Source organism: Maniola jurtina, chromosome 11 (genome assembly GCF_905333055.1).
Source record: "Maniola jurtina chromosome 11, ilManJurt1.1, whole genome shotgun sequence".
NCBI classification, from domain to species: Eukaryota; Metazoa; Arthropoda; class Insecta; order Lepidoptera; family Nymphalidae; genus Maniola; species Maniola jurtina.
In genome coordinates, this window is record NC_060039.1 from 5,713,078 (window position 1) to 6,200,664 (window position 487,587).

Below are 487,587 nucleotides of genomic sequence, written 5' to 3' on the forward strand. Positions count from 1 at the left end.
ACAAGTGAAGGTTTTTTTTTTTTTTAAATGTATGTTTTGCTGGCAACCCTCCGATATTTGACAAGTGAAGGTTACAGTAACTAGAAAAGAGCTGATAACTTTCAAACGGCTGAACCGATTTTCTCGGATTATAGCTAAGAACACTTTCGATCAAGCCACCATTCAAACAAAAAAAAAAAAAAACTATATTAAAATCACTTCATTAGTTTAGGAGCTACGATGCCACAGATAGATACACAAATACACACGTCAAACTTATAACACTTTTTGGGTCTGGGGTTAAAAAGGTAGTTTCTCGCTGAAATGCGTAACACGCGCACTATACGCGGCTCATACGATCTTTTTGCTGCGAACTGACAATGAAATCATGATATGAGTGAAAACTTCACAACGCTGGAGTTAGGTTTCACTGGTATCATGATCTTCAGAAGGTCTAAAACGCCGAGCAAACCGCGTCGCTTACTCGTTTCTCCCAGGTTTCTTTATATTTAATTATCTTCTAAGCAAACTAAAGAAAACTAAAGTATAATAAAAAAAAATAGCAGCTGTTGAGCGAAAGTTTGAGGGTCAAAAAGCACCTAGAGCCGTAAGCTCGTAAAAAAAATTCAAAAAAATTACTCATAATACAATTGGATCGATTTGGTTTGGTATCCCTGTATAATTGATGCTTTATTTTCATGACATTATAAAAAGAACGCGTCAATTATACAGGGATTCGCAAGTTTTTTGTCTAAGTAGAAAAGGATTAATACTCGTAATACATACCGTCTTTCACAGTAGGGTTCAAGGAAGTGGTACCAGAGCCATCGTGCCCATGTACGATGATGGTAGTATTTCTATCGATGGATAGAGCTTCAATGGAAGCAGTTACGTTGGCAGCGTCGAGTTCAATAGGTTCACGACTAAATTCTCTGAAAAGCATAATTCTTATCAACACTTATAAAGGGTAAACTTCGAATGTTTTCTCGTCCAAAACTCCTCAGTACTTGAAGACCAAAGTCTTCGAACAGTGACGAGTGAGTCAAGAGAGTCTACAAGAGGCTGTCCAGCTGTGGACATTTATTAGTTAATAATAGGTATATGGTGAAGGAAAACATCGTGAGGTAACCTGCATGCCTGAGAGTTCTCTATGCCTACCTGTTCAAAGGTGTTCTAAGTCTGCCAATTCGCATTGGGCCAGCGTGGCAGACTATGGCCTAAACCCTTCTCACTCTGAGAAGAGACCTGTTCTCAGTAGTGGGCCGGCAATGGGTTGATCATATTAATATAATATGATGATAAGTTGTATAGGTAACTAAGTAAAGGCTAGTAATAATACTAGTAGAGCAGATTCCTTTTCTTTTTTGTCGGAGAGGATTACGTTTTTGCCCGAGTTTCAGGATTGGACATTAATAAAATTGTAGTAACTGACTTTAGAGCAAAATAGAATTTAAGAGTGCCTCTACAATAATACCTTTTTGTAATTGCATTTGTAGCTCTGAGATCTATAGATGAAAAGATCTTTTGTATTCTAACGGAACACTTGTATTGCTTAGTTTCTATTTTTACCTACTAGCTTTTTTCCTTGATTTCGCCTGCTTGCATTCATGTCTTTTAAAGTCTCGTTGGATATTCTTAAAATCATTTTTTAGTGTGGAAATGAGGATCTATACGTTTAATCGTTGTATTAAAAAATAATTACAATAAATTATTATTATATTAATACGAACCTTGAGTAGATGAAGTACTTATTAAAGCTCCCTTGTAGGGGTGCTATCGGATCTGCATTACAAGCTGTGAACAATAAAATTATTTTTAAATTTTTCTGACGATACTTTTTCTCGAATAAAATCATGCCATGCGGATAAAATCGGGCAAAGTCTTGTAATCTATAATTTTTAACAGTTAGGTATAGAAGTACTTAAAAAAATCATGATCAAAAAGAAATATACAAGATATAATTATAATGGGACGAATAAGTTGCTGTCTGCATTTTAGTGTCCCTTACCTACTCAAAAGTCTAAACGGAACCCAGTTAATGTCATTCTGCTCTCTGTCTATTTCACGGATCTTCAGTTTAGTATGAATTACAGACCTGGCCTGGGATATTTATTTACCTAAAACCGAGGATTGAATTTTTTTTAGTCCAAGCTACAGAGTCCTCGATGCGCGAGTCGGACTCGCGCAGGCCGGTATTCCAGATTTGCTTGCAGTACCGAAGTCAGAAATATACGCATAGCTATGTATATTATACGGGGTGTACATATACTTAACATTTAGCCCAGAAGTTTCACATTTTTTAAAATATATTTTACTTAGAATAAGGTTCAAGCTTAACTCTTATTAAGATAAAAGCGTCTATCTTACCTAATGCACAAGCGACAGTAAAAAAAATAAAACTCAACATTTTTCCGTTTACTTCGGAAGACACTTCAATCGTAAATCTGTTACTGATGGAAAAAAATACCTATTTATGTAGTTGCGATATAACTATGTGAAAGATTATCATATAACTTAATCATAGATTAATATGACATCAAACGTTCTGCCGCTTTACAAGATTTTTTTAATTAATGTGATTAGATAAAGTTTTTGATGTAATTTCGTTCACATAGAAAACAATAAAATTAGAAAAAACCAATTGGTCTTCAATGTTTTTGAATTTAATACACTAGGTGATACCCGCGACTTCGCCCGCGTGGATTAAAGTTTTTAAATATTTAATTCCGGTATAAAAATGACCTTTGCCCGTCAGCAGCATGCAAGCTACGTCTTTACCAAATACATAGATGATGCCCACAACTTCGTCCATATGTATTTAGTTTTTTTTTTTAATTCGAGGGAACTATTTGATTTTCCTAGATCGAAAGTATCCTAAGTTGTTTTCCGAGATGCAACCTATATCTGTGGTCTGTACTCAATTTCGTCCTAAATAGGGAAACAGATGGAGCGTGAAAAGCTAACAGACAGAAAGACAGATACATCTTCGCATTAATAAACTACTAGTGACCCGCCACGGCTTCGCACGGGTTGCTTATTGTAATTTTCATAGGGATCCCTATTTTTTTTAAATAAAATAAGTATAGCTTATGTGTATGTGTAATGAAGTAATAGTTTATTTGGAAACAAACTGTAGACTCAACATTCCATCCAGTAGGTACCTACCTACCTACTCAGTTACCTACTTTTACAGGTTTTTCATGTTTCTTTTACGACGAAGTAATCAATTTACTATATAAAAACTTAATCGCTAGCCTTTAGCTATAGAAATTGTTCAAAACATTTCGGTCTAAATAGTTTGTAACTTATTTTGTAAGAACTTGGAGAGGAATTTGTAACAAAGTTACCAAGTGTTGTTCGATATCATTAATAAATTAGGCCCTTACACTAATTCAAGATCTTGTTGCCATTATAACGAAAAAATGCGTAAAGTAGATATGCTTATAACATATTATTTATATATTTATTCTTATATTTATTATAATATAATATTATACGGGATAAATAAAACGGGAAAAACGATTAAATAACAAGCTTTTCTCAACTCTCTTATTAGTACTTTTATAAAATGTTTGATTTCATTTTGAAATTATTACATGCCGCTATATCGCACTATGTTGCTCCGGTGGGAATGAAATTATATACTCATTCTTACCTTCAAAGTTCGCTGTTTTTTTAACCCCCGACCCAAGAAGAGGGGTGTTATAAGTTTCACGTGTGTATCTGTGTATCTGTCTGTGGCATCGTAGCTCCTAAACTAATGAACCGATTTTAATTTAGTTATTTTTTGTTTGAAAGGTGGCTTGATCGAGAGTGTTCTTAGCTATAATCCAAGAAAATCGGTGCGGCCGTATGAAAGTTATCAGCTCTTTTTTAGTTACTGTGACCTTCACTTGTTGGGGGTGTTATAAATTTTTAATTTACACTTGTACTGGAACGACTATTATTATTAGACGTCTACATAACGACATCGATAGAACGAGTGTCGAGGTTTACTTTCAAGTTTCCAGTTATAAAATATATAATATATATATATATATTATAATATATATTATATAGTTATATAATAGTTAGTTTTAAGTTTCCAGTTAGTAATCCAGCACTCCAAGGAAACTATGTTTATTTTACAGTAGTCCCTATTTGTATGCATGGTATAATACTGTTAGTGCTAGTTGTTAGTGCTAGGTGCGAGATGTAAACGAATATCAAACAAAGGGTAGGTCAAATCGAAGAGATTACAGTAACATTTAGAGCGGCTATTCGAATTAAATTATATTAAGCCATCTAAATTAACTGTTCTTTAATAATAAGAATATAAAATAGTTTATTTAGGCGGTGAAGTATTCGAAGACATTCGTTCCATTTGGAGGATTGTGTCGTCGGGTTCGTTTTTGTGGTAATAATCTAATAAAGATCTATTAAGATACAAGAATTCAGTAGAGTACCATCGGTACTTTCAGTAAACCTTTCAACCGTGTGTATAAATGAATGTCGGTTAAGTTCTTCGGCTTCTGTTTAATAGCATCTTACTACAATAGTACTAATTTGGTAGAACATTATCTCCAAACTAAATTGGCATGTATAAATGTAGTTCTATCCTTTACACAATATTTCCTGCGGAAAAAGATAATATTACTGATAGTAATATACCAGCTATTGTAGTTTAGTGATTGTGTACAATCAAATTGGTATCATTATCATAGAAGTTATGGGAGGGATTTAAATAAGAACGATATTCTAGTGAGTTTAGATATAGCTTGTACTAAAAATTAGTACTTCCTAATTCCATGAAATTTGCAGTCATTTTAACGATTGGTTATCCACTAAATGACTTTTGTTCACTAGAGGAAAAAATTGTGACAAAATGGTTTCTCTTTGTTGTTGATTTTTTAAGTTTTTGCTAATTTTAGTCACTTGTCACTTTGTCTTATCTATCGTACATTTAAAGGTCTTTGGTACATGCTAATAGGCATCTTATTATTGAGAACCTGCAATTAATTTAATAAACTCAGTACCATTATAAATTATTGATTAAAAAATCTTATAATCAAATTAATGCTGAAAGGTGCGTGCTGACAACGATTTGTCTAATGGATGTTTTCCAAAGCAAAATGCCGCTGGCAGTGAAACAGCAAATGGGGGAAACGTGTACGAAAATTGATTGCCGGCAATGACACCGGTGGGAATCATTGCCGTACCATTGTCACCGTTGTCAGCATGGAAAAACGTTTCCAGCGTGGTCAATTTTCACTTTTTCAGCGAAAGTGTGTTTGTTTTTTGATTTGTTGGTTTATTGGTTTGTCCTTCAATCACATCACAACGGAGTAACGGATTGACGTGATTTTTTGCACGAGTATAGTTATAATCCTGAAGAGTGACAATGAGTGACTTATTATCCCGAAAAATCAAAGAGTTCCCACGGGATTTACAAAAATCTAAATCCACACGGACGAAGTCGCACTCATCAACTAGTAAACAAATAAAGGTGGATCAAACCGAATACTTAAGCAGAATGTATAAATGTTCAAGATGATAATAATATTTTATCATTTATAGTCATAATAATTATTACTTTTAATTTTTAATAATGATAACCTTACGTTATACCTAATAGTTTACTCAGCAGCAAGTTTTTTTATTTTGTGGTTGCTGAAACACAAAATACATCGTTTTTATTAAAAAAAACAAAATTATCATAAAGGCTGCAGCAATAGAAAAATAGGTGAAATACAATTTTAAACAAAACATTAATGATATTATAGAGAATTGGGTCACCGGTTATGGTGTGACGCATAGACCAAGAAATTTGGCAGGACGCAGCCATAACTCGTCCAAGTCGTGTAACTTATGAGGGGCACTCACTTACTGACCCAAAATTACTTGGCACAGGATATCCGAAGACGCACAGCGTCTGCCATATTACCTATCTATGAACAACTGAACTAATAATAAGTTTTAAACTCAATTAAAAGTAATCTAAGTATCATATTCGGCACGTCTTCATCTTTCGTTCGCCTTTTATCTACTCTTATACTATATTATAGGTATGCAGTTATAATATTTAAAAGAGGAAAGATTTGATTGTTAGTATGTAATCAATAAATTCTAAAACTACTGAAACGATTTTAATAATCCTTTCACCATTAGAAAGCAACTTTATCTTAAAGTAGCATAGGCTATAAATTATGTACCTATATCAAATTCCACAATCAGAGTAATCACACTCACGTAACAAAATGGACTCTCTTGTCTATACATAAAATTTTCTCGCTTTCTTATAAATTATTTCAATATGGCTTGGTTACTAGTAGTAGTGCCTAATAATACTTTAATAAGCATCTTGTAGGAAAGTGCGCTCCACCTTAGGCTGTATCATCATTTGCCAGCATATCTGATTGCCGCCAAACACAAAAAATATAATTATCACAAATCAAAAAAAAAAATATAATTATCACAAATCAAATCGATTATCGATAGATATAAATTTTTTGTTGTTTCGTCACAGTGTTTTGTAATGATACAACTTTAAGGCCACTGACCGCATTTTGATGAGTCTTTATCAATACCTAAATTGCAATATTCCAGAAGGTATTTTACAATACCCATGATGTGATTGTATGCTACTATGAAATGAAAAACATTTTCCACATCTAATGTGGAAAGTAAAAGGAAATTGTAGAGCTAGTTACTTAAGTTATTAGTAAAGTATATAATAGTATTATTCATCAAAGAGTATATACATAATATAATGATTATTACTATTTGCCTTTTTACATGCAGGTGAAACCTTATAGGACGAATAAACCTGTAAGATACATTACAATCTAGAGTCTAGACAATAGAATAGCGCTTTCTTATATTATACATTGCAGAGTACAGGCTAATACATAAGCTATAGGTACATACATAAAGTCTAATAAAAACAAATTGATGCATTAATTTTTAATTTTAGTTTAATTTTTTGCATATAAGCGCAAATGAAAGCATTTTATGTCTCAATCTAATTTCAAACTCGAGTTGTTTTATAAACACTTTTTATAACAAGTGTAAATTAAAAATTTATAACACCCCCGACAAGTGAAGGTTACAGTAACTACAAAAGAGCTGATAACTTTCATACGGCTGAACCATTTTTTTTGGATTATAGCTAAGAACACTCTCGATAAAGCCACCTTTCAAACAAAAACAAAAAAACTATATTAAAATCGGTTCGTTAGTTTAGGAGCTATGATGTCACAGACAGATAAACAGATACACACGTCAAACTTATAACACCCCTCATTTTGGGTCGGGGGTTAACAAAACAGTAGGCGCGGCGTAATAAAAAAAAACTGCCCCATTATGCCGCTTGTCAGATTTATTGTCGAGCACGCTATTTATAATAAAGTTGGAGTTTAATTTGCTCTTAGGGGAGGTCAAGAGTGCGCATGCGTGTCAAAGGTTGAGTCCACACCGCTGTTTGAAAAACGGTAGTTATACAGCCGCATTCACAGTCGGGTGCCGTATGAGTAACGGGATCGGTTTAGGAAAAGTTTCAGGCGCGTGCGGTCTTTGCGATATTTAAAAAAAAACGCGGTTGTGTTTTTTGATGGTCGTCTGTGAACGTGTACAAAAATGAAGTGGACAGCGGCGTTGTTCTTCCTCAGTTTGTTTTCCTTAGGTGAGTTCTTTATCAAATCTATAGTTTAGGACGATAAATTGTTTATTATCCAAAGTTATACAAGTAAGTTAGATGATGTTAAAATATCTATAAAATTGAAAAAGTGAGAATTTTCTGAATAAAATATGAAAAATCCATACTTCCATATTAATATTATAAATGCGAAAGTGTGTCTGTCTGTCTGTCTGTCTGCTACCTTTTCACGGCCCAACAGTTTAACCGATTCTGACGTTTGGTACCAAGGTAGCTTGCAGTTGCGTCCCTGTAATTGACATAGGCAACTTTTTATTCCAGAAAATCAAATAGTTCCATGGGATCTTTAAAAACCTAAATCCACGCGGACGAAGTCGCGGGCATCCTCTAGTGGATTATAAAATAGTTTTTATACTTGATTTTGTTCGTAGTCCGTAGATTTAGAGTTATTTTTAATCCTAGTTGTTAGAAATTCTTAGTGGTTAAGACCACGGCCTGCTAATCGGGGGTCCAGGGTTCGATCGAGGTACGCACCTCAACCTTTTCGAAGTTAAGTACGTTTTAAGCAATTATTTAAATAGCACTTGTTTTAACGGTGAAGGAATACATCGTGAGGAAACATGGATGCCTGAGCGTTCTCCATAATGTTCTCAAAAGTGCGTGAAGTCTGCCATGCCGCACTAGGCCAGCGTCGTCATCCTCTCAGATGGTCAACCTCTCACAATGAGAGGAGACCCATGCTTAGTACTTAGCCGATGAAAGGTTGCTCATGATGATGATTATGATAGTGAATTTAGGAATCGGGAACCCTAAAAATCTTTTTAAGTGCTCGTACACGAAGGGTGCCAACGATCATAGGGACCCTATTACTAAGCCTCCGCAATCCGTCCATCCGCCCGTCCGTCCGTCTGTCTGTCAACGGGCTGTATCTCGAGAACTGTAGTAGCTAGATAATTGAAAATTTCACTATTTTCAATATTTCTATTCCTGCTATAACAACAAGTAATAAGAATTACAAAATGATCATGATGAAAATTTAAAAAAAAAGTTATACAATGGTTTTTGAAACTGTAGTATATAATTATTTATACTAGTACCTACTGTTTAGAAAAATATTTGCAGTTCTTGTTCAACAATACATCGAATACAAAATACTTAAAATGACTGGAGTTTTTACATTAAGCACCTAATTGGCAGGTCAGTCGGTATGTCAATTATAGTTCATTCAACTAATGAGGTTACGCACCAATAAAATATCTCGTGTGTGACGCAGCTGCTGTGTTAATGTACAAATTACTATAGGGTCACAGGAAATCAACTGCGGCTAAAATAATCGCGCATGTCATGAAGTCATTGCTAAACTTAAACAATGGATTTGTGTGCAACGAGATGGTGCTAGGTAGTTCATCGTTATCATCATCAGCCTGTGGACGTCCACTGTTGGACATAGGCCTTCCCTTAAGAGCGCCACCACACCCGGTGCTCAGCTTTCCTCATCCAGCCACTTCCCGCCAGCCGCTTTATATCGTCAGTCCATCGTGCTGGAGGACGTCCCACACTACCCTTGCTTATACGCGGTCTCCACTCAAGGACTTTCCGGCTCCAGCGGACATCGCCTCTACGACAGGCATGGCCTGCCCATTGCCACTTCAGCTTGCTAGGTAATTCGCTTGTACACAATTCTACAGCAACCAATTTTCCCTAAAAAGCCTTGTGTTCATTGAAACTTGGGCAAAAATTCCAGGTTCATGTTTCAATATCAAAAGACAGTTTGGAAACTGGCTCACGGTAACACTGAAACTAGACACGAGCCATGAACGGCAAGCTAGCTTGACGCGTTTTGACGTAATAGTACCTACCTGCCTTACAGCTAGTTTCTTTCAACGAATTTCTACTCGAAAAATATTTTTTCGTTGTAGTAAGAAGGCTTGATCTATAAAATATTGCATAATAATCTCTACAGGGTATTCTTGTATGTACGAGTATGTGTGTATGTATGTATATACTTTATTGCACCACAAAACACAAATGACAGGTAACAAAAAAAAAACCGGCCAAGTGCGAGTCAGATTCGCGCACTGAGGGTTCCGTACTCGGGTATATGGGTATTTTGCACGATAAATCAAAAACTATTATACATGAAAATAAATAAAAATCTGTTTTAGAATGTACAGGTAAAGCCTTTTCATATGATACCCCGTTTGGTATATAATAGTTATCTTACTTTGAAAATTTAAACACATTTTTTTTAATGATGTAACCAGGTCTGCCACTCACAGGCTCTTTCTTAATATATATGTATGTAGGTATGTATGTATGTATGACATGTATATACTTGCATCACAAAACACAAATGACAGGTTACAAAAAAAGAAAACCTAAAACAATACTTAACACACAGTGTGTTTACATAGCAGTGTGTTGATATTTATTAGTAAGAATTGAGTAGAGTTACGAGTATAATCACAGTGCCGGAAATCTAAATCGATAGTGGCAACTATCAACGATGTAACGACCCTAGCCAATTCAGGAAAAATTGCTTCCGAAATTGCAAATCACACTGTTGGGTCTTCAAAGATGAAATTAGAACGAGGTCGTAGCTACGTAGCACGTTTTATTGCAATAACTGGTTTTATCTGTGGCTTCGTCCCCGTAGACTTTTATTTTTCCCGTATTTCGAAACCGAGTCACTAACAGCTGATCTACAACCTATCCACGGAATAAAGTTAGTAGGTATAGCGTTCTCTCTGTTACGCAATCCCATACAAATGATAGAGCCAAAAATATCTGTGGGTGCTAACCATTTTGAGTCACCAGCCAATCCCAAACGAAATTATGTTTTTGAATTTTTCGAATGTTTTTAAGAATATGTTTGTGATTGGTTTGACTTAACGAGGTTTTTGTCTCTGTCATTTGTATGGGATAACGTAACAGAGAGAGCGCTATACCTATCTACTTCTTTCCGTAGATAAAGTATAATATAGTAAAGTATAAAGTATATATGTAATGGTTTCCTATGTGTTTAGTGATACTTTAGTGACTTAGGACATCAAGAAATATACTTACCTATTATCTGATATGAAACTATTTGATGAGTAGAGTGGTATAATTCATCAATGTATAAATCTATAAATGGTTTTTTTTACAGCGACGCACGTGTCATCAATAAACCATTAACATTTTTGTGTCAAACTCAAAAGTCGATAAAATATCGACCGATGACTGTACTGCGTTATGGTATTAATTTTCATCCGGTCTGACTTAGCGGTAGGCTTCTGATGTGGCTAGTTACCATGCTCTGTGACGTCATGATGAAACTGCTCATACAATTTACATGTATGAACAGTTTCATACTGCATTCAGATATCAGATAGGATTCAGGCTGCATCATAAGTCATAACTTATGATGCAGCCTGAATATGGCTGACGTCATAGCCACAGGTGACGTCATATCACGGTCAAATCATAGTTTACGACAGTAGGGAACTTCTAATAAAACCTACGTAGTAAAATATTTGACGCTAGCCAGTGACGTCGACAGGTAGCCCTATTTTTCTTTGATTTTACGTCACCATAGCCTAATATTTGACATATCGTCAATTCAGGAGCAAATAGAGAGTTCCTTGACTCTAGCTCGCTCTGGTCAATCAGTAGGTAACTATCTTGGATGAATTAATTCATCCAAGGTTTGGTGATTGTATTTCAATTTTACAATAACAGTAGATCACTAATGATATATGATGAATGATGATTGGTATCGTTTTTCGCATTATGTTAGTTAGCTATTAGATATCTTTTTCTTGTCTACTGTAAGTTGCACATATTGTTAGTACCTACACAGTTTCCAAAAATATTATAACACCCAAGTAACACCGCTTTGCGTGTTAGTATTTTTAAATGAAAAGAAATTAAAAGCGCTCTTATAAAAATAAAAATAGACATCATACGCGTATCTACTAGTTATAATAACATGTAAGCGTTATCAAGCCCTTTAAACCCGCTATCATTAACTCGTTAATTTGAGCAAAATTGTATCTACTGAATACGCCTACCGCAACAAAATAATTAACACTTGTGTGTTAGCGGTTGGGATATTTCATGTATTTAGCAAAACCTAGCCATTCGGTAATACTTTGTTATAAATAGGTCGTTGCCCCTGGGCTTGGCCACCACTCCCTGGCTTTACGACTGACGGTAAGCTATTACTTATGGCACAGGTAGCTAGCTACCTACTCATATACTCCATCACACGTGTACTCACTGAATTGTAGTACGGTGCATAGGTATCATTCATTGATTAGTGATTACACTTGACCAAACAATGTATACCACAATAAAGGCAATTTACACTTTGTGCTAAAAATTACAAGACGTTTCACTGCGATTAATAGCCTCATCGGGTCACAGAAGAGCTGGCTCATTTTTGTGCAACGGATCAGCTTGGCTGTCCAGCGTGGAAATGCAGCCAGTATTCTTGGCCCCATTCCACGCGGGCATGATTTGTATAGTAATTAGGTAAGGTTTATTGTAATATTAAAAAAAAAAACAATATTACACTCACACAACCACCCTTTTTAGTGATTAGCACAAGAAATAATCTCATTCAGTGGTTAAAATGATAATGGTGATGAAGTTCATGAATAACATTAACATAAAATTTGGGAATAGGTGCCTAATTACGTTTACGGTTAATCTTTGACCACTAATAAACGTGGGTTGCACAAATCAGGCTTTCATGGGCCCAAAACTAAATAATCATGACTTGTGCAATCCATTTTGCTTTTATTAACGGTCATAGTTTAACCGTAACCGTAACGTAGCTTTAACCATCTGTCATGCAATTTAGTTTGCAGGTAGACATTAATTATTTAGTCTGTCTAGAACCACATCCAGGATCACGTCTTGTGAGGTGATTATTCGTAGCTGTAGAGCTCAACAGATGCCTGGCAAAGGTAGAGTAGGTTCATATTCTTGGGAATTGTTGCATTAGAAACAGAAACGTTTTTATTCAAATCATTTTTAACCCCCGACCCAAAAAGAAGGGTGTTATAAGTTTGACGTGTGTATCTGTGTACTTATCTGTGTGTCTGTCTGTGGCATCGTAGCTCCTAAACTAATGAACCGATTTTAATTTTGTTTTTTTTTTGTTTGAAAGGTGGCTTCATCGAAAGTGTTCTTAGCTATAATCCAAGAAAATCGGTTCAGCCGTCTGAAAGTTATCAGCTCTTTTCTAGTTACTGTAACTTTCACTTGTCGGGGGTGTTATAAATTTTTAATTTATACTTGTTACAAGTGTTTTTGAATCGCCATTGAATCTACCACTGGTTTGGAATGCTCTTCCTACCGAGAAAAATATAATAAATCGCTTTTTATGTAAGTAGCGAAAATTATACTATAATATGTTTAATAATAGTAATAGTAATTTTTAATTTACACTTGTGTCAACTATTTATATTGTGACAGCTCTAAGAGTCGACCTTATAATATTATTATGAAGGTTGTAGTCGTGTAGTAGAAAACCGGTCGTGGTCAAAATTTCATTTTCATCCGACTAGGTATTTTTATTGTCCATCGAAATCAATGAAAGTTATAAAAACAGTAGTACATGACATTGAAGTACGTTATATTCATATATTATTAATTTTATGGACACGTCGAAATGACCTCGCTTTAAAAATAGGTAATTAGTTGGTCTACAGTCTACACCCGCAATACAATAAAATTATATGTATAACCACATGTTATCAAATTATTCAGTTAAACAAAAAAAATCAGAATTATCAAAATCAATTACTCAAATATTTTTTTAAAACAACCAACGTACTGTAAAGGCAAGGTTTTCTAGGAAATCTAATCTTAGAATTGTACAAAGTTAACATTGAGATTAGTTTATTATTGTACGATTTTTATGACATTTGCAAAAGTAAGTAGGTACCTACCTACTTACTACCTAGGTACGTCACAAATCTAGCTATTTTTATCATGTTTTGCGCAAGGTCATGCTTGTAGTTATGATAATTGATATATATCCTCAAGATCGTATAGATTACTAGATAGGTATGACAGTAGTAAAAGCCCCAGTATGTAGTACTTTGTACTTTTAGTATTCTATCGGGGCCTTGCCCCGATAGAATACTGAGTTTTTCTAGATTTACTGATTTATGATTATACAAGATTAAACTGTGCCTACCTATTGCAAATCTTCTTGAGGAATTGAGAACCTCTTGATTGATTTATTTGGAGTTTCGACGTAAGGATTTTTGTGTTTTGCTGCCTCTTCTATCGAAGATTTAGAAGAATTTTGGAATTTGGCCTAAACCCTTCTCATTCTTAACGAAGATCCGTGCTCAGTAGTGGGCCAGCAATGGGTTGAAATGCCCAAAAAGGGCATTCTGGCTGAGGGACCCTTTTCGTCCCATGCCCTTCTGCCTTGTATCTTATCCTGCATAATCATTTGGGTCACACATAGAACCACAAAGTGGGTATATGGTCCAGATATTCTAATGTTCTCTTTTTACACGACTGCCTGAAAAAAGGATGCTTTCAGGTATCATATATTATGTTCATTTGTATGTTGGTTAAAGTTTTTTTGGCGGCTAAAAATTTGCCGTATAACAATCGAAAACTGAATGAAATAGTTCAAAATCGAACTATCACATAATTTCAGATAGTCCAATAAAAGCTCCCCAAAATATTGGCCAGTAAAAAGCCAGCCTTCGAATTCATATGCACACGATATATCGAGGATATTGGTCATAATTCCTGGGGCGTGGGATGCTCACGCGGCGATCTCCTCTCAAATTGAATTCATTTCAATAGCAGCGGCTCTAATTGGTGACGTAGTGACGTGGATTGAACGTTGTGGGTCAGTTTAGAGACTACGACACGATTATAGGTCATTAGTGGTAAGACATTATAGGCGCAGAGTGCAAACTATTAGGCGGTAACTAAAATCTAAATAGTGCAATCGAAGACTAAGTATTTCTATTTAATCAACTTTTCATCAATGGACAAACCTTTCTTATGTAAGGTACTTACGTAAACTTATGTGTACCTATCACCCTTATGAAGGCACGTCGAATATTTTTTTATGGTTTCATAGCCAAAGGGCTTCCATGGAAAACATGTCAAATATAATCAACCAAATAGATGCATTTACGTAACGAGTTTGACCCGCACTTGGCCAGTTTTCTTTTTCTTATTCCTTTATGACCGAACGAAGTAAAGTGGCGAGTCCGTTCGGATGAATTAATACTTTAGCCATCAATCTATCCAGGTATGTGTGTCATAGGTATATCTATATGTATCAATATATACCTATATGACACAGTTTTCAATTTAGAAATAAAGAAAGTTGGTATAGAACGCTCAAAATCAAAGTTACGCAAGGCCTATTGTTCGTAATGAACCCCTATAATATAATGATGTACTACAAATGTTGGTACTTATTTGGTGCATTTAAATACTATTGTCTTGTCGTGTCGTATGAGTCATTATTCGTAGCATGTCGTGGTTGTCTGGAGCACAAATGCAGACCCAAGCTATTGTCTCTACGAAATGAAATTTTAAATGCATACCTATTCCAGAAATGAAATCGGTTTTGTAGTTTGTGCAGAAAACAAACAGATTTTTAAATTGATTTCACTTTCAGGTATGAAATATTGTTATTAAACAATGGAAATTTTCTTATCAACCGACAGACAAATAGATTTTTATTCATATTCATCATCATCATCATTATCAACCGATAGACGTCCACTACTGAACACAGGTCTCTTGTAGGGACTTCCACACACCAAGATTTTGCACCGCCTGAATACAGCGGCTCCCTGCGACTCGTTTGACTGTCCACTAGCCAGTTAATAGTATATACGGATCACACTACAGATTGTACACGGATGGGTCTAAGGATAAAACATGTCTAGGAGCTGCTTTTTAACCGACTTCCAAAAAAGGAGGAGGTTCTCAATTCGTCGGAATCTTTTTTTTTTTTTTTTATGTATGTTCCCCGATTACTCAAAGACCCCTAGACCGATTTGGAAATTTTTTTTTTTGTTTGAAAGGGTATACTGTGCAGATGGTCCCATATAAATTTGGTGAAGATTTGATGAATATCTTCGGAGATGGAGAACAGAACTCCTCAATAGATAGGAGCAAATTGCTCGCGATCAGTGTAATAGCTTAGTAAACAGTAGGGTTTTAACTGGGCATAGCATATTATAGTACAGTGGGCCACTAAAAATTGTGAAATAAAAAATTTTCAAAAGAAAAATAAAACCGACTTCAAAAACCACAAACACTAAAAAGTAAAAAATAACTTTTATTTAGCTACACGTGTAATGTACCTAGGTATGAAGTCGGGCGAGCTTCACTCTTGGATTTCTAATTTTGTTTTAATATGCTCGCTCGACTTCATACCTAGGTACATTACACGTGTAGCTAAATAAAAGTTATTTTTTACTTTTTAGTGTTTGTGGTTTTTGAAGTCGGTTTTATTTTTCTTTTGAAAATTTTTATGATCCACAAATGATTGTTGCTACTAAATTTAAAATTAATGTTAACGTTTCCATCATGAATTGTGAACTTATAGCTATTGCAGAAGCACTTTCACACATAATGAAAATAGACAGAGAGAATTTCGTTATATTTACAGATTCGAAAAGCAGTATCCAACATTTGGCTCAGATACCCTCGAGTTGTCGAGGCATTCCGATAGCCATGATTATCATAGATGCTATTTGTAAATTACGTGAATCAAAGAAAAGTGTTATTCTACAATGGATTCCTTCACATATAGGGATAGCGGGAAACGAAGAGGCTGACGCTGCTGCCCGACAAGCGACGCGTGACGGTACACCGTACTCTTGTTTACCTTTGCCTTCTGACCTCCTTGGAAGCGTGAAGATGATGTGTACGCAAGCATGGCGTGAATATTTTGATGAACGTTCACTAACAAAAGGTATTTGGTATAAGACTCTGCAGAGTGAGCCTCTTCGGTACCCATGGTTTGACAAAGTTAAGAGGAAATACGTAGTTGCATTACTCAGACTGCGCTCTGGTCACATTCCGTCGAGCAAGTTCACACATTTAATGGGTAAAACTGACTCCCCAAACTGCACAGTTTGTGGAGTCATAGACGATGCTCAACACGTGCTGATGGAGTGTGAGCGGAACGCGGCTCTGCGTCGACGAGTGCTTCCTCGACTCATGGATGTGGGGGTATGCAACAGCTTCTTAGCTTGCCCCTTATCGGAGCAGGCTAAGAAGTTGTGTGCATTATTATTTGCAGCCCAGTAACTTTAGTACGTATAATACTTTCAAATATTGTTTTTTTTTTAGTGATTAAGGTTTTATATAAAGGTTGATTTGCTCATGGGGGCGACATAATCACAAAGTGATTAAGCCCCATCACAAAATAAAGAATAAAAAAAAAAAAAAACATCTTGGTCATTCTCAACACCCGTTTGAGCACCAAACTTTACATAAAAAAAAAATTGCGGTCTTTTTTTGGGAGAGCAGTTTAATATGTGGGGATTTTCTATCCACATTCCGAATGCAAATCTAGCATATACGATTTCTGCAGTAGGCATTCGTACGCTGAGGAGGGTTAGGACTTTAGGAGGATTATCTAAGCTAGGAGTTACATGTTGCAAAGGATCTGGATCCAATTTATGGAATGTACAATCACAGGATGGCTTCTTGAATATTCCGAACTGTTCCCGCTTTGTGCGCCTCAGGATTTTTATTCTAGCTGGCTCGGTATGTTTCAACTGGAATCTGGTCTTTATTTATGAACTGACGACCGCTCGTGGCTTCGCTTCGCAAAAATATTACTCCTATTTATTCTCTATCCCGTGGGAATTCCAGAAAATCTGGCTTTATTCCTTGTCTGTATTATAAAGGGAAACTCTGTCCAAAATTTTAGCAGAAAGGCTAACAAGTAGGTACAGTTATTTCAAAATCATAAACAGTCACTTCATTTTTAATTATTTTTTACATTGATATAGAACACGAGTAGGTACCCTATCTATTTCCTAATGAGATATTTCCTTTTGATAACACTGATGTAATTACTATGTAAAAGATAAGCTAGTCCTAGATCATTCTGCATATTTTTCAAGGACCTTTTAGGTTTTTATCTGCTACAGGCGATTACTATCTGACCTCGTACGTACGCAAAAGATCGAAGCAATTTCATAGGATAACAATATTTTTGTGTATAAATGAAATAGGGTATACTGCGTAGAGCGTACAGCTGATAAGTATTATAATTTTAACATATTTTTTAATTAATTATCAACGTTAACTCATTGTTGTTCGACGTTTTATAGGCATTTCATTAAAATAACGATTAAGTTATTATATAGTAGTTTTATTTTTAAGTTTACCTACAGATTAATAATAATAAAAAATTCCATGATCAAATAGATGTAAAAGCCTTGAAGTGATATTTACATAAGTGGAATTAAATTAAATGTGGATTCTATGACTTTAATCCTTAAACCGGAAAGAGATGATGTAATCTCTAATTTGCTGAAAAGATTTTCTTGAAATAAAACTAAGGACGATCTTGAAGAAACCCCGTAGTAAAATCAGTTCATCCATTCGAAACCTACGATACCACGGACAGACAAATGGGTCAATTTTAAAACACCCTTCTTTTTAGCTTAATAAATCAGAAAACTAAGTACCTACTGCAAGTCAGTGCATGTGTACAAGATAGCAACCTTGTTTTCTAGCTTTGAGTAGGAACTAGTCGACCTGAAACGCGAGTTAGGTTAACAAGCTTGTTTAACAACACAGAAAAGGGAATAAAAGTTAGTGTAAACTGTTACGAATTTTATGAATATTTATTTTGTGGTAGAGTATTTTTGTTATTTGATTTTAGCGAACAGAGTATTTCTTTGATTGAGCGTGGAAAATTTCGCACTTTATTAGCAATACTTTCGCACTTTAAAAGACCGGTTCCTCTGGTGCTGCAAATGTTCATGGGCGGCGGTAATCACTTAACATCAGGTGATCCGCTTGCTCGTTTTCTCGCTATTTTTATTTAAAAAAAAGATTTACCTACTCTATTAGCTTCGGTTCCTTTGCTGGCTGCAACTTCTTTTTACTCATAACTTGATATCCAGGGTTTTGACAGCTTCATATAATACGAGTTCTGTTTGAGATAGCTCTTCTATACCTACTAAAAGCTATAAATAAAAATAAAAAGAAGAATAGCTTTTCTATAGGTTCTGATAGGTACTAATTTACTTCAATAGATGCCCTTTGACTAAAAATTGACCTTACTTTGCCTGCTAATCCCCGTAAGTACAACAAAGTGAGGACCTATTGATAGGGTATCAATTGGTGCGTATTTACTCCAATTATATCGTAGGAAGCTAAACAAGTGGACGGCTTAGACCGAGCGCTCAAATTACCTCCGCGTCACAGACTGAGTCCGCGTCAATAGCAGTGCTGCCAACACAAGGACAGCAAATTGCATGATCAGAAGCCAATTACGGGCGGCTATATAACATCCCTTGTTTACTACTACTGACGTATTTGCTTTCCACGCTAAAGATATTATAAAGTTTGTAATTTGGATCCGATCCCAAGAAATCTTGCCCTGATAGATAGCTACATCATCCCTGAGTGCTATATGCTATTATTGATCATATCACGTGGAAGAAGACGCAGGCAAAACCTAGTATATTATATTGTAATGGTGACAAGTTAGCCCTAGACTAAAATCCGATGGGGGTTTAGCAGTAAAAGAAGTAGCGGAAGATGAAGTACAAGAAGCGGGTTAACCTGGGAGGGGATGACAGTTTTATAATATTAAACTCATCAGTATTAGTGCTAGCATATATCGGTCTTTGGTTGTAAAGAATCGTTGACTCAAGTCGTTAACTGGATGGGTGACCGAATTTGGAAGTCAGAATTTGGGCTATTCGTATCCTTCGTGCCTTGGAGTGCACGTTAAACTATTGGTCCCAATTATAATAATTGAGATCAACACTAACATCTGATAGGTAAACTAAGAGTTGAAATAGGTAGCTGTCCTGGAGATGGGCATAGGCTACGTTTTATCCCGGAAAATCAGAAATGCCACGGGATTCTTTAAAACCCCTAAATACACGTGGACAAAGTAGCGGGCATCATCTATTTGGAACAGAGATAGCTTGCATCCTGGAGGCGGGCATAGGATATTATTATTTATCCCGGGGAATCAAAGTGTTCTCACAGAATTTTCAAAAACTAAAACCGGCCAAAGTCGCGGGCTTCATATAGTTTAGAATATAATTTGATAGTTATATTATTATAACGAAATTGAATATAATGACATTGACGAAGAGATACGGTTTTTTAACATGCAGTAGATTTTCACTGTTTCGGTAAAATCATCAAATCTAAGAACATAACTATTATAAAAATTAAACATTAAAATTAATTTTATTTTGTATCTATCGATAAATCTTCGCCAAGCATCTCAGTATCTATCAACTTAATTTATTTTCACCTCGTACAAGCGTTCACCGCGGAATACAAAATATACGTTTTTACTCCCAGGATATCTTTTTTACTTAAGCAATACCTATTGCTCGGTCTGTCTGAAATAACGGTGAAAAGGCACTTTTGTACAATTTACACCCGGACCCGGCAATCGGAGAACAAATTAAATGTGAAATAAGTCAAAAGCAACATGCGTTCGGTGATTTATTAGAAAATAAGAAAAGTGAAAACGATATTAAACATAAATTATTGTTATATTATGTACGGTCTACTTACTCGTAGAAACTCTGAGTGCCAAGTTATGAAGTGAATGAACATTTCACGTGAAATATTTTAAATGACGTTGAAACCCACATTGAAAATCACCTAGACGTTTAGGAGTTACAAGAGAATACACAAATAAATAATTTCATGTCAGGAGTTAGCTACTTAATAATTTTATTGTAATGCAAATCTCGGAAAGGATTTGATGGTGTTGTTATTTAATTAATATACGTACCTATAAAAGGGTAAACCCTAAGGCTATAGGGATTTTGTTTTGTTATTTCTGCTACACCTTTTATGCTTACGAACGAGGAACAAAATACGTTTCGCGGATTAAAATCGAACCCCCGACCTACAAACCTATGTCAGATAAAATTCTACGAACATGGTCAAGCCGTACTTTTTGAACCAAGATGTAGAGTTTGTAGAATCACAGCTTGTAAGTAGAGTTATTTGTTCTTTATTGTTATAAATGTGATACAGTCAAGAGCACTTAAGAGCTATATACTTTGGACTTGGGAAAGGTCCCATTGTCAGCACAAATCTAAGCTCAGCTAGGGGCTTGGCTCTACTAGAGATCTCATACCTTTTTAACATTATGAACTTGTGAGTCTTGGCAACCTTTACATGAAATGTTTTTGGTGGGATTCGTTTTTCCCTTTCTAACATGCATCTGTTCTCGCATCAATAGTAAACCTTAGTGTTTTTTTTTGTTGTGTTAAAAGCAAATTGTAAAACATTCAATATTTGATCATTTTAAAAAAAATCTCTGCATGTTTGAAAGGGTAAATGTTAATAAAGCGATGTTAATAAAGCGGCGTGACTATTCGCACTTCACTTTAAGTACCTAAGAAGGCAAGTGTACAAAAGCTTTTCATGCTTCTTGCGAAATGGTCTATCTCTACTTTCGAGTCAATAGGGGCCCCTACAGTATCTAATTGTACTGATAACAATAAAACACCTTATTTATTAGGTCAATTGCGTATACACTAAGCTATTTCGAAAATACTTTTCTAGGTTATAAAAAACTTATGATACTAAACTATTTTTCCTGACTTTGACTAGTTTTTGATTTTCTGGTTTTGATTGGGGCTTGAACGAGACATTTAGATATACATCCTCTGTCCTCTGCAGGTGTAGTTGTCTCGGCTTTATTTTAACATCTTAATTTAATCTCGTTATTTATTACAGTGTCATTAATCCGGACAGTGCAGCGTTGTGCCGTTTGTGTAATTAACGCAAACTGTCTGCTTCAGACGGTTTGCTGCAGGCTTTGAGGAATTTTCGTTACTTAAAACTAAAGCTGTGAGGGTTTCAAACGCGCCCTGATCTGAGAAGCGCCTACCAAAAACTCTGCCATGTACTTATTCTAAGGTGGAAAGCTAGCCTTTGGCTAAAGGCTTTGAAGATTTTGGTCTACCTTGTGGTCCACCATTTTTCTTTTTTACCAAATAGCGACCACGCATAAAACCTGTGTTATAGATTAACTGGCAACAAACAAGTATTGTATCAGACAAAATCTTCCAGTGTCACGTTTCTGAGATAAGTATAAAGCGCGTACGTCACTGCCGCGCGTCGCGGCTGAAGAGAATATCGTGCGGGGCGCTACCGCGACGCACAGTTCAGTTGCAGTTCAGTTCAAGTGCGTGGGCACCTTAAGCTATCAAAGTTGTACGGGAGGAGTCACCAGTAGGTGACCTACGAGTACAACAGTCACTTGTGACACTTTGTCAATACAATACCTATTTTGTATTAATGCCATGCAGGTTTGATGCGCGGCCGCTATTTTGAAAAATAAAAAAATGGTGGACATAATGTAGGTAGGCCAGATTCCATACAAAAATATTCAAACCCTTTTAAGCGATTGAGACGTTAAAAGGTAACAAACAGGCAGACAGGTTTTCGCATTTATAGTGTTACCTATGGCTTATTTTATTACCGCTCAGAAACAGATAAGGATACAACTTAAGTATCAAAAGGTAACTAAACTTTACACGTGTAAAGTAAAAATTAAATATTAGTTATTCATCCTATAAAAATGGAATTAATTAAAAGTTGTATAAAACACCTTGCCTTAGGTACCTGATGTAATAATAATAACTAACTGATAATATCTTATCGATTTAATTATTTATTATCGTTGATTTCCCATAATCAGAACGTCTAATCAAAATAAATCTGATTACTGATCCGAAATGATTCATTATTTTTATTACCCCACTTAGGGTCTGTTTCACAACAGATAAAATTTATCTAACGAATAAATTTGACATGATTATGACAGTTTATGTACTGAGAATCTATCAAAATGTCTTTATCAGTTAGATAAAGTTTATGTAGCGGTTGTGAAATGGGCCCTTAGTTATTATAAATCTCACTTTGCCTGTAATAAAATATAATTTAAAGATCTTATGGGGTTTACCACTTTGGGGGCTGAAATTCCTAAAATCCTTTTTTGCGGGTGTGTCTACGTCATAACAGTAACCCCCCGTCCACACACTGCTCTACTCGCGCAATTAATCGCGTTGCCGCCGCACTAGGTCGCTTGCCTTTGCAACGCAATGGACGTCGAAACTGTGGTAGCGTGCGCGCTATTGCATACTTACCGACAAAATAAGGAGCGATGGGCGTGAACGAGGAACACGCGAGTAACGCGCCCACGCTACGTCTCTGCCTTGGTTCCTCGCTCCTTCCCATGTCACACGGACAGTGTGTGGACAGGGGCATTATGTGCATGCCAAACAGCCGGACCAATAGTATGAGCTGTGCGTTGATAGATAGATCTGTCAGTCACTTTTTCCTATTTAGATTATCTAGTCATGAGAGATCAACTTGATTTTTTTATAACAAGCTCTATATAACAAGCTTGGGATTTAACTATTGATTGAAGTAGGTACACAAAATGTGTTAGCAGCATAGTGTGTAGTGAACATAACCAACGACGCTCGTACATGTTGTAAAAGCTTGTAATACAAGGAACTGCGTGAAAGTGTTCACGCTGCGAATTGTATTTTTACATTACGAAATTAGTTTCATGAGATTAATTTCATTATCAATTGCACGTGTAAACGTCTAATTTCATAATGCATGCATTACGAAATTCATGCATGACTTACGAAATTAGACGTTTATCAATTGATCTGAGCAAAGTCAAAGTACGCACTATAGATCTAGGCTCTATTTCACTAAAAGCAGTGGTTTTTTTAAAAATTCCGTGGGAAAACTTTTATTTCCCGGACAAAAGTGGCCTATGTTCATCCCCAAAATACAAGCTAACTCTGTACCTTTCGACAAAATTTGTTTTGAGGATGGGCCGTGAAAATGTAATAAATATAGAGAGACACACTTTCGCCTTTATAATATTAAGTATAGTGCGTTTCATCGAATAGTACCTATGGCGTTATGTTGGCCCCCCTGTCTGTCCAAGTCATTGGCACCATATTTGCATAAGAAGACGCAGATTTTGTTTATTTTCATTTGATTTTCCTGAATGAATGAAATGAAAATCAAATGAAAATAAACAAAATCTGCGTCTTCTCATGCCAATATGGTGCCAATGATCACCCAACAGACAGGGGAGCCAACATTACGCCATAGGTACTATTCGATGAAACGCAAAAGGTATCGATATGAATTTATCACACTCGTAGGTAGGTAATTGTATTCAGTTTCAGTCTGAGTATGATTCTCAAAAGACTTGACCTCGTTACGTGTAACGAACTTTCCGATAGGTAGATAAGTACTCCTGTAGAAATCTCACTTCAAGACTGATAGAAATGCTTCATGCTCTATGAGTAAAGATCTCTTTGCTTTGTTTTCTGTACAAGTACCTACGATAGGTAGGATTCCGCTAAGGAAATTAAATCTTTCTTGGTTTGTTTTATGTAGAGTGGATTACTCTTAGTCGTATATAACCTTTTGCAAGCTATCTAGTATCTATCACTACCCATATTATAAATGCGAAAGTGTGTCTGTTTGGAGCTACGGATCTACGGGATTTTTGCATTGGTATATAAAATCACGTAGACTAAAAGACATGTAGAGTGACATAATAAGCTACAGCTTTTAATCGGCCGGTTACTCTGGTTCTCCCATGGATCTCATAATTTCTGATTTCCCTCTCACTCCCACTCCCACTCACTCCCAGTCACACAGCCACACAGTGGAGAGTCACTCCCAGCACAGCTCTCTCCCTCGCTCGCTGAGTGACTCTGAGCTTTCGTATGAGACCCATAATAAATTAGCGACTATGTTTCGGATCTTATGTCATTACTGGCAACACGCACTGTTTGAAGACCTACTAAACTATATCCTAATTTACTGTTGATATTGCATATCTACACGTTGCAGCTAAATGCAATCGATAATTATTGTTGGTGAGATGACCGTAAGCCCAGCGCCCGTCAGAGCGCTTAGAATTAATGTACCGATTGTTAATTCAGTCAAATTGAATTAATGTGTTACGTAACACATTTTGGTGATGAAATTAACAATGATATTTTATTGACAGCCAATTAATCAAGCTTTGTATGTTTATATGTATTGTATTGGAAAACTAAATGAATTAAATCACACTAATATTATAAAGGCGAAAGTTTGTGTGTATGTGTGTATGTGTGTGTATGTTTATTACTCCTTCACGCAAAAACTACTGGACGGATTTGGCTGAAATCTGGAATGAAGATAGATAATATCCTGGATTAGCAGATTGGCTACTTTTTATCCCGTAAAATCAAAGAGTTCCCACGGGATTTCTAAAACCCTAAATCCACGCGGGCGAAGCCGCGGGCATTAGCGGGTACAATATAAAGTTCAAAACTAAAACTCTTCTAACCCCATAACGAACAAATGTTTCATATTATTATATATCTATAATTACAAATCTACAAGCAACCTCAAATCCCTGACTGAGCACTATTAAATTCATGCGTCTATACCTACTATCCATATCCATACCAATGTTATAAATGCGAGAGTGTGTCTGTCTGTCCGTTTGCTAGCTTTTCACGGCCTATCCGTTCAACTCATTTTGATGAAAGGAATATTAAACATAGTTATTATTAAATATAGTCGATGAAAAGCTGCAAGAAATAACTGTCACACTGATTGTGCTTGGACTGCCGTTTCAAAGCTGTTCATTATCTATATGTGTACAAGCGTTACAGTAAAGAAGTGACAAAAGAAAACTTCGACTCTAAATGAGGTACAAGAGAAATATAACACAAGGACAAGGATACCTAGTTCTGAAATTCAGCGTGCGAAAACTTTATGAAAAGCTCGGCTGGGATTACTGGGATTAATTTTGGCGAAGATGCTTTAAAACATAAGTGCCTAAATGCAGTAACGTTAACTCCTAAGAGAGGAATTTAGGATATTCTTTAAAGAAGTAGGTAAATATTTAGTGACGTATCTGAAATTTAAGAATGATGATTAGCGTTGTATACTGGGCAAGGCATAAATTCATCAATCAGCCTGTGGACTTACTGTTGCATATAGGCCTTCCCTAAAGAGCGCCCGGTCCGTTATAGCCTTCCTAATCCTTCCATTTTCTGCCAGCCTCTTTATATCGGCATGTACATTAGAATTGAATAAAGTTAAAAAACAAAAACCCTTCTCTTTAAAAATGATAACGATGGAATGTAATTTTCATTTAAAAGTTTATTTTGGAAACTAGGTACCTACTACAAAACAACCTTTCATTTAGGACCAAATGCAAAACAATTGTCTCACTTTGTGCAATGTTTTGTTACGCTTATTTTTCTCTGTCGTATTAGAACGATTCAATAACATTATTTTGTCATGATATCTGAAGACAATTCAGTAAAATGATTTTTAGCTTGATATACCCAGTGAAATATTGAACAATTTTGCCTTTTGAAAAGAGTACCAAACTGATGAGATTCTTGCCGGTTGCCAGCTCTTATTTTTAAATCTGCCTACCGATGCGGCAGAGTGTTGGATACAAGTTGGAATACGTGAATAAAATATCTTGAATTTGAATGCACTTATATGAAATGAACTTGAACTTAGACGCACGCAAGTAAATAATATAATATAATAAAAACACTTTCTAAAATAGTTAACTCTATTAGGCAAGTTTCAGTGCCTACTGAAATACTTGTATACTGCGCTATCATTAATTTCCTGATGTGGGGGAGTACTGGGAATTGGGCGAAAACTAATATCGAAGTTAACATATGTCGCCATATTATTATTTGTCATAGCGCGTATGAATTCGTACAAGTTGGTAACGAAACCATAAAGTTCAATGCATTTCCATCACAAAGTAGGTACTCTGTTTTTCTGGAATTAATACAGTAATTATTAATACTTATAGGTATTAAAATTATACTCTTATACAAATACTAGATGATGCGTTCCTGGGATACAAGCTATCTCAGAACCAGATTTCGTCAAATACCGTTAAAGAGGTGGGCTGTGAAAACCTAGCAGACAAATCTATCGCTGCGTTTGCAAAGTTATTTTGTGTTTCATTATTAAAAATACCGTAGACCGCGTTCCATTAGAAAAAATCTTTGTTCTACTGTATGAAAAATATAGACGAATATATTATAAAAATAACCTTTCAGACCTTATAAAAAATTCCGATCACTTTTACTTGCTAATTGAAAAGACGAACTGGCCTCGATGAGTCGGGAAAGAAATCTAAGAGTCATTCAATAAAAAAAACTTCTCGCAAAAGTAATTAATCCCAGAGCAACTTTGTACTTTAGATACTAGAGCTTAGGACTTTTTTAGTCAGAAACTGTCCGTACCTTGCACTTGTTCTTCGATCTTAAGGCCAGAGACATGTACTTAGATTTTAAAAATAATGTGGTAACAATTAATATTGCAAAGAGATATTTGGAGATATTTCAAGAATGTATGGGACTTCGGCTAGATCTTATACAGTAGGTATACTAAAAATAGCCAAGATAAGTACCTTCTTCTTCTTCTTCTTCTCTCTGGGCTGGTTTCCGCACTTAAACGTTTCCGTCTGTTGTGCGTGCGTTGCCCCTCCCCGCCGAAGTCTTCACTCCAGCCATCCAAGCTCGCTCCAGAAGCCGAGTAGACCGCCCAAGTTGCCGAGGGCTTCATGAAGTGAGGTTGGGGATCCCAGATGGCGTTCTCGATGTTCTGCCACGCTTGCACACTCCAGGAGCACGTGCGTCGGTGTTTCATCGACCTCCATGCAGGCCCTGCACAGAGGACTGTCGGTAACACCTATAACGAAAAGGTGTTTGTTTAGTGGGCTATGCCCTGTTATGAGTCCCACCACCTTCCTAAGTTTACCTTTGTCCAGGCGGAGTAGTTTGTTAGTTTGTCTTATATCTATGTTAGGGAAAGCCTCTTTGGCTTGCCTGCAGTCAGTTGCGTTTGCCCATAGATGAGAATGCTCTTTAAGTGTTAGTTCGTGTAACCAAGTTTTATACTCACTGAAGGGTATGGGTACCATAGGCTCTGGCCCTGTCACCTTCAGCGTCGTAGCCCTGCGTGCTAATGCGTCCGCTGCCTCGTTTCCCTGGTCCCCATCATGTCCTTTGACCCACCGTAGGGTGATGTCATTCGACATGGCGAGTGTTTCCAGAGCCTCGTGGCAGTCTTGTATGAGTTCAGAGGTTGTCGAAAATCTAGCCAAGGCTTTAAGAACAGCTTGGCTATCCGAGTTAATGTTTATCTTAAAATTTGTTACCTGTCGGTTTGCCATTGCTATGGCTGCAGTTGTAATGCCTACACACTCTGCTTGGAAGACAGAGTTGTCCTTACCGAGTGCGTGACTTATTCTCATGTTTAGTTCTTGGCAGTAGGCCCCTGCTCCTGTGCCAGTTTTTGTTTTGGATCCGTCGGTGTACACTTCTATTGCATCTTGTGTTGATAAGTACCTTAAAACAGTATTTAATAAGTAGATATAGGTATGTAACATTTTCTTGGAAATAGCTTTGTTTACTGGTACAAAACAAGAATTCACGCTTATTTTGCATTGCAACACAGAACAAAAATTTACCATGGCTGTAAGACCCGTAGACCAACGTAAATTATTGTCATTCATTTACCATTATTCATTTTTTCGATTAAAGTTTGACTTTGATTTTTAAAGAGAAGTAATCTCCGGAATGAAATTTCTGATTCGGAAAATTCTTTCACTGATAAATTAGTTTATATTATCTCAAAACTCATCTCTGAATAAATAAATAAATATGAAGCCCAGTCCACACTAATGAAATAATTGCAACGTGTTATTTGAATGAATGCGGCCTTCAGTATAAATATTTCGCTGCAAAGAACCTCAGCCACGTAGATATGTCCACAATAAAGAAAATTTTATCACGAACACAATAATTTTTAGTGGACCCCTCGCACAAAGCGAATTTCTATTGGTGTGAACGTAGTCTTAGCCATTATCAAAAAAAAAAATATGAGTACCTAAACAACAAGTTGACATTGAATATAATTGTAGGATTAGCCAAAGTACATGTTAAACTTTCCTCAAAAGTCGAAACTCTCGCCGAATGAGTGACAGGCAGGCTTTTATTTCGCAACACTACTGACCAGTTATTTCTTGAAAATCTAACGCTAAATATTTGTTTTGAGCTTGTAATAGGTGAGTACCAAGTTTAAATTTTCCCTACCAGTCCTAAAAGTTTCAAAGTATGTTATACTGAGAACCGTATAAAGTTATTAGAGGGACCAAACTAAACTCACATGACGTATTTAATTAATTAGGATCACTTCGCTTTCATTTACTTATAAGAAATTAAATTACATTCATTTATTAAGTAGCTAATAGATATTTCATTCTTATTATATTTCATACAGCACTATTCATTTATGAAAATAAATTATTATGAAAATTGGACTACATTTACGAGGTGAAAAACGTTATCACTTTTTGTTTGAAAATTTACAACTAGACGATCCTCTTAATACCCTTCGTTTCAATTCAATTCGAAATGAACAAAAATAACTGTTCCGCCAGTTTTTTAAACAAATACCTATCCGTGTTCGTGGTGAAAATTGGTTATCCGAGGTCGATTGAATTTCATTTAATTACGCTAGCATATTATAACGTTCGGATTAAAATTCTTTAAACGGCTAGAACCTATTGTTATTAATTTTAATATTTGCTACTAATTACTGCAATAGATTATACGATTTTATTTATGTATTGTTATACGAACCAAAGGATTATTTAGATATGGTCATTACATATTATAAAACCACATCATATATAAACCACAACATATTTTGGATCTTATAAATATTATGTGCCCTGCCCATTGCCACTTGGTTTGAAACTCATTGATCTAGGTACTTACGAGTATATCGGTTCCCATAGATCTCCTCTTTTCTGATTTTATCACGAAGGGAAACTCTGAACATACTTAGTTCTCCCTTTCACCCGACAAGAAACTCTGATCTTTTTTGTGAGGTCCATAATAGTTAACCATCATGTCTTGCAAGATACATTGTTCCAAGAGTGGAGTCTTCAATTCAGGACCTAAGGGGTTTGAATGTCACATAATGCTATAATTTACATTTTATCGTATCCGTAACTCTTCGCATTCTGTGTTGTAGCAGCCTAAAGTTAACAGCGCTCAAGTGGAAGACAAGGCGATAATGATTGGGGTAACATTTGGTGCGTCCATCTGTTGTTAACGACATGGCTATACTTGCCAAAGCTATGTTATATGTTAATTTATGTACATGTACATCTAATCTAACGGCATTTTAATAAATAAAGGATATTTAGGTACGTCTTATCGATTATCACTTACCACCAGATGAGACTGCAGTCAAGGGCTAACTTGTATCTGAAGAAAAAAAAGATATAATTTTTTTTGTCCAAAAATAAATTTCAAAAATATTATAATCATGTATTTCTGCCTATCCATACTGTTATTTTGTATTATGATACTACACTATTCATATCATTATCAATATTATTATTATAAATGCGAAAATGTGTTTGTTTGTGGGTTTGTCCTGCAATCATGCTGCAACGGAGTGTCGAATCGACGAGATTTTTTGCAGGGATATAGTCAAGACCTTGAGACATACTTAAGCTGCTTTTCATCCAATCATTGCAAATTGAAGAGGTCCCGCGAGATTTTAAAAACCTAATTTCGCGCAGACGAAGTATCAACTAGTAAACGCATATAAAACAGTCATGGTTTGCGTTTGTATTCCTAAAATTGATTTGTTGTATCTATTCGCTTACAACTTTTTAATTGGTTTTAATGCAGTTTTTAAAATCACGTAAAGCCTACTAATTGGAAGGTTTATAAGGGGATGAGGGACGATGTTGCTAAAAATAGCTTGTAATTTATAATAATGAGATGGTATCTTTATTAAAAGATTCTTTAAAAATTCTTAACTACTTAAAGGTAGAGCTTCATTTGTAGGTAGGTACATCATCCATACTAATATTATAAATGCGAAAGTGTGTCTATCTGTCTGCTACGTTTTCACGGCTCAAACGCTGAACTGATTTTGATGAAATTTGGTACAGAGTTAGCTTACATCCCGGGGACAGACATAGGCTACTTTTATCCCGGAAAATCAAAGAGTTCCTACGGGACTCTTAAGAATCTATCCGTTAAACCGATTTATATGGGTACAGAGGCAGCTTACGTCCCGGAAATTAACTTCGGCAACTTTTTATCCCGGAAAAGCAAAGAGTTCCCACAGGATTTTTAAATAAACCTAAATCCACGCGGACGGAGTCGGGGGCATCATCTTGTTTTGTATATTGAGCAAATTACAATGAACTTCAGTACATAAAACTCATTTTTCATCATCATTATCAACCCATGAGCGGCTCACTACTGAGTATGGGTCTCCTTTCAATATGAGAAAGATATTCAGCCATTCCACCACGCTGGCCAGGTGCAGATTGGCAGACTTCATATAGCTATGAGAACATTATGGAGAACTCTTAGGCATGCAGGTTTCCTCACGATGTTTTAATTTAATTGTTCAAAACGCACATAACTAAGAAAAGTTAGAGGTGCGTGCCTACGATCGAACGCCTGACCTCCCAAATAGGAGAGGGCTCTCTCCGTCACTCGTTTCATACAATCGTAGTTCCAATTTCATTTGAATATTAAGCAACCAAAGACCATGAAATTTTGCAGACATATTCTAGAAACTAATATCTGTGTCTGTGGTGTTTTAGATTTTTCTAAAAATATGTAGTTTTAAATTACAGGGGCTCAAAGATTTGTATGAAAATTGTTAAGACCGCGTAACTTTGAAACTGAATATTTTAACAGAAATCTGGAAAACCACAGACATGATATTAGTTTCTAGAATATGTCTGTAAAATTTCATGGACTTTGGTTGCTTAATATTCAAATGAAATTGGAACTACGATTGTATGAAACGAGTGGAAACGACTGACGGAGAGAGCCCTGTTAACCACTAGGCTATCACCGCTTTAATAACATATTACGTATAAGTTTGATATTGCCGTAATATGTTGGCAAGACAACGGTTATTTAGAGCTACAGTAATAGCGCTTGTTTGGCCAACCGTTATTAATTATATTGACAACATCATACAGGATGTACAGTAAGCTATGACGATGATATAGCTTCAAGAGTTTGGAACTAGTCCTTTACCTTATAGAAACTAGAAAGGCACATTCGCCGAGCGAATAATGCCTTTGAGAATGTTAATGTGACTAACTCTGTTGTATGGAATATTAAGTATCCACTGATACTTATGTCTAATAGCTATTTATTCGAGAGTCTTGGGTCTTTATTGGATTGTGAAGATAAGATGCTAAAAATAAAAAGGTTATATTATGTATGTATGCCCTTTCAGCGCTGGGGGCAGAGTGGACAGGTTTTGAAAAATGTAAAAAAAAAACAGTCACAAAGAAATACTCAAGCGCTTCAGATATTAATAATGTATGCGCCTCCCGTATTTCTGATAACGGAAAAATATTAATCTATCGGTTTACATGGTAGGGGTGGCTGTACGAAGGGACTGCGAAGACGATTTTTAAAAAAAAAATCTCTCCCATTTTCTTGTGTCAAGCTCAAATTATCAGATTATTAAAATGCACGCTCGAGTTTTTCTAACGATCGATTTTTTTACTGATGGCTACCCTAAAACGTTCGACCTTATACAAAGGGTATGTGGTAGGAGTACTTTTATTCTGCCGCGCTAGAGTAAATCCCAAAATCCCCGCTTGGGATACTATAAATAAAATTAAATTGACAATTCTAAATGTAGTAATATGTAGCTATCTTTTTCCGCGAGAGGCATAATGAAAGACATACCAACATAGAGCTATCATTGCAGCTCAGTTTAGAGATTGTTTAGAATAGAATTAGCCGCTGAGATGTAATGTACGAATATTTTTTTTATGAGTAAGTATAATGAGACTTTTACTATCAAAATTTTGAGTTTTACCTGGTTACAGTTTTAATCTAGCTCCCGGTATCTTTTGTAGAACCTAAGTTAAAGGGGGAAAATTCCCAGTTAATGAGAATATTAGTCACGGTTGTCATGGGCCATGGCGAACGTTCTTTAAAATGTAAAGGGCAATATTTATGATTGCTCTGCTAATCATGACTAATACTCCCCTTTCCCCTCCAATTAAGCGTAAAGCTTGTACCAGGAGTGGGTACGACAATAGTGCAACGGGTGTGGTTTGAACCGCCGACCTTTCGGAATTCATTCCGCTTCATTCATCAATTCATCGAGGCTCTAACATTATGCGGGCACTTGTTTACTTGCCATAATATGGCATCAGTTATTGACATGGGACCACGATGTAGGGAACACACCATGGCAAAAGCATATTTTTTATAGAGAAGAGACCAATACCCTACGACTTGAGCTTTTGAAGCAGCTTCAACGAAACTTTTATTGTCACAGATCTTGAAAACAAAAGATTGGAAGTGCCACTTATCAGATCTCGTCACGCTGGAGCATATTATAGAGTTGCGAAAAAAGGCTTTTGAGGGAGCGACAAGATACGTAAAAAGACCTGAAAATAAAACGTTTCTTAAAACTTAAAAGAGCGTCTTAGTTATTGAGTTTTTCATGACATTTTGCTATATAGACTAAAAATTTTAAAAAATTAGGAGAAAGAATTCAAAACCTTTAATAATTTAAATCTATACTAATAAATAAAATTGGAGTGTCTGTCTGTAATTTCGAAATAACTACCTCATATTAAGCTCATAGGGTTATTTGAACGATACTTTAACTGAATCACACGTTTTTAAAATTTTTGTCTGTCTGTCTGTCTGTCTGTCTGTCTGTCTGTCTGTTTGAAAAGGCTAATCTTTGGAACGGCTGAATCGATTTTGACGGGATTTTCACAGACAAGTAGAGGATTGACCAGGGTGTAACATAGGCTACTTTATTAACCGACTTTCAAAAAAGGAAGTTGTGTTTTTCTACCTATGTACACCGAAATCTCTGAGATTTCTGAACCGATTTGCGTAATTTTTTTTTTAATCGATAGAGGAACTTTGCGACATTGTTTCATAAAAAATTTGGATTCCAACTCCTCAATCCTGATGCTGCAGGGGATCTAACCAATCCACGCGGGCGAAGCTGCGGGCATCAGCTAGTGTAGGATAAAGTATCGTTTTTAAAAGAAGTCAGATCTACCACGAATCGATAAGCAGATTCTAATAAGAAGAGCTACCAAGAAACTGAGCAGTTATTCTTATTAAACGCAAAATAATGTTACTATTAGGGCTATATCAACTTGTAAGTTCCTACTAGTATAATGGCGTAGTGCTATAGTATTATATTACAAGAGGATGCGCGCGACTTCGACCGTGTGGATTTAGGTTTTTCGAAAATCCCGTGGGCACTCTTTGCTTTTCCGGGACAAAAAATTGCCGGTCAAAATGTCAATTTCCGGGACGCAGGATACCTCTGAAACAAATTTTATATAATATATCAGTTAAACCGATTGACCTTTAATAATCCCGTAGGAATTCTTTTATTTTCCGGACTAAAAAGCCTATGTCAGTGAATGGGATGTAAGCTAACTCTGTACCAAATTTCATCAAAACCGGTTAAACTGTTAGGCCGTGAAAAGTTAGCATACAGACAGACTGAGAGACAGACACACTTTCGTATTTATAATATTAGTAAGGATGTATGTGTATTGTTGAATGCACATCGATATTTAGATTACCTACGTGTTATACTACTATACCTACATAATATACAATTAAATAGGTTACCTACATATTCTATCTTGCGGGCAAAGTCACTGGCAAACGCTAGTGTTTTAAGTATACATTTAGACTTACCTTGTGAAATGATTTATATGATGGTGAAAAAAAGATTAACTACACTTAAAACTTGTTTTCAAAATACACTACACTGTCTAGATTACAATATGGGGTAATTCAAGGGGTGGACCAACAAATTCCTGAAAGGCCGGCAACGCATCGGCGGTTTCTCTGGTGCTGCAAATGTTCATGGGCGGCGATGACCACTTAACATCAGGTGACCCGCCTGCTCGTTTGGTCGCAATTTTTTATTCAAAAAACCCAATCACTCCTAGAAACAGGTTATAAGGATGTTCAAATTATTCTACATAGCCAAAGTTACAGGTATAAACCAGTCTGAAATATGAAAATATACTAAACATCAGCTATGCCCGAATTTTTTCCTCAGCTAGCTGCCAACTCTTTTCATAGGATGCGCCGTAGATCGCCTAATGGCCACTTTAATGGCCAAGGGTTCCATGAGTTCAGGTTATCAAATCATAATTTAATGTTATTACGGTCGTAAAATAGGCCCCTTCGCATATTATCACGTATAATAATCGCTGTATGCTTGCCTTTCTTATTAGCAAATTGAACAAACATGTTAATACCGTCATAAAATACGCTATTAAGGGCTTATCGATAGCGTTTGTATCGATGGTATTAATTAAGCAAACGTTTTACGCGTATGTGATAAGAAATATAAAAAATCTTCCTTAAAAGGGCTCTCTCCGTCACTCGTTTCATACAATCGTAGTTCCAATTTCATTTGAATATTAAGCAACCAAAGTCCATGAAATTTTGCAGACATATTCTAGAAACTAATATCTATGTCTGTGGTTTTCCAGATTTCTGTTAAAATATTCGGTTTCAAAGTTACGCGGTCTTAAAAATTCAATTCCCTACAAATATTTGAGCCCCTGTAATTTTAAAAATACATATTTTTAGAAAAATCTAAAACACTACAGGCACAGACATTAGTTTCTAGAATATGTGTGCAAAATTTCATGGACTTTGGTTGCCTAATATTCAAATGAAATTGAAACTACGATTGTATGGAGTAAGTGACGGAGAGAGCCCTGTTAAGTAATCGCAGTTCCGCAAGTTGTGAGTCAAATCCATGCTCTATATTATATTAATATAAATAGTGCTTTAATGTGCATATGATGAGTTTTAGTTAGTTAGTTAAATCTTAATTTGAAAAAACAGCAACATGCAGTTAGGGAAAACACATTAGGAAGATAACCAAAACTACTTCGTATTTTGCATTCACTGCAATGACTTTATTTGCACACAAAATACAAAGTAAGGCGTGACTTAGTCTTCTTTCTGTCATATATAACTGTCCTGTGTTAGTTTTAAACTAAAATTGCATGTCCGCTACAAAATTTCATGAAAATTCATTTTATTTGTGGAACGCGGGCTTGGAATGAAAACCTGCGATTGTTAAAACTTTGTAGAATATGTACGACAAGGAGAAAACATGTGAGTTTTCTGGCACTACCATATTGGAATGATAAAAAATAATGGCTTTTAATTTCTTCTAGGTTAGCGTATCTGCCATCTTAGGCCTCTGCCTTCCTTTACCCCCAAATAAGATCGCTTACTGTTTATTTAACAAAAGAAGTATTGTTTTATGACCCATCTTTATCTACAGCCCAGATACTATCAATATGTTGATACTACGATGTTGTAGCATCGAACAAACGTTGCGAAACTCGAAAAGGCGTTGTCATGCAGACTGTGCTTGCGCTGTTCTTTAATTTTGTAGTTTTTGTGCATGCCGTATGGGACGCGTGGCCTAATTATGACAACGTTAACTAACGTTGACCCAAGTCAGTAGCTGGATGAGTCTTTGGAGGTCCAAACTGATATTTTTCTTTCCTTGGTGCCACAAAGAGCACGTTAAGCCGTTGGTCCCAGTTACTAACACTTATATCGGATAATAATAATACTGTAAGTTAACCTAACCTGAGTCGAAATCTCGTTCTTTTAGTCGAGTTGTAGGTATGTGGTAGAATCAGAAAACCTAACGCATTACTATCCCAAGAGAACTTCTACTATTATGTGATTAATGAAATGGGTGCATACCATATCGTGAGATAGGATTTCTAATAGAAGTAGCATTCAAAGTACCAGCGTGCATCAAATCAAACCAATGTTTATTAGGGCGGATGACATCAATTCGACGTCTGTGTAGATCCACGGTATCGACTGGTTTGCAACAACGCTCTTTGAGTGAATTAATGCACCATGATGGAAATCAGAACTTGGAGGTAGGACTGTCTGTCTTTACTTGTATTGAGAAAATAAATGCATTGGACCTTATCGTTCCGTGTTTTATCTTACATATTTTGATTAGCAATTATTGATGTTTTACTGTGACCGCTTTGTTCTTGGCGGAGTATTCGATTCACGATTGAGGTACTTAATTATTTTTGAATTATTGCATCTCGTCTGTACAAAATCACTACTATTATTACAAATGCGAAAATGTGTGAAATGAAAATGTGTGTGGTTGCCCATCAGTTTAACCAATTTTTTCTAAATTTAGTACAGTGATAGCTTGCATCCCTTGGGCTATATTTTATCCCGGGATGTCAAAGAGTTCCTACGGAATTTTCTAAACTAAATTGGACAATGTCGCAGGCATCTTTTATTTGGTAGGTCGAGAGTTACATTCGATAAGGTTTTTAACTTTTTTTTATATTTACATACATTCTTAACACCAGAGATGGCTTGAATTCTGATGTGCATAGGTTACTTTTTATGCCGAAAAATACAAGAGTTTCCATGCGATTTGTGAAAATCTAAATCCACGTGGATGAAGTCGCAGGCACCATCTTATAATGTTATAACTAAGCTTACTTTACAAGTGTAAATTAAAAATTTATAACACCCCCGACAAGTGAAGGTTACAGTAATTAGAAAAGAGCTGATACCTTTCAAACGGCTGAACCGATTTTCTTGGATTATAGCTAAGAACACTCTCGATCAAGCTACCTTTCAAACGAAAAAAAATTAAAATCGGTTCATTAGTTTAGGAGCTACGACGCCACAGACAGATACACAGATACACACGTCAAACTTATAACACCCCTCTTTTTGGGTCGGGGGTTAAAAATGAACAGTTTTCCAAAAGATAAAGACGGTGGTAACTTTTTGACGCATTTTCGGTACGTTAGGTACGTACTAAAAACCTACCTATCATTCTACTGCTGCATTGTTCAATAATTTTATAAATGTAATTTATCAAAACGTATTCGCAGACGAAGTTCGTCACGAACTTCTCAGTAGCTTCGGGCTTTTACAGCTAAAAGTTTATATTACAATTTAACATACTTCTATGAACGTTCAAAGTTATCCAATAAGATTAGTTTAACCTCCTCCTTGTTGGTTTTATGTTAATAGTTTTAGTGCATGAAAATTTGGTTACTGGTGGAAACTGGATGCAATATTAATTATTTCGTTTGAAGTAATTTCCTAGGTAATACTACTAAGTTAACCGGACCGGATATTAAATTGTTTGTTTCGTTATTTATGTTCGAGTCTATGAAGTAAGCTAGTGTTTATATACGAGACTATAGGATTTGATAGATTTTAGGATCCAAACCATAGATTTTAAGGTCCGCGCGAATTTACGATTTCTAACTAACTGACTAACACATCAACGCCCAGCACAAACCTAGAAAGCTGAAATTTTACACTTAGGTTCCCTTTGTAATGTAGACAAGACCTCATTTTTCAAAATTCCCACGGGACAGGGATATAAAGAGGATTTATATTTCACTGAGTAGGTATATACCTAAAATAGATGTAATAAAACGTTGAGTAGGTCTGGTATATATTTTATTTAACCGAGTAGGTATGTAATGTAGATGTAGTTCGTAGATAGAGTTAAAGATTTAAAAAAAAACTTGAAGTAGGTCATTTGAGTATAAGTCAAGTCAGAGTATAATTTGACCTATATTTTGATAGTTAAAACTACCCAGAGCGTTGCCAATAATACGGCTTTCAGATTTCAGTACCGCTTTCCAGATGGCATCGATCCCCGTGACGTAACGGCGCCGTTACGACGCGCCGCGCCGTCGCCAACGCACCCTGAGGGATGAGCGACCCCAATCCAGATTCTTTTATTGCGCATAATATTTGGCGCAGTCTACGATCGAGTTGTTTGTGCTAGAATGGACGATATAATTTGTTGATGTACTTATCCGCCTGTTATTTGGCAGGGTTACTTTTTTATTGAAGCCTAGGATCGATTATGCTTCTGTTTTTGTATTTTTATTTTTATTTAGTTTATTAGACACTCATAACAGATTACGACAATTAATACAAGCCATGAAAAAACCAATCTATCTCCAAATAAAAATAGTGTGTGTAACAAGTGAATAGGTGGGATGCACTATTGAACCAAAAACTAAAATGTTAGAAAACAGAACTTAAAATTCGCTAAAAACCGAAAATGAAATAATTACATGTTATTAAAACAGTAGGGTGCCAGTGGGACTCTATTACCAAGCCTCTGACAGACAGACGGACGGACAGCGGGCTGTATATCTTATGATGTGTAATAGGTCACAGAGTGGTAATAGGTAGAGAGTTGAAATTTTGACAGTTAGTATTTCTTGTAAGATCATACGGAACCCTTACCCTTAACGTGTACCAGGTCGTTGACCAGCAGTTAAAAGTGGTGGATGCTCGTAAGGCGTATAACAGCTGCCCTCAAAGACCCTGATGCCCTTCGTGATGACCACGACCCCTTTGTGCTTCGTGTAGTGTAGTCTTAATAAGGAATCAGCATACACAGCTCATTATCAGCTGTACGTAGACACAAGCTGTCAGCTAACAAGACACCAAAATTTTCCGCAGGTCAAAAAATTTATTATTGAAATGAAAAAAAATTATAACTTGGGCGCGAATTCTTAACCTGAAACATTATGGAATAAAAAAATATTTGCTCTGTAAATTTATTTAAAGCTAGTCTCTAAACGACCGTCAAATATTTTCATTGTAAATTCTTTCGGTACTTCGTTGCGTCCTCCTAGATGTGGAATTTCCAAATCTCCCCTCTCATTAGCATTTAGCCTCTATGGAAAGTTATTTCCGCATTGCGCGTTTCGAGTTTAGGCACACACTAATTAAAATTTTCACAAACTAATTAATTTTTATTCTATAATCCATACTAATATTATAAATGCGAAAGTGTGTCTGTCTGTCTGTCTGTCTATCTGTCTGTCTGTCAGTCTGTGTGCTACTTTTTCACGGCCCAACAGTTTAACCGATTCTGACGTTTGGTACAGGGTTGGTTTATATCCCGGGGACGGATAGGTATAGGCTACTTTTTATCAAATCAATCAAAGAGTTCCCGTGGGATTCCTAAAGACCCATCCACTTAACCAATTTGTATGAAATTTGTTACCGAGGAAGGTTGCGTCCCTGTAGTCGAAATAGGCAACTTTTTATCCCGGAAAATCAAAGAGTTCCCGTGGGTTTCCTAAAGACCCATCCACTTAACCAATTTGTATGAAATTTGGTACCGAGGTAGGTTGCGTCCCTGTAGTCGAAATAGGCAACTTTTTATCCCGGAAAATCAAACAGTTCCCATGGGATATATAAAAATCTAAATCCACGCGGACGAAGTCGCGGGCACCCTCTAGTTAATAATAAATCCATTACTACCTATATTGGCTCACTACTGAGCACAGATCTCCTCACAATCGCTTAATTTAGTCTTCTTATTTTATTCTTACTTTTATATTGACTATTACTTTTATACAATCTGAGATTTGTTGCTGATTCGTTGCAGATTGGTTAACATATTATTGTACCTATACCTAGTAAGTGCCCAAAATGTTACTAATTAAGTAGATTATCAAATGGTAGATATCGCATGATTATCAAACGGTTAACTGATGAGTTTTCGTAATGGTGTTGCACTATGTGTAATATAAAAGATATCTAGCAATTGACACTTTTTATCGTAATTTGTAACAAATTTTATCGATATCGCAATTATATAGCTAATAACGTTCTTTAATTGAATAACCTCTTTCTTTTAAATAAATGAGCTAAAGCTTACAGACAGCTTTGCTTATTAGGGTTCCGTACCTCAAAAAGAAAAACGGAACCCTTATAGGATCACTTTGCTGTCTGTCTGTCTGTCCCTCCGTCCGTCGTGTCTGTCAAGAAAACCTATAATGTAGGTACTTCCCGTTGATCTAGAATCATGAAATTTGGCAGGTAGGTAGGTCTTATAGCACAACTAAAGGAACTGTTTTTTTTTGTTCCGTGTAAAGGAATAAATCTGAAAACCGTGAATTTGTGGTTACATCATTAAAAAAAATTAAAATGTGTTTCAATTTTCAAAGTAAGATAACTATGCCAAGTGGGGTATCATATTATGAAAGGGCTTTACTTATACATTCTACAATAGATTTTTATTTATCTTTATGAACAATATTTTTTGATTTATCGTGCAAAATGTCGGAAAAAAATACCCGAGTAAAGAACCCTCGATGAGCGAGTCTGACTCGCACTTGGCTGGTTTTTTAAACAATAAACTCTTTGTTAAAAGAAGCAAAACTTTGCTATTGATATCTATGAATACCTGTCCATTAGCGGGAAGGTGGATCCTTGAAGTTATTTGCGCCACACAACCTTGAATTCAGGTACTATTTCCCGTTCTAGTGACCTACAGATTTCACTGTGACGTCACAAGGCGCCTGGAAGTCGCGTCGCGCGGTCGCCAACTTTTCCTACCCTGTTTTATCTCTTAAAACTTGTGCCGCATGAAGTTGAAATACAGTCATATATGAAAAGACAGACACAGAGATGGGCATTACGCATTGCTACTTTGAAATAATTTTCATTTGGTACAATTATCACACTATCACACTAATATTATAAAGGCAAAAGTTTGTGTGTATGTGTGTGTGTGCGTATGTTTGTTACTCCTTCACGCAAAAACCACTGGACGGATTCGACTGAAATTCAGAATGGAGATAGAGAGAGGCTACTTTTTATCCCGGAAAATCAAAGAGTTCCTACGGGATTTCGAACCTAAATCCACGCGGACGAAGTTAGTCAGCTAGTTACTCTTATTTCTTCACAGTATTACATGTTTTTTTTTTTTTTTACCAAAAGTGATTTTTAAATTAGTTTCACTAATGATCAAGGTCAATAGCACCATTATTCACTTATGGCTTTAAGTGCAAAAATTTGCTTACCTTAAACGTAGTAAACGATCGTTTGATAGATGCTTTTCGAAACACAGCGATGCGAGTGTTCTGGCTCGCGCGCTCTTAGCCCGGGTTGTTGATTAGTTAAATGTTGTAACTTTTCAATCTGTGATTTACAAAGACTATTTCACATGCTACCCAGTGAAATCTTTCATCCCTATGCAGTGCCAGTGGTATGAATTTTGCCACGTAAACGCCATTGTCTGCAGTCGCTGCGGTGCTGCGGCGGTATTATTTTCCATGCATCTGTAGTCTATAGGACTTTATATGACGCACACTTATTACAAGAAAAACATTTTTCCATTTTGAGCGTGTATTGGTGGCATCATGATGACAACGTGGATTTGGTTGATGTTTACTAATACTTTTTTTTTAATCAATATTTTTTCAAAGAGATCAATTTTTTTCGTAGTAGAGTCCAATGGGTGAGTAGAATAATGTCTTTCTCTGGGTCGTAAGCCCCATTGCCGTGGAGACCCTGAAGTCTTTGTGCTAAAAAAATTACGAGATATTTCACAGCGATTAATAGTCTCATCTGGTAACCGAAGGTCTGGCTCGTGTTATGCGCAAAGGATCAGCCTGGCTGTCCAGCGCAAAAATGCAGCCCGTATTCATGGCACCCTTCTACACGGGCATGATTTGTACAGTAAAGGCTAGCTTTACTGTAATATTTTCTTTAAAAAATTGTTAGGTATAATCTTGGTATAATATATTTAGATGACGTAGGTACAGGTAGGTAAAATCTAAAGGAGATTATCTCGGCAAGCTTTTACGCGCAAATTAACAATCCGCTTACTGTTTACGCCCCCTTAATTTACCAGGCTTCATTTAAACGTTCCTTCACATAATTATTTCCGTTATTCTACTTCCCTTTCTGCTAAGACCACTTTTCCTGATAAACGTAAAATAGTCATATACAAATAACGTCTATTATATAGAACTCAAGGCACATTGCGGTTGAAGCTACGCGACGCATCGATTCCTAATGTTTCAAAGTTTTATAGCTCGTTCACACAGGCTGCGTAAGCGTTGCGTAAGCGTAGACGTAGCGCGTACCATTGCGTTGTAATGTATGCAACTGTATGAAACATGGCGCATCGCTTGCGTAAAGCGTGGACGTATGCGTAACCCGGTGTGTTATGAGTTTACGCGCGTCACTACGCACGTGTCACGTGTACGCAATTGGTGTGAATTGGCCTTCAACTTTGCGACCTGGGTCTTTACGGGCGCAACCTCCTGAAAAAACCATAATATTATATCTAGAGGGTTGCTGCGGCATCGAGGCTCTTGGCGAATGCGACGCTTTTGACTCTACCGCAATATTATGTTTATAACTAAATCTTTCATCGAAAAATATTTATTGAATTAGACAGCTGTTGCCCGGAACTTCGTCTGTAAAGAATTCATGTACTTACTTTTAAATGTTAGCGTCGTAAAAAGTACGACAGTATTTATATTTAGAGCATCTCCAAAGCTATCTTTCTGCACTTTCATCTAGACTGTTTCTTTGGTTAATCAATGAAATTACGAATAGGGAACAAATCGACAATCACACTGTGGTTGACTTAAGTTGATTTAAGTTACTATAAATTCTAAAAATAATTCCATTCCATTTTGTTTTCACCATAATCGGTTAGGAAACACGACACGTTTCATAAAATATTACAGGAAGGTATTTTCTGATAAAATGCTTCATTTATGCAAAATTGTGGTAATAACCTTAATGCATCGAGCCGTTTTTCCTTTGATGATATCGTTTTGCATCTATCACAAAATGAATTGAAACGAGTAATATTGTCAAACAGATATTGTTTTCTTTTTAATTTACTTTTAAATAACAGCTTCCAAGCGTTTAAAAGTTTAAGTCTGGGACTGAATCTCTCATGTTCATTAACTGCATGTTGTACCCGTTGTACCTATATTTATTACGCGATTCGCTCTTAGTGGAATTTTTCTATGTATTTTTCTAATTTTTCTGCTTTTCAGTGAGACAAAGATATCTTCCCGCTGTAAAAAACCCTTGTTCATCTCCAGAATGCAAGGTATCTCTATGCTTGATTTCTTCGAAATCGGTGCAGCCGATTAGCGAAAAAGGTAACATAATATGTAGGTACTATCAGGTAGAAGCCACTGTCACTTTCATAAAAATATTATGTTGGCTTGTTTTTTCTTTTGTTAGGTAGTGTGGTTGCAGTTTTATTTAATTTGTCTAATTATTTTATTCAGGCACCAAATGTTAACAAGTGTTATAACCGTAGAAATTAACATTAAACCCAAATTTTTAACCATCGGAATGTTTCTTTAAGAAAAAGGAAGATACAAGGTCTTCGGGTCTTACCGTAAAGTTTGCAGGATAAGAGAGCTGCTACATCTGCAAAAATGCGTTTAAGTACTAAAAATCAGTGACGTCAGCAGCACCGCGGGCTGCTGAGCCTTGAGTTATCAATCTTTCTTCGATTCGCTTGATACGGCTGACTCTTGTAGACGACGCATCCATTAATTTAAGTAGTGAAAATCCGTTCTTTTGCACTTTAAGTTGGTCACTATGTAGCGCACTAGAGTGCTAATTCCGAAAAAAAAAAATATTTGCGGATAATTTTTTGCTTACAACTTGATATCCTTGTATCATATTAATTTAAACAGTTTCATAGAATACGATTTTTGTTGGAAATAGCCCTTCTATAGGTTTAGTTACTAATTTAGTTCAACCGTTTTAAGGCTAGGGAATCTCCTAGATTTGCACTCCCACATTCAAAGGCTAGGTTCTTAGTTAGCTAGTGTACTCAGCCCGTATATGGAACATACAACGTATACATAAGCCCAATCAAGCTAATTGTTGTTAGTACGAGTACAAGCCTTTGTAATTACGCGCTAGTAATGGAAGAATTCTCAAAGGTGCCATCAACAAAACTTGTGGAAAGGTTAAAGAACTTTTACTGAAATATTTCACTGGGAACTTTGCAGGGACGTATTTAAGATTTTGCGCCTTGGACAAATTTCATCAGCCACCTCGAAAAATCGGTAACTAGAAATGTTGAACTGTGTAAACAAATCATATTGTTATATTAAAACTTAGAGCAGACGACGCGCACTACTTTGTTATAAGGTTTCATATGGTCCGCATGAGGTCCAAAAGCAAGCATCGTTTCAAATAGTACAAAAGTTAATCAGCAAGGTCGAAATCATTAACAACACGAATGTAGCGAGCCCTACGACATCAAACAAGCTAAATATAACATATTAAACATTAAAGTATTTTCGTTTTAGCTCACAAATTAATATTATAATTGTGAAAATCCTGAATGAAAATTCGTAATTTTAAAAAATAGGTATGTATTATCGGTTTCTCAGTAGAAACACTTGCGCTCTCCTCTGGTTGCCCCCTACGCTGTTAGGTAAATCCGTCCCTGGAACTTTGTATAAATGGGGCGCCATTTATATTTTATTTTTCATTCTATTCCTTAACGTCTCTTGCGGACAGTTCACGCTTCTGACAAATTAAATTTTACATTAATCTTTTAATATTTCTCCAGTTCTTGTTGGTAATTGTTGTTACCAATGTAATAATTAATTTAGAAGGAAATGTTAGATGTTTATCTCAACAGTGATAGGTATTTATAGTTGTTTTTAAGAGTAGCGTATTTCAGTTGATCGCTCATCAAGAGCGATAGGTTAACTGCTCGTAGGTTGATAAATTAACTCATTCAACAATACAATACAAGACGTATGATACGTTTTCACTGATAGTAATCTAAACTAAATAAGACTAACGATTAATATTTGTAGAACTCATTTCACTGGGGGCCATATCTAATTAATTTAACGGAAATAACTTACTTAATTTGTTTCAGTCACGCTACAAGAAAAAAATATTATGAACTCTATGATTGATGAAATAATAATTGACTTTTTCGCATTTCGAATCGACGTTTTGTGTGTATTTCGTATAGTGGATGAGTGCTTTTTTGTCGTTTTTTTTAATAACAAGCAAATCCGGCTTTGCTTGGACAGAATTTTTGAAAATCTTTTCTTAGTGGGGATCTACGTGAGCTGTACGTTGATAATATTATCACTAAGTACCAATATTATAAATGCGAAAGTGAGTTTGCTTGTTAGTTTGTTCTTCAAGCACGCCACAATGGAGTAACGAATGGACGTGATTTATAGACAATTTTTTCTCCTATAGGTATACCTACTTATACTAATTATACCTACATATTATTAATACAATTAATATACCTACGTATATTAATTGTATTTTAATATAATATGATGAATCCTGTAAGGGAAATAAAGCCAATAATTTCATAACGCAATCAGAATTAATTGAGCACAACATTTTGTCTTTATTATTATTGAAATTTCGTGACAATGCAAAAAGTTCTGTATTTAAAATAAACTATTGGATTTAATATTTTAGATAATTCTGATATCATCTTTTAATGGCGGAATACTTAATCATCTCTTTTACTCATTTGAGAACATTTATAGTAGAATAAAGAAAGTATCTTTATTCTACTAACTAATAACTTCTGATCAGATTTGGATGTATCGTTGGAATCTTGTAGAATCCTAAAATCATTCCGAATGACACTGGCTATAATTTTTAAAAAAATGGCGGTCTTATGGCACCATGTTCAAATGTGAAAATTACTTTTTAGTTCGTTTTTGGCAGGGCAGTCGAGTTTCTTAGTTTTTTAATTACAACTTGTTAATAATACATACCTTTTGAGAGGGGCTTATACTTATTCAAAATACTTAGCGAACTTTGAAAAGTTTCACAACCTATTTTGAATAACTGGAGCACCATTTACGTGTACTTTATTTTCCTTGCATTCTGTGAACGTCGCCTGCAGACAGCTCGCTTTTCAGAAAAATTAAATTAAAATGTAAATTAATGAATGTCACTTGATTGCTTTATAAGGAACTAAATTATATCATGGACACGGCATACCTCTTTGAACATTAATAAATACTTACCTTACTTCATATAACTACTTCATCATAGCCCCCATAATAACAATAATTAGTTCAATTGCAGTTTTTGTTTAAATATGCCCACTTTTCTTTATATTGCATTATAACTTTTTAAAGAACATACGAGCAGATACATAACTCTTGAAACCGAACAGTTCTATAACAAAATTTCTATATTTTATTGCCTTAAACGAAGCTTGAAAGTTTATAAGGCGAAACACATATCAAATAATGTATTTCGCTCTATAAACTTCAGAAAACAGTGAGGGAAGTAATAAAATGGCGCGATAGCCAGGGGCGTGTTGGTTCGACTCCCGTCGTGACCCTGTAGTTTGTTATATTTACTTGTAAAGCTACGGCCCAGCTGAGAGCGGCTGCGGGCAGCGGCGCGGGGAGCGGCGGGTCCTCTTGCTTAATGGTACAAGTTTGTCACCGTTTAAATAAGCAATTTCTCGGAATGATTGTTTTACACGCTCCCTGATCCCACCTACTACCCAGTAGTGTACAAGTATAATTTGTAGTACAAGGGATCGTACAAAGCATGTCGCATTGGCAAGCGCGGGACGACAGCAACAGTATGCTTGGTGTTAGATTTTACATCTCACTTATTTTGAATTCAGGTGTAGAAACACTTCAGACTATTACTAATTGCCTTGTTTTAAAGCCCAAGTTCATCCAAAGGTACACCTACAGCCAGCAGCGCTCCAAGCGGAATCGTTGTGAAAATAAAAATTGTTGTACTGATTTTTTTACTTAAAATCAAGGTTTAGGTCTAATTTACTCGAACATTATGTTTCGATGCTCGAATTCTATCAACGTCACTGAGACGAGAATTTGCATACTAAGCACACTGAGATACCAATTAATACAACTTCTAGGAGCCACATGACACACATTTTCATTGCGTATCGTCTTGACGCATTGTGTATGTCCAAACCTTTACTAAGAAGTTAACCGTAGATAGAATTATTTTTAGGGCAACCTCGTGTTAAGAAAAGGTTTTATTGTTCCACTTTATATTTACTAGTAACTTGCTTATATGCTTGGGTTGGACCAAGGGTACAAATAAATCATAGTTCCAGCAGCTTGACTATCAACTTACAGCTCAAATCACTGCATCTAGAAATAGTAAGAGAATATGTATGTAACGTAAGCAGCATGCAATTATTTATTAACATAGACCTTCCACTGAATTTTCAAAAATTCCTTCCTCAAGCCGGTTTGGGTCGGATACTAAATGAATACTACATAGATAAAAGCGAAACACTTCTTTGTTTTATACTAAATATGAGAGATATATATATTGAGCTAAAACTGGTAGTTCCCAGCCTAATTTGGCGGATGTACCTATTCCTGGTATTTCTAATTACGTACTAACAATACTTACATTTAGCATTCGCGGAGGTGATGTTTGCAAAAAGGTTACACAAAATACGGAAATAATTCAGTGTACGAGTAGTTTATTATCGCGGGTGCTGTAGGAATAGGTACTAAGTATGCTAAAAACTTCAAAATTCAAATTTTCGTTTATTATGTTTGAGTAATTATAGTAGTACATTCAATGTTTATTATAGACCTTACGAATCATAATCAACGAATCATCAGTAAGTACACTAGTAACTGTCCACGGGTCTCCTCAATGAAAAGGGTTTATGCCATAGTCTTCCACTCTGGACCAGTGTTGATTGGTAGACTTAACACACCCTTCAGAACATTATGAACTCGCAGGCATGCAGGTTTCCTTACAATTTTTCATCATCGTTAAAGCAAGTGTTATTTAATTGCTTTAAATCCAAATAGCTCCGAAAAGTTAGAGGTTCGAGCCTAGGATCGAACCACCGACCTCCTAAACAGAAGGCCGACGTCTTAACCACCAGGCTATTACCACTTTTGCATATCTACAAAAACGAAATTTCCATGATAACACAGACCTATACGAATAATATGTACACGTACAGGCAGGATTCAAATTTCAATAGCTCAACCGGTAAAGGAGTGGACTGAAAACCGAAAGGTCGATGGTTCAAACCCCGCCCGTTGCACTATTGTCGTACCTACTCCTAGCACAAGCCTGACGCTTAGTTGGAGAGGAAAGGGGAATATTAGTCATTTAACATGGCTAATATTCTTTTTTTAAAAGAGAAAGAGAAGAGAAAGAGAAATTTCGAACCGCATCTCTCTGGCTATCGCAGCCTGGACCATTCGGCACCGTAGTTTCCATTCTAGGGTATATTTCCACGGAAGAGGAGCGTAGTGAAGCGGAGTTGTAATCGCAGACTGATCAGAGTATCAGAGTATGATTTTAATCCTCTCTTAATAACTATGTAAGTCAAATAGACGTCTCATGCGCTTTGATTCCCTTTTCTCCTCTTCACTCGAAACGGTATTTTCACCGAATTCATTCTGGTGATTAACTATTATTTCTTAGTAAGGATCTACATCATAGATAGAACCTACATACAAAATCTCAAGGTTCTAGTGAGACCCAGTGATTAAAGTTGTACGCTGATGATGCATTCAGTCGATTTTTTCATTTGTACATAAATGTTGTTATTCTTTTTCAGGTAAGCATCTCTTTATTGGTTAACAAGACTCAAAGTGCTTCCAATTGCTCGGTAAGTATTTGAAAATTGCTCTTGGAAAACAACAAACGTGTCGCAATGGTTGTAAAACGTTGCTGTAAAATTTAAAAAAAAAATCACTTTCCGTGAAAAATCGCCTGTGAAATCACTGTGACGAAAAATATTAATTTCACTATGAAAATGCCCACCTCTACTTTATACTATTACTAGTATTGTTTGAAATTGATCTGAAACGGAATATTATCGATATTGAAGTGAAAACTTCTGGGCGCGTTGGGCAATTTTGGGATGGGTGAAAACTTTAAGGTCGCGTCACAACATGCTAATGTTAATAGTGCTCGAAGTGCCAATTGATGTAAAAACTAAAGTAATGTAAAAACATAGTTTTAAGTTTTCCCTTCTGAAAACTTAAAACTATGAAGTGACTGCAATATTTTCAGCTGATGCTACGACACGATTAGCGAGGAATCTGTCCTGAATAGTCAGCCTTTAAGCTTAACTATCTCTTGTAGTAACGACTTTCTAATGGAAGTCTGACTACCTATTGCTATTTGCTACATTAAGCATTGCTGGCATACCAACTCTATATGCTATCGTATAGCGTAGGTCAACATTGTTGTCTAGCTGGAGTATACAGGCATAGTTTTTGAAATATTCCATGCTTAATTCCTTTTGAAACACTCCTGAGTATAGACAATCTAAAGCAGTTTTAACTGACAGAGATTTTCAAAATTGGACGCGTACTTTTTTGGTATCCGGTTACTATCTTTACCTATTAGATATTCTGTAGTACTACTACGAATACTTAGATACTTTTTGATTCCAAAAACTCCAATCCAATCACATGCATCAAACTGTATGCGTCTACTGCTGGGCACAGGCCTTTACAAGAGCGCCACCAAACACGGTGCTCTGACTTTCTCATCCACTCGCTTACCGCCACTGTCTTCAGGTCATCGGTCCATCGTACTGGAGGTCGTCCTACACTGCGTTTACTGTTACCGACGCGGTCTCCACTCTGGAACACATCGGCCTCATCAGCCGTGGTCCTCCGACAAACATGACCTGCCCACTGCCGCTTTAGCTTGCTAATCATTTCAGCTAAATCAGTCGCTTTTTTATTATGAGAAATTTCTCATTCTGGATTTTATACCTCCCAGAGTTGAGAGTAAAAATTACTCTACATGTATCCAAGATACAGGTTGACCAGACTTTCGTACGGGTACAATCAAAAGCAAAAGATTTTTCTCTAAAATTCCTAAAACTATATTTCTTTCTAGTTCTCATTTCCTAAATATCTCATTTTCCATTAATTTAAAACTTTGGCTCACTGAACTACTGACTTATCCCAAAATTATAAATATAAATAAATATCACTAAAGTTTCGCTTCTAAAACTGAAATACTCGACAAATAAACATGTTAATGAATTATAATAAATTGTTTAAGTTCGAATCTCGGTATTTAATTTAGGTTTGTACTTTGTATCAACCACTGGGTTAATATCAAAAGTTCGTTTTACATCCTGATCCTTAATTTCTAATTCAAAACGCTCGTGGTTAGTAAACTATCTCTGCTCGCGTGTAATTAAACTTTAAATTCATAACGTGTCCAAACTTTGCACTGTATTTAAATATCTAATAAAATAATAATAATTCATATTAATTATAAAATTAATACAAACATTTAACATACCTACTATACTTACAAAAGTTTCTTATATTTTATCCAATATTGCTATTGTCTGACTACCTATTACCTATGAGCATTATTAAGGCTTTAGACTCTATAGGCTTGATCAAAAAGCTCAGTTACTAAGCAGGTCATGGAGAAAACTATGCTTAAATTGATTTGCTATCTCTATCAAAACAAATCGGATATAAGGAGAAACATTAACTTAACGTTAACTAGTAAGTCTTTTTTTTATCGCTGGGAAATGCATTTACGCATCCCTCCCCGGAAGATAGCCAGCCAGTCAGCTGAGGGAGTGCATGTGGGACTCACCGGCCGAGAGGCGACCGGAATACCCACTAAACCCCAGCGGCGCCCTTGCGCGTCGCCTGGTGACTGGGTCACGGGAATACCGAAGCAATCAACCGCGACCCAGCCAGCGACATCGGCCGAGGCCGATTCTCCTCCGGGGACCCACTCGCGAGGTCCCCCAACTCCACGTCTGAGGCGCACCAATGAAGTGCGCCTCCCGACCCGGGGACTCAACGGGCGACAACAGACTCGGAGTCCCCCTGCCAAGGCGGCAGGCGGCGATCCCACCCACACCGCCTGCGTCCCGGCCTTCGCCTTCATCCACTGTGCCCTCTGCTAGTCAGAGGGACACGCGGAAAAACCTCCCCCCCTGCCAGGTCATTAGCCATAGCCAACAATATCCCCGAAAAGAAATTGTTAGCCATGTTACCGGGGTGCACCGGCCCGAATACTGCTCTTCCCCTCGGATGACTCCAAAGGGGACCAGCAGCACCCAGGCACACTGGGAGGTCACCTGGCTGGCACCCCTATCTAGTAAATCTAACTCAACGAGTCGCAACTCACATAGCCGAAGTTGCAATGCCCACAATCAGTTCACAACTTTTATGAAACTTGTAACAAAATTCCGCGGCAGGTATAAAATGTAGTGACATGGGTCCTTGTCAAAGATTTTGAATACAGTAGCCACACAGTAAGAATAGTCTGGCAAATATACCCAGTACCCACATTAGGTACTTACATTCTTAGCATTACCAAAGTGAACTGGCATTACTGAAAACGCAAATCACAAAATTCAAACAATAATTAAGCCGCATTGTATCGACGAAATAGCCCAGTCTGGCTGGAATGACGGGAGTCAAAGCGCGTATGAATCCATTCCCCGCTTGATACAAACGCGACCAGCACAAACAGTCGGGAAATTATGCAATCCGTTCGTTATACACGACCGCATTACGAGGGGGTAGGAACAATGGGGTTTAATGAGATCTAGAACACTTCTTTGCATGATGCCTTTTTACTATTGTTAGATAAGTCCATGTTAGCAACGTTGCTTTTGCTACTGAGAAAAAGCAACGTTGCTAACATGGACTTATCTAAACCGATATTATTCTTCCGAAACGAATGTCATGTTTTTTCAAATTGAACACTGGAAAAAATATGACATTAAACTAGCGGCACGCTATGATGGCCGGTTTGACGTTTGTCCGCTCATGAAGTTCCGTATTAATTGATAACGACTTTGAAGGAAATAATTGTATTACTTTATTGACGATAGTGATGTGCAGAGATTCATAAATTTTATCGAATGTAGTTTTAGGTTTAGGACTCAAAATTTATTTATTAAATTGATTTCTTAAATGTATACAAGTGTAGAAAAATCAGTTTGCACCATTTAAGGGGTGAATGTACTTGTGAATATGAACAATTTTCACTATGTGGACAAACCTCTGAAATCGCAAAAAAATATCAATAAATTTTTAAAAATGGAATCTAATACGATCGTCACATAGGATCGCTGGCTAGCACAACTACTACCTCCGGCAAACTCGCGTCAATGCTCAATGCAAAACAAAGCAGTTTCGAATTGACGTTGCTTCGAAAAGTATAAACTGTCAGTGCAATGCGATTGTGATATAGTTTTGACCTGGCTTTGGATTTCAAATATTGATACTGCATTACTGTTGACCCTTGCTCGTTAATTTGGACTCTGTTCAAGCCCTTTGTTGTGGATTTCGTCGATATGACCGAACGTACGCAGAGAACTGTTCTAAATAGTCAGACATTTTTTGGTATCTTTTGTATTCATATGTTTCTTGTGTGCATATAAAGTATGTATATTCATTTTCGTTCAAATATTCAGTTCGTTCAAATAAATTAAATAAACATATACATTTTTGTTTTATTAAACCTATTTAATCAGGTACAAAAACAAAACTTAATTGTTTTTTGTTCGAGAATAAATTGACATTCCACATCACTATTGTAATGTGTCAAACCGGCCATCATAGCGTGCCGCTAGTGTAGTTTCGGAATAGTCCAATAATGTATAACAAAAGAACTAAAAAAGAAGAGTTTGGCAAACAAAATCTTGATTTCATTAAATACCAACTACACAAATAAGACAGTTATTTAAAATACATAATATATAAGCACTTATATATAATAATCGGCTGACATAAACATCGATTTAGAATTGTAAATTAAACAGTTGAAACGAGCAACCGCCGAGTTTCTTGCTGGTTCTTCTCGGTAGGAACGGAACGGTTAATTATTTTGACGATTCAAAAGCACTTGTAAAAGTTTATTTGAATAAAAATATATATTCTAATCTATTCTATTCTATTCTACACACAAGCAAACATCCGGTATTAACTCCGTACACACAGACTTAATATTATCACATAAACTCCCTTCAAATTAATTTCGCACAGTTAACAAACCAAAATGCATATGAGTTTAATATACCTACTTAGTATGAATATTAATAACTAAGTTGTAAACTAAGTACTAAGTTGAACTAAGCTAATAACTACATTGCCATCTATATCTATGTATATTACTAATTATGAATTGTACAGATTTTATCTAATTATGTGCTGAATTTATATGAAAGCCGAACCTAATTATAGTAGCTCCATCAATTTGTATGAAACAATCCATAGAATATTACAAATACGAGTTTCTGCAGTACATTAATTCTGAATGATTATATTTCAAACATTGATTCCGAACTATAGAATTTAGTAAAAACAGTTGGTACGTAGGTACGTATTATTTATATTTTGCACAAAATCTTGTGAAAGGCCTTTTGAGCAAGACGTCCACCGATCGGCCTTATTTTATATCTGTATCGGGTTTATTATATAGCTTGGCCGATTAGTTTGTTAAATTCTTTTACTTGGACAGGCAAAAGTAAATCAGTCAATTTAGGAATTTATAACTTGCAAATTCCTTCAAGTCTAACCTGATACCCCTTCAACTTTTCAAGCTAGCTCACTGGATTAACATCATGTGAACCCATCGTCGGCCCACAGCTGAGCTCTCAAGTCTCAGAATGAAAAGTCTGCCAATTATAGATAGGCAGACTTCACATAGCTTTGAAAACATTATGGAGAATTCTCCGCCATGTAGGGTCATGTAGGTTTCCTCACCATGTTTTCGGGAAGTTCGGGTACGGGATTGAACCCCGAACCTACCGAATACCATAACCACTTCATTCAATCTGTTAACAATATTCGCTGTATGATAAGTTAGCACTTCTCTGTAAGTCAGGAGACTTGCAGACAAGTGCTAACTTATCATTGGATAAAATGAAACCTGAAAGAGGAAAGATAGGGTAAGCCTTATGTGCCATACAAAAGATAAAAGAGTATACAAAAGATCCAAAGTATCGACCTCCGCCTTTGTCGGTCCCCTGTGTAGATAAGAGAAAAAAACCTATAATTTCTTCCTTCTTGTGAGCTAATTAGTCGTACATTTTACGTTAGGGCAAACTTATAACTTCTCTTCAATGTGATTATTATTATTGGTGTCACTCGCTTTGGTATTAGCATATTTTTAAAGTTCATCTTCACATTTTCAACGTCCAGAAGGCTTCGTTTCTTTAATAAAAAAGTGAATGTAATAATCCATACTTAATATTATAAATGCGAAAGTGTGTCTGTCTGTCTGTCTGTCTATCTGTCTGTTTGTCTGTCTGTATGTCTGCTACCTTTTCACGGCCCAAATGTTTAACGATTTTGACAAAACATAAGAGATAGCTTGCATCCCGGAGATAGGACATGGGCTACTTTTTATCCCGGAAAATGAAAGAGTTCCCGCGGGATTCCTAAAGACCCATCCACTTAACCGTTTTGTATGAAATTTTGTACCGAAGTAGCTTGCGTCCCTGTAATCGAAATAGGCATCAAACAGTTCCCACGGGATCTATAAGAAATTAAATTCACGCGGACGAAGTCGCGGGCATCCTCTAGTTTGTCAATAAATTTTTAAATTTATAGCAACTCTAGAATCTAGAATGATGCATTGTTAACCTTATATAAATAAATTTAAAACAAATTCAGATCTACATTTATTGTACTCAAAGCTTTTACAACGATATCCTAAGAATTTCATCTCATGAAGAGTACCTAAGTATTCCGTATTTATTTGCATTTCATGCAGATACAAAGTAAGTGCTCTGAGGATTTTATTTCAAGATCCAACAGTAAGTAGTATAACCTTCACGTATGTGAACAAAAAATAGCTTTTCTTAGGAATACTTGTAACTATTCATTAAAGTATAGGTACGTTTTTCCTAGTTACTATCAAAGTTTGGCCTCAAGTGTTTGGATTTTTTTGGATTGGATTGCAAACTATTTTTCTTTTATAAAAAAATTGTATTTAATAAGGAGTAGGGAAGTTTGGATTACAAAAATGGATGGACAGAATTTAAAAATGATATGTCAAAGTATCGCTTTTTTCCACGCACATGCAAACTGTGGAACCAACACTTTTCGGCAGTGTTCCCACTAGATTTCAAACATGGGGATGTTCAAAGGGTTGGTCAACAAATTCCTGAAAAGCCGGCAACACATTGGCAGTCCTCTGGCACTGTAAATATTCATGGCCGGCGGTAATCACTTCATCAACCATCAGGTGACTCACCTGCTCGTTTGCTCGCTACTTTAATAACAAAAAAAAAATACACAATGCAACTTTTTTTGCACGGTGCCTAATTCTCATATAGATACCATGACATCAATCAGCCTGTATGCGTTCACAGCTTGACACAGGTCTTTCCAAGAGCGCGCCCCCAAACACGATCCTCCGTCGTTCTCATGCATCCGCTCCCCGCCACCTTCTTCAGGTAATCGGCCCAGCAGGCTGGAGGTCGTCTTGCGTTTACCTGTTCGCGGTCTCCACTCCAGAACACGTCTGCCCCATCGGCCATCGGTTCTGCGACAGACAAGACCTGACCATTGCCACTCCAGTTTGCTAATCCTTATAGTTACCTACTAATATAGATACTTACCAATAATAATTGCGTTTTAATTAATTGAATAAAATAAGTATAAATTGGTGAAGATATGGTGCAGTGGGTAAGACTATGACTTGTTGACCTTGGGTGTTTCTGAAAAGTGTACTCGGACGTGGTGTACGTCGATATTTTAGTCAGTACCTACATCTATTTATCTACAAGTGTAAATTAAAAATTTATAACACCCCCGACAAGTGAAGATTACAGTAACTAGAAAAAAGCTGTAACTTTCAAACGGCTGAACCGATTTTCTTGGATTATAACTAAGAACACTCTCGATCAAGCCACCTTTCAGACAAAAACAACTAAATTAAAATCGGTTCAGTAGTTTAGGAGCTACGATTCCACAGACAGATACACAGATACAATTTTCTAGTTTGAATTGGACACTGAAATGTCGCTTACAATTTCAATTAGATAGGTAGGTATATTGAATAGTGAATTGTAGTACCTTCAGTTTGGCACTGTATCCATTGTATGCACCAGCACGTTTTAGTAATATTGAATAACGGAGTATCACTATTCACAGCTTTGAAATAGGTATTCTATATTCGCATTGCACATAGTAAGATTACAACCTAATGTACTCCAACCAATAAGGGCTAATACAGAGTACAGACTTGACGAAAATGCCGGAAAACAAACCATACGATTTGAACTTACTTGTACTTTATCTACACTAATGTCATAGAGAGGTAACGTTTGTTGGTTTGGATGTAAGGTTAATCTCCGGAACTAATAATGATCTAATTCAGAAAATTCTTTCACTGATGCATAGCTACATTATCCCGAGTGCTATACATATAGACTATAAATTTTGTCGAATGAACTACAAAAGCTAGTAAGATATTACTGACTGATTGACATACGTACATCGATGATAAACGCACAACCCTTTGGGTCTAAAAGATGAAATGTAATTTCATAGTAGGTAAGTTTTTTTTAATGCGATAATTCCTATATTGTTAGGGTTTCTCTATGACGCCATTAACAAAAGATTTTCAAAAATTCCGCCTGAACGAAGTTGGGGCGGGTCAGCTAGTCACTAATAAATCTCACAAGATTTATTACATCTGATAATATTCGTTGAATGGAAGAATCGAAATCCTATAAATCGACGATGTTCATGCGGGAGAAACTGGTAGTCCACCGCATTATTATCGCAATAAAACTTTAACCATCATTGGAAGTGGTTGTGAACCTCACCTGTAAAGAATACGACGTAGAGAGATTTTGCAAGATCACGGAATCAAACATTATAATAAACAAATGCAGGCTTTAAAAGTTCTTCTTAGGCCATATCCAAATAGGCAAACAGCGAACAGAGCAATTTGCCGGCCTATAATATAATTTTTAAATGGAGTGTCCATACAGCACATATTGTCAGCCAGGTGACAGTGAGCCGCTCACTGTTCGCCTAATGGAGACCTGGCATTAAGAACTAACACTTTTATGAACCTATTAGAAGCTATAAGAAGAAGGATTAGGCTCAAGTACTGTTCCCCACACGATATTGTAACAGTGAAATAAATAAATAAGAAACCTATTATACTCGCAACTGTAGGTAGATAAACGTAGAAAAAATAAATAAATTCTTTCATTCATTCAATTTACTCAGTCCCAAGAGACAGTAGCCCGATAGCCCCGTTTAGAATTCAGGGAAAATATCTATGTTTCTCAGTTGGAGCGATTGAATGCATCAGCACGTTTAGACGGTTATTCTGAATATCGCAGGCCCACAGCCGTGGCTTGCCAATGGTTTATACTGTATGGCTGTTGAGAGTAATTTGAGTTTTTGAGTCAAATAATTTCAATTGCAAACGCACATTGTATGTAATGCTAATTGTAGCCCCTGAATCCTTCCGCGTGTTTATTACTTTTAATTTTTTCTCTTTTCGTGGATTAGGTACCGACTTACTTTTAACCAGTTCACCGCAAGAACTAATTAATTGCAAAAAAACATCACGTACAAACTCGAACTCGAGGAGTTCAGAGTTGTAGTCCTATTCTCGAGACTCGTCTCGAATTATCTAGTAAAGTACGGTTAACATCAAAACATATGCATACTGGTACATACCCAATTAAAATAAAAGACTTTCTCTTGACTTTGAACTCACTTCGTAGCTATTAGTTGTAGTAAACTGTACTTGATGAATTTAGCAATCATTAATGAGTTCTTGCAGCAAACTGACGTTTTCTAAAATGAAACATGCCTATGTCTGTTGACATAATATGGACTCTTCAAGATCAGTTCAGTAGGTAAGCTGTGAAAAAGTTGGTAATAGATAGACAAACAGACACGATAGGAGGTAAGATAATTTAACAGAGTTCTTTGAAAAAGAGTGATAGAGTGCTAAATATATATAGGGTGCTCTCTACTTTTGCTCATTTAACCTTGCATGATTGACATCTGCAAATTCGCGCCGTTCGCTTATCCCCATTTCTATTTGTATATTCGTATATTTAAGCCAGAGTGCCCTTCCACCCTGTTACTTATAATTTGAGTACATATCCTCAAAGAAACAGAGTTTTTTATCCAAGTACGATTGAAATTAGACTTCGTTTTCCATCAGGCGTGATATATATACTTAGTCAGACCCAAATCTAAATGAATAAATAATGAACATATTCTATGAACCGAATTTAGGTTCAAAATGCAAAATATGTTGATTTCTTTGACGTTTGACCCAAAATTCTAACATGGTTTCGATGTACCTGTCATTGCAAGAGCGCGTCGAATTAAGTAGGGTCGCGCTATCACGCAAGTGAGATGTTTCCTTTTTAACCCTCAACCCAAAAAGAGGGGTGTTATAAGTTTGACGTGTGTATCTGTGTATCTGTGTGTCTGTGTATCTGTGTGTCTGTGTATCTGTGTATCTGTCTGTGGCATCGTAGCTCCTAAACTAATGAACCGATTTTAATTTAGTTTTTTTTGTTTGAAAGGTGACTTGATCGAGAGTGTTCTTAGCTATAATCCAAGAAAATCGGTTCAGCCATTTGAAAGTTATCAGCTCTTTTATAGTTATTAGTGTAAACGTCACTTGTCGGGGGTGTTATAAATTTTTAATTTACACTTGTTATTAGCAGGGTTCACACTAAGCGCGGCAGCACGGCAGCCTTTGTTTTGTACAGCTGGCAGCGTGACCGGATTAATCGCGCCTCGGCTGAGGCAACCGTGCATCCACTGGTTGAGCATCCGAAGTCACTTTATAGTGATCAGCACCCCTAGCCCAACGGCTAGACTATAACCACATGAGTAGCTATAATTTTCCGCCCCAGAATACCAATTCTCCGTGCGCTGTCATAGCACCATAGCCTTAGTATAAGATTTTACGTATTCATTTTACATATTTTTACTATCTGACTCAGTAATCTTCAGGATTTTCGGGTATTTTAATATCCGTCATTTGGAGAAAACGTCAGATTGAGTTAGGTCACGACATGACTCATGCTCGTGAGACATGACTCATGACGCATTCTAATAGCTGATGAACTTGATAGGTCAAAAGGTTAGAAATATTTCGCTTAGTAAGAAATTCGCTTAGTATTAAGGTATAAGATCGCGTTGCGTTAGCACTCTTCTGGTACGGAACACAATAAGGAAAGCAACCAAATACTAGTATTTCGTCTAGAAGTGGAAACATATGATTTTGCATGTAGTCTCCCCATAACAACCCCAGGAAAAGATTTTCCGAAATTCTAAGAAGTGAAGAGACTATTTTAGTAAAACGTGGCCAGAGCTCAGTCTCGATTTAAGCAAATATCGATTTGAATTTTTGTCGTCGAACAATTTTCCTGAGTAGGTGCTGATGAGATCAATGGTGTTAATTTATCTGTCAATTCCAGAACATTTCCGATATTCCGACAACGTACCAAAAAAGTTTAAGTAAGTATAGCTACGGATTTAGGATTGATACGAACGAAATCCCCAAAGTTTATGAATATACTATAGACGTACGTAATAATATACATGTATAAAGGTTGCCTATAATAATTATATTTATGAATATACCTAACCGTTTATGGACAGTGGTTTGCAAAGGATAGTGGATATAGGTGAGTTTTAAGCAATTTTATATCAGTTGATTTAACTATGAAAGAAAATATCCTGAGGAAACTGGCACGCCTAGTATTCTTCTTCTTAAAAATATGTAAAGTGGCATGATCTTCACTTGGCCAGTAGCGTGGCTATGGCTTATACATTTCTCAATCTGAGAAAAACGTCCTGTGCAGTGAGCATATTGTGTGACGTCTTATGCAATGGGCCAACGATGGGTCGATAATTTAATCAATAATGTTGATGGGAGTAATTAATTGAACACGAAACTTCATACCAATAAGACCACCGCATACTGGTCAAAGGCTTCCTAACTAGGTACTTGGCCTACGCCAGAGAAGTGATAAAATCATTATTATTCATGTTTGAATCATGTAAGTGGAGATTCACACAAGCAATTTTATACTGTGACACCTGTTACCACTCACAGGAACATTCGTGACAACAGAAATGTAATTAAAACTTGTTTTTGGAAACCATATGCATGCACGACAGCCCTCTTAATCAATCATGAAGTTTAATTAACTTTTACTTTGTATTTACTTTTATCTTAAGTTATTAAGCCGATTAATGATAAAAATCTTTATTAAAAGATATAATAGACATATTAAAATAGGTCGTGTAGGGACAAAAGTTGTGGAGACCCATTATCGTAATTTGCTTTTGCACTGCATCGTTTTGTTGAAGAAGTTTCGTCATGAACTTAGCTTTCAAAGGACGGCTTTGCTACTAGTTGATAAATAATAGTTAGTGCCGAAGAAAACCTGCCACCCGAAGAACACAGAGTTAATTATTCAGGAAGATGCCTTGGACGGTGGACCAATAGCTCATCGATTTATAGAAGGACTTAAATAGTTAGGTACGAATTAACTAACAATTTTATTGATTTAGATGTTCGACCGAGCCCATAAAGTCGTAACTCCTAACTAAAATTGAGTTGAAAGTCCTTACTATAATATTAGAAACGCGAAAATGTCTGTCTCCTAGCTATTCCCGGTCCATCCATTTAACAGGGCTCTCTCCGTTACTCGCTTCATACAATCGTAGTTCCAATTTCATTTGAATATTAAGCAACCAAAGTCCATGTTTTGCAGACGTATTCTAGAAACTAATATCTGTGTCTGTGGTGTTTTAGATTTTTCTAAAAATGTGTAGTTTTAAAATTACAGGAGCTCAAAGATTTGTATGTAAATTTTTAAGACCGCGTAACTTTGAAACCAAATATTTTAACAGAAATCTGGAAAACCACAGACATAGATATTAGTTTCTAGAATATGTCTGCAAAATTTCATGGACTTTGGTTGCTTAGTATTCAAATGAAATTGGAACTACGTTTGTATGAAGCGAGTGACGGAGAGACCCCTCTTAACGATTTTGACGGACGCAAAGATAGCCTTGCATTCCGAGAATAGGCATACTTAATATTATATGGACTACTTTATGTTTCGTAAAACTAAAGAATTCTCTCGAGATTTTTAAAAAACCTAATTCTACCTGGATGAAGTCGTGGGCATCAGCTACATTCGTACAAAGATAACTTACAAGTTGCATACCATATACGGATATAGGCTACTTTTTAACCAGGAAAATCAAAGATTTTCTTTGGGATTTAAAAAACCTAAATCCACGCGGACGAAGTTGCGAGCATCATTTAGTAATAAACAATTACTTAGCTTCCACCAAACTTAAACAATAGATATTGTTCAAAGTACATTTCTAGGAAATTAGGTATACTACCTATCTACTAGGTTCCAAAATTAACCACAATGCAGTTTGTTTCAGTCCGTTCGCGTTGTTGAAATTCCGAAAACGTGTACAAAGCAATTTTTTTTTTTTTCATTTTTATTAGCTCTGTTGACGCGAACTTTACGCGTCGGTCTCCAACAAAAGTTCCCTGTGACTGCGCTATACACTGTTTGGAATAAAAGCTTTTGTGAAATCTATTTTCATGAACGATTTTCGACAGGTTTTTTGGCTGGTTGAGATTTTTGTTTTTAAAACAAATTTTTCAAAGTTTGCTGTCACTTATATTGGCGATCATCATCCGAAAACCTTCTTTTATAATGATCTCCAAACTTCGTTTCGAAGAAGGCACGCGATGATGATGATGATGTCACTTAGATTAAAAAGGAAATTCTAGGAATCCTACATGAACCTACATAAATGGTAGTTAGATTGCAGACAGTATCTAAATATCTTCAAAAGACAATGTACCTACTATTCCTAAACACCTCAACAAATTAATTATCCATACTAATCCATACTAATATTATAAATGCGAAAGTGTCTGACTGTCTGTCTATCTGTCTGTTTGCTTTTGACAGTCCATTCGTTTAACCGATTTTAACGGAAGGTAAAAAGATAGCTTGCATCGTGGGAAAAGACATAGGCTACTATTGATCCCGGTAAAGCGAAAAGTTCTGTTGAGATTTAAAAAATCAAATAGTTCATAATAATATTTCAGTTTAATTATATTATTAGAGAATATACGGTGTGTTAAAATGAAGGAATCAAGAAAATGAAAATGGGGCTTGAAAAGATCTCACTTCCTGCTTACTTATAAGTTGAGTGCCTTTCAGTAGAATTTCTTCGCATACTTAATTTATATAACAGCTTTAAATCATTCCAAGTGCTTCATCCGATTATAGGAACGCAACGACGCACCTGCAGTGCACTTTCGCGTAAAATGTGTTACGTGGTTATCGTCTCATTAACTCGTAACATGGAAAACCTTGGCTAGAGGGGTGAATCGCTTACTCAGTGATCATCACCAGAATGAACTAAATGAAAGCCATCAGACTCATTTGACATTGACTGGTTCTACATTGCTGCTTCACTGAGCGATATAAAAATATAACATTTTGTAGCAAATCTTCAATGGATTAAAAATAAATGTCAAGTGTGCTTGGTGGCTTTCATTCGGTGGCGATCACTGAGTTAGCGAATAGCCCACCATCGGAAAATTACGTAGAAACAATTTCGACGAAACAGCAAATAGAAGAAGCCAAGAAAATACGGCTAGGCTATATAATAGGTAGCTTTACTATTTAAAATAGGTGGCATTTGGAAAATTAAATCAAGTCTTTTCATCGTCAATACCTCAGTGCTTGAAGACGAAAGTCTCGAATCTTCCTGTCCTTACTTAGTGAGCTGAAACGTGGACACTGGCAAAAGGTTTGATACACCAATTTAAAGTCGCTCAGCGAGCTACGGAGAGGGATGTGTTGAGAGTCTCTCTGAAGAACAAGAATAGAAATGAAGAGATGTATGGGAGAACCAAGTTCACTGACATAGCCTAAGCCATTAGGAAGTTGAAGTTGGTATACAATGAGTATATGGGTGAAGTGAGTATATGGTAAGCCATGCTTGCGGTAAGAGCGATGCCAGTGGAGCCAAAAAGTGGAGACCGCAAATAAGTAAGCGTAATATGGGGCCGAGAAGGGCACCTTGCAGCAAGATGGACCAACGATCGATTATATAGAGAAGTAGGCTTTTTTTCATAGATTTTTATTGAAATACAAGTTAGCCCTTGACTGCAATCTCTCCTGGTGGTAAGTGATGATGCAATCTCACTTGGTGGAGTGATGATGCAGTCTAAGATGAAAGCGGGCTAACCTGGAAGGTGTATCACAGTTTTATTAAACCTAAATCTACCCCACATCGTACCAGAAGGCTAAATCTCTTGGTGGTATGAATTTGCCGGTAACGGTGGCTGGATGAGGAAGGCTGAGGACCGAGTGTGGTGGCGCTCTTTGTAAAACCTATGTACCGCAGTGGATGTCCGCAAGCCGAAATTATGATAATGTACGTTGATACGTCAGTTGTTTTTAAGAAGGTTTTGCATAATATGTACCCTTAATCCAGCTTCATGGAAATTCAGGCAGGGATTAAGGCTGCCGAGTTGTTAGCGGCTAAAAAATTTGCCGGATTTCGAAATGTGTGCGTCGATATTACGTGGAAACCGTAATATTTCATACTTTAGAATGAAAAAGCAAATTTTTTAAACTGAAATATTTGCGAAAATTTATTTGGTTTTCAATATATTGGTTTTATTAACGAACTAGGTTTTGACCGCGACTGCGTACACGTAGACTAAACAAACTGTCGATGTCGCAAGAAGTGTTGGTTTTTTGAGATGAAAAGTCGTATAATGTATGAATCCTCTTTTCCTGGAAAGCGTAGATAACTTCGATATATTCTTTTTTATCAACGTAGCCTATTAAAAAATAGAAATGAAGTGTAAGCAACAGGCGAGCTAACAATATTACAAAATCCACAAAGGCGTCGTGTGTGAGGCACTTGTATTCCAAGCACGTTCCATACTTCTAGTTGCTTTAAAATTAAGTGTAAAACACATTTTGTGAGAACCTCTCAGATAAGGTGCCTCGTTTTACAGCAACGTTGTTTGGTATCCAATATGTGGAATGGGGAACCAACGTTTTTACAGAATCTGCACTGATTTTAGGGTTCCGCACCTCAAAAGGAAAAACGGAACCCTTATAGGATCTTTGTTGCTTGTCTGTCTGTCTGTCCGTCCGTCCGTCCGTCGTGTCTGTCAAGAAACCTATAGGGTACTTCCCGTTGACCTAGAATCATGAAAGGCAGGTAGGTAGGTCTTAAAGCACAAGTACAGGAATAAATCTGAAAACCGCGAATTTGTGGTTAAGTACATCATTTAAAAATAAATTAAAACGTGTTTCAATTTTCAAAATAAGATAACTATGCCAAGTGGGGTATCATATGAAAGGGCTTTACCTGTACATTCTAAAACAGATTTTTATTTATTTTTACGAATAATAGTTTTTGATTTATCGTCCAAAGTGTCGAAAAAAATACCCGAGTACGGAACACTCGGTGCGCGAGTCCGACTCGCACTTGGCCGGTTTTTTATCGATGTTTGCACTTCAAAGCTTTATAACCTAGGCACTCAGTCTTTCAACCACCTTACTTATTAAAAGTAGCTTATAGTTCGTACCAACGATCGTTGACTTAAACTTTAAATCCATTACATATTTTGTATGTTACTACAGTAATAAAAAAGACATAATAATTTAATCTTTATCGGATTCTCAACTGGCGAGGAACAATAACCACCTAACGACTGCGGCAGATGGCGACCGTACCGACTGGTGCATAATGTGCCTTTTTCCAATTCTTACTATTATATCCCTCGGGCTGCTGCAGAAACTTTACTTTAACAGTGATTTTAACTATATCCGCAGCGGCTCTAAATACATTATTATACTGTAGAATAGCGTCGGTATACTGCGAGTTTTCTGTTCACACATCGCATCCAGTAATGACGGATCCGTTGAACGTTATACGGTGCCTATGTGTGAACACAGCATAAATTTATGACGCATCCGTTAAAAACGTACCAGTAAAACGGACTCCCATGTGTGAACGGGCCGTGACACTGTTGTTACTGTTGGTGTTTATTACACTGTAGTCTGTAGTATATAAAAAAATAAAACAAACTATTAAGTTTTGTAAATGTTTTAATAAAGTGACCTTAAACTAATCGAAATGGTAACTGTATTTCAAGCTCACATAACTCATTAACTTCTTCAGACTGAAAACTGTTTGTTTACAAAAAACGGAAAAATACACTAGCAAACCATGATAAGTATAAATAAGGTATACTTTGAATAAACACAATTTTGGGAATTCCAAAATTCAACATTTTAGGACTCAACATTTTGTAAATATTTATTTTTAAAGAATATTAGCCATTTTAATCATGACTAACACTCCCCTTGCAGCAACGGCTGGGGTTTGAACCGGCGACCTTTCGGAATTCAGTCCACTCCTATAACCGTTGAGCTATTGAGGCTTCAACATTATGAGAGTTCAACATTTTAGGAATCCAACATTTTGAACCTGAAGGGATTTGACGATGCGAAATTTTAAAGAGACATCAAATCTCACACAGTTTAATGTTTGATCTACATAAATTGGAAAATTAGTAATATACTTCGACATTATCTAAATGGCTTCGTTTTAACAGCTGAACATAGGTTTCCTTTCGAAACGCTCTTGAATGTGGCTCTTTTTGCGCATTCCAATAGTTGTTGTCCTGGGTGAGCTTTTTCTTTTCATTGCTAATACTATTAAAGAACCTCGTTCAGAAAATACTCACGATCTCTTAATTAAACTAATATGACAGGTTTATATGTAATACAACCCCTTTCACCAAGCTCCTTGTGGAAAACGATAGCAGTAGATTCAAGCCTGCCAATTTAGTTTAGAGATAATGTACAACAGAATTAGTACCAATGTGTGCCTAGCCTTAATAATGCTACAATCTCGTTTGCTAAATAAACCCAGCAACTGTTTCCGGCATGCAGTTATGCTAGCAAGCGTTAAATTGAGCACACCTCACTGTGCGATCATTACACTAATCGAGTTACAAGCGCCTGCCACGTTGCTAGTTTACCTGCAAGAAAGGATACAAAGGCTTCCTAAATACCTACCAACCTACTAAGTTTTCTTGGAAGAATATAAAAGAAACAGCACTCAAAAGTTACCCCAGCTGACTTCACTAACGTCACGTAGATAAATCAATCGCTACATGGTTTACACCCAATATTAACTTTAGAGATTTCAGATTTAAGATACGTAAATCGAAACCTGCATAGAAGAACACAGTACCACAGTATTCATATATCAGAACTTCTGTTTCTCTTTCGTTTGGCTTTACACTGATTAGCCAATGTCAAGTTTGTAGTTAATTACAAGTTAGGGAAACTATATGTATAAGTATGTACTCCGTCTGTGCCGCCGCCCGCCGACATTCACGCGGCGCCCCTTTAGAGCGCTTTCCAGTCAGTTTCACCACCAACCAACACCAGCAGAACACAAAAACCGGCCACTTCTAACAAAAAAACACTCCAAAAAGGCACAACACGCGCGCCAGCAAACGCCACCACAGACGAATATCAGAACTTATACTATTATTATTACTATCTTCTAAAAGCTGTGAAAGCGGAAGAAACCTGCTGGCCTAAGAGTTCTCCGTAATGTTGTCAGAGGTGTGTCTGCCAGTGCCAATCTGCCAATTCGCATTTAGTCAGCATAGCGAGCGTAGTCGTAGCGTAGGCTTAAACCCTACTTATTTTAAGAGAACACTCGAGCTTAGCTACGGTGGTAACTAGCCACGCCTGAGTTCACTCTCGAGACCAGATTAGAACCAATTTAGAAACTATAAAAATTCCAAACTGCTCCTGTCAGAAATAGAACCTGGGATCTCTTATTTACAAGTCCATAGCTTACACCACTGCGCCAGGTAGATCGTCATAGCCTAGCCAAGAGTCTAGCCTAGCAAAAATAATTAAGTAATTATATTTAATTATTATTGCTAAAAATAGGTAAAGGTACTTATCAAGGGATTCAGGACCAAAATACAAAGTGATTTTGAGTGACATAATAATTAGCAATAGCAATTTCAAAAGGTCTTTTGAAGTTACTTTGTCAAAGTGAATGTTGAATTTACTGAAGGATTATTACTAAACGTTTTTATAAAACAGTAAGTCGTGACATGTTTCGAATACGGCAAAGTACGGTACGGGTAAAAATATTGAATTTATGATACCATAGGAAAAATTGAGCACGAAGGCCCGTTATTAAATCAGGACCGAACAGGTGTGGCGTCGATATTATACTCTTTGAGAATATTTAAAATATAATACTTTAACTTATCAGAATCGAGTCTTATACAAAGCTGAACACATATTTTCTTCAACTTTAAATTGAAAAGTACCTATGTACAATTTAATGTTTTAAAGACTTCTGATGTTCTGTGTTAAGTACCCACAGATAAATCAAAAATCAAATTTTTATTTTTACCAAATTCTTAAATTATCAGATATTTATCTTCTCGGACTTCATCTGTGGTGGTGTTTGCTGGCGCGCGTGTTGTGTCTTTTTGGAGTGTTTTTGTTAGAAGTGGCCGGTTTTTGTGTTCTGCTGGTGTTTATTGGTGGTGGAACTGACTGGGAAGCAAAGGGGCGCCGCGCGTATGTCGGCGGGCGCCGACACAGACGGAGTACATACTTATACATATAGTTTCCCTAACTTGTAAATAACTACAAACTTGACATTGGCTAATCAGTGTAAAGCCAGACGAGAGAGAAAAAATATCTTCTCTTCTCTAAATAGGAAGTTAGTATAAAATAGTATCATAGCCATCGATGTACATAGTCATAACTTTTCCACCCTTTTGCCATTTGACTTTTTACCGATTTTGGGGTCACTTTGGAAACTTTGATGAATCGATAGAGGATATCATATGACATTCAAAAGTTATATTTTTCAAAGTACGACTTGCTTCATGTATTTATAAAAGAATTCACAGATTTTTATGGATGTAAATACAAAAATCTAGTAGCAAAGTTTGTCTCGTCTTTATTGTAAACAATATTCTGCAAATAAAGAATCTAGAATCGTGAATCAAATCTTTGTTTAGGTGTAATTTTCTTCGACTGTTATAATAAGTAAAACAAGTGTAAATTAAAAATTTATAACACCCCCGACAAGTGAAGGTTACACAGTACAGTAACTAGAAAAAAGCTGATAACTTTCAAACGGCTGAACCGATTTTCTTGGATTATAGCTAAGAACACTCTCGATCAAACCACCTTTCAAACAAAAAAGAAACTAAATTCAAATCGGTTCATTAGTTTAGAGCTACGATGCCACAGACAGATACACAGATACACACGTCAAACTTATAACACCACTATTTTTGGGTCGGGGGTTAAAAAATATGTTATTATCTGTATTCAGTCAGTAAATATTGTTTGAGACAAACAAATTATTTACGGTAAGTATACTTTGTTCAACAAAATATATTATTCAGCACATTAACTTTACTAAACAGAAAATCCTCTTTCTTACTATATTTGCTGATGATGTACATTTCTATGTTTTATTCAATGTAACGTTTGTTGTGTTTTGTATAATATCATGTTAACAGATTATGATTATAGCATAAGAGACTCCTTTGGTAACTTAAAAAAATTATCACACTTCACACTATATAATATTATAAAAGCGAAAGTTTGTGTGTGTGTGTGTGTGTGTGTGTGTGTGTGTGTGTGTGTGTGTATGTTTGTTACTCCTTCACGCCAAAACTACTGGACGGATTTGGCTGAAATTAAGACTGGAGATAGATAATATCCAGGATTAGCACATAGGCTACTTTTTATCCCGGAAAATCAAAGAGTTCCCACGGGATTTCAAAAAACCTAAATCCACGCGGACGAAGTCGCGGGCATCATCTAGTACTTATTAAAATCTAGGATGACCCTACTAAGACAAATCTATTATAAAGATATTATATAGAAACCTGATCTTCATAATATTTTTTATCTATGTATTTGTAAAATGTTGAATAAAATCAAGTTACGATTAGTTCCCTTCAAACGCACCCATACAAACGAATTTCGATGCTTATTTGAATATCAAGCAATCAAACTGAATAAAATTTTCTAGACATGCTCTAGAATCTAATATCATCATTTCTGTAAATTATCAGATTTCCAGTGACAAGGACATAAAGATTTTCATACAAATATTTAGAGATATAGGCAAGATGGACTTTGAGAAAATTTCCGATAAAAGAATATTCATAGATCATAATTTTTAATTAACTCCTGCAATAGAGAGCAGAGGCTTCTACGCTTGAATGGGTGCGCTGTGTTCGCGGTCTATTTAAAAGCTCGTTGATTGGTTAGTTTGACTAGTTATTGATCTTTGCTATGGAAAAATGTTGACAAAATCCCAGTCATTTTAATATCGATTCATTTATAAAATCTAAATGAAAATTATCCATATGTATAAGCTAAAATTACCTGAAAACTTTGGGGGAAAAATATCGCATCGTAACGAAATTTAAAAAAAATGTTGTCAGTAAGCTACCAAAGTTTCTATAGATCGGATCTTTTATCACTAAATACCTATCTACATTTTAGTGTAGTACTCTTACAGGTGCGTAGGTCTGATATCAAGCGCTACGTAACCCACGTAGATACTTGTAAAACAGGGAGGTGAAATCTGAAAGACCCTTCAAGAGAAATTGTCTTACTAAACAAAATTCCGCAGTCTATTGTTTTTACAGAAGAGCATCTCCACTCTACTCTTTGATGGTAATAATATAACAATACACCGGAACTCTTGGAGTTCAATGACTCTCTTTTTAACCCCCGACCCAAAAAGAGGGGTGTTATAAGTTTGACGTGTGTATCTGTGTATCTGTCTGTGGCATCGTAGCTCCTAAACTAATGAACCGATTTTATTTTAGTTTTTTTCTTTGTTTGAAAGGTGGCTTGATCGAGAGTGTTCTTAGCTATAATCCAAGAAAATCGGTTCAGCCGTTTGAAAGTTATCAGCTCTTTTCTAGTTACTGTAACCTTCACTTGTCGGGGGTGTTATAAATTTTAAATTTACACTTGTTTAGCATGAGGTACGCATCTAAATATTATCTACTTACTTATTTTTTGTAATAGATGATGATGAATATCATGATGGTGAAGATGACCCATCAGTTCGAGCCGTAGGTACTTAAAATGTCAGTCAGTATTAAGTTATACAGTCGTACCGCTAAAACAAATGTAAACTATTCCACATTTTACTGAAAATATCATATAATAATTCAGCTCTTACAGACTAAGTATTCTAGTGCAGGCGTCAATGCATTGTTTGGCTTAAAATGCACTCTAGTTTTTGGTATCATATTTAAAAGGAGGGCGGAAGGCAGATCTGGGTTCGCTCATAAATCTGCTCGGCAAAAACCCGAGCAAAATTATGAAAGTAAACCGCAGTACACTACGTTCCAGATGAACCGGAAAATAATACGAAACAGCATCAGCCAGCTGATTTTATTATTTTACGCCCAACGTCTGTTTAAAATTCTAACCCGCATTTCATACGCTACATTAGTTACACTTGGAAAGGTCATAAATAATAATTTAAACATGGTACATAGTTTAATATCATGTGATTTCATATTAGATACGTATCATGTAGTTGGTGGTAGAAAAATGTTTTTTTTTTTTTTTAATCGTCATCTATATGTTTTACCTGACTGGGCGACATCAAAGACAGGGTCATGTTTTCTATCTGCAGGGTTTGTAAGTGGGGTCCTTAATAACCTTAAAGCATCCCGACTGGATGGATTTTAATCAATGAGGTTAGAGATTTTGATCGATTTGTCTACCCCGTACAATGGTTAGGCATAGGCTAGGTTTTGTTTTTACAAAAGCAAAATGTGTGCCCGTGAACTTAGCAGAGCATATGCCAGCAGATCAAAAATAAAAAGGAGTTCCCTTCGCATGCAGAAGAGTTCTATAGTTCCTGATACTTTTTAAAGATAGTTCTGGCGTTTTTGCTAAAAAAATCGCAGTTGAAATAATGCTCTGCTAACTTCCGGTAGCAGATCAGTTTCGAGCAAAGCGAAAAAAAAAGAGTTCTCTGTACGCACGTATCTCAGTTCTATAGTTCCTCATACTTTGTAATGATAGTTCTGGCATATAAACCTAAAAAAAGTCAAATGAAAAAATCAATAAATTTTCAAATTTAGTCATCATAATTAATTTAAAAAAATTCTAGCAGCTAGAACTCTAATCTCAGAACCTAGAACTCTACGATTTCTTATAGCTTATTAACTAAGCTATAAAATAAAGCTATTAATTAGCCCAGAACTCACAAAGAAGTCCCAGCAGAGCATAGAAGAATAGTTATAAACAATAAATTTTCAAAGTTCACACCAAAAGTCGTTAAAAAATTTCCAGCTGCTAGAACTCTCATCTCAGGGGCTAGAACTCCTCGATTTCTTAAAGATTATTAACATAGCTATAAAATAAAGCTATAAACTAGCCCAGAACTCTCAAAAAAGTGCCAGCAGAGCATACAAGAAGAGTCATGATACACTAATTTTCAAACTTATTATCATAAGCCATGAAAAAAATTCCAGCTGATAGAACTCTGATCTCAGAGGCTAGAACTCCTCGATTTCATAAATATTATTGATAAAGCTATAAAAGAAAGCCATTAACTTGCCCAGAACTCTCAAAAAAGTGCCAGCAGAGCATACAAGAAGAGTCATAAACGATAAATTTTCAAACTTAAAAATCACAAGTTACTAAAAAATTTCCAGCTGCTAGAACTCTCATCCCAGGGGCTAGAACTCCTCGATTTCTTAAAGATTATTAACATAGCTATGAAACAAAGCCATAAACTAGCCCAGAACTCTCAAAAAAGTGCCAGCAGAGCATACAAGAAGAATCATGATACACTAATTTTCAAACTTATTATCATACGCCATAAAAAAAATTCTAGCTACTAGAACTCTGATCTCAGAGGCTAGAACTCCTCGATTTCTTAAATATTATTGACAAAGCTATAAAACAAAGCCATTAACTAGCCCAGAACTCTCAAAAAAGTGCCAGCAGAGCATACAAGAAGAGTCATAAACGATAAATTTTCAAACTTAAAAATTAAATGGTACTAAAAAATTTCCAGCTGCTAGAACTCTCATCTCAGGGGCTAGAACTCCTCGATTTCTTAAAGATTATTAACATAGCTATGAAACAAAGCCATTAACTAGCCCAGAACTCTCAAAAAAGTGCCAGCAGAGCATACAAGAAGAATCATGTTACACTAATTTTCAAACTTATTATCATACGCCATAAAAAAAATCTAGCTACTAGAACTCTGATCTCAGAGGCTAGAACTCCTCGATTTCTTAAATATTATTGACAAAGCTATAAAACAAAGACATTAACTAGCCCAGAACCCTCAAAAAAGTGCCAGCAGAGCATACAAGAAGAGTCATAAACGATAAATTTTCAAACTTAAAAATCACAAGTTACTAAAAAAATTCCAGCTGCTAGAACTCTCATCTCAGGTGCTAGAACTCCTCAATTTCTTAGATATTATTAACAAAGCTATAAAACAAAGCCATTAACTAGCCCAGAACTCTCAAAAAAGTGTCAGCAGAGCATACAAGAAGAGTCATAAACGGTAAATTTTCAAACTTAAAAATCACAAGTTACTAAAATATTTCCAGCTGCTAGAACTCTCTTCTCAGGGGTTAGAACTCCTCGATTTCTTTAAGATTATTAACATAGCTATTAAACAAAGCCATAAACTAGACCAGAACTTTCAAAAAAGTGCCAGCAGAGCATACAAGAAGAGTCACGATACACTAATTTTCAAACTTATTATCATACGCCATGAAAAAAATTCTAGCTGCTAGAACTCTGATCTCAGAGGCTAGAACTCCTCGATTTCTTAAATATTATTGAAAAAGCTACAAAACAAAGCCATTAACTAGCCCAGAACTCTCAAAAAAGTGCCAGCAGAGCATACAAGACGAGTCATAAACGATAAATTTTCAAACTTAAAAATCAAAAGTTACTAAAAAAATTCCAGCTGCTAGAACTCTCATCTCAGGGGCTAGAACTCCTCGATTTCTTAAAGATTATTAACATAGCTATGAAACAAAGCCATTAACTAGCCCAGCACTCTTAAAAAAGTGCCAGCAGAGTATACAAGAAGAGTCATGATACACTTATTTTCAAACGTATTATCATACGCCATAAAAAAAAATCTAGCTACTAGAACTCTGATCTCAGAGGCTAGAACTCCTCGATTTCTTAAATATTATTAACAAAGCTATAAAACAAAGCCATTAACTAGCCCAGAACTCTCAAAAAAGTGCCAGCAGAGCATACAAGAAGAGTCATAAACGATAAATTTTCAAACTTAAAAATCACAAGTTACTAAAAAAAATTCCAGCTGCTAGAACTCTCATCTCAGGTGCTAGAACTCCTCGATTTCTTAGATATTATTAACAAAGCTATAAAACAAAGCCATTAACTAGCCCAGAACTCTCAAAAAAGTGCCAGCAGAGCATACAAGAAGAATCATGATACACTAATTTTCAAACTTATTATCATACGCCATAAAAAAAAATCTAGCTACTAGAACTCTGATCTCAGAGGCTAGAACTCCTCGATTTCTTAAATATTATTGACAAAGCTATAAAACAAAGCCATTAACTAGCCCAGAACTCTCAAAAAAGTGCCAGCAGAGCATACAAGAAGAGTCATAAACGATAAATTTTCAAACTTAAAAATCACAAGTTACTAAAATATTTCCAGCTGCTAGAACTCTCTTCTCAGGGGCTAGAACTCCTCGATTTCTTTAAGATTATTAACATAGCTATTAAACAAAGCCATAAACTAGACCAGAACTTTCAAAAAAGTGCCAGCAGAGCATACAAGAAGAGTCACGATACACTAATTTTCAAACTTATTATTATACGCCATGAAAAAAATTCTAGCTGCTAGAACTCTGATCTCAGAGGCTAGAACTCCTCGATTTCTTAAATATTATTGACAAAGCTATAAAACAAAGCCATTAACTAGCCCAGAACTCTCAAAAAAGTGCCAGCAGAGCATACAAGAAGAGTCATAAACGATAAATTTTCAAACTTAAAAATCAAAAGGTACTAAAAAATTTCCAGCTGCTAGAACTCTGATCTCAGAGGCTAGAACTCCTCGATTTCTTAAATATTATTGAAAAAGCTACAAAACAAAGCCATTAACTAGCCCAGAACTCTCAAAAAAGTGCCAGCAGAGCATACAAGACGAGTCATAAACGATAAATTTTCAAACTTAAAAATCAAAAGTTACTAAAAAAATTCCAGCTGCTAGAACTCTCATCTCAGGGGCTAGAACTCCTCGATTTCTTAAAGATTATTAACATAGCTATGAAACAAAGCCATTAACTAGCCCAGCACTCTTAAAAAAGTGCCAGCAGAGTATACAAGAAGAGTCATGATACACTTATTTTCAAACGTATTATCATACGCCATAAAAAAAAATCTAGCTACTAGAACTCTGATCTCAGAGGCTAGAACTCCTCGATTTCTTAAATATTATTAACAAAGCTATAAAACAAAGCCATTAACTAGCCCAGAACTCTCAAAAAAGTGCCAGCAGAGCATACAAGAAGAGTCATAAACGATAAATTTTCAAACTTAAAAATCACAAGTTACTAAAAAAAATTCCAGCTGCTAGAACTCTCATCTCAGGTGCTAGAACTCCTCGATTTCTTAGATATTATTAACAAAGCTATAAAACAAAGCCATTAACTAGCCCAGAACTCTCAAAAAAGTGCCAGCAGAGCATACAAGAAGAGTCATAAACGATAAATTTTCAAACTTAAAAATCACAAGTTACTAAAAAATTTCCAGCTGCTAGAACTCTCATCCCAGGGGCTAGAACTCCTCGATTTCTTAAAGATTATTAACATAGCTATGAAACAAAGCCATAAACTAGCCCAGAACTCTCAAAAAAGTGCCAGCAGAGCATACAAGAAGAGTCATAAACGATAAATTTTCAAACTTAAAAATCACAAGTTACTAAAAAAAATTCCAGCTGCTAGAACTCTCATCTCAGGTGCTAGAACTCCTCGATTTCTTAGATATTATTAACAAAGCTATAAAACAAAGCCATTAACTAGCCCAGAACTCTCAAAAAAGTGCCAGCAGAGCATACAAGAAGAATCATGATACACTAATTTTCAAACTTATTATCATACGCCATAAAAAAAATTCTAGCTACTAGAACTCTGATCTCAGAGGCTAGAACTCCTCGATTTCTTAAATATTATTGACAAAGCTATAAAACAAAGACATTAACTAGCCCAGAACTCTCAAAAAAGTGCCAGCAGAGCATACAAGAAGAGTCATAAACGATAAATTTTCAAACTTAAAAATCACAAGTTACTAAAAAAAATTCCAGCTGCTAGAACTCTCATCTCAGGTGCTAGAACTCCTCGATTTCTTAGATATTATTAACAAAGCTATAAAACAAAGCCATTAACTAGCCCAGAACTCTCAAAAAAGTGCCAGCAGAGCATACAAGAAGAATCATGATACACTAATTTTCAAACTTATTATCATACGCCATAAAAAAAATTCTAGCTACTAGAACTCTGATCTCAGAGGCTAGAACTCCTCGATTTCTTAAATATTATTGACAAAGCTATAAAACAAAGACATTAACTAGCCCAGAACTCTCAAAAAAGTGCCAGCAGAGCATACAAGAAGAGTCATAAACGATAAATTTTCAAACTTAAAAATCGAAAGATACTAAAAAATTTCCAGCTGCTAGAACTCTCATCTCAGGGGCTAGAACTCCTCGATTTCTTAAAGATTATTAACATAGCTATGAATCAAAGCCATTAACTAGCCCAGAACTCTCAAAAAAGTGCCAGCAGAGCATACAAGAAGAATCATGATACACTAATTTTCAAACTTATTATCATACGCCATAAAAAAAATTCTAGCTACTAGAACTCTGATCTCAGAGGCTAGAACTCCTCGATTTCTTAAATATTATTGACAAAGCTATAAAACAAAGCCATTAACTAGCCCAGAACTCTCAAAAAAGTGCCAGCAGAGCATACAAGAAGAGTCATAAACGATAAATTTTCAAACTTAAAAATCAAAAGGTACTAAAAAATTTCCAGCTGCTAGAACTCTCATCTCAGGGGCTAGAACTCCTCGATTTCTTAAAGATTATTAACATAGCTATGAAACAAAGCCATTAACTAGCCCAGAACTCTCAAAAAAGTGCCAGCAGAGCATACAAGAAGAATCATGTTACACTAATTTTCAAACTTATTATCATACGCCATAAAAAAAATTCTAGCTACTAGAACTCTGAGCTCAGAGGCTAGAACTCCTCGATTTCTTAAATATTATTGACAAAGCTATAAAACAAAGACATTAACTAGCCCAGAACTCTCAAAAAAGTGCCAGCAGAGCATACAAGAAGAGTCATAAACGATAAATTTTCAAACTTAAAAATCGAAAGGTACTAAAAAATTTCCAGCTGCTAGAACTCTCATCTCAGGGGCTCAAACTCCTCGATTTCTTAAAGATTATTAACATAGCTATGAAACAAAGCCATTAACTAGCCCAGAACTCTCAAAAAAGTGCCAGCAGAGCATACAAGAAGAATCATGTTACACTAATTTTCAAACTTATTATCATACGCCATAAAAAAAATTCTAGCTACTAGAACTCTGATCTCAGAGGCTAGAACTCCTCGATTTCTTAAATATTATTAACAAAGCTATAAAACAAAGCCATAAACTAGCCCAGAACTCTCAAAAAAGTGCCAGCAGAGCATACAAGAAGAGTCATAAACGATAAATTTTCAAACTTAAAAATCACAAGTTACTAAAAAAAATCCAGCTGCTAGAACTCTCATTTCAGGTGCTAGAACTCCTCAATTTCTTAGATATTATTAACAAAGCTATAAAACAAAGCCATTAACTAGCCCAGAACTCTCAAAAAAGTGCCAGCAGAGCATACAAGAAGAGTCATAAACGGTAAATTTTCAAACTTAAAAATCACAGGTTACTAAAATATTTCCAGCTGCTAGAATTCTCTTCTCAGGGGCTAGAACTCCTCGATTTCTTTAAGATTATTAACATAGCTATTAAACAAAGCCATAAACTAGACCAGAACTCTCAAAAAAGTGCCAGCAGAGCATACAAGAAGAGTCACGATACACTAATTTTCAAACTTATTATCATACGCCATGAAAAAAATTCTAGCTGCTAGAACTCTGATCTCAGAGGCTAGAACTCCTCGATTTCTTAAATATTATTGACAAAGCTATAAAACAAAGCCATAAACTAGCCCAGAACTCTCAAAAAAGTGCCAGCAGAGCATACAAGAAGAGTCATAAACGATAAATTTTCAAACTTAAAAATCACAAGTTATTAAAAAAAATTCCAGCTGCTAGAACTCTTATCTCAGGTGCTAGAACTCCTCGATTTCTTAGATATTATTAACAAAGCTATAAAACAAAGCCATTAACTAGCCCAGAACTCTCAAAAAAGTGACAGCAGAGCATACAAGAAGAGTCATAAACGGTAAATTTTCAAACTTAAAAATCACAAGTTACTAAAATATTTCCAGCTGCTAGAACTCTCTTTTCAGGGGCTAGAACTCCTCGATTTCTTAAAGATTATTAACATAGCTATTAAACAAAGCCATAAACTAGACCAGAACTCTCAAAAAAGTGCCAGCAGAGCATACAAGAAGAGTCATAAACGATAAATTTTCAAACTTAAAAATCACAAGTTACTAAAAAAATTCCAGCTGCTAGAACTCTCATCTCAGGTGCTAGAACTCCTCGATTTTTTAGATATTATTAACAAAGCTATAAAACAAAGCCATTAACTAGCCCAGAACTCTCAAAAAAGTGCCAGCAGAGCATACAAGAAGAGTCACGTTACACTAATTTTCAAACTTATTATCATACGCCATAAAAAAAATCCAGCTACTAGAACTCTGATCGCAGAGGCTAGAACTCTTCGATTTCTTAAATATTATTGACAAAGCTATAAAACAAAACAATTAACTAGCCCAGAACTCTCAAAAAACTGCCAGCCAGGGCTAGTTTATGGCTTTGTTTTAAAGCTTTGTCAATAATATTTAAGAAAACGAGAAGTTCTGGCCTCTGAGATCAGAGTTCTAGTAGCTAGAATTTTTTTTATGGCGTATGATAATAAGTTTGAAAATTTGTGTATCATGACTCTTCTAGTATGCTCTGCTGGCACTTTTTTGAGAGTTCTGGGCTAGTTAATGGCTTTGTTTTATAGCTTTGTCAATAATATTTTAGAAATCGAGGAGTTCTAGCCTCTGAGATCAGAGTTCTAGCAGCTAGAATTTTTTTCATGGCGTATGATAATAAGTTTGAAAATTAGTGTATCGTGACTCTTCTTGTATGCTCTGCTGGCACTTTTTTGAGAGTTCTGGTCTAGTTTATGGCTTTGTTTAATAGCTATGTTAATAATCTTAAAGAAATCGAGGAGTTCTAGCCCCTGAGAAGAGAGTTCTAGCAGCTGGAAATATTTTAGTAACTTGTGATTTTTAAGTTTGAAAATTTACCGTTTATGACTCTTCTTGTATGCTCTGCTGTCACTTTTTTGAGAGTTCTGGGCTAGTTAATGGCTTTGTTTTATAGCTTTGTTAATAATATCTAAGAAATTGAGGAGTTCTAGCACCTGAGATGAGAGTTCTAGCAGCTGGAATTTTTTTAGTAACTTGTGATTTTTAAGTTTGAAAATTTATCGTTTATGACTCTTCTTGTATGCTCTGCTGGCACTTTTTTGAGAGTTCTGGGCTAGTTAATGTCTTTGTTTTATAGCTTTGTCAATAATATTTAAGAAATCGAGGAGTTCTAGCCCCTGAGATGAGAGTTCTAGCAGCTGGAAATTTTTTAGTAACTTGTGATTTTTAAGTTTGAAAATTTATCGTTTATGACTCTTCTTGTATGCTCTGCTGGCACTTTTTTGAGAGTTCTGGGCTAGTTAATGGCTTTGTTTTATAGCTTTGTTAATAATATCTAAGAAATTGAGGAGTTCTAGCACCTGAGATGAGAGTTCTAGCAGCTGGAATTTTTTTAGTAACTTGTGATTTTTAAGTTTGAAAATTTATCGTTTATGACTCTTCTTGTATGCTCTGCTGGCACTTTATTGAGAGTTCTGGGCTAGTTAATGTCTTTGTTTTATAGCTTTGTCAATAATATTTAAGAAATCGAGGAGTTCTAGCCCCTGAGATGAGAGTTCTAGCAGCTGGAATTTTTTTAGTAACTTGTGATTTTTAAGTTTGAAAATTTATCGTTTATGACTCTTCTTGTATGCTCTGCTGGCACTTTTTTGAGAGTTCTGGGCAAGTTAATGGCTTTCTTTTATAGCTTTATCAATAATATCTATGAAATCGAGGAGTTCTAGCCTCTGAGATCAGAGTTCTATCAGCTGGAATTTTTTTCATGGCTTATGATAATAAGTTTGAAAATTAGTGTATCATGACTCTTCTTGTATGCTCTGCTGGCACTTTTTTGAGAGTTCTGGGCTAGTTTATAGCTTTATTTTATAGCTATGTTAATAATCTTTAAGAAATCGAGGAGTTCTAGCCCCTGAGATGAGAGTTCTAGCAGCTGGAAATTTTTTAACGACTTTTGGTGTGAACTTTGAAAATTTATTGTTTATAACTATTCTTCTATGCTCTGCTGGGACTTCTTTGTGAGTTCTGGGCTAATTAATAGCTTTATTTTATAGCTTAGTTAATAAGCTATAAGAAATCGTAGAGTTCTAGGTTCTGAGATGAGAGTTCTAGCTGCTAGAATTTTTTTAAATTACTTATGATGACTAAATTTGAAAATTTATTGATTTTTTCATTTGACTTTTTTTAGGTTTATATGCCAGAACTATCATTATAAAGTATGAGGAACTATAGAACTGAGATACGTGCGTACAGAGAACTCTTTTTTTTTCGCTTTGCTCGAAAATGATCTGCTACCGGAAGTTAGCAGAGCATTATTTCAACTGCGATTTTTTTAGCAAAAACGCCAGAACTATCTTTAAAAAGTATCAGGAACTATAGAACTCTTCTGCATGCGAAGGGAACTCCTTTTTATTTTTGATCTGCTGGCATATGCTCTGCTAAGTTCACGGGCACGCAAAATGTCGGCCTAAAATACAAAATAGTGGTAAAAACGGAAAAGATAATTGTGTATAATATTGCATATTACCTATCCTTCATTCATATTATCACTGAATAGGTCTTTCAAAATCGAAATGATGTTTTCTAAACTATTTTACAACGTTTAAAAATTACACAACCTGAAAGTTGTGTAGTTAGAATCTGTACACATTCCTTGTTCATTTCAAATTCAAATCGCAGTTGAGGTTTTTTTTTAATTAAGATACAAGTTAGCCCTTGACTGCAATCTCACCTGGTGATACCTAAGTTATGAGTGTTATGACGCAGTCTTGGCAGCTGCGGGCTAGCCTGGAATGGGTATGGCAGTTTTCATTAAGCCCCTTTGGTTTCTACACGGCATCGTGCCTGAAAGCTAGATCGCCTGGCGGCGCAGCATTGCCGGCAGGGTGGTAACTAGCCACGGCCGAAGCCTCCCACCAGACCAGACCAGAGATTTAGAAATTATAAAATTCCAAACCCCTGTCGGGAATCGAACCCGGGACCTCCCACTAATAAGATCACAGCGCTTGCCACTGAGCCAGATATGTTTATTCAACACTATTATTAGTTTAAAATGTCTATAAAATGTATTCACTTGTAATAATGGTTCTCAGTTCTCGCCTAATGGCAGGGAAATTAAAATAACTTTATGAGTGGTTAAATACATCCAAATATTAAGCCACAAAAACCTGTGCCCGCATGATGATACCGACTCATAATGGCGTAATAAACAAACTTCCATGAAAGCGTGATTGAGTTTCTAATTAGCTTACACCCACCCCTTAATATTTGGTACAGCTACACCTTAATTAGTCAGTACGTTCTTGAGAATTTCTACCTAAAATTTTGAACCAAGCTCTTATTTATTTAACGCGAGGTACTTATATTTCTGATTACACAATGACAAAAATGTTATTAATTTTCTTGGAATGTTTCTGTACCTGCTATACCTAATAGTACAAAGTTTCAATCTTTATTTGTCAGTGTATTTGCTTAATAATGACCACTTGGATGGCGTATATTTTTTTTTAATGTAATTTTTAATGATGAGTTTTAATGTAAATATAATTTTTTTCTTTACAAAAAATTTGCTTACTATAACTTTTTTATTTGTTCCTGCAATGCGGTTTTGATCATCGTATTTAAGGACTTAATTTTTTTAAGGAAGGCTTAATGTAGGTTACCTAGGTAATTATCACGTCTAGGTATATTAAACGCGGATACACCCAGTTGCTCTACTTTTAAAATAATCTCATTTATTTTTAATAACTTCTTCAAAATAAGTACTAGAAATCGTCTCTGTAACTATGATATTTTTTTTTTTCAAAATTCTCTTTTGGCATAAAATGCACTGTATGCAACAACAGGATAGCTGTCCTGCTACAATACTTTCCAAGGTTGAATAGCCACGCGAAATCGACTTTAGCTTCGTTTAGATGTGAACACATTTATGTTCTAAAGAGGCTATATTTCTAAGTTAGGTACTGAAAATAGCGGGGTACATATGCGACAAAATAAGTAAAACTTATTGCTATTTATCTGTACCTACTTATTTGTAGAGATATTTGTAGTTGTTGTATTTATTTGTAGAGTTACGAGGGTAACGAATTTATTAGATACAGTTTTATAGAGAGTGTAACTTTGATATTTCAATTTTTTTTTTCTTTAAATCTGACTTTACTCTGATTAGCCAATGTCAAGTTTGGGATATTTTCAAGTTATTGAATTTATACAAGTATGGACTCCGTCTGCGCCGGCGCCCGCCAACATACGCGCGGCGCCCCTTTGGAGCGCTTCCCAGTCAGTCCCACCACCAAAAAACACCAACTAACACAAAAACCAGCCACTCTTAACAACAAAAAACACTCCAAACAAGCACAGCACGCGCGCCAGCAAACGCCATCACAGACGAAGTCCTGATATTTCAATATACTTCATACTATTCGTGCGAAACAGGAACGATATTATTTTTAAGCGTTACAATATTCTCCACAGACCGTTCACTATAACTTGACCCCCTGACGAATAAAAACACAAAATAAAATATTATAATGACACTTCCTAAGAACTAAGTAACTAAGAGATTGTGAATAGGTATAAAATAATGGTTGTGTATATCACAGTATTTATTGCCAACACAAATACAGAAGATCGTCAAATAAAACTGCAGTTTATGAGCAGCGGGCGCGCTTTCACCAAGCTCAATTTTATTTTAAGCACCGAAACACCATAAATATTCTTTTGTCTGCGTCCAAAAGTGGTAAGAAAGCTATTTCTGAAATTGACGGCGCATGGATTGTGAATGGTCACTACCCACTTGTAATGTGCAATATTTTGTGCAAAAGCTTGAGTTTATACGGAAACTGAACATTTTAGTGCTGTTCATATCATGAAAAAAATATTCTTTGTGAATATGTGATATTCAAATATTCAGTGTGTGTATTTTGAATTATCTATGACTTCTTCTTCTTTCCTGCAACAACAACGTCCACGTGAATTTAAGTTTTTTTAAATCTCGTTGGAATTTAAAAATAGCCTTTCGTAGCGAGAGTCTACATTATCTAAATGCAAAATTTCAAGATCCTAGGCCGAGGGATTTGATTTATAGGTGTGTTAATATGTCAGTCAATTAGTTTTTCCTTTTATACACTGATAAAAATTTACAGAGGACGAAAACTCTAACTGAAATTTCAGGTTTTATTTTTTGGAATACTTCGATGGACTTTTTTGAGAAGTATTAAGTATAGTAAGTAAAAATAAAAATATTATTTCATTGTAAGTAATAGGTAGGTACTATACAAGTAATATCGTTGTTTAAATTATTACCTATTCCAGTCTTGGGAGCCTTTGTAGAGATATCATTTTGATGGATAGAGCTACTTGAGTGACACTCGACAAGAACTCTCCGAAAAGATATTATTAAGTAGGTAAGTATATTGGAGAAATTCGTAAACAGAGATACATTATTATAAATGCGAAAGCGTGTTTATTTTTGGTTTGTTGGTTTGTCCTTCAATCAAGTCGCAACGGAGCAACGGATCGACGTGATTTTTTGCATGGGTTGAAAGTCCTGACATAGGTTACTTTTTATCCCGAAAAAACTTTACCATACTAAAAGGTGAAACTGATTTGACAAACATAATTTCTTTAATTTTATAGTACTTATATTACTTACACTTAGATTTCCAAATAAAAATACGCAATAGATTTAATCCGTTTTAAAAAACACACAATATTGATGTAGCGAGCTTATGAGGGATCATGTGGATGCATTAATGTAACCACGATTATAATCCTGAAGGACGTTAATATGAAACGTGAGATCGCACAGCGGGATTGAGATAAAGTAGTCCGTTTTACTTAAAGAATTATGCTTACAGTCCATCATTCTTTTAAGCCGTTTTGATAAAACTCGAATAAAGCTTTTTTTTTATTTCCGCTGGGAAAACAAAAATATTAGTATAAGTATTTCTAGAGATGCAAGGCGATCCTTATTTTGCCCGCGTAGACTGAAGGGGTTGCTTTTCAGCCCAATCCTTCCAGTAGTTCAAACTAGTGGACGGACTGCTATGTGACAGATCAGTCAGTCAGCTTTTCCTTTTAGATATTATATAGAAGAACTATATTATATTAAATACTTAAAATCTTCAGAAGAATCTCTTATGCTACGATTTGTGACCCTACCGCGCTGGTTCGGAGTGAAGATTCTACTGAGAAAAGCCGACAAGAAACTCAAGTGTGTCTTACACTATGTTTGTATAGTGGCTCAAAATTCTTTCGGACCCATAGTAAGCCCCTACTACATATTATATTATATATTAAAATCAGTGAAAACTGAAAACATAAGTACGAACTAGTATATTTTCATAACTTGTTCTCAAAATTCAACAAAAAAGCTACAGAATATCTTTTTCAATTTACATTAACGTAATCAACGGAAAATCCTGGAAGGAAATAATACTGGTTTCATTTAAAGAAATTCAATTAGCTCAGTGGGATTATCAGTTATCGCAAAGATGGCGCCTAATCACCTCCGATCGGCTATTTTAGTAATCTATAAATGAATAAAAAGTGAGTTTTACATTTTATAGCTACTAAGTATAAAGGTTCTAAGTTTCATAGTTTTTGGTAAATTAGTTCCCTGAGGATAAAAGTTAGCATTCTGAGGGATAAGACTCCTCCAAGCTGGTAGGTGCATAGCTTTCTTTCTAGTACCTACCTTCTTCATATATTCCAAAATTAGTCTCAACTTTACATAATAATAATTATAACAATTCCCTCAACCCTTTCCTTGTTCATATTTAAGGTGATCGCATACCAAGAGACTCGTGAGAGGAGTCGCAAGAGAGCCGCCAGAGCTACTAGAGGTGCAAAACGGTGCGCACAAATTCCTATACTGAAAATGCATCATCTGTCTATAAAACTTATGTACGTATTTTTGCAGTACAAACAATGTTTGAGTGTTTCATACGCTACTACTTATTCGGTAAGATTTATCCTGCAAAAAACGTGCAGTGCAAATGCTGTGTAAAAGGGGTCTAAACATTTAACCCTTCTGTTTTCGGAAAATAAATTGATTTAACTCACGATTGCAATGCGGTCCAAATAATCCTACCTAACCTAGTTCGCTGTAAACGTACACACAACTGTTAAATTGATTGATTGCACACCGGCCTCTGTGGGATGTACCATGTGTACCACCTACCTGTTACAAAGGCAGGTCCGAATTATTCGCAACTGGAATTTTGACAGGAATGCAATTGTAAAGAGTTACGGCTTCTATTGGAGTGATTCACAATTTAACATCGGCTTTGGAGCGGGTCGGGTATCTGAAACACAAAGCTATGCCTAATATACCTATTTAGGTACGTTAAATCCGTTGGATGTAGATCGGATATTGGTTATAACAAACAAAATCCAGTGTTACTAAAATTAAAAAAAAAAAGTTTGTTGGTTTGTCTTACAATCACGCCGCAGCAGTGAGCAGTGCAATAGAGCAATGGATCAACCTGATTTTCACATTAAATCATACTTGAGAAAAGACGTAGAAAGTCTAATTAGGTACTACTCGCTCAAGCTAAGTTTGCACCTGGTGTCGATTACGTCACACTAACGTTTAGATACGGTATGCAAACCGTACTGAGGCGACACGACGACCGCGGGGAGATGAGAGGGGAAGTGGGAGAGGCACCGCATTCCAGCGAGGTGCAAACTTAGCTTGACCGAGAGTTACATATCCACATGGATGAATCTAGTAATATGCTTAATATATTAGTTATTTCTTTCATAAAATAAAATAAGTAAATAGTTACGCAATAGAACTTTAGGAACTTTATTGAAATATAATTGCTATTATTAAATTCTTGTTAGATATGTAATTAAACTGAGTAGGTACAGGCTGAAGAGACTTAATTGGGACAGAGGATATCGATTGCTTTAATTAACTAACGTTGGAAACGGATAGTGAAGACCTTAAACTTGAGATGCTTCGTAGAATCCTTACCCTGGTAAAGTTTGAATTCTTGATTCTACTTCGCTATAACCGGACGGTTAACATACATACATACATAGGTATAGTAATCAAAATATAGGTATATATATACATAGGTATAAAACAAGTATAAATTAAAAATTTATAACACCCCCGACGATCCAAAGTATCTGAGTTTTCCAAAACATCATTTTCAAATTAATAATTATGTATTTAGGCAACGTCCATCTTGACAGCTTGACATTAATTGTCTATTGACATAATATTATGAACCTAACGGTTATCTAACCTTCTTTTCTACAAGAAAACTAGAAAAGAGCTGATAACTCTTAAACGGCTGAACCAATTTTTTTAGATTATAGCTAAGAACACTCTCGATCAAGCCACCTTTCAAACAAAAAAAACTAAATTAAAATCGGTTCATTCGTTTAGGCGCTACGATGCCACAGACAGATACACAGATACACAGATACATAGATACACAGATACACAGATACACAGACACACAGATACACAGATACACACGTCAAACTTATAACACCCCTCTTTTTGGGTCGGGGGTTAATAATAATAATAGAGAATGTTAATTGTCATTTAACAAACCGATAACAATTAATAACATTGAATACGTAGTCATTCATTTAAAATTTTATATGCAAATTGAAAATAAATGCCAATTATTATTATATTATTTGCTTTTCACAAATTGAAATGTAGATAGGTAGGTACCTACTTGTTTTTCAATATGTCAAATAAATAATTGCTACTAATTAATTCTACTAACCAAATATATGGTCACTTAGGAACATAATAGGTGGGTATAATAAGTGTCCTAGGTTTATTTTGACCTTAGATTATGAATTTGTATGATTTTGTTTAAATTTATTAATTTGGACACCTCACCGAAGCCTCTCTTAGTGGAGTTTAATTGAATAAATTACAATTTCCTAGTAAATAAATTATTTAATCGAGCTAGATAAATAGTAACTTATTTTGACGTGCGGCGGCGTTCATTTTTCTTGTTCAAAGAGTACTGTTATTCTTATGTTGAACTCAGGATGTTACACAAAGTTTTATGGCTAAGTTGGATAATATTTTAACACAAGTAAAAGAAACCTTTTCCCAGTAGTCCTATTCTTAAATTTTCCAATGGCACCAGTGGGGATGTCTTCAAAAGTTAGTTTAACATGGGTACGAGTAAAATAAATTCCTTTATTACAGTTTGAGAGGCAAAAAGGTTATAGCTCTGAAGCTGAAAAATGAATTATCTATTTGTTCAAAATCTTGAGTTTGTTGCATTGTAGGTATGTACTTAATGTTGTTAAAACGATAACCGTGCCAGCACCGGCAAATAGGCTGAGATCCGTATTCTTAGTCCTAATTCGCACGAGCGTTAAAAAAGCGTTAAAACCCGGCGTTGCGCTGAAAATACAAAGTGAGCGTTAAAAAAGCGTTAACGTGTGAACAGATACTTGGGAATGCATTTGTTCTATTTGAACGCTTTTTTTAAAGTCGTTAAAAAGCTCTCGTGCAAATGAGGCCTTAGAGCGTACTTTGACGTTTGCTCAGAGTTAAATCAAGACTTTATGACAAAGACATAAATCATCGATGCATAAATCCTTGAAAGACAAAATATACTGTCTTCTGAATATACAATCTTATACCCTTACCAAATTAACTTTTTATTAATTGGTGTCATTTACGTAAAGCTTAGTTATTGAATACTTGCTTGAATATATAAAACCTGAAACAAAAATAATGCACGAACGCAGCGGATCGGAATACATACGGAAACGTATCCAACGTGATTCCTAGAAGTTGTCGTAAATACAATAACTGAAGGAAAAGTTTCACATTGCGAAGCGCACAAAGAAGCCGCCCTCCTGAAAACGAACACTGTCATCGGCTAGACATTATTATCATAGTGCAAATGATAATTTTTGTCTAAGGAAACTGTTGTCAAAATTTTTAGAAATCGACGCTATTTCAGATTTTTCACAGCACTTTCCGTAAAACCGCGATGCCATGTTGGCGCGCGCTGTGTTTGTTTCAGGCATAAGATGAAGTTAGCTGTAATTGAAACTGGGCATACTCAAGATGCAAGGAGAATCATATATGCTATTGTAGCCCTTATCACGATGGTGTTAAACTACATATTCAAGTGACGGTAGACACCAAATTATACGAGCTGTGTTGTTACAATGTAAAGTTCTGCAGTTGTAATATATTTGCGTTTCGAAACTTCTAATATCTCCTCTTAATGCTTAACTCCAAGACGTTAACACGAAATGTTCGCCACGAAAAATGGAACCAGTTGTTCTGCTTGGAGTAATAGAATGAATCTAGAAAAACTTTTTGTTAACTTGTTATGTTTAAACATAAAACAAAAACTTTTACTTTTGAGGTTAATTAATTATTGTTTTACCCGAAATGCTACCGGCATTTTAGTTTGTTTGATTTAGTTTACACCATCCTTCAGTGTGGACGGGACACGGTTGAAAGAGTAAATAAATTAACGTTGAGTGTACTTGCAAGCTCTCAATTCAAACGAAGTTTGATTCTTATTTTGTGAATATACCAAGCAAATTCAATGAAATTTTGTAGACCTAATATACATACATATCTGCAAATTAATATTCGGGACTGTGGTTTGTTAGATTTCCGTAGATATATTTATATAGTTCCAAAGTTACACCGACTCAAACTTTGAGCCTGTGTACTTTGAAACTCTGCTTCGAATACTTGTCGGTCGTCAATATGGGTCTACTGATAAATGTTCATCCACAATTTTGTACGTAAGTATTATTTAATATATATTATTTAATATATTATAAGGGTTACCTGGGAGAGATCACTTTAGTGATAAGGTCGCCCTTTGTATTTTTATCTGTATCATTTATTATTTTCTTTGTAATTTTGTGCAATAAAGATGTTTAAATTAAATAAATAAATAAAATAAAAATTGTCTTGGATACGTAGTTTGCTAGAGAGAAAGTCAGTGTTTGAAGGAAAATTCATAACTGCAATAACCTAAATCACTCCGGACGAAGCTGTGAACATTAAGCCGCTAGATCTAGAGGATGCTTTATAAAACCCTCTATTCATAAAAGAAGTAAACAAGACTTTAAGTAAATGGAGCCAGAATAACCAAATAAAAGAGGCGAGTTTTAAACAAAAACATAGAACCAGAAAAAATATCGTAAAATGAAATGAAATGTTTAAAAACGCGGCCACGGCTTGTTAGCGAGTGTGAGGTGTCTTTTCTATAGTTGTTTCATCTCCTAGCAGAAATAACAAGCTGCTTGTTGCTAGCGCAAGTTTTGACCTGGAAAATGCCTTTCCAGAAATGTAATAAAGTTGCACTCAACGTTTAATGATGTTTCCAGGCTTGCATGAAGGGCGTATCATCAAACAAACTCGAATTTTTGGCTGTTTCTGAATACGACGGCACATTAGGAACTACCTAGCGCAGACGAGCGATTTTTGTATGAAACCGACTTTTATCTGTCGGCGTCACACTTATTAAATGCAGATATGAAATAAAATTAATTTATTTATTTCATCTATGATAGATAACCTGTGCCACTCTTATGATATGTCAAGACTCCTAACACTACGCCAGTTCGAAAAGAAAATTCTACTGCGAAAAGCCGGCAAGAATATTGTCGCCTGCATTAGCGTGTCGAATCAGATAAATCGGAATCAGCTAGCGAGAACAGATCATTCTTGGTGTGCCTACTTCGACTGTTGTAGAACCTACTTTTGTGGGGATGTCTGCGTTAAAGTACTAAAATATGTCATACTAGAGGATGCCCGCGACTTTGTCCGCGTGAATTTCTGTTTTTAAAGATCCCATGGGAATTTGATTTTCCGGGATTAAAAGTATGTCAATTGTTGCAGGGACGCAAGCTACCTCAGTTCCAAATTTCATGCAAATCGGTTAAGCGGATGGGTATTTAGGAATCCCGTGGGAACTCTTTGATTTTCCGTGATAAAAAGTAACCTATGTCCATCACCGGGATATAAGCTAACAGTCTTATTCATAAAAATCCCTAAATATAGGTTTAAAACGTTCATTAGCTAAAATGCTCATTAGGCCTATTAAACGTTTCATAACTTTCTTTATTCATAAAGGTTCAATAAACCTCTCACAACTAAATTCTCGCTATAGGCTAGTTTCGCTTTGTTATGTTGTCGTTCTGATGAATTCATAGACAAAATTGCAAAAAAACTGGGCTCTACACAGAAAAGTGACGCAGGTGTGACATTTGTTTTCGAATTTCGGTCATTTGTCTGAGTTCTGGAGGATAGTTAGGTATTGTCGTTCGGAGTTTTGTTCCGATTTAATTAGTTATAAAAATGGAAACAGGAAGGAATTTAGAAATTAGCGTTAGATTTTATTATACTATTTAAAAAAAAGATGTATTAGGTAAAAGTATGTATTAGAATTTAGATACAGTACCTGGACATTCATGGAATAAAATCCTTTTTTTTTTAATTGAAAATATTACAATAAAACTTAAAGCTAGCCTTATTTAATTACTATACAAATCATGCCCGTGTGGAATGGTGCCAAGAATACTGGCTGCATTTCCACGCTTGACAGCCAGGCTGATCCGTTGCGCAAAAACTGAGCCAGCCCTTTTTTTACTCAAATCCTTCTCGGTTTATGTAGTTAGGTACTGAGCTGCATCACCGCCATATTTCTTACGTTAGAAGAAATCACATAGCTATGTAAAAGAATGATTACATGAAAAGAAACTTCGAAATTAGGTAGAAACTTTTAGGTACCTACTTCACGACGTCCGTCCCTAGCATCTTATGGCAGTTAAAACTTGCAACTCTAGTTAATTACCACAGCCTCTCGAATCCAGAATAAATAACGTACAAATAATAATTACAATGCAATGACACTAGAATCAACCAAAACAAAATAACCTCACTTCCAAACAAATTATCAGCTGTTAAGACAAGACGGCGACCATCTTGTTCTTTAATAAGGGTTTATAGTAGGGTTCAGCCTGTTATAAGTTATGGAGCCGTTATTGAACACTTTTAGCACTATTGAACGTTTATGAATCATGTTTTTGAGAACTTTGCTTATAACAAGCTAATAAAGCTTCTACAATTTTTTATGAATAAGACTGTACTCTGTACCCGTCAAAATTGATTAAACTGTTGGGCAACAGACAGAAGACACACTTTGGCATTTATAATATTAAGTATGGATTTGATAATGCTTGCGATTTACGACCGCGTGGAGTTAGGGTTTTAGAAATCCCGTGAGAACTCTATTTTGCGGAACCTATGTCCATCCCCAGGAAGCAAGCTATCCCTGTACGTACCTACCGATCCAAGTCAGTCAAACGAATGGGCTGTGAAAGCTAACAGACAATCAAACAGACACACTCACATCTAAAGCATTAATATGGATTCTACTTTAGCCGAATTCTATAACAGATGTCGTAAAACTATTATATCAGTTGTCTGCGCTAGGCGATGCTTTTTATTTTGGTACTGTAATAATGAACTCGCAAGAAAAATTGTAGCAGTATGATACGAGAATATACACATATTATGACATACCTAATAACGTGTTCTCATATTTCTCGTTTAGATAAAATCTGTCTTCGTATGCTTTGGTAGCAAAATGAATGAAAATATTTTCCTGATATTTTTCACAGAGTGGATAAGAGGGTGAGAAGATACACTTCTTTTGAAGTAGGTACCACTATCGTTACGGAGTGAAAATATTGGAATTTCCTAATTGCTACTGACATTTGAAGTGTTTGGAATAATAAAAAAATCAGGCATGAGGAAATGTAGGACAGGAAAATTCAGTTCAGCAGTCCGACACTTTCAGTGAGTTTGATACTTTGTTGTGGTTATCGTAAGGTTTTGCTGAAGAAAAAGCTAAGTAGAAGCGTTGTGGCACAGTGTCACTGATTTTTCTCAGGGCTGCATCAAATAATCAAAGTCTAGATCGTTTTAAATTCTTATATTGTAACGTGTATATATTGTAATGTATTAATTGTAACGTGTATATATATTGTAATGTATTACATTTCGGATAATCTATTTGTGTTACAATGTGTACTATTTCTGCAAGTTTAACTAAAGTACGAAACTTTATATAAAGTATAATAAATAAGGTTAGACTTTACACATTTTCAGGCATTTTTTTTTTCACGAGTGCATTCATCTTTCACAATTTCCATATGTCATAGAGTTCTGCAAGAAAAATCACGTGGTGAGAATTTTACTTTGCTGGCTTATCTTAGGAAGTCTAACAATACTAAATAAATCTTAGAAAAAAGGTATATATGTGCTATGGTAGGTAGTAGATACATACAGGAAACATAGCTGTAACTAGATATATTACAAAATTATGTACTTTCCGTGACCTCCCAGCTGCGCAGCCTCCATGACTCAGTTTTAGTTTTACGACCGAGTCTATTAACATGGCTACACATACCTCAAGGTTTTGAAAGGGTATACCTAACTGTATCTACGTATAGCTATAGTAAAAGCACTAAAAGTTTGACAGCCATAAAATAACGAGAGAATCGCCAAGGCTGAACCGCCATGCTGACGCAGTGCAAAAGGGTTGAAATGATGTAGCTACCAACGTTTATAGCTCACTAGTTGACTCTGTAGTAACTAGTTACAGGATATTATCTCAAAACAATTACGAGTAAGTAATGTATTAACTCTACATACATATTATTATGTGTACCTACCACTTCTCCTAAACTACTCGTATATATTTTAATTAGTATATAGTTATTTACAGGTCCTTGATAGAATTACAGAAATACGAATCTTATGAGCTATATTTTAAAGCTAATTATGGCGTAAGACCAGTGGACTGCAGAAGTTACAATTAAATCGGTCTGAATCTAAAGCATTCCGTCGGGCGTTTGACTAATGAACGGAATAATGTAACTAATTTGCCTGATTAAGTTTACTACGCTCGTTGTACATTATACATACTGTTTCTACCTACCTTCGCTAAGATTCTACTACGAATCAGTGCGAATCAGTGATATCACTGATAACCTGGTGCTGTTTAACCATAAAGTATTCCTGAGATGTTGCACCTATGTAATGCAAAAAAAAAAGCCGGCCAAGTGCGAGTCAGACTCGCGCACTGAGGGTTCCGTGCTCGGGTATTTTTTCCAATATTTTGCACGATAAATCAAAAACTATTATACATACAAATAAATAAAAATCTATTTAGAATGTACAGGTAAAGCCCTTTCATATGATACCCCACTTGGTATAGTAATCTTACTTTGAAAATTGAAACACATTTTAATTTTTTTTTAAATAATGTTAACCACAAATTCACGGTTTTCAGATTTATTCCTGTTATTGTGCTATAATACGGGAACATACGGGAAGTACCCTGGTAGCTCCAAAATAAAAATTAAAGGGGGCCTTATGCCACCATACTTGAAAACGTGCGGTCAAAATTATTTTTGATTTTAATGGACTGTATTAGCGGTTAATTGCCCCATAAAAACGTAGCATTCGACGAAGGAGAAAAAATGGATGTGTCCAGGGAGTGGTTAGGTAAATTTGGACTTACGTGGCTGGAATGGTTCAAAAGTCTGTTCCGAACTGCAGCTTTATCGTCACCACACTTTCACCATCCCTCATCCCTGGCCAGGGTTTTATGAAACACTGTTGCACTATTGCTTGCATCAATTACATTAGAAGGTTACCACATGGCGCGTCGGCGGTGATTTTGCGGTGGTTTATTATGAACGAAAGTTAATGTCTCACGCCAGCAATAGATTATGTTGCACTGACTCTCAGCTTAGCGCATTACACTTGCATATGCTTGGAGTCCATGAGTGGGAAAAGGAAAGATATATAGGACAGAATGGGTGAGGAATACCCACATCCCTGTTATGCGTTTAAAATGCCATTTGAAGTAGGTGGCGCCATCTATTGAGATTTACCACGCCCCTCAGCATGAAGGCTCTGCTTCATCAAATTATTAAGTAAAAAGGATATAAAGTAGCGTTAAACTTATAAATTAAACCCATATTGCAAGGGTGCGTAATATTGCAGATAACTTAAGACTAAGTAAAACTACAACTTAAATATAAATTAAAACTACTGAGTTGGCAACGGACAAAGCTTAACTATAGGCCTGTCGTAAGTTCCAGACTTAGTTCTAACTTGTGCGACACGAACCACTCCGTCTCGGCCAGGCATCACCTTGGTAATAATTCCAATTGGCCATTGGAGGGGTGGTGCGGTTTCAACAATAAAGAAAACTACAACTCTTTCCTTAACTGGATGCGAAGTGATTTTGAACTTTATGTGAACACGCAATGAGTACAAATGCTTAAATTTTAAATGTTTCCAGAAGGACTGAATTATAGCGTACAATAATAGAAACCTATTTAATAATAGCGAATATAATCTCGCATTTAGGTAGCCCTTTAGTAGAACTAGCAAAAATGTAGCGGTTTTTAGATAAATAAGTCGAACTAAAAATCGTTTATTCAAATCAATAACTAAATTATGTTCAAAATCTTGAAAGGTGTTATATAAACCTTTAATCAAAGCGGTTGAAAACTTTTGAAAAGGAAATTCATCGTCAGGTAAATATGAATTATCATGATGTGAGCGCTTGGTTAGAAGCCATTCTTCCGAAGCTACGGAAATCAATGAAGGACCCTCCAACCTAAGTGCGTATCCTGAGGACTGTGTGGGCATAAGACCACCAGATACACAGTCAGCAGGATTTTGAACCTCTGAGATATGATAAAAATTCACCTTAAGTGGCGACAAATGCGTATGAATTTCAGAAATGCGGTTAGCTACATAAATAGTTTTGTGCGGTGACGAGAGTGCCCAGCAGAGGGCGACTTCTGAATCTGGGAATGCGAGAACTTTCTTTATTTTTACGCGAGAGGATATTGTAGCGTAGACCGAACTTACTAGACGAGTAAGCAAAACAATTTCATTTTGGTCAACAATGTGTTGCGGTGGAGAATCATCCCATCCCATATTCAGAAGCCATAACTCTTTTATGATTAATTTAGCGAATAAAATGACTGGACCTACAAGGCCTAAATCATCATACAGACGTGCGGTAGCTGAGCGGATAGCTCTTTTCATACAAGATGTAGGCGGTTGCGAAACTTTAAAAACAAAATTATCAAATGCGGAAAACCAATGTATACCGAGAAGCTTGGAAGCATGCTCATCTGCAAAAGATATACTCTCAGACTGCGGTATATGTCGTATGAGTTCAAGGGAGTTGCTAGTCCACTTGACTAGATCAAACCCTCCAGACTTGAACATCTGGATTGGCTCGTTTACTGTCGCAACTGCTTCCTCAGTGGAAGAAGCAGTGGAAGCAAGGTCACCAATGCAGATGCCCCTTTCGAAAATTGCAGCGGCAAGAGGCCATCTCTCTCTCTCCTTAGCAACTTCGCGCAGAGTGCAAAGAGCCAAAAAGGGAGAGAAGCTCAATTCGAAAGTGACGCGGTTAAATTTATGTTTATAAGGCGGGTCATCACTATCAAATCTATATAAGATTATTTGATGTTTGCGGTGCGGGAAAATTTCGAAATATAGGTACATTTGCCTCACGTTTTCAAAGAAAGCGATTTTACAAAACCTAACATTGAACAAAGTATTAAGGATCTCAGCGTGCAGGTTACAATATGAACGAAGAGTTCTGAAGAGAGTGGTCGACATAACATCATTAGATATGACAGAGTTATGTGACAATTTAAACCCAGACGCGGTACCTTTCTCAGGGGGAACCTCTGAAATAGAATCCTTTTCCGAACCCTTCTGAGTAGCTTCACTGTCTCTTACGCGTAAGTCAGATTTGGAAATTTTAATATCAAGCATCAAATCATTCTCTTCACCTGCGATACACGTATTGATTGTCTTTGCAGAGGTGTCCTTAGAAAGAATGTTAACAGCGAAACTATCGTCAGAGTTAAGATTAATTGTTGCGGTGTTAATATTTTTACAATCTGGCTGAGCAATGTTCAAGAATCTTATTTCAGGTTCTGTCAAGATCGGAAGGTTTTCTAAATTATTATTTTTATGAAGCGGTTCGCGAGCAAATGCACAAAAAGCAGCGGTATGCGGGAGCTGAGGGACGACTGGTGCGTCACCCATAATTATATAACCTAGCGTGGTTTCAACGGCGGAAGGCGAATTATCACCACCTGTCAGTTTATTGAAAAGTAAGATTTCACAATAGCGATTTACTCCCAATAACACATCAATAGTTCCTGGCTCCGAGAATTCATCGTCTGCGAGAGGTATATTTCGTATTAAAGACTTCATAGCTGCTACGTCTACACGCGCATCGGGCAGCTGTGACGTAATCTGCTCGACCACAAGCGGGCGTATGTAATATTCTTTAGTATCATCAAAACGAGATTTGAATTTAAAGTCGGAAATCCCAAGTATCTTTTGAGAAGTCCCACCGATTCCCTGAACTTCAGAGAAGCGGCTTTGCGTGTGAACAGGTAATGATAATCTCTTGCAGCAAGTCATAGAAATATAATCACTTTGTGAGCCGGGGTCAATGAGACAACGCACAAAGTGAGAGCGATTGTACTTATCTAGTACTTTAATTTTAGCGGTGCCCAATAAGGCGGTTGTAGCGGTGCGGTCGTGATGTTCACGAGATATATTACATAAAGAAGCGGCAATGTTAGCGGATGAATAATTGGACGATTCTGATACATTAATTTTTGCGGGCGAATTAGCGGACGTATAAGCGGACGTACTAGCGGACGTATGAGCGGGTGAATTACAAGACGTATGAGCGGGTTGATTAGAAGACGTATGAGCGGGTTGATTAGCGGACGTATAAGCAGACGTCCGAGCGGATGTCAAAGCGGACGTCGGAGCGGACGTCGTAGCTGACGCATGAGCGGGTTGAATTACATTATTTTCAGAGTGATTGCTCGGCACAGTGCGAGACATATCATCCGAATTAGCGGATTGCGACAGTGTGCAATTATAAAGGTGCGGACAGATATGTGACGTTGGCGCATTGACAACGACACTACAGTTTGATTTACTAGATTTAGCGAAACACAAACTTGAATGGTGACGTTTAAGCGGAAAGCAATTTGAGCAGTTTTTAGTGCTGCTACAAGCGGAATATTTATGCGAGGTACTTAAGCAGTTTGTACAGTATGAATTATTTTTAACAATTTCGTACCTTTGCCTAGGAGTTAATTTCATAAACTCAGCGCACTTGTATAAGTGGTCATGCTTTTCATTTTTACAGACGACACACTTATGATTTTCATGTGAGCTACGAGCGCTTTCCGTATTGACAAAAGACTTAGTAGACTTAGTAGACCTCGTGACAGGTGTAGGTATGTGTTTAGAGCGAGCTTTATGCTGCAACTGTGCATTAACATTGCTCCCTCTAGACAGCACCTTGCTCTGTTCCTTCACAAAATCTATAAGACTTTTATATGTTGGAATTTGTTTTTTACGATTAATAAGCTCAAACATTTTAACGGTATCTTCATCTAATTTAAGCGTAGCCAAATGAAGAAATATAAAATCAGTCAAATCAATTTTTAACTGTTTAAGTGCTTCTACCGATGAATCAAAAGTGTTTATGAAATTATCTAGTGCGGTATCATTATTATTAGCAAGTGGCTTAAATTGCAACACTTGATTTAAATAAGCGGAAGCAAGCGAGCGGGGGTCGTCGTACTTCTGTATTAAGGCATCCCAGATGATATTATAATTATCAGCTGTTGCTGGCAACCCTGAACAAACTGCGGCAGCCCTATCAGTTAGTTTTCCGACTAGGTAAAATACCCTTTCACTATTATTTAAATTCGGGTTATCATGAATCATACTTTTAAACTGCTGATAAAACAACGGCCATTTTGTTAAATCACCACTAAACGAAATAAGATCAATAGGCGGAAGATGCGATTTTAATTTAGGGAACTTTGACAAAGACGCCATGTTAGATTCAGATTCTTTATTGCTGTTAGTCGCTAAAACTTGTTTGACATAACAAAATAATTCCTCGAATGACATCCATGATTGATAATTAATATGATTTTTAGGATTCAATTTTAACTGTATAGCGTTATATGAATCTAATGTTTGCTCGAATTCCTTTCGTAAAGTGTCTAGGTTACCTGACTGGCATAAAAGATTAGGTAGTTTACTAGAATCAATTTCTACTTGCAAGGCGGCATCGTAGATTCGTTGCATCCGAGCAAACATCGCATCGCGTTTCGATTCTAATATTAACATTTGACATTCGTCATGTGTACGCGGTAAATCTGAATCACCCTTTGTAGTCATTTTTAAAACTCAAAGTACCTAAATAAATCGAACACAACTTAATATGGTATTTAACTATGTTGGTTAAATATGTCAATTAAAAAATATCGATATTATGCAACCAATATAGTTTAGCGGTAAGTATATACTATAAAATGCGTTGGTTATACTGTGAAAACACACAACTCCTATATTTAGGCGAGCGGTTAAATTATTGCGTTGCAAACGTAAAAATATTATTTACGGAACGCGTATTTGAGTGCATACAATAATCACAATGCTGGTTACCTACTCCGCGCGCAATGGCTCGTACCTACATTAGTCTATTCATAAAATCGACAGCGGAACTTATGTAGGTACCTTATTCGCGTCTTATAAGTAACGACAACTTAAAATGTTAACTACTACGTACCTATAAGTAGATCTATACGTTTTATTTCCCAGGTTTGCGGAATTATATTATGGTTAAATCTTATACCGAAATAATAAAGCATGCGGGTAAATATGAAATTTTATAAAAAATACTTTATTACTTCTAACCTAGAATATCAAACGCTAGAATTACGTAGGTATATCGTAGGCCGTACTTATATTCTAATAATTCTGCAATATTACGACACGATGCAACATTAGGTATCCATAAATCGTGAATGCTACTTGAAATAATTCAAACTTATTGACTCGACGTAGGTAGATGGTACCTACTATAATTTAATTTAACTAAAGAATCGAGTCAATTTTATTATGAAATCGGATGGTTAAGCCCATAAATCCGATTAAAAGATTATGAAATCCGGTTCGAGAATGGACCATAAAATATGGTAGCTCCAAAATAAAAATTAAAGGGGGCCTTATGCCACCATACTTGAAAACGTGCGGTCAAAATTATTTTTGATTTTAATGGACTGTATTAGCGGTTAATTGCCCCATAAAAACGTAGCATTCGACGAAGGAGAAAAAATGGATGTGTCCAGGGAGTGGTTAGGTAAATTTGGACTTACGTGGCTGGAATGGTTCAAAAGTCTGTTCCGAACTGCAGCTTTATCGTCACCACACTTTCACCATCCCTCATCCCTGGCCAGGGTTTTATGAAACACTGTTGCACTATTGCTTGCATCAATTACATTAGAAGGTTACCACATGGCGCGTCGGCGGTGATTTTGCGGTGGTTTATTATGAACGAAAGTTAATGTCTCACGCCAGCAATAGATTATGTTGCACTGACTCTCAGCTTAGCGCATTACACTTGCATATGCTTGGAGTCCATGAGTGGGAAAAGGAAAGATATATAGGACAGAATGGGTGAGGAATACCCACATCCCTGTTATGCGTTTAAAATGCCATTTGAAGTAGGTGGCGCCATCTATTGAGATTTACCATACCCTATAGGTTTCTTGACAGACAGACAGACAACAAAGTGATCCTATAAGGGTTCCGTTTTTCCTTTTGAGGTACGGAACCCAAAAAAAATACCAAATCTTGAACCTTCCGGAGTTTATAATAGGTGTAAAAGTGGGAAGCATCGTTGACATCGTTATTATATAGTTGACACTTCCTCCCAACTCTGACTCCCAATCGACCAGCAAGAAATATTTTTGTTCAATATTTCTGATACAAACTGCTAACGTGTGGAACGTTCTTCCGGCAGCCGTGTCTTCTTCCCCACGTATAACTTGAGTTCGGGGCAAGACTCAATAGGCACATTCTAGGCAAACGCGTTTCAATGTAATAGTCCGTAATCAGTGACGGATTAACCCTTAATCAAATTAAGCAATTGCCTAGGGCATCACGTTTGAGGGGGCACCAGAAGAAGCACAAAAAAAAATCCGTCCTTAGGGCATCACGTCTCACTCTCACCAAAAACCACACCAAAAAAAAAGTTTCTTGGACTAATTTGAAAATTCACGCTTGTTGCGTGAATTCAATGCTCGGAAAAGCGGCAAGGCGCATTTCAATAAATAAATAAATTATGCTTTGGTTTTTATTGTTGTCGCACCTATACTCCACTTCTAAAGTACGTTACATCTCATCATCTTATTTTACAAAAACCTAATGTTTTTAGGTGGTAAAGGTTTAAAGACCGATTCTAGGGGGGCCCACAGGCATGTATTGCTTAGGGCATCAAGTAGTCTTAATCCGTCACTGACCGTAATAGATGTAGTAAATTACTTGCCACTGCGTCTGAACAGTCTTCAGAAAATCTTTATCGATTGTTCTTCTGTGTGGAATTTTATGCTGAGTTTTGTTCAAGATGCATATTGTAGTTAATTCATCACCTTAGTTATTATAAAACAGTACTGTAGGTATTAGGTACTTAAGGATTACGAGTAATGGCTGTGATCTGACAGCACAGCAAGACATACTGCCATTAGAAGCGTCCTGTTCCAACGGATAAACACTTGATAACACTCAATGGCGGTGCTCCATCACCGGCAGCTTACATCAGCAAGGCTTATCAATATCGGTTTCAATAAGATCTTCGAGCGTTTAAAATGGATGGATAAAGGATATAGGTACGGAAGCATAATTTTATTACTAAAAAGTACCTACCTAATGGAGCCTTGAAATTATGGTCGTAAGTAAGAACCTCTTATGAATATTTTTATAAAAGGAAAAACTGACTGGCTAATCCAAAAAGTGAGCGTCTCTAAATTTTTTTTTTTGCCATTGTATCGAGTGGGATATTAAATGAAAGAGGAAAAAATTCTGAGCTCATAAATAGGTATAGTAGGTAGACTTAAAATACACCGAGCGACAGAAAAACAGTTTTACTATCTTATCTATTGCTATCGAACAGCAGTTTGCGGGTTTTAGTGCTGTTAAACTTTATCTTGTAAAAAAGTCACTTTTTTAATGCAGAAGAAAATGCGGAGTACGAAAATAGTGCTACAAAATATTTCGTTTTTCGCCACCAGCTTGTTAGCGAGTTGAAAGTTATCTTTTTATCCCCTGGCTGAAAATATAAAAATTGAGTTACAAGGTTTAGGTAGGTAAGTACTATAAAAGCGTATAACTACAGGTTAACATTTCATGACTTTAACAAAGTTATAAAGGTAAGCTCTACAATTTTATAGCTCTTGATAGCACCATCTTTGTAACAGTATAAAGTTGCAGTATAAAGACTTGGAACTTTTTAATAGAAGAGCTTTATTGAATAAAACTTGTATCTTTCAGCACAACTGACAGCGACCAATACCTAAGCATATTATATAAACCTGCGATATAATAACATGCCCAGGTGTGGATATTTTTAGAGCACAGCGTGACCTATACCCTTACTTGAGTAACACGCATCCGTGACTTAAGTAGTCAATTTTTGCACCGCGCTTAAATGAACTACTTCCTAAGTCGCGGATGATCGTGGCTTTAAGTCACACGAGCTGTAGGCTTTCCTACGATACTCGTGACTTGAACAAGTCTAAAATTATTGCATGCCGTGCAATAATGAACTACTTAAGTCACGTGTATCATAATGATGGGGTTAATCTAATCCTTTAGGCTCAACTTATTCGTCGTCTGCGCATATCTTACACCTGTGCTTGTAAACATTGTATGCTATTAGGAACCTGTTTGGACTGAATACACGCAAGAATCAGTAATTTATTTAAAATAGGTATCTGTAAGTTTTTGACTGTCAATTGTTGAAATAATGAAGGCAGTAAAATTAATTAAGTAAACTTATAACTAAAGTTAAGAGGCAGGGTTCCATGCTCGTTCTGGTTCGAGAAGAAGACATATTATCGTAACAGAGAGAAGATATACTCGTATTATTGTATTATCTTATGTTAAGATAGATTTATAAATAAATAATAATAATAATGAAATGATTTATGCAGCGTATATGAAAGTTAATGTATTTTATTATGTATGTAAGTATATTATATTCCTTTGTGGCTTTTATATGTATTAATTTTGTACACGGGCATGAGAGTAAAAAAGAATATATACGAATAATGAAAATGATAATCAGACGGTTAGCTTCACTCATATATTTTCAGAATCTCAAATAATCTTGAATAATATATCTTTCATTACGGGTAAGCAGATTTACCCATCTGAGAATCAAACAAGGTTCCTATACCCCAGTGCAGGTATACTATACCCAAGTGTAAGTAGGTATTTAGCTTACATTAAGTACATGCTTTCAGATGTTCCATCTAAATTAAATTACATAATTAATTCCGATGCGAAACCCTAGGGGCAGTAAGTAACCTTGTGACTGTGAGTACAACCTCTAATTACGACTACGCTGGAGTCTCAGGACAGTAATAATAAAAAACCGGCCAAGGGCGAGTCAGGCCTCGCCCTTTAGGGTTCGGTAGAGTCAACATATTTTGGGTGTTGGAAATATTTCATTTTCGAGCTAGATATCGCAACAAACGTGACAGAAAACCCCAAAAAGTATTCGTTTTTTGGTCACAGCTAACAAACTCCATTATGAATCGTTGATTTCAGTATTTGTTATTTAAATGCAGTATATGCTATGTTCTATGCCTAACTAGTTCAATTTTGGAAAAAAATATTTCTATGACAAAAAGAATAATAAGGATGCCTCAAAAGCTATGGTATTAGAAATCACGTCTTACATTGCCAGACACTTAGTGTCGTGACAACCCCCGCCTTTAAAGTTTAAAAGTTTAAGGGTGTCTGGTAGGGGGTTTGCACAATGCGTGACGTGATTTGGCATACTATTCCGAAGAAAAAAAAATTAGACTTTATACCTGGACGTAAGATTTTTTACACCTTTGTTGACCTGTTATCTCCCAAAGCCACCATGATCCAAACTTCATAGTTGCTGATCGTACCCCCTGTGTTGAGGACAGTATGCAGAAAACTTTCAGCTTTTATAAAATGACGAAGGACTGGCTGACTCTGAGTCCAATAGGGTTCACCACAGCACGACCTTTTAAAGGTTGTCAAAAATTAATCCATTCCTACTCACCGAACTTTCCTTTTGCAAGAGTTTGGAGCATCTTTCAGCATACCATTATGCTAATCATGATTCCCAATTAAAATTTTAGAAGGACCCAATTCCAGCAGCAGAGACTTACAAAACTTAACAGTAGGGCACTTACCATAATCGTTATTTCAGATTGTTGCTGATAAATTTTATTGTGGTGAATCTAAATTAAAATTAAGTTCAATATGACCTACCTATTTATTCAGAATTTTGTAAAGTTGCACTGTAATTTGTAATGAATATTTTTGACCAAGCTTCGACATAATCGCCTGTTTTTCTTAGTAGAATTATTCTACAAATACAAGTATCGCTGTTCACACTTTACAGCTAATATGAGATAAAACGTCGATAGATAGTTGTAACTTGTACGGACGTAAGATGATAACTAACACTCAATATCCCCAGTCACGGATTACCATCAGCTGCATCTCTGTCATAAGTAGTAGGGGATTCGCCGGTTCTGCCCCAGGCCCTGGCCCCCTCCCATGCCTCGCTGCCTCAGCCCCCTCCGTGCCTCGGTCAAGATCGAAACCTAAAAAAAAAAAAAAAAAAAAAAAAAAAAAAAAAAAAAAAAAAAAAAAAAAAAAAAAAAAAGGTTTTGGGGTACGCTGAATCGATTGCGCTCACTCCCGACGTCGTATCTCTAACGGTTGCAAAGTTAGCTTTTCGAAAAACTAATCCCTAGTTCGTTATCTAATTGCTTAATCACCTACTAATGACGCTCTATTGTTCGCTGGCTCGTTGCTTCATTCTATGGGTTTTAAAGGAAACGCATGAATCATAACTACTCTTTATTAGCCTTCAAATATTGATTTAAATAACTCACGTAAAAATATATCATTCTCTACTGTATTTGCATTGAATAAATCTAAAAAATCTGAACTTGTATAGTAACCCGTAAACATGAAATACAAATACATTATACAATATTCTCCACAAACTGATGTGTAATCATTCTGTATCCGCCTTGTATTATAATGCCATATTCTTGTGTTTCTTTCCAAGAACTGCTTATGATATTTTGGTGGTGCTCGTCCAAATGAATCAAAATATTGTCCAACACCATTTGTATCTATATATATGGCTATCCAATGCGATCCTGGTTTATAATCGGGGTCTAGATTGCTTATTAAATAGGCGGGTGTTTCAACATAAATCGGTAACCGGTTTGCGGCATACACATTGTCTTGCAGACTTGGGTGGATTCTTCTTAAATATGTCTTTATCCCTATTGTATTCATATTACTTCAATACTACTGATCTTATCGCTGGCGAGGATCATACATGAATGGGACGTAAGACCATGTTATTTCAGATATATTATAAATCATCATCATCATCATGATCAACCCATCGCCGGCTCACTACAGAGCACGGGTCTCCTCGAAGGGTTTTTTGGCCATAGTCTACCACGCTGGCTGAGTGTGGATTGGCAGACTTCGCACACCTTTAAGAACACTATGGAGAACTCTCAAGCATGCAGGTTCCCTCATGATGTTTTCCTTCACCATTAAAACAGTGTTATTTAATTAAGTACTTGAAACGCACAAGACTTCGAAAAGTTAGAGGTGCGTGCCTGGAATTGAACCCCGACCTCCGATTAGAAGGTGGACGTCTTAACCACTAGGCTATCACAGCATAGTCTTATTAAAAATAATGGTCCATAACTTAAATAAAAACAAAAAATATTTCTTGTATCAGTGTTTTATTACAAACCTTAATAATAATGTAGGTACAAATTATAACTTAATCTATTTACAGAAATTAGGTTTCTTAGCTGCTATAGTCCACGCTTACATTACGATTTTTATCAATTTCAATAACATTGTCAAACTCTGCATATACGATGCAGTTTATCGTTTCAGGAATAGCTGAATCAAAGCGAACTTCTAGCCTCACACTACCGTGCTTTATAAGATTCCAATGACTAGAGTGAGCTGATAAATCAGGAGTTAAATCGAATGCTAAGAGACAATAGCCTTTTGCATATTGTTCCCTAGATATTCCGTTCCCTTCATTTAAAAAATGGATTCCCGTGCCTGAGAATAACGTATGATAGGCTGAACTGAAAGTATTATCATCGAATGATGGTTGCAAAGCTTTTGAAGGTATTTGTTGGCCATCAATATATAAACTAAATGTATTCATATGATAATTTTCAAAGTTGAATGGATTTTTCGTAAGAGTTCCATTAAATGCTGCGTTGTTAACAAATCCGACAATACATCTTTTAGGAACTTGACCAAGAAAAATATTATCGAGTGTTTTACCCTGAACCCCTGAAGGAATTGTTAAAACTTTAACTTCCGCTCGAGTTATTGGATATTTTGCAGTAGTAGATGCTAAAACTTTTTGATGTGCAAGTAATACAGTCGGATTGATCCGCGCGCGTCTAACTATAAGGGTTGCATCCGTGATACACACTTTAAGTTTTAAATCATTTGAAGAAGCCATAAGACTGAAAGTTTCCCTTGAGCGAATTAATTTAACACACATCTCAACACCATTAATCAAAAATTTTTCCTGGTTGAATATATCACCATGTAAGTGTCCAATCATTTCTATTTCTTTACTTTCGGCTGCAAGACTCTGTCTTTTAGTAAAACCTGTATTTTTTTCATCTACTGAATCCATATTCCCCGCAGTATCTTCATACCAAAGACCGCAAGTCAGGTGAGATTCTTTTGCTGCTGGCGCATAGTTTAATAATGTCTCAATGTAAGCACGGTAAGCGTATGTATTGTTTGGAGGTGAAATGAGTTTTTGATTCAAGTATACATCCAGCTGACTGAAGACTGAATGTAACCAATTGTTAATTGGAGCTACAACTGCAGATGAACTAAGTTTTGATAAGTCTTGATTCACTATCTTAGCTTTTAAATGGATCAACGTATGAGATAAATCTATGTAGTCTTCACTCGTTCCAGGTATTTGAAATTCTATCGGTCCATCATCAGCAAGGGATGAAATGGGTTTGTAATGAATCCATAATCCATTTTCTATACTTGTTTGCGTTGATGGCAAAGCAAACAAATCTAACTCTGATTTAATACACTCACATGAATGATTATGTAAAAAAGACATAATTAATTAGAAAATATATCTTTTATTTTATTTTGACTGAGCCTTGATTTTTTAATAGCTTTCACTTTAGCTGTCAGCGGTTGAATGAATGAAGATTGGCGTTTTCTTTTAGTTATATATCCTGAGCCAGACATATTAATTCTGTCTATCTTGTCATGAACTTTCCTTTTTAAGTTTGAACTAGCTTCCTTAAGACGAGTTTTGATAGAATCTTCCAAAGGTCGTGCGCTAACCATATCCGATAGAAGACCAACACCTGCATTTAATGCTTCTTTTCCTACAGCTCGAGCACCACTAGAGAGTAGTGGTAAAATAGACCTAAACAATCCTCCAAGAAAACTCCCAATACCATGACCACGTTGATATGGTACACCTTTATAAATTACTCCAATACCTGACCCAGCCTGATGTGAATAATATTGCTCGTAAGGACAAGTTATCTTTTGATAAGGATCCATTATAATTTTCTAAAGTGAAGTTTAATACACACAGTTCCAAACTGGAATGGGATTTTATTGCCTGTGCTTGACCTTATATCTATTTCAATAGTATCAAACTCCCGCCGCATAACAGGTAAATAGTGAGGTGGTGAGAAAATATGCATTTTATTTGCTCCATATACATATGTTGCCGTATCTAAAGGTACAATTCTGAGAAGAGGAGCCATTACATCCCCCACAATTTGCGGTTCTATTATATCACAATAAACAAACAATTGAGATGGCAACCCTAATTTTAAATTAGAAGGATAGCTCCCAATTTTATTTACTGCAAGATTTTTGTTTGGTTCAAATCCAAGTTGTAAACATAATTTGGTTGACAACTTAAGTGTGTCAATTGAGTTATCCAAAATTGATACTGATACGTGTTTGGTTATTTCATCATAATGAAATACTATTTCTTCAAAAGTATATCTATTTAAAGTTTCTATAACATGTTGAATGCTGTCATATTTCATGGCCGGAATCCGTCCTTTATAGTGCACTAATGAATGTGTGTCATCATCAGGCATCAAAACCCATTTAGATGTGTTAATAACATTTTCATGTTCTTGAACAGTAAATACCGTACAAGGATATTGAATTTCTACAACTCCAACAAACCATTCACCTTCTAATATAAGGGATTTTGGTAACTTCGTTGAAAACATAGTTGTTTTGTTTTCCGGGAAGTATTCCATTGAACTATTACTAAGTAAAGTCAAATAAAAGTTTTCCTTTATCATATTTGATTTAAATTAGACTCTAAAACCCAACTGTTAAATTTATCAGGATAACCTTTCCACTTCACTAACACTTCTTTTCTGTTGCCGGAGTATCGAGAACTAATGATTTTATCTATTTTATAATTTGAGGAGGGGTCATAAAATACTTTTTGTAATTCTTTTTCATAAAAAGTTCCAACTATAGGTTCGTTTTGTAAATCTTTCAATGTGTAAACTACATGTGGGGATCTATCTATTATTGAAGATATAACAAATATTTCATCACTCCAGTTAGATTCATAACCTTTTTGAAAAATGTGTTTATATTTTGAAATTCTAACATTATCACCAACATGAAATGTAGGTAGTGAATTTTGTGATGATGGTTTGTTAGTTGCTTTCCTATCATATAAATTTCTCCAAACAGTCATTATATTGTTAGAACTAACATCACAAGGACACATCTTAATACTAGAATGAAAACTATGGTTATACGAATATACCAAGTCTTGTAAAATATCTATGTATTTATATGTATTTTTGTATGTAAAATAGCGCCACATTTTAGATTTCAGAGTTCTTTGAAACCTTTCTACAATACTTGCTTTTATATCAGGATTATTTGTAGTGTAATAATTTATATTTTTGCTTTTAAAATACTTTTTAACATCTTTAGAAACAAACTCAGTTCCTTTATCCGATTGTATGTGTGTAGGAGTCGCATTAGATTCATTAAATATACTTTCAAAACATTCGATTATTGTTTTAGAGTTTTTCTTTTTCATCGACCTAGCATAAGCATATTTACTAAAGACATCAATAACACACAATATATAGTTAAAACCATCATTATATTTCGAATAAGTTCTCATATCACTAAGATCAGCCTGCCATAATTCATTGAGATTTGATAATATGTATTTGTTTCGAGAAAACTTTCTGTGAACAGGTTTATGAAGAGTATAGGTTTCTTGTGATTGTAACCATTTCTTTACATCCGTTTTACTCATTTTACCTTTCATGGTCTTTGATAATTTATCAATGCTACTAAACCCAGCTGGGTGTTTTGGATTATAATATATATTATTAATTTCTAATAAGGGGTCCATTTTTGGAGGGGCAACGCACGCACAACAGACGGAAACGTTTAAGTGCGGAAACCAGCCCAGAGAGAAGAAGAAGAAGGGGTCCATTTTTCCCAATCAATTTTCTTCCTAATTTTTTTAATATATTTATCACCACTACCTTGTGGAGTATTTAAAGTTCTTTCATCAGATGTAGAGTTCCCTTCGAGTGATTTCATCTGAAGTTGATGAATAAAATCCGACCTCTTAGAATTTCCGATGTAAGTCAATGGTACTTTGATTGCATGTAATGCCTTGGCAAACTTTTCCCAACCTATTGGATCACTTTTTTTTAGTGGTCTCAACGAATCATTAATTAGATCAACAATATTACTTCCAGGGACTTTTTCATTATTAATTATCACTGTACCATCATCATCATCCCAATAAATTGTATTTTTACTCAAAGAAATCAAGTTTAATAACAGCTCACCTTTTTTCAAATATGATTTTGGTATAAGACTTAGTATTTGAGTTGTTGAGTAACGTGGTTGACTATGTTCATTCGAATTTTTATTTTCCTTCACTTCAGCTGTTGGTGACTCGAACGATACTAAGTCTTTATTTTCCATGTTGTTATTTTTATAACTCTTAGTTTCATTTATATTGTCAGTAATGATTGGCAACTCGATAGGTTGTCGTTCTCCTTCGGTAAAATGTAGGTATCTTTGTAGAATTTGTAGATATAAAATACATTTTTTCCGATCTTCGATATTACTATTTAAAATCTTTTGCATTTCTGCATCTAATCGGGACATAGGATTTTCAGTATTGGTATGCTGCTTTAGTTTTTCTATGAAACTAGGCTCAACAAGCAACATTTTTTTAGCATTTTCCATTTTAAACTATAGATGATACTAATCCACTCAAAATAGAACCCAAAATTAAAGGTAAAAATGCTCCTCCTTTTTGAATCAATATCTTTTTTCTTAGTTTATTTTTTCCCTTGCGAACCAAAGTGCGAAGTATACTTTTAAATTTTTTTAACTTTTTCTTTCGTCTATCTTCTAGTGGAACTTTACCTTGTAATACGTTGTGAATGCACTCACAAATGCAATTTATCTCTTCTTCTTCACAGGATTTTAATAATGCTTTTTGATATTTAGGTTTAAGTGTATGCAACGCTTGTAGCAGCTCTTTATGTGTCTTTAGGCTTCGATGCATTATTTGTAAATGATAGGAATTTGATGATTCTTTAAATATTTATAATCTTTTGGTGGGATATATACGACGCAACATTCATCAGAGGGAAATATTTTTGTCTTAATTCGACACATGTCATTTGTGTCTTGTTTCAGATCAATCATCAAATATCCATGTGCTTCTTTTGTCGCATCCTTATAGGCATCCTCAATGAATTTTGAATTTTCTGGTGACACTTGTCTTGATAGGTATCGTATTTGTGTTTTATCACGAGGATTTTTAAAATAAATAATGTAACTTGAATTCAAAGATATATCTCTTTGTCCTTTTCCCTGATGAAATAAATTTTGAGTAATATAAAAAACACTTAAGTTTCTGTGATGACTACCTTTAGTGAAAATATCTACAATACGACCATCAGATTCTCTCATAAGATCATCAATTATAACAAGGTGAGCATCTTTGCCATCAAACATTGTAAGATCAGGAATTCCTTGATGATAGTTAACATTTGATAAATTATATAGTGGTTGCATTTCATCATAACACCAAGTAATTTCAGCAAAGTCTCTACTGCAAATTTCTTTCACATATTTTATGAAATTTGTAACAAAATTTGATTTTCCACAACCACTTGGACCAGCTACGATTGCAGTAAATGGATGAATAAAACACAACATTGTAACGTGTGTTACTTGAAAGGTTTAAAAAAAGACTGAGACATTTCAGTGACAGTATAACATTTTATTTTACTTAATATACATTATATACAATGGAATAAAAGTTCTATGAAACAAAATAAAAATCAAAAAGAAATAAATCACATTAAACATTTTTTTTTTTTTTAAATCTATTTACAAAAATGAACTAGAGGAAAGTTGTAATAAAATACATATAAAGACGAAAGTTAAAATTAATTTCTTAAAACTATATAGTATTTACAAGTAAAAAAAATAAAATAAAAGACACATCAAATTACAATAAAAATTCCTTAAAATATTTACAAGTAAAAAATAAATAAATTAAAGACACATCAAATTACATTAAAAATTCCTTACACTACATTTCTTAAAATACCTCATTATTACTAATTTTATAATGACCCCAAGCTAATGTGTCAATATCATTTTGTAAAATATACCGCTTGGTGTCATTATACGACAGACAAGTTTTATTAATGTTTTGTGTGAAAATCGCATGTTTGATGGATCGAAATCTTAGCATATTACAATACTGAATTTTTTTATCAAGTAGACACGATCTGTAATTTTCCATGGTCATATTTTTTGTGACACTTTTATTTACTCCTTTTGCTTTTGCAAAAGTTTTATGGTCCACATCCAGTGCATACATTTTTGATCTTAATCCTACGAATTCTCTTAAAATTTTCCCATTATTTTCATCTTTAAAGAATCCTAACTTTTTTTTATTTATTTTTGGATAGCCGTAAATATTATCTTGTGGATAATCGGATGTATCGAAATAATTAATTAGATCACATTTTATATCTTCATAAAAATTGTCTGTAAAAATTTGATAAATTAAACTATCTGTATCTGTATACAATAACTTAATATTCTTGTTAAATTTTTTTATCATATAATTATAATGGAATTCATACATTAAAGTTTTAGAAATGCCTAAAATACAAAAACCCAAATAAATTGGTTTGTTATAAGTTAATTTGGTTCTGCGCAACTGTATTGCTACCAAGTTATCGTTGAAAACGGCTAAGCTATGGAATTCAGGTTTAGCAATTAAGTCTTGTGCCCCTAAGACTTTACCACGATTTTCCCAATGCGTTAACATTTTAACATTGACTCTCTTTTCGATATTTTCCATAGTCTTGCCGAAAACGGAATTGTTCATTAATTTGTAAAAATCTTTCTCAAAATCTGAAGTAGCCAAAGTTCGCATATTCGTATTTAAATCTATATATGTTTGTAACCAAGGACTTTGGTTAAATTTTAATATTCTATGAATTTTAGTTAACTTTATACCCATACTAAGACATTGTTTTAGATTTCTATAATGAATTTTATATTTCGTTTTATTATTAAGATTGGGTACTAACTTGATATCTTTAGAATTCCCGATACGAAGATTTTCAGGGCATAAAGGTAAGTCGGAATGCAAATCATGAAGTTCATTAGGATACTCCAAATCGACTTCAAGAATAAAGCCAATATCCGATGTGTCTGATACTTTAAAGTTTGTTTCAGTGTTTACCCATTCAAACCCACCTGTTGGAAGATACTGGGACATGGCCCAACCATAAAGATTATTAGCGTCTAGATATGTTAGATACGATTTGGGTTTTTCCTTATCATAATCTTCCATAAACTGATTATTTGCTTTTGCATAACGATTGCTACATTGAGATATGCCTCCTCTGATCCCAGTTTTAATAAAAGCTATTTTATCATAGTCGGTCAATAACTCTAGCTCAATTTGAGTATATTTAAGCATGGCATCCCAACTTAAACCTGGAGCTGTGTAATAATGAGCTGGATCTAATCCATATGTTTTGATGCAAATATCACGAAAATTTTCATATATATCCGTTAATAACAAAACATCCGTTTGCAAATACAGATTCGAATAATCTAACATGTTTTGACAAGAAAAATGACTCCAAATATCTTTTGCATGATTATAGTCATCATCGGAAACATGGGAATTAGACAGCGAATTGTAAAATTGAGGTTGAGATGGGAGTGATGATGATTTTAAACATTCAATGGAAGTCATGTATTCATACGGATAAATACCTTTTCTTCTTAAACGACTAAAGTCATCATTATGAGGAAAGTTTCTTTTTAACGATCTAAATTGATCGTCATTGAGATTTTTTGCTAATTGATCAAGACTGCACGGCAAAAATTTGAAAGAATCTATGAATCTCAAACTTATCTGTTGGTTATTAACATTTAATATTTTTGAAAACGAAATATATCTTTCTTTATTTTGAGGTATTACTTCGATTTCACCTTCCGTAAAATTTAATGAATGAACAATGAAATGTGCGTCATAATTACTAAGATTATGTAAAATTACAGGAATATGACGGGGAGCGCGATATTTTTCCACACATGATTCATGTGCTACACCTCTTAGATTTCCAGTATGCCAGTCAAAGTCCAGAATGGATTCTCCATTCAGTCTTGATTCGCATATGTGACAGTTATGAGAATTTGCAATAGTTATTTCATCATCTTTTGTTAGTGGGTTTGGGCGTTTTTGAAAACTATTTTTTCTGCATATTAGTTTTATGTCCTCATAGAGTCGTTCCATGAATACTTTAGTGCAATCTGGACCGCTGTATGTTTCATATTTTGAAAGGCTATCATCGTATGAACATTTAATATAATATCCAAAACTATACACTTCGTGTTTCTGAATATTCTCAGTAAAAGGTTTAGAGGGATCGTTTGAGCATGAATTTATTGGTTTTAAAAACGCTTCGAAATCAGCATATATTACAAATGGTATTCTTAACTTTTTATTAAACTTATCAAACTTTATTTTATTATTTGATGATGGTTGTCCAAACCAATTTTTTTTAGATAGTTCACTATTTGGTAATTCTGTAATGATATGAACGCAATCATTTTGTTGGTGGGTTTCTAATCTCTCCTGTGTAGGAAAATGTAAAAGACACCCATCACATAAATAAATGGCATGTTCTTGGTTTGAAATTTGCTTGCTAACTAGTCGTGACATGTTTTTAATATAGCAATAATGCGAGTTTGTTTGATTTGAGATTAATAATAAATTAACATGAGTACTATTTCGAGATTTTGTAAAATAGAGGGGACCTACAATACTATGATTTTTCTTTTCTTTATTATATTCTAAGCCAAAAACATTCACACTTATATTGTTTTGCTTTTCAACTTTAGGTATATCTGTTAATTTGATTGGAAGTGATATACCATCAAATTTAAGTTTATCTGAATGCATGCTGTATGACGAGACTCTATCGGTTTTGTTATTAGCAGGAGGATATAAAGCAGAAAGTAATGCCCATTTGAAACACATATAATCAGCATTTTTAACATTTATCACCGCTTTTTTTGCTCTAATATCTTGAGGTAAATCAATATAAGATGTACCACGAAGCGGGTTAAATTTATTTACATTCATATGTAAGCATTTTATGTTTGTTAAACTCCAGCCACTGTCTTTTCTTTCAAAAGAACTAATTTTATTTTTAAAAGTGTCACATAATGATGACAGGAAAATATTTAGATCGTCTCCACGGAAAACTATATAGTTTGATGTTTGAAAGTCAAATGAATTTGTCAATTGTTTGGTTTGTTGTATAAAGTCTGCGTGTAAAATGAAGTTTACCTTAAAAACTGTATGTTCTTTGATCGACTCTTGAACTAGGAATAAAATATCATTTTTTATTGAATTCAAAAATGATTCAGGGGTCTTAAAAATCGATAAATCATCATTTTTACTATTTATCATGTACGTTATTATTCTTTGTCCAAAAGCTGAATCAATTACAGAAACATTCGATAATGATGGGTGCGACTTTAAATGATTATTTTTATGTAAATTACTTTTTAAATGATTAGAAAAATACCTTTTGGTTATAAAAATATTGCAAATATCACACTTCACTTTATTACCTTCTGAATATGCAGATGGTGTAGTGGAGTTATTTTCTGAGTGTTGAATAGATGAAGTTGAGGCTCCCTCATTATATTTCACTCTTTTCGCAGAGTTGTTCACGGTGAAATCATTGGACCGCTTTAAAGCTCCACCAATTTGAAGTTTCTGTTTAGTTGGGCTAGAAATGAAAAATAGAAGCATATAAAAACAATCAATAATACACATTATATAATTTTAAAAAGAATAATGTTTAAATACTTACATGATTGAATCAATTGCTTCACATATATTATACAATTCATTGTCATATGCTGGATCCAGTAAGTCAAAATAATCTAAAGCCTCAATGAGTTCCTCATCATAAATTGAAGTGTTGAAAAATGTGCTAACACAGCTGTCAATTGTATCTTCCATTGCTAACAGTTTATAAGACTACAGAGGGAGACTTATTCATTAACAGCACCAGGTGGCTTACTGACATTACTATAGGATTTACAATGTGTTTTTATACTGCTTGTATAAGTGTTACGTCGAATTAATCTCACAAATTAAATTATGATGAAGTATTTATGTGAGGTAGTTTACTAATGATAGATTAAGTTATTAATTATTAAATGAGTATTTTTTACAACCCTCTGTTTCTGCGATTTCTTTTGTAATATTATAAATTATCTCATTCGTGTTCGCAAAATTTCCATTAGCCTTTTCTGTATAATATTTGATTTTTACATTAGCATGTTTCCAGTGTTGAGACTGAGGTATTTTGGCTAGTTTTTTTAGGTCATACACCTCTAATTTAATGAGATGTGTGGCTGTCGCACCATCGTTGGAGTTCGTAGATATATATGATATACTGCCATCTTTGTTAGCTCGAGCTACTGTTGAACTAGTTTTGTTTTTATTTTTTGGGGATGACTCGAAAAAAATGTCTATATTTTCAGATTTCCTTTTCATTTTCTTTGATGGCATTTCATGATCTATGAGCAAATTCTGTGTTTCTTCTTCTACCAAATTCGCAGGAAAGTAATATTGCTTATATGTATTGTTTTCTTGACTGTTGCAAGGGGAGTACGATATATTCTGTAACAATAAAATTAAACTATCATACTGATATCATAAATATTTACATTAATTTAAAGGGAACTAAAAGAAAATAAATTACACACTCACCTCCATTGTTTATCACACGACACTTCTTAATCACACACTGCTAATAAACACTTGTATGAACACAATATAGATTTAAAGTCAAACTGTACTCTCTCAGTACTCTTCAGTAGAAACGAGGTAGTAAATATGACAGAAATTATTTATTTTGAGCTTATATAGTAAAACCAATGCCATTATCGTTAGTGAAGAATGTATTTGCACCGATAACAACTAGTTAAACAGCATATTATCGAAAAAGGTTTTGTAATCAATATTTCAAAAATGTGGTTAGTGATTGTAACAATTATTGAACAAAGCCAAAAGGAACGTGATAAGCTAACTACCTAGATAAAGATGTATTGTTGGAATTTTCTAATGACGCACCTACAGAATTTCAAATACCTGGAATGAATAATGACTAATCGACGCGCGCGGATCAATCCGACTGTATTACTTGCACATCAAAAAGTTTTAGCATCTACTACTGCAAAATATCCAATAACTCGAGCGGAAGTTAAAGTTTTAACAATTCCTTCAGGGGTTCAGGGTAAAACACTCGATAATATTTTTCTTGGTCAAGTTCCTAAAAGATGTATTGTCGGATTTGTTAACAACGCAGCATTTAATGGAACTCTTACGAAAAATCCATTCAACTTTGAAAATTATCATATGAATACATTTAGTTTATATATTGATGGCCAACAAATACCTTCAAAAGCTTTGCAACCATCATTCGATGATAATACTTTCAGTTCAGCCTATCATACGTTATTCTCAGGCACGGGAATCCATTTTTTAAATGAAGGGAACGGAATATCTAGGGAACAATATGCAAAAGGCTATTGTCTCTTAGCATTCGATTTAACTCCTGATTTATCAGCTCACTCTAGTCATTGGAATCTTATAAAGCACGGTAGTGTGAGGCTAGAAGTTCGCTTTGATTCAGCTATTCCTGAAACGATAAACTGCATCGTATATGCAGAGTTTGACAATGTTATTGAAATTGATAAAAATCGTAATGTAAGCGTGGACTATAGCAGCTAAGAAACCTAATTTCTGTAAATAGATTAAGTTATAATTTGTACCTACATTATTATTAAGGTTTGTAATAAAACACTGATACAAGAAATATTTTTTGTTTTTATTTAAGTTATGGACCATTATTTTTAATAAGACTATGCTGTGATAGCCTAGTGGTTAAGACGTCCACCTTCTAATCGGAGGTCGGGGTTCAATTCCAGGCACGCACCTCTAACTTTTTGAAGTCTTGTGCGTTTCAAGTACTTAATTAAATAACACTGTTTTAATGGTGAAGGAAAACATCATGAGGGAACCTGCATGCTTGAGAGTTCTCCATAGTGTTCTTAAAGGTGTGCGAAGTCTGCCAATCCACACTCAGCCAGCGTGGTAGACTATGGCCAAAAACCCTTCTCATTCTGAGAGGAGACCCGTGCTCTGTAGTGAGCCGGCGATGGGTTGATGATTTATAATATATCTGAAATAACATGGTCTTACGTCCCATTCATGTATGATCCTCGACAGCGATAAGATCAGTAGTATTGAAGTAATATGAATACAATAGGGATAAAGACATATTTAAGAAGAATACACCCAAGTCTGTACTGAATACACCCAAACCGGTTACCGATTTATGTTGAAACACCAGCCTATTTAATAAGCAATCTAGACCCCGATTATAAACCAGGATCGCATTGGATAGCCATATATATAGATACAAATGGTGTTGGACAATATTTTGATTCATTTGGACGAGCACCACCAAAATATCATAAGCAGTTCTTGGAAAGAAATACAAGAATATGGCAATTCAATACAAGGCGGATACAGAATGATTACACATCAGTTTGTGGAGAATATTGTATAATGTATTTGTATTTCATGTTTTCAGGTTACTATACAAGTTCAGATTTTTTAGATTTATTCAATGAAAATACAGTAGAGAATGATATATTTTTATGTGAGTTATTTAAATCAATATTTGAAGGCTAATAAAGAGTAGTTATGATTCATGCGTTTCCTTTAAAACCCATAGAATGAAGCAACGAGCCAGCGAACAATAGAGCGTCATTAGTAGGTGATTAAGCAATTAGATAACGAACTAGGGATTAGTTTTTCGAAAAGCTAACTTTGCAACCGTTAGAGATACGACGTCGGGAGTGAGCGCAATCGATTCAGCGTACCCCAAAACCTTTTTTTTTTTTTTTTTTTTTTTTTTTTTTTTTTTTTTTTTTTTTTTTTTTTTTTTTAGGTTTCGATCTTGACCGAGGCACGGAGGGGGCTGAGGCAGCGAGGCATGGGAGGGGGGCCAGGGCCTGGGGCAGAACCGGCGAATCCCCTACTACTGTCATAACAATAGAACCTACCCGTTGGTACTGCACTTTGAAGTCGATGAGATAATTGCAATCCTTCCAATTGACTGACAATCTTAATATGTTGTATTCTTATATGTCGTATATCTTAATATGTCGTATCTTAATATGTATGTAAAACTAACTATTTAACCCCTGACCCAAAAAGAGGGGTGTTATAAGTTTGACGTGTGTATCTGTGTTTTTTTGTTTGAAAGGTGGCTTGATCGAGAGTGTTTGAAGACCCCACTTTTTTGGATGTAGATATCATCCGTCAGGTCGATTTTTTTCATATAAAATGTAGCCTATGTCACCCGTATCATTATAACGAATCGATTGAAACCTCATTCATCAAAATCGGCTCAGTAGTTTAGGCGCTACGGTGGAACATACATAAATACAAACCTACATACATTCATACATAGACTGCTTAAATCATAACTCTTCTTTTGGCTTTGCCGTAGTCGGGTAAAAATGATTGAGAAGCATATAATAAGCAACTCACTATTCGCCTATTGAGGACACGGGTTTAGATTCCATATCTAGAAGTTTCTACATAGTGTCTCGGCTGTACATGTTATACTGTTGAAAGATAGTGAGTCGACGATATCACGCCTCAGTCACTTGTTTCAAAGTTCGCCTTATAGCAAGCTGGAACGAGGTGCCGCCAATATTTTACTAGTATTGCCACTTTAGAAGTCGACATAGAACATTATATTGGACATCAAAATTTTACACACTAGTTTCCGTTATTTATTTCTGGATGCAACCGGGAATATTGATATTTGAATTGATTTTTCTCAACTCGTATTCGCAATGCTGAGGGTCGTGACCTTCTCCATTAATCACATAATCCATACTAATCCAAACGGTTAATATTAATACATATAAATGCTATTTTCTGCGGAATTTGCTTTTCTAAAAAGCTTGCATCCCATGTGTTTTTTTTAGATAAAAATGTAGTGGATAGTCCTTCAGAACTGTTTATATTGATTTTTCTGGGAAAACTCATTCCTTTTTATAAATAGCTAAGCAACTGACCACACCATCTTACAAACATCCCAAATAAATATAAGTACAACAAAACCGTTTATCCTGTGTGTTGATAGTGAATGGAAAAATACTTGTATAATATAATTGGGAAACATAAAAACATAAATATTATATTACGTTTTCTTTAATAAAATTACAATTCCTCAAATCGATTTCAATTTTTTAAACTTTTCGCTAGCCATAGACGTAGTGGAAAGAAATAAAATGAAACAGAGCTCAAGAGTCGATCTTGTCTAGATGTCTTTGATGTGTCATTACTTTAAGATAAATTGCTTTCGGAGCGGTCCCAGTCTCACATTCAATAGGCGGCACTTCATCACGAAGGATTACAAATGTACTTCTCGAATTTCAATAAAACGGTCGACGTTACTTTATACCCCTTTTACTAACTTCACAGATTTTACCGTGTCTGAGTATTAGAATAAACTTCAACAGAGACTTTATTACCCAAAAGGATCGTCCTTTTCATGTTGTGGATGTTTTCATCATCATTCATCACCATCATCAAACCAATGCATTAGGCACATTATTTTTTTAGCGTAGTAACAAACGCCGGGTATCTGCTTGTATCCGGTTGGAAAATCAAAGAGTTCCCACCGGGTTTTTGAAAACCTAAATCCACGCAGGCATCAGCTAGTAGAGTTATAGATAAAGCGCTATTAAAATAGATAAAGCTGTTTGGGATCCAATTGTTTTCACGTAAATCGAAAGAGCTCGTAAACTCATGAATCACCTTTAAGTGCACTTTTCGGGAACAATTTAGCGCGATCGGCCAAAATTCAATTTTTCTACGTTCGAAAGTGCATCCAACAGTGATAAAATTAATTGCTGTACCTATATAAACACATTTTATATGTGCTTCTACAAGCCAGTATACGTATTGAACGCTTATAATTTGTACTGAAAACTTAAGAGAAATAAAGATTTGACCATTTTTTCAGAGGTTTATATGCTTTCTGCCCTCTAGGCCTTAGCCTCACTACCGAAATTGGGATAATGTGACCTTCAAACGCCTTAATAGTACCCTGCCGTAGTTTGTCGCCATTACAACCGATGTAATGGACGTTCATGGACATACCTCCTATGTCTCTCGCAAGAATTTCCATATACCTAGAATACGATATTGAACTGCTTGTGCTCAGTTGCTCTCAGCGACTCGTTTGAGATTGGCCTCGTACAAGTTCTTACCTAGTAAGAGATCTCTTAAGGTAAAGCTGCATTTTCCTGTGCAATTTGCTATTCCAGCACCTTGGAATCCCAGAGAAAAAACTAGCCTTGTTCCTTGTCTCTATTATAACGAGAAACTGTGCAAAAATTTAACTTTCTAGGTTCAATAGTTTGGGCAGAGCGTGAATGAGAGTCAGTGAGTCAAGACGTCCTTTCTTTTTATTTATTTAGAAGCTCCTTGTTATATACTCGTATTTAGACTACAATAGGCCCTCTAGGCCTTAGCCTCAACTAATAAGAAAGAAAGAAAGAAAGAAAAACTGTTTATTTGGTACCAACAATAACTTAAAATAAATAAAATAAGAAATGGGACGCGTGGTGTGTGGTGCCAAAATGGACTCCACTCAGCATTTGCTGCGCCTGTGTCGGGAACGCAGGCACAGCGCTGGTCTTCCGTGAAGCCAGAAGTTTCGGACGGTAACTATAGGATGCAATATACAAAATACAAATACAATACAAAATAAATAATGTGGTTAGTAGATATAGGGTTAGTACAATAATTTAATGATAAAGTAGGTATATAATAAAATAAAGAAGAATAAAGATGTGGGAGGACCTGAACTACGCGCCTTCCTCACCCTTTTGCTGACGCAATAACAAAATTCTTAAATTTGATTTGAACCATGTTTTTGTTTTGCTTATATCGCGCAGGGGAGGAGGCAGGTTGTTCCAGCATTTCGTAGCGGCATATTTAAAGCTACCACGAAATGCTGCGGTTACATGATGAGGAGTTTTTAGAGTCCAGACTCTGTTGGAGCGAGTGTTGGTCTTTTTGGCCCATTCGATCTTATTAAAGAGGTAGTGAGGCTTTTGAGACTGTATCACCCCAAACAGTAACGAGGCCAAGTGCAACTCCCTTCTGGCTTTCATATTGAGCAGGTTTCCTTTATTGATGTAGGGCGAGATGTGCGATCTTGGAGGAACATTATAGCAGAATCGTATACAGGCGTTTTGAATTCGCTGAACAAGCCGTTGAGTGCGACTTAACAACCTGGGACCATACAGGGCGTCGGCGTAGTTCAATCCGGAGAGAATTAATGCTTCGCAAACCTTGAGGCGAGTGTCAGTGGTAAGAAATTTACGTACGCGGTAAAGAATTTTAAGTTTATAGAAACAGGCTCGGGCTACTTGAAGTATGTGGTTCTCAAATCGAAGTTCGCTGTCAGTCAGAACTCCCAGATTTCTAGCTTCTGTGGTCCGTTCCAGCACTTCACCTCTGACGCACACTGGAGGAGCATTAAGAGGAATTTTTGCTATACTCTGACGAGTTCCGAGAAACATGTATTTCGTCTTACTACAGTTTAGAACGAGCTGGTTTGAATCCGACCAGTCTGCAATACTTTCCAAGTCTTCATTAATTAAAGTTACAGCTTGAGAGATATTACTTAATTTAAAGGATGTATATATTTGTGTATCATCAGCATACATATGGTAATTACAGTTATTTATACTCTTAATGATATCTGCTGTGTATATAATAAACAAAAGGGGTCCTAATATAGATCCTTGCGGAACGCCGTTAGTCACTGGTTTGAGTGTCGAATCTACAGTATGGCCATTAGAATGTCGCAACTGTACAAACTGAGAGCGGTCATTGAGATAACTTGCAAACCATTGCAAGGAATTAGAGTCCAAGCCATAGAACGACAGCTTAGCGAGCAATAAGGCTGTATTGATGGTGTCAAAGGCACGCGAGAAATCTAGTAGTACAAGCAAACTCACTTCACCGGAATCTTGTGATGCTAGTATATTATCGACAACATCAATCAGAGCGGTGGCAGTCCCACAATTTTTTCTGAAACCAGATTGTCGGTCAGGCAGAATATCATGCTTCTCTACGTACTTAGTCAGCTGCTCACAGATTACTTTTTCAAGAATCTTTGATAGGCAGGGAAGAATACTGATAGGACGTAATTCTTTGAGAGTAGTGACATTCGCTTTTTTTGGAATCGGTCTGACTATTGCAGTTTTCCAGGCTTTCGGAAAAACACCCGTTTCAATTGACCGATTTATAATTGCAGTTATAACGCTTAGGGTTGTGGGTAAGGTTAATAAAATCATATCTAATGATATCGCGTCGATTCCAGTAGCGTTCGATCTCAGAGAACTTATGATTTTTCTTACTTCACCTTCTGTAACACAGTGAAGCTTAAACTTAAAATTGCCAAAAGTATTCATTTTATAATAAACAATATCAGTTTCTTTGACATTTTTATGCACTTGTATGTCTAGGAAATGATTATTTATAATGTTTGGATCTTTGAATGTATTTATTATATCCTCATCAGAAGTATTGCTTTTTGGAACAACGTATTTTCTGAGGTTTTTCCATAATAGTTTTGAATCATTAATGTATTTATTTATATAATGATTATGAAAGGCCTCCTTTTCCCTATAGAGAGCGGTATTAACTATATGCTTAAGATCTTTATAATACTTCTTGCTAACTTCACAGCTAGCGTCTAGACGTGACTTTGCATGTGCATCATTACGTAATTTCATCATTTGTACAATAGTAGGAGTGATCCATGGGTAAGATTCCTCTTTAATAGTAATAGTTCTCAGTGGTGCATGGACATCAAATAACAATAAAATGTATGAATTAAATGTCTCAAGCATGGTATTTACATCTTGCATGCCAATAATGAGATCCCATTCTATTTGGTTAAGATGTACATCAAATAAGTCCTTGTCTATATTTTTTAATGAACGAAAAGTGAGTTTCTTGGGTACTCGTTTGGTATTTACGACATCAACTTCACACTTCACAAATGCATGCCTACTCAAGTCGGGGATAAAATCAATGCGGATATTTGAGATGCTAATGTCTGCACAAATGAGATCCAAAAGGGTTGAGCTATGGTCTGTAAAATGTGTCGGATCCGTGACATACTGCGTAAGATTCAAGTATCTTAAAAAGTCACTCAGCTTCTTGAAATTTGCAGTGTCGGGCTGTAACATGTCAATATTGAAATCACCCAGTAGAATAGTATGATCATAGTTCGAAAACGAACTTACCGAGGCAGTCAAAGCATCTATGAAAATAGTTGCATCGAGCCATGGCGGACGGTATGCCGTACCAATGATAAGCTTTAAACCTTTAAACTGACACGCCAGCCACATCTGTTCCACCGGAGGGCTTTCCGGGTGAGCACAAAGTTTAACATTCACACCTCGCCGAACATAAAAACCTACTCCGCCTCCGCGCATGCGCACGCTAGACGGCCGCGGGATATGACATAACTTGTAACCAGGTACCTTTGGCGCGCGACAGTCTTCGCCCTCCTTTAACCACGTCTCATTAATAGCCATTATGTCCACTCCGTGAGTCTTCATTGCAACGATAAACTCGTCATGAGATGTACCTAAAGATCCTGGATTTAGTAAACCCACTAATAACTTATTAGTTTTGTTATTACCTTTTAATAATATAAAAATAATAAAATAAAACATTTAAATAGTTTTCTTTTAATAATATTATTACCATAAGTCTGTATAAAATATAAAATAAATTATTATTAGCATATAATATTATATAGTATAATAATATTGTATAGTATATAATAGTCATTATTGTATTAGTAATAAGTAGTAAACAGCTGCAAGGAAATATCATAATATTGTTTAATATTATTTGAATGTTCCATTTTGGCACCACAACACACAGGCTATAATGAGTCACAGTAATACATACACAAGTTAGTTTACAGCAATAAAGTAAGAAGTAAAAAAGTAATAGATTAAGTAAAGTAGAACAAATTATTATAGTGTAGTGAGCTATTATCAGAAGTAATATTTCTAAAATTATAATATTATAGTATTTTAAGTGGTAACACAATTTTGAACATATCAATAATAAAAAAGTGATTTTCGGTTTAATGAAGTGTAACAATATTAATAAAAAGTGTAATAATATTACAGTACAGAAAAAGGTACAGCCCTTCTGATTTATTTTATAGACTAAATATAGTTTAGAGAAATGTTAATTAAATGTCCTTTCATTTGATAGTATTGAAAAACTTGTTAAACGCTTTTTAAGATGCATTTTTAATTGCAAAATGATTTATTTTTGTAATCTTTTAAGTTATTAAGTTCTTGCTATGAGTCGAAATAATAGTAAACAGCTGGAGCGATCTTGACTTGATTTGGCACAGAGATGAGATAGCTTGCATCCTGAAGATGGATGTAGGTTGTCACACTATAGTAAAAATAGTTTTACAAGTTTTATAACACCAAACACCCTGTATAAAACATTCCTTCGCTTTTAATTGGAACCGCTAGGATATGGAACGCTCTTTTAACATCAGTTTCCCCTCTACTTTTATTAAAGGTACCTTCAAGTCAAGATTGAATAGACATTTTCTAGGCAAGCACGCTCCGTCTTAGGCTGTATCATCACTTACCAGCAGGTCTGATTGCACCTAAGCGCTAGTCTATAAAAAACTAAATTCACGCCTTAGAAATCGTGGGCAAAAGCTGGTTTCTATTATCCTAATAATAATTGCTAATGCAATTTATAGCAGCCCAAATATTATTATTCTGAACGTTTTCGGTACATCGAATCAAACTATGCTTACACAAAGCCGCCTCAATAACCGCGGGGTTTCCCGTTTGAATCCATCTTACAATCAAATATCCATTACCTTTTGTTCTACGCCGTAATATTAATGCTTGCAACACTATGGAGTTTTGTCGGTCATGATTTTATGTAACAATTAGTTGATACCCGCGACTTCGTTCGCGTGGATGTAGGTTTTTTTAAAATTCCCGTGGGAACTCTTTGATTTTCCGGGATAAAAAGTAGCCTATGTGCTAATCCAGGGTATAATCTATTTCCATTCTAAATTTCAGCCCAATCCGTCCAGTAGTTTTTGCGTGAAGGAGTAACAAACATACATACACACACACATACAAACTTTCTCCTTTATAATATTAGTGTGACTAGATGATGCCCGCGACTTCGGCCGCATGAATAACGGTTTTTCAAAAATTCTGTAGAAACTTTCTGATTTTCCGGGATAAAAAGTAGTCTATATGTGTTAATCTAGGGCATAACCTAAATCCGTTTCTTTCAGTCAAATCAGTTCAGTCCCTGTGGCATGACGGAGTAACAAACTTAGAAACTTTCACATTTGCAAAAATGTCTGTCTGTCTGTCAACTTTTCGCAGCCCATCCACTTAACCAATTTTGACGTTTGGTACAGAGATAGCATGCATCCAGGGGACGGACATAGACTTCATTTTATCACGGAAAATCAAAGAGTTTCCGGATAAAATGATCAAAGCTTTATCTTATATCCACGGGGACGAAGTTACAGGCATGATCTAGGAATATAGGTACTTAAAATAATTAGGAATTAGGTTAAGATGAAATACAAGTTAACTTAAACTGCTTTGTCCACTTGAAAATTCAAGTTCACTATCAACGCCACCTGGCTACGTCAGAAACGAAGTTATTCACCTAAATCTTCGAATGTACCTCGAGTAATGAAAAAATATGCCAAAACCCAAGAACATCGGCTTTGTATTATATTGAAGTAAACGTCGTGGCAATGCAACTCCTCGACAAAACGTATCTAGTGCAAAGACTTCAAAGTACAAAGGCTTTTGAGCTACATGTATTAAAGTGTAGTGCTATCGCCATTTCAACACATCCAACATAAGAAAAAATGTCTCACAAATGATAAAACTAAGTAAGAATCTTAGAATACTTACTATAAGCTTGAACTTGAAGAGAAAATCGTATAAAAAATAGATTTATGCTATACTTATTAGGTTTATTTACCTACATAAAGAAGTGGACATTATTTTACTAAATAACGATCTCGTATTTATTAAATAACAAAAGATCGTTATTTAATAAAATACCACTGTAAGTACCTACCTAAGTACACGATGCTACCAAAAAAGTCAAGTCAGTAAATTTTATTTATCTACCTTTTTAATACAACCCTTTGCTGGCCATTAAACACTTCACTATACAAAGACGCGTTCAATTCGTAATACTACGAAGTGCCTTTTTCAAACCCTTTTCAAATCAGATTTATTAAAGTAAAAGGGAGTTAGTTACGCCGCCCGCCCACGTCACCCCAACCACGCTCAAGACTTCGGACAAGTCCAACACTGGTCGGGCGCACACCGACCAAAACACTACGTGAAAACAACTAGGTTTTTGTTTATAGTTTTTTTTTTAAAAAGAGAATATTAGCCATGCCCATACTCCATCTAATCCATCCATGACTAATACTCCCCTTTCCTCTCCAATTAAGCGTAAAGCTTGTGCCAGGAGTGGGTACGACATTTGAACCGCCGACTTTCCTAATTCAGTCCGCTCCTCAACCGGTGAGCTATTGAGGCTCATTTAAAAGAAATCATAACTTAATTTATTATAATATCAATTCGTGACGCTCCGAAGTTCAAATCCTTTTTCAAACCCTTTTCAATTCAGATTCACAAAAGTAAAAGGGGGTTACGCCACCCGCCGACGATACGTAAACCAGATTCAAAACCAAACCTGGTCGGGCAACGCTAACCAAAACAGTAGGTAGGTACCTATGTGAACTGGTCTTTATCCTAAGTAAAAAGACATCATGAGTGATCAGATGCGCTTTCTATTCCTTCACTCTCGTAGTCCGTAAGTCGGACTTTCGTTTAATCGGACTTAAATTGGCAATCTCATGGCAATTTCTCTTTATATTTTATCGACTAGCACTTGGCTGCAATCACATCTGCTGACTAGCGATGATGCAGCCTAAGATGGAGCTTGCTTGCCTAGAAGATGCCTATCCACTCTTGAAGTAGTTTACTATAGCAAAGCATAATGCCGCAATAACCTACTTACTAGTTGTAAAAGTATCATTAGAGCGTGCATCTATTCCCACAGTTGCAATAAAGGAGGAAAATTTCTCCCAGCAGTTATGTCTGTAATAAAACTGGCAAAGTAAATTAGAATTGAATCCTCTAAATGCGGCGCACAGCTCTGCTCATTTAATACCTCTTATTTTTAACACTGGAAATGATCATACTTAACTGGAATATTCTATTAGTCTATGCTTTTCTTGGTTTTGTTTTGCGACCTACTACTTTTTCTTACTTAACTGAAAATCCTCAGGATATGCTTCGGCATCAAGGCGAAACGTGCGTAAAGTGATTTTGGGATTTGTGTGGTGCTGCGTGGTGGTGGTGCGTATTGCCAGCTGGGTGGCTGGATTTTCCTGCATGCTGCATATCGCATGCTGCATGTTGCATAGAGGTTTGTCCTTGTATATTTTGGACTTCCGCGAAGTAACGCCTGCTTCTATGCAACGTTTTTCTGGTGTCTAACTTTTTGTTTTCTAAACTTAAACCCGACTTCTCCTCTTAATAAATACTGAAATATAGTAAAATTGTTTTTCCGTCGTTCAATATTTATGAACTCTGAATTTTGTCGCAAAACTTTTTCTCCTTTTTAACCCCCGACCCAAAAAGAGGGGTGTTATAAGTTTGACGTGTGTATCTGTGTATCCATCTATTCTATAATCCAAGAAAATCGGTTCAGCCATTTGAAAGCTATCAGCTCTGTAACCTCCACTTGTCGGGAGTGTTATAAATTTTTAATTTACACTTGTTAAATATAATAAATCAAGAAAATAGTTACCTAATACCATACACATACATTACTCGATAATATCGAAGATACTATGTACCTATTCCTACAAAATGTGTCCTAAAGGTCGGTGAGGCCACAATATTATACGCCGCAAGAGATTTAATTCCGATCTCCTATTTATTATGAACCAAGTAAACGAACGAGGTCATTTATTAAACATATCTACAGTACGCCTTACAGTACGCCATCGTGTAACTGAAATCCATTCGTAAAAGGAACCTCGCCAAGCAATCCCGGGATAAGCTTGATTAATTTTTTGTCTTTCTTGCTTTTCTATACCTACTTATACTGTAATAGCTGACGCCTGCGACTTCGTCCGCCTGGATTTAGGTTTTTTAAAGTCCCATAGGAACTCCGTCGTATTTTCCGGAATAAAAAGTAGCCTATGTGTTCATCCAAATTATAATCTATCTCCATTCCGAATTGTAGCCAAATCGGTTCAGTAGTTTTTCATACACACAATATACCTACATGCATACAAACTTTCGCTTTTATATTATTAGTGTGATGATATTCATTCTCGGTATGGTTACCACGAGCGTTTGTCATTTAAAACAAGTACTTATTAATGAACATAAATACTTTTTAGTCAGTTTTATTTTACCCATATTGTGGCTAATTCTGTTGTAAGTATATGTACCATCTCTAAACTAAAATGACAGATCCAAATCTTACCTTTCAAAATGCTCTCTGTGAGGGATAATGCTTATATATTTTATACCTTATCTGTCAGTTTAGTTTAATTTAGAGATTGTGCTCAACAGAATCAACCAGAGTATCAGTTCATCCATTCATGAGATCTTTCATCATTAACCTGCATCATGATTGCGAAATTAGTAGCCAAAGTTTAACATTAAAAGTTATTCGAAAGCAGATGAGTTTCATGCGCAACTACAATATTTTCGATTTTCCCTAAAGTATTAGTAAAATAATCGAATCAAAACATAACAAAAGCGACTTTTTCATAAATAGCTACAGATTGTATTATGTGTCTATGGATTCCCTACTTAGGCTGAATTTCCTTTGAACCCTATTTCCCTCATAGTTTCTTTCATCACAGCAAATATTATAATATCTGTTGCTTCTTTAAGCGACCTTAAAATCTTGACTTACACTTCTGATTAGATTGAGGCATCTATTACATAAATAAGTTTGGATTTTTCGGATACTCACCATATCAATCGGTACCATCTCTTAAACTCAATTTTGAATTTAGGTTAGGTACTTTGCGGAAGTCCATGATATACCTATCTCTTAGGAATTACAAGCTTAATTCGCCATAAGCCGCCAAAACAGACAAAATACCTGTATGTAATGTATGGTACATCGTGCACTATGCGTGCTTGCACATTTTTGAAAACTTTTTTTTGGTTATTTTTTCTTGCACCAATTTTATGATATTCGTGATTAGAAAGTCAAAATACGTTATTATACCCAATTTCAGAATTTGGTAAGTACCTATACCCCGAAGGCATAAGGGTCATTCTGTAAGATATTATGAATTTTGAAGTTATCTTCTTGTATTGTTATTTTACCGTACCATGCATAGCGTTTTTTTTTTTGTCAAAACAATAACAAGTTTCACAATATTATTCGAACTGGATGACTTTTACCTGGATTTTACTTTTTAAGCCGATGCGAGTGTGTTCAGGTTTTAGGTACTTCACGTATTGCCAGTGAAAAGCGAAACGAACTTTGTACGTAAGCTCAGTTGCATTTTTCGAGGAACAATTAGCTTGATTTGCTGAAAATCCAATTTCGCTACGCTCGGACGTGTATAGAATAGTAAAATAATCTGTTGGCTTAAAAATAAATTGAATTTAAGTTGTAATAGCGTTCGTTGGTTCCAGAAAATATTAAGTTATACTTACTTAGAAATTATTACAGATATTGTTTGTCATTATCATCATCATCATCATCGTCTACCCATTACCGGCTCACTACTGAGCACGCATCTCTTCTCAGAATGAGAAGGGTTTAGGCAACTATGCCCAAACAGCGTGGTAATTATTCATAAATAGACTACTACCTACATCGTAAAATAATAAACATTGCATTACAATATTATAACCTCTCTACGTTAATTAGAGGCCACAATTTCATTGAATGAATAATATAATTAAATCAAACAATTAGTGCTGCAAATATTTAACTGTATTTATATTATATTTCCGCGTATTATTAAGTAGATATGGCTCTATCCCGGTACACAAAATGGCTGGTTTACATTGTTCCAGTGGCTTCTAACTAATTCCTCCACTCTCTAGATATTTGACTATATCAATGTAAAAAGCGATGACAGCCTCGTGGTTAAGAAGTTGGCTTCGTATCTGGGAAGTCGGGGGTTCGATCCGGGCACGCACTCCTGACTTTTCGGAGTTAAGTGTGATTTAAAAGCAATATAAATATCACTTGCTTTAGCGGTGAAGGAAAACATCGTGGGGAAACCTGCATGCCTGAGAGTTTTCCATAATGTTCTCAAAGGTATGTGAAGTCCGCCGATCTGCACTGGGCCAGCGTGGTGTATTATGGCCTTAGCCCTTCTCATTTTAGAGGAGGCCGTGCGCAATAATGGACCGGGCGGCGCCCGTCGGCCGGTTGATCATGATGATGGGAAAATCATGTCAATCCGTCGCTGCTCCGTTACAGCGTGATTGAAGGACAAACCAACAAGCAAACACTTCTCCAATATAATATTAGAAGGATTGAGTTGAGATTATTCAGTTTCAAATATGCAACTGTGAATGGAAATAATACTAGATCGAGTCTCTAAACGCGCTGAAGTTGGCGTGTTGGATTGAAAATAAGACTGTGAATCTAGGTAGGTAATGCTCACTGAATTCACCGAACTAAAACTTTAATAATATTCCGTTATCTAGCAATACGCCGCTGGAATGCTTAATAGGGCCCACTCTACATCTCTATGATAGCTGAGTGATATACATTAGAAGTATGACTTATAAGTAATAACCATCGATGGTAATAACCGATTGGACTGACTTATAAGTCGAAGTGAGCCCGCCGCATGGCCCGCAGTCTCATTCACGTCAGAGCAGAGGCCTTTTGAGAAAGGACCCTGGAGGGGTTCGAAACTACATGAAACTACTACATTTCAACCTTGACTTAGAATCACGTGAGCCCAGTCAGTTATCCATACTAATATTATAAATACGAAACTGTGTCCGTCTGTCTGTGTGTCTGTCTGTCTGTCTGCTAGCTTTTCACGGCCCAACAGTTAAATCGATTTTGATGTTTGGTACAGAGTTAGCTTACATACCGGGGACGGACATAGGCTACTTTTCATCCCGGAAATATCAAAGAGTTCCCACGGGATTTATAAAGGCCCATCTGTTAACCAAATTATATGGGTACAGAAGTAGCTCGCGTCCCGGTAATTGACAGAAGCAACTTTTATTCCGGAAAATCAAAGAGTACCTACCAATGAGATTTTCCACGCGAACGAAGTCGCGGGCATCGTCTAGTTAGTTAAATTTATAATCGATCTCTGCGATAATATAATTTAATATGAAATAGCCGTTTAGCTGTGCGCTGTGCGAAAACAACTCAATTAATCAATAATGATACTGGGAAATAGGTCTCTATTATGCATTAATGGTCCATTTGTATAATGAGGATATACGATATTATTGTTTAAATCCCATAAAATATTTTCGTTACTAGATTAATGGTGTTCATAGAATCATTGAATAATCTTAACTACTAGAAGTAAAAATCCGACCTTCTTGGGTATGCCTATCTAGAGAAAGAAGTACAAATCCGAACTACTTTGTTATGCCTGTCTAGAGAAATCATACCACAATTTAATAACACAAGAACTTTCATTTTAAGTCACCGAAAAAAAAATTGTATTCCATATTATTAGGTTACTCTCCTATTACCTGATTTTCCGGGATAATAAGTAGCGTAGGTCTGTTGATCTGTTGGTTGGTAGATTTATCCTTCAATCACGCTGCAATGGAGCAACGGATTGGTGTGTTTTTTTGCGTGGATATATTATAATGGAAGGCCTGAAGACCTAGGCTACTTTTTATCCCAGAAAATCAAAAAGTTCTCACGGGTTTCAAAAACCTAAATCAACAAGGATCAAGTCGCAGACATCATCTAGTATTTTATAAATACAACTTTTATCCTATTAGTATCATAAGTAGAAGTCGTATATCCAATACTACAAAAGCGATAGAAGCCTCTTGGGAATGAAATATCACTTTCAGAACTTATTAGTCTCGGAGCCTTGAGGTAAAGCCTGGAGCACATAAAACTCTTTTTCTACGCGGCGTGGGCGGTCAGAACTTTTGGATGCAATGAACTATAAAGGTGCCTTTACCCAAGTGCGATGCATTTGGTTACTTAGGGCCTTTTCTAACTAATCGGTGCAGTAGCGGTGCGACATCTGCACACTCGGTATACGTGTACCGAAAGCTTACCGAGTATCTATATTTTTCTATGGAGCATTCTTGATCGGTGCGGCAAGCACAGAAGCGCGATACATATTTTTTGGTTTACTGCGTCTGTGCATTCATGCTCAGTAGCCTCCCGGTATTTACCGAGCCGGACGCACCAAAATGACTTGTATTTTCCTTCGTTATTGCTGAGGCAATACTATTCAAAAACATTCAATATATTTCTTTTAGCATTCTGTACACGGATAAAAAATTTCATCTTGCAAAAATTCTTTAGCCGCAACAAGCGAAACAAACATGTGCGAAAGTGGAAACGCGGTATGCTTTTCATATCCAAGCCTGCTTATGTCGCACCATTGCGGAACCCTCGGTGCGCGAGTCTGACTCGCACTTGGCCGGTTTTTTTTACATTAACATTGTACACGCGTACGGGCGCTTTCCGGTGCCTTCCGTATAACGTCTAGCCTAGTTGTTTCTACCACGCTGCGCTGCCATCACGCACTGTTTGTTTCAGCCTATATTTACGAACAGCCCTCAACGTTTTATGTAATTGTAATATCGCCAGTGCCAGTCATCGCCACATATCACCACGCTAGTAATTTATGCGCGACATTCATTGCTGTGTCACTGCAACGTTTAATGTTACGACCCCTGTACGTTAGGCAGTGGAACGGTATAAAGATTTATGCCCTTTAATACGAATTTTAGTACCGGCTGTTATTGTTTTCACATGAAAATATTTTTCTACGCGCCTTGAACAAGGAAAAGGTGCTTCCTAATTCCTAAATCATTTATAGATGGTATAGCATCACAAAAAGCGTCATGACGCGTGACCTAGTTACAGCTCATATCAATTGATTGCACTGGGTAAACAAAGTTGACCTATATCTACTCGTCCTACCCTGGTACCTACACTCGTACAAGGAACCGCCCTCAGTTAATTTGGTCGGTCCATTGCATGGACGACTTTCCTCGCCCTCTGGTGCCCTCCTCCTTGGCCGGCACGACAAGACGCTCGATGGAGTCACTCTTACGCCGGGAGACGTGTCCGATGAATTTTAATATGCGACTCTGTACTAAAGCAGAAAGTCTGTATTAAATACAGTGACCTATAAATTGGGGCAGGAAGTATCAGCTTGCTAAGACGAAAGTGAGAACGTTCACTTTTTCCATAGAAATCGTTGCCTTTTTCCCAACCAATTTCCATGTAAATGGGTATTATAAATAAAACCAATCATATCCGAGACAAAAATACTCCATTTTTCTATTGTACCTTCTGTAAAATATAATAAATTCATTACTTTCCTATTAGTTATAATGAAATTGAAAATTGAGAAAAGGAATAGGAATCTCTACAAGAACGCCAAAATTGATTGACCTATCTAGAAGACCGTACTATGGTCGCCGGTAACAACTACGCATAGATTTATTGTGTCTATCAGCAATTTTAGCATTTATATCCTACTAGCTGATACCCGCGACTTCGTTCGCGTGGATGTAGGTTTTTTAAAATTCCCGTGGGAACTCTTTGATTTTCCGGGATAAAAAGTAGCCTATGTGCTAATCCAAGGTATAATCTATCTCCATTCTAAATTTCAGCCCAATCCATCCAGTAGTTTTTGCGTGAAGGAGTAACAAACATACACACAAACACACACACACACACATACAAACTTTCTCCTTTATAATATTAGTGTGATATACTTATACAGGTACCTAATAATTATGTATAAGTATTTTATTATTTTGAACAAACGAAAAACTCAAAGTTGAAACCGCTGGGTTTAAGAACTTGAGATTTTAAAGGTGGACCTCTTTATAACAGGTCTACTCATAAAATATTTTCACCAATAAAAAAGTTTCAGAAATTCTACCCCTGCAAAGCTGGGGTGGGGCAGCTAGTATAATAACATAGTAGGGACCTAATGCAGATGAAATTATTTTCGAATCCTGTAACACATAATATGCAGGTAAGAATATTTTTATACAAAGCAATAAAATTTTCATCGCACAGGAAACCTAGGTTAGAAAAATATTCCGAGAATGTTTCTCATTTTTAGCCTAGATAGGTAGGTTTCGGGCGGGTCAGCTACGGTGATTTTAATGGAATGCTCTCAACTCTCATCCAAATGCCTGTCATCCGGGAGACAGATATAGTTCAGCCTACCGATTCGCTTACTCATGAGATGCGCCGAGCCATTTAACATTTATTTTTAATCCATTGAAGGTTTTCTACGAAATATTATTTTTATAACACTAAGTGGAGCAGCCGTATATAAATAACTAGCTGATACCCGCGACTTCGTTCGCGTGGATGTAGGTTTTTAAAATTCCCGTGGGAACTCTTTGATTTTCCGGGATAAAAAGTAGCCTATGTGCTAATCCAGGGTATAATCTATCTCCATTCTAAATTTCAGCCCAATCCGTCCAGTAGTTTTTGCGTGAAGGAGTAACAAACATACACACACACACACATACAAACTTTCTCCTTTATAATATTAGTGTGATAATCAATCAATGACAAACGAGCTCAATGCCTATCATTCAGTGTTAGTTACTGAGTTAGTGGATCACTATGCGGGCCTCATTGTTTCAGCGCCTTCGATGCAGGCGACGCGAGCATGTTTTCATGTCACTATAACTTATGAATATTTACTGAAATATAATACATACATATATAAAAATTAACGTTTGTGTATCCGTGCGTTACCTATTTATTCGCGTATCTATTCTTACGTTTAATATTTCTTTATATATAGCTTTTCGTTCGTTAGTGCGCTCATGCATACATTTGGTATAAATATAGCAACGCACGGCCCCCGCTTCCTTCCCACGACTTTAACATACAGGACTTCTCATACGATAGAAAATCATGCAACACTACGTGCTAATTATTATAATGCTATTTATATTATTATTTCATTATTGCTCTCGTTCCTTCTTTGAGGCCTGTACGTAGAATTCAGTGAAAAAGGTAAAAACTATTCGTTTCTCCAAATGGACCTACTCGTATATTAGGCTACCGATTAGAGCTCCATTGGATCAACCTGTATGCATCCACTGCTGTACAGTGTACACTGTACATAGGCCGTTCCTTGAGCGCCACCAAACACGGTTTTCTGCCTTCTTTATCCACCCGCTTTCTGCGTCCTTCTTCAGGTCAGCCCAGCGGCTTGGAAGTTGTCCTATACAGCGCTCTTCGGTTCGTAGTCTCCACTACGTTTATTTTTAGGTTTTTCTTCGCTTCTAGGGAATCATATTGACCGCTTCCACATGAGAAAGACTGGTAGAATATCAAACATTCGGCGAGATGCATATTTCATTTTCTGCGCTGAATTTGGTCAAGAACTGTTTCTTCCTTAGCAAGTAGAAGGTCCAAAGATTTGCTTTTGAAATTATACTGCTGTCTCTATACCACTATCTTAAATGTATATCTATCTACTAAATCCCTTGGTAAACAATCGGTTGGTATTGATTGAAGTGAATTAGCGACAGAATGTGGCAAGCTGCTTCAAACTGAATAAGCTCTGGTGCCATCTGGAATAACAAAGATTATGCAAATTGTTTCCATTACAATAAATGTGCAATATATTCAGGACTAGAAGATGCCCGCGGCTTCGTCCGCGTGGATTTCGGTTTTATAAAAATCCTGTAGGAACTCCTTGATTTTCCGGGATAAAAAGTAGCCTATGTCCTTCCCCGGGATGTACTCCAAGTCTCTACCTTTCATTAAAATCAGTTCAGTGGTCGGGCTGTGAAAACGTAGCAGACAGACAGACAGACACACTTTCACATCTATAATATTAGTATGGAGTAGTAGTATAATTGAGAGGTAGGTATTCAACATCAATCCATTGCAGACCCATGCGTTTTCTCTTAGAATGAGAAGGGCTTAGGCCTTAATCCACCATACTGGCCAAGTACAGATTGGTAGGTTTCACACGTCTTTGAAAACACTTTGAAGTAACTACTCTCAGGCATGCAGGTTTCCTCACGGTATTTTCCATCACCTTTAAAGCAAATGATATAATATATAATATTGCTTTAAATACACATAACTCCGAAAGTTAGAGGTGCGTGCCCGATATCGAACCCCGGAAATGACGTCTTAATCACAAGGCTATATAACTGCTCAAGCGGTAGGTAGGTAATCAGCAGAAGGAAATCCACATTAAAATCAGTAGAAACTAGAGTCATCATCTCAATCAATGGGCATCCACTGCTGGACATATTTCTTTTGAAGGGCTTTCCTTGCTGTCGAAAGTTCTTAGTAATCCAAATTAGGACATTCACTAACCAAATAGATTTAAAAACCTCAGGGTCCAGCGATTTTATTTCGATCAAAAACTGACCTATAAAGACCAAAACTAACTAAAAACATAATTTACGTACCTACTAAGTAGATACTTACCCAATAAAAGCATTTGTGTTCCCATTTTTAAAAATCATATTCAAATTTTAATACCTCCAGGATTAAGCAAATCCCTTCGTATTTTGAATTCAAAATAAAGCTCTCATATTTCTTTTGTAAATGAAATTGTGTTTTGAGATTATTTCATGTTTTCTTATATTATATTGTTCGTGTCTATGCAAAACTCTTACTAAATGAAAAACCGACAAGGCAGAACGAAAAATGATTCTCGAATAAAGTTTTTATTTATTTTATTTTGTCATTAAAAACATAATTAGTAATAAATACATACGTCATACAGCTTATGATTTTAGGCTTATGCTGTGGTTTAACGAATGAGCGTGGTTTTGTGGTTTAGATAATTTAAAATCATTAACGAGCCCGCTATTTCCCTTATATTACTTAATACATACAGCTTTTATTTCACATAAGTACTTGTATTATTTACAACATTTTGTGTGGATAATGGCACCTTCTTTATGTAGGAGGAATCTGTGGCATGTTTCCACTGCTGTGCACGGATATCAGCTATACCACGCTATACTTTGTGGATATCGATACCTATAACGGCTTTTGCGTCGGTGAATCACAGAAAGAAAACGTATGAAACGTGTTGATGAGTATTTCACGGTCACCTTTTTGTTATTTTTTTTTTTTGAAATATAAATGGGTAAGTACTACCTAATGTTGAGCATACATAAAGCGGTAAAGCGGTTAGCACTGTGGTCTTATTAGTGGGAGGTCCCGGGTTTGATTCCCGGCAGGGGAAATTTGGAATTTCATAGTTTCTAAATTTTCTCTGGTCTGGTCTGATAGGAGGCACCGGCCGTGGCTAGTCACCATCCTACCAGCAAAGCTTGTCGCCAAGCAATTAAGCGTTCCTGCACAATGCCGTATAGAAACCAAAGGTTTAATAAAAAGCTGCCATATCCCTTCCAGGTTAGCCGGATTCCATCTTAGATTTCGTCATCACTTTCCATCAGATGAGATTGCAGTCAAGGGCTAACTTGTATCGGAATAAAATAAAGAAACTTACACCATGAAAAGCAAGAAAACTGAATAATAGGTATAGAAAGAACCTTATTCATCTTTTTCAACTAGGTTTACAGATTTGGTTGAATTGCGAAATTCATAGGTCAGGATGGCGACAGCGCGTCTAGCCAGAAAATAAAACCATTCGGAGCCAGATATTATGTGTATAGGTATGGGAATATATCCAGCGCCCTACATCTACAACTAGGGTTGACAGCGGTACTTAATTCATTGCACATATTTTTAAAGGTATATAAAAGTCTCAATGATAAAACCACAAAATCATAATGGTATAAATTCTGAATGACTAAATAAGGCGAAGAAACACGGAGAGAATACATAAAACTCGACTGAAGTTATTTTAGTATGTTTATAGATCAAGCAATAGATTTAGCAAATAAATTAACAGTCAAGAAAAAGACATTTTAAATTTAAGATTATTTTAACTAACTTTAAAAAGAAGAAGCTGTTATTTGGCGCCTATTTTTAATAGTGAAATGAAACTAAATTAGATAGATAGTGGCCCGAAAAAAATTTAATAAGATCTACCCACCACATTTGAAATCAAACGCGAGGCTTTTGCGAGATTTTCGAAAATTTTAGAGTGTCCCTTTAGCGCTAGTTTCATTCGTCAACCTAACATTACTTTTAAAAAAGTGTTCATAAAATGGCAATAACACTTTATACTTACCAAAACTTGTCTACTAACTATAATAAATACAAGAAAGGGCAACCCTATCGACAACCTTTACGTGGTGCGACGTCCAATTGCTTTCTCCCGCTCTCTGCCTACGCAAGTTCTGAGTCTGACGTTATATTGCAAAATATTTTCACTTTGTAAAAAGTGAACTATGACTGTATTGTATGCATATTTTGTTACGGACCAAGGACAATGCTAACACTGCCTGGACTTTGTAAACCTTTGAGTAATTTTTTTATAAAAAATAGTGAGCAAAAAATCGTTTATTGTACTAATACCCAATAGCGGCATAAAGACGGTTGCCTACGGCCTCCTATTCGGTGGGTTGAAAGTTCGATCCCTTTATCTTTTCGGAGTATCATCATCACCTTTTCGGAGTTACATAATGTTATTTACATATACACAGAATAGATGTTCAGGCTACATCCAGAGTGAGTGTTCACGGCTTAAAATGATGATACAGTTGTTACAAACCTAACTTTCCTTGTGAAGCACAAAATAAGTACTTTAACATTTTAGAATTTAGTATTGTTTCATTATTTTAATTTGGATATTTCATTGACTACACCCCTTAAGCCATTTCTTTAGTTAAAATAATTAATAATGTATTGAAGTTTCAGAAATTACTTTATTGGAAGCATAAAGTTTTTTAGACAAACAAGCAAATATTTAGCACGGTGACTGTTTAATAAATTCTTAATTAATCCCCTTTGAAGGATATTCCATCGGCAAATAACGGCCGCCGCCGTTGCGAATTTTACAGGGATTTCGATTACTTCAACTCGAGAAAATATTCGAGTTAAGGTATTCGGTGATCTAAATTACATTAAGAAGGCCAAGGATATAATGAACCTTATTTGTCTACTTATCAATGTCGTTGTAAGTAATTTGCTTTTGGGGTAATTTTTGGAAAATTGCATTCGATTTTATTCGATATTTATCCTCCAAAGTTATAACTAATTTTATTTTTGTTATATAATTAATTTTATCCATACTAATATTATGAATGCGAAGTGTATCTGTCTGTCTGCTACCTTTTCACGACATTTCCGTCCGATTTTGACGAAAATTATAGATTTAGCTTACATACCTGGGACGGACATAGGTTAGTTTTGTCCCAGAAAATAGAGAGAGTCGCCAAGGATTACTAAAAATCCAAATCGGGCATTTTACAGGCATCATGTAGTATCATGTAATAATAATATACTAGTATCATGTAATAATAATATACATGATAATATTATGTAGGCTTACCTATCTATTAAACAACACTTACCGTTGGTTAAAATTCTGCTCAGTATTGCCAAAATGTTGTTTAGTTGATCTACCACTTTTACACCAATTAATAGAAAATGACAAAAAGTCGTAGGTACAACAGTCAACAAAGTACCTACAACATGATCACGGAGAAGCCAAAACTTTGTCACGATGCTCTGTAACTTAAGTCATAAATCCTGTTGGACATTAACCTGAATTCCTTAAGAGGGCATATTAGGAAATGTCCTAAATTTCAAGATGGGTGAATGGCTTTTTCATGTGAGGAAACGCCCTTTGTTAAGAGTTTATTAGAAAGTTGAAAGAAAATTACTTACATGTAAAAGTTTACCCGACCCAACTACGAAAGAGATTGTGGGTTTATGGTTTTTATGCGTACTAGAATGTGTATCTGTGATATTCAGTTCATCCGTTCCCTCATAATTACCGAACTAGGTAAGTACCTACTTCAAGTATTTTAATAAATCGAGGCATTAGCTTCGTTGAAGGGTTCCGCTTGTTGGCTACATCACTTTTACAATAATATCAATAACATATTGAGATGAATGTGCTCTATTGTACTGTCACTGTAAAGATTTCGAAAATCTTATGGTATTTATGAACGATAGATGGACATATTCTTCTAGGCAATTGCTTCTTACGTGCCGTAGACGTCTTACGTGACGTATCTAGGGTTGCAACCTTGATGAATTCTCGGATTTGGACCACGCAGTGCGAGACGAGCTTTAACACTTACCATCAGTCAAAATCATTGTTAATGGCAATTCCATTATACTGTGAAGAAAAAATATGGCGTGATATGTTAGTACCTACCTATTTTGTTATAGGTATCCCGTATCGTCATAATGTGCCCACTACGCGAGTTTCATGACTATGATAAAATTGCCATAAAAGCGTCCTTTTCGGCGCAAAATTAATTATGTCACGCGGTGGCGTCAGTCGAGGCCATGAATTAAGGCGTGGAGCCATTACACTGGACAGGAAATTGGCACACGTCCGCATGTAAATAGTCATAGTGAAATATGACGATTTCGCTTCCTTTACCTTCCCATTTGTGTCATCAGGCGCTGAGGGATTCTGAAAGTATTCGAACAATGCGTATTGCCACTTGCCAGTGTCAAGAGATAGTCGCTAACAATTGGTCTCATAAAAATCATAAAAAAGCTCAGAGTCAATCGGTGATGGAGAGAGCTATGTTCGGAGTTAATTTAGGTACGTGATGAAATCAGAAATAAGAAAATCCGTCGAAGAACCAAAGTCACCAACGTAACTCACCTGGTTGTGAAACTGAAGTAGCAATGGGCGTGGCATTTAGTTCGAAGAACCGATAGACGTTGGAGTGAGTTGCAGGGAGCAGCCAAAGACATTTTTATTACTAAAATATCTTTGGAAGCAGCAAGTATTGTTGTTCCAAGAATACCTGTAGGTACCACTATGTCATTAATAGTAAGTGAAGACGACTATGGAAAATACGACGCAGAAAAAAAGAGAATGAGATACATTATAATTAGTGAGTGTCACGACCTTCTTCTACTGAGTTCTATCTGAGTTCTACCTGATTTCTACTGAGTTTTAAGAGTTTTTTGGAACGACATCGCTCCAGCTGCCTTTTGTGTGATGTAAGAAGTAGAATTCCCTGGACTTCAATACAGTGGATGGAAGGCGGATTAATCAGATCAACGCATCGTGCTACGTTCTCATGTCATCGTTCCACACACATAAAAATGTATTAAAAACGTCAGCAAGCATTTTTATTTGACCACGACCGCAGTCACGCGAGGGTTGGTATATTTTTTATGGTAGTCAGACAGCCTGTCGTTTTGGTTGAACAGTGTCAATAAATAATGCGCCAAATGTTTTAACCAAACCAACAATGTGAAGGCCATCTTATTATTATTAAACTGAAGCGTTTTTTTACGGGTTCATGACTAGTGGTTTCAGTTTTCGGCGATGAAAAATTGTCAACACTTTTTGCGCCTATTCAAGAGTTTTTACGCGGATGTAACTCTCCTTCTCTGCATCGCATTTCTCATCACTGTGGGTCATACTGCCTCCTTTCCTATAATTATAGTAGTAGGAGTTTTCCTCGGATAATAATGCAGTGGGCTCCCATATACCTACTTCCGTATTCGACTCGTCTGAGAGAATGAGATTTCAATTCTTTTGACTCTATGGTTTTACGATTACTGCCAAATGAAAGTGATATTATCCGGGACTCACGGCTTAATGTGTTCTTCAAGGCAAGGAGGAAATAAAAGTCTTTGCACTTCAAACGTTCGTCACCCATCCAGTTATCTGCCTGTGTCAACGTTACTTATCCAGCGTGCAGTAAGAAGTATAATATATTATAGTTCCCGCAAATGCTGTCACGAAATGCCCTGCACTATTTTCACGGTACGTGTATTTCAGATGGCTCAGTGTATTCTTGATTCAACACAATAAATAAACAATGGGCAACGGTTTTAGGTCAAACCAACATTGAAGGTTAACTGTTAGGGTACAGCTTTCAAATAATATCCGGGTCACAGGAATTGTTACTTTAACAATTATAGGTAGGTATCTAAACAAAAAACCTCAATTTAAATGCTGACATGGCAAACAATTAAAAACATCCATACTTTCAATACCTATCATAAATGCGAAAGTGTATCTGTCTGTCTGCTAGCTTTTCATGGCCCAACTGTGTGACCGTTTTTGATGGTAGCTTATATCCATACAAAAAAATAGAATATTAGCTACTTTTTGTCCCGGAAAATCAAAGAGTTCCCGCGGGTTTTAAAAAACAAGAACCACGCGGACGATGTTGCGGGCAATGGGCATCATCTAGTAATGCTATAAAGGAAGTGGTGATGGCATAGTACTAAACTTAGACCTCCTATTCGGAGTGTCCAGGGTTCGTTACCCGGCTACTTTCAACTTCATCAACTTTCCGGAGTCGGATTTCAGAAAACCTATCACTCGCACATTGTGCAACTAATCCTAATGGGAAATCTAAAAGGCATCTATTTAACTGTATTAGCATTGAGCCAGTAAAACGATAATGACTTTATCAATGTATCGGAAAAACTCATTTCATTCCAGTCAATAGGTAAGAGAATCAATAGCTAGGTCAAAAGATACTTTGCTTCGGCGTATTATAAGGTACAATGAACATCATTAAGCTTTTGTTCTTAGAAATTGCTTTAATGTATTTTTTAGTGACCGATAGGTACAAACATTTCTTATTTGGATTAATAAAGACATTTTCAGCGTTCCGTACCTCAAAAGGAAAAACGGAACCCGTATAGGATCACTTTGTTGTCTGTCTGTCATTCCGTCTGCCCGTCTGTCGTGTCTGTCAAGAAAACCTATAGGGTACTTTCCGTGGACCTGTAATCATGAAATTTGGCAGGTCTTATAGCACAAGTAAAGGAAAAAATCCAAAAACCGTGAAATTGTAAAAAATATATTAAAATGTGTTTCAGCTAGTATATAAATAGAGTAGAGAAGGGATGCGATTTAAAATAAGAATCAATTCTATGCTAATGCTCTCTTCATTGTTCCCGCACTCGGAAACTATTTCTGCGATTAGAGTTCACGTCACGGGCGCATGGGTAGTATTGAATACCGTAGTTAGACGTTGGTTTTTCCTCTATTTTTCTTGGATCCAGCTCACAATTTTTCCTCTTTGTCTTCGGTCTGTAATTGAATTCCGTTTGGAATAAGTACGCCTCGCGGTAAAGTCGCCACGCTTTACTGTAGTTCTTTGAATTCCTTTTGCTCTGTAACACGCGAACTAGATACATTGTAATAAAAGTCGTTTTTCTTGTTAATTAGAAAGTCTAGAATAGTTGGAGTATGTTGTTTTTAGAACCTATAACTTACAACCTACGCCGAGACCGTTTACACCATTACGAGCGCTTTTGGGCCTTTTGGCTTATTATGTACATGCAATGTGATAGATTCATGTACCCTTGTGTAAACTATACGTGTTCAGTGAAATATTGGTAGGTACACCGGGCACGAATGTGGGTATAAAGTGCGGAAATCGAAAGCACTTATCTGCCGGAAAATGGCTGCGCTAGCGGTCGTATGAAATTGTAAACCAATTGAAGCGAAATAAAAGTAGGTATCTCCATTGAATAGGTAAAATGTTATTTTGAAATGTAATATAAACTACAAATAACGGCCTGCGCAGACGAGGGACGAAGTATTGTCCGCGGAGGACAAAAATGGGTCACTAAGACTGCATCGTATAATGCACACGATGGACTAATAGTAGTTACGGCAAAACACTAGTAAAAGAGGAGGGACTTTTGTCCTCTTTGGACAATAGTCCCTCGTCTGCACAGGCCCTAAGAGTACCACAGCTTTCGCGAATTCATCAAAACTTTTTTAACCCCAAACCAAGTAGGTTGTAATCATCGATGTATAATATCTGGCCATGCTCGGTTAGAAAGAAATGCACTATGACCTGGGTCACTTGGTTATGTGATCCGAGAAATATACCTACGACGACATTGTGCCTCTTCTGCGGCTCCCGCATATATGTCTTTTTTTTTAATTTATAGACTAGCGCTTGGCTGCAGTCAGACCTGCTACCAAATAAACATTTAGAAGTTATGATGGAGCAAAGAAACTCACATAGTGCAAACGTATAAACATACATGAACTCTGAAATTTTGTTCAGCTAAGTAGGTACTTATTTTTTGGGCAATCGTCTAAAAACTACTTAGGTACTCTATTTATATCTACGCCCGACGTTATTTATTAATTTGTATTTTCTTATTTTTTCTATACTAATATTATAAAGAGGAAACCTTTGTATTTTTGTATGTTTGTATTGAATAGGCTCAAAAACTACTGGACCGATTTCAAAATTTCTTTTACCATTACTTAGAAGGATTTTTCCGAATCCGTATAGGCTATATTTTATCCCGGAAAATAGAAAAAATAAATGTCCACCCGTGCGAAGCCGGGGCGGGTCGCTAGTATTTTATAATCGCATTCTCACTATATAATCTAAAAATATCGTACCTATATTTGAGAAATATAGGTACTTACACTGAGCTTATGAAATACCTCGAAGCCAATAAAGAACCTACGCCTTCTTTGGAAATATTGCGAAAATAATATTGAACAAGGCAAGGAAGGCAACCATTTTGGTATAAAAACACTTATCAGGTATCATAGAGGGTAAATTATGAACGAAACACGATAAATATAACTATGATGAGAACTATATATTTTTTTAATGTGAGGCTTATGTGAGGTTGATATGCTTGATGGCAATCATGCCTGATAAAAAACTGTCTGAAATAATCTGCGAGCTGATTCGCTACCTCAGTGTCTAACACTAAAGTATTAGTGAAATATAGTCACCGAGCTCATTTGACATTTACTTTTTAATCCGTTGACGGTTTTATACGAAAAACCGTTTTTATAACAGTCAATGAAACAACAGTGTAGAAACAACTAATGTTAATTAATAAGCTTAGTGGCTATCATTTAGCATAGTTTAAAACTTTATTGCAACAAAATACAAAAACATATACATGACAAAACATATAGGTACCTACGTACATACATAACAAGAAGAAGAAAAACAGTTGTGCTTGTAAAGGGAGCCTTATCTCTTCAAAGTGATCTTCCAAAGGCAACCCGAGCATTTGAAGCTAGTACCTAAAACTAATAGTACTTACAAGAATAAGTTAAAATGAGTTATTTTTCGAATGAAAAGATAGAGTGTGCGTAAAGAATGTCTGAACGTAATAAAATCTATATATATAAAAGAAAAAGTTAACTGACTAGCTGGCTGACTTACTGACTGATCTATCAATGCACAGTTCAAACTACTGGACGGATCGGGCTGAAAGGCACGCAGGTAGCTGCAAAGAAAGGGTTTTGAAAATTCAACCCCTAAGAGCGTGAAATAGGGGTTTGAAATTTGTGTATTCCGCGCGATCAAAGTCACGGGCATAAGCTAATTTTAAATAATTTGTTTAGAAGCACGAATAATTTATTTCAAAACCACTATTTTATTTAATCGGACAAATAAAACATCCATGAAGTTGGCCGAAGTATCCAAAACCTAAGCAATTAAATATCTCACCTGTCCCTTTCAAGTTCCAAAGAATTAAGTCGAGCTTTATCAAACGATCATGTTAAATTGATGAGAAAACTTCTGTTTCTTTTTATTCCAACTTAAAGCAGAGATGTAATCAGTACTTTGTTTAAGCTTGTGTATTTTTTATTTTTATATCGCTATAAAAGAAATTATTTTTTGAAATTACTTTTATAGTTGTAGATAATAAATTGGGGCTGCAAAATAATTACACGTATCCTGCCAAGGTACAGAACACTCAGTGCGCGAATCCAACTCGCTCTTGGCTGGTGTTTTCTATTTTCCATGGAACTGTAGAACAATTTCTCCTCTTTGTCTTCGTTCGGTAATTGAATTCCGTTTGGTATAAGTACGTTTTGACTTTTTGAGGTAACGTCGCAACTCTTTAGTATTTCTTTGAATTTCCTTGTTCATCGCCAATACAAAAGAGAAAAATGCGTTATAGTAACACTTTCTGTTTTGATATATAAATTTAATATGTAAAACGCAAAAAATGTTTGTGAAAAACGCAAAAAAAATGTGCCCCAAACCGATTTCATTAAAAGGCAATAATGCGAAGATGGTTTTAATCAAAAAAAATTGTGTTGTAGCACACGCCTGGGTATCCGCTAGTTTCAACTAAAGTTAAATGTTCATACGAGCATCCTTATTGTTGGATCCCACAAACAGGAGGAAAAATCAATATAAATAAATAAGTACATCCTACCCGTACCTAATAGTCCCGCAGCTCCACAGTCATCGCGATGCATCCAACTGAAGCGAAATATCAAGAAATCATAAAACAACTTAGGATCGTGGTACCTGTAGGTACCTACTTATACCTATATCTAATATTTTTAGTTTTTATTTTGTCGTCAATCCGCTAAAAAGTTTAAAATCAGCAAACTGACCTATTTATCAATTTGTTCAATTCATCATTTTATAACACGGCATGTCATTAATCATTCATTATTACTTTTGATTAAAATTTAAATTATTGATTGAACGTCCTAGTCGTTTAATCTTTTCATCTAGGCACAGATACGAAATAGCTTTCAACATGGTGATAATGTATGGTTAGCGATTTAGCGTTCCGGTACGGTTAGGGTACGGTAAAAACCAAAGGGTTAGGGAAAGGGTTTAATAAAACCTTCTATATCCTTTCCAGGTTAGCCCGCTTCTATCTTAGACTGCATCATCACTCACAACCGGTGAGATTGCAATCAAGGGCTAACTTGTATCTGAATAAAAGAAAATAAAAATAAAAAATCGGTAAAAGTTAATAAAAAAGCTATATTCATTTTATGGCATTACTTTTGTACTGAATAACCAGAATTTTCTCTCAGCCATGGATGCTTATGGCGCGTTAAACGAATATCTATGTAAATCGAGGGCTTCAGGCTATGTTTCGCTCAGCGAAAAGAGACGCTACAAAAAGATATCCACAATCTCATTATACGAGTAAATAGGTGCCACATTAATACGACTAATGTACATTGAGTCCGTCTAAGTTAATTTCCCAAGACACTCTTTGACCTTAGCAAGGATTATTATAGGATAGGATATTCCCAGGATTTTACATCGCACATGGTCAAATTCAAATTCAAAATATTTTTTCATCAATTAGACTTTTACAAGTACTTTTGAATCGTCAAGAGCATCTACCACTGGTTCGGAATGCCTTTCCTACCGAGAAGAACCAGCAAGAAACTCGGCGGTTGCTCTTTTCAAAGATTTGATAATATTATGCCATGTAGGTATAATAATTGTAATTGAAGTCCCGCGCATTGCTGGAGCGAGCTGCAGGTCAAATCCACACTCTTTTATCATTTACATAATCTTCGATTGTATAATATGGTCGTAGGCGCAGCATCAGATGCAGCGTTCACTTTCATAGCGGCTGAATGTTTCACAAGCATTTTCAGGATTAAATCATACCGAAATATATTTTTAAGAATGAAATAAAAAACGAAAAATTATAATATTTTCACGTATCGCTTTATTACTTTACTGAAATAATGAAAATAACAAATGTAAATGTAAATTAAAAATTTATAACACCCCCGACAAGTGAAGGTTACCGTAACTAGAAAAAAAACTGATAACTTTCAAACGGTTTCGATTAAAGCTAAGAACACTCTCGATCAAGCCACCTTTAAAAACAAAAAACTAAACTAAAATCGGTTCATTAGTTTAGGAGCTACGATGCCACAGACAGATACACAAACTCACAGATACACACGTCAAACTTATAACAACAAAAAAGGATACCGAAAAACAAACTCAGTTAACCACCCGAGCGCTCGCGCACTCGCTCGCCGGATGTATGATAAACAAGCGCAGAAATTAATTCCTTCTATTATGTAGACGTGTATGCTAATCATGTTATGTACTGTCAAGCGGCAAACAGCTGGCATGTAGCTTATCCACCTTGACTGCAGTCTAACACCAAAGTGCGCCGTCCGCGTTAAAAATTCACAAGGTGCTAACATAAAGTTCTCTCACCTGCAACAAACGGCATATTTACGAGGGTGTCGTCTAAAATCACATGTTAACGTTCTCAACATGTATATGTATGCCCTTGAGTTTTTATTACGAGGCATACAGTGTTAAAGCTGAGTTGGAACTTTTTTTAGGAATCCGTACCTCAAAAGGAAAAACGAACCGTTATAGGATCACTTTGTTGTCTGTCTGTCTGTCTGTCTATCTGTCCGTCCGTCCGTCATGTCTGTCAAGAAACCTATAGGGTACTTTCCGTTGACCTAGAATCATGAAATTTGGTAGGTAGGTAGGTCTTATAGCACAAGTACAGGAATAAATCTGAAAACCAAGAATTTGTGGTTACATCATTAGAAAAAAAATTAAAATGTGTTTCAATTTTCAAAAAAAATAACTATACCAAGTGGGGTGTCATATGAAAGGGCTCCTGTACATCCTATAACAGATTTATTTTTATTTTTATGCATATTAGTTTTTGATTTATCGTGCAAAATGTCGGAAAAAAATACTCGAGTACGGAACCCTCAGTGCGCGAGTCTGACTCGTACTTGGCCGGTTTTTTAGGTTGTGCCATATACGACAATCAGTATCCTGGCTTTTCTTTTACTCTGAGCAAATGCTCGAGTGGTGGAAGCGCCGGGATAACTTATACTTTGAAAATATTGCATTGTGTGACACAGTGTATATAAACATTTTATCTTTTTCCTTTCCTCGAAGAAAATAAAGAAAATGTAACAATAATACGTGGGTCAGCCTTCCGATTGAATCAGATTAATTTTCAAAAGGTTCATTATAAAAAAATCTTTCGATTTTTCACTGTGTTCAAATCCACCCTATTAAAATCATAAGAAAAATGGAACGGTCATTAACGGAATTAATTTAATTGCGCAATCTCTATCCTCCATTCTTGGAATTCCGACCATTTACTGACATTGTACCTTTAGCAAAACCTGGATGGAACGTGTTTTGAAAGTACTGTAAAATATTTATGTGAATGATATAGGTATCTAATTCAACACATTTCACATTCAGCACAAAGGAAAACGGAACCCTTATAGGATCACTTTGTTGTCTGTCCGTTTGTCTATCCGTATGTCCGTCGTGTCTGTCAAGAAAACCTATAGGGTACTTCCCGTTGACCTGGAATCATGAAATTTAGCCGGTAGGATAGGACTCGCACTTGGCCGGTTTTTTTCAACGGAGGTCCAATATGTTACAAGAAAAGATAAGAGAAGAAGAAAAAAGAAGAAGTTGAATATAGTTAGTATTCTGTGCTTATACGGAGCGATAGTAAGAGTTAGGCTTGTGCCCAACTTTACTTTATGTGGTTTCAAGTGGCCATCCCTGGTAAAGTTTTTGTTCTTCAAAAAGAAACAAAATGGGTTGCATAAGCAGCTGGCCTGGTTAGTTTCTGAGAATATAAATTAGTTATTTACTAGAATTTGATTTGAGTCGACAACTTTTTTCCAATCAGAGAATATTCAAGCCTCTACCGATGTCAAAGGGATCCAGATACTCCAATTACCCTGTAACAGATATTTCAAATCAGCATTGTTGACTGAAAAACCCAATCAAGTGTGAGTTGGACTCGCAAATGAAGGGTTCCTTAGTATAGATTAGTAAGTACAAGAATTACCATTTTTGTTCTAATGTAACCACAAATTTACGGTTCTCGGATTTTCTCTTTACTTGTGCTATAAAAATTTGCTACCTGCCATATGACCTAGAAAGGTCAACGGGAATACTCTATACGTTTTGATTTCTTTGACGGATATTGAAGACACGACAGAGGATGAAGTGGTTCTATAAGGGTCCCTTTTTTGTCTGGAGATACGAAACCCTAAAAATGAAGCCACCCAACAAAGAACAAGAAATTGAGTTCTATTTAACGAAGCACGACTCTAGCTAAAAACCCTAGATGATTGCACTCAATTTCGAAGCAACTAGCAATGAACTCAAATAGTGGAATAGATACAAATTGCAAGTCTATAGACGACTTGGAGCAAGTTTGCGGTGAAATTAGTTTAGTTTAGTTTGGTACCACCATGTTCTCTTCAGAGCGATCGGGCGTATCGGATGAATTGAACCAATATTAACCTGCAGTTCATACTTGTAATAACTCATGAGCTAGTTATTCAAATTAACATGTACCAATAGTGGTATTTAATAAGTTCACATTTGTATTACTTAGGTTATATCGGGTTGTAGTTTAACTTAAAAAACATCAGCATGTGTTAAAAAAGTTCAACATATTGTGATTGTAAAAGAATCGTCAATATTGCCTGTAAAGTAGGTAGGTACAATAGAGATCGTTAGCTCTAAATGTCTACCAACGAATACATCCTTTAATATATGTATTACAAGCTACTTATTCAGATCAGTGATCTAAACTTAATCAGAAGATTGGACAGAGTCATGACCCTTAGTCATGACAAATATGACGCATCTAAGGAGAGAAACGCAAGATAGTAACTTCATAACACAGCGTGTTTGTAATATTGCAAATGTTTGAAGCACGTAGCGAATATGTATCGACAAAGTATAGCGAAGAGGAAGTGACTGCATGAACGAATGTATTACGATTCTGGCAACGTCAAACGAGTGGCAAAGCGATATAAATTTTCTTTCCGCTTCGAGCAATCTGAAACACGTCTAGTGTTTATAAACTTTGGGATCATTCTGCAACGACTGCAATAAGGCCACCTAACTACTACGAAAAACAAAAATAAACAAAAAATAGTTGAGACGGAGCTCTCAAAGTGATTACTTCATCATCACTACTGAAGATAGATGCTCTTGGAGAAAGCTCAGATTTGTTTTAAAGCTGAAACACAATGCACAACTGAAACTGCACGGAAGGAAGTCACAGGGTTGAGAAACCGAAGTAGTTATGCTTCTATAATAAGTTCTTTAAAATAAAAATTTATGAGTATCGACTAAGTAGTGGACAGTAGAGTAAATTACTAGATATTCTTATAAATAGATCTTTACTGCCTTGTTAAGAGTGCCCTCCATGGTCGCTCCAACTCGAGCTTGAAAGCATACCTACTATTCAACATTTACTCGGGTGCGCGTGGGACAACTCAAGATCGAAATGCTTGATGTGTCAACAACACGAATCAACGTTTGATAAAGAAAATAGAAAATAAAACAACTTCATTGTGCACTTTGCTTCATAATATGTAACAACTGTAAAACTGTAACAGTATAAACTTTAAAAATTGTATCATTAGATAATGTACCTAGTTAATTTTAATTTTTTATCTTGCTTATTCATTTTAAATATAATATGTATCTTTCATACTGCATTGAACTAGAAAAATCGTTAGTTAGCATAATATCCTCTTTGTAACTCTTTGTGGTATTTGTACGGAATTTGCATGTAGTGTTTACTTTTAAATGATTTAACATAGTTGAGCATGATAGAAAAACCAATGTATTTATTATAGTTATTAAGTTTATGTTAAATCGCTAGTAAACCTTTAAATAAAAATAAAAAATAAAATAAATAATATTTTCAAAGGCCTTTAAATTGTTAAAAAAATATTAATTAATTAAATAATTTGCGATTACGTTAAAAATAAATTTATTTCGTTAAAAATTAATTAAAGAGCTCTTAATGATTTTCAAAAACCTACAGTCATGCGAATCAAGTCGTAAGCATTATTTAGTATGACATTGTGTATGATATTTTTCCTAAAGGTTATTACTTAGATTTTTAGCAATTTACATGTAAAATCACTTTTATTACTTGCACTTTACATTGAAACAGAAGCCAACATACAAAATTGCATCAGTTTATCGTCAACCACACTGCAGATACATATAAATTACATTGAACTACTTACCCACTCTGTAAGCGATAGGAGCTTAAAGTATTTACGATGTATATCAGTGCCCCTTTATGTGAATTTCTTTCAAAGGAACGCCGACCAAAAAAATGCAGAAGCACATTGCTGTGTGCCAAATTCGAGCATTTTAAGATTTAAAAGGCCGCTATCGGCAAAATATCTGCCGTTCGTTAGCTAAAATGCAGCCAAGTGACACAATGTCGATTTTGAATTTTTTGAATCATTTAATAAAGCTAAAAATTCTTCCACGACCGGTTTTGAAATCGTGTGAAGTACTTGAGATTATTATGGTAATAAATAAATAAAGCTAAGAACAGTAACAAGTGTAAATTAAAAATTTATAACACCCCCGACAAGTGAAGGTTACAGTTACTAGAAAAGAGCTGATAACTTTGAAACGGCTGAACCGATTTTCTTGGATTATAGCTAAGAACACTCTCGATCAACCTTTCAAACAAAAAAAAAACCTGAATTAAAATCGGTTCATTAGTTTAGGAGCTACGATGCCACAGGCAGATACACACGTCAAACTTATAACACCCTTCTTTTTGGGTCTGGGGTTAATAAACAAAGTTTTAGATACAAACAAACTTCATAATCCATACTAACGTTGTACCTATTAGCCTAGATTTCCAATTTATTCTTTGCCAAAATTTTAGGTTCCTATCTTGAAACTTGAATTTTGTACTTAGACACGTTCGAGCTACGATGGTAGCTATGAATCCTGGTGTGCCCGCTTTATAAATTACCGCCACATTTCACCTCGAGGATCGGTTGTATGGGAAGAGCAGTTGTTAATTACTCTGCACATTATTCGGGCTTCGCATACATTACTTCGACAGTGTTTAAGAGGGGTCTCTCCGTCACTCGCTCCATACAAACGTGGTTCCAATTTCATTTGAATATTAAGCAACCAAAGTCCATGAAATTTTGCAGACATATTCTAAAAACTAATATCTATGCCTATATATACATGACGATAGCTTTATACATACCATGTGATTGGATTGAAATCAAAAAATTATAAATAGTGCGTGAAAAATAGCATACTATCCCGCGGGAACTGATTGCTCTCCCGGGATAAAAGGTAGCCTATGTAACTCTCCAGGGTTCTCAACTATACCTAGTACCTACCCATGCAAAAAATCACGCTGATCCGTTGCTCCGTTGCGACGTGGTTGAAGGACAAACCAACAAACAAACAAATACACTTTCGCATTTATTATATGACTTGGGATAGTGAGGGAAAGACAGAGTAACAAACTGTGTCAAACTCAAAATGAGAAATGCAATGGTGCTAAACGATTTACCGGATGCAAGGCCATTCAAATATAGTCCTAGATCTGAACGACATAAAAATCTATTTACATCAACAAATTTCTTTACTTTAACCAAGCTTTCAAAGAAATCCCAACTTTATATTACACTAGGAAATGCATATTGCGGTCTGCCAATTTTCTGATTGCAAAGTCCTTTATCGATAGCTATTCGTAGAACACTTTTTAAACTGCCGAATATTTTCCGTCTAATTTTCTTTCTTAGACGTAGCTTATAACTTTAAAAGTAAAATGTCATTTTGTTTCTTAATCTGTTATATTTAAATGGATTAAAAAAAATCATAACTCAGTCAAAACAAAATAACCCATGAAGGGGCGTATTCTTTCACAAAGAATTTTAACTGCGGGAGAAATGGGTTCAAAAATTCGTTAAAAGCCAACAAATGACTGCGGTCGCTACGCACAAAACCACCGTAGGTACACCTTTTCGTATACACCTGTACCTACGTATATGAAAACCTCGAAGTGTGGTTAATACAAGAATTTAAATGAAACTTGTTTAATGCTGTGGTTAACTGTTTGTAAATCTTAACAATATGTTTGGATCAGATAAATAATAATATGAAAATATTTCTTGTGGAAATCACATTACATAATAAACTTCTTCCATATTTAAGTAGGTAATTAGGTATCTAGTATTAACCTTCGGTTATTTCTTCGGTTAATTCTGATTTGATTGTTCTACTCGTTTGACCACTATACAAACATTTGCTGTCTTAATTTACTTACTGTACAAGAAGTAAAGTGATTAATAGTGAATACATATTAATAAGTTGGAAAGTCAAATACATAGCTAACTTGAGCTGTTTATAGGCAAAGTAGGCAAAATTGATGATGAAGACTGCCTAAATGAAATCCCACTATTCTATGAAACTTCTCTTGGTGCAAAAACTTATACGTTTAATGTTATATTAGCACAAGTGTAAATTAAAAATTTACAACACCCCCGACAAGTGAAGGTTACAGTAACTAGAAAAGAGCTGATAACTTTCAAACGGCTGAACTGATATTCTTGGATTATAGCTAAGAACACTCTCGATCAAGCCACCTTTCAATCAAAAAAAACTAAACTAAAATCGGTTCATTAGTTTAGGAGCTACGATGCCACAGACAGATACACAGATACACACGTCAAACTTGTAACACCCCTCTTTTTGGGTCGGGGGTTAAAAATGCGTTTAATTATATTATTAATGTGTAAACTTTAACTGAAACACTTTCTCGTTTCAGACAATGAACCATTGTTAAAGTTTCTGATTTATTTATTTAGACAAACCTTTGTAAGCTTTATTAACCCCCGACCAAAAAAGAGGGGTGTTATAAGTTTGACGTGTGTATCTGTCTGTGGCATCGTAGCTCCTAAACTAATGAACCGATTTTAATTTAGTTTTTTTTTTGTTTGAAAGGTGGCTTGATCGAGAGTGTTCTTAGCTATAATCCAAGAAAATCGGTTCAGCCGTTTGAAAGTTATTAGCTCTTTTCTAGTTACTGTACTTGTCACTTGACAGGGGTGTTATAAATTTTTTAATTTACACTTGTTTTCATATAAGGTACCTAAATATAACGGTTCTAAAACATCTATAAAATAATATTAAATTCTTTAGATTCATTAAGCTTGTTTTAACGAAAAGGTATGGTTCAAGGATAGGTACTACTGGTATTTCGCATTTTCCCAAATGAAAATTACCGTAAGCTCAAAATGCTCATGTGTTTAATGCAAAGCTGACTACCTACAGCATATTGTTGAGCTGGAATTATATTTCAGGCTGTGTCATACAATTCAAGATAGGCTTGAGTAAAATTCTATTAATAACTAGCTGATGCCCGCAGCTTCGCCCGCGTGGATTGGTCAGATCCCCTGCAGCATCAGGATTGCGGAGTTGGAATCCAAATTTTTTATGAAACAATGTCGCAAAGTTTCTCTATCGATTAAAAAAGAAATGACGCAAATCAGTTCAGAAATCTCGAAGATTTCGGTGTACATAGGTAGAAAAACACAACTCCCTTTTTGAAAGTCGGTTAAAAAAGTAGCTTATGTTACTCCCTGGTCAATTTTCTACTTGTCTGTGAAAATGCCGTCAAAATCGGTTCAGCCGTTCCGAAGATTAGCCTTTTCAAACAGACAGACAGACAGACAGCCAAAAATTTTAAAAACGTGTGATTCAGTTATAGTATCGTTCAAATAACCATATGACCTTAATATGCGGTAGTTATTTCGAAATTACAGACAGACACTCCAATTTTATTTATTAGTATAGATGAAGGCGCCAAAGTAGTAGGTACCTATCACCGATAACCGATTATGTTAATTGACACAATTTTTTTTCTTTTTTTACGTACTTTATAGTTGTAAAAGGTAATTAATTATTCATTATACAACTGCTGAACTTTAATATATTTTAAATTAATTTGTTTAAAAAACCTCATATAAACAAGATTCTCATTGAACGTTAAAATTGGTTTTACAAAGTGTGTTAAACATGTGAATATGCTCGGAAATTCGTTTCAACCCGTTTGAGTTGCAACACGAATAAATGGCTGTGGTGCCAACGACGCACTAAACAGGGAATATCCTTTTTTATCGCTATATTTAACAAGTGTAAATTAAAAATTTATAACACCCCCGACAAGTGAAGGTTACAGTAACTAGAAAAGAGCTGACAACTTTCAAACGGCTGAACCGATTTTCTTGGATTATAGCTAAGAACAATCTCAATTAAGCCACCTTTCAAACAAAAAAAATTAAATTAAAATCGGTTCATTAGTTTAGGAGCTACGGTGCCACAGACAGATACACAGATACACACGTCAAACTTCTAACACCCCTCTTTTTGGGTCGGGGGTTAAAAAGGGGGCAATTAGGATGATGATTGATGCCAATTTTTTTTAATTTAGAATTCTTTATTGCACACACAAACATAACAAAATATACCTACAGAAGAAACTATACATAGGGTGCAAAGGCGACTTTTTGCTAAATCAATCTCTGACAAGCAACCTATGTAAACATAAATTGCTTCTTAGGAATTATTAAATAGATTAGTACCAAAGTTAGATCTCGTTTCATTCTAAAATTAGCCTCGAGCAGCACTGTGTTTAGTAATAAACCCATTTTAAGAGTCGTAGCAAGGATGTACATTTTAAGACGATTTCTCAAAGTAGGCCGAATGTATATTATACAAAAACATGAAAAGCATAAGAAGTTTAATCAAGGAGTACGAAACTCCATCTTTCTGTTATTAGTTAACAAACCCCGCTTATATTAAAACCCTCTTTCATTAAAACGTGTTTGATATTTTCCTTGGTAAAAATGGTTGTTCATTTTGTAAGGACTTTCATGAAAAACATAAGGTACCTACAATCTACATGTCCCTCAATCTTCACACGAACTCTTTGTCCACAATGACCCATTCCATGGTCGTTGGTAGGGAGCATTTTGATGTTAAAACAGTGGTTTGCTAAAACCACTTAACATTTCGGTACATGTTGGTGGTGCTCTAGTACAGCGTGTGATTAGTTTCATAAATTAGTTTCACAGCTATCCCGGGAGAACGGCAAGCCAGTAAACATATCGGTAATAACAGCCAATTGCAGTGGTTAATTAAAACCGCATTATATTAAACACTCCATTATGTATTACTAGAGGATTCCCGCGACTTCGTCCGCGTGGGTTTGGGTTTCTTAATAATTTTCCGGGATAAAAGTTGGCTTTGTCAATTACAGGGACGCAAGCTACCTCAGTACCAAATTTCATACAAATCGGTAAATTTTGGGAATCCCGTGGGAACTCTGATTTTCCGGGATAAAAAGTAGCCTATGTCCGTCCCCGGGATATAAGCTAACCCTGTACCAGCAGTTGTCAGCTTATCATAAAGAATAGTTTTTCATTTGTACTGCTAGGTATTAATTTGTTCGTAGAAATTAAGCGTTGCGTACCTCTACCTAAATTAACTCAATTACCTACCGTCTAAACTATATTAGTCACTCACGTCTCATGGTGGTAAGCCGTCTCCCAAGATCCGAGTGGAAGTAACCAAATAAGATGGTGTTAATAAATCATCTTGACAGGTATTACTCCGCACCATGGCGTCAGCGTAATTACGTCACTTACCAACAATCATTCAAAATATACTCCCTACCTATGAGCTCCCTAATGGTTGCCATCTATCATTTACCTACTTAGGAAAATTAAAATCAACAGGTGAAACTTACAGATAAATATTTTGATTTAGATTCATTTTACTAGGTATATCTATATATATCATCATCTCAATCCAACGCCAACCTACAACCTGAGCACGGGTGTTTAGTCCACCACGCTGGCCAAGTGCGGATTGGCAGACTTCTACAGACACTACAAAGACCTTTGAGAAAATCATTTAAAGAACTCTCAGGCGTTTCCTTTACCGTTTTTGAATGCTTATTAAAATGCACAAGATCATTGAATTATTGAAAATCCGATAAGTTACAGGTGCGTGCTCGGAATAAAACCCCGGACCCCGAAATAAGAGGCCGACTTCTTAACCATTAGGTTATCATTTAAGTCTTGCTATGATAGGGTTTTAGGGACACATTAAAAACATGTTCTTTGAACTCTTTGAGTTCCAGTTGTATGCACAGTTTGTGGCTTGCCAAAATAGGTAGTGTAAATATCGAAACCTGCTAAACTTGTATATCATGAAATGCTAGAGCTGCTAGGACAGCTTAATAATTAATACCTGTCGTTGTCGTCGTTAAATAAACTCGCTCACTGCTCTCCCGGGAGAATATTCGCTGGTTGTTTATTCACCAAACTAAACACACCAGTAACTATCGCTAAAAGGTATTTGGAATCTAAATTCTGGACAGTTTCTGCAATAGCTATTTATACTTTAATGGCTCAATAAAAATAAAGTAGGATGAAAAAGGGAAAATTAATTAAATCCATACTTCCTTGCTAATATTATAAATGCCCATCTATCTTTCTGTCTGTCTGCTAGCTTTTCACGGGTCAACAATGTAACTGATCATGATGAAATATACAGATTAAGCTTTCAACCCGCGGACGGACATAGGCTATTTTATCCAAGAAAATTTAAAAGTTTCCACAGGATTTCCGACGAACGACAAAGTCGCGGGCATCACCTAGTACTGAAATATTTGTAAAATTAAATTAAAATAAAGCAGAATAAATTCAAAATATGAATGAAAAAGAAAACCCAACTGCGCAGAAGCCTAGAAAATTTAATTAAACTTCATTGCTAAAGAGTATCTTAGCCGGGGACATACAAAAGTAAAAACTGACAATGGGGCATGTCCCCGCCTGCGACATTCTTTATTGTTGAAATAAAACACCTCACAGCTCATTTATAATAATCAAACTACCCGTTAAGGCTGTAGGCGACGCCAATATATACATACATAAACACCCTAAAAACATTTCCCTCTCTTTTGTGCAGCTGGATAAAAATTAATTGAAAACAACAGGATAAATAAAATATTTTTTATCTATTTTCAATTTGCATGCCTATTGTCAGTCAGATTTTGTACTTTGGATGAAACATCTGGTTTATTATTATTTCTTGTAAAATATACTAAAAGCCAATGGTCAGGCTTTGAAGTCCCCTGAAGTAAGTCGCAAATGCTCGACGTTTTTGGCAAACCACAGTATGCACCTTCCTACTCGCTGGTATTTCTTTGAGAGCAGAATTAAATCTAAAGTACAGGGATTGTAAGTATTTACAGCACTCACAATTACGAATAAAGCTCGTGTTGAGAAAGTGTGCAATTATATGGCTGGCTATAAATTGCTTGAGTATAATCTAATAGCCTGCTTCTCAGTAGAGTTTCCTGGCTCTGGATTTCCATGATTATAAAATGAACTTATTTTTTGAACTTACAATTTTTTAATTTGCACACTTTGAATTCAAGTGAACGTCGACCACGCGATAATCCCAAAGAGAAATTTTCAATACCAAATATGATAGAGAGGTGGCATGGCTCCGTGATCAATGCCAAATACCAATATTTACTGTTTACTTGATCTTTAGCCATGCACCCACGCTGAGGAAGTACCTTGCATTTTTCGATTTTTCATTGAAAAATCGGCCGCTAGAACATCTTGACTTGGGCCGCTCTTGCATCTCCTGCTGGTCTCCCGGCTTTAATGATAATGAATGATATTAGGGTTTATAATTTTATTAGCAGTTTTTATAATAATATAAAGTTCTAGTCGATACCCATGGCTTCATCTGCATGGATTTAAGTTTTCCAAAAGCCCCGTGGGAACTCTTTAATTTTCCGGGGTAAAAAATAATAATCGAAATGTATTTTCTGACTACGAAATTATGTTGTGCCTACTAGCGATCCCCCGCGACTTCGCTCTTGTGGGAATTTCAAAATCTTATCCCTTGACTACATTATAAAGGGAACCTCTGTGTAAAATTTCAAATGTTTAAGTCCATGGGCTGGGCAGTGATAAAACAGTGATTAGGGACTAGATTAAAAAATAAATTGTCAACATAATTTAAGCGCCCTTTGGCAATACTTAGCTATCTAATGGCTACCCTGTAATGTGTAAACAAAGTAGAGAAAATAAACATTTACCCCAAGTAAAATAAAATAATAAACTTTATGGCGAAAGTGAGCCATTTTGTGGTTGACGATAAATCGCTGCGAAAATACAACAGCCTTTTTAACAACAACGTTTTCCATCTCCGCTTTTACATTTTACTTTGTTTAAATTGATTTAAATTGTTATGCTTCCTTCCAATTATTTTGTCCTTCATGGTATCTATAGGTACTTCAGAGAAAATAAATAGTTTAATATTTGCCGTATTACAAGTCTCTTCTACTGTATCGTTTTCTTCATCGCTAATAACTGGGACCTATTTCCATTAACCACATAATGGTTTTTGTTCACATAAAGGAATTTTCTTGGGATAATAATGCGGAAATAGGTACCTACTCAGTACCTTCCACATATTCGAGTACAACGAGATTTCTAATCTTAGGTTTGTACAGATAATATCAGCAACTATAATAATATATCGTGATGTACATTCACAAGTCTAAGTATACAGGGTTTAACCAGAACGTTAGCAAAAACTTTGCGTTATCTACCTTAACACAATCCAATGCCAATAACCATTTGCCTTTGTAGTTTTAGTGATTTAGTACTTTTCAAACCTGCATTGTATAACGTGCGTGCAAAACTCAGGTCAATGCCCCACCTACGACGCGGCATTGACTTCGAGTGACCTATTTATGGAACTTTCGTTGACCTCTAGCGTCAGTTAGATGTTTTAATTGCAATATATTGTGAACTTTTAAAAAATTACAGGATTTTTTCAATTTTTTTTTGGTAGGTTTTTTATGATATCTTATCAGTTATCAGTAATCATCAGTACTATCACCTGTCTTCGTTTTTGCTAGCGTTCTGGATACACCCTGTATATGTATAGTTATAGAATAAGTTAGCCTACACGAAGCGGGGTCTAGTCAGCTAGTATTGCGACCACGGACTTGGCTATAAATAAGAGAGTAAAAGTGATCCATCTTCCGCAAACACTCTTCATCCTCTCTCAAATGAGATAAACTCGGATTTTTAGGGATCCGTAGAAATAATCTAACTTAGAAAAAAACCATTACGTAATAAACTGACCTAGCATTATTCACAGGAAAAATTCCGAACATCATTAATTTAATTTGCAAAACATTTGCATGGGATTAATATTTTCTGTATTTGCAATTAGCAAACTAAGCACTACAGTAATGATAAAATTAGCAAGTCAAATTAAGTGTTTGATAATATTTTTCGTTAACAATTGTAAAACTCCTAATTTTTCTTTGGGTAACTTCGGTGACCAATCAAATAATCAAAAGCACTGAAATAAAATAAAAAGAATCATGCACCTATGTCAATTTAAAGCGATCTCCCCACCACACAAACTCTCACAAAAACTCTGCCACCGAATTCGAAATCAGGTTCTAGTGATTAAGTGCATAGTCTGCTGAATCTCGGCGATAACCATAGCTCCCATCAATTCCGTAACATCGCTATTTGTTGAACACTTTTCGTATGGCCACGGAATTTAACTATTATAGAATACCTAATCGATCAAGTGTAAGTCGACTCGCACACGAAGGGTTCTGTGCCATCGTACAAGAAATATCACTTTTTAATTTTTTTATTAATTTTAATGGCGGTCATTATTAAAATTTTATTATTTTTTATTACAGTGGCAATAGAAATATAGATTCTCAACTCTTTACCTATTACGGTTCACGAGATACAGTCCGCTGACAGACAGACGGCGGACAGCGGAGACGTAGAAATAGGGTCCCGTTGGCACTCTTCGGGTACGGAACTCTAAAAATACACAATTTAGGTTTCATTAAATAAATATTTACTATGTACGAAACCTTTGTGATGCAAGTTCTATTCGTGTTTTTCCGTCTTTTACTTAAGTAAGATAAATGTTGCGTTTTATTATACCTACGTAATACCGCGAACGCGAAAAGAATATCTAAAAAATCCACTGAACGTGATGCTCAATTGGCCCAAAAACGGACTATCATCCAAAATTATATTAGAATAAATTATTGAGAATTTTCCTGTTATATCCCAAAGACGCCGCGCGGTATGAATACCGATAAATAGGAATTTGTAAGATAAATAAAATTATTTCCGTAAAGACTTCTCTAATGTAAAACCAAATAATATAAAAAGAAAGATCCTGACTCACTCTTTTATCGACTCATCAACACTCAGCTAAATTTCTTCGACCTAGAAGCTAAAACTTTGTTTTCTAAAATTCCCTCGGGATATGGAATAAAAGATTTATATTTTCGTCTAGCTAAGCCACGGGCGGTCGCTAGTGCTAAACAAAATTGATATAAACTGTCAAGAATGGTACTAACCATACAACAATAAAAACTAAACTAAAGACAGTCACTATAGGTAACTAAGCTTCCAAATAAAGAGAGAAAAAAAAAGATTGAAACCCCGATTTCCGGAGTAGGAGGTGGACGTCTTAACCTCTAGGCCGACACGGATTATCACTATACTAGATGATGCCCGCAGCTTCGCCCGCGTGGATTGGTCAGATCCCCTGCAGCGTCAGGATTGAGGAGTTGGAATCCAAATTTTTTATGGAACAATGTCGCAGAGTTCCTCTATCGATTAAAAAAAATACGCAAATCGTTTCAGAAATCTTGGAGATAGGTAGAAAAACACAAGCCCTCCATTTTTTAAAGTCGGTCATAAAAGTAGCCTATGTTACTTCTTGGTTAATCCTATACTTGTCTGTGAAAGTCCCGTCAATATAGGTTTAGCCATTCCGAAGATTAGCCCGTTCAAACAGACAGACACTTCAATTTTATTTATTAGTATAGATATAGATATAGATTAGTATAGATTTATGAGCTTAATAAAAGGCCATTAGTATTTCGAGACCACAACCAGAAACTTCAATTTTATTAATTTCAATAAGTAGATGACATTCTAAGTTCTGGCGGTCGCGAACAACTGAGCGTGCTACTTAAGTCTTTAACACAAAACTTGCTAATGGAAGCCACTCAGTAGCAAGATGAAGTTCCCCACTTTGTGACCGTCGTGTCCAACTCGGAGCACTTCTCATGTTCTTAATGTTTTTACACAAACATTCGCAGAACTTTGCGCAACATCGACACTAAGTCATCTTCATTCTAGTATTTAAATGTTTCCTGAACGTTAAGGTGAACCAAGAGTCCGTTGAATATTTTGAGGGAGCACATGGTAAAAGATAGTTTGTAAGGTGACTCTTCTTCAAAATCAAAAAAATAGGTACTTATTATACACCTTTTGTTTGTCCGATTTTTTAGATTTGAAAGATGTAAACTTAAAACTAAAGCTACGAGGGTTCCAAACGCGCCCAAGTCTGAGAAGAGCCCACAACAAACTCAGCCGGGTATCAGCTAAGTAAGCTTTTTTAGCTAAGTTTTGAGCCCTGCCAGCCGTAGCTCGACCGTGGTATATGCGTGAGCATATGTTTCCCTGTTTCACTACGGATTCCTAAAAATCATTATTTTAAACGCGAAACAATTGTGTGGGTGGTTGTTTCGCGCCATTCACGGACTTTCGCGTCGTGATTCGCATACGAGCGAAGAACAAACACACTAAGTATTATTATGAGCGTTGTTATAATGGTAGATGTTCACAGCAATAACCCAAAATATCGTTAATATATCATAAAAAAAATATTAACACATCATAGGACACAGACTAGTTGATAGGTATAGTTTGCTATACCCGCGTAGGTTATTCAAAGGAATTTCAACTTTCAACTTAACAAAAGCCTCCTAAAAATTTCCTACGAGCTCCCGGTCAAAAGAAAAATGACTTGTTCTTCCTGTCTAGGCCCTGAGCTTCGGAGTAAGTTTTTCAATAAATAAAACTCGTTCACCAAAGTTGCTGTTTATTTTCAACTTGCTTTTGCCTGCGAGACGGCCTCGCGTTGATTTATGCTATTTCTGAATCCCTTAGGAATTCATTGTTTTCACGGGACAAAAGGTATCCTATGTCCGCCTTCATGATGCAAATTTCATCAAGATCGGTTTGACAATTGGGCCACGAAGAAATAAACGTAACAGACATACAAATACGCTTTAGAATATAGACATAAACCGTCGCAAACTATTAAGTACCTGCCTATTACCTGTTTTTAGAACAAGAAACAATTTCCAAATATCTTATTTTTACTTAAGTTTAAAGGCTTAAGTAGTGTTTACCAGGAAATCTCACTCAGGTATAGCTGTATTTTCACGATCAATCAACAATTTACCATTATAGTTCGGTCAATTTACACTAACGCTTGATAAATTCTTCTTCGCAAAATCAGTTTCTGTGTAAACCAAATTATAATCCTTGCAGTAGTTTCTGAGATTAGCTTGCACGACCGACAAACTCGGCGGAGAGACATCGTTTTGTAACACATAGATTATTACCCAGCCAAGAAGGTATTTTTAGAAACGATCACACCGTTCCCATGGAGGAAATTAAACTGTCTGTTCAAACTTCAAAGCAGTACGACAATAAGGATAAAATCAATACCCATATAGCTCCGTACAAGTTCTGTTGAATACTTACTAGCAACTGTGACAACAGCTAAACAAAAAAAATATTTATAAAAGCTGTAAAAAATTATGGAAATACGCTAATTTTACTCGTAAGTCATCATTAATTAATAACAAATCTTCATTGCAAGGTAAAAAAAAATTGCTATATGTGTCTTCTGAAACGTTTCAATTTGTCCCTCTTTTTTCATTCATTCAAACCAAGTCTCTCGTAGCAATGAAACTTGCAAGTCAGCTCGGGCAAGTCACTTGCGCTGTAATACTCGCAGCAAGTGAACTTCTGCAAGTTTTATGCATTCGTAAGTAACTTCCGCAATTTTACTTCCTAGTGGACACTTGGCCTTACGTATGTAGTGAAGAATAAATATGATCAGTGAACTTTGGAACATTTTGAATCTGCTGACCCTGCTGACATTACGTTAATGTGTCTTAGTTTTACAACGCTATTAATATATATAATATAAAAAGAAAGCTGACTGACTGACTGATTGACTGATTGACTGACTGACTTATTGAGTGACTGATCTACAAACGCACAGCTCAAACTACTGGACTGATCGCGCTGTTTGGTATGCAGATAGCTATTATGACGTAGACATCCGCTAAGAAAGGATTTTTGAAAATTCCCTAAAGGGGTGTAAAATAGGGGTCTGAAATTTGTGTAGTCCACATGGACGAAGTCGTAGGCATAAGCTAGTTTTTTAGGGTCCCATACCCAAAGGGTAAAACGGAGCCCTATCAATGTCACTCTGCTGTCTGTCTGTGCGGAACATGTCGGAACGGAAATTCAATTTTTTTTTATTTTAATAAATATTATTGTTATCTTTTCAGGTGTAACAGCCGAATCAGATGGGGTCCCATCATTGGAGGTCATGGCGAGGTCATCAGTTTACAATGTCGGCGAAAACAAAGTCATCTACTGCAAGGGGCTAAATCTACCAGAGGTACTTGATTATCATGATTAAGTTTAAAGTTGTCTAAATAATGACAGAAAATATAATATGAAGTCTAAGAAGGCGCATCGTACACCTGCAGAGTGGAGTGGAGTGGAGCCGACCTTAGCGGCTTTTTGACAACAAACTCAAAAAGTTAGGTTTTATTTACTCACCTACTTTCCTTCATAGATTACACTAATACCTGCAATTCAGAGCGATTATTGAATATTTTCGGCGTTTAGATAGTGGAACTGGATAATTAGATGTTGCAATAGCAATCGCTCTGTAATTTATTTTGCCACTAGCTGATGCCCGCAGCTTCGCCCGCGTGGATTAGTCAGATCCCCTGCAGCATCAGGATTGAGGAGTTGGACTCCAAATTTTTTTATGAAACAATGTCGCAAAGTTCCTCTATCGATTAAAAAAGAAATGACGCAAATCGGTTCAGAAATCTCGGAGATTTCGGTGTACATAGGTAGAAAAACACAACTCCCTTTTTGAAAGTCGGTTAAAAAAGTAGCCTATTTTACGCCCTGGTCAATCCTCTACTTGCCTGTGAAAATCCCGTCAAAATCGGTTCAGCCGTTCCAAAGATTAGCCTTTTCAAACAGACAGACAGACAGACAGACAGACAGACAAAAATTTTAAAAACGTGTGATTCAGTTATGGTATCGTTCAAATAACCATATGAGCTTAATATGAGGTAGTTATTTCGAAATTACAGACAGACACTCCAATTTTATTTATTAGTATAGATTAGACTTTTAGATTAAAACTCTCGGATAACCTCTACGCGTTGGATTTGTGTTCTTCGCGTAGGTTTTGGGAGGACATTACAATAATTCGTTAAAATTATTTAAACAATAGGTACTTGCTTTTCTGAGGTAGGTACGCTTATGAAAGTAGGCATATTACTTATCACACTAATATTATAAAGGCGAAAGTTTGTATGTGTGTGTGTATGTTTGTTACTCCTTCACGCAAAAGCTACTGGACGGATTTGGCTGAAATTTGGAACGAAGATAGATAATATCCTGGATTAGCACATAGGCAACTTTTTATCCCGGAAAATCAAAGAGTTCCCACGGGATTTCGAAAAACCTAAATCCACGCGGGCGAAGTCGCGGGCATCGGCAAGTGATTTATAAAAGAGATATACCTAATTAACTCTCTCGAAGCGTATCTTTTATGCCACATTACGGTTTACGTAAAACATAAGTATAATATTATGAGTAAGGGAGTAAAGTTCGAACATAACTTTACTCGTATCCAAATTCTTGTGTTAACACTTCAGGCGCCTAATAAATTTCGAGCAGCAAACTGCGTAAGCGAGGCGGGTTGCCACGTTTTTACCATTACTTATTTTTTTTAATTTAGGCACAACTTTCGAAACGTTCCTTTGCAACATTATTTCCTTGTTTATTATTACCACCAAAAATGCCTAACAAGTATTTGCAATCACATTGTTTTTAATTAAACTTTATAATATGTATATCAAAGTGTTATGGCATTGATTTTAAAATTGGTTACAATATAATTTCTAAAAATAAGTACCTACGTAGATATTCGTCTAACCAGGGTTGTTATATCTAGAATAAAATGATACTTGTTGAGCGACTAGTTCTTTGTAAGGATACGCCAGTTAAGAACTAGGTAACAATCACAATGGGTGTAGTCCTGTTGGCCCCATTAGCCTTGTCCCCATTAACAGGGCTCTCTCCGTCACTCGTTTCCACTCGTTTCATACAATCGTAGTTCCAATTTCATTTGAATATTAAGCAACCAAAGTCCATGAAATTTTGCAGACATATTCTAGAAACTAATATCTGTGTCTGTGGTGTTTTAGATTTTTCTAAAAATATGTAGTTTTAAAATTACAGAGGCTCAAAGATTTGTATGAAAATTTTTAAGACCGCGTAACTTTGAAACCGAATATTTTAACAGAAATCTGGAAAACCACAGACATAGATATTAGTTTCTAGAATATGTCTGCAAAATTTCATGGACTTTGGTTGCTTAATATTCAAATGAAATTGGAACTACGATTGTATGAAACGAGTGACGGAGAGAGCCCTCTTAATGGGGCCAGCGGGATCAGAATAAAATTATTATTAAAAATCAGTCCCGTTGTCCCCATTATCTATTCCTGTTCAACGAGGACTACGGTATTTGAATAATATTGTTAAAAACTCTTCGTTCTTCCCGTACACTGGTCCCGTTGGCAGTATCCGAGGGTCAACGTTATTATTTAATTATTTAATTAATGTCGTCAATATTTTTATTATTTCGCAGAGAATCGAATGGTATGCACCAAACCGTGAGATCGTAGGCGAGCGCTCTACAGCAAATTCCAGAATATTCTCGGAAAGGCTCAAGAACGATACGCTAGCCAGCAGCCTGGTGCTGCTATTCATCAGAAGTTTCAAGATTGAGGACAGCGGCAACTGGACATGCAAAGCTGGCGATCTTTTCGAGACTATTCAGATCATTGTTGGTGGTATGTTACGAATTTTCTTTTATAATTTCCAAATATTGATCCTATCCGTTGGAATTACTGACCTTTACTAACACAAGTACGTTGGACCTGTAACTACTGACCTGTTTTTGAAGTAACTTGATTTTCGTCATTTTGTCACTGATAGCAGCAGTGAGTGTCGTGGAAGCGTAGTGCGTACATAGTGCGTACCTACTACCTACTCAAAGCTAATTTGTATGTTAAAAATAATATTAGTGACTAGACCATCAGTCAATATAGTGACGAATCAGTCGATATAGTTTGACACAAAGTGAATTCCATAAATCTTCAGCGGAATAAACGCTAAAGATAGATCTGTCGAAAATTTCTATACGCTAAAATTGTAGACTAAAATATGTATAGGTAATAGCTGTCCTCGTAAAGCTTAAGCATACACAACGCGTGTAACGGTAACGTGCCCAAAGCAGCTCTTTACGTTGTTATTAAAAAGAGGGCGCACCGTATGGCAAGTGTGTCTGTCTGTCCGTCTATCTGTTTGTATGCCTATCTGCTAGCTTTTCACAGCCCATACGGTTAACCAATTTTGATAAATTTTAGTAAAGGGATAGCTTTCATACTTCGGAAGCATATAGAATGCTTTTCGTCCCGTAAAATCAAAGAGTTCCCACAGGACTTTTTAAAATCTATCCATTTAACCGATTTTGGCGAAACTTGGTACAGAAATAGCTTGCATTCCGGAGACGGACATACCTAAGGTGTTTTTATCTCGACAAATCTACCACAATCAATCGTACGTTACTGACATCGCGCTTTGTGTTTGTTTAAGCCTTTATAAGGTGTAACCATCATCACACTTAATTACTTGCTAAATATTTCTTAGCGCAGTTTCTCGTCCCTTAGTTTCACTCCAACAGAAATTTGCGTTCCCAAGTTGAACGTTCCTTATTGTTCACAAGCTTCAAAGCCTATCTTAATTGTTCCAAAGAACTCTTCAGTATTAAGAGGACTTTACTGCATCATAAATAATATGTAACTCGTACTGAATACATAAAATATAATAGCAAAGTAGGTACCTATAGGTAACTTTTTTGTTACTTTTGCATAGTCGATTTTGCATAATCATTCATGCGTTCTAATCTAAATCATTAAAGTTTTATAATATTATATCATTGGATGTGCGATACACCGCATACGAGAACTCCCGCAGATGGGTAAAACAGCAGGCGCCAGCAGCGCAACAATCAATAAAATTCACCAGTTAATACAATCATGATTAATACTCCGCATTCCCAATGCATATCATGTAATCATATGTATGACCAACAGAAATAATAATAATATGTAGGTACCTATGTTTTTGCTCTTAAGTTATTTTATTCATTAATTAAATTTCTCGTTTTTAGAAAAAGTAAGCCTCAGTGCCACTCAGGAAACTTTCGAAGGCGAGGAGACAAAATCGGCCAGGTTCGACTGCGCTGCCAAGGGATATCCACCTCCAGTCTTCCAGTGGTACAAGGATAATACGCCTATTGTTGGTACGTTTTGAAAACTTATTTCGATACAAAGATCCAGAATCAAAATGGTACAATCTTTTAACCAAAACACCAAAAATAACCATGATAGATATAATTATAAAAGTCCAAATAGTAATTTTATTTTTGCGAACCACATAGTCATGTTGTGCCTTATTTTATACGATTTATTTAAACAATAGAGTTCTTATACTATGCAATTTTAGTAAAATTCTTGGTATCAGAAGTGCTAGCTTATTTTTGTGCAAAGAGTCAGTCAGGCTGTTCAGGGGATTGCAGCCTTGCACTCATAATACCATTCCACGTAGACTTGACTTGTAATTAACGTATTAGTATAGCAGGTTTGGTTATCAGAAATGTATTAGAACTATTTTCAATTAATAATAATTACATTTTTAAATCTCCTTAATTTCAGCGGACGGCAAAAAGTTCTTTTTAAGGAAAAAGGAAGACAACTATCAACTGGAAATCAGGAATCTATCACATCAAGACACAGGGGAGTACACGTGCAAAGTGACGCAAAAGGCGCTGTCCCATTATGCGCATAAACGCGTACTTCTCAACGTGCAACGTAAGTAACGGAATAACAGCTCGTTCACACAGGCTGTGTACGCGTTGCGTAAGCGTAGACGTAGCGCGTACCATTGCGTTGTAATGTATGGAACTGTATGAGACGTGGCAACTGGCATACCGCTTGCGTGGCGTGAACGTTCGCGTAGACGTAATGCATGCAGTTATGTCTACGAATTCAAGCGCGTCACAATGCACGTCTCACGTGTACGTTCTTACGTACGAATCGGCCTTAAACCTCGTGCCGCTTCCACAGGTCAATTCAAAAAATTACCAAGTGTGTATTAGAAAAGGCCAGAACACGCAAAAAATACGGTTCCGTAGCCATCTACTTGCTAAAATCTTTGGTGGCCATTATTTCTTAAATGCTAGTTCTTTTTTTCAAAAACTGTCCAAGAAACTTTAATATTCTTACGGGGCTATCATGCCCTTTCAAAAATGTATCATAATTTTTTCATGCCCTCTCAAAAATACTTTCTTAGTGAGTGCCAACTCATGTGTATAGAGATTTTTGAAATGATTGTCACACACAAAAAGTATGTAATCACTACGTTATAGTCACGTCACACACAGACAGGCAGACGTATTAGACGATACTTTAGTATGGGTTCGTTGTTTTACTAAGGAAGCCTAAAAATAACCATGGGCGTCGTCTTTACCAAGAATTAATTACACAAAATACCAAATTTTGCGTGGATGACTTTTAATATTATGAAAAAATTCTGTATAAGTTATTTTGGTTAAGGAATTTTCCTTCACTTTCCAGATAAACCTCTTCTCTACGATGAATTTGATAACACTCGCACCATTTCATATTCGAGATACAGAACTGAGGAGGTCTACGCAATTATAAACGCACCGTAAGTGGAAATAATTAAGTATGGAACTTACTTCAGGTTTTTTCTATAGATTTAACACTGTGGACCTCTCACAATTTTTTCGATATGGCAAGATACAGAAATGTGTGAGACAAACTCCGATAACGGCTCATTGCTCATAAGTTTGTATCGCTAGCCACTCTTCTACGTTACAATACTGAAAGTCATAGGTAGGAAACTTTAGTATGGTAGCCAGTTACAATTTGTAAACGTTTAAAAACGAAAGCATTAAAGTACTCGTAACTGCTAAAAGTGGAACAATATTTGTATCATGATAATAAATAATAACAGTCAACAACAAATAAATAATATGTGAATATGCATTGACATACAGTCAATGCATATTCACATAAATTGTTAGTATGAAAGTAATTTTTTGACTATTTTATTAGAAAGAACATCACTTGCCGTGCCGTGGGCTACCCGGAGCCAAAATTCGAGTGGTTCAGGCGAAACAATGGCCACGACGATCCCATTACTGATGAGGATATGGTAACTATTAGTATTATAATATTATGTAAAGTGAAATTATAAGACCCGGTATCCACCTAAGTGGAGAGGAGAGAAGATATTATTGTGTTCAGTCGACCAATCTGATGAATTCTGATGACGCGAATAAATTATCACGTCATCTTTTAAAAATTTGATTCGTTGACTGAACACATCTCTCCGCTTAGATGGATACCGCGTCTAAGTGCTTTCAAAGACCTGAATCCCAAACCCCAATCCAAAGCGCAATGTCAGTGGATTGCTTTATACGCGCGACTTGCCAGCCTTTATAGAGTTCCTAGTTTAAAATTGGATTTACTTACCTCGTTGGTCTAAAAGTAGTTCCCGAATTACCCCAAAAAAGGTTACTGGACTTTTCTGACAATAAATTCTCAGTAACAACCCGGAAATGAGAAGTTGGCGGTGCTACATCCCGTAAAACCAAAGGTCCTGACTTTATTTGTGTTGCCGTTTCCTGGTGCGCGTGCGGTGCCTTTTTGGAGTGTTTATTTTTTGTTAAAAGTAAGTTTAAGAAATTAACTCTAGTATCGACTACAACTCACAAATTCTCGATACTAGAGCTAATTTCTTAAACTGGACCCTTTCAAGTAAAGATTTTTATATTAACCTGTGAGGATGATGCTGCCATTGGCGCAATTAAAATGCCATAAGCCTACGTTGTCGTATTAGTTAACAAATTGCGAAAACCCAAATTTAATTTGAATGTCGCAGGCAGACCCGTCTCATGCCTCTTAAGTATCTTCTAGGAGCTATTTTGGAAGCACTGCCGATTTGTGTGTAGCTAGAGTCTTAAAATTTATGTAAAAAATATGACCTCCAAGGTACGTTGTTCTTATAGATCGCTAATTCTCAAGATGGCAGCAGTTCTACTCTTATGCTGAGGATGTATGATGAGGAAGCTTTGGGAGAGTACAAATGTCTTGCCAGCAATGAAAAAGGCCGTGTCTACGTCATCTATCACGTCCAAAAGGGGAACAAGCCCGATATGCCAGACCATGTAAGTCATGACTACCTTCATCCAAAAATTGTTTTTATATTATCTGTAACTGTAATTACTCAAAACTATTTCGTATATCCGTACTAATATTATAAATGCGAAAGTGTGTCTGTCTGTCTGTCTGTCTGCTACCTTTTCACGACCCAACAGTCTAACCGATTCTGACGTTTGGTACAGGGTTAGCTTATATCCCGGGGACGGACTTAGGCTACTTTTTATCCCGGAAAATCAAAAAGTTCCCACGGGATTCCCAAAAACTTATCCGCTTAACCAATTTGTAAGTGGTACCGAGGTAGCTTGCGTCCCTGTTATTGACATAGGCAACTTTTTATCCCGGAAAACCACGAAACCGAAAAACTTTACAGTTCCCACGGGATCTTTAAAAACCTAAATCCACGCAGACGAAATCGCGTGCATCCTCTAGTTATCAAAATAATTATAGGCCGCACACTGTATCATATAGATTTATCTGATTTAGCCGATTGTTGTCTAAGTATTATAATTACTTCCGCGAGAAATACCAGCTTTTCTTGAATAAGAACCACCCGACCCCTATTTTGGATGAAGTGTGATTATAAAATTCTGGTTTCAGGCAATCAATTCTTTGTATATTGGTTCTAGGTGAGTGTCGTGAGTGTTTCAACAACTAGTATCACATTCAACGTCTCTTGCTCCACGTGCAATATGGCGATTGAAGAGGATAAATCTGAGGACCCACAAAACTTGACGATTCTAGGTAACAGCGCTAAGATTTTTAAAAGATACTAGCGACTTTCACACGGGTAGCTGATTGCGATTTTCGTAGGGACCTCTAATTTTTTCGATCTAAAATAAAGCCTAAATCACTCAGGAATGTGTTTTAGTGGTGAAAGAATTTTCAGTTCCAGAGATTACCCCCTACAAACAAAATTACAAACTTTAACTCTTTATAATATTAGTATAGTTTCTAGATAGAACTACTAGTGTTGCTGTAGGTAAACCACTTTTCGGAGATCATTTCTAACTAGTAAAACACAGAGCATGCAGATAAATTAAAAAAGGTGAAAATCGTAAGCAAATTGCTTTAAAAACAGGTTGGCAATAGCAAGTCTAACGTACTTGTATTACTAGAGGTCAGTGGTTCGAAACGATCTATCACGTGTGTTGATATAGCTAATAAGTCGTTGCGTGGTATTGTCGCAACGAACATCTGAACTGAACCCCGAAAATTTACAATATTAGTAGATGTCGCACTCCATTCTTCATATCCATACTGGGCCAGCGTAGCAGACTATGGCCTAAAGTTTAGGTCCTAAACCTTCGCAGTATCGCAGGAGACCCGTACTCAGTAGTGGGCTGGCGAAGGGTTGATCATAATGATGATGAAGTTGTTTAACTCCATTTAAAAAGTTGTCCCATGGAAAGCAACTTTCCTTTTATTCAAGTCCAAGTATTTCCAAACGTTCATGATTTTCATAAACTCCCTTTTATTTTTCAGGATATACTTTCCAGCTTGTGCCATACAAGAAAGGATTCGTTGCGGATTGGAATTCATCTGAAGAATTTAATGTGGATATTGAAAATTATACTTGTAAGTGCATCATACTGATTTTACCCATATCGATCACATTGCAAGATTTACAAAAAGTAACAAAAGTACGATGATAACATCCATTTTTTTAACCTCCGACCCAAAAAGAGGGGTGTTATAAGTTTGACGTGTGTATCTGTGTATCTGTGTATCTGTCTGTGGCATCGTAGCTCCTAAACTGATGAACCGATTTTAATTTAGTTTTTTTTTTTGTTTAAAAGGTGGCTTGATCGAGAGTGTTCTTAACTATAATAATTCAAGAAAATCGGTTCAGCTCTTTGAAAGTTATCAGCTCGTTTCTAGTTACTATAACCTTCACTTGTCGAGGGTGTTATAAATTTTTAATTTATTTACACTTGTTTTTACAAATAATTTACAATTTGTAATTTTGTATTTTTTTTTAATAAAGTATTTATTACATTTCAGATCCACAAACACTCTTCGTAGTAGAACCACTGGCGAACAAGACGACTTACCACGTCAGAGTATGCACACGCAACTCTGCCGGGTGCTCTGACTTTCTGGAGTTATCTTCCACCCCTACCACCGCTTTCGCTGAAAGACTGTTCCATTCGGTTATGCTTATGCTTGGCACTCTATTATTGTTAATGTTAATTTAAGTTACTCGTAACTGCAACTGTATGACAGATCGTCACACTGAACGCGCGTGTACTTGTGTACGATTTGTAGAGTAGGGAACTGTATGAAGCAAAATCACACAGCGGAGCGTAGATACCAGCGCGCTACGTCATTGTAGCGACATCTGCAACAGTTCTGTGTTCCGAAGCCTTCACACAGTTCCTTGTATTACAGTGTGCTTAGTATGAAGTTTTAAAACAACGTTGATAGAGTTCGTGCGTTGAAATACTTCAGCGTTTAATTAAAGTGGGTCTTAATTGCCTTGTTTTAAAGCTCAAGTTCCATATATCTACAACCAGCATTCCAAGTGCAAACGTTGCTAAATTTGACTTTAAGTTAAGGCACTTTAGGTCCATTTTATACTGACGTTATTGTGTTCCGGTTTCGAATTCTATCAACGCTGGGTGAGATGTAAAATATCACACTAAGCACACAAAATTGTACCACTCTTGTAACTTTTAAGTAGTCCAGTTAATGAAGTACCGTCGCGCGTTGTGTGTCTTAGGCTTAGGGAATCTTATAATATAATTTGCATATATGTACTTTTCTTGTAAATATTCTTGCGTTTTTTGTAATTTAGATTTTTACGGTGTTACTAGAATCCGTTGTTTTCGAATCATGACTGACCCTTCTGCGCTATATATCTCTCAAATATAATTTAACTAATATAATACATGTAATACTGCTTTCATTTTTTCTTATTTTAATCATATATGAATTAAGAAGCTGGCGAACAAAATGATGTAGTTACACTCCTGATCAAATAACTTTTCTCTTTCATCAGTACTTTTCACTGAATACAAATCTAAACTCATTTCCAAGCAAAATGGCCTAAAACTGTGCTAAAAATGACTCCAAAATCCAATAATTACACCGTTTTGTTCGTCAGCACCGCGATTATTGTATTTTATTTCCCCACTTGATGGATCACTTATGTCTTGAAGGCAACGGTATAAGAATATTGTTTATTTAGTTTAATCGCTAAGTTTTAAAAATAATTTCAGTCGAAAATGATAATTCAAGCTTAATATAGATAGGAAATATTTTAATTAAGAGATGTCTGTTGTTTCAATTTATAAAAGTGTTCAATATTTTGAAGACTGTGTGCTTAGTATAATATTTTACATCATACAAACGTTTATAGAATTTCGAAACACTCCAGTGTTAAAGTAAAATAGGGCTTAATCTTCTAGTTTTAAAGCTCAAGTTCATCCATATATCAGTTTATATGGATGTTTTATGTCTGACCTACTATATCAGTTAAACAGCCAGTTTGTTAATTTGAATTAAGTAGATTTAGGTCCATTTTATTGTGACGTTATTGTGTTTCGATCTCGAATTCTATCAACGTTGGGAGAGTTGTAAATATTTCATACTAAGCACACTGGGTTGGATTTTATAATTCAGGCAATTGTACAGGTACAAAAGCTATATTGTATCAAAAGACTTGCTACAAATTACATGAACGCGGCTACGATTGGGCTACGACGTAAATATTATGTAGTTATGTCAAAATTTGCTACGAATATTAATCACGTTTACTGTTCATTTAGATATTATATTTGTAAAAGAGCCAAACAATATAAAAAATAATAGTTTTTAACTTAATGCGTGTATTTGTATCAATATATTATTATAACAGAGGGAAAGAAAAACAATCAAAGAGTTAAAATTCTGTATTATGCTTGTATACCTACTGTAATAGGTAGTAGTCATTAACAAAGTTGTGTTAACCCATTTGTCATCATCAGTGCTAAGCTTTTAGCCTTACTTACTACACTTACCTTGAAGAAAGACGCTCTAACAAGAAAATAGTTTAATTAATTATTATTGTACTTATTGTACTAAAAGAATATTGTGACGTAGATTTTCTACTCGCAGGCGACTGAGAACGTCCAATGTCCATATTAATTGTACTGATTGCCAATGTCAAATCATTTCAAAATATTATAACTACCTACCAAATAATAATAATTAGTAAGAGGAACATTGGTTTTCTTTGAATGATTTTATCGTTATTATACCTGCCCATACACTGTATAAACCCAGTTTTCATATTTGTTATGTCACTTTGTACAAGAGTGCTAGATTTTTCTTATAGCATGTTAAGCTACAGCCACACCAGCGTGTCATGAACACAGGATGTGGAACGTATCTACGACGCGAATTTATATTGCAGGTGTAGTGGTCGCATAGGTGTGCATGGCGCCATTTAAATATCATGGGTGAAGACCGCCGCGCGGCTGACGTTCCCGTTTCGTAGTCGCTTTGGTCGCGCATGTTCGGTGGTTTATGGCGTGTCTAAATGTAGATATTTGACAATAATCTTTAACATCGTTATTGTAACACCTACTATCAAGACCTCACAATTCAAATTCATTTTTTAAGAAGAACGTAATTATTGTTACAATAATAAATATGTTTCTTAGAAATAAAAAATAAAATTTAATAAATGTTAATTATTATTTATACACGATATAGGTTTTTTTTTTAAATCCTGTACGACTCTTTAAAATAAGCCTATTTAAAATAAGCCTATGACCATATCCGGGATATAAGATGACTCTATAGCAACTTTCGTCAAATTTGGTTGCACGGATGGGCCGTGAAAAGCTAGCAGACAGACAGACAGACACACATTCGCATTTATAATATTAGTATGGATGATTTATTTTATTGCTCTTTTAATTATATGTTTTGTCGGCTTTACGTAACTAACCAATGTAAATAATAATAAAAGAAAACATTTTTAGATTAAGAGCTTAAATGTCTTCTACCAAAATAAATGAGAGGTGTGTGAAAAATTGATTGGGCATGCATGCGAAGGTTCAATTTATGAAAACAAATGAATAACTCTAACAGAATAAACCCCTTCTGTAAAGTTTTTAACCCAAAATATTATGTTTTTGACTTCTGCCTGTAGCAACGAGCACCCCTGCTGTGTAACCGTTAGCAATGATTGAAACCGCTTAATTTTCACCAAGACTTTGTCAGGTTACAGCTTGCCGTGAAGTCCTTCACTGAAATCGCGTGCGATGGAGTTATAGTCAAATCTCTGTGTTAGAAGGGCAGTTTCGCTACTGTTTCGCAATTTATACAAGTCATGGCGGAACTTCAGTTATTTCGCTACATTGCGGATTTGCAGCGGAGGTGTATTAAGATACATTTACGCCAGAGCATTCGTCACGTTATGCGACATTGCTGTATACCCGTACCGTTTAGTACAATAATTTAAATAAAATATACTAAGAATCGTCAGCAGAGATACGATACGATATATTATTGTCTCGGCATAAAATTAACTGCCGCATGCTGCTTAAAGCCACTTAATTAATATTTCCACCTGTATGTATGCATGCATAACAATGAAAGCAGATGTTGAAACAACCTTTGCAGGCAAGCAAAAGCAGCGGTTAAACAACACGATGACTTTATTATTATTACATCATTGACACGTTTAAGTCTAAAATATATTACCCATGTCATATTTTGTCCCATTGTTAAATATATATTTACATTATATTTATATTATAATAGATCGCACGTACATATATTAATATTAATGTTAAATTTATAACGTAATAAGTTATCATGTAATGGTTTCTAATAAATGGGAAGTTAATTTATAATGTTGAGAATTGAGAACTTTAATTATTAAAAATTAACAATGACAATATTTGTATATTCTGAAATTTAGACTTTTTTGTTTTCTTAAGCCTAACGTCCATAAGATCTCCTATTCGAGTTACGAATGTTAGCCTGCCTATTTATTATATTACTACTAAAATCACCGCGGATTCGCTCATGCATAGTTACATAATTATTATGTAGGTAATATTATAAGGGTGCCGACATTCGGTGATTCGGTGACCCAGTGGACGTTAGTCTTTGTAAATATATTATGTAATATTGAAATTATAAAATAATTTGCGCTCGCAATTACATTAACAATTACACAGAATATCCGTCAATTTTATATCAAAACTATTAATTATTACTAGGCGTCTTTCAATTGTAGGTATTGTATACAGGAAGACTGAAATTTGTCTATTTTTTTTGTTTTATTTCTTTCATTAGATATTAATACTTATATAAACGTGGCTAACACATAAAATATGATTTTTATGTTGGATATTATTGGCACTATTCATATGAAGATATAAACGATTACTTACATAATTTTAAATCTGTTTGTGCGTCATCGTAGACCTTCAGTGTAAAGCCTGGCGTTCACTAGAGCAGAGTCGGAAAGCACTAATTAAGTTAACTTGAATTGAAGGGAATAAAAATATGATCGATGCGACACAGCGCACCGCGGCATTTTTGATAATAATGGATGCACTTTCACAATAAATAGGTAAAAGAAAAGGAGAAAATTAATGTGATTCGATTTAGCGATCTAATGGACGCTAGACTTTAGAAGTCAGCTTAAAAAGCAACTATGTTTTTGATTTAGCAACAGCTCCCATAGGGATATTCTTTTCAACTGTCACATAGTGAAAGTGCTCTTGAAGTTTTTGTTCTGGTGACCGGTAAACACAACAGATCCTGATTCTGCCTAAAATAAAGGTGATCTACAACACAATGACTTTCATTTTAAATCCTATAATTCTAATTTTCTTACTGCGATAAATTACATTGCATATTTTAGTGTCTAGCCTCAAAAGTGAGGTCTTTAAGAGGGCTCTCTCCGTCACTCGCTTCTACTTGCTTCGTACAAACGTAGTTCCAATTTCATTTGAATATTAAGAAACCAAAGTCCATAAAATTTTGCAGACATATTCTAGAAACTAATATCTATGTCTGTGGTTTTCCAGATTTCTGTTAAAATATTAAGTTTCAAAGTTGCGCGGTCTTAAAAATTTACATACAAATCTTTGAGCCCCTGTAATTTTAAAACTAGATATTTTTAGAAAAATCTAAAACACCACAGACACAGATATTAGTTTCTAGAATATGTCTGCAAAATTTCATGGACTTTGGTTGCTTAATATTCGAATGAAATTGGAACTACGATTGTATGAAGCGAGTGGAAGCAAGTGACGGAGAGAGCCCTGTTAACGACTAGGTACTTTTAAAATAAAGGTAATTATAACTTAAATTTAGAAAAACCAGCCAAGTGCGAGTCAGACTCGTGCACAGAGAGTTCCGTACTTGGGTATTTTTCCAACATTTTGCACGATAAATCAAACACTATTCATAAAAATAAATAAAAATCTTCCTTAGAATGTATAGTTTTGGGTAAGGTCTGACGAAATCACAAACACAATCGTTATGATAAATTATTATACTTTTATTTCATATTTAAATTTATTAACTTTTACATTTTGTGTCAAATAAATGTTGTTCCTCTTACGTTAGTATATTTTCGAATGTCGTCGTTTTAAAACCACTCTTACAGGTAACCTCTCCACGTTTATTAGCCACTCCCCTTTTTATCTTATCGTTATCGGCCAATCCAAATTGTACAATGAATAAACTTAGTGACTAATATACAAATCATCAAGCTCGTTTCACAAATCATCTAAGTAATAAAGATGTTTTCATCTTATATATTGATTACAAATATTATCCTTTATTATGCTACAATTCATCAACTAAAAACTATAAGAATTTTATATACAGTACGTTTATCGATCAGATGTTGAACAACTTCAGCCAATCAATGACGCCTTCTAATATGATGTTATGATTTGTTATGATTTGAGTGGCGCCAACTATGTTTTATAGATAATTAATATGGGCCAAGCTTACAGCTCGGCCATCCTGTTTTAAGCGAGTCTCATCGCTTTTAAAAAAAAATTAAAACTTAAGTAACATGTAAACTTCACAACCAAAATGTCAAAGACTTAGTTCAACAAAACAAAAAAAAAATTAAGATAGTAATTAATTAAATTAATATTCTTGCTAACTTAACTAGAAGGAATATACAGTTTTATTGATACATTGGTATTGATTATGATTGCAACTTAATTTTAGAGCACTCGCAGCAACCCTTTCCATCCGATATAATTAGAAAATAGCAGATAAACTCAATTCAATTCCAAACTATTTACCCTCGCAACTTTACCTGCCAGTCTACAGTAGCACTCAAATTTAGCCTTTAATCTAAAATTCATTTTTCTGTTCTCTTCCGCTAATATTAAAATAAAAAGATGCAGACACTCTAAATTTATAAATAATTTTTCAAAAATCATAAAGATATCAAAAATTGCGAGACCAGTAGCAACTAAAGGAGGCCTCAATTTAATCAAAGAAGGTAGGTATATGCATAAAGTCCGAAGCATCAATTATAACTCACAAGCCAATATTTTACAGGAACACTCAATAGAGATTTGGGGATGAGCATGTAAAACTAATTACTAAAAACTACTTTAAAGGGTTTCAAGTATCTCAAAATAAATTGTTAAAAGTTCTGTTCCAACTAGACTCTCCTTCCCACTAAAGAATTATATAAGAAAACTGATGAACTATATTATATAAGTCAATTATACAAATTCAAAATATGTCTATTTGTTAGGAAAATACTATTAAAGTCCGTACATACACGCATCACTTTAAAGCTAAATCTCATAAATATGGTACACAAAACGAACATACCTATTATGCTACAATTACATAAAGCTAGGACTAATTATGGTATGTAAACTACCTAGCTCTACTACATAATGTACTTGCCGAAACTCATACTGGAGGAAAAATCTTTTACAAAGTTTAAAGTTTAATCAAACAGTGTCAAACACCATAGATATCTTAGCTAGATGTAGGTATAGTTTGTTAACGAATATAACGTGTTTTGACTTTTTATATTATTGTATAGTCACCATACCTTTAAAGATTATGTTTTCTTCTATATTTATATTTAGAATCGGGAGCGATTCTTAATATGAATATGTGTAAGTGAACTTCTTGTCCTTTTGATAAAATAAACTCTCTAAACTTAAAGTTAATCGCCGCCAGTTCTCGATTTAAATCACAAAACATTTTCATACACTTTCAACGCAATAGTTTTACGCACATATTTTCTTCTTCCCTTCTTATTGGAAAATCGCGGATTCCGAGCCTTGGCGCGTCTCTCTTCTACCGGGATACATATGTGATTGTCCTTATTTCCCTCCAGATCCAAATTTTTAATGACCCTTATCCTAGGGTTCTTTCCCTCCAGATCCAAATTTTTAATGACCCTTATCCTAGGGTCTACCTCCTTCCTCCTATAGGACTTTTTGTCCATAGCCCGTAACCTCGGGGCTTTCCTTCCTTGGGACTTTGTGTCCCTGACCCATACCTAGTTTTGGGTCTTCCTTTTCCTCATTTATTCATTTCCAACATCCTTGGATCCTGCAAACATAAAACACTTTGAGTAGACCGTTCATTTAATTTTGTTTCATAAGCATCCATCATAATACAATCCGACCTAAGAGAAGTAATTTTACTTGGTAACCTAGAAAACCTATTATCATTATTATAATTTAGTTTTCTCCAGTTCCGTACCCCTCGAAGGGTGCCTACGAGACCCTATTTTCTAAACCTCTGCTCTCCGTCCGTCTGTCCGTCTGCACGTGCGTCACGGCCTGAACCGTGAACGGCGTATCGTGAACCGTGATAGTTAGAGAGTTGAAAGGAACGTGATTACGGATGTATGAAAATCCTATGCCTGGTTGCTTCCAATTCAAACTTTTTCTTTTAATGCAGATTACGCTTCCCATAGTTCTTACAATTACCTATTGTTTTTTTTTTTTTTTTTAGCAAAATCCACATTCTGAAGTACTAATGGACAATGTTAAACAAACGCCAGGGTACAGTAGTTGCGTCACTTGTGCCTCTTAACCATATAATATCTACATGCAAAAAGAATCTTTGATTTATAATTTCACATGATACTTATATATTTTATTTTAGCCATAATATGCACCATATGGCGTACTTTGTCGTTTCGAGTAACATAAGCAGAACTACCAAATTCGACCCTGGGAACGACACAGTCGCGACTCGCCGCCGAATGATACCTATTAGTTTATCATTAATTCCTTTTCATAGAGAAAAACGATATCAACATAATAGCAGGAAAAAAAATGAAATAAATATTCCGTTCGATACATCTCTATTCTCTACGACATCAAGATCTCTATCACAAGCTGATCGATCATAAAGATTAGAAGAAAGTAGGTACCTTATACATTATTTTATATGTTAACCGTAATGACCCGCATCTGTTCGATTTTCCTTTATTCGTTTCGTAAAAGATTCGTCCTCGTACTGAGGTGTGCGGGGATCGGGGAGTATTGAAAGGAAAACACGTCTACTATGTTTAAGGTTTACTCGTAGACTATCTTACACCACACCACCGGGGCAGGAGAAAAAAAAAAAATGTAAAGTAGATAATTTACATTTTTTTTTTTTTTTACGAGTAAACCTTAAACATAGTAGACGTGTTTTCCTTTCAATACTCCCCGATCCCCGCACACCTCATGGCGACCCTGCCTAGCCTGGCTGTCGAATGACGGGCGAATTATGCTGAGGAGGCGGATTCTTGTGTGCCTCCGCGCATCGAGTAGGAACGTATATAATTAAAAGTAATAAGTGATACTAAAGCCGTGTTCTTCGTGTGGTAAAAAAGAGAAAAAAAAATGGGAACTAAATGTAGCAAGTGTAACTGTGAACAAAAAGAAGTGGTTATTAACCAACACGGAACTGATCAAATTGCAGATATAACCAATCATTTTTACACCAACAATATTTTACTCTCGACCATCATCGGCGTGTGCGGACTAGCCATATTGCTCATAGCCTTCAGAAGCTACAAAAAGTGTCACGCTACAATGATACAAAGAGAAATAAATGATAGCGCATTCAGGAGGATGCAGCTGAGATGGACTGGCCGCAGGGAAACTAAACAGGAACAAGACGACTCCCCGGTCTAATAATTGGATAGCGACGAAAATAATATATTCCGGTGCAGTGCGGACCTTTTATCTATAGTGTGCGAAAAATAACAAAAAGTGTTTGAACAGTGCTTCATAAGAAAGAAAACTGTAACGTAGTATTATAAGGACATATCTAGGTCTTTGATAATGGTTTTATTCTTAAAAGATAATATGTGTTTTAATATAATTTAGTGTCTACATATAATAATATATAATTTAGTGTGAGGTTTAAATATGTAATAAGTTTTAATTTTAATGGAAAATGATTTAGAAAGTATTTTAAGCGAGTTATTAGATATTCAAACTAATTTAAGGAAATTAGGTCCACGTAGAAGACAACAGTATAAAGGTAAAGTACATCAAAGTATTTTAAAAGCTAAAGAATTATACTCAGAGTATAAAAATATTATTAGTACTTGTTCCTTACAGAAAAGCTCATTAGAATTAGCTGAATATATTTACGAAGCTTTAAATGAAAAAATAGTATCGACGTACGATAAAATTTTGACATATAGCTCTACTAGTGAAACGATCAAAGATCAACTTTTAAACATGGAGACATTTAATTTAAAAACTGCAGCTAGCTTGGTACCGGTTATGGACGAAAAAGAAGAGACTTTAGAAAAAATTATTGACAGTTTAGAGCTCTACGAGAGTTGTTTGAAAGACTCTAAGTGTAAGAAGCAATTAGCTACTTTTACTCTAAAAACTAGGTTAAGCAAATCAGCCAAACTTAAACTTAAACAAGAGTACGACTCTTGCACCGAATTGGTGAAGGACATAAAAGCGTTTTTACTAACAAAAAAGTCACCTAATTCATTATTAACGCAGCTCAATAGAGTTTCACAAAATGAAATGTCAATTTCTGAATACGCGTCACGTATCGAAGAACTATTTGTAGACCTCACTATTTCCCAGGCTAATTCTAACGAGAAGGCGTACGAAATTTTAAAACCTATAAATGAGCAAATGGCGATTAAAAAATTTGCAGATGGGCTCCGCAATAGGCGTTTAAGCACTATCATTTCAGCTAGAAACTATACGCAGCTCAAGGACGCAGCCCGTGCTGCACAGGACGAGGAGCTGGCCCAACCATCTACTTCCAACTCGGTGTTAAACATGGTAAGTACTAGAGGTAGACCCTTTATTCGAGGTCGGGGTAGTTACAACTACAGAGGTAATAGAGGAAAACCTAACCAAAATTTGAATTATAACCACCCCAATGCCAGATTTTACCGAAATAATAATTTCCGCGGGAGACAGCCACGTGGAACTGCCACGCAATCGAGTCGCAGTCGAGGTCGAGTAACTCATAATAGGGGATATTATCGTGGTAACGTACATTTCGCACAGCAAGAGACTCAAGAGAGAGAAAATTCGGAAGGCCAAAGTTACACAAATCAAAATCAGTTTTTTCGGGCCTAAAGATTACATTCTAACGTGCGATATAAGGAACGCTAAATACATTTTTTTAAACGTAAATGAAACAAGATGCTCATGGTTACTCGACACCGGCGCGTCATTATCAGTAGTTCGCACATCGTGCCTACCAAACAAAATACCTATTTATGAAGACAAAATTGTAATACATGGCATCGGAGGGAAAATCTATTCAAATGGTTACGTTTTTCTCACTATTAAAACTTCCGACGGCATACCCTTTCGTCATAAATTTTACATTTTTGAAAAATTGCCTTGCAAGTCTGACGGAATTTTGGGTCAAGATTTCTTTAATAAATTTAATACAATAAATTATGACTTGAAAAATTCAGTATTAACCTTGCATAGTTCTGAAAATAAATATAGCCTTAAACTTTACAGTAATCCTACGTTATGCTCAGAGTTTTTAACTATTCCGGCTCGTAGCGAATCAATACATTACATACAAATAAATAGCGTTACCCAAGATTGCGTCATACTTCCTAAAGAATTACAAGAAAACATATTTCTCGCGAGTATCATAGTAAAACCGAAAAACAATATTATACCCATTAAAATCCTTAATACGAGTAACGAAACTGTTAATATTCCTACTCTTCAACCCGATTTCGAATTATTAAATAATTATGAAATATGTTCTTTTGAAAAATGTGATTCTAATTCTATTCGAGCAAGCAAGTTGTTGCCTTTGTTGAAATTGGATCACTTGCATTCCAGCGAACGGAAAGTAATAGAATCTATTTGTACGAAATACGCTGACATATTCCAATTGCCCGGCGATAAACTCACAACTACTAAGGTATATGAGCAATCTATTACACTGAAATCTAATACGAAACCAGTGTATACTAAACCGTACCGTATTCCCAATAGCTTAAAGTCAGAGGTACAGAAACAAATACAAGGTTTAATTAGAGACGATATTATTGAAGAGTGTCAGAGCGAATGGTCCAGTCCTATTTTATTAGTTCCAAAGAAAAGTGACGATTCAAAAAAAAGTTGGAGATTAGTTGTTGATTACCGTAAATTGAATGAAACAATTCAAGACGATAAATTCCCACTTCCCAATATTAACGAGATTTTAGATTCGTTGTCAGGTGCTATTTACTTCACACATTTAGACCTGAGCCAATCGTACTATCAAGTTACACTTACTCCCGATAGCCGTAGAGTGACAGCATTTACAACTAATACCGGACAGTACCAAATGAAAAGATTACCTATGGGTTTAAAAATAAGCCCCAGTGCATTTTCCCGTGTCATGACAGTTGCAATGTCTGGCCTTGCCTATGAAAAATGTTTCATATATTTAGATGACCTAGTTATTTTCGGCAGAAACTTAGAAACACATAATAAGAATCTCATAGATGTTTTCGAAAGGTTAAGAAAAGTAAATTTAAAACTCAACCCTAACAAATGTCAATTTTTAAAGACCGAATTATTATACTTAGGTCACACAGTAACAAAAAACGGAATCTTACCGGATCCAAATAAAATTGCTGTGATAAAAAATTATCCAGTACCGAAAAATTCGGACGATGTGAGACGTTTTGTTGCTTTCAGTAATTATTACAGGAAATTTATAAAAAACTTTGCTGAATTAACATTACCTTTAAATATTTTATGTAGGAAAAATGTACCTTTTGTATGGACAGCGGAATGTGATCAGTCGTTTCAATTGTTGAAGGAAGCATTAATGTCTCCACCTATTCTGCAATATCCCGATTTTTCGCCAGATAGCGAGTTCATCCTACAAACTGATGCTTCTGGTATAGCGATAGGAGCTGTACTTTGTAATAAAGATTTGCGACCTGTAGCTTATGCGAGTCGACCTTTAAACAAAGCCGAAAAAAAACTATCCAACTATCCAAAAGGAACTACTTGCAGTTGTTTGGGGTATTAAATATTTTCGACCATATTTATTCGGAAAAGCTTTTACAATTATGACCGATCACAAGCCGTTAGTATATCTGTTTGGAATGAAAGATCCCAGTAGTCGATTGTTAAAATTTCGCTTAACATTAGAGGAATACGATTACAAGATAGTGTATGTAAAGGGAAAAGATAATGCAGTCGCGGACGCGTTGTCTAGAATAATAATTACGTCTGACGAGTTAAAAAATATGAGTAATAATATCATAAACGTTATGACTAGAGCGCAAAGAAAAAGAGAGGAAGAGAAGGATAAAAGTCATACAGATAGGAGTGTAATCCCTAGTATAGCCAAGGACGAGCGGCCTGATCAACCACGAGTCGTGGAAATATTACGGATACCAAATGATTCAGTAGAGATGATGTTAGTAGAAGGGAATAAATTAAAAATAATAAAGCAAAAGGAGAAAATAAATGCGGAACGGGAATGTTTTGCTTTTACGAACAGAAAGAAAATATTATACATTAATCTTGATTTTAAATCACATTTTACGCGAGACGAATTTGTGGTTAAATTGAGTAATTTTTGTAAAGAATTAAAAATTAATGAAATCTGTATAATAAAAACAGTAAACAATGCATTGTTCATAAGAGATTTAATTGATGAAGTTAAAAGTAAAAACACATATCAGGGCCCTAGGATTTGTGTTTTAAGAGGAATAAAAAGAATAGAGGATGATAAAGAAAAGGATTTCATTTTGAATGACTTTCATTTGCTGCCTACTAGCGGACACGCAGGGGTACGCAGAATGATTAATAATTTAAGAAAACAATTTTACTGGCCAGGAATGGAACATGATGTTAGAGACTATATACGTAAATGTGAAAAGTGTCAGAAAATGAAACACTCGAGACATACTGTAGAACCCATGGTAATTACAACAACCGCTACATCGGCTTTTGAAAAAATCTTTCTAGATTTAGTAGGTCCTTTAGATAGAGATGAGAAAGGAAAACACGTCTACTATGTTTAAGGTTTACTCGTAGACTATCTTACACCACAGTACGTCCATCATCATCATCATCGTCATCTACATCGTCATCATCATAAGGTCACTGTTGAACATAAACCTTCCCTAGTAAGCACCACACGTACTGTCCTCAGCCTTCCTCATTCAACCCCTGGTTCCTATTGATACAAACCACTAAACCCCCCCCCCATCAAATGTGTACCTATCTACATCCATCCATCATACCCAAATGCCGTGCTGGTTGATGTGATGAGCGACAAAGTGTTAACCTCTTCAATACGTCATGGAACTGTAGGAATAGCCATGGAAGACCTCCAAACCGAACGTTGATATTTTGTGTAAGTGGTCCCACGAGTCAAAAAAAAATATTCTTGTCCATAAAGGAACAAGCCACGATATAGATTCTTCTATCGGAACTTAAATATTCCAATTACTGCATGTATTCCAACTAATCAGTTTGCTACTGTATATTTGAAGTTGATAATAAATAAAAATGTTAGCTTAATTAAATTCCTATGATAATTCGATTTTTGGTGCATCAACCAGCTTCACCTATTATGTAAAATTAAATATATATTTTTTTTTTAAATTACCGGCTGTACATTTTAAACTAACCTAATCAAAATATACTTTCTTACTAATAACTTAATCTTAAAAATTTTCCAGAGGATCCTTCCGCCTCAAATTAACTCAATGATAAAAATGAACAGGAAACTTTAAATGTTGTAAAATCCAGCCAATGCTTCGTACCTTGCCTTATTAATCCAATAGGTACTTCTTTGGATTTTGTCAAAACAAAATACTTTTACTTGTTGAGTGTATAATAAATAAATAATGTAATAAATCAATTAACTGTTAAAGCTAATAACTTTTACAGAAAGCGAACCTCATGATATCTCTTATGAGTTTTAAGCGTAAAATTACCACGCCGAAAACAAAACATGAGCTGACAGTATTCTTATTTGATATACATAATCCAGTAATACTATATCTATCTACATAATTCGTAAATATGTATGTATAGTTTGTAAGTTACTATTTCACTTTATGCTGTTTCAATGCTTTAAGTTATTATTTTTATCTTTGTCTCATTTTTTTAGTTTAGCCTCATTCTATTTTTAAACTTACTATTTCGCTATAATATTTACAAGTAACCTCATCGAAGACTACACGGTCTTCTGATAACCCAACAAGCATTTATCCAACAGCTATCGCTTTCACCCGAACGGAGGTTCCCTGAAATATACTGAGATAACAATACCTAGTTGACACATGGATGTACAAGAGTGGCAACAAGCTATGACCCCCTCTAGTCATAACTATATCTTTATGATTGTAACATTTCAAACAGTGAAAGTATGTATAAACGATTTCGTCCATAGGACATGCGCTCTAAAGAATGTTAATATAATTATCAGCAACTAAAAGCTTGAAGAAACTAATAGGTACAACTTGTCTTTGAAGTATGAAAATATGCACATTTATCAAGTATACCAGTTCATCAAACATTAAAGTACGCATTTATAAAATGATAACTCACTTATTAATCAAGATAACTACCTGTTTATCAAACCTACCCCACCAAATATAAATAACTACTCACCAAATGTAATACTTTATAACTTAAGTAAAAATATGAAACAAATGTGCATCAACCACATACACACACTCTTCAAATTCATCCATTTATCAAAATGTTATATAATATAACCATTCACCAAATCCATTATATACTTAGTTCATTAAATAGCTTAGTCAAACTTTACTCCACTTGCCACGATTGCAAATTTTCCAAAATAGTCAGCCGCAAACATTGCAGCTCATCTCACTTGATAATGCATCCCTCCCTCAGAAAAACAGGCATTAGGAATGTCTTTCCAAGACGCGCGAGAGACAGCCACCGTGGCTTTTCGCGAGATTTAATCCAAATTGAACTAATGCCTAAATAAATGTTTTAATTAGAGGGCGATTGCTTTTGCAACCTCTAACCGTCCAATCAAACACCGAAAGTATTCAATAATCCGAGACGTAAATAAAAAACCCGTCAGAACACCGTATTTATAAAAACAGAGACAAGAAAAAGATTCCTCCTCGCAATGAGATCGCGTGACATCCAACAAGTGAATTATCGACTTTATTACACAACTTATCCTCAACATGTTTTACATCATTTCCTACAATTGAAATCTTTCTATTTTAAATACCCTAACTACAACTTCATAATCCAACCAAAAATCACACTAGATTTATCCCTCGGTCCCACATCTTTAATGCTTTTTTTTTCTGTTTCGGTAACTAAAACAAAAAAATATATATATACTCATGTTATAAAACGTTGTCAAAGCTTTCCTGAACGCGCTAAATAAGCAAAAACATAAAATCAGGCGAAATGCCAGACCAGCCGAAAAACCTTCAATGCTTAATCAGCCTAAAAAAAAAATTATGATCACTATTCATTCATGAGATACTACCGGCGCTCCTAAGCGAAATTTATAAGGCACCGCATTTCGATTTTATCAAACAGACTGATCAATTTCGAGAGCACAACAAACGTGGTTTCCTGAGAGTTTCGTTAACTAAATGCATATCGAAACTGAACTATCGCGAAGCGAGTCAAGCGAGCGTGAAATTTTTTTAAATATATTTCTGGGATAATGTCATGCCACAAACGCGAGCGTAGTGCAAAGATATTTGCCTAAAATTTCTTTCGTACAACAAAGAAAATAGTATTTTGGTAGTAGGTACTTATTATCGCGCCCTGCCCTAAGGGCAGTACTGTAGGTATATTACCATTAAAAAAAAACTTACTCTAATTTTAATAGAACATTTGCCAGGAATTTAACCCGCCAAGCGATGTTAATCCAATAAAAACAAAATCATATTGCATTTAAATGCGGCAGTACACAGTTAATTGCGTGAATACAGGTAAACAAAAAAAAAAACCCCGCTGCCCATATACTATACCTACCTGCTACTCGTAGTACTTAAATTATTGTGCCAGTATTAAAAGTAAATTAGCTGTTATCTAGCGTGGTAGACTACGGCCTAAACCCTTCTCATTCTGTGAGGAGACACTTGTTGCTCAGTAGTGGGCCGGCCATGGGTTGTTCATGGTGAGCTGTTATCAGCAAAGTTATGTTTGAAACTCAAACATTACGCGTTTCAAGTGGTAAAAATAGATAAATGAAAACATTTCTCCTCACTTTTGTAAAAAAAAAACACTTATTTATGCACCCCGTATTTTAAAACTATCTGACTACCTACCTACCATAATTTTAAATTTAGTTAAAGAATAACCAGATAAGATAAACCTACTTTTACACCCATTTTAGGATTTATATTTCTCAAAATGCTCAATTTATTAACCCTGGTCACTATTACTTTATTACAACGGATCACCTTCATTTTTATCAATTAACATTTTATATCCCCAATCACTTAGTAACCATTACAAGTAGAGACGGATTATTTCACTGGCAGGCGTAAAACGAAAAGCTATTTCATGTAACTTTTTCTACCTTATCCCAAAGCGGTTTACAAAAAATAATAATTTCACAAAACAACATTCAAGATGCCCAATGAGTGCTGTGTGATAATATCGCGTCACTGTGTGCTAGAAAAAGGAAAACATCTATCTATACAATGAGTGCAGCAAACGATTGAACCTAAATCCAGAACCTACCTTCCGTAAAACAAAACCACTATGTGAAAATAAATCCCTATCGTAACTCTTAACCAAACTAATTCGGCACACGATTACAAGTGTGAAGATTGAAATACCACGTTCCGTGAGATATTCACCTGTGAAATCATTTAATGAGAAATAAAACCCCGGCAGGACATAGTAGATACATCCTGAAAACTATTTAAAAGTAACAATAACGCCCATCATTAAGTAAACCACACTTTTTATATTGTTTAACACTATGTTCACTATCTATTCCATTGTACCCACGATACAGGATAACCTAGTGCGGGTACCACCACACAGACACAGGAAAATTGTACAAGACTGTATTTTGTAAATAAACATTTTTCATTTTTCATTGTAAAATAAGCCTTCTAAATACCTCAATGTTATTTAAACCACAATTTGAAGGTCGATCGCATTTGTATAACCAATATACAAGATGAATTATAAACATGTGGGTAATTCTAGGTATCATAACGTTATATAATTTCCATTCCAACTCGGAGCAAAGCTTTTTAACAAAATGATAACTAAATGTAGAACAAACAAAACGAAAACCCACACAAATAAAAAAAAAATTACCATTAATAGGTATCAATAAAAATAAAATCATGGAAAGATCCTACCCGTTTATCCAGAAATCCTTTGATGCCATGACTAGGTACTTTGATATATTGAGGCCCAAATATTGGCCTTGTGCTCCAAAATGTCTGTGGTCTACTAGACCTCCACTTCTTTCTCGTTCCTCTGTATATTTCCACTTGTTTCTCTGAGTCGTGAGCGTGACAAGAAAATATTATATTTTCTTGATGTCCCTCTTCTGACCTTTTGGGTAAGGTCTGACGAAATCACAAACACAATCGTTATGATAAATTATTATACTTTTATTTCATATTTAAATTTATTAACTTTTACATTTTGTGTCAAATAAATGTTGTTCCTCTTACGTTAGTATATTTTCGAATGTCGTCGTTTTAAAACCACTCTTACAGGTAACCTCTCCACGTTTATTAGCCACTCCCCTTTTTATCTTATCGTTATCGGCCAATCCAAATTGTACAATGAATAAACTTAGTGACTAATATACAAATCATCAAGCTCGTTTCACAAATCATCTAAGTAATAAAGATGTTTTCATCTTATATATTGATTACAAATATTATCCTTTATTATGCTACAATTCATCAACTAAAAACTATAAGAATTTTATATACAGTACGTTTATCGATCAGATGTTGAACAACTTCAGCCAATCAATGACGCCTTCTAATATGATGTTATGATTTGTTATGATTTGAGTGGCGCCAACTATGTTTTATAGATAATTAATATGGGCCAAGCTTACAATAGGTAAAGCCCTTTCATATGATATCCCACCTGGTATAGTTATCATACTTTGAAAATTGAAAATAAACATTATTTGTTTATGATTATGAACACATTTTAATTTTTTTGTGTGATGTACCCACAAATTCACGGTTTTCGGATTTGTCTCTTTACTTGTGCTATAAGACCTATCTACCTGCCAAATTTCATGATTCTAGGTCAACGGGAAGTACCCTATAGGTTTTCTTGACAGACACGACTGACGGACAGACGGACATACAGACAGACGCACAGACAGACAGACTGATGCGTGGGCAGTCTTTTTAACTGAATCGCTACAAAAAGTGGCCGTGTGGGCTACCTCCCAAGCGTTATGAATACAATCTACTAACCATATTTAAAAGCTTATTATCATACTAATATAATCACTATAGCCATGACATTGTAAAACTGGTTATAAACAACACTACGATCATGCAGTAAATTAATATTTATGGCTCCTCTAATCATAAATATTAATATAACGCAAGTTGCACTACGAACCATGGATATTTCCATGTCAACCCATTCTAGTTTCTAGTCTTCATAAAAATTGTCTACTTAAAAAAATACCGGATTTCTCTCATTGATCAAGTCGTAATTTAGCCATCCATTTTAACATCAATTCAAACGGCCTTTTCATAGTCAATTTTTTTAGGTATAGGTACTTTATTTTTAAATACTGATTACTCAACTATCATATCAGCAATGATAGTTAACAATGAATGTATCTTATTACATTAAATAAATAGATTTTTATTTCAGGCATACCTACAAACCATATTTTGTGAAAGTAAGTTAGTATTTACTACTAACTTAACTTACCTTAACTTAACAATTGGTTTATGCAACTATAATGTAATACATTATTATCATCATGCGTATTGCTCTCAACAGAGGGAGGAACAATCTGTGACTAAAGTTTGGATCATAGTGGCTTTGGCAGATAAATAGGTAGCAAAGACGTATAAAATCTTTCGTCAAAGTATAAAGTCTAATTTTTTTATATTTTCTTCGGATGAGTATCAGAAATCACGTTAGGCATTGCCAGACACAGCATTTTGGCAAGCCACTGCCAGACACCCTTTTTTAATAAATTGTTTAAGTTTGAGCGTGTCTGGCAGGGGGTTGCCACCATACTAAATATCTGGCAATGCATGACGTCATTTCTAATACTATACCGAAGAAAATATTAAAAAAATTAGACTTGACGAAAGATTTTATGTCTTTATTACCTGTTATCTGCCAAAGCTACCATGATCAAAACTTCATAGTCGCTGATCGTTCCTCCCTGTGTTAGGGGCAAAGCGTAGAGAAACCTTCAGTTTTTATAAAATAACAAAGATCAGGCCCTCCCGGGTTCTTTCTCTATTGCTTTATGTTGAATAACCTACTATTGCGTTTTAAAATAGGGGTGATTTTATTTTTAAAAAAAAACATGAAAATTTGATATGATTTAATAGATATCCGTTTATTATATAAAGTATGGCTTATTACAATCAAAGTCACTTTACGCTTCTTTACATTCCAATTTGCATGGAAAAATAAAAATGTTTACGAACTCAAAATGAAATCACAGGCTGTTTCATCTTATTTTATAGTAAACTGAAAATCACTGTAAAAATTTATAGAACATCAGCCTTTTTTGATCGAAAATGACTTTAGACCATTTTCATTATAAGCGTACATCCAACAGCTATCACTACAATACCGCCCGCAAAAAATACTCCGTAAAAAGTGCTATCGGAAAGGGCCGAAGTTTTTGGTTTTTCGTCCTCATCTAATTCTTCTTCAGGCGTTTCTTCTATATCTTCCTCGGATTTCGCAGTAGTAGAAACTGGAATGGGTTTAGTCCAAGGAGAGGTTCCCGCTTCGTTGACAGCGCGCATCCGTACCCAGTAATCTGTTTCTTCCTCCAAATCAAGCAGTAGAACGACAAAACCTAATAAGACATTAAAAGGAATATGATCTACTAACCATGATATTTTGTGCTTATACTACTATACATACTAAGAGTCTGCTTCAGAATTTCCAGATAAACTTTATCTAACAAATAAATTTGATATGACATTATGACAAAATCCGTTAGATAAAGTTTATCTGGCGGTTATGAAACAGGCCCTTAATGCAGCAACGACTTTACAAAACTATTTATTAGTAACTATGATCATGCAGTAAATTAATATTTACGATTCCTCTGATCATAAATTGAACTATGGATGTCTATTTTAGTTTCTAGTTCTTTTCAAAACTAGCCTACTTATAAAAATACCTGATTTCTCTTCATTAATCAAGTCATAAGATATTTTAACATCATGTTCCGTTGCCTTTTTCCAGTCAATTTCTCTGGGCATACTTTTCTTCCTTAACGAATCTTTTTTTATATACTGGACTGTCATATCTGTAACGATAATAAAAAGTGATGAATAAATCTTATCATTATAAATAAATTAATATAATATTAATTCAGGCATACGATCTATATTCTGTGTTGGTGCCAAACAATTAATAAATATCTTACAAATCACAATGTCACTTACAGTCCACAGGAAAAGATACATCGCTATCCCAGCTTGCATAAAACTGAAGTTGCTCGTGATTACTATGTTGTAACTCTATCTAAAACATTGAATTACAATTTACAGATATTATTATTTACAGAGGTATGTTAAGCCAATATAAAAGCAAAAAGTAGGTCACTCAAAAATACAAAGAACCAACTTGATTCATTATAATTCGCCAAAACTGACTGTTTTTCCGAATCTGTATAGTGATATGACTCCACAATAATATTATAGATCCACAATTATTCACAATCACAGTCTTGAGAGTTTTACAATTAACAAGATCGAGGACTTTGCAATTGTGCATTGTGGAGTTTAGATCTCTAGAGGAGACTGCGGTTTTTGAACAAAATGTACGTAGTGTGTGGTCTAGATTTGTGTGGTGTGTATTGCTTACTTTTACTGCTTCTTTAGTACTGGGAGAGCAGGCGGAGCATGTCACGTTCTACCTTACAGATTTGTCTGTTTTGGTGGAATAAAGAGATTCAAATTCAAAATATTTTTATTCAATTAGACTTTTACAAGTACATTTGAATCGTCAAGAGCATCTACCACTGGTTTGGAATGCCTTTCCTACCGAGAACAACCAGCAAGAAACTCGGCGGTTTTTAAGAAACCATAAGATTGGCGAATCTTATGGTTCCATGTATATCATTGACTTCCGTAAAGTAACGCCTGCTTCTATCCAACTATTCAAAAAGTTAGATTGTGATTCTTAACAAAAGAAAATAGGAAAGTGTACCTCATCTGGTTTCCTGGGTGGTTCTAAGCTTATTAGAGAGAAAACCTTATCCGCCTCTCCATATTCATTCGTGGCTCTGCATCGAAACTTGTGGCCAAATGTAGAAGAGTTTGCTGTTACTGTGATCACAGCTTCTTCTTCATTATATCGTAATGCTATAACATCCCTGGGATACTCGGAGAGTATATCGCCAACTTCTTTAAACCATCTATAAGTCGGGGTTGGATATGCGCGTGCGGCACAAACTAAATCCACACTGAACATACAAAACAAATAGTTAAAGTATTACTTTAATGTGACGTTAAACTCGAGGAGGTTCTAGAAAGTTCATTTGGTCATACTATAAGTATCTTTTCCAATTTTTCACCAGAAACTGCATTATAGTTATTCTATTAATAAACTATTACAAAATTATCATTCTGATCTTTATCTAAAACTAATTAGAATATTATAATAATTACATCTTGATTTGAAAACCGAGACCAGGCCAAAAAAGTAGGTTCGCCACAGTCAGCATACCTACTTTAAGTACTCGTATATAAAGAGTACCAAATTATTCAAAATCTGACTTTTGCCTACACCTCTTTTCTGATACGACGATCGAATAGTCAAACCTAGAGCCAGAAGAGCTTTTATTTCTTTACGAAGATTGAAAAAACTTACCTTTTATTCTCTTGTGCTGCCACCAGTGCCGTTTCATTGCCACCGAGAAACTCTGGAGGGTCTAAAAACATACAATTAAAATGCCAAATTCGAGGTAATACTATACCTAAAGCTTTCACGCCTAGCCTGCCTACAGAATACAGATGTAGCTATGAGTATATCTACATCTAAATTCTCTGGCTTTGCAAGTTTCTACCACAAACTTGCATATTTTGAAACCAGTTTTCACCTATGTGTCCTTTACCTGTGCTATAAGAACTTACCTGCCAAATTACATGAATCTAGGTCAACGGGAAGTACTCTACAATAGGTTTTCTTGACAGACATGACAGACGGACTGACGGGTAGACAGACAACTAAGTGATCCTTAAAGGGTTCGGGTTTTCTTTCTGAGGTCCTTATTAGCGCTTGGTCGCCTGAATATGGTGATAATTCACCATGTTTAGGCGACCAAGCGCTATTATTATATGGTATTATAATATTAAACAAAAAAATATTCTTTTACTCACGGTTCACATGGAGGGTTATGTTCGTTTTAATTCTCGCAGAGCATGCTTCATTACGTGGACTCTCCTGAATGGCTTCACAATCATACTCTCCGCTGTCATCGCTCTCAACTGACAGGATCGTGAGGAGACCAGTAAACCCTTGACTGTGGTATTGCGTCATTAACCCGTATTTGGACGAATTTGGGTCATCTACGGGACATGTTACAATTATTACCAATGTTAATCAATACATCGATGTGACTTCTAAATTGTGTCTACTTAATTGATTCTACTTTAGATAGATTCCATCACTTCGCTCTGAATTCAAAATAATGCCCTCAAGGAACAAAATTTCACTTTGGCCCCATATATAACACAAATAACTATTTATGTGCATATTGTTGCTAAATAGTGATAACATTTCCTGTTTGATCTACAAATTCTGGTTAGTTGTAAATCTGCTGAGTTGAGAATCTGGGGAATTGAGAATCTGGTAAACTGCTTATAAAGGACAAGTCATATCAATTTTTATAATTCGACCGTACCTGTAATGATTTCTCCATCCCTGTACCACACCAGTCGTGGTTCCGGTTCGCCCCTCGCCTGACAAGATAGGGTGATAGACCGACCATGGTCTACTGTCACTTCCGTGAGAGTGTCGACGAAAGATGCTGGCTCTAAAAAAATATGTTACTGTGTTACCACAAAGGGCTTAGTATACCTAATTGCAAAAGTTTAAATGAAGATTGGTTATTCTCACGCTTACGTTTTGATTTTTTATTTGCTAATATTGTATGAAAGATATAAAAACTAACTTCAAGAATCTAAACATTTAACAGGTATGTTCATAATAACTATATAATTAGTATTTTTTCATTAATCCCTTATTAAAAAAAATTATGGTTTTATATTGTGAGACCGAAGTGACCGAAGTCTCACACAAAAGACCATAATTAGTGTCTTCCGCAATAATTAAGATTTTAATCATATTTTTAAATAATATTTAAGGAGCGATTAATCTTTAATATTTTTTTTTTGTTATAATGGTAATTATCTGAAGTAGGTACTTAGGACTTTAATCGTTTCTAAAAAATCGGTGATTCTGTGGGCGGAATCTAAATTTTTTTAAGGGGGCTACTTGATCCGCATTTAACGGCCCGTTCAGTTGGACCAATGTATGGTCTCTCAAAAAGTATTTTTTACTCTTTTGAAATTCATGTCAAAAAGTATGGTTTACTCTTTTTGGCATGAGAGTTGACAGATAGAGGAAATATAGCGCGTCTTTTCTCAGATTGTACGCGTAATAAGTACGTGCATCCAACCTGCAATTTTTCAGTTTGCCTGCATACCAAATACAAGCCGTCAAGGTCGTTAGTTTTTTAAACTTACCTATAATACAGAGAGAAACTTGTCTCACGGTGTCCCCAGAATTAATTAAGTGGTCCGACGCGCCCGAACGGCACTGCCATACTCCTGTATCCTCTACATCAGCGTGGCTCAAGACCAGGAGTAAAGCGGGCATACGGCCTTTATGGGAAGCCACAAAGTGCTCCTGCGCATACACCCTGTTTCGGATGTCACGCTGAACTACTTCGCCATCTGGATTTACCCATTCAACCTGCAAAAAAATTGAAGTGTAAACTTCTTTAGGCGCATTCGGCGATTTTGGAATGGGACTCCAAGATTGCGTCACCAAATTGATTGAAGAAGAAATACTGTCTTGAGCTCTAAGTATGTCGATAATAAATCTTCCTCTGATCCTATCCTAATTTATTTTGAAGTCTTACACAAAACTGTTGCGAAAATTTACCTTTTGACTTTTGCTGCCACCCTTACAAACGAGAGTGATTCGTTCTCCGACTCGGAAGTAATTTTCATTTAGTCCATAATCTATCGGATCAATCGATATACTCTGGGTTTCCCTGTGAAGTGTGGGCAGTATTTTCCCATAAACTGCAAATAGAGAAACCAAAAAATAATAATTATAATAATCCATATCCATACTTCCATACTATAAATATGCGAAAGTGTGTGTCCGTCTATTTGATAGCTTTCAACCGATTTTGACGAAAGGTACAAAGCTTACATCCCAGGGACGGTCATGCCTTAGGGTACTTTTTGCCCCGCAAAATCAGATTTTCCACGGAAAACCCTAAATCCATCGGTACGAAATACGAAGTCGCTGACATCATCAATTCAAAAGTAAATAGCTTGTATCGTGGAGATGGACATTATCCCGGAAAATCAAAGAGTTCTCACGTTATTTTTAAAAAGCTATATCTACACGGATGAAATCCCGGGCATCGTCTAGTACGGGTATGATGTTTTTCAAAGCCTGATTTTTTTTGACAGATAATGAATCGTGAAAAACATATGTAAAATTAGGTAAAAATGGTAAAATTTAAATCGTTCGGATTCTACGTAAGATTATGTTTGTACCTACTAGCTAAAATATAATTTACGAGTACCTGTCCTATAGCACATGTAAATAAATACTAGCACATAGAAAATCCACTTCATATTGCAGTCACAAAATTTTCACTTTTTATAAAAAATCACTTTTAAATACCAAAAAAAACAGTTAAGTAGACTTCATGATAGTTTAAACTATGGATCTCAAATGGTTTTAGTGTGGAATAGAAACTTCCACAAAACGTTATAATTAATGGGGTCGCCGAATTAAAACAAATTATTTTCATAATTGCCGGCAATGTCAGCATCACCGACATCCGGAAACCATATTTAGCTGCTGGTGAAATTGAAAAGGTCATAACGTCTACCTAACAAAACTAACGCTCATAAAGGTGTTACGATTATATTATAGTACGTCATATTATATGTATACACGACTACTTTTTAGGGTTCCGTACCTCAAAAGGAAAAACGGAACCCTTATATTTTGTTGTCTGTCTGTCTGTATGTCTGTCCTTTCGTCCGTCCGTCGTGTCTGTCAAAAAACCTACAGGGTACTTCCCGTTGACCTAGAATCATGAAATTAGGCAGGTAGGCAGGCCTTAGGATTTATTCCTTTACTTGTGCTATCACAAGTAAAGGATTAAATCCGAAAACAGAGAGATTGTGGTTACATCATAAAAAATTAAAATGTGTTTAAATTTTCAAAGTAAGATAACCTATACCAAGTGGGGTATCATATGAAAGGGCTTTACCTGTACATTCTAAATGAGATTTTTATTTGTTTTTATGTATTTTTGATTTATCGTGCAAAATTCCGAAAAAAATACCTAAGTATGGAACCCTCGGTGCGCGAGTCCGACTCGCACTTGGCCGGTTTTCTAATAGAGAAATTCTCTCAGACCGCGCATTTGGAACCCTCAGTTTTAGCTTCAAGTTTACGTAATTAATAAAATTAATATCATCATCAATCATTGAATATTCATCGAAGCCATCAATAATTATCTCAAATATTTAAAAATTGACAATAAAAGCGTACCTACACAGTGGCAGGTTTCTATTTTTAACCGACTTCCAAAAAAGGAGGAGGTTCTCAATTCGTCGGGATCTTTTTTTATTTTTTTTTATTTTTTATGTATGTTCCCCGATTACTCAAAGACCCCTGGACCGATTTGGAAATTTTTTTTTTGTTTGAAAGGGTATACTGTGCAGGTGGTCCCATATAAATTTGGTGAAGATCTGATGAATATCTTCGGAGATGGAGAACAGAACTCCTCAATGGATAAGAGCAAATTGCTCGCGATCACTGTAATAGCTTAGTAAACAGTAGGGTTTTAACTGGGCATAGCATATTTATAGTACAGTGGGGCCACTAAAAATTGTGAAATAAAAAATTTTCAAAAGAAAAATAAAACCGACTTCAAAAACCAAAAACACTAAAAAGTAGAAAATAATTTTTGTTTAGCTACACATGTAATGTACCTAGGTATGAAGTCGGGCGAGCTTCACTCTTGGATTTCTAATTTTGTTTTAATATGCTCGCTCGACTTCATACCTAGCATTACATGTGTAGCTAAACAAAAATTATTTTCTACTTTTTAGTGTTTTTGGTTTTTGAAGTCGGTTTTATTTTGAACAAATGAGTTTGATATTCGTTTATTGATTTTAATTAGTACCTACCACAAAAAATTTAAGAGACAATACTGGAATACTTTACTGTTTTAATTGCAACAACCATAAAGCAATTTTTTTTTAACTTTAATTTACCTATCATTAAGTATTATTAAAGTTTTTTTATATGAATAAATGTTTAATTTGAGTTCTTCTCTGTAGGAACGAATTTATAAAAGTTTATTTGAATTAAAATCTTTCTATTTTTATTTCAGTGGTCCCCCTTTTTCGTTGACACTTTGTGCCTACTTTTCTATAAATTCGAGAAACTTCCCTAATTGGCAGCACAATTGGATGTTCCAACTAAATTACATTATCAGTATCACAATTCAAATATTATTTCCGGACTGCAATGAAGGTTATTAACTAATTGGTACTGATTGGAAAATTTATCGACATCATGACTGAGTGATGACAAAACGGATTTCTGTATTTTTCCTACGACAACCACCTGTTTGCAACTTCGTCCGCGTGGATTTTGGTTTTTCAAAATCCCGTGGGAACTCTTTGATTTTCCGGGATAGTAAGTAACCCAGGTCTTCAATCATACCTATGTAAAAAAACACGTCGATCAGTTGCTCCGTTGAGACGTGATTGAGGGACAAACCAATAAACCAATAAACCAACAAACAAACACACTTTCGCATTTATAATATGGGTAGTGATAATAAGGGTAGTGATATTAGATCCATTTTGTTACTCCAAACCAACCCAGTATCTCATAAAGGGATTATCTAGTTAAATGTTTAAATTAGGTATTGTGATTGATTTACATTATAAGTAGGTATAGAAACTCACGTATTTAGTCGATGTAAGCCCGACTAGTTTAGAAACCCATCCGGAGTCTAAGGTTGAGGCTAAAGACGTGAGTAAGTATAGCCGTTATGGTTACATTCTATACTTATAACACTTATAATGGATTATTTAGTTTGTTACATAAGGCTTTCAGTAATACCTAATCTCTGGTAGTAGTAAAAGACGACGAACATGTTGTCATCTGTGGAACGTAGTCCATCGTCTGTGTACCCAGGCCCTAAAACTTTTGCAAGTTTCTTCTCTATCAATAATACCGATCTCATCCTCATCCCTGGGAGTAGTGACAGATGACACATTATTTTGTCCTTTGTGTAACGTAGTTCGTCGTCTGTCATAGGCCTTAAAAGTTTGCCAGTTTCGTCCATAATCAATAAAACGAAGTTTAGGTATTATGCAAGTAGAATCATCAAAAGCTAGACATCTTTATTTGAGAAGAGTGCAGACCTTGACTGCGATCTCACCTGGTGATACGCGGCTGAATTTGTTGTGGGCTCTTCTCAGACTTGGGCGCGTTTGGAACCCTCGGAGCTTTAGTTTTAAGTTACGTAATTAATTATCACCACTATATCGTAGGAACAAATTTAACAATTTCAAACATCAAAAGGAGTACAATTGTACCTACTTTGAATAAATGATTTTGACTTTGACTTTGACTTTCATGCAGTCTTAAGATGGAAGTGGGCAAATTTGAAAAGGGTATGGCAGTTTCATTAAACCCATCACACCTTTGACCGGTTTTTCTGATAAAAACTGATAAACAAGCGTTGCAATCCCGTTCTCAGTAGAGTTGAGCTATAGTTCCAAGAAAATTTCTACGATTATGCGAGTAATGAAAAATGGTCATGACCAATGAATAAAAAGACTATAGAGATAGACACATTTTAGTTAAAGTGGAAGCGAGTTAAAGAAATTAGCTCTAGCATCGACTAATTTGTGAAAATAGTCGATACTAGACTTAATTTCTAAAACTGGACCTTTTCAAGTAAAGATTTTTATATAAACCTGTGAGGATGATACTGCCATTATCCCAATTAAAATGCCATAAGCCTACGTTGTCGTATTAGTTTACAAATTGCGAAAAACCAAATTAAATTTGAATTTCGCGGGCAGGTCCGTCTCATGCCCCTTACAAGCTTTGCAGAGCCTTGTAGCTCCTATGGTCATTACCAGCTGGGCGATAAGAGTCGTGTAAACATGACTGATAAGACGCCCTTGGACTCGTGAATCAAATGTAATATGGCAGAAAAATAATTATTTCCGTATCAAAACCGTTTTGAAACCAATACCTATTCAGTATACAACTCATCTTTGTGACATAGATCACTATATTTATAATTACTTTCGGGTACTTATTGATTTAAAATTATATAGTATTTAGGTAACTTCAAGAAAATATATATAACAAATAGTAAATAGGAAATAAACATTAAAATCATATTATTACTGAGCTTATTAATAAAACTCGGGGCGTTGTACCAAAATACAGACATTAAACCCATCTAGGTATACATATATAGGTATTCATCCCATTCTATACACGATGCTTGTAATAAGACCGAATAATACTTACTTAGGTATATGTATATTTTAACCTGCAGTTTATATCATTATACTTAGGTTTAGGTTGCTCTTATAAAAGAATACTCTATCAAAAATAATTTTAGTACATATATATTTACCTACATACCTACCTCATTACAAAATGCTACGTCAAAAAATAGCTACCATGTCATGTTGAAATCATAATCTTTGCTAAATCAGCAATCATTTCTTTTAGTGCTAAGTAACTACCTAATAAGAAGAAATAAAACCAGGTCAAAGAATACAGTATGGATGGCGTCAGATTATTATTATGTAACAAAGTAACAAGAGATAAAGCTAGTGACATAACTGCCGAGCGAAATCTGTGAATCTAATGTATTCAGTATTCATGCCATCAATTACTGTTAAAAGTAGTTCATACAAAGATGACTAAGGCGCAACGCTTACTGACTCCGGGATACTTCGAGGAGCGGTCGCTGCGCGGCTTCGTTCAACAAATAAAATTGTTGATCGAGGCTATTCATCTATTCATTTATTCATAAATATACATTACACGTCACTCATGATTCAAATTCATTTTTTAACTCCTGACCCAAAAAGAGGAGTGTTACAAGTTTGACGCGTCTATCTGTGTAGGTATCTGTCTGTGGTATCGTAGCTCTTAAACGAATTAACCGATTTTAATTTAGTTTTTTTTTTGTTTGAAAGGTGGCTTGATCGAGAGTGTTCTTAGCTATAATCGAAGAAAATCGGTTCAGCCGTTTGAAAGTTCTCTTTTAGTTTTCTTATAAAGGTTTTTGTGTCGGGGGTTTTTTAAATTTTGAGTTATTAAGTAATAACATGTTATAATAAAATAAAATAAAATAAATGTTAACAAACAATTTAAGTATTGGATCGCTACGCGACAATGATGGCCCTGGAGGCGCGGTCGACACTCATCATTTATTTAACTGTGCCTATAAAGTTAGTCGCCCCCTCTCTATGCGAATATGTAAATCCGCCTTAACAGAAATACCTAGACTTAACTCTAGCGATTGCGCGCGTTCTGTGAGTGATGTGCCTTTTTACAAAAGTATTTCACAAAGCAGTAATAATCACATAATGTATGTAGATAATAAGATGTGCATTAAGTACATTCTAGACTTCAAAGTTTGGCAAGACTTTAGACAGAATTTCATCAGAATGTGGGTTTGACGATCATTCTGGCGCAATGGTGAACGCTGTGATCATACTAGTCTAAGACTGTAAGCAGAAGGTCCCAGGTTTGGCTTCCATCAGAAGCAATTTGGAAATTCATAATTTGTAACTAAGACTTGTCTGTGGTCTGGTCTAGTGGGAGGTTTCGCCGTGGCTACCTCTCTACCAGCAAATCGATGCTACCAAGCTGTATGCGTTCCGGTTCGATGCCGCGTAAAAAAACCAGCAAGGGGTACCTAATTGATATAATAAAAATCGGTCAAGTGTATGTCGGACTCGTACACGAAGGGTTCCGTATCATTGTACAAGAAAAACCACTTTTAACTTTATTAATTTTCAACAAGATAGCTCCAAATATTAAAACATTCGGAATTTGAATCATTGGACTGAAATTGGATCGCGTATAAATAAGCGATCCAATTTCAGCCAAATGATTTATAGTTCAACGGTCAAGTAACGAGTCGAACGTTGAACCAACGAGGAAAACCTGGAAGGCATGACAAGGACGAAAAAATATATCGATACCACAAAAGGATAAGCAGCATACACAAATTCATTACATTGTTACTTCGATTTTGATTAATTATTTATTTTTGCCATCAATAGCACGACTAATTATTACTTGATGAAAAAATTGTATAGGTACTTAATTCAATGCATACCTGCAATAATCTGTTGCATTCAAATCATTTGCAGATGCAATGTCGTTAATTTTTTATCTTACTTCAAAAACTTTCTTGTTACTGTTATAATACTTATCTTGATATAAGTAGGTCCCTATGTACCTATATGTAGTTCGCAACAAGAACCTATGTGCGTCGCATAATATTATGTAAAGCAGCGCGCATCGATGTTTTACATATTGTAATTTAATTCACAACAATAAAACCATTATGAAACATTATTTATTTTACTATATATTTCAGCATCAAAATATAGGTAATATTAATACATCTTTGCAATTTGGTACTTAAAAAGTCACCCATGTGACTAATTATTGTGATTCGTGGTAATCTAAACAGCAGTAAGTCAGAATTAGCACTTTTGAGAAAAAGTTGTGTTCTAATGATTTGTGTTTGTAAAAGAACTATAAGTACATTGGCAGATAGAACGATAGACGTTTGACGAATATCCATAACTATAATAAAATAATTCGATCTGTCCTCGCGGCAGTAAGTAACAATTTAATATCACGTCAGTACTCAGTAATCAGTATGGTAAATACTGGTAACCAATAGACTATACTTAATGTAAAATATTATAAGGTAACCTACCGTTTCCAATAAAAATAAAAAGTTATAGTGACTATTTTCGAAATTGAACAGAAAATTTTTCAACCAATCAAATATTAAAAGATCATCATAAAGATATTAGGAAAAATGACTAAATAAAGTAATTAGTTAATCACATTAGCTATTTACTCAATTAACTCAATATAAATAATACTCGTAATATCTTTATAATCACTCTGGTCTGTAACATGCATAATATTAGGTAGGTAACTATAAATTGTACTTAACTGGGTACCTACTTTCAAACATTTAGTCAGTAAATAAAATTGCCAGTGACAAATTTTTTTAGATTTTTCAATGTTGAAATCTCACAATATCGATTAATCTTACCATAGCAACAATGTTTTGATAATGAAAATATATGAGTGGTAATTTAATGCGACGTGTCGCAAAAAATTGTTTTTGTATATGTAGAAAAAGTTTAACTCCAGCTCCGGGCATATAAGGGGGCATATAGAACCAACACACTAGTGTTAACTCAATTAACGTCAACACGACGCGACGGCACAAAGTGTCATTTCAAATTTTTACCAAGTAAAATGAACTATTAGCTTCAGATAACGCAATTGGAGATAAGTTTAATTTACGTTAAAATAGGTACTATATACGATATAGAAGACGCGTCGCTCGCTTCGCTTTAACTGAGCCTCAAAACAAATGGGATCGCATTCAAATCAAAGATTGAGCTCTAGACTGACACAGAATAACGCAGTTGGGCATTGTAGAGTCTATATCTATCTATTTCTTGAGAATACTCCAGTGTCGAAGTTAAACTAAATATATTGAGTGTGATTTAGAAGATTTATTGTGTAGTGGCGGTGCCACTGGCGGTATTGCTTGCTTGGTTACTTGATTTTTCTGGCCATTAGTAGTGGGAAGACGGGTGATAATTTGGCTGATTATAGCGAATTAAGTACATATATCCTTGTGATATATGTACTTAATTCACGGATAAAACTTAATTAATGTGGATGGATTGCGTGAAAGAGGATATGCGTATAAAAGGGGTAGATGATAAGTTGATGGATGACAGAAGAGAGTGGAAGAGGAAGACATGTTGTGCCGACCCCACGTAGCATGGGATAAGGGCTGGAAGAAGAAGAAGAAGATCCTTGTGAAGGCACAAACAGATAAAACGGTCAAGCGGACAATCGTCTCTCCTTTTAACATTGTAACAAGGAAAGAATAGCAAATATAGATTTTTCCGCCGCGTATTTCCTATTAACCTAAGACACGAAATCACCCAACTAATTTATGCCTTGGCACAGAACAATATCCCAAATGGATTCTGGTTTTCCCATGAGTTCTTGGAGTTATTGGAGTATTTACCTCCTGAATCGCTCTAAATAAACAGGTGTTGGCTCACAACCAAATCGATTAAAATCGTGAAACAAATGCGCAACGGAAATTGCACTCTGCACCAAAAAATGACACTAAAGGCGTGCGTACGCATGTTCGAAGAAGAAACCAATCAAGTGCAAGTCAGACTCGCAACGAAGGGTTCCGTACCATCGCATACAAGAAATAACACTTTTTTTTGTGAAGTTACCACAAATTTCGGATTTTCGAATTTTTTCCTTTCCTTTGTTCTTGTGCTTTATGAAATTGCTACCTGCTAATTTTCATGATTCTAGGTAGAAGTCCCTATAGGTTTTGATTCCCTTGATGGATCTTAAGCCTTAACATAGACGACAGACAAATAGATAGACAGACAGACGACAAAGTGATCCTATAAGGGTTTGAATCTCACTGAATATATACGAGATTCTTCAGAATCACGCGCTGAAAATTGGCTGAATATAAAGCACAATCGTGAATCATCTGAAAATAGACAGTGACGCACAACTTAGCGTTTAACAAACGATCTAATTTGATTGGTAGCGACCGACAACATGTTGATGTTTGAAATTCAAATCATGATTTGACCTTAAAAAGAGCTTTAGGAGATCTAATGCTTTTTTTAAGGAATAATTCAAAGAGACAAGAATTAAGATAAGGAAACAATTCCAACGTAAAAACGAATGATTAGAGGCATTGTTTTGGTCATTACATAACAATGGTAAAAATGCATGATTACGTCAGGACCTTTTTTATCGAAACAATGCAAATGGTTATATAATTGTATTCTAAATGGATTGTTTACTTGGTGCTGGAAATCTTATCTCAATAAGTCAAGCATCAAAAGACAGTCACTAACATTTGAGGTGACCCTAGCAAATAATAATTGAGGTTTCAGTTTTCGGCCGCTAACCCTGATAACCTAACAAAAATTACCAAACAAAATCGGATGTTCGATGGTCGGTTCGTCTGTTGCAACTACTTGCTACTACATTACGCAGTGATACAGTACGGTTGTTGGACTCGTTGGATCAATACAGGCGACTAGAAGGCGAATGCCGGCAGTAGTGTTTTGTGAAGCACGTGCTATAGACGCCTGGTCATAGCGTGCAGTACCAACTGCATGCAGCCCACTTTCGCGCGTGTAATTCGTATTCGTTTGTGAAAGTTATCAACCCGGATGAAACATCATGATGCGGTCAAATAAGTTCGTAATAATAATTAATATTATTATAAGGAAGCCCTTGATTTATTTTGAATTTGAGCTGAATATAATACTAAGTTAATCAGCTAGAGGCTACAATAATTATTTTGCCAGCCCTATAAGAGGAACCTCAAAATCCTATCCTTTAATCTCATTTTTAATTTTTGTTCCGGTAATTATTTTCCGCGATAATTAAACATATATGTCCTTGCCAATTATTGAATCAATAAAAAATTAAGCGAATAATTTTCTGTAAAAAATTATTATTAGTCTACTTTACATTATACATATAATACGTATTTAATAACTCGTTTAAGTTAAATACATGAATAGGTGTTAATTTCAAGTAAGTAATGACTTATTTATTAATAAACATTTAAAGGTAAAATATAATGCTTAGTACCTAATGGTTACGGTAGCAGCTTTGACTTAGATAAATTAATAAGATAATAATAATTAGCGATTGAAAGATATTCCTTGCGGCTTTTGGGCGCCGCGGCCGCCTTCTGATTGCGGCTCTTCTTGCGGCTGCTGATAGTTTTGCTGGATAGCACAATATCTTGATAAATATTTAAAAATTCCTTAAAGTTAAGTAAATGAGTTGACTTTATTTTAAAAATAAGAAATTACTTAATACTTATTCGTTTAAAGTTAAATTTCGCAAAAATTATGAAGATTAAAATTTTGTAAATAAACAGATGATGGTGCAGCAATACTTGGATGCGATCGATAGAGACGCCTTGTGACTTTTGCGGCTCTGATTGCAACTCGTCTTTCGCTTCCTGCTCGTTTTACTGGTTCTAATCGTATCCTGATATGCAATAAATAATCACGAATTTGCCTGCGTGGATTTACCTAATCTTTAATTTTCCGGGATAAAAAATAATGTCACTCTACAGGTCTTTAACCTAGGTATATCCATGCAATAAATCACGCTGATCCGTTGCTCCGTTGCGGTGTGATTGAAGGACAAACCAATAAGCAAACAAACACACTTGTGCATTTAGGTATAATATGGTTAGGATAGTAAAGCCGCGGTCGTACAGCACATTACAATATACTTTCCAGGTGTCAGTGTAACATACCCTCTGCCTTTTGACTGGTAACGGCCGAAATTAATTACTTATCTATCTGTAATCTGTCAATAAGTTTCTTAGCAACATTGTTACTTGTCAAAGTAGACCATTCAATTTTAGACACATTCCAGATAGATTGGTTTTTAACTTCGGCCGTAAGTCGAGGTACAAAGCCTACCGTTGTCAAAGTCTTCCAGCTGAGTGGATAGGATAGCGTCATTAGTCATTAAATACTTCTCATCATCAGGCCCAACAACAAAGTTTGACTAGTGTCATCATCTCAATTAGTTTGACGACCACCCTGGTGCAGTGGTGAGCTCCGTGGTTTCATAAGGTCGTAGGTTCGATTTCCGGCAGAAGCGAGTTGGGAATTTATAGTTTCTAAATTGTCTCTGGTCTGGTCTGGTGGGAGGCTTCGGCCATGGATGCTACCACCCTATCGGCAAAATCGACCCGCCAAGCGATTTAGCATTCCGGTAGTTACGACGCAATGGCGCGTAGAAAGTAGAAACCTATCAGGAAAATCCATTGGTTTAATAAAAGTGCCATACGCCTTCCAAGTTAGCCTGCTTCCATCTTAGACGGCATCACCAATTACCACAAACTGAAATCACAGTCATGGACTAACTTGTATCGCAATAAAAAAACTTTCAATTGACTGGTAGATACCTACTCACTATCTGCTTAGATACAAAATTGTAGCAAGAAATCCATAAAATCAACTAGTTAAACCATCTAAGATTGTCGCAAAGTTCCTGACCCTAGATGAGTCATTGCTAAGCGCAAAGCCTATCGTCAGTAAAAAAGCTTAGGTATTAATTTCAGTCATGTTCATAAGTCAAAACAATAAGGAAGTCGAGATTATGAAGAATAAAGCTCGGAAAAAATCACTGATTGGAACATTTATGCCTATAAAAAAATTAGATCAACGTCACAAAATAGATAAGTAGGTACCTACTTATCTTATTCTGTCTCATGACATCACTTACCTAAAAGTAATTAGCGTCTAAACTTGTCAAGTATGGAGTGCGACTTTGTTTTACACTATTTTAGAGAACAAAAAGTAAAATAGGTATTCATTATACTTATGTGTATTTAATACCTGTTTAAATAAAATATTATTTATGTTTATACATAGAACTGCAACTCAGTTTTACACTACTGCGGTTCTCTCAACTATTTTGTTTTCGATTATTTTCGCCGATATTTTAATTAATATTGTTTAGTATAATAATATTTTTTGTGTAAAAATGATTCTAATAAATAAATTCAAATTAAAAATAAATAGTGCATATATTATATTTTTAATTATATATAAATGGTCTATGTAAAAACTGATGTATAAAAAATCGGTTAAAAAGAAAATGGTGCGCCCAATATTATGTTGAATTGAAAAACGAGAGCGCCCATTATCTGACAAGATCGCCATTCGCGCTCCGCGAGCATTTTTCCACGCGTCCATGACATTGTCTCTTGTGTTGAGGCCAGGGAAAAATCGATCAGAAGTCTATCTGTGCGTCGAGTTGCTGCTAGATTAGTCCCTAGCCTTAATACAATTATTATATTACTAGCCTTCGTCCGCGTGGATTTAGGTTTTTCGAAATCCCGTGGGAACTCTTTTATTTTCCGGGATAAAAAGTAGCTTTTGTGGTAATCCAGGATATTATCTATCTACATTCCAAATTTCAGCCAAATCCGTCTAGTAGTTTTTGCGTGAAGGAGTAACAAACATACACACACACACATACATACAAACTTTCGCCTTTATAATATTAGTGTGATTACACTAATAAATTTAAAGAACCAAGACTATAATACACACTTATTTCTTTAAAAACTTGTTCTGCCAAAAAATGTACAATGAAGCAAAACATTTATAGGACTCGTACTCGTACATAGAAAAACTTAACAAAAGCGCGAAAAAACGACATTATTGCAAATAAGTAGGTATATACATATAGACATAATGATTATTTAAACTGGAGCAAAGAGCAAAGATTTTTCCAGAATTTATCTTGTACGATTGTGTTATCTGTAGTCTTTACTAAACATTTTTGTGAAATAATATGAATTATTTGATATTACAACTTGTAATCTTAGTAAAATATATTGTTTGTTAAGTGGTTCGTCTGCGTGGATAGTTTTCAAAAATGCCATTGGAACTGCCTAATTAGCTTCTTTTTAATCCCCGACCCAAAAAGAGGGGTGTTATAAGTTTGACGTGTGTATCTGTGTGTCTGTGTATCTGTGTATCTGTCTGTGGCATCGTAGCTCCTAAACTAATGAACCGATTTTAATTTAGTTTTTTTTTTTTTGTTTGACAGGTGGCTTGATCGCGAGTGTTCTTAGCTATAATTCTAGAAAATCGGTTCAGCCGTTTGAAAGTTATCAGCTCTTTTCTAGTTACTGTAATCTTCACTTGTCGGAGGTGTTATAAATTTTTAATTTACACTTGTTTAAGTATGTATTGTGTATTGTCATTCCTCACATGATGCATTACGGATCTCTATTATTTAACGAATAGTACCTACTTACCTACCCATAAGGTGACATCGTGGAAAATCTGTTCACGACATTACTAGGATTCGCTCATGAAAGTTTATCAGTATAATCTTCGTTATAATTACGTTATAATTAAACACCAAACCCAAACAAACCACTAATTAAAATGCATTAACACGCCACGCGTAAGCATAAAGAGCTCATTAGAACGCTCTAGTTACAACTAATTAAAACTGTTGATATTGGTAACGTTCATTGTTTACAAATTCTAACAAATTTTTCTTTGTTTACAGATTCATTAAAACAAGTGAAGTTCCAACTTGAACCCGATCGTGACAACGGCTTGGCCTAGAAGAGTCTGTACAAAGTCAACATAAACAAGTACCACTCATTAATCATTAGTAGACAATAACCCTATGTGGGGAAGAATGGATAGATAAGAAACTCATAAACATACCGGATCACCGCCGACATAGTACGTCGTTGATAACGAGAAAGTGTGATTTTAAATCAAAAACTTAAAATTAAAAACGTTCCGATCAGTACAAACTAATACTTTACAGTTGAAACATATCTTCAAATATTTTAGTGTATATTCTACATAATATATGTAATAAAGTCGCCCGCATTTTTAGCAGAATTTAAAAAGTGAGTGATAAAAAGTGATAACGATGACGCCAGGAGTAAAGGGTGATCTGTGTACGGAACTTAGCAACAACAATGTGATACCTTTGCTACCACGTGATACTATGCACTTGGAGTTTAAAGATGTAACCTGTTCCATTAATACGTTCGACATCTCCAAGTTTCGTTTTGGTAAGTTTTGTTTCAATCATTAAAATCTCTATGGTCTCTATCAAATCTCCCTATCTGTTCGTCTAAGGGCGGCGCACATATGGCGGAGCGCAGCGCAGAGCATTTTTCACAGTCAAAGTATTATCGACATTGTCCTAATTGAAATAATATCTAAAATCAATTGCGCATCCGTGCGGATACTCGCGCATCCGCGCGCAGTTCCGCGCGTGCTCGCGAATTCTCTGGTACAAATTCGCGTAATGTGTCACGCGATTAGAAAATTTCGCGGGCATGCTCTGCGCTGCGCTTGCGGCGCACTTATTACTCACTAGCTATTACCCGCGGCTTCGCCCGCGTGACTCAAGGTTTTAATAACAATTGAGGTTTGTTACAATATTTTTTGGTGCAATGCCTAAGTTATTTTATCTTGTTTTATAGCATGCTATCCTGCGGGAACTAAGTATTTTTTTTTGTGAAAGGAAAAGTAGTCTATATTACTTTTTCCTCGACTGTGTCTATGCAAAAAATGACGTCAATTCATAGCTCTTAAAGGCGAACCAAGTCGTCCTTTTCGAATAGATGGGATGTAAAATGTTTTGAAAGTTCATTTACACTATCTATAAGAAATAATGTGTGACAAGTGTAAATTAAAAATTTTCAACACCCCCGACAAATCATTTTCAAATAAATATTTATGTATATCTATGTAGGCAACGTCCATCTTGACAGCTTGACATATTTTGTCAATTGACATAATATTATGAACCTAACGGTTATGTAACCTTCTTTTCTACAAGAAAACTAGAAAAGAGCTGATAACTCTTGAACGGCTGAACCAATTTTTTTGGATTATAGCTAAGAACACTCTCGATCAAGCCACCTTTCAAACAAAAAAAACTAAATTAAAATCGGTTCATTCGTTTAGGCGCTACGATGCCACAGACAGATACACAGATACACAGATACACACGTCAAACTTATAACACCCCTCTTTTTGGGTCGGGGGTTAAAAAATGCGATTGCGGACGCGTTTTAAAGTCGGATGTCATTTAAGGACCTCGACAAACGTTACGTCAAATGAGGTTTACATTGATACAACACGAGAGGTGTTTTTTTTTTAGTGGCAAAAGCTATCCGCAAATCGTTTTATACTCATATTAATTAAAATGAATTTATTTAAGAGATTAAGAAAAAAATACTTATATAGAAAAAGAACTATTAAAGTTACTAAACTACTAGGTAAACTACGAGCGCTAAAGCTTTTCTTATGAAAATGAAATATTAATTTTAGAAACAAGTAGGTATGATAGGATAAACCATTTGCAGTTTAATATAACTTCAGACTTTTAAAAGAATAAAACAACCTTCCAACAGCATTGGGATTCTTGGAGTCCATTTCGAGCGAGATCCAATTTCGGGATCACTTGGAAGGTAAAGCCAAATTAGCCTCCAAAAAGCTTGGGGTGCTTAACAGAGCAATGCGATACTTCGTACCCAAGCACAGGCTCCTTCTTTATAAAGTGCAAGTCCGCCCACATATGGAGTACTGCTCACATCTTTAGGCCGGAGCATCCTAGTACCAACTCCTTCCATGTGATCGGATCCAAAGGCTCGCGAGCTGTTCGACTTGTGAACGATACAGAACTAACTAGCTCGTTGGAAAGCCTGCAGCACCGCAAAGATGTAAGCTCCCATTGCGTGTTCTATCTCCATTATAATGGAGAGTGCTGTGAAGAGCAGTTTGACCTCGTTCCACCCTCCTTTTTCTACAACCGTACCGCACGCCACCGTAACCAATTTCACCCTCACCACCTGGATGTCTGATGCACTTCGACCGCCCGTTGTGCCATAATCCTTTTTTCCACGCACATGCAAACTGTGGAATCAACTCCCATCAGCGGTGTTCTCACTAGCTTTCTTATGACATGGATTTATAAAGATATTTGGTTTTTTGTAACCTGTCATTTTTGTATTTTTGGTGCAATAAAGTAGGTATATAGGTATACACACACACATATTACAAAGTAACAGTTGCTGTCCAAATAATGGCAATTACGATTAAATTCGAATCTCGTGCTCATATAATGCATATTATAAAGGCAAGAGTTATTAATTCCATTATTATATTATTATATTTGATTCTAACATTGTTACTTTACCAAGAAGATATAATTTACAATGTAACCGATTCCATTCAATTAAAAGCGTTGTTCTAATTGCTATAATAATAATCTCAACTAAATTCGAATCTCGTGTACATTTAATATGTAACACAGTGTATAATTCATATTATAAAGTTTTAATATGACACGGGGTAATAATACAATTATTATATTTTGTTGGTAACGTTTACCAAGAAGATATAAATTACAAATTACAAACTCCATTCCATTCCATCAGCCTGTATACGTCCACTGCTGGACATAGGCCTTTCCAAGAGCGCACCACATAACACGGTTCTCCGCCGTCCTCAGCCATCCGCTCTCCGTCACCTTCTTCAGGTCATCGGTCCAGCGGGCTGGAGGTCGTCCCACACTGCGCTTACCGGTACGCGGTCTCCACTCCAGAACACGTCTGCCCCATCGGCCGTCGGTTCTGCGAAAGATAATAACCTGTCCATTACCACTTCAGCTTGCTGATCCTATAAGCTATGTCAGTCGCTTTTGTTCTTCTGCGAATTTCATCGTTCCGGATTTTAGCCCTGACAGTAACAATATAACATTGTTCCAATGGCTATATGACAATATATGACAGTCACGATTAAATTCGAATCTCGTGTAAGTGTATATAATATACCTAATGCAGTTTTAAAGTAAAGTTTGTAATACGTAAGTACCTATAGTATCTATTATTTGTTTGTGCGACATTGTTACTTTACCAAGAAGATATTACATCGCTGACTCCGTCCAATTAAAAACAATTGTACCAATTGCTTTAATGACAATCACGATTAAATTCCCATGTATAAAGCATATAAACATACGAATAGGTATACTTAGATACTTATTATCTACACTATTCATTATTACTATAGGTATTATTTGCGCATGTTCCATCAAATTATAATTAATCATCAAAATTATTATTGTGGTCATGAAAATGTGGAAGCATTTTATTGAAAAGCAAATATTATGATATTTATTACTTTACCTACTAACATGATCACGACATAATATTTGGATTGATCGTTATAAAATCTCATCGATCGTTATAAAATCTTAATGACGGCTTTTACTCTTATCTTGAAACTCTTGTTAAAGCAACGATGCAAATGACATCTTACGATGAACTTAGAAATTATCTAATGCACAGATGCCTCCAAACAAATGGCACTCATTTGAATACTGTCCAATCAAACTTAATGACATTTTGTAGCTATACGGTTTAGGAACTTATAATATGTGTGGTTTGTCAGATTTCCGTTAAAATATTTACTTTCAAAGATACCCGAGGGTATCTTTATATACGCAAGGGTTTACATACAAATCTTTAAGCCGATGTAACTTTTAAACCAAATATCTTTATTAAATATTTTTACGGAAATCGGTCGAACCAACACAGACATATCGTCTTATTCATAATAAGAATATATTGAATTGACATATAGTCTTATTCATTATAAGAATATAAGAATAATATCATATTAGTTTCTAGAACTTGTCTACAAAATTTGGCTGATAATCAAATATAAAATTACGTTTGTAAGGCAAGGTAAACGTGCTAGCAGCTAGGCAAACTTTTCTTAATTATTAAATTAAATCAATGACTCTCGTAATATCACACTATTCTTCGGGATCGTGCTTTCAATACTTCAACGTGAGAGTGCGATCAATAACTACTAAATAGGTATTGCCCTACTACCTACTAACCTTACTTTGTGGCCTTGCCCTTGCGTTCTGCTGTAGCAGTAGAAAAAAGCCTGTCAAGAGCTAGTCAGACTTGCACACGAAGGGTTCCGTCATCCGTGAAATCGCACAATATATACCCGTATGTACTCTTTATTTTATTTTAATTTGCATGCCGGCCATTTTGAAATTCACCATCTTGGTTTTTTATTAATTTTGTTATAGCGGCAATAGAAATACAAACTGAAAATTTCAACCCTCTAGTCTCTACCTATTTGATACTATCCATGAGAAAAGTAGGTACATTCCGCTGATAAACAGACGGATGCAAAGCGGAGGCTTTAGGGTCCCGTTGACATCCTTTGGGTACTACGGAACCTTAATAATGATCGCTATAGGTACAGAACTGACGCCATTACATGGTATAAATTTTTTATACAAATTTGCCTTTATGTATTTATTTTAAGAATACATAATTCGTAATGACGAAAACTTGAGAAATGTGTGAGTAAGCCCCTCTCGTGCGAATGATGCCTTAGACCTAATTCGCACGAGCGTTAAAAAAGCGTTACGTTAAAACCCGGCGTTGCGCTGACAATACGAAGTGCGCGTTAAAAAAGCGTTGACGTGTTCAACAGATACTTGTTCAAATAGAACATTTCTGTTTGAACGCTTTTTTAACGGACGTTAAAAAAGCTCTCGTGCGGGTGAGGCCTTATTCTATTTGACGGTTATAGCATTTAAGTAGGCATTACACAGCCATCATGATAAATATCAACATAGGTTAGCATTCGTGTGCTAATAAAAGCATTGTGAGCAGTCTACAGCTACTTGCTACTTAAGAAATTAAGGTCAAGGAAATTGCGTTGTCTAGATAACGGTGAGTACAGACTTAAATCAAAATAGTCTATTATCAAAAAGATTTAAAAAAAATTCAAAATTCAATTTTTTTTTCAGTTCGATTTTTACAAGTACTTTTGAATCGTCAAGAGCATCTACCACTGGTTCGGAATACTTTCTCCTTCCTAGAAGATTGAAACTACTGATGATGATACTTAAGCGCATTTCACATAAATTTATTTAATCTCATTTATTTATTTTGCACATTCTACCCTTTTTTTAAAAATGTTCAAAAATAACAGAAACGCAGAAAGAACAAAAAATAAAATAACAGCAACACCAAAATCAATAAATAACAGAAACAAAAGAGAAATAAAATAACGAAACAACAGAAAACTAAAGTAACGGAAGAAAAAAAAAAACTTTGGATAAAAATACGGTAAAATGGGTCCCACTAGCAGCGGGGTGGGTTGGACCCAAGCCGCCAGTGGTCAGGGCTCCAGAGTGAGGAACCTCCTCACAATGCGTGCCGTCTCAAGAATCACTGCCTTCTGTATCTTACCCTTGACCCAATTTATTATTATTAGATTGGTTTCCATTTCGTATGATTTAGCATTGTATTAGCAGCGTTTATACTTACGCTAGCTTAGGCATATAATATCGAGTTCTATTTAAAGTGCAAAATGTCTAAAGTTTGTGCTCTTATGCTTTGAATAGATAAACATAATGACACGTGTATTTCAGTCAGCAGTTTTATTTGCATAAAACTAACTGTTTATATTATAACGGTTATTGCAAGACTGCATTCTTCATCTATACCTAGGATACATAGGTAACTAATATTATAAGACATCACCTGAGTAAGTGACTAACTGATATATCAACGCATATCCTAAACCACTTGGGTTAAAAACTTGAAATTTTGGTAGTAGATTCCTTTTATGACGTAGGCACTCACTAAAGGAAAGATTTTTTGGAAATTCTACTCCTAAAGGGGTTAAATACACATAATATTTGCGCTTTCAATAAAAAAATTAAGAGATATATTATGTTTCAGGATTTGAAGCAACCCGAAGAAATTTTCAGGAATTTAAGTGAAACAGGGGCTCAGTCAGTTAATATTACATTAATAAAGGTGAAACTGACTCACATATCAATAAACTTGAGATTTTGCATGAAGATTTTGAACGTGAAAGAAAGGATGTACCTATATACCTACCTATAGTTCGCGACAGGTTGACATGGCTTGGGATGGGGACGCCCCGCACACCCGCACAGCCCCCGCACTAACCCGCATACCCCGTTCGCCATCTCAATCTGTCGCGAACTTATAGATGCCTGCTGATAGGATTGATACAGTTTCATCATTATTTCACTAAAATGCTAATCACTATGACTGGCGCATTTATTCACTTACGAATAATATAACCATAATAATAAATTGTTTCACGCTCCCGATTACTCACCAGTAGTCGTGACTATTTTCCCATGATGCAATATTGTTCGTAGTTAGGTACCTATACAGGAAATTTGTATTGTTATTTAAACAGCGGAAACCTGAGTAATTTAACGAATGAAAGCCAAATATATTCCACTCACATCCATATCCTAATATTTTAGGACTTAAACAGACATAAATGCAATACTAAGAAACTGCACGCATAAAAAATACTACCATTTTTCCTCAAAACTAATGGTAGGTACCATTCGCAAGACTCTGATGGGCTACGTGAAATCAATTGCTTGCAAGAACCATTGATTTCACGCAGTGCAGTTAATTCTTCATACAGTTCATTTGATTATATTACCCACGACTTAATCCGCATAACCTTAGGCTTTTAAAAATCACTCGGGAACCTTGATTTTCCTGGATACAAGGTGCCATCTATCTCTGTATAAAATCAATGATGCCAGTGACTTAATTCACGTGTATTTGAGTTTTTTTTTTGATGAAAAAAAAAAAAAAATTGGGGACAAATAGAAGCCTAAGTCAGTGTCCGGCATGCAAGTTTCCGCTATACCAAACGTCAAAATTAAGAGTAACAAACAGAAAAACAAACAGACGCACTTTCCCATTTATGATACTACACTACAGTCAGTTGCTTTCGCGTTATGTGTATTCTAGGCTCAAGACTTTTCCGGTTGAGTTATAACAACAATAGCTCTATCAGAGGATGTACCTAAAACAAATCGTAGTCAATTTTTAAGGTGAGGCTACGCGCTTTAAATGCATGCAGCTTATCTTTGGAGGTTATTAATAATCAAGTAATGATTGCAAACACCTTGTAGATCTATATAATGAATAACAATAACAAAGACCGTTATCAGTAAGATAAGCTATGACAAACTGAATCACATCCTCATCACATGCATAAAATGCAGACGCGCATTACGCGCGTCCGGTCCATTCGCCGATCAATGTATCTCAATCGTAATTTCCAATACCTCAAAAACAAATGGTCATCGATGTAAAATGGCATATGATTGAGTAATAAACATCCAAACATTCACACTCTCACATTTATAATATTATATTAGGATTAGGATTAGGATTTAGATGACGTCATCAATCACGCCCCTCATATTTGTTATTTGCATGCCGGAGCGTAGCTCGCGGTGTGGGCAGCGCGTGCGCTTCTTCCGTAGTGTGCAATCAGCTATAGCTACTCCAGTATTGCAAACATTTCGTAGATTTTCAAGGCTTGCAATAATTAATACAAGTGAATCCGTTTCTTTATTGCGTAGTATTGCATGCTATTGATTATTGGTTATTAGCACCCACCTATTACATGCATGTAAACAACACGCACAATCAAAATCTGAACGATATAGCGCAACTGATTTGCCGTTTGCAGTTGGACTGACCTACTTATTCTACATGGGGACATTAAATGTGAATGTGTTATAGATAGGTACCTATACCCACACGTAACGCTCTTAAGTCGTAAAAAAAATTAAAACCGGTCAAGTGCGAGTTGCGCCTCGCTCTTTTAAGGTTCCGTACAAAATAATTCATATTTTTTAATTAATTCATATTCGTCATATTTTGGGTGTATGAAATACTTATTTCTTTTCCGAGCTAGAACCTCGAAATAAATCGTGAAAGAAAACCCCAAAAAATGTTCGTTTGTTTTCGTCACAGCTTACAAACTGTTTCATAAATCGTTGTTTTCAGTATTTGTTGTTAAATACAGTATATGGTAGGTACATAATATGCTGAAATGTCACATTCCTAACTAGTTTAGTTTTTGGGATAGCCCCGTCACAAAAACGGTTTAAAACTGTCAATTTTGACGGCCCCCCCATTTACTTATTTTTTAAGATAAAAAATATATTCGTACCTACTCTACTCGATGAGTTCTAAACAATGATACCCCACATGCTAGGGTAAGAAAAAAAAATATTTTTTTTACTTCTTTTTCATGTATGGGAGCGCCCTTGAAAAATAATTTAATTAAATTTCTGATTCAATATTTTGTTTTGGGTTCTGCACCGAATTTCAGGTTTGTAACTTATTTAGTCTACCAGCTAGAGGCCGGTGACACGCTGACAGACAGACAGACAGATAGACAGCAGAGTGACATTAATTGGGCTCCATTTTTACCCTTTGGGTACGGAACTCTGAAAAACCATGACTGCCCTGCCAAAAAGCCAATTTAGAAACGCTTAGCTCTAGAACCTTCGTAGTACGCATTCTGCCCTACAAACCTACTGCCACGTGTATTTTATGTACTTGAATCCGGTAGTCATTCAACTTCATCTTGTGAAAGCCGTTGGTTACGTCTATACTTGGATTTCCTTTAAAGTTGTTAACTTAGCTTTGATTGTTTACATAATGTAAAAATCTAGTTACAATTTAATAAGTGTTCAACGATCAACAAGATCTACTTTTCAAGACTCTACCACCGGTTCTGAGAGGAGGTTTCTTTGAGAAGAGCTGGTATGAAACTCAGCATAATTCATAATTCGAATTCTGGATCACAACCCATATTATTTCCAACTTAGGTTACATAAATAGGCAGGTACCTACTTACATAATACCTATTACATTTTTACGATAATACCTATCACATAATATTATGGAGAATCAAACGGATATTTAAGATTTTTGCGGTTCCGTACCTCAAAAGAAAAAACGGAACCTTTATAAGATCACTTTGTTGTCTGTCTGTCCGACCGTCCGTCCGTCCGTCCGTCCGTCGTGTCTGTCAAGAAAACGTATAGGGTACTTCCCGTTGACCTAGAATCATGAAAGGCAGCTAGGTTAGGTATTATAGCATAAATAAAGGAATAAATCCGAAAACCAAGAATTTGTGGTTACATTATTTAAAAAAATTAAAATGTTTTTTAATTTTCAAAGTGAGATAACTATGCCAAGTAGGGTACCATAATATGAAAGGGCTTTACTTCTACATTCTAGAACAGATTTTTATTTACTTTTAAGCATAATAATTTTTGATTTATCGTGCAAAATGTCGGAAAAATACCCGAGTACGGAACCCTCGGTGCGCGAGTCTGACTCGCACTTGGCCGGATTTTAACGTACAACTTCAAACTACGTAGCACGATTTACATAACAAATAAAGGCTAGGAGCGATAAAATCTTATCGGTCCCGTTTCGTGGAGCTGCTCTGCTATTGTGATTCGCAACACAATGTGGATTTTTTATGCAAAAACCACACTCGGGAAGCATTCTACTAAAAACATGAACAATAGTAAAATATATGATGCCAATACTAATTAGATTCATTGTGCGCTGAGTTGCCATTTTTGGTGTATCGGTTACATTAGATCACTTTTAAATGAGGAGCTAGCAAACAATAGCAGTCTCGTGTGTTTTGCCTGTTTTTGACCTTCACTTTGAAACACAATGTCTTTCTGCAGACCAAAAAATATTTTTTGAGCTATCGACAAAACACGTGAGAGTTTTCAAAAACTAATGTTACTAAAAAGAACCAAGTAGGACCAAATTTTTTAGTTGGTTTTTAATTAGTTCTTACGTAGCATTATTTTAAAAATTCTTGTTGGTTTTTTAATAACTCAAAAAAAAGTTAACAGGTTTTTAGGGTTTCGTACCTCAAAAGGAAAAACGGAACCCTTATAGGATCACTTTGTTGTCTGTCTGTCTGTCTGTTCGTCCGTCTGTCAAGAAACCTATAGGGTACTTCCCGTTGACCTAGAATCATGAATTGGCAGGTAGGTAGGTCTTATAGCACAAGTACAGGAATAAATCTGAAAACTGCGAATTTGTGGTTACATCATTAAAAAAAATTTAAATGTGTTTAAATTTTCAAAGTAAGATAACTATACTAAGTGGGGTATCATATGATAATGCTTTACCTGTACATTCTAAAACAGATTTTCATTTATTTTTCTGCATAATAGTTTTTGATTTATGGTGCAAAATGTTAGAAAAAATACCCTAGTACGGAACCCTCAGTGCGCGAGTCTGACTTGCCGGTTTTTTTAGCTAAAGGGCGGCAGTATTCAGCCCCGAAATATTATTACGAATATTAATAAAAACCAGTTCTAATGTAAAGAAAGCGAACATCAAAAGCATGCATCTTCTCGGTTAAGTAGGTACGAGTACCTTGCTTAAGTTCGTTTATTTAAGATTTTTCAATTTTAAACATTTTCTTTTCGAGCTTGATGTTTGTAAAGGACTTCATAAAACTTTTTGGTTAAGAAGCATACTTTTTATATTGTGAAAGCAGCCTCAATTCTTTTATTTATTTAAGTAAACATTTTATACCTACGTAAGTACCATAATATAATTACCCACATTACATAGCGTCACTGGTCGCTGTCCTGTCCCGCCAACTATGTGGCGAAGCCTTTAGAGATAAACATAGGTATGAGGTTCAAGGATGGTCAATACTCTGATTTTGAGTTTATTCACACTTGATCAATAAACAACTGACGAGATTATGCGTGTATTAATTCGAGTAGTAACTTAGTTTCAAGGTTACTACGTGCCTCTGTCGGAAGAAATAAGGCAAGTTTTATATTAAGACCATCTTATTTCTTGTTGTTGATAAATTGGATAGGTAACCTACTTACTATGGCATTGTTACTCATCAATGCGCTTCATACAAGTCATATTTGACTTTACTTAGGTACGTATATTATGAATAAGAATTTGGAATCCTAAGTAGAATGGATTGACCTTCCCGTGAAAAATCCGCAATTTCATAGGTGAAGAAGACATCCAAGTGGGCGTAGGAGACGTACCCTTGCAATATTTTTTAGCGTGTAAGGGTGCGTTTCCACTATAGAGCTTAACAAAGACGTGTTTTCGACCAATCATGTTATTGTTAGGTGACATCGCGTCATTTCTCAAAAATCTCATTGGTCGAGAACATACAGACCTACGCTCCGCTCCACTTCAGTGCACCGTAATGTCCTGCCATGCATTTTCCGCTTTATGTCTATTAAGCCTTGAGATTTCTACTACTTTCTACTACCTCAGTATTTATACGAGTGCCTGCCTACTTAGCATTCTCGTTAATTTTATCAAGCAATGTAAAACATTATTCGGTCGTTTACCTCTGTTTTTAACCCCCAACCCAAAAAGAGGGGTGTTATAAGTTTGACGTATGTATCTGTGTATCTATGTATCTGTCGGTGGCATCGTAGCTCCTAAACGAATGGACCGATTTTAATTTAGTTTTTTTTGTTTGAAAGGTGGCTTGATCGAGAGTGTTCTTAGCTATAATCGAAGAAAATCGGTTCAGCCGTTTGAAAGTTATCAGCTCTTTTCTAATTTATGTAACCTTCACTTGTCGGGGGTGTTGTAAATTTTTAATTTACATTTGTATCACTGAAAAATACTAAATTACCATGAATGTACCTGCTGTAATAACTGAATTCTGTAATAATGACTGAGTATAATAATATAATATCGTAACAAAATGCGTTGACTTATCCTCAACACATGATATAAAAAAAAATATGCAGTTTCGTTGTTAGTAACGACTTGTAGATGACTTTTGTAAGTTTTTATTACTTAACTTACCTAATTAGTTGCTTACCTAAGTAGGTATTCTTATTTCATGTATTTAATGATATTAATTAAAGACGATTACGTACCTACTTTAAGGAGCAACAAAAAATATTTAAATATTAATTTTTAAAGCTACAAAAAGCAAACAGGTCGCCTGATTTTGATGCGATAGAGTCTTGGGTAGTCTTGAGCTAAGTAGACACTAGCTAGTGTGACTATGTAGCTCTCGTACCTAAATCTTTTGAAGTTTTTAGGGTTCCGTGTCTGTCTGTCCGTCTGCCCGTCCGTAGTGTCTGTCAAGAAAACCTATAGGGTACTTCCCGTTGACCTAGAATCATGAAATTTGGCAGGAAGGTAGATCTTATAGCACAAGTAAAGGAATAAATCTGAAAACCGTGGTTTGTGGTTACATCAATAAAAAAAATTAAAATGTGTTTCAATTTTTAACTTAGATAACTATACCAAGCGGGGTATCATATGAAAGGGATTTACATGTATATTCTAACAGATTTTTATGCATAATAGTTTTTGATTTATCGAGCAAAATGTTGGAAAATTACCCGAGTACGGAACCTTCGGTGCGCGAGTCTGATTCGCACTTGGCCGGTTTTTTGAATTCAAGATTCCAAGAGCTAATAAATAATTAGCTTCTAAAGTAGGTAATTAACTTCTATAATAATTCTAAAATATTCTTAGACATAATATTAGGAATTTACAGAGTTTCTTTTGTCTGTATATAATAAATAATTATTATAATTAATTAATACCTACTAGGTTTTGTGTTTTATTTTTATTAGTTCAGGTTTAGTAAGTAGGTAATTTTTTTTTGAGAGCCAAGGCTACCTTTTTCCTCCACTACTACGAATTACAATATAGAGCTTTTAACATGTTAGTTACTAAGTACCTAACAACGTATAATCATAAATTGCACGAGACGCGTTTTACGATCGGCAGTACATAAATTCGCACGTCTTATCCAATTAATTTAACAGGGCTCTCTCCGTCACTAGCTTCATACAATCGTAGTTCCAATTATTTCATTTGAATATTAAGCAACCAAAGTCCATAAAATTTTGATATATTCTAGAAACTAATTTCTGTGTCTGTGGTGTTTTAGATTTTTCTAAAAATATGTAGTTTTAAAATTACAGGGGCACAAAGATATGTATGTAAATTTTTAAGACCGCGTAACTTTGAAACCAAATATTTTAACAGAAATCTGGAAAACCACAGACATAGATATTAGTTTCTAGAATATGTCTGCAAAATTTCATGGACTTTGGTTGCTTAATATTCAAATGAAATTGGAACTACGTCTGTATGAAGCTAGTGACGGAGAGACCCCTCTTAAGACCTAAGTGTTAAATTACAGCTTTGTTTTACTGTTATTAGTGGTTGGGTTGCTAATTTATATGACTTCCGCCGCTTATTAGATTCCCAAGTGTCAGTCTCTATGTCAGGAGTAGGTATTAATTTATTATCAGTGTTGCAGTATGAATACCTCCGTTATAAACAAAAGATATTAAGTATGTGCGAGAAATAAGGATGAGAATTATACTGGCTTCCCACGGTGTGCGATTTTGCCGATTATCACGTACGGCCGACGGCCTCGGACAGCCACGAACTCGACACAAACAAGGCTTGAACAACGACGCAGTGTCTGCGCTACCACGGACGATAATCTTCCCATGGTGCGCCGGTGCGGACTTGTCCGCGTCCGTCCGCAATATCACGCACCGTGAGAGCCCGGTATAACGTATATAGCAACGAATGTATGTGTGTTTTAGCTCATTTTCTTCGCAGGGATTAAAAAGGGTTCAATGAACCAAGGCGTGAAATTCAAGCAATGATTTAATCATGAGTTTCACATTCCTTTACCCTTGCTATGCTACGAATCCTTGTACTGACAGCCAAATCGTAAGGCACTCGTACCTACCTAATACCTGTTCTTGTACCTGCAGACACGTGATATGATATCAAACCCAAACGTTGCAAATTATGTAGGTACCTACTTAATGCTAACTTATATAGATAGGTATTCGTTATTGTTCAACCAAAAAAAAAAAGATTACGATGAATTGAGAACCTCCTCCTTTTTTGGAAGTCGGTTAAAAATACGTTTGCGTAGAGAAGTGCGTATGAAGTTGTAACCTTATAGGTAATCCTCATCAGTACCTACACAGTAAATTTGGTTTGACATGGAAATGATTTATTCATGATGCGACAACTTTAGTTAGGTATCTGACTGTGTATGTACAACGTGCTTTATTATTCGCAAATTTTTACGTCATTCAACTGAGTTACTAATCAGGACACGTTGTTCAACGCATATTTTTTCTATGCGAACCTTATGTAAAAAACCGGTCAAGTCCGAGTCGGACTCCGACGAAGGGTCCGTATCATCGTTCACGTTTTTCAGATTTTTCCCTTTATCTACTTGTGATATAAGGACAGTGCTACCTACCAATCTGCTTTCATGATTCTAGGCCAACGGGAAGTACCTACACTCTACAGGGTTTTGATATCCTTGATCGGTCTGACTCTTGATAGGCACGACAGACAGACAGACAAACAAAGTGATCCTATAAGAGTTCCTTTTTTCTCTGGAAATACGGAACCTTAAAAACAAATCAAATATCTAGTAATTTTATGATAACTCAATGATTTAAAAAATAATTGCTATGACTGATTTGTCATTATCAATTCATCATTTATCATTTTTTTTGTCTACGTAATATATTCGTATCATTTTAGAATATTTTAATATCTTGTAATATATTGTTTCACTCATACAAGCTAATAAAGTGAAATTACATTCAAAGCTGACAGGCGAATTTATGATTGTATTATGCAATCCAAGAAATGCATACACGATCGATATTGTAAAGCGAAAGAGTAAATAAACTATCTACCTACTTACCTGTTAAGTGAAAGCCTCCTTTCGTATTACAGAAAGGAAAATGGAACTTGGCTGCGACAGACAATATGATTTTATGGTGGATCACACTAATATTATAAAGGAGAAAGTTTGTATGTGTGTGTGTGTGTATGTTTGTTACTCCTTCACGCAAAAACTTCTGAACGGTTTGGGCTGAAATTTAGAATGGCAATAGATTATACCCTGGATTAGCACATAGGCTACTTTTTATTCCGGAAAATAAAAGAGTTCTCACGGGAATTTTAAAAAACCTATATCCACGCGAACGAAGTCGTGGGCATCAGCTAGTTGACAATAATTTCGCACTAGATGATGCCCGCAACTTCCTCCGCGTGGATTTAGGTTTTAGATTTTCCGACACACACATTTTAATTACAATATTAAGTATGGATTATTCCGTCTAATCGTATACTTTATATAAATAAATCGAAGATATAAAAATAGGGTGTCTATATTACACACGTCATAGTTTTTTATCGCCTATACATAACTCTGTAATTATAATTAATAATCATTATAAGTAAAATATTAATTTAAGAAAAATAATAATATCTTACACCTGTGAAGAAGGAAAATATAGAATACTACCTACGTAATAAAATAAAATTATAGATTATCTATAATACACCAAGTGCTTGCAGGATTTACAATGAAAATCCATAAGTTTCTTCTTATGGCCTCAATAGGTATACGAACCAACTTAAAGATTTTCATTATAATTCCTGCAAGCACCTGGGAGTTAGAAACATAATGATATATCACACAGATTGATTGAATTACGTAAGCGGCTGCTATCTAACTTTTATCTACGAGATTAGGTCATTTGAACTATACAGGAAGTAAGTAGGTAATTATGCTTTCGTAATATTAAACTGGCATTTTTTGTAAACAAAGTGTATTACATAAACGTAGACATTCTTGAAACTTCTTTCTATATGCTTGGAAAATATTTGGCTAATAGTGATTCAAAACATATAATTAACTAGCTGAAGCCCGCGACTTCGTTCGCGTGGATGTAGGTTTTTTAAAAATTCCCATGGGAACTTTTTGATTTTTCGGGATAAAAAGTAGCCTATGTGCTAATCCAGGGTATAATGTATCTCCATTCTAAATTTCAGCCCAATCCGTCCAGTAGTTTTTGCGTGAAGGAGTAACAAACATACACACACACACACACACACACACACACACACTCACACACACACACACACACACACACACACACACACACTCTCACACACACACACACACACACACACACACACACACACACACACACACACACACACACACACACACACACACACACACACACACACACACATACAAACTTTCTCTTTTATAATATTAGTGTGATTAACGAGTACAGTTTTAGGTCGTCCAAGTAGTCCCCAACTCTACACGTAACTTATTCATATCTACTTAAAATAAAATTATTACTTACAAGTGTAAATTAAAAATTTATAACACCCCCAACGATCCAAAGTATCTGAGTTTTCCAAAACATCATTTTCAAATAAATAATTATGTATTTAGGCAACGTCCATCTTGACAGCTTGACATTTTGTCTATTGACATAATATTATGAACCTAACGGTTATCTAACCTTCTTTTCTACAAGAAAACTAGAAAAGAGCTGATAACTCTTAAACGGCTGAACCAATTTTTTTAGATTATAGCTAAGAACACTCTCGATCAAGCCACCTTTCAAACAAAAAAAACTAAATTAAAATCGGTTCATTCGTTTAGGCGCTACGATGCCACAGACAGATACACAGATACACAGATACACAGATACACAGATACATACACAGACACACAGATACACAGATACACACGTCAAACTTATAACACCCCTCTTTTTGGGTCGGGGGTTAAAAACTGTATCTAAGACGATTTTTATACTTTCTTCAAACATATACATATAGTAATAATATATCGTAATATATTTCATAATATATTTATAGTGGATTTGTTAGTCGGTATTTTTTTTATTATATGTATAGATTAGTTTGGGTTTTAACTATCGTTAAAACTCAACGTTTTTTGACGTTATCACGTCACAACAAAACAACTTTACCATGACTAATATCTTCAAACTGTCAATCACACTTAGGGTCGTTTCGCTCAAACAAATAAAGGTCGTGGGTAAAAGGTTAACCACAGAAAATGAGATGAATACTGAACAATAATGTATTGTTTTTCCGTACCTAAAATTATTTTACAGTTATAACCACGTGTAACTTCGGCTTTTATTCGGGGGTTTAAACGCGGACACGGACCTCTAACTTTTCGGATTTATTGCTTTAACGAAGGAAAACATTTCAAGGAAACCTGCATGCTTGAGAGTTCTCCATAATGTTCTCAAAGGTGTGTGAAGTCTGCCAATCCGCACTTGGTGAGCATGGTTGACTATGGCCAAAGCATTTCTCATTTCGAAAAGAGATCCGTGCTCTGTAGTGAACCGACAATGGGCTGGTCATGATTTTAACCTAGGTACTAATAATAACTGGAACCGTGTGCTCTCCAAGACAAGGACAAGCCCAAATTCGGAACTCCAAATCCAAGTTACCGACTTAGATAACATAAACTCGGTAATTTGATGGATGCCCAACTTTGATCCACCAATTTGATTACTTACCCAACAAAACAACTAGGTAATATGCGCTGTCAGCAAGTACGCATCCTTCAAGCAGCCAAGCAGGAAAAATAGATAATGATACCTAATAAAATGCGTTTTTTGTGTACGTTTGCGACCTTACAGAACAACGAAACGCGTTCAAGCATACCTCTAATTACGAAACCATGTCTGTGCCTCTTTCAAGCCGGAAAGGCAATTGCCATTAGAAGAACCGGTACTTAGGATTTCATTTAACCATTAGACTTCTAGAGTTTAGAGTTCTGCATTCCGCGTTCTCTATAATCTACTGAAACTTACTTCTTGAATTTCTCGGAACTCTATACAAATAAAGTAACACTTTGGCAGTGAAATCGATCTTTTGAGGATGTTATTTTACAAATTCAAAAGCGGAAGATCCTCCGTTCTTGCGGCTTAGTAACCCTTGTTTCCGTTATCTATAATAAACCTTTTTCGTTTCCGTTCCTTGAAGCAGCAATGTTCAGCAGTTGGAACTGAGAATTCTAATAAAATTCACATACCTAATGTTATAGGTATTGTACTGGGAACCAAATTCGTGTAAGAAGTTCCATAAGAAGTTCAGTTCAATAAACTTCTATTTCTACTACTAATCTAACCTAATCTACGAAAGTGAAAAATTGTTTTCCATTCTATCAGCGTATATTTTATGAGTGCTATACACAGGCATTTTCGATAGCGCGGTACCAAACACGGTCTTTGTCCTTCCTCATTCACACCATCTTCTTCAGGTCATCGGTCCAGCGGGTTAAAAGTCGTCACACGTGGTCCACACTCCACACGTAGCTCTTACCTACTGGTACGCGGTCTCCACTTCAGAATACGTCTGGTTTTGCGACAGATAAATAATATGGCCTAAAAAACTGTTTATTAATGCATTTTCATAGCCGCACGTGCCAGTAATTAGATACCCCAATTGAAAGTAATGATATGTATTGTAAATACTTAAAATGGTATAACATAAAGTTATTTTTGTTACAGATAAGAAAAAGATATTAAAAGGCGTAAACGGATGTTTCAAACCGGGGCAGCTGACGGCCATCATGGGCCCATCGGGCGCCGGCAAAACTACATTGTTGAACATCCTGGCCGGTTACTCGTAAGTACGCCTAAAGGTCCTTTCAGACGTGCCACAGCCACAACCATACAACAGCTATCGTTACGTATACGTGGCTAGTTACCACCCTACTATCAATCGCGACAATCTTCCATAGGCCTAGGGCAGCCAAGGCAAATCCGCCCCGGGCAGTGGCATCTTTAACATTTTTGCTGCTGTTGATTTGGTTGTAGTGTGGTTTGTCTAAACAGACTGTAATACCTGCATTCAAGGAATATCCATTGTTTGCACGCATGAGAGAACTTTTTGTTCATATTGTTTATTATAGGTATGTACTATGTACGCATCACATGTAATTTATTTTTATTTCAAGTATACTACCAACTTAAGAACCTAGAATACAATATAAATTACAATGAATATTTATTACCTTACCTAGCTTTGGAAGTCTATCTGAAAGGATTGTAGAACCTGGTAGCGCCCAAGAAACATTTTTTTTATTATTTTACAGTTATTTCATTATTATGGTTATTTTATTATGTAATATAATGTAACATACGTAACATAACTAGTACAATATGTATTTGAAATTTTTATACGATCGGACGTAAGTATCGAACGGTGAGGTCCTAATGTAACTTTCCCAGCTAGTGTCCCAAACTCTGCGTAAATCGGTATGGATGGAGTAATAAATAACGTGCCAGGCATAGACGCATGCTTATCGTAGCTAAATGCTTAATTTTATTGTGACTTCCCAGTAAATAGGTATTAACCTATCAAATTCCTACCTTGGCTGCATATCGTTTTTTTACCCGACTACGGCAAAGCCGAAAGGAAGGGTTATGATTTTAGCAGTCTATGTATGTATGTATATATGTAAATATGTATGTATGTTTGTATCCAGATTCTGTGTGTTCCACCGTAGCGCCTAAACTACTGAGCCGATTTTGATGAATGAGGTGTCAATCGATTCTTTGTAATGGCCCGGGTGACATAGGCTATACTTTATACGAAAAAAATCGGCCTGACGGAAGTTACATAAAAAAAAGTGAGGCTCTCAAATTTTTTTTTATTGCTATTGTGTCGAGTGGGATGTCCAACGAAAGAAGAAAAAATTCTGAGTTCATAAATATAAATATAGCTATTATTAAAATATACCAAGCGACAGAAACCCCATTTTACTATAATTAAATTCGTTTCGATTAGACATAACAGATGGCGCCACTAGCTGCTTACAACGCACAGAAACCCCATTTTATTATAATTTTATTATTTCTCATGACCTATTGGCTATTTACGAGACCTCGGTTATTCGTCGCATCATAGACTTATTAAAACGGAAAAGTTTCAAATAAAAAAAGTTGAAAAAACTATAACCCGACTACGGAAAAAATGAAGATATGAAAGAATCAAGATTGTGCTTAGTGCTATCATCGTCTTGATTGAGATTCAATACAAAGGCCGTGGTCGTGCGTTGTCGACAGCCTATTTCTTATCCTTGATTGACGGCATTCCCAATGATTTTATTTGTCTACCAAATTAGAATATTTTCTTTTTGCTGTCGACAACGCACGACCACGGCCTTTGTATTGAATCTCAATCAAGACGATGATAGCACTAAGCACAATCTTGTTTCTTTCTTTTTAGCTTATTTTACTTGTACCAAGTCGAATTCAAGTTGTCTCATTTTTTCCGTAGTCGGGTTATAGTTTTTTCAACTTTTTTTTACTATACACAGGAAATGCCTAACGCATAGGTACTCCTCCGTCATATATGTATTTGTCCCTCAACGGACTGGCGGTTGAGCGGGTATCACAAGTAGTATAGCTTGAACTTCTTCACTAAGTTTATGTAATGATAAATAATAATTAATACATAATTATTATTAAGGAAAGGACCCTCTTAGGAAGGTAATTAACCAATTATGTGTGTTTTATCACCAGAACTAAGGGTGCGAAAGGTGAGATAACTGTGAACGGAGTTTGCACATGCGCCTCTCAATCAACCGGCCGCGGCGGCGCCAGGTACATTCGCCAGAATGATGACCTCCGTGTACATCTAACCGTGTATGAATCGATGTCTCTTGCTGCTGCTCTTAAACTGGCCGATTTCACCTTCCAGGAACGCAAAGAGAAAGTATGACAAATTCTTAGCTATAGTGAAAGTTTTGGTATTATTTCGACACCTCCCACGTAAGTTGTTGTATCCCCAAAACTACAATTTTTCAGTAGAGCGTTTTGAAGATATAAATTGAAATTAAAGCTCCATTTTTCAATTTATTTTTGTGAAATTCGGTATTTAGTTATAGTTTACAGTACTTTCACATATTCTGAAAGATAATTTATAGAAATACTTCAGATTTCTGAGATTTTGTTCATACAACATTTTACGGCGTGTTTCATCTTTGTAAAATGTTGTATAAGATACTTACAACAAATTACGCTGGGAAAAACGGGTTGAGTGTCATCGTATGTGTTACATACAACTGTGTACGTCGTTTAAAATTTAAAAAAAATGTAGTATGTGTAGTCCGATTCATCATTTCCAACCAATGGATGTCCACTACTGGACATAGGTCTCTTGTAGGGACTTCTATATGCCACGGTCTTGCACCACCTGAATCCAGTGGCTCCTTGTGACTCGTTTGATGTCGTCTGTGCATCTAGTGGTAGTCTGTCAACGCTGTGCCTTACAGTGCGAGGTTCCAGCACCTTGGGACCTCAACGTCTATGGGTCCTTCGCATTTTGTGCCCCGGCCATTTACACTTCAGCTTCGCAACCCATTTATGCCGGTTACTCTGATTTTTCTACCGATATCCACATTCCAGATTCAATCACGTAGAGAATCTTCAAATATAGCTCTCTAATTGCCCGCTTAGTGACTCTGAACTTTTTTATGAATTCCATTATAATATGTAACCATATTATCTCGGATCCATAATATGTCATCACTGGTAACACGCACTGTTCGAAGACTAATTTAGTTTCCGTACGCTGCCGCCGAGTCGGATTCGTTGGCTGACCTGTTTCTTGAAATTGCACTTACCTACCTGGTCCAGGTACCTGTTCCAGGCTTACACACTTTTCTATAATTTCAAGTGCAGAGCCCTCAACGATTACTGAGTGGGCCGAGACATAAGAATTAGACATAATTTTCGTCTTACTCATGTTCATTTTCAGGCCCATCTGTTGTGAAACTTTGCAAAAGTCATTGAGCTGTAAATGTAGAAACTCTGGGAAACCTAATGAGGTTTCCCAAAGTTTCTGCGATAGTGACTATGTCATCGACAAATCGAAGGTGAATTTCTTTTGATGTTAATGTCAAGTTCATTCCAATCCAAGCTTAAAGATAAGGACGTCTTCCAAAGCAGCGGTAAAGAGTTTCAGAGAATTACGTCTCAATGTGCACTCTGTCACTGCAATTGCACTATCCTAGTCTGGTCCTATATGTCGACTGACATGGTGTTTTCGTATAGGATTCTATTTCAGCATTTGTATGAACAGGCAGTTGTTACAGCATCTCAATAGCAACCTTAATACAGCCCCAGTTTCCACCAAATCAAAAACTTTCTCATAGTTTACAAACGCTTAGCAAAGAGGCAGATTATTATAATAGCCTTCAGTTATATTATGCATAACATGTCGCAGCTTATGAATGTGACCTATAGTGCTTAAGCTTTTTCAGAATCAAGCTTGTTAGGGATGCTGAAAGTCATCGAACTTATTATTGTGACTATTCATAATGACTTACGATAACAACAGCTTATAGACATGGCTTAGCAGCGAGATGAGTCTATGACTCTTCTTGAGTAATGTTTGTAACTTTGTAATTTCGTTATGCAATGAACTAGATTAATTTGAATATAAGATTCACTAACCTTTTGTGCTCACATTGCAACGAATAAACCATTACTTATTATTTATTACGGCATTATCGCCATGACGGGATTGAAAATCCCGTCATGGCGATTGGAAAATCGCTGAAAGACCTTAAGTACTGGTTTGCCACCCGCTTTCAGGAATTCTACTGTGATTCTGATATCACCGAGCGAATTTTTATCCTTGAGTTGTTTGAGAGCCATACTTATCTCGTATAAACTGGCATCTGGGATATCTTGGGTATAGTATCCCGTCAATTTAGCTCTGGGATCTTTAGCCAAATCTTCAACAAGTCTTTGTATTGTGGTGTATAACTGTCCATAGAACTTCTCCACTTATTTCAAGAGCTCAAGTTTAGCTGAAATGAGGTGTTGTCAGATTTTTGTCGTATCAGCAGGCCCTGTTTAGTTGACAGATCTTTCGTGAATACTTTTGAGCTCCTGTTCCGCTCTATGGTATCTTTAAAACGAAATTAAAGATCCATAAGTTACGCGTTTGTACAATGATCTGCCAGTAGGTGGGTGCATCTGCTGAAGACTACAGTATCATTTCTGGCCTTTTTCTGGCCATGAGCTTTAAAATCATAAAAAAATATTTGTTATTTTTGGACGATAGGCCGTAAAGAAATTGGACTCCACCACCTGGCAGGTTCTACCAACCTATTTATTGGAAAGGTAGGCTCTGAAATAATATATTGTAGTAGTGATTTTTTTGTTAATTATACGGTAACCTAGTGGTATGATGAGCCGATTAGTTATTTCATTGACTATCATAAGTTTACGTCGCCATCAAACTAAATTTTAACATAGTTTTATTGTATACAAAGTCGTATGTAAGAAAAAAAACAATGTCATAGCAACGTAAAATATAGCATGTAATCATACAACAAAATTTTGAGAAATGAATGCCGAAGTAAAATGTTGTATGTATCACTTAACACAAAATTTATTATGATTCTGCAACGTAAACGGTTGTATGTCATCATACAATACTGTTTTTGGGTGTCCTCAACGACGTAAATTGTTGTATGTAACCTATACAATAGTTTAGCTTGGCATCACTATTAAATTACTAAAATACGATAATGAAATAATAAAATGCAAACACAACCGTGACATATCAGTGTCTTGAGTTACAAACATTTCATTTGAAGTCCGGCGTGATCTGTTGTATCTGTTACATACGAGGCGCAAACGTGCGACTTCACCCCACATAAAACGTTGTAAAGGTCGATATGATATTTTACGTCGTCCTCGTTTGAAAAATACAACATTATACGCCTCATAAGTACTTTAAAAAACAACATTTTTAGGATTTTTTTTAATTGAACATATAAAATAGATAAAAATAGACATTGTTATGTAAAAAACGCAAAATCGCAATTTTGTGGCTTACAACAACTTACGTGGGAGGTGTCGATTTATTCCAGCGGTTACTAGGATTGCGTCATTTATGTAACTTTTTGGACTAAAAAAAACCGGATTTTATCTGGTTTGCTGTTAAGTCATAACTCTTAACCATAACACATATTGGTTTCCAACTTAATAATAATATACTTATTCGATGGAGGTTGTCATAGTCGAAGAAAAGACTGCTTTTGCTTGGGTAGAAGCACTAGTAGATTTCAAAAATAGCTAGCCTTTTGCCACGGCTTCGTGGATTTAAGTTGTTATAGCTCTCGTTGGGTTTATGCGGTGATAGCCCTCTTATTAGAGAGGTCTGGAGTTCAATCTTCGGATTTATGTACGTTTCAAGCAATTAAATATATCAGCTTTATCGGTGAAGGAAAACTTTATGAGGAAACCTGCATACCAGAAAGTTCTTTAAAATGTTCGCAAGGGTGTGTGAAGTCTGCCAATCCGCACTTGGTGGTCTAATCTGTGTCTCTAATCTGTGTGGCATGGTATGGCCTAACCCTTTTCATTCTGAGAGGAGACCAGTTCTTAGTAGTGGGCTGGCGTTGGGTTGATGATGAGGAAGGGTTTACTTTATAGGAAGAATTTCCTCGCCCAGACCTAGCTGTTTGAGCTGTAGGTATGATAATATGTCCGTCGGTTTCTTCTTTGACATTTAGATAATTTAATATTATTTTGACAGGTGTTCGAAATGCTCGCACTACTAGGTCTAAGTGGCACATCACGCACAGTGTGTAGAGATTTATCCGGGGGTCAGAAAAGAAGACTCGCTGTTGCTTTGGAGCTGTTATCAGACCCATCATTACTGTTTCTCGATGAACCTACCACGTAAGTGTCTATATATTATACGAGTATGTATATTTAAAATATAATAGAGCCTCGATAGCTCAACGGTTGAGGAGCGGACTGCATTCCGAAAGGTCGGCGGTTCAAACCCCACCCGTTGCTCTATTGTCGTACCCACTCCTGGCACAAGCTTTACGCTTAATTGGAGGGGAAAGGAGAGTATTAGTCATGATTAGTATGGCTAATATTCTTTTTAAAAAAACCAAATTATTATTATTATACTACTACTATACATATAAATATTCTTGTAATTTTAACCTATTACTACCTTTAAACCGCGGCTTCGCTCGCATGGCTTAGTAGAAGAATAATTGTTTCCAATACTTTTTAATGCAATGATTGGTTTGAGATAGTGGGTTTATAGGAACTGCAATTTATTTAAATCTTTCAATCAATCAGCCTCTTTGCGTCCACTGTTGGACATAGGCCTTCCCAAGAGCCTTTTACTTTTAAATCTTTACAAAGACGTTTTTTGTAATGTGTCTTTGTATGGAAAGAAAGCCAAAGTATCTTTATGATACTTTTGAGAAACTTTATAACTGCATTCAGGCTATTATTGTGTTTTAGCAAGTTGTCTCATGGCATCAAAGTGAGAGTTAGCAGCCTCATTAATTCGTTACACGGCGACGTACGAATGTGCTTTACACAGAGTTTACGCCCTGGTTCCCTACTTTTTCTTGGCCGTTACGTGTGAATAGCGATTACCTAGTCTAACGGCTGCTGTGTCTAAGGTACCACAAGAAAGAGTGTTATTTGACATCGACGTAACTGTGTCTATATACTCTCTATTGTAGGTATAACCTCTAAAAAATCTTACGTAACGCGTCCACTTTAATTTAGTTTTTTTTTGTTTGAAAGGTGGCTTGATCGAGAGTGTTCTTAGCTATAATCCAAGAAAATCGGTTTAGCCGTTTGAAAAATCATCTCTTTTCTAGTTACTGTAACCGTCACTTGTCGGGAGTTTTCTAATTTTTTTATTTACACTTGTTTTAATTGATTTACTTGCAGCGGCCTAGACTCCTCATCGTCAACATCTCTGATCGCTCTTCTGAGCGGCTTAGCTCGTGGCGGCCGAACGCTTGTGGCAACGATCCATCAACCCTCAGCCTTAATGTTCGAGAAAATAGACTCAATCTACTGTCTAGCAGCCGGGAACACTTTGTACTCAGGACCGAGGGAACAGCTCTTGCCGGCGCTGAATAGTGCAGGACTGCGATGCCCGCCCTATCATAACCCAGCCGATTTCTGTAAGTACTCATCATCAATACGATATTATAAGAGCGAAAATGGTCTGCCTGTCTGCAATCTTTTCACGGCCCATGCGTTTAAACTTTAACCGATTTTGACGAAATTTTGTACGGAAATAGATTGCACCCCGGGGACGGACATAGGCTACTTTTGTCCCAGAAAATCGAAGAGTTCCCACAAGATTTTTAAAAACATTAAATCCTGCACTTGGACAAAGTTGCGGATATCATCTATTTTTTACAGAGATATGTAGCTTACGTCCCGGAGACAAAAATAAGCTCTCATTTTACCGGAAAATCAAAGAGTTTCCACGGCATTTTTAAAAAGTAGCCATGGTACTAGTAAACAAACAGCCTTGAACATAATGGCCCAGCAGGCCCCATTGCTGTTATGTGAACCTGGCAAGATTCTGGTGGCGTAGAAACCATGCTGTAGGTAGTGGTTCACATAAGTTTATTTATTTTACCTACTTTATATCTCTCGCAATTCCCTGTACCTACATATTGCTAGTCCTTGTTGTTTGAATTAGAAATAAACTCATATTCATTTGTGAATATATCTGTCGACGCCCACAGCCTATTTCAGTGTCAACCGACTACTTACCTTGACCTGAGTTAATACCTATTAGTAGAATTCTTATAGTCTTGATGGTAATCTCTAAAATACCTTTTGCTTTAAGCTTCTCGTAGATTAAAGAGAAGAAAGCAAGTACCTATTGCTAGTAATATATAGGTAATTACTTAAGTAAAAAACGCAACAACTCCACGCCTGCATGCCTGAAGGTTCTCTATAATGTTCTCAAAATTATGAGAAGTGTACCATCTTTCCTTTCTCGCTCTGAAAGGAGACCCATGCTCTGTAGTGAGCCAGCCGTGGGTTCATCATCATGACGATGATGACGATGATGATGTAGTATGTACCTACGTAGATAAGATACAGCTATAGCTCTATACTTAGGTACGTTATTCCCGTGGAAATTTTCCGGGATAAAATGTAGCCTAGGTAGGTAGGTATCAGGGTATTAGCTTATCTAGTTCCAGATATCAGCCATATCGGTGGAATCATTGAGGCGTGAAAGATTAACAAGCATCCAAACTTCCACATTAAATTTTTACTATTAGTAAGATTATTATTCAATCGATTCCTGTACAAACCGTGATGTAGCATTTTATTTAAAAGTCCATAAGATAATTATGCGTCGTAACTCGTAAACGCTTTCTAATAAGGCTATAGGGACCTATACCTACTATAGGATTCCAATAACCTTTGATTATCGTCACGGCAATGTGGCATTGGATTTATTTATAATTTTGTATTGTCTAAGTCTGATGACCTAATTATACTATACCTAAGTACTACAATGCAATGAGTTTTCCTGATAATTTATTCATTAAATTCCTATTTGTTTTATGTTCAATCATAGCTTAAACATGCGAAAATAATTAAAAGGTATAATAAATATGTCGTGCTTTTATGATTTCTTTACATAATATCCACTAGGTACGTACCTACATTGTTTCGGTATATAATTTTTATTGTATAATTATACAAATAGGTGTTAAGTACCTACAACTTACAATGTTATAGTTCCACAATCTGATGCAAATTACAAATCATTGCGTTTTTTTCAATAGAAATAAACATACCTATGTATCACTTTTATACCTACTTATTAATATGCAATGTTCATTACAAAGTGACGAGGACAGATGGATGTAAGGCAAAATAATTTCAATGTAAATAAGTAGGTAGATCGATAGATCTTTTAATGCGATTTGTTCACACATATTTCCTCCTCTAACTTCCCTTTAGAAACGTGAGACAAATCCAAGCTTCTTTACCGGTTTATCAATAATTAATTATTCATGTATTGTTATGGGCCAATTCTCCGAATACCTTTCTCCTTGGGGATACTTGATGATATGATGATGATAATAACATCAAATGATAAGCAAATTAACTGTTTAATCTCTCGAAAATAAAAAATTAAACTAACCTAGCCAATAGCCATGTTGTTATATTTAATACCCTCGCCCCATAAGTCATAACAGATCCAACAGTTGACAGTCCCCAACAGTCCCCTTCCCTAGGCACTTCCTGTTTGAACGCATTATAATCAGGGCCCCTGACAAAAAAAAAAAAAACATCAAAGGGTTAGTCACAATAAAAAGGAATAACGACAACATGACAAAAAAACCGGCCAAGTGTGAGTCAGACTTACGCACCGAGGATTCTGTACTCGAGTATTTTTTCCGACATTTTGCACGATAAATCAAAAACATGCATAAAAATAAATAAAAATCTGTTTTAAAACGTACAGCCCTTTCATAAATCCCACTTGGTAAGTATTCACGGTTCACACCAATTCACGGTTTTCGGATATTTTCCTTAACTTGTGCTATTCCTGCTACATACCTGCCGAATTTCATGATTCTAAGTCAACGGGAATTGCCCTCTAGGTGTTCTTGACAGACACGACAGACGGGCAGACGGACAGACCGACGACGGACCGACGGACGACGGACAAGCGGGCAGACAGACAGACAGACAACAAAGTGATCCTATGAGGGTTCCGTTTTTTATTTTGAGGAACGGAACCCTAAAAACCGGTCAAGTGCTAAAAGACAGATAGGCACCATCGCATAGGTGCCATCTCCACGGGTGAGGGAATTGCCACGATTGGCCTATGAGGGTTGTATCGAATTTGGTGGTGGCATGGCGAGACTGTCCCCACGATTCTCTCGCCCGTGAAGATGGCACCTTAGGTAGGTAGGTACTAGGTACCTATCCACGTTTATTTATTTTAAAACGTTGGATCAATAAATCAATTTATTATATTTAACCGACTGTTTGTTAGTCAGTAATCTTGTCAGTAACGCTTCTTTGGCATTCGAATTGAGCCGAGTGCACTTGAATGTATTGTTCACAAAATAAATATGACACAGATACTCCATGTGTGGCCTTAGTAAAAGTGTACAGTAACTTCAATCAACTGATGACTCTAGTGTTTACGTACGCAACCTAGTTGCTAAGATATTTTTGCATACTAAAGCTATTTTCATGCAAATTGTGCTAATTACCAAGCAAAAGTAAAGCTTTATTTACACCAGTAGTTCGATTCCGAAAAACCTGCATTTATCATTACTGTAATCGCAATTGCTGTGATTTGCTAAATTTATGCTATCCTTGTTGCAACAATGCATTGTAGCCAATAGTGAGCGAGCGTCAACCAATCAGAGATGATTGCGATCGTGACATTGTAGCTGTCATTCTACCGCAATCGAGCAGCAAAATTACATAAAATATTTAAAAAGCAAGAATCATCGGTAAACCGTTCGTAATAATCCAATACTTCAACACGAAGTTGTCTTGGCACTCGAACTTCAAAATTTAAATCCCGAAACCGCCAGACCTTACTTATTTTCTAAGAAACAAAATTTGTGGGATAGAATAGTGTTAGTACCGCATATTTGCTACCTTGTGCCGAGAGCCATTTAAAGATATCAATTTCTCATATACCTACCTGCTCTCTATTCTCATTCAATACAAATTCTCGCAATACGTATTCTCTTATTTTCAGTGATGGAAGTGGCATCAGGTGAATACGGTACATCTATAGACAGCATTGCCAATACCATACAGCAGTACAACCCTGAGTCTACCTCCAGGAATTGGGAAGAGAGCGTGCCCGTTATACCATCTTTTTCTAGATCTCTAAGTAAGTAAATCTGTATTATATCGAAGATTGACATTTTGCACGATAAATCAAAAACTATTATGCATAAAAATGAATATAAATCTGTTTTAGAATGTACAGGTAAAGCCCTTTCATACGATACCCTACTTGGTATAGTTATCTTACTTTGAAAATTGAAACACATTTTAATTATTTTTTATTGATGTAACCACAAATTCATGGTTTTCGGATTTATTCCTTTACTTGTGCTATAAGACCTATCTACCTGCCAAATTGCATGATTCTAAGTCTACGGGAAGTACCCTATAGGTTTTCTTGACAGACTAGACAGACGGACGGACAGACAATCGAACAGATAGACAACAAAGTGATCCTATAAGGGTTCCATTTTTGCTTTTGAGGTACGGAACCCTAAAAATTAATGCGAAAATCGCTCATTCAAAATATATAAGCACTCACTAGATGTAATTTTTCTATTTTTCAAGGTATAGATACGGAATTGAAAGATAAACAACTTAGAAGTAATGTAAAATACCAGAAGAAATTCTCAAAGAACATCTACAGGCCGTCCGGTTACATGCTACAGACTTGGATACTATTGTACAGGAATTATTTGATGACAACAAGAAATTATGTGAGTAACGTTAGGGTTTATTTATTAGTTTTCTATTTCTCTTTAGCTTAGTTAAAAAAAACAAATGGTAGTTCACGAAGAAAATATGCACAAGAAAACATGCTATTCAAGAAAATATGCTTCATTGTTAGCTCGCAGTAAATATAATAATATCTTCTCATACATAGCGCGTTGCTTATAAAAATAATCAATTTCTCTTATTAGAGAAATCATACAATACTAATTGATATACAATTTGAAACGTTTGTAAAACTAAGTGTAGACAAAATAAGAGAAGGCAATAAACTGAAAGCGTGCTAAAGCGGTCATGTCATGACTGACTCAAGAATTACTTATCTCCGGGTTCAGACATATTAAGAAAAACTGTTTTCGTAAATATTTAATTATATTACTTAATAAAATCTTCTATATATCTATTATCTACGTTTCGCTTTATAAACATGTAATTATTATTAAAATAATAACGTAAAAACTTCCTACTAATTATGGTATTAATTTAAATTGTTATTATACACTAAAAATGATAGTTAAAATATTTGCACAAAATATTATACTTATTATAGTTTTTGCGATTATAATGACGCATATAATCTAATGTCGCAAAATAGGTAGTTGTCGTAAAGGAGCTTCAAAGTTTAGTCATTTAATTTTAGTATAGCTGTGAAAAGTTTTTCTGTGTGTTTAAAGATTATTATGAGCTTTTTAAACTGGTGAGATTGAAACTTGACATATTATCGGAGCCACAAGCTGAAAATTAATACATTTGGATTTTACGTTTCCACTAGCTTCAGTTTCTCCCGCGTTCTGCGGAATGTGCGAAAATCCGCGAATTATCCGCAAGAGTAATATGTTACGTCATATATAATTATTTTAAACTTTAAATAGTGAACGAATTTATAATTTTTAAGTTGTCGCTGGCCTGGTAAATTGGCTAGGGACGTGCTTAGTTTGGTAACTACAACGCGATTTAGCGTTCCAGTACAATGCCATGTAGAAATCAATAAGGGGTATGGGTTTAATAATCCTGTCATAGCCTTAGTATTAGGCTGCACTTATTAAGATTACAGTTAAGAGCTAACTTGTAATGGAATTTAAAAAAAATCTCAGTTTTCTAAATTCTAGCAAAGCGTGAAAGCTCGAAAACTGTAGGTCAAGGAAAGCAAACAAAAGTTCATTTTAATTTTCATTTCTTCAACAGTCACTATTTATGTACCGGGTAGCGGCTCACGTGGTGATCGCTCTCATCTTCGGCTACCTCTACCTTGGCGTCGGGAGCGAAGCGAGCAGCGTTCTCGGAAACTACGTGTATTTGTACGGCTCTATGCTCCTCGTCGTATACACCGGCAAAATGTCTGTCACTTTGTCTTGTAAGTACAGCTTTACTTGATAGGAGCTATTAAAAAAAAAATTGAAAATAAGTTACCTAGTTACAATTAAAATATGACAATCTGGCATGCTATGGTATGGTAGTCTATTTTACTCTGAGGTAACATCGTGCTGTAGAATTGGAATTGGAATATCGATTGGAATTATATTGGAATTGGTACGAGTCTGCCACATGATGCAAAATGTTGCCATTCCGCAAGATTTTTGCAATAATGTGCGTTAGTCATGGACCATGCGGTCCTGTGGCATGCTGTAATGTTGCACTATGTTGTTTTGGTGTAAATGAAGCTTAAGTGTTCCTGCCTCCATTGCTATAAACTTAATAGAAACTTGCTGTTTACCTATAAAATTACGACTTTGTTAAGAAATATGACTTTTTAAAGAGTTGAGGTGTAAACACTTATTGTGTGTAGTGTGTTGTGACGCGACAGCTGGCGACCGAAATCATATATTTTGAAAATATAAAGACGTCCACACTAACCTTAAGTGGTGCATTTAACGTGCTTCACCCATGTGGACAATCGTTATAAAGATTACCTTGCAACATTCCACAACAGCATGGTGTGCTTGCACCTTTAGAATAGAATAGAATAGAATAGATTTTTATTCAAATAAACTTTTACAAGTGCTTTTGAATCGTCAAATAATTTACCACTGGTTCGGAATGCCGTTCCTACCGAGAAGAACCAGCAAGAAACTCGGCGGTTGCTCTTTTCAATTGTGCAATTTACAATAATATTCTATACTATACAAGCAATTGCAGACCCGCGCATTGCTGGAGCGAGTCAAATCCATGCTTTTTTATCATTTACATAATCTTCGATTGTGTAATATGCTTTTGCCAGGAGCATACTTTTAATGGATTTTTTAAACTTTGGTAAAGGCAAGTCTAATATTGACTGTGGAATTTTATTATAAAATATTATTACACTCATTCCCACAAATGACTTTCCCACTTTTCTGAGGCGGAGCGTAGGAGTTGCGAGCTTATTACGATTTCTAGTTGGCCTGTCATGGAAATCACCGATTTTTTTGTAACTGAGGATGTTTTGTCGTACAAAAATTATATTATTGTAAATGTATTGAGAAGCTACTGTAAGAATACCTATTTCCTTAAATTTCTCTCGTAGGGAATCGCGCGGTTTTAAATTATAAATTGCGCGTATTGCCCTTTTTTGTAAAACGAAAATTTTTCCAATATCTGCCGCTTTACCCCATAGCAAGATTCCGTAGGACATAATACTGTGAAAATAGGCAAAATATACAATTTTTGCAGTTTCCACGTCAGTTATCTGTCGAATCCTTCTAACAGCGTAAGCAGCAGAGCTGAGTTTGCCAGCAAGTGTTGATATATGGGCGTTCCATTGAAGCTTTGCATCTAAAGTTATCCCTAGGAACACGGTGGTCTCCTCTACTTTCAACATATCATTATTTATCATTAATTTTATGTTATTTGTCGTCTTGGTATTGGGCAGTGCGAATTCGACACACTTGGTTTTCTTTGCATTTAAAAGCAAATTGTTAACAGTAAACCAGTGAGTGACCTGCGATATGGCTCACATACTTTGGCTTAGGTATGTTAAATAATGGCTCTTTATTTAACATACCTAATTAAAATACACGATGTAACCAGAGCACTAGCAAAAACTTAGCAATATTATTATACTACGTAAACAGAGTTCAATGTCAATAACCATTTGCCTTATCTCGTAGTTTTAGTGATTTAGTATTTTTCAAACCCGCATTGTATAGTGTGCTAAACTCGGGTCAATACCCCACCTACGATGCGGCGTTGACTTCGAGTGACCTATTTACGTAACGTTCGTTGACCTCAGCGTCAGTCATTCGTTTCATATTATGCAATATATTGAAAACTTTTAAAAAATACAGGTTTTTTTAAATTTCGTAGTATTTTTCATGGTATGTTATCAACTTATCAGTAATCATCAGTACTATCACCTGTCTTCGTTTTTGCTAGCATTCTGGTTACAGCCTTTATTTAGAATTTAGATGGTCGCACGAAATGTACCTACTCAATTCATACACAACACGAAACTTATACTCGTAATTACAACTATTTTAGTATTTTGAATCATCCATAACCTTTGACTTTTTAATAACAAATCAGTTCAAGAACAAATAGATAACAGTCGTGGAGTTAGAAAAATATCTTTAGCGAAAATAATTATAAGTATTCTAAAGCTATAACTACATTTTTTGATAAATATTTTTATTCACTTTACAGTTCCACTGGAGATGGACATATTGAAAGGCGAATACTTCAATCGATGGTACTCTTTGGGCCCGTACATATTTTCAATCTTAGCCGTGGAATTACCTTTTCAGGTATGTTTACAAATGCTCAAGACATGCACCCGTATTCACAAACCTTGCTTGCTTGAGTGTAGCACCAACACAATGATAAGTGAGAGAACTGTCCAGTTTAGCACGATTCCAGATGATGTAAATTTTCCGAGACCTAATAAAATCTTATAACATCATAGTCGCGCATTGCGTTTGCGTATATCTTGATCTTATCCTTGAATCTATATACTTAATCTTTCTGTACTTAATATTATAATAAAAACGATAAGAACAGTAATTAAATAACACTTATTATTATTACAGATGATATCATGCGTATCCTACGTGGTATTGTCTTACTGGTTGACCGATAACCCTCTGGAGCCGACGCGCGCTACTTTATTCCTTGCCACTGTAGTCGCCACATCTCTCTGCGCGCAAGCTTGGGGTTACTTCATCGGGTCCACCACGCCCACTAAGGTAATCTATATCAGTATCCTCCATGCAAAAAAAAACATCATTAAAACGTGTGCCCATCTGTTACCTTTTCACAACTCATCCGCTGAACCGATGCTGCCAGGATTTGGCATAGATATAGCTTGCACATTGCAAATTACTTCAACTCTTCAATTCGTTGATACCCCGAAGCCTAAAGACGAAGTCTTTGATGAGTGTATCCTACCTATGATGACGTATGGCGGTGAAACGTGGACACTGATAGTTGGCCTTGTAGACAAGTTCAAAGTCGCTCAGCGTGCTATGGAGAGGGCTATGTTGGATGTCTCTCTGAGGGACAGCATCCGTAACGAGGAAATCCTTAGGAGAACCAGAGTGAACGGCATAGCTGAGCAAATTAATGATGTTTTGATAAATTATTGAACATCCTCAAACCAGGTATAATATTCTGCTTTATTGTTTCAGATTGCAGTATTCATAGGCCCAGTACTTGCCTGCCTATTCTCCGTGTTTGGCTTCTGTCTTGCCCTGAGAGATACGCCCTACGCCTTCAAGTGGCTTCATCATGCGTCCTACTTCAGAGCCGGGTTTCATGTGGCTGTGCATTCCATATACGGGTTTAATAGAACAAAAATGCATTGTGCTAAAGGTATTATCAAAAGTTCAATTTTACAAAACAAATCTGGAATATAAGTACCTATAGGTTGGCTTTGGTCCAATCACCGGCGCGGTTTCCGTGCGATGTTTTCCTTTTAACGCACTTAGGTCCGAAAAGTTAGCTCCGAAAAGTTAACGGCCTCCCTGGCGCAGAGGTTAGCGCGTGTATTATCAGTGGAGGTCCCCGATTCGTTTCCGGCAGGAACTTTATAATTTCTAAATCTCTGGTTTAGTGTGGTGGCAGATTTCGGCCGTGGCTAATTACCACCATACCGGCAAAGCCGGGCTGCCAAGCGATTTAGCGTTCCTGTACGATGCCGTTTAGAAACCAAAGGGGTATGGGTTTAATAAAAAATACCATACTCCTGCCAGGTTAGCCCGCTTCCATCTTAGACTGCATCATTACTTACGACCAGGTGAGATTGCAGTCAAGGGCTATCTTGTATCTTGTGTCTTAACAACTAGGTTGCCATGGCTTCTTTCGATTTCAGTAACATTTAGATATACTAAAATTCGAAGTAAAATTAATAATCAGTGAATTTCCTTCTTTCCCAGAGTATTGCCACTACATAACGCCGAGCAAGTTTCTCCAAGAAATGGACATTACCTCAGTGGACGTTGGTGCTAACATGGCGATAGTACTAAGCACTACAGTACTGATGCACATCCTAACATGTACCACTCTCTGGTACCGATTGAACAAGAGATGAAGTAATTGAGAATGCACGTGCAGAATTGATGTGACTGAGCTATTTAATTTTTAGACATAATGTATCATGTGATAGCCCTAAAAGTTTATTTAGACAAGAGACAACAATGAGCGACAATTTATTGCTACATACATGCAACAGAAGAAAAATTTCTTATTTAAATTAGACTCTCTCGTCTCTTGGGAGAGTGTTCGGTAAAGTTACTTGGACCAATATCATCTTCCCTATTCTATGACCGCATGTTCTTTCTTTATAGTCATATTCCCCATAGTCCTTTGCATTAACCAAATATTGGTAGGAGCTCTCTTGGGTAATAATGCGGTGAGTTCCCAGAGCCTTCCTCTCACAACTCGACTAACAGAACGAAATTTCGACTCTTAGGTTAAATTACAGCTATTATCAGATATTAGTGATGTTAACCGGGACAGCTTAACGTGTTTTTCGAGGTACGGAGGGAACGAGAAGACCAAATTCGAGCTTCCAAAATCGGTCACCCATCCATTTACCGACTTGGGTCAACGTTGCTTAACAATGGCAATCGATTGCTAGGCGTTGTCACAACTAGGCCACATGACATTTGCATATTACGTCGCCATAAAAATTAACCACCCTGCCTCGATGACTAGTATTCTTGCACAGTCCGATTTTCCAAGTTCTCCTGATTCCAAGATTTTATCTCGCACATGAAAAACGACTAACCAGCTTCCATCTCAAAACTATGGGAGTTATTCAAGGGAGGAGTTATTCAAACATAGGTTTACGCATTAGGAATTCCTCGGGTGTTACAAATGTTTATGAGCAGAAGAAGTCACCTCAAAACATCAGGCGACCTGCTTACTTCCTAGTCCCTTTGTACAAAAAAATACATTTCACGCCTCAAGACGATATAATTTTTTTTTTATTCACTATAGGCAAGCGCTTGACCACAATCACACCTGATGGAAAGTGATGATGTGGTCTAAGATGGGACGCCTTTCTTACCTACAATGATTAGTGAATCAGCTATGTTTGTATTCTTGCCACTTCCTAACAAAATCATCAATGCTTCTGTACCCTGTCTCTATCACGACTTAAGAACGTCTTACTTTTATACTTTACCTCAAAGATTGTTTTAGTATTAAGTTTATGGCTGGTCTAAAACCTTTTCTATTTAGTTTAATTTATTGTAATGTGGACTCTGGAAAATAGAATGCATTTTAAATAACAAACTGCAAAAATCCCAGATAGCATTGTATTTTTTGATATTCACATATTCCAGTTTAACCATAGTTGATATTATAAAATAATTATGGATAATGCCTTGTTAAAAGTATGGAGCTATGTAGGCACCTATTTATTATGACGAATTAATAAAAACATTTTTATTTATTTTTGTTTTTTATTTTATTTATTTTAGATTAAGAACAGTTTTAGATTAAAAATAAAGGTTGGTCTTTTTTTGAAAAAAGAAAAGTTTTCTTTTATGACTATGTAGATACTAAATATCACCTACGCGCCCAGTAATAATGCCCTGCTAATGAACTGAAAAAATAATCGCAAACCACAATAATTTTGATTGCAAATGCATAATGTTACTTTCTCTAGTTATTGCTCTACCTACCCAGTAGGTACCTAATAAGATAGGATTTTGAGAAATTGAAACGAAATCTTTTAAAAAATTTGACTATAATATTAATGGAGAGTCATAAACCAATAATTTCAGTGCTACAATTTTAGACGAAAACTTTTTCTACGCGCCTGAAAAAAAGCTTACGTTTAATCAATAATTATAATGAATGCTTGTCGTTTTTAACCAGCATCGTTTGATACTCGTATCAATAGCAATGTTAGATCACTTGCGAAGTTCTCCTGAAACAATCAAAGGCGTGATCGGATACCAAGAAACGACCCATCACAATAGACCTTAGGTTTTATCCAGCTCTTAACCGAATCTTTTCATGAGAAAAATCTTTTACTCGACTTAACGGGGTGAATACCTGGTTGGTTAGTTTTAGGAATTTCACCTTTCAATTTGACAGCAAGATAGAATACAATAAGAAATAGGAGCGCGAGCGCAGCGAACGTTTTGCCAGATTTCCGTTAAAATATTCATATCAAAGTTACACGGATAAGGATTTTATACATACTTATTATACCTTTGAACGCGTACGTTCCGAAATCTGGCAAACCATAGACATAGATAATTATTAGTTTCTAGAAAATGTCTATCCAATTTAATCTCCGTTTGTACGGAAAGCGCGCTATGGAAACGTCTCTCAACGAGCAGATTAAAAACCCACTATAGGGAATCAAATATGGATTAGAATAATTAGTAAGACCTTGGTTAAATACTGAATTATAGTAATTTTAATCGAAGTTTAACGACTAACATTATTATAATACACTTATCATCATAAGTGTATACAATACATAGTCAATTTCGATTTTCAGAGGAGGGATCCTCTCTCTTTATAGCTCTGAAGAGGTAGAGAGGTAGAGGGGTAAAGATAAAATGAATAAAATTAAATTTAAAAAAATATTTCTAGAGTTTGCAATGTCCCGGAAAATGGCAATAAGCATGATCTACCTAGGTATTACTTTTTTTATCTAGGTACATGATTTTTAATATAGAACGACCACTTTAGTAGAAGACATAAACCATTAACCTCCCGAACCCATTAATTTTATGAACCAGTTTAATAACAATATAAACAATAGTTATGTATTATATAATAGAGTTAGGTATACCTACCTATAATTTATTTTTGTTAATATAAGAATCTAGGTAGATTATAATACTTTTCGATACAAAACCCATTAGGTATACAATCCATCCATCCGTCCATCAGCCTGTAAGCGTCCACTGCTGGACATAGGCCTTTCCAAGAGCGCGTCACCAAACACGGTCCTCCGCCTTCCTCATCCACCCGCTCCCCGCCACCTTCTTCAGGTCATCGGTCCAGCGGGCTGGAGGTCGTCCCACACTGCGCTTACCGGTACGCGGTCTCCACTCCAGAACACGTCTGCCCCAACGGCCGTCGGTTCTGCGACAGACATGGCCTGCCCATTGCCACTTCAGCTTGCTAATCCTTTGAGCTATGTCGATCGCTTTTGTTCTCCTGCGAATTTCCTCGTTCCGGATTTTATCCCTGAGAGTAATACCCAACATAACTCGCTCCATAGCACGCTGAGCGACTTTTAGTTTGTGGACGAGGCCAACTGTCAGTGTCCACGTTTCTGCTCCATACGTCATCACAAGTAGGACACACTCATTGAAGACCTTAGTCTTAAGAGGGCTCTCTCCGTCACTCGTTTCCACTCGTTTCATACAATCGTAGTTCCAATTTCATTTGAATATTAAGCAACCTAAGTCCATGAAATTTTGCAGACATATTCTAGAAACTAATATCTATGTCTGTGGTTTTCCAGATTTCTGTTAAAATATTCGGTTTCAAAGTCACGCGGTCTTGAAATTTTCATACAAATCTTGGAGCCCCTGTAATTTTAAAACTGCATATTTTTAGAAAAATCTAAAACACCACAGACACAGATATTAGTTTCTAGAATATGTCTACAAAATTTCATGGACTTTGCTTGCTTAATATTCAAATGAAATTGGAACTACGATTGTATGAAACGAGTGGAAACGAGTGACGGAGAGAGCCCTGTTAAGGCTTTGCGGTATAGACGATTCGAAGACCTGACGTAGCTTTGAAAATGCTGCCTAGCCCAGCTGGATTCTTCTGTCAGCCTCCTTGTCAAAGTTGTTTCTACCGAATTTTATAATCTGGCCGAGGTATTCCTGAACAACTTCGATGCTGACATTGCCGACGGTGACGGGTCTTGAGGTAACGTGGTATACCATAGTAGGTATACAATATACCTGCATAATATCTACCTGAGAGTTCTCCATAATAATCTCAAAGGTGTATAAAGTCTGCTAATCCGCACTTGGCCAGCGTGTTAGACTATAGCCTAAATCCTTCTCATTCTGAGAGGACACCTGTACCTACTCAGCAGAGGGTCTTAGCCTCTTAGGTCTCAGTAGTAGTCAGATGGGTTAATGATGATGAAGATGATGATTTTTTGTATTTTTAACCCCCGACCCAAAAAGAGGGGTGTTATAAGTTTGACGTGTGTATCAGTGTATCTGTCTGTGGCATCGTAGCTCCTAAACTAATGAACCGATATTAATTTAGTTTTTTTTTGTTTGAAAGGTGGCTTGATCGAGAGTGTTCTTAGCTATAATCCAAGAAAATCGGTTCAGCCGTTTGAAAGTTAGCAACTCTTTTCTAGTTCTTACTGTAACCTTCACTTGTCGGGGGTGTTATAAATTTTTTCACACCACTCGCTCCAGAATGCCTTATTGATGATGATGATGTATTTTTCTTTAAAGAAGACCTATGAGCTCTATAGTCTATGCACATGCATTTTGTGAAGTGCTCTATATAAAATGTTCTGCCGAGCGATTCAAAACACTCGATTCGGTAAGTTATCGTTCGATAAGATTCGAACGATAACTTACCGAATCGAGTGGTCTGGCTTCTGAATCGCCCGGCTGGAGACCCTCTTGAAAATTAAAAAGAAATATACGAATAGAGCCTAATTTTTTTTTTAAGTATCTCCTATTATTCTGACAACAAAATAAATATAATAATACAATACACAGTACAATTTTTAGTAAATTTATAATAATTGGCGCCTTTGTTATTGAAAACGTTTTTAAATTGTTTGATCATTAGGCACGCTATTTTCAGTAACGAGATATTTTTAAATCAATTACGGGAAGTTATTTTTGTGTTGGTACTTAGTGTAAATTAAGCATAGGTATCTACACTAGTAGATATTAATATTAAAAACCGGTCAAGTGCGAGTTAGACTCGCGCACTGAGGGTTCCGTACTAGGGTAATTTTCCGACATTTTGCACGACAAATCAAAAACTATCGTGTATTAAAAAAAAAAATAATTATACCCCACTTGATATATATATATCTATAGTTGTCTATACTTTGAAAATTTAAACACATTTTTTTTTAATGACCACATCCTTTACAAGTAAAGGATTTGTGGTCATTTTAGTATTTCAGCGTTCATTAAGATGATCGCAATCGGGTTTTAGTTTTCAACTTCATGAATAAGGCTTTGACTTTGAGCCTATACACAAATACATATAAATACATATTTTTTTTGCGAAATTTTAATTGCTAATACAGTCCACTAAATGTGTCATTGCCACTAAGCGATTTTAGACCGGTATGCCTTTGGACAGGTTTTGTAGTATTACCATTTAAAGAGGACCAATTAATTATTTATTTATTAGTCTTTCATCAGACCTTTTTGATCTCGTCAGTTGTCTTAAATCAATTTCGCCAGGACATATTATTCCACTACGATATGGAGATCCATTGGCTCTATTGCCCAAAAGGTACATTCAATGGCCCCTTAATTATTTATCTATCGTAGACGTATCAAAACCGAATCTTATTTCTTCAATCTTGTCTTTCTATAATAATAATAATGTTGTATTAATATAACACGAGATGTTTTAATTAGCTAGGAACACTCTCTAGGAGTTTTAGAGGACTCAGGTGACAAACAGGCATCCTTATCATCAATCCTCACAGCCTCATCCTCACAGCTTTATATAAAAGTCTTTACTTGAAAGGGCCCAGTTTAAGAAATTAATTCTAGTATCGACTAATTTGTGAGAATAGTCGATACTAGAATTAAATTTTTAAATTTTAAAAATTTTAAATTTTAAAAATTAAACAGTTGCATCCCGGGGACGGGCTATTACGAATAGGCTACTTTTGTCCTGGAAAATCAAAAGTTCCCACGGGATTTCAGACCCTAAATCCACGCGGGCGAAGGTGCGGGCATCAGCTAGTCAGTAATATAAAACAACACGCACCACCTTCAAGCTAAGAAAGAACAGGCATCTTTGAGCAAGAGCACTCCAACCTAGACTTCATGATTGTTTTTCAGATATCCAGCTTTCCACTATACAATCACTGCCACAAGTAGGTATTAACAGGGCTCTCTCCGTCACTCGTTTCATACAATCGTAGTTCCAATTTTATTTGAATATTAAGCAACCAAAGTCCATGAAATTTTGCAGACATATTCTAAAAACTAATATCCGTGTCTGTGGTGTTTTAGATTTTTCTAAAAATATGTAGTTTTAAAATTACAGGGGCTCAAAGATTTGTATGAAATTTTTTAAGACCGCATAACTTTGAAACCGAATATTTTAACAGAAATCTGGAAAACCACAGACATAGATATTAGTTTCTAGAATATGTCTGCATTTCATGGACTTTGGTTTCTTAATATTCAAATGAAATTGGAACTACGATTGTATGAAACGAGTGACGGAGAGAGCCCTCTTAATCTTGCATAAAAAGGGAGAAACGAGCGCCTCTAGATGCAAAGGAAATATATACTTACAAGGTTAAATTAGCTACCACTGTATTTAGGTTAGCCGTTCAGCTTGAGTAGACCTTGACTGTTGCATCTGATTAATAAAATTTACAGCGTCTACCCGCACAAAGCTAGAAATGCATAATAGAACATAAATGCGCCGCACATTTCATGGCCCAGGATCTGCGTTTCCAGCTTGTTTCCAGATGATAATATGTGGTGAATCCTACGAACGAAACCCTAATAAAATACAAAAAACGTTAAAAAGTGTACCTACTACAATCACCTACAACGCCGTTACTCGCGCCGCTAAATGTAAAGAAGTGCGAGTCACAAACACAAAGTGTTCCGTACCATGATACAAGAAATAACACTTTTTAATTTTAATGGCAGCCTTTTTAGGGTTCCGTATTTAATTTTTTTATTATTTGTTGCTATGGCGGTAGTAGCAACAGGTTACACAATATTGCAGTGAATTGCGAACATTTAAAGTCTCTACCCAATTCTACCTAAGAAATTACAGCCATCTGACAGATAGATGGACGGACGGACGGACAGCAGCGGAGGCTTAGTAAGTTAGGAGGGTCCTGTTAAAAATCCTTCGAGTACGGAACCCTAAGAATCCAAAAAATCTGTTAATTGCTGAATTTTGACCTGTGGATGTAATGTTGGATTTACCTTGGCACTACTGTTTTTGAGGCATATAAAATGTCACAAACGATAAAAAAGTCCTAATTAAGTATCTTTCAAAAGATAACGAAAATAAGTCCATGGATACGAACATGACCCAAAAAGTACGAATTTCGTACCCTTCTGGCAACAATGGCCGGGATTCGCCTGCAGTCTTCATGTCCCGATAACAACAATCAGCTGCAAGTTTGACAACGGACAAGCAACTGGTGGGGAGAACGACCGATAATTACTGACAGAAGGACTGAGGAGGTAGAAACGCCTGCGCCGCTAGTTTGCCGGTAATCGCCTTCGCGCTCAGGCGAGTCGGACCAGTTGCAGTGCCCGCCCCATCGCTCTTTGTTTTCATTCAACACGATTCTTTGTGTTCGCGCGATGGACGAAGCCTTTGTTCTATCTAGTTAAGTGTGGCTCTAAGTGCTAGTGGCAATGGCTACCGACAGCCAGTCGGACTCGCAAGAGACTAATTCGACGTCGCTGGTGGAGGATTCTATTAACATCACCTTCGAAGACGTTTGCTACAAAGTGCGACATGGTTTCTTGGCTGGAGGTGGGCGAACCCTTACATAATATTCAACATGATAAACATTGTACTACGTATTTTGCTCATTAACAAATGGTAGATCATTACAACGTTAGTACTACCTAGTTATCTTTAAGTTTATTATCATACGTTCAATGATAAACTGAATAGATACTAGGTACGTGCCAAGGAATACCTACTGCACTTCTAATTATTTACTAAATTCGACAGTAAAGTCGTAAACGAATTGCACAACAATGAACAAACTAATTACCTGTTAGTAGAGCATTTTTCACTTTTAATTTAAGTAGCCAGTTAAATTTTGAACGATTTTCACACAATGTTTACCTACCCTAAGGTCGGTGTCAATGGCCTTTCATTTATTTATACTCACTATAATAATGTTTACTATAAAAGTAAGCACAAAATACATACGTACGCGACTCTGAGAAGGTTTTTGCATTACATAGAACGGTAGGTACTTATAGGTATCTCTATACGTTGGGCCATGTGCTTTCCCTTTCTACTTTGTTTACATCGCTTACTCCTATTAAGTACCTACTAGGTAGGTACTCAAGTTTTACTAAAATTAGTAGTCATTTTACTAAGAAACTAGCTGTGCCCGCGACTTCGTTCGCGTGGAATAGTGACTTTTCGGGCAGCATGTACATTAAAAATGTTCGCCGTGATTCTTTAAATTGACATAACTTTTTTATTTATGAACCGATTAACATGAAATAAACACTAAATGTTAAGTGAAGCTTACTACAATATATTAGTGAAAACCGTATCTAAATCGAATAAGCCGTTTCTGATATTAGCGAGCACAAACACACAGACAAACAGACAAACAGACAAAAAAAATTTATTACAATTTCGGGTTCGGCATCGATATAATAACAACCCCTGCTACTTTTTTTTATATATTTCCATTGTACAGACACCACTTTTCTACAATTTTATTATATGTATAGATATGTATACGTTTACAAGATAAATTAGATTATTTACATAAGTCTGATCTCAGATTTAATTAGATTTTCTTACATAGATCTCGAAGCATTCACTATTTAACTGTTAAGAGTTATCCCATCGCAATCTTGTTTAAAACCTCTACCGTGTCTCTACCGCAAATTATTAATATTAATTATTTATACATCGATGTTATTAACATAGGTAAGTAGGTACCTACCTACCTAATTAATTTGAATTTATCTATCGAATGATCGAAGATTTCAGTTGTCCTACAATTTATTACCTACACATGAAGTTTACACTATGATTTCCGTGCTATGATAATTAATAATACGCGTACAGCCACAATTGTTAGTTTGAACCTGACTATACTATACTTACTTTTATCTTATACATATGTCGCTCATTAAAATGAAATCTTAGATAAGCTAAAAATATATAGTGATTACCTACCTAGTTAGTTTAAGAGCTAGATCGTAATTTACTTCCTTCTTTTGCTTACCCCTTCATATTTAAACTATGCCTCGTTGAGCCTCGATAGCTCAACGGTTAAAGGAGCGGACTGAAAACCGAAAGATCGCCGGTTCTAACCCCACCCGTTGCACTATGGGCGTACCTACTCCTAACACAAGCTTTATGTTTAATTGGAGGGGAAAGGGGAATATTAGTCAGCATAATTAACTTGGTGAATATTCTTTAAAAAAAAAAAAACTATGTAGTTCGAGAGTCTGATCCATCGCCCACGTAAATAACCAAATTATAACTTGAAGATTTTTCTGGTTTAGTTATTAAGTACATACCTACTACCAATTTTTAAATATTTGTGTAGTTTTACAAAGTTTTGTGTGCATAGTAAATAAATAATAAAATAATATTATTGGACATCTTTCGCATTCATTTTAATAGCTGTTTTAACTTTTAGGTACCTACCACCTGCAGAGTCACTACAGCAATCACTTGATCGCGATTTTCAAAATTTGAACTTTCTGATAAGCCTTAGTTTTAGGACTATATCGTAATTATAACCAAATCTTGCTATTTTAATCATTTAGGTATTCCATTCATTTGTGGCAGTAGGCAGGTCCTAGATTGATTTTTAGAACGTCTCTGCCAAATCTTCACTTTGATTCGTTGATATTTAAATAGGAATCAAATGCCATTTGTATAAAGCGCGCTCCGGATACACTCTTCTTAAAATACAACATAGCTATACAATAGTTTAAACATTAATTTCTTAAAACTTCTCTAATACTACTCTTTATATTGAGAATTTTCACTTGTATCTAGAAATTACATACGTAAACTAGATTTATAACAACTTTCTCGACTTAATGTTAGGTGATTAAATAAAATCGCGAATGTAGTCCTCCGAGAAGAAGTTGCACGAGACGGGTCTGCCCGCAAAATTCAATTTCTTAATTTAATTTGGTTTTTCGCAATTTATAAACTAATACGACAAAGTAGGCTTATGGTATTCTAATTCCGACAATGGCTATCATCTTCACAGGTTTACATAAAAATCTTTACTTGAAAGTGTTCAGTTTAAAAAATTAGTCAAAATAATGAGTTTGACGTGAGTTACTCACAAATTAGTCGATACTATAACTAATTTCTTAAACTAGACCCTTTCGAGTAAAGATTTTTATACTTCTAAACAACATAACATCTTTTGGAGTCGGTGCCAATGCGGAGTCAGAACCAATATGAAGAGTGAACAGTTCGTGCGGCTAATTGGCACCGGCTCCAAAATATGTTATAATAGAACTACACTAGCGGCACGCTATGATGGCCGGTTTGACGTTTGTCCGCTCATGAAGTTCCGTATTAATTGATAACGACTTTGAAGGAAATAATTGTATTACTTTATTGACGATAGTGATGTGCAGAGATTCATAAATTTTATCGAATGTAGTTTTAGGTTTAGGACTCAAAATTTATTTATTAAATTGATTTCTTAAATGTATACAAGTGTAGAAAAATCAGTTTGCACCATTTAAGGGGTGAATGTACTTGTGAATATGAACAATTTTCACTATGTGGACAAACCTCTGAAATCGCAAAAAAATATCAATAAATTTTTAAAAATGGAATCTAATACGATCGTCACATAGGATCGCTTGTTTTATTAAACCTATTTAATCAGGTACAAAAACAAAACTTAATTGTTTTTTGTTCGAGAATAAATTGACATTCCACATCACTATTGTAATGTGTCAAACCGGCCATCATAGCGTGCCGCTAGTTTAGATTAACTCTTGTATACATAATATATTAATAAATTAAATTATTTTAGAATTTTTAGTGTGAGGTTATTGAAGTCGGTTTTTTTAAATTTATTTTTTTATTAAATACTTATCCCAGAAAATTACAAAATTCGCACGGGATTTTTAAAATTTAAATTCATGCGGACGAATTCGCGGGCATTATCCAGTAAATACCTAATTTTTAACCGACTTTAAAAAGGAGGAGGTTCTCAATTCGTCGGATTTTTTTTTATAATGAATTGTCATAAAATTATTATTTTGTTGTAGATACATAATTATGCACTAATAACAACTACAATGTATGGTGAATTTTGTTCCTAGTTACTTTTGATATGCAGTAGGTAGGTACATATAAATTACGTATGAAGAAGAAACAACACGTGGCCTCGTCAGAGAGAACTAGAGTGAGGGAACTCTCGGTTTGATCCTAAATCGACGATATTTATGTCCAATATCAGGCTACGGGTGACGTGAAATCAAAGAAAAATGGGGGATTCATTGGCTGCCTAACGTAAAATGTTAGGTACTTATATTTACATTTACTAGACAACAAAACAAAACATGCAGATTGCATCCACCGGCGGCGCCCAGCTACCTACTCAATTATAATTATTGTCTATCAAAGCTGACTACTGATAAATACGTCTAAAATCTGGAAAAATCACAAAATAAAGATTTATATCCATATTAGGTAGGTATGTAGCTAGGTATGTAGTTAATTATCACCATTATTATCATTGTCTGGCTTTGAGTTTGACTTTGTACTTAGCTGAATAATATGACAATATGGCTACCGACTTTTAAGTAATTGTACAAATAATGCAATATTGATGAAATCATTCCTATAGTTTATAAATTATCACATAAATGCATTTAAGAGAATTGATATCGCAAATGACTGACCATTTCACCTTCAAACTATCAATTTTGGTTATGGCGACATCTATTGATATTTAATCAGGTACACAGACTTTTAGTACTTTTACGTAGTAGAGTGAAGGCTCCAATAAATCAACGAATAAGAACAACAAAAAGTAAAATAACAGAAACAACGAAAAATTAAATAACAGAAACAAAAGAGAAATAAAAAAAAGATTCCGACGAATTGAGAACCTCTTCCTTTTTTGAAGTCGATTAATAACAGAAACAACAAAAAACTAAAGTGACGGAAGAAAAACATTGGTTAAAAATAATACATATGGTAGAATAAGACCCACTAGCAGGGTGGGTTGGACCCAAGCCGCCAGTGATCAGTGCTCCAGAGTGAGGAACCTCCTCACAGTGCCTGCCGTCTTAAGAACCTTCTGCTTCTGTATCTTACCCTTGATTCAACAGTTAAGCAATAATTTCTTAAGATGTTGGTCGAGACTGTTCGCAACTGGTTCGCAGTAAGATCATGGACTGATACAACTATCGGTACAATAATCGCTGAGTCAACACTCCACATGGCGGTAATCTCGTGAGCCAGTTCTAAATATTTCGATACTTTTTCCTTTTCCGCTTTCACTAGGTTATCATCATGTGGAATAGTAACATCAACAATCATTTTTTTATTTTTTTGTGCAAAGGCAACAGAGATTAACCTTTTATACTTAATTAAATTACTTCGTAATCGCCACAAAAAACTGTACCTAATCAGATTATAATCAAGCCTAAATAATTTGGGATATCTATTAAACGGTATAAAAACTTAATAAGAAAATAAAAGTAAGTTTTCTTCGAAAATATTATGTCTCTGAGATACATTTTATCTACCTTTTTGACAATAGTGAGAAAATCAATTTAGAGTTTACTGCTCATTGTTTAAAATTAAATATGTACCTTGTAAGCATAATATTATGTTGTATTCGATATCGATACCTGCTTTTGTCCAAACAAAAAAATGAACAAGACGAAGTTTTTAAATTACAATCCTGCTCATGTCCTGCTCCTCTTAAAAACGCCGTTACAGAAGAGCAATAAGTATATTAAAACTCTACCGCACTGAGTACTTACTGTCAGTCTGTCTAGAATCTCGATGTTTTGCACGGGACTCGAGTTTTCAATAATATAACTGACTGACTCGTCATACATCTCGGTTTCCCAAGTGGAATTTTTGAAAACAGATCTTGAAACACGTTTTAATTAATTTTCACGAAAAACTTCTAAAACTCTACAAGCGTACCTACCTACCTACCTATTGACTTCTACTATCTCCACTATATAAAGCACAATTTTTTATTTTTTATACTAAGAAACTATCGCCCGAATGCGATTATATTCAATCCCTGCCAATGAAAATCGTCCCTAAGAAATGACCGGAATTTCTATCTGGTACACGATGATCCAGCAAACGCACACTTAGGTATAAATACACAATGTCAAACACTATCTTCCCGGTAGTCCTAGTAAAAACTGGTCGTATTATGCTGGTTGCAAAACGCCGCTGAATAAGATTCACTACACAGTATACACGATCGACTAGTCGCCCAGCAACTCGGTCGACGGTGACCGTTTCAATTTGTAATTTATATGGAAGTTGCCATGCCGTGCGCACGGAGTTGCGAGGACTGCGTGCGTATAGACAGTACGTATAGTACTATTATATTATTATTCTGTGGTATAGACACGGCGACTTCCATTTGTATAAATTACAGATTCTAAAGACGCATTTTCATTAGGGGACATTTGTGGCGCAACTCTGTCGCTCGACACGAAATTCACGTGACTCGCACGATGTCGCCGGACAGGCTTTGAGTGGTGAGAACGTGTGTCGCTTTGTGTGTGACATTGTCCCACAACTTTTACAGAAACTACGTGAATGTCGAGCGACAAGTATCTGCGACATGTCGCCTAGTGAAAATGCGCCTTAACGTTCGTTGTCGACTGAATTGCTGGGCGACTAGTCGACCGAGCGTATCTAAATGAATACTAACCGATACATGCGAACATTTACTACAAAAACTAGTGTGATCTAAAGTAGAAGTAATCCATAAGCAGAAATCCTACTTATAACTGTGCTTATGATGAAGACTATACACCATTCAGCACTTAAGTGGAAATCTATAGAGCGCATTTTGACTTTGCTCAGACTTCAGTTTCAGTTAAAACGAGATAGATTTATAGCACCGGTATAACACTGTCTCTTTTTAACATTGTCTTAAGTATGAGCAAAGTCAAAGTGCGCTCTATAGATCTTAGCCTAAGCTAATTTGCTTTCCTGAATTAGAGTATGTACTTATACCTAAGGCAAAAGCGCGGAAAACTTCTAGGACGCGCTTTGTTGGGAGCTTTTTGGTTTTCACTTGTATCACGGTTCCAGTGTTATTTTGTGATAAAACATCCTATCTGCTGTGCATAGATGCGATAGTGCGTCGCTTACGCTTTATTGCAAGAAGCCTTGTTTAGTTATTAAGTCAGCAAAGAAAAAAATATATATCGTCCAATTCGCATAAGCGTTGAAGGCTTGATCATACAAAGTTGATGTGGTTGATCATAATTATTTTTATTAAAGTACTTAATATTATGTTAGTTCAAGTTTAATTATTAAGTAATAGTCGACTTTTTTGCCAAGTATATTCCCCGTGTGAAGTTAAGCAATAAAATATCAATTGTTATAATATATTGTGATATGTATATCCGCTGATATTATGTATAAAATATATTAATATCAGTAAACCCTGCCGAAAATACGTTATTAGGTACCTACATACTTTAACATTAATTTTCCATTCCTAATTTACCGAAACCTCATAAAAGCAATACCTACCTAATAACAATCCGCAGACGGATATTAGCTATTATTATTTAAAGATCCTAATCACACACCTAATTACTCCTATATAAAACTTAATTGGACTGCAGCAATTATAAAAGCAACAGAAAGATATAAATTTTTGATATAAGAATATTTATGGGAACGTCCGCGTCATTCAATTTATTTACCTATATTTTGTACCTTTTAGACTTTTTTTCTCTCTCTCGTCTGGCTTTACAAAGATTAGCCAATGTCAAATTTGTAGTTATTTGTAACAAGTTAGGGAAACTATACAAGTGTGGACCCTGTCTGTGCCGGCGCTCGCCGACATACGTACGGCACCTCCTTAGAGCGCTTTCCAGAAAACACTCCAAAAAGGCAGAGCACGCCCGCCAGCAACACACACGAAGTCCCCTTTTTAGGATATTACCGAGTGCTCAACAAAACCGTTTTATTTCTATTTATTTTTAAACCTTTTTTAAAATGGATTTTTTTTTCAATATGTTTGAGAATGTGGATTTAGTAGAGTTTTAATTTTTTTAAACATAAGGGGACAAAACTGAGCTAAAATTGCTCAGGGGGTATTAATCCTCTGGAAATAACATAGAGGTTTTCCATACTTGGTCTGTTGCTCATAGTCCTGTTCTTGAGTTGGTAGGCCTACTGTGAATTAAATTGAAATATTCCTGAATGCCTCTAACGGTATTTTGGGAGAAGGCATATAGTTATCCTAGTGGTGATGGGGGTCATCCGCTGGTGGAGTTACAGGAAGCTATCGATCCCTGTACTCCATCGTTAGCGGTGACTGGTAAGATAAAACTTCGTGATGGTTAAGTTAGAAGTCGGGAGTCCGACAGAACCACTACACTCAGGGAACAGTTGTATTCATGACGGATTTTCCTCACGAAAAAAAGGCTTTTTACACACGTATACGTTATGCATGATTCACTCGCGATACCCTACTTTAGGCGCTAACTTGTTTATCACACAATAATTAACACTGTGCTAACTAATGCCTGTACTTTAACGGTCCCGTAACTGTATTTCAATTATATAACACGCTCAATTTATGTTAAATTGTTATTAATGAGGTCATATAGCCGAATCTTTTTCTCCTCAATCTTTTAATTTTGACACAGTGGTCGTGGCTATGAACTCTTCACTGCTGCTCGTGCGATCTCCCTCTAGCGATCTCTACCCATATAAGTAGCTTCAGCGATATAGCCGAATACTGAAACAATTTAGCAGACCCCAATGGATTATTCGTTTGTCTTTACATACCTACTCAATTTGTAAAAGAGACATTGCGTTCATACTTCATATTACTGAAGACGTTCATATTGAAAACGCAGCACTTGCAAAATAACGGTTCGGAGAAATGGACTCCCAAGGAGCTTTCCGACACGATAAAAAATAATTTCCAAAAAAAATTCATTGGAAATATGTTTTTTGCTAAGGATTTTGGCAGTACTTGCATGAAAATTTTAGCAGTACTAAGGAAAAGTGCAGTTTTTCCCAACCTTTATTTTGCAAGTGCTGCGTTTTCAATATGAAGGGCAGAATTTACATTGACACAGTGGTCGTGGCTATGAACTCTTCACTGCTGCTCGTGCGATCTCCCTCCAGCGATCTCAGCTCCATATAGCTTCAGCGATATAGCCGAATACTGAAACAATTTATACTATAGGTACCTATTGCAGGCCCAAATGGATTATTTGTTTGTCTTTGCATACTCAATTTGTAAAAAAAAAGATTCTGACGGATTGAGAACCTCCTCCTTTAACCTCATCCTTTATCGGTATCGATCGGTTAAAAAGACATATTACGTTCATTTTACTTGACACAAGTATATAATTTTATTAGTGCTCGTGATGATTAAGACAAGATAAAAACGCATGAGAGTAGAAGAGATAGCGCTCTTCAAAATATTGTATGTGAACCAACTTTAGATTCGTGTATAGTAACGTATCTACTTCTTGTAATGTTTATGTTTTTTTAATTAAGTAATATATATATTATCATTGATGATAGTAAAATCGTCATATTGTAAACGGGATAGGCTGATTGTAGGGCGGATTGCTGCCATCAATTTCTCTGTCTCATTAATCGCATCTGGAACTTTGTAATTGTATGTACCTACATACATTGAGTTTAATATAATTTTAAGATCCTCATTGCTGAGGTTGTGACCGCTTCCATTAATTTACAATGGTAGTTTCGCGTTCGGTAGTTAGGCGTTTTCTTGAAATAATGTGTCGGGCTCCTAGATGTTTTCGCTGCGAAAGTTTTGGGTACGATTCGTCTAAGAGAACGTGATTTCGTCTCTAGATAAATAACATTTAATTAATGCTAGATTTGGAAATAGCTCTAGTTAGGTATTATCATCGTTATAATTATTTTAGCAGAACATTTTACGAAACGATAGTGATGGCCTTACCACGAAACAGTTTTACACAATAAAAACTAGGTAAGTATTTAAATGAGTGTCAGAAGACTTAGAACTCGCTGGAATTGGGATTCCGTCGTATACCAAAAGTAATATTTAATAGGTAATAAACTAATAAGAAACCAAATTAATATAACCAACCAAGTTAATAATACCATCAGTATCTACCATAATACGAGTGTCTACCATAATATCATAGAAATACCATACCAGCTTACTGGTTGACTTGATAAACAGGGTAAACCGTAATAAGTTGTATGTAGGGACTCCAGGACAGTTTTTCCTTATGTTAACAAAGCGGCATTACGTCCGAACTTCCGTATACAATCTGGTTTTGTTTTTATCCATTGATCTATAGCCTGTACTATAATAATATCATAAAGAAAAATGTGTTTGTATATTTGTTTGTAATCGATAAACCCTGAAACTACTATAGCAATTGCAATAATTCTTTCAGCATGGTTTTAACTCTTACCTACATAATTTAGATAGATTAATGCTTAGATTACAATTAAAAAATTAAAAAAAGTGAATACATAATAGTGGAAAGCTAGAAAACCTTGCAGTGTCCTTAATAAAATATATTATTATTTCGTAAGAATCGTCTTATCTACAAAAAACTTTACTTAATTAATTATAGCGCTTAAAATAACCGTCAATTTTTTGTTCAAAAAAAATACAAAGTAGGTATATTAACGTGAACCTGAACACCCATTATAATTAAAGAACTAAGTGCATTCGGTGCATATGTACTGAGCTAGGGTTAGCAATTTCTCGAAGGAAAACAATGTTATAAGTTATAACTATGTACAGTACAACCAAATTAATAATGCGCATAGAAATCTTCGTCACTATTCGGCAACGGTCGTATGATACACATGATATTGACTCCTATTTGTTTACAACAAGGTGCAAAATGCAAGTGCATTGTTTAGGGCTCTTACGATTCAATGATTCGGAATATCTGATCGGATCGGATCTGCGTGCGCATTATTAATTTGGTTGTACTGTATATACTTGCTTTTGTACTAATAAAAAATAATATTAAATAAAAAGTATAGATTTATTCAGTCAGATAATAATTCGTAAATAACTTTTGGATGTTAATGATTGGTTATGGATTGTTATCAATTATTTTATGTACTTAGTTTATTAACAATTATTCAGTTTTTTATGTTTCATTGTATCAGGCAAATACCTATTGTTTAAACAAATAAAAACCACAGAAGGTCGCTTTATATTAGTTTCACGCAACGATAAAAACTGCATACGCATTTGGCGTTTGTGCACTCATCCGGCATTAATTTTCGTATTCAATGTTTCCTCAAGTATGTAAAAACTCAAATATATGTAATATTTGGCATGAAGTAGAATTAATATTTTTTGCAGAGAATATTAGTATTCATATGCTAAGTAAATTAGATAAAACTCAGAATAAGAAGTTGAAATAGGTACATTTCAAATAATTAAGATATTTATCTGTGCAATATTGCTGCCATTACCAAAAATTACCACAGGAATTGTTAACGAGGTCGGGTTTCAAAGAATCTATACTAATAATATTATAAATGCGGGAGAGTCTGTCTGTTAGCTTATCAGGGTCCAACAGTTTAGTTTAACCAATTTTGATGTAATTAGGTACAGAGTTAGCTTACATCTCGGGACATACTTTTTATCCCGAAAAATAATAGTAATAATTAGTTCCTACGGGATTCCTAAAGGTCCACCCGTTTTGACCGATTTGTATTTTGGTACAGAGGTATCTTGCGTCCTTGAAATAGACATGGGAAATATTTTATCCCGGAAAATTAAAGATTTCCCACGGTATTTAAAAAAAAAGCAAAATCCACGCGGACCAAGTCGCGGGTATCGTCTAGTATTTACATAATTATTTTATTTGAACAAAATTTTTTTAATAGCTCATTATGATAATTCTTACCTAAATACTCATACGTATCAATAAAATATAATACTTAATATGTTAAAGTATCGCCAACCCTACAATTGCCCGCAATCTAGAACAAGTACGCAAACCATAACAACAGATATTTTGCACTTTTTGCTAACCATAACACATTGAGTTGTAGATTGTAGAGATGTATATCTCATACACCCCGTGTCAAAAAAACGAATTTACCCAAAAATACCAAACGTATTGGAACTAATAAATAATTATAAGTATATATTTGTATCCTTTTACTCTTGATATAAGAGCTAGAGTTGTACAAGACATTCCTCGTATGATAAAGGTAGACTTGAGTCGCTGCCGAAGCGACAGACGCTCGCGGGGGGCGCGCCACGGTTGACGCGATAACACTATGAAAACATCGGCGTACACTTCAAGGTGCCATACATTTTACAGCGTTTAGTATTGTTGCGTCAGCTGGGGGGGGGGCGTTCGTCACATGCCTCAATTACAGTTCACGACACTTAGGGAGCTTGTTACAAAATGACGGGGTTTCAACAGTTATCTTTGATATCATGTCACCCATAGCTTTTTATTTGACATATCGTCGATTCAGGATCAAACCGAGAGTTTTATTAAATAACTTATACATATAAAATACCTATACATAGTTTCTTTATAATTAAACCTATAGTTTACTTATAGTTCGTTTATAATTTACCTATAGTTCGCTCACTCTAGTTCACTCTGCCTCATGCCCGTACTCACAATCATTACTATGAGATCTCACAGTGCGCTCGAACTCTAGTGTAGGTTCCACCAATCAGATGACTGTGTCACGTCAATTTACAATGATCTGATTGGTGGAACTTACACTACGCGTTCGAGCGCACTGTGAGACCTCATAGCATAGTAATGATTGTGAATACGGGTATCAGTCATTTTGACTGACGACTCACAAAAGTCTACCTTACCTACATACAGAGCAAAATCGTTTTGCGTCACACCACCGCCTCTAGAATAATAATGACACCTCTGTGGCACAATATGAACTATGAGGCTCGTTATTTACCTATATTTTATTCCTATATTTGATAGATAAAAACTAAACAAGAACGCTTTCATGTCGGACTGGGCAAAGGTTACATTTTACTGGTAATTTATAACGCATTGAGTCACACAATACGAATGTAAATCTTTGCCTATACAAGTTACATTACGTAGATACGTTAAAATATACATAAGGAACTACTTATACTACTTAATTATGCTACGACAGCATAAATCACACTAATATTATAAAGGCGAAAGTTTGTATGTGTGTGTGTGTGTGTGTGTGTGTGTGTGTGTGTGTGTGCGTATGTTTGTTACTCCTTCACGCAAAAACCACTGGACGGATTTGGCTGAAATTCAGAATGTAAATAGATAATATCCTGGATTAGCACATAGGCTACTTTTTATCCCGGAAAATCAAAGAGTTCCCACGGGATTTCGAAAAACCTAAATCCACGCGGACGAAGTCGCGGGCGTCAGCTAAAGGCGAAAGTTTGTATGTGTGTGTGTGTGTGTGTGTGTGTGTGTGTGTGTGTGTGTGTGTATGTTTGTTACTCCTTCACGCAAAAACCACTGGACGGATTTGGCTGAAATTCAGAATGTAAATAGATAATATCCTGGATTAGCACATAGGCTACTTTTTATCCCGGAAAATCAAAGAGTTCCCACGGGATTTCGAAAAACCTAAATCCACGCGGACGAAGTCGCGGGCGTCAGCTAGTAACAATATAATAAGAACAGAAGACGGTCAACTGTCCACCAATTAAATTATTGTCTTTATTAGTTTTACGGTTGAGTCATTTTATTGTTGGGCTGTAGGATAGTTTTTCAAGCCTGTCTTAGCTACTCTTTGTCATGGTGCGTCCTTCATCTTTCTACTATATACTGAAAGGCATCAAGAAGGTCTGCACCCGTACGTAGTGGAAATTCCAAAGCGATTTGCCTCCTCGTTTCTAATTCGAACCGATAGGATTATTATGGTTACCTTCAAGTCAAGAGTGCATAGGCATCTTCTAGGCAAGCGCGCTCCATCTTAGGCTGCATCATCACTTGCCACCAGGTCTGATTGCAGCGAAGCGCTAGTCCTTCAATAAATAAATAAACGATTTACGAGATTTCTGATACTTTACCTCCACAGTCGGTCCGTTGGTCGACCATTGTCCCTTGCGACTGGAAGGAAAACACCACGCACCTATGAGCGTTTTCCTCGGCGACTCTATCGTTTTATAAGTTGACACCGATTAGAGGTATGGGCTCAAAATACATAACAGTTGGTATAGGTTTAATTAAAACCATACCTACTACTTCCAAATTAGTTCATTACCCCAGGTTAGATAGCCGTCAAAGCAATCTTGCTATCAAAAATAAATAAAAGAGAGTATTAAGTAAGTAGGTAATATTTTGGCGGTTCACTTTTAATTTACAAATTTTTAATTAAAATCCCTGAAATAATATTACAATTTTAATCTCATGACCTCCAGAGTGGTTCGTAATAACCGTTTCATGCAATTCTTAAATTTTTAATAACTCTGCAATGTCAGATTAACTGAAGGTCTTTAAACGTGAAACATAAAGCTAATTTTATAAACTTGCCTTACTTACGCATAAAGAGAAACAATTTTTTTTATGCCAAGGCTCGTGGGCTACGAATGTTGCTAAATTAATTTACTGAATTACGAATAGCAGTTCTTTTATCGTCTTATTTATGAAAGTTATGGAGATATAAAAATCTACATAATACTCATATTATTCTAATTAAGTAATTTCTATTTATATTGAATACATTCTTATAATATACAATAATTATAAAAATATATACAATACTCTTCAATTTTCATGGTTCTCAAATAAAATGGCCTAACTTTTCAGAGTTACCTGTATGCGTTTTTGAGGAAGGAATTTTTTAATGGTATCACTTGCTTTAAGGATGAAGGAAATCATCGTGAGGAAACCTGCATACTTGAGAGTTGACCGTAACGTTCTCAAAGTTTTGCGAAGTCCGGCAATTCGCATTAATCCAGCGTGGCGGACTATATGCCCTTAGGCCTAAACCTTCACATTCTGAGAGCAGACCCATGCTCAGTAGTGGGCCGGTATTGGTTTATTTTATCATGATGATGATGAGTATCTCATAATTATTATTATTACATCCAATTTGATCAAAACTGATTTCGAATCGATCGACAGGTGAAATTATTTTCTTCGAAGATAACTCGCATTGAATGATAAATTAGCTTACAATTTCCTAAGATAACCCGGCCCAGTGCAAGTCAGACTCGCGCACCGAGGGTTCCGTACTCGTATATTTATTGCACGATAAATCAAAAACTATTATGCATAAAAATAAATAAAAATCCGTTTGAGATTTTACCAGTAAAGCCCTTTCATATGGTACCCCACTTGGTACAGCTGTTATGCTTTGAAAATTGAAACACATTTAATTATTTTTTTTGTGATGTAACCACAAATTCAGGGTTTCAATTTTTTCCTTTACTCGTTCTATAAGACCTACCTGCCAAACATGATTCTAGGTCAATGGGAAGTACCCTATAGATTTTCTTGTCAGACGCGACAGACGGACAGACAGACAGACAACAAAGTAATCCTATAAGCGTTCGGTTTTCTTTTATGAGGTACAGAACCTTAAAAACCATGGTAACTATCTATATCTTTGCGTTTAATTTGTTTAGGACAGAAGACCATTTTGAACGCGATCAGCGGGCAATTCAATGCGGGAGAGTTGAGCGTCATCGTGGGCCAGTCGGGCGCCGGCAAAAGCTCTCTAATGGACATCCTTGCGGGATATACGTAAGTTGTCTCCAGGTTTTATTACGTACAGTTTCCGTATCCGTATCCATCAGGTATATCCGTGGACATCATTATGATTTACACAGTACACAATGCCAAGTATATTTTAGTGACACATTTTAGTGTTAGACACCGATAGGGAAGGAGGCATTATTAGACTATTTAAGCTACTTTGAATTGTGGGTAGAAAATAATTAACCGACTTCAAAAAAAAGGGGACTTTACAGACAACCAATTTTTTTTTCAATAATTGTAAAGTTTTTATAGGTAATTATGGTTATTTACTTTTCCATGAACGACAACTATCGATTTACCAAACCCAGTCCTTATTCTAACACCGCACCTGACTACGAAAGCAACTAAATCAATTCAAATAGCACAGGAAGTACAACTTCAAAACAAGACCAACCAACCACCAAACAGTACAATAGTTCATTCTATGATCCACAGAAGGGAAGTGTTGTTATCGGACCAATGACAGACACGTACGCAATAATATAATAACAAGAACAAGCAGGCCTTGTTTTACGGCTTTTCATTTCAAACAACATTTTAGCCAAACACGCAATAATTGTAACGGTGAATTTGTAAAAGTAGGTAGGCAGGTAATTACTTATATTACATAAGAGGACATTCTCCAACCTTTCATCGTTTCAGTAGGCTTTTGACAGCAGGAAAAAAGTATCGGCCGACAACCTTGTAATGAAACTTTAAAATTGAGGTATGTAGTAAGTAGGTAGGTATAATTATTTCTTTAAATTAAACGCATAATAAAATGGTAGAAAAATAACTTTTTATAACATATTAAGCGGTTTCTTTATAGGCCAAAGATTCGTACTATGCAAGTGTAAATTAAAAATTTATAACACCCCCGACAAGTGAAGGTTACAGTAACAAGAAAAGAGCTGATAACTTTCAAACGGCTGAACCGATATTCTTGGATTATAGCTAAAAACACTCTCGATCAAGCCATCTTTCAAACAAAAAAAAACTAAATTAAAATCGGTTCATTCGTTTCGGAGCTACAATGCCACAGACAGATGCACAGGTACACACGTTAAACTTATAACATCAGTCTTTTTGGGTCGGGGCTTAAAAACTCCAGATAGGTAAAGCTCATACAATTGTATTTACACACATACACACAAACTTTCGTCTTTATAATATTATATTAGTGTGAAGTATGGATTTTACTGGATGTTATAACTTTACTGGATGTTATAAACTTTACTAGATTTTTAGTTTGTTTTACTGGATGGATAAACTTATCTACCTATCCTCCTCGTATCTAAAATCTAACTAACTTATAATAAAACTCTACCTGGATAAAATCTGTAAGTACATAAAAATATATATTTTATAAAAAAAATAATCTGACTAAGATAGATATTGTTAGGTATCGATCAGTGTAATATGATAAACATGCAGGAAAAGCCAGCCACCAAGCAAGCCACACACACCACCACCACGCAGCAACACAGCAGTGTGGCTGTGTGGCTGTCTGGCTTTTCCTGGTGGATTATAGCAAATTAAGCTTTTCGTTCCTTGTATATCATGGAGTTCCGTAAAATAACGCCTGCTTCTATACTACATTATTGGAGGCGTTTATCCAACAAAGTAGGTACAATGGGACTCTAGTAAACCTATTCCTTATTTTACTGTACATAATAATTACTGGATTTAATAATTATGTAGTTAACACTATCCAAAGGCAAAGTGTCGTACTAATATAATATAATACCTAGGTATTTAACAGGTAGGTATATAATATAGTATAGGTATGGGAGATACTCGGGCCCCCAGAAGGGAATGCAAAATAATGGATTAGGTAAATAAGTAGTTAGAATTATATGTAAATCAAGTTTTTTCATTTGCAGTTAGTACACAGTAGGTATTACAGTAATAATTAATTAGTCATAACAATTCTGTAGTAGACTACAATGTGCTTATCTCGGAAAAATTATATCACAAGATTGTACCGATTATTTTTACTCAGCGATAAACTAGCTTCTATTCAATCAAGCTTAAAAGATTTATGCCTGTAGAATTCTCTCTCTTGATATAATCAGACTATTTTATTTTAAACTAGGTGATGCCCGCGACTTCGTTTGCTTAAGTTTCGGATATTAAAAATCCCGTGGGAGCTCTTTGATTTCCCGCGTGGGAACTCTTTGATTTCCCGGGTTGCAAGCTCTCTCTGTACTTTTCGTCAAAATCGTTCAAAAATGGCCGGGAAAAGCTAGCTGACAGACAGACAGACACACTTTCGCATCACATTACATCACACTTATCACACTAATAAATCACATACCTATTCTTATAAGACGAAAGTTTGTATGTATGTGTGTATGTTTTTACTCTCACGCAAAAAGTACTGCACGGATTTGGCTGAGAATGGAGACAGATTATACCCTGGTTTAACACACAAGCTAGGTACTTTTTAGGGGTCCGTACCTCAAAAGAAAAAACGGAACCCTTATAGGATCACTTTATTTTCTGTTTGTCTACCAGTAGCCTATGTGTTGATCCAGGGTGGAATAACACATAGCCTACTTTTTATCCTGGAAAAAGAGTTCCTACGGGATTTAAAAAAATCTATATCTACGCGAATAAAGTCGCGGGCATCATCTAGTTTATAATATTAATATTAGTAAGTAGTATGGAAATATGGATAAAGGGAGGAGTTTTATTTATCGACTTTAGACAGGAAGAAGCGGGTTGTATTTGGCGACATTATGTCATGAACGTTACGGTTTAGATAACACAACTTTTGAGAAGCAAGTGTGAATTGCAAAATGATAACAGTTTTGTTATCGGTAGGCTAGCGGTAGGTAAGTTCCCTGAACACTAAATATTATCTTGGTTGAGAAATCCCATAGAGATGGGTAAATTGTTTGACTGAAGGCGATGGTGGATATAAGTATTTACAGTTGTTTCCATTCAAGTTTAATCTATATCTAAGATTTAACAAGGATTTAACGTCCTGTTACCCAATTTTTGGTTCCACATTATGCATTTATATTTAATTTAATTTTTTTATTTAATTTATACATAAATACAAATTCAATCATTCAAGTTCAGATTATACAAAATAAATAAATCAATGGCAAAAAATGCTACCGAATTCAACATTTTACTAATATTTAATTATTATTATTTGATTACTATCGGTTTAGAATACACAATTAGAACGTTCATAATGAGATAACAATTATTGTTAGAAATTAATAATAATACTAATTATTAGATTAATTTGATTATCTGAAAATACCTAAGGAGCTAATGAACGTCGTAGCTTTCGATAAGGAATAAGCGTGATTTTTGTTGATTTTACACTTGATTTTTTCATGGACTAAAAGCCAGCGCGTGCCAGACCTTCATTATTTTATAAAAGCTGAAAGTTTCTCTACGTATTGTCCCCAACAGAGAGAGGAACGATCAGCGACTATGAAGTTTGCTTACTGCTCTCGATTGGTAGGTATATAGAATTCGTTTTTTTTAAGATTATTAGCCATGTTAAATGACTAATATTCCCCTTTCCTCTCCAACTAAGCGTCAGGCTTGTGCTAGGAGTAGGAACGACAATAGTGCAACGGGCGGGTTTGAACCGTCGACCTTTCGGTTTTCAGTCCATTCCTTTACCGGTTGAGCTATTGAGGTTTAATTAACAAATGAGTTTTTATCTTTTGAATTAAAGTTGGAGGTTTTATTGGGCAATCCATCCGCGGAAATTCGTTTATGTAAATTATGTATCACAATGGACAAAAAATGCTTTTCATTAGAGTTAACCGATGGGTGAAGGTCGATAATATTTGGGATCTTGGTCTATAAATACCTATCGCTATCGCATAAAAGTTTATTACTAATTCTGTGATTGCTATAATATGCTAATTATATTTTATCGCCAAGCAATTTTCGCCTCACAACAGTGGATAATGAACTGATGATCAGGGAATCAACATGATGCATGATTCAGAGCATGAATAGCACTGTAGAGTTGGGAATGAGCTTAGCCTTTGTCCGTCTATAAGGGATGCCAAATTTTGTCAAAACGGTTAAACGGATGGGACGTAGAAAGCTAGCAGACAGACAGACAGACAGACACTTTCGCATTTATAATATTCATACGGATTGTAACATTATGCAAAATACCTAGAAACAAAAATTTCTCACTTACTTTGTAAGTAGTACCTACGTACATACGTATCTATAACTTATTATTTATTGTTACACCTTATCTCTAGTGATTAAACATCCAACTAAAATCTAGATATCGGCGATTAACTTCTGCAGGTGTGAATCATTTTTTTTGTATTATTTCATAGTACCTACTTACTAGTTATTTATTTCATACTTATTTACTTATTTCATAGTATATACTTAAGTATAGGAACTAGCTATAATATAGATATTTCAACATATAGTACAGAGTCTACAAATGATTCATCACCTAGCCTGCTATATTATGATGGATGACTAAGCATAAGTATTGCACTCGTAGGACTAAACCACTTAAAGATAATGGTGTTATACTGATAGGGTTTGCGTACCTGCATGAGTAAGTGATACTTAACCAACCAAGTACAAGCGCCATTCCAAAATAACACTTCGCTTACATAAATAAAACAAGTGTAAATTAAAAATTTATAACACTCCCGGCTGAACTGATTTTCTTGGATTATAGCTAAGAACACTCTCAATCAAGTCAGCTTTCAAAAAAAAAAACGATACTAAAATCGGTTCATTAGTTTCGGAGCTACGATGCCACAGACAGATACATAGATACACACGTCAAACTCATAACACCCCTCTTTTTGGGTCGGGGGTCAATAATTAGATATAATGTAGTGATTCTTGTTAATTTATAGACTAACGCTTGACTGCAATCAGACCTGCTGGCAAATGATGCAGCAAGCTGCAAGATGGAGCGCGCTACCCTAGAACATTCAATTATTAAGTTATTTTCTTATAACACGAACAAACATAACGTAACATTAATAAGAAGCAAAACAAAACACTATGACGTATATTTCTTTTTCCTTAATAGTAGGTAGGTACCAACACTATTATTATAATCGCCGTTGTTTTATGAACTTGGTTGTGTCTAACCGAGATCAAAAGCTAGGTAGGTACTAGACACTTAGTATTTTTTTCAACACTTTATGTATACCTATTACATTTTGCTTAAAATTACCATGTTATTGTAAAATAAAATTATCCTGATCCTTAGTTTGTACTTCATGCTTACATGTAAAAAATGCAAAGCCACTGATGGTAACCAACAACCTAATTTTTTTTTCTTGTAATTCATTAGGTACAACTTAGTTCTTCATTACGATATCACTAGGTACGTTTATGTGATGATACAGTCTAAGGTGGACGCAGGCTAACTTGATCGTTTTTATTAATCCTATACCAGCTACCCCTGATCGGTTTCTACACGGCATCATACCGCAACCCTAAATCGCTTGGCGAAATGGGTTTGCCGGTAGGGTGATAACTAGTAACTGCCATATCCAGCTCCCACCAGACCCCTGACCAGACTAGGGAATTGCTCCTGCCGGGATTTGAAGCTAGGACCTCCCATTTACGACCACAGCGCTCACTACTGCACCCGCGCTAGTGAGATCGTCAAATGCTCAACATTAGAAAGAAAGAAAGAAAATGTATTTATTTGTTGTTGGTGTCACAGATAAAAACAAAGTATACAAATATACATTTTCATCTGTGACACCACCCCAAATGGGTGTACAGCTCAGCATTATGTCCTGCATCATATTATGCAGGACGCTGATTTTCAGCTGTGACCCGGGTGACGCCACAGTCACAACAGTGAGTAAATTAAAAAATAATTTAAAATAACTCACAATATGTGTAGGTAGAGTTACACGGTAATTTCGATTCATAAGTTAGTGGGTATGATACACCCATCTCTTTTTAAGAATCTAGATCAAGAGGAAATGTTCAATAAATGACCTCAGCTACTTCCTTCCAATTTATCTGGTTTGCGTGTTTAATAGAAACCACTTCAACACCTACTCACGCCTTTGTTCTTTCGGGCGATAAAATTCTTAAATAAAAAAGACCGTGTGAAATTTTATGACGGTGTTTGATAAAAGCTGAAACCTTGTAATGTACCTAATTCGTCATTATTATGTTATCTTAACTTGGCAAATAAGTTGTGGTTCGTTCGCCACCATTTATGCCTATTCGTATAGTCGGTACTTTAACCAGTGGTCAATTCGTTCAAGAGTTATGAAATATATATATATATTTTTTAATTTATTTATTTAAAGACAAAAAAGTCCTTATAGACTATATCTCGCCAAACTGCGCTGCAGTTTTCTCTCTCTCTCGCAGTTCTCTATGTACTTATTTGATTTCCAACAGTAATAGCTACCATAATAAAAACCGCAAGTTTATAACTCTATTTAGAATGAATGGTGTAAATGACTCAATTCTTAAACTAGTTCTATAAGAAAAAATTACATGATCTCTTAAGGTTTTAAAAGGCCATAAAACTTATTTTATTACCCTAAGAAAAACATTGTAATGATGAAAAATGAAAATGTTCCTATCTGTAACGCACTGAGCACTAAGTAACCTTATAACTGGCGGGTAGGTAGGTACGTCAAGGTACGTGCGACAACTACAGTGAAACACTTATTAAGGTAAATCACGTTTATTCAACACACAACAATATTTCTAATTACACTTAATACTTTACTAATTCACTACACTTAATTTCACTTAAGAGTCCACTGTTCAGTTCTCAGCACTTTTCACTGTTAAGAGTATACACACACACACTGTCCCGTCGCCGAAAACGTCCGCTTATATACTATTCCGAGGCTCCGTCTGTCCTTTGCTTTCATATAAGCCTATCTCTTTCTCCGACTTTTCTGGACACCTCGAGTGGGTCATAAAAACCCGCAGACAATAGATGTTTACGTTTCTGGAGTGTTTTCGACGCTGGCCTATTGTTCTTTTCGGGGTAAACAGACAGTCCTTTTGTTTTGATGCACTTATTTTGAACTTGTATTTTCTCGAAGTAAATTTATAGAGAATCATCGCGAACAATCTCCCCGCGGTGCCAAAGCACCTTCTCACGTTTAAAGCGATGATTCTGTAGGAACCACCACGATGACTCGACGGACGTCTTAGCATTCCTCCGGTAGTTTGCCGGTCCGTAATTCGCGTTCTTCCTTATTATTGTTCGTTCTTTTTCCTCTGGGCTTTTCTGTTTGGTTATCATTTCTCTTCCTTCTGCTTGGCGGCGTTGACGGTATTATTCTTCCTTTGTCTTGTCGCCTTCTTTCTTTCTTTTCCAGATTTTCATTCGCTTTTTCAAATCTTCTCACAGGCCATTCATCCTCGTTTTTGCGCAAGAAAGAAGGGCCTTGGAACCATCTTGCTGCTTGGTCAAAGTCATTTGGCGTCCCTCTCGTCGCATCGTCGGCTGGATTTTCTTTAGTAGGCACCCACCTCCATTCTCCAACGTTTGTCGATTCTTCGATTTCAGCCAGCCGATGAGCTACGAAGGTTTTAAATTTTCGAGGATCAGATTTAATCCATTGCAACACTGTACTTGAGTCGGTCCAATATGCCTTTTTTTGCACACGTAGATCCATTTCTCGTTCTATTGTCGCTGCTAACCTTGTCCCTAGTAAAGCAGCCTGCAGTTCTAGCCTTGGAATCGAAATGGGTTTCGTCGGTGCGACCCTTGCTTTCCCTGCAATTAGGGTAACGTGTATCTTCCCATCAGTTCCTATAGTCCGCCAATACACGGCTGCGGCATAAGCTTCTTCGCTTGCGTCTGTAAAGGTATGTAATTCTCCTTCTTGTGAGTACGGTGAGATACATCTTGCGATTTTTAATTCTTTTAGAGTGGATACTTCTTCCAAATACTTCAACCATGACTTCATTTGATCTTCGTGAATTTCTTCATCCCAGTCAATTTTCGTTCTCCAAATATCTTGAATTAATTTCTTCCCCTGAATCAATACAGGTATCGCAAATCCCAATGGGTCAAATGTTGACATGACCGCGCTCATTACTTCTCGTTTGGTGCGAATTTTCTTCCCATTCATGAGTTCTTCCGAGGTATTTCGTAAACCAACATTAAAAGCCAATGCATCTTCTTTTACCAACCATCTTAAACCAAGAGTTTTTTCTTCTTTCGTGAGTTCTAAAGAATCATTCTGTATCTTTTCCCTGAATTCCTCAATTACTCTCGCATCATTGCTAGCCCAGCCTTTCAAGTGAAAACTTGCCTTTTCACGAATTTCTTTCACTTTTGCTGCCGTTTGCTTTGCTTCTTCAGTGGTCCTGAAACTTTGCAGGTAATCGTCCATATAATGGTTCTTTTCAATTGCTTTCACTGCTTCAGGGAAAGATTTTCCGTATTCCTTAGCGTTTCTATTCATGACGTATATGGCGGTCGCTGGAGACGATGCAGCTCCAAAGATTACCGAAGTCATCCGATATTCTTCAGGTTTCTTCTTTCTATCTTCTCCACGCCATAAGAATCTAAGGCTGTCTCTATCCGCTTCTCTTATCTTTATCCTTAGAAACATTTCTTGAATATCGGCCACCACTGCTACTGGACCCTCTCTGAATCGTAACAAAACTCCAAACAGAGATTGAAGTAAATCCGGTCCTGCTAGTAGCGCATCATTAAGGCTTTTACCTTCAAATTTTGCCGCTGCATCGAACACTATTCTTGGCTTCTTCTTGATTGGATGAACAACTGCAAAATGAGGAAGATAAAAGGTTCTCCCGCTACAGGTATTTTCTGGGGCCTTTTCTGCGTAACCCTTTTCCAACAACTTCTCTATTTGCATTGTATAAGATTCTTTTAATGCAGCATCTCGATCTAGTTTCTTTTCAATATTCATAAGTCGTCGAAGAGCTTGATGATAATTGTTCGGTAGAATTTCATCTTCTTTTTTCCATAAGAGTCCTGTTTCGTATTGATCATTTGGTAGTTTCTTCGTGGTACTCTCTAGAACTTCTAAGGCTCTTCGGTCACTGTCATTACTCGGCAAATTAGGTTGTAATTCCAAAGACTCCAGTTTAAAGTGTTCTCTGACGATTTCTTCTATTTCATCTTCCTTAGTTCGGCAGTGGTTAACGAAATTAACTACGGCGTTAGCACTTGTATCAAATCCATGCAGAACCCATCCTAGTCTTGTAAGTGATGCCACTGGTTTGGTGGCCTTTCCTTTTAATAGTTTCCTTGTGACAATCAATCCCCAATTGTCCTGTCCTATAAGAAGCTTAGGCTTTTCACCGGTGTAAACGAGTTCTTTTCTGATTTTTACTAAATGAGGACAATTGTTTATTACGTCTGTATCAACTTCTTGTTCTGACAACTTCAAATCGTCCATCGTCCTGGCTTCCATTGTCATTATTTCTCTACTGTTGACGCCTTTTATTTTCAATTTGACCTTCAAGGAGTTATTCTTCTTCAATTCTTTTCCACCAACCGTTTCTATTGTCAATGGTTCTCTCTTTCCTTCAACTCCAATCTTCTCTGCAATCGAGGAATCTACCAGTGTAATTGTAGATCCTTCATCTAACAATGCTAACACTCGGACTTTTCCTTTTGGGCCATATAGGTTCACTGGCACCATCTTCAGATACACCTTTCCTTTAGTCACTGTGGTATTGATGGATACAATTTTCTCTTCTGGTTTATCATCACAATAATAATCATCTTCATCGTGATATGTTTCATCTTCGTAGTCGACATTGTTGCACGACTCGTTCTTCTGCTGGACTGCAGCTGGTGCGAGTCTTTCAGAATGAAGAGCTACATGGTGGTATCTCCTGCATCTTCTACAGGGTGGAGCCTTGCAGTCCAGTCTCTGGTGTCTGTAACGAAGGCACTTGAAACATATCTTAGCTTTCTTCGCAATTTCCCATCGTTCATCTACGCTTGCTTCTCTGAATTTCTTGCATTCTAATAGGCCATGATTCTCATCACATAAGGTGCATGAACTCTTAACTGTGCGAATGGCTATTTCTCGACTCGTCGACTGTGATTCTTGTTTTCTCTCTTCTGGCTCTAACATAGCGTGAACTATCCTTCTCATGTTTGCATATTGCGGCTTTATGGTGTCAATAATTTCAGGTGGAGCGAAAACTCCATAATTCTGTACTTCTTCGGTAAGAAATAAATCGATTATTTCTAGGTCGGCTATTTCTGTATCTCTATACCGGCTATAAAAAGCAACGTATCTATCAAACATGTTCACTGACATTTTTTCCCTTATGCAATTGGAAGTTTCTGGTGAGTGAAGATACTGTGGTTTCTTCAAGGTTTTGATGACAGAAATAGAGGCCTTTACCTGGCTGGCAAATCTGCAAATATCTCTTGGATCATTTTTCACTGGTTTTATCCGTTTCATTTTTTCTAACTCTGCTAGTGCTAAAGATCCAGGTCTACCGAATCTATCTTCAAGGTGCCGCATTACGATCATCGGATCATCAACGCTATTCATCAAGCTTTCCACTGCCTCCTTGGCAGTTCCTCGTAGAGCCTTGCGAAGGCGCGCTCGGTTCATTGCGTGGGAAAAGTTCTCAGCTGATTCAAGATAAGCTTTCTTGAAGTTTAGCCACTCTGCACTTGCACCACTGAATGAAGGCAACTCTATGATATCTTTATCTTTTGCATTTAACTTCTTAATTTCCTGTACAAGTAATTGTACTGTCGATATTTCATCTTGCCTTGACGCCTGGTGCTGACTTTTATTTTGAAATTCTTCTGAAGCCTGGATTACCCATTCTTCGACATGTTGTTCTTGTTCGTAAATTTCATTTTCGGTTTCTTCTTGTTCCTGTAATGCCAATAATTTCGCTCGAGCCAGCTTTTCAAGAGCTTTGGCGGATTCATACTCCCTCTGCGCTAACTCTTTTTCAATTTCCGACTTCTTTTTCCTCGGCAACGGGTGCGCGTTATCCGCACGCGTAGACTTATAAGGGTTCAAAGAAGTCCTTCGTACATCCAGCGCTTGTTGACGTGATTCCTTGTCTTTCATCCTGAATGATCCAGAAGGCTCAACATTCGGTGAAACGTCGATAGTACCAGAAGTGAATACCGGAATGCCCCCCTCTGTGGGGGCAGGGTCTGTATTCCCCCTGATTACGTCCCCGACCTGTTGTACCGGGGACCCCACAGTTCTGACGTTCACACAGGGCGGAGGCGTCCTTAGCGTAGATTGACTGGTAGCGGACGTGTCTGTAGACTCGACTGGTATACTTACAGTCACATCTCTCGCCATGGTTTCCGCCGTAATCCTTGAGCGTGATTCTGATCTTGTTGTCGGCATCCTCACCTGGTTTACCTACTACAATAACCCGATCCGGCTCTTCGAAGGACCAATTCGTAACGCACTGAGCACTAAGTAACCTTATAACTGGCGGGTAGGTAGGTACGTCAAGGTACGTGCGACAACTACAGTGAAACACTTATTAAGGTAAATCACGTTTATTCAACACACAACAATATTTCTAATTACACTTAATACTTTACTAATTCACTACACTTAATTTCACTTAAGAGTCCACTGTTCAGTTCTCAGCACTTTTCACTGTTAAGAGTATACACACACACACTGTCCCGTCGCCGAAAACGTCCGCTTATATACTATTCCGAGGCTCCGTCTGTCCTTTGCTTTCATATAAGCCTATCTCTTTCTCCGACTTTTCTGGACACCTCGAGTGGGTCATAAAAACCCGCAGACAATAGATGTTTACGTTTCTGGAGTGTTTTCGACGCTGGCCTATTGTTCTTTTCGGGGTAAACAGACAGTCCTTTTGTTTTGATGCACTTATTTTGAACTTGTATTTTCTCGAAGTAAATTTATAGAGAATCATCGCGAACACTATCCTTCTTGCGACGTAGCTCGGAAATTATCACCTATAATAGCTATCATAGTTAGGTACTAGTTTCCGCACTTAGACGATTCTTCTTTATTCTTCAGACTTCAGCCATTCAGGTTCATACCAAAAGGTAAGCAGGACGCCCAGGTTCCATAGAACTTCCTGAAGGCTGGAAAACCCTGGTAGGTCTCACGTTGCGCGTTTATACGAGAGGTAGGTAGGTATTTTGTTTAGAGTTACTCCAATAATATGGTTATTGAGTTTCTTTCCCCTAATTTAATCACTCGATTTATGTCCAAATGAGCTTACTGCAATTATTGCCCTACAAGGTTTTACCTATGCATTCACCAAAACATGCAAAAATTTAATAATATTTATTTGGGTCATAAGTACCGCGATCTTATCATATATTGATAACGGACGGTTACCTACGAGTACCTAGTGTGCCTACCTACGTAACATTTTATTAACAGTGGCTAGTGGAGAGCTACCAAATACGTAAAAGATAAATTACATTCATAGTCCTTAGTAGATAGATGGTATTAAACATGTCGGTGGGTTCATATCAAAAGATAGGCAGGTTTCCTTCATCCTCAGAAATATAAACTTATAAGTAGATACTACCCCAAGATAATACAAAATCTACTTCTACTAACAGTACCTAAATACATTAAAAATATCAACTTCCTATAACATGAAAACTTTATTTTGATACCAAACTCGATACCTGTTTCTTCGCGTATGCTGTGTCCGATGGGATTTGTCATGAAGTCATAATATAATAGACCATGAAATCAAGACACACGACAATAATAAACTATTTGTCAAAATCGGCTCAATACAGACGAACGCCAACGCCGCTACATGTGAATGAATTTTGATCAGGTAGCCAAGTAGGTCATCTTTATGAAAATATATATCTACTAGACACCATCTAGACACCTAGACACATGGATGCCTAGGCACATACAAAATTTGACAGAAAAGGTGTCGCTTTACCTTTTGTTTACAGCAGAACCAAAAAAAATAAAGCAGGTACTTAAAACCCACCCTGGGTTACCCATAGCGCGCTCCCCTAAGTTTTGTATGTAAAACTTTGAGCCCGTGTTACTTTAAAACTACACATTTTTACGGAAATCAGACAAATACGCCCAACCGTGGCTGAGTGGATATTTTCACTGACACTAAGCTCCGTAAGCAAATCTTGGGAGATAACTTTTCATCAAAGTCTCTCTAAAAAATTCTCGAAGACCTGACCCTCGTATGAAATATTTTATATATAACTAGCGACCCGCCCCGGCTTCGCACAATTGTAGCATGTATTACAATCTTCGGAGGGATTTCTAATTTTTTTGAAAATAAAAATAGCATATATGTCGGGATAATGTAGCTTTCTATTGGTGAAACAATTTTCAAAATCGGTTCCGTCCAGAGATTACTTCCTACAAACAAGCTTACTTTACCTCTTTGTAATATGAGTTTTTTATAGTTTTTTTTTTTTTTGCAGGAAGCCAACCAGTGGAAGAGTGCGTGTGAACGGTCGAGTGCGAAATGAGAAAATGTTCAGGCGGAGATCTTGCTACATCCTCCAAGACGACAAAGTTCATGACATGCTCACTATACAAGAGTCCCTCACGATCGCCGCTGAGCTGAAGCTGGGAAACCATGTCAGCAGTAAACAGAAACTTCAAAGGGTTCGTATTTGTTCCACTGTACCTATCTTTTTGCGAATGAATATACCTACAGTCATTGCCACCACTTTTTAAGCGACTCATATCAGAAGTAAAATAAACCTGGAATTTAAATTCCAGGTGTATTTTTCAAGTATGTAGTCTTTATGTAGGATATACCTATAGTATACGCGATAAAAAAGCTGTGATAGCCTAGTGGTTAGAACGTCCGCCTCCTTATCAGAGGTCGGGGTTCGATCCTGGGCACACACCACTTACTTTTAAGTTATATGCGTTTTAAGCAATTAAATATCACTTTTTTTAACGGTGAAGGAAAACATCGTGAGGAAACCTGCATGCCTGAGAGTTCTCCATGTTCTCAAAGGTTTGTGAAGTCTGCCAATCCGCATTGGGCCAGCGTGGCAGACTATGGCCTAAACCCTTCTCATTCTGAGAGGAGACCCGTACTCAGTAGTAGGGCGGAAATGGGTTGATCATGTGTATGTATACGCGATAGGCTGTAATGGCAATCAATGGTACGGGCTCTTGGTCCATTAACTAAGCCAGAGTAGGTATGCCCATGCCCTTGAAACTTCAAAATAAAGGTGTGAACTCTCAAATAGGTAATTTGTAATCGAGTTCCTTCTTCTAATTACGAAAATAAAGTTTTTTTCCTTTGCTTTTAACAATGGAACTTATTATTTTTTTCGCGCTGTTAACTGCCGTTTATGACTCGAACCAAGATGATAGCCGAGTTCTTATAAAAATGGCCACAAAAATAGTATGTACAGTACATAATTCTGCTACTGGTTATTGAATCATTTTAAAAGTATCTCACCTTTCAAAAATAAACTAAGACATTTGTCATGGTTATTTAGTTACCTACCTACCATGACTTCTTTTAGAATAAACTTGAGAACATTAGTTTTTTTACTAAAAAAAATTGGGTTTTGATTGCAATATATAACCATATTAAATCGCTGTTATTTTGAAGTCATAGAAGGCTTTGCTTTTATTGTTTTATACAGGGTGTAACCAGAACACTAATAAAAACTTAGCTTTACTATTATACTATCTTATCACAATCCAATGCCAATAACCATTTGCCTTATCTTGTAGTTTTAGTGATTTAGTATTTTTCAAACCCGCACAACACCTGCGACGCGGCATTGACTTCGAGATTTACGGAAATCAATCCTTCATAGACCTCTAGACGTCAGGCAGATGATTTATTTGTACTTTTAAAAATACAGGATTTTTAAATTTCTTTTTCGTAGTTTTTTATGGTATCTTATAAGTACTATCACCTGTCTTCGTTTTTGCTAGCGTTATGGTTACACCTGTATAATACTAGATGATACCCGTGACTACGTCCGCGTGGACTCAGGTTTTTGAAAATCACGTGGGAACTCATTGATTTTCTGGGATAAAAAGTAGTCCTGCCTCGGCATGTAAGCTATCTCTATACCTACCCGTCAAAATCGTTAAGTAGTTAAGCCATGAATAGCTAACAGACAGACAGACACACTTTCGTATTTATAATATTAATATCGAATGAATGAATATACTTTTATTGCACACTACAAAGTTAATATAGAAAAAATACATACATACAAAGCAAACAAAATATAGGCAGATACCATTTGGCGGCCTTATCGCTACCTAGCAATCTTTTCCAGGTAACCAAAGGACATAGCTATATATTACAGCAGATATTAGATAATATATATAGTATTGATATCTACCCTCACTTTTTCCAGGTAGATGAGATAATAACCTCACTAGGCGTGGGTCAAGCGCGGGGTACGAGAGCTGGGAGCTTGTCGGGAGGTCAGAAGAAAAGGCTGGCGATCGGGCTCGAACTAGTCAGCGATCCACCCGTCATGTTCCTGGATGAACCTACAAGGTACTATAGCACCTATTTTATATTCTTATTTTCTAGTGATACCAAATATCTATCTAAATATAAAAATTAAAATAAAGAAACTCACTGATCGATTTATCAACTCTCAGCCCAAACCCTTTGAACCTTAAAAACCTTTGAACCTAAAACTTTTGCCTTCTGCGTAAGGCAAAATCTGGATTGTGTTTCAAATGTGGACGTCAAATACCTATGAGAACATTATGGAAAACTCTATTGCTATCAACATTTTACAGTCGGGACAAACCCAAAAGCGAGATACATGATTGTGTAACACGTTTTAACAAACTAGTCCCTTATATCGTTTATTTACGCACGAAATTGCCTAAAATAAAAGATATTTCAGGGGTCATAACTTTGAAAACAAATATAATTTTACTAAGTATATTTATTAGTTTAAGGTATAGATAATTGAGAGATAAATCGATATCTGGCTTAGTTTTGGATCTAGAACAACAAATATAATAGAATAATACGTGTAGTACGTTTGTATGGAGAAGCGCGTATGAAAACTACGCGACATGGGACACTTCAATGCGGACATCAATCGCTACCAGAGCATCACCAAAATGAATGCGATTCACTGATTTATCGCCACTGCAATGTGGACACATTTTTATCGCGTCGTCATCGTACCTATCGTAATCGCCTTACCAGTGCGGCCTCGGCCTTACCCGACTGTCGCAATCGACTGATCTGATAAGTGTCGCATTGCAGTCGCTTGCTTCAAACGCTCCCCACAGATTTCATTATAAAGCAGCCAGAGTGAACCAGAGTGAGAAAACTCTCGGTTTGATCCTGAATTTACGATCTGTCAAATGTGGCTATGAGTGACGTGAAATCGAAGAAACCTATAAACGGTGAATAGCGCCACCCCGCCGCGCCGTTCACAGACATAATATTAGGCCTCATTCACACGCGAGCTTTTTTAACGTCCGTTAAAAAAGCGTTCAAATAGAACAAATGCATTCCCAAGTATCTGTTCACACGTCAACGCTTCTTTAACGCGCACTTTGTATTTTCAGCGCAACGCCGGGTTTTAACGCAACGCTTTTTTAACGCTCGTGCGAATTAGGGCTTAACGTTAACTTGAAAGTTATAACAGGGCTGATTTCGTCTGATGCCTACTACTAGGTATGATTACGAATAGACAAATAGTGCAAACTTATTCGAAGATAATAAATATTCTAATTCTGACCAAGAAATTCAATAAAAACTAGAATAACTCGTTTTCATGAATAGAGCCCTGTTTTGTAGCACAATTTGATGTTATGATTATTGATATGTGATATGAAATATCTAGATAACGTATATTCGTATTAATTAATATTATATAAACAAGTTACAGCCTATACAAATGAGGACCTTGCCCCGTCATTGGCAAAATGTGATGCAAAATAATGCAATTAAGACATTGTTAATTGCAATATTTTGCAGTGCATAGTCGATCAGAAGAAATGATCCTACATTTTTTTCAAATAGCCGTTAGCAAGAGTAGGTACCTAGTTACTTACTTCCGCAAATTCAACCAGCAACCCCTCAACAAGAACTCCTGTACATATTGGACAAATACTTTAATTTAATATTTATATTTATTTGTACCTGAAAGTTGTAACAATAAAGAGAACAAGTGTAAATTAAAAATTTATAACACCCCCGACAAGTAAAGGTTACAGTAACTAGAAAAGACCGAAAAGACCTGATAACTTTCAAACGGCTGAACTGATTTTCTTGGACTATTCCGCGCCTACGATCCAAAGTATCTGAGTTTTCCAAAACATCATTTTCAAATAAATAATTATGTATCTAGGTAACGTTAATCTCGACAGCTTGACATTTGTCAATTGACATAATATTATGAATCTAACGGTTATCTAACCTTCTTTTCTACAAGAAAACTAGAAAAGAGCTGATAACTCTTAAACGGCTGAACCAATTTTTTTGGATTATAGCTAAGAACACTCTCGATCAAGCCACCTTTCAAACAAAAAAAAGTAAATTAAAATCGGTTCATTCGTTTAGGCGCTACGATGCCACAGACAGATACACAGATACACAGACACACAGATACACAGATACACACGTCAAACTTATAACTTCCCTCTTTTTGGGTCGGGGGTTAAAAAGAAAACAAGTGTAAATTAAAAATTTATAACACCCCCGACAAGTGAAGGTTACAGTAACTAGAAAATAGCTGATAACTTTCAAACGGCTGAACCAATTTTCTTGGATTATAGCTAAGAACACTCTCGATCAAGCCACCTTTCAAAGAAAAAAAAAACTAAATTAAAATCGGTTCATTCGTTTAGGCGCTACGATGCCACAGACAGATACACAGATACACACGTCAAACTTATAACAGCCCTCTTTTTGGGTTGGGGGTAAAAAAAGTTGACAGGGAAGCACTTATCTCTATAAGATATCTCTACCAGTGACCCTTGGCAGTGCGAGAGGTTGTAAAGGGAGTAGAATAGGTAGGTACAGCAAAGATAGAAAGTATCCATGAAAAAAGCGTAATAGATATTAATATGTTATATTATGAAAGAATTAAATAAAAACTTTTTTACAGTGAAAATTATTATTATTATTTATTTATTACAACTAGGTACACTACGCACTGTGCAAATATTTGAAAAATCAATGCTAATTAATTATTTTTTTTGTCTCTTAATGTAAATTGATAATATTTTTTTGTTATCAGAGAATTGGGTAGCAACACCTAAACATACAATTAAACAAAATTAACCTTTGACTCTCGTCGCTATCGATGCTCCTTGCAATTCACAAATCACTGTGAGATATAACGAAGGCCAAAGCACAATCTTATCAGGCATTGACTTGGAATTGACCAAAGTAATGAAACTTATCAGCTCTTTATTACCATTATTTACCGGACTATGATTTCTTAATAATATGTGTCATGTAACATAATTTTACTAGCGAATATTGGCTGCTAAATTGGCGAAATCAAAGAATAACACTATTAATCCGTATTTTTGGCGGTAAAATCCGTTGTAGTTTTGTTTTGTTACTATGCGCTACAGAGCCGTAGGTCGATTCCGGAAAACCTACACTACTACACTATTACAATCGCAATTGTTGTGATTGGCTGAATTTATGTATTCTTGTTGCAACAATGCAATTGTAACCAATAGTGAGCGAGTGTCGGCCAATCAGAGGTGATTGCGATCGTCACACTGTAGCTGTCATTTTTTTACCGTAATCGAGTCGCCGGAGCTGGTTTTCTAAACCGGTTCGATTTTAATAAAACTTTATCGCAAGCGACCATATTACTACGTGGTGTTTGTGCGATAGATATTTTATCGATCGCGGGCTTAACCATGCATAGGGGCGAATGTATTCCGTCCTTCGTAGGGGCGGGCGTATATAAACCAATATGCGAATTTTTTCTTTTAATATTCAATTCCAGTATTAGCTAAAGACAACTTATTTAAAAAAAAATGAAATACCTACTTTTGGACGTACAACAATTAAGGTTTTTTAAACTTAACTCTTGAAAAGTAAGGTACGCGGTGCTAGTTTACATTTACTGCAGAAGAAATGCCTAGGGAGGAAAGACAAGGATTTATTTTATCGTTGTCGTGAATCAAGGTTTTCACACAGACTCATACGGTCTTAATTTGGCTAAGCAAAGCATCGATGAAGCAGAATCCATGCGATGCTAATCTGTGTCTGTAACTATATGATGGTAGATGATAATGAATAGGAATTATTATTTTTACTTGTAGCTTCCTAGTTGACATGAAAACGTAAACATACGAGTAGAATCTTACTACGCAACATTACCCCGGTCCCAGTCTCATGGGATGGCAAACCTCATGGGATCTCTTGTATTTTTCCGTCCGTTCTGTCTCGAGGATCACATCAATCCGTTGCTCCGTTGCGAAGTGATTGAAGGACGAACTAACAAACAATCACACTTTTGCATTTATGGGTAATGATATAGAAACATTTTATTCAAATTTCAGTGGGCTGGACTGCTCGATATCAAAGCAACTGATCTACCTGCTGCATCTTCTGGCACGGCAAGGGAGGACGGTGGTCATCAGCATGCACCAGCCCTCGGCCATGCTGCTGCACATGGTGGACAGGCTGTTCGCGGTGGCGGCTGGGAGATGCGCCTACATGGGCTCCGTGCCTCTGCTGCTGCCTTACTTGGAACAGATTAACCTCATCTGCCCGCCATATCACAATACTGTAGACTTTTGTAAGTACACTAATTGTGTAGGTAAGTTAGTAGTTTAATGAAAACTGCCATTCTCCTTCCAGGTAAGCCCGCTTCCATCTTAGACTGCATCATCACTTACCACCTGGTGAGATTGCAGTCAAGGGCTAACTTGTATCAGAATAAAATAAAACCGGCCAAATGCGAGTCAGACTCGCGCACCAAGGGTTCCGCACTCGAGTATTATACCATCAAACAAATTATAATACTATTGTAGGTGCCTACTTACTTACATTCTAATTTAATTTCTAGGGTTCTGTACCTGCAGGGAACTCTTATTGTCCGATAGACGCGAAAAGCTGTGTTGGGTATGTGGCAATACTAGCCGATGCCTGCGACTTCGCCCGCGTGGATTTAGGTTTTTCGAAACCCCGTGGGATCTCTTCGATTTTCCAGGATAAAAAGTAGCCTATGTGCTAATCCAGGATATTATCTATCTCCATTCCAAATTTCAGCCAAATCTGTCCAGTAGTTTTTGCGTGAAGGAGTAACAAACATACACACACACATACAAACTTTCGCCTTTATAATATTAGTGTGATGGACTAGATAGTAAAATCTTACACTCTATTATCGCTCCTATTAATCCAGACAGTTTGGGAGTAGGTATAATTCATTATCCATAATAGCCATAACAGTAATTTTACTAAAGTAGGTAAGTAGAAGTGTCACTGGTTCTGAAGGCGAATAGAATGCAATAAATACCTTTATTCAAGGTTTCTTTTATTAGTCATCATCATAGGGCATGAAATAACTTACATCTGACACATACTTAACAACACAAAAAATTCTTTGCCGTTGTAAAGTAGCTATAAACAGGACAAAGGAAACGTGATCGCCTGTACTCTGTAGCATAGATTACATCAAATTATTGATGGAATAAATTTAATAGTTACAGGTACAGATTAAGGCCACCTGCAAATCTTTTTTAAAGAATGTTAGCCCTGCTAATCATGTCTAATATTCCCCTTTCCCCTCAAATTAATTGTAAAGCTTGTGCTAGGAGTGGGTACGACAATAGCGCAACGGATGGGGTTTGAACCGCCGACCTTTCGGAATTCAGTACGCTCCTCAACCGTTGAGCTGTCGAGGCTCTAAATAAATAGTGACCTGATCGAATCCCGGCCGCGACGGCCAATCTCAAAACAGATTATCGAACTACGCAGGAGATAATATTATTATAGAGTACAAACACAGGTGCAATCTCTATCACCTCACTCTCATAGTATGATGAGACGCAATCCGACATGACCGGAGACAGATCAGCACCAACAGGTCCCCGCGTCACAAGGTGTAGCATCGCTTTTTCTCAACTCTGGACTGTTTTTTTTTAATGGTAAAGTGCTGACAGCATACTTTACTATCTAGCCTAATGTGTGAAGCTAAAAAGCAATATTATATTAATCTGTAACGTACTTATACCTAAGAATCCATCTATTGACTTAGTTTAGTCTTAAGTTAAGAGTTTTTATTAGAAAACACTTTTGTTCTTGTGTTGTTTAAGTACAGAGAATTTCTTGACAGAAAACTCCAGTAGTTTTTTTTCGACGGCCGCCGATCCGGCAGTTGGAAATCGATCCCGTGGTATCTTTGATGATTGTTTAGAGCTAGAATTAGTACCTAAATTATATTTTTGTTTCAGTTTTAGAAGTATGTGCCGAGAATGAGGATAGACTAGTGCAATGTTCGCGAAACGGAAAAAGCGAAGAGTGGACACAAAATATACCCAATGAGACTGATAGGAAATTAATAGGTAAGATCCGAAGATATTAGATATTATATCGACTATGAACTGGCTACATGTCCTATCCATAGATATATGTATCCTATCTCAAACTCAACGTCTATCGTTGTTTTCAAACTATGTGCCCTGCCCATTGCCAATTAATTCACCTTCGCGGCTTGTTTAGTTATGTGGATTACTCTGGTTTTCCTACGAATCTCCTCACTTCTAATTTGATCCCGTAAAGAAACTCCAAGCATAGCTCTATCTATTGCCCACTGAGTGGCTCTGAACTTTCTTATTTCTTGATATTTTTTTATATTTTCAGAATATAAAAGGAGTAAAAGTGAAGAAGTATATTTGACTTCCTTACCCGCCCCCAAAGAAGACCCAACTCGTAAAATATTATTAGCTCTTAAAAGCACGTACCCAACATCTCCTTGGAAGCAGTTTATAGTTCTAACTTGGAGAGCATTATTGGTAAGTCAAAACTCTAATAGCTCGTTCAGACAGGCTGCGTTAGCGTTGCGTAAACGTAGACTTAGCGCGTACCATTGCAATGTAACCTATGGAACTGTACGAAACATGGCACACCGCTTGCGTAAAGCGTGGACGTATGCGTAACCCGGTGTGTTAGGGGTTTACGCGCGTCACTACGCACATGTCACGTGTACGCAATTGGTGTGGATCGGCTTTAAAAGAGGAACAACTCTACCCGTGATCTTGGTTCTCTGATAATGATAAAAAAATTCAATTTTCATATATAGTTTTATAGATATTCGTTATATACACGTACATATTATCAACTTTCAACTTTAGTCGAGTAGGCTGTAACCTCAAGTTAAAAAAAAAATAGCCTCATTTGTAGCAAAACCATTAAAAACACTTTTTATACAAGACTTAGGTTGAAATCTATAGAGTGCACTTTGACTTTGCTTAGACTGAAGTTTCATTTAAAACGAGACAAAATGCCAGCGATATAACGCTGTCTCGTTTTAACAGTGTCTTAAGTCTGAGCAAAGTCAAAGTGCGTTCTATAGATTTCAGCCTTAGAATTATGCATTTAAAACTCCACCCACTCAGCTTTTATGAGGGCTTCAACGTGTATCAAATAATTATGTATAATTAATTATTTTGCTTGTAATGATACGGGAAAATGAATTCAATAATAATAATAATTAATTTAATATTGGTCACTGTCAATAAGGCAGCTATCGGGGAATAACTGAATTTGTATTAAATTTCCCAGAGAAATTATAAGTCTCGAATTTATTTTTTCCTTTGTTTTTAGTCTGTCTGGCGCAGTCCGTCCTTTACAATTATGATGACAGGTATTCACTGCTTTATGGCGCTTTTTATTGGATTCCTGTACTACAATGTCGGTGAAGATGCGAAGTACGTGCGTGACAACTACAACTTCTTGTACTTCAGCCTCATGTTCCTTATGTTCACGGCCTTCAATGCAGTTACTATTAGTTGTAAGTACTTATCCTTAGCCTTTCGAAAACATTTTTACCAGTCCAGTAAAATTGCTTTGTCATGTTAATCCCATAAATAAATAATTATTATCAATTACTTAAAGTAAATTAACTTAACGACATATTATATGCTTACTTCATTATAGGTTACGATGCTCTCGATTTTGTCCGAGTTGATTTAAGTTTTTAAATTCTTTGGCGATTCTGACTTTCAAGGTTAAAAAGTAGCCTGTCAATTTCCAGCAAATTCATTTTCGCATTAAAAATAATATGGATGATATTTTCCTAATCAAAGACTATTATTATGAAAATACGTAAGATAAGGCGCATCACGACAAATTAGAAGTTTAGTCGAAGCAACTTCGATGTCTCCGCCTCTTCAGTGAGTGTAAGCAATAAGAAAACTTTGATCAGGAAAATGTTTCATTTTCAAACCATTCCATTTGACTATTTCTTCTAAAACTTGAGTTTGGTTGTCAACTATTTGTAAATAAGTCATAGGAATAATTTTTGTCTACAATAACGATGATTGAAATATCATGTTTTTTCAAAGTTCCAGAACAAATCCCAGTTACAAGAAGAGAACACTTCAACCGATGGTATAACACTGGAGCGTACTACGCATCAACATTAGTATCCGCTTTGCCCACGCAAACAGTGTGTACGACCTTGTTCGCCTGCATCACATATTGGATGACGGGGCAACCAGCGGAGTATATCAGATTTTTCATATTCTGCTGCACGCTTATGCTTGTATCCTTCGTTGCGCTGTGCATCGGACTTTGCAACGGCTCCATGTTTAATGTGAAAGTGAGTCCTAAACTTTTATTTTAATCATAATATGAATGTATAACTTTAGTACAGTCAAAATACTCAGAATGGAGACTGTAACTAATATATTTTTTCCAACACGACAAATCACAAAATGCATAAAAATAAATAACAATCTGTTTTGGAATGTACAGGTAAAGCCCTTTCATATGATTTTAAATTTTTTTTGTGAAGTAACGACAAATTCCTGTAAGACCACTGTAAGACCTACCTACCTGCCAAATTTCATGATTCTAGGTCATGAGTAGGTCAAAGCGACACACTCTATAGGTTTATTTGACAAACAGACAGACAACAAGTGATCCTATAAGGATTCCGTTTTTCCTTTTGTGATACGGAACCTTAAAAACTGGAAATATTAACGAACGGGCGACCAGCAGAACTGGCACAACCCAAATGGCCCATTTCTAAATTGGAATTCTAATTTTATTTATTCAATGTTAAAACTGACTCCAATGTTACCTACTTTGAATACCTGCTAACAATATTGAATAGTATGGAGTACCTAGCTCATTCCTGCGACATCGTCTGCGTGGATTTCATCAGTCCCTATTTATCATCATCAGCATCAATAACCAGTCCTCCGACTCACTCCGCTAAGCACACTTTCCTCTCGGAATAAGAGGAAACCATAATATACCACGCTGGAAACATAATGGAGAATTCTCAGGCATGCAGGTTTCCTCACGATGTTCCTTCACCCTATTGGTGATAATAATATTGGTGATAACTATAGTAACTGTTAACAATGTTTAATTTTTTTTTACAGAATGGCGTTGTCTTCGGTCCGTTCTTCATTATGCCGTTCACAATATTCTCCGGCTTCTTCCTCAGATACAGCGATGCACCATCTTTCGTCCGGTGGCTCTTTCAAGCATCATTTTTGAAGCATGGACTAGTCGGATTAGTTATATCCATCTTCGGACTGGATCGCCCTAGGCTGACGTGTTCAGATTTATACTGTCATTACTCCCGACCCTCACAATTTCTAAAGGACAATGATATGGCAGGTGAAAAGTTTTCAATGGCTGTTGTAGCCCTTCTTGCCATAGGGTTCGTATTTATCGCGTGTGCCTACATAGTTTTAAAAATAAGATTGAAAAGCAAATGGTGATAATAGTATAGGTAATAATTTTCTTAAAATGTGATTTATTGACAAACTGATTTTTATAAGTGAGTGTGAATATAGCTGATTCTGGAGTTGGCAAATGTTACGTGTACAATGTAGATAATAAATGTAAGATACCAAACCAAACTTATAATTTATAAGTTATAATTTATAGCTATGTTAAGCTAGAACAAACATTCCAATTTTTGTGTACCAATCTTTTACATAAATAGGTACATTATGTGCGTCTGTACTTTAAGTGACTAAACAGAATTCTGATACGATAATACCGTCTGATACAAATTCCGTGGTGAGTAAATCTTGTTGGTCTTTGGTAACTTACGGTCACGTGGCAGACCTGCGTATTAGCTTGATTTAGCATCTAGATTGTAGACCTTTGGAAGTGTAGCAAATGATGCTCACAGACTTTGCATTTAAAATAAGGTGCTAGAATATTCTCAACGTAGGTATATTGAGAAATATTGTAATGACTGAGGCACCTAAAACAAAAATAATTTTCCTATAAGTACCTACTGTTTCCAAGGGTTCGTGGAAACTTAGCAAATAACTTAGCAAAAGTAAATTATAGAAAAGATGTACCTACCTACTATTTACGTAGGTAAGTTTGTCACGTAGCTCGCCAGAGCCCAATAACATTTGCATCAGTTGTTTTCATTTAAGTAATGCGTTATTAATTGCCGTTAAATTGTATCTACCGTTAACGTTGCAGCCGCAAAATTTTGTAAATCTAATTTCTTTAGTGTATCACAAGAATCTCAACCATGAAGTAATAATATTTTGTCATATTTTTACGCTTAAGTACAGATGTGGTGGAAAATGGAAATGAACAGACAAATCATCACAAACAGACACCAAATAGTTCGCTAGAAAATCCTAGTCTTAATGGCGTGGCATTGTTAAGTTGGTAGGGTTTTATTTATAAACTGCTCAATTTCGTTGCATTTAAGATAAGTTGGTGGAGATAGTTAAAATACATAGAGTATTAATAAAGCTTTGGTTCAGGATACTTATAATACGCGATGAAACATTTTTTAAAAGGTCTCGCCCACACTGTAATTTTTGTTTCCACGACAGTTTCGTCTCACATCAATCCTGAAAAACAGTGCTTCAGCTTTCTGCGGCTTTTTGCTTAGGAACATTAGAATTTATTTATACAGATAATAATATTATAAGGCCTTGTTCAGGGAGAGGAGGAGCGTTATTGAGCGCGTTTTGTGCTAAGCCTAGCCAAACGTGCTTGACAAGTAAACGCTTCTGTATAAACGCTCTTTCTAATGATATTAAAATATCATCAATTATCCATAGACTATATAATCAATGCAATTATCATATCACAGGCATATCATAAATTTCATTTGACCGCGCTGCGTCTCCCTGAACGAGTCTTACAATAGGTTTCTTTGTACCTTATATTTATTTCATAGTTAAATAAAAATATTTCTGTTTCTACTTATAAGTATGTTTCTATTCTAAAGGCATCCAAGCACATGAGCAATTTTTGTACGATACAACCACATCAAATAAAAGAAATGTAACTTGTAAGTATCCCACACTTCTTTTATTTTATGTGAATGACAACGAAGGCTTTAATAGCTCTCGAGTTTTTCTAATACATAACTTCTCAAATTATCTCTGAGCTTGACTATAAAAGTCGCCTCGAGTGACGCATCACTCTGATGCACTGAGAGACGCCAGAATAAATTCTGAGGTTGAAGTCATACAAATTGAAGCGAGAAACGCATCACGGAAATGTAGTGGAGACAGAAATTAAATACTTGTTTGCGCGCACCAGGATTTGGGACTTACCTGAGTACTAAGTATACCTACTTAGTTTGCCTTGTAGCATTAATAGTGTTGGTGTTCTCTTAAAAGTTCCCTCTTTGTTCGCCTTTGCTTCCACATTGAATATTGACTCAGAATTAACTCAGATCACTTTCAAAGCAATGAAGCTAAGTTAATAGATATGCGCGGAGATTTGAGCTATGTAAACACACTTGTGCTGCCTTAGCGCTTATTTTGAAGGCCGATCTCTATGGCAATGGTGCCATTTTTTTTTTATACACAGGAAATGCTTATACACGTCAGGGGAAACGAAGAGGTTATGTGGGGCTTGCACCCACTAAAACCTGTGTTTGTTCCTCAAAGGACTACATTAAAGTGGTGATTGTAGCAAATTATAATATTAATTGTTACATGACGTATTTTTTTATTTTCCTCTAAAATAATAATTTAAAGTGGAAGCGACGGGTCTGCCCGCGAAATTCAAATTTTACTTGGTTTTTCGCAATTTGTAAACCAATACGACGACGTAGGCTTATGGCACTTTAATTGCGGCAATGGCAGTATCATCCTCACGGGTTTATATAAAAATCTTTACTTGAAAGGGTCCAGTTTAAGAAGTTAGTTCTAGCATCGACTATAACTCACAAACTAGTCGACAGACCCGTCGCTTCCACCTTAATTGAGAATTTCTATTGCTAAGTAAAACTTGCACAAGTCCGCTATGTCAATGTTTTCCGCAAATTAAAAATGATATTAGTTGGCTAAAGCTAAGCTAATATTACTTGCTGCAAGTGTTTGCCACAGCTAACTTGCACATTTATTGCTAGTGTACAGTTGGCCTATGGGTAGGCAATAGGCAGTTCAAGATAAGATATAAACAGACGTTAGATCATCAAAAGAGAATCAGTCAGCCGGGACCTTTGTATAAATATTTATTCATTTCAAATGTAGATAGATACCTATCCTTGCACTTCTCTTCGCACTTGGTCTTAATTTATTATTAACTAGAAAATGCCCGCGGCTTCGCCCGCTTGGATTTCGGTTTTTTAAATCCCGTAGGAACTCTTCAATTTTCCGGGATAAAAAATAGCCTATGTCCTTCCCCGGGATGTATCCCAAGTCTGTGCCAAATTTCATTAAAATCGGTTCAGCGGTTGGGCCGTAAAAACGTAGCAGACAGAAAGACAGACAGACAGACACCATGGATTATAATAATAACGGACGGATCGGGCTGAAATTTGGCAAGCCACCAGTTTCAAACATGTCATATGCTGAAGCTTTGTTTTCAACACCTGTATCGTCCTCTCCACCACAGGATATACATGGTCCTCAGAAATCCAACATTCCATCTACTTCAAACTCAGGGCCTCATTCATATAAGAAAACAGTCTTTGTAAAGCCAAGATTACCCTCAAAGCTTAGCAAAGGCTATGCTAAAAAAGGATTTTTGAAAATGAAACCCCTAATATGGTAAAATAGGGATTGAAATTTGTTTAGTACACACGGCGAAGTCGCGGCCATTGAAGCTACGTAGCTAACGTACGGAGTTATAAGATATTCTTAAACCCCCAGATAGGCAAAGCTCAAGATGAAGCCCATTTCGTACGCTTGTAGGGCTTAGCTATGTAACACGGATGTGCGTTGCCGCAGCGGCACAGAGCCACAGTGCCCACAGACCGCATAAAGAAGGACACAATTTACAAACTATTTTATAAATCATTGTTTTTAGTATTTATTGCTTAAATACAGTATATGGTACATCATATACCGAAATTTCATATTCCTAACTAGTTTAATTTTTGAGATAGCCCGCGTCACAAAAATGGTCTAAAGCTAATAACTTTGACGGCCCCCCATTTCCTTATTTTTTAAGATAAAAAATAAATTAATATTATATTTGTACTCTACTCTATGAGCTCTAAACAGTGATACCCCACATGCTAGGTTATGAAAAAAAAAAATCTGGCTCCTTTTTCATGTATTGGAGGAAGCCCCCCTCTGAAAAAGAATTTAATTGAATATCAATTTCAATTTTTGGTTTTAGGTCAACGTTCTATACAGAGTACTAAAACTTCGTGTCTTTAACTCACTTAGTTTTCGAGCTAGAGAGCTGCAACAAACAGACAGACAGACAGCTAAGTGACAATAATAGGGCGCCGTTTTTACCCTTTGGGTACAACGAAACTAATTTACTTAGGTAGAAATACGTATCTAGTTACAGGATTAAGATTTGACATTGCTTCTATTCACAATAACAGTAATTTTGATATGATTTTCCGACTTATCTTATGATAAAACGATAATGAACTGATTTTTATTCACTTAATCGTAATCCAGAAGTTAATTAGGCGGTCGTCATGTAGGTATCTATTATGTTGTCAAAGGTCCACTTCTAATGATATCTAACTGCAAACATACTAAGTATATACAGTTGGTACGTACGTATATGACTGCAGACGTACCTACGGGCACTTGGACATTGTAAGACAACTAACCATTTCCGTGCGTCGTACTCAGCGGGATGATCATATCCGCTCCTTTTAGAAAACAAGTGAAACGAACTAAAAAGTCGGTGTTACGGCTAAGCACCATACGCTCGTTACTTAAATAAATGGATCTAGAAATAGCAAAAGATGATGTTAGTGTCAGTGATGGATATCATCTGGTCTTCAGTGATATCAGCTATGGATTTAAACAGAATTTTACAAGTAAGTTTCTTTGTATGTCTATACTTATGCTATATAATATTATAAGTAAATATTTAAATTTCGAACTCACATACATTGTTGTGCGATCGTACAGAACCCTTCGTGTGCAAGTCCACTCGCACTTGACCAATGTTTTCTGTACGATTTTTGTATGAACTCAAGACCATAATTTACAATTGAAATGATGGATATGCGTAATAATTTTTTCGTTTTGACCTTTGTTTATGGTTACGGGAAAATTATTATCAGCATAAGGAATTTGGATTTTGAAAATTTGGACAGAACAATGTCTGTCGGGTCAGCTACTTAGTATAATAATATCAATGTATTTGCTTACAACGAGTCTTGTCTAAATCTGTGCTTACAACTATCCTATCATCTACGTCGTAAATTCTGCGACTACCTGGGTAAGTAGGTACCCCTACTCCTTACTTCACCGCCGACTCAGTACTTAACTCAAAGAGAACTGACCTACACATATACCTTTCTACGAGTGCATCTTTTCTATCCAGGAAACCAATAGGGTGTTTTCAGTTTCCTATATAAATGCCTACCTTATAGGTTTTCTTGACAGACACAACAGACAGACAGATAACAAAGTGATATTATAAGGGTTCATTTTTCCCTTTTGAGGTGCGGAACCCTAAAAAGTGTGTTTATGTGTGTGCATCAGCATGAGACATCCTCTCCCATCTTGTCTAGGAGTCTAAGCCTTTTGGCTTAGTCGCCTGGACCTAGTAGGTATCTCCAATAATTATAATAATATTGTGTTTTATTGGTATTCCCAACACTCATGGATTGACATGTATGGAATATAAATTTCAAAATTACACCACCGTTTCCTGTTGGTCTATAACTTTAGCAATCGCTATCAATATTGCGCATATAAAGCTATTTATAGGTACCTACCTATATAAAACGACAGAATATTCGCCCCAGCTTCGCTCGGGTCACGGGTGAAAATTCTCTTGTCTCTCATAAAGTGCCCTGTCTATTTCCACTTCGATTTTTTATGGTGATCCCTCACTTTTGACCTGTTTGTAATAGTAGAGAGCCTGATTTTATTTCTTTCTTTTTTTAATTTGAAGTACCTACGTATATTTTGACAAATTTTAAGCTTCTTAAGATTTTTATCAGTCAGACCCCATGTCTGGCAACCATGTCAGACATGGAAGGATGCATACGTTGAATATCTACTTTGGCTTTTCCAGATATGCGAATATGTTTGTTTTTCATAATTTCCTTTAGAGACCAGTATCTTTTCCAGGTACATATATCTTTTTATAAACACAAACCCTATGGTTTGTGTTTCTATAAATATATATAATCTAGTAGCATAATAATAATAAAAATATCATGAATAATATTATTGTGTCATGAAATACAATGGATCCTAGCCTTCAACTCGTTTCCAAAATAAAAGTTGGTTTTATCAAGTTTTATCTTAATTGGGTGACTGACCTAATGTAGGTAGGTTTTATGATGCCTTAGAAATGTCTAGACGTGTTAAGAGGGGTCTCTCCGTCACTCGCTTCATACAAACGTAGTTCCAATTTCATTTGAATATTAAGCAACCAAAGTCCATGAAATTTTGCAGACATATTCTAGAAACTAATAATTATTTCTGTGGTTTTCCAGATTTCTGTTAAAATATTCGGTTTCAAAGTTACGCGGTCTTAAAAATTTACATACAAATCTTTGAGTCCCTGTAGTTTTAAAACTACATATTTTTAGAAAAATCTAAAACACCACAGACACAGATATTAGTTTCTAGAATATGTCTGCAAAATTTCATGGACTTTGGTTGCTTAATATTCAAATGACATTGGAACTCCGATTGTATGAAGCGAGTGACGGAGAGAGCCCTGTTAATAAGATGTATATAATATGCACATAATGTAGTATAACAAAGTATGCCTACTTAAGATAGAAGCTAAAAGGTCATATAAAGTGATAAAAGATTTCCAATATATCATTAATTTAAAAACGCATAAAATTAACTTTACTTGTTGCGATGATCAATTAAACGAATCACCTACGTATTACCTAGATGGTAATAATAAAAGGGGTAGATGATACGTTGATGGATGACAGAAGAGAGTGGAAGAGGAAGACATGTTGTGCCGACCCCACGTAGCGTGGGATAACAGGCCTCTCTCCGTCACTCGCTTCATACAATCGTAGTTCCAATTTCATTTGAATATTAAGCAACCAAAGTCCATGAAATTTTGCAGACATATTCTAGAAACTAATATCTGTGTCTGTGTCTGTGTATCTAAAAATATGTAGTTTTAAAATTACAGGGGCTCAAAGATTTGTATGTAAATTTTTAAGACCGCGTAACTTTGAAATTGAATATTTTAACAGAAATCTGGAAAACCACAAACATAGATATTAGTTTCTAGAATATGTCTGCAAAATTTCATGGACTTTGTTTGCTTGATATTCAAATGAAATTGGAACTACGTTTGTATGAAGCGAGTGACGGAGAGACCCCTCTCTCCGTCACTCGCTTCATACAAAAGAAGAAGACCTACGTGTTACCTAGAAGTTGAATAAGGAAATATCCTGTAATGGCTTTAGGGTAGAGCGCGATCGGAAGACAACTCTTTGCACAGGATGCCAATAAAATATTATAATTGAGCTCCGAATTATGAGTAGGTATACATAAGCTATGATAGTGGTTAAGACGTCCTGACGATCTGATCCTGATCAGAGGTCAGGGGTTCGATCCCGGGCACGCACCTATAACTTTTCGGAGCTATACCGTTTTAAGTAACTAATTAAATATCATTTGCTTTAACGGTGAAGGAACACATCATTAAAATCATTAAAATTTTCAAAATATATTCAATGCACAGAAATCGTCCAATTACAGTTCTATTATAAGAATAGATATTATATGTACGAAAATAGACGCCAGAAAAAATTTAACATCTACGGAACAGAACAAAAAAAGTGATGAATGTAAGTTTTTATAATTTAAACGTGACTACTAAATAATGCCCGCGACATTGTCTGATTGGATTTACATTTTTTAAAAACCCCGTGAGAGCCCTTGATTTTCCGGGATAAAAAGTAATTTATGTCCGTCTCCGGGATGCAAGGAATATCTTTGTAGGTACCAAATATGGTATTGGACTGTAGTTATAAAAATATGATACACGTCACCATCACGTGTACAGCGCGGCGTGACGTTGATAAAATTTGAAAAATTTCGAAAAATCTAAATTTTTTAATATTATTTTCTCTAGCCCCATAAACTACCGCTATAACATCACATCATTTTATTACCTACTACAGTCCAAGACCCTATTGCGGATGGGCCGTAAAAATGTAACATACAGATAGACACACTTTCTTTTATACTCTACAATATTAGTATGGATTGATCTAATACAAAAATTTTACACGCGCGCGGTTTAAAACTTTAAATACCTAAATGGTTTTTTTAATTGCTTGGTAAGTCTTAGATCCCACGTCGAAGTTTAACGACCGCGTCTAAAGTTTTTGTATCATAATCTATCTATATATACATATAATAAAATTGTAGAAAAGTGGTGTCTGTATAATGGAAATATATAAAAAAAAGTAGCAGGGGTTGTTATTATATCGATGCCGAACCCGAAATTGTAATTAATTTATTTTTTGTCTGTTTGTCTGTTTGTCTGCGTGTTTGTGCACGCTAATATCAGAAACGGCTTATTCGATTTAGATACGGTTTTCACTAATATATTGTAGTAAGCTTCACTTAACATTTAGTGTTTATTTCATGTCAATCGGTTCATAAATAAAAAAGTTATGTCAATTTAAAGAATCACGGCGAACATTTTTAACGTACAGAGTACGTACTACACGCCTCGCGCCTGAGCGTCCGTGGCTATATAAAGCGCGCTGATTCCACGCAAACGAAGTCGCGGGCACAGCTAGTATTGAATAATTTTGTAAAGTTTTCGTCTGTGTTATGAAGAAAATTTACATTTCATTAAGTTTCTAGACATTGAAATAATTGACAGTTAGTCAATTATTTTGTTTATTTTGATGATGTAGGTAAATTTTCTTTAATATAACGCAGACAAAAAAAGTTTTCCTGAAATTCCATTCAAAGGAAGCCGTGACGAGGTAGAGTCTAGGCCCTAGTCTCATTAGATATGGGATTTTAAAACCATAATCGTATTAAAAACTTTTTCCGTTTTAAAGTTGGCGCCAAATTAAACAGGTAATAAAAAAACCGGCCAAGTGCGAGTCAGACTCGCGTACCGAGGTACACGAGTCTGACTCGCACGATAAATCAAAAACTATTATGGATAAAAATAAATAAAAATCTGTTTTAGAATAGGTATGCTATAAGATCTACCTACCTGCCAAATTTCATGATTGTAGGTCAAGGGGAAGTATCCTATAGGTTTTCTTGACAGACCCGACGGGCGGACGGACGGACAAACAGACAGACAGACACTTTTGAGGTACGGAACCCTGAAATCTGTGGGAGTCGGACTCGCAAACGAAGGGTCTACCATCGTACAAGAAAACGGTGTGCCAACGATTAGGAGTGCCAATAACGTCAGAAATGAGTAGGTAGTTGTAACGAGAAATTTTATGTGACCATCTCGCGAACTCTATCGAGTAAAAAAGTCATGCAAATCAGTAGAGCAATCTATGAGAAATCGGTGTAAATGCCTACCTAGATAATAATACTTACTATCAAAAATATTGGTAACATTTGAGTTTACATTAAAGGTTATCGCACATTTATCAACTCGAAAACGGGTCGACATTGCCTCAACTCAAGCCGGATAGTATTCTTTTTACGAAACTTCAAATTGCAGCGTGCTAATTTGCGTCGTACGTATATCCTAACATGTGTGGCTACACGAGTGATAAGCTGTTATTCCTAGGAGTTCCGACCTCCATCATCTTCACAACGCTCTGCTTATTCGAATCGAATTCTTCATTTATATAACTGAGCATTTGGACGTGATTATCACGTCTTGTCAATGTTGCAAATCCCAAAAGGCTGCAAAATTGCTTATTCACTAAAGAACTTTCACCTCCCACTGCGAAATCCCCACTTTCACCATAACTATCAACACTAGCGCCAAAATAGGGATGTTACATCACCTTATTGGTTAGTGCGTAGTGCGTACCATTTTTTAATGTTCCGTACACTTATTATAAACACGTATTACAAATTATTATTATAAATATCTAAATAAGACGTACATATTAGTACAAATTATTTTCTTATTAATTAATAGAATGTCATTACAAAGTTGATAAGATTACTTAGTAGGTAAAATAATGATGCTAAAGCTAATTTGAGCTAATTAACTACTTCTTAACATAACGCATGATGTTGCATTATGAACATGGTAGGTGTATATTGAAAATTACAGTCGTGGCGCAAATAATATCCGAGCCTTAGACGAGGGTTTTAAATAGCGCCGAAAATTCGCCTATTCCTAATAACATACCTCCAATTCCATATCAATGATAAACAAGATCGGATTTTCATTTCAAAAATAGTGATGGTATTCATACAGAGACTAACGGACAGCCCCAACTGCGGCAGATATTAATATGCATGACTGTATGTTTTCTCTTTATCATAGACGTTAGACCTTCACAAAGATAAGATTTTCAGAAATGCCGCCCGGTCAGTTAGTGCCTACTCCTTTTTTACGAAATATAAAATCGCTAAATCCATCCATACTAATATTACAAGTGTAAATTAAAAATTTATAACACCCCCGACAAGTGAAGGTTACAGTAACTAGAAAAGAGCTGATAACTTTCAAACGGCTGAACCGATTTTCTTTGATTATAGCTAAGAACACTCACGATCAAGCCATCTTTCAAATAAAAAAAACTAAATTAAAATCGGTTCATTCGTTTAGGCGCTACGATGCCACAGACAGATACACAGATACACAGACACACAGATACACAGATACACATTACACACGTCAAACTTATAACACCCCTCTTTTTGGGTCGGGGGTTAATAAATGTGCGAAAGTGTATCTGTCTGTCTCTCTGTCTGCTAGCTTTTCACGGCCCAACAGTTTAACCGATTTTGATAAATTTTGGTACAGAGTTAGCTTACATCCCGGGGACGGTCGTAGGTTTTTATCCCGGAAAATCAAAGAGTGCCCACGGGATTCTTAAAAGTCCATACATTTAACCGATTTATACGAAATTTGGTTCAGAAGTAGCTTGCATCGCTGAAATTGACATAGGCAACTTTTTATCCCGGAAAATCAAAGAGTTCCCACGGGATTTTTAAAAACCTAAATCCACGGGGACGAAGTCGCGGGCATGATCTATTAAACTCTAATAATTGAAAAGGCTACTAGTTACTATTACTAGTATCAACAGCATCTGTACCTTAGTACCGATAACCGAGCCCCCTCTCACATCACTGATTCATTTTGCGAGTCAGAAACGCGGCGTTTTGACCAGTAGTTACTTATTCGTTCTCTCCCGAGCGCATACTGGCCGCGCATAAACAAAGCGCGAATCATATCGGAATTTTTATTAAATTAAGTATTTACAATGGATATTGAATTGGGATGTGATAATAACAGTAATTATAATCGTAATTTAACTGTGTTTACGGATCTCAAATGCAAAACAATATCGGGTAAATATTACAAACGATTATGATACACATAATATTATTCTCTTTACTAAATTGTTATTGTTATCTAGGTACGATGATAATGGATCACTAAATAGTTAGGTACTTTTATGTCAGTCGAGCACTGTTGTAACTAATAATCATTGCTCGGGATTCTAATAATATCTAAAGTTAAAAATAATTGGATTAGGTACTAAACATTGCCCGCAACTTCGTCCGCGGGGATATGGGCTTTTTTTTAAAAAAATAACTCTGATTTGTCGGGATAAAAAACTCTCTCCTTTCAACCAAATCGGTTCAATCATTGTGGTGCGAAGGAATAATAAACATCTAAACTTTCACATTTTATAATTTAAGTATGTTGTACCTAGGTCTTTGTTGTGGTCTAGAAATCTATTGCTCTGTAGGATAGAATGTAATAATCGATATAATCACTGTGATGCTAAGTACAGCAGCATCGTTGCAAACAAACTGGTATTTGCAATTCATGCGAAATGCTCGCTATGAAAACCAGGTCACCCACTCAGGTTTATCCAGTCATTAACGGCTTTAAGGTATGTTCACAATGTATAATAAATACATATGACTATTTTAATATCTTTGGTTCACAAGGAATGGCATTACGTCGCAAAGTGAAAACTTTCATACCTACTAACTCTACAAATTATTATCTAAATATTTTTATTAGATAGCTAGATACCTAAGTACAATGTTAGCATTCGAATAGTTACATGGCCAGCTTAAAAAGTTTGCAAAACGTCGGTTAGGAAGGGATTTTTGTTGAGGAATCACCTAGTAATTTACTACTTGTTGATTCAATACTCTCAATATAATAAATAGTTAGACCGTACAGTCAGTTAGTTTCAGTCCTATCGGTTCGTTGACCTTTGACATAACTACATCGGGACCACCAAGTCAATCGGTAAGAGATCACTAACAATGGAGAAAATTGACTTGTACTTAATGCCTCACGCAACAAAAGAAGCCACAGATCAATATGCAACAGATATCTACAGATTTACAGAACATCTAGCCCTAGAAAACCTTTAATTTGAAACGAGCAAAGCCTCTTTAGCAAGGCAGAAATTCATTAGAAGGCTGTTCAGACATTGTTGAAAACTTGTTCAAGATGATGCTGTTGAAGAAAAATCCTAATAGAAGTAGGTATCATATTATAAAACCATTTTAAATATCCTCTATGAATATCTAAGATCAATGCAAGATGGGTTTCGAGATCTGTAGAGATCGAGGACGAAATCATGAACCGAATTTCGACTGATCGATCGATGATAAAAATAAAGGTGCCAATATCACAGAGAAAATAAAAAAATTCAAAAGAAAAATAAAATCAACTTCAAAAACCACAAACACTAAAAAGTAAAAAATAATTTTTCTTTAGCTACAAGTATAATGTACTTAGGTATGAAGTCGAGCGAGCATAATTAAACAAAATTAGAAATCCAAGTGTGAAGCCGACGAATTGAGAACATCCTCCTCTTTTTGAAGTCGGTTAAAAATAAAAGGAAAGTTGTCTTGTGAGCTCCTTTTGTATACCTACGCACCGCACCATAGCTTTGTTGCGATGGTTCTCTTTAGTGCCACTTAGGTATTTACTCTCATTTATTTATTTTTTACATTTTATCCTATTTTTAAACAATAAAATAACAAAAACAACAGAAAAAATAACAGAAACACAGAAAGAACAAAAAATAAAATAACATCAACAACAAAATCAATAAATAACAGAAACAAAAGAGAAATAAAATAACATAAACAACAAAAAACTAAAGTAACGGAAAAAAAAAAAAAAAAAAAAAACATTGAATAAAAATATGATAAAATGTACCCCACTGGCAACAGGGTGGGTTGGACCCACTTAGGTATATTATTAGGCACCTATATATATTTATTGGCATCAGTTTTTTTAAATAATACTACTAAAAATCTATCAATATAGAGGTCATTGAAGTTCGCACAGCAAAGATTATTTTGGGAGTACAAAAGTATTTACTTATTGATTTAAATACAATCAAATCTGCACAACATACCTACTTAATGATAATTTAGATAGCTACTTATCCGACTGTATAGAGCAAAGGAGTGATTATGCATTCATCGGTTTATAAATAATAATAATATTATTAGTTGGTATATTACTTATTTGTTTGTTCCTTAGTGGTCCTCTAACTCTAGAGACTAAACGCCTGAAACAGGAAGAATTTCTGCATAGAATTTCTACAAGGTCTTTTTACAAGAAAGTACCTACCTATCTTCCTATTTTGTTATCATTTCTTTATAGGTATACAGATTCTGTTTCGTTTGAGTTCTGAATACAATAATAAATTATTATTTATTTTATTCAACTATAACTTATATATATAATATTATCATGTATTCTATAGAAAACCGACTTTTTTGTGGATCGATATTTAAAATATCTAGCTATCTTACTGCTCGCAATTATGCTTGGTCGTTTACCCACCCACAATTCAAGCCTTTATGTATTTATATTATTTTATGGCTTTATAAAACCTGATAAACTGGCTTATACGCACTATAGGTACCTACTATATATATAGGTGCACATAAACTTGTGGTAACTGCACCAATAGTTACGAGCAGGAACTTTTTCAGCCGACTTCAAAAAAGGAGGAGTTACCCTCGTTACTCAATTTGTTGTGTAGCCGTTTTTCTATGCATAGGTATACAACGAGTTTTCTGAGATGTCTGTACCGATTTGCATGATCTTTTTGAACTCGATAGAAGAAGTTTATAGCATAGCGTGACCTAAACCTACATTATAACGTTTATCCGCGACTTAGTAGACGTACCTAGTTAATTTTTAGGGTTCCGTACCTCAAAAGGAAAAACGGAACCCTTATAGAATCACTTTGTTGTCTGTCTGTCCATCCGTCCGTCCGTCGTCTGTCAAGAAAACCTATAGGGACCCGTCCCGTTGACCTAGAATCATGAAAGGCAGTTAGGTAGCTCTTATAGCACAAGTAAAGACATAAATCCGAAAACCGTGAATTTTATGTTACAATCACTAAAAAAAATTAAAATGTGTTTAAATTTTCAAAGTAAGATAACTATACCAAGTGGGGTATCATATGAAAGGGCTTTACGTGTACATTCTAAAACAGATTTTTATTTATTTTTACGCATTATAGTTTTTGATTTATCGTGCAAAATGTCGAAAAAAATACCCGATTACCCTTGGTACGCGAGTCTGACTCGCACTTGGCCAGTTTTTTTGCACGATGCAAAAACAAAGTCTCCCAGAGACTCGTTGATCGTCCGTCAGTCTAATAGGGGGTTTTCGAACACTGCGTTTTCCAGCGTGGGGTCGCAATTCGAGGACCTTGGAACCACAACTTTTATCGATTCTTTAAACTTTGTCCCTCTATTGCCTTTGCTGGGGGATGGTTGTGTCGGTTACTCCAGTTCTCCTACGGATTTGCTAATTTCTAATTTCATCACGTAGTGGCACATTCCGTCGCCCGTTGAGTTACTCTGACTAAGGTTACTAATATTTTCTTTAGTCTGTATCAATTAAATGCAAATAATATTCTCTCTATAACTTTAAAAGCACATACCTACAAACGTAGCCTTCTATAATGTAGATACCTAACAACCTAGGCCATACCTCAGAATACGTAATAGTACAGTCTATACTTACTATTACATTTTAACATACAAGCATTATAATAATCTATGAGACAATTTAGGTCAGGGCTTTAAAATACATTTGCCATCTCTTGATTTTATATATTTATAAAATAGGTAGGTACGAGTACATTAAATAAATGGGTAGGAGGTAAGTACTGTTCCGAGAAAATCATGAATATAATTATGTTTGGTGTCGATAATTTTTTATTTCATGAAATATACCAACCTGTCTACCGTTTCTTTTTAAATTACGAAATGGGCAAGGTGAATAAAGAATAATTAAAATTCAATTATCCTGATGTTTGAAATCTCAGACTGAATTAAGTATTGTTACGAGTATATATTAGGTATAGCTATTTATACTTCTATGAGAATGCAACCAAGTCAGTGCATGCAAATAGTAGAGCCGTAGAGATCTTGATGAGTGTGACAAGACAATACATAATATGCAAATCATATGCATTTTGTACATGTATGAATAAATAAGATTATAGGGTCATGATCTTTTCTTGACTTGATCTTAAGTTTTGCGAAATATCGGAATAAAACTAATTATACCTATACTAAATTTTTTAATAAAAAAAATTGCTTTATTTATAAACTATAAATTTATTTTTAATTTATTAGAACAATTAGAACTAAGACTTTATTACCTCCTCGTCTCCACGGTAGGGCGATAACACGTGGGAAAAAAGTTGAATAGCGATTTTTCAAGTCAAAACTTTACTAGATCGATATTGGACTTGGACGGAGTTAAAAATAAATAACCTTAAAGCAAAGAAGTTCACACAATAATAAATCCTAACGGTAGGTACCTACTTAAGGTTTTTTTAATGTTTACTTCGTCAGGGCACTTTGTACTTGCCGTCATGGCGCCGCCGGCACCACAAAGACATGGAAAATATGGGGTCCTTTTCCATAGACTGCCCCGCGCACCGCGGCGAAGGCAGACTTCCATGTATCCGGCCGCGACCGAAGCGACAACGTGCACTTCAGGCCTCAGGCACGTCCCGTATTGTGCTCTAAGCAAAGTAGTTTGGCTTGCATTTGAAAACCATAAAAATTAATTGAAAGTTTGTACATAGAGTTGTATGGTTCCCAGATTTTCGTCAAAATACACATTTATTTTCAAAGTTAACACGGTCTCAAGAATTTACATACAAATCTTTAAATCTGTTACTTTAAAACAAGTTATTTTTAAGGAAATCTGGTAAACCACAGATATAGACATTAGTTTCTAGAAATCGATGTGTCTACAAATCGAATTAAAATAAGAACCCAACTGCGTTTGCTAAATACTAAGAAATTGAAAATGTATTTGGTCGGCCGCACGCGTCCTACGCGGAGGGCTCGGAGGCGGCGCTATACATTTTCAATCGACTTCATAAAAGGAGGAGGTTCTCAATTCGTTAGGTCTGTTTTTATGTATGTTCACCGATTACTCAAAGACGCCTGAACCGATTTGGAATTATTTTTTTGTTTGAAGGTGGTCCCATATGAATTTGGTGAAGATCTGATGAATATCTTCGGATATGGAGAACAGAACTCCTCGATGGATAAAATTAAATTACTCGCGATTAGTATAATAGCTTCGCAAACAGTAGGTTTTTATTTTAACTAGGCATAGCATATTGTAGTACAGTGGGGACACTAAAAATTGTGAAATACAAAAAAAAAAACAAAAAAAACCGATTTCAAAAACCACCAATACTAAAAAGTGAAAAATAATTTTTGTTTCTACACGTGTGATGTATGTATGAAGTCGAGTAAGAATAATAAAAGAAACTAGAAATCTAAGTGTGAAGCTCATCGGTTTTTTTTTTTTTTGAAAAAATTTTTAATGTGATAATTTTGTCGCGACCGCGTCAACCGCATCTCGGAGCGTCCGTTCGTTGTGCGTGTTCCGCGATCCTCGAAAATGAGCTGTCGCTGTGCCGCTCCACGCATTCGCTGTACCGGGACAGCCGGCTATGGTAAAGCGTTCTTTTAGCGAGTCGACAAACGCATAATGTAGGTAAATTCATAAACTTTGACTTTATCTTTGCCGTACCGGTTCAGTTACCGCTGACAACCGAGTAAGTGGAAAAGCGCTCAATATTTTTTTTTTCTTTCTACAAGGAACTCCACAAGGTCAACTGTCAAGCGATCTTGTAGGTATCACCTCTTGCACACTACAGTATTATTTATTTTTATTACTATACATAAATATTTATAATAAATAACTAATATGTAGGTAGTAGGTACCTACTTATGGATGCGTAGTACACGCAAGCAAGTGTTTATTCGCATCTTGTTTGATTTGCATACAATAACAAATAACCACATCCATTTTAAGAATGTATGAATATGTACCTATATTCCTTATCATAATAATTATCTTTATAAACAAAATAATGCTTGTATGTCGGACAAAAGTCCCATAAAAATTAAGATTAAAAAAAACTATAGTTTAAGTTCTAAAATAAAGGCGCTGCTTTTGTGAAGTGGTGATATTATTATCCCCTTTGTGTACTTGTGCGGAATTTGCATAAAATATGATTTAACATAGTTGAACATGATAGAAAAATCAATGTATTTACTATAGTTATTAAGTTTATATGTTAAAACGCTATTTAAATAAAAATAAAATAAAAATGAACATCTGCGTATTGCGAACCTAGAGTCTACGTACACTCGGAAAAATAATTCGCTTGGCAGAGCATACTAATGCGCGCGTATGTATAACACACAAAGATACGACCCGATGCTATCCGATAATAGATACACTCACACTTACTACACTCACTCACACTTCTAGATAACCTTACCAGTCGTATAGGGTTGCAAATTTCACATTCGTCAACATAGTTCTGATGGCCGAGTGGTAATAGTGTTGAAGTTCTTAAATATGGCGTGAGTTCTAATCCTAGTGGGGGATTGCTTTTTTATTTTTGCAATTATTTATTTTGTCTTCTTTATACAGTCAAAATTATCATACTTTCAAACAATATAATTATAAGCAAGAAAAAACAAAAATAATAACACTTTTCTATTTTAGAAGTTATTTATTTGTCTTTTGTGCAGTTCATAAATTATTATAATAAGCAAGAAATAAATAAGACGCTTGTCAAAAAATTAACACATCAAGTTAACAGAAGGTATACAAAAGAGGAAAAAAAATTGACATACTTTATCTACTCCTATTACTCCTATAGTAATTTAAAACCAATATCGATGTGAAGTATGCTAAAAGTCGGTCAAGTATGAACGTAATGTTTTATTTACGTTTTGGGTTACTTTTAGGTTTGTGAGATGAATCAACATGTTAATTACTTAGTTAGAAATCAAAATCAATTATAACTTCTAACTGCAATAACAATAACATCACTCACAAATAGAATTAAATTAATTACCTATACTTTATTTAATAATGTATAAAGGTAGGCCACCCTCGTAAGCTATTACTTTTTGTAATCGACTCGTCATGTTAGTAACCATATTCCAGCAAGTCTATGCTGCCCCGCAGAGACTCCCAGGTTGAAGTTACCACTTTATTCAAAGTATAATATATCGTTTACCTGTTGTTCTATTATTATAGTATTTTACGTCCATCCTTGTCCGACTCAAAAGATTTTTCATTATTAAAAATAACAACGTAATTACATCAGTCAAAGTTTATATATTTCATTGCAAAATGAAAGTCTATGGTCCTGGTGCAAACCATTCGTAATATTTTCTTCGTAATGTATTCCGGCCGCACGCAAATGCTTCCGCACAGTTTGTAGAACTACATTGTGCTTGGTCGCTGTCAACCAAATTTTTAAAAAGGAATCCACGCTATGCATTGCAACGATTTCTTGGTGGTGATGTGACTCCATCTTATAAGCTGATGGTTTGGGCCCAGGTCAACAATTGTCTACATGCCCCGTTTCTCCGTAGTGACAGACCCACAAGCGCACGGTATTCATCTGTAAATGATTATATCCTGGATTAATACATAGGTTACTTTTTATCCCGGAAAATTAATGAGTTCCACGGGATTTTTAATAACCTATATACACGGGAATGAAGTCGCGGGCATCAACTAGTATTTAGTATATTGGTTACATTGTTATATTATAATGCGTCTGATTAAAAGTATTAAATGGACTAAAAACATTACGCTAACATTTAGAAAATACTAAATGCACATAAGTAAAACCATAAACATAATTTCAATACGAGTAGGTTATATTTGTTTACTTACCGATATCATCGATTTCGGTTATCGAAATATTCCGCTCAAATAACAATCTCTGCTTTTTAAACAAAGATAAATAAATGTTCCATGGTGAAGTTCAGTAGTTATTCAGTGTGAAAAATAACACAATACACCATAAATGAATTCACTACAAGGATCTATTAATCCGCGTGCTCAAGTTCTATTTGACAATAATTTATAAAATAGGTAGGGTAGATTTAAAAAATGGGACATCAACTTGATATTGCCTTTCTGTAATCTATAGGTATACCTACACCGCATAATTTATCGTTTTGTGGGTTCGAAACATTTCAGTGATGAATAGACCTTAACTGTCTTGTTTTAAAGCTTAAATTCGTCCACATATCTACAGCCAGTACTGCAAGTGAAAACTGCTAATTAAAGTCGTGAATTTTAGACGTTATCTCAAGGTGGTTTAAGGCCATTTTACTCTGACATAATTGTGCTTCGACGATCGGATTCTATCAGCGTGGGTAAGCGGCAATACTACCTAGTGCCTGCTGTGGGGAAATCAGCGAAATATGTAATTTGTAATTATTGCAAGTAGGTATGGTGAAAAGAGACCGACAATTCATTAAAGAGAGATAGGTGTAAAATAATAAGTAAACGAGTTATGCACACACATAATGCTTCGTTGTGTTGCCTGCTTACCGATTTGTTTTGCTTTGTGTACCTACACAGATCACTTGAAGTCAAAGCACGTCAAAGTGTCTCCTCGGTCCCAGACCCTTTGAGTTCCAAGTTGTGTCGCATACGTTAGTAGGTAACCTTTTACAGAAAGAAGTAGCTAGGTATGTATCTCTTTAAAAACAGGTTTATCCTCTTTCGTCTGGCTTTACACAGATTAGCCAATGTCAAATTTATAGTTATTTACAAGTTAGGGAAACTATAGTATAAGTACCTATGGACTTTGTCTGTGCCGGCGCTCGCCGACACACGCGCGGCGCCCCCTTAGAGCGCTTCCCAGTCAGTTCCACCACCAAAAAACACCAACTAACACAAAAACCGGCTACAAAAAAAAAACGCTCCAAAAAGGCACAGCACGCACGCCAGCAAACGAAATCAAAACAGGTTTTATTCATGTAGAATTTTTTTGTTTCAGAAAAAATATTATTTCGGAAAACTAAAAGAAAACCAAGGGATGAACAGTTCATTCTGAAGGGCGCGTGTGGTGCCATTCGTCCAGGCAGACTCACTTTCATCCTCGGTCCTTCAGGTGCCGGCAAGACTACACTATTAAAAATACTAGCAGGGCGCAAGTAAGGCGATCCATCCTTTATTTCCATACTACCTGGTATGCTTCCATACTGCCTGGTATGGTTCCATGCTAGGGTAACAAAAACAATTTTATCTTGGCATCTTTTACATGTATGAGAGCCTCTCTGAAAAATAATTTAGTTGAATTTTTAATTCAATATTTGGTTTTGGGTCAACGTTCTACAACCAAATACCAAAGTTTCAGGTCTGTTACTCAATTCGTCTACGAGCTAGAGACCTGTGACACGCGAACAGACAGACGGACAGACAGACAGACAGCAGAGTGACATTATAGGGTTCCGTTTTTACTCTTTGGGTACGGAATCCTAAGAAGGTCATTTTTGGTTTTTGGTGACTTTTCGCTCTACGCCGTAGAGAGAAAAAATCCCCGTAGAGTCAATCGTCGCGTCGCATAATAAGTTTTAGGTACGTAGGTAGGTTAGTCAATAAAGCGGATAGAAAGTTTTGCCGGACGCAATAAAAGCTATTCAATTTATATTTTGTAGCTATTACAGTTTAAGTACAATTTGTTTGCTTTTATTAGTACTTAGTACATCCATACTAATATTATAAATGTGAAAGTGTGTCTGTCTGTCTGTCTTCTACCTTTTCACGGCCCAACAGTGTAACCGATTCTGGCGAAATTTGATACAGGGTTAGCTTATATCCCGGGGACGGACATAGGCTACTTTTTATTCCGGAAAATCTGAGAGTTCCCACGGGATTCCTAAAAACCTATCCGCTTAACCGATTTATATAAAATTTGGTACCGAAGCAGCTTGCGTCCCTGTAATTGACATAGGCAACTTTTTATCACGGAAAATCAAACAGTTCCCACGGGATTTTTAAAAACCTAAATCCACGCGGACGAAGTCGCGGGCACCCTCTAGTATTATATAAAACAGTAATTTGCTGGCGTCAGTAATCCGATCCGACCTTTACTAATTAATTATTTACTTACCTACATCAGAGACAAAGAACACTAATCACCTCTCAAAAGACCTTTGGCAACTGCTCATTATCTTACCTACAATATACTTACTTGGTTATTACGAGGCGCTGTAATATCGCAGTGATTTATAATTTTAATCAAGTGCCTATAAAATATGTAATTATTACTCTGATAAGTTCACAGTCCATGACCACGAATATTGTTGTCTATACAAAAACATTAAACTACATACCTACCTTAGCGTATAAATTTAAACTAACATGAGTGATAACTGATAAAAACATAAATATTAATCAATTAATGACTTGACTCACGTGATTAGGGCCCTTTGAAAAAGCACCCCGGTCGAGTTCGAAATTCGAAATTAGTCGGGCATAGCTACCTACTCCGCCTAGTCACGTGATAGTCGTTAATTATATTTATACTTAATTAAAATCAAAATCAAAGTCATTTATTCAAAACCGGTACTATTGTACACCTTTTGTTTGCCGTTTTTAGATTTGAAAGATGATATACTGGTGATAATTAATTACGTCAACTTAAAACTAAAGCTAAGCTAGGGTTCCAAACGCGCCCATGTCTGAGAAGAGCCCACAACAAACTCTTAATATCCTACTACCTACTTCGTGTCAATATAATATTTTATCAGTCACTACTCATATTAAAATTATGGGAAAGTGTGTTTATTAGTTGGTTCATATCCTACTTTCATTTCATTCCATATTATTTATCTTCTATGAGCTAAACTTCGAGACGCTGATGCCAATCGGCTAAAAAAATATATAACTAATTATGGCGATACGTGAAAGATGAATAGTGCTGAATAAAAAATGCCTTGGTACCTATAAAGTATACCTACCTAACAGTCAATACAACATGTTGAACTTACTCTCAAGAACTTAAGTGTACAACGGTAGGTAGAGGTCGATGCACTGAGTGGCACCGATGTGGAAAGGTGATTTGAAACCTTTGAGTTAGACCATGGAGCAGCAGAATGTAGATCTCTTACATCAGTATTACGTACCGCCCCCGACCTAGGTAGACCGCAAAGACGCTAGGAACTAACAAAAATTTTGAATTACGAATACGAAGAATCACACTTCACACTATCACACTTCTCACTTCACACTATCATTCTTCACACTTCACACTAATACTATAAAGGCAAAGGTTTGTGTCTATGTAGGTATGTGTGTATGTATGTGTGTGTGTATGCTTGTTACTCCTTCACGCAAAAACTACTGGATGGATTCGCCTGAAATTTAGAATGGAGATAGATTATACCCTGGATTAGCACATATGCTACTTTTTATCCCGGAAAATCATAGAGTTCGCACAGGATTTTTAAAAAACTTACATCCACGCGAACGAAGTCGCGGGCATCAGCTAGCTTATTTTATAAGCATGGGCACGTTATATTGAGGCCCTATAAGGTCCCTACCCTCTGCGCTAGGAAAACATGTAGGTAGCAATGTTAAAAAAATAGGTTGCGTCAAATAAAAGTGGGTAAAAATGTGAGTTGGACCTTTAGAAATTAATATTATTTGTTGTAATAGCAGCCATAGAAATACACACTCTGTGAATACTTCTCTCTCAACTTACCCCTCTGCTCGAGTTTATGAACAGTACAGCCCGCTAACAGACAGACAGACGGAGGGACAGCGGAGGCTTACAGTACCTATTTAGTAATAGCTAATAGGGTCCCATTGGGCACTCTAAAAACTAGTAGGTAATCGGTAGGTGGCGTGGTTTTTTTTTTTTTTTTTTCAATTTATATTCGTACCAAAAATTTTAAAAATAAGAAAAAAATAGTGGAGTGGGCAAGGAAGCACTTATCTCTATAAAATATCTCTGACTCTACCAGTGACCTTTGGCAGTCAATTGGCTTGGAATTTTGCGAGACATTGGTACTTTACAACTTAACAACTCTTTGTCTGAAACCTAAATAATAAATATATCTTTTTCCTTGAAGGTCGTGATATATTACAGGTATACCTTGCCTTAGCACTAACAGGAGTATAAAGTGAATTAATCAAGAAAAGGATTTATACGAAATCAATCTAGAGTATTTTAAAACTGCGTTCCAAGATTTATGAACAAAGGTTTTTGTGCGACAAATCGACTTTTTAAACACAAATCCACCTATCAAACCGTAGTCCTAGTATCCCGCTTCGAATTGTTATTGGTTTTTTTCTATGGTGTATTTTTAAAGTGTTCCATTTTAATTCCATTCCTTACCACAATATTATTTGGATAACTTTTCTTTAAAAGTTCGGGTAAAAATTACCTACATTGCACTATAGCAGTAATAGAAAGGAAATACGTCAACATGAGTGTGCATTGTCGTTATGTTTGGTCGCAGAAAGACTGGAGTATCTGGTCACCTCCAAGGCGCTGGTCGAAACGTCGTGCTGGTAGCACAGCACGCCACCCTCATCGACACGCTCACGGTGCGGGAGACGCTCCAATTTGCTTCCTCGTTGAAACTACCTCACGCCAGCCGACATGAACGCACCAATACAGTAAGTAGAGAATTATCATTATGATCAACCCATCGCCGGCCCACTACTGAACACAGATCTCCTCTTCTTGCAATGAGAAAAGTTTAAACCACAGCCCGCCACCAGGCCCAGTACGGAGATGGCAGACTTCACACACCTCCGAGAATATTACGCGCAACTTTCAGGCAAGCAGATTTCCTCACGATTATTTAATGCTTAAAACACCCATAACACAGAGCTCATAGCTCATAGCCTTCTGATTAAGATCGCCCTCCAATTTAGGAGTTCGGAGGTTCGATCCCGCGCATACAAGTGGGTAAGTAGAGAATAGTCGTTCGATATTATGGTTGGAAACTAATTTAATAAAGACCATACTACATAATATTACATACATACTCGTACATAAAGACATTGGCGGTGAGGGTGCCGGATAGGACGGTCCGTTCACGCAGACGTCTACCCTTTTTTCAACAGTCAACGACATGAACTTTTGCTTATGCTCTAGCCGATCTGTTGACATGGACTTTAAGACGCAATCTTTGCGTGAGCACTCTATATGCCCTCTCTTAGTTTCCTTTACCTCTACTAGTCATTACATATTATTATGACGTTAGCTAGCGACTTCAAGACAAGTATGAGAAATGTAACTTATTGGCAGGGTAGCGCCCAGCGCCCAGACCCTCTTATTTTAGGATGGGATCTAACGAATCGATCTAACGATCTAAAAAAATAATCTAACGAATGCACGAATAGGTACGGCAATGACATATGCACTTCACTGGCTGGGCAGCACCATAAATAAGCGAGACAGAGTACAATAAGAGATAGAAAATGCAGCAGGCAGCGCATTTTATTAACAATGCTTCGTTTCTTTTTTGTGTCCCACGACGTACCCACTGTTTTATCTATACACTAGATGTAGCACAGTAGTTCACAACCTTGAACGGGAAGCTGGAAGGAATCTCTGCTTTGAGATAAGGATTTCCAATGTAACTTAATTTATTATTACTTTGTAACTACACTTTTGGTACATGAAAAATAAAAATCTTATCCATATCGACTAGCTGCTAATATGCGGATACGCACATCATTATACGCTAAAGCTACGCTCCATAAGCCCAATGAGTGCCAGCGAGATAGACTGATTAGAATGATTTATTGCCCAACGCCTCAGTTCATAATGCGTGCACTATAGTTACTCTAGGTCGTATTCACCTACCATTAACAAGAATCATGACAGCCCGTATTATTACAGGTGGAATCTGTGTCAAAACAACTGGGTATACGTGAGGTGTTCGACACGAGAGCTGGGCGCTTGTCGGGCGGAGAGCGCAAACGGCTGACCATAGCATGTGAACTGCTCACCGACCCCACTGTGATGCTCGTCGACGAACCCACTAGGTATTTTTTTACAATTACGAAAAAATAAATTATGACGAAACTGTAAATTATGACGAAGTAATGGAATCCTGTTTGTCCAGCGGCCTTGACTCCGTATCATCCATGTCAGTGGCCCAGGCTCTCAAATCAGTGGCAAACAGTGGACGGACCGTAGCCTGCGTGATCCACCAGCCTTCTTCCCAACTCTTCACTTGTGCCGATGACGTCATTCTCCTTGCCAATGGAAGGACCTTATACGCCGGGGCAATTGCAGATGTTCCAGAATTACTCAAGAAATTTGATTTCGTTTGCCCACTTTACTACAACCTGGCGGATTTTCGTAAGTTTGAAACCTACGTCCAGTAATCAATAATCGGTTGGTGTTACCTAAAAATAGGGAACTGTTATGTCAAACGAAAAGTTGATTGAAGAAGCAATCGCAGAATAGACAGTCCATTGACAACCCTGCCGGCGTCGTCGCGTCGTGCCTTACTTCTACTTGCCACCAAAACCATCTATGGATCTCACGATCTAGTACCTACCTAACATTTGCCTAACTGCTTGTGAAGCCGCACCTAAAACCTCTTGATACAAGGTCCACGTGGTCGTTCCCCAACTAGGACGGCGGCGGAGGAGTTAATCCGTTCCACAACAAACACGTTTGTCTGTTTCTGTGCACGTACCTACCAAATGCCGACAACGGAAGTCGTTGGAGAGAGATCGCACCAGCCGTAGTCGCAGTGAAAGAGAATTCTACCAAGACAGCGACCACTTTACCAAGAGTGAACGATTGGAAAGAACTTACTCAATTTTGTGCTCTTGTGATTTGGATTATTATGACGGTAGGCAATTACGGTGACTCGATTCTATAACTAAGCTTTTCTTGTAGTTTTAGAAATTGCAAGTGGTGAATGTGCTGGAAAATGGACCCCTCTAGAACGAGAAGCACATACGTACGCCATTGAAATGAAAAAGATAGCAGATAAAGAAGTTCAACGCGGGACTGGAAAAGGTATTTTTTTAATCTTTTTTTTTTATTTTATTTTTTATTGTTAGGGGTTAAACCTAGGACCTCCTAATTATTTATTAGAACACAGCACTCACTACCAGCTGACCAAGAGGTCGTCAAAAGATGATTCGAGCCAGAAGATCCGATTTACCAGCTAGGTTATAATTACTTAAGAACCGAATACTTTAAATACACGATTAACAATTACTTACAAAGTAATATTTCTAGTTTCTACCATACACAGATAAATACAAGGTAAAAATATCCACCAATGACCTGCACCGTGCTTGAATGGGTACAGAGTCCCAATGAACAAAGACATAATTATTTATCTAACCACACCTAACCAGTTTATAAACCCTACAAATTAAATATATATAAAGACTTTATATGGGCGTGTTACATGACACGTGTAAGTTTATGGCATAGGTTATAGCAACTCGCACAATAAATAAAGATGTTTTATGAGTAGTGTACTTACTGCGAAAATAACCGGTTCAAAAATCCAAAGAACAATCTATTGTCCTCATGAGTCGTAAGCCTTAAAAGCTCTGTGTTTTACTCTCTAGTAAAGCCTTAAAATTCCTCTTATACGGATGAGAAAGGTGGAAGTCAACTATCGCTAATCCACAAAATTCAGGTTTACTTAATCCACACTTCGGTCCATACTAATATTATAAATGCGAAAGTGTGTCCGTCTGTCTGCTACCTTTTCACGGCCCAACAGTTTAACCGATTTTGACAAGGTACAGAGTTAGCTTATATTATAGAATGAAGTCGCGGGCATCATCTAGTAAAGTAATATTTAGGAATGAAGATTTGTTGGAAACATGACATCAGATAACTGGTGCACAGAAATATACCACTGAGGCGATGGCGATGGGTTCGGCATACTTTGCGAAGAGAGAAGAAAAACGCTGCTCCAGTGGCGTTCCCAATAGCATCCTGTCGGTTGAAGGGGACTTGGTCGACTAACCAACACTCGGAGGAGATGGAGGAGGTCCATTTCAAGCCAGACCTTAAGAGCGGGATTTTCGATTAGGCCGTAGTCACTGGCTGGAGGACATAAAAGGCTACTGCTGCAGCCCGAAGTTCCTCAGGAGAATGAAATAACTATCCGTTTTACAGATGAATGTAATACAAGTTTAATATATGAATAAATCAGAGGTTAAACGGATGTTTACAGCTTCAATAAACTGACTTTTTTCATTTAAATTGCGATATACGATTCAATATAATAATATATCATATATCATTTCCTGTGTGTTACAGATAACTCGACCGAAGCGGAAGCCCTGTTAAGACCAAACATAGATTATGTGGAAACATACGCAGCCGGATTTGGACAGCAAATGTGTGCACTTCTACATCGAGGGTACCTTGGCGCTCTTCGGGATGTTCATCTCACACAGGTTAATTTGTATTCTTTGACTAGAGTTAGTTCACACTGCTGTCTGAGTCTAGAAATACCGAGTTGAACGTCCAGTTACATTTTTGTCGCAAATGACATTAAGTATATAGTAGATCCGACAAAGACCATATATATTTTCTTTCGGACCCGATTTTTGTCGAAGATAAAGCTAGGACATTATATTAGGAGAACACGCTCAGATAATGCGCCGGGATGACGTGTGCGTGGAGTCCGTGTTACTGTTAGAAACTGCCAGGAAAATGCCATAAAATCATTGCTTCTCGTCGTCTACCCTACTTTTAAAATTGGATACTGGTACGATACCTTTACATAAATCATCGATAAGTAGGTAGATGCTATGTAGAAGTGTTCAATTAGAATGTCCTATCTACCTAATAAAAACAGCTGGTATTTGCGCTATTTTAATTTACCTAATCGCTAAATTTTAATCAGACAGTCGAAGGCCGGTCAGCGTTGGGCTCAAGGTACATTGCGGAAGAAACGCTTATCTAAAATATTACCAAGTAAACCGAATTTTGACTCAACTGCGTAAGTGGATAATGAACCAGTAATAATAATTTTCGTTAAACAAAATGAAAAACTATCCAGAATATATTCCAGTTGGAACATTTTAGGAATACGCGTCTCGTTACTGTATTTCGATCCTACCGCCATATTGTGCCTAGTCCATAGTCATAGTCACAGCCTTCTCTATTGCTAGGCGGTGCTGGAGTCCAAGGTTCTGGTAGATATCTTGTACTCTATGACTTGTCACCCAAGTCAATAGACACGTAGAATTTGCTCCTTAGTCCATACTTTGCACCTGCATTATAATAGTACAGTTAAAGTACCTACAGTTTAATAAAACGCGTCACTGAGCTTTGACTCTGCCACACTTTGCCTTGATCCCCGAGGTTGTAGTATACATAATAATATAGTATATCTATCTCACATGATAGGTCACTCTGCATGCACAGATAAAACAATAACATCCTCATTATCATCTATCTACTACCGGCATTTTGCACATCGCCTGTTACCCATTTTTGTCATCCTGTTACTGATAAGAGTAACCCTGAAAAGATGCAGAGAATTGTTCCACACTTTAGCTCCACACTATAGCAATTTAATTTATTAAATAGAGTATTAGATTCTGGGTCATAATTTACCTCGACCTCCGAGGTTTTAGTAGAGACATACCTAATAACATAGTATCGGAAACGCTTAATTGGGGAAACCAGCCCAGAGAGAAGAAAGAACGATCTTACTATTACATATAGGTAGAATAGATAAGGACCTTTTTGTACCTACAATAATAAGTTTTCTTGTTTTTTACTGTTTGCTTGTATTCAATAAAACGTAACTTAAATAATTAAAATAAATTAACAATTATAACATCTAAAATCTAAATTATTAAAATATTATTTTTATTTCTTGTTTTTGTAACATTTGTGTTTTGTGATGCAATAAAGTATATACCATTCCTATGTACATACGATGCGGAGAATTTACTTCACACTTTCTACATCGCCGTTAGCTACAGCTAAAGTTTAATTTACTTTTACATAATTTTAGGGTTCCGTACCTCAAAAGGAAAAACGGAACCCTCATAGGATCACTTGGTTATCTGTCAATCTGTCTGTCTGTCCGTCCGTCGTGTCTGTCAAGAAAACCTATAGGGTACTTCCCGTTGACCTAGAATCATAAAATTTAGATATAGGTAGGCTTTATAGCACAAGTAAAGGAATAAATCCGAAAACCATGAATTTGTGGTGACCTCATTTAAAAAAATTAAAATGTGATTAAATTTGCAAATTATGATAACTGTACCAAGTGGGGTATCATAAGTTAAGTTGGGTAAGGGGAAGTTTTTACCTGTACATTCTAAAACAGATTTTTATTTTTTTTTACCCGCAATAGTTTTTGATTTATCGTGCAAAATGTCGAAAAAATACCTGAGCACGGAACCCTCAGTGCGCGAGTCCGACTTTCACTTGGCCGGTTTTTTAAACACGCTACGCTTGGATCTGCCTTAATTTGCCTTGTACCCACCTCTACCTTTGCACCCAGATAAAAAAAATAACATCCTCATCAAATTCCTACGAGATACTATAGCTATTGACGGAATTTTTGCACATCCTTTTGAACAACTTCGTCTTCCTGTTTCAGATAAGAGTTACCACCCATTTCTTGGTAGCGCTTTTACTGGGCGCGCTGTACCACGGCGCGGGCAGTGAAGGCAGCCGCGTGATGTCCAACACGGGCTGTCTGTTCTTCTTCTTGCTCTTCCTGTATTTCTCGAATGCTATGCCAACGATACAAAATTGTAAGTAACCCAGGCACACGTGTGTATGATTTGGAATATGCACAAGTAGGATTGCCAGATGCCCCGAATTTTACGGGTTACCAGTTACCTACCACGTATTTCAGGGTATGATAATACAGAAACCCGTAATTGGGAAAATAAAATAAAAGCTCCCGTATGTTTTGCAAATTCAGCCGAAGCTGGCTGGCGAAACCAAACCCTGATGTAGAAACAATATTTTCCTTGTGCGGCAATGTGGACTCGCGTAGCCGAAAAAGGCGGAATTATAAGTTAAATATAATTTTAAATTAACATGCAAACATTTTTATACATTTGTTTAACAAAATGAAGAGCTTAATAAAAAAGCTGTTTCTTCAACCAATAAGTACCTATTTAAAAAAATCTAAATAAAAAGCACCGTCTTCCGTAAACAAATCTAAAACCCGTATATTGATGCTGGTAACCCGTAAATGAAGAAGTTGCGGGTGGCTACCCTATGTACAAGGAACGTCATCATCATCATGCTCATCGCCGGCTCACTACAGAGCACGGGTCTCCTTTCAGAGTGAGAAGGGTTTGAGCCATAGTCTACCACGGTGGCCAAGTGCGGATTAGCAGATTTTACACACCTTTGAGAACATTATGAAGAACTCTCAGGCATGCAGATTTCCTCACGATGTTTTCCTGTGCTATCTCAAATTTTTGACAATTTCACTCTATAAGTAGGTATTTACTAGGTAGGTACTAGGTACTAGGCATTTACTACTTCGTGCTCCGCAGTGTCAGAGTTCAAGAGAGTTATCTAGTTTAAAACGAAATCTTCACTTCACCTACACCGGCAGGCGTATAGGTACCACTATTTACCTAAAGGAAACAAGTTTTTCCTTTATCCTTGTAAACTTGTTAAAATCGAGTCAGTAGTACCGGTTGCTAGTTCACCCTACATCTGTGCAGTACACAGTTTTTTCTATCCAAGCCGTTAGAGGTCAACTAGACAATCTGAGAACAAATTACCTAATTACTTACTCATACACCTATTAAATTATTGTTTGGTGTTAAATACATTACCAGATACCTATCTGAGTTGTAATTATTTAACAATAAAATTATTGTAAGATGATATCGTTATCTACTTATCTTTAGTCCTGATTCTAAGCTACCTATTACAATAATAGGTAACAAGGTTTTGTTTCCTATTATCAAGGTAATTATTGTTTCGAGTTCAACCTATTATTATAGCTAATTTTATTGTTTCTACTCAGAGGCTCGTCTAAAGGGGATTTATAAATTTTGGATTCCTTATTATTTATTAACAGGGCTCTCTCCGTCACTCGTTTCCACTCGTTTCATACAATCGTAGTTCCAATTTCATTTGAATATTAAGCAACCAAAGTCCATGAAATTTTGCAGAAATATTCTAGAAACTAATATCTGTGTCTGTGGTGTTTTAGATTTTTCTAAAAATATGTAGTTTTAAAATTACAGGGATTCCAAGATTTGTATGTAAATTTTAAAGACCGCATAACTTTGAAACCGAATATTTTAACAGAAATCTGGAAAACCACAGACATAGATATTAGTTTCTAGAATATGTCTGCAAAATTTCATGGACTTTGGTTGCTTAATGTTCAAATGAAATTGGAACTACGATTGTATGAAACGAGTGACGGAGAGAGCCCTCTTAATATTGGTTCGCCAAATTCCCTTGTTACAGTTCCTACGGAATCTACGGTGGTGCTTCAGGAACACCTCAACAAGTGGTATTATTTGTCCACCTACTGTGCTTCTAAGATAATAGTGGATCTGCCAATACAGGTAATGCATTGCATGGTACTTTGTTTATAGGGTTCCGTGCGAAGGGTGCCAATGGTCTGTCTGTCAGCGGGCTGTATGTCATGAACCGTAAAGGGAGGAAATTTGAAATTTTGCCGCTATAACTACAAAATATAGTAAAACTTGCAAAATAGCCACCATGAAAAATAAAATAAAAAAATTAAGTGTTATTTCCTTTATTATGGTCTACCTTCATGTGCACATCTGACTAGCATTGGCCGATTTTCTTGTCTCGAACCACTAAAAGGCTGAAAAATAACATGATTTTTTTGATGGTTCATATAAGTACCTATTTATAATTTTTATGATAGTGTTTTAACCTACACTTCCAAGGAATAATTTTTAAATACATAGTTATCTATCAAAAATTGCGGAACCGACAGGATTCGAACCTGCGTCTCTTGGATTCGCACCCAACTCTGACCGCTAAGCCACGGTTCGCTTGCTGCCAGTGACTTGTGTACGTTCACTCAGTACTAAAACGACTGTTAATGCCATCTAGTAGTCACATTTTGCAGTTATCGAAACTACTTCCAAAAACCACTTCCGTGTAACTAAATGTTATTAATTAATTTCAGTTATTGTGTGCTACGGTATTCGTCTTCCCCGCGTGGTACTTAACGTCGCAGCCCCTGGAGCCCTACAGGCTGGGCCTGGCGTGGGTCATCTGTATCCTCATTACCGTCCTGGCCCAGACCTTCGGACTCGTAGTAGGAGCTGCGTGCGGAGTCAAGGTAAATGACCTTTCTTATCAAAAATCAATGACTGGGTAATTATCCTTTATCTACAATTCTACACGCGTAGAAAGCTGATTTATTGTACCTTCTTAAATCGACATCGATTTTTCTTGTCATTTTACTTTTTAAAGTATACAGTATACCTACCTAATACACTTAGGTACTTAGTTATAATATTTGAAGATTATTAGGTAAGAAGTCTTCAGAGACTTGAGCTGAGCCTGAGCCGCGTATATTTTGAATAACTATCGCCAAGCTTAGGTACTCCAGGAGACATGTGTCCTCGCAAAGTCACCCTCACTCCACTTCTAGGCGCAATTTACTCGGAGATGTGGCGCGGACATATAAAATTCTTCCTAGACTTTTGATGTGAAGGTCCTGCCCCAAGTTGCACCCCCAATTGTGTAACAGCAACAGGTACCTACTTACCTAAGTGCGACCTGTATCTTTAGTGAACTGTAAACCGTGCCTAACATAAAAATAATTTAAAGTTTTAACAACAAGGTGTTCCTTTTTTTTTCAGCTGGGACTCTTCGTCATTCCTGCTGCAAACATTCCTATGTTGATGTTCTCCGAATTCTTCATTCCCTACAAAGAGATGCCAACTTACTTACAACCATTCGCTTTAATATCATATTTCCGTTACGCGTTCGACGCATTCCTTCAAACTGCATACGGTTTTAATCGCGAGAAATTGCCGTGCCACACGGTGTTCTGCATATTCAAAAATCCGAGCAAGTATTTAGATCACTTAGGACTGTCGCAAAACTTTACTAACGACGTAGTAGCATTAATTATATGGATTGTACTTCTGAAAATATCACTCATGTGCGTTTTGAAATACAGAGTTTATAAGGCGTGTAGATAGTGTTGCATGAATTTAAAGACAATGCGTTAAAGGCTTTAATAACTTTAACTAATATAATTATAATGATAACGCTATTTATAGTTTGTATAATAGTGATACTTAAGGCTAAGGTGCTACTCGATTTTATAAGTAAAATAACTACATTCCGAAAATGAGATTTGTGATACTTTTACATAATGGATATGGGAAAATTCTGAAAATTACCCCTGTCATCATTTTCATAAGTCATTGAATGAACGCGCGACGGTAGAGACGCCAAAGCGTGTCCTGCTCAATATGACGTTCCGCAGTGCTGCTGTTTACCGTCGCGCGTCGCGCGTGATCCCTGATCAGCGGGGTAAGGGACTGTACCTACACAAAACTGCGATGCGACGCGATGCGAATTCGCAACGCAGAAAGTTGCGACACGAATTGCTGCGATGCGATTTCGTGCGGCAAGGCGTCTTCCTTCCACGATAAGGTGACCATTCCTTCGAATTTGATGCTCGATCAATTCGGAAGTTCTTGCAACGCGACGTGCGAGCTCGCAGGTTTTTCCGATGCGACGTCGTATCGCAGTTTTGTGTACAAGCCCTAAAGGCTCGCTAACTCAGTGGTAAGACAATGATAGCCACCGAGCTCATATGATATTGATTGGTTCTACATTGCTGCTTCACTGCGTGACAATAAAATTATGTTTCGAAGAAAACCGCCAATGGAATGTCAAATGGACTATCATTCAGTGTTATGTTGACCCTGACCAGGGAGTTAGCAAATCATCCACAGGGCTTACCGACTTTATATTTACGTGCCAATCCGGCACAGGCGGCTCGGTTTTAGGGACTTAGGACTCAGCGGTTTGTGTGTAGGTACCAATGGTAGGTACGTATAATGCATTCAAGCTAAGAATAGGAATGACTTTTCGTCATATTATTGTGACGTCTAAGATACTACACTTAATATTTTGATGCAATATTAATACATATTCAATCGGGGTGGGGATAGGATTGCCATGTCGACCTGTCGCGAACTATACTTACCTAGTACCTACCTACCACCTATTTGTTTTTAATTGATTTTGTTGTGGCACTTAGGGGAAAAAATTGGTGTACCTACCTATGTGTATCATTTTCCTTTTTGATTTGCAAGGACTGAACGTTAGTGAATTTTCTCATTCTGACTTTGAATGCGTTACTGCACGAGTATAAGTACCTGCCAGTTATTATAATTAGGTAGGTATGATACGTTTCCACACATGATATAGGTAACTAGGTAAGGTAACTAGGTACGTTTATATTATTATTACATGGCGAACCTTCCAATGCGTTTTTGGCATGTTTTTGGTGAGTTAGGGCTCCATTAGACGGACTGCGGTAACTGACTGAGTGAGTCCGTCTGATAGAGCCCGTAGATAGACTGCGCATCACGTGAATCGTCAGATCCCATTGAAGATTTGCGACGATCATGGGTGACGATTGTGTAATAGAAAAATTCACCTCTCATCAAGGGGTTGATTTATAGGTATTAATACAATATGATGTAGGTACCCTATAATAGTATAGGTAATTTTTTTATAAAATATTTATAGATTTAGGTACCTAGGTATACTTAGACTGTTTCACATATTTTATCATACATTATTACCTAATAGGTATGTGATTTTTGTACACAACATTGTGACTTTTGTAATAAAACTTTTTTTAATAAGAGCTGTGTATTTCTTCTTATTTATGAATTACTAGCGACCCGCCCCGTGCGTAGTAGTTTTCCGGGATAAAATATAGCCTATACGGATTCGGAAGAATCCCTCTAAGTAATGGTAAAAGAAATTTTGAAATCGGTCCAGTAGTTTTTGAGCCTATTCAATAAAACATACAAAAATACAAAGGTTTCCTCTTTATAATATTAGTATAGATTAGCTGAATTTTGATATCCCTATATACATATACTTAGATAATACTTATAGCCAACGTTACTTCTGGATAAAGTAGTTTTCTGATGGTGAAAGAGTTATTAAAATCGGTTCAGTTTTATAGTTAATCGATTACAAAACTAATCTTTGATCGGGCTGGGCATGCAGAATAGCTATTATGACGTAGGTATCCGCTACGAAAGATTTTTCAAAATTCAACCCCTAAGGGAGTAAAATAGGGGTTTAAAAGTGAACCTAGTCCACGCCGACAAAGTCTTGGGAATAAGCTAGTAAAAGCAATAAATAAGTAAATAAAAAATATTTTATCACAGAAAATACTTTATTTATCTATTTTTTTTTATACACCATAGGTACTGTGATCTTAAGTTTTAAAATAACATCAATATTACATTATGTAAACTATAGTGTGCCAAGTGTGTTACAACAATTGATCAATAAATAAATAATTATTATTGTTAAAAATAACTCCCTCACTAATGCTTGACTAAAATGAACTTAATACTTGAAAAGAATTAACATAGGGGATGGATTAACAAATTCCTGAAAAGCCCTTAAAACATTGGCGGTTCCTCAGCATGGGCGGTGGTAATCACTTAACATCAGGTGAACCACCTGTTCGTTTGCTCGCTTGTTTGCTATATATTTATATAAAAAAGAATACCTACTCTTAAGTTATAGAACTTACATCGAATCCAGAGAATTATTCAATTTTGAAAAATAGGTAGTCTTAGGAAGATTATTATTCATTCCATGTTAAGTTCAGTACAATAGGTGTACTGGCAGAAGTAATTGATAAAATAATATGACTCTATTTGATGCAAATATAATGAATATTATCCATGATGAAATAGATGTTAGAGCAAAAATAGTTATTTGTTCAACAAGATAGCAAAATTCATTTTTGCCGCGAGTGCCTAGTTTGAACCCCGAGTGGGCGAAGGATTATTAGAATCCTTTTTTTGAAGAATTTTGCTATCTTGTTGAACAAATAACTATTTTACATAAAAATCCAACAAGATTTCAAATTATGTTCCTTGCGTTCAACGCATTTATAATTTAGGAAATATAATATTTTAAATGATAAAATGAGACCATAAATTATCTTTAGTATGCAAATAAATGATTTTAAATCAATATACCGCACGAATCACTCTCGCCAGAGTTTTATTAAATAAATAATTTATCACACTCAAGTCTACAGTTTAGCGAAATTTTCTTATTTTACAATTACTAGAACAGTCCAAAGCAGAAAGCAAAAATAGCACGATTTTATTAATTACCAACTAATGATAAATGACTAAAGAATTGCCCTCAAAATATATACTTACATAATATATTTCATTTAAGTAAATGTAATATTTTTCTTTGCAATGACTGAAATAACTAAAATAATGAAAAAACTGGTCAAATGCGAGTCAGACTCACATACGTAGGGTTCCGTACCATCGTATAAGATATACCAAACACCTTTATGTAGAACTAGAGGATGCCCGCGACCTCATCCGCGTGGATTTAGGTTTTTAAAGATCCCGTGGGAACTGTTTGATTTTCCGGGATGTAGCCTATGTCCATCCCCGGGATATAAGCTAACTGTATACCAAATTTCGTCAGAATCGGTTAAACTGTTGGGCGGTGAAAAGGTAGCAGAAAGACAAACGGACAGACAGACAACAAAGTGATCCAATAAGAGTTCCTTCCTTTTTCCCTTTGAGGTACGGAACCCTAAAAAACTGACTTCACTGGTCGTCACAATTTTTCACTAATTTTCTGATGTGCTTAGGAAAGTTTTAAAATATAAAATGATTGACTCATTGTACTATTTTAAAACTTGTCGGTAATTTTGTCGTACAATCTCGCATCTAAATTGACTAAATCCAGTCTAAATATAGTGTTATGCTTTTCCGCATTGAGCATTATAAAAGGGATAGCAAATACACATTTCAAATTGTCATTTCAGTTAAGAGATTGTGTACAACAGAATTAGCCACAACTTAAGAATACAAAACATGTATTAATAAGTATATCATTGACATACCAAACAGTAACACATTCAACAATAATTACGTCCACAACATTATATATTTAAATAAATATATCATTGCATTACAACATCAAGTCTTTAATAAAAATATCTACATTTATTCAAGCTTACAAAAAGCTATTTTGGAATGGCTTTCTCCTATTCAAACGAACTTTGGTGCAAATAAATACTCGCGTTGTCATAAACTTAAATGACTAAGTACAGGCATAACGCATATAACTGAGTAGGTACCAGCAGTAGTGGAGTGTTGCGGAAGGGGTGTGATGGCGTGTTTGGCCCCGTAACCTGGCCATCAGGCGATGCGTGGAACGCCGTGGGGTTTTAGGGTCCGTTCAGACAGACCTGCTCGGACCGGACCGCAGATTTTGATAGCGATTAAAATAGAGTGTTGGATAGTTGAAATAAGGTTTATTTTTACAGTTCACCTTTTTTGTTATTGAGAATGCCGGAGAGCAAACCTTACGCGGTTAGTGTGAAAAAATAAAAGGAGCCGACCGGCTACGTATGATTTCTGCTGACGCGCTCTTCCGCTCTAGCGCAGCCGAACAGCTCCGTACTCCGCATTAGCGCAGCGTAGCCGCTTGAATAGTGCTCTTCCAGCCGGTCTATGTGAAACAAAGCTTGGTCGCTCCGGCCAGTTCCAACCGTACGCGCGCTGGAGGTCTGTGTGAAAAGAAGAGCACCGTCCGATTCTGTCCGAGCCGGTCTGTCTGAACGGACCTTTAGTCGGTAAAAGTCCGACATAACCTCCGTGCCTCCCCGGGCGCGGTGGTATCCATGAGGATTTCCCACGAAAAAAAAGGGGTGTGATAACGTGACGCGAGAGCTCAGTGATTCGTCAACTTATGACAACTGTCACTCTTCCGCACCGCTCAACTGCCGCAGGAGCCTACTCAGTTATGCGCTATCCATATAATAATATTATATACAGCTTTCTCACATACAACAATATGTTACTTTGTAGAAATGCGATATAAAAATACTTTCTGGTCATTTACGACGGTGTTTCATTCAATCTGATCAGATACCTGAAAATATAAGAAGATAACATTAGGCATACAAAAACATAATAACGACCTTTTTATTGCCTACTTGTTCAAAATATTTAAAACCTTTTCAAGTTGTAGAAGGCATTTTAGTATTATTACTAGATGGTGCCCGCAACTTCGACTGCGTGGATTAGGGGTTTTAAATCTCGTGGTAACTCTTTGATTTTCCATGATAAAAAAACTTCAGTCCCTGGGATGTAGGCTAATTCTGTACCAAATATCATAAAAATTGGTTAAACGGAAGAGACGTGAAAAGCTAGCAGACTGACAGACAAACATTTATAGTATTAGTATGGATTATCAGCTTATAAGTTAGTCAAAAAAATATAAATTATAAAGAAAGAAATAAAAAATAAGCCCTTTTTACTGACCTGCAAAGTTCAGGAGGCAGAGTCAAAGTTTTGTACCATAACCATACGCTCAAGGCTACACTCCAAGTTTTTAAAGGCCCAAACAAAAATGCCATTGTGCCATATTCCAACCAGAAAAAGTATGCTAATAATGACTGTATTGATAAAAGAAAAATGAAGGGCAAATGTTTTATAAGATGTTGGTAGTATCTCAAATTTTGACCAATAAGTCTAGTCTCCAGACATTGGGCCAATACGAAAATGAGTGGTATCTGCACAAACATTAACTGTACACTGCCATACATGTATGTCAATGGCTCAGGTAGATAGGAACCTTTGATTAATATTCCCCACGCGAATATCGTTCCTATGTACCCCTCTATAAGTTCCCCGATTGCCCATGGTCCGAAGGGTAAGTAAATCGCATAGAGTGCGATTGGATAGAATATCCGATTGATTTTGCTCAATAGCCAAACTCTACGTAGTATTTGGCGACCGCATTTTCTTCTATATTTTGGTGGTCGCTTCTGTAACCTCAATATCACTAACGGCAACACATTAATCATCAAAAGAGTTCCAAACAGTGCCTGAAACTAAAAATATTTTGTTGAATTCTACTGGCTAGTAAAATGGCAAATTATTATAAACTGTTGTATTACATAAGTCTAACTTACCACTACACCAGCGTCTACCATGAGTAAAAATCTAGGCGTTACTTCAAATGGCACCACAGTCCCATCCAATGAAAACGGATGCTCTAAATAGGTTTCTTTTCCCATTTCATCTTTTGCCGAAACATACAATTTATGCACTCCCGTAGAGAACAGGTGCGGCAGCCAACGACATGCGTAAAGTGGCCCTTTAGTACATTTGCATTTCATCCAACTGATGTTGTCAAAAGATATTTGCACAGTTTCCATGTTGACATCGCTAAATGCTAATATTCTGATGTGAGTTGACTCGGGTATTAACTGAAGCGGCTCACGCCCGGGCAAATTGTATCGAGCATGCTTCGGATTTGTTACTAGAACAAGTGGCCAAGTATTGTGCTTTTGATCAACAAACGAAAATAATCCATGGTCGATGGCGGCCAACCGATACATTCTGTTATCTTTCCAGTCACCCAGTTCAAGTTCTAAGTACCCTTTTTTATGTTTGGTATACATCCTTGGAATCATTCCTCCCATGGAATGCAGGTGACCACACACATAAGCCTGGGATCCCTTAGTATTTCCCATGAGTTGCCTTAGATTCAGTTTTTCAAAGTCTTGTTCTACTGACAATATACAAGATGTTGGATAGTGTCCGAACCAGACGATGTGGTCAGCCTTGCTGTCCGCCTCATTTCTCAATCGCTGTATATTTTGCTGTTCTTGGGCATCCAAGATACCAATAAAGTTAAAGGGTCGCCGCAATCCAGGCTCCGGGCATGCGTCGATACCCAAAAATGCTATTCTAAGGCCATTATATTCTACAATATGAACATATGATTTTGAATGAGTGCCTCCTTGCACTGAAAAGTTTCTAAAATAATTCTCTTGAGAATTTAAGGTTGGAATATTAAAATTATCTGAAAATAAAATACAGACAACTGAATATGAATTTCATTCAAATAAAGATCAATTATTGTATTTGTAACAGTATGAGTATAAGAGGGTAAAAGAACAGTTTTGAAGTCTATAATGTAGGTACATAATAATGCTTCCTCGGACTAAAATTTCCAAAATAAGTATGTACCTACATATATTTAATGTAAGTACAGAAATCATTCAATTATAAAATATGCTTGTGAAAGGAGAAAACAGGAGAAGAAGACCAAAGAAAAGAAAAAGTCCAAAGAAAATATGGTTGGATTGTGTGTGAGAGAGGATAATGTGTCAATGGGGTGGAACTCATGCTTTGCCAACCCTACATAGCGTGCGCTAAGGACAGGGAGAAGAAGAAACCTTCCAGTTAATTATGAGTATACAACTGTTTTCAAGCAAACTAATAATATTTTTTTTAACTTTTCCACTTACCATGATTCCCTCTTATATCTAGCCATGTGGTGTGCTCTGTGACCCCAGACTCCTTTACAATATTGTAATAATAGACCCATTCTGTTTTCACTTGAGAGCTTCCCAGGTTATCCTTTGCTTTTGCATCTGTGAGGTCTCCAGTTGCCAATACAATGAGAGGCTTAATTTTTTTTACAGTACTGTCACAAAACTGTTGAAACTGAGATATTCTTCCTGGGTCACGGAATATACTGATGTGTATGTCAGAAATCTAAACAAGTAATGAAAGATGAATTCATACACAATAATTACCTAATATAATAATTAATAACCGAATAGTACTCAAGAATGACTTCATCCACAAGACATTACTGGGCTACTATTTGCACTATGCACAGTTCTCCTCTCAAAATGAGAGGACTCCATTGTCCACTGTGCTGGCCAAGTGCAGATTGGCAGACTTTCAGTATTTTTGGGATTATTATGGGGAACAGGTATGCAGGTTTCCTCAAGATGTTTTCCTTTACCATCATGACAACTGATATTTTTGGTTAAAAAACAATAAACACCAAAAAAGTTGGATGTTTGTGCCAATATTGTTTGCCAAAATTCTTGTTGTGTCTGGTCTGGTGGGACTTGGGAGGCTTTGGCTGTGGCTAGTTACTACCCTACCAGCAAAACCATGCTGCCAAGTGATTTAGCAATGCCATGTAGAAACCTGAAGGGGATGTGAGTTTAATAAAAACTGCCATACAACTTCCAGGTTAACCCGCTTTTGTCTAAGACTGCATCATTGTATAGGGAGGAGCCAAGGTAGGGAGATTGGAGTGAAGGGCTAACTTGTATCTAAATAAATCAATTTAAAAAAAGTTTGTGTACCACTAGGCTATCACTGCTTAATATCATAAAGAACTAGCTGATGCCCGCTTCATTTCCCTGGATATGGATTCCCAAGGTATATTTTATGTAAATTGCGAAACATATTTTTTCAATTACATAATTATGTAAGAATAAAACACAAAGAAAAGATAAGAAAGGTCATTGCACCTTTGTTCTAACATTATTGCACAATGCTTACTTAGTATAAAACATCAAAATGTTTTATACTGAGTAAGCATTGTGCAATAGACTTGACTATGAAAATCAAATTAAGTGTAAGGGTAAAAAAGATGATTAATGCTATGAAAATCTGTTTGTGACCACTTCATAACATAATATAAATTGTAAACCTATTTATAACATGGAAGAAACAAAAAGAAGTTTCAGTCATACTCTGTAAAATTTAAAATCTTTTAGAGACCCTATGCAAATGGACCACACCACAACATTTTCAGCAAGAAGCTGCATTTTTCATACATTTTGTAGAGGCAACACACTGCTAGCAGGCAGCAGCAATAAGCTAGCTGCGCTTGGGAGGTTCCTGTTGAGCGCATTCATAATTAGTACCCAAGCCAGGGTTATCATACCTAGTAGGCCTCAAAACTGATTTATAAACAAGGGAAGACAGAGTAGATTTGATAGGCGGGGGTGATAATGGTGATGTGCCAATTAGCTCATCTTTCCATTTTCTTTCAAAAACTAGTGTATTTACTTACTTGCAAAAACCACATTAGATTATCAGCAGTATCTGTCATTTTTCCATACTTTTCTTCTAAATATTTAGTGAAATTCTCTCCTTGGCTTTTGTTCTCAGCGTAAAAGTTATTATTTATAGCGATTATATTTAATAAATTTGCCATGAATATAGACAAAAGCAATAATAAAACACAAACTAATGTTAACGCTGACTTCGAAAATATCATCTTGAAAATTATTTTTTCAGTGTTTATAATAAGTAATCAATTAACCTTTGTTCTCGTTACGGATTTTGTTCGTCCTATCATGGTGAGTTTAATATTTTTAACACAACCAATTCATAGATGCAATTTGCTAATTAAAAATGTAAATAAAATATGTTATTGGTCTGTGATATCGACAGCAGCACAGTCGACAGTCACTCACTGTCAGGGTTAATTGACAGATATGTCAAATAACAAAAATAGCAGTGTTGCCAACTGGTTTCCAAAAAATGCAGTAAACTAACTTCAAAAATGCACTAGTTTGTTATTATTTTGTTAATAAAGAACTAAATTGTTGTAATAAAATAAGACTGTTGTTTTTTTAAGTTATACATGAGAACTTACTTAGCCCGACTAGGTCATATTGTGTCCCTACTCCCTAGAATAGATTAACCAAAAATAAACGTACAGTCCGACATGGCTCTTTTGGCAATTGGATGACATTTACAGAGGGGCGTAGCTTGTCCGACAAGACCAAGACTCTCTTGGCACTTGAGTGACATTGACAGGGGAGCGCAGTTGTAGCACAAAGGCTGCCATCAACTAAATTCTTATCAAGTTTGGGGAATATCTTGAAAATGTCAATGTTGAAAATCGAGAAAGTTATATCTAATTTTTACTGAAAGAATTAGGAAAGCTGTTCTTGTTTGTACATTGAAAAAGAATCATAAAAACCATTGATAGGCCAGGGACTTTCAGGGACTGGAATTTCTCAAATTTAAAAAAAAGTGACATTTCGATTTTTTTATTTAGCAACACACATGCAAGGGGGCAGCCCAGCAGCCATATCTCTATGGGGGCAGCACATTGACGTAGGGCAGCATGACACTTCACAAGATGGCGGTGAATAAGTTCCAATTTTGGCCACACGCCAAGAGAGCCTTGTCGAACTGTAGCACAAAGACTGCCAGATAAAATCTTCTCAAGTTTAGGGAATATCTTGAAAATGTCAATGTTGAAAATCTAATAAGTTTTATCTAATTTTAACTGAAAGAGAAATTAGGAAAGCCATTCCTGTTTGTATATATAATACTAACTATAACATAATATATCGGGGATCGGGGGCCCGAGGGCCGGAGTTGGCCCGCGTGCCGTAGTTTGCCCATCACTGATCTAGTCTATGCTTCGTACCTAAAATAATAATATTGCACCATCTGGAATTCCTGAATCACTATAGTTTAGGAGTGCTGTACTATGCATCATCAGGGTTGAGGAGTTGGGACTTGGAGTGTCGTTGCTTGGTACCTTCAATATTAACTAATTCATTATGGACACTTCCTGAATCGTGATAACTTAGGCGGGCAGTAATCCTTCAGCATCAGGATTAAGGAAACTACAGTTGATTTAAAAAAAAATTGCAAATCGGTCCACATACCTCGAAAAAATCAGTGTACATTATAAAAAAACGGACCGAATTTGGAAGTCGGTTAAAAAAGGACAAAAGAAAATCATAAAAAAACAATATTTTAGTATTTTTAGGGTTCCGTACCTCAAAAGGAAAACCGAAACCCTTATAGGATCACTAATTAGTTGTCTGTCTGTCTGACCATCTGTCCGTCCGTCCGTCTATCGTGTCTGTCAAGAAAACCTATAGGGTTCATCCCGTTGACCTAGATTCGTGAAATTTGGCAGGTAGGTCTTATAGCTCAAGTAAAGGAAAAAATCCGAAACCCGTGAATTAGTGGTTACATCACAACAAAACAATTAAAATGTTTCAATTTTCAAAGATAACTGTACCAAGTGAGTTATGAAATGCAAGGGATTTACCTGTACATTCTAAAAAGGATTTTTATTCATTTTTATACGTAATAGTTTTTGATTTATCATGTAAAATGTCGGGAAAAAATGCCCAAGTACGGAACACTCGGTGCGCGAGGGTTCCGTAAGTAGGGTCTAACTCGCACTTGGTCGTATATAACCACAACGCTGATTCAATTCATTATGTTATTTATTTAAGAAATCTAAAGAACTCCATCAACCATAATCACACTTAATATTATAAAAGCGAAAGTTTGTATATGTGTGTGTGTGTGTGTATGTTTGTTACTCCTTCACGCAAAAACCACTGGACGGATTTGGCTGAAATTCGGAATGGAGATAGATAATATCCTGAATTAGCACACAGGCTACTTTTTATCCCGGAAAACCAAAGAGTTCTCCCGGGATTTCGAAAAACCTAAATCCACGCGGACGAAGTCGCGGGCGTCAGCTACTAACAGCATAAATGCGAAATTGTGTCTGTCTGTCTGCTAGTTTTTCACGGCCGGCCCATCCATTTATCCGATTTTGACGTTTCGTTTAAGTTAAAGTTAAAGTTAGCTTGCGTCCCGGGGATTCTACGCGGACGCAGTCGTTGGGGTGGTGACGGTGGTGAGCATCATCATCCATAGGTACCTACTTTAATAATAGTACCTACCTAGTACCTACTCAGTATAATATAGGCAAGTACCGAAACCCTCAATTTTACAGTTTTGTTAACTATAAGTAGGTAGGTAGGTATAGAATGTGGTTTTATTATGTGGTATCAATAGGTAACATTTTTTTTAAATAATAATTTTAAATGTATGCTGGTCGTATGTATATAAGTTTTATCTACCTAGGTAGGTTTTTTTGTTTTTTAAATACTTATATAAGTAGATTTGGCCAGACACATTCCGCGCGCGCGCGTTGAGCGTTCATCAACGCATCGCCGCCGCACGGGGAGCGTCCGACGGGCGACGGCCGACGACGACGCGGGTATGCCGCGTGCAGGCTCCCATGCTCCAGCCTACAGCGGGCCTCGGTCGGTACCCGCGCCACTATCTCGCCGCATTCCACTGAGCCAAAGCCGCGGCGCGCCCCGCGCGTGCCTTCATGCCTTGCCGACCCACGCGCCCTCGCCTCGCCGCTTCACTCAGTCGTTCCTATGCGCTTATAGAGAATATGCGCGCCGTCATTGCGCCGTAAAACTACGATCGAGAGATCGCGCGTACGGCGTACAGTGAAGTGAAGTGCCTATGGATGCGGTTGACTACGGAGTTTAATATCATTGTGATCTGCCTTTGGATTTGTTTATTAATGGTGAGTGAGGTGTTTGTCAACGACGCCCTGGACGGCCGCAGTAGATGCGCGCGCTTTCACGATGCGGCCACTTTCATTTCATACACATAGCTCGAATTCCGCGCCCGCGCCGACACCGCGCCGCGGCCGCTGACCCTGCGCCCGCGCGCCCTTCCTCACCATTGCTTGCCAGTCGCCACCACTCTGCAGCCACACTTGACTCCAATCAAACGGCTAAATACCCAATGGTATGCATTCAATTCGTATTGCAAAACTAGCACTATGACCTACTAATACCTACCATGTAGTAAGGAACTCGGTGTAGGTATGTAGTTAACAATGAGAAAACGTATGTTAACGTAACGTACTCGGCTGGCCAGGTGTTAGGCATTACGAATTAAGTACAATAAGTTGGCATAACAAAATTAGTTATTGTGAATAATATTTTCATGATGATGATGTAGGTAGAATATGAATAGAAAGTATATAATTAGTTATAGCAGGATGTTACAAGTGGTAAAACGTCACGATCCCATTGAGAGGTTGTAGAGCGTCAAATCCTTATCTAATGACTCCTAAATACATAAATATGGTCAAAATGGTATATTTCTAAGTTTGTGTATATTGATCGTTTTATGTTTCATAGGAAAAAACCCCGTTTTTATTAAATAAATCAATAAAACTAACTATCTTCATATTTTTTTGATTTCTAGGTAGCAGACATGCCATAATAACTAAATAGTAAATATGTAGGTACTCTAAAAAAAATAAAGAAACAGAAATGAATAACTATCAATATTCACAAACGGACTATTTTCGCCTATTTAGCCAATTTTAATGCATTTCCCTACAAACTCTCAACGGTTTTGCATCGATGATTTTTTGGGAGAAAACGTATTTGGTAATCATTCTATTTTGTCAGTCTGTCTGTCTGTACGCGCATCACGCGCGAAACTACTGAACGGACTTTCATACAGTGGTAACTGATAGTTAACAGATAGGGTAGTTTTATCCCAAAAAAAAAATAGGGATTCTTCGGGAAACGGGATCAAGTTTTTTATCGATTTAACTCCCTCAAATTTAAGCCGTATAGAACCGTAAAGGTTGTAAAGAAAAAGTAATTGTGAAAGGTTAAAAAGTTACTTACAAGGTTGGTACCATGAAAGTTTGAAGAAGATTTGATGAACAGTTGCAGAAACAGAGGATGGAATTCCTCAACGGGTAACAGCAAATCGATCGAGATCAGTATAATTGCTTAGTAATAAAAAGAAGTCTCTTAACCACAATGAAAATTTCATCAATGAAATTCATCAAAAATGACTAGACAAAATTATGGGCAACTATTTTCCTAAACAAAAATTGGTTTTAATTTTATAGAAAACGGCAATTTCGTACTCACACTTAACAAGGTCCTACTTAATAAATGCGCAGAAAATATAGGTGAGTCCATGAGCTTCTACTCGACCCACTTAATTAGAACCTGACCGACATTTAGGCACAATAATTACCCTGATAGGTATTACTTCGTTAAAACAATGTGACTTGTGAGATAATATACCTACCTATAGTCGAGTTATTGATAAAGCAAATGAATCATTAGCTACAGAATGGTTGCGAGCGCGACCGCATTCTTCCGATAGCAATGAGTTTGTGTAAATAAAGACAGCCTGCACGTAATACGCCTGAACGTGGGTAAATACCTATTATCTATACCTAATATCCGTTTAGGTACATAATATAGGTATACCATCGTTCAGGGAATCATGTTCCCTTACTCATGTAGATTCTCCTAATGTACCTACCTAGGTATGTAATAATAGAAATTAAGTCATTAAGACTTTGGATGTAAATAAATTTTGGGGCGAGGAGAGCACACAGCCTGATCTGGATACCTACAACAGCAGGGCCTGATTTACCCACAGGCTAATTAGGATAGAGCCTAGGCCGCAAAGAGGAGGGGGCGCTGATCTTGTCTTTGCAACCACCCCTTTTTTCACCCTCAATGACCTTAGCAGTTTCACAACAGGTGGGTCTGAAAATGAACATTATTAAGAGGAATTGTCTTATGCTCATGTCCCACCCTACCCAGCAATACGTTGAGAGCTCTACTCTCGAAATCATAGAAGAGTGTGTGAGAGAAACAGATTAGAATCTGACTGGGCTGGGTAGCGTTCGGAAACCAAAATCTTCGAACAGTGCGTGTTACCAGTGATAACATAATATGGATCCGAGACATGATCGTTGACATAGGCCTCATAAGAAAGGTCAGAATCACTCAGTAGACGATGGAGAGAGTTATACTTGAAGTTTTTCAACGTAATTAAATCAGTGATGAGGAGATCTGTAGTAGAACCAGAGAAACCGACATAGCTGAATGGGTTGCGAAACTAGTGGTAATGGGTGGGCACATGATTCGATGGACCCATGCACGTTGGAATCTCAAGGTTCTGGTACTTTGCACCGGAAAGTGCAGCATCGTGTTGGCAGACCCCTATGTATATACTTCAGACAGTATAAGCCTGTGACTTTTGGAAGTCCTTATAAGAGACCTACATCCACCTGTGGACGTCCATCGATTGAAAATGATCGGTACTTACCACACATACCACACTATTACACTGTAAGTGTAATTAGCATTTACCTACAATGATACACAACAATTTGTATATCATAAAGCGAGGACAACAAAATCTCAGAAATGTGAGTCTATTAAGTATCTTGTGGTACCGTTCAGAATAGTTCCTACCTACCTAGTAGTAATAGAAAAGCACCTACTATATCCATATAGCTAATGTCTTTCTATCAATCTAGTTAACCACTTATATAATGATACTGTAACCCAGAGGTTCCCAGGTTTTTTTCTCATAGACCACTTTCAAAATTTAGCTGGCTCCGGTGGACTCCCTGCAGCTGCATTTCTAACATATTCCCAAAAGTGGACCAAAATGTGAAGATTAGATCTATATATTAGAGTTCCAACTTCCAATCACGAATTAATAGTTTTCGAAAAAAAATAATTTAGTTCTTCACTATCGAAAGCAGGCAGATTCGTGGACCCCCGATTACAAATTGTGAACCCCCATTTTTGTCACGCCAACGTAGTCCCCCGTCGAGTACCTCGTCGACCCCTAGGGGTCCACCTGGACCACTTTGGGCACTAATGCTGTAACCGGACGATTTCTGTACATTTTAATAATATTTTGAAAATTGTAATCGCCCAAACCAATTCTTTTTTTTAAATTTTGTCTGTCTTCTAAATCTTAACTACAAGTATTATGCAACCGAACAAAGGTTGTATTTGGACCATGTGAAGATCTAAGGAATAGTTTCGGAGATGAAGGACGGAACTCCTCAACGAGTAACAGCAAATCAATATGGATCAATGTAATTATCTTAGTAAAAATTAACCATATTATACTTATATTATACTAATCCTGTGAAGATAATACAGCCATTGTCGAAATTAAATGCCATAAGCCTACTTTGTCGTATTAATTTACAAATTGCGAAAAACCAAATTTTTGAATTTCTTGGATAGTAGGGACTGAGGAGAGGATACGGGACGTTATATTGCGGAGATCGGAAGCTAGATGAGGGGAACAGACCAAGTAAATAGTAAAATCAATGTGACAGCGCGGCGTTTTCTCACGGTTTACCTAGTCATCAAAAAAGCGCCAATACCGAGAGCCAATAGAGTCGCAATGATAATGCTTGGGATGCTGTGACCGATGACCTCAAATTCAATTGAGTAGGTACTTAAGCAAGTATACCTCCATCTTCATCATCATCCATCCATCAATCCATATCCTATCCTATGTTACACAAGAAGATGCCTATCCAAAATTACAAACGCGTCCCATCATAGGCCACATCATCACTTCGGTGGTGATTGTGGTCTAATGTGTACTTATACTTTTTTTTAAAGACTATGGCTCTTATTGTACCTATAGCTACCAACTTACATACACACTTATTGATAATTTCTCTATAAGTATTTCATATTTGGTACCTAGGTATTTAAATTACACATTACTGATTATGTACAATTCAAGTTACATGGAGTTAAAAATAGCAACGAATATTACACTTGCGATATAAAATAGCAGCACATCAGCTAATTATTATCAAAACTAGTTTTGACTCGGTATGGTTTTTCTGACTAGTTTCGCCGGAATGCGGTCTGATGTAAGGCGTTAAAAATGCGGAGAACTCTTCGAAGGAGCTTCACGGATAAACTTGGGATACAAATTACTACTTATATATACTTACTCAATACTTATAAGTAGGTAGCTACTTACTACTTACCTGTATATAACTGACGGCATAGTAAGTATTTACAAAATGAAACTATTTATTCAATGAAAACGTTCGTTGGTCGGAACAGCAACGTAGAGTAGATTTACAGGTAGTAGGCACGTAAAATCGGACAGGCATTTAAATATCTATAATTCAAGACAAACGTGGGAAAATCTGATTTTCAATACCTACGAAAGTTTCTTTTAATAACTATAGGACACTTGTAATAATATTCTTTGGCTCAAGATCTACACTTCAATCAAAAATACCTATATTATGTACCTACATATTTTGGATGATACTTTAATATCGCTGTAGACCTCAAAACAGTATTTTTTGAAATTTTTGTTTCGACTTTCGACACACATAACAAGGTGAAACATAAAGGTAAGCGGATTTAGTAAAAAAATGTTTGAATTACGTCAATCATAATATGTAAACATTAAGCATGCGTTTAATCCATCCATATAGTCAAGAAAGGCTCTATCGCTGTATGACGTCAGTATGACGTCCCAGTAGGCACAATGCTTGTGCCACGTGCGAAATCTATCTACGTATTTGAACAAAGCATTGATTAATTAGGTACCTACTTACCTTCCTACCTATTTTTTTTTCAATTTCTTAAATCACTCGGTAGTCCAGTGGCATAAGGCAGCTTAAAAAATAGGCGTAGAAGAGTTCCATTCTCTAGCTTCGGAATTCAGTCCGCTCCTCAACCGTTAAGCTATTGAGGTTTTATTAAAGGTTTGTGCAGACTGCAGTTGAAATCGAAGAAACATAACCTAATACCTATGTCCATCTGTATTCTGTATCTATCGATCGGTTGGATCGAGGACCTCCTCCTTTCCGTAAAGTCGGTTAAAAAACCGGCCAGTGCGAGTCGACTTTTAGGGTTCCGTCAGAATGATGATAATTTTTTTTAACAACTTAAGTGAGTAGGTACTTCTTTTACTAAGTTTTTTTTTAATTAATCATTTCCGAACTAGAATAGCATCGCAATAAATCGTGAATGAAACCCAAAAAATGTCCGTTTGTTAACAAACTATGAATCGTTGTTTAAATGCAGTATAGTAAAACATATGGTACATAATAATATACCGAAATTTCATATTCCTAACTAACTACATACTTAGATTAGTTTTGGGCTAAAACTCATTTCTCATTAGTCATTACAGACAGCAGAGATATTGGTAAGGCTCCGTTTTGCCCTTTGGGTACGAACCTTAAAAAGGTAGCACGAAAGCACACGATATAGTGCACCTACCCGTAATTTACTAGGTATTAAATGTTTTATGTTAGAATATAAAATCCACTAAGCCAGCATCATGGAAATGAAAGTAGGTGGGTGCCTACATTTGAAACTCGCTCGAAAGGTTCCCCAAAATTCCGTTTATAATCGTCATAATAACAATGTGCGAGTGTCAAAAGTGGTGGCGAGATGTCGAAAAGTGGAGGCAACGACGTCCATAGGTATGCGAGGACGCAAGATGCGGCTGGCGTAAGGGGAGGGGCGCTCGGCATCTGAAGGTCGTCCGCATTCCTCGCGTCGCCGACCGCCGCTGCCTGCTACCGCGCTTACGTAGCGCCCCGCCCGCCCGCCGCCGCGCGCGACCGGTTCCCCCGCCCCGCCAGCCTGACCGCCATCACAAACTATCGCGCATTTATTCAAACAAAATAATACCAGCCACGTGCGCGTCCGGTTTACGCGCTGAGGATTCCGTATCTTTCCGAATACAAACCCTATTGCCGTTAAAAAATATAACAACACTTTAAAGCTTAATATTTCCCAAAAAAAAACCGACTTCAACAACCACAAACACTAAAAGGTAAAAAATAATTCAATTTACTGAATATATTACATTATGTAAGTAATACAAGACTTAATTAATATGAAGATCTATAATAACATTTTTTGGAACCGGTGTCAATTAGCCGCACGAACCGTTCACTCGTCATATTATTGTTTGACTCCACATTGGCACCGACTCCAAAAAATCCTTGTACATACATAATTTATATTCAGTAATAAATTAAATTATTTTTTACTTTTTAGTGTTTGTGGTTATCGAAGTCTGTTTAATTTTTTCGAAAATTTTTTTTCACATTTTTGAGTGGCCCCACTGTATTAAATTAAAATATGCTTTGCCTGGTTAAAAACCTACTATTTACCAAGCTATTAGACTGATCGCGAGCAATTTACTCATATCCATTGAGGTCTGTTCTCCATCTCCAAAATATGGGATCACTTAGGAAGTTATACCCTTTCAAACAAAACAAAAAAAAATCAAAATCGGTCCAGGGCTCCTGGTTCCCCAATTATTCGAAGACGAGTAATTGGGGAACACAGGTAACATACAGTAAAAAAATACATTCCGACGAATTGAGAACCTCCTCCTTTTTTGAAGTCGGTTAATAAAGATCACTAAATCGGAAAATGGTTTACAGTTTACACACACCGGTAATATATTTAAAGGACCTATCAATTAATCAACTTCACACCATGAGATAAAAATATTATCGATATCGATTACCCCGTATGTGATGTCACATCACTAGAAAATTGCTATCTCGACTTGTCGCGAACAGTAGGTAAGTACTTAATATTTTTAGGGTTCCGTGCCTCAAAAGGAAAAACGGAACCCTTATAGGATCACTTTGTTGTCTGTCTGTTTGTGTGTCCGTCCGTCCGTCGTGTCTGTCAAGAAAACCTATATGGTACTTCCCGTTGACCTAGATTCAGAATCATGAAATTTGACAGGTAGGTAGACCCATTAGACCTACCTATTCAGATATTTTCCTTTAACTACTTGTGTAGTTAAACGAAGAAATCTGAAAACCGTGAATTTGTGGTTCCAATATCACATTAAAAAAAATGTGTTTTAATTTTTAAAGTAAGATAACTATACCAAGTGGGGTATCATATGAAAGAACTTTATCTGGATATTCTAAAACAGATTTTTATTTATTTTTATGCCCAATAGTTTTTGATTTATCGTGCAAAACGTCGGAAAAAATACCTGAGTACGGGACCCTCGGTGTGCGAGTCTGACTCGCACTTGACCGGTTTTTTTACTAAGCTGTTACACTCGCTATTGATTTGCTGTTACCCGTTGAGAAATTCCTTCCTCCATGTCTGAAACTAGCCATCAGAAGATTGGAACCTATTTGACAGTACTTACAACCTTTATCAAGATCAAGGTCAAAGGTGTTATTTTTTGCATGGATTAATCCTGGAGTGACATAGTGATCCTTATATCCCGGAAAATCAAAGTGCCCACGGGATTTTCAAAAACAATTCCTGCAAGATGGTACCTATGCCTTCAATGGTAACTTTGTCCTTCAATCACGCCAACAGATTACCAAATTCACGAGATTTTTCGCGCGGGTATACTTACCTACTTAAAGATCTGGAAACTGACATATTATTTTATCCCAGAAAACAAAAAGTTTCCACCGGATTACTAAAAAGTAAAAACTCTAAATCTACAAGTAAAGAAGTCACGGGCACCATCTAGTACACACGTAACAATTGCACTTCAAAGAAATGCCTATACTTTTTATATGATTTTTGATTTTTTAATTTATGTTCTCAATTTTTAGGGTTCCGCACCTTAAAAGGAATCCTTATAGGGTCACTTCGTTGTCTTCTGTCGTGTTTGTCGGGGTAATCAAAACCTATCGGGTAGGGTACTTCCCGTTGATCAAGAATCATGAAAGCTGTCTTCTATGGTCTTATATATGTCACCGTGAAATTGTAAACACCGTTAGATTATAATCCACCAGAATCGATTTCGTGAGATTGTAAACTGTCGAAAGATTGTGATGTGAACCTCTCTATTGTGTGAGTTACAGAGAGTGACATCGCCGTGTGCGTAAGTATTCCAAACAGAATTTTGTCGGATTTCGCGATATCGGTTGTGTTGATTTGTATATAATGATGTCGTGTAGTTAATTGTGGGTGAAATTTTTTTTGTGCCGCCAGGACTACGTCATCCTAGTGGCATATTATTCTTTCCGCCAATGCACGTACGAGAAAAACAATAGATAGGTATACCTATACGCATAAGCTGGGACACACCAAACGCGTATGCAGCACGTACCTAAGCGTAGACGTAGCGCGTACCATGACGTTGTTAATGAATGAGATATGGTATACCGCTTGCGTGACGTGAACGTTCGCGTAGACGTAATGCGTGCTGTCATGTCTATCGATTCACGCGCGTCACTACGCGCGTGGTCACGTGTACGTGCTTGGTGTGAATCGGCTCTTAAATCCGTTCAGTAGTTTCAGCGTGATGCGTGCACAGTGCACACTTACAGACAGACAACCTGAACAAAAATTAAAAAAATAAAACTAAACCTTGTGCGCTATATCAATAATAGTGGTTCTAATGTCTAAAGCTCTGGCTACATACTCTGTCTTATCTGAGAGCTTACCCGCAAGTTTGTGCGGTTGGACGGCAATACGGTATCCCGCGCAGTTCCAAAAGCTGCTAAAGATTGGACTGCGCAGTTCTCGGTCTTGAAGCCAGAGCGTTAAATTTTCAAAAGTTATTTGACAGAAATCGTCCCCTTACAGTTTTATTATACGCACCTACCTATTTACTCGTAAGTACATATGTAGGTTATCACATTACAATAAATAAAATTAATTAATCAAAATCTTAAAGTAAAGAAGCCTACATAACATGTTCTTATGACTCCGAGATGAACAGCCGCAGAGGTACCGGATGCGATGAAATTTATTCGCGTCTAGTTTTTTTGAAGCGAACCCGTGATACTACATTCCAAGGAACATTTTATAATACGTATTTAATAAGTACAAGTACCGCAAAATTTGGTACGCCGCGCGTCGTTTCATTGATTTTTAATATGCTGTGATACAAGTGTTTAGTTTCATATTTGCTGAATATTAAGTAAATAACAAAACAGGTTGTTAGCATGTTGTTCTGCAAGTAGCCTAGGAATGCTGCATAACAAGGTATAGATTTGGTTTGGACAAGTTACATTTGTTTATTTATCTTATAATATTTCCTATTATTATAATTACATCGCGTTGCATCTTAGACCAAACACACTGCATAGGTACCTAATTCTTGGTAGGGTCTTGAATTAAGGTGGAAGCGACGGGCCTGCCCGCGAAATTCAAATTTAATTTGGTTTTTCGCAATTTGTAAACTAATACGACAACGTAGGCTTATGGTATTTTAATTGCGACAATGGCAGTATCATCCTCACAGGTTTATATAAAAATCTTTACTTGAAAGGGTCCAGTTTAAGAAATTAATTCTAGTATCGACTAATTTGTGAGAATAGTCGATACTAGAATTAATTCTTGAAGCCAAAAACAATATCAGGAATTTTACATTAATTGTGGCAAAACATTTCCGAAATAATAGCTCTACACAATACAATGTAGTACGAAAGCTGCAGGTAGCAAAAAAAGCAATTGTATACGAAAAAAAAAGAGTGGAATGCACAGATGGTGCAGATCCCGAGTCCCGACATTCCTAACTAAAGTACATATAAGTACCATGACCACCTTTTGGCAGACTTTGGATGCTTTGGATGTTAGTATGTATATTTATTTAGTATCCTACATCCATATAATAATTTGTCGAACACTGATTTGTTACATATAATTAACTAAATGATATACGCGACTTCGCCCGCGTGGAATTATAACAATCCCCAATGACTTTATTGACAATCCCGTTAAAAATAATAGGGGCCTTTAATAGTATCACACGTCTGTTTTAATAGGTACCTAACTACCTACATAATTATTATTTTATCATCTCACTTCATAGTCGCTGATCGTTCCTCCCTGTGTTGGGGACAATACGCAGAGATACTTTCAGCTTTTATAAAATAAGGAAGGCTGGCACTTGCTGGCTCTCTCTCTATACAGTAGGTACCTAATTAAAATATGTAAAAATTAAACATGGCGTTTGGCGCCAAAATTCATCAGTCCACCATGCATGCGCGTGCCGCTCTAGGGGATCTAACCAAGTGCGAGTCTGACTCGCGCACTGAGGGTTCCGTACTCAGAAGAACCATATTTTTTTCGACATTTTGCACGATAAATCAAAAACTGTTATGCATGAAAATAAATAAAAATCTGTTTTAGAATATACAGATAAAGTCCTTTCATATGATACCCCACTTAGTATAATATAATCTTACTTTGATAAATAAATAATTGAAAATACTAATTATTTTTGTTGGTATACATTTTAATTTTTTTCGTTTGATGTACCTAACCACAATTTATTATTTCACGGTTTTCGAATGTTTCCTTTACTTGTGCTAGACCTAGATACCAAATTTAAATAGAAATAAAAAGACCTACCTGCCAAATTTCATGATTCTAGGTCAACAGGAAGTGCCCTATAGGTTTCTTGACAAACACGACAGACAGACAGATAACAAAGTAATCCTAGAAGGGTTCCTTTTTTCCTTTTGATGTACGGAACCCCTAAAAAACAAAACACATAGGTAACTACTAAATCACGAACGCGGGCCAATCAAGAGAGAAAGTCCTACATATAAGAACTCCCATGAGAGCAAACTGTAATTTTGTTCCCGCTATCATCTAATGCCAATTTTCCTGTTTCGAATATATTAATGAATGTTCATAATTTGTTACAGGGAGAGCAATAGACGTCTCGAGATGCGATATGCGCGCTCTGTGTTCGGTTCGAGGGCCGCTGGGCGGGGAGACGCGTGCGCTGGGCGCGGGCGCACGCCTCCTGGCCCTGCGCATGCCCGGCCAGCCGCAGCCACTTCACTTCGTGGTGGAAGCAAAGGCAAGGGTCAAGGAATTGAAGACTTTGGCGCACGCGCACTCACAGCTTCTAGGCATGATCGATACCGAACTGTTTGGTTTAGCAGTCATGCAAAGTAAGTAGTCGTTCAGTACTATTTCTACATCGGTACCCTAACACTCACTTATATAACCACTTATGGAAAAACAATTTTCTTTTTTACTCTTTTAAAGTTTTTTTAGTGTTTTTAATCCAACTACGACAAATCTAAAAGGAAGGGTAATGATTTTAACGATCTATTTATGTATGTACATATGTATTTATGTATGTTCCACCGTAGTGCCTGAAGCACTGAGCCGATTTTGATGAATAAGGTTTTGATCGATTCGTTATTTTCATTTTTGTTTCATTAACAGCACTTCTTTGCTTTTCAGATGGCGAATACTTGTTCGTTGATTTAGAAAGCAAACTTTCAAAATATGCGCCAAAGAGCTGGAGATCTTCACACACGCATGTAAGTTTTGAGCATACCTAAGACAAGTTAATTCCGATCTTATATTTTTTTATAAACTGAATATAAAAATATATTTTTCTTTTTTTCAGGGCTTAGACGCAAACGGAAAACCCCTGTTGGAACTTCATCTGGTAATTCAATACTATATAGAAAGTCCTTTACTATTACACGATGACATTGGGCGCCATTTATACTTCCTTCAATTGCTAGAAAACATACGCACAAGAGACGCGTTACCCGCCGAAATACTTTTACTGCTGATTGGATTAGCATTGCAAGCTAAATATGGTGATGAAGAGGCTTATGAGGATCATGAATATTTTAAGGTGGAAGAATTTGTACCCCCCTCACTCACAGGTGATTGGGTATCAGCTGCTATACGAGCTTGTCACCGTGAACATCGCGGTCTTACAAAATCAGATGCAGAAATTAGATTTATTCGTGAGGTTTGCCTACTGCCAGATACGATAAACTCCCATCGATATCGACTCAAGCAGTCTAAAACAGAAACAGAGCCAGGAACCATATGGCTTCTTGTCACAGCTAAAGGTATTAAGATACTACCTGACAACGGTCCTGTATCAAATTTCATATGGAGTTCTATAGGCAAACTTAGTTTTGATCGAAAAAAGTTTGAAATAAGAACAGAAGAAGGAAAAATCACACTGTACTCGTCAAGTGAAGAAAAGTGTAAATACTTATTTGCTTTGTGTAAAGAGACACATCAATTTTCTATGAAAATTTCATCAAAATTAAATGAAATTCTTAAAAAAGAAGAGGATGAACGAAAACATTGTTTCAGCTACTCGAAGTCATTCACGTCTCAATATTGTCAAAACAAAAAAGAACAGAGAATATCGCTTATATCCTCCACAAGCTCTAATACAACATCTGGTATCGTTAGTGACAGAGTACAATCCGAAGATGAATTAGAGATAATGATCGACTCACCCCCAGCTCCGTCCACTGAAAGCTTAGCCTTTGCTCATTTGTTGGATTACTCGAATTCCTATATGATTCGATATATTCCTCAAGAAGTACAATCATTAAATAAATCATCTTCAGCCCAGCAACAGAAATGTAAAATGCGAATTAAAAAAAGCAAAGACGATGAAAACGTTTCTAAATATGAAACTGCATTAGATGTAGGACAATGTTCAGTGAATCAAACAGATGAGCCGGGTTCTTTACCAGAGCCAAGCATTGGAGCGGAAAAATTAACAGACAGCCCGATTTCAAATAAATTAAAATGTAACGGATCACAATGTTCTTCTTCATGCAGCACTGTAATACTAAAACGTGGCGGCTTAAGCACTCTTAGTAGAGTATCAAATTCTAGCAGTTTAGAACTAGGATATAGTCACACTGCACAAAATTCTATGCTAAGTGATAACAGTAATGTTGGGATCGAAGGGTTATATACTCAAGACACAGCATCCGCATTATATGATGGTTTAGGACAACCAGTCACAGCAGCTGCGTCTAGTGAGACGAGTGGTGTTTATACGATGGGTAGTTCTGAATTAACAGCTCGTTCAAAATTGTATGCTCATTCCGAGGAAAGCCGAACAGAATACAGTGGATCGCATTACGCCAGTTATGAAATATCGCAAGAAAACGATTTAGCTGATTTCGACAGTGTATCATCCATACTAAAAAATAAGTCTGAAAGGTCACAACATTCACCTAAAGGTTTAAGATTAACAGTTCCTCTAACTAATACCGACTGTGTTGATGGCACTCCTCAATTTTGTGACGTCGATCATGACGACAAGGAAAATATTTTTCGTGAACGCACCAATTCTAACGTCAGCGCTATTTCATTTCATGGTGATGGAAGTGATCCAACGGATAACAAACACAATTTACTTAGTGCAAGTGAATTAAGCGATTTAATAGTAGGTAGAGGTGTGTATCCTAAAACTCAATCAGTGAGCGACACCTTCGATTCTGTATCAGACTATGTAAGATTACCATTACCCTTTTCCGGTGACAGTTACCTTCAAGGTCATGAAGACACGGCTCCATCGGACGATAACTATCCGAATAATTCGTTCTTCGACCGACCTCCAACTCCACCAACGAGAATCGATAGCCGCAAAGGGCTGAATTTGTCTCTTCCTAATATATTGGATTTAGACGATGAGGTACCTGTGATTCCTATATGTCCTGATAAACCTCCGCCGCCATACGAATATAAGCATCTCACGCTTCCATCTCACGCTGCAGTACCGCCTAAGTCACCACCTGCTTATCCTGGCACATCAATATCCAATGGTTCTAAACAACCTGAGAAAAAAGAAGAGGTTCCAGCAAGAGTTGTAACATCCAAGCCAATGATTAATATATTAAAAGCAGAGGCAGGAGAAGTCAATGCTTCCGGCGAACGTACATTTGCTAGTCCAATGGTTTTGGAACACCGGTTTCAAAAATCTAAAAGACATCAAGCGTCTAGTCGTAGAGCTGGAAGATCTAAATTAGCACAAGGACTGAGTAATAACCTTTCACCGTCGAGAGAAATAGCACCACATATAGATTCAAACGTACTAGTTGCAATGATGAAACTGCCTCCACCACCACCACCACCGCGCCGTCCCCGGCTGCCACCGCCACCGCCCGTGTCGCGTCTGCCGCCGCCGCCGCCTCCGCACAACCCAATGTTTCATCAGCAGTTATATAGTGACGTTGACTACGTCTACTATCCACTTCAAGACCCATCTATATCACAGCAAAATTATATAGATCATAAAATAACAGAATCACGAATTTCTAACTTGCACAAAACCAGTTTACAGTATAGAAGTACGCCATACCTGTCGACTTCTTTGTCTGCATCGTCTACGTATGGATCAATACAGAATCTTTCGGACTCCTATATTCAAATGCCCGGCAACCGAACGAGTTGGTACTCGATGACGAGTAGAACATCCGTCAGTAGCCATTCTATAAATTTGGAACGAACTCCAATTTTATCGTGTGCACCGGAGCCAAGTTTTATTCGAACAAAATCGCATGAAAATATACTTAGCATTAAGGATCCACCACGAATAAAAACAAGGCGAATGCCGCCACCGCCACCGCCGCCTTATGAACATAAGAAAAAAATCCCTTCTCATCTAAAGGAGTTAAAAGGACCGAATTGTAGCACATCTAATAGTGACAACAGTGTAATTAAAGTGAAACCTAATTGTGATTTAGATATAAAAACTCTCAGAGAAAAAAGTAAAAACTTGGATTTGCCACTTATTGCTGCATTGTGTAATGATCGATCATTGTTAAAACAAACTAAAGCGTTTGGTGCCACAAAATTAGGTAAACAAACAGGTAGTGACTGTGAAAGTGACAAAAAAAGTGCCAAGCCTGCACAAATCACCACCGATAACGTAGATCTTAAGAATAAACAAGAAATAAATGCGAAGCGTGTAGTAACCGGGCCTCAAAAAAAAATATTAATACGAAATCCAACAGATAAGCTTCCAGCATTGCCCGGTTCTGAAACTCATACTCCTAGAGCTCTATCCAATACGTATGTTATGCATCCGAACGTAGGGAAACTCAAGAAGAGCCAACCTAGCTCATGACATCGCTAACATTATTTAAAAATAAGATTTTCTCGTTGTGAATCCTTCCAGTGCTATGATTATGCCGTTTTCATCCACCATTTTTATTGTAACAAAAGACTGACATTAGATAGTAACAATCCCACTGATATAATTTAATGAATGGTAGATTTTCCAACTATTAAGTATTGGAAAAAATTATGTGGACGTATTACTATATACTTAATTATATCAAATATTATGACTTACAAAAGAATTTTAATTTTCGATGCTCTAGGATTTTGAGTTCAGAAGTATCTTAGTAAAAAGCTGTAAATTCTAAAAGTTTTAGGTAATCTTAATGTACTGTAAGTAATTAATGCGAATCGATGTGGGTTACCGCGCTTGAATTTTTTAAGACGAGCTAATGTATAGCGAGATATCGAGGTATAGACACGTGTCTAAAATATATCTACCCTTCCTACGTTTTAACAGAGGGTTTAGTGTTTTGACACTTATTTTGATATTTCTGATAATTTTGATTTGCACTGACCACAAAGACCTAGTTATTAACAACACAAGTTTAAAATTTTAGTGGTGTAAGAAACAATTGTATCAATTTCAATTTTCTTTGATTCCCTTTCCTTTAAATACCTAAAAATGGTAGCCCTCATCAGGATAGTTCACACATGTGTAAATTGTACAAAAGTAATTTATTTATTGAAATAATTCACTCAATATCAATTCACTATTAAATAGTGATACATTTTTAAACCACAATATCATTTTAAATACTCATTTTTTAATATTATTCTGAAGTTAATGTATTTGATATGTAAGTATCTAAAGTCATTACTAAGTCCTAGTTAATTATAGAATTGTAATATTTTTCACAACTATTTATTTTCGATTACAATCATGTACATAACAGTATTTAAGTACATCTATTTTTCTAACGTGTACAAATGTATTATAAAAGTAAATTTCTTACATGAATATTAACGAGCATTATTAATTACATGCGGGATTACTTTTTGATCACTTGTGGTCTAAGGTTGAAATCTGTAGAGCGCACTTTGACTTAAGTTTCAGTTAAAACGAGACAGATTTATGCCAGCGGTATATCGCTGGATCATTTTAACAGTGTTTTAAGTCTGAATAAAGTCTAGTGCGCTCTATAGATCTCAGCCTAAGATTCAGTATTAGAAATATAGGTACCTAGGTACTAGGTACCCCAAGAAGTTGAAAAAAAAAAAAGTTTGCCTTCTTTCCCCTAAGTGCAACTATGGGGTTGCCAGGTACAAACAGATAAGAAAGCGTTATTAATATACCCTCATTTGTTATTTAATCGAATTTTGTATCAAATGAAAGATCATTTTAATTCCAATCCAACCATATTAGGTTGCTTTCCGAGAGATGGTCAAGCTTGATGTCAAGCACGTAGATCTGTTTGGTTGATCAAGCAAACGGCACGTCATTATCTCGAACACTGTCCGAACGTCGCGTCAAGCAAAAATGAAAACTCGCATCAATCAAGTGCCAAGCACGTAGATGCTTGACTCAAGGATCAAGTAAACTTTGTAAATGGCCAAAATGCTTGACTGGCACGTAGATGCTTGACTCAAGCATCAATTAAATTTTATAAATGGCCAAAATGCTTGACTGAAGCAAATGTCTACATGCTTGACTGTCTTGGAAGCTCTTCATCAGAAAAGAAAAAAACAGAAAAATTTATATCTTAAAGCTAGACAAGTAAAACTAAAAAAAAAAAAAAACACGGTAAATTACAAGCACGAAGTGAAAATAATAGTTGAATATCAATTGTAAAAACTGTAAGTACAAAATTTTCAATAAATATAGAAAAACATAACATAAGTATAATATAACATAAATAATACTTAGGTATTAAGACGTAGTACATAGTTCATCATAGTAAAAATTTACTTACAAAATATTAAAATAACAACATCTTTATAGAAAAGCAAAACAAAAAGTAGATTAGAGATTCGTTACATCTTAGGTAGTAACACCAATAATGACGGTTTACGAAGCTTTCGATGAGTGGGTTGGCTTAAAACTAATTACTACTATGTATTATTACCACTTATTGATGTCAGAAACAAGATAAAAATAACGCAGGTTATTCGAAAATTAACAAAATCTAGCCTATTTAATTAAGCCTCTTTGGTAATTGTACCTGCAAAGTATACCTACAGTTTTCTTAATACTTAGACTGGATGAATATCTAGTACTGAAAATCAAAATATCATGGCTATTAGATCAGATCTACTGGTAATACTGACACGTAAGTGTTATTAGATTTTTACAAAAACTAATCGAACTAGGTACGTTACTATTCGCAATACAACTAAGTACTTAGACAATAGATGCAAATAACATCCATGACGCTGATTATATTACTTACCACTACTAATTATAGCTGCTGTCTGTTGAGAAGAGTAGGTTTTTGAAGTTGATTCAATTCCATTCAACTAATAAGTAGTACATCGTTAGTCACTTTTAGGGTCCCGTACCCAAAGGGTAAAAGACGGAACTCTATACTTAAAAATAAAATTTTGGTATTTGGTAAAAAATTAATTAAGTACTTATTCATTATTAATGTTATGTACGCAACCCCAAAATAGCGAGTCCCGACTCGCGCTTGGCCCGTTTTTTTTAAAAAAGAGACCAACAAAAATAATAGGAAATTAATATTTTATTTTTCCAACTTTAATATAATCGCGGAGTATGGTGGAAACGTGACTTCATCAAAATATAAAACTTGCCCAACCAAAGAGCTGTTTGTACTAGCAACGACTGTTCCACCGTAAAACATGGTTGACAGGTCAGTAGTGATGGATTTGCTGCCGAAATTACCGACAAAAACGCAAGTGTTTCTACGTGGATACCAGCGTTCGATCAAAACAAGGTTTTCCTCAGTTTTACGTATCTCCGTATTTTTAAGAACACTACCCTCTTTATAAATGTCCTTTAAATATATTGTTGGAGTATTCAATCTTAACATTATAAAACTTTTAATAACGTTAAGGTAATGGTACCTCGGTTTTAAAGCAGATTCTGAAATCCAGGGCAGAGCAGGGGCAGCATTGCTAGCTTTCTCATTATTAGAGAATGTCATCATAGCGACATTGGTAATCAACTTGTGTTCATGGAAATCTCGCTCAATATCATGACCGGACAATCCGCCGAGCCCTATCTCATCGCCGTAAAATATGCTAACAGTACCCGGTAAAGCTAGCTCAAGAGCTGTTAATGCCAATGTATAATTTTCATACTTTTCAGATATCCTCTCACTATTTATATTGCCAATATTCCAAAGGACCCACGGATAATGTGGTTTGCCCCAAAGAGGCCCAGATAAAATGTTATCTATACGATTTTTCAAACCTGTAGGACCATTGTGCAGATCTAAATGAACCTCAATGAGATCAATCCTATTTAGAAACACTGTGAGAGAAGTAGCTTTAGCTTTCTCGAGTACTTCTTCACTTGCTATAAAGATTTTGCCACTTCCTAAAATTTGTTTCCAAAGCTGAAGAGATTTTTCGAAATTAACATCATCAACAAAATTTTCCAAATTTTTCAAATAAAAGCCGTCTACATGTTGTACTCGTGACCAATAAGCAATAGCTACAGACATTGGATCTTTACTTTCTTGGGGGTCGATAGAAAACACAAAAGTATTATTTAAATTATACGACTCTAGTGGTTCAGCCATAGTTAAAACAGGTATATCCAAGATAATATTCATACCCTTTTTGTGGGCCACAGTCACTAAATCTTGAAAATCTTTTAAAACTCCTATACGTTTATCTATCTGGAGCAAAGATGTTGTATTAAAATAATTGTAAGGATAATCATTGGCTTCAAATATATAATTGAGTCGAATAGATGAGCCGCCTAGCTCTTTAATATAGTCTAACTTTTTAATAAGTCCCTTCAAGTCTCCGAAACCGTCATTATTAGAATCTTTAAAACTTGCAGGGAAAATTTCATAGAAGACTTTACCTTGATACCATGGGAGGTCAGGGTTACATGACTTTGGTATGGTAACAACCATTGCAACAATGGCACCAATACAAGCAACAAGACCTGAGATGACAAACCAAAGTAAAACTTTTCGTATAATTATCCAATTCCAATTCACAAAACTTGGCAACTTCCTGTTATTAATGTTAAGGCTTCCATTGAGTTTACAAATTTCAGGCTAGAACAATAAAAAAAACACTTTGTATATGTTTAACTCAAAATGCACAAGCCAAAATCATTACATAGATTGGGGCCTGCTTCAGTTTAAGATAGAAAGTAAAGGCTATACCTACCTGTCCCATAATAATATCACCATTTTTGCTGAGTGTTTGGTAGTCCAACATACTAATATTGTTTATAAGTTGTGCACTAACTGGATCTTGAACTACAGAATTGGAATCTCCTGATGAACTAGAATCTCCTGCACAAGCATCAGCTGAAATTTAAGTAAGTACTTATAATTTTTCTATTTCAACAATTAAAACTGATTATGAACCAAGTGGATTTTCAAATTAAAATTATCTTACTTACCTGAACTTTGAAGATCAATTTTTGGATCATCGTTTAAAGTTATAAAGGGTCCTTCGTTCATTTCTTCCGAGAGAGGGTGCTTAAAGTCTAATGGAGTTGGACTTGGAGTCATAGGCAGGAGTAGACATGTAGAAGATTTCACACCACGAAGATAATCTAACGTCTCAAGATCGGGACCATCGTTATTACTACTGCTTTCCGGTAAATCATTCATTTTTAAGGCGCTATCGTTATGAATTATCCACACATAAAATTAAATAACCTCAGCAGAGGATCGTTATCAAGACCGCCGTAACTCGTGTGGTGATGTGGTCTATTAATAAATGACAAAAATTTTAGAAATGTTATGAACCTAGCTCACTGCTAAGCTGCTGACATTAAAGTCAAAAGGTCAGAACCATGTCAGAATTTCTGAAGTCGGCATTCGAGTGCCGTATCGGCATTCGGCTGCCAAACAATTTGAGAGTAAACTTCTAAATCACTCTTTCACGGACAAAATTAAACACAAATAAAAATATTGTAGAATATTTTTATAATTCAAATTTTTAAAATCACTGTCATTTAAAAACACAGTTTAAAAATATCTAAAATCTAAATGTCAGCCGTCAGGTGTCAACTTCGATCATAGATCTATAATAACTTTCAACTGGACTTCGTCTGCGTTGGCGTTTGCTGACGCACGTGCGGTGCCTTTTTGGAGTGTTTTTTTTTTTTTTTTGTTTAAAGTGGCCGGTTTTTGTGTTTTACTGGTGGAAGCGCTCCAAGGGGGCGCCGCACGTGTGTCAGCGAACGCCAGCACAGACGAAGTCCAAGGTCCATACAATTATATAGTTTGAGTTTCCCTAATTTGTAAATAATTACAAACCTGACATTGGACTTAGTCTGTGTTGGTGTTAGCTGGCGGGCGTGCTCTGCCTTTTTGGAGTGTTTTTTTTTTTTGTTAAAACTGACTGGAAAGCGCTCTAAGAGGGTGCCGTGTGTGTGTCGGCGAGCGCCGGCACAGACGGGTTCCATACTTGTATAGTTTCCCTAACTTGTTACAAAAAATAACTACAAACTTGACATTAGCTAATCTTTCAAGTAAAGCCAGACGAGAGAGGAACCTGACATTGGATAATTTATGTAAAGCCGGACGAGAGAAAAAAAATGGTGTCAACTGTCAACGTGCTGTCATCAACCATCTGACACTGGCCAACGTCAAAAAGAAGAATCGAAGAATTTTTTGTATTTAATATTTATTATTTACATTTTACGTTTTTTAAGAGCTTTCTTTATGAAGTTTCAGCCGAAGTTAACAATTGCCTAATATATATTATATTATGCTTCATAAAATGCTTAAGTTAAACCACATTTCATATTGTAACGTAGCAGTAGCCAAGTTTAAAGTCCGAAGTTTTGCTAGCAAGGGAATTAATATAAAGGATGTAAACTATCAATATTTACAAAGGAGCAAGGTGCCTACATTCCATTTTCAAAAGTCCCTTCCACGACTTCCTATACCTGAATTAGACAAAACTCGGGAACGTTATTTAAACGCACTACGACCGCTTCTAAATGATGGCCAGTTTAATGAAGCGGTAAAGAGAACTAGTAATTTTGTGGCAAATGAAGGAAACCAATTGCAAGCCAAACTTATTTCGAAGGATAAATACAACAAGCATACAAGTTACATATCAGATTATTGGTTTGATCTATATTTAAGAGATCGAGTGGCTTTACCCATCAATTACAACCCCTTCCTGGTAATGCAGAATGATGTAAGGCCAGAATACAACAACCAGTTGGTCAGAGCTACAAACCTATTAGTAAGCGCAGTAAGATTTATGTTATCACTAAGAGAAGAGATACTGGAACCTGAAGTATATCACCTACAACCAAAAAAAAGTAACACTCAGTTATTCAGAACAGTAACTGGGCTATTGCCAGCAAGCTTATCTTGGTTTGTATTTACCACATTCACTAGCTCTACAAATTTGCATTACAGTAGAGACTTGATTAACCAGACTAATTGTTGTAGTAAGGCATTTGGATGATAATCGAAAATCCAGATACATAATTGAATCTATGAAGAAAAACTATTTTTGTACATACATATTACTAACACATAATGTTAGGTCTTTATTCGAAACAATAAATACAAATCGAACTTATCAATAAAAATAAATGTTTATTAAAAGAATAAAGATATAATTTCACACATACATATGTAATATACATTAGTTAACATACATATTTTCTTTAATTATTAAAATGTTGCAATCTTAATCATCTTTAATTTAGTTTAAAATATTTGGTAAATAATTGCCATTTGGCATAAACAATTGATTGGTTGGCAATCCAGATAATCGCGAGTCTGTATGATTGAGGTCTGGATAATTGAGTCTCTACTGTATTTAAGTGCAGGCTTATATCTTATAGTGTTATAATTTGTATTATATTCAGTTAGAGAGTCCTGATACTATACACAATATAAGTTCATTGCTTAAATAATTAAGTATAACTAGAACAAATCTAAATTTACAATAATTGGGATATGTCAAAACTAAAAAATTTTTCTTAGGAACTATTAAATCTTCCAAAATTCATAAAATCAACATTTGCTGTTAGTTTTAAGTTTGCCAACCATATTAAATTATCGATTTAATTAAAAAAGTACATCATATTTATGACATCACATCTGTGTGTTTCATGCAAGCTCTCTGAGTAAGCAAGCATTCTGATGTTTCATAAAAAGTCGCTGATTTGACTAGTATCATCAACTCTATTGTAAACTATCTGTATTATTTCAGGTATGGAGCATATTTATTCAAAGCATTTCCACTTGATATGAGTCAATTCACTGGGTTGTTTAACGCCACTCGCATCCCTATGTTAAACAAGGACAAAATCCTCAGAGATCCAACTTGCAACCATGTTGTTGTGCAGAAGAATGGCAATTTTTATGTCTTTGATGTATTGGACATGGATGGTAATTGAATATTATTTACTAGTTGACCTACCCTGGCTTTGCCTGGATGGGTTTATTTTTTCCATGGATAGAAGTGATCAAACTAAATTAAATAAGAAATAAAACCAATTGCTAATCTGAAAGCGCCCTTAAATTGAAAAAAAAAAAAATGGCCATGTGCGAGTCAGACTCGCGCACGAAGGGTTCCCTACCACCATACAAGATATGGCATTTTTATGTCCAACACTGTGTACACCATTTATATGTGGTTTAGTGAATTAAATTTTTCGTGAACACATTTTAATTTTTTTTTTGTGATACCACAATTCACAGTTTTCGGATTTATTCCTTTACTTGTTCTATAAGACCTACCTACCCACCAAATTTCATGATTCTAGGTCAACGGGAAGTACCCTATAGGTTTTCTTGACAGACATGACAGACAGATGAACAGACAGACAACAAAATGATCCTATAAGGGTTCCTTTTGAGGTACAAAACTCTCAAAATGAAAACTCTTAAATGTTGAACTTACTTTCAGGTAATCTATTATCACCTGCAGAAATACATGGCAATTTAGCACAAATCCTAAAAGACAATTCAAAAGCTGATTTTCCCTTGGGAGTTTTAACAACTCAGAATAGGGATGAATGGGCCAATCAGAGAACACATTTGGAGGAAACTGGAAATAAAGAAGCATTACACAAAATTGATACTGCAATATTTAATTTAGTACTTGATGATGTTTGCATCAATGACAATAAACATAAACTATTGGCGCATTATTTACATACAGATGGGTCTAACAGGTAATTTTATGAAAGTCTTAATAGGTTAATGCAATATTGTCTTAATTACTCCAACAGAGGAAAAGAAATAGGTACAATTAGGTATTAATAATAATATGGTTATTATATTAGGTACAAAAAAAAACCCGTCAAGTGCGAGGCCGACTCAAACACTTCTGTATCATCGTACAAGATATTTCTAACTCTTTTGTGTAGAACACTGCAAGTTAGATACGAACTGCGCCATCTATGATGATTTAGTATTTTGTGTTCGTGAATAGTTTTTTTAATGTAATGTACATCATTAAAAAAAATTAAATGTGTTTTAATTTTCAAAGTAAGATAACTATACCAAGTGGGGTATCATATGAAAGGGTTTTACTTGTACATTTTAAAACAGATTTTTATTTATTTTTTGGGCAAAAAAGTTTTTGATTTATCGTGCAAAATGTCGAGTATGGAACCCTCGGTGCGCGAGTTTGACTCGCACTTGGCCGGTTTTTTCCTTTTGAGGTATAGAATCCTAAAAATCAAACTAAACTAAGCAAAGTTGTTATTGCACTACTAAATTTTGAAACTACCTGAGACATCATTAGAGGAAGAAACAAGTGAATGCGTCAAAGTATACTGTCTCTACTTCAGAGACAGTCAGGATATTTTATGATTTTAATTAAGTCAATAATAAGTATAAAGAATATGTTAGGTAATGGTTAGGTATAAGTTTTTTGCACAGGGAATAATGTGACTGATGTTTTTTGGAAAGAAAATTCCCAAATAAAAATTAAAATAAAACAAGTTCAGACAATAAATACAATGTGTATGCCGTACTTGTGCTTTAAACACTGTTTATATTAATTACATGCTGATTATTTACTGAACTTGAATTAAATCTAATTATCATTCTTTTTAGTTGGTTTGACAAGTCGTTCAGTCTCATTGTCACCAAAGATGGTGTGTCTGGTATTAACTTTGAGCACTCGTGGGGGGACGGTGTTGCCGTCCTCAGGTTTTTCCAAGACATCTACACAGAGACTACTACCAAGCCTTTTATAGGGCCCGAAAGTACACCATCAGATAAACAAGTCACAGTAAAAAAATTAGGTAAGTACTGAAAGTGGTGAAGACGTCGGTTTCTCATATAGGGATTCGGGAGTTCGGTTCCGGGCACCCAGCTCTAACTTTTCGAAGTTATGTGAGTTCTAAGCAATAATGGGACGACCTTCAACCCGCTGGACTGACGACCTTAAGAAGATAGCGGGAAGTGGGTGGATGAGGAAGGTGGAGGATTTTATGTGGTGGCGCGCTCTTGGGAAGGCCGATGTCCAGCAGTGGACGAAAACAGGCTGATTCACTATTTACATTCAAAAGTGTACACAGTACTGTACCTACTTTGAATAAATGGCTTTGACTTTAAATCAAAACAGTCATTACAACTTACAGTTATTTTTTTACACATAAAGGCATATTTCTGTGGATGGATTTTAAATCTAGTGGGATCTTTGATTTTTCGGGATAAAAAGGCGCCCATATCTGAGTCCAGGATGCAGGCTATCTATATACCAAACATGATGCCCGTGTCTTTGTAATTGTCTGGTGGATAAGTTTTTAAAGTCCTGTGGGAACTCTTTGATTTTTCTGGGACAAAATGTAACCTACATACTGTCCCCAGGACGCAACTATCTCTATATCAAATTTTGTTAAAATAGGTTAAACAGAGGACCCGTTTGAAGCCAGCAGACAGACAGACACTCTTTCGCACTTATAATTTTAATAAATTATAGTATGGCTAAAATATAGTTAATGGAATGATGGTTTTTTTAGAGTTCAACTTGGATGACAAATCAAAGGGGTTTGTGGAAAAGGCCAGAAAAGAATACAGCGATTGGTGCAATTCATTGAGCATAGATTACATTTTATATGAAGGTCTAACGAAAGAAGCTTGCAAAAAATTCAAAGTCAGCCCCGATTGCATAATGCAACTCGGCTTTCAGGTACCTACATACTTAATTAATATTTGTTAATATAATGCGCGTAAAACTATACCAAATCGTATCTGGATCTATAGATAAATCGTATCTGGACATGAGGCAAGACATATTGTACAAACACAAATCTCAGCCAGACTTGTGTATTTTTAACCACCATATTGCAACTTCATTTTGGATTAGGTGTTTTGCGCGCATTAATGTAGACGAAATTGCAGAATTAACCTGTAATTTGTGGGTTTTGAACATTCTGTAGAAATCCTTTATTTTCCTGGAATTTAAAATATTATGTGTCCTTTTCCAGGCGCCTCTCTCTCTCTCCCCCCCCTCTCCCTCTCTCCCCCTTCTCTCCATCTCTCCTACCTCTGTCTCCTTCATCTCTCTCCATCTCTACTCCCCTCTCTCTTCGTCTATCTCTCCTTCTCTCTCTCTCTCTCTCTAATTTTATTTACACTTTACATGTATGGCGAAGTTTTCTTAGTCGTATTTTACATTAAGTACTTTATAATATGTAAGGTATTAATTATTAAAAGTTCCAGGTTCTAGTTGATTTACAATTTACATAGTTTTAACTTTTTAAGACATCTACTTTAGAGGATTACCTATGCCATTTCTTTTGATGATTTCTTATGAATTATTTTGATTAATAAATTCATAAAAAATATTTTTAGGCAGCATATCATCTCCTCCACGGCAACTATGTGGGCACATATGAATCTTGCAGCACATCTGCTTTCAAACATGGGAGGACGGAGACCATGAGGCCTTGTACTGAAAAAACAAAGGTACTTATATTTAATGCTTTATGATACTTATAAAGTTATAATCTGTAACCCTAGGTTCTAGGTCAACGGAAATTACCCTATAAGTTTTCTTGACAGACACGACAGACGGACAGACAGACAGACAGCGAAGTGATCCTATAAGGGTTCATTTTTTCCTTTTTTTTTAAATTTATTTAAGACACAAGAAAATCTTTATAGACGATATCTTGCCGCAGTTTGTTGGCGAGTTAGCGCTCAATAATATTGATATTTTGGAACCCAAAAAAAGCAAAATGCCTGAGAGTTCTTCATAATGTTCTCAAAGGTTAGTGAAGTCTGCCAATCCACACTTGGCCTGCGTGGTCGACTATGGCCCGAGACGTTCTCAGGAGTGACCCGGCGATAGGTTGATGATGATGATGATGATGATTATTGGACATTGATCCCTATATTTTAAATCGATAGCTCTTAAAGCAACTATGGCATTTCTTACCTTTCAGCTATTCTGCGACAACCTACACTCAAACAAATCCACAAAACAAGAGCTCAGGTCCATAATGGCGGAATGTTCAACCTACCATTCCGAGTTGGTCAAACAGGCGGCGATGGGACAAGGGTTCGACCGACACCTGTTCGCTCTCAGGAAGATAGCCGAAGACAACGGCTTACCCCGTCCAGAACTATACGACTCTTATGAATACAAGTTTCTAAACAAGTCTATTCTTAGTACGAGTACGCTGTCTGCGCCGAGTGTGTTAGCGGGAGGCTTTGGGCCCGTCGCGAGGGAAGGGTTTGGAATCGGGTAAGAACTGGTTTTATAATACCTACTAGCCCGCGACTTCATCCGCGTGGAGTCACAAATTTCAACCCCCAATTTTCCACCCTTTGGGGTTGAATTTTCAAAACTCCTTTGTATTCCTTTATTTCAGTCTGCGTCATATCATCAGCATGCCTAATTTCAGCCAGATCCGTCCAATGCATATAGATCAGTCAGTCAGCTTTTCCTTTTATACAGGATGGTCAAAAAATCATGGATCAAACGCAATAGGGAGATAGAGGAGGTCATTTCCAGCAAAAAAAAAATCTACAGCATGGCCATATTTAAATTGCCCTGAAGGTTATGAATATTTTTGGGTTTTTTAACAAAATCCCAAATTCTCTTACAATTAGACTAATTAAAAAAAATGTGATAAAAAACAATAAAACAAACGATGTTGAGTCATTACTAGATAATGTATCAGCACTACAAACCTTCTATTGAGGCTCTGGCTACCAAATTATAAGAGCAATTATTTTTTTTCCAAAACTTTTAAAGTCTTTCCCTATTGCGTTTGATCCACGACTTTTTGACCACCCTGTATATTTAGTTAGATATCTGCAAGTAGATTTGTCTGTTTTCCTGTCCACTTTCAATATGAGCATCGAATTAGTAAAATTAATGCATTATGCTTAATGAATGCATTACGAAATTAAACGTTTACACATGCAATTGATAATGAAATTAATGTCGTGAAACTAATTTCTTGCCAATTTCGTAACGTAAATTCCGCTTAAATACTGAGGGTCTCAGATGGCATCACTAAAATAATAATGCCACCTCAGGCCTCCGACGGGCGTAGTCTATAGTAGTGGAGTTGGACTAGTTACTTGAAAAAAAAAAATATTCTTCCTCAGGTACTCAGCATTCCCTGATAAGCTCGGAGCGGCGGTATCAGCGTACAAAGCTCACAATAACAGCTCGCAGTTCGTCGAGGCTTTAAACAAGTCATTTGTTGATATTACTAAAATTTTATCTGAATAAATACATGTTAAGGGTTTAAGAATTTGTTAAAAAAGGGTACTATGGTATATTAATGTTAAAAAAGGCTGAGTTTGAGCTTCTTTATAGACACTATGACTTTACATAGCTGGTAATGCTCAAACGCTTTCGTTCGGACGCCCGTAAATTTTATCAAAATAGTTGATAACAGTGCAGTAAGTTATTTATGATTTTAAGGAACATTTTAATATGTTTGGTCTAATTTGTTTAATAGTTTACTATTTTAAGGAAAGGTCACACAAGCTAATGTTGTGACTGGTATGTCGAGTTTTATGTCGTATAACTTACCAGTCAATATCAACGATTCAAACCGTCCATTTAAAGGCATCGTCTGAGCTTTTTTATCCGTAATTTCACGGGCTCGGTTCAAATGAATTCGTAACCGTTCTTACGCAACGCTACACAAAAGATATAAAATGTAAATAAATGCATTTATAAACGTAGAAAGTAAGTAAATTATTACGCTTGATTTACTGAACTGAATTGATATATTTACAAATTGTAGTTTTTACCAGCACATGGAGGGTTCTAAAATATTTTTTTATTAACATTTTATAGTATTTTTTAAGAGGCGTATTTAACGTGGCGGCAAATAAATAGTAATTCAGCTGTTTGAAATATTAACTCCGGAAGCCATTCCAGAAATATTAGGTTGGTGATTAATGCTCGGTGCCTTAAAAAATAGAAACATAGGAAGGAACCTGTAAATATGATTGTGGGTATTCTTTAAATTATTATTTATCTAGCATCGAAAATTATCAGGGGGAGGTCGGGAGAGATAGGGTAGGTGAGGAGGGAGGGTGGGAGATGGTGTGGATGAGGTGAGATGGGGGGAGAGTAATTGGGGAGGTTGAGGGATGATGTAAACTGTGTATGCAAGTCTTTTTTCCGATTCTGCAATTTTTGATATTTGTAATAGCGAAACTATTATATACATTTTTAAGAATTTTGTGAGTGGCGTTCAATGTGTACCTATTTTTATATCAAATCGAAGTTAATTTAATAAAAGCATTTATTTAAAAAAATCATTTACTATGTTTTTTATTCTATAAGTGTATATTTGAATAAACACATATTTTTACAATTTTATGTTTTAATTTGACCTAACAAGCAATTTCAAATTGTCAGTTCATTAGCGACCGACGGGCCCAAGGGTGATTCGCTAAGTCAGTGATCATCACCAGAAAGCTACCTACCTAGCTAATTTGATATTTATTTTGAACTCATTGAAGGTTTATATTACTCACTAAACGCTCAATAAAACAGCAGTGTAGAGCCAACCAAAGTCAAATGAGTTTGATGGTTTTCATTTAGTGATGATTACTGAGTTAGCGAACCACCCGGCTGTTCGTTCTAGCACATATTTTACTTACTGTGTACTGAACCTGATTGAAATATGACTGAACAATTACGAGAAGTTACGCCATCAAATTGCTAATCTGAGAGACATTACTACGATTCTACTATGCCACCCTCTGGTAGGAGCTTGTTAGATAAATCCACTCGACTCTAGACTCTAGACCCTAATAATAGACCGGTTAGATAGTTAAACCAATTAAACAAGCATTAGATATAATAGTAGGTATATTATATACATACTACTGGTATTATATACCTACTATATTGACTGCCACCGCCTCCCATGCTGACTGCGATCTGTAAAGCCACCGGTGTGAGCTATAAATAGTGCCTGCCTACCTGTTACATAATATAGAATTCGTATACATATAGGTATTTAAGTATTATTATATACAGCTTACAGCATGGCGGGTCTTTAATTCAACGACTGTTGTTATCGATTTTCCTGTGTCCATCCTGCATAAGGACACATATTCATAGAGATGACATGACTATGCATTGATGCAATTAGTTTAAATATCATAATCATCAATTGTAAGAGTATCCTAAAATCTATGTTAACCCTTGCATAGTAGGTCTGTGTGTGTGAATTGTAAACGAATGGATGGATTGCAATACAGCTTTTTTTATTTGAACTGGAGGATTGTGATAGTGTGTCAGCCCTTTTTTAAACGTAGAACCACTGCATTTGAATTATTATTCCATAGACAAATTATAGTTATCAAGAACTAATTGATAAAACAGGGAGGTGGTCGATAACAGGTTGTCAGATTTATTTGTCGAATTATACCTGCCTACTTCATTCCATTTGTCAGGACTCGGGGGTGAAGTCATTGTTTTAAAACCTTGTTTAACAAATCAGTTGTTTATTATGACATGGCTAGGTAGGTACCTATACCCACAGAGTAGCTTAGAGGGAGGCCGTAGGTAAACAGGTAGGTATTATTTGAGAGCTATCTTAGGTCAATGGAGCATCAGTGTGGCGAAAACTTAAATATTATTTAATTAAAGCGTGATTGCTATCGCAACATCTAATTATGTTCACGATCTAAACATCGAAGCTTAGGGTAGGTATGTTAATACCTAATCGTTGAGTCTTGGACTTAAGTGCTATAAAGATAATATTAAAGAGAGATTAATATGTCCAAGAAACTAATAGTGTCAATTATAAAATAAAGCTTCATTTAAAGAAATTTGAAAAAATATCGGACACGGTTGGATTACGTCAAAACCACGGTAATATTATCTGTCAAAACCAAACTTCACTCATCAGAACCAAAGAACCGAGAATCAAAGTCCAAAGCTGTGCGTTGTTAAGTCTATAAGTTATAGAATATATTGTAGGTATATGATAAAATATCTTTAAGATCTATCATAAACATAATAATCATTATATTATATAATATGTAAACATATTATACAATATACTATCTTCTAGTTAATCGCATACACGTCATCAGTTTCCATCAGGTGTGATTGTAGTCAAGCGCTTGCCTATCACGAATAAAAAAAATGTTCTAACTACGACGTGGCTATGAATACGCCGTGAATACGCCATTTGGATTTAGCGCGCGATACCTATTCGCCGATTTCACCAACGACGTTCCAATTTACGTTCGCAACGAATGATAATCTTAAGTTGACATCAAACTCTAAAATTGTTTATTTTAGCAACTCTTTTTAAACCTATTTTACGAGTATTAATAAAAATATAGCTTATTATGATAAATATTTAATATGGACATGTCTTGGTTTATTAATAAACTTAAATAATGATAAAGGTGAAAGGAATGGTGTTGTGAGCCATTGTGCCATTGATACGGATAGGTGGAGAAAATGTCAAAGTTCATTTTGAATAGTATTCGATTTGTGATAAAATAAATGTTTTAATAATAAAGGTGTGCTATGAAATGGAATATTGTGATGTGTGAAAATGTGTACCTATTTTTTATAATAAATCTCAAGGTAAATATGTAGTGGCTGCAGTTTTATGTGACAATAACAGAAAAGCGATAATTATTGCGTTGCTCATTTAGACGTAAAAACAATTTTTAAGAGATTACACTAACGATTTCAACATAGCTGAATTAGTTTAACCCTGGTATAACCGCTTACATTTTTATTACAATTATATTTACATGTCAGGCTTCATCAAAGCTGTAAATTAAATTATAAATGAAAATTCATAGTATGTATAGGGGAAGTAGGGGAAGTATAGGCTCCCTGCTGCATACTTATAATAAGTAAATAATGTTTTCGAAAATAATTTGTTTTTACTTTTACAATGACAGTAACTAGTAAGTAAACATAGATAGATAGGCACTAATACAATGATTATATACAAAGGTACTAGGCATAGCCTATAGCTGTATATTAGGTACTTTTTCAGTATTTTGAATCAGTGTTGAATTTGGTTATGACTTATGAGGTGCTTATCATTATTAAAATAAAGATGTGATTATTTACTTATATGGTTTTTAACTAAATTAGTTTTTTACAGCTAAAGTATCATTTTATTTCAAGATTTTAAATAAAATAACTTACTTAAAGCAAACTATTTGAGCGAATTACAATTACAACCCACTTAAAGACTTTTTTTGTATTCTCCTTGGAAATTATATCATTCAACAATGGAGTAGGTAGGTATTTACTTAAGTACCTATTTAACTTTAGCAAAATGTTCTTTTTATTGTTACAGATTAATTTTTCAAATAACTGATCCAAACAGCGAACAAGATGTTAATCAAAGAATACAGAATTCCTTTGCCTCTCACTGTAGAAGAGTATCGCATAGCTCAGCTTTATATGATAGCAAAGAAAAGTAAAGAAGAAAGCACAGGGGAAGGTAGTGGGGTGGAAATAATTGTAAATGAGCCATATGAAAATGGACCTGGAGGAAAAGGTCAGTATACTCAAAAAATCTATCATGTGGGTAGCCATTTGCCAGGGTGGTTTAAAAGTCTACTTCCTAAATCGGCTTTGACAGTATCTGAAGAAGCATGGAATGCCTATCCTTATACTAAAACTAGATACACCTGTCCATTTGTTGAAAAGTTTTCCCTAGAAATTGAAACATATTATTTTCCTGATAATGGCCATCAAGATAATGTCTTCAAATTAACAGGGAGTGATTTAAAAAATAGAATTGTTGATGTTATAGATGTTGTTAAAGATCAGCTCTATGGTACTGATTATGTAAAAGAAGAAGATCCAAAACTTTTTGTTTCACAAAAATGTAACAGAGGCCCATTGTCTGACTCTTGGCTGGAAGAGTATTGGAAAGAAGTGCAAGGAAAATCACAACCCTTGCCCAATGGCAAGTCCCTTATGTGTGCTTATAAACTGTGTAGAGTTGAATTTCGCTACTGGGGAATGCAAACTAAATTGGAGAAATTTATTCACGATGTGGCATTAAGAAAAACAATGTTGCGAGCACACAGGCAAGCTTGGGCTTGGCAAGATGAGTGGCATGGTCTTACAATGGAAGATATTCGAGAAATTGAAAGACAGACTCAGTTAGCATTGCAAAAGAAAATGGCAGGTGAAGTTGGTGATGAAACTGATTTGTCTGAAGAAAATTCTAAATCTTTGGCAGCTACTATGTGCAGTCTTGAGAAAAATGAAGATTCAGCAAGTCCAGTTACAACCAAGAAAAGTAGTATTGAAAAGAGAGTACAAAAGCAGTTAAGTCCGGAAAATTCTCCTCCATCAGAGCCTAAGTCTTATAAATCAAATCTCAGATCCTCTTCTTCAGGTTCACTTAAAAGCTTACAGACTCAAGTTGCCAGCTGGAGAATGGAGACCTTAGTGCGAGAATCTGAAACTGAGACTGGTTCGGAAGATGAATTTTATGACTGTGAGTCGTCATTTAATCGATGGTCATCAATGTGCTCTTTAGATGAAGCTGAAATTGATATATCTCCAACTCAAGGGGATAGTAATGAAGAGGATAGTATTTTCAATCCATCATTTTTGAAACGAGTTACTTCTGAAAGGGGATCTCGTCGAATTCCAAACTTACACAGTCGCCAGAGCTTAGATGGCTGTCCTGAAACTCCTGTTCATAGTTCCTGCCCAACAACTGTTTTAATTCTTGTGTTTCATGCAGGTAGTGTCCTTGATGCAAATATTGATATGACTGCCAAAAAATCTGATGTTACAACATTTAAAGGAGCTTTTGAATCTGTCATGCGACAACACTATCCATCATTAGTTGGTCATATTACTATAAAATTAGTGCCATGCCCATCTATTTGTACAGAAGCCCTTGGAGTTTTATCAACTTTGAGTCCATATAGTTTTGATTGTTCACCATCTACAATTGAAACTCCTTCACTCACAAACGATCTTATTCCTATCGGCGCTATACCTTTGATTGCAACATCTTCTCCAGAATATTGTGAATATGTTAGCAAAACAATTATATCAGCCAACCTTGTTTACAATGAATTTATAAAATCAGATGATGGAAAAGGATTCAATGGTCAAGTGTGTATTGTAGGTGATAGCATGGGCTCAGTACTAGCGTTTGATGCAATGTTTCGTACCCTACAGTACCAGTCACGACATGATAGTGAAAATAGTATACTCGACACTGAAATAACTATTCCAAGTGAGCCAACTGAAAATTATTTAAATAAATCACACCTGCAGGCTCCTACACCTAGACGACGATCCTCTACTGCTAGTGATAACCAAACAAAATTAGAATTTGAAGTCAGTGAATTCTTCACTTTTGGTAGTCCGCTTTCACTCATTCTTGCTTCAAGAAAAATATCTGATGACAAATTCAAAGACATAAGGAAGCCACCTGTTCAACAAGTTTTCAATTTATTTCATCCTACCGACCCTGTCGCTTCTAGATTAGAGCCTCTGTTGTCAGCAAGATTTACAAATCTACCGCCGATAAATATTGCTAGATATGCTAAATACCCACTAGGAAATGGGCAGCCATATCATTTAATTGAATTAATACAAAGTCATCCAACATTATTTGGAGATCATTTGCAAATGCCACCTACTCCTGTTTTAAGAAGACTTTCGGAGGCATCTGTTCAAAGCACTGTAAGTGGGATGGTTGACAATATTCCATTAATAACTATGAATGCTCTTCAGCAAAAGTGGTGGGGCACAAAACGACTTGATTATGCCCTTTATTGCCCAGAAGGCTTAGCTAACTTTCCTACGAATGCACTACCACATTTATTCCATGCCAGTTATTGGGAAAGTTCTGACGTCATAGCTTTTATTTTAAGACAAGTAGGTCATTTTGATTTAGCATTATATAATCAAACAGAAGACAAAGATAGTTCAATGTTTAAACCTGGCCAAGATAAAGAAAAATGGATAAGAAAGAGAACGTCAGTGAAATTAAAGAACGTCGCTGCAAATCACAGAGCCAATGACATTATTGTAAGAGAAGGATGTCCGCAAACATTTACAGCCAGATTTATGTATGGGCCTCTTGATATGATCACTTTAACTGGTGAAAAAGTTGACATTCATATGATAAAAGATCCCCCAGCAGGTGAGTGGATCTTATTGTCTACAGAAGTGACTGACAAGACGGGAAGAATTATCTACACACTATCAGAAAAACAAAGTGTAGGCTGTGGTGTCTATCCAGTAAGGGCTGTTGTCAGAGGGGATCACACGAGTTGTAACTTTCACCTAGCTGTTGTACCTCCGGAGACTGAATGCGTAGTCTTTAGTATTGATGGTTCCTTCACAGCTAGCGTATCTGTTACCGGTCGAGATCCGAAAGTAAGAGCCGGGGCTGTAGACGTGGTACGTTTTTGGCAAGATCTAGGCTACCTTATCCTTTACATAACAGGCAGACCAGACATGCAACAAAGAAAGGTAGTGTCATGGTTAGCTGAGCATAATTTTCCTCATGGTTTAGTATTTTTTTCGGATGGATTTTCGACCGATCCTTTGGGTCACAAAGCTGCTCATTTAAATAATTTAATAACAGAGCACGGGGTTATCCTACACGCTGCTTATGGCTCAGGAAAGGATATAAGTGTTTACAATAATTGTGGATTATCTCCGAAGCAGATATATGCTATTGGAAAAATAAGTAAAAGGTATAGTAATTTAGCTACAACTTTAAATGACGGATATGCGTCCCATTTGGCTGATCTGAAATCACCAGGCGCGGTTCGACCTGCTAGAGGCAATGCACGCCTTCTCGTACCACGTCGACTCTTAGCACCAGTTAGCAGCTCTGCAGCATCACGTAATCGCCGTTAAATGTTTGATGATACTTCCTAAGTTTTTACATGGATAGATAAATAATACTTAAATGCTTAGGCAATTTCATGAAAATCAGTTAGGTGTTAGTATAAGAATATTTATTGCTGTCAAAATATTAAAAGTTACATTTTTATCCCAGTCGGTGAAATCTATTATACTAAAAGAATTAAAGTTATATTTTCATTACAAATAATTCGTGTACGTACCTATTTGAAGTTGAAATAATATTATGAAAACTAAAAGATGTAAATGATGTTTAAATCGTAAATAGTTTAAATAAGTCTATTGTCACTGTGTACCTTACTAATTTATTATTAATGTACTATTGTCTATAATCAAATTATATTATTAACTAGACACGATTACCTAATAATAAGCTAATCGTTTATATGTGGTAGGCGTATACTGTTAATCCACTTGTAAGGCTGGGAATCTCTTCTTTCGATTTAATCAAAAATCTAGTCTCTTTACGTAACATTTTAACAAATTGTAACTAGGTCAGGGCTTACTAATACATGCTTTTAACCGTCTTAAATTATATGCAAATATTACTGACTGCTTTCCATGTTAGAAAAAATATTAAGTGTACCTAGCACAATGAGTGCATTGTATTTTGGTCATTCCAAAAATAACCTTACGATTTATTTTAAAATACTTTAATATGACAACTGTAAATATGTATTAGTATGTTTGACCTAATAATGTTATCTCTACTTGTAAAATAAAATGGTTTTGAACCTTCAGTAAAAATCTAGCAATTTGCTTGTGATTTGATGATCTTATGCCACGTATTGTACTCAGTATTTATAATGTAATGGTAGTTTAACTAAAAAGTATTGATCTTTATTTCTTGAATTTTTGAAATTTTATTATTTTATGTAAGTTAGTATTTAGTTAATAAACATAAGTTGTCACAATTGATATTATATACTACCTACTTATTGTTATTTATTTATATTGAATGCCTAGTGAAATCATATAATATTATGTCAGTTAAAACTTCGTAGCATTAAATAAATAAAAGAAACGCTTTTATCTGACTGTGGTAAATCAGACATATAAACCCAATGTTCAACATTCTGTGCTATTTTGCACTTTTATACTAAAAAATCTTAAATTAGATAAAACTAATAATCAACTTATATTTTTTCTACTTAACTGGGCCATCTTAAAATTTCACCCTCTTATTTTTATGAACAATTAAATAATCGTGGTTAATAGCTACTCCTATTAAGTAATACAGGGTTACTGGTAATATGTCGGCAATCTGTTAAGGGGGTGTAGGCGAAGTAATTTGCAACCAAATGACCTCTAATGACCCCTAGGCAAATGTCAACCATTTTCGAGTAATTTGACTTTTTGTGTTTTTTAGAAGAATTTGAGGTATGCAACTTTGAAAATTTATAAAAAAAAAACCAATGCATGAATTTTTTTATTTTTATTATTATTTGCTTGTTAACACTTCAATACATAATAATCAACGATAAAATAATACTTATCTTTAATAGTTTTTAAATCACAGCTACAAATCTGTACAAGTTTCATAATTTACACCAGGTGGTCTGACAAAAATGGTCGATTTATGTAAAAAATTACTGAAGAACTTTATCGGCAGAATACATGAAAAACATGTAAAACTTCTCAGCTATCCAACGAGATACAATATGGTACCAGAAATTAGGAATTGGCCGAAAAAAATGCAATTATTGTGAAAAAAATGAAATCGTCTTAAGAATACGAAATAATATCTCAACGTCGAATTTTATGGTAATATTCTTATTTCTTATTTAGGATGAGTAATGAGTTATAATTAATCTTACAATTCATTTTCGAAGTATAAAACTCTAAAAATAATGAGTGAACACGTGCACCAATCAGCGCTCTCGGATAAGAAGAGCTTAAAAACATTATCTAGTGACTGGATAGAAAAAACAAAGGCATAAATAGCCAGATTTGCCTAACATTTTCCAGAGAACAGGATAATAATTAAAGCACTGGCAAGTACAATAACATTAGGTGAAGGGTGGGATCCTTAACTTATTTAATTGTATTGTATTTATAAGTTCTTAGACTTAAAAGATAAGACATTTAAAATGTTTCATGATTTGCGCAAAACTGCAAAAATTTACAGTTTGCTTGTGCCACTCGTACTGTACAGATCATCTCTACCTAAGTTGGTACCTACATCATTGTGAATTTGGAAGTGAATTGACCTGGCTTTTTCTTATGGACTGTTTCTGGCATACTCTGTGATTTGGCTTGTGATTGGACTCTGATTTATTGCTCTCCCGACAATTTGGCGCGTCAAAAGGACTAATGGCTGCAGAAAGAACCCAGTACTCCAATGAGGAATACGGCAATATCCTTTTTTGTTATGGATATTGTGACGGCAATGGTTTGCCCGCTCGCCGTGAATATCTTCGCCGATTTCCTGGCCGCCGAGTACCACACAGGTCTGTCTTCAGTGATGTTTATCGAAGAATTAGAGAGACGGGACGGGTGCAGAGGAGACAATCCGATTCTGGAAGACCACGTGTGTACGCTCCAAGTGACGAAGTGCTCGTATGAGACTTTTTTGAGAGAACATTTATTTGCATTATTAGAAAACGTACCTCTGGAAATAAGAAGAGGAATGAGATTCCAGCACGATGGATGTCCAGCACACTGGAGAATAACAGTTCGGCAATGGTTAGACACTAATTTTCCCAATCGATGGATAGGCAGAGGAGGCCCAATTCCTTGGCCAGCAAGATGTCCAGACCTGACACCTATGAACTATTATGTCTGGGGACATATGAAGAGCCTAGTGTACGATGTCTCACCAGTGCCATCAGTCGAAGAATTGAAAATTAGAATAATAAATGCAGCTAATTCAATAAGAACCAATTTGACTAGTAATGTAGTAAAATCTCAATTAAGAAAAAGAATGCGCCTGTGCATAAGAAATAAAGGGTCACATTTTGAAAATGAACTTTAGAATTTAGTTTTAATGGCTTAGTGTAACTTATCTACGTAATTATTTTAAACTTCCTAAACGATTATTGTAATTTTGGATTGCAGACGATTTCGTCTTTTTAACAATAATTGTATTTTTTTTCGGCCATTTTCTGATTTCTGGTACCATATTGTATTTCGTTGGGTAGCTGAGAAGTTGTACATGTTTTTCATGTGTTCTGCCGATAAAGTTCTTCAGTAATTTTTTACATAAATCGACCATTTTTGTCAGCCCACCTGGCGTAAATTATGAAACTTGTACAGATTTGTAGCTGTGATTTGAAAACTATTAAAGATAAGTGTCATTTTATGCTTGATTATTATGTATTGAAGTGTTAGCAAGCAAATAATAATCATAATAAAAAAATTCATGCATTGGTTTTTTTTTTATAAATTTTCAAAGTTGCATACCTCAAATTCTTCTAAAAAACACAAAAAGTCAAATTACTCGAAAATGGTTGACATTTGCCTAGGGGTCATAAGGGGTCATTTGGTTGCAAATTACTTCGCCCACACCCCCTTAACGGATTGCCGACATATTACCAGTAACCCTGTATAACTATTATTTAGTAATATAAAAAGATTTTAATTCTTCTAATGAATTACAAATTAGGGCCAATAGAGCATTCTAATATAAGACATTAGGGAGATTCGTAAAACGTAATTTATGTGGTGGGGACAAACACTAACCAACTGAATAGCTGGATTCCTATTTATCTTTCTTTTACTAACTTTATATTCCAATCCTTTAATATAATCCCTAAAAAATTTAGTTTTTGGATGCCATATAAAAAAGTACAAATAAATATTTATATTTATTTAAAGGCCGCAGTCAGATTACTTTTAAGGACTACTATTAAGCACATAGATGTTTAAGATAGGGTTTGGCTCCTAAATGTGAGTCACCAAATATCATATGTATTAATATTTTTGGAGGTCATATGTTAGTATACATACTTATAGCTTCTGGTTCAACTGATGATTTAATTTATCGGTTTCTCAATTCTGCATTGTGAATTTAAATAGCTAATTAATATTTCTTTTCGAGCGTACATAAGCATCGAGCTCTGTTGGTGAGTGTGACTGAACTATTATCCTTCAGTCAATAGTTGAGCTGTTAAAATCTTAGCAGCTCAATTAAGAAGGGTTTTCGTGATTGATTGCCATTAAAAAAAACCATTATCTATATTTATCTGCTCTCTATGTACCTACGTATATTTTAAAATTTGTTTTGTTGTACGCTTTTCTTGTCTATTTTTTGAGGTGTTATTGGTCTAATACGAGTAAGAACATTCCCGTACCCAATAATGATAATAAAGCTATCTAAAGGTCGGTACCTATAAAAAGTAGGTACGTTTAATTCACGTTTAATTCGTTTTGATTTATAATAATATCTTTAATACTATACGTACTTAGTAGTTACACTTATTTTTTATAGTAAGTAAGCGCTGGTTATGTTTATTTATGAATTTAGTATTTACTACAATAATTTATGATGTAAATAGTTTACATTAATGTATGTTATACCAGCATCTCTGTTTACATGACGTGACTTTGGCGTAGAATTTATATCTAAAAATAGTTTGGGGAAAATCCTGGATTACTGTTCACAATGTAGAATGTATTTTACAACTGCAAACCCACTGTAAACCATATACCGTCTGTATTATTATAATTAAATAATAGTAAGATTAGGTACCTAGCCGTTAAACAAACATACCTATGACGTTTGTTTATAGATGCCTACTGTTATTTTTTTATATTTTCGATATACCTACTACCTACTTACATTTAGCTCATGAGTGTCACGAGTCATGACTGTCGATGAAATGCCTCTAAGGGCCGGGGCACATATGGCGGAGCGCAGCGCAGAGCATTTTTCAGTCAAAATATTATAGACATTGTCCTCATTGAAATAATATCTAAAATCAATTGTGCATCCGTGCGGATACTCGCACATCCACGCGCAGGCTCGCGCGTGCTCGCGGATTCTCTGGTAGAGAAATTCACGTAATGTGTCACGTGATTAGAAAACTTCACGGGCATGCTCTGCGCTGCGCTCCGCCATATGTGCGCCGGCCCTAACAATCTCAAATATTTTATTATTAAAAATACCTAGTTCCTAGTTGGTGAGAATTTGATGGAAAAGGGATTTGTTATCCTTAAAACTGTTATTTTTCTACAAAATATAATATCTTTCACAAGTTAGTTTCCTTATCACTGAACCATCTCAAATTCACATTCTATCGATATTTTTTATTAGTTACGACATATTTTTTTTTTTAGTTTAATTATAATTAATTTAACATAAGACTGTCAAACAATCTTCTGTAGGTACTTTCTACTTATCTATAAAATAAATTATAAGTATTTTTCCGAATACTCCGGTCGGAATTTCTCACTTGCGTAGGTACCTACACTACATATGTGGTGCGCTAAATACATCGTATTAGACGCATAAACAAAAAAAGATAACATAATAGAAGTGTTGATAAATCCTAATTTAATAGCTATATTGATATGGCATCGCCTCGTGGTACCTATGCCATGTGAGGCTTCTCGAACGAGGCCAATTACTGTTACCTATGTATTGACTAGGGCCACACTGAGTCTTGCGTAACACAAAATAATGATAGCTTAATCAAATCTCTCGATGAGAAATATACTTTCTCACATAAAAATAAAAAATCCGGTGGCCTGTTTTGAAGATCGATTGAAGACAAACAGTCGTTCTGTATTATCCTAATGTAGTTCAAACTAGGCACCAAAGTGATTTAGTGCTGTTGATTTTATTACCTATCTGTATTTTGTCTAATAATATTTATCTACCAAATAAATGTTACCTATATGTTGAGTTAGCTGTGAGTAGTATTTATGAAGTTATTCGATTAACATGTCTGTGGTAGAAATAGAAACTAAAATTATTGTTGTTGATTTATACATATTACTAAATTACATAGATATGTTCAATGTGTTAGAGTTAGTACTCGTACCCTTCCTAACCCGTTTAGATAAATCTGTACTGTTTTATGTACCTATTATCTCATCGAGACGTCTCGATAGGGTAGGTAAGGGACGAGACTTTACCTATACTTACTTATAAACTGTAAGAAAATTATAAAAGGATATAAAATATTTGAATACGATCTGTCTTCATCTACCTAGTATAATAAAACAATCACCAGCATGTCTGTACCTACATAAGTTTTAGTACCAAAATCTGGGGCAAATATTAAATTGACATTAATCAATATTAGAGTTCAATGGCCAGAGCGATTGCCTTCGACAAGTAGCATGATATGAGAATATTTTTATTCTAAAACACCACAACTTCCTAGGTGTGCCAACTTGTCCCTTTCCTAGCCTTTTGCGACAAGATAATGGGTCGCGTCTCGAGCAAATTTCCCTATCGAAATATTTTTATTTTATTTATCCAAGTTGTTCTTTGTTTACCTTCTTATTCACTTTCTTTAATTTTTATTATCTCCTCACCCTAAGGTTGCCTGGAAGAGATCGCTATTTAAGCGATAAGGCCGCCTTTTGTACATAAATCTATAATGTTATTTATATATTACTATGTCTTGTTGGTGTACAATAAAGAATATTTTATTTTTACTTTACTTTACCTATTTTTTTAATTTTCTATTGAGCCTTGAGTAGGCATGTATTTAGTTACTGCAGTCCGAGCGACTTTTCGACACTTGCGGATTTCCGCTTATGCAACATTTTGTCAACGAAAAGTCCACGAGAAGGCGTCGCTTTATGGGCATGAGACTGGCCTGCCCGCGAAATTCAAATTTAGTTTGGTTTTTCGCAAACTAATTCGACAACGTAGGTTTATGGCATTTTAATTACGCCAATGGTAGTATCATCCTCACAGGTTTATATAAAAATCTTTACTTGAAAGGGTTCAGTTTAAGAAATTAGCTATAGTATCGACTAATTTGTGAGTAACTCATGTCAAACTCATTATTTTAAATAATTTCTTAAACAACACTTTCAAGTAAAGATTTTTATATGTAATCCTGTTAAGAGGATCATTGTCAACGATCCCCCGTCGATTTCCTACGTATGATATTATTGTTCTCATCTCTATCTGCCCTGGTTCGTGTATTCTCGGTTCCTAGATCGGTGCATTTGTGATAACCAATTCTAATTGCTGTGATTGGCTGAATTTACCATGTTCTTGCTGCGACAGTGAGTTTGAGCCACTAGCGGAACAATGTTAGCCGGTCAGAAATGATTGCAATTAGTCAACCTGTATGACGTCCGTGTTCTGTTTTTGATTACAAAAAAGAAAAAATTGTTGTTGCAATCATCAATTTTAGCAAATAGTGAAAGAGAGTCGACCAATCAGAGGTCACAACTACCGTCACACTTTCTGTGAAACTATGGCAGTAGGCTTACCGAGTAATGAAAACAATTTTTCATTCTGTAATGTCATGTGGCAAGTAGGGTTGCCACCTGCCTCTTTTTGATTTACAGGCTACCACCATCAAAAATACGGGGTTTAGATTTGAAGAAATTTAAAAATTTGAAGTATTTGAAGAAATAGGCGGTGGTTCTCTCTGAAATGCATGGAAAGCCTATTTAGATATTTCAGTTTATTTGTAAGTTTTGTATTTTTTCTCTGTATGTTGCCGTGTCTTGATTGGTGAACTGTGTTTGCAATGTGATTTTAAATAAAAGATTTATTTATTTAAATAGCTTTTAAAAACTCTAGTTTTGTAAAGCAAAATGTTATACATTTCATGCATACAATCTTTGCATTTTAACTTAAATTTACATTTAACTTGTGATTCCACCTTCACAGTATCAATACTATGGCCGTAGCCAGGAATCGATTTCGGGAGAGGTTTTATCAGGGCCGGAACTGAATCCTGTCATGAGGAAAATAACATTCGCTCAACTTTATGGGCTAATTACCTGGTTAGTGGAATTTCGCCTTTCAATTTGACAGTGAGATAAAATACAACAATAAAAAAGCGCGAGCGCAGTGAGCGTAAGTGTTTTTGGTTCAATTACAGAAAGAATTAAAGTGAAAGGGAAACGAGTTTAGCCATAGCAAGATTTTATTTTTAAAGCTCCCTATCCATACTAATATTACAAATACGACAGTATATCTATTTGCCTATCTATTTGTTACCCTTTCACGGCCCATCTTCTTTACCAAAATTTTGGTACTTACTATTCAGAGGTAACTTGCATCCCAGACATAAACTTTTTAGCCCGGAAAATCCCCCACGGAATTTTTAAAACTCTAAATTCATGCAAACGAAATTGCGGGGCTTACACCAAGTAATAGAAATTCAAAGCGCGAGTGAAGTGAGCGCGAAATGTTTGATATATTTCCAAAAAAAAATTGGTAAGCAAATGCAAGAAATAGTGTAAGTATTATTTTAGGCTTAGGTTTTTGACGGCTTCCCAGGCGCAGTCGCCATTTCTAAATTTCTGGTCTGGTGGGAGGCTTCGGTCATGGCTAGTTATATGGTTAGTATGGCCCTAACGGCCAAGAAATTAGACTGCATCATCACTTACCACTAGAAAAGATTAAAGTCACGGGCTAACTTGTATAAAAAAAGGCTAACATCCTCAAACCAAGCCCCGCCGCCTTGGCTACGACCATGATCAATATCGAGTGGGTTTCGGCTACGCATTGCCGCAAAAGGAAAATATTCTTTCTACTGGACATAACGTCAGTGTTCGGTTTCGCCAGCCAAGTGCGAGTCAGACTCACGCACCGAGGGTTCCGATTCGGGTATTTTTTTCGACATTTTACACGAGAAATCAAAAACTGTTATGCATTAAAAAAAATATGCATAAAAATAAATAAAAATCTGTTTTAGAATGAACAGGTAAAGCCCTTTCATATGATAACCCACTTGATATATGTAGTTATCTTACTTTGAAAATTGAAAATACTAATATTTGTTCATGAACACATGACAGACGGATAGAAGGACAGATGGACAGACGGACAGACGGAAAGACAGACAGACTGATAGACAACGAAGTGATCCTATAAGAGTTCTTTTTGCTTTTGAGTTACGGAACCCTAAAAATATTTAGTTTTATTTGCCCCGTATTTTATTTTCATAATTACCGGTTTCTCTATCCTGACATACGGGGTAACCAGTAAAATACGGAGCCTCTGGCAACCCTATTCGGAAAACACTGTCACATTCAAGTTAATGTCAAATATTTTGTTTTCAATTACAGAAAGCTGCATCAATCATTATTACAATATTTTCTTTGTTGTGATTGGCTGAATTTTTGAGTTTCAGCCAATAAACAGACTGTTTGCCAATTAAACGTCATAACAATATAAATGCCAGAAAGTTTAACCAAATAAAACAAACTTAATGAGAACCTAGTGAGAATGCAAACGGCACACAATTTATAATACATATTATGTTAGTCGTATATAATAGATATTATAGTAGTCGTTCACTTTGGTAATAGTCAGATTGTCATCAGTAAAATTGATATTGGTCGATGTATCGTAAATTATTGTTTCGGTGACAAATATTTTTATTATCTATTTATCTTTGAACAGAATGGAATAGAATGAAATGGAATGGAATACAATGATAAATTTTTATTCCTGTAAACTTTTAGGTAAACTTCAAAGTGTTTTTGGATGGTCAGAAAAATTTACCACTGGTTCGGAATGCCGTTCCTACGTTTTCTAGGGTTTCGTACCTCAAAATGAAAAACGGAACTCTTATAGGATCACTTTGTTGTCTATCTCTCTGTCTGTCGTGTGTGTCAAGAAAACCTCTAGGGTACTTCCCGTTGACTCAAAACCATGAAATTTGGCAGGTAACCTAACTTCGTAATTTTGGGTAGTTTTTTAATCGATAAAGAAAGTTTGCGACATTGTTCAATAAAAAATTTGGATTCCAACTCCTCAATCCTGATGTTGCAGGGGACCTGACTACTAAAGCTAATGGGATTTAAAAAGTGTCGATTATTAATTGATATTGAAGGTATCTATACCAAGTAAACACTTTGTCGTTGACCTCAACCCTGATGCTGTAAGAAATTGCATTCCTAAATCCTGGTGATCCCTCGGGATTTGAAAAGGATAATCCGTTTAAATATTCTTACGTGATACAGAAACAAGTTGCATCCCGGGGACGGGCTATTACGGAGAGGCAACTTTTGTTCTGGGAAATGAAAGGATCGGGATTTTTAAAAACCTAAATCCACGCGAGCGAAGCTGCGGGCATTAGCTAGTTGTAAATATATTTAGAAGCTACTATAAGATAATAGATAAGGTACTTATTTCCTTATATTTTTATTGTATGGCAGCGCGCGGTTTTAAATTATAAATTGCACGTCCTGTCCTTTTCTGTAATACATTTTTTTCTCAATATCTACCGCTTTATCTCATAGCAAGAGTCCGTAAGACATAATACAGTGAAAATAGGCAAAATATACAATTTTTGCAGTTTCCACGTCAGTACCTGTCGAATTTTTCTAACAGTGTAAGCAGCAGAGCTGAGTTTACCATCAAGTGTTGATATGTGGGTGTTCCATAGAAGCTTTGCATCTAACATTATACCGAGAAACACGGGGTTCTCCTTTACTTTCAACATATGATTATTTATCAATGAATTTATGTCATTTAAGGTCCTGGTATTGGGCAGTGTGAATTCAACACACTTAGATTTCTTTGCATTTGGAAGTAAATTGTTAGCAATAAATCAGAGAGTGACCTGTGATATGGCATTACATATAGTATACATTGTCAAAAATTATAATATTAAAGCTGTGCGTATTGCGTGAGGAATAGGTTGCAAGAGAGTTGCAACTTGCAGGGTTTGATGCATACGCTATTGCCAGCAAACATGAGACATATTTTTATCTACAGGCAACGTCTGAGTAGGTAACGCATACGTCTAACGCAAGTTGAAATGTATTTAGTTAGACCTATCGACAAGTTTGGAGTCGGGTGCAGTCTAAATGTGGCCCGTGTGTTTAGACTGTCCGTTTCTGTCAGTTTCACGTGTCGTCCCCCGCACTTCACCACCCCGCTTGCACAAATCGAGACAGCACGAAATTTTCAAGATTTCTGGGTGTAATTTCTGGTTTTCGTAGTTCCCACATAATTATAACAATATAAAATATATAACGATAATTTTTTTACTACATAATATTCATTAAATTTTCTAGGTCTGTGGTTTTTCCAAATTTCATTAAATTGCTTCGTTGTCTAGAAAAACGAGCACAAAGTTGGGCCTTTTTTTAAAGAAAAATACAAATCTTTGAGCCCCTGTAATTTTAAAACTACATATTTTTAGAAAAATCTAAAACACCACAGACACAGATATTAGTTTCTAGACTATGTCTGCAAAATTTCATGGACTTTGGTTGCTTAATATTCAAATGAAATGGGAACTACGATTGTATGGAGTAAGTGACGGAGAGAGCTCTGTTAAGATGATTCCATTGTCGGAATTAGAGTGCCATAAGCCTACTTTATCGTTTTAGTTTATAAATTGCAAAAACAAAACTCATTTTAAATTTTGCGGGCAGACCCGTCTCATGCACCTTAATTGCGCTTGGGTGGCTGAAGTAAGCAAATACGAGTATGTGCGTTAGTAATTGGTAGGTATTGTATGGAGATTGGAAAATATGACAACTCTTACTAAATATGGTCACCATACCTACAAATTGACAGATTTACGCTAGTCCAGTGAGTGCAATAATTTAGATTATGACATTTTATCAATTGTATAAGTGTTTTCATGAAATATCTCACAAATTAGTCACAATGATTGTAAATCTTGTATCTACCCTCGTTTTGTATGAAACTTTGTTTACGTGTATATTTGTAAATGTCTAAAGATATATTGATAAAGATATTAAGTTGATGTAAAACAGTGCTGTGCTGACTTCTATTCCTTTTTTATTAAATGTATTTAATTAATGTAACCATTTATGTGTGGATAAATAAATTATTGTTGTTGGCTCTAAAATGTTTTTCGTTTTTAATGTCTCATTCATTTATAAATTGCTCACCACATTAACCTACAGTTCTGCGCTGCCACCTGCCAAATTTCAGGATTTTAGGTCAATGCGAAACACCAATAGGTTTTGATTACCTGGTCTTGAAGACACAACGAAGTGATACTATAAGGTTTCCTTTTATTGTGTCTCCAGAACTGTCTCTGACTCTGTCTGTCTACGGAACCCTAAAAATGAGAGCCTCAATAGCTCAACCGGTCAAGCAGTGGACTGAAAACCGAAAGGTCGACGGTTAAAACCCCGCCCGTTGCACTATTGTCGTACCTACTCCTAGCACAAGCCTGACGCTTAGTTGGTGAGGAAAGGGGAATATTAGTCATTTAACATGGCTAATATTCTTTAAAAAAAATGTAGATAGGTAACAAATAGGTGAATTAAACAAATGAATTATAGACATTATTTCATATATTTTATGCACATTATCTGTCTGGCATTCACTGTTCATTACGTACATAGCTCATGACAACTTAATAAATTATATACTAGACAACACTACCCAGATAATTTTAAAATGCAATTAATTAATAAGTAATTAGTAGAGATCTACTAATTAAAAAATATACATAATTCTTCGCTTAAACTACGCATAATACAATGTATCTATTTCTTTTTGTAAATTAGGTAGACGTATATATTTTTTATCACAAAACAGAACTGTGCTTGTTGGTAATAGGTTAAAACCACTGCAATTTTTTGATACAGATTACAGTTGCTCAATAATGCAATATCTGTTACGTGGCGAAAAAACTGCGGCAGCCATATTATGCATATCAGTGAGTTAGTTATAGGTACGTCAGTCAGTATTTTTCCTGACAAATGGGTTCATCATCATTATCTTAACCCACCGCCGTTCTAAGACCTGTACTTCCTATGCCGAGTACAGGTCTCTTTGAATACCCAAGGGGTTAATCCAAAGTCCATCACGCTGGCCAAGTGCGAATTGGCAGACTTCACACCTTGGGGAATATTATGGAAAAGTCTCGGGCAAGCAGGTTTCCTCACGATATTTTCCTTTATCGTTAAAATAAGTGTCATTGAATTGTTTAAAACGCACATAACTCAGAAAAGTTAGGGTGCCCACCACGTTCGAACTCCGGACCCTCCGAATAGAAGGCCGAGGTCTCAACACACTAGGCTATCAAGGCTTCTAATTTTGGGTTGTGGTTTTTAATTTGCATTTTGCAGTGATTTTAAAAATACATCTTAAAAAACTATTTAATACGTATAAGTACATTTATCAAAGTTCATTAATAACGTTCCATTTTCAATGAGAGATCTAGTTGTACTTTACTTTCACATATTTACAATAAATTGAAAATCACATCATATTAATATTCGAATCATAAGCGTTAAGGAACATCCAAATAGAACGACTTAGGCGCTAACTCCACGGGCAAGGGAATAGCAACGAGTCCGACCTAACAACTATCGTCCGTGATATACAGGGTGCATCCAGAACGCTAGCAAAAACGAAGACAGGTGGTAGTACTGATGATTACTGATAAGATACCATAGCAAAAACTACGATACTTTTTTTAAAATCCTGCATTTTTTAAAAGTTCACGATATATTGCAAATAAAACATATGACTGACACGAGAGGTCAACGAAAGTTCCGTGAATAGGTCACTCGAAGTCAATGCCACGTCGTAGGTGGGGCATTGACCCGAGTTTTGCACGCTATACAATGCGGGTTTGACAAATCACTAAAACTACAAGATAAGGCAAATGGTTATTGGCATTGGATTGTGGTAAGATAGTATAATAATAACGTTAAGTTTTTGCTAACGTTCTTGTTACACCCTAGCGTTCTAGTATCACCCTGTGGAGATTGGTCTATAAGAGTTGTCAAGTCAAAGTCAAAATCATTTATTCAAAGTAGGTACAATAGTACTCTTTTGATGGTCGAAATTGTTAAATTTGAACGATATAGTGCGTATAATATAATTAATTACGTAACTTAAAACTAAAGCTACGAGGGTTCCAAACGCGCCCAAGTCTGAGAAGAGCCCACAACAAACTCAGCCGGGCTCCTCTTGTATCGAATTTAGTGGCACAGCGAGTCTATCGCCGCGATTCTCTTGTCCGTGGAGATGGCGACTTAGTGCTCGTCCATACATCCAGTGTAAAGTGCTCTTATATATTAACACTCGTAATATTTTTATAAACTTACAAAATTTACTAGGATACTTACCTAATTTAAAACATCATGAACGCGTTTATGTCCGCTTACCTACCAGTTCAAACCGGTTTAAGACTATTTTGGCTACTGGGTTCAAATCGCATACAACACAGGTGACGCTTCACTTCTTGTACGATCTGAACGCTTGAATACAAAAGTACCTATTATGCTGATTATTATTATTATACTACTTATTTCTTCCTGTAAACTTAAGTCTCACTAATATAAATAAATAATAATTCTTTTCAAAAGTCATGTCCTTTGAAATATAAAACTGCCAAACTGCAAATATATATATATAGTAACTTTTATTTTTTTAACAGTTTCAAATGTTTTTAATTTGTTTATAATAATAACGTAATACGGTACGTTGATTTCTATTGTTAAAACATCGTCCATCCGCTCGATTTCGGCTCATTTTATGTCTTTTCAGAACGCTACTCGTCACCACATCAGGGTACTCAAGAAGTTGAGCGTCACCTGTACTGTGTTCTGGTGGGTTGCAACGCCTCTGATGCCAGGACCGACTAATCAGAGCGTATCTATAGAGATAACCCTGCTATGTACCACTTAAAACCGAGACGGTTCCTGAGACAACTTCGAGGTGCGGAAAGGAGAACATCGACTTAACTATTAGGCTTCTTGTACATGAAACCGGATCAGGTGTATAAAGCAATCGAGCGCCGGTCTGACTCCGGCTTCATGTACTACAAGAAGCCTTAGTTCGTGAAAGTCATCTCTCCGCTATTTCAGGTACCATCTCAGTTAAACAGTAGGCCTACTTTTATTATAATATACACCTCCGATCACATTCTATGGCGTCACAATACAACGATGGGTCTACGGCTTCAAAAATCTCGATGCAACCCACAGGCTCAGTAAGTACAGACTGAGCGAACGAGGGCAATAGCAAAATAATGGCGGTGTTAGCTTTATCATACTTAATATTATATTATGAGCCTCGAAAAAACGCTCAACTCCTCATTAATGGCTCATCATCATAAATTATAGGTAGGTACAGAAAAATCAAATTTTTGCCCTCATTCGCTTCGTCTGTTTGTACCAGCCAACATACGACCTCTTCCAAATACTCTCGATCAAACAACTATCTATGACTAATCAAAAATTCAGCGTGGAATTTTCACAATCTTTATATATAATAATTATACCCGATTATTAACATAATCTATTCACATAGGTACCTATTAACCTATCCATGCATATTCAGAACAAACCAAGAAAGAAAAGTGATTTCTGATACCTAATAGTTATCTATTCCTAAACTAGATAGAGTTAGATAAAACTACTCGTTTTAAAAGTTTAGAAATGTGGGCTAAGTTTTGAACCTTAAATAGTTTAGGAAGTTCTGGTTTAATGCCGGTACTTTAGTGAAGCGCACTAACGAAGCATCGCCGGTAAAATAACGGGTGATCGCTATTCTAATAAATAATATTAGGTCGAATGTGGTCCATTGATTCGTTTGAGCTTTATTTTGCCGATACCGACTGACCAGCAAAAATATCTATACATTACATTACATTGGCAAATTAGATTTTGAGCATTATTTTGCTGACAGCAGTTCGTTAGCGCGCAGCAAATTAAATTTTGAGCGTTAAGTATTTTTCCGAAAACGGTTCGATAAGTAAATCACTAATTACTACTACCTACTATTAGCGGCATACTAGACAAGTCAATCAAGTCTAAACCATAGCTAAAACTTATTCCATTTTTACCTATCTAAACAATAATTATTTATCTTTCTTTCTTTTTTTTTTGCTGAGGGACTCTAAATACTCAACCCTTCTTGTTCCAAAATTTAGTGGAGCTTAAATTTAATAAATTCATTAAAATTTTAAGGTTCTGGCAGATTATTTCATTTCAATCGGGTTTTTGAATATTTTCTTTTGTAATTTTATCACACATGACTAAATAAAATTAGCTATAAGTAATATAAATAATTAGAAATATTTTTTGCATTAAATTTCGGATATTTTTTGTCAATCAACATGTAAAAGTCGTTGACACTGTGCTATGGAGAAATTCCTTTTACATTATGACGTCACAAACATGGCGACCAATCGAGGCACATTTTGTAGTCACGTGTTTCTTTTTAATTTTATCAATTTCAAACTGTTTATCATCAAACAAACAAAAAATCTCAAGATCAAACAAAAAATTTTAAGACTTTTCCGCATCGACTACTATTATAATTTATGATTGACTTTCAAAATACATTAAAAAAAATGTTTTTTTTTTTCAAAAACACAAATGTGTTGCCAAGTTTTAAAATTATAGATAATATTAATTTACCAATATTACAAGTGCTATTTACTTAATTACATAATATTTTATTTTAAACAATACTGAGTTCAATACAGCCCTGGTAACAGGTCGCCATTTTTTGGAGTATGCTCGAAGGTATCAAAGGTGCATAAATACCGCGCCAATATCTATGTAATCTATGGCGCTACGCGTATGTATCACACATAAGCATAAAAATTCGTCTTCACTTTTTAAAATACATACAAATTGTATGAGCTTTGGCTATTTGGAGTTTTATAATATTTTTGTTCAAATATTACAACTTTAGTCACCATGCTAATCATAAATCGATTTTTTATATAACTGCGTTCTATCACATCCACTAAATTATACCATTAAAAATTCTTTTTACCACGATTCACAATAGGTCAAACGTTTAGACACATACATAAAAGTTTAGTGGACAAAATCTGTTTCAATCTGAATTTGATTCGTTTTAACATCATAATTGAAGGTTTATCACGTTGATTTAAGTAAAGCTTATCACACAAAGCAGCTTTTAAGCATCTTTTGTTTTACATGGTATTAATTTTAAGATAAAAATGTATTTAAATTCTTTATAAAATGTATATTTTTAATTGACACAAATTCCAGGGAATTTAGTGATGTGACAGCAAATGACAGTTTATTGAAGACCCTAATAGTAAAAACTGGTATACGTAAAGACGTTTTTACTGGTAAAGACGTTTTTTAGCGAATAAATCGTGTTGTGGGAATATTTTGAATAACAATTATTTATTAGATTTTTGATTTCCAACGAATGTTTACATTGTTGGCACTTTGAACTAGGTGAACTCTCTCTGTTGTACACAATCTCTGAACTAAAATGACAGGTCTAAAAATGCTATCGCTTTCATAATGTTCCCTGCAGTCAGAAGATAGTATAAGACTTAGACCTGTAATAATTGTAATTAGATTAGCAACGTTATTTTGATAAAGACTAGTTCGTAAAACTCAGATAGAGAGTGAAAAAGAGAGAAAAAGTATTAATTAATATATACAAAAAATAGAGCTACTTAATTCGAGCTATCCCAACCCCGAATTAAGAAAAATTAATACATTTCATAAATATACAAAAAGGCGGTGCAATGTTACACCATAACAAAAAGTATCTAAAAATAATAAAAATTCTCAATAAGAGCAGTTACGCACTCATCCGATCTGAATTCATGAAAATACGGATATGAAAAACTTGGGCCGAAAGTGGTTATTGCTTAAGCACTAATCCAAGCTTTGATTCAAATCAAAGCTATTCAAAGTGGACATCTTTGACATATCAACGTCATAATATGTTCAATTTAAATCCGAGGCATATCCGAGATATTCTCACGGATGACGGACAGAACTCGAATGATGGAAGTCGGATTTAGTGCGTAAGCTACCATACAAATATGTTGTTCTATGACTACTTCGGAACGTATTTTCACGGACTCATCCTTCATTTCATTGCACACGAAATACAATATTTCCTAATTAGAGGTATATTATAATAAATAAGAATCTCATTTATGTGATGATGAAAGTAGCTATTGGTTTAGCTGAGTCTTTTCCAAGCGATATAATCGCGATTACGGGTACCACGAATCCCACATTTAAACAAGTAGGTTTCCCAGCCAGGGTTCCGCAGCTTGAGAAGAAACATAAATAGGTTTTTGGTAAAATTAAGTCTTAAAAACCCTTTTTCTTTGGGACCGCAAAATCAGCCAACCAACGGTATCGACCAAGCGACGTGCATTTCGCGTCGGCGCGTCATTGTGCGTGACCAACACTAGTGCATTAAGTCTTCAAAAAAAATATGACTCGAAAAATCTTTCTATCGCATAACAAGTTGGTATAATAGAGATGGGATTTATGCCTTTTAAATTTTTTTTTCTTCACTGTAGTTCCATAGCTGATTTTTAAATTTTCGTATTTACAGTCGTTTGTTACATTAATTTTAACTAAGTAAATGATTTTCGCTTTCTAACAAGCAGCGATGCGAGTTTTCTCGCTCGCACACTCTTTAGCGTCTTAGCTCGAAGACTATGCGCGCTTTTAAAAAATTAAGCAGGATTTTCCAAACAAGATTTGCTAAGTGATTTTTCACAGCCTACTTTAATTAGTAAGGTAGCAAGTGTTACATAATATGAAAAGGTTTTGCCGTGATTTTGCACGTGCTACCTGTGAAATGGACCATCTCTAATAACAGGCCACGTCAGCTTAAAGGGCACTATCTCAATAGGACACCAGTGGCGGCGCAATCAAAATGTATACAGTTCTATGGAGGGTAACTACTAACTCGCCTGGTGTCCGCTCAGTTGCGCAACCAATTTAGTAGTGGCGGTCACGCTGGCGGCACAATCCCTAATATGTATAGAGCTATTTACCGTCTCACTCGACCAGGTGCACTACCAGGTCGTATGCCGTACGATGTCCACTTTGAAACTGAGGATCCTGATATCTGCTCTAGTGTTTCTCGTTCAGTAGCTACCGGTGGCGCCCCCGTGATACCCTAGTGAGATATTGTCCAAAGACGCGATCTTGTTACCACAAAGTATGGTGTGAGTGAAATATTCCCGCGTACGTCTAGGTGCGTTGCTAGGAGAAGACGGCGCCGTTCTTGTGCGGGCGCGTGAAGATGACGTCCTCGTCGTCCGCGGCGTCGGCCGTCAGCGCGGCCGTGTCGCTGTGCACCACGTGCGGCGACTCGCTGAACTCGTCCAGCTCCTCTATACCCGCTGTAAAGGACAATATATTAATAGAGTATTTCACACCAAGTCTAAAAATGTATAAACATGATAGTAACAATAAGCAATGCAAGAATGCTATGAATTCATTTTATAGATATTACTTTTTTATCTACGAATATTCGAAACAAACGAAACTACAGCCGCCATGATGAATTCCGACTGAGACGTCACATGGATTGTATTTGTAATGGATTTCACAAAGAAAATGCCGATATTTCTCGTATTCCATTTATTGTCCGTGTGACGTCATGACAGCTCATGAACATCTGCTCTCGGAGATCAAGACTACCATCGCGCGGATCAGTATGTAGATTCAGACATTTTTCTGTCACGCTGCGTTGCTGACGCGATTTGTCGTCGTTTCTGGCTTAACGGATAAAAACTTCGCTTACCTGTATAATCTGAAGGCGTCAGCAACAAATACTGTTCGGATCGCGTTGGCCATAACAGATGCGCCATGACGCAAAACGCGAGACAATCCGCCGAGTATGTTATACCTGTAAACATTACTTAGGTTACAATGTTAAACATACTCATTGATAGAACTCGAGTCACAAAATTAAGACTTATTGCTAGTCGCCCGGCAACTCGGTCGACGGCGACCGTTAGTATCTATAATTTATATGGAAGCTTTTCTCATCCAGCCGCTTTCAGCCACCATCTTTATATGATCAGTCAATTTTGCAGTTACCTAATATGAACTTGAATCTCCAGAGCGGGCTGATCTGCAGCGCGACGAGCGCGACGAGGGGCAAGTACACGAACCACACGAGGCTGGAGGCGCCGAAGTGCAGCAGGAAGTTGAGCTTGGGCATGTTGTGCTCGTATGCCATGGTGTTGCGCAGCTCCAGCACGAACCACGTCATGATGGCCACGCGCAGCGTCAGCACCAGCCAGCCCGGCCACGTCTGGTACTCGTCTATCTCCTCTATTATGTCGACTTCGGTCTGAAAGTGGCATTTTTAGAGCTCCATAATAAAAAACGGCGAAAATAATAATAAATAAATAAAGTGGCGAATGCTCGTGATGACCACGACCGCTCTGCCAAAAGTGTTGAAGAAGAAGAAGAATAAAAACTGGAACTGATATCCTTATATTTAAAACAAGAAACAATGGAAACCCAAATGAACACAATGTGAAATCATGTCAATCAGAGCCTGGAATCAATGAATGATTATCAAGAAAAGCGTTGCGGTTTAGTGCCACTCCACTTTGTGCGTGTGGGTCTAGTAGTGTAGTGCCACTCCACTTTGTGTGTGTAGTCTAGGTGGGATGGCGTGATCTATCTAGTTCTAGATAGATCACGCCATATCACCACGCAGTGTCACCGCTTCTTCTGCATGAGGTCTTTTGGCTTTAATGCTCAAGTATTAGAGACGCCGGGATAACCAATCCCTTACCAAGCCAGCATTTTGACGTTTGATTAAAAGTAGCTGATTAGACTAGTAGTCATTATTTTTACCATCATCAGCCAAGTCCATTATAGTGACTTTTCAAATAGGTATTTCTGTTGGGCCTATTGAATATTTATGTTTTACATGATAGCATTTGATGATAAACTTATTGAATTGTTAACAAAATATAATAATGTTATTTATAGCTGTTGTTAGTAATAAAAAGATAATCAGGTCAATAGATAGTGTTTGAATAATGTTTCGTTTTATTTTATCTAAAATCTTTAAATACATAGTATGATTTAACAAAGACTGAAAAGTTTGTAGTTTTAAGTAATTATTATTTAGTAATTATAATTATTATAATTTTAATGACTTTCTCATGTACTAATAATTAAAAACTTAGATGGGAAAAAATCCCATCATATTAAACCACTTTAGTCTAGAATCTAAAAAAGGAAAAGGTGACTGACTGGCAGCTGACTGATCTATCAACGCACAGCTGAAACTACAGGCTGAAATTTGGCAAGCAGATAGCATAATGACGTAGAACATCTGTTAAGAAATTTGAAAATTCAATCCTTAAGTCGGTAAAATAGGGGTTTGAAATTTGTAAAATCCATGCGGACGATGTCGCGGACATAAGCCAATCTATAAACTTGAAGGGTTTTACACTATTAACACCGTATCGCGATTCTTGGATCTCAGGATTTCAAGAACATATGGATACTTTGCAATCCTGTCAATATTTCCTCAATATAGGAAACGCGTGTAACAAGCCTCATTGAATACTTACAGTATTCCAAACATACAATAGTATGTGCACAATTCCATAGACCATCCACACTCCAAATACTAGTGGTTTATACGTCAGTTCCAGACGCGTAACTGCCCAACCTTTAGCCAATAAAAGCAAGAGCAGCATAAACAGCGTCTGCAAGGAACAACATCACTTTCAATCAAACTTTTCAAAAAAAAGTATGAAACAAGAATACAAATAAATTAATATCTATACTAATAAATGAAAAATCTGTCCATTATTTTTTCAGAATCGATCTTGATGTTGGTACAGAGGTCGCTTGCATCCTAGAAGACATGGGCAACTTTTAATTCCAGAAAAATATCCTGTTCCCACAGGGACATATATTATAATATAATAGGTTTTTTAACGCTTATTCAAGTTTTCATAATATTTATTAATATACAATACCCAGTGTCAGTTCACTCTTTCGATTTTCAAGGACAAAAAATAGCCTATGTCTTTCCCCAGAAAGCAAGCTTTCTTTGTATTTTTCGTTGAAATCTCTTAAACGGATGGGCCGTGAAACACTAGCAGACAAGCAAACAGAGAGACACACATTTTGATATAATCATAATACATAATGTTTGTGTGATATTTTGCTATACTCACTCTACTCATAATGTCAAGTATATCACCAGCAACAGCCAGCCCTGCAAAGCCAACCCCATCTGCTGCAAACTTCACAGTGTGTAGCACGTTGAAACAGAGGGCAACAAACTCTAGCACTAGACTTGAGGTGAACAATTTTGTTACAGGATGTCTTTGGGTTCTGAAATTAGATATAGAGGTGTGATTGCTATTAGGGCAAGTCAACTAGTTACAAAAATGTAATAAAAGCGTTTTCGAACCAAGTCACTAACTGAATAAGTGACCAAATTTGGAGATCTAAATTTGGATTTTTCGCATTCCTCTATTTCTCTGAGCATGTTAAACCATTGGTCCTGGTTATCACTAACATCTGATAAAAACTGTAAAAACTAAAAACCTAAAGTCAAATCGACAATTCAGGGTACTTACTACTTATAACACTTTTTTAGGCAGTCTTATCATATTTTGATTCACAATAAAAATAAAGGATTTCGGTCGTGCGCGGTCACTCAGCATTGGATATCTTATAATATGTAATCACATATAGAAACAATTTTTTTACCTGACAGCATAAATTTGAACAGGCAGGAGTATAATATAACACAGCCAGAACACCAAATATAATTCCAATGTGTTTTGTCTATCAAAAGAGAATTGATACAACATTGTGTTATATAGAGTGAGGTTGGGGCTTCCATTGACAAGCCAGAAGTCATATTCTATAGTTTGTGGTGTGTTTGTTAAGGTTTTGTTGTCTACTGATGGTGCACCAGTATAGTGGTGCCAGGTACATGTGATCTCATCTAAATAGCATGACACCATTGACACATACCAGAATCTGAAATGAAAAAAAATAAATAAGGCATATTAATCATAGTAAGGTAAGGTATGGTAGTTCTTGCATTTCACAAATGTGCGTGCCTCATGCTTGTGTTCAAGTCATATTGGTATAAGCATGATGTGTTTATGTATGCATTTGCGACCAAATGATTGGTCCAACAGGCGTACACATTTATGCAATTTGCTGGTATACAACGTAAACACAAGTAAAGTTTACACATGCTCATGATAAATTACTTAGTAATGAAAAATTACTTGGCAATGATAAATTACTGAGCAATGTTGTTATTTGTCAAAATTGTAGTTTTTTAATGTTCTGCACTACAAAAGCTAGGAACCCTTTTGAGGCCTTATACAGTATATTTATATATAATTTTAAACAAGGCACAATAAAAATGTTAAGGATTTGCAGAGCAGGGTTCCCTGTAGTTTCAGAGTGGGCTAAATTAAAGCAATTTATGATTTTTTCTTACCTCGGCTGGCCATTATTTTGTATAACATATGTGAATTGATTGTTTTTCACCACATTCCATGGGGTATCCTCATCTACACAAAGCTTGTCTTTTGGACAAGGGATTCTTCTAAACAAGTCTTGCCCATTGGCGTTGCACTTGGGGTGATATGCAGAACCATTGAGCTGCTGGAACATCACCTGACAAGCTGACTCTTTGTCAATAATATTCCGACTTTTGTAATAGTGTAAAAAATGTGGTCTGTCTAAAACAGCAAAGGTGACTGGGTATTTAAAATTATCTTTCGATGTCAAGTTACCGAAAATGTAACCATATGTTTCCTTCTGGAAATGAATTTCAGTCTTCTGAAAACCGAATTTCACTAAGAACTTGAAAAAGTCCTCTGTCGAAAATTCTCCTTTTATGTGTGTGGATGACGCGGTGGTCAGTAAAGAGGAAAATAATAAAATTAAGTATTTTTTATACATTTTGACACTAAAATACAACAGCACTGTATCCACATTTCTTTATCACTAACTAAAAGTTATATTTCATCCATTATGTAGTGGTTATGTTGCACATTGTAGAATTGTCCTCAAATTTTCAAAAATATTCCGTAAATTTTAGAATAAAAAGAAAATATTAATTCAACCATTGTGTCTGTGAGGTCTCGCAATATTTCTCATAATTTCTTGGTTATTGGTCTGTGATAGCCCTTGTCTGTATTGGTCTGTGTCCCCGTGTCCCCAATTGTCATTCCATAGATAATACATGTAAACTTTATGGTGCCGCCAAATGCTTGTGACAAACAGCAAACAGCAATTGCGATCGTAACATTGTAGCTGTCATTCTATCGCAATCACTCGGTTATATTCTCTTTGGGTTGGTAGCATGTTGGTAGGTACTAGGTAGGTATTTAAACTGTGAATTTGACAATTCAAATTCAATGTATGTACCACAGAGTACATTGAATATAGGGGTAATGTACTCTGTGGCACTGTGGTTTTCTGCAGTTTTCTGTTCAGTGGTTTGATTTCCCTTGATTCCAATTTGGTTTTAAATTAATTCAATTAAAATACTGCAATTAATTTGACTTTCTTATTGACGACACCTGTAACAGTTGCTTATTAAAAATATGTTTATCAACTGTGATCCTAGGATGTTCAAAGAAAGAGAAACAACTTTGTCTGCTTGCTTGTCAGCCATAGCTACAAGCCCATTCCTTTGTGAATTGTAAACGCAGATTTTGTGATAATTTGTGATAGTGATGCTTACATGGTTTTCGGCTTCTCTTCTTTACTCATGTTTCTATTGTTGACATGAACTTTCGAGGATTATCATTTGTATTTTTTAACCTTACATGATCTGTCCAGTAACCTCCAAGCGGAAGTGGCCAATATCTGCCGATTTTATTGGATTTATGAATCTAAATAAGTCCTTATTAAAAATTTCGCCTGCTTGCGTATCCTAACTGTGTATCGTTATAATGGTAGAAATAGGAGTTCCTCAGCAATCTGCAGAAGATAGTTTAGAAAACGCTGAATGGTATTGGGGTGATATTACTCGGTAAGTTAGTTTCTTGCTATGTATTGTATTTATCGGCATTATTATCATCATTTCGTCGGGTTCAAAATCCTGTTGGTATTGACTAAAAATATAAATTTTGCATGTCAAACCATTTTGCAAATACAATAATTGTTGCTCCTCTATGGCTCTAAATACAATAAACAATAATATGTTATAATTAAGTACTTAATTTATTAGTTCTCTTGTAAGTGTACCTAGGTTATTCCTTTCTCTCTAGATTCAATGACCAGTTTCTTTGAATTCTTCATTTTGTAGTTATGATAATTTATATGACTGTGAACAAAAGGGTTAGAATATTGCCGAATTTAAGATAGTGAAAAGAAATAGGAGGTTCCTTAAAAAATTTAAATTTTTATTTTTTACTGTCTTACTCCCTAAAAATATAACAAATTTAACTGATGACTGACTATAATTGTCATTTTGTGAGTTTTTGTATAGGAAATCACTCAGGTTTTAGATAAACAAGCATTCAACACTTGTTAAGTTTTTTTGATTAAGATGCTATTTTCAACATTGCACCATCCTACATTATATCATTTTGGAATGACATACTTGCAAATTAGATGTAATAATTGTGTAAGTATTGATATCAACATTTTAACTATTGTTTAATCACTGCTTTTGTTACAGTGATGAAGCCAATGAAAAACTCCGTGATACATGTGATGGAACCTTTCTGGTTCGCAATGCATCCAACAAAGATAGTGGTTACACACTAACCGTTAGGAAAGGAGGCACTAACAAGTTGATCAAAATCTACAATCAAAATGGGCGCTATGGATTCTGTGAGCCTTTCGAATTCAACTCCATTGTTGATCTGGTTAGGTTTTACAGAGAGTACTCGCTGGCACACTGCAACAGCAGTCTCGACATCAAACTCATGTACCCCCTGTCTAGACATCAAGAAAATGAAGGAGGGGAAAACATTAACGATGAAACTCTAGAAACTCGCTACAAGGAAATTCATAAAGAATTTGTACTAAAAACTAGAGATTACGATGAACGATCAGATAAATATATGAGGCTAAGAGAAGAAGTGAAACTTATGAGACAAGCTCTTGAGAGTTTTAATGAAACTATAATAGTGTGTGATAAACACATCAAAACCCAAATTGAGATGCAGTCAAAAGCTCAGCCGCATGAAAAAAATGATCTAATAGAAAACAATAGGTTGCTTATGATACAAGTCAACAACTTTAAACTGGCCATAGTGCAGTTGGATAATAGATTAAAGAAGACAGTTGAGTCTAATCTATTACTTGAAAGAGAAATAACAAAATTAAAATCAGAGATAATTTATCTTTATACAATAAAAAACAGATACAAAGGGTAAGACCAATTTATTTAATTATTCTTGAATAATCTCTTGTAATTGTATGAAACTATGACTACTCACAATGTGGCTAATTCTGTTGTACATAATCTCTAAACAGGTCTAAAATGACATCTAAATCTATTGCTGTCCCTTTCATAAGTGCTCCTTGAGGAAAAGGATGGCACTAAATTTAGATTTGTCAATTTAGTTTAGAGATTTGTGTACAACAATTACTACCCACTTAGGTACTGACAATTTATATTAAAATTGCTCCTTATAAGACCAAAAAACGTTATTGATATCTGGGATCTTTTCCTTCACAGATGGTTACAAAGGAGAAGCAAGACCGAAGAATACCTTCAGGCCTTGGAAGATGACAATATTCATAAACTTGAGGAGTTGTATGCACATCGTGAAATGAAAACTTGGATGGTGGAAGACTGTTCACGCACCAGAGCTGAAGAACTTTTAGAAGGGAAACCACAAGGCACATTTTTGATTCGGCCAAATTCCACAGGCCAACGTGCACTGTCAATTTGTTGTAACAATATTGTATATCATTGTATAATTTTTAAGACTGATAGAGGTTATGGATTTGCAGAACCTTATAATATTTACAAGTGAGTATCTTTTCAACATTATTTATATACTAGCTGATGCCTATGACTTCGGCCACGTGGATTTAGGTTTTCCGAAATCCACGTGGCCGAATCGTAGGAACTCTTTGATTTTCTGGGATAAAAAGTAGCCTATGTGCTACTCCAGGATAATATCTACCTCCATTCCTCCATTCCAAATTTCAGCCAAATCCATCCAGTAGTTTTTGCGTGAAGGAGTAACAAACATACACACACACATACACACAAACTTTCACCTTTATAATATTAGTGTGAAGTGTGATAAGACCTACTTACCTGCCAAATTTCATGATTAGGTCAACAGGAAGTACCCTATAAGTTTCTTGATGGACACAATAGATGGACTGGACAGACAGACAACTAAGTGATCCTATAAGGGTTTCTTTTTAACCCCCAACCCAAAAAGAGGGGTATTATTTGATAATACGATGAACATAAAATGTGATCAAAAGTCTTAGAATGAGCCATGTTATTATTTTCTTAATTTAAACTAATTTTTTTACAGAACTTTGAACGAGCTTGTATTACATTATGCTGTGAACTCATTAGAGGAACACAATGAACAGTTGAGAACTACCCTGAAGTACCCTGTTAATGCACATTTAGTAAAAAAACCAGACAAGAAAGGTTATGAAGCTCAGCAAACTGATGTCCGCCAGCAACAGGATTATCATCATGAATCACAGTCACATCTCAATGCAAGCATGGAAAACACCTTCCATGCACATAATAATGTGTGAAGGTTTTGGCCTAAGACTACACTAGTCATTATAAAAAAGGCTACAATTGGATTTTGAAGTCTTTGGCACAAATCAATATCAATTCTTCCAGTGAAGCTCTGTTAGGTTTGCAATCTAATTGCCATAAGGGTGAGTTCACAGATACTGTATTTGTGTCTTCGGGAATATGTGATATTTTTTGGTAAAGGTTATGAAAACTGTCTGTTACCTTTTTACAGTACTGAAATATTCTCATAATATGTCCAGCCACATTAAAATAATTGTGTAGGTACCTACATTTTTTATGAAAAGTTTTAGCAAAAGTAATTTTTTTAATACCACATATGTATTTTAAATATTGCTCTCATAATAAGAACACTTTTCTTCATACTATATATTTTGTAGCTCAATGTATACTGCAGTTCTATCATGAGTCACTCATGAGTTCAATTTAAAAATTATGTATATATAAAATTGAGGTAAGGAATGTGTTTATAATGTTTTATTACTAATTTTCAAGTGTGTAATTTTATGGGTCAAAATATGTACAAAATATAATTGTAAGCTGATAAAACAGTGTTGATTTGTATTAATATATTTAAAACAATAGTTTTTATAATAGTAATTTATTTAGATTAGTTCAAATATCTTTGCAATAGGTAGATCAGTTATCCAATGTTATGAAAAGATTATAATATAACACACGAATTTTATGTTTATATAGTATAACAATTTACATTAGGTATACAATGGTACTAATTCTGTTGAGTCTTTGAACTTAATTGACAAGTCCATATAGTGCTATTCTTTTCACAATGTTGTTTGCTGAAAAGGATAGCATTAATTTTAGACCTGTCGGACTTCAGGGTTTAAAGATTGTGTACAACATAGCTTAGTACCAATCTTTTATTAAAGTTAAACTAAACAAGTAACACATCAAAGTAACAGTTATTAACAAATAAAATTGGAGTAATAGAGATTTGCTTAGGCTATTTTATTTTTAAAGGTAGGTACCATATATAACAGGAAAGTGAAGTTAATAAAAATTAAAAACAATGGTGCAAATTCGGTTGTAGTTGTTGATCTCTGTGGGGGCTTTTTATCGCGTTTTGATGATAATTCCGCCCAATATAGTGGAAAGGACATTGTGACATTTGTATGGTTAGGTTTTTTATTCCAAACTATTTCTGAGACTTCCCTTGTTATATACAATCTCTTAAACTAAAGTGACAAGTGATACTTTTCCCTTTCACAATGTACTGTGAGGATACAATTATTTTCAAATCTGTAAAATTTGTTTGAGTTTGTGCACAGCCACATTGTTTTTACTTTAAGAATCATTATTAATAAGGCTTGTCTACAACAAAGAATATAATGGCCGTATTCATAGTCATTACTATGAGGCCTCACAGTGCGCTCGAACGCATAGTATAGGTTTCAGCAATCAGATCATTTGTAAATTGACGTGATACAGTCATTTGATTGGTGGAACCTACACTATGAGTTTCAAGCGCAATGTGAGACCTCATAGTAATGATTGTGATACGGGTGTAAAAGTACCTAATCATTTTCATTTCTTTGAAACCCTAAGTATTAACTTCTCAAGATCCTTCTTTTTAGTAAGTATCTAAAAGGTTTTTTTTTCCATTTCTGTGCCTATGTAAAGATTTTTGTCCCATTCCATTTTTATTAATTTATACTTTGATGTAGACAATCCTAATGCAAGGATGTCTTTAAATTGTAATTTAATAATGATATAATGATAAATAAGAATTTTATTTTGGAACATCCGATGGTGGTAATCAGATAACACAATAATTCTAGATATACATACCTACCTAAAGAATTTTTCATGGTCTCGAAAATAGAATGTTCGTTCCTAATTTGATTGCTTAAAATGTTGGCCTAAGACCGATTGTTTACTTGCTTACCCAGCTAATTTAAAAGCCAGCTTAATAAGCTGCAAAAAGAAAGGGAGTGTAATTTGTGCAATATTTTATAAAGACTTGTACTACTTAATTTAAAACAAAGTAAAAAGCATAATAAACTACACTACAACCTTTTAGAAGGAAAAATTTTGTGAAAATCAAATTTGTGTCGTGCTATTAAGATTTGTGATAAGGTTTTATCATTTATCGAAGTGAGGGGTTTATTTTGTTTGCATATATGTCTTTTTTAGGGTTCTGTACCTCAAAAGTAAAAACGGCACCCTTAAAGGATCACTTTGTCTGTCCGTCTGTCGTGTCTGTCAAGAAACCCTATAGGTACTTCCCGCTGATAGAATCATGTTTGACAGGTAGGTAGGCCAGGTAGGCAAGGAAAAAATCCAAAAGTCGTGAATGTGGTTCCATCACAAAAAAAAATTGAAACGTGTTCATGAACAAATATAATTAGTATTTTCAATTTTTAAAGATATCTGTACCAAGTTGGGTATCATAATGTGAAAGACCAGTACATTCAGATCAGATTTTTATTTATTTTTTTATGCTTAATAATAGGTTTTGATTTATCGTGCAAAATGTTGGAAAAAATACCCAAGTATGGAACCCTCGGTGCGCGAGTCTGACTCGCACTTGGCCGGGTTTTTTTAATTGTTATAATGACCAGGGAAGAACGAGAAAAATGTTTCTCATAGTAAGAATATATTACTTATACCTATTAGCATCGATTCGGTACCTCTACTTAAATACATTTTTTTTTGATGCTGCAGTTTGCATTTTTTGTAATCTTTGAATGAATGATCCTTAAGGGATTACCTCAACTTTTAAATAATAAAAAAAACTAATTCGGGAATCAAGTAAACAACAAAGTTTTTTTAGAGAAAGGTGTACAGATTGATTCTTTACCGTGATATGTTATTTCAAATGATAAAAATGTTAGATATTCATATCTTTCTTATTTTAAAGTTATTGATAAATTTTGCTAATAAATATGTAACATAGTATATAGATTTTTAAAAGTATATAAGTTAAAGATTATTTAAGTGAGATTAAATTGGGAGTTATTTTTGTATTTACTTCAATAGGTATTATTACATTTTGTATGTATTACTTATAAATTAGGCGTTACAAATCTATTATTTTGATTAATTAGTATGTCAGGTTGATTGCGATTGAGTAGGAATAATCAATATGATCTCAATGATAAACTTAGTTAACAAAAATTGTATGCCATTTGCCAATTTATAAATAAAACTAGTAGGATCAGTAATGACCCAAAAATTACAATAACGATGTACGTTTTAATAACTCAACGGAATGTCGCCATTTTTAATGAATAATTGAAAAGTGATTGAATAAACAATTATGGATAAGTTTTTAATAATTTGTGGTTTTCATTGCCCTTGCTTTGTATGTCAAGTAAAACGGAGAATACCTCAGTAAATCTTATCACGTTTTTCTACGCTTGTCCGATTGTTAAATGCTCTCCGATAAGAATCTATACAAGTCAATTTATTTATAATTCTGTGATACAAGTATAATAAAACTGTAACTGGACGATTTCTGTACCTACTGTACACATTGTACATGAATATATTTTGAAAATTTTAATCACAGGAAACATTACTAGGTACCTATTGATATAGTCCCCCAAAACATTTTTTTATGGTTCCGTACCTCAAAAGGAAAAACGGAACCCTTATTGGATCACTTTGTTGTCTGTCTGTCTGTCCGTCCGTCCGTCGTGTCTGCCAAGAAAACCTATAACTAGGGTACTTCCAGTTGACCTAGAATCATGAAAGGCAGGTAACTAGGTAAGTCTTATAGCACAAGTAAAGGAATAAATCTGAAAACCGTGAATATGTATGTGGTTACATCACAGAAAGAAAAATTAAAATGTGTTTTAATTTTCAAAGTAAGATAACTTTACCAAGTGGGGTATCATATGAAAGGGCTTTACTTGTACATTCTAAAACAGGTTTTTATTTATTTTTAAGCATAATAGTATTTGATTTATCGTGCAAAATGTCGGAAAAATACCCGAGTACGGAGCCCTCGGTGCGCGAGTCTGACTCCCACTTTGCCGGTTTTTTTTAAATTTTGTTTGTCTGTCTGTAAGAGCGTCCGTTCCGGTTACTTATGACTACGCAAAGACGTTTAAATACAGGATTTAAATGTCTTTGCGTAGTCTTCTGTACATAGGTACTCGTTAAGGTCTGTTAAGTATTTTACGTGTTCCATAACTAACAACAATGGTGCTAATTCTGTTGTACACACTTTATTCTGACAACAGTATAAAGTGTGTACAAAAACAATCTCTAAATTGACAGGTCTAAATCTACCTAGCCCTATTCTTTTCCACAGAGAACTATACGAAAAGGAAAGCAATACATAGATTCAAGAATAAGGGCTCCTTCTTTGCCAGAAAGTGCCGCGCGGTTTTTTAAATCCATATAAATAAAAATCGATGAATTGATGCGCGGCCGCAGGGCTGCAGTCTCGCGGCATTTTGCGGCGAAGACGCCCTTAGTTACCTATCATTTTCTAAAATGGTTTTTTTTTAAATCGTAAAGTGCTGACAACAGCACTTTACTAACACTACAATCTAGCCTATAAGTGAAACTACTGAACTTATATACATTCTTGTAACTAAGAATCAGTCAATAATTGATTTATCTTAAATTATAGTTGAGTTTTTATTGGAAGCCACTTTTGTTCTTGTGTTCTTCAAATTGCATTAGAAGTATACTTTGACTATGACTACACTGGCTCAAAAGGCTTTAGTCCTTAAGTATTAGGTTTGTGTTGTCGACTATATATAGCCTCGATGTTACTGGCATTAGCACATGTTTATGTATTTTGTACTAACTAGCAATTTATGGCCAAGAGGTTGGGAAACAAGGGAATGGAATTAAAATAATATAAAGTAAAACCTCTAGGTAGGTGTTTAAAATGATACTTTTAATTATACTTTTGATATTTTACATAATATTATGTTAAAATTGGATGCTGGAATTACAAAACACTAATTGGATTTCTTTGAATCCTTGGATGGCGAACGGGATCTCGAACGAGACATAGATCTTGGTTTGGAACGGGAGCGAGAGCGGGAGCGGCTGCGGGAGCGAGAGCCCGACCTCGGCGAGCGCGAGCGCGTGCGGCGGCGAGACCTGGAGCGGCTGGAAAGTTATACTTGGATTTAATTTCAAATACAACAAAAATGATACATTCTATATACAGTGTAAATAAACCCCAGAACAAAGTTTATAAGTTACAACCAAAATTCTAAAGCATTTTAAAGCATAAATTACTGACAGCAGTTGGTGGGTACTCCACTAACATTAAGATCCCTACAAGTAAATCTAATACATAAGTAATAATATTATATTAACCAAAACTAAACCTAAAAGGAAAAAAGGAATTTGTCTGTTGTGTCTGTCAAGAAACCTATAGGGTACTTCCCGTTGACCTAGAATCATGAAATTTGGCAGGTAAGTAAAGACCCAATTTCAGTCTTCTGTAATAAAATCCTTTCTTCAGTAAAGTAGTAATTTCCGAGCAATTGGGAGAAACAATATTCATTGTCAACATAGAAAAGAATTGAACTTTTTTTTTGTTTATTTGACGTTGTAGTAGTTTAGAGTAGTTTGTTTAGACTAGTTTTTGAGCAGCTTTGTTGCTCCATTTGTTGTAGTATAAGAATATTACAAATATTATTTTAATTTGGGAAACTTCGTTCTTTCTTGGTCTATAAAGTTTACACTGTATATATTTTTAGCTAGTACATATTTATGTAAATATTTTTGAACTAAGTTTATTATTAAGTAACATTTACTAAGGTTGAGGTTATCACCTGCACCACAGAAAGTAAACGCAAACGATTAAAATTACTAAACCAAAATGTGTACAGACAGTTATTATAACATTAAAAGCCTGGAGAGAAGTTTAAATTCCAGGAAATAAACAGCAAACAGCCCTTAACTGCAAACATGTAACAACAATTTCCTTGTTTCAAGAACTAAAAATAAAAGCAGGCTTCAGAAATAAACAAACAATTTTTCTCTTGTATAGATGGTAATTATTTTGGCGAAATATGACAGGTGAATTACCAATTTAATCAATATAACTTATAATTATCTTGATCTCTGCTATGTCTGACTGGACAGGTTCACTTTCCAATATATTCAGTTTTGTCCAATTAAAATTCCGTAAAAACTAAAGATATGAGTCCTACGGTGTCTGCGTTGAAGAGAAATATGGGATAATATTGTGTAACTCACTGAGCGCACGTAGGAATAACAACAGAAGTGTCGCAGTGCGCAGTACAAACATTACACCCAATGTAACTTCTCATTAAGTGAAGTGTGCATGTAGGCTGAAGTTACGCAGTTCGCAGAGCGAAGTTACAGTTGCTGCCAACATTTGAGGAGTACACGAAGCCACGTGAACACTAGGTAGCGCAGACAATAAGAAGTGCAGACACTGAAGAGTTCAGTCTCGGTGCACAGGACAATGATAACCTATAACACAGTTATCATTGGTTTATGTGGAATCAAAACATTGGAATGGAATCTTTCATTTTTAAAGGACAAATGAAAAGAATTGTATTTAAGATTCCACATAGGGTTGCCAACCTTACCATACTAGTAATGTATATTTGAGATTTTTAGAAGTGTACAAAAATGGATCTGGGATGCATGGAATATTTAAATAGGTGCCACGCTATACAACTCACAGGTTAAAAGTACTTATTTGTCTCGGATCCATTGCCAATGAACTAATAATTGTGTGAAAAATGTGATTTTGTGGTGTCAAAAAATCAAGGCATGGCTTTATACAGTAGGAGCATTTTAAAAAGTAGTATCTCTCATTAATATTTAAGATATTAATTATTAGGTGAGTGGTCCATAATTTTTAATTTTTTTTTTTGTTGCAACAATTATTGTGATCATTGCATTTTGCAACCATAGGCATTACATGAAATCTCCTGTTGTCAAAAAGTTACGAGACTTAGTTTTCAGACTACATTCTAGATTATTTGATTTCAGAAAAATTAGTTTTTTAGAGATTTCCTTTTTTTAAAGCAATTTATTTATTTAAGAAATGGTGGCAACCCTAATTCCATTACATGTAAATATTTATCATGCATGGCAGAAGTGCTTTGTTACCTGCGGCGCCGACGACGGGTACAATCTCTGGCATAGTGTCCTCGGTCACCACAATCATAGCAACGATCGTCGTAGGGACGCGGCGGCGGACGCGAGCGCGGTGGAGGCCCACGGCCCCCGTAGCCACGGCCGCCATTTGACATTTCCACGCGAGCTCGACGACCACATATCGTCCGTCCATCTAAACCGCGTATCTACAAGAATTATAAAAGGTCAATCATTTCAAGCACATACATATAATAAAACCATTAGGTCACTTCCTTATCAATATGGCCAGTTCCGATGTAAACAATCGTTAAGAACTTTTAGGGTTCACTTATAGGATCACGTTGTAGTCTCTTTGTCTGTCTGTCAAGAAAACCTATAGGGTACTTCCCGTTGACCTAGATTCATGAAATTTGGTAGGTAGGTAGGTCTTATAGCACAAGTAAAGGAATAAATCCGAAAACCGTAATTTCTGGTCACATCATTTAAAAAAAAAACCGGCCAAGTGCGAGTCAGACTCGCGCACTGAGGGTTCCGTACTTGGGTATTTTTTCCAACATTTTTCACGATAAATCAAAAACTATTATGCATAAAAATAAATAAAAATCTGCTTTAGAATGTACAGGTCAAGCCCTTTCATATGATACCCCACTTGGTATAGTTATCTTACTTTGAAAATTGAAACAAAGGAGAATGATCATACACGAACCATGCTTGTGTCAGAAGATAATTATTTTCATAATTTATGTTTTATTTTATAATTCAGTTTGGCATAAAAAATAAAGTGCTGACTATCCCGAGATTTTTTCCTCATTTTAAAAGTACTTCAAATGTTACTATACAGAAATCCAGTCTCCATTTTTATCAGTAGACATACCATAGTGATGTTATTTTACGAAATCGATGATCAAAATCGGTGGTGGTCGAGTTATAATCGATTAAAGACTATTATTTTCATAGTAATATTTTAAAAAAATCGATATTTTTTTGCAAACCATCTTGATCGAATCGAATTAACTCGATAAGTGCTAGTTGCAGGTCTATGGTTTTTGCTTTCTGTCAATTTCGATAATTGCAGTCGTAGTGTTTACATACTCTTTGATTGCAGTTTTCAGGATGGTTCGAATTTAGATATTTTAATCCCATATCGTTGACTGTTGCGCGTTGTCTTGTACGTCGAGTTGAGAACTATATTTCCCTCGTATTAAGCTCCGTATATGCTAAAACTTCATCATAAAAATATAGGTATAGGTAAACGCAATGGCACCTTGTACATCTTCAAATAGTGATTCATTGGGAATAACTATGTACTTGCACCATATAGGCAGCACTAAAATCGTCCTGGTGATATGTGGAAACTACTACCTACTTTACTTTACCTAATAAAACCTACTTACCAAACCTAACCTAACCTTTTACATAAAAATGTTTTTCTCAGAAACTGGGAGGAATAAATTAAAATTCTTTTTTTATATGAAAGTAGGGATATCAAACTTTATTATATGTGAACTTTCATTGAAACACAAAAATATTTGTAAGTGGCCCAAACTCCATAGAGTGCTGGTCATTCTCTTTTAACTTTTTTTAAATGATGTAACCACAAATTCGCGGTTTTCAGATTTATTCCTGTATATGTGCTATAAGACCTACCTACCTGCCAAATTTCATGATTCTAGGAAAACGGGAAGTACCATAAAGGGTTCTTGACAGACAGACAGACAACAAAGTGATCCTATAAGGGTTCCGTTTTTCCTTTTGAGATACGGAACCCTAAAAACCAGTGCGCGAATCTGACTCGCACTTGGCCGGTTTTTTTTATTTAGAGAGTGAACAGAATTTAAATTGAAAAGTTTTGATTAAGCAGGTACTTACTGCGTCTTCAGCATCGCGAGGATCCTCAAATTCAACGAAAGCAAAGCCAGTAGGGTTTCTTGCCACCCACACATTCCTCAACGGACCGTAGTACGAAAATGCATCTTCCAATTCTGGCTTGCTGGCATTATTACCCAAATCACCAACGTATACCTTACAATCGCCGTAACGAGACATTTTACCTAATGAAAATACGTTACGTTAAATTATGGTTAGATAGCGATTTACATTGGATTCAAAGTAGGTCTACACAAACAACAGGCACAAACCCACGCTATTAAAAAAAAACTTACATGAAGCAGTTAGCGGTGCACTTGTTTTTGAAGATTTAATACTTCCAATTAATCAATTTTGTACATATTACACAGAAAGGAAGTAAATTACTTGTAAATGCACTCAGAATATCATGAAAATATTGTTGAGAATCAGTTTATCGATTACACGATTCTTTCACCACCACTTTATAACTTTTCATTAGGAAAATGGCGGTCAGGCGGCGGTCATGTCATAGCCAAAGAGTATCTATGTAATCCACAGGCCACAGACCAGTAAATCTATTTTTTTTCTCTCGTCTGGCTTCACACTGATTAGCCAATGTCAAGTTTGTTGTTATTTACAAGTTAGGGAAACTATATGTATAAGTATGGACTTCGTCTGTGCCGGCGCCCACCGACATACACGCGGCGCCCCTTTAGAGTGCTTCCCAGTCAGTTCCACCACCAATAAACACCAGCAGAATACAAAAACCGGCCACTTCTACTAACAAAAAAAAAACACTCCAAAAAGTCATAACACGCGCGCCAGCAAACGCCACCACAGACGAAGTCCCCAGTAAATCTAATCAGTGCTACGTGGTCATGGCGCCTGAGAGTATCCTATGTTATTGGTCTGTGGATGGGGTTGGCTTGGACGGAATCATCGATCGATATTGATAATAATAGGGAATAATATTTATTTCTCTGTCTACTAGTTGACTACACGGCCCATAGGCAATGTTGCCAACTGCTTTCTAAAATAACCAACCTATTATGTACCACAGAACAGTTAATTTTTTGCACATTTTTGTAGTACTCGAAAAATTGATGACAAAATTAATCTAAGTACAATAGAAACAGATACCATTTGTATACAGTAGAGGCGTGTACCTAGGCAGTGTAAATTAAATCACAATTATATAAAAGTAAAAATCTTTGATTGAGCCGATATTTTAAAAAATCCATGCGGTAAATGGTTCTACATATTATATTAGCCACAATGCACAAGCGTCTGGCATAGAGTAGTCGTCTGGCGTGGGCGCCGCATCGTGTAGACCTTGTGTAGTAGACTGTAGATTATTACATTTTTTTCACCTGGCAGCACTGCTGGAAATACCGTGCAGCAGCCGTAGTGATTACATAGTACATACTCTTTGGCAGCAGCGGCCAGCGCCATTTTCTGTTTCCTGATTCTCTTCCCACGGCGGCGACTTGCTTGCCAACGCCAAAAAGTTAAAAATGAGTTTTTGATTAATTATCGTGTGCAGACTGCCGAACTTAAATCCGTCGAATTATTTTAGTGTGGATTGCATAGAAATAAGTTGACGGCTACTTTGAGTAAGTTATCTAGACACGAGTTCAATGCAATGGTGTTCATTCAATCTTAATCTCCTATGACTCGGAGATACTTAATTTCATGTTTTGACTTGCAGAGTAAAATGTCGCGTCACGGCGATTGTAAGGTGTATGTAGGCGATTTAGGTAACAATGCAAGCAAACCTGAACTTGAAGATGCGTTTTCATACTATGGTCCTCTAAGGAATGTATGGGTAGCTCGAAATCCGCCGGGGTTTGCTTTCGTTGAATTTGAGGACGCACGGGATGCTGAGGACGCAGTAAGTGTGAATCAGATATTTGATTTTGATTACTGTTGGTTTAAAAGCGGGGGATAGCCTAGGCGGGATAGAACCCCGAAATTGGGGAATCCAGGGATTGATCCCAGGCATTCTAATTTTTCAGAGTTATGTGCGTTTTAAGCACTTGCTTTACAGTGAAGAAAAACATTGTTAGGAAATCTGCATGCCTGTTCTGAAAGGTGTGTAAATATAAATCAGGAATAATGACTTGATAATGTAGCCTATCACTGAAAGTACTTTCAGAATCAGGTCTTTAGTTCCAGAGATTACCCCCTACATCCACTAGAAATTCGCATTTTTAATGAAAAAAGCTGATTCTGACAATTGCGATATTTGTGGTACGACAGATGATGTCCAGCACGTACTAGTGGAATGTAGCAGATACAGCATGCAGAGAGAGAGGCTTGTGCAGAGATATAGCATTAATAGATTTGACATAGGTAGTTTTACGAGTCTGTTAAGTACACCGACAGCATAAGGATTCAAGTCTATTTTCTGCATAGGCAGTAATATCTCTCCACTTGTATCTGTTGCATTCCACTATGTTATTTAGAATGTAATTGTAATTGTAATTTAGGTTACGATGGGGCTGGCGTGTCCGTGTCGGACAAAAGTCCCAAAAAAATAAAGATAAAAAAAAAACTTTACCTATTTATAATATTAGTGTAGATAAATATGGGTGCCCTTAATAATGTGTGATCTCTGAGCTCAGCAATTGCAATCTATTTAGAATTTTTGCTGGAGTCACAATGAAGAAGTGAGCAGGAAATTAGCAAAAAATGTGTTGTGCAATAAAAGGATTCCCCTGTTGTTTCAACATTATGCTTCATCTCTGCATTTATAGAATATGACTTAAACTTTATCGAGAAATCAAAACTGCTGTTTGAGTGCAGCAGAACTCACAAAAAATTTTTAGAACATAAAAGTTTTTTAGGTTTTGATATTTTTGATTTAAATAATGTTCATACAATAAAAACTAAGCAACAACTATGTAACTCAGTTATTTTTTCTATTTTTAAAGGTACGTGGTTTAGATGGGCGGACCATATGCGGCTGTCGTGCTCGTGTGGAAATGTCGAACGGGAGTCGTGGACACGGCGGCCGGGGGCCGCCACCTCGCTCTCGGTTGCCGCCGCGCCCCTATGACGATCGCTGCTATGATTGTGGAGGCCGTGGACACTATGCCAGGGACTGCTCTCGTAGGCGTCGCCGCAGGTGACACATGAACACAATCACAGTTGCAATAAAATATGTGAATGTTTATGGGGAAATGGCATGGAATCTTTATGGGATTACTTTGTGAGCTAGATACTATTGGTACATTAGAAACTGTTTTTATTAGACTTTGCTCTAATTTCTCTGATAGAAGATTCCATTCCATAGCATAATATACACGTAAACCAATGATAACTATGTTATAGGTTATCATTGGCCTGTGCGCCGAGACCGAACTCTTCAGTGTCTGCACTTCTTATAGTCTGCGCTACGTAGCTTTCACTTCGCGTCGTGCACTCCACTAATGTTGGCAGCATCTGTAACTTCGCTCTGTGAACTACGTAACTACAGCCTACGTGCACCCTTCAATTATCGAGAAGTACAAAGAGCGTAATGTTTGTACTGCGCGTCGTGGCACGTCTGTTGTAATCACTGCGTGCTCTCAGTGAGTTACACATTATTACTCATATTTATGTTCGAGGCAGACATCCTGAAACGCATTTTATATTAGTCTTTATAGGCTTGTGTAAGTATTGTCGCAGGAAATATTCGGACAACAAAACGACCACGAGCAGTAAACCATGAAGCTATAGTCAGACACAGAAGAGATACAAGAAGTAGACAGTCAAAACTGATACATAAATGCAGAAACAATCGTAATACAAATCTGCATCAAATAAATTGATGTTGCTTGTGTCTGATCCTTTTTTCTTGTTAGAAATCAGAAATGAGTCATGACAAAATGTAATTGATAGATATCTTGCTAATATAGACTAATATGAAAAGTACTACAGAAATTAAATGCTACAGTTTTAAGTAAATTTAAAATTTGTAATGATACATTAAGCATACTTTATCAAGCTTATAAAACTTGATGAGCTGGAATTTTGCAGCACAGAACCACTGCTAATAAACCCATTTAAAAATAAATGTTGCTCAATATTAGATTTCAGTCACAACATAACATTTATTATTATTATTGATACAATCAGACCTGTCATGAAAATATACACTTCCTAATTTGTTGATTTCAATTAAATTATTGTCTCTGCATCCAGATCCTTTCAATCAGAATTAAAATGGATTTTTTTTTCAATTTTTATATTTATTAGGATTAGACACAAGCAAGATTAGCCATAAAAATATAAGTAAGGGCTTATTTTTCAATTGTAATTTTATTTAAAAGGTATCCTACGGTTATGTTATTTGATTTAGATGTGAGAGTTTAGCTATTGAAAAATCAGCCTTGAAGTATGATGGTTCCAAACTAAGAATAGGAAAAAAATCGGCCATACTGTGACGCTTTAGGTTGATTCTATATGATATTTCAATTCAATATAATAATATTTTCAATGGATTTTGAAGGACTAAGACGTCATTATTTAATGTAGAAATGAATAATAGGTAAAGCAAAGTATTTTCTGTGCAAACCAAATTTCAGGAATTTTCAACTGACTGTTGATAGCTAGAGCCGTTCCTATTGTTAGTTCGGACTTCAGAGGCATTATATTATGTTTATAGAAGGTACTCGTATATTAAAACTCCAATGAATGTTTCAGCCGCTCCAGGTCTCGCCGCCGCACTCGCTCTCGTTCGCCGAGGTCGGGCTCCCGCTCCCGCAGCCGCTCCCGCTCTCGCTCGCGCTCTAAAGCAAGATCTATGTCGCGTTCACGATCACGTTCGCCATCCAAAGATTCAAAGAAGTCCTTGTAAATTCTTTCAATGTAAAATTGTTTTGGTAGTAAGGTTCACCAAAACTTGCAAACCATTCCTATGTATTGACAATGTACAACAAGTATTGATTTTGTAATCAATAATATGATGTATTGACATAGAAATAAAAGTTTTACCTACGCATCGTAATATTTTCATTTACTTTGCCCAGTCAAATATAAATAGAATTAGTGGAAATAGTAGAAATTGAAACTTTTTCATATTTCCTCAATTTGATGTGTTTATTTATTCTTAAATTTTATTCTTATTTATTAAATAACTATATGCTTTTCCTGTATGGAAAATTGGAAATGGGTAGGTAACACGTGGTCAGTGGTCACCCAATTAGAATATGAATGTACCTACGAGAACCTTTCGGTTATGTTATAGTAATTACTCTATGTCTACTCAGTGTAAGTACATAACTATGAATCTGGTACTTATGTACATGTACCTACCCAGTACCCATGATATGTACATACCATAGATTATAATAGATAGTACATGAACCTAGTCATAATTATATCTCAGGAGATAGTACGTCCATGGTAAATACATAGAATTCTAGATTCATGTACGTATCTATTATATCGATGCATAGATTGGCCAAGTTCATAATGATAGAACCAAGCATGGGCCAAGTTTTTCTAAGCTGAAAGATTGAAGACATGGCAACATTTGATGCGAGATTTAAAAAAAAGAAATACAAAAAAAAATACTGGTCTGTGTGGTCTGTGGTTCTGCGGACGGACGTCGTTTCGACTTTTGTATTCCATCATGCAATAATTTTTTTCATTCATGAATACATCGTATAAAAGTGTTTTAAATGGTGTCGCCGTCGTGAAAACTAGTTAGATTTTAGTTTAAAATGATATTTTAGTGTTTGATTTCCCATAGTTCGTGTTAGTTCTTAATAGGTCTGTGACAAGTACGGTAATGGTGGCCATGTCATGAAAATCCCCACAGCCATGGATGATAGCTCCGTATCTCATCATAACGGAGGGCAAGTGGGATCTCAGATAGGAGTTAGTGTAAATAACAAACAAAATGAAGAATCTAGTCAAAGTGTCCAGTATTCAATACCGGGCGTTTTGCATTTTATCCAACACGAATGGGCGAGATTCGAACTGGAGAGATCACAATGGGAGGTGGACAGAGCAGAGTTTGAGGTATTATTTTTATAATAGTATCGATTTTACTTTGTAATACTAGTTTCTTATTCTGTTGACTTCCTCTTACTACTTTTATTTCTTTCGTAACACCCACGTAATCCACTTCACTGACAATTCAATCAGACTTCCTAATTTTGTTTAGGTGCACAAGGTGCAATAGTTATTTTACCTTGTAAAATGTTCAGTCTGTTTTTATGTGCTGTTGTTTTCTTATTGGGTTTCTTCATTAACAACCCCAATAAATGATTTGCACAAATTATCTCTATTAATATTTATTCTAATTCTAATATAAAATGGACCTTTTAAAAGGCGAAAATGAATCTAAGCAAATCTTGTTTTAGTTTTAGGAAATATAAAATCTCTCTGACAGAGGTTAGTCCAAAATTATAGAAAAAAATATAATTTTATTCAAGTTTTAATGAACTCTCTCATGGTATAGCCCTACCTTAAGACAAAAGCTAAAAGAAATTGAAACAAGTGAATATCAAAAAGACTAATATACAATTACAGCTGATAATGGTAATAAGTCAAGTAATACACAAATTAAAAAAAAAATATTGATAAGTCTAGAAGTATTCTTTCCTTTCTACATTGTTCTCGTTCCCAGCAGCACAACTTACAGAAGTGTTGGATAGAAGCAGATGTTACTTTGCAAAAGTCCATGATATACATGAATTTAGCTTGTTATAGAGATCTGTATGCAGTGTGCAGTTGAATTAGTAGCAAACTTTTGAATTTTGAAAGTGTCAATTGAAAAGCATAAATATGTATATCAAAATTTTATTCATACCTATATCAGTCTGAAATTTGAATTACTACTTAAGTAAGTCAGTAATAATATTTCATGCAACTGCTTAGAGGCCATTCATGTTTCAGTTCAGTGGGCACACTCTAATATAAAGTAGTTATTGGATTGCAGTTTGATGATGACATGGCTAACATATTTATTGTATATTATTAAACAGTTAAAACTTTGAATTTCTTCAAAGAGAGCAAGGATAGTGCCTTAAATTAACTGTTTTGTCCAAAAGTAACAACTTTTTACTGAATTTCGATTAAATTGGCAGATTTACTTGACAATTTGAAAATATGTACTTTGTAAAAGTTAATCATATTATTTTAAATATGAAAGTGTGTTTGTTTGCTTGTCCTTCCTTCAAACCCTAACTAAGTAACCAATCAATTTGATTTTTGGCATTGAGATAGTTGAAAAGATGAAGAGTAATATAGGCTACTTTTTATCCTGGAAAATTAAAGAGTTCCCAAGGGATTTTTAAAAACCTAAATCCATGTGAACAAATTCACAGGCATCAGATAAGTATAAGCTTAAGCAGACAAGTATAATAAATAATAATCTTTAGCTTTTAAGAGCTTTATTAGTCAAATATATATTTTTTTGTCTGTTCTCTATACAACATTCTTGATAAAAGGGTGGTACTGATACAAATAAAGTGGTTCAGATACTGCATTGTACCATTCTTTTGTGTCATTCTGTTCTCCATATTAAGGATTGCAAACAAGCATTCATTTATTAAAATTTAACTAATTTTTATTGTAGGTTTGCTATTAAAACTATTTTTTAAATTAAAATCTAGCAGATGTCCATAACTTCTTTAGCATGGATTATGGTTTAAATTTCCATGGGAACTAATACTATGGGAATACCATCCCATGCAATGCATCAGTTGAATGTCAGTTCAAACTGTTTTTTTTTTTTGTAAGAAACCCATTTGCATATCTGGGATACATATATCTGTGTATGAAAATATCCTACAGAACGCAAACTATCTCAGTGAGAAATTTCGTCAAGATTGGTTTAGTTATAATATTTTATAATTTTTAGGGTTCAGTTCCCTAAAAGGAAAAAAGGAACCTTTATAGGATCTGCCCATCTGTTGTATCTGTCAAAAACACCTAGGATACTTTTCATTGCCCTTTCAATTATAATATTGGTATGGATATTTTTATTATTGAAAGTAATTTAAATTATTTTTTCTTAGGCACGGATCGCCTTCCTACAGGGTGAGAGGAAGGGCCAAGAAAATCTAAAGAATGATCTTATAAGGCGGATTAAAATGCTCGAGTATGCATTAAAACAGGAAAGAGCAAAGTTTCACAAACTGAAGTATGGTGTAGAGCTTCAGCAGGGCGATATGCGCCCTCCGCCTGAAGAGCCGCCGCAAGAACCTGAGCCTGCGGAACGAGCTCAATGGAAACAGGGGCGTCAACTCATTAAACAATACCTACAGGTAAAGTTTGCACAAGCTTTAACTCTTCCATTTTCCAAGATAAAAAGAGTAGCCTATGATTGTCTCTTGTATGCAAGCTATCTCTGTACAAATTTTGTCAAGAACTGGAGTGATTGGTCCTCAAAAAGGTAACAGACTGACACACTTTTACATATTACAAATAGATAGTTTAAGTACACCAGTATGACAAGGTGCCAGCAACCTATAGCCAAATGAAAAAATACACTTTTCACCTCCCTAGCTCAAAAAAGTATTGTCTCAAGAAAAATTCAAATGGTGAATTCAGAAAAAAAAATTCTAGGCCAATATTTTATTTCATAAACAATTCTCTATTATATTGACTTACAATCAATAATTAAAATCAGTTTTTTTACATCTTGCATGTTTTACTATTGAGGTGAAAAGTTGTATGTATCACTCAATAGCAAAGTTTTTGTTTCTTGTGCCATGGAATCCCTCGCTACACTCAGGATTCTAACTTAGAGTCTATTATAGAATCTTTCGCCCGCTTGGTGTTCAAACTAGGCACCCGCAACAAAAATGAACTTTGTTATCTTGTTGAACAAATAACTATTCCTTAATATTACCACGGACATAGAAGAAAACCGCTTATCACTAGATTGTAAGCCATTATGATGTATTGCCTATTTAATTAGACAAGGTCACATTCTATTTCAATACTAATTAATCAATGCAATATAAGACGTGGTGACTAAGGAAAGAATAACATATTAGTTTACTCATACATTTAATTATTTTATTTGCAGACTAAAATTTGTATTAATTGATTTTTATTTTTTTAACAGGAAATAGGATATACAGACACCATACTTGATGTACGTTCAAACAAAGTTAGAACATTATTGGGATTAAATAATGACGAACAGGCGGAGGATCCTAGTTACAGAAACTGTGACAAACAGCAACACTATTCAATGAACACTGCCCTGAGTCGCAAGATGTATGACTATGGTATGCTCATTTGTAATATATTATTAAGCTGAAATAACACTGAGGAAGATAAAAAAAGAGAAAAAAAATATAGATAGATAACAACAATAATAAATGGTAGAATTTCTCTTGGGATAAAATGCAGTGAGTTCCCAAATCCTTCCACATATATTCAACTAAGTGACTACTAGACTTACTCTAGGTTTTACAAGCATCTGGTGCAGTAAAGTAAAAAACTCAGTTGCACTCTTCTCCTGTATTCAATGGCTCTTTTATAGTTCTTAATACCAAAACGTATTGATATACTAGATGATGCCCGCAGCTTCGCCCGCGTGGATTGGTCAGATCCCCTGCAGTAACAGGATTGAGGAGTTGGAATCCAAATTTATTATGGAACAATGTCAAGTTCCTCTATCGATTAAAAAAAAACGCAAATCGGTTCAGAAATCTCAGAGATATCAGTGTACATCGGTAGAAAAACACCACTCCTCTATTTTTTAACTCCATTAAAAAAGTAGCCTAAGTTACTCCTTGGGTAATCTTTTACTTGTCTGTGAAAGTCCCGTCAAAATTGGTTCAGCCATTCCGAAGGTTAGCCCGTTCAATCAGACAGACATTTCCATTTCATTTATTAGCATAGAAAAGATACTAGAATTTATTGAGTTTGTTGTTTCTGTGTACTCATTGTAGATTTTATTTATTTTAGGTAAAGAGCAGCGAAAAGGAGGTGTGTCGCAAGGAGGAGGCTACAATGAGGAGGGCCTTTCCGTGCAGGAGACGGCGGCGGTGTTCGCCAATTTCGAATTCCTTGCTAATCAAGAAATGGACATGGACGAGATAGATGACTTGGATGCCAAACAAATGCACCATTCCACGGGGAAACAAGGTATTTTCACAGTCTAAATGCATCCAGTTCCTTTGATATTTGCGGTTGAGCTGCTTGACAGTTGTAGCACTACATACTTAACTGATCCACTGCCAAGAAAAATATTTAAAATTTATTCTGACGACTTCTGCCATTCAGTATAAAGTATGCCCAGTCTTACCCCTGTGACCCTGCAGACTCTTCTGTCGACCAGCTGTTGGTTCTCTTGCATTATGTATTGTATTCTCTTTAGGAAAAACAGCTATCAGATAATATTAATAAATACTTTTAATTTGGTGGATAATGTTTTAAAATCATTTTCAGGAAATAGTTAAACATGGCTCATATTCCTCGTTCCTTTCCAAATAAGTATAAAGCTTGTTCTAGGAATAGGGGTAGTTCGCGACAGGTCGAGATGGCAATCGAGGTGTGAGGCGGGGGGGACGTCCCGCACAGCGCCCGTGCTCGCCCGCACAGCGCGTACTATACAAGAGTAGTGTTTTAAATATTTTCGTATTTCAGTCCCCTCTTGTCTGGTGCTATTGAGACTTCAAATTGAAAAAGTCGATGGAAAATGTAATGTGAATGGAATTTTGGATTTAAAATGACAGACCTAAATGTATTTCTATCCCTTTAAAAAAAAACACTCCCCGCAGAAAAAGATGACACTAGATTTAGACCTGAATGTTTATCTTACTCATTAGGTGAAGAAGTTGACAATGAGGCGGAGGAAGTATTAAACGAGCTGAACCTTCTAACAGACAGCGAAACTGACGGTGGTGGCCAGGGAGATGAATATCCTCCTGGTAAGTAATTTTTTCCTTTAACACAATTAGACTACTTACAATAATTCTCTTGTTTGCTTGGAGAAAGACTAAATTCAATTAATTTTATCTTTGAGTGAAGTGTTAAAGCAGTATTCTGTATTGCTTACACATACCCTAACAAGTGGCGCAAATCTGGTAAAGCACAGCTCAGCATTTTTCACTGACAAACCATTATCAACCTTGCTTACGTTGAAATAATATCGAAAATCAATTGACACTTACTAGTCCACCAGTTACCACCAGGGCCCTATTTCATAAAACTTACAACTGTCGGTGACAAGTGACAGGTGACAGTTTGATAATTCGACAATTATCCACTTCATAAAACTTTAGGTCCGACATATGGAAAATCACATGGAAAATTCGACAAGTTTCTCAAATTGTTTGCACAACAGCATCATACGGAAACAGTAAATCGTTTGGCGGCACGGGTTCACCGGTATAGGGGTGGACAATTTAAAAATAATAAATTCTTAAATTGCGCATGCCAGGCATCAAACTCGGGACCTCCCGCTGATAAGAGCGCTCACCACTGCGCTAGTGAGGTCATCGAACAATTCTATTTTATTCAGGTACAAGTTAGCCCTTGACTGCAATCTCACCTGGCGGTAAGTGATGATGCAGTCTAAGATGGAAGCGGGCTAACCTGGAAGGGGTATGGCAGTTTTCATTAAGCCCATGCCCCCTTGGTTTCTACGGCATCGTACCGGAACGATAAATCGCTTGGCGGCTCGGCTTCGCCGATAGGTGGTAACTAGCCACGGCCGAAGCCTCCCACCAGACCTCACCAGAAATTTTGGCGATTGGGTTTTGCAGTGAAGTTCCCGCACGGCGGCGTGGCGGGCGCGGGCGGCGGCGAGGCGGACGAGAAGCCGCTGGCGCTGGGCGAGCTGGCGCAGCTCACGGTCAGCAACGAGGCGGAGGGCTACGACGTGGCCAGCACCAGCAAGGAGTCCTTCCGCAAGACGTGGAACGCCAAGTACACTCTGCGCTCGCACTTCGACGGGGTGAGTTGTTGGGGTTAGCTGTGAAGTTCCCGTAGGGCAGCGTGGCGGCAACCAACTGCCGCCACGTCCCCCGGCTTTCAACCAGATTTTCCGTACAGATGACCCTATGTAAAATTTTCTGGCTTTTGGAACCTTTAATACAATACAATTTATTATATTATTAAAAACCTCTATCTGTTTCTTCTTTGACAACCCTTATTTATAAGTATGGAGTGTACCAGCTATACTCACGTATTTAGTGGATTTAAGACAAACTAGTTTTGAACCCATCTGGAGTCCATTTCCATAGGGACTCTGCTTGCTGCGTTTTCTGTATGTTTCTGTTTTGTTCTGTGTAACGTGTTTGTGCTATGGTTTCAAATAAAAGAATATTTATTTATTTATTTCAGGTGCGGGCGCTCGCCTTCCACCCGACCGAGGCGGCGCTGGTGACCGCGTCGGAGGACCACACGCTCAAGCTGTGGAACCTGCAGCGCACCGTCCCCGCCAAGAAGTCGGCGGGGCTCGACGTGGAGCCGCTGTACACGTTCCGCGCGCACTCGGCGCCCGTGCTGTGTCTCGCCATGGGCGTGCCGCGCTCCGAGGAGTGCTTCTCGGGCGGCCTGGACGGCACCATCCGCGTGTGGAACCTGCCGCCGCCTGCCGCCGACCCCTACGACCCCTACGACCCCGCCGTGCAGGTCAGTGGCCACATTCATAGCAGCAGACTTCATAATACTAGCACAGCCATAAAAGTATTATTATTTAATTAATATATATTACTAATTACAAATAATGACGCCTTAAAATCGAAATCTAACTTAAACAGTATATGTATGTTATGTGTCATGCCAACGCAATCGGCATCTTTTTCTTTTTAATATCTTTGTGTCTGTCATGAAATCTATACGGTATTTCCCATTGTCTTAGAATCATGAAATTTGCATGAAATAGGTTGGTCTTATAGCAGAAGTAAAGGGGAAAATCCGAAAACCGTGAATTTGTGGTGACATCATTTAAAAAAATGTGTTTCAATTTTCAAAATAATATAACTATGCCAAGTGGGGTATCATATGAAAGGGCTTTACCTGTACATCCTAAAACAGATTTTTATTTATTTTTATGTATAATAGTTTTTGATTTAGGTTGGTCTTATAGCAGAAGTAAAGGGGAAAATCCGAAAACCGTGAATTTGTGCTAACATTACTAAAAAAATTAAAATTGTTATTTTTGTACTTTGGTACGGAATCCTTCGTGTGCGAGTCCGACTTGCACTTGACCGGTTTTTGTATGTTCGTCGGTCAGGGCCCCGTGCTGCGCGATCACACGGACGCGGTGTGGTCGCTGGCGTGCGCGCAGGGCCGCCTGCTGTCGGCGTCGGCGGACGGCACGGCGCGGCTGTGGGCGCCGCGCGCGCCGCGCCCGCTGCTGGCCACGCTGCGCGACGACGCGGCCGTGGGCGCCGCCGCGCCCGCCGCCGCCGACTTCGCGGACGCCGCTTCGCGCGCCGCCGTCGTCTACAACGACGGCAAACTGCTACTCTACGATCTGGAAACCGGACAGGTGAGAGCGACCTTGCCACCGCGCCGCATTCTATTGGTACTCTACATGCAGAGTACATAGTGTTGTATGTTATACGACGGTCGCATGTGTTGCAGGCCGTGCTGCGCGTGGCGTGCGACAGCGCCGCGCACCGCGTGCGCGCGCATCCCACGCTGCCGCTGCTGGTGACGGCGCACGAGGACCGCCACATCCGCTTCTGGGACGCGGGCTCGGGCCGCGTGGCGCACGCCATGGTGGCGCACCTGGACGCCGTGACGGGGCTGGCGCTGGACCCCAACGGCCTGTTCCTGCTGTCGGGCAGCCACGACTGCTCCGTGCGCCTGTGGAACCTGGACAGCAAGACGTGCGTGCAGGAGATCACGGCGCACCGCAAGAAGTTCGACGAGAGCATCCTGGACGTGGCCTTCCACCCGCTGCGGCCCTACATCGCCAGCGCGGGCGCCGACGGGCTCGCCAAGGTGTTCGTGTGAGCGCCGCCGCCTCCCCGTGTATAGACATTTGAAATTATTATAATATATTTTTAGATTTTCAGTACATGAATTTAGGTTTTTATCGCAACTTTTTCACCGATTTTACGATACGCAGTGAGAATAATACTGTTCGTTTCTGTAAAGCCGGCTACACACGCGCAGTTGTCTGACAGTTGTAACTGCACGTTGGACTGTTCAGTTAAATCGTTATTATGTGTAGGCAAAACTATCAACTGAACAGTTGAACTGACAATAAACTTTATGACTAATCAAATTATTATTTGATGACTGATCAGTTACAAGTGCGCATCTGTAGCCGTCTCGAGCGAGACCTTTGTAATAAATATCACGAGGCGTTTCCTCGATACGTTACGTGTCTGTACAGTTAGATTTTATGCAGTATTTGCTAATGATTGCAAACGAGTGATTCGATTAGCTGGTACGTTTTATTTAAATAAATCGGAACTAAATATATAATATAGTTAGTATATTATCTTGTTTTGTCACTTGTATTGAATAACTATGCTCTCACGATATCTTATATGAATTATGAGCGCGCGAACAAAAATGAATGAGTAGAAGTACTATATGGGAAGTAACATAAGTAATGTTTGTTCATAACGCATACTGCGATGTAGAATATATATATATATTATAAAACATTACATATTATTCCTTTATTTTCCTCGAATTCTTGTACATCAAAAATTGATAGTAAAAAACAACGTAATCGAAATTCATGACTTTTTTTTATTTATTTTGTTATTCATAACCCTAGAACCCCGCTTTTGGAAGGGATGCTGTTTTCTATAAGCCATATAGCTAATGGAACAATAAAAGTACGTGATTTTGTGATATAGTGATCGGCGCAATCGATGATCGATGCATATCATTTCCCTTACCTGTGACAAGTGTAAATTAAAAATTTATAACACCCCCGACGATCCAAAGTATCTTGAGTTTTCCAAAACATCATTTTCAAATAAATAATTATGTATTTAGGCAACGTCCATCTTGACAGCTTGACATTTGTCTATTGACATAATATTATGAACCTAACGGTTATCTAACCTTCTTTTCTACAAGAAAACTAGAAAAGAGCTGATAACTCTTAAACGGCTGAACCAATTTTTTTTAGATTATACACTCTCGATCAAGCCACCTTTCAAACAAAAAAAACTAAATTAAAATCGGTTCATTAGTTTAGGCGCTACGATGCCACAGACAGATACACAGACACACAGATACACACGTCAAACTTATAACACCCCTCTTTTTGGGTCGGGGGTTAATAAAATGCGAAAGTGTGTCTGTCCTGTGAAAGCGTCCGTCTGCGTAAAATATTATCACTGCTAGTAGTTTACAACTTTGGTAATTCGTAACTACCACAAATCGTATTTATTACTAGATGATGCCCGCAGCTTCGCCCGCGTGGATTAAGTTTTAAAATCCCGTGGGAACTTTTGATTATGATTGTTTTTGTAAAGTATTTTGTGTATTAAGTGATTAATAAATAAATTCAATTCAATTCAATTTTCGCTGAAATGTGTAAGAGGCGCTCTTTTAAGTTAATTACCTATTAACTAATCAGACTGCTAAAGAAAAGCATTTATTCACGAAACGCCGTAAAAAGTGTGTTACAGATGGGACTATCTATCTATTATCACTTTCCATTTATTAAATAAAAATGTGATATTGTACAAGTATTAAAGTAATCACAACCCTTCCTTTCGGCTTTGCCGTAGTCGGGTAAAAATAATTCAAATCAGCCCTGTGTATAAGGCTTATGGCCTCGTTCGAACGAGAGCTTTTTTAACGTCGGTAAAAAAAAAAGTGTTCAAATAGAACAAATGCATTCCCAAGTATCTGTTCACACGTCAACGCTTCTTTAACGCGCACTTTGTATTATCAGCACAACGCCGGGTTTTAACGCAACGCTTTTTTAACGCTCGTGCGAATCAGGGCTAAAAAATACCGAGAGTAGTTTTGACAAAGAACTTATATCAACAACGGCGGACAGCGCAGTAACATACTGGTGACGCGTGCATTGAAAATTCTACAAAATGCTTGGCACGTAAGTATTGTAGACAAATAGTTTAGTCCTATCTTTTATTTTGAGGGTTCCGATCCTCAAAAGGAAAAACGGAAACCCTATAAAGGATCACTTTGTTGTCTGTCTACCTGCCTATCTGCCTGTCTGTCCGTCGCGTCTGTCAAGAACACCTTAGAATGCGTACTTCCCGTTGACCTAGAATCATGAAAGTTGCAGGTAGGTGGATCTTATAGCACAAGTAAAGGAAAAAATCCAAAAAGCGTAAATTTGTTGTTAACAACAGAAATAATGTGTCCATGAACAAATACCTAATTAATATTTTCTATTTTCAAAGTAAGATAACTATAGGTACCAATAGGGTATCATCACATGAAAGGGCCTTACCTGTACCTACATTCTAAAACAGATTTTTATTTATTTTTATGCATACCTAATAGTTTTTGATTTATCGTGCAAAATGTCGGAAAAACACCCAAGTACGGAACCCTCGGTGTGCGAGTCTAACTCGCACTTGGCTGGTTTTTTATTCAAATAGCGAGACACACAGAATATCTTAATCGATCAAGATAAAGGCCGAGTCATGCTACACCATGGGATGGGCCAAGCCGTGCCCATGCCGTGTCAGGTGGGAGGCGGTAGCGTATTAATTCCTATTCTGTCAAAACCACCACGATCCAAACCTCACACTGTGATCGTTCCTCCCTGTGTTGGGGACAATACACAGAAAATTTCAGCTTTTATAAAATAAAATCTCTCCGTACAATAGACAGTAGAGTGATGTCTCACATAGGGATGCTTAGTGTACCTAAACTTTTTTTTATTAAAAAAAATATTCCATTTTTCCCCTCCCCTTTCCCATCCAATTAAGCGTAAAGCATGTGCCAGGAGTGGGTACGACAATAGTGCAACGGGTGGGGTTTGAACCGCCGACCTTTCGGAATTCAGTCCGCTCCTCAACCGTTGAGCTGTCGAGGCTCGACGTTTATCATATATTATTCCAGATAGTAATCTATCGATATGATTCCACTCTTTATACTATTTTGATTACCCAGATGAACAAAGTGGAAATATACCAATATTATGGTGTGCAGGTTATCTGGCTTGGGACTCTTCGTCTATTTTGATCTGGCTGACGCAGAAACTGTCAGAACTACCGAGCCTGTCGTCGTAGCCTGATGCCTTACCGAGTCCTGCACCCGACCCGATCGACATTTGCCGCCCTCGAAGATTTGACAAGGATAAAAATACAGCTATAGGTGAATATGCACCTTCTAGGTAAACGCATCCCATCTTAGACCACATCATCACTTTCCATCAGGTGTGATTGTGGTCAAGCGCTTGCCTATAGTAAATATAAAAAAAAGCTATGAACTTATTCAGATACCTGTTAAAAAATAACATCGCTTATCACTTTACAGGAGGTAATTAAATGAGGTAGAAGTTATGAAAATGAAGGCTATGCACAAGAATCTAATATGGATATTATTTATTCAGCTGTTTCCTCAATGAAAAATAATATTGTGTTGTGGCGCTTCTGTGGCAGTGTCTTATCTAACTACGTAGGGTAGGTAAATAGTTAAATCGTTTCTTATTTCTTTAAAACCATGAGTATTTTTTGTAGACTCGATCCCAAAACTGAAATCGTTCTTTGTTAGGTACTGGTATCATTTTGAATTCTGTATCAAGTTGCAGGAACCTTAGGTTGTCTTTCTTACTTTGGATCCACTCCGGAGTCGTGAAGGATGATGGTCTCCTAAAAATAAAAAATCAGTCGTAATTGGAAACATTTGAAAGTAACCCACTAGTTAGTTAATTTATATCCGAACAATAATATAATGTTGGTAAATTATTATAAATACTATAAATGTAACTATCTAGGTAGGTACTAATGGACTTCATTTAATTTTGTTTGTCTGTTAGATCAAGTTCCTAAACCTATTCATGATTTAATTAAAACAAATAGAAAGGCATTAAAATTACTGCGCGTTTGATTTATTTATTATTACGATCACAAAGAAATACAATAAATACCTACGTGATCTATTTTAAAACCCAGTCAAGTGCGAGTCGACTTGCACACGAAGGGTTCCGTAGCATCGTACATAAAATAACACTTTTTTTTGGTAGGTACCTACCTATGCAACCACGAATTCACGTTTTCCGGATTTTTCCCTTTACTTGTACTTTAAGACATTATACCTGCCAAATTTCATGGTTCTAGGTCCCCTTTAGGTTTTGGTTTCCTTGATGGGTCTTGAGAGATACGACAGACAGACAGACAACGAAGTGATCGTAGGAGGGTTCCTTTTTTCTCTGGAAAAACGGAACTCTAAAAATAGGAAATACTCTGATTTCTCAGAAGTTTATAGACCGACTAGTTAGTTGACCTACCCTGGGTTAGCTGTGAGTCTATACCTACATAATATTATGTAGCTTATATCTATCAGTTTATTCTTATCTAAAATATAAACGTTCGAATAAGGTGCAAAAACTGAGCAGTTTAAGTGCTTTGATGCACTTTATTATATTTTTCACCAGCTCTTATAAAATAAGTAGGTAGGAGAACAACCTAAGTAGGCATAGAAGAAAAAATTTACCTACCTTGTCTTAGCAAAGTTAGTCCATAGTGTTGTTAGCGTATTAATCATTCTAAGATCGTTTTCCATAGGTGGTAATACTGGTACAAAATTAAAAATTATGGGATCAAACATGTAAAACAATTCGTCTGCGTGAGTTGCTCCAGGTTTCAGTGGCAGTCCAGAAACAAATTTATATAAATTTCTAAGTGAATCATATTTAAAATAATAATTGTATACAGTTATATTAGAAGACAGGAAAGAGTTTGTTGTAATAATTGAAGGGTAAATCATAACAGTATCTGAAAAAAAGTCGATCAAAGAATCGTAATCGACGCCTTTTTGAAAGTAAAAATTGCGGATGTCTTGCGTAAGCTCTTCTTTTTGCGATTCATCTCTGAATATAAGGTTTTCAGGTATTATGTCAGACAACGTAGAGTTCAAATCTTTAAGTCCATTAGAATCATATTGGCCTGCCTGTTTTATTCCTTCTTTATCATTATATCCTAGTATGATATCCAAGTTAGGATCTAATATTGATGATTCAATTAATTCTCGTGGGGTTGCTGTAATGAGCGATTTGTTTTCAATTTCTGGATTTTCTTCACAAGGCCTGAATATATATAATTTTAAGGGTTGATTTTTCCCCTCTACGCGTGATGCTTCGATTATATCAGTAGCGGAGGCATTTTGGAATATTTTAAGCAGTTCTTTTGGATCTTCTGTCTTATATCCCATTTTAGATGCGACGATCGATGCAGCTTTGATCGGATTAGGGTCAAACTTATTTGGCATTAATATTGAACCACTTTGCAAAATGGCTTTATCAAACAACCCTTCATATTTTCCAGAAGTTATTAGGTAGTGGACCGATGCTGCTCCAGCACTTTCACCAAATATTGTTATTGTGTTTGGATTGCCACCGAAGGCTTGGATATTGTTTTTAATCCATTGTAATGCTGCTATCGGGTCTTTCAGACCTATATTACCAGTTGCCTCTGTTCCAGGTAAACAAAGAAAACCAAAAGCACCTAACCGATAATTAATGGTGACTACAATTACATCCTTTTGTACAAAGTACTTTGGGTTGAAAATAAGATCAGTATTACTTCCGAAGTCGTGTCCACCACCATGAATGAACACCATTACCGGCAATAAATAACTAAATTCTTTCATTGGCGTAAAGATGTTAGCAACAAGACAATCTTCTTGTCCTATCGGAGTTTTTAATGCTTCAAAGTATTGACTGCATTTGATAGATCCATTGAATGCAAACATGGTTCCATTCCATGCTGGTGCAGAGCCAGCTTCCTGAAAATGTTCAGCGTAGCTAGCTATATAAAGCGTATAAGTGATATCTAATGTCTAAGTTTTTACAAAAATTAAAGTAGGTAATTGTTCTACATAACGATACAGGGTTAATATTTTTTGTTTACTTAAATAAATAAAAAATCGGCCAAGTCCGAGTCAGACTCGCGCGCCGAGGGTTCCGTACTCGAGTATTTTTTCCGACACTTTGCACGATAAATAAAAAACTATTACCTATGCATAAAAATAAATAAAAATCAGTTTTAGTATGTACAAGTAAAAGCTCTTTCATAATATGATACCCTACCTACTTGGTATTTATCTTACTTTGAAAATTGAAACACATTTTAATTTTTTTTTGTGATGTAAACACAAAAAATTCACGGTTTTCGGATTTTTTCATTTAGTTATGCTATAAGATCTACCTACCTACAAAATTTCACGATTCTAGGTCAACGGGAAGTAGCCTATAGGTTTTCTGGACACACGACAGACGGACATATGGACAGACGTGGGACAGAAATACAGACAGTCAGACAGCAAAGTGATCCTATAAGGCTTCCGTTTTTCCTTTTGAGGTACGGAACCCTAAAAATATTTCTGAAAACCGACTTCATTAACCACAAATACTTACCTACTATCTAAACAGTAAAAAATAATTTAATTTACTACCGAATGAAAAATTTTTATTTCACAATATTTAGGTAGTGTTAAAATATGCTAAACCTTCTGTTTACTAAACTATTACACCGATCGCGATTCGCGAGCAATTTACTCTTAACCATTGAGGAGTTCTGTTTTCTATCTCCAAAGATATTCATCAGATCTTCACCAAACTAAAATGGCACCAATTCGGAAGTATGACCTACCAAACATATTTTTTAATTAAAATCGGTTCATATTTGGCGGGGTAATCGCGTCACAAACATACAAAAAACATACAGTCGAATCTCCTCCTTTTTTGAAGTTGGTTAAAAATCGTCTTACCTGGAACCTCTTTGTAACTGATGCATAAGGTATCCCCAAATAAGCTTTATATCCATTGCTCCAATCGACTTTACCCCTTAATTTTCCTTGTGCTAGTGTAATTTCACTTGTCCAACCATAAAACGACTGTGTAAAACTCAAGCATTGTATAAATATTGCAAAAACGAAAACCACACGTCCGCTATCCATTACTGAAAAATGATAATGGTTGTTTGATGGTAAAGTAGGCAAAGCCGTATCACGAAATGGTTTAAACAACTAAAAATACTATTAAACCGCAGGGCCTCATTACTATTAGGTACCTACCTCGTAATATGACAATTAAATAATTATGTGGGTATAGAAGGTATTTACGCTAACTCGTAAAACTGGTAGTCTACCTTCCAAAGAGTACGGTGAGCGACCTGAGTTTGCCGGTAAGTATTAGAGAATAACCGATAGAAACCTCAAGGTAGTGGTGTACTTGGCAAATCTAAATCCTAAACCCGGGAAAAAATCTGCTAAGCTATTCTCATTGACAACACGCAAGGAAATGGGAATCTTCAGCACGATGTATTTTTCTTCTTGTGGTGGTAGAAAATAAAGTGCAAAATGCCTGATTCGCATCTGAGAAAAAAACATCTACCTACAACCTACATTGCACATATTTTTCGGATTTATAATACCTATATTGGATCTATGCAGTGGGACCAGTAAACATAAGAACCCTCTGTTGGTATTTAAAAAAAACCAATAAAAATCATTTTTTTTTGGTTTATTGTAATAAGAAAACTTAATGAAATAATACTTACTTCTTTGTAGGGTTCCGAAGGATGCCAAACCGACCTAGCTACTAAGCCTCCACAGTCTGTCTGTCTGTCAAATAATGGCGAATAATAATTCAAAATGGGGGCTCAAAAGTTTTTATTATTTCTTTAAACCATATTATGTATTCTGAGCTCGATCGGCAATAGAAAAAGATATACACATTCTGTGGAAAATTTCCTTCTGTACCTATTCGGAGATACAGCTCGCTGACAGACAGACAAACAGACGGACAATGGAGGCATAGTAAATACGAACCCTAAAAACACTAAAATGAAAGATGATCACACATTTTGCAACGACATTCCCGTAGAGCTTTTCCAAGACGAAAACAGAAAGACTGTTGCGAATCCATGGCATGTTTGGAGTATTTTGGCGATAATAATTTATTTTCGCCACACTGGAACACAAAAAAATGGCAATTATTAAATATTTTTCCGACTCCGAAATGACTAATAGTTATCTCGTATACATAGACGTACCTGGTACATATTATACGAGATAACTAATATATAAAGCGGTATTTTTAAAATATTATCGATATAATTCTTATAGATATTTACATACATAGGTTCTTAACACCCTTAAGTCTTGTCGACTTGTCTGGGCGCTGTACATTCTTCTACAGGGTGTTTGGTAATTAGTATATAATGACGACACGTACCCATGCTACTTTGATCTGATAAATATAATGCTGAAGTAAAATGACGAAATAAAATTAAAAAAAAATCAAAAAAGCTCACTGAGATCGTTGGTCTTTACCTATCTAAAGATGGCCAACGATCTCAGTGTGTTAGGGCACGTTAGGGCCATGAAAACTCGGACATAAAAAAAAATTAAAATTTTGTATGGATTTTTTTTTAATTTTATTTCGTCATTTTACTTCAGCATTGTATTTATCAGATCAAAGTAGCATGGGTACGTGTCGTCTTTATATACTAATTACCAAACATCCTGTATATAAACATTTCATGAAATATAAGGGTGAGACAACTACACAGAACAATCACATGTCGGTAGAACTAAAAGAAATGAATGGCAGGGTAGGTAGGTACTTGGTGGCACAGTGCACGCTCAGTAGATATTTTGTGGTGCTCGGCACCGAGGTATCATCAACTAACTCGAGGTACCAAAGTAAAACATTTTCTAGTTTCTCTTAGGTACCATAATCAACAAGTAAATACAAGTCAATACAAATTTTCTTAGGTACCTATATAAGAAAAACTTAGTAATAGTCGATGAGTAGTGAGAATAGTCAATAATTACCAAAACAGCCATTTCCCTGCAGTATTGTCGGCGAGCGCTGGGCTTGAGGAGGATGGCCAGCAGCGACCACGCGCGCGCCGCGCTGCGGTCGCACCTGAGCGCGTTGAGCGCGCACATGGCCGCGTTGGCCGCTGCAGCACGCTGCTCCTTGGTTGCATCGGCGTCACCACCCTCGCCCATCGCACTTTGCTAATAAATATATCTTATTATTGTTTAATTATGACTTTGCACATGTCTACCTATTTTAAGACTAGTAATAAGTATATAAATATAAGTATATAAAAATAAGTATATAAATGTTTTGAATTTCTTGTAAAATGTTTTAAATTACTATGAAATCTGCGTTGAAAACCATTAAGAAGCTTTTTATTTCATGCCTTTAGAGCACACATGCAAAGTGTAGAATGAGACTTAGAGATATTATAATGTTCGCCCGTTTGCTGACTTTAGGTTTTTTTAAAAGATTTCCATGATGGAAGAGTTTCTGAAGTTTTTTTTGTCAATATAGGCATCTGTTTGCCTACCTACACCGATTTCTAAAATCACATCACACTAATATTATAAAGGCGAAAGTTTGTATGTGTGTGTGTGTGTGTGTGTGTGTATGTTTGTTACTCCTTCACGCAAAAACTACTGGACGGATTTGGCTGAAATTTAGAATGGAGATAGATAATATCCTGGATTAGCACATAGGGTACTTTTTATCCCGGAAAATCAAAGAGTTCCCACGGGATTTCGAAAAACCTAAATCCACGCGGGCGAAGTCGCGGGCGTCAGCTAGTTACAGATATTTCTCTCGCTACAAAGGAAAGCCCCCTGATAGAAACCTAGATTTTTAGCTCTTTATCATGATTATCAAGACTCGTTTGATGTCGTCCGTCAACCTGATTCCTTATTTCTGATTTGACCACGTAGAAAAACTGCAAGCGCAGTTCTTTACATCGCCCACTGGGACCTTCTGAGGTTTCTTATGAGGTTCTATTTTATTAGTTGTTACCATCATCCAATCATCCGCGAGCGCCATCCACGCGTAAGCACTGGGGTTGCGCCGGGTGAGATCCGTTAATGTGGCCTGAACTCGCACATGATCACGGCGTGGTAGTGACAGCAAGGAACTGCAGAATCAAACAAAACTTCAAGCCAAGAGTGAATAAGCATCTTCTAGGCAAGCGCGTTCCATCTTAGGCTGCATCATCACTTGCCACCAGGTCTGATTGCAGTCCAGCAATCTAAGTATCAATTAAAAAAACGTAAGAACAATTTTACGAGATCTCAGATTTCAGCCTTTGCGCAAGTGCCGCAAAAGCCGCAAGAGCTACCAATTCTCTTGACGATTCACAAGCACTTGCAAAAGTTTATTTGTAAAGAATAAAAATCTATTTTATTCCATTCTACAAGAGTCAAACCCTCCATTTTCTCCTCAATACCTACCTGCGAGTGACGGCAGCACTAGCTACCTTTCTAAGCTATTATTCGGATATTCAGTAAGCAGTTAGGTACTAATATGTATTGTGTTCGCCACGAGTGGCTCTTGCAAATCTTTTATAAGCTTTGAACTAAGAATTTAGGTGTGCGCACATAATATTAGGATACCGAATAGTCGCGTAGGCTTTGGATTACCTATGTATAACACTGTTCAAAATCTTACTTATAAAGACCCTATCAAATATTAAGAGGCGTTTTAGTATCTAGGTATTCGGCCCATTCGGTCTCATTTCATCATTTTGCTGTATTCCTATGTAAAATAAACGTACATGTAAGGGCTGCCACAACTGCCGATTTTTTCAAATGACGCCATGGAAGCAGTCAATTCTTTTCGCTTGTGGTAGCACTCGCCCTCCAAGCTTCTCAAATACATGATCTAAGAGACAAATCTAAATTAAAACTTGGGTGTAAATATTAAAAACCAAGTTAATGACTCTATTATTGACTTGTGGAACGTAGGTGTATCGGTCTAAGTGTGATAAACCCGGCATCCTGTTTCGTTAGCTGACCTCCTTTATGTTCTATGTCAGACCTTGATCTGTATACGCTGATTAGGTACTATCGATAACCATGAGCTCAAGCACGATGCATCTGCTAAGTTCTTGAGCAATAAAATAGTCTGCAGGCTCAATGGTAAGATATAATTGCAAAGTCAATATACATATATGTATAACAAATATGAAGACGATTAGAATTAGATACAATAGAACTAAAAAAAGATCGGTCAAGTGAGAGTAGTATCGCACACGAAGGGTTCCGTAACATCGTAGAAATAACACTTTTTATTTATTTTTAATTTTCCTGGTGGCCATTTTGAATTTTCTAGTAGGTATTTGTTATAGCGGCAACAGAATAAATATAATAAATAAATAAATAAATTGTTTATTGCAGCCAAAATTTTACAAAAGTTACAACTTATTCTAGACAAAATTACAACTAAAACAACTAAAATATGATTTAAAATAATTTAGTATTAACCTAATAAAACTGACAAAACTAGCACAAATTATATTGTTGATCCACTGTCCCTAAACTCGGTAAACCTGTATCTTAGGCGACAGTGCTCTCCTTTACTAATTGAGTCATAGTTAATAGTTAATATGTAATACATAATTTACTATTTTAATTTACATAAAATATTTCAATTTTTTATATTATTTTTGTATACAATACAAGGTGTGCTTGTAGTGTGTATGCGTGTGTGTGTAAGTGTGTATGTGTGTGTGTGCGTGTGTGCGTGTGTGTGTGTGCGTGAGTGCGTGTGTCTGTGTGAAAGTGTGCAAGTGTTATATATATTATATATGTAATACGTTTGAAATTGTTATGTTATTAAGTAGGTATGTTACGTTTGAACTTCCAGCATTTTTTCAGTATCAACGTACGTTTGTTTGAGTAGCCATTCTTTAACTCGTTTTTTACATTCACTTCTATTTAGTGGATAAATGTTAATAGCTTTATTAATTTTATTGTACAGTCTACAGCTAACGATGTGATATTGTCTCCCAGCAAGTGCAGTTTTATGTCTTTCAGTTCGAAAAATTACATCCATTCTTCTCTTTACCAAATTTTTATCATAACTAACGGAATTATGTTTGCGTATAATAATATGGAATAAGTATAGTTGGCGGACTGTTAGAACTTTGCAGTCTTTATATAATTCTGTAGTTGGATATCTGAAAGGTTTTTTAGTCATTACTTTCAAAATCGATCTCTGTGCTCTTTCTAGCTGTAGCATCGCAGTTTTAGTACTCCCTCCCCAGACCGATATACAATACTTGAGTAATGATTGGGATATTGCATAATATACCATAAAGATAGTGTCTCTACTTACTGATGACCTAAGGTTCTTAAATATATATATTAATTTTCTTATTTTTGATGTTAAATTTGATAAATGTAATTTCCACGACAAAGTGTTATCTATGAGAAGACCAAGATATTTTATGTTTTTAGCATATTCTACAGCAGGACAATCACAATTTGAGTTATTATCAAAAGAGTTACAGATATGGGCTTTCAAGCATAAATTAGGGGAGGGTTGAGATGCAGCAGAGGGTGAGAAGGTGAGGAATTTAGTTTTGGTAACGTTTAGGCTCAGTAAATTTGCAGCTAACCAATCCGACACCTTTTTTAGTCCAAACTCAGCATTTTTAAAGGTATTTTCCCATGTGTTCCCTGTAATGAGTAAGACAGTATCATCAGCGTAAGATATAATTTTGCAATTTGGAATAGCCAGGCGACAGAGATTATTTATGTATATGAGAAATAACGTGGGGCCCAGTATGCTACCCTGGGGGACACCGTAAGTAAGAGGCATTTCATCGCTAAGGTATTCATTTACTTTAACTTGCTGCGAGCGGTTTGTCAAGTAATCTTTGAAAATATCCAGCGCTATACCCCTGATACCTATGTTATCCAATTTTTTGAGTAGTATGGGGATAGAAACAGTGTCAAATGCTTTGGATAAGTCCAGGAAAACCCCAACGCATTTTAGTCTCTGATCTAAGGACCTAGTAATCGTTTCGGTTAAATTGAGAGCCGCGTCTTCTGTTGATTTCTTTTTCCTAAAACCATACTGATTAGGAGATATAAGATTTTGCGATTCTAAATAGCCAACTAATCTGTTATTTAAGACTTTCTCAAATATTTTTGAAAGCGAAGTCAGCATTGAAATGGGTCTATAATTATTGACACTGCTTCTATCACCACTTTTGAATATAGGTGTTACCAAAGCTTTTTTAAAACAATTTGGAAAAATACCTTTCGATAAAGAGAGATTGCAAAGTCTGGAGATAATCGGAGCTAAGTTAGTACAACTTGTTTTTAAAACCTTTGTTGAAATACCTACACATTCAAACAATCGGACAGACAAACGGACGGACGGACGTACTAGAGTCCCGTAGCCACCCTTCAATCCGAAAAAATACTAAGATATCTGTACACCAGTAAAGTTAAGGAACTCCTTAATAAAAATCGTCTTCTTACTTCACCATATTTCTCGATTCCTTGCTTAATATGGCACAATGCGTCATCTATGTTTCCTCTGATGCGACAACATAGGGCAACCATGTGATAGTATACAGCACTTTCATCAGTTTCCAGAAAAGCCCGAGCTATACATATCTCTGCAAGCTGCAACATTTTGGTAGACATGTAGATAAAATTTTTAACTAGTTAAGTCTGTAACTAACTCCAGAAAAAAAATCCCAATCAGAAAGCCATTTGCGTCGTAAAAGAGGGAGAATTTAGATTCTCGCATGTTCGTCCGCGTGATTAAGGTTTTTAGAAATACTATAAGTAATAAGTAGTTTTAGTTAGTAGTTTTTTTTTATAGTAAAGAATATTAGTCATGCTAATCATGACTAATACTTCCCTTTCCCCTCCAATTAAGCGTGTGCCAGGAGTAGGTACGACAATAGTGTAACGGGTGGGGTTTGAACCACCGACCTCTCGGAATTCAATCCGCTCCTCAACCGTTGAGCTATCGAAGCTTAACTTACGGTTACGGCTCGTAGCCTGAGTAGCAGATCTGCAGTTTCGTAGTAACGGCTAGTGCCGGGCAGCAAAGGGGTGTGGTCCCACCAATCGCCGAGCTCATGCTCCCAAACGCGAGGGAAAGCCATCTCTTGTGATAACCCTTCCGCTTCTGTTCTAATTAAGTAGATAAGTACATATAGTTAGTATCGTCGCTATGCATGAAAATTCCGCTATGTAGAAAATCACAAGTTTTAAGGAGACTCTTTTGAATTTAATAAAAAAAAATATGCTGTACCTACTTTTAGCTACTTTTACCTACTTTTAGCTCAAAATCACATAGCTAAAAACATTATCCCTTGAACTAGCACACCTGCTAAAGAACAGGTTCATATTGTAATACATGCTTTTTAAAACCAAACAAAATGATATCAAAAACGATTCCATGCACAACGACGGTAAGTAGGTATATGGTTTTGACATTAGATTTGTTATAGTTTTTATCACACATAATTAAATTCGAAAAGTTAGAGGTGCGTGCCCAGGATCGAATCTCGGAACCTCGAATAGGAGGCCGAACACTTGACCACTAGGCTATCTCTTATTGATTCATCGCGATCAACCCATTGCCGGCTCACTACAGAGCACGGGTCTCCTCTCAGTATATGAGAAAGGTACCACGCTGGCAGACTTCACACACCTTTGAGAACATTATGGAGAACTTTCAGGCGTGCAGGTTTTGTCACGTTTTCCTTCACCGTTAAAACCGTTAAAGTAATATTTAATTTGTTGAAACGCACATAACTACGAAAAGTTTAGGTGCATGCCCGGGATCGAACCCCCAATCTCCCGAATAGGAGGCGAACGTCCAAACCACTAGGTTATCACGGCTATCAGACCGATTATTGGACTACTATTGGATGACTACTGGACCATTATTCACACCTAATTAAGCCATATAAGTACAACCCTTTCCTACACAATAAATAAAAAGTTTACTAAACTTCTGAAAAGTTTACCAACTTTTTAACTTGTTCCATGATTTCATGCGCCATGTGAAACAGTTCTCTATGCAAGAAATACGCGTTGGCAGCCACCCACAAGCAAGTATAAAATGGGTAAAACGCCATCAGGGCAGTGAAGAAGGGTTCGGCAGCATCCGGATCAACTTCAAATACTGCTCCACCTTTAGAGAGTAGACTGAAAAAATATTAAACAATAATTTTATTATTATGACTATGAATTTTAGACGACAGATGAGATCTTATACATATAGCCACAGCATACCTACCTAGTCGAAGCATGAAGGATACCTAGGTACTCGAAAAGGCTTAAGGTTTTAGATGACATCTTATTGTGTTCTGAACGGGGTCGCCTAAATCTGGTGTTCGAAAAGTGATATTGATACTTAGACCACGTTCCGTAAGAAAAAATCATGACTAAGTATTGACGTAATATTTTGTGATCGCGATTGCAATTTTTCACGAATGTCTAGCAAAAGGAGTGTTCAGCTACCGAATGTTTTCAGGGTTCATATACCTAGGTATTATGTGAGTTTCTTCCTTATAGAAAACTTCGGTAGATCATAGTACGAGTGACATTTGTTTTTGAAAAACATCAATATGGCGGCAAGTATGGCGGCTGTATGGCACCATTATGTTTTTTTTTATTCAGATACAAGTTAGCCCTTGACTGCAATCTTACCATTTACAAATGCATTTTTTTTAACTTTTTACTTCGTTTTTTGCATAGTTTTTAATTTTTTTAGTTACGTCTTGTTTCTTGTCGATTCAAATATGGAGGAGATAAGTAGGTATAAAGTATGCACTACGAGCCACGATGACCTCCCGGATATCGACGTAGGCGAGATTAGTATAGCTCTCGGGCAGCTGAAGAATAACAAAGCCCCAGGTGATGACGGTATTACAGCGGAGCTCCTGCGCGCAGGAGGAAAGCCAATTCTCAACAAGCTTAAAGACCTCTTTAATACCGTCATCAAAACTGGCATAACACCTGAAAAATGGAGTAGAAGTGTTACTGTGCTCTTTTTCAAAAAAGGAGATAAAAGTCTGCTCAAGAACTACAGACCAATCTCACTTCTAAGCCATATTTATAAGCTGTTCTCGAGGGTGATTACGAATCGTCTCGCCCGAAGACTTGACGAATTTCAGCCTCCGGAGCAGGCGGGGTTTCGACAGGGCTACAGTACCGTAGACCACATCCACACGCTACGGCAGATTATACAGAAGACTCAAGAGTATAATCTACCCCTCTGTCTAGCGTTTGTGGACTACGAGAAAGCCTTCGATTCCATCGAGACCTGGGCTGTTCTGGATTCATTGCAGCGATGCCAAGTCGACTGGCATTATATCCAAGTGCTGAGATGTTTGTATGACTCCGCCACCATGTCCGTCCAAGTCCAAGACCAACAAACCAATCCAATCCCTATACGAAGAGGTGTGAGGCAGGGAGATGTTATATCCCCAAAACTTTTCACCTGTGCCTTAGAAGACGCGTTTAAGGAATTGGACTGGAAAGGTCGAGGCATAAACGTGAATGGCGAAAATATCTCACACTTGCGATTTGCGGACGACATAGTTCTATTGGCTGAATCGCTGCAGGACCTTGAGGAAATGCTGATCGAGCTTAGCTGTTCTTCCAGACGAGTAGGTCTTGAGATGAACATAGACAAAACGAAAGTAATGTTTAACGAGCACGCTATCTCAAGACCCGTCACCGTCGGGAATGTTAGCATCGAAGTTGTTCAAGAATATAACTACCTCGGCCAGATTATACAACTCGGCAGGAACAACTTCGACAAGGAAGCTGACAGAAGAATTCAGCTGGGCTGGGCAGCATTTTCAAAGCTACGTCAGGTCTTCGAATCGTCGATACCACAAAGCCTTAAGACTAAGGTCTTCAATCAGTGCGTCCTACCTGTGATGACGTATGGAGCAGAAACGTGGACACTGACAGTTGGCCTCGTCCACAAACTAAAGGTCGCTCAGCGCGCTATGGAGCGAGCTATGTTGGGTATTACTCTCAGGGATAAAATCCGGAACGAGGAAATTCGCAGAAGAACAAAAGCGACCGACATAGCTCAAAGGATTAGCAAGCTGAAGTGGCAATGGGCAGGTCATGTCTGTCGCAGAACCGACGGCCGATGGGGCAGACGTGTTCTGGAGTGGAGACCGCGTACCGGTAAGCGCAGTGTGGGACGACCTCCTGCCCGCTGGACCGATGACCTGAAGAAGGTGGCGGGGAGCGGGTGGATGAGGAAGGCGGAGGACCGTGTTTGGTGGCGCGCTCTTGGAAAGGCCTATGTCCAGCAGTGGACGCATACAGGCTGATGGATACGAGCCACGAGTAGGGTATTTAAGTAGATTTTAATTGGTCCTGGCACCAATTTTTTAATACACAAGTGCAAAAGTCATCAAGAACTCAAAATTGGCTGGCTGAATTGAAAAATATAGTAAAGCATACCTTAATGGGTGTCGAAGATTCAACATGATTGCTTTGTTGATGCACACGTTCGCCCAGTCGTTATCTACATCTTTGAGACAAGTGGCGAGCTCACGCCAGCTGTTCGCCTCCCGAGGTTTGGATGCCACCAACTAGGTAGATATACAAAAATTTTTAACAGAAATTTTTTTTTTTTAAGCTAAGTAGGTAATCGTTCCGTAAATATAATCTATAATATAAAAATGAATCGCAAAATGTGTTGGTAAGCGCATAACTCAACAACGCCTGGACCAATTTGGCCAAATCTTTTTTTAAAATGTTCGTTGAAGTTCAAGGATGGTTTTTACGGCGAGAAAAATTAGAATTATTGCTGGAAAAACCCTAAAAATAGCCCTTTTCTTTTTCCCATACAAATGATTTCTAACTAAAACGTAGTCAATTTGAGCTTTATTGCTATGGTATAAAGTTCATATTAAATTATCCTGGATTAGCACATAGGCTACTTTTTATCCCGGAAAACCAAAGAGTTTCCACGGGATTTCGAAAAACCTAAATCCACGCGGACGAAGTCGCGGGCGTCAGCTATTTACTATGAAACTACCTAGTATGAGGTACCATAGCTAAAGGTAAAATATTTTTCGAGAAATTCTCAAAAATATCTCCTATCCGAAGGAAAACCAGAGTAATCGACGCGCGACGTAGCTCAAGGGTTGCGTAGCTGAAATGGCAATAGGCAGAGCACATACGAGCAGTTCGAAAAACTAATGGACGTTCGGATCCCAAGGTGTTAGAAGGGTGACCTGGCACCGGAAAGCACAGTGTTTGGAAGACCTCCCACTAGGTGGGCGGGCAATATCAATCAAGTCGCAGGGTGCCGCTGCACAAGACCACGGCGCCTCGAAGTCCTTACAAGAGACTTAGGTCCAGCTGTGGGCGTCTATCGGTTGATAATGATGATGACGAAGTACATGCCTGTCGATAAAGGTCCATAGCATGTGGCAAGTCCTGTAGATGTCGGGCGTGCCGCGCCGCCCTCAGTGTAGAGCTGAGCTCTTGTCTGTTATCAGTTGCCACGTGCAGCGTCTCGTTCGCGAGGCGCATGAGACAGGCGTGTGCTATCATTAGCATCTCCTACGGATAATAAATAAGTTCAATATGAAAATGTAAAAAAGAAATGTTCCTGAATTTTAAAAATGGTTTTGAAAACAATGAAGTGATGTAGAGACGAAGTTAGAGACTAGAGGCGAACGAAATAATTACTAAATATTTAATTTGTTTGAGATGATTTTGTAAAATATGTAAAATAGGTTGCAGAGTGGTCTGCTGCGCCTTTTTTCTAAAATCTTTCAATGTAAGTATTATCATGAACTCTTAGACCACAACAAAGGTCTTTTTGTAGGAGCAAATGCTGCTATGGCTTTCATACCACAAAAATTTGTTGATGTTCAGCGAAGACCAAGTATTAGTATGTTCGAGTAGGCCTTATTTAGTATTTAATAAAAAAATAAAAAGGTAAGTGCAATAAGTCTGCTATTTTAATCCTAGCCATACCTCCACTAACACTTTCTTTAATTTTCCTCCCTGAATGTTCACTTACTTCAAAAGTGCCATCGGAGTGTAGAAAATCCTTGATAACAAAGTTGTTGTTAACGTAAATGGCTGCATCCTGCCAGAATGACGTGATCAATTCCACGCGGGTGCGGGATTCACTTAGTTGACGGTTAATTGTACACAAATCTGTCAAACCTGTAACATATAATGGGCATGAGACGGGTCTGCCCGCGAAATTCAAATTTAATTTGGTTTTTCGCAATTTGTAAACTAATACGACAACGTAGGCTTATGGCATTTTACCTAATTGCGCCAATGGCAGTATCATCCTCGCAGGTTTATATAAAAATCTTAACTTGAAAGGGTCCAAGTTTAAGTAATTAGCTCTAGTATCGACGAAGTCTCACAAATTAGTCGATACTAGACTAATTTCTTATTCATCAATGATGACCCCTATCCATAAATCACTTAACTTAGTTAAGTAGAAGAGTTTTCTTGGGATAATAATGCAGTGGGTTTCCAAACTTGATAAGTTGTATCTACAGTAGTTGTTTAGTTATTACCTACTTAGTAGTAGTATTACCTACTTGCATTTCGATTAGCACCTCGTTCATATCAGATCTGTTGCGGAGGAGATGAAAAACCCAAATTCGGACCTCTATATTAAGTCACCCATCCAGTTACCGACTTGGATCAACGTTACTTAACTATTGCAATCGATTGATAAGCTTTGTCACAACTAGGCTAAACATCCCGCTGCTAATGTTGGTGCAGTTAATTATGTGAATAATTACTTTACCAAAGTATGGAACACGACGTAACGCGTTCGCCGCGGCTTGCACTGTGGATTGCCAGTCGCGGTCGAGTTGACCGCGCCCCGTACATTTGCGTTTAGTTGGTATTACTTCCATTTCGATTAGCATCTCGTTTATTTCAGATCTGTTGAAATATTATAGATTTATGTTGTTGTTTAGGTCCCTAATTAGTTTTTTTCAAAACGATCTCATCTAAAATTCATTGTTTTCCTAAACAGTGGAATATTAGGGAAATACGCCTCATGCAAAATAAATGCTTAGATTTAAATTTAGGAAACTACTAATAACTACCTACATCAATTATTATATTATGTTGTACTTGTTTTGTCGGAATTTTCATATTTTTCGTTCAGCTTAAAAATGAAAACAGTAAAACAAAATCGAATGAAAATGTTTGCTGCTGGTATACCTACTGCTGGTGGGACCAGTTCGTCAGTCCACAATAGTGGATGTTCTTATTTGAAACACACAGTTCAATACTCACTTTGTTAAATGTGGTGGTATGCAGGGCTCCATAATCGCATGGGCTAGGGAGATTTCAACGATTACAAAAGAACAATTATCGTCGCTACCCGTAGAGCGTGGTACATAAATTATCTCTGTAGTAGTGCTTGTTTGAATTGATTCTGTTGTAGACCTTAAAAATGAGGGTTCCACAGGTAATACGTATCATTTCTTTGCCCCTTATTAGCCTACAACTTCGTTCAGTTTTTTTTGTTTGAAAGGTGGCTTGATCGAGAGTATTCTTAGCTATACTTAATCCAGGAAAATCGGTTCAGCCGTTTGAAAGTTATCAGCTCTTTTCTAGTTACTGTAACCTTCACTTGTCGGGGGTGTTTTAAATTTTTAATTCACACTTGTTTAATCTAATATGTTGAGGAAAATACTAACTTGCTAGGTTTCTGAACGGCTGACAAGATGGACGGCACATTGTCACTGGGCTTGAGAAGCAATTTGCATCCACAATTAGCCATCATACTCTGTGCGTCAACCCATTGTAGTGGTACCACCAACCGAACTGTCTTCTCTTGAAATGAATTAGTTATTAATAACTACATAATGCCCGTGACTTAGCCCACGTGGATTCAGGTTTTTTAAAAATCCTGTGGGAACTCTTTGATTTTTCGGAATAAAAAGTAGCCCTATGTCTGTCTTCATTGAATCTCGAATTTTGTCTCCGGGATGCAAGTTATATCTGGACCAAATTTTGTCAAAATCGGTTTAAAGGATGGACTTTTGAAAATCCTGTGGGAACTCTTTGATTTTTCGGCATGAAAAGTAGCCCTATGTCTGTCTTCATTGAATCTTGAATCTTGTCTCCGGGATGCAAGTTAGCTCTGGACCTTTTGTCAAAATCGGTTTAAAGAATGGATTTTTGAAAATCCTGTGGGAACCCTTAGATTTTTGGGGACAAAAAGTAGCCTACGTCCATCCAAATTTATCATGGGTCTGGGGAATACTTGGTCAGGCTTTCGCCAGCAAAATGTTCAGTTATGGTCCCGGTTGGTTAGCACATTCCCTCTAGGCACAGTTTTCATAGATATCTTTTCATTGGACCGCAATCATTGTAAATTTTTAAACCTCAAATAGATAATAATATAAGCACGAGTGTATAGTAAGAAATAAAGGAACTAATAGGTACTTGAAACTACTGCTACTAATACTATTTTCCTACAAGAGAATCAAAAGATTTAATTCAAACCTCCAGGATAAAGAAGACGGAAAAGATCTATGAAGCCCATAAAGCTATAGCCCTTATTTTCACCATAAATATGAACTTCTATCGGCCATTTGTATTCGCGTATATGTTTCGTTAACAATTCTTCTGTATCTTTTAGCATAAGAACACGGTGAAAGGAAGCCCACAAAGTTGTGACTGAAAATAAAAAGAGAACCTATAAACACCTAAGGTTCACATTTATCACTTCTGTTCATAATTTATAAACATGCTTACATTGCTCAGGCTTTTCATTCACGTAGTAGTTTACGTCTATGTTTTCTTCGTTTTGTAATTCTTCAATACTAATTTCGAGTTTTTCATCTCCTCTGCTGCACAACTTCTGTTCAAGTCTCAGGTTTTCCCAATGCGGGTAAAAAGACATGCTATTGAATCTTTTTGACCATCTATAACCGTCGTTGAAACAAAACATTCCCGATTGCTTCAACAAATACATTTTATTAAACTATTGCAATTTTTATGTGATGAATGACTTCCATTAGTTATATTTTTATGCTCAATAGAATGTCTTACTTTTAATGATAAAATGTGACTTATCTTATGAAATAGAGTTTTTCTTACCATTTCATTTTGAAGCGGTAACTTAGACGCTGCAGTATAAATATATTCATCTTCAAACGGTAATATCATGTTGTAACTTCCAACAAGAGTGATTTTCATATAGTTTGCATTCTTAAACATTTTATGATGATAGATGTTTGCTGGATTCCTTGTTGCTTTCAAAGTTATTGTCACCAATGGAAGATTGTTCCAGCTTTTAACTAACAAGACAGACTGCTCAAATATTGGTTCTAGACGTTTCTTCCAACACATTTTGTTTACTTCTAAAATTAGTATAATATAATAAATGATAACTTCTAGGTACTTAGGCATTCTGTGAGCCAAAGTAGAAACGAGTATTATTTAGCAATAGTTACATTTTTATCGCGAGTATTAGATAGTGAACGCAAGACTAGTTAAGGAATAATAATAATTATTATCACCATCACTCTACTGCACTGGTAAAATATATTATTGACAAATTTTTTATTTATCAAAATATAATAAGTAAAGCTTTTCAAGATGTTCTTATATTCAGGCAAGTACTAAAAACCGATTGTGAATGTTAAAAAAATATTAAGCTCACCGGTAAATAATGGTAAAATATCGATTGTACAGCAATAAGTATCTGGGTCTAGTTTAGCAGTTCCTAAAGGGCTCGAGTTAGTTGATGTATTTACTACTTCCTCTTCATTGCGTAAGGGATGAATTTTTACTGTAAAATAATTTCTAGTTAATGTATTCCTTTTCTGTACATTCTCAATGACATCTAAGTAGGTAGATATTATATCGTCTATTTCAGTGAAAATCATACTTATTAGGGGATTATCCGCAAACAGGCACATTTTTTCATAATCTGATGGATCGTAATTCATCTGCCCCGTTGCTATTATTTTGTTGCTCACTTCTTTTACTTCTCTGCCTCCTGTTGACGTTACTATAGTTGATATGAGAAGTTGGTTGAAAAACGCGACTTCTATGACGTATAACTTAGACTCTTCATCGGGCACTCTTAAATCGTGGATTTCGACACCAAGACCATCTAGTGGTGGCACGTAAACTTCTTCTTTATACTTTGAGGTGGACTGTACCATCATTAGCGATACTTCTGAACGATTCTATATAAAAAAAAATGTCTTACATATTTTTATATAATATCTAAACAGTATTTTTTCTTTTGTTGTCGTATAACAAAAGTAAAGTACAAATTATTGTACATATTGTATTAAACGAAAAGTCTTAGTAAATAAGTAAAACGAAGCATAATATACCCAAGTAATATACGAGAAAGATAATAATTTGGGCTACTTAACCTTTGTTTTCATTTTCTTGAATATATATATTGAATATATTTTTATGCAGTTGTACCTATTAATTATTTATTTCTGTATTTCTGTGATTGTCTTTGTTATTATTTGACCTTGAGTGTTTATATTATTTGCATCATATTTTGAAAGGCTTGGTAATGTCAATTGTTTTACAAAAAAATGTAACGGAAAAGTTTTGTTAATTTTTCCGAATAAGTCTATATTGGTCTGTTTCAAATTATAAATTCTTATTAAAGTTTATCTCATATTTATCTTGAAAACTAGGCTACAATAAGTCTATTACAATGCCTACATCTACAGTCAATCACTAACTTACTGATTCAAGTCGAAAATATTCGCGCCACGCCAGCGAACTCACTGTTAACTTTACTGACTGGTCCACTCATTGAGAGTACCTAGGTACTTCTTGGTATCATTTTGTTCACATTATTTCCCTCAGTAACAGAATGTTGATATTACTACCTCTTCCAATAGCAACTCTATGTACCTAGTACCTACATATATATTATTATATAAATATAAAAGGAGAAACTGCCTGACTGACGACATATCAACTTACCTACAGCTCAAATCACTGTAGAGTTAGCCACTTGAGATTTGCAAGCAGTTTAGCTCCATAAATTTTATTAAGACTAAGAATTTTTATAACATTCTATCCAAGCAAAGCTGAGGTGGATCCATTATTATTAGTACAAACTAGGGATATTTTCTAATTTTCTACGGGAAAAGTAAAAATACTACTGTCAACCCTATAAATGAGATACCGATTTCAGAGTGCTTGCTGATTTGATCAAACTAAAGCAATAATATTCAAAATGTTTAAAAATCCATTAGTGGAACTGTAATAGTTAATAATAAGTAGGTGTACCTCATGATGATATAGTTTACTAATAGGTTGGATATTATAGGTAAATCATGTACGCTTTCATTCGCGCCATAGTTTTATTTATTTCATTTTCCACTGTTATCAACAACATGATAGATCTAGGTATCCAGGATCCTAATCACTACGTAAGTATAGGTTTTTTCTTTGGATTTTAACTTTAGTAACAAGCGGTGATAGCCAAGTGGTTAAAACGTTGGCAATTCAAAATGTTACTTGCTTTACCGGAGAAGGAAAACATCAAGAGGAAATCTGCAAGCCTGAGAATTCTCTATAATGTTCTCTAAGGTGTGTGTCTGACAATCCGCACTGGGCCAGCATGGTGGACTATGGCTAAACCCTTCACTTTAAACCCGTACTCAGTAGTGAGCCGGCTATTGGTTGTTGATGGTAACGATGAAAGATTTTGTTTACCTATCACAATAATCATAAGTATTAAAATTTTCAGTATAAACAGTCCAAAAACACTCTGACTTTTCTTTCAGAGGTCAAAATAATTACTTCTTTAATGTACTTTACCTTTACCTCTATGTTGCAGGGACCGTATAATGTGAATTATACGAGATTTGATTTCTGCTCGGGTCCTCGGTCCAAGAATTTGACTAGAAACACAATTAGTTTGCGTTCTGAAGGATTTAAATTTTACGGTCAATTTAATTTAACATTTCTCGTTCAGACCCATATAGATGAGGTCAGTATAAATTATAAAATAATAAATATGAAATACCTTTACCTAGGTATTACTAGAATGGATAAACGTTATTCTCATTAAATAAAAAGTTATCATTTTGATTTTCTTGCTTGATGATGCTTCAATTCAATTCAAGATTTTGAAAGAAAAACAACTGCTGAGTTTCTTGCTGGTTCTTCTCGGTAGGGATGACATTCCGAACCAGTGGTAACTTCTTTTAATGGTTCAGAAGCACTTGTAAAAGTTTATTTGAATAAAATTCGATTCTTTTCTATTTTCATTTGTAGGAACATCGAATTATTTCAAAATGCATTAGATTTTTAAAATCTGTTAACTCTGAAGGATATAATTTAATATAAGATTGATAAGATGTAATAATTTTTTTAACTTTTTAATTTAACCAATTACAGGTGAAAATTGTGGTATATTCATCAAAAGACGAAAAAATTGGTAATGTGCTTTGGACCTATAAGTTAAATGATCCATGCAAGCATTTTGCTTTTGCTACTTTAATAAAGAATGTTTTAAAAGCACCCAATTGTATTGTAAATAAGGTAAGTACCTATTACATAGGTAATCAACTACGAGTAGGTATGAGTAGTGTTTTAATTCTAGATTTTTTCTGCAGAATAAGATCCTTTTTTTGCATTATCAGGTCAATTGCGCCAAAATGCAAGCTTGCGCAAGAATTGGGCGGGTTTTTTTAGCTGCGTAAAAAAAAATATGACATGGCATAGGTATACCTAATAGACCATTTATTATTTTTCTAATAGGTTTTATTTACTGGTGGAGTTGGGTGGAGAAAAATCAAAATAGTATTGGAGCTGTGGCTGTGTGTGTGGAATAACATCCACTCTTCAACTGGGTTCACCTGTATTAACACTATTTTTAAAACAGTAACCTATTAAATGGTAACCAAATAATGGTTACCGTTTTAAAAACATAATTTTAATGAAATTTCGTCTTTATTATACTTGCATCTGGCATGTGGTAAAGTAGACTAGGTATAAGAGTGACCTATTATCTAGCGACCGAAATTAATAATAATAATAATTAATAATAAAATCAATCTATAATAATATTTATAGACAATAATTATTACAATTTCTTTGTCATATAGGTTAGTCTGATAACTATTTTACGGTTTCAGGGCACATATTCCCAGATTTTGAATTTTGAAGAAATTCAAACAACGTTTTTTGGTACGTCCTTCTTTTATGGTAAATACTTTTTGAAGGTGACAGCTATTTCGAAGAAAGGAAACCTCATTTGTATACTTATTGGTATAGTTTTTACTAAGAAATCTGGATCAAAAAATTAGCTGTAAAATAATTTCGACGATCACTTCATTTAAACCATTCAACTGTAGGTATTTAATTTGCTTAAAGCAACTATTAAGCAAATAGAATTATGTATTTTTAGTAAATTCTTATTCTTATGCTCAAGGTGCCCACGCACTTGAACTGCACTGCAGCAGTGCAGTTCGAGTGCGTGGGCACCTTTAGTGTCCACAAGCAATAAAACTTCAGATTTTAGCTCCAATCTACAATATACCTATATATACCTACCTACCTACCTACCTACCTACGTATGCCGACGTATACCTACCTACCTAATCACTCGCGCAAGAAATTGCGGAAGTAAGGTAGGCAGGTAAATTTCAGTGGAAAACCTACAGTTTACATTGACATCACAATGATATTTAACTACTGCTAAAACTCACCAATTAACACTTGGTCTTATTAACACTACTATAATAACATTATGTGAATTTACTCAATTTTCTCAATGAAACAAATATTTGTAAATTGTAAGTAATGTGATATATTATTATACCTACATATCTTTATATTACCAAGAGAATTTAGTTGACTTACTGAATTCTTCTGTTTCACGGTGGGTCTAAAAATTTTCCATTTAAGTTCTCTTTTTTAAATACCAAGACAAAGTAAAAATCGTAATTTTTCATACATTCTAACGGGAATTTTTGAAAAAGATAATCAAATCGAGAGAAAGATAGTCGAACATAAAAACAGTAAGTAACTACAGGTAAATATAAAAATTATTCATCACATTGCACAATAATGCTTTTTAGATTTACAACAAGTAATACTAACAAATAACTTAACACTAGGTACAAATAAATAAATAATTTGAGATTTATTTTATTCATTAGGTACTCTGTCCTATAAAAACTTTATTATTAGTAACACTGTTAATAATATTTTAAACACCGCCATTTGTATAAAAAAATTGAGTTTATTAATATATTGTTATTATTTTTAGACCGTTATATCTTCTGCTAAGGAATTTTTCCCAAATTGACCACTCCTTCCTACTTCTACAAGGTAAAAGCTAATCTATCGGCCAAAAATATATCAGCCTGTTTGGACTACAGGCTGCGACAGAAAATATAATAGTGTAACGTGAATTGAAACGTCGCGTCGTCGCGTAACTTCACCGCTCTCGTTCTGACGGGTCTATGGCCGTCAACCAACTTACATTGTTTCCTAATTTTTGTGTATCGGTCTCTCTGTGTGACTGTGTGTCTGCGCGCTCTTTACAAAGGTGAAAGGCACGTTTTGGAACCCTAGTCCCTTTAAGTTTACAAAATCAACTTACAATAGTATGTTTTCAGTGGCTAGTGTCCCTCATATTATTTTTTGTGATACCCAGTGTCAGTCCCACATAATATTATGAGTGTAATTAATACAATTTTTTTTTTATATGTACACAAACCACACTACACACGCCCAAAAAGCAAGATCTATTTGGTGCAGTCGGGTACAAATGTGTTACCTATTTCAGATATAATCGAAGTCACAAATTTTATTTGTATAATAATATTAGGTATGACTACTACTACACAATAGGAGCTATTCCTATTAGGTACTTACTTATATTTTAAAACTTACAAACTTAATGTTGTACTTGCAGGTGTTTTAATATAAATGGAAATACGATGTTTGCTAATAATGCAAGCTTAGCCGGATGTTGATGATAGATCACATATTTTTACTGGTGCTATCTATTTTCAATATTCGAACTTAGAAATATACATTCACTTAAGTACACCACCTTTAACAATCTTCACTACAACTATCTATGCTTATAATAAATATACTTAGGGCAATAAAAGTTGCGATTGTTAACAGCTACAGTCAAGGTTGAGAAAAATAAGTAGTTTAAAATAAAACAAAACATATTTTGTTTAACAAAATATGTTTAAAACCATGCCATCCGTAGCTACAGTTGGTCTTTTTAAATAGATGATGGTGTTTTGCGATTCGATCTAGGACAGAGAAATTATTATCATGAAACCTAAAAGCATTCTGCATCCGGCTTACCTACTTGGTACGTTAGCAAGCATCATATTATGACAATATTACTTTTTGCCGAAGACAATGAGAAGGTTATAATTAGTTCTTATATTTACGTGATTGATGTTATTGTTAACGTGATCAATAAGCTGCATGTCTCGCACAATTTTTACGTAGTCCTCCAAAAAATCCTCTTGCAATTCTGCTGGTATTTTGAACGGATTAACTGCATTTACAGCCTCTGGGAATGTTATAATGATTGCTTTTAACTTTTGATTTCTTAACACTTTTCCCTACATTTAAGTTGAAGTAAAGTAGGTGGTTATCAACATTTTATTGTTTTCCACTACGGCGCGGCCGTACGGATTTGAATAAATGGCGTAGGCTACGACGTTCACATTTTCGTAGTACGCAGAGATTGCACCATCCATACTATTATCCAAAGTAATAATATAAATTCAAAAGTGTGTCTGTCTATCTGTCTGCTAGCTTTTCACGGCCCATCCATTCAACCGATTTTGACGAATGGTACAGAAATAGTTTGCATCCCAAGAATGGATTTAAAGGTTCTTTATCTAACTTAAATTAAAGAGTTCCTACGGAGTTTTTCCTAAATCGACGTGGATGAAGTCGTGGGTATCATCAATTAGGTACAGAAATAGCTTATATCCTGGAGACGGACACAGGATAGGTACCTTTATCCTGAAAAATCAAAGATTGTCTACGAAATTTAAAAAAACCTAAATCCTAAGACTAAAAACACAAAAATAAAGAAACTAGGTACCTATATATCTATAATTATGACTTACTTTTAAGAGCCTCTACGCTGGTGTAGATAAACGATTTCTGTGTGCATTTTACTTCAACGCTAGTAAAGCCAATAGTGGTCATCATCCTTTTGATTTCTTTCTCGGGGTCCTAGAACACAACAAAAGACTATCTAGTACGAGTTCATAATATCTTTAAATAAAATTCAAGTTTGTAGATCACCGGGAATGGTATATCATCATCATCAACATCAACCAATCACCGGCTCAGTACTGAGTACGGATAACTCTTGGGGAACATTATGAAGAACTCTCAAGTATGCAGGTTTCTCCACGATTTTTTCCTCCACTGTTAAAGCACCTAATACTTAATTGCTTAAAACGCACGTAGCTCGGAAAAATTCTGTAGTATTTCTGGGAAAAGAGAATCTTGACACATGGAGAGACGACAACAAACTGTCCTTGTAACCCTAAAACAGAAAAACCCGTCAAGTGCGAGTCGGACTCGCACACGAAGGGTTCCGTACCATATCGTACCTATAGTAGACCTACAAGAAAAAATTCTTTTAAATTATTATCTTTGTTATGTAACCACAAATTCACGGTTTTTGGATTTGCCCCTTTATTTGAGCTAAATAAGACATTGCTAGCTGCCAAATTTTAATAATTCTAGGTTAATGGGAAGGAGCCTTTGGTTTTGATTTCCTTTTATACGGAATACGGAACCCTAAAAATAAGTTTTCATGAGAAACCTTTCATTTTCGGATAGAAATACGATAGATGGACAAAAGGCACAGAGACCCAGAATAAAAATCTCCAAAATTATCCATTATTATAAATATCTAGGTACCTAAACATAGTTAAACTGCGATTATGACTATTGAAATTGATCAAACTCTGATTTGTTTTCAAATTCTGCTACTCTATTATCTGAGAATCATTGGCATGGCCCCCCTGGCGCCGTGGTAAGTGCTTTGGTCTTATTAGTGGGAGGTCCCGGGTTCGATTCCCGCTAGGGGTCCGGAATTTCTAAATTTCTGGTCTAGTCTGGTGGCCTTGCCGTAGCTAGTTACCACCCTATTGGCCAAGCCGTACCGCCAAGGGATTTAGCGTTCCGGTACGATGTCGTGTAGAAACCAAAGGAGTATGGATTTAATAAAGACTGCCACACCCCTTTCAGGTTAGCCCGCTTCCATCATCACTTACCATCAGGTGAGATTGCAGTCAAGGGCTAACTTGTATCTGAATTTAAAAAAAAACTGTTAATTTATTACCTGAGAGTCATGGTAGGGTGAAACGAATCGATCAACGTCTCTCAGCCAGTAGCTCCATCTGGCAGAGCGAGCCAGGATCCTGTACACGTCAAATACAGGCATGTGACCCAGGAATATCAGCAGGCAATCTCCCCCTTTCGCCAACAGCCTATGGATGTTGGTAAATGCGGTCCTGAAATTTAACCAAAGGATTTTGTAAGAAAAAACATAACATTGTACAAAAATCATTTTAATCATCATCAAACAACTACAAATAACAAGATAAAGTTCAATACTAAAACCCGCCTATGCTCAATAAATTAATTTTCTTTCCATTGGTTTTATACTTACTTATTATATTCATATTTGTGAACTTAGAATTTTCGCCTCTGTCATTTGACATCACACTCAAAGATGCAAAAATAAATAAATTAGAAACTCCCACTTTTTGGACCTAACATTCACCGTATTGATTTTATACATATAAATCATAAAATATAGCCTTGGTCACACGGACTATAATATTGAATCGATCGACACCTTATTCATCAAAATCGGCTCAATAGTTTAGGCGCTACGGTGGAACATAGGATACATAAAACTAACATAATAAAATGCTAAAATTGCTTTCCTTTTGGCTTTTCCGTAGTTGGGTAGTAAGAATAACTCAAAGTGCGTAGTTCTTCAAATTGTCAAACAAGAGAACCATACTTGTAAACAATCTTCAGGCAACTTGAAGGACGGATAAAACACGTGCTTGATTTATAATCGTGTGTGCAATAATAGCTAAGTACATACCTAGTACTTTAAAATACAAATTAATATTTATATTTCTATTGTTATTAACAAATAATTTTAGATTAAATTGTGTATTAATTATTTTATTGTTTAGTAAGTATATATAATAAAATAAAATTATCATCCTTTATTTCCCAAAACATACCTACGATAAAATATTATTAATATTATTTTAACATATTAGATACATTTTATTACTATGACATACAATATGACAGTATAAAAACGAATCCCTAATTTTTCCTTCTATACCTACAGATAGGTACTTGCTGTGCAAGTGTGACTCGTAATGAGCCGGTTTTATTTAAAAAAAAAATATTGTCTGTCTGTCTGTTTGTCCGGGCTAATCTTGAGGACGGCAGATCAACCAATTTAGACGAGACGTTCGCAGTCAGACCTCTAGGCAACTTATTATCCTGGTTCTTTCGTGATTTAAATAAAAGATCTAAATCCACGCCCATGGCGTCGCCGGCAAAAGGTTTTCATTAATAAGTTAGCTACTTACTCTTGATGTTTTATCCAATGAAGCGTGTAAAAAGAGAATGCGTGATCGAAGTTTTCCCTCATCTGGTCCGGCAAGTTTCCCTCAATGTCGAGCACCGCGAAGCTGGTCTGGTCAGTGGCATGGTGCTCGTTAGCGAACTGGACCATCCTCTCGCTTATATCACAGCCTACGAGTCTCTTGTATTTGTAAGGCAAAAACTTTTTCAGTATGCTACTCGTCACACTGCCATCTCCGCATCCTATGTCTATGACTGTATCACCATCGTTTTTCCATTTTATTTTCTTCGCATATTCTTCCAAGCACTGTAGAGCATCCCTTTTCTGCATAGTGTTACTTTTTTGGTACAATTCAGCATTGTGCATTTTCGTTTAATATAGTCGGTTGCTTAACTTTTTTTATGGGGTGATTTTTTAAAATTGAAACGGGTGCGCGTGCGCTAGGTCGCTCTGTTCGACGCGGTTTCGGCGGGCAGTCTCGCCAGGAGCGTGCTTCGTATGTATTTATATGTGCCACCGATGCACGACATCGTTGACTACTGTGGCAAAGATGGAAGAGGGTTCAGGTCTGGGCGAGAGACTTTCGAAACCTGAAAGTGAAGAGCGTATGAAAAATACACTAGTTATACAAAGCTTGTATCGTGCTGATGAGTCTGATGTTTCCTGGTTAATAACAGGTTTTGTATGTAGGATCTTTTTTCTTAAAGCAATTTGTTGTGGTAGGTAGGTTTACTTCTCTATATAGAAACAAGACGTAATGATTGTTGTATTCAATCAACAGCGCGGCGCTTTAAGATAAACTTGCAGCTCTACAAATTTTGAGTTTATGCCTCGTGCTACGCTATGAATGAGCTGAAAAATGCAGGGCCGTCTCAATGTAAGGTTATTAGGTCCTATATGAAATAGTTATATATATATCTATCCGTTATGCGTTGTTACCTGCTCTTACTTTTATAGTTAGGTATTTCAGAGAGAAATATTATTAGATAGAATATACCTATGCATCTACTTGTCACATAAGCATACCAGTTCTGTTAAATCTCTTAAAATTGCAAATCTTGTAGAGAAGGTATCATCATGTATTAGGTATCCTTCAGCCTACTCTTCGAATAGATAGGTAGGTATGCCTTACTTGACTTGGTGAATTTTCCATTAAGATTAAAATAAAATAAATATGCAATAGAAAATCTGAAGAATATTTACAAAGGTGAGCACTTTTATTTGACTTTTCCATTCTTTCTTGTCGCCATAGTGTGCGTCTTTATCACAAGTCATGTAACCAGTGCCGGCCCCAGCAATCTCGGCGCCCTAGGCGAATTACTGGACTGTCGCTCATTATGACGGAAATGTCGCAACAAATTATTCTATGATTTCTTATAAGTTTTTTTTTAAAACAAAGGCGAACGAATTTTACACAGGTTGACGGACATAATAATACTTATATTGGCGTTCATGAAAATTATATTTTTAACCCCCGACCCAAAAAGAGGGGTGTTTGACGTGTGTATCTGTCTGTGGCATCGTAGCGCCTAAACAAATGAACCGATTTTAATTTAGTTTCTTTTGTTTGAAAGGTGGCTTGATCGAGAGTGTTCTTAGCTATAATCGAAGAAAATCGGTACAGCCGTTTGAAAGTTATCTGCTCCTTTCTAGTTTTCTTATAGAAGTTTTTGTGTCGGGGTTTTTTAAATTTTGAGTTATTATAATTTTATATTGCTATGGGTCTCATAAGAAAGCTCAAAGTCATTCACCGGGCGATGTATGCTTGGAGTTTCTTTACGTGAATAAATCAGGAATGAGGAGTTCCGTAGGAGAAGTAGAGTAACCGATATACCTCATCAGGTGGTAAAGCTGAAGTGGCTATCGGTGGCAAGGCAATAGTTTGAAACACTATCTCGCCCGGGAAGCTGCATTGGAAAACTGACTAGGTGCACAGACTAGTCAGTTTTCCAACTCAGAAAGACAGTGCAAGACCGTGGGGCGTTGAAGTCCTTACAAGAGATTTATGTCTAGCTTTGGACGTCAATCGGTTGAGGCAATGATGATGATGATGATGATGATATTGATATGCGGCTACAAACCAAAGTGACGCGTGGGCTAACTGCCCAAACCAGCCAGTCAATTCGCGCTAACATACCTACTCGTAGCTTCGCCATGCCGCATCTCAAATACGACCGCCCTAGGCCATCGCCTAGTCCGCCTTTACGGACGGGCCGGCCCTGTACCTAGGTAGTTATCTGCAAGATCATTTTCCTCTCTACATACTTCTAATATTGTAACAATGTGACTAGCGTAATTCATACTTATCCGAAAATAGATCCTTTTTATCTGTACCTACGATCGACAACCTCAATGGATGAACTCTTTTGTATAGTAAAATACCTACGTGTAAATCTATAGCCTTGATCTCATCCAAATCCAACTTCTTTTACCTAAGCATTGCCAACGTTAGTTATTTTTATTTTTCATTACTTTAGTAATGTTTTGCCGTAGTCTATATACGTAGTACGTAGTACGTAGATATTAATGTAGCTTAGTCAAAAAACGTTTCTTTATTTTTGAATTTTAGCCATGTTAATCATGACTAATATTTATAAATTGTATGATAGTGTTTACATTTCAAGCAATTTCTAAATAATGTCGACTACTAGATGTGGCTACTAGATGGCATTAATAGTCACTTCAGTAAGGAATGAAAAAAAAAAAATGTAGGTATATCTCAAATTTCGGCACTGGCATCAAGTGAACCGTGTGGCCTAACGGTCTTTAGGCACTTCGGACGCGATACCCAGGGAGACGCAGGTGCAAATCCTGCCGGTTCTGCAATTTTTGATATGTATTTAAACATATATTTAGAAATGACTAATATTCCCCTCTCTCCTCCAACTAAGCGTAAAGCTTGTCCTAGGAACAATTCGAATTATTCGGAGTAGGAGGAGTACCTATTTTGGATATCTCATACCATCTATTAGGTACACCGTACAATAGGTAAGTAGGTACATCAGTCAATTCGAAAAAATAGCTAAAAAGACACCTTTATTACAGGACTGCCCAAAATAAGTTTATGCCCAAGAGTGTAATGTTTTCAGGGTCCGTTGTTTTCTTCCACCATAACTTCTAACAGTCGTGTTTTTAAATATTTTTGAGCTACATAGTATATTTTGTAACTATAGTATAAACCATACTGAATTCTATTTACAGAGTAGACAAATTAATTATGGTATATACGAATTACGTAAAGCCTACGTAAGCCGAGTAAAACTTACGTAAAGTTTTCCTACTTATATTTGTCATGTTCAGGAGGTACCTACCCTCAATTTTTAGGGTTCCGTACCTCAAAAGGAAAAACGGAACCCTTATACACTTTGTTATCTGTCTGTCTGTACGTCCGTCCGTCCGTCCGTCAGTCTTGCTGTCAAGAAAACCTATAGGGTATTTCCCGTTGACCTAGAATCACGAAATTTGGTAAGTAGGTGGGTCTTATAGCACAAGTAAAGGAATAAATCCGAAAACAGAGAATTTGTGTTTACATCACAAAAAAAAATTAAAATATGTTTACAAAAAAATTAATTTACTAAATCACATATAGATGGCACTGTTGTCATTCACTTGCTGTGGTGCACATAAAAATTTTAAAATATCTTGTACGATTGTACGAAACCCTTCGTATGCGAGTCCGACTCGCACTTGACCATTTTTCTTAAATATGTCTCAAAATTTAAATATGGCTACAGAGGTTTTCTAAACGATCTAACTTTCAAATTTATAGCTCAAATCTTATTTTTAAAATAGGTGTGACACACAGACAGATGGACAGATTGACTCGACAAAACTATAAGGCTTTTTGGTTTTACTGCTGAACCCTAATAAGATTAGTAATTATGCAATTCTAGCTACAAGATCTTGATTCATAATCAAGATCTTGTAGATGGATCCTGGGCACGCACGTATGCGTAACCCGGTGTGTTAGGGTTTTACGCACGTCACTACGCACATGTCACGTGTACGCAATTGGTGTGAATCGGGCTCTACAACAAAAAAATATGACAAATCCTTCAAAGCATTGCACTCCCTGCTGATAAATAAAAGCTTAAGGATACTCCACGGCGAGGCGCGCAAATACCAATAAATGACTTAAGAGTTGTGACATAAGTAAAGAAAAGAATCCAAAATTAGTTTAAAATTATTGTTAATTCAAATCCCGTGCTAACAATTTTATTATTGTTATTGGGCTACGTTCAGACAGTAATATTGTCCACATTTACCATACACGAGATTTTATCGAATCTAGACCAGTGACAGCAAAAATTTAAAACAGAGTCTATGCGGGAAAGTTCCGTGTTCGTGATATATTTTTTCCGTATACCGTCCGAAGTTTTCATCGAGGAGGCCGCATCTCGAAAAACTATTTTGCAGGGGCGTTTATATTCATGTTATATCGTTCATACGAACAAGCTAGTGTCTCATATTCGAGACTTGTGCGTGTGCACACATTAGGACTTGTGACGTAGCTGCAGCCGTATGTTAGGATCGTCGTCATCGATAGTTCGTCTTGTAAATGACTGTCTCGTATAATACGATAAAACCTTTTACGTGAAATAATTGAATAGAATAGGCGCCGTGTGAATGTAGCCTTATATTAGGTAAAATAGGCGATGGTAAGGTATGGAAGTGTTAGGGCACGAGTTCTACTTTTACTTGTCATGCCTGCGTGGAATGGCTGGTGGCAATTTTTTGATTCTGGGCCTAAAAATGCAACTAATCACGGTGAAAATATTTTAGCACTTAGACGTCTTTAAGACCTCAGGGGTATCCACGGCGAATGGAAGTTGGATCAAATATGTAGGTAACGATGAGAGGCATACATGGATCGCTTATTCTATTCACTGCGATAGAAGACTTCCTGGTCGAAGAAGAACATCGTGGCTCAAGAATCTACTATCAGTACGGAATCAGTTCTACAGTACGGAAAGAGTACCCGATCTCTTTTCCGCGCAGAAGCGTTCAAAGTGCAGATATCCCTAATGGTTGCCAACCTCCGATAGGAGACGGCACTTCAAAAAGATGAAGCTTCTTACTGCGGCTTACGGTCGTGATAGTGTGTCCCTGAGATCTGATACTTTGGAGGCCAACTTTGATCCCAGGGGACCAGCGTCTGCTCACTTTTCCACTGCATTCTGACATTTTTAGTATCAAGAATATATACAAAATTATAAATTGAAATAAAGTAAAATCCATACCTCACTTTCTTCTGCAGTCTGATAATAATCTGATTTGACTCGTGACATTGTGGCGTGCTACTGATTGCACTCAGTCAATTGGTTCTTCCAAAAGTATATTCGCAAATGAATCTTCTGTATCATGACCTTAGCTACACTGATTCACATGTACCCACCTCACGTTTGCATTCCATTGCGTATGCATTACGTTTTTTGGCTGACAGTTTTACATAACATTATTTACCTTATAACCTTCGAATTAGATATTATTTTCGTTTGGTGCTCGCTGTGCATTTGATTTGGACGTGGTTCGCAATTTTCGCCGTATCATTTGAAATTAATATCAATTGCATCCTTTGCAAGGCACGTTTTTGGTTATGATGTTCGCGATTTTTGGTTTGGTCCATGACAATTTCCAAACGTCTTAAGATGCAACTGTTCAATTTAGTCAATGCAGTTTAAAGTGCTGAGATTAAGGTGTAATTTTCTTTGGTTCTTGTGAAATGAAATTGTCGTGCTATTCACAAATGTTGAGCAGGACCAGGCGCATTCAATCTTCTTTGACCGTCTACCAAAAAGTCCATTGCCCTGGGTCTGCGTCGCTTTTCAACTTTTTTATTGCCTTTATTCGCGCCGTATCTACTCAGCTGGGTTAGGAGTCTTGACCTAGCCTAATGTGATTTGTATTGATCACACGACCGTCTTCGTATTCAATTAGATAACGATAACGGTGTCTCTTTATTTGCATATTATTATTATGTTTTCTGAGTCTACCTGCTTGTTTTTATTAGTTTACTGAATGGAGGTAGTACCTACGTACATGACATGTTACGTATGTTTAGTTGACGTTGTTTAGGACGTGGGTTCTTTTAATTGAAAATGTAACAGAGAAAATTGATAGCTGAAAGTTTGAAGGTGAAGTACAAAAGTTTGTTTTTAATTAAATAATTCTCATGAAAATGTACCACAACAAAGACGACCCGCATATCAAGTAGGTAGATACATAGTAATACCACCGTACCTGCACAATGCACATGCACTAAAAGTAATTATGTCTCTACCGTATGCACGTTTGTAACTGAAGTAATACACCTGTGTGCAAACAACAAGTTTTGGTAACGTGCAAGCTGTAATCTAAACTTGAAATTCAAGGACGAAGTTAAAAACCGGCAAAAAATTCAAGACGGTGCATCCATACGCCATATAATAATGCAAGTGCACTGTAGGTACATTTTAAATGAGCTGCTCTAAAAAGTTTTAATACTTTAAACTTTGATACTGCCTACTGTGAAAAATATTACTTATTTCAGTTTAATTTGAGCGTATTCTTATTTCTTACGTATTTCGTTGTAATTTTTAACCCCCGACCCAAAAAGAGGGGTGTTATAAGTTTGACGTGTGTATCTGTGTATCTGTCTGTGGCATCGTAGCTCCTAAACGAATGAACTGATTTAAATTTAGTTACTTATTGGTTGAAAGGTGGCTTGATCGAGAGTGTTCTTAGCTCTATAATCGAAGAAAATCGGTTTAGCCGTTTGAAAGTTCAGCTCTTTTCTAGTTTTCTTACAGAGGTTTTCTGTCGAGGTTTTTTTTTTAATTTTGAGTTATTATTTGTGATATTGTCATTTTTGGTTTTATGAAAGGATTTCGAAAATTTGGAACACTTAAGAAAATACTAGGCGCCATCAAAATAATATTATGCTTCATTTAAATGGCTAGGAAATTGTAATTATTATGTAATTTCCTATGTATGGTAGAGCTACGAAATGTCGTAGCTGAATAAAATTAAGACCAGAAAAAACAGGCTATAATTTAATTAAAGAACCCTTTCCACCACTAATGAATCAAAGTAAATAGTAAATAAAACTGCTCTGAAAAGACAATCAAAATGCAAAATAATAATGTCGCTCAAGTATCAAGATGGGTCAATGATTGTGTACTGCAGTCCGCAATGTCACCCCGTCCGAGTTCAATGCTCAAGATCAGGAGAAAGGGCTCGTATTTAGGGAATTTTATTGGTACCATATACTTTTTCGGATATCTGTGCATTTAAATTTAGCAACTTGCTTTTATTACGGCTTCCATCCGACAGACGCTATCTGTAATGGACGAGCCATTTTTTCATGTTAATAGCTACTATACCTACATATTCTAATAGGATGATATCCCATCAAAAATACATTTAACAAGCAAACTAACTTCTTGTCAGGACTGTTTGTTTTGATATTTAAAAAAAAGTTGAGATTGTGCCAAGCACTTGGTAAAAATTAATAGTGAACTTTGTGCTTAGATTAGTAAAAAAAAATTGTAGACCAAGATGATCCTAGACCATAAAAAGCCTTTGTAATGAAAGATTTTTTTTAAATATTCTGATACAAGTTAGCCCTTGACCTGATGGTTAGTGATGTATCAGTATGGATGCATACACAAACACTTTCTTCGAGAAGAACAAGTTTTACCAAAGTCTTTCAAAATATTTATTATCGTGTAACAATAAAATGTATTGCTTAACGTAGTACTGGTTCTGAAGATGTTAGGCAGGCATTTATTTAAATTAGGGATCTGTATGTCTTCTCAATAATACAAAACAAAGTCGCAATATCCGTACAATGGTACGTCAGTTTGTGGACTACTCGTGTGTCGTGACTACTGTGTCTTGACTATGCTGCTGGTTCGGAAAGAAAATTCTACTGAGAAGAGTAGGCTAGAAATTCAACAATTACTTAATCCTTTCAAAACGCAAAGAAAGGCTTAAATAACTTTTAGCAACTGTAATTTTTAAGTTAGGTAAGTGGTTCATTTCGGTTTGAAGCAATATAATTGCCTGAATATTCTTCAAAATGTTCTCAAAGATATGTGAAGTTCACCAAGTGCAGCGTGGTGTAGGTACTATGGCATAAGCCTAACCTTTCTCATTCTGGGAGTAGCATAGTTATTAGTCAGAAATAAAGGTGTCTGTCTGTCTGCTTGCTTTTCACGGCACATCACTTAATTGATTCTGACGTTTGGGACGTGGAAAAGGACATAGGAAAAGACTATTTTTCATCCCAGAAAATCCCATGAGATTTCAAAAACCCATCATCTACTCGATACAAAGAGAGCTCGTAACCTGGAGAAAGACAAAGGATACTTTTGTCCCGGAAAGTCAAAGAGTTCCCACGGAATTTTTAATCCATGCATCCAAATTTTTAACAGGGTTCCGTACTGTTCTATCTTAGTCAAAAGTTTGACCGCTTAACAAATGACCTTAGAACTTTGATGATGAAACCAAGGAGTGAAAGTTAGAAAAAGTCAATATCACGAAGTGGCCCGAGACGTATGAGAAGAACATTAATATTTCGGTATCATTGTACCATTATATATTATTACATTTTTAAGATGGAGAAAGTAACTGACCTTGCCCCTGCATCTCTAATCGTGCATTTTTAGATAAAAACACATCATGTTGTAACTTTTATTGCGGTAGTAACTTGTGGGAGTTTTAAGTGAAGCTGAGATTATCTTGTTTTAGTTAATGTATTTTGATAAAATCTATAAAAAATCGTTTTGAAAGTTTCTTTTATTCATAAGTTTGCTTTGATCGCCGTATTTTAATACTGCCTGCGAGATGCCAGTAACTCAGAAAAGGCATTCTCGAGAAAAGTGAAAATATGTACTATATATATTTTGATAGTCATGTTGTATGTATAGAGGCATAAAATAAAAATCAGATAGGAATAAACCTCGCTTAGCAAAAAGTCCATATAACTAGATATATATAATATAAATTAGGTTTAGGGCACTAACGTGAACTGTGGCGCTTAAGCCTTAATAGCTCGTTCACACAGGCTGCGTTAGCGTTGCGCGTAGACGTAGCGCGTACCATTGCGTTGTAAATTGTAATCTATGGAACTGTATTAAACATGGCACACCGCTTGCGTGAAGCGTGGCCGTATGCGTAACCCGGTGTGTTATTAGGGGTTTACGCGCGTCACTAGCTACGTGTCACGTGTACGCAATTTGTGTGAATCGGCCTTTAGTGTAACTTTTCCAGTTAATAATAACTGTGCGCAAATCTGTAATTTAGTAGAGGGAAATTCACGGAAAAATGTCGTGTTTTACAGCTCCATGATAGATTTGCGCATTGAAAAGTAACACTAGTGTCCCAGGGATATTTTTTATGAGCGAATTATTTATTTGCTCAGTTAGCAATAGTTTCGAACATGAGCCTAATTATGGAACTGTGAAAGTTTCGTGTTCATCCGTTCAGTGATTTTTGCCTACGTACCTACCTACCTACAGTAATACCAATAAATACCTACCTATTTTACTTTTCAATAATTTTCATTTTCAATCCATACTTATGTTATGAATGCGAACCTGTATCTGTTAGTCAGTCTCTTTGTTAACTTTTCACCGATTTATTAGCCTACATATTATTGGCGATGGACGTTGCTGCTTTTTGTTCCGGTAAATCCAAGAATTCCCTTGGATTAAAAAAAATTAAATCCACGCGGACGAAGTTACGGTTTTCGAATCCTGTTTTTTTTTTAATAATATATCTAATAGTATAGAAAGACTAAAAAATAGTATCTAGTTCGGTTTAATTTTGCTACCAAAAGTTTTGTTGTACATTCGTAAAAATGGTTACAATTCTTTTAACTCAAAATGATTGCAAAAATCGTACTTTTGTCCTCTCCCAACCTGTTATAGAGTGCATTGCCCCATGCATTACTACCCAAATTTTAAATTGGCATGTTTTCTTACTCATACTTACGTCATTTCCGTTTGTGTAAAAGAGTCGGAGAGACGAAATAAATTGTTTAGGCACCGTGCGTTTGTTAAAATTGCTCTCTTATTGCAATGGCAATGGTTCAGACATTAAGGCAGGTTATGTTTGAGGTCACCAAAGTTGTCGTAGGCTTAGATGTGACTGTGACGCTGCTCATGTAGATATTTTCAATTTTGCTCCTGATTCATCTGATATGGTATCAGTGATAATACTAACGGCTTTTATTTACTAGCTGGACCCACCCTATCTTTGATAAGGTGGAAAATTTAAATTTTTTTTAGGCTATGTTATAATTGTTAATAAATCTACGTTGGTATAAAATCTCAAGTTTCTAGACCCACATTTATATGGATGATAGATGGCTTTAATATTATGATAACGTATTTAGATAAAGGTAATATCTGCTTTAAAACCTATGCCCATATTCATCTATAAAAATATAGGTATCACCTTTTCAGTTTCTGATACTTAATTATGTATAAGTAAGTATACCTATCATATTTTTAAAAATAGGAAGTAAAGCGATTTTTAACATTGAGTTTTCCCCACCGAAAAGGATTATGAGAGCCATCTATACATTATTGTGTACATCTCTCAGGAACGCGATGGTTGGTCCTCATTTGGAGTACGGAGGCTTTCCCGGAGGTCCGGGCTCATCGGAGGTTCAGTGACATTACGCTAGAGGGCGCTGAAGTGAGAAAGAAAATTCTAAAATATATTTATTCTAAAAATAATAAAACATGGAAGGAAGTGCTTACTTAGTACATAGAAGGTACATAGATATTGGTACTTAATAAGTCTACGTAATGGACCTAATCTGGAGATAAAAGGGCTGGCTCATTATATTATTTTTGAACAAGTGTAAATTAAAAATTTATAACACCCCCGACAAGTGAAGGTTACAGTAACTAGAAAAGAGCTGATACCTTTCAAACGGCTGAACCGATTTTCTTGGATTATAGTTAAGAACACTCTAGATCAAGCCACTTTTCAAACAAAAATACTTAAATCGGTTCATTAGTTTAGGAGCTACGATGCCACAGACAGATACACGCATACACAGATACACACGTCAAACTTATAACACCCCTCTTTTTGGGTGGAGTGTTAAAAAGATCAGCGTAGATGTTCAGTGGGGAAACAGCCATTATTCTACGTGGACATAATAATTAGGTAAGATAGGTATATTATTTAGGAACACATAATAATTTGTTCAGTAAAAAGATTAGGCTAGCTAAGTATAAGTTTTACTATTTCAATAAAAATATAAATCAAATATTTTAATTTTATGTTTTCCACACTCGAAGGCCGTACCACATCGTCGTTTATTTTTTGCATGGCGGCGGCCATTTTGAATTTTTTATTATTTGTTCGTATGCAATAGAAATACACATTCTGTGAAAATTTCAACTCTCTAACAATAGGTAGGGACCGCATCGTAATAACGGTTCATGAGATACCTACAAGCCACTAACAGACGTCTAGATTCTAGACCGATGGATGGACAGACGGACGGAGAGTGGAGGCGTAGTAATAGCTGTGGTAATAGGGTCCCGTTGGCATTCTACAGATACGGAACCATAATAATGAAAGACTTTAACTGTTTATGTTTGTACACACATCACGCAATGAAGTTTTTCAGTTCAGTTTGATCTCTTTTCTTCATTCATTTTTGGCCTTGATCAAAATGTCCTATATGGTCACTAGGTAGACACAGACTCTGAGTTACAGTTTCACCGAAATCACCGAAGCCGAGAGCGTATGCTAGTTCGGTGAAAATGTAGTCCAATTTTGCGGTAAATCCAAAGCAAAATAAAACGTACTTACCCGAAATTAATATTTGTTCCAACGCCGTTCATTTCCACATACAAAGTATTTACCAACACAAGCACTTGGCCGTCACACAGAAAGAAAAGTATACAAAAATATACAAAAAGCTTTCCCAAGAATAAGCAGGACGGCGGATCTTATTTTTCTCGCGGACTTTTCAGTCGCTCCCGGGTAGAGTAGTGGTTGGGGGTCCCCACCACCCCCTGCAATAATACTGCGTCACTATTTTGCGCCATTACCTACACTCGCTTCCTATTCTATAAGTAGCGTGGTTTCTAGAACGTAACTGTACGAGTTGGATAAGAAATATTTAAATTATAGTATTTTTTGAACCTTTGGAACTTTTTATCTTGAAATGTCCACTGAAACAGCAAAGAGTGTAACGAATGAACCCCTCTTACCTCATTGGCTGCGCAGCGCATTTTGTTGCCAATAGAAAACTGAATATAACATTATATCGGGTGTCCTACCATATCTACGGCTTTTTTATGCTATAAAGCGTATCAACTAAGTGCTATCAAAAGAACAAATTAAGCCTCTACCTGCAGGCAGACATGAGAACATCACGTTAGATTTTATTTCGGCAATACTAAATGATGGGCGGTTATGTAGCTAAACTTCTCGACTTATAAAGGGTGACCTGGAGACTAGGACTTAGTCGTACTATACTGCTGTATGGTAGAATATGACGTATACCAAAAAGTATTTATAGATAATTAAGAGGTGTAAGTATTTATGAAATTGAATGGGTCCACGATTTTTTAATACGTAGCTAGGTCACTTTATCTCTAAATATCCTATTGGCTTTACAATTATATTTCCTCGTGTCCTGTCCTGTTGTTTAATCTACGTCTTACTATACCTAGATCTTTAGAACGTTCTAACGTAACGTAACGTAACGTAACGTAACGTAACGTAACGTAACGTAAGTAAACGTAAAAAAACGTAAAAACTAAATGGGCAGTTATAGCTTGAAGAAACGTTGGAATCCCAGGGTGCTATGAATGGCGTCCTTGCGCAGGAAAATGTGGGGAAATTCCTACTAGGTGGACAGATGATTTCAAGCGAGTTGCTACAGGCCATTGGACATATTGACGTGCTATGCAAGAGTCCTATGTTAGCTGTGGACAGTGACAGTTTTAGTATTTGTGAGTATAGAATGATATAAATTGTTGCGGATTATAATATACATTATACATACTTGGATTATATTAAAAACAAAAAAAATTATTACTGTTCGTAACACGTTACGTTCTACTTCCCCAGGATTCAAATACATAGCGCTATGTGGAGCACTCCTTTATACATAGTGCTGAATGTGAGACCGTTCCAACTTTTACATTGCTACCTCACTCACTATGTAGAATTTAGTCTTTCATATTAAAGTTGTTGCAATTAAGTATTATTTTTTTGAACAAAGTTTTATTAGAGAATTTATAATTTAGGAGAACTTTTTATTTTTGCATTAAGTAAGTACATTACGTTAAGGAAAATCGTACATGCGTTCATATTTTCGCGTTCGTATCTTGCGTGTTCAATTCTTGAAGGTAATATAATTTATTAGATAAGTACCAATAATTATATGACCTAGACATTTAAAGTTTTCCTTCATTACAATTGGACATTACTTCTCGTGTTCCTCAAGCGCTGCATATATGTATTTGAGATCAAGCACTTCTATAGAAGCCACACACCAGTGTTGCCAGTGGCAGATAGTCAATTGTAACATGAGACAGCTCAAAATGTAACATTTTCACGAGAAAAGTAACATTTCCTTATTTTATGGGAAAATTAAAGTAATAAGGTACACAGGTTAATATGGCACTTTATTATACAAAAATTTAAACAGTTTTCTGTCCCATTAGTTAAGCTCAAAAAGAATCGTAATAGTTAATTATTGTTGAATAAATTGACTGCTGATCCTGAAAAAGATAAACAAATCGATATGTAAAATAATAGTATACCAACGGACTTAGAAATGTCTTTCAATTGCTATAACTAACTTTGTTAATCAATTTATAATAAAAGTGTGAATTAAAAATTTATAACACCCCGGCAAGTGAAGGTTACAGTAACTAGAAAAGAGCTGATAACTTTCAAACGGCTGAACTGATTTTCTTGGATTATACCTAAGAACACTCTCGATCAAGCCACCTTTCAAACAAAAAAAAACTAAATTAAAATCGGTTCATTAGTTTAGGAGCTACGATGCCACAGACAGATACACAGATACAATTAAACTTATAACACTCTTCTTTGTGGGTCGGGGGTTAAAAAGATTAAAATCCTCTTATTTCGAGCGATCTGGCAACACTGGACTGTTTGACTTTGAGAGGCTATACGCAGTGATGAAAATTACCCGGGAATTTCAAATTCGTTTTGTTAACTTAACAATAATAGGTACTGTAGATATCTACTTACCTTGGTCTCAGCAAAGAGACCGATAGATTCGATAGTAAAAATCAAATTATAGGCTACTCCGGCCGGTATCTACTCAGCTCGCTCTCGTTCCTGTATAGAAAACCGAAGTTACCTACAACAATAATTAAGTAGTAAATAGCTACATGATTACTAATTCTCTAATTACTTATTTAGTTATAACTACATTATATACAACATTTACTTACCAAGTAGTGTTAGAAACACATACACAGTCGATAAGGATAACGAAAAAACCAATCGCTTTCGAGTTTTGACGAAATAAGATACATTTTATAAACATTTACTCTTTGGATACAATATCACTACCCTGCATCCATGCCTGCAACTAATAACTTTATCCAACCAAAGTTGAGTCACAGAGAAAATACAAACACTTTTCTAATCACAGAGTAATTACAAATAGACCAATAACTTAGAGAAAGTGAAATAAACTATCAAAACGAAAACTTTTTTGGATGCGTTCCGTTTCACGATTATTTTTAGTTTGCTGGGAAAAATTTAGATATTTTTATGAAGTCCCAAAAGTAACGTAAAGTAACATTTTGAGTCGTGTAACATGGAGGAAACATGAGGGGGTCAAAAGTAACGTAAAATGTTACAAAAGTAACATTCTGGCAACGCTGCCACACACCAAACTGGCAAAGCGTTTAGATGAGTCATAACTTTGTAAACTTTATGAATACAAACGTGTGTCTACTGTCGGCTAGCTTTTCATGGCCCATCCGTTTAACCGATTTTGACGAAGTTTGGTGCTTACAGATATAACTTAAATCCCGGTGACGAACATAGGTCTACTTTTTATCCCCGGAAACCAAAGAGTTCCCTTGGGATTTAAAAAAAAACTTAAATCTACTCGGACGAAGTCGCGGGTGTCATCTAGTCTATATAAAAAGAAAAATGACTCACTGACTGCCTCATTAGCGCCTAGGCAAAATCTTGGACTTCTAAAGCTGCAACTTTGCACAGGGCTTCTGTTTATAGTGTAGACAAGGTATTCCTTGTCCGGCCGGATAATAAGGCCGGATTTTTCATAATTCCCACGGAAGCGAAACCGCAGACCGTGGTTGCTATCATCTCATTATCATCATCAACCAATAGATTCCCATAGCTGGACATAGGTCTCTTGAATTTAGTGACTTCCACACGCCACTGACGCCAGGGTCTTGGCCGCCTGGATCTGGCCCTCCCCTGCGACTCGTTTGATATCGTTTGTCCGCCAAGTGCGCTTTCCGGTGCTAGTCGCTATTCTACCAGTAGAAGCTTGGGACCTCAACGCCTAACAGTCGATATAGTATGTAACAGAACTATTTGAAGTAATCATAACTTAATAAATGTGTGTAAATATCGTTTCGTTAATTTTCCATAGGTAAGTGGGTACCTGTATTTACGAGCTTGACAGACATTATGCGGTGAAAATGGCGATGTAAACGATAATTTAGCGAAACTATGCATCACCTGTACAACGAACGGCGCGGAACGCAAATTATTGACAATCGATACATGCATCGATGCTTTAATACGAGTCGGTTGTAGGTATCGCAATTCAATAAAAAATACAAAGCTTCAGATTCTATATTTTATTATAGGGTTCTATCAAGACCCGTTAAGGGAATCAAAGCCTATAGGGTACTTACTTCTCGTTGAACTAGCATAATGTAATTTGGCAGATAGCAATGTCTTATGGCCTAAGTACAGGGAAAAATCCGAAAACCGTGAATTTGCAGCTAGGTTCATCACAAATAAAAATTAAAAGTGTTATTTCTTGTACGATGGTAAGGAACATTTAGTGTGCGATCTGACTCGACTTGATCAGTTTTTTTTATTTAGCAATCATCAAGCTAAAGCTTGTCTATTTTGAAAGTAAATTGCGGTGGTGGGGCGCGTCATTTCAAAATAGACAAGCTCTACGTGTGTATGAGCTTTCATTTCTATTTTCCATAGGTACCTACTTATATCTTAATTCTATAAAATGCATGAAGTGAGTGAAAATCTAAAGGGGAATGCCCACCAGTGGACACAAAAATACTGAAGGGACTGTGTATCAGACAAAAAGCTGATGCTGTCATTTATTATGCTGTATAATGTAGAGTTTAACATATCCCTATTGTTTACTTAATGTAAATTGTGTAGTGTGTGCTTACTCAAAATATTCATGACACATTATGAGCGTAGAATATTATTAGAACGTTGTTACACAGCGTTCTAATACATATTATAAATAACTGATTCAGGAATTCAATTAACAGCGGGGGAATATTTACAAAACAATATGGAAACAACTGGCGGCTGTATAAAAGCATAAACAAGTGGAAAACAATGTTAAGCTTTAATAAAACTCCATGAATAGTTATGTATAGGAAATGCAACTATCCTGGTCTGAGGACACCTAAGCATACCGTTGCAGATATAGGCTTGGAGACACAAAGTATTTACCACTGAACGAGTTCTGAAACAATCTAAAATAAGTGTACATTATACACTGCGTAAATGTTTGTACTCTTTCGTGCTGGATTGTTGCGAAGGGGCAATGGAAAGGTGGTGGATTGGAGTATTCGTTTGGTGGTAGTTGATAGGTGAATCTCGTTTGGGGTGGGTGTGAGGCGACAGTCCTTTGATTCCGGCGAGATTAAACGTGCGGCAGACGGTGGCGCCTCTATCGATTGTTGTTGTAATTACAACGCTATCCTCGCCCAGTCGCAAATGAAATTGTTCGGGACACAGCCTGCCATGAACGCTCGGATGTTATTGCAGTTGTCTAGCATATATTTGTACCGTATGCCTTCGATGATACGTTTAGGTATTTCGTTGTATGCTAACGCGGTTCATAATATAATTAAACGGTTGAGGTGATCTACGGTATTGAGCGGAATGCGTTAGATGTTGTCGTATTATGAGTAAGCTTCTATATTAATAATACTTCTGTTGTGGCGTAGGTATATTAGGTATGTAAGCTGTAAGCTAGAGTACCTAAGTGTAACCTCTGTACCCATCAAAAATCGCTTAAATTGTTGGGCCGTGAAAAGCTAGCAGACAGTATGTCTGTCTGTCTGTTAGCTTTTTCCATCCGATCCTTTAAATCAATTTAAACGAAATTTGGTAGTTACCTACAGATAGTTTGCAAAATCGAAGAGTTCTTCTGGGATTTAAAATTCAGGTGGAATCGCGGGTATCATCTAACTTGATATAAAACATCTGGCATGACCAGATCATTTTGTTACTTAAATACCCAAGTACCTACCTAAATAAAAAGTAAAGCCTTAAACCTGTTGGTGCTCAGTTTTGACGACTGCGCAGTAAGAATAGAGCGGCCACAAATCCACATTCGAATACGAAATACGAATGAAAACCGAGAGAGGAATCCAATAAAACATTCGTAGCCCCAAACGTAGATACGTTTACGTGACGTAGCCGCCTACTGCCCACGCATGCGCTCCACACTCGCACAGAACAAACCGACAATGCCAATTTCAATTGTAGAAAAAAATAACCAATTCGAAATGGAGAAGGCTTCGCGGCGACCAATAGGAACGCTTACAGTCGTCATGCCGACTGTGTAGGCGGGGCGAATGATATCTAGCATTGGAATGTGCGTTGTATTTGTTTTGCTGGATGCGAAGGCTTTATTGCTCGGCATTTGAGCCTCTTTCCCCTTGAGGGAGGCAGCGGCGGAAACCTCGAATCGGTTTTGGGATGAGACTTTCACATTATGTACCAACTCCTTTGCAGCCTACGACGTCGCAGTGGTACATTTACAGATGGAATCCATTAAAAACCTACGCCCGGCAACATCCATACAAAAGGGTGAAATAATACAGCTGTAGGTACCTAGGTACAGTAGGTGTATTATTTCAAATATGTACAATCATTTTCAATTAATTCGAAGAAAATGAATATCTTTGGTAGTTCTGAGACAAGTGTAATAAAAATAAGCTATCGAAAGCAATAATAGGTGTCTTCCCATTTATATATAACAGTGGGTATTGATTTTTCGATAGGGAAAAAACGAAGGCAACGATCTATGCAGATCTGGAGTGCTCTCGGCACATCAGATGGCACCGGCGGGGCAGCCTCCGCAGACAATCGAACGGTGGGGGGCACCCCCCACTGGAGGTCGGGGAACGGCAAAGACTAGAGTCGGCATAACAGATAGGTATCTCAGCTGCATTCTATATACTTACATTAATTAATACTATCCTACCTATAAGACTGTAAATAAGCTGATGTAAGCAACAAAGAGAAAGTTATGTTGGGAGTTTCTCTTCGTGATCAAATCGAAATGAAGAGATACGTAGGAGAACCAGAGTAAGTAATTGACATAGCTCAATGGGTTGCGATACTGAAGTGGCAATGGGTAGAGCACATAGTTTGAAAAACCGATAGACCGCACCGGAAAGCGCAGCGTTGAAAGACCCGCCCACCAGATGGACAGACTACATCAAATGAGTTGCAGGGAGCCACTAGATTCAGTTGGTGCAAAACCGTGACGTCTGGAACTCCCTACAAGAGACCTATGTCCTGCAGTGATCCTCTATCGGTTATCTAATCATGATGATAATGATTCAGAATGATCGACAAACTCGCTCTGAAAGTGTCATACCAAAATCACATCTGCGGCCTTTATCTTTGGCAATATCGACCCGTCGGCGACTTCCCATTCTCGAAGTAAAACACGGCGGGAAGGAAACCGCGGGATAAACCCCACCGCCCCCTCCCGATCTTTACGTTTCAGGAATAAATATTTCAGAGCGTGTGCTTCGGAAGTTAAAGCTATGTATCGCCTAGCGGTAACAATCCGAGAATGCGCAGTGAACCCACTTTTATGTTAGTTGATGGCGGTAGGTACTTACCTCGCTTCAGTTTGTTGACTAAATTATAAAGATTGATAGTTTTTCTTGATAAAACTACAAGCTCACTACCTAGTACTAGATATTTGATATTAAAAAATAAGTTGAATTAAAGGAAAGGTAAAAAGAATAGGTACCTACTTAGTATAGCTTAAACTTTATTTGTGGTCCAGAAAAAGTTTGATGTACCTACAATTAAAATTTACTGTCATCATAGTCACCCCTAGACAAAATCAAATTAGATAGCAAAATAAACTCGTATCAATCTGGGTCGAGTATTAAAATAAAAATATTGTGGCCGACTAATATTGTTAAAACCTACCTAAGTTGTACCTGAGTAAACAGAAGCTCATATCATATTACAAGATTTACTGTAATACGATCTACCATTGTTTATTCGATTTATAGTTAATCTATTGACTTGCTATTTGTGGGAAACACTAACATAACTTTCTTAAGCGTCACCTACTTTTAATAAGTGGATTACGTATAAGTAATTTTCTTTTTAAATGTTTTTGACAGAAAATTTTTCATATTGTTTCGTGCGGCTACCCAAGGCTGCATCTACGAGTACCTATACGAATAACAATACCTACTGATATCCGTAAAACTAGAACGTAGAATTACAGTGGGTAGGTACAGCTATTTGTCATACAAATAGTTTACGTAAAGCTTTCACATTAAAACTCAAAGGCTTACTCATTTACATAATAGGTAATTATCAGCTTCATTTATTAATAAATGAAAAATATCTTAATAGGTATATATCAGTATTAACAAGTGTAAATTAAAAATTTATAACACCCCCGACAAGTGAAGGTTACAGTAACTAGAAAAGAGCTGATAACTTTCAAACGGCTGAACCGATTTTCTTGGATTATATAGCTAAGAACACCCTCGATCAAGCCACATTTCAAACAAAAAAAAAAACTAAATTAAAATTGGTTCATTGGTTTAGGAGCTACGATACCACAGACAGATAAACAGATACACACGTCAAACTTATAATACCCCTCTTTTTGGGTCGGGGGTTAAAAATGTCTTGCAATAATATAAAGCTGAAACAAGTAAACAAAAAAATTTAAGACTCACGTGATATTTCCAATTAAAACGATCCATACATTAATAAAATTAATGTATGGATTAATGAAACAGCACTATTACTGTGTACATACAATAACAAGCAGATCACAAATTCAAGGAGCAAGTCCACTATAATGAGAATATTGATCACGGCGAATCGTGAGTAAGTGAATTAGTACTTCAGTGAATTACGTTTATAGTAGTGTATGCAAATACGCAACCAATCTGATTACGTTAGAATACAATGCCAGCTTGCCAATTAGTGACGGTCGTGTCGAAGAATTACTACGTTTGTAAATTAACGTAGCAACTTTTTACTGCATGCCACTTTGATAAGCGTTTTGCGCAATATTTCCGATAGAGAAGCCTTTTCAAACATTTAAAAATAACATTCCGATTCCCCTCAAACCAAGCGTGAAGTTAGTGGTGGATGTTTTTGAAGTGAAACTTCTTTAGATGCGTTGGGCGATTTTGGGATGGGTCAAAACTTCAAGGTTGCGGCATCGATATGCTAATGTTAATAGTTGAACTGTGCTATAACGATAGCCCGCTGAACGTTACTGAAAGCCGCTTTCCAGTTGTCATAGGTTTGTTCCAAGTTTCCTGACTGTAGATATAACAAGTGTAAATTAAAAATTTATAACACCCCGACAAGTGAAGGTTACAGCTTAACTAGAAAAGAGCTAATAACTTTCAAACGGTTAAACCGATTTTCTTGGATTATAGCTAAGAACACTCTCGACCAAGCCACCTTTCAAACAAAAAAAACTAAATTAAAATCGGTCCATTAGTTTAGGAGCTGCGATGCCACAGACAGATACACAGATACACACGTCAAACTTATAACACCCCTCTTTTTGGGTCGGGGGTTAAAAAGTGCACTAATGTTGGTCTTAATTCATAAATAACGATTTTTTAATACTACAATTAAGTTAAAAATAAAAAAAAAACCCACTGTTATTTCATAGTTTTCAAGTTTTCACTTCTGTCGGTAGGCAAATCCAGTCAGTTTCATATATCTAAAATTTAAAAACCCTTTTTTAAGAGGGCTCTCTCCGTCACTCGTTTCATACAATCGTAGTTCCAATTTCATTTGAATATTAAGCAACCAAAGTCCATGTAATTTTGCACACATATTCTAGAAACTAATATCTGTGTCTGTGGTTTTCCAGATTTCTGTTAATATATTCGGTTTCAAAGTTACGCGGTCTTAAAAATTCACATACAAATCTTTGAGCCCCTGTAATTTTAAAACTACATATTTTTAGAAAAATCTAAAACACCACAGACACAGATATTAGTTTCTAGAATATTTCTGCAAAATTTCATGGATTTTGGTTGCTTAATATTCCAATGAAATTGGAACTACGATTGTATGAAACGAGTGACGGAGTGAGCCCTGTTAATAGAGCACATTTTATTAAAAGTTTCAAATTCATCCAATTTTATTATTATTAGAAGTAGAAGAAAGTCTATAACACGCTGGATCTGTTTTCATTGATTAGATAGGTACATAATATTCCAAATGAAACCATTTATTTATAGGTATTCTGAGGCCCAATATTATCAACCAGTACATAAAAGATACTTCATTAAATATGATAATTTTGTAATATGCTTTCTCTCTTGATATTAGACCATAACATTCATCTTGGCATGCATCTCTAACACTTCGTAGCAATGAGTTCAAGTATCATGCAGGCAAGCCCATCGTATAATACAAATTATTGCATAGCTTCATAATATAATTACGTAATAATATGACACATAGGTTCTATGTATTCTGCACAGTGCATACGTATTAATGAATAGATAATAACTCCTCTTAATGAATGACTTTGCTGAGTCTTGTTTACTACGCAACTAGTAAACTATCGATAAATTATGCAGGAGCTCCGTTATGAGATCATTAAGAGTACCTATGACTATGAGGCTAATGCGCAATGACTCTCAAACGTATATTAGCCTTTCGTCACTAGACTAGAGCTCTTCACAAACTATTCACCGTGCTTTTATTTTATACTAAAGTGAAAACTCGAGGACATTAGGAGGCTACTTTAAAGCTAATTTTAATATTCGAGTCTATCGGTTTAATTTTTTGACAATTAAGGTGAAATTAATTACGTAGTTGGTCCCTCCCTACTACTTCTACTGTACCGCGTTAAAAAAATAGCTATTTAGTGCTAATTTTTCAATCGCTAAATTTCTGATAAAATAAGGAATTATAGGTATTTACTTAATCCAAGACAAAAATCAAAAGTTTTATGGTTTTATCAATAGTCATGGAATTGAGTTTTGACAGATTTTGTATGAAAAATCTCTCATAATAAACTCCTGTTTTTTTTTTTTGTGGCAAAATTACCTATTATGTTTAATTTCTGAAATGGCTTCAGTTTCAAAAAAAAAATACAACGGAAATAAAGTCTAAGTCTTACTGAAAACCAAAATTAAGTCCTTTTCAAATATTACCATGAGTTGGTATGTTTCGAATTGCGAATGGTTTGCAGTCTCAATTTTTGAAATAACACTGAACCATCTGCCGAGTTTATTCGTACGCGTTTCCTAACATGTGGCGCGTAGATAGACAAAGCTTAAAGAATGATCGTCACATGATGCAGCACTTGGGAGAAAAATAACGCCAATTCCCTCTTTCCGTAGCTTGAGACAATTTAGGGTTGAATTGCTTTTCATTTTAAGTTTTAGGAGTTTTTTTGTGTTAGAATGGAGATGTTCCTTACATTTATTTTTATTTTTTATTTATAGACTAGCGCTTGGCTGCAATCAAACCTGCTGGCAAGTGATGATTCAGCCTAAGATAGAGCGCGCTTGCCTAGAAGATGCCTATTCACTTTTGACTTAAAGGTACCCATATTATAAGGGTGTGCCATATGCTAGCGGTTGGAATTAGAAACGAGGAGGCAAATCACGTACGTGTCCGTGGAATTTAGACTACGTACGGGTGAAGACCTTGACGATGCCTTGTTTACATGTGTCCAAAACGATTGTATCCTATACATTTTGTGGATGGAGATGTGAATGATAAAGAAATCATTTGATTCAATTGGACTAGCTGTTTCTCTTTTCCTTTCTATTTACAGAGACCACGAAATCTTTGGTCCTACCCACATACTGGTGACTTAGTCCGTATGGATTTAAGTTATGCAAAAGTTCAAGTTTCTTTAACTACCAGTTTAGGCTAGCGTTGTCTGTCAGTCATTCAGTTATGTAGTATATAGATAGGTACAGATATCAATTGTCAAAATATTTTGAAACGAATTATTTCGTGACAGTCAGAAAAAATCTGCCATCAAATGGCCGAGGAAATTCACGAAAATCAGCAACAATGACTGGTCGATTCTTAACTCCAATACTTACCCTGGCCAACTACGTCCAATCAAAAAAGTCTTTTATTGTCCTCCTCATACAAACCTCTTTAGAAAAATACGCCACACGATGTTATTCGTAGAAGCCTGGTTCGAAAAAATATTTGGCCGGGCAACCCTTACGCTTGAAATCTCAAACCCTTCCGTGCAATATGATTTGCGTCAGTGGAGATGCGTTTAGAACTGATCACCGGACGGTAACCGAGTGGAAAAAACGCTTCTCATCGGACCGGCACGAGACTTGGTTTGAATGAGAATTTATTTTTACTGCAGGACAGTCAAGAGGCTATTTAATGGAACTTATTTTTAAGTGAAGGCTGGTAGGCTTCCTTTTCATTAAGAGAAGTTTATTTATAGTGCGCTCCATATGAACGTAGTTAGGCTGTGTGTGAATATTAAGCAACCAAATTCAATGAAATTTTGGCTAAAAGATTCGCAGACAAATCTTTAACTCTCTAACTTTAGACTAGATTTTATACGGAAACCTGACTTGAAACCACAGACACAGCTGATATTAGTTTCTAGAATGTTTGAATCTACGTTTGTATGAAAAGTGTTGGGCAGCTCGTTAGAGAAACTCTTAACTTTGAGTAGGTAAATAGCACAGTACAATTCTCTTATCACATGCCACTAAGATCTAAACATCACCTAGTCTTGTACTTCAGGTTTGTCCTCTTTCACGTAATGTATTTTGGATAATCCGCGGCACCTTTCAGGCTATTGTGTTTCCAAAGGCGTCAACCGCGAGGTGGGTAATGTTATCATTCCATTAATTACAACAACCTACCCCCCTGCTTTTTAAAAGTAAATTAATCCGATTAAGGGGGAATCGAAGAACCCGCTCCGTCCGAGTTTATTCAGGCAACTTTCTTACGAATAATTATTTTTTGTAATTAAATCCATCAACACGATTTTTTTCCTAATGATTCTCCCATGGGAGCGGGGAGGTGGGCGCGAGGAGTGGGAGGGCTTTATTATTTCTTATTTTCCCAGTTCATAAAAATGCCACGTACGACGTTGGCGTAAATATGGATCAAGAAATTATTATTATCCAAGGAATTGTTACGTCAAGAGTTTTGCATAATCTGATTATTATAAAAGTAGTAATCCGTTCCATTCTTTCAGTTATTTCGTGGTACCAAAACTATTTTCTTGTTGGATGTTGGATAGCCATTAATCTGGAAAGGATCTGGGAACGCACGCAGTATTATCCTGAGAGAAAGATAGAAAAGGGTCATGACCTTTAAGAGGTATCCGACTATACTAGGCGCTACACAGGCTTGCCTTCTTGTTGCGTCTCTTCTTCATCCGTTCTCAAAGATGGTATTTAATGCGTGGTAAATAAATATTTATTCAAAAAATTGGAGCATCCCTATTTTATACAGTCTCTCTCCCCAGCCGTCGTGTTAATGATATCTCGCTTAGAAAGGGCACATCATTTACTTACTTTTAAGAAAATTAATTGAAATGAGTTCTGACGATGAAAAGATGGCTATACAAAGAACGATGGCCACTAGGTGTCGCTCAGAGATAACTTGTTCGAGTTTAATTAATTATTTTGCCGCAAAGAATTCTCGCTCACTTTGTAATTTTGGCCCTATTCATTCATTTACACAATAATTATGATTTCAATTAAGAAGCAATATAAATAAGGTTATATTATTATTTTAAGAGGAAAACCATTGCGAATGACATAGACGATTTCACCTTCAAACTAGCAATTTTGACATGTCATGACCCTCTATTGACAATTAATCAAGCAGACATTTCAATCTGCGAAATTTACGCGGACTTTTAGTATTTTGACGTAGGAGGGTAAAAGATCCAGTACATGAACGAATAAGGACTACCCTGACATTGACCTAAAATTAAGGTATATGAGAATCGTTCTATATCTAATTTTTATATTTTGTGTGTCTATACACAGTAGGTATACACTCTTAAATTATTTAAATATCAAAAAATCAAATAAAATGCGTGGTATTAATTATTATAAATTATTTTATTTAAGAAAAGGATAAATTGCCAGAAAATGAACTGGGAATTTCAGTGAATGAACGAACTCTATCTAGTGCATAAACTCTCGATTCCTATTAATAAATAAATTCTTAAATATATTTTCGGCTTGGAATTCAAAAAAAATTGACAGATTTTCACAGTTTTTGACTTATTGTATATTTTTTTCTACATTTTGCGCGATAAATCAAACACTATTTTACATAATAATAATAAATAAAACCTGTTTTAGAATGTATAATAGAGCCCTTTCATATGATATTATCCCCTTTGGTATAGTTATCTTAGGTTGAAAGTCACCTAAATTTTCTGGAAAACAGTCTAAATGATTACAGAGAAAATGAAACTTAATGCCCATGTTGCACCCAAGTCGCTGGAAGTGCAACATCAGCTGCTGAATGTTTTGAGAGTAGTGAGAACAATATACCGTAACACATGTTATCAGATTTGTTCCTTTGAGTCGAGAAGCCACATGTTCTGATGCTTTTTAGACAATCTAAGATCTCTCATTAAGTGGTCCAAATCATTTTGATTGAATAGTCTAAGTTGAGATGTAAAACATAGTCACTACCTTCTGAAAGTTCTTGAAGTAGATTGGAGGTACTGGGTTGGGGCTGAGGTACAGATTTATCACCAGAAGTCAGAATCGTTCTAATTGTAGACTGCAAGTTACAATAGAGTCGCTTGGAACAATTTTTTTGCTGTTTCTTCTGGTTATATTCACAATGCAGAAATAATAATCATCATGGTGTTTAGATGGTTCGCGCCAAATTATAAGACTTTTTTTAGTAAAAGTAGGGTCTATTCTTATTTGCTCATAAACGCACATATAAAAATTTGGAGTCCAGGCCTTGCTGTTAGCTGCTAATGGGTTCTCAAAGTAGCCCGAGTATGCTTGTTTTACAAAGTTAGACACACTTGCACGACATTCTTTAATACGTACTCGCCACCAAATGGTACAAAAATGATTGGAATAACTTGCAGATGTTCTTCTTGATGTTCACCTCGATAAATTTTGGAAATTACTTGTGTGATCTTAATAAAGTGTGAACATACAAAGTGTGAGTATAGTGCAAAATATGAGGGTACCTGTATCTCAAAAACTAGAGCTGCTGTGTAAAAAATTAAAGTAGATCTGAAATCAGCGACGTCAAATTAGTAAGAAACAGTTTCAAAACCTAATAAAACAAAAAAGTTGAATTTTGTATGCCAGTGAAATGATTCGGAATCGGAAGCCACTTTATATATCGCGAAATTTGGAAATGTGGTCAAATTTTCGAAATCCATATTTATCAATGAAAAGCGACATAATTTTGTAAGTAGTACCTACTTACTTCAGTTTACTATTTTTGAACAGTTTCGCAGAGGTACAACAATCGGCCTCATTCAATCAGCCGCCATATTTATAGTAACAGGCAAATAAATACAATTAAGTATTGGAACTACAATACCTATGCTCCTAAATGTATCTTAAAAAACAAGTCTCATTCAGCGTTACAAGTGCAGAAGAGGAAGTAGACAGACGGATTAACATCAGTTCGAACAAGTACTGGGCACAAAAGGAAAGAATGAAAGGAGCTGACCCAGTACATCTCAAAAGATCCGTTACAGATACATGCATCCTGCCATGCCTCACCTATGCCAGCCAAACATGGGTCCAGACAAAGAATAT

General features: G+C 36.0%; 20 protein-coding genes and 1 long non-coding RNA gene across 35 annotated transcripts in view; 11 read left to right on the forward strand and 10 right to left on the reverse strand.

Moving 5' to 3' along the window:
- Positions 1–2,386, reverse strand: part of LOC123869718 (lipase member H-B-like) — a 12,404-nt gene extending 10,018 nt beyond the window's left edge. Inside the window, exons 1-2 of the mRNA XM_045912718.1 lie at positions 2,347–2,386; positions 1,710–1,773 (exon numbers count right to left, since the gene is read on the reverse strand). Of these exons, the coding sequence (XP_045768674.1) occupies positions 1,710–1,773; positions 2,347–2,386 (104 nt within the window). The remainder of the gene's footprint in view (positions 1–1,709; positions 1,774–2,346) is intronic.
- A 5,067-nt stretch (positions 2,387–7,453) lies between these two features.
- On the forward strand, positions 7,454–179,835 carry LOC123869322 (hemicentin-2-like). 3 transcript variants are annotated; one of them, XM_045912193.1, is made up of 12 exons: positions 164,420–164,424; positions 165,095–165,098; positions 165,963–166,090; positions 168,374–168,578; positions 169,961–170,092; positions 170,505–170,660; positions 171,426–171,519; positions 171,930–172,029; positions 172,886–173,044; positions 173,666–173,780; positions 174,522–174,614; positions 175,041–179,835. In XM_045912193.1, exons 3-12 carry the CDS (start codon positions 166,019–166,021, stop codon positions 175,232–175,234), a joined length of 1,320 nt encoding a protein of 439 aa, XP_045768149.1. In that variant the 5' UTR covers positions 164,420–164,424; positions 165,095–165,098; positions 165,963–166,018; the 3' UTR covers positions 175,235–179,835. The 3 variants fall into 3 exon arrangements, with proteins under 3 accessions (XP_045768148.1, XP_045768147.1, XP_045768149.1); XM_045912192.1 differs by lacking the exons at positions 164,420–164,424; positions 165,095–165,098 and adding an exon at positions 7,454–7,642 and having other exon boundaries at positions 165,984–166,090; XM_045912191.1 differs by lacking the exons at positions 164,420–164,424; positions 165,095–165,098 and adding an exon at positions 7,454–7,639 and having other exon boundaries at positions 165,978–166,090.
- A 15,182-nt stretch (positions 179,836–195,017) lies between these two features.
- Positions 195,018–200,751, reverse strand: LOC123869966 (neural cell adhesion molecule 2-like). Its single transcript, XM_045913095.1, has 10 exons — positions 200,502–200,751; positions 199,844–199,986; positions 199,423–199,651; positions 198,579–198,710; positions 198,055–198,243; positions 197,546–197,606; positions 196,883–197,138; positions 196,117–196,195; positions 195,849–195,977; positions 195,018–195,518 (listed from the first exon to the last, which is right to left on the reverse strand). Exons 1-10 carry the CDS (start codon positions 200,551–200,553, stop codon positions 195,238–195,240), a joined length of 1,551 nt encoding a protein of 516 aa, XP_045769051.1. The 5' UTR covers positions 200,554–200,751; the 3' UTR covers positions 195,018–195,237.
- An 8,566-nt stretch (positions 200,752–209,317) lies between these two features.
- Positions 209,318–250,815, forward strand: LOC123869964 (ATP-binding cassette sub-family G member 1-like). The gene is made up of 13 exons (XM_045913092.1): positions 209,318–209,508; positions 213,377–213,899; positions 232,142–232,259; positions 234,161–234,353; positions 238,194–238,339; positions 239,366–239,604; positions 243,186–243,323; positions 243,788–243,936; positions 245,135–245,303; positions 247,568–247,668; positions 247,951–248,106; positions 248,548–248,731; positions 249,295–250,815. Exons 2-13 carry the CDS (start codon positions 213,755–213,757, stop codon positions 249,447–249,449), a joined length of 1,893 nt encoding a protein of 630 aa, XP_045769048.1. The 5' UTR covers positions 209,318–209,508; positions 213,377–213,754; the 3' UTR covers positions 249,450–250,815.
- A 5,971-nt stretch (positions 250,816–256,786) lies between these two features.
- Positions 256,787–298,120, forward strand: LOC123869965 (ATP-binding cassette subfamily G member 4-like). Of its 2 annotated transcripts, none has more exons than XM_045913094.1 (10): positions 256,787–257,089; positions 272,138–272,250; positions 285,644–285,830; positions 287,567–287,712; positions 291,717–291,955; positions 293,616–293,726; positions 294,025–294,176; positions 294,988–295,174; positions 295,728–295,984; positions 296,775–298,120. In XM_045913094.1, exons 1-10 carry the CDS (start codon positions 257,072–257,074, stop codon positions 297,117–297,119), a joined length of 1,755 nt encoding a protein of 584 aa, XP_045769050.1. In that variant the 5' UTR covers positions 256,787–257,071; the 3' UTR covers positions 297,120–298,120. The 2 variants fall into 2 exon arrangements, with proteins under 2 accessions (XP_045769050.1, XP_045769049.1); XM_045913093.1 differs by having other exon boundaries at positions 256,788–257,089; positions 272,133–272,250.
- A 3,241-nt stretch (positions 298,121–301,361) lies between these two features.
- On the forward strand, positions 301,362–332,114 carry LOC123869616 (ATP-binding cassette subfamily G member 4-like). 4 transcript variants are annotated; one of them, XM_045912595.1, is made up of 11 exons: positions 301,362–301,624; positions 317,276–317,432; positions 320,745–320,904; positions 322,139–322,284; positions 322,365–322,603; positions 323,153–323,275; positions 324,545–324,684; positions 326,853–327,009; positions 328,703–328,803; positions 329,400–329,555; positions 330,082–332,114. In XM_045912595.1, exons 1-11 carry the CDS (start codon positions 301,528–301,530, stop codon positions 330,424–330,426), a joined length of 1,821 nt encoding a protein of 606 aa, XP_045768551.1. In that variant the 5' UTR covers positions 301,362–301,527; the 3' UTR covers positions 330,427–332,114. The 4 variants fall into 4 exon arrangements, with proteins under 4 accessions (XP_045768551.1, XP_045768553.1, XP_045768552.1 ...); XM_045912597.1 differs by having other exon boundaries at positions 301,549–301,628; XM_045912596.1 differs by lacking the exon at positions 301,362–301,624 and adding an exon at positions 308,071–308,267.
- A 2,464-nt stretch (positions 332,115–334,578) lies between these two features.
- LOC123869614 (transmembrane protein 62-like) lies at positions 334,579–339,781 on the reverse strand. The gene is made up of 5 exons (XM_045912593.1): positions 339,371–339,781; positions 337,797–338,046; positions 336,453–337,348; positions 335,800–336,371; positions 334,579–335,407 (listed from the first exon to the last, which is right to left on the reverse strand). Exons 1-5 carry the CDS (start codon positions 339,575–339,577, stop codon positions 335,374–335,376), a joined length of 1,959 nt encoding a protein of 652 aa, XP_045768549.1. The 5' UTR covers positions 339,578–339,781; the 3' UTR covers positions 334,579–335,373.
- Positions 339,782–342,390: 2,609 nt separating this feature from the next.
- Positions 342,391–359,269, forward strand: LOC123869608 (protein expanded). 2 transcript variants are annotated; one of them, XM_045912585.1, is made up of 4 exons: positions 342,391–342,673; positions 353,600–353,851; positions 354,150–354,229; positions 354,319–359,269. In XM_045912585.1, exons 2-4 carry the CDS (start codon positions 353,629–353,631, stop codon positions 357,808–357,810), a joined length of 3,795 nt encoding a protein of 1,264 aa, XP_045768541.1. In that variant the 5' UTR covers positions 342,391–342,673; positions 353,600–353,628; the 3' UTR covers positions 357,811–359,269. The 2 variants fall into 2 exon arrangements, with proteins under 2 accessions (XP_045768541.1, XP_045768542.1); XM_045912586.1 differs by lacking the exon at positions 342,391–342,673 and adding an exon at positions 342,731–342,900.
- LOC123869615 lies at positions 358,653–362,923 on the reverse strand. The gene is made up of 3 exons (XM_045912594.1): positions 362,350–362,923; positions 362,112–362,254; positions 358,653–361,996 (listed from the first exon to the last, which is right to left on the reverse strand). Exons 1-3 carry the CDS (start codon positions 362,561–362,563, stop codon positions 360,485–360,487), a joined length of 1,869 nt encoding a protein of 622 aa, XP_045768550.1. The 5' UTR covers positions 362,564–362,923; the 3' UTR covers positions 358,653–360,484.
- Positions 362,924–363,518: 595 nt separating this feature from the next.
- On the forward strand, positions 363,519–395,973 carry LOC123869613 (carnitine O-palmitoyltransferase 2, mitochondrial). 2 transcript variants are annotated; one of them, XR_006796928.1, is made up of 10 exons: positions 363,519–364,288; positions 365,139–365,317; positions 365,838–366,105; positions 366,995–367,185; positions 367,906–368,075; positions 368,741–368,854; positions 369,334–369,635; positions 370,508–370,981; positions 382,951–382,955; positions 395,936–395,973. XR_006796928.1 is itself a non-coding variant. In XM_045912592.1 (8 exons), the coding sequence occupies exons 1-8, from the start codon at positions 363,669–363,671 to the stop codon at positions 370,632–370,634; spliced, it is 1,971 nt and encodes a 656-aa protein (XP_045768548.1). In that variant the 5' UTR covers positions 363,519–363,668; the 3' UTR covers positions 370,635–371,639. The 2 variants fall into 2 exon arrangements, 1 of the variants encoding a protein (XP_045768548.1); XM_045912592.1 differs by lacking the exons at positions 382,951–382,955; positions 395,936–395,973 and having other exon boundaries at positions 370,508–371,639.
- On the forward strand, positions 373,692–379,199 carry LOC123869609 (protein retinal degeneration B). Of its 3 annotated transcripts, none has more exons than XM_045912588.1 (2): positions 373,692–373,948; positions 374,710–379,199. In XM_045912588.1, the coding sequence occupies exon 2, from the start codon at positions 374,748–374,750 to the stop codon at positions 378,261–378,263; it is 3,516 nt and encodes a 1,171-aa protein (XP_045768544.1). In that variant the 5' UTR covers positions 373,692–373,948; positions 374,710–374,747; the 3' UTR covers positions 378,264–379,199. The 3 variants fall into 3 exon arrangements, with proteins under 3 accessions (XP_045768544.1, XP_045768543.1, XP_045768545.1); XM_045912587.1 differs by having other exon boundaries at positions 373,693–373,976; XM_045912589.1 differs by lacking the exon at positions 373,692–373,948 and adding an exon at positions 374,244–374,308.
- On the reverse strand, positions 381,850–385,213 carry LOC123869626. The gene is made up of 2 exons (XR_006796931.1): positions 384,887–385,213; positions 381,850–384,713 (listed from the first exon to the last, which is right to left on the reverse strand). It is a non-coding gene; the product is annotated as an uncharacterized LOC123869626 (long non-coding RNA).
- LOC123869619 (transmembrane protein 145) lies at positions 393,754–402,304 on the reverse strand. The gene is made up of 7 exons (XM_045912601.1): positions 401,623–402,304; positions 400,872–401,147; positions 400,331–400,490; positions 399,716–399,853; positions 398,217–398,472; positions 397,918–398,022; positions 393,754–397,513 (listed from the first exon to the last, which is right to left on the reverse strand). Exons 1-7 carry the CDS (start codon positions 402,087–402,089, stop codon positions 397,374–397,376), a joined length of 1,542 nt encoding a protein of 513 aa, XP_045768557.1. The 5' UTR covers positions 402,090–402,304; the 3' UTR covers positions 393,754–397,373.
- Positions 402,305–402,598: 294 nt separating this feature from the next.
- LOC123869620 (phosphatidylinositol 3-kinase regulatory subunit gamma) lies at positions 402,599–406,839 on the forward strand. Its single transcript, XM_045912602.1, has 4 exons — positions 402,599–403,167; positions 403,819–404,517; positions 404,827–405,123; positions 405,647–406,839. Exons 1-4 carry the CDS (start codon positions 403,088–403,090, stop codon positions 405,879–405,881), a joined length of 1,311 nt encoding a protein of 436 aa, XP_045768558.1. The 5' UTR covers positions 402,599–403,087; the 3' UTR covers positions 405,882–406,839.
- A 3,901-nt stretch (positions 406,840–410,740) lies between these two features.
- Positions 410,741–415,337, reverse strand: LOC123869624 (serine/arginine-rich splicing factor 7-like). Of its 2 annotated transcripts, XR_006796930.1 has the most exons (5): positions 415,119–415,337; positions 414,826–415,007; positions 412,969–413,162; positions 412,081–412,320; positions 410,840–410,979 (listed from the first exon to the last, which is right to left on the reverse strand). XR_006796930.1 is itself a non-coding variant. In XM_045912606.1 (4 exons), the coding sequence occupies exons 2-4, from the start codon at positions 415,000–415,002 to the stop codon at positions 410,826–410,828; spliced, it is 525 nt and encodes a 174-aa protein (XP_045768562.1). In that variant the 5' UTR covers positions 415,003–415,007; positions 415,119–415,337; the 3' UTR covers positions 410,741–410,825. The 2 variants fall into 2 exon arrangements, 1 of the variants encoding a protein (XP_045768562.1); XM_045912606.1 differs by lacking the exon at positions 412,081–412,320 and having other exon boundaries at positions 410,741–410,979.
- An 890-nt stretch (positions 415,338–416,227) lies between these two features.
- Positions 416,228–419,788, forward strand: LOC123869622 (serine/arginine-rich splicing factor 7-like). Of its 3 annotated transcripts, XR_006796929.1 has the most exons (5): positions 416,228–416,417; positions 416,513–416,695; positions 417,738–417,931; positions 418,138–418,376; positions 419,491–419,626. XR_006796929.1 is itself a non-coding variant. In XM_045912605.1 (4 exons), the coding sequence occupies exons 2-4, from the start codon at positions 416,519–416,521 to the stop codon at positions 419,642–419,644; spliced, it is 525 nt and encodes a 174-aa protein (XP_045768561.1). In that variant the 5' UTR covers positions 416,228–416,415; positions 416,506–416,518; the 3' UTR covers positions 419,645–419,788. The 3 variants fall into 3 exon arrangements, 2 of the variants coding, with proteins under 2 accessions (XP_045768561.1, XP_045768560.1); XM_045912605.1 differs by lacking the exon at positions 418,138–418,376 and having other exon boundaries at positions 416,228–416,415; positions 416,506–416,695; positions 419,491–419,788; XM_045912604.1 differs by lacking the exon at positions 418,138–418,376 and having other exon boundaries at positions 416,229–416,417; positions 419,491–419,788.
- Positions 419,789–420,351: 563 nt separating this feature from the next.
- On the forward strand, positions 420,352–429,463 carry LOC123869612 (striatin-3). Its single transcript, XM_045912591.1, has 9 exons — positions 420,352–420,813; positions 422,817–423,065; positions 423,872–424,037; positions 424,723–424,902; positions 425,586–425,687; positions 426,525–426,715; positions 427,105–427,395; positions 428,000–428,257; positions 428,353–429,463. The coding sequence occupies exons 1-9, from the start codon at positions 420,595–420,597 to the stop codon at positions 428,725–428,727; spliced, it is 2,031 nt and encodes a 676-aa protein (XP_045768547.1). The 5' UTR covers positions 420,352–420,594; the 3' UTR covers positions 428,728–429,463.
- Positions 421,706–436,035, reverse strand: LOC123869618 (juvenile hormone esterase-like). 2 transcript variants are annotated; one of them, XM_045912600.1, is made up of 5 exons: positions 435,652–436,035; positions 433,382–434,667; positions 432,377–432,533; positions 432,129–432,139; positions 421,706–421,717 (listed from the first exon to the last, which is right to left on the reverse strand). In XM_045912600.1, the coding sequence occupies exons 1-3, from the start codon at positions 435,838–435,840 to the stop codon at positions 432,377–432,379; spliced, it is 1,632 nt and encodes a 543-aa protein (XP_045768556.1). In that variant the 5' UTR covers positions 435,841–436,035; the 3' UTR covers positions 421,706–421,717; positions 432,129–432,139. The 2 variants fall into 2 exon arrangements, with proteins under 2 accessions (XP_045768556.1, XP_045768555.1); XM_045912599.1 differs by lacking the exons at positions 421,706–421,717; positions 432,129–432,139 and having other exon boundaries at positions 432,252–432,533; positions 435,652–436,034.
- Positions 436,036–436,299: 264 nt separating this feature from the next.
- On the reverse strand, positions 436,300–452,220 carry LOC123869610. Its single transcript, XM_045912590.1, has 19 exons — positions 452,100–452,220; positions 451,601–451,904; positions 451,373–451,501; positions 450,808–451,070; positions 450,463–450,667; positions 450,211–450,384; positions 449,400–449,535; positions 448,993–449,145; positions 448,493–448,632; positions 447,740–447,888; positions 447,115–447,273; positions 446,164–446,294; positions 443,704–443,880; positions 442,707–442,857; positions 442,192–442,338; positions 439,476–439,582; positions 438,719–438,836; positions 437,722–437,910; positions 436,300–436,855 (listed from the first exon to the last, which is right to left on the reverse strand). Exons 1-19 carry the CDS (start codon positions 452,109–452,111, stop codon positions 436,724–436,726), a joined length of 2,976 nt encoding a protein of 991 aa, XP_045768546.1. The 5' UTR covers positions 452,112–452,220; the 3' UTR covers positions 436,300–436,723.
- A 1,302-nt stretch (positions 452,221–453,522) lies between these two features.
- On the forward strand, positions 453,523–456,054 carry LOC123869625. Its single transcript, XM_045912607.1, has 4 exons — positions 453,523–453,688; positions 454,099–454,242; positions 454,839–455,134; positions 455,194–456,054. Exons 1-3 carry the CDS (start codon positions 453,527–453,529, stop codon positions 455,007–455,009), a joined length of 477 nt encoding a protein of 158 aa, XP_045768563.1. The 5' UTR covers positions 453,523–453,526; the 3' UTR covers positions 455,010–455,134; positions 455,194–456,054.
- A 268-nt stretch (positions 456,055–456,322) lies between these two features.
- On the reverse strand, positions 456,323–480,644 carry LOC123869621 (juvenile hormone acid O-methyltransferase). Its single transcript, XM_045912603.1, has 5 exons — positions 480,526–480,644; positions 460,332–460,917; positions 459,050–459,221; positions 457,818–457,926; positions 456,323–457,249 (listed from the first exon to the last, which is right to left on the reverse strand). The coding sequence occupies exons 2-5, from the start codon at positions 460,691–460,693 to the stop codon at positions 457,074–457,076; spliced, it is 819 nt and encodes a 272-aa protein (XP_045768559.1). The 5' UTR covers positions 460,694–460,917; positions 480,526–480,644; the 3' UTR covers positions 456,323–457,073.
- Positions 480,645–487,587: the final 6,943 nt, after the last annotated feature.

Bases quoted from the DNA above. Each gene is read 5' to 3' on its own strand.
- LOC123869322 (XM_045912191.1), top strand. From the start codon at position 7,594: ATGAAGTGGACAGCGGCGTTGTTCTTCCTCAGTTTGTTTTCCTTAG. The intron at 166,091-168,373 runs GTACTTGATTAT...ATTATTTCGCAG, and splicing joins AGGGGCTAAATCTACCAGAG to AGAATCGAATGGTATGCACC. The intron at 173,781-174,521 runs GTAACAGCGCTA...TTTATTTTTCAG, and splicing joins ACAAAACTTGACGATTCTAG to GATATACTTTCCAGCTTGTG.
- LOC123869966 (XM_045913095.1), bottom strand. From the start codon at position 200,553: ATGAAGTGGATTTTCTATGTGCTAGTATTTATTTACATGTGCTATAGG. The intron at 199,987-200,501 runs GTACTCGTAAAT...CTCTATTTGCAG, and splicing joins TTACATGTGCTATAGGACAG to TTTATGGGAAAATACTGCCC. The intron at 197,607-198,054 runs GTGAGTAAAAGA...GTATGTTTTTAG, and splicing joins CATAACCCTCCATGTGAACC to ACCCTCCAGAGTTTCTCGGT.
- LOC123869964 (XM_045913092.1), top strand. From the start codon at position 213,755: ATGACGCCAGGAGTAAAGGGTGATCTGTGTACGGAACTTAGCAACAAC. The intron at 234,354-238,193 runs GTATGACAAATT...TTATTTTGACAG, and splicing joins TCCAGGAACGCAAAGAGAAA to GTGTTCGAAATGCTCGCACT. The intron at 243,937-245,134 runs GTGAGTAACGTT...TTTCTTCAACAG, and splicing joins TGATGACAACAAGAAATTAT to TCACTATTTATGTACCGGGT.
- LOC123869965 (XM_045913093.1), top strand. From the start codon at position 256,969: ATGGCTACCGACAGCCAGTCGGACTCGCAAGAGACTAATTCGACGTCG. The intron at 293,727-294,024 runs GTAAGATCCGAA...TTATATTTTCAG, and splicing joins GACTGATAGGAAATTAATAG to AATATAAAAGGAGTAAAAGT. The intron at 294,177-294,987 runs GTAAGTCAAAAC...CTTTGTTTTTAG, and splicing joins TAACTTGGAGAGCATTATTG to TCTGTCTGGCGCAGTCCGTC.
- LOC123869616 (XM_045912595.1), top strand. From the start codon at position 301,528: ATGGATCTAGAAATAGCAAAAGATGATGTTAGTGTCAGTGATGGATAT. The intron at 301,625-317,275 runs GTAAGTTTCTTT...TTTTTGTTTCAG, and splicing joins ATTTAAACAGAATTTTACAA to AAAAAATATTATTTCGGAAA. The intron at 317,433-320,744 runs GTAAGGCGATCC...GTTTGGTCGCAG, and splicing joins AAAATACTAGCAGGGCGCAA to AAAGACTGGAGTATCTGGTC.
- LOC123869614 (XM_045912593.1), bottom strand. From the start codon at position 339,577: ATGATATTTTCGAAGTCAGCGTTAACATTAGTTTGTGTTTTATTATTG. The intron at 336,372-336,452 runs GTAAGTTAGACT...AAATATTTTTAG, and splicing joins TGGTAGACGCTGGTGTAGTG to TTTCAGGCACTGTTTGGAAC. The intron at 335,408-335,799 runs GTCAGTAAAAAG...TTATATTTTCAG, and splicing joins CTGCCTCCTGAACTTTGCAG to GTATCTGATCAGATTGAATG.
- LOC123869608 (XM_045912585.1), top strand. From the start codon at position 353,629: ATGCGCGCTCTGTGTTCGGTTCGAGGGCCGCTGGGCGGGGAGACGCGT. The intron at 353,852-354,149 runs GTAAGTAGTCGT...TTTGCTTTTCAG, and splicing joins TGGTTTAGCAGTCATGCAAA to ATGGCGAATACTTGTTCGTT. The intron at 354,230-354,318 runs GTAAGTTTTGAG...TCTTTTTTTCAG, and splicing joins GGAGATCTTCACACACGCAT to GGCTTAGACGCAAACGGAAA.
- LOC123869615 (XM_045912594.1), bottom strand. From the start codon at position 362,563: ATGAATGATTTACCGGAAAGCAGTAGTAATAACGATGGTCCCGATCTT. The intron at 362,255-362,349 runs GTAAGTAAGATA...CTTAAATTTCAG, and splicing joins AATTGATCTTCAAAGTTCAG to CTGATGCTTGTGCAGGAGAT. The intron at 361,997-362,111 runs GTAGGTATAGCC...TTATTGTTCTAG, and splicing joins GTGATATTATTATGGGACAG to CCTGAAATTTGTAAACTCAA.
- LOC123869613 (XM_045912592.1), top strand. From the start codon at position 363,669: ATGCTTCATAAAATGCTTAAGTTAAACCACATTTCATATTGTAACGTA. The intron at 365,318-365,837 runs GTAATTGAATAT...ACTTACTTTCAG, and splicing joins TGATGTATTGGACATGGATG to GTAATCTATTATCACCTGCA. The intron at 369,636-370,507 runs GTAAGAACTGGT...ATTCTTCCTCAG, and splicing joins AGGGAAGGGTTTGGAATCGG to GTACTCAGCATTCCCTGATA.
- LOC123869609 (XM_045912588.1), top strand. From the start codon at position 374,748: ATGTTAATCAAAGAATACAGAATTCCTTTGCCTCTCACTGTAGAAGAG.
- LOC123869619 (XM_045912601.1), bottom strand. From the start codon at position 402,089: ATGTATAAAAAATACTTAATTTTATTATTTTCCTCTTTACTGACCACC. The intron at 399,854-400,330 runs GTGAGTATAGCA...TGTTCCTTGCAG, and splicing joins TACTTGACATTATGAGTAGA to ACGCTGTTTATGCTGCTCTT. The intron at 398,473-399,715 runs GTAAGTATTCAA...TGCCACTTTCAG, and splicing joins TATTGTATGTTTGGAATACT to ACCGAAGTCGACATAATAGA.
- LOC123869620 (XM_045912602.1), top strand. From the start codon at position 403,088: ATGGTAGAAATAGGAGTTCCTCAGCAATCTGCAGAAGATAGTTTAGAA. The intron at 404,518-404,826 runs GTAAGACCAATT...TTTCCTTCACAG, and splicing joins ATAAAAAACAGATACAAAGG to ATGGTTACAAAGGAGAAGCA. The intron at 405,124-405,646 runs GTGAGTATCTTT...ATTTTTTTACAG, and splicing joins GAACCTTATAATATTTACAA to AACTTTGAACGAGCTTGTAT.
- LOC123869624 (XM_045912606.1), bottom strand. From the start codon at position 415,002: ATGTCTCGTTACGGCGATTGTAAGGTATACGTTGGTGATTTGGGTAAT. The intron at 413,163-414,825 runs GTAAGTACCTGC...TAATTCTTGTAG, and splicing joins CTCGCGATGCTGAAGACGCA to ATACGCGGTTTAGATGGACG. The intron at 410,980-412,968 runs GTAACAAAGCAC...ATAACTTTCCAG, and splicing joins ACCCGTCGTCGGCGCCGCAG to CCGCTCCAGGTCTCGCCGCC.
- LOC123869622 (XM_045912605.1), top strand. From the start codon at position 416,519: ATGTCGCGTCACGGCGATTGTAAGGTGTATGTAGGCGATTTAGGTAAC. The intron at 416,696-417,737 runs GTAAGTGTGAAT...CTATTTTTAAAG, and splicing joins CACGGGATGCTGAGGACGCA to GTACGTGGTTTAGATGGGCG. The intron at 417,932-419,490 runs GTGACACATGAA...TGAATGTTTCAG, and splicing joins TCTCGTAGGCGTCGCCGCAG to CCGCTCCAGGTCTCGCCGCC.
- LOC123869612 (XM_045912591.1), top strand. From the start codon at position 420,595: ATGAAAATCCCCACAGCCATGGATGATAGCTCCGTATCTCATCATAAC. The intron at 423,066-423,871 runs GTAAAGTTTGCA...TTTTTTTAACAG, and splicing joins TCATTAAACAATACCTACAG to GAAATAGGATATACAGACAC. The intron at 425,688-426,524 runs GTAAGTAATTTT...TGGGTTTTGCAG, and splicing joins GGGAGATGAATATCCTCCTG to TGAAGTTCCCGCACGGCGGC.
- LOC123869618 (XM_045912600.1), bottom strand. From the start codon at position 435,840: ATGGATAGCGGACGTGTGGTTTTCGTTTTTGCAATATTTATACAATGC. The intron at 434,668-435,651 runs GTAAGACGATTT...GAACATTTTCAG, and splicing joins CAGTTACAAAGAGGTTCCAG to GAAGCTGGCTCTGCACCAGC. The intron at 432,534-433,381 runs GTAGGTAAATTT...TTTTATTTTTAG, and splicing joins ACTAACTTTGCTAAGACAAG to GAGACCATCATCCTTCACGA.
- LOC123869610 (XM_045912590.1), bottom strand. The intron at 451,502-451,600 runs GTATGATTTTCA...ATTATTTTACAG, and splicing joins TGCGGATAATCCCCTAATAA to TAAAAATTCATCCCTTACGC. The intron at 450,668-450,807 runs GTAAGAAAAACT...TATTTGTTGAAG, and splicing joins TACCGCTTCAAAATGAAATG to CAATCGGGAATGTTTTGTTT.
- LOC123869625 (XM_045912607.1), top strand. From the start codon at position 453,527: ATGTTGCAGGGACCGTATAATGTGAATTATACGAGATTTGATTTCTGC. The intron at 453,689-454,098 runs GTCAGTATAAAT...AACCAATTACAG, and splicing joins TTCAGACCCATATAGATGAG to GTGAAAATTGTGGTATATTC. The intron at 454,243-454,838 runs GTAAGTACCTAT...TTACGGTTTCAG, and splicing joins CCAATTGTATTGTAAATAAG to GGCACATATTCCCAGATTTT.
- LOC123869621 (XM_045912603.1), bottom strand. From the start codon at position 460,693: ATGCACAATGCTGAATTGTACCAAAAAAGTAACACTATGCAGAAAAGG. The intron at 459,222-460,331 runs GTAAGTAGCTAA...GTTAAATTTCAG, and splicing joins CATTGGATAAAACATCAAGA to GACCGCATTTACCAACATCC. The intron at 457,927-459,049 runs GTAATAAATTAA...GTTGTGTTCTAG, and splicing joins CACCCTACCATGACTCTCAG to GACCCCGAGAAAGAAATCAA.